At 43.0% G+C, this 521,084-nt stretch overlaps 5 protein-coding genes across 14 annotated transcripts; 3 read left to right on the top strand and 2 right to left on the bottom strand.

Annotated features, from left to right (window-relative positions):
- Positions 1–77,194: 77,194 nt before the first annotated feature.
- On the top strand, positions 77,195–85,895 carry snrpd3l (small nuclear ribonucleoprotein D3 polypeptide, like). The gene is made up of 4 exons (XM_060936000.1): positions 77,195–77,305; positions 78,094–78,225; positions 81,441–81,633; positions 85,491–85,895. The coding sequence occupies exons 2-4, from the start codon at positions 78,100–78,102 to the stop codon at positions 85,556–85,558; spliced, it is 387 nt and encodes a 128-aa protein (XP_060791983.1). The 5' UTR covers positions 77,195–77,305; positions 78,094–78,099; the 3' UTR covers positions 85,559–85,895.
- A 12,296-nt stretch (positions 85,896–98,191) lies between these two features.
- LOC132895413 (calcium/calmodulin-dependent protein kinase kinase 2) lies at positions 98,192–205,622 on the top strand. The gene is made up of 16 exons (XM_060935998.1): positions 98,192–98,317; positions 151,902–152,534; positions 157,011–157,058; positions 162,556–162,609; positions 165,676–165,727; positions 168,583–168,716; positions 168,805–168,841; positions 172,166–172,187; positions 175,775–175,863; positions 175,950–176,149; positions 176,286–176,339; positions 176,442–176,515; positions 185,560–185,647; positions 186,741–186,872; positions 190,812–190,912; positions 198,556–205,622. Exons 2-16 carry the CDS (start codon positions 151,959–151,961, stop codon positions 198,626–198,628), a joined length of 1,734 nt encoding a protein of 577 aa, XP_060791981.1. The 5' UTR covers positions 98,192–98,317; positions 151,902–151,958; the 3' UTR covers positions 198,629–205,622.
- An 11,814-nt stretch (positions 205,623–217,436) lies between these two features.
- On the top strand, positions 217,437–259,150 carry dync2i2 (dynein 2 intermediate chain 2). The gene is made up of 9 exons (XM_060935997.1): positions 217,437–217,821; positions 229,805–230,065; positions 230,156–230,265; positions 237,507–237,664; positions 245,173–245,282; positions 246,092–246,259; positions 253,128–253,360; positions 253,437–253,594; positions 256,949–259,150. The coding sequence occupies exons 1-9, from the start codon at positions 217,744–217,746 to the stop codon at positions 257,179–257,181; spliced, it is 1,509 nt and encodes a 502-aa protein (XP_060791980.1). The 5' UTR covers positions 217,437–217,743; the 3' UTR covers positions 257,182–259,150.
- A 1,374-nt stretch (positions 259,151–260,524) lies between these two features.
- sptan1 (spectrin alpha, non-erythrocytic 1) lies at positions 260,525–380,680 on the bottom strand. Of its 7 annotated transcripts, none has more exons than XM_060935989.1 (55): positions 380,572–380,680; positions 329,451–329,690; positions 325,359–325,484; positions 323,830–323,970; positions 321,662–321,942; positions 321,357–321,501; positions 321,098–321,252; positions 319,216–319,351; positions 318,948–319,049; positions 316,102–316,239; positions 315,849–315,959; positions 315,651–315,728; positions 315,399–315,554; positions 315,104–315,308; positions 314,829–315,010; positions 312,690–312,933; positions 312,485–312,607; positions 312,061–312,278; positions 310,094–310,186; positions 309,863–309,997; positions 309,604–309,752; positions 302,200–302,398; positions 302,003–302,107; positions 299,522–299,554; positions 299,383–299,418; positions 299,087–299,134; positions 294,500–294,591; positions 294,241–294,385; positions 292,077–292,258; positions 291,767–291,866; positions 291,492–291,689; positions 289,762–289,908; positions 289,563–289,666; positions 289,305–289,467; positions 287,338–287,352; positions 282,802–282,933; positions 282,377–282,514; positions 281,481–281,585; positions 279,988–280,196; positions 279,212–279,332; positions 278,997–279,118; positions 277,453–277,585; positions 277,111–277,209; positions 276,873–277,032; positions 276,699–276,775; positions 271,988–272,197; positions 271,053–271,349; positions 268,838–268,950; positions 268,450–268,467; positions 266,035–266,089; positions 264,160–264,356; positions 264,001–264,054; positions 261,852–261,998; positions 261,615–261,762; positions 260,525–260,961 (listed from the first exon to the last, which is right to left on the bottom strand). In XM_060935989.1, exons 2-55 carry the CDS (start codon positions 329,685–329,687, stop codon positions 260,836–260,838), a joined length of 7,383 nt encoding a protein of 2,460 aa, XP_060791972.1. In that variant the 5' UTR covers positions 329,688–329,690; positions 380,572–380,680; the 3' UTR covers positions 260,525–260,835. The 7 variants fall into 7 exon arrangements, with proteins under 7 accessions (XP_060791972.1, XP_060791975.1, XP_060791974.1 ...); XM_060935992.1 differs by having other exon boundaries at positions 299,522–299,551; XM_060935991.1 differs by lacking the exon at positions 380,572–380,680 and adding an exon at positions 336,433–336,538.
- A 15,664-nt stretch (positions 380,681–396,344) lies between these two features.
- smpd4 (sphingomyelin phosphodiesterase 4) lies at positions 396,345–495,982 on the bottom strand. 4 transcript variants are annotated; one of them, XM_060935986.1, is made up of 20 exons: positions 495,961–495,982; positions 495,526–495,642; positions 484,413–484,499; positions 474,651–474,787; positions 461,373–461,448; positions 461,186–461,282; positions 460,335–460,387; positions 441,541–441,692; positions 438,926–439,058; positions 435,142–435,213; positions 434,001–434,090; positions 431,389–431,537; positions 424,511–424,601; positions 414,181–414,281; positions 411,240–411,403; positions 407,392–407,597; positions 405,939–406,166; positions 402,754–402,885; positions 398,625–398,753; positions 396,345–396,872 (listed from the first exon to the last, which is right to left on the bottom strand). In XM_060935986.1, exons 2-20 carry the CDS (start codon positions 495,568–495,570, stop codon positions 396,552–396,554), a joined length of 2,463 nt encoding a protein of 820 aa, XP_060791969.1. In that variant the 5' UTR covers positions 495,571–495,642; positions 495,961–495,982; the 3' UTR covers positions 396,345–396,551. The 4 variants fall into 4 exon arrangements, with proteins under 4 accessions (XP_060791969.1, XP_060791968.1, XP_060791970.1 ...); XM_060935985.1 differs by lacking the exons at positions 495,526–495,642; positions 495,961–495,982 and adding an exon at positions 493,601–494,226; XM_060935987.1 differs by lacking the exons at positions 434,001–434,090; positions 495,526–495,642; positions 495,961–495,982 and adding an exon at positions 493,601–494,226.
- Positions 495,983–521,084: the final 25,102 nt, after the last annotated feature.

Genomic DNA, 521,084 nt, shown 5'->3' with positions numbered 1-521,084 from the left:
CACCAGGTCAAAAGTATACATACATGGTCAAAACTATACATACAGCACACCTAATATTTGGGTAAAATGTCTCTTTGCAAGATTCACCTTGACCAAACATTTTTGTTTACCATACCATGAAGAAGCTTCTGGTAGAATTCTGGTTGGATATTTCACGACTCTTCATGGTAGAATTGGTAGAGTTCAATAAATTTTTTTTTTCTTGGCATTGAATCGGCTTACAAGCACGGTCCATATATTTTCAATAGGGTTGAAGTCAGGGCTTGTTTTAAAGGTGGAGTACAAGATTTTGGAATAACGGTTCCGCAAGCCATATTTTGAAAAGAAACACGCCCGCCCTCGCCATGCTCCCACCCCCCGCGTCTCCACCCCTCCTCCCCCTTATAAAGCCTGAGAAAGTCAGGCTTTATAATGGGTGTCTATTGCGTTACACACCAGTGGAGCTCGTTAAGTTAGAGTGTAGAGAGCTTGGAAAAATAGCTCAAACTTTCTCATTTAAACTGTGTTTTCAGCCCCAATTTTCACTCCACACATAATTTTCTCAAAAGTAGTAGCCACACTTGTCCTGATTCACACAATGTGTCTACCTACACGATAGGACTTGCAGTTTTTGAATGAGAAGCCTGAAAGTGAGGAGAGGGCAGGCGCGCAGCCCCATAGACTGCCATTATAAACTTGGCAGAAAAGTCACTCGTTTTTAACTCGCTCTAGTGACCTTATTTTTTACACTACAGACAAAAAAATTACATCAGTGTGTTCAGGAGAGCCTTGTGGCGAATTTTGTGAATATCTCCTTCCATTTTCGTGTAAATCCCCGTTGTTTGGAGGGAGCGCACTGAGAAAATCCTGCGCTTTCTGTGTGACACTCTGCTCGCAGCGCGCGGGTTGGGGGAGGGGCTGCTCGCTCTTTCACACACACACAGAAGGGACGGGCTGCTCGCGGGCTTCAGTCTGATTGACGTGTCAGTATCCAATCATTTTGAGATGGTACCTCGATAGGATTTGATGGCGTTTTTCCTTTATTTTACACTGTAGATTGGATTAAAATATTTCGTTTTTGGGTCAAACCTTCTATTGTACTGCTTGCAGCATGGGTGTGAGGAGCTTTTCAAGCAATATGGTAAAAAATACTCCTGAAAAAAATCTCGTACTCCACCTTTAAGCTTAATGTTAGCCTGCTTTATCCTCCACAACCAGCTTTGATGCGTGTTTGGGTTCATTGCCCTGTTGTAACTCCCAAGTCGTGTACAAGTTTCTGATGGTTTATGCTGAAGAATTCTGAGGTAGTCCTCCTTCTTCATTATTCCATCCACTTTGTGCAATGAACCAGTTCCACTGGCAGCAAAACCGCCCCAGAGCATGATGATCCTACCACCACCGCCAGCTGGTGCAGTGTCCCTCTGTACATGGTGGTCATTGTGGCCAAACAACTCAATCTTTGTCTCATCTGACCTTACAGCTATCCTCCAGAAGGCTTTTTCTTTGTCTGTGTGGTCAGCTTCAAACTTTAGTTAAGCTTGAAGGTGTCGATTTTGGAGCAGGAGGTTATTTCTTGGATAGCAGCCTCTTAGTCCATGGTGATCTGAACTGTAGACAGTGATCCATCAGCTTCCAGTTCATGGCAGGGCTGTGCCATGGTGGTTCCCAGGTTGTTCCTGACCATCCTTAACCAATTTCCTTTCAGCTGAGGGTGACAGTTTGGGTTTTCTTGAAGCAAAGTGGCTTGGCAAAGTGACTACACCTCACAATAACTTGGATACAGTTGTTTGAACTGATCTTGGAATTTGCAGATGTTTAGAAATGGCTCCAAGAGACATTCCGGAGTTGTGTATATCTGCAATCCTCTTTCTCAGATCTGCACTGAGCTCCTTGGACTTTCCCATTTTACTGTGTTGGTCAATCCAATGAGTGCCGTAATCAAACCCTTTGTATGAAGGCACAAAGAAGCTACCAGCTGTAGTCAATCATGATCACTAACAGTAAGTTAAGAGACCTCAGCCTTGGCAAGATAAGAGATATTTTGGAAGTTTCAGTACCTCTGAATTAATAATCTAAGTGAGCGTATGTAAATTATTGACCCAGTATGTATAATTTTGACCCTGTGTTGATTTCAGAAAACCCAAAGAAAATTAAAACTTGTACACCAAATTGTAGTGCTTTGTGGGGTTTTTTTAAATTAAAGATGTATGCTGTACATTCTGCCACAGAAAAAGAACAGTTCAAAGAAATGACTGAAAGCCCAAATATTGCCATGACATTCATATCCAAGATGGCATTCCTGTCACCAGACATAAACTTCTGACCACAACTGTATGCTATGAACAGTGACTGTGGAACTTTAACGAGAGGGGAAGAACTGTAAGAGCTCGAAGGCCTGTTTAAAAAAATGGCTCATTGAGCGTGACAAAGGGGTGAAAAATAAAACTACTTTCAAATTACTATATTTTGTGTCTCCTGTGTACTTCAGAGTCCACGGTTTCCAAAACGAATGTCCATCTAATGTCCATGGAACGCTAGTAATGATGTGAGGCAGGCAAATGTCTTTTAAAAAGAGGATAGACCGCTGGTATTTCTGGCCACATAGCGGAAGAGAATAGGTAGTTAAAAGCACATCCAACAACATCCCCTGGTAGATACGCCATGTCCTCCAGGCAAACTACTTGCACATAGCCAAGTCATCCCCCGAATCCAAAGCACATGCACTGTAGAGCAATAAGTAATTTTACCGTAACACTCCAAACAGTTTTCAAGTGTTATGAAAAAGCTTTTGCCCCACCGCTACTGGGTTAGCGACATAAATGGTTAGCAGCAGAATAGAAGAAGAACAAATGTAGAATGGGAAAAAAAACAACAACAACCAAAAACGGTCATAGGTGTAGTATTTAAGGTCATTTTCAAACAACACTGATGCTGTATTTGGTAAAAAAGACAGCGTAATCACATTTGTTACAAGTCAACATGTTCAGTGCTAGCTGGTGTTACAACACAGTTATGAATAGCAACTGTGAAACAACTGTCACTCTAAGAATTGAACCACTGCTTGGATATCGAGTGCCAACAATCAGCCATCAGAGTACCTGTAAAATTAAGCAGATTACTGTTGAATTAAGAGCATTGCAAGTTTTGTCAAACCAAAAGCATAACAATCCTGACATTTTTGACACTTTCAGAAATCGCAACAGATTATCTTTGGCGTAAGGACTTTCTGGAGACCTGCTAACTTCATCTGCAACAGATAACGGTGCAAAGTTATTTGAGTGCAACGCTTTTTTTTAAACAAAAATGAGCCATTTTTTAAAACAAGCTCTAAGACCTTGAAGTGTCTCAATCTACAGTATGTTCACACTAGCAAGTGACAGAGACAAATGATCACTGATTGTCTGTGTACTTGTGCAACACAGAGCTGTGATTTCAGTGAGAAGAGACATTTAAATTGAGATTTTTATTTATTTTTTTATAATGCATATTAGGTATAATGCTGTAAAGCAACAAATTCAAACAATTGGTGTTAATGATTGCTCAGACCAATCCTGCAGTGCATGTGGTTCGATGTTTCTTCACTTCCCCACTCACACCTTTAGTTCCTTTCTGCAGTTAGTTCCCATTTACTGTTTGACTTGTCACTTGTCACAACAAAGAAAAGCTTTATTTTATCTTATCCTGTCATGTACAATTTTTCATTAAATGCGTATAGAGCCATTATGAAGAAATATAGGTAGGAAGGAAGTGGCATTGTTGGTATCTCTTGCAAGAGAAGCGTCCGCAAATGTAAAGCAAACAAACTGCCATAACGTACTTCAAACCTAAATATACCAACAAGCTACAAGCGACACGAGCAATTTGTCAACTGCTAGTGTGGTTAGATAAAACTTGAAAAATGTTACTGAGGAGATGTGCATGGTACAACATGTGGTGGTGCATGAACTTAGCCACAAGAAGCAAAAGAAAAAAAATGAATAGGAAGCTAACTATGTGGAAGGTGGAGCTTCAGGTGAGGTCTTTCTCTCAAACTTCATAACTCCATTTTGTACCAGGGTGCATGGGGTATCACCAGTTTGGGATGAGATATGAGGTTTATACAGTAAAGCTGCATTCATGAAGAAATCCAGGAAGTGTTGCCATTAATTTAGGTAACAATGAGGCCATTCTGGCATGTACAATTTTATTCTGTTTACCATCACAATAATGGCCAGTATAAACCTATATATACATAGGTAGATATACAGATAGATATTCACTGTTATAACAGTAATGTATGTAATAAAGCCAGGCATCTCCACAATCTTGTCAAGGACTCCATGAAATTCCTGAAGCTTTCCTGTAAAAGCCCATACTACTGACTGTGAAACATTCAGGGTTTTTTTGTTGTTGTTCTGAATTTTGCTAAATAAAAAACAAAGCTCATAACAATGCTGTGTGAATTTATTACAGAGATTCGACTGTGTGTAAAGAGCTCATATTTCGTTTCGCTTACAAAATACATTCTTAAAACTACTCATGCTGCATCAAGTGATCTTAGAACAACTAGAAAATTGTATATTCAGTAAACAAAATGTTCATTCGCTAACCATTTTACATTGTAGATCAGCATGATATTTACTGAAAATTAGGTTTTAGGAACACAAATAGTTCCTTAATGTCTAATTAGGGTTATTGTATGAATGATCTTTTTTTTTTGGTCAGTAATTTTATTATTGGGTGGCACAGTGGTGTAGTGGTTAGTACTGTCGCCTCACAGCTAGAAGGTTCTAGGTTCTGGGCCTTTCTGTGTGGAGTTCGCATGTTCTCCCTGTGTCTGCATGGGTTTCCTCCAGGTGCCCCGGTTTCCCCCACAGTCCAAAGACATGCAGGTTCGGTTAACTGGTGACTCTAAATTGACCGTAGGTGTGAATGGTTGTCTGTGTCTGTGTATCAGCCCTGTGATGATCTGGCGACTTGTACAGAGTGTACCCTGCCTCTCGCCTATAATCAGCTGGGATAGGCTCTAGCTTGCCCGCAACCCTGCACAGGATAAGTGGTTATAGATAATGGATGCTGATTGGTCAGAAGTTCAGTACAGTACAGTAGTGCAGCAGCAAATCACAGGTTTGTATTAATGTGTTCATTCTAGTATGTTATCTTTTCTTTGTAACAGCTCATTCAGAGACGTTATATTCATGAAAAAAATAATTATTTGCTATGCCATTGATGATGTTGATAACTCTGCTGCAGTGGAGCGCAGTGGAGCGTAGTGGGACTGTTGCAAGATTTCGAATTTTATGGAATGAACACAGCCAAATAGAGTGATACCAAAGATGACACGTCTCAGTGCAATTATACTAAATATCCGCACTCTTGGAACACTACTCGTCCAATCATATTAGTGGACCGGAACTAACTGTTGTATAATTAATGACATGCTAGTGCAGTGGGTAGCTGTATTATGGCCCTTTTCCACTACCCTTTTTCAGCTCACTTCAGCTCGCTTCAGCTCACTTCAGCCCGACACGGCTCGTGTTTCGACTATCTAAGAACAGCACGACTCAGCTCGCTTCAGCCCTGCTCAGCCCCCAAAACTCGCACGGTTTTGGAGTGGGGCTGAAGCGAGCCAAACCGAGCTGAGTGAGGCTAGGGGCGTGAGGAGACACTCCCCTGTGCACTGATTGGTGAGGAGGAGTGTCCTCACACGCCCACACACGCCCCGCGAGCACGCTGGGATCTGTAAACACCGTAAACCCGGAAGAAGGAGAATTACGAGAATTATGAAGCCTTATGCGCCTCGCCTCATCTATACGCTCTTGCCAGTATCTGTTGGCGTTGTCGGCGACAACAAGCCACAGCACCAAGACCAGCAACACTAACGACTCCATGTCCTCCATGTTTATTGTTTACTCTCCGGGTTGTGAGACTACCGCTTAAAAGCTCACTGATGTCACTGTTTGCGCCGCCTAACGACATCACCTGACGTCCACCCACTTTCGCTAACTCCACCCAATGTGTCCACCCACTTCCAGCCAGCACGGTTCAGCACGGTTGTAGTCGAAATGCAACTCCAACAGCCCCGCTCAGCTCGACTCAGCCCAACTCAGCACGGCACGGCTCAGCCGCGTTGGTAGTGGAAAAGTGGCATAAGTAGCTGTTCCACTAGCATTGCTGCCTCAGAGCAGCGGCGTGCCTAGGACCAGGCTAATGGGCCAAAGCCACGGACGTTTTTTCTGTAGCGCTGAACCTGTTCTGCTGGCCATATTCCCTTTTGGATGGTGGGGCCATGGCATTGGTTATCATTACTATCACATACTTTTTATGAGTTTGACCATTTGGGTATTCAAATCTGATCCTTGGCAAACCCCTGGCCCCTCCCCCCACCATTCCCCTTACTATCACATACTTTCAGTAGCAGGGCTACAGTTCAACTGTTTCATTTTGATTCTCACCAATTGCCCATACACACACACACACACACTAACCCTGACTATATTCCCTGATCTCTCCAGATTTTTCTTATTAGGACATGAGCGGTAGAAAGTTTGTTGGTTGTTTGTTAGTTACCCTGGTTAACCTAAGTACTGTGTTATTTAACTCTGTTGTAGTTAATCCACATCAAGTTTGAGATCACCATCATAATTTGCTGTTAGGTGGATTAGCGTATTAGCCTATCCATCCATCCATCCATCCATCCATCTATTATCTGTAGCTGCTTATCCTGTTCTACAGGGTCGCAGGCAAGTTGGAGCCTATCCCAGCTGACTATAGGCGAGAGGCGGGGTACACCCTGGACAAGTCGCCAGGTCATCACAGGGCTGACACATAGAGACAAACAAACATTCACACCTACGGTCAATTTGGAGCCACCAGTTAACCTAACCTGCATGCCTTTGGACTGTGGGGGAAACCGGAGCACCCGGAGGAAACCCACGTGGACACGGGGAGAGCATGCAAACTCCACACAGAAAGGCCCTCGTCGGCTGCTGGGCTCGAACCCAGGACCTTCTTGCTGTGAGGCGACAGTGCTAACCACTACACCACCGTGCCACCCGCCTATTAGCCTATAATAAGCTTATTAGCCGATAGCTAATAATGTTAGCTGGCTAATGAATGTTAGCGCTAACTTATCTACTTAGTAAAATCCAACAATTTGTATAATTAAAAAAGCATACTATATGTTTCCTGCTACATTTATTATTTTGTGTATGCACTTAAATTCTGGCTTTTTTAGGCTAGCTAGATGTCGATGGAGATCAGAAGGTTTTTCCTGCTCACTGGAGAGCAGGAGCTGAGGGTGCAGTTCAGCAGGAAAAACTAAAGAAGGGATGACACCGTTGATGGTCCAAAAGAGCCATAGGGAACTTTTATTCCATGCAGCTGATCATAATCTTATGGCTGGCCATTTAGGTGAGGACAAAACATGAATCATCTCATGGCCCACTTCTATTGGCCAGGGATTCACGCCGATGTCTGCAGGTGGTGTGTGGCTTGTCGTGAATGCCAGCTTGTAAATCCAGCAGCCATGCCAAGCGCGCCATTGTGCCCATTACCATTAATCAAGATCCCCTTTGAGAGAGTTGGGATGGATCTCGTTGGGCCATTAGATCAATCTGCACTAGAGTATCTCTTTGTATTGGTCATAGTGGATTATACAATTGGATACCCAGAAGCAGTGCCTCTTCACAATATCTCTGCTCATAGTGTTGTAGAGGCACTCTTCCACATTATCTCCCAAGTTGGGATTCCAAAAGAAATCCTGAATGATCAAAGCACTACTTTCATGTCATGTACGCTACACAAACTGTATGAATTATTGGGGATTAAATTGATCCATACCAGTGTTTACCATCTGCAAATGAATGGGTTGAATCAAATGATTAAAAACATGATTCTTCAGTTCATTCACAAGGATGCTAGAAACTGGGAGAAGTGGCTAGACCCTCTGTTTGCAGTGTGTGGGGTCCCACAAGCTTCCCCTGGGATTTCTCCATTTGAATTCTTATATGGGTGCAAGCCCCATGCTGTCTTAGATGCCATTAAGGAAAATTGGGAGGAGAGACCTTCTCAAAGCAAAAATGAAATTCCGTACGTTCTTGAGCCGAGAACAAAACTCCACACACTAAGTCACATAACACAGGAGAATTTGCTACAGGCGCAATAACATCAATCCTACCTGTACAACAGAGGGACACAGCTAAGAGAATTTGCACCGGGAGATAAATGTGCTCCTTTTGTTGCCCATGTCAAGCTTAAAATTACTCACTAAATGGCAAGGGCCCTTTGAGGTCACATGGAGAACTGGGGAAGTCAGCTAAACGGGTAATAGAAGCTTTAATTTTGTCAAATCTTGACTATTGCCCAGTGATCTGGTCAAACGCCACAGTAGACATGGTTAATAAACTTAAAAAAGTGCAAAACAGAGCAGCACGCATTGTCCTTGGTTGTGATTTCAGAACAAATGCATTTAAAATGCATAAAAATCTCAGCTGGTTAATGGTGAGAGACAGACTATTTTACTCGTTATTAATATTTGTAAGAAATGTATCCACATCCAAAATCCCGCAAGTTCTACACAGGAAACTATATTATAGTTCAGACAATCATAACTACACTACGAGACATGCGGCAAGTGGAAACTTTTCACTGCCAAAAATAAAAACAAACTACAGTAAAAGAACGGTGACGTACAGAGCCATGTATGCATGGAACTTACTCCCCAAACACTTTGAGCAAACTATTAAGAAAAAAGATTTCAAATTGTTAGTGAAGAAACATCGCTTAAATGGATACATATAAAACTTATTTGAATTATTAAATAAATATAGAACGCTAAAAATATAGAATAAAATCATACAGTAAGGAATAACAACTAGTAAGTAATAAATAGAGAATACTTTGATGCTAGTTGTAGAATGTCTGGATATGCATTGTATTGAATGTATTATCAGTAATCAAAAGTATATTTTGTGGTATAATTTTGTTAGTTTCATTTCTTTTTCTATTATGGTACCTTTATTGGTCTGTTTTTAATTTTCTGTTGTAATGTTTGTTGTAATGTACTGTATACTATGTGTCGGACCCCAGGAAGAATAGCTGCAGTTTTGCTGCAGCTAATGGGGATCCTAATAAAACAAACAAACAAACAAACTGTGGGTTCAGGTGAACAGATGGGGACAATGCATATAAAATTTACCACCTCAATTTCCTGAACCTGTGGAGAGAGGAGGTTCCTGTGGCTTTAGCGATGGTAGTTCCTGAGAGGGTGGAGCTGGGACCAGAGGTAAGTCCAAAAAGTGCCGCCCAATTAACCCCGGTCCCTTGTGGCGACCACCTCTCACCATCCCAGAGACCACGGGTTATCAGGTTGCAGGAGGAATTCCTGAATGTGTTTTCACCCCTTCCTGGTCGCACTAACCTCATAGAGCATCACACAAAGACTCCCCCAGAGGTGGTTGTGCGCAGCTGTCCATTTCGGCTCCCTGAACACAAGAAAAATGTGCTTTAGGGTGAACTCAAAGCAATGCTCATCATGGGGGTAATTAAGGTGTCGCACAGTGACTGGAGCAGCCTGGTGGTCTTAGTTCCCAAGACCGATGAGACAGTCTGGTTCTGTGTGGACTACAGAAAAGTCAACGCAGTGTCTGAGGTGGGGTTTACATTAGACCGTATCAGCGGATCATCAGATTAACGTTTTTAAAACGATTAGCGTGCACACAGCAACGCCAATACACGATTCGCGTGCACACAGCAACGCCAATACACGGATACGCTCGGCTCCGCAGGCATCCTGCGCTCCAAATCACTCCGCCCTGAACAGCAAGTGCCCTCTGGAGGGTGCGCACTCCGGCCCTGCGCAGCTCACAGAGCGTGCGAGTGAAGTGCACGAGCAGTGATTCAGGACTGAGCCGCTGTGTGTGTGATCCTAGTGCATATCGGGCATGCGCGTCACTTACCACTTGCAAGTGGAAGGATGGCAAGCCTAAAGACAATCATAACTACACAATGGGCAGTATTTGCATCAGTATTTGCAGTATTTTCATACTTTTATACTCTTTAATGAAAGGTGATACAAGGCGGAAGTCCGCGCCGTTTTTCAGCAGTCGCGTCACATGACCAACGCCAGTGAATCAGGAAGGTGGCTGTCACAGTGACGTTGTCCAATGACGACGCCAGCTAGAGCTCAGCACAGCGTATCCACGTATTCTCAATGTTTACACAGCACCGGACCAGACACGATCTGGATTGAATACGTGGACCCTGGCGGATTCCCGTTTCCCGGCGTTTTAATGTAAACGGACAGTGCATCCGCGAAGAAAACGAGACAGATACGGTCTAATGTAAACTTGGCCTAAGTGTCTAAATTTGATGCCTTTCCGATGCCTCGCATTGATGAACTGCTTAATTGGTTTGAACGGTGCCCTGCAATGGACTGGAGTCCCAGCCATGGTAAATTCAGTGTTGCCAGGATAGGCTCTGGATTTATCATAACCCTGACAAGACCAAATGAATGAGTTATAATTAGTTGAAAAATATTTGATTCTTCATGATCTTATCGGAATGCATAATTGAAAATAAGACATTTCACTTCTAAATATCATTCTGACATGAATAGACGTAGGTTTGTGATGTTTGACTGAGCAGTTCCTTAGTTGTCTCTGACCTTCATATGTGAATTCATGTGAATTTCACTAAATAACACTGACATTGGAACTTTAGTCAATGACTAAGTTCTTCAGTCAGCTGGGCATCGAATCTAACTGCATTAACAGACATGTAATAAACAGCAAATCATCAATAGTGTAGTAATGAATGATAGCTTGATGCTGTAAAAATAAGTATTAGTGCACTATTAGACACACACACACACACACACACACACACAGCAGTGATAATTTTATTTAGATAGACTGACGCCAGTGGCTCATTGTAATGTGATACAAATCAGATGCACAGACATGATGATGCCTTTTATTGTTCCATTAGCTTCCCTTTGGCCTCATTATGAGACTCTGTGATAGGAAAGAGATGTGCGTTAAAACCATCCCGCTTCATAAAATACATTGCTTTTGCTACAGGTGAAATTAAAACACATATTATGGAAGATGCAGTACATATCTGTTTGGAAAAGGTGCAGTGTTTATTACAAAAGGGAGCAAATAGCTGGAACAGGCAAGATGACTTTCCTGGAAAATGATTCACTGTTTTAAGTCCTTTTGCTTCCATGGATAAAAGCTTCACTGGGCCTCAACTGGAGTTAGTCTTTCTCATATAGTCAGAGATTGGCTTAAAAAAGACCTGTTTTCAATTGCCTTTTGAGTATTTGTGTGTGTGTGGGGGTCGGTCAGGCGTACCCAGATTTTGAGTGTCAATCAGGGTAAAGTGGGTCACGTTGACTGATTCATTTGCAGATTTGTTCACAAATTTGTTCACTGATTCATTCCCTAAATATTTTACAGATTCATTCACTGATTTGTTGACCAGTTCATTCACTGATTCATTTACAGCTTTGTTCACAGATCTATCAGTTCATTGACTGATTCATTTACCAAATCATTTACCGAATTGTCACCAATTCATTTATATGTTCACTAATTTATTTACTAATTTGTTCCCCGATTTGTTTTGCCAATACACTGATTCAGTTACCAGTTTATTCACTGATTTGTTCAATTACTTCTTTACTCACCAATTTGTTCACTGAGATTCTGATTCATTTATTGACTCCTTTATTGGTGATTCTTTCATCATTTTGTTTAGGAATACATTTACTGATCCACTGGTCACCCTGATCACAATCATTTACACTAACAACTATTGTTTAGTTATTACTCTATACTATGACCACATTTTGACTTCCACACTCAGACACATTTAAATCTTCTTACGTATCCAGCACCCTGCTGCTCTGTGAATCAGTGAATACTTTACCCTCTGAGAAGTCACACATTATATGATCAAAAACCAAATAATTTTGGCTTGTGCCATCAAAGAAATTTTCTGAAAGTGCATAATACAATGTAAAAAATGTCAAACTGGTTAAACTTAGAAACACACGTTCAACGGCTGCTTTTAAAACGTGAGTAAATTCAACTGGATGATAATCTTTGTTTCAACACTACTTTGTTTCAAAAGTAAAGTTATACAAGTTATTTAACTAAAGCTCATTTGTTGTTTCAAGTTCATAGTCTGAGTTAAAACAACTTACTATGTTACATTATCCATTCAAGAAAACTCACTTTATCTTGTCAAATAAACATAAACTTCCTCACTGTTTCCGCTCACACTTTCCTTAAACCTCACACTGAATCACTTTTGAATCATGGCGGCTTCAGCCATCCTCCTCCTCCCACTTTCCCTTTTTCACTGTATAACTTACAGATATGAGTTAAATGAACACTGACAACCCAGACAAAGCTCACAAGTCATCAAGACAATGGATTACTTTAAGTTTAATTTTTGGGTGGCACGGTGGTGTAGTGGTTAGCACTGTTGCCTCACAGCAAGAAGGTCCTGGGTTCGAGCCCAGCGGCTGGCGAGGGCATTTCTGTGTGGAGTTTGCATGTTGTCTGTGTGGGTTTGCTCCGATTTCCCCCAAAGACATGCAGGATAGGTTAATTGGTGGCTCTAAATTGACCGTAGGTGTGACGGGTTGTTTGTCTCTGTGTCAGCCCTGCGATAACCTGGTGACTTGTCCAGGGTGTACCCAGCCTCTTGCCCTGTGACCCTGTAGAACAGGATAAGCTGCTATGGATGGAAGTTTAATTTTCGAAAACGTATAAACTCAAGTTCAACATCCAAAATGTGTCTTGACAATTGGAGTTAAAGAGAAGAACTACGTTCATGGAAATAAAAATATTAAGAAATGACATAAACGTGAAAATTATAAATTGCGTGGGCGGCACGGTGGTGTAGTGGTTAGCGCTGTCGCCTCACAGCAAGAAGGTCCTGGGTTTGAGCCCCGGGGCTGGCGAGGGCCTTTCTGTGTGGAGTTTGCATGTTCTCCCCGTGTCCGCGTGGGTTTCCTCCGGGTGCTCCGGTTTCCCCCACAGTCCAAAGACATGCAGGTTAGGTTAACTGGTGACTCTAAATTGACCGTAGGTGTGAATGTGAGTGTGAATGGTTGTCTGTGTCTATGTGTCAGCCCTGTGATGACCTGGCGACTTGTCCAGGGTGTACCCCGCCTTTCGCCCGTAGTCAGCTGGGATAGGCTCCAGCTTGCCTGCGACCCTGTAGAAGGATAAAGCGGCTACAGATAATGAGATGAGATGAGAATGAATTATAAATTGCATTAGATTACAATCAAATAAAAGGAAAAGGTAAAAAACTAAAGATCTAAAGATACAAAAACTGTAAGAGGGTAAATAATGATAACTGTCAAGACATAAAAAAACAGTTAAGAACTAAGATCATCTACAAACGGTGAACAATAGTCATTTTCATCATGACATCATTTTTAATTTGAAAGTACTCAATGGACAATAATAAACATGAATTCTGGTATTTTTCCTTCACAGATAAAGTGTATCTTTTTTTTTTAAATCTTTCTTCAAGATGTGTCTGGTTTGCTGTTATGTAAGCACTCAGGAAGCACTCACTAGCATGAGTGTCTGTGTTAGTGTTGCAGATTGCAGGTGGTGAACTGGAAAACTCAATATTGCCATGACGGTGCTCTCATACCGTCTCACTTATTTTCAGACCTTGGAGCTACTTCTTGAAGCACAATTACTTTCCTATCCCAGGCATCTGGACCTTCAATCCTAACTACATCATTCCTTGCTAATGTTTGGAGAGAGTTGTTTGATCTGTCATAGAATGATATCTGCTTTCGTTTTTACTGTTTGAGACTCTTTTGTAGTTTAGTACATTGTACTTGCTGTGAGAAAAAGGAAAGCGATGTATGGATTTTGCAATTCATCAGCAGGGTAAAGACCACATTCCAGGGGTGAAGCTCTGTAGCAGTACAGCGTAAGACTCAAAGTTGCTGTTCGCAGCTTTCTGTAGCCGTTGTTTGGGAATGTGTACTCCATTGGACTGAGCATGTAATGTGTTCAGTGTTTTCAGATGTTGAAGTGTAGCAGACTTAAGAAGGACGCCGGTATACATGAAGACAGATACTCAGGCAGGAATCAGGATCAGCACTTTTAATAACGTGACCAGATGTCCCGGTTTGACCAGGACAGTCCCGATTTTGAGTTGCGTATCCCCAGTCCCGACAAAGGTCTGTCGAGACGCTGAAATGTCCCGGTTTACACCAAACACTAACAAACTGTCCCGGTTACAGCGAACATATATAGCCAACGAGATGTCAATAAAGCTTCTAGCAATTCAGCATCAATGTGCATGTGTGCTCAGTCAACCTTACAGTGTATCTATTTGTACAATTTTGCAATATAGAGGCCACGTTATACCGTTTTTTTCGCTAGCGGCTGTCAACTACTACGCGACAATGCCGAACGGATGAGCGCTGGGTGGAGATGTTCACGCACTTCAAGGGAGTAGGGAGATTCCTTACAGCAATCCCTGGTGAAAAATAAATGTGCTAAGTGTACTAAAATTTAGCATACTTTTGTGTACTTTAAGCCACACTAATCATCAATATACTTCAAGCGTGTTTATGATTAGTTAACTTGAGGCATGCTATTTTGGAACAACTAATTTTGTACTAAATATATTTTAATTGTAATTAAATTGTAGAAAAGTGCAACTTGAAGTGTATTTAGTGTACTTTTATGTGCTAAATTACACATAACTTTCACTTAAAGTATATTTTAGCATAATATATTTCTATAAAGTGTAATATAGTATAATTATTTTAAAGTGTGTTAAAAGTGTTAGCATGAAAGCATAATGTTAGTATACTTTTTATATATTTACAAAAAGTACAATTTGTGTAAGTACATTTTCAATATACTATTGAAAATATGAATATACTTTAAATACAATAAAGTACATTTATTTTTCACCAGGGATGTCAGCCAGCTTTGCCAGTTTGCCACGTGCCTACCTGGCACCAATGCTCCAGCTGAGCGAATATTTTCACTCATGAGCAACACCTGGACTGACGAGAGGAATCGCATGACCGTGTCTACTCTCAAAGCCTTGCTCATTACCCGGGCCAATTTCGACGATACTTATTATTCGCCGTTTCACAGCAGGCTCTCGGGCAATAAAGCGCAAATTCACTCATCATGTAAATATATGCAATAAAATGGCATCTTCTTTAGGGTGGGTGGGTGGGTTGGGTGGCTGTGTTTCTGAAACATTTTTTGTTGTCTTTCATCTGTTTCATCTGTCTTTAACCTGTACAGATTGTCTTGACTTGTTTGATGCTGTTGTCAACTCAGGGTTCACGTTTTCAAAATAGTTAATAGCCTACACTGGTTAAGATCAAACAGAGGGATTTTGGGTAAAGGTTCAGAGGTGACAACGATTATGCTCAAGTGCTCGTTCCTGTTACAATGCATAGCCTGTTGTTTTAAAAAAAAAAGTTAATCGCATAAAATGTTGATGTGAATATGCAAGCAATGCATTTTCTTGGCGTTTTCACAAAGGTGAAATAAATCAGTTGAAATTTAGGTGGGGTTTACGTTAGACCGTATCAGCGGATCATCAGATTAACGTTTTTAAAAACGATTAGCGTGCACACAGCAACGCCAATACACGATTCGCGTGCACACAGCAACGCCAATACACGGATACGCTAATCACAATTCGGCACGTAAGTTGAAATGTGTCAGTGCGGCTCATCGCTTCCTCCTCAGCGGCTGTGCTCCAAATCACTCCGCCCTGAACAGCGAGTGCCCTCTGGAGGGTGCGCACTCCGGCCCTGCGCAGCTCACAGAGCGCGCGAGTGAAGCGCACGAGCAGTGATTCGGGACTGAGCCGCTGTGCGCAAGTCACTCACCACTTGCAAGTGGAAGGATGGCAAGCCTAAAGACCATCATAACTACACAATGGGCAGTATTTGCATCAGTATTTGCAGTATTTTCATACTTTTATACTCTTTAATGAAAGGTGATACAAGGCGGAAGTCCGCGCCGTTTTTCAGCAGTCGCGTCACATGACCAACGCCAGCGAATCAGGAAGGTGGATGTCACAGTGACGTTGTCCAATGACGACGCCAGCTAGAGCTCAGCACAGCGTATCCGCGTATCCTCAATATTTACACAGCACCGGATCAGACACGATCTGGATTGAATACGTGGACCCTGGCGGATTCCCGTTTCCCGGCGTTTCCAGGCATTTTAATGTAAACGGACAGTGCATCCGCGAAGAAAACGAGACAGATACGGTCTAATGTAAACTTGGCCTTAGGCTATTGGCCTATTCCCTATCATCACATCTGTTGTCTGATTTTCTTACTTTAACTGAATTGTGATAGAAGTACATGTAGATAACAAGAAAATACTTGATTATTCTCTGAAATGTTGATAAAAGTGAGCTTCTACAAAATGATAAAAGCACCTTTCTGAGCCATGGTTTGAGCCGGCGCATGTTTACATCAAAACGCGTGTGAGTGCACGAGTATCACAGTCATGCGCAAAGTGTCCCGGTTTTAGACTTGGGAAATCTGGTCACCCTAACTTTTAATTTTCTGCAATGTAGCAAGAGAGGGCACATAAGTCACACACAGGCACTGGCGCGGTCTGTCCCCTGCAGCGAGTGAAACAATATGCAAATGAGCCGAAATCTCCGACGATTTTAACATAGTTTAGCGTCTCTTTTAACAACCAAGACCAACTTTAAAAAAGTCATATACATGCTCACAATAAATTCACACTAGGTGTTTTTTGCAGTTTAAACCAGGTTTAGCAACTTTTACTCTCGCTAGCTTAAAACAATGGGAGAGAGCATCACAACGTGTCTTACCAGCACAGAAGCTGTTCACGGTTTTTTTCCCGGGAATGTGCAGCTTCATCATACAGTGCCTTGCAAAAGTATTCATACCCCTTGAACTTTTTTACATTTTTCCACCTTACAACCACGAACTTAAGTTTTTTTATTGAGGTTTTATGTGATAGACCAACACAGAGTAGCACATAATTGTGAAGTGAAACAAAAATTATAAATGGTCTTCAAAATTTTAAACAAATAAAAATCTGAAAAATGTGGTGTGCATTAGTATTCAGCCCCCTGTACTCTGATACCTCTAAATACAATCCAGTGCAATCAATTGCCTTCAGAAGTCATCTAATTAGTTAATAGAGTCCTACTGTGTGTAATTTACTCTCAGCATAAATACACTTGTTCTGTGAAGGCCTCAATGGTTTGTTAGAGAACACTGAAGAACAAACAGCATCATGAAGACCAAAGAACTCACCAGACAGGTCAGGGATAAAGTTCTGGAAAAGTTTAAAGCAGGGTTTGGTTATAAAAAAATATCCCAAGCTCTGAACATCTCAAGAAGCACTGTTCAATCCATCATTCAAAAATGGAAAAAGTATGGCACAACTGCAAACCTACCAAGACATGACCGTCCACCTAAACTGACAGAGCGAGCAAGGAGAGCACTGGTCAGAGAAGCAGCCAAGAGGCCCATGATCACTCTGGAGGAGCTGCAGAAATCCACAGCTCAGGTGGGAGAATCTGTGCACAGGACAACTATAAGTCGTACACTCCACAAATCTGGCCTTTTTGGAAGAGTGGCAAGAAGAAAGCCATTGTTGAAAGACAGGCATAAGAAATGTAGGGGACACAGCAAACATGTGGAAGAAGGTGCTTTGGTCAGACGAGACCAAAGTTGAACTTTTTGGCCTAAATGCAAAGCGCTATGTGTGGCGGAAAACTAACACTGCTCATCACCCTGCACACATGTGAAACATTGTGGTGGCAGCATCATGCTATGGGGATGCTTTTCTTCAGCAGGGACAGGGAAGCTGGTCAGAGTCGATGGGAAGATGGATGGAGCTAAATATAGGGCAATCCTGGAAGAAAACCTGTTGGAGGCTGCAAAAGACTTGAGACTGGGAAGGAGATTCACCTTCCAGCAAGACAATGACCCTAAACATACAGCCAGAGCTACAATGGAATGGTTTAGATCAAAGAATATTCATGTGTTAGAATGGCCCAGTCAAAGTCCAGACCTAAATCCCATTGAGCATCTGTGGCAAGACTTGAAAATTGCTGTTCACAGACGCTCTCCATCCAATCTGGCTGAGCTTGAGCTATTTTGCAAAGAAGAATGGGCAAAAATTTCAGTGTCTAGATGTGCAAAGCTGGTAGAAACATACCACAAAAGACTTGCAGCTGTAATTGCAGCAAAAGGTGGCTCTACAAAGTATTGACCCAGGGGGGCTGAATACTAATGCACATCACATTTTTCAGATTTTTATTTGTTTAAAATTTTGAAGACCATTTATCATTTTCATTTCACTTCACAATTATGTGCTACTCTGTGTTGGTCTATCACATAAAATCTCAATTAAAATGTGAAAAAGTTCAAGGGGTATGAATACTTTTGCAAGGCACTGTACATGTGCCTCTGTGCATCTCATCAATTAAAGCCCCCCCCCGCTACAACAGGTAATGCAGAACTAAATAACTTATTTACAAAATGGCTCTCAATATAGATCAAAGATGCACAAAAACAGCCCCATGACTGTTTTAGACAGAGAATAGAAGTAGCAAGTTTTGAGAAATGTTCACCAAAATGAAATAGCAAAATATTTTTAAATAAAATATTTACTCAGCTACATACACCCCCCCTGAACTTCTCAAAACAGTACAATAGATCAATAGATGACCAACGGGTAACCTGAACCACTAATTTCACATACAGCACATCTCTACATGCGACACAAATGTCTCTCAACCAAAAGGGAAAGTGAAACAAAGAAGCTGGCCAGACTCCTAATCTCCACTTGCTAAAGAAAGTGCCTTATACATGATCTCACACTGATGACTGAATAACTGTTACCTTGTATGTATTTGGGCACACTGAAAACATCTTGAAAACACATTCTCTACACTGAAACCATTTCTGTGACCTAACAACCTACATGAATGAAATCTTGGCAACCTCACAGACTAAAGTGCCTGCTTGCTTGTTTTTCTGAGTCATGTTTTGAATTAACCTGTTAACTGGCTTCACTATCCTCCCTACTCTTGTCCTAATGAGGGCAACTGACTGACCTGGTGATACCCTGACATTGTCCGTGATAACACTGTTGGTTTCTTCTTTGTCTGCTACACTCCCTGAATGGCTGACACTTGGATTTGACCTGACTATAGTGTTCCCCAAATCTGCCACACTCCTCCTGTCTTCGTCCGGTCCAACTTCATCCATCTCAGCTCTAACATTCCCATCGGCAGAAGAGTTTGGCTCCACAACATCAAGGGGACCTGGTAAAGGTCCATTTGTCACATGTTCAGTCACATGAGAGCCTGCCATGGAAGTTGTCTCAGCTACCCAGCTGGCAGTGCATTCCAAACAGTCAAATTCCGACCCTTCAACCATGAGGCTCTCCTTCCCTTCACTGTTCTATTGATCTGGCTCAGATCCACCATCAAAAGAGGACGACTCCTCCACCTGGTCCACCTCAACTGGCAAGAAGCTGGCCTGCAAAAGCAGGTTTCTATGCACAACTCTCTCCTGGCCAGTGCCTGGGTGTCTGATGCGATAGGTGTGGCACCTTGGATCTCTGGAGACAACTGTATAGAGTGTAGACTCCCACCAGTCTGCTAGTTTCCTGTGGCCCCGTACACACCTGTTAGCCAAAAGGACCCGATCTCTCTCTTCGATGTCTACACCTTTGATCCCTCTGTTGTACAGATCTGCCTGGCGTTGCTGACTGAGATTTGCGTTGACTTGGGCTGCAGCTAGAGCTTCCCTGAGGTCATCTCTCATCCTCCTGACATAGCTATCATAGTCTGATGTCATTGTCTCTTTGGATGTTGTGAAACATATCATCCACTGGCAGTCATGGGACCCGACTATACATCAAATAAAAACGGTGCATAACCAGTTGACTCATGAACTGTACAGTTATAAGCAAAGGTCAATGTCTGCAGCATCTGCGGCCATCTCTGCTTGTCTCTGGGCAGTAATGATCTGATCATGTTGCCTAAAGTTCTGTTGAACCTCACAGTTCCCATTGCCCATTAGGTGATATGGAGTTGTTCTGGACTTTTCCACACCAGCTATCTGCAGCAGTTTCTGAATCGGCTGACTCTCAAAGTTCGCACCCTGGTCTGAATGGATCCTCTGAGGAAATCCATACACACAGAAGTAGCAATCCCATAACTGATGTGCAACCTGCTTCGCTGACTGATCAGGGCACTTAAAGGCATGGGCCATTTTGGTGAAATGGTCGGTCACCACCAACACATCCAAACTCTTCCCTTTGGAATCTTCTGCCGACCAGAAATCCAGACAAACCAACTCCAAGGGGCTTGTGGTCTTGATACTCTCAAGCTTGGCTCGCCCCTCAGGCTCCAGAGTCTTACTGACCACGCAGCACTTACAGCACTTGACATATTCTCTGATGTCATGCTCCATGTTTACCCAGAAGAATCTTTGTCTAGCCAGATGCAAGGTCTGGCTCTGACCTTGATGGCCTGCTTTGTCATGGACCCCCTGCAGAACATGACTGACCAAAGAGGTGGGAGAAATGTACTGGTGGCGCTTCTTTCCAGTTAGCGGGTCTTTAGAAACCCTGTACAAGATACCATCCAGCATTTTTAGTTTGCACCATTGTTTCAGGGTCTTTAGCACTCTTGACGACAGTCCCGTTCGCTCCCTTCTTGATGGCCATCTACCACGGTCAACAAATGTGATGACCTGTGACAGTGTAACATCTTTTCTTTGCTCGTCCTCGAGCTCTTTCAGTGAGAAGGCAGGTAGAGCATTCTGAACCGATGGGACTAGGTTTTTCAGGTCTTGAGCGAGCCAAGAGATCATCCTTTGCTTGGAACCATGATCCCACTCAACATGGCTATCCAAGACTGCAGACACCCCATGACAGGTGAAGGAGCTGTGCTCCAAGTTATTGAGCACAGGGTGCTGCTCAACAGCCTGATGGTTTGCACTGGCTCTGAACATCTCTTTTACAGCACCTTCCTGGACTCACTCTGACTCATCCAACAGCTCTACATATGGCTCCCTCATAAGCCTTTGGCAGACATGGCTTTAGATGAAGGGCCTCCTGCTCAAAGCATTGGCAGCAATGTTCTTACTGCCAGGTATGTACTTAATGCTGAAGTCATATGGTGACAAATTGGTTACCCACCTCTGCTCACATGCATCGAGTTTGGGCTTAGAGAGGATGCAAGTTAGGGGATTGTTGTCCGTCCAAACTGTGAAGGTGTGTCCTTTCAGCCAATGACTAAATTTGTCACAGATGGACCACTTCAGCGCCAAAAACTCTAGCTGGTGCACAGGGTAGTTCCTTTGAGCACGGGTCAGTGCCTTGCTGGCAAAAGCGATAGGGCATGCTTTGCTCTCACCCTCTTGAAGCTGAGATAACACTGCTCCCAAGCCATCTTGGGAGGCATCAGTTGACAGAATGAAAGGTCGGCTGAAATCAGGGTGTACCAGTACAACTGACTCCAGGAGTGCAGCTTTTAACTGCTCAAATGAGTCGCTGTGTTCCTCTCTCCAGTCACTTGAATGCAGCTTTTTGAATGCAGCAGCACCTTTTGCATTTCCTTTTTTTCCCTTTAGGTGCAGCAGTCAGTGCAAGCAGAGGCTTGGCCAGGTGGGAACAATCAGGTATGAACTGCTGATAGTACATAACCATGCCCAGAAATTACTGAATTTTCTTCTGAGAGGGTGTGACACCATCCTCCATCATGAGGTCATGCTCTGCCACAGAAGTGATAGACTTGACTTTGTCAGGATCGGTTGCAACACCGCTTTCATCTACTATGTGTCTGTGGCAGCGGGGGCGTGGTCAATCGCCGGTCTGTGACAGGAGGGCGGAGTCAGGGAAGGTAAGTGGCAGAATCACTACACCTGATGGCAATTAACCTGTGTTTGTGTGTGTCTTCCCAGCGACCGCGCCCTATTTAAGGAGGGAGAGCGAGAGCAGAAGGGCTCTCTCCCCAATCAAACGACTGGAGTGTGTGCATGTATGTGTTGCTGAGAGAGTGAAAGGTTACTGAAAAGTAAAAATAAAAGAGTTTGGGAAACCTGATCTCTGTCCTGCCGTCCTCTGTGCTCCACCCTTGCTTAGAACTGTTACAGTGGTGCCGAAACCCGGGATCTGGAGCACAGCAGCCTAACAGCCCCATGGAGTCCTCCCCGTTCGCTGAACTGGTCCACGCCCTCGCCACGGCCCAGCAAAGCCAGCGCCAGCTGCTACTCACCCTCCGAAAGGAGCAAGAAGAGCGGTTCGAGGCCCTGGTGTTGGCTCAACAAGAAGATTGAGAGGCGTTCCGGCACCTCCTCACATCGGCGGGGTCCACCAGCGCTCCTACCGCGGGCCCGTCTCCCCTCACCATCACCAAGATGGGCCCGCAGGACAACCCCGAGGCGTTCGTCACGCTCTTTGAGCAAGTCGCCGAAGCCTCGGGGTGGCCGATGGAGTAGCGCGCGGCGCGCCTCCTCCCCCTGCTAATAGGAGAGGCACAGCTGGCTGCGCTACAGCTCCCCGCCGACTGGCCTACGCGGACCTCCACCGGGCCGTCCTCCAGCGCGTGGGGCGCACCCCAGAACAGCAGCGCCAGCGCTTCCGCACGTTGCGCTTGGAGGAAGTCGGCCGGCCGTTCACATTTGGCCAGCAACTCCGGGACGCCTGCTGGTGGTGGCTGAGGGCCAACAACCGTGACGCCGAGGAGATCGAGCAGTTCATCTGCTGGAGCAGTTCATCGCGCGCTTGCCAGCAGGAACCGCGGAGTGGGTCCAGTGCCACCGCCCGGCGTCGCTGGATCAGGCAGTCGAGCTGGCGGAGGACCATTTGGCGGCTGTCCCGGCAGCAGGACAGCAGATGGCATCTTCTCTTCTCTCCTCTTCTCTCTCTCTCTCCCCTTCCTCCTGTGTCCCATCCTCGCCCCATTCCCCCACCGCGGAGGCGGGGGCCGGCACCACCCCAGCCGGCCCGCCGCACCCACGGTGCCCTCCCGTTTCTCCCTTCTGTGTCTGTCTCTCCCCCACCTCAGGTGAGTGAGCCCCAGATCACCGGTGCAGAGGGAAAGCCCGGGCCGGTTTGCTGGCGCTGCGGGGAGCCGGGCCACCTTCAACAGCAGTGCACGGTGATGGAAGTGGGCACGGTGGTTCGGATCCCCGACACGCCAGAGGCCGCCCTCGATCGGGCCGGAGCGTATCGCATACTGGTGAGTATCCAAGGGGATACATATCAGGCGTTGGTGGATTCTGGTTGTAACCAGACCTCAATTCACCAAAGCCTGGTGCAAAATGAGGCATTGGGGGGAGCACAGGGGGTGAAGGTGTTGTGTGTGCACGGGGATGTTCGCAGTTACCCTGTGGTGTCGGTCCACATTTTATTCAGAGGGGAAAAATTTATAGTGAAGGCGGCGGTTAATCCTTGCCTTACCCACTCTTTAATTTTGGGGACTGATTGGCCGGGATTCCGGGGTTTAATGTCACGCCTAGTAAAGAGTGAGTCCTGCCATTTGACAGGGGGAGGTCCCAGTGTCGCTTTAGTGGGAGCAGCTGTCACAGAGCCGTCTACGTCATCTCCGCGTCAGAGTGAGGAGCCGCCGGCTCCTCCTCTCTCTATTGGGGAATCCCTCGCAGATTTCCCATTAGAACAATCACGAGACGAGACTCTGCGACATGCGTTTGACCAAGTGAGAGTAATCGATGGTCAAACGCTCCAGCCGAACGCCACCCCGTCCTTCCCCTACTTTGCGATTATGAAGGATAGATTATACAGAGTGATGCAGGACACTCAAACTAAAGAGCGAGTCACGCAGCTTTTGATTCCAAAGAGCCGCCGGGAATTGGTATTCCAGGCGGCTCACTTTAATCCCATGGCTGGACACTTAGGGCAGGATAAGACACTAGCCCGAATAATGGCCCGATTCTATTGGCCGGGGATTCGCGGCGATGTTCGTAGGTGGTGTACGACATGCCGCGAATGCCAGTTAGTAAATCCAGCGGCCATTCCAAAAGCGCCTTTGCACCCTCTTCCTTTGATCGAGACCCCGTTTGAGAGAATTGGGATGGATCTCGTCGGGCCATTAGATCGGTCAGCACGAGGGTACCACTTTATATTAGTTCTGGTGGACTATGCAACGCGATACCTGGAAGCAGTGCCTCTGTGCAATATCTCAGCACGCAGTATTGCAAAGGTACTCTTCCGCGTCATCTCCCGAGTCGGAATCCCGAAAGAGATTCTGACTGATCAAGGCACTACATTTATGTCACGGACACTGCGCGAACTGTATGGGTTATTGGGGATTAAGCCGATCCACACCAGTGTGTATCACCCACAAACGGACGGTTTAGTAGAACGGTTCAACCGCACCCTCAAAAATATCTCTCATCTCATTATCTCTAGCCGCTTTATCCTTCTACAGGGTCGCAGGCAAGCTGGAGCCTATCCCAGCTGACTACGGGCGAAAGGCGGGGTACACCCTGGACAAGTCGCCAGGTCATCACAGGGCTGACACATAGACACAGACAACCATTCACACTCACATTCACACCTACGGTCAATTTAGAGTCACCAGTTAACCTAACCTGCATGTCTTTGGACTGTGGGGGAAACCGGAGCACCCGGAGGAAACCCACGCGGACACGGGGAGAACATGCAAACTCCACACAGAAAGGCCCTCGCCGGCCCCGGGGCTCAAACCCAGGACCTTCTTGCTGTGAGGCGACAGCGCTAACCACTACACCACCGTGCCGCCCACCCCTCAAAAATATCATTAAAAAATTTGTAAGTAAGAACGCACGTATTTGGGATAAGTGGCTCGAGCCCTTGTTGTTCTCAGTGCGAGAGGTTCCCCAAGCCTCCACGGGGTTCTCCACGTTCAAATTATTATATGGGCGTAAGCCACGCGGCATCCTAGACGTGCTGCGGGAAAATTGGGAGGAGGGACCTTCACAAAGCAAGAACGAAATTCAATACGTTATGGACCTGCGCGCAAAACTCCACACGCTCACCCACCTAACCCAGGAGAATTTGCGGCAGGCCCAGGAACGGCAAGCCCGCCTGTACAACAAGGGTACGCGCCTTAGGGAGTTCACCCAGGGAGATAAAGTACTCGTACTGTTGCCCACTTCGAGCTCCAAATTGATCACCAAGTGGCAAGGTCCCTTTGAGGTCACACGGCGAGTCGGGGATGTCAACTACGAGGTGAGGCGAACGGACAGGGGTGGGGCGCAACAAATTTACCACCTCAATCTCCTTAAACTCTGGAAGGAGGAGGTCCCCGTGGTGTTGGTGGTTCCGGAGAAGGTGGAGCTGGGGCCGGAGGTTCAAAAAGGGGCATTGACATCACGTACCCCTCCGGTCCCCTGTGGAGACCACCTCTCCCCGACCCAGCTCACGGAGGTCGCCCAGTTGCAGACCGAGTTTTCGGATGTGTTCTCGCCCCTGCCCGGTTGCACTAACCTCATAGAGCACCACATAGAGATGCCCCCGGGGGTAGTAGTGCGTAGCCGCCCTTACAGACTACCCGAACACAAAAAAAAGGTGGTTCGGGAAGAACTTGAGACCGTGCTTGAAATGGGCATCATCGAGGAGTCCCACAGTGACTGGAGCAGCCCGGTGGTCTTGGTCCCCAAGGCCGACGGGTCAGTCCAGTTCTGTGTGGACTACAGAAAAGTCAACACGGTGTCTAAATTCGACGCATACCCAATGCCTCGTATTGATGAGTTGCTCGATCGACTCGGCACTGCTTGCTTTTATTCGACACTGGATTTGACGAAGGGATATTGGCAGATCCCCTTGACTCCACTATCCCGAGAAAAATCGGCCTTTTCCACACCGTTTGGTTTACACCAATTCGTCACCCTTCCATTTGGGCTGTTTGGGGCGCCCGCTACATTTCAGCGGCTGATGGACAGAGTCCTCCGCCCTCATGCCACTTATGCGGCCGCTTATCTAGATGACATCATCATCTATAGTAATGACTGGCAGCAGCACCTCGAACATCTGAGGGCCGTCCTTAGGTCGCTGAGGTGAGCGGGGCTCACAGCCAACCCAAAGAAGTGTGCGATTGGGTGGGTGGATGTACGGTATCTGGGCTTCCACTTGGGCAACGGGCAGGTGCGTCCCCAAATTAATAAGACGGCAGCAATTGCGGCCTGCCTGAGGCCCAAGACCAAAAAGGGGGTGAGACAGTTCCTGGGGCTGGCTGGCTATTACCGTAGGTTTATACCTAATTATTCGGACATCACCAGCCCTCTGACTGATCTCACTAAAAAGGGGGCACCAGATCCGGTCCAGTGGACGGAGCAGTGCCAGCGGGCTTTTTCGGAGGTAAAGGCTGCACTGTGTGGGGGGCCACTTTTACACTCCCCTGACTTTTCTCTCCCCTTTGTGTTGCAGACCGATGCGTCGGACAGAGGGCTGGGGGCAGTTTTGTCCCAGGAGGTGGAGGGGGAGGACCGCCCCGTCCTGTACATCAGCAGGAAGCTGTCAGTGCGTGAGGGGCACTACAGCACGATAGAGAAGGAGTGTCTGGCGATCAAGTGGGCAGTCCTCGCCCTCCGTTACTACCTGCTGGGGCGCCCTTTCACCCTCTGTTCGGACCACGCGCCCCTCCAGTGGCTCCACCGCATGAAAGATGCCAATGCGCGGCTCACCCGTTGGTATCTGGCACTCCAACCCTTCAATTTTAAGGTGATCCACAGGCCGGGGGCACAGATGGTCATGGCGGACTTCCTCTCCCGTCAAGGGGGGGGGGGGGAGTCAGCTGCGGGCCGGACGGCCGCCCGGCCTGAGTCGGGTGGTGGGGGTATGTGGCAGCGGGGGCGTGGTCAATCGCCGGTCTGTGACAGGAGGGCGGAGTCAGGGAAGGTAAGTGGCAGAATCACTACACCTGATGGCAATTAACCTGTGTTTGTGTGTGTCTTCCCAGCGACCAAGCCCTATTTAAGGAGGAAGAGCGAGAGCAGAGGGGCTGTCTCCCCAATCAAACGACTGGAGTGTGTGCGTGCATGTGTGGCTGAGAGAGTGAAAGGTTACTGAAAAGTAAAAATAAAAGAGTTTGGGAAACCTGATCTCTGTCCTGCCGTCCTCTGTGCTCCACCCTTGCTTAGAATTGTTACAGTATCCAAGAAATCTTACACTTCTCCTGAGAAGCTGACACTTTTTTGGGGCCAGCTTTAACCCATGAGCATGCAGTCTGCTGAAGACAGTTTCGAGTCTCCTGAGTGCTTCTGCTTCGTTGGGAGCATACACCAGAACATCATCCAAATAGCAGAGCAGGGTCAAGACGTTCTGGTCACCAAATATACCCATCATGAGATGCATGAAACTGGCAGGGCTGTTACACAGATCCTGGGGAAGTCTGTTGAACTCAGAGAGCCCCATAGGCATGGTGAAGGCAGTCAGTCAGTTTCTTATCCTCTTCGGCCATGGCAATGTTGTAAAAGCCAGAGGTGAGATCCATAGAGCAGAAAATAGCACTACCTCCAAGGGCTGCCAGACAGTCTAATTGGTGGGGTTAAGGGTGGGCGTCCTTGACTGTGCGGGCATTCAACCAGCGATAGTCAACACACATCCTGAGATCCCCAGTTTTCTTCCATACGAGCACCAGAGGGGACGCCCACTCACTGTTGGACTTGCAAATGGATGTCGCACTCCTCCATCTCTGAAAGCACTTGTCTGAGCTTGTGATAGTCTCCAGGTGGAACACGTCAGTATGGAAGCCTAAATGGCCGCTCATTGGACAAATGGATGCGGTGGACAAAATCTTTTGCTAGCCCACAATCAAGCTTTGTCCTTGAGAAGACGTCCTCATATTTTTGGATCAGTTGCAGCAGCTGTGATTTCCAGTAGTCTGAAACCTCACACGAGTCAATGTCCAGGTCTCCCAACCCCATGTTGTGTAGACTCTCATGGAAACTGAAGTGATGAGGAGCGTTAAAATTGACAGACCTTTCATCACATGCAGTCTGAGTTTTCACTTTAACTTCAGTGGCTGGCTTCTGTTCTGCCGTTACATCTAAGTCCTCAATGGCAACACAGGTGGACACATCTGCCAGTTTGGTGTGATGCTTTAGCGTAACTGCCTTGTCGGAGGTGTTCAAAACCCGAACTGGAACCCATCTGTCTCCATTCATAGTGGCTACGGATCTGCAGACAATGATGTCTTTTTTGTGAATCTGAGCTTTTGATGGCTCAACAAGAATGGCACTGCCTTCTGAAAGAGGTGATGTTGCAGATAACTTAGCCCAAACCAGGTGCTCTTGCCTTGGGAGAAGAGTAACTGCTTGTGCAAGCTTGGGAGTCCCAATGAAATCTGGCAACATATCACTTTTCCACCTGTGGACACCAGCCAACATGTTAAGAAACTGCATTATCTCAGGTTCACCTGTGGACTCAGGTTTGGCAAGGACCTGCCAGAAGCTAGGCTGTTGTCTGAACTGCTTTAGAATGTGCTTAATAACATTTGTGCCAAGGATCACCTGATCTTTCTACCCAGGGACAACCAGAGCAAGCATGTTAAACACACATCCATACACTTCCATCTTCAGGTTGTAAATGCATTTGGGTTTGACTTGAACTCATCCACATCCAACCAACACAATGTCATTATTGACAGAGACAGACTCCGATGCTAATCCAGCACTCTTAAGCATCTGTTCCGCCTCTTCACTTATAGTACAGGACATGGAGCCAGTGTCTAATAGCGCTCATAGTAAAACTTTATCGTCAACTTGTGCATCGGTGTAAAACAGACTGTCTGCTTTTTCAAGGTGAGTTACATTTTGAAACAGTACAACAGCACCAGGTGGGGAAGTTCTTAGGCTTTCTGCATACACAGATTGTGCGTCTTCATCAGAGTTGAGGGTCACACTACTTTCATTCACACTGTCCCCTCCCGAGTGCGAGTGCATCAGTTTCCCTGCAAAGGTGAGTGGTCACAACGCTGCATAGCAGTGGCTTTTGGACAGTCTTTTCACTGATGTCCCTGCTCTAGGCATCCTAGACATCTCCTTTCCTTCATACAATGTGTGCGTGTAGAGTGAGAGTTGTCACCACATACCTTGCAGGGGGTGAAACGAGCTGTGGGGGAAAACTGAGGTTGAGTGGTGGAAAAGGGTTGACTTGTCCGCTCTAAGACTCTCTCCAACATACTAAGCACACGTTCTAGAGCACTTGGGTCTGAGGTAGGGGTGTCACCTGGCTTAACTGGGTGAGAGGGTGTGTATGTTGTTGTGTTCACCTGGACATGATCAGCTTCTGGTTCCGGTGGGTCAACAGCTGTAACAGCCGTGGCTACTTGGAGGACATGTTTTCTGGCCATGGTGGACTTTTTCCACTTGGTGCTCTCTTTGGTGTTCATCAATAGCTTCCTGCACCTCTGTGAGTGACCATTTACTGATGGGCTTACGTTTAAAAACACAGGCAAGACTGGGATCATGGCAGTTTCGGATGAACATCATTGCTATTTCAGCATCAATATTGTCCATTTTGCCTCCCTGGAGCTTAAGATGCCTGTCTGCTGTTTCTGCAGTTGTGTTTAACCTCACCCAGTAATCTACAGGAGTTTCATTTGCTGCTGGCTGAGTAGCATAAAAGTCTGCAACCGGTAAGCAGGACCCAGGAAACTTGCTGAAATAATGTCTCAGTATGCCATAGATTATTTCAGGAGTGCTGACAGTACCTGATGCTGAGCTGCTTTTCAATCCTACCTTGACGATACTCTTTGCTTTGCCCAGAAGATGGCTCAGGATCTCATCATTCTGCTCACTTGTTGAGAGGTTTCTCTTGTGCAGGTATGCCTCCATCATGTCGATCCACTCTTGGATGGAGAATTTGTCATCTCCATCACCACGATACATGGGAGGCTCTTTAACATCAGGCCTGACGATCAGGCTCACTTTGGACAGGTCGATGGTCGTCTCTGGTGCTTCAGCTTTTCACTGACTGGACAGGAGGAGACTGCACTGGGGTGAGTGGAAATTGGCTAGCTAGCAGACGGCTGGCTATTGACTCGCCTATTTGACTCCCTAACTCATCTATAAAGTCACGTAACTGTTGGGTGGTGCTATCATTTGCAACAGGTGTGGAAAACTGTGGCCCAGGAGGAAGGGTGTCATTAATATCACCTGACTCTGATGGCTCCTCAGTAGTCAATGATCTTGTCCCACTCCTGACTACTTGATCTGTGTTAAACACTCCTCTGCCCCTACCAATAACTGGTGTGAAAATATTAAAAGTACTCTGACCTCTGCCTGCCATATTTCACATTACACAGACTTACAATAGTGTAACAATGAAACAAACGTGAAAAAATGGTGTCTGTGTGTCACAAAACTCACATGAAAATATCACTTAAAACTGTGGTCTTTTTACAAAACTAAATGGTTACTTTAAAGCCCATTTTTCTTAGTACCAGCATTCACTTAAGCAACTGAGGATCCACAGGTCGACCAACTTGGCATCCCAGAAGTCATGTTGCACACAGTGGAACCTTGGCGATCGGCAGCGGCTGACCAATAGATCCGGGTCACGGCACCAGTTTTATGTAGCAGACTTAAGTAGGACGCTGGTATACATGAAGACAGACACTCAGGCAGGAATCAAGATCAGCACTTTTAATTTTCTGCAATGGAGCAAGAGAGGGCAAATAAGTCACACACACACACACACACACACACAGGCACGGTCTCTCCCCTGCAGCAAGTGAAACAATATGCAAATGAACCGAAATCTCAGACGATTTTAACATAGTTTAGCGTCTCTTTTAACAACCAAAACCAACTGTAAAAGTCATATACATGCTCACAATAAATTCACACTAGGTGTTTTTTGCAGTTTAAACCGGGTTTAGCAACTTTTACTCTCGCTAGCTTAAAACAATGGGAGAGAGCATCACAGAAGCCAGAAGTCTTACCAGCACAGAAGCTGTTCCCATTTTTTTTCCCGGGAATGCGCAGCTTCCTGATACATGTGCCTCTGTGCATCTCATCAATTAAAGCCCCTCCGCTACAACAGGTAATGTGGAACTAAATAACTTATTTACAAAATGGCTCTCAATATAGGTTAAAGATGCACAAAAACAGCCCCTATGACTGTTTTAGACAGAGAATAGAAGTAGCAAGTTTTGAGAATGTTCACCAAAATGAAATAGCAAAATATTTTTAAATAAAATATTTACTCAGCTACAGAAGCATGGACTATTATCACTCATAACAGTGTTTAGAATTTCATATCTTGCAAAAAAGAATTTCATGTGTGATGACACAACATACAACACAACACAATTTGTAATATTTGACATCAGTGCCATTTCTGAGAAGTTAGCATAGTAATCAATGCCTACTGAATAATCTTTACCTGTTAGATGAAAAAGGTCCATTCCTACCATTTGCCATGGTGCTTTTTGTATTTCAGCAGTCAGCACTGGCTCTTTAGTATGTTTCTGGCATGTCTCAGACCTGCTTATATCAGTGTCTATTGATTCCTGGCCAACAGACAGTGTATCCTGTCTGTTTCTATTCTGTTTCAAATTTAGCCCATTTACAACACTTCTCTCACCTCTCATATGATAATACAGTGGACCAGAAACAGTAGATCATCCATTGTGCATGTTCTCAATTCCATCCATTATCTGTACCCACTTATCCTGTGCAGGGTCACAGGCAAGCTGGAGCTGACTATGAGCGAGAGGCAGGGTACACCCTGGACAAGTCGCTAGGTCATCACAGGACTGACACATAGAGATACACAACCATTCACAGTCACATTCACACCTATGGTCAATTTAGAGCCACTAATTAACCTAACCTGCATGTCTTTGGACTGTGGGGAAAACCGGAACATCCAGAGGAAACCCATACAGACACGGGGAGAACATGCAAACTCCACACAGAAAGGCCCTTGCCGGCCACTGGGCTCAAATCCAGGACCTTCTTGCTGTGAGGTGACAGTGCTAACCACTACACCACCGTGCCACCCCATGTTCTCAATTATATTTTGTAATTGTGCATCCTTAGTAATGTGAGGATGCAGGCACTTATGGATGTAAGTACGGAGGAAGGCAGAATGCAGAAGGCCATCAAAGCCAAGTCGAAGAGCTAAAATCAGAAACAGTAAACTAGCGAGGGTCAGGTGATTGGCAAACAATGTTGAGTCGGCAAAAGCAAGAGCAAGAAACGAGCAGAAAGTAGCAAGGGTCAGAATCAGAGTAAGCAATCGAGAAATATAAGGCTTGGTATGTGCTGTGAACAGAACGATACTTCGCAAAGGTGTCTGTGAAGAGAGCTTTTATGGAGGGACAGATAAATGAGGAAATGACAGTCAGCTGTGATTCAGTAGGCAGGAGACAGAGGGCACTGTGTATTATGGGAGTTGTAGTTCAGGGAGTCCATGTTTGTAGTATGTTGGGTTTCAGTGGGTTTACTGACAGAGCCCCCCTGAGGAGCTTCCTCCGGGAGCTACAACCTTCCTGGGGCGGCCCCTCCCTCTGGGTGCTGGTTTGCTGGGAAACTGGGCATGGAATTCTTGCTTCAGAAGGGGTCAAGAATATCCTTAGCTTTGACCCAGCTTTGCTCTTCAGGTCCGTACCCCTCCCAGTCTACCAGGTACTCTACTTGGCCTCCTCTGTGTCTTGAATCTAGGATTTTGTGTACCTGGTAGATGGGGTCTTCTTCAAGGTTGAGGGAGGGATGTTCTTGAGTGGGTGTGTTGCTGGTGAGTGGACCTGGGATGGCAGGTTTAAGATGTGAGACGTGGAAAGTGGGTGACATACGGCTGTGGGTAGGGAGTTCGAGGCAGTAGGCTACTTCATTGATGCAGCGTAGGATTCTGAATGGGCCAATGTAATGGGGTTGGAGCTTCTTGCAGGTGTTGGTCTCCCTTAAGTTCTTTGTAGCCACCCACACTCTGTCACCTGGGTGGAAGTTGGGGGTCTCTCCTCGATGTTTGTCTGCATACGTCTTATACTTGGCGCAGGCTGACTCCAGACGTTGGTGAACCTCCTCCCAGATAGTCTGACTATGCTTGAACCATTCATTGACTGCTTGTACCTGGTTCAGTGTGTCGTCCCAGGGGAACAAGGTCGGCTGGTAGCTGAGTATGCACTGAAACGGGGTAAGTTGGGTGGCAGAGTGCTTCAGCGAGTTTTGTGCATACTCGGCCCAGGGCAGGAAGCATGCCCAGTCCTCCTGGTTATGGATGCAGTAGATTCTGGGAAAGCAGCCAATTTCTTGGTTTGCTCTCTCCACTTGACCATTGGATTGTGGATGATAGCTGGACGTGAGGCTCACGGACACCCCCAACCTCTCCATGAAGCTTGTCCAAAACTTGGAAATGAACTGAGGTCCCCAGTCGATAACTATGGCATCCCAGAAGACATAGTACTGGAAGACCTGCTGGAACAGGAGTTCTGCGGTTTGAGAGGCAGTAGGGATGCCAGGCAGTGGGATGAGTTTCAGGGCTTTCGAAAATCTGTCTATAGTTACCATTATCATGGTGTTTCCTTGAGAGGGAGGTAGGTCAGTGATGAAGTTGATTACCAGGTGCAGCCACGGTCTTTGGGAAACGGGTAGTGGGCATAGCTTGCCTGCGGAGGGGGCCTCTCGGGACCTTTGCTTGAGCACATTCAGAGCAGGATGCGATGAACTGGTTGAGCTCACCAGTAAAGATCTCTCTTTTCCCACCAGTAGGCCTACCTGTTTCTTAGCATCTGGTGGGTTCGTTGGCTGTTTGGATGTCCTGTGCCAGGAGATGCATGGGCCCAGGTGATAAGTTTGCTGCAAAGACATTTTGGCACATAGAGGAGACTTGGTGGGAGGTTGACCAGCAGTATTTGGGGTTGTGCCACATTGATTTCCTTGTCCAACTCCCAGGTAATGGACCGCACGAAACACTGTGGTGGTACTATGGGATCGGAGCCTGTTTCGTGGTGGGAAGGCCCAAATGCCCAGGATAAGGCATCTGCCTTGACATTCTTGGACCCTGGATGGAACGAGATGGTGAAGTTAAATCGCGTGAAGAACAGCACCCACCTGGCCTGACGAGGGTTCAGTCTCTTGACTTTTCTGAGGTATTCGAGATTCTTATGGTTGGTGAGGATGGTGAAGGGGTGTGTTGCTCCCTCTACCCAGTGTCACCATTCTTCCAGAGCCAATTTGATCACCAGTAGTTCTCTATTCCCAACATCGTAACTTCTCTCGGCTGAGGTTAGTTTCCTGGAAAAGAAGGCTACAGGATGTAGTTTCTGCTTCTCCCCAAAACATTGAGACAAGATGGCCCCAACTCTGGTGTTGGATGCATCTACCTCTACAATGAAGGGCTTTGCGGGGTCCGGATGCTGGAGTATAGGGGCTGTTGTGAAGGCTTGCTTAAGACTGTTGAAGGCTTCCTCAGCTGCTGGATTCCAATGTAAATTATTGGGACCTTTCTTGAGCAGCGAGGTTAGTGGGCCAGCCAGAGTGCTGAAATTGCGGATGAAACGACGGTAGAAGTTCGCAAAGCCTAGGAAGCGCTGGAGGTCCTTGATGAAACGAGGTGTAGACCAGGATGTTATGGCAGATACCTTGGCTGAGTCCATACTGAACCCACTGGTGCTGATGACGTAGCCCATGAAGGTGATCTTGCGCTGGTGAAACTAGCACTTCTCAGCTTTCACATAGAGGTTATTCTTCAAAAGTCGCCTGAGGACTGTTCTCACGTGCACCTGGTGAAGCAGGAAATCTGGTGAGTAGATGAGTATGTCATCAATATATGCAATGACATATCTACCCAGCATGTCCCAGAGCATGTCATTAATGAAGAACTGGAACACGCTGGATGCCGAAGAAAGGCCACAAGGCATGACCCGGAACTCGAAGTGCCCAGCAGTGGTGCTGAAGGCCAGTTTCCACTTGTCACCTTCCTTGATCTGGATCAAATTGTAGGCACTGCATAGATCAAGTTTCGTGAAGACTTTGGTGGTTCGTAGTTGTTCCAATGCAGCTGGAACCAAGGGAAGAGGATACGGATATTTGGATGGGTGAATATATTCCTGCTTGAGAGCCTCCTGTATGTAGTCTTCCATGGCAGCATGTTCCTTTTGTGATGGGGATAGATGCGACTGCGAGGGGGAGACGTACCTGGTAGTAAGTCTATGGCGCAGTCGTACGGTCTGTGCGGCGGTAGCCCACAGGCCTTACCCTTGCTGAAGACCTCAGAGAGGTCCCGATAGCAGTCAGGCACATTGTCAACGGAGTTGGGTAGAGGGATCTCTACAGAGGTTGAAGCTAACTGAACCAGAGGGCAAAAGAGACAGCTCTGGAAACAGGTAGGTGACCATTAGAGACTGTTTGTGTTGCCAGGAGATGAGAGGGTCATGGAGTTGCAGCCATGGGTACCCGAGGATAATGTCATGATCCATGGTTGATGTAACATAAAGGGAGATGAACTCCCTGTGTAGTGCACCCACCTGGATCTGTAACGGTTGGGTGCGTGAAGTGACCTGCCTGTCACCTATTGGCCCTCCATTGATGGCACGGACGCTAAGTGGACTGTGCAGCGGGGTGATGGGAAGGTCGAGCTCTTGTACGATGGCTTGATTGATGAAGTTCCCTTCTGCTCCTGAATCTATAACCACAGATAGGGTGTGAGTCAAGGATGTAATTTTCAGTATGACTGGCAACTGGAAAGACTTGGAGGAGAGCATTCTCACTGGACTAGTGGAGGATATGGGTTGTCTGGCGGGGCTCTCCCAGGCTGGTCAGACCAGGTAATTCCGGATGTTATGTTCTGAGCTCCCACAGTAGAAACACAATCCCTCCTTACGTCATCTAGCTCGCTCGGCTCGGGTCAGTTGAGTGCGGAATACTTCCATTGGTGCAGTGTCATCTGACGGCAGGGCAGTCCTGGCACTGTCCTGAATGGAGGAACGGTGTTTAAGCAGCTGGTCAAGGCGGATGGCTAGATTGATGAGAGAATCAAGACAGAGGTTCTCATCTCTGCAAGCCAGTTCACTAATGCTCTCCGGACAGAGCCCCTCACGAAAGTCTGCCTTCAGGGCGGGGTCGTTCCATCCACTGGCAGCAGCTAGTGTCCTGAAGTCCAGGGCGTATTCGGTCACACTGCGATTGCCCTGGGAACTGGCAAGCAGGCCTTCTCCCACCTCTATCCCTTCGGGTTCATGGTCAAAGACCCTCTTAAATAGCGAGAGGAAATGTTCATAATTCTTCGTTGGTTCACCACCTTTGTTCCAGATTGCAGTTGCCCAGCGGCGTGCTTTACCGGTGAGAAAAGACAAGAATTTAGCAATTTTGTGCTCGTCAGAAAGGCTGGACATAGAGGCGAAATATAAGGAACATTGTAACAGAAAACCTTTACAACTGCAGACATCTCCAGCAAACTTCTCTGGAGTGGGGAATTGGAGCACTGGATTGGGCGGAGACTCGACACGTGCTAGGAGGGCCTGTGACATCATCGTTGCAAGCTGAGCCATCCTGGTGTTGAGATCAGCAAGCATTTGCTGATGTTCCCCTAGCAAACATCCCTGCGCGTTTAAAGCAGTCTGCTTGGAATCCTCAGCTACATCCATAACGGCGAAGTATCCTGTGAGGATGCAGGCACTTACGGATGTAAGCGCGAAGGAAGAATGCAGAAGGTCGTCAAAGCCAAGTTGAAGAGCTAAAATCAGAAACAGTAAACTAGCGAGGGTCGGGCAATCGGCAAACAACGTAGAGTAGGCAAAAGCAAGAGCGAGAAACGAGAGGAAAGTAGCAAGGGTCAGAATCAGAGTAAGTAATCAGGGAAATACAAGGCTTGGTATGTGCTGTGAACAGAACGATACTTCACAAAGGTGTGTGTGAAGAGAGCTTTTATGGAGGGACAGGTAAATGAGGAAATGACAGTCAGCTGTGATTCAGTAGGCGGGAGACAGAGGGCGCTGTGTATTATGGGAGTTGTAGTTCAGGGAGTCCATGTTTGTAGTATGTTGGGTTTCAGCGGGTTTACTGACAAGCCGTTTCTTCTGCTATTTCTTTTGACTTAATGTCTGACATTGGAAATGGAGCAGAAACCATGGACACAAAAAAATTTCACTTCTTTTTCTACACAATTTGTCCATCTCTCTTCTAGTGCTTGTGAGCAAGCATCTGCCATCACTAAGGTTTTGCAAGGCATGTAAAGTAAATTAAAGGCATACCATGAACTTTTATAATTAGGTGCTGAATCATCAGTGACATCTCATACAGATTATTTTAGAAGACTAGAATTAGTCTTGACATTGACTAGTTTTCAATTAGTCAGTGACCCATTTGAGGAAGTCTACATTCTGTCTTGGTCATGATTCAAAATGCAGAAGCAACTGGTTTCTAATAATCTCCTTCAGCCTGGAGCAAAATTGCACTTAATCCATCTGTTGTTAATTTCATCTACTTGGTTGCATCAAAGAAGTAAACAAGGGTGTTGAAGTAAATGTTGTTTTAAGCCCTTTCCCCTCACACTGATGTTTGGCTGTCCAAGCAAACTCATTTGTCTTGAGCAGTAGCTCATTCATGTAGGATGTTTTAGCTGGATTGCAAATACTGTAAACATTCCAATGAAGTTGACCTTCTCCATGATGCTCAATATTCTTTTCATGTCTGTTCTTGATTGCTCATGTTCAGTATTGCCGCTTTTCCACTACCAACGCGGCTGAGTCGGGCTGAGCCGTGCCGTGCTGAGTCAAGCTGACTGGGGCTGTTGGAGTTGCATTTCGACTACAACCGCGCTGAACCGTGCTGGCTGGAAGTGGGTGGACACATTGGGTGGAGTTAGTGAAAGTGGGTGGACGTCAGGTGATGTCGTTATGCGGCGCAAACAGTGACATCAGTGACCTTTTAAGCGGTAGTCTCACAACCCGGATAGTAAACAATAAACATGGAGGACATGGTGTCGTTAGTGTTGCTGGTCTTGGTGCTGTGGCTTGTTGTCGCCAACAATGCCAACAGATACTGGCAAGAGCGTATAGATGAGGCGAGGCGCATAAGGCTTCATAATTCTCGTAATTCTCCTTCTTCCGGGTTTACGGTGTTTACAGATCCCAGCGTGCTCGCGGGGCGTGTGTGAGCATGTGAGGACACTCCTCCTCACCAATCAGTGCACAGGGGAGTGTCTGCTCACGCCCCTAGCCTCACTCAGCTCGGTTTGGCTCGCTTCAGCCCCACTCCAAAACCATGCGAGTTTTGGGGGCTAAGCAGGGCTGAAGCGAGCTGAGTCGTGCTGTTCTTAGATAGTCAAAACGCGAGCCATGTCGGGCTGAAGTGAGCTGAAGCGAGCTGAAGTGAGCTGAAGTGAGCTGAAAAAGGGTAGTGGAAAAGGGCCATATGACACTGATTTTCTCTTGGTCTGGTTGGATCCCTTATGCAGAGATTCTGTCTCCAAGGAATATGATCTCCTGAACACCCATCTGGCATTTTTTGTTGTTGCAATTCACTCTATTCTTTTTGATGCTTTAAAGAACATTTGTCAATTTGTTATTTTCTAAAAGTGTTGAGCCCTACACAATCATGCCATTGATATAAACTCTAGCTCTTTTCAATCTTTCAATCATACTGTATACTCCATGGAAAATTGCAGATGCTAACACAATTCCAAATGGCAGTCTAAGAAAACAATATCTGCCAAATGAAGTGTTGAAGGAACAGTATTTGGTATTGTCTTCATCCAGTATTCCTAAAAACTCTCTGAAGCATCCTGCTTTGTAAAATATTTGGCACCTGACATTTCATTGGTGAGCTCTTCACCCTTTGGGATCTGATATTGTTCACATTCTATATTTTCACTGAGATATTTTAGATCCATGCATATTCTCAAATCCCTCACAACACATACACTATACGGCCAAAGGTTTATGGACATCTGTCCATCACACCCACATGTGGTTCTTCCCCAAACTCTTGCCACAAAGTTGGAAGCACACAACTGTATAGGATATATTTGTATGCTGCAACATTACAATTTCCCTTCACTGGAACTAAGGGGTCCAAGCCTGTTCCAGCAGGACAATGTCCCTGTGCACAATACAAGGTCCAAGAAGCCATGTTTTGCCAAGGTTGTTGTGGAACAACTGGCCTTAACCTCACTGAACCCCTTTGGGATGAACTGAACTAAAGGTTTATTTAGGGCATAGCTCAGTAATTGTGGTAGAGATTTATAGACCCAGAACTGTTGAATTAGGTTCTATAGATGCTTTAGGAGCGCTACTTTCTCAATATTCTGATGCTGAGTTGATTGTTGTGGGTGACTTTAATCTGAATTGTCTGAATTATGCATCCAATTATCTCAAGTGGGGGTGGCACAGTGGTGTAGTGGTTAGCACTGTTGCCTCACAGCAAGAAGGTTCTGGGTTCAAGCCCAACGGCTGGTGAGGGCCTTTCTGTGTGGAGTTTGCATGTTCTCCCCCTGTCTGTGTGGGTTTCCTCCGGGTGCTCTGGTTTCCTCCATAGTCCAAAGACATGCAGGTTAGGTTAATTGGTGGCTCTAAATTGACCATAGGTGTAAATGGTTGTTTGTCTCTATGTCAGCCCTGTGATAACCTGGCGACTTGTTCAGGGTGTACCCTGCCTCTCACCCATAGTCAGCTGGGATAGGCTCCAGCTTGCCTGCGACCCTGTAGAACAGGATAAGTGGTTACAGATAATGAGATGAGATGAGATAATGGATGGATGGATGGGTTGGTGGTGGCCTCAATTTTTTTCCTGCTGATAACTGAACCCACTAGATCAAACATGAAAGATTGCTCTCTGTCTCTCTCATCTCATTATCTCTAGTCGCTTTATCCTGTTCTACAGGGTCGCAGGCAAGCTGGAGCCTATCCCAGCTGACTACGGGCGAAAGGCGGGGTACACCCTGGACAAGTCGCCAGGTCATCACAGGGCTGACACATAGACACAGACAACCATTCACACTCACACCTACGGTCAATTTAGAGTCACCAGTTAACCTAACCTGCATGTCTTTGGACTGTGGGGGAAACCGGAGCACCCGGAGGAAACCCACGTGGACACGGAGAGAACATGCAAACTCTGCACAGAAAGGCCGTCGCCGGCCCCGGGGCTCGAACCCGGACCTTCTTGCTGTGAGGCGACAGCGCTAACCACTACACCACCGTGCCGCCCCCTGCTCTCAGTCTATTTGATCTAATTTTTTCCCAATAGGGTTGACAAAATTATTGCCTGTGGAGTATTTTAGCTGGGAATTAGCTATCAGCCTGGGAAGGACTTTGACTTTTGACCCTACTGCATGTATAAGAAAGACAGATAATGAAGAAAAAATCTCACATTGTTACAAAGAGAAATCTTAGACATTTGAGAGATCAAGCCTTTTTAATTGACATTTTACCTAGCGACATACACTAGCTGAAATCCCAGATGATGAAATAGCACTAAACATTTTTACAAAAACCTTTCTTTTTGTCATTAGCAAACATTCTCTTTTCAAAAAAAGCTTAGAATAAGGGATAGAGTAACTGTCTGGTTTTCACCCAATTTACCTGCTTTACTCAAGGAAAGGAACAGAGCCTGGTCACAAGCCAAATGCTCTGGATATCTTTCATATTCATCAACATTTAGACAATTTAGAAATAAATGCACATCAGCTGTGAGAAAAGCCAAATCTAATTATTGCTTAGCTCTACAGTGGTGCTTGAAAGTTTGTGAACCCTTTAGAATTTTCTATATTTCTGCATAAATATGACCTAAAACATCATCAGATTTCCACACAAGTCCTAAAAGTAGATAAAAAGAACCCAGTTCAACAAATGAGACAAAAATATTATACTTGGTCATTTATTTACTGAGGAAAATGATCCAATATTACATGTCTGTGAGTGGCAAAAGTATGTGAACCTCTAGGATTAGCAGTTAATTTGAAGGTGAAATTAGAGTCAGCTGTTTTCAATCAATGGGATGACAATCAGGTGTGAGTGGGCACCCTGTTTTATTTAAAGAAAAGGGATCTATTAAAGTCTGATCTTTACAACACATGTTCATAGAAGTGCATCATGGCATGAACAAAGGAGATTTCTGAGGACCTCAGAAAAAGCGTTGTTGATGCTCATTAGGCTGGAAAAGATTACAAAACCATCTCTAAAGAGTTTGGACTCCACCAATCCACAGTCAGACAGATTGTGTACAAATGGAGGAAATTCAAGACCATTGTTACCCTCCCCAGGAGTGGTTGACCAACAAAGATCACTCCAAGAGCAAGGCATGTAATAGTCAGCGAGGTCACAAAGGACCCCAGGGTAACTTCTAATGCCGCTTTTCCACTACAAACGCGGCTGAGTCGGGCTGAGCCGTGCTGTGCTGAGTCGGGCTGAGCGGGGCTGTTGGAGTTGCATTTCGACTACAACCGCGCTGAACCGTGCTGGCTGGAAGTGGGTGGACACATTGGGTGGAGTTAGCGAAAGTGGGTGGACGTCACGTGATGTCGTTAAGCAGCGCAAACAGTGACATCAGTGAGCTTTTAAGCGGTAGTCTCACGACCCGAATAGTAAACAATAAACATGGAGGACATGGAGTCGTTAGTGTTGCTGGTCTTGGTTCTGTGGCTTGTTGTCACCGACAACGCCAACAGATACTGGCAAGAGCGTATAGATCAGGCGAGGCACATAAGGCTTCAGAAATTCTCGTAATTCGTAATTCTCCTTCTTCCGGGTTTGCGGTGTTTACAGATCCCAACGTGCTCGCGGGGTGTGTGTGGGCATGTGAGGACACTCTTCCTCACCAATCAGTGCACAGGGGAGTGTCTGCTCACGCCCCCAGCCTCACTTGGCACGGTTTGGCTCGCTTCAGCCCCACTCCAAAACGGTGCGAGTTTTAGGGGCTAAGCAGGGCTGAAACGAGCTGAGTCGTGCTGGTTTTTGGTAGTCGAAACGCGAGCCGTGTCGGGCTGAAGTGAGCTGAAGCGAGCTGAAAAAGGGTAGTGGAAAAGGGCCATAAGCAATTGAAGGCCTCTCTCACATTGGCTAATGTTAATGTTCATGAGTCCACCATCAGAAGAACACTGAACAACAATGGTGTGTATGGCAGGGTTGCAAGGAGAAAGCCACTTCTCCAAAAAGAACATTGCTGCTTGTCTGCAGTTTGCTAAAGATCACGTGGACAAGCCAGAAGGTTATTGGAAAGATGTTTTGTGGACGGATGAGACCAAAATGGAACTTTTTGGTTTAAATGAAAAGCGTTATGTTTGGAGAAAGGAAAACACTGCATTCCAGCATAAGAACCTTATCTCATCTGTGAAACATGGTGGTGGTAGTATCATGGTTTGGGCCTGTTTTGCTGCACCTGGGCCAGGACGGCTTGTCGTCACTGATGGAACAAAGAATTCTGAATTATACCAGCGAATTCTAAAGGAAAATGTCAGGACATCTGTCCATGAACTGTATTTCAAGAGAAGGTGGGTCATGCAGCAAGACAACGACCCTAAGCACACAAGTCATTCTAGCAAAGAATGGTTAAAGAAGAAGAAAGTTAATGTTTTGGAATGGCCAAGTCAAAGTCCTGACCTTAATCCAATCAAAATGTTGTGGAAGGACCTGAAGCGAGCAGTTCATGTGAGGAAACCCACCAACATCCCAGAGTTGAAGCTGTTCTGTACGGAGGAATGGGCTAAAATTCCTCCAAGCCGGTGTGCAGGACTGATCAACAGTTACCAGAAACATTTAGTTGCAGTTATTGCTGCACAAGGGGGTCACACCAGATACTGAAAGCAGAGGCTCACATACTTTTGCCACTCACAGATATGTAATATTGGATCATTTTCCTCAATAAATAAATGACCAAGTATAATATTTTTGTCTCATTTGTTTAACTGGGTTCTCTTTATCTACTTTTAGGACTTGTGTGAAAATCTGATGATGTTTTAGGTCATATTTATGCAGAAATATAGAAAATTCTAAACAGTTCACAAACTTTCAAACACCACTGTAATTACTAGCTCCTCTTCAAATCCTGTAAAATTTTAGAAAGCAGTAAACTAAAACAAAAATAAAACCAGTAATTCCCTACCTACAATAATTCCCTGCCTGTGCCCAAGCAAAAGTACCTTGAGCGCCACACACTATCAAGCTTTGTCCTCTACCCACACCTCAACAACTGTGGTCCCACCTAGCCATAGATTTTATCACAGACCTCCCCAAGTCACAGAACACCACCATGATCATGGTAACTATCAACCGATTTTCCTAAGCACTAAAACACATTCCCCTGCCCGGGCTACCCACAGCACTTGAAACTGCAGAACTCCTCTTCACCCATGTCTTCCGGTACTATGGCATCCCAGAAGATATAGTTAGTGATAGAGGTCCTCAGTTTATGTCTAGGGTATGGACCAGCTCCATGAATAAACTAGGGGTCTCTGTGAGTCTGACCTCGGGATACCACCCGCAATCCAATGGACAACTGGAACGTGTGAACCAGGAGATTGGGTGCTTTCTGAAGTTATTCTGTATGGGAAACCCAAAGGACTGGTCACAATTCCTCCTGTGGGTTGAGTATGCTCAAAATTCAATCAAGCACTCAACCACCCAGCTCACGCCGTTTCAGTGCATCCTTAGATACCAGCCTCCACTGTTCCTGTGGTATGACTCCCCTACTCAGATCCTGGCCATCGACTCCTGGTTCAGGAGGAGTGAACAGGTGTGAGAGGGAGTTCATCAACGCCTTGAAGAGGTAGCCAGCAGATACAAGTGCTATGCGGACAAACACAGAGGGGAAATGCTTGTATACTCACCTGGTGATCAAGTTTGGGTGTCCACCAAAGACCTGCCCAATCCCATTACATAAGCTCCAAGCCTGATACATAGGCCCCTTCAAGCTACTAAACAGAGCCAATAAAGTATCTTACAAATTAGAACTTCCACCAGGTTGCCGCATGGCCCCGACCTTTCACATATCATGCCTCAAGCCCACCATTTAAGGTCCATTAGCCACCAACTCACCCACCAGTGAACCTCCACTACCCCTAGATTTGGAAGGAGAACCTATCTACCAAGTTCACAAGATCCTCAACTCCCGTCGCAGACAAGTCTGTCTAGAGTACCTGGTGGACTGGGAGGGGTATGGCCCAGAGGAGCAAAGCTGGGTGCTAACCAAAGACATCCTAGATCCACTCCTAACTCAAGAATTTCACAGCCAATATCCCAATAAGTCAGCTCCCAGGAAAAGAGGTCGCCCTAAGAAAGAAATCACTCCCAGAGTGAGTGCCTTAGAGGGGTGTTCTGTCAGGAATAGCATCGAAAACCCAAGTTCAGAGCGGCCTCCAAACATGGCCGCAACAGACAACAACTCACAAGCGCCACAGCGCCCCTCCTCCCCTGAATATTAACCACACACCTATTTCCCGCTTCCCAATAATCAGCCTGCCTATTTAAACCACACTCAAACAAACAGACTGCGAAGTATCGCTCAATGTTGCGACCTGACTTTATCGAGCCTTTATTTCCTGTTCCAGTATTCCCGTGAATCTGACCTCATTTCTGTTTATTTCCGACCTCAACCTTAGTCTAGTCTCTGATATTCCGTTTGTATATTGACCAACCTTTTGCCTGACCCTGACTATGTTTCCTGGATTGCGATTTGTATTTGGCTACCAGTTTGTGATGCACCCGCTCTCCCCTTGCACCTGCATCTGTAAGTGCCTGCACCCTGACATAAACATGGTGACTGCTTGATTGCTGAACAGGAGGAGGTTAGCCTTGCCTTCAACAAACATTTTGCTGAAGCCAGCTAGTTATTTGAAAAGGAATACAAAGGGACCCTCTTTATTGATAATGATTGTATGTGTACACCAAACCATGTTGCTCACTTTTCCTTTCAACCCTTCTCTCCTCATGAAATATTTGAGGCATTGAAAGCCATTGATACCAGAAGTTCAACTGGAGAGGATAAATTTGATCTTTTTTTCTGAGACTGCCTGCTTCAGTTATCACAGAACAGTTGGTACATACTTTTAGTTTATTTAATTTGTCACATAGTTCTGTGATAGGGGAGGAATACAGGGCAAAACCCCAATTGATTTGGCATAGATTTTTTTTTTTTAAGACAGGATGCCCTTCCTGACATAACCCTCCCCAAACTTTCTGGGCTTGGGACCGGAACTAAGGATGCACTGGCTTGTGCAAAAGATCTGCATATTTTTACCTAATTTGCATGTCTTTGAATTTTGGGAGGAAAGCCATGCAGACATAGAGAAAACATGCAATCTCCACACAGAAAGGCCCCCACCAGCCATGTGGTTCGAACCCAAAACCTGCTTGCTGTGAGGTGACAGGGCTAACAACTGCACCACCATGCTCATCTCATCTCATCTCATCTCATTATCTCTAGCCGCTTTATCCTTCTACAGGGTCGCAGGCAAGCTGGAGCCTATCCCAGCTGACTACGGGCGAAAGGCGGGGTACACCCTGGACAAGTCGCCAGGTCATCACAGGGCTGACACATAGACACAGACAACCATTCACACTCACATCTATGGTCAATTTAGAGTCACCATCACTCTCAAAAGAGATGTGTTAAAAACAACACATATTTAACACATCAGCGCGTTTATATAAGGACAACACAGTTTGTGTTAATAAATGTGTTGAACTCTATAACACAGTAACTGTGTTGAACTATTTAACACACTAGTGTGTTAAAACAACACAGTTACTGTGTTACTCTATAACACAGTAACTGTGTTGTTTTAACACACTAGTGTGTTAAATAGTTCAACACAGTTACTGTGTTATAGAGTTCAACACATTTATTAACACAAACTGTGTTGTCCTTATATAAACGCGCTGATGTGTTAAATATGTGTTGTTTTTAACACATCTCTTTTGAGAGTGGCAGTTAACCTAACCTGCATGTCTTTGGACTGTGGGGGAAACCGGAGCACTCGGAGGAAACCCACGTGGACACCATGCAAACTCCGCACAGAAAGGCCCTCGCCGGCCACGGGGCTCGAACCCGGACCTTCTTGCTGTGAGGTGACAGCGCTAACCACTACACCACCATGCTGCCCCGCACCACCATGCTGCCACATTTAATCTTTCTGTCTCAGTGGGCATATTTCCTAGTATCTGGAAATTGTTCCATGTGGCTCCTTTACATAAAGGTGTTGATGGAGATGATTTAAATAATTGCAATTTTGCTTAGCAAAAATCTTGGAATCTTAGGTTAATAACCAACTCAAGTCATTTCTTTCAAGTCACTCAGTTTTAAGTCCACACCACTCTGGATTTAGAGTAAATCACAGCACTATCTTAACAACCACCTTAGTTACAAATCATATTGTATCTGCTTTAGACAATAAGAGACACTGTGCTACCCTTTCTGTCAAAAGCATTTGAGACAGTTGATCATTCGCTTTTATAAAAAATTTATATTATTGGTTTGGACAGAGGGTGGTGTAGTGGTTAGGACTGTCGCCTCACAGCAAGAAGGTTCTGGGTTCGAGCTCAGTGGCCAACGGGGGCCTTTCTGTGTGGAGTTTGCATGTTCGCTCCATGTCTGTGTGGGTTTACTCTGGTTTCCCCCAAAGACATGCAAGTTAGGCTAATTGTTTGCGCCAATGTGAATGGTTGTTTGTCTCTATGTGTCAGCCCTGCGATGATCTGATGACTTGTCCAGGGTGTACCTTGCCTCTTGCCCATAGTCAGCTGGAATAGGCTCCAGCTTGTCTGCGACCCTGTACAGGATAAGTGGTTATGGATAATGGATGAATGGGTTTGGATAGAAAAGGGCTGTGACTGGATTCAGGATGACCTGTTTGAGAGGTTTCAGCATGTTAACTCAGGAAATTTCCAGTTTGAGTTCCTCTCGGTAACAAAGGGTGTTCTGCAAGGATCAATTCTGGGCCTGGTCCTTTTCACCATTTATATTAATGTTATTGTCTCTTTATTGAATGGTGTCAAGCCCATCTTTATGCTGATGACACTGTTGTCTGTTGTATTTGTTCAACTAGTCATTGAGATCCTGCAACTTTCCTGAGAGCTCTCCAGGAAGCTCTCAGTAATCTTAAATCAGGGAAGCCATGGCCTAAAGGTTAGAGAAGCAGCTTTGGGATCAAGAGGTCACCAGTTTGATTCCCTGAAATGGCTGAAGTGAGCAAGGCACCTAACTCCCAACTGCTCCCTGGGCTGCTCTGGGTAGGTTATACGTTGCCCTGGATAAGAGTGTCTTCTAAATACCTGTCATGTAAATTGGTACGAATTGCAAATAAAACAAACTTCATGCTGTTTTCTAGAGCATAAAGACACACTTGGAAGATGGCTCTGGACACTTAAAGTTTTGCTATGATGGCTGAAGACTACAAGTGCCATGATAACTTTAGGATTGCAGTTGTCATGAACAGTCTTGCACTCAAGCCTCCATCAATGAACATTCGATAACTTCAACAAAACAGACTTCATATTAAAACTATAATGAACTTCCTGGTTGCCCAATTGTACTTTGTGACTATATAGGACACCGTTATAGAGGTAAGTTATAAATCACACTATCTGTGATCACCCAGATGAGGATGGGTTCCCTTTTGAGTCTGGTTCCTCTCAAAGTTTCTTCCTCATGTCGTCTGAGGGAGTTTTTCCTTGCCACCGTCACCATAGGCTTGCTCATCAGGGATAAATAAATTTATTAGGGATAAAATTTGCTCATATGTATAAAGTCTTTATTTTTTGTAAAGCAGCTTTGCAACAATGTCTGTTGTTAAAAGTGCTATCCAAATAAACTGACTTGATTTGACTAGAGCTAGAAATATTGATTATAACAACTTGTATCTATCCACTGCAAATGGGTCTAGCCTGAAGAGAGTCACTGAATATAAATATTTTGGCATCTGGTTTGATGAGAAATTTACATTTAATAACCACACAGACAATCTTGTCAGTAAACTGCAAAACAAATTGGTTTCTTTTATAGAAACAGAACCAGCTTCTCTATGTTTAGTAGGAAAATGATTGTTGAAGCAATTTTCATGTCAGTTTTGGATTATGTTGAAGTAATTAAACCCCTGAACATGGCCTATCACTCTGCCCTCAGACTTATTACTGGTGATAGCTATGATACTCACCATTGTATCGTTTATGAAAAAGTGGTCATCTCTGGCAGAGAGATGAAATAGGCATTGGTTTCTTTATATCTACAAAGCCATTGTTGGAACGCTTCCACCTCATATTGCAAGGATGCTGGAATGGAATTCTGGACCACATCAAACCCACTTGAACAACTGACTGGCTTGGAAAGTCAGCCGTTTTTTAATGACCCAACTTCCTGGAATAAACTAACACACTCTAAAAATAAATTCTCTTCTCACCTATGGACAATTCAAATCCATGATCACAAACCTCCCTGCCTCAATTTGTAACTGTTTTAACTGATTTTAGCTGGAAATTTGATGTCTTTTGGTATTATTTTATTATTTTAGTATGCTTTTTATGCCTAGTAGGTTTTATTGTCTTATTTATTATGTTTTATTTGTATTTGTAACAAAGTATTTGTAATCTCTGCATCAGTGAAAATGAGGGCTGTTCTCAATATATTTCCAGGAATGTAAAATAAAGGCTGAAAAACACAGCAACCCACTGTGTACGAGGCCTCATCACCAAACTTCAGTGCCTGACCTCACTAATGCTTTTGGGATTGATTCAACAAATCCCAACTACCATACTCTAAAATCTAGTGGAAAGTCTTCCCATAAGAGTGGACTGCGGCATTCAAAATGCACATATGGGTGCGTGTGTGTTTTTTTTCCCCCCATATGGTGTTCCATGGAGTCTATAGACTCTACAGATTAGTTTATCTGGGGCACTTTGTTCCAGACCAAATGTCTGATGATGATGACGATATGTATAGACAGTGTTGTACATTATATGCTCAAGCTAACATGCTGGCAAGAAAATTTTGTGTTCCAATCTTTTTAAATAGTACTGCACCTGTCTCTATACTGCCCCCTTGTGGTTCATGTTTAAAAAGAAGCGCTTCAGATTGCCCACAGTGACAATGGAGCACTTGCATGTGACGTCACAGCCGATCCAGATTGTGACAGACGCCATCTTGTCGGTCAAACGCCATATTCCGCCTTCTACTTCTGGGTCTACTTCTGCTTTTACTTCTACCTTTTCTTCTGGAAAACCCTACTATATACAATTCTACTACAACGGCTGCGGCTACAAGCTCTCCGTACCTGTGCATGTTTTTTATGTTTTTTGTGTGTATTTTTGCGTGTTGTTCGTCTGTACCTGACTTCAATATCCACTACAACCGTATGGACTTACTGGACATTGGTTTCCAGCAGAAAATGACGGTTTGTAGCGATTTCCATCGCATGCACAACATTCCGGACGAGATAGCGAGACCAGCGGGGTCTCCGTGGATTGTTATCGGAACCAAAGCGAAGGAGGCGGTGCCGGGAGCGGAAGCAAAAGCGAGGCTGCAGACAGAGCCGGCCTGTTGACTAAGCTCAGAAAACAGCCACTCAAATCTCCACTGCCAAGCCTCTACCTCTCCAACGCCAGATCCATGTAAACAAGACGGACGATTTGGAATTACCTTATTCTATTCTATAATCGGCTGGTCAGTGCTATACTCAATACTTAAGTGACTTACCCATCCAATGAGGATTCTTGTTTACAAGATGCCACATCTGAGTCGCTGACAAATCCTGAATTTCTGTAGAGATAACTGTCCAGAGATTTATAAGCATGCAGTGCTTCACCACTGAACAGCAAGGGAAAGTTAATGAGGTAATTATCCGGTCGTGAAAACTCCGTCCGGTAAGCCATAAGGGTCACAAATCTGTAGATCGTTTATTTTAGACATATATCTAGTTATCTGTTCATTAGAAAAATGAGCCGTGTAGTCCGTCGGTTGAAATTGATCCATTCTGTACACGAGTGCAGCAGTATTCAGCGGTGTTTTTGACCGACAAGATGGCGGTTGTGTACTTTCCGGTCACGTGACTGCAAGATCTCTATATGCAGATATGACTTAAAGGTAGGGCGGCACAGTGGTGTAGTGGTTCGCGCTGTCGCCTCACAGCAAGAAGGTCCGGGTTCGAGCCCCGTGGCCAATGAGGGCCTTTCTGTGTGGAGTTTGCATGTTCTCCCCATGTCCGCGTGGGTGTGCTCCGGTTTCCCCCACAGTCCAAAGACATGCAGGTTAGGTTAACTGGTGACTCTAAATTGACCGTAGGTGTGAATGTGAGTGTGAATGGTTGTCTGTGTCTGTGTGTCAGCCCTGTGATGACCTGGCGACTTGTCCAGGATGTACCCCGCATTTTGCCCGTAGTCAGCTGGGATAGGCTCCAGCTTGCCTGCGACCCTGTAGAACAGGATAAAGCGGCTAGAGATAATGAGATGAGATGAGACTTAAAGGTAGACTGCCTTTCAGATTTTTCAGGTGTAGGTCATAAAAAGAATTTTCCCTGACACCCAATTATTTTTGGTTAGTGGACCGAAAGCTACTGAATTCGAATCACAGACTTCCAATTTTATTTTATTTTTTTTAAATAGAACAATTAATGAATTTAGGGCCATGTAGCAATAATTCTCCATTATTTTTTCCTGCTTCACCATGACCCAATTCAAGATACTACGTCATGCATCACTTGGTGGGCTTTCTCCGTTTGCGCAAGGCATTGTGGGATACAAATTTGAAACAGGAGAGAAAAATGGAGGATGTGAGTGTGCTAATGAAACGTGAAAGACGGACTACAGTAACGGAAAGCGAGAAGAAAAGACTTTACAGTATGTTGTGAAGGAAAGGAAATGCAAGTCCAAACTAATAATATCAGCGGTCAGTGAACACCTCGGTGTGATCAGCTGTTCGTTTAGCAACAAAATTATGTAACTGTCAGTACACGGTCAAAGGTAAACCTGTAAATGACAGTAATATAACACTGTGGATGCCAGCTGCTGTAAAACCCAAAAGAAGAAGAAGCAGGTAAACCTGCGCATGCGCACACCAGACTTCCTCTGTCTGCTTGACTGCGCAACACAAGCGATTTGGATGCTAGGGAATCCCCTCAAATTAAATAACTTCCCAGCCACAATATACTCAGGCTCTATTGAGAAATCTGATGTATAAATTAATTGTCGATTGAATTTCTGTTTCTCAGAATGCCATTATCATGCTGCTGTTGAATCCTAGTTTTAGTGTTGCATGGTACCAGTCACCCTTCTGAAAATATTGGTATAACTGTCTTTTATAATGATGTATGATTAAGGTTTTATATTATTATGACTTTTTTTAACAGAGTGTGTATGCTTGTGTGTTTTTTGAATGGACTTTGAGTCTGTCAATAAAGTAATAATAAATAATAATCTAGACTCTTCCAATTTGTGGATAACTCTAAGTATTGTCATTCTGTCCTGTTCTATCTTCAAATGTGATCTGAGTGGTGCAGGCACTCTTCTTGCACTATACACTACTGGCTGTGCATTTTCTTTCAGCCGAATTTTATATGGGCAAGAAATGAACCCAGTGTCTGTCTGGTTATATCTACTATAAACACTCCGTATAATTTTGATCAACTGTGCAAACTCAGTCAAGATGGCTACTTTCAGTTTGACCAAAAAAAGGCTTCAAAACTACACAATGGGAGCAAATGGTGTCATGTTTTCCATGCATACATACAGTCATTGGCTTGAATACTAAATATCAATCACCTCAAACAACAAACCAGTGTGATCGGTGTGCGTCTGCGTTATGCTGTGACACCAGGACCTCTTTGGAGATGAACTCCATTTATTGTGAGCCTGACATAATAAACAAAAAGGACAAAGCATCTCCATGTAAATAGTGCTGCCCGCTCCAGCTCTTCTCCAACAGGAGAATTATACAAAGGATGGCGTACGTAATAACATATTTTACAATGATTAAACTATATATTCAACAAAACATACCTGACATAATGAACAAAAGGGACAAATCACCTCCATGTAAATAGTGCTGCCCGCTCCAGCTCCTATACAAATAATAAAATAAAAATGTTGGCAAACCGGAAGTTAATTTTAAGCTAGCAACGTTTAACACTTAAAAATCCATCCATTATCTGTAGCTGCTTATCCTGTTCTACAGGGTTGCAGGCAAGCTGAAGCCTATCCCAGCTGACTATGGGCGAGAGGCGGGGTACACCCTGGACAAGTCACCAGGTCATCGCAGGGCTGAGACATAGAGACGAACAACCATTCACACTCACATTCACACCTACGGTCAATTTAGAGCCACCAATTAGCCTAACCTGCATGTATTTGGACTGTGGGAGAAACCGGAGCACCCAGAGGAAACTCATGCAGATACGGGGAGAACATGCAAACTCCACACAGAAAGGCCCTCGCCAGCCACTGGGCTCGAACCCAGGACCCTCCTGCTGTGAGGCGACAGTACTAACCACTACACCACCATGCCAACTCCACACAGAAAGGCCCTCGCCAGCCACTGGGCTCGACCCAGGACCCTCCTGCTGTGAGGTGACAGTACTAACCACTACACCACCATGCCGCCCCAACACTTAAAAATAATAGTTTTAAATACAACTCTGCAGACATGTACATAACATTAGGTAGGGACAGGCATAATGATAATGTTGGGACTGAAATATATAAAATAAACAAAGAGAAACATTAAAGTACATATCACGGGTAAATTCAGGAGCAAGATCAATGTAATTCTCCTATTTTATAGTAAACTTTGGTCAAATATCTGTCACATTTTGCATTTTGTGCAATTTTTATGCCTCCGCCATCTTAAGGTGCAGAAGGCATTATGTTTTCGGGTTGTCCGTCCATGCGTCCGTCCGTCCCGAAACCTTGTGAACACGATATCTCAAAGGCTAATGAAAGGAATTTCACCAAGCTTTCACCATTTGTGCGCTTTGGGACAAACATGAACTGATTAGATTTTGAGGTTAAAAGGTCACAGGTCAAGATTGCTGTGAGGTCAAATGTCCATCCCCAAACTTTGTGAACGCCATATCTCAAAGACTAATGAAAGGCATTTCACCAAACTTTCACCATTTGTGCACTTTGGGACAAAGATGAAATGATTAGATTTTGAGATCAAAAGGTCTAAGGTCAAGGTCACTGTGAGGTCAAATGTCTGTCCGAAAACCTTGTGAACACAATATCTCCAAGGCAAATGAAAGGAATTTCACCAAACTTTCACCATTTGTGCATTTGGGGACAAGCATTAACTGAATAGATTTTGAGGTTAAAAGGTCACAGGTCAAGATTACTGTGAGATCAAATGTCCATCCCCAAATCACAACTTCATAAGGCGTGTAGTCTACCAGGCGGAGGCATCCCCATCGACGCCATTGGCGTTGAGTTCTATCTAGTTTTACCTTGCACAATACCAGAAAAATTCAGTAAGCCATTTGAGGCGAATTGGTCCATCTCTGAAAAAACTTGGCCTTTGGATTTCCCGGGAAACATTGATTTTCATGACGTCGCGTGCGGGACGCCTCCCTCTGAATCCTACGCTGGTTTGTTTATGAGAAAACGACCTGGTGGTTTTCTGCAAATTTTTTCATTATCGTGTAATTATTAAAATGGTTAACAGATGTATCGTAGGAGGGTGTAGCAACACCAATCTTGATGGGATTAGTACTCATTGTTTCCCAAAAGACCGAACAATGAGAGAGAAATGCGAGCGCTTGGTCTACACAGGCTGTGCACTGAAACCGTGCAAAACTCTCGCAGCCTGCTGGCGCTTCCGCAGGTGACGTCACGAATCTGGCTCCAGACTCCCTTGGGATTTTTCTAGACGCGTTTTGTTATTTTATTTTTTTCTGCTGTAGACAGATGGCCTTGTGCAAAATCACCCTTCTGGATGAGTGTGTAAAGGGACATACTTTCTTATAAAAAAAAAATGAAATTGGTCCAGAATATGCACTTTAAGATGGGTTATGATTGTTAACTGACTGAACAATAGCACCTCTCCAACAGGAGAATTATACAAAAGGCAGCGGTGAGGATACAGAGGGCATTTACACGAGAAAAAAACCCACACACACACACACAGAAGAAGAAATTAAAGAGGAAGGGCTTTGAACTACACACACACACACACACACACACACACAGTCTACACAAGAGATCTGGAGGCATTTCCTTGTCAGATAGAGACTGTAACTAATATTTTGTGTAATTATAAACACAGAGGTTGACCCGGTTACACTAGCGCAAACCAATGAGTCAATGCGGGTGCAATTCGGACATTAATAGGATTCTAAGTGATGCTACAGGTCATAAAATGTACAAATGCAACACAGATAAATAGATATACCTTCAATTATTTTTAATCAATGGGGAGTGACTTTGTGGATAATTTAATTTAAGAGCTTCAGAAAGTGAGCCGCAAGGATTCAGTACAGTCTTTTTGTTGTGTTTTTTAGGGTGGTGCTTGGAAATATGATATTGTGTCATGTCACAATGGCTTGTGGGAAATCAAATCTGTTTTTTATACAATTATGAGACATTAAAAAAGCCAGCTATTGAGTGAGATATTTGTTATTGATAATGTAGCTACAGATTCTTTTCAAATTCAAGGTCATCACAGTGATAGTGGTAATACAGTTATAAAGATTACCTTATTAGATAGCTGTAATGTAGGAACTGTTTTCTCTTATTTAAGGGTTCATAGAAAATATGAGGATTCTTTGCATTGTGGGTGGCTGCAGCTGAAGATTATGATGTCGTCTTTAAACAGGGATTTTATTTCTGCGGGACGATAAACAGGAGATACATTAGGTTATCCAGAATGGTCTTCATGGTGTGTTCTCATGGAAATGTAGAAGAGAGAAACTGCTACATTGAGGATTATCTATTATCTATAATTAGACTCCATACAGATATTTTTGGCATTGCTACTCACACATTCAAAGAGCTCCAGCTGTTTAGATCTTTTTTTTCCAAATGCCACTCGGCCTCGGAGCAGCCGTAGAGCATCACATACACTGGCTCCAGAATAACTTCCAGTTCAGTCAGAAGATTCTTTAAATCCTACCATCCATTATAAACCAATTGTATTTACAGTACAAGATCTTCAGAAGCCAAACTGAGGGTTTTATCAGGAGAAAGACAGTTTACAGCAGAAAGACTCTCACATGCATCCCAATAACAATCCGTGGCTAAAAATACACTTTAAAACATCAAACTCTTTCAGGATAATCCTCAGTCAGCTTTCCTGTATAAATCTGCTGTCAGTAGTGTTAGAATCTGGAGTCTGTGTGATATTAAGTCTTCACTTCTTCTTCTTCTTCAATAAAACATCTGCTCTGAGGAGAAACTGCTAATTCCAGAGTTAATTTTTAACTTGCGAGGAAATCGATGAATTGTTTTAATAAATTTGGGTACTTTTTGTTTGTGACTGTGTCTATATAATAATTAAAAAAAAAATAAAAAAATCACACGTTGGCTTGAAGACAGTATTGTAGTCGAGTCACTAAGCCTTGAGTCCAAGTCCAGTCTTGAGTCCAGAGTGTTCAAGTCCGAGTCAAGTCCAAGTCATAAAAGAAAATTTCGAGTTGAGTCCGAGAACAAGACTCCAACTGCACCATTTGACGGTGGCTGTTGTTGCCTTTATGTAAAAGCGTCTCTGCGACTGTGTTGGACTAACGTTACTGCTCGACTGCCCCATTTTAGTTAATAAGCTACAGATAAAAAGCTTGTTCATTGCTCAGCAAGCCTCGCCCACTATCAACAGGGCAAATAACATGAGAGAGTTAACACTAGCTAGTTCATCAGTCAGCAAGCCCCGCTATCAACAGAGCAATGAACAAACATGTCACATACTTCTCTGGGTGGAGTCTTGCCAATTGACGATTGAAGTTCGAGGTTGTCCCTGTCGTCTCCTCAATAGTTCTTCTACATATGGAACACATAGCAGTGCATTTTTTCCCACTGTACAAGAAGTCTGTATAAGCAAAGTGGACAATCCTAGGAGCTTCTCTCCAGACATTTTAGCGCCATTAATGTTAGTTTGTTCCTGAACATGACGTATGAACAGGTGAATGTGCATTCTCTTGCACAAAATTAGTATAAAAATTAATGTAGATATAAATATCTTATGCCGAATTATTATGGTATTTTACAAAAAATAAAGAAAAAAATCAGAGTCCTCGTCTCCAATTTACGAGTCCGAATGCAGTTAATGCATGAGTCTGAGTCCAAGACCGAGTCATCAGTGCTCAAATCCAAGTCAAGTCACGAGTCCTTAAAATTAGGGCATGAGTCGGACTCAAATCCAAGTCCTGGACTTGAGTACTACAAACCTGCTTGAAGATATGAAGTTTATCTTTGAATAACTGGTTTCGAACTGGTTCAAAATTAACTTGCATTTTTTTTTGTAGATGTGTTCATATAATATAAAGAACATTACATGGTGGCGTGAAGATATGAAGTTTATCTTCTCGTGTTGAAACGCATTTCATTTGTTTGCTCTGCTCACTCCTGAAATATATATTCACCCCTTGAAGATAAACTTCATATCTTCATATCTTCATGCAACCATGTAATATATACAGTGGTGTTTGAAAGCTTGTGAAGCCTTTAGAATTTTCCATATTTCTGCATAAATATGACCTAAAACATCAGATGCCCTGTGATGACCTGGCGACTTGTCCAGGGTGTACCCCGCCTTTCGCCCGTAGTCAGCTGGGATAGGCTCCAGCTTGCCTGTGACCCTGTAGAACAGGATAAAGCGGCTAGAGATAATGAGATGAGATGAGACATCATCAAATTTTCACACAAGTCCTAAAAGTAGATAAAGAGAACCCAGTTAAACAAATGAGACAAAAATATTATACTTGGTCATTTATTTATTGAGGAAAATGATCCAATATTACATATCTGTGAGTGGCAAAAGTATGTGAACCTTTGCTTTCAGTATCTGGTGTGACCCCCTTGTGCGGCAATAACTGCAACTAAACGTTTGCGGTAACTGTTGATCAGTCCTGCACACCGGCTGGGAGGAATTTTAGCCCATTCCTCCGTACAGAACAGCTTCAACGCTGGGATGTTGGTGGGTTTCCTCACATGAACTGCTCACTTCAGGTCCTTCCACAGCATTTTGATTAGATTAAGGTCAGGACTTTGACTTGGCCATTCCAAAACATTAACTTTATTCTTCTTTAACCATTCTTTGGTAGAATGACTTGTGTGCTTAGGGTTGTTGTCTTGCTGCATGATCCACCTTCTCTTGAGATTCAGTTCATGGACAGATGTCCTGCCATTTTCCTTTAGAATTCACTGGTATAATTCAGAATTCATTGTTCCATCAATGATGGCAAGCCGTCCTGGTCCAGATACAGCAAAACAGGCCCAAACCATCATACTACCACCACCATGTTTCACAGATGGGATAAGGTTCTTATGCTGGAATGCAGTGTTTTCCTTTCTCCAAACATAACACTTCTCATTTAAACCAAAAAGTTCTATTTTGGTCTCATCTGTCCACAAAACATCTTTCCAATAGATAGTTTTCACATGACGTCACAGAGTCGGGGATTCCCTGGTGGCGGCCATCTTGGAGGGCTAGCTTACCGTACGGGTCACTGAGCACACATTGTAGCGCGCGAGTTACATTCATTTATATATTATTTACATTTATAGTTACATTACTACTATTTAAAGCTAGCAATGGTGCACACCTGCTGTATTCACGGCTGTCGTAATAGGTCAGATGATGACGTCAAGCAGAGCTTTTATGGAATTCCCACTGTATGGAGCACGAAGGCAGCAAACAAACTCAGCATACAAAGGAGAAATCTATGGCTTGCGAGAATCAACCGCAAGGATTATCAGCCTTCCAAACACAGCAAAGTCTGCTCCGATCATTTTATAAGTGGTAAGTTGTTTAAATAAACAATCAATTGTGTTTAAGTTTGTTTTTGGAAACCAAAACATCATGTGAACAATCTCTGGAGAATGCCTAACTGGAACCGCTGAGTGTACGTTTACATTGTAATGTACACTTAATATCGCTCGTTTGTCACGTTTCTATTTGACACTTGTCGCTTCACTCACGCAAGGGTCATTTTTGAAAAACATTTTAGGTCTATTCTGTATGATTTCATTTGTGGTTGGGATGCAAACAGCGCGCCTTTTGGCGGATGCCGCCTGAATCGCGCAGATCCGGGTTTTTTTTTAGGGGGGGCGTTGGAGTGTCTGATTATAATTTCAAAGTAAATTCTGTATTAAAATTACTAAATAAGCAAATCCGTTACAGTCCATGAAACAGGAAGTATAAGGATGAGAAAAAAACAGTTTAAATCGGGAAGCTGCGCTCATTTGTGCAGCCTGAGCAGTGTGCAGGACTGCGCAAATGTGCGCAGCTTCCCGATTTAAACTGTTTTTTTTTCTCATTCTTATACTTCCTGTTTCATGGACTGTAACGGATTTGCTTATTTAGTAATTTTAATACAGAATTTACTTTGAAATTACAATCAGACACTCCAACGCCCCCCCTAAAAAAACAACCCGTATCTGCGCGATTCAGGCGGCATCCGCCAAAAGGCGCGCTGTGAATATATAAAGTTGTATATATCAGACAGCCTTTAAAGTTTGATGAAGTCAGTTTCAGGCTTTGGAGCAGGCTTTGGCAGTTTCAGGCTTTGGCAGCCCTGCATAGTCACTTGAAAATGCATCTTTGTCCACTTCGTAGGGGTCAATTCCCCCAATCAAGGCCAGTTTGGCTGCATACCGTTGTCGTGAGATGTCGTCTAATGTATCTATATACTTCTGTTTGCTTGATTTTGCCGACATTGATCTTTATTTTAGAAAACTGACTATATAACTTCATAAATTCATCCGAGATAACGTAGCCGGTAGTGGCGATGGTCCGTTTTGTTTGCCCTCCAAGATGGCAGCTGGGGGGCATTCCCCAGAATGCCGTGACATCAGTGAAAACTATCTATAGCCTTCTGGCTTGTCCACATGTACTTTCGCAAACTGCAGATGAGCAGCAATGTTCTTTTTGGAGAGCAATGGCTTTCTCCTTGCAACCCTGCCACGCACACCATTGTTGTTCAATGTTCTCCTGATGGTGGATTCATGAACATTAACATTAGCCAATGTGAGAGAGGCCTTCAGTTGCTTAGAAATTACCATGGGGTCCTTTGTGACCTCACTGACTATTACACACCTTGCTCTCAGAGTGATCTTTGTTGGTTGACCACTCCTGGGGAGGGTAACAATGGTCTTGAATTTCCACCATTTGTACACAATCTGTCTGACTGTGGATTGGTGGAGTCCAAACTCTTTAGGCCCTGTCCACACGGCAACGGATTCAGGTGAATCCGATACAATTGTTTATCGTTTCGGCCTGGAGTCCACACGGCACCGGCGTTTTGGGTGCCCCAAAACGCAATCTTTTGAGAACGGGTTCCAGAGTGGAAAGATCTGGCAACGTTGCCGTTGCGAAGTCGTCTGGATGAGTAGAACGGATTTGTTTATGATGACGTCACAACCACATGACTGTGAGTGCTTCACAGTGTAGAAGTGTAACGAACTCGAGGCGAGTTGTCAACAAATCCTATAACTTGGTTCATGAAACGCGCTTACAAAATATTTTCACTGTGAATATTTATTGTGTAATGGTGCAAAGTGAGAGAGAGAGAGAGAGAGAGAGAGAGACTCTGCCCTTAGGGCAGAGTCAATCCCGCCAGCAAAAATAGGGAAAAAAAGGAGCGATCTCACCTCTTCAGATGTTGGTTTAAGTCCTACAATACATTCCTCAAAAAGGGCGTAGAACAACAAATTAATCCATCAACGTGTAGCATTCAATTTATTCCTGTTGGTACAGTTAAATGCAGCACATGAATGAGGCATCTTTATTCTCCGCTTTGACCCATCCAATATGGCGGCGAGGATGACATATGATTCTACACCGCCTTTCGCGTAGAATCATACGTCATCCTCGCCGCCATATTGGATGGGTCAAAGCGGAGAATAAAGATGCCTCATTCATGTGCTGCGTTTAACTGTACCAACAGGTTTGCCGTCCAAACGAGATCACATGGGATTACCTTTCACAGGTGAGACTGGAAAAATACTTTTCATTGTATTTGGTCATTATAATGTAATTTTACGAACAGATTTTTCTGACTTTGTGGCTAATATGAAGTCTCGCGCATAATAGTTTATGCGCATGCGTCCTTACTTCTTCTATTGTTCTGGTGTCTCTGAAGGGACCGGCTTACAGCGCCCCTAGAGGTGTGGCATGTGTATTGCATCATTTTCAGCAAGCGTTGCGTTGCCATATGGACCTGATATTTTACTGATCGTTGCCCATTTGGACGCGATATTTTTTTAAATAACATCTCGTTGCCGTTGTCGTGTGGATGTAGCCTTAGAGATGGGTTTGTAACCTTTTCCAGCCTGATGAGCATCAACAACGCGTTTTCTGAGGTCCTCAGAAATCTCCTTTGTTCATGCCATGATACACTTCCACAAACATGTGTTGTGAAGATCAGACTTTGATAGATCCCTCTTCTTTAAATAAAACAGGGTGCCCACTCACACCTGATTGTCATCCCATTGATTGAAAACACCTGACTGCCCTCGGACCTGCTTGGTCCATCCTGGTGCCCTGTGTCTGGTCGGAGTTTTATCGCACCGCTCCTGTGGAGGACGGCCCCATGGGGACAGTTGAGGGTTATACCTGTTAAAACTGCTAATATTATAGTCAGGCTGTCTGTTGTTGCCCGAGGATGGGTTCCCTTTTGAGTCTGGTTCCTCTCGAGGTTTCTTCCTCATGTTGTCTGAGCGAGTTTTTCCTTGCCACCGTCGCCACAGGCTTGCTCATTGAGGATAGATTAGGGATAAAATTAGCTCATGTTTTAAGTCGTTCAAATTCTGTAAAGCTGCTTTGCGACAATGTTTATTGTTAAAAGCGCTATACAAATAAACTTGATTTGATTTGACTAATTTCACCTTCAAATTAACTGCTAATCCTAGAGGTTCACATACTTTTGCCACTCACAGATCTGCAATATTGGATTATTTTCCTCAATAAATAAATGACCAAAGTATAATATTTTTGTCTCACTTGTTTAACTGGGTTCTCTTTATCTACTTTTAGGACTTGTGTGAAAATCTGATGATGTTTTAGGTCATTGTTGTATCTGACCAGGTGGGTGGAGCACAGAAGCACGGCAGGCTAGAACTGAGTTCACAAAAACTCTTTATTCTTAGCTTTTCAGCTTTCCACACTCTCCCAGCCACACCACACACACAGAGGGCGCGGTCACTGGGAAAGACACACAAACACAAGTTAATTCCCATCAGGTGCAATGATTCCACGACTTACCTTCCCTGACTCCGCCCTCCATTCACAGACCAACGCTTGGCCACTCCCCCGCTGCCACAGTCATATTTATGCAGAAATACAGAAAATTCTAAAGGGTTCACAAACTTTCAAGCACCACTGTGTGTATATATATATATATATATATATATATATATATATATATATAATGTAAACATAAACCGGGAAAACATTGGCTCTTCCAGCAGAATAATGATCTGAAGCATATGTTCAAATCAACACAAAAATGGCCTGAAGTTTGTAAAAAACTGCTGCAACTTTGATTGGAACCGTGTTCTATGGTCTGACGTAACAGAAAATAGAGCCTTTTGGCAATAAACATTCAAGGTGGGTTCGGCGTAAAGCGAACGGTGGCTATAATAAAAAAGAACCCGATCCCAACTGTAAAATATGGTGGACATTCTGTGATGTTTTGGGGCTGTTTTTCCTCCAAAGACCCTGGAAACCTTGTTCGGGTACATGGCATCATGGACTCCATGAAATACCAGGACATTTTAAATCAAAACCTGGTTGCCTCTGCCAGGAAACTAAAACTGGCTCGTTGGTGGATCTTCCAACAGGACAAGAATCTGAAGCATACGTCCAAATCAACACAAAAATGGTTCACTGACCACAGAACCGAGCTTCTGCCCTGGCCATCTCAGTCCCCTGACCCCCATTGAAAACCTGTGGAGTGAGCTGAAGAGGGGTGCCGATAATAGTGGCACATGTGTTTTTGTTGCAAATAATTATTTGTTGAAGAGGGATTTGTTTTTCTCTGAATACATTTATTTCAATTAAAGGTTGGATTTTTCTCATTTTTTTCCAGTGTGAGATGAAGCTACTTTAACCAAAGGTGGATTTTTTTGTAACCCTTTTTACTAACCTTTATGAGGGGTGTGGAGAGAACTGTATTATTATCTCATCTCATCTCATTATCTCTAGCCACTTTATCCTTCTACAGGGTCGCAGGCAAGCTGGAGCCTATCCCAGCTGACTACGGGCGAAAGGCGGGGTACACCCTGGACAAGTCGCCAGGTCATCACAGGGCTGACACATAGACACAGACAACCATTCACACTCACATTCACACCTACGCTCAATTTAGAGTCACCAGTTAACCTAACCTGCATGTCTTTGGACTGTGGGGGAAACCGGAGCACCCGGAGGAAACCCACGCGGACACGGGGAGAACATGCAAACTCCGCACAGAAAGGCCCTCGCCGGCCCCGGGGCTCGAACCCAGGACCTTCTTGCTGTGAGGCGACAGCGCTAACCACTACACCACCGTGCCGCCCCTGTATTATTATTATTATCTCATCTCATTATCTCTAGCCGCTTTATCCTTCTACAGGGTCGCAGGCAAGCTGGAGCCTATCCCAGCTGACTACGGGCGAAAGGCGGGGTACACCCTGGACAAGTCGCCAGGTCATCACAGGGCTGACACATAGACACAGACAACCATTCACACTCACATTCACACCTACGGTCAATTTAGAGTCACCAGTTAACCTAACCTGCATGTCTTTGGACTGTGGGGGAAACCGGAGCACCCAGAGGAAACCCACGCGGACATGGGGAGAACATGCAAACTCCACACAGAAAGGCCCTCGCCGGCCACAGGGCTCGAACCCAGGACCTTCTTGCTGTGAGGCGACAGCGCTAACCACTACACCACCATGCCGCCCGTTGGGACAAAGTACAAATTGTAAATAAAAACGGAATGCAATAATTTACAAATCTCAAAAACTGATATTGTATTCACAATAGAACATAGACAACATATCAAATGTCGAAAGTAAGACATTTTGAAATTTCATGACAAATATTGGTTCATTTGAAATTTCATGACAGCAACACATCTCAGAAAAGTTGGGACAGGGGCAATAAGAGGCTGGAAAAGTTAAAGGTACAAAAAAGGAACAGCTGGAGGACCAAATTGCAACTCATTAGGTCAATTGGCAATAGGTCATTAACATGACTGGGTATAAAAAGAGCATCTTGGAGTGGCAGCGGCTCTCAGAAGTAAAGATGGGAAGAGGATCACCAATCCCCCTAATTCTGCGTCGACAAATAGTGGAGCAATATCAGAAAGGAGTTCGACAGTGTACAATTGCAAAGCGTTTGAACATATCATCACCTACAGTGCATAATATCATCAAAAGATTCAGAGAATCTGGAAGAATCTCTGTGCGTAAGGGTCAAGGCCGGAAAACCATACTGGGTGCCCGTGATCTTCGGGCCCTTAGACAGCACTGCATCACATACAGGCATGCTTCTGTATTGGAAATCACAAAATGGGCTCAGGAATATTTCCAGAGAACATTATCTGTGAACACAATTCACCGTGTCATCCGCCGTTGCCAGCTAAAACTCTATAGTTCAAAGAAGAAGCCATATCTAATCATGATCCAGAAGCGCAGACGTCTTCTCTGGGCCAAGGCTCATTTAAAATGGAAAACTGTTCTGTGGTCAGACGAATCAAAATTTGAAGTTCTTTATGGAAATCAGGGACGCCGTGTCATTCGGACTAAAGAGGAGAAGGACGACCCGAGTTGTTATCAGCGCTCAGTTCAGAAGCCTGCATCTCTGATGCTATGGGGTTGCATTAGTGCGTGTGGCATGAGCAGCTTACACATCTGGAAAGACACCATCAATGCTGAAAGGTATATCCAGGTTCTAGAGCAACATATGCTCCCATCTAGACGACGTCTCTTTCAGGGAAGACCTTGCATTTTCCAACATGACAATGCCAAACCATATACTGTATCAATTACAGCATCATGGCTGCGTAGAAGAAGGGTCCGGGTACTGAACTGGCCAGCCTGCAGTCCAGATCTTTCACCCATAGAAAACATTTGGTGCATCATAAAACGGAAGATACGACAAAAAAAGACCTAAGACAGTTGAGCAACTAGAATCCTACATTAGACAAGAATGGGTTAACATTCCTATTCCTAAACTTGAGCAACTTGTCTCCTCAGTCCCCAGACGTTTACAGACTGTTGTAAAGAGAAAAGGGGATGTCTCACAGTGGTAAACATGGCCCTGTCCCAACTTTTTTGAGATGTGTTGTTGTCATGAAATTTAAAATCACCTAATTTGTCTCTTTAAATGATACATTTTCTCAGTTTAAACATTTGATATGTCATCTATGTTCTATTCTGAATAAAATATGGAATTTTGAAACTTCCACATCATTGCATTCCGTTTTTATTTACAATTTGTACTTTGTCCCAACTTTTTTGGAATTGGGGTTGTATATCCCTTCTCCATGCTCTATACCAGTTGGTGCCCGTAATGCACCATAACGTTGTTTGCCAACTGCCATAAAACAGCAAGAAGAAGAAGTACATCACTTCCTGTTTTATGCTTAAACTTTGTGAAGTGAAGCTCGAGGGCAGATCCTAAGGGGCAGGTGGACTGATGGCAAACTACCCTTATCAAAAAGAAGTATATTTCAAGTTCATTTTATTAAGTATACCTAAGTAAAGTTAAAGTATATTTCCTTAAGTATACTTTTGTGTACCAAGTATACTGACATCAGTGTACTTACAGTATACTTGTTAGTAAACTAATCTAATACTTCTTGGGACTAAATTGGCCCACTTTAAGTTTATAAAAAGTATACTTTAAGTCTAAGAGAAGTAAACTTTGAGTATACAACTATTATTTTTTTATGTTGTACTGCAAGTATACCACAAGTAAACTTATATACTAATAGTTTACTAGTTCTATACTTGTAGTCCACTCTTTAGTTTACAAAAGCATACTTCATAGTATACTGGAAATATACTATGAGTTTACTTGTTTTATACTTCTAGTCCACTTTTTAGTTTACTAAAGTATACTTTAAATATACTTTTGGTTTATTCGTTACACACTTCTAGTCCACTTTTTAGTTTATGAAAGTATACTTTATAGCCAGAGGTGGACAAAGTACCCAACTTCATTACTTAAGTCAAAGTACAGATCCCACTGGTCAAATGTTACTCTGATACAAGTGGAAGTTGTCCAGTCAAATTTTTTACTTAAGTTAAAATACTTGCTTTTAAAAATACTTAAGTATTAAAAGTACATTTTCTGTCAATGAATCATTGTATTATTGCCACAACGCTTACAATATCTAATGCCATTACCAAATACAGAAATGTGAATTCACAAAATGAATGCATGCTGTGCCATCATGGTGGTTTAACGTTAAGCTAGCTAGTCAGTGAAACTCCACCTGACATGCTAGCAAACTCTTCAAACTCAAAATCATATTGGGTAGCTAACGTTACTAGAAAAGGAAGATTTCTACATTCTGTTTATTTGGCAAGATTATGCTAAAACATTTCTGAAGGGGCTTCAGATAAGTTAATGTTATTCATGTTAGCGTAACTCCGTTTTTACATGCTAACTAACAGTGTCCAAGTTAACTAGCTCTGTGTTAATGTTAGCTGTGGACAAGGTGATGGCAACTTGGCGGGCAAATCCATAGAAAGTCATTTGACTAACCAGACTGCATAGCTATTGCAACATTATCGCTAGCTCTAAAAGCACAGACAACTTCATTGCAAGCTTTCTCTTGGAATAAAATGTTTATATACCTCAATATGCTTCCGCAGGTTGGACGGTGAGTTTTTGTAGGCCATGATGTGGTTCATTCTCAGCAAACAAAGCAAATAATCAAAACAATATGAATCTTTAATACTTTCAGAAAACTGAAACATGGGTTCATGGGCCATGAGTGCGTGCATTCCCCAGAAGAACCGTCTCCTTCCATTCTGCCATCAACAGATTGTGTTAAATAACGCTGCTGAGAAATCATTGAATTTGATTTTATACAGTCTATGGACGTAACGTGACCCGAGTGATTACTGATAGTCTATCTCAGTGTCACCTGTGAAAAAAAAACAATCACATTTTAGAAAAGAAAAAAACATACACTTCCAAAGATGCTTCAAAGTAACGAGTAACGAGGACCTTGATAGAAATGTAGTGGAGGAAATAAGTACGATATTTGTCTTTCAAATATAGTGAAGTTAAAGTCATAAGTTTCCAAAAAAAAAAACCAATACTCAAGTAAAGTACAGATACTCAAAAAGTGTACTTAAGTACAGTACTCAAGTAAACGTACTTCGATACTGTCCACCTCTGTTTATAGCATATTGGAAATATACTATTAGTTACTGGTTATATACAGCTAGTCCACTTTTTAGTTTTGAAGTATACTGCAATTACCCTTCAAGTTATACTATTAGTTTTCTAGCCCTACCACTTAGGCCCCGGTCACACCACCCGAACTTTGCTGGAGCGTTCCTGGAGCGGTGAAAAAAATTCATCACCGCTCGTAACCGTTCACCACCGTTTAACAAAAGTTGGCCCCCGTTAAAGCAACGCCGTATACGCTCGGCCACCGCTGATGTTTCTCGAGGGGCTCTGCTACCGCTCCGAAAGTTTTGAGCTGCACAAAATATTGCGAGCGGTGAGGAGGGGGCAATTTTCCACCCCGGCAAAGTTCACCCCCGCTCCACCAACGCCCAGTCAAAGTTTGGCACCGCTAGACGCAAGTTCGTGGACTCTTGGGTCCGCTAGGCCAACGCAGAAATCTTAAACGCTGGACCACCGCTGCTTCGCCAGCGTTGCCCGGGCGGCGATTAAACGTTGCACAAACTTTGGTGGAGCGGTTGTAAGCGTTTTACGAGCGGACACGGGGTTGCTGGAACGGTGTCGGGCGTTGAAGCAGCTATCCATGGCGGCGATGAACTTTGGTTTGGCACTGGTATAGAGGTGTCGGAGCGGGACTAGAATTTGGCTATAAATACGGGGAGAAATGGACCAGGAGCTCATTTGGAATCGAGCTGCCGTTGAGTTCAGACCTCATCTATATCGAATTTGCTCAAAGTTACAGTAAAACTGTATCACCATGGATGCTGAGAGACTTGCTATGATTGGTGCTAAACCAACTTTATACCCCCGCCGAGCCAAAGCCCGCATGCGCAGAACGCCGCTATACCAACGCTCGCGTCACCGCTAAACCAACGCTCGCTACCGCTAAACCAACGCTAAAGCAACGCCGGCTTCAGCGGTGCACCGCTAAGCCAACGCCCGTGTTTTCGATTTTTTCCCATTTTGTGCGCGGTGACGAGCGTTGTCGAAATTCGGCCCCCCCTCCCTACCGTTCAAGGAACGCTCCAGCAAAGTTCGGGCGGTGTGACCGGGGCCTTACCTCATGCACATTACCAGTGGACAACTTCAGTGTTTTGTACGTTAAGTTACAATGAAGTTATAAAGGTAAGAATTCACAAAATAACAACAGATACTCAGGATTAAGAACATATTCATTTTCTTTAAAAATCAAAATTTAAAGCAATGTTGTATTAAATGCCAAAGTATAAAAACATTGCAATGACAACTGAAATTGACATCCAAGCTCCAAAGAAAAATAAAAAAATTAAAAAATGTAATTATCCCACTCAGGAGAGGAAAACAACAACAACAAAACCTTATATAGAACCACAGACATACCTAAGAGTCAACAATGCTGAAGCACAAGTACAGGGCAAGTACACTTAAACATAAGGCACAAATATTTTAATACTTTATTACACTTTTGTTGTTAAGTATATCTTGATCAGAAGTATAAGCTTAATATACTTAGACTTTTCAATATATTTTTGAGTATAAGCCAAGTATACTTATGTATAACTTTATTAAGTACTGTATATCTCTGATAAGTAAACTGAAAGCATACTCTCTTATTTTTAGTTTAAAAGAAGTATACTAGAAGCACACTTGAATAAACTTCTTTTTTGTAAGGGTACTGATGAAAAATATTATTCTGGTTGTCCAAGATGGCGGTGTCTATAAGTCAGGTTCCAGTGTTGAGCTACGCTGTGAAGTTTACAACATGTTTTTAGATGATGGGGATTCCCACTGGGCGGCACGGTGGTGTAGTGGTTAGCACTGTTGCCGGCGAGGGCCGTTCTATGTGGAGTTTGCATGTTCTCCCCGTGTCTGCGTGGGTTTCCTCCGAGTGCTCTGGTTTCCCCCACAGTCCAAAAACATGCAGGTTAGGCTAATTGGTGGCTCTAAATTGACCTTAGGTGTGAATGTGAGTGTGAATGATTGTTTGTCTCTGTGTCAGCCCTGCAATAACCTGGCGACTTGTCCAGGGTGTACCCTGCCTCTCACCCATAGTCAGCTGGGATAGGCTCCAGCTTGCCTGCGACCCTGTAGAACAGGATAAGCAGCTACAGATAATGGATGGATGGAGAGTCCCACTGAAGTGTGGCATCACTGTAGATCTGAGGCTTTTTTGGGTGACACAGGCTTTCATTATTTAATGGACAACTCAGGGCATACCTGTCAACTTTGAGGTTTGAAAAAAAGGGATATTTCCCAGATTTTTAACTCAAAATAAGGGAAAATTTCGGAAAGTCATACCCTTCACCAAAAGTGGGTGTGTAGTTGAATGGGGGGCAATTTTCTATCTAGTATTTGTGATTTCCTGCACTCTGGTGCATGTTGGTGATAGCCAAGACACAAACTCAATATGCTTATGGTTTATAGAGAGCATTTGTGAACAAACTATACATTTATTTTTATTTGCTTTCAGTGGTACCAGTTATTTCCCAAATTAAGGGCTAAAATACGTATCTTATGTTAAAATAAGAAAGGTCATTATATAACCAGTCAATAAATTCAATTCCATTGCAATTTATTATGGTTTTACCATAGTCATGGCCTCGGAACACTAGATAGATAGATAGATAGATAGATAGATAGATAGATAGATGTAATAAAGAGAAACTAGATGTAATAAAGAGAGAGTAATATAAGATATTAAACCAAGAGTGATTTAAAATGGGTAAGTTTCAGATAGAAAATAAAATAATGAGTGGATAAAACGGTTAATACACCAATTAGTTTACACTAGGCTATTTATGAGGTCTTAGCCAGGACATACTTAATGTAAACATGTGTAGCTTACTTTTGATTATTTGGGAGGCTTTCGTTTTCCCCATGGAAAATTTCTTTGCGATGGAAGAGTCTGGGAACATTCCAGCCACGCACTTGTTGAAATCATCAAAGAAAGAGAGGCTAATGTTTTTCTTAGCTATTAGTATCGCCATCTTCACCTCAGACCTAATCAGTGTTGCCAGATACTGCTGACGTTTTCCAGCCCAAAATATGTTCAAAACCCGCCAAAATGCACTTGAAACCGCCCAACTTGGGCGGGAAACCGCCCAATCTGGTAACACTGGACCTAATCACTTGCTCAGCCTCGCCTCCGGACGTAGTTCTGTAATTACTGATGCCTGAGAGGGCGGGGACGGGAATTCATGGCCCGACTTCCTGCTGTAAACTCCTGTCAGAGGCGCGTCATAAATTCTGGACCTACCGACTTTTTTATATTGTGAAAATACGGGACTTTTATATAATGTGAAAATACGGGATATTTTCGGGAAAATAAAAAAAAACGGGAAGACAGCGGGAAATAAGTCAAAATAAGGGATTTCCCGGGAAAAACGGGAGGGTTGACAGGTATGACTCAGAGACAGATTATAGTGATCTGTGTGCACAAAGTTTATTCAACAGAATATCAGGGTCAGAGCCAGCAGGGTTGATACTAGGAAATCCACAGTGAACAAACGTCTATCCAAAATACAATATCTGAAAATCAACAACAACCAAAAAGTCCAAGGTCAAAAACACCAAAAGGCAGATGGAATGTCAAAACAAAGAGGCAAGGCAAAGGCAAAAAGTACAAATCAGCTATCCAGAAAACAAGACTACGTGATGAGACTGACTACATGAACTGTAAGACTCAAGAACGTCTTAGTGTTCACGTGTTTTATGTAGTGGCAAAACAGGAAATTGAAATGACAAAGAAGAGGTTCAAAATTTTGGGTGAGGGCTCCCCCTGGCAGTCTCGTGGTGCAGAAGGTTAGGGTTAGTTATCTGCATTAGCCTCGTAGCTCTTGTGCAAAGAAAAGCACACTGAACACATCTCAACTTCTTCTTTAGTGTTCTGCCTGACGGCAGGTCCACTCTGACAGCTTCAGCCATCAAAGTTTCTAGGGAAGAATTACAGTAGTGGTTTCCCGTTGCTTTCTACTAGATTATTACAGAGGTTTTCTCCTCTCAACCATTCACACCTATGGACAATTTAGAGTAGCCAGTTAACCTAACTGCATGTCTTTGGACTGTGGGGAAAACCAGAGCAAACCCACGCAGACACGGGGAGAACATGCAAACTCCACACAGAAAGGCACCCATCAGCAGAGGTGGACAAAGTACCCAACTTCATTACTTAAGTCAAAGTACAGATCCCACTGGTCAAATGTTACTCCGATACAAGTGAAAGTTGTCCCGTCAAATTTTTACTAAAGTTAAAGTACTTGATTTTAAAAATACTTAAATATTAAAAGTACATTTTCTGTCAACGCATTGTTGTATTATTGCCACAACACTTATAATACCTCATGCCGCTGAAGCAACCTACTGGATTATTTTGTGAATTCACAAAATTAATGCATGCTGTGCATCATGGTGGTTTAACGTTAAGCTAGCTAGTCAGTGAAGCTCCACCTGACATGCTAGCAAACTCTTTTCAAACTCAAAATCATATCGGGCATCTAATGTTATTAGAAAAGAAAGATTTCTACATTGTTTATTTGGCAAGATTACACTAAAACATATTTCTGAAAGGGCTTCAGAGAAGTTAACATTATTCATGTTAGCATAACTCCGTTTTTACATGCTTAACTAACAGTGTCCAAGTTAACTAGCTATGTGTTAATGTTAGCCGCGGACAAGGCTATGGCAACTTGGCGGGCAAATCCATAGAAAGTCATTTGACTCACCAGACTGCATAGCTATTGCAATGTTATCACTAGCTCTAAAAGAACAGACAACTTCACTGCAAGCTTTCTCTAGGAATAAAATGTTTACATACCTCAATATGCTTCCACAGGTTGAATGGCGAGTTTTTGGAGGCTGTGATGTGGTTCATTTTAGGCAAACAAAGCAAACAATTAAAACTAAATGAATCTTTAATCCTTTCAGAAAACTGAAACATGGGTTCTAGGTATGGCCATGGGTGCGTGCATTCCCCAGAAGAACTGCCTCCTTCCATTCTGCCATCAACTGATCGAGTTCAAATAATGCTGCTGAGAAATCACTGAACTTGATTTTATCCGGTCTATGGATGTGAAATGACCCTAGTGATTACTGATAGTCTGTCTCAGTGTCTCATCTCATCTCATCTCATTATCTCTAGCCGCTTTATCCTTCTACAGGGTCGCAGGCAAGCTGGAGCCTATCCCAGCTGACTACGGGCGAAAGGCGGGGTACACCCTGGACAAGTCGCCAAGTCATCACAGGGCTGACACATAGACACAGACAACCATTCACACTCACATTCACACCTACGGTCAATTTAGAGTCACCAGTTAACCTAACCTGCATGTCTTTGGACTGTGGGGGAAACCGGAGCACCCGGAGGAAACCCACGCGGACACGGGGAGAACATGCAAACTCCGCACAGAAAGGCCCTCGCCGGCCCCGGGGCTCAAACCCAGGACCTTCTTGCTGTGAGGCGACAGCGCTAACCACTACACCACCGTGCCGCCCTGTCTCAGTGTCACCTGCGAAAAAAAATCAATCGTGTTTTAGAAAAGAAAAGAAAAAACATCCACTTTCGAAGCTGCTTCATAGTAACGAGTAACAAGGACCTTGACAGAAATGTAGTGGAGTGAAAAGTACGATATTTGTCTTTCAAATGTAGTGAAGTTAAAGTCATAAGTTTCAAAAAAAATAATACTTAAGTAAAGTACAGATACTCAAAAAGTGTACTTAAGTACAGTACTCAAGTAAATGTACTTCGTTACTGTCTACCTCTACCCATCAGCCACTGGTCTCAAACTCAGAACCTTCTTACTGTGAGGCAACAGTGCTAACCACGACACCACCGTGCCACCCACATCTCTACTGATTGACTGTAGTTGCTGTAAAGGGGACGTTGATGAAATTGAATTTTTCTCCTATATTTCAGCACACTTTCAGTTTAAGACATTTTTTGTTGAGGTTTTAATAACATTTATTATAAGATTACAAAGGACAAAGGATAAATAATCAACGCCAGGGTTGTGTGATGTGGCCCGATGTGAAGTGGAGATAGTGTTACTGCCCCGATGCTGATTGTTGTCTGAAATAACAGAATGTTCCTCTCATAGTCGACAGTAATTTGCCAATGATTACATTTTTATTAAAGAATTATGCATCATCACAGGGCTGACACATAGACAACCATTCACACTCACACCTACGGTCAATTTAGAGTCACCAGTTAACCTAACCTGCATGTCTTTGGGGGAAACCAGAGCACCCGGAGGAAACCCACACGGAGAACATGCAAACTCTACACAGAAAGGCCCTCGCCAGCCATGGGGCTCGAACCCGGACCTTCTTACTGTGAGGCGACAGCGCTAACCACTACACCACCGTGCCACCCTTTTACCCGTTTGTAGTTACATTTTGTTTTATGAAATGTCCACAAAACAAGTTATTTCCTGGTATCACTTACACTGTAGCAGCTATAAACAGTTGCTACCTCACCCATGTCTCTCTCTCTCTCTCTCTCTCTCTCTCTCTCTCTCTCAGTTAATAATACAAAAAAGGAGATTGTCATGTTACTGAGTAATTGAAAAATCCCCTGTCCTGAAGACTTTTCTATAAAAAAAAAACTCTTCAAATTATCAGCTTTACATCTGACTGTTACAAAGCACTGACACTGGAGACTCATAATTAAACAAATGTGCCCGTACAAATAAATATCAAAGATTATACAGTGGTGTTTGAAAGTTTGTGAACCCTTTAGAATTTTCTATATTTCTACATAAATATGACCTAAAACATCATCAGATTTCACACAAGTCCTAAAAGTTAATAAAGAGAACCCAGTTAAACAAATGAGACAAAAATATTATACTTGGTCATTTATTTATTGAGGAAAATGATCCAATATTACATATCTGTGAGTGGCAAAAGTATGTGAATCTCTAGGATTCTGTGGTTGGTTGAAGAGAGCAACTGGACTTGCTTGAAGAATCTTGAAAACGTTTCGCCTCTCATCCTAAAGGCATCCTCAGTTCTGTCTGACTAAAGGGAGTATCCAGTATTTATCCTCTCATGGATCATCATAGAATCCGAATCAGAATGCTGATGGCTGCATTGTAGGTGGCTGATAAAAGATGTCATAGACACCCACCTCTGTTCAATGATGGTCGTTCCAGGCTGACAAAAATGAACGATCCTCTCTGGCTAAGATGTCTGCCAGTTTTCTGGAAGTCCTCTCATACTCCCGTACCAGTCGAAGGGATCTCATCCCAAAGTGCGTAGAAACATATCTGTGACGAATCTCAATCAGTGTATGGGGAAGGAATAGTAGAAAGGAAAGTAATGGAGAGAGATGGATGTTATTCCAGGTGGATTGTGAAGGAAAGGGGGATAAAAGTTATGAAGTGGTAGAAATTGTGGTGGCACCAATATAAGAAGGAGTTATATCTATAAATCTATTTGTTATAGTAATCTGTAAATGTTACTGTAGTACCACCATTGCATGTAGGTTGACAAAACTGCACTTGTTCATTGTGTGAAGTTCTCTTTTATGTGTCATTGCTTGACCCAGTGTGATTTTGTGTTATGAAGACTGCATGATGCCATGCCATTTTTGTTATGAGTATCGCTAAATCGGAAAAAAGTAAAATGCACCCAGACTAAAGTCACTGTTGGTGGTTAACAAAATTGCACCTGTTCATTGTGTGAAGTTATTTTTTATGTGTCACCGTTGCTTGACACAGTGTGATTTTGTGTTATGAAGTTTGCATGATGCCTGGTCATTGTGTGAAATTATGAATATTCTTATTTTTAAACATACAGTTGAGTGTCACTATTGCTTGGCCCAGTGGCATGTTGTGTTACATCTAAAACTAAATAGAAAACACAAAATAAAAAGTAAAATGCACCCATAAAGTCATTGTTGGTGATAAATTGTGTCACATTCATCTCATTATCTTAGGCGTAGCGGTGGGTTTAAAAACAGGCTGATGAATATGTGGACTAGTTGAATGAGGACTTATTGTTGAGTCTCTAAAATAGTCATTGAATTAAGTGACTTTTGTAGGTAAAATTAGGTGTTTAACAACCTGTTAAAAATACACCAGAATGCAGGAAATGGCATCTAATTAATTAAAAATTTTCTGGGGGAGGACACCCCCCCCGCCAATGTGTCCCCCCCACATTAAAAATGCTTCTGACGCCCCTGCCGGTGAGTGTATTATTCCTTTAACTGCAAGCGAGAGAGACAGAAACATTGACTGGAGGGAAAATTATTGTCCAGACAGTCTGTATTTCTTTAACCTCAGATCAATACAAATAAATTTTATGTTGAACTGCTGCTTACACACAGCATGATAACACATTAACTAACCAGTTGTTTTTCTTTTGGAATTTTTGGTCTGTTTTTCCTTCACAAGTGAAATTGTAATATAATACTAGACCGGACAATTCCCTGGGGGAAATTGTGAGAGGATGCAGTGCGCGAAGCAATTCGGTCACGCATGTTCGCTGGCCGTGAATGTGTGACCTGCAATGATGTTTCAATGCAATGATTATGTGTGTGCTTGAGACAGCAGCCGTCATGAAGAAGAGCTATTCAAGAGTATAAACAAAGTGGCTACAGGCGGAAATTAGCATGTACTGCTATAACCTGGGACAGACATCTGTCCTTACCACAAGGATAATGTTTAATTTGTGCACTGTCCCTTTTAAAAATAAAATAAACTCTAAACTCTAAGAAGAGTGTTTGTAGTTTGTATGTACGAACAGAAGTGTTCCTAATAAAGTGGGCGGCTAAGGTGAAGTGTCATGCCGACTGAGGCTGTTTTTTTTTTTCACAAAAAAAAGAAATTCACAAAATTCTTTCACAGTGAGCGCTAGAAGGGTCTCCTGAATAGACTGATGTAATTTTTTGTCTGTAGTGTTAAAAATGAGAGACTTTTCTGTCACTTTTATAATGGGTGTCAATGAGCTAAGACACACAAGGTATGGAGTTTTGTGCTGTTTTATATGAATGACCAGGCCTCGAACAATGACAAATAACTCGACAACGGAAGCAGCTATTCACAAAATTCTTTCACAGTGAGCGCTAGAAGGGTCTCCTGAATAAAATTATGTATTTTTTGTCTGTCGTGTTAAAAATGACGACACTAGAACGATTTAAAAATGAGAGACTTTTCTGTCCCGTTTATAATGGGAGTCAGTGAGGCCGCTCACCTGTGCTCTCCTCACTTTGAGGCTTCTCATTCAAAAACTGTAAATCCTATCGTTTAGGTAGACACATTGTGTGAATCAGGACAAGTTTTCCTACTACTTTTGAGAAAATCATGTCTGTAGAGTGAAATTTGTGGCTGAAAACACAGTTTAAGCGAGAAAGTTTGAGCTTTTTTTTCAAGCTGTCCACACTCTAAGCTTAACGACCCTCACTGGTGTGTAACGCAATAGACACCCATTCAAAAGCCGGATTTTCTCCCGGAACCCACATGGCGTTTGAGCCGGGACTGATCCGAAAGTGTAGAACCTAGCAGAAAAGTTGAATGCCAGATCCACAGAGGAGAAGTTTTCCTACATTTTTGAGTTAGAATCACGTCTCTAGGTGAAAGCATGCCAGAGCAGTGGATGTTTGAAAAAGTGCTTTTTTTTTCAATTAATTCCATAGAAATGAATGGGGGTTTTTTTGGATGATTTTTTCGCGACTATGTCGCGAAAAAATCGTATTCTGTAGAGAAAAGTAATAGCATAGCGAGTCCGATCGAGCCGCACGTTTTGATGTATTGTTTGTCTGTGTACGACGTACGGTTATTGAGTTATTCGAAATCGAAATTTGCGTAGGAATAATAAGAAGAAGAAGCGGAAGAAGAAGAAATACGTAGAAGAACAATAGTTGCAGTGCTTTGCACTGCATCCTAATAATACAACAACAACAGGGCGGCACGGTGGTGTAGTGGTTAGCGCTGTCGCCTCACAGCAAGAAGGTCCGGGTTCGAGCCCCATGGCCGGCAAGGGCCTTTCTGTGCGGAGTTTGCATGTTCTCCCCGTGTCCGCGTGGGTTTCCTCCGGGTGCTCCGGTTTCCCCCACAGTCCAAAGACATGCAGGTTAGGTTAACTGGTGGCTCTAAATTGACCGTAGGTGTGAATGTGAGTGTGAATGGTTGTCTGTGTCTATGTGTCAGCCCTGTGATGACCTGGCGACTTGTCCAGGGTGTACCCCGCCTTTCGCCCGTAGTCAGCTGGGATAGGCTCCAGCTTGCCTGCGACCCTGTAGAACAGGATAAAGCGGCTAGAGATAATGAGATGAGACGACAACAACAACAATATACACTCTAGAAATATAGTTTGTATTTAATAAAAAAAAAAATAGAGCTCCAAACTCCAGCAGATTGTATTTGAAATAAAAAATAATGAATCAGCTTTAATTATTTTTTTTAATTACTATATCAAATGAAATATAAAATCATCACGTCTTTTAAACACATAATCTCTTGATGATGCTTAAATAAATAAATAATCCACCAATTAAGTGTTTTCTAAGGTTCTAAAAGAGAAAGGCGAAATTTTGACCAAAAATCTATAAATCCACATAAATTTATTATTAAATCTCTTTTTTTTTTTTGAAAGACTGGATTAGGATGAAAGTTTGGTCGTAAATCAGCACTGCGGATAAAACCCAAATGAAAACTCAGCTTCAGACGAAATCATGAACTTTTCACTTCAACTCCCATGATGCAACGAGCACATTTCCGGGTATGATGTCACTTCCGGCTCTCTGCTGCATTGTGGGAGCGGGAAAACGTTACAAATACTCACGTTGCTGGTTCCGTTTGAGTTGGAAAGTATAAAGGATTTTTATTTGTTGGTTAACGAGTAAAGGTAAATATGTAAATTGTTTATTATTTTTATATGTTTGTTTTTGTGTGAGTTTTAAACACCTGGTCTGAGTTTTAATTTTTCACTGAAGTCTGAATGAAACTAGCCATGTTGGCTAACTGTGCTAGCAAAAACCCTAGTGTGCTAATAAATGTTAGCTAATGCTAGTTTTAACATTTCTACTTGTTTAAAAGAACTAATTTTTTCCTGTAAGTGTGACTATTTGTCAGGCATTTAATTATTTACTATACCTTGTTAGATATCCCAGGCTGCAGTATAACTATAGGTAATTTGTGGCAAGTTAGCAAAACCTGAAAAATTAATGAAATAGGTTTGTTTGCTTGCTTATCTCTTTATCTCGATCTGTTTGTTTATTTACTTGACCTAGTTTAATTAACAGGTGCCTCTTTTTGTATTTTTACTTATTTATTTTTGATTGCGAACAAGTTTTTATTAACCAATAAAATAGTCATTTAAAGAATTACATTTTTAAAAAGTTTCATAAATCCATCTTTTAAATATCTGTTTTTAAATCCAGTCTTTTAACATTTTGCTCGGAGTTTGTAAAATTTTCAGGGCAAGCGTGAAGGTCTGAGATGTAGAGATAACAGGACAATATCTCCTTTATATCCAAGTATAATAAAAGCTTCATAAAGTTAGTGGTCATTTTTCATCTCCAAAAAAAATCTGAAATAGAAATGTACCTCTTAATCAGGCAGTGATATTTACTTCAGTCTGAGATGTAAATAGAAAAATGAATTCTGTTGTTTCTGTTACTTGTTGTGCTATAGATCATCATGTCTATCGGCGTCCCCATTAAAGTTCTGCATGAAGCTGAGGGTCACATCGTCACGTGCGAGACCAACACCGGCGAGGTTTACAGAGGCAAACTCATCGAAGCAGAGGACAACATGAACTGTCAGGTAACACAAGAATGTTCAACACCACTGATGTGTTCCAGCATGTAGTGTTGAGTGTATTGGAGCTGTATATACTGTCCTGATTTCTCCTCAGTGTTCTTAAAGTTTTATTTTTAGAATAAATGTTATGGCCCTTTTCCACTACCCTTTTTCAGCTCACTTCAGCTCACTTCAGCCCGACACGGCTCGCGTTTCGACTACCAAAAACCAGCACGACTCAGCTCGTTTCAGCCCTGCTTAGCCCCTAAAACTCGCACCGTTTTGGAGTGGGGCTGAAGCGAGCCAAACCGTGCCGAGTGAGGTTGGGGGCGTGAGCAGACACTCCCCTGTGCACTGATTGGTGAGGAGGAGTGTCCTCACATGCCCACACACGCCCCGCGAGCACGCTGGGATCTGTAAACACCGCAAACCCGGAAGAAGAATAATTACGAATTACGAGAATTTCTGAAGCCTTATGCGCCTCGCCTCATCTATACGCTCTTGCCAGTATCTGTTGGCCACAGCACCAAGACCAGCAACACTAACGACTCCATGTCCTCCATGTTTATTGTTTACTATCCGGGTCGTGAGACTACCGTTTAAAAGATCACTGAATCAGTGACATACAGAGCATCGTGGACGAGTTCGCGGAGCGCAAGGCTCGTCGTATGCCCTTCAAATAATGCGCGCAGTAGGCTATTGATGTTTTATTATGAGCCATGTACAGTATGTCGCCTAATGTTTTTTTGTTTCTGAGTTACATGTTTCTTTTGAAGGACTTAATGTACAAAATAACATAGTTGCACCCCGTAGTGTTGAAATTGGTAAACACAGTGCATTCAGTGAGGTTTGCACCGCCCTCCTTTTATTTCTGACTCTTCCTGTCACCGTTGCAACCTCTGAGTGCTCATTCGTATGCCCTTCAAATAATGTGCGCAGTATAGGCTATTGATGTTTTATTATGAGCCATGTACAGTATCCTAATGTTTTTTGTTTCTGAGTTACATGTTTGTTTGAAGGACTTGATGTACTAAATAACATAGTTGCACCCGGTAGTGTTGAAATTGGTAAACACCGCAGTTGCGGACATTTTGTAGCCTAAAATGATGTTATGATAAGCTTTAATAAAGGGCCCGGTCATTTGCCCCGCCCCCGGCCCGGCTCTGACTTGTTCCGCCACTGTCACTGATGTCACTGTTTGCGCTGCTTAACGACATCACGTGACGTCCACCCACTTTCGCTAACTCCACCCAATGTGTCCACCCACTTCCAGCCAGCACGGTTCAGCGCGGTTGTAGTCGAAATGCAACTCCAATAGCCCCGCTCAGCCCGACTCAGCTCGACTCGGCACGGCACGACTCAGCCGCGTTTGTAGTGGAAAAGCGGCATTAGTGTTATGCAGAATGGAACAGCTGATGTGAGAAATGCAAGCCAATGTGAGCTTTTAGGATGTACACAAGGGTCGAGACAGTTGCAATAGTAGTGGCGGTAGTGTTGTGGTGGCGGCTTTATATTCTTCAACTTAAAATCGTGGTGGAATGGTGAAGACTTGTTCTATTATCAGTTGCTGTAACCATTCTCATGGCTGCCTTGGAAAACGTATCACAGGTGGAGTGGGAGTATTCATTTTTCCAGCTTGGAAGCAAAAATATTGAACTAGATTTGAAAAATAACTTGAAATTGACGATGTTGAAATGAGACACTTTCATGCACATTTTTAGAGTTCAGAAAATAATTGCACTTCTGTATTGCACATACTAATTTACATAAATTTATTTATTTTTTTAAAAGAAGCTACTGCATTATCAAGTCAACTTTTTTCCAGTGTACTCGGTGCTTTTTTTTTTTTTTTTAAATGGTTTGTTTTAATTCTTTAGTTATTGACAGCTAAAGTATTTAGCTTGTTAAATATTATTTGGCTAACAGGCTAAAAATTTATTTAACTTCCTAGTTTTCTTCCATGAAAACAAGGAAGACCAAAGAGGCAATACATGGATGTGGTGAGAGGACATGAAAGTGGCAAGTAGAGAAGGATGTGGAAGACGGGAAGCAATGGAGACGAAAGATCTGCTGTAGCGACCCTTAATCGGGAGCAGCCAAAAGTAGTAGTAGTTATTGACAGCTGCTATGGACTTTCTTTTCGATCCATAGTTAGTTTGCCTGCGTCTGTATCCGAAAAGGGGAAATTCGCAGTTTCTACGGTTGGTTTGCAGATGTCAAGAATCCTGCCATAAATTATGAGCTGCCCTTGGAGTCCTTTATGATTTCTAGGCCAGCTAAAGTTAACATCTGATGGTCATCTCAGGAAGTGATTTCTCCTGGTCAGGGTCATGGTGATGTTTTGAGGGTTAAGTAAATCAAGATGTATAATTTTTTTTTTTTGGTCCAAAGGGTGCATGGATTTCCTCCGTTTTTAGTTAAAAAACAAACAAACTGTTCATTTCATTTTTGTCTATAGAACAAGTTTTCTGCCTCAGCCAAATGTTTCAACATGTGTATTTTCTGTATAACTTTATGAAGTCGGGGTTTTTTTTTGTTTATAATTAAACGTTGAGCCAAAGCACCTTCAAACTGTAGTGGAAAAAGCTTATGCACATATGATCAGCAGAAAGTGTGGCATCTTCAGTTTGAACATGATTATTCCTCGTTTTTATGAACTTTGAGAAACGATTATTGCTATGATGGAACAGGGTGTGGCTTTTAAAAAAAAAAAATTTAATTTTCATGACCAGATGTGCGATGCAGTTCTCTCTGCTAACTGTGTTGGAGGTTTTTGCCTCCGTTGGTTTGCCTGTTCCCAACGTAGCTCAAAGTAGCGAATGGATTTTGGACAAGTTTTGAGGAAAGGTGGGCCAAAGAACAATTGATTTGGTTTTAATGCAAATCTGGATACGTATGCAGATCTGGAATTTCTCTTCCCAGCATAACTTTAATCAACATAATTTGTACAGCTTTAGGATTATCCTAGATTCAGGTGACTTTTGATGATATGCACTCAGTGCCCTAGTTTAATGATGTTTACACTATAATAAAGCTCAATTCTGAACACAAGCGAAATCGGATTAAAAGGATGTTCTTTTTGTTCATGTGCTGATTCTGAGAGATGATCACTAGATCTAAAGCAATTTGGGTAAATAGTATGCATAAACATTGCTGTCGGTTCAGTGGAATCGGTTAGTTTCAGGACCGGATTGTCTGCGACACACTGCAGTAAAGGACACAAGTGTTTGCTTTTTCAGATGTCCAACATCACAGTGACGTATCGTGATGGCCGGGTGGTGCAGCTGGAGCAGGTCTACATCCGTGGCAGTAAGATCCGCTTCCTTATCCTGCCGGACATGCTGAAGAACGCTCCCATGCTGAAGAGCGTGAAGAACAAGAACCAGGGAGCAGGAGCTGGCCGGGGGAAAGCCGCCATTCTTAAAGCTCAAGGTAAAACACGACACCTGTATCATTGCACATTTTATGATGCGCTCATCTCGGAGAGTGTAGTTGCTCATTGGCTGATTACAGATGAGCACAAAGTGCTATTTCTTTGGAAAATTCCTTCTTAAAGCAAGTAAATAAAAAGTTGAACTTTAAAACGAAGGAGGAAATTTCCTCTAAACCTGTATTCTGTTTAATGATGCTAAGCATCTGTTTCGTTTGATTTGACTTTGCCTTTTTAATTAAAATTCTAGCCTGTACTTATGACCAAGATTGTGTATTTGTCAGGGTTTCTCAAGTGTTTAGTACTTTGTACATGCTTTATTTGTTCTTTGGATGTTCGCATTTCCAACTATTTTGCTCAGAAGCTTTGAATAAATGACCCTTGTGTTGCAAAAAAAAAATGTTGGCATGCAAATTTGAGCAACTTTGAAACAGACCTGTGTGATTTCATGAAACTGGCATACAAGTGAGTAGTGATTTGAGGGAAATTAATGAATTGGTGGCATTATTTAAATGTCCTGTGACTCCCTCGGTTTATCTAATTTCCTTAACTGTTGAGGTTCTGTGATGGTGAGCTAATAAGGGAAGATTTCAGCAGGCTGTCAAGAACCTGAAGCAATACATTCAGGGATGCAAACAGCGCGCCTTTTGGCGGATGCTGCCTTTTTCACGGCTGAATCACGCAGATCCGAATTTTTTTTTTGGGGGGGGGCGTTGGAGTGTCTGATTTATAATTTCAAAGTAAATTCTGTATTAAAATTACTAAATAAGCAAATCCGTTACAGTCCATGAAACAGGAAATATAAGGATGAGAAAAAACAGTTTAAATCGGGAAGCTGTGCACATTTGCGCAGTCCTGCCGCTCAGGCTGCACAAATGAGCGCAGCTTCCCGATTTAAACTCTTTTTTTTTCTCATCCTTATACTTCCTGTTTCATGGACTGTAACGGATTTGCTTATTTAGTAATTTTAATACAGAATTTACTTTGAAATTATAAATCAGACACTCCAACGCCCCCCCTAAAAAAAAAAATTCGGATCTGCGCGATTCAGCTGCGAAAAAGGTGGCATCCGCCAAAAGGCGCGCTGTTTGCATCTCTGACATTTCAGTAAAGCAGATTAGAACATGCTTTTATCTGAGGTTGCGGTAGTTTATTTTTATTTTTTTCTTTTCTTTCCCCAATCGAGTTGTTTAGACCAGGGGTTCTCAACCCTTTTCTGTTTTAAGGCCCATCTTTTCATACTTGTAACAAGTCGGGTCCATTTAAAAAAAAAAAAAAAATCCCCAATTATTTTGGCTCATCTAATCTATTGTAGTGTGTTAACGGAATGCAACATCACTCCCTGTTACAGATGGGAGCCCAGGAATTAAATACATACAGTAAAAACCAGCTGTTTGATTGTAGGTCTGTATTTAAAACTGTATGGATGTGCCAGAAGCCAAACCATGCATGCAGGGCATTCTCAATCAAAAGGGGTTAATGATCCAAAAGTGGAGTCTGGTCCATTAACACAAGAACTTATTGCCATGTTTGTGTTTGGCAAACAAGCAAGTTGTTAAAACCAAGAAGCGGATATAGAAACCACTCAATGGGATTAGATCCTTACATGCTAACAAAAGGGTTTTTCCCTACGGGTTGGAAAATTATCCATCCGTTGAGTTCCCAGACTTCTCAAACTACCTGGTGTTGCAGCCATCGTTCTACACAGGCATGCAGATGAAAATATGGAAGATTATGGAGGAGTACGACTTTTTATGTGTCTGGGTTAAAGATCTGGCGATCAGGACACTACAAGACAGACAGCAGTAGACGGATCCAAGTGCAGGAAGTGTGTTTATTGGCAGGCATATTTACAAAAGCAAAGCGGAATATTTAAATGGCGTTATAAACATGGTTAGAAACAAGTGGCAGTGATGCTTCGAAGCAGCTGTGAAAACAGCGTCCGTATCTGTATGTGCTGATTGCACTCAAATTGTCAGGTGTTTCCCATAATGACCGGGTCCCAAGTGCACCGCTCAAGCACACAAAGGCGTGACAGTTAAATGTTCACTTCATGTGTGACCACAACTTTTTAGCTCGTGTGTATATCGACATCAAAAATGCCTCATTTTCATTGATAAAGCAGTGTTTTCCCCAGAAAAAAATTAAAGCCCTAAATTCTGGCATGATGATGTACAGACAATTGAGCGCGAACAGCGCAAAGCAAAACTAGGGGGTCCGGGGGCATGCACCCCTGGGAAATTTTTTTTGAAAATGGATGCGCTCAGGTGCATTTTCAGGGTCTTAGAGGTTTTAGATACATGATTATAGGATAGATTTTACCAGTGTTTCAGTGATTTCTGACCTAAATAGTATTAATGTATACACGTTTGAAATTTCACCTTAAAGTTCAACATGCAAGTTAAACTGTTTTATCGATTGCTTAGGTGATGGATAATTAAGGGATCCCTGTAGATTTTCAATGATCAAGTAGTGTTGTAACAAAAATGTGCATGAAAATATGACCAGTGGTTTGCTCCGTCTTCTGCAATCCAATGAAGAGAATCAATCATCATGACCTCCTGTTGATCACACAGGGATCTGAACCTAAGAACTGCCACCTTAAAATAAGTTGCTGTATTACTATAACTGTAATGATTTAGAATGTTTCTGATGCAATTACCGTAATGTATGTATAACTAAGATACGCTGAAAAGTAAGGCAACTGCATATTTTTAAATTTTGGCACTAGATTAAGATTAAAACATATATTTAAAGGAAAAGAAAACTTAATTCATACATTTAAGTTTGCTGAAAGATTATGTACTTGAACACATTCATGAATGATAATAGACTAGGTCAAATTTTCGTGATTAAAATCAGTCGGCTTTGCCCGTCTGGTGGGGGACGACATCGGCAGCCAATGAGGTCGCTTATAATGAATCGGAAAATTCCGAGATGTCTGACGTTTGACAGCCAACAGATTAGTTTTTTTACATCATACCACGCAAACATGTATTACTTTGACAGATTCAACACAAACATTGGAAAAAAAGACTGCGTGTTTAACACATCAATCAATATGTGAATTGTTATTTGCTCTATGTATCTAGTTAGTTGTGGGTAGGAAATTTAACGCATCGGTATAAATCTAAGCGTATCGGATTGCGACTAAGTGTATCGGCAGGCAGAGCTAAAACGCTTTAGGGAAAACCATGATAAAGCATCACGAGCTGTAGTGTGACTGTAGCTTAACGAGGCGGATGTGATGTCGGATGCAACCCAGTGATTGTACCCGACTACAAGTATTTAAATAAAATAACTTGGAGAAAAATTCACAGCCCACTAGATGGCGCGGTTGAGAAACACTGGTTTAGATGACCAAGGTGATCTCAAATGTCACTTGAACATAGTGATGTTAACTCAGTTTTTCATTTTAGAACTCGAATAATCAGATTTATAATGTGATGTTTCATATCAAACACAAAGCACTGAAAAGCTGACAACCAAAACGAAGCTGATTTTTAGTGCGAGTTATTCTCATGTGAAGATGAATTGAAGGTGGTGGAACTCTGTGCTTCACTGTAAATATTACCATGATTTAGCATTATAAGCTAGGAGTTGCAATGATTGAAAATAGTCATGTCCAACTTTTTATTGCTTATTGTAACGTCATTTCAGTGTGTTTTTATAGCTGTGGAAGTCATTAGGGAATGATGGTTGCCATTTTCGATGCAGTAACCAACTTCCTTATGTTTTGTGTGTACTGTAATCGAGAGGGTGAAGCGCAGCTATGTCCTCATCCTGAGCTGGACTAGTGAGTGTACACAGCAGTGTTTTCTAAAAATGGGACAATGTCGCTTCTGTTCTTTTGTTTCAGTGGCTGCGAGAGGTCGAGGCCGGGGTGGGCCAGGAGGACGAGGAAACATCTTCCAGAAAAGGCGATAGTTTGATTTCCCGGAACTCTCTGTACAGGTTTCCCCCCCTTGTGATCTTTTTATGTTTGTGACACTTAAGGTGTGTATTCCCGGTTTTTTTTTTTTTTTTTTTGCGCCCTGTTAATTGCCCCCTCTGTATGTGGGTTTGTTTTTTTTGTTTTTTTTTTTGTAGTAATTGAACTGATTAATCTGGTTCTTACTGGTTTTGGAAAAATATAAACACATGGTGTAACTATACACTGTAATGGTGTTTCACATGGTGAGGAATTCTGAACTTGCATTAGTGAGATTTTTGTACGTGTTGAATTGGAATACAGCATCCTCTTAATAAAGGTTTTACACTTTAATCTGTAAGGTGTTTGTGTGTTTTTGCCTTCGCTCCCAAACACCCACGGCTGGCTGCTTGTACTGACAGGAAAGCTGCAGCATACCATCCTCTTCACCCACACAGTGGCGTAGTCAGGGATTGAAGAATGAATACCCTTGTGTTTTTGTGCCCCCGCCTTGACTTTATATCCAAAGAGACTGAATCCAGTGTGACAGAGCAAAACGCTACGTTCACACTGCAAGGCTTAATGCTCAATTCTGATTTTTTTGTGAAATCCGATTTTTTTGTGAGGTCGTTCACATTAACAAATATATGCGACTTGTATGTGATCCTCAGTATGAACGAAAAGCGACCTAAAAGTGTTCCACATGCGCATTGCAGGATACGACGACGTCACACGCAGTGAGCATGGCCAGTGTTTACGGAAGTAAAACCGCCCGGTTGCGGTATGACCCATCCAATCTAGCTTGAATAGCTGCATCCCCCCAAATGGAAATCAGCTCCCTAACCTCTGCGTCCTTCCATTGAGAAGATTCAGAACCTTCACAGCCCGAAGCGTCCCTCGCATTGATGTCATGCGCAGGGGCGCAGATACGTTTTTTGAACTGGGGGAGACAAAAAACTGGGGGGGACAAAGCTGCCAGCAAACCAACCCCGATATGCCTGTCAAACTTGTTGTGAGTTACCATAGCAACCAAGCTCGAGCTCGCACCCTGTGCAGTCTGTGCAGCTCAACCAACCGAATATCAGTCTTTGTTTTATGAGTTGTTGCAACTATGTATGTACTGCTGTGCACCTCAATAAACCGAATGGTAATTAGTCTTTTGATTTTTCTGTGAGGTTTGCCTTATGCAAAGAAAGACAGCATAGATGTTTTTTCCTCCCTATAAGGGGGGGGGGGCCGAACGAGGTGAATTTAAATCTGGGTGGGACGAGTCCCCCCCTCTATCTGCGCCCGTGATTATGCGCCATGTTGTTGTAACTTTTTTTGAGAGACCCGCCGCCTACTTCAGCGCAGAATAGTGACGTTTGTGGCTTGTTGATGACGTAAGTCGGATGAATGTGACCTGGCGGTTCAGACTGAAGTCGCATATGAAAAGATCGGATAGGAATCGGAATTAGGACCACATATCCAAACAGCCTGGGTCGGATTTGAAAAAATCGGATCTGTGTCGTTCATATTGTCAATAAAAGATCGGACACAGGTCACATATGGGCGAAAAGATCGGATTTGAGTCACTTCAGCCTGCAGTGTGAACGTAGCCAAAGTAATGTCGGCGGTTTGGTTTGAGGATCACCAGATACAAAACTAAACAGGATCAGTGGAGCAAGTGGCACACCTGAGTAAATGGTTAATACGTGTTTACGGGTCATCTGATACCAGTCTGGCCGGAGTTTCCCAAAAGCATTGTTGCAAATGGTAGAGCGAGCAGTGCAATGAATGCTTGTGCTCTTTCTCTCTCCTAGTTGGAGGCTTTTGGGAAACCCACCCCAGAAGACCCCTCCCCTGAAAGTATAAACAGCATTTTGTTTCTACTCCAAAATGAAAGCTAAAGAGGCTTTGACTCATTTTTATATAATTTCATTTTTAAGACCTTGCACCACTGTGCTGCTGGTTTTAGTGGTCATCACTGTCGACTCACAGCAAGAAGGTTCGAGCCCCGTGACTGGCGAGGGCCTTTCTGTGTGGAGTTTGCATATTCTCCCGGTGTCTGTGTGGGTTTCCTCCGGGTGCTCCGGTTTCCCTCGCAGTCCAAAGACATGCAGGTTAGGTTAACTGGTGGCTCTAAATTGACTGTAGGTGTGAATGTGAGTGTGAATGGTTGGTTGTCTCTGTCTCAGCCCTGGTGACTTGTCTAGGGTGTACCCCGCCTCTCGTGGATAGGCTCCAGCTTGCCTTCGACCCTGTAGAACAGGATAAGCGGCTACGGATGATGGATGGATGGAAGACGTTAAAACCACACATTTTGGGACGCACTGACCGTTTCAAGTGATCCAGTGATGATTTACTGGGGTTCCAGTCCCATTAGATAATTTTCTCATAGTAATATTTTGTCTTACAAGCCACATAGTATTTTATTGGTTTATTTGATGGGGACTTTACATCTCGATGAACTTTAGTATAAATACATGGTGTAAAGACGCCGGAGTTAGCATAACTGCTAATTTTCATCCGTTGTCCCGAGGCAGGTGACAAAAAATAGCCTATCGACAGACACACGTTACAGCTAAAACATTTTACTAAAAACAAGACCAAAAAAAAAAATACCACAATGCACAACATAAAACAAAATAGGACACAGACAACAATTAAAAAAGAAACTATCACATTAAAAATGAGTGCAATTCTGGTTTACTATCAGCCATAATTTGACATGGACTTTAAATTGGTGGTATCTAGGGCACTCCATTAATGTAAGTAGTAAGCTGTTCCAAAATCTGCAACCCTTTACAGATAGTACAGTTTGCCCAAAATTAGTATGTCTGAATGGTATTGTACAGTCACCTCTATATATAAAACGTATACTTAATTCTCAAAACTCAAGATTTTTTTTTAAATATCACAATAATGAAATGATAGTGCTTTATCAAATATTTTTTATAGATTAAAAAAAAAAAGCAATTCTATTGGTTTAAGTGTTGCTGTACTAGTTAATGACCAATTTATGAAGCAATACTCAATATGTGAAAAAATCATAGTAGGACATAATGGTTAGCACGGTCGCCTCACAGCAAGAAGGTTCTGGGTTCGAACCCAGCGGCCGGCGAGGGCCTTTCTGTGTGGAGTTCGCATGTTCTCCCCGTGTCTGCGTGGGTTTCCTCTGGGTGCTCCGGTTTCCCCCACAGTCCAAAGACATATGGTTAGGTTAATATGGGATGGCCTTGAGCGAGGCACCTAACTCCCAACTGCTCCCCGGGCGCTGTTAGCATGGCTGCCTACTGCTCTGGGTATGTGTGTACTCATTGCTCGCGTGTGTGTGTGCACTGCTTCAGATGGGTTAAATGCAGAAATTTCACAAGTGTGTGATGAATGGTTTGCTTGGTTCCAAAGTTATTTGTCAGGTAGGAGACAAGTACGCATAAATAGTTCCATTTCAAGTCCTTTGGATTTAAAGCATGGTGTTCCACAAGGGTCCATCCTTGGTCCCATGCTTTTCAATTTGTATCTCGATGATCTTCCATCAGTTTGTAAGACATGTAGTGTTGAGTCATATGTTGATTCCAAGCTTTGTCTCATTTTCCAACAAAGAGATCAATGGAGGGCTCAACGATCTTAAGGAAGATCTGTTGCGGGTGGCTGCTTGGTGCTGTGATAATAGTTTGCTGATAAATCCTGATAAGACCAAGTTCTGCGTGTTTGGATCAGACAAGCTGCTTAGTCAGACGCCTGTTCCACCTATCAAGTTCCTGGGAAAGGAGCTACCGGTCGTCCATTCAGTTAAAGACCTTGGTGTTATAGTAGATAGTAACTTGTCATTTGATGAACATATTAGAACTCTAACTGCAGACTTGATAAGCAAACTAGTAATGCTGAGTAGGATTTGTCACCTTTTTGATCGACACTTTTTATAATTATTGATTCCCTAATTTTTTCTAAGCTTTTTTTATTGCTCTACTGTCTGGTACTAGCAAATCAAATATTCACAACTTACAGCTAGTCCAGAATTTTGCTGCCCGAATTTTGTCTAGAAAGTGCAAATTTGATCATATAACGCCCACTCTTAAGGAACTTAAGCTTTTGCCTGTCAGATTTACTAGCCATAAGAGACGTGGTACTGATGTACAAGTGTATGAACAATCTCATGCCTGATTATCTTACTAGCCTGTTCAGGAAACGCTCCAACATGCATCAACATAACACTAGAAACAGCGACAATCTGAATATTCCTAAGTGTCGTACCGTTAAGGCACAGCACTCCTTTATAGAGGGGTTTCTGCCTGGAATTCACTTCCTAAGGTTATTTCTAATAATTCATCAGTGTCAGTATTTGTAAAGGTGATTGAGCACAAATTGAATTGATAACAAATATAGTATTTATTACAGGGCTCGAAATTCTTTTTTTTTTTTTTTTGCCAGCCGGACTAGTTACTTTTCCAAAGTAACTCGCCAAACAGAAAATCAACTCACCAAAATTTGTTCATGTATGAATTTTACTTGTCAAAAATAACGCAAAAGAGAGTAGTTACCATTGTTCATGACTAATGTGCATTTATTTCAAGACCTGAGTATTTTGATACTGTTGTTAAATACATAAATGAGAACAACACAGAGCACCATAATATAATACATCAACAAATAATAATATATTGGAAAACTTGGCAACTTGGTTTATGAGTATTGAAAGCAAATATACTTATTATCATGACTATAGCACCCAAAATATGTCCAACATGCTTTCTGTATTTAACCATTTATGAGAGAGAAAGCATTAGGAGCTTCATATTGACGAGGAATCAACTTGAAAAAAATTAATTATTCCATAAAAATCGTATCACAACCAAGGCCTACCCTGCTCCCATGTTTGCTTACAAGTCCTTTGTCGTTTCTCCTTCTCATACGCTTTATCGGCAGCCTTTTTCTCCTCTTCAGACCGAGGTCGCTTTGTCCCCATCTCTGGCGGTTTCTGTACACCTTTCAGAAAATTCCACATCGCAACGTGGCTTTGGCAGATGTAGATGTAAACAACAACAAAAACACGTGTTTAAATGGGCGATAATGCGGCCACATCTATTGAATTTGATAACGTGATGTGGCAGCGGGGGCGTGGCCAAGCGGCGGTCTGTGAATGGAGGGCGGAGTCAGGGAAGGTAAGTGGTGGAATCATTGCACCTGATGGGGATTAACCTGTGTTTGTATGTATTCCCCAGTGACCGCGCCCTTTAAAAGGAGAGGAGAGCAGAGAAAGGGAGCTCTCTCTCCCCAACCAGAACATTGTGTGCGCACGTGTGCGTGGCTGGGAAGTGATAAAAGGCTGAAAAGCTAGCAATAAATAGTTCATTGAGAACTCAGTTCTGGCCTGTTGTGCTTCTGTGCTCCACCCACCTGGTCCAATACTACACGTGATTACCGCGATATTCGAGATGCGTTATATGCATGCGCAGTAGTGAAAAAAACGACAGCCTGACTCGTACACGATATGATTCGGAATTCTTCGGTATTTTCCGTCCTGCCGATAAACACATCGATTAACACAGACACAGCACGTGCTTAATACGTGGTGGCTTTAGTTGACGGTGTGTCTGAATCTTCGCTTCATACACTACCGTTCAAAAGTTTGGGGTCACTTTGAAATGTCCTTATTTTTGAAAGAAAAGCACTGTTCTTTTCAATGAAGATCACTTTAAACTAATCAGAAATGCACTCTATACATTGCTAATGTGGTAAATGACTATTCTAGCTGCAAATGTCTGGTTTTTGGTGCAATATCTCCATAGGTGTATAGAGGCCCATTTCCAGCAACTCTCACTCCAGTGTTCTAATGGTACAATGTGTTTGCTCATTGCCTCAGAAGGCTAATGGATGATTAGAAAACCCTTGTACAATCATGTTAGCACAGCTGAAAACAGTTGAGCTCTTTAGAGAAGCTATAAAACTGACCTTCCTTTGAGCAGATTGAGTTTCTGGAGCATCACATTTGTGGGGTCGATTAAATGCTCAAAATGGCCAGAAAAAATGGCTTGACTATATTTTCTATTCATTTTACAACTTATGGTGGTAAATAAAAGTGTGACTTTTCATGGAAAACACAATTGTCTGGGTGACCCCAAACTTTTGAACGGTAGTGTATATATTTTTTATTTTCAACTAGCCAGCCGGGCTGGCTAGTGACAGGAGTTACTCGCCAGATGACAAATTAAGTCGCCTCGGGCTACCGGACCACCGCGAATTTCAAACCATGTATTATATCTTTTTTTTTTTTTTTGCTTTTTTAATATATTTTTTTCTAGATTAATATCTTTAATTTTTTGTTAGATTTTATCAGTTTACATTTAAAATTTGATTATTTGTAATTAGAAATATTTGAGATTAGGTTTTTTTTTTTGTAAATTAGGTATGAAGATCCCGTGTTTGGGAACCTACGGCAGAGCAATAGGGCCAGGGTTTTATATTTTATTTGGAAACTTCTGAGAAAGAGTCGAAATTTTCGAGAGTGTGTCAGAAATCTGTAGAAGGTGGACTTCCATATGGAAGTGACACTCACTCGCGGCCAGTAGACATGAATGGCTGAGACCAAAGCCATGGAATTCAGAGTTGTGACCATAGATTTACATAGAAGCCTAGATGCCTTGTCCCCGTTGCCCGTCAATGAAGTCGAACATCCGCACATGGCGGCCATCTTACCTCAGACAGCTGGCTTACCCATTACATTGTATTGGTAGCGATATGTACTTTTCAGATGACCGTAACTTCCTCAAATTTCAATCGATATTCAAACGGTTTGGTTTGTTATATAAAAAAAAGGATGTATTTATGATATTAATGATGAATAATCATTTTATGTTTTAAAAAAATACATGCTGAAATTCCTATGCTGTGAGAAGCCTAACACTGCATACTTATGGATAACTGCGGCCTTAGGACAAATAACCATACAATTTATTTCCAATTTTTAGTGAAAATATTTTTACATGTGATAGGGCCGTAGGGGAAGCTAAAGTTAAATAAACAGCTTACTCACTTCTGAAACTTCAGAAATACTTCATCCACCTCAAAAACCTAATGCACTCACATCATAGCATAATAACAAATGCACTGCCCGAGTAAGTAATAGTATAAAACAGTGACAGCGACTCACGGTAGTTTGTGACAAAAAAAAAAGCATTTAATTAATCACGTGGTTATACTTCCAAGGATAAAAATATATCTTTACATTTACAAAAAGAACATTCAAAGCTGATTATCATGTCAAAGTCAATAGATGTTAGCACAGAAGACTGAAATTTCATTTGACTAGGCTCCAATGTGCAGGTAAAATAAAATTAACATACTGATATAAACATCTACAATTAAAACACACAGACACACATCATCTTGTCATCAAAGTCAGTACTTTGATTTCCTGTAAATCATAATGTGAGTGCTGGGCTGGGCTGTGCTTGCATAAGTCTTCATACCCCTTGAAAATTTTTATACTGTATATTTGGCTAATGCCCTTTAAACAGCACTGCTTTGTTGTGCTTCTGTCTCATGCTGTTGTTCTGGAAGGAAAGGGTTGTCATCTTGGCAATGTGGTGGAGTCTAAAGGCCCGGTCCCACTGCACTTACGGATGCAAAGAGGATGTAAAACGTAAAAATATCTTTGCCATCCGTTGGAAAACGCTATGCATCCGTTGTGTACACATTGCATACGTGCTTCATACGCTCTATCCATCGAGCATCCGTCCACTGTGATTTCATCCGCGCAAAAAGTTTTGAGCTGCACAAAACTTTTAGAACGGATGAACTTTCCGCCGTGTACGATGTAAATCCGCGACATATACGAGCAGCAAACGTTCTATGTCCGTCATCATCCGTTAAACGTCTGCTGTATCCTCTCTGCATCCTCTGGGCATCCTCGCAACTCACATCCGCTGCAGCTGAAAACGGAAAGAGGGAGGAAAGATAAGGTACATGAAACGTCTATTCATCGTTAGTAGCACGGAAATAGAAAGGATGTAAGCGTATGCATCTCGTATATAAAGTATTCAAAACGGACAAAGCGTTTATATCTGGGATGTATCTCATATATTTAGGATGTCTGGAGTATGTCTAGAGTATGTAGAAGGACACCTAGCGGACAATCGATATTTTGTATAAAAAGGGGGAGAAAATCATCTGGATCTCAGTAGAGATGTATCGATGTAGCTGCCAGCACGTCTTTCCGCTTTATGCTGACGGCGTGCGTGCTGCATCCCTTTATATCCGCGGAGCAGACGCAATTCATACCCCCCGCATGCGCAGTGAACGGTCTGCATCCGATATACATCCGCGCAACATCCCCTTTGTTTCCGTTAGGCGTACGTGATGCATCCCCTTCATCCGCTATGCGTCCGCTTCTCAGTTATCACCGGTAACCCCTTCGGAGCTGTCATCCACTTCCATCCGCTTTCATCCGCTAGGCTTCCTATGAACATGCGTTTAACATCTTCGCTATATACTACCCACGTCCGTTCTTTTCCGTTCTGTTTTCGCAAATTTTCGCCAATTTTGTCCATTTCTGGAGCGGATGAAAACGGATAGCGCCACCCCCGAAATTTTGCTCGTCCGCTGTGTCCTTTTTGCATACGTTTTGTGTCCATCGGCCAGTGGGACCGGGCCTTAAGCTTAAAAAATAGGGACACAACCAGTGTTTTCAATTAACCAACCCGAAAATGAAAACCATGTGCAAGTGCAACTTCAGTTATTGAAAATATCTCATGGCCTTCCATGTAAAATTACTTGGTGCTACGAGCTAGCCTAGCATGAAACACAACTTTGACTAAAAGCTGCAGTAAGTCGTTTTTGAAGAGAAAAGGTACGATTTTAGCATGTTCAAGCACCCAGAATTACAACCACATTAATAATATTTTAAGAAATCAAACCATTTGTATATACGTCAAAATTTCAGCGAGATAAGAGTATAAACATTTAAGCACCTCAATGGTCTTACCTCAGTTTACCGCAAATTCTGTGGAAAAGCTTGTCTGCGGTGAGGCATCTAGTCTTCTATGTATATCTATGGTTGTGACAACCGGGGTACAGGAAGTCGGTTGATGTGATTCACGTAGATTCAAATACTTCTAGGCAGCAACTTTGTTTGCTCGAGACTAACACAGAACCACTACATAAGCAAAACCCAATCTCAAAATAACATTTGATTAAGTCGTCCATTTCAGCAGCACTAAACACAGTAGTAGCAGACTGTGGCAGCAGGGGCGTGGTCAAGCGCCGTTCTGTGACAGGAGGGCGGAGTCAGGGAAGGTAAGTGGCAGAATCACTACACCTGAGAGCAATTAACCTGTGTTTGTGTGTGTCTTCCCAGTGACCGCGCCCTACTTAAAGAGGGAGAGCAGAGGAGCTCATCCCCGAACCAGACGCTGGTTGTGTGTGTGTCTGTGTTAGGCCAAGTTTACATTAGACCGTATCTGTCTCGTTTTCTTCGCGGATGCACTGTCTGTTTACATTAAAACGCCGGGAAACGGGAATCCGCCAGGGTCCACGTATTCAATCTAGATCGTGTCTGGTCCGGTGCTGTGTAAACATTGAGAATACACGGATACGCTGTGCTGAGCTCTAGCTGGCGTCGTCATTGGAGAACGTCACTGTGACATCCACCTTCCTGATTCGCTGGCGTTGGTCATGTGACGCGACTGCTGAAAAACGGCGCGGACTTCCGCCTTGTATCACCTTTCATTAAAGAGTATAAAAGTATGAAAATACTGCAAATACTGATGCAAATACTGCCCATTGTGTAGTTATGATTGTCTTTAGGCTTGCCATCCTTCCACTTGCAAGTGGTAAGTGATATGCGCTGGGATCACACACACAGCGGCTCAGTCCTGAATCACTGCTTGTGCACTTCACTCGCGCGCTCTGTGAGCTGCGAAGGGCCGGAGTGCGCACCCTCCAGAGGGCACTCGCTGTTCAGGGCGGAGTGATTTGGAGCGCAGGATGCCTGCGGAGCCGAGCGTATCCGTGTATTGGTGTTGCTGTGTGCACGCGAATCGTGTATTGGTGTTGCTGTGTGCACACTAATCGTTTTAAAAACGTTAATCTGATGATCCGCTGATACGGTCTAATGTAAACCCCACCTCAGTCACTGGATGTTTCACTGAAAAGTGTGGTAATAAAAGCCGTGGAGCACAGAGGACGGCAGGACAGAGATCAGGTTCGCAAACACGGCTTTTATTACCACACTTTTCAGTGAAACATCCAGTGACTAACACAGACACACACAACCGGCGTCTGGTTCGGGGATGAGCTCCTCTGCTCTCCCTCTTTAAGTAGGGCGCGGTCACTGGGAAGACACACACACACACACACACACACACACAGAGGTTAATTGCTCTCCGGTGTAGTGATTCTGCCACTTACCTTCCCTGACTCTGCCCTCCTGTCACAGACCGGCGCTTGACCACGCCCCCGCTGCCACACAGACAGACACTACGTTCAGACTGCAACCTGAAACGACTCTCATCCGATTTGTTGTGAAATCCGATTTTTTTGTTAGGCCGTTCACATTACCAATTATATGAGACTTGTATGCGATCTCCAATATGAACGGAAAATGACCCAAAAGTGTCCCGCATGCGCAAATTGACACGTAATAAGCACATCTACGTAATACGTAAACAAAAAAAAGCGCACTCTTCATGTTTAATGATTTCTTTTTTTGTTTGTTTGTTTGTTTAATTATCTGGTTAGTGTTAAAGTGTGAGGTCTCGTGTGTGTTTTTGTTTCTGAACTGAAATGAAAACGTGTAGCCTGGTAACGAGGGTTGACTCCTACATGTCTCTCTAATTTCTATATAAGTGCACTACATGTTACTAGGAAGTAATGGATTTTTAAACTCTATATAGTGCACTCGAGCTTCAGTAGGCAGTCATTTGGGATACGGCCGCTGTATTACCAAACTCTTAATTCAGGCTTAATAATTTGCACATATTTATTTCGTCATATTAATAAACTTTTTCTACATTTTTATAAATATTTATTTAGATTGTTTATAGCCAGCTGAATTCTGCAACTTCTCTCAGCGCTGGCTCAAGGTGCAGAAACACCAGTGCAGTTTGCGATGGAGATGAGGCGAGACCTGGCGATGTGGTTTTTGTGGCGGCGGCGGAACTCACACAATAATCTGATTAATGTGGGCAGCAGACTAATGAGACCGAAGGTGTCAAATTACTGGAAATTTCCAGAACAATCTTATAATCTTGTAATACCGGATGATTTAAGTTATAAATCAGTTATAGAAACTGTTTTATTTAATCAGGCTAACAGATCAACATCCAGGTCCCTACCAAATCCACCATTAGCTTGATCAATTCTATAAAAGTCTATTTAAATTCTGAAAACTGTACAAATGTTGTTGTTTTCCACCAAAGAGGCGGGATTAGCCAACGCAGAATAGTGACGTTTGTCTCTTGTTGATGACGTGTAGGTCGCATGAATGCGACCTGTCCGGTCAGACTGCAGTCGCATGTGAAAATATCGGATATGCATCGGATTTAGGACCACATATCCAAGCGGCCTGGGTCCCATGTGAAAAAATCGGATCTGTGTCGTTCAGATTGTCACTAACAAATCGGATACAGGTCGCATATGGGCAAAAAAATTGGATATGGGTCGTTTCAGGGTGCAGTCTGAATGTAGAATAAGTCTCCGTCAGCTCTGAATGACCTGGTACTTCCTGGTAGCCTAAATTTGTGACTTTTTTTCTCTCGAAAATTTCAAGTTTATTTTCTCGAAATTTTTGACTTTTTTCTCGAAATTTTTGACTTTTTTCCTCAAGTTTTGAGATTGTTTCTCGAAATTTTTGACTTGAATCTCGAAAATTCTGAGTTTCTTTCTCAGAAATGTAAAAAAAATATGTATTTCTTAGTGGCACTATCGCTCTTCCGTAGGAACCTCATCTCATTCATCTCATTATCTCTAGCCGCTTTATCCTTCTACAGGGTCGCAGGCAAGCTGGAGCCTATCCCAGCTGACTACGGGCGAAAGGCGGGGTACACCCTGGACGAGTCGCCAGGTCATCACAGGGCTGACACACAGACACCCATTCACACTCACATTCACACCTACGGTCAATTTAGAGTCACCAGTTAACCTAACCTGCATGTCTTTGGACTGTGGGGGAAACCGGAGCACCCGGAGGAAACCCACACGGACACGGGGAGAACATGCAAACTCCGCACAGAAAGGCCCTCGCCGGCCCCGGGGCTCGAACCCGGACCTTCTTGCTGTGAGGTGACAGTGCTAACCACTACACCACCGTGCCGCCCCCGTAGGAACCTAATAAAGCTTATTGAATTGAATAAAGTTGTGCTTTCTTTTCTTTGATTTGGACCATTTTCTCAAAATTGTGACTTGATCTCATTACTGCAATGGAAGTCATAATTGAGCTTCTGAGTCATAAAGTCCTTATGAGAGCAGATTTCATGATGAGATGCTGGGTAATGGAGATCCATAAAACATTCTCGTTATTGTGATGGGTCATTATGATGAGAAACGGGTTCATAGGTTGGCATTTGGAACAACGCCGCCTCAAGGGGAAGTGAACGAGGGCGCATCAGATGACTATTAGGACGAGGCCGTGGTGCGTTCACTTTCCCTGGCGATTGGCTGAGGTTCAGTAGCAGCAGGGACTTTGTGGGCTGAAGTGAGCGGGGGATGCTGCTGCTGCTGTCTCAGCCTCTCTGCATGCCCGCAAGGACAGTTCCTTGCTTGCGAAGGCTGTAAGAGGACATTTTTGACCAAACAGGGTAAGAACAAACGTGTAAATATCCGATTTCTACCGAATTGTTTTGAGCTAAACGAGGCGGATTTTCCTCCACATCTGTTTTCATAAGACACCGATACATAGCTAGTCTCTTTAGCACAAACAACCCTGGCATGTATATAAAATAGATATATAGATATATCTTCGTAAATATTATCCGGATATGTAGTTAATAGTCTCTGTATTTTGTATTTTCTGAATGTCGGAGTAATTATTGCTATTGTTTTGTTAGTTTGACTCAGCTGTAGCTTTATTACACACTCTGTATCAGGATGTTAGCTAGCAGGCTAACGCTTCCGACTGCCTCAACTGTTTACAACATTCGGTCCTGACTTGTTCATTCTGTGTTTTCTGACCTAATAAATGTTTTTGTTTTTTTTTCTAAAAAAAAAAAATCCTTCTCTAATGTTAAACAAGTTTATCCAGATGTTTGGGCGTGCTTGTGTTCTCTAAACATCAGCACATGTCAGTGAACCAGCTGTTTAAACTAAATTGGATATTAATTAAGTGTCTGCTTTCAGGTTAATGTGTCTGACATCTTAATACCTGAAGGGAAGGCAGGTAATTAAATGTGGTCTAAATGGCATGATGGTGATATTTGTACACTTGTTGTTGGCTCCTTCGATCTTGAAAGATCATGGTGATCTGCAGCAGGGGTCATCCAACAGTTGTCGAGTTGCAGTGCCTAGTATCTCATCTCATCTCATCTCATGGGTCAATTTAGAGTCACCAGTTAACCTAACCTGCATGTCTTTGGACTGTGGGGGAAACCGGAGCACCCGGAGGAAACCCACGCGGACACGGGGAGAACATGCAAACTCCACACAGAAAGGCCCTCGCCGGCCACGGGGCTTGAACCCAGGAGCTTCTTGCTGTGAGGCGACAGCGCTAACCACTACACCACTGTGCCACCCTAGCACCTGGTAGAATAATAATAATAATTTCAATTTATATAGCGCCTTTCGGGCAGCACGGTGGCGTAGTGGTTAGCGCTGTCGCCTCACAGCAAGAAGGTCCGGGTTCGAGCCCCGTGGCCGGCGAGGGCCTTTCTGTGCGGAGTTTGCATGTTCTCCCCGTGTCCGCGTGGGTTTCCTCCGGGTGCTCCGGTTTCCCCCACAGTCCAAAGACATGCAGGTTAGGTTAACTGGTGACTCTAAATTGACCGTAGGTGTGAATGTGAGTGTGAATGGTTGTCTGTGTCTCTGTGTCAGCCCTGTGATGACCTGGCGACTTGTCCAGGGTGTACCCCGCCTTTCGCCCGTAGTCAGCTGGGATAGGCTCCAGCTTGCCTGCGACCCTGTAGAACAGGATGAAGCGGCTAGAGATAAGGAGATGAGATGAGAGAGCACCTTTCTCGAAACCCAAGGTTGCTTTACAATAATAGGCAGGAAAACCAAATAGAGGTCAGGATGTCATTCCTGTGGTGTAGCAGCCACAGTCCCACCAAAATGCGCACGAAAACAAGTCCCGCGTCTCCAGCACAGCCGCCGTGACGCCGCCAGCAACATCGCTCGAACACCATGCCATGGATCCAGAAAGCGAGCACAGAAGCACCGCCATGCAGAGCGCTGGTATGTCCCCAGCCACCGCCGCGACGCCACCAAGCAACATTGCTCGGAACATCACGCCAAGCATTAAAGCACAGAGCGCTGGATGTTAAAATGAGCAACGAGCTCACTGCAGTCCATAGCTGGGAGCACAGGCATCACCCACGGCGAACCAAGGCCTGGAGGGAATCGACGCCCAAAACTGGGTCCGGAGCTACACCGCAACTGGCAGACAAAAACACTCAAACATCAAACACAGAAAAAATTAAAAAAAAAAAAAAGGAGAGAAAATAAAATAAAAAATCTCTGGTGAGAAGCGGCAGCCAGAATGCGCACGACGTACTCTGAACCAGAAACTGTATAGGCTGATGCGTGAGTTTGCTACAGTTGCTGCTGGTGAAGTTGCTTGGTCGGGTGTCCGTTCGTGCCGACTGCAGTCTCCACTGTCGTCAGAGCCTCCTCTCTCCTTTCCTGGGCTTCCCCAAGGATGGCCTTGGTGGTGGACCACCAGCCGGTGCGGTCTGAGGCCACAGTCTCCAGGTCTGTGGTGTTGAAGCTGCCTGCCCTCAGGTTGTGCTTGCACACGTCCTTGTAGCGTAGTGCGGGTTGTCCTGTGGGTCTGGAGCCTGTGGCCAGCTCACCATACAGCACGTCCTTTGGGATGCGGCTGACATGGCCTAGCCAGTGCGGGCGTCTCTGGGTCAGCATGGCAAACATGCTAGGCATCCCTGCCTTGGCCAGGACATCGGTGTTGGTGACATGGTCCTGCCAGGTGATGCCCAGAAGTCTTCTGAGACAGCGCATGTGGAAGTCTGCGTTCTTGGTGGGAATAGAGGGTCCATGCTTCGCTTCCATAGAGGAGAGTGCTCAGCATGTAGGCCTGATGCACTCTCATTTTGGTGTTGGTCGTGAGCATGGTGTTGTCCCAGACTCTCTTCGCAAGACAGGCCATTGTTATTGCTTTACCAATCCGCACACTCAGCTTGGTGTTGAGAGAGAAGTTGTTGGAGATGGTGGAGCCCAGATAGGTGAACCTATCCACCACTTTGAGGGTGTGGTTGCCGATAGTGATGTGGGGAGCTCTGCTGATATCCTGGCCCATGATGTTGGTCTTCAGGCTTATAGTGAGCCCGAACTCATTGTAGGCATCTGCGAAGCGGGTGATGAGTCACTGTAGCGCTTCCTCGGTGAGGGCAGCATCTTCTGCGAAGAGCACCTCTCTGATGAGGACCTTCCACACCTAAGTCTTTGCTTGGAGGCGTGCCAGGTTGAAGAGGCCTCCTGGTGTGGAGGAAGATGCCGTCTTTGGATTGTCGGAAGGCGTGGCGCAACAGCAGGGAGAAGAACACGCTGAAGAGAGTCGGCACGAGGACACACCCCTTTGTACACTCGTGCAATAATAGCAGTGTGTCTTAAAACAACTGAGAAAAAGCTCAATCCTCATAATAGCATTTATTTCCATATACACAAAGGCACTGGGAGCACTGCACATTCAATTCCGAATGAAAACGTGAACAAAATCTCATCTCAGCCGCTTTATCCTGTTCTACAGGGTCGCAGGCAAGCTGGAGCCTATCCCAGCTGACTACGGGCGAAAGGCGGAGTACACCCTGGACAAGTCGCCAGGTCATCACAGGGCTGACACATAGACACAGACAACCATTCACACTCACATTCACACCTACGGTCAATTTAGAGCCACCAGTTAACCTAACCTGCATGTCTTTGGACTGTGGGGGAAACCGGAGCACCCGGAGGAAACCCACGCGGACACAGGGAGAACATGCAAACTCCACACAGAAAGGCCCTCGCCGGCCACGGGGCTCGAACCCGGACCTTTTTGCTGTGAGGCAACAGCGCTAACCACTACACCACCGTGCCACATGTGAACAAAATATCAATTTTAAACTGAAAATGAAGAAAAAAGAGCAGTGTCTGCATTTCCGTTTACAAACTCGAATACTTGCAGTATAAACTGAAGTTTGTTTACAGATTTAGCTTTTCTGTTAATCACTGAACTAATATTTAGTTGTATAACCTTTTATTTCTGATAACTGCTTTATGTCTGTGTGGCATGGAGTCAACTAACATCTGACACCTGTGAAGAGATATTCCAGCCCAAGCTGACTGGACTACATTCCACAGTTCTTCTGCATTCTTGGGTTTTGCATCAAAAACAGCATTTTTGATGTCACGCCACAAATTCTCAATCGGATTGAGGTCTGGAGATCCGGCTGGCCACTTCATAACATCAAGCTCGTTGGTCTGGAACCAGGATGTTGCCCGCTTGCTGGTGTGTGTTTGGGCTCGTTGTCCGGCTGAAACACCCATTTCACACCCATTTCAAGGGCATTTCTTCTTCAGCATAAGGCAACATGACCTCTTCCAGTATTTTGATATATTCAAACTGGTCCATGGTGCCTGGTATGCGATAAATGGGCCCGACTCCAAAGTATGAGAAACATCCCCAAACCATTATGCTTGCACTTCCATGTTTTACAGTCTTCAGTGTACTGCGGCTTGAATTCAGTGTTTATGGGGTCGTCTCAAACCGTCTGTGGCCTTTAGACCCAATAAGAACAATCTTGCTCTCATCTGTCTGTAGAATGTTGCGTCACTTCCCTTTAGGCCAGTCAATGTGTTCTTTGGCAAACTGTAACCTTTTCAACACTTTTTTCCAGCAACGGTACTTTACGAGGGTTCCTTGCAAATAGTTTGGCTTCGCATAGGCGTCTTCTGATTGTTGCAGTACTCCCAGGTAACTGAAGAGCTTCTTTGATTTCCCTGGAGCTGATCATTGGATGCTTCTTTGCCATTCTTGTTATTCTATGATCTACGCGGATGGTAGTATTTATTTTTTCCCTACCACGTGTTTCGGGTTTTGTTTTCCATTTTAAAGCATTTCAGATCATTTTAGCTGAGCAGCCAATTATTTTCTGCACTTTGTTTTCCCCTTTCCAGTCAACTTCTTGATCAGAGTTCTTTCTCCTTCGGTACAATGTCTAAAACGACCCATTTTACTCACTGAGCAAGGGCTAAAACCAGCAGGTACAACATTTACTGCCCTCCTTCTTTAAATAAGGGCCATAATTGACACCCGTTTCTTCACAGAATGAATGACCTCACTAATTGAACTCCACACTACTATTAATTTGAACACGCCCCTTTCTTTAAATGAGTCAATTACATCCAATTAGCAGAGTACATGTCATGACGGAATCAACAGTTGGTTGCCCGTTACTCAGCTACACCTATTTTTTTCCCATGTTGGATTATCTTTTCTGCCAAAATCAGTAATTAAACACCTTAGTGATGTTAGACTGCTATTATTTTGCACATAACTGTGTATATCAGAAGTGGAGTTTGTCCAGAGATGATTCAAGAGTCATGTCTCACTGCGCACTAGTCAGCGTGTAGATGTTCATAAGGCCATTATTAAAAAATGTTCTGTTTCTGGTCCACCGGCCGGGTGAGTGCCGTTTGTGCGGGTGAATTTTTTTTTTTTAATGCCGGTTTTTCGACATTTTTTTCGGGTTCGTAAATCTAAAATCGAACTTGACATTTCCGCATTCCCAGGGCTTTCCACTAAGGCTCATACTAGCCAGCCATGACAAATAAGTAGCCGGGGCGGAGTAAATACAAAATAAACTCCTGTGCACGCAGTTCCCAGGGTTAAATGTATTTTCCACAGGCCATTTATTTATTCACTTTACTCAAGTACAAAGTAAAATGGCAGTAAATCTTCTTTCTTTTCTTGCGTATTGCATCATGAGGCGTTCCTGGCTTGTAAATCTCTTATTTTCGGTGCATGATACATTCACGCAGCTGAGTGCGCGCGCACACCGCATGTCGGAGCGCGGATGAGTTACTCTCGCTTGATCAACGGTTCAGTTTGACATTATTGTCAGTCCGTTAGATAAACATTTAATTTTATTAAAATCAAAAATTTAATATTTAGAGCCTGTGGGCTACAAAAATAGTCATTAAAGTAGCCGGCTGGACTTAATTGTGTGGCTGCCGCCGGCGCTTGTGGAAAGCCCTGTCGAATCAGCTCTGCGCGCGCACCGTGCGGGACAAAAAAAAATGGCAGCCACCATGAAGGAAGGAGATCCGGAGTTTTCAAACATTTGCTGAAGTGTGAAATCGCAAAATGGTATTCTAGCGAACAACAAAATGGTAAAGATTCCGAAAAACAAATCATTCAGTGATCATTTTAATAGTGTAATTTCATCCGAACTCGGCCTAACGCTCGATTTAGAACTACAAAAAGTCCGTGTGTCGGACATTTTAAGTACCTTTGTAAAAGTTTTGCAAATGTTGCAGTCAGCATTTAAAATGCTAACTTAAAGTTTTTGCACAAGTTTCAGTTGATTTAACTGTCATTTTATTAAATGTCTGCTTTTGTAATAAAAAAAAGTACTGAAAGAAAAGGCAAACACAGCATTGCGATTTCTTATCCATCCATATATAATAAAAAAATAAATAAATAAAAATAAATCCCTCCCTCCCGACTGAAATTTGTTTTGCCCACCCGGTGGACAGGAAACAGATTTTTTTTTTTTAAGGATGGCCTAACCCTAGTTTGCTTGCTTACATTGAAGAACTGCTTTAGGAAAAGGTGTGTGTGTGTGTGTGTGTGTGTGTGTGTGTGTGTGTTCCACGAGTGTTTTACTGGGAAATTCACCACTTGTAATTTTCATATGGAGAACCAACACCATAACATGATTAAATAATAATGACTTTTTTTTTTTTTTTTTGATGGAAGAGTCAAAGTAAAAAAGTATGTGAACCCTTTGGAATTATCTGTTTTTATTGGTAATAAAAAGTGATCTGATCTTCATCCGAGTCACAGGTACTGATCTACACCATGACACAACACACACAAATTCTACTTTTTCATGACTTTATTATACAGTTATTCACAGTAAGAAAGCACAACTTTTATTCATCACACACTTGTGAAATTCCTCTCTGCATTTAACCCATCCGAAGCAGTGAACACACACACACATGTATACCCAGAGCAGCCATGGTAAGCGCCCAGGGAGCATTTGGGAGTTGGGTGCCTCGCTCAAGGCCGTCCCATATTAACCTAACTTCATGTCTTTGGACTCGGGGAAATCCACACAGACACGGAGAGAACATGCAAACTCCACACAGAAAACTTCGCTGGCCACTGGGCTGGAACCCAGAACCACCTTCCTGGGAGGCGACCATGCTAACCACTTGCACCACCGTGCTGCCCGTAGTGGTGGAAAAAGTAAGTGAACCTTTTGGATTTAATAGCTGGTTGACCCTCTTTTGGCAGCAGTGACCTCAACCAGGCGCTTCCTGTAACTGCCAATCAGACCTGCACATCGTGCAGGGGGAATTTTAGCCTGTTCTTCTTTGCAGAACTGCCTTAACTCTTCCATATTCTTGGGTTGTCTTCTGTGTATGGCTGTCTTCAAGTCATTCCACAGCATCTCAATAGGATTGAGATCTGGGCTCTGACTAGGCCACTCCAAAATGCGGATTTTGTTCTTCTGAAACCATTGTGCTGTGGATTTTCTGCGATGTTTGTTTGTTTGGGGTCATTATCGTGTTGCATCACCCAGCCTCTTCTGAGCTTCAGTTGACAGACAGACACCCTCTCGTTATCCTGGAGAATTTGATGAATTTAGGAATTCATTTTCCCCTCAATGATGGTAAGCTGTCCAGGCCCTGACGCAGCAAAGCAGGCCCAAATCATGATGTTCCCGCCACCATGCTTTACTGTAGGGATGATGTTTTGATGTTGATATACAGTGCCCTTTTTACGCCAAATGGAGTTCTGCTTGTTCCTTCCAAATAGTTCAATTTTGGTTTCGTCACTCCACAAAACATTTTCTTAGTACCGTTGTGGAGTGTCCAAGTGCTCTTTTGCAAAATTCAGGCGTGTAGCAATGTTCTTTTTTGACAGCAGTGGCTTCCTTCTTGGTGTCCTGCCATGGACTCCTTTCTTGTTTTGTGTATTGTTGAATCCTGAACAGAGATGTTAGCCAGTTCTAATGACATCTTCAAGTCCTTTGCTGTCACTCTCAGCTTCTTTACCTCATTAATGATTTTGCGTTGTGCTCTTGGGGTCATCTTAGCGGGGCACCCACTTCTAGGCAGAGTAGCCACAATACCTAATCATCTCCATTTATAGACAACTTGCCTGACGGTAGATTGATGAATACTTAATCTTTGAGATGACTTTGTAACCCTTTCCAGCCTTATGTAAGTTAACAATTCTTGATCTTGGGTCTTCAGATAGCTCTTTTATGTGAGGCATGATTCCCACCTGGATATGCTTCTTGTCAAAAGTTCAAACTTTAAACTTCTCAGGGTTTTTTATCAATCAAAGTAATTCTAGGCCACACCTCTGAACTCGTTTCATTAAATGGATGACCTTTTGTTTCTTCACGTGCAGCATTAAAAGACCTCGGGGTGATTATTGACCCCAGTCTTTCATTCGAAACTCACTTTAGGACTGCAGTTGTCATGAACAGTTTTGCACTCAAGTTTCCATCAGTGAAGTGTTATCCACGAAACCGACTTCATGTTAAAACTGTTAATGTACGAATTATGTCTGTCGTTGCCCAAATGAGGATGGGTTCCCTTTTGAGTCTGGTTCCTCTCGATTTCATGTCGTCTGAGGGAGTTTTTCCTTGCCACCGTCGCCACAGGCTTGCTCATTGGGGATAGATTAGGGATAAAATTATCTCATGTTTTAAGTCGTTCAAATTCTGTAAAGCTGCTTTGCGACAATGCTTATTGTTAAGCGCTGTACAAATAAACTTGACTTGACTATTGAACTTGAACTCGTAGACTCGTTCAATATCATACTAGCTGAATGGAATATATCTGATAGACTACGAAAAAAAAAGCCAGCAAATATTATTATACACATTTGATAGGTTTCAAAAAAGTTAAGAAAAGTGGGGTTACTTACCAATATCCAGTGCCGATTCTGATCCAATGTAATTCATCTATTACCTGTAACCGCTTATCCTGTGCAGGCAGATGGGACAGGCTCCAGCTTGACTATGGGCGAGACGCAGGGTACACCCTGGACAAGTCACCAGATCATTGCAGGGCTGACACACAGACAAACAACCATTCACACTCCTGCTCACACCTACGGTCAATTTAGAGCCACTAACTGCATATCTTTGGACTGTAGAGGAAACCCACGCAGACACGGGGAGAACATGCAAACTCCACACAGAAAGGCTGTCTCCCCCGTCGGCCACTGGGCTCAGATGCAGAACCTTCTTGATGCAAGGCAACAGTGCTAACCACTACACCACCACACTGCCTACAATGTGTAAAAAAAAAAAAAAGTCTCAAATTCTCAGTTGCTCGCTGGCGTGGGAGTTTTACGTGTAATATGTATCTTATGGGGCGGCACGGTGGTGTAGTGGTTAGCATTGTTGCCTCACAGCAAGAAGGTCCGGGTTCGAGCCCCGTGGCCGGCGAGGGCCTTTCTGTGCGGAGTTTGCATGTTCTCCCCGTGTCCGCGTGGGTTTCCTCCGGGTGCTCTGGTTTCCCCCACAGTCCAAAGACATGCAGGTTAGGTTAACTGGTGGCTCTAAATTGACCGTAGGTGTGAATGTGAGTGTGAATGGTTGTCTGTGTCTATGTGTCAGCCCTGTGATGACCTGGCGACTTGTCCAGGGTGTACCCCGCCTTTCGCCCGTAGTCAGCTGGGATAGGCTCCAGCTTGCCTGCGACCCTGTAGGACAGGATAAAGCGGCTAGAGATAATGAGAGGACATGTATCTTATGGGATTTTCAATTCACTGCGATTGGTTTATTGTGGGCGTCGCCAGCAAGCAAAGAACTCTCATTGAATATTCGCATCAGCTCCGAAGTCTTGACAACCATGCAATATTGCAAGCCATATTCGGTGCTCATTCTCTATTGGGTAGAGTGACGTAATACACGTAGGATAACTGATATAATGTTGCATGCTATCAAACCAAATGAATGAAACCCACTAGAAGGGAATAGAACACCATGTTTTTATTCCATCAAAAAAGTGTCCTGTATGTATAATAGTTAGAGATTTCACTCAGGTGATGTCACTATCAGCCCCCCCCCCCCCCCCCCACACACACACACACACACACACACTGACTAGACACGTATGTTGTCAAAATGGTGCACCGGATCTAAATTTACATTCTTTTGATTAACTACTTTTTTTTTTTGGATGTCCATATAATATAAAGAACATTTACATGGTGGTGCGAAGATTTATTATGATGGCCACGCTTCCCGGAGCAGTTGGGGGTTAGGTGCCTTGCTCATGGGCACTTGACCCAACCCTGCTGGTTCAGGGAATCAAACTAGTGACCTTTTGGTCCCAAAGCTGTTTCTCTAACCATTTGGCATAGTGGTGCGAAGATATGAAGTTTATTTTCTTGTGTTGAAAAATATTTTACTCGTTCGCTTCACTTACTTGTGATCTGTATATTCACCAATCGAAGATAAACATATATATATATATATATATGAGTGATTCCACGCTTATGGGTACTGAAATGGGGACATGAACTTATTCACCTAAAACCATTTCTTTTTTTAACCATCAGGTCACAAAACATGTAATCTTTAATGAATGATATGTTAAAAGATAACTTTAATTTTCTGAGATGTAATAAAAACATATTTATATGCCAAAGTCAAGCCTATGAGTTCCAAAATGATGTCTGTTACATTGCTTCTGTTACGATTGTCCATCTCGCGTCTGTTACAAATTAATTACAATCTAGCTATATACCATGTTAATCTTATTGAAAGAATGTGTATGTTTATTCTACTACACATGTTTATTAATTATATTTGCTAAAACATCACCTTCCTATGTTTCAAAAAGTAATTCTACATTGTTAAAATTGAGAATATATATGTCCACAACACTTCTGTTACGTTCTGACTTTGGCATATAAATATGTTTTTATTACATCTCAGAAAATTAAAGTTATCTTTTAACATATCATTCATTAAAGATTACATGTTTTGTGACCTGATGGTAAAAAAAAAGAAATGGTTTTAGGTGAATTTTTAAAAATAAGTTCATGTCCCCATTTCAGTACCCATAAGCGTGGAATCACTCATATATACTTTTTATTATTTACAGTATATACACTTTTTTTTTTAAATGATTCTATTCATATTCACTGGATATGAGCAATCTGATTGGCTACTGTACTACAAGGCTATCAGCTCATATACTGTGAATAGAGAAAAGCAAAATGGCAGACTGTGTTGCTGAACCAACCGAGGATGAAATAAAAACTCTACTCGAAAACAACCCTCCCCCCCAAAAAAAACAACAAAATATGGAATAAAAGCATTTGATGCTAAGAGCACATCTTTTTTTATAAATTGTTCAAGAATTATAGCAGTTTTCACAAATTGTTAGTCATTTCGCTAGTTTGTTTACATTCTAAGCAGAAATTTTGTTGGACGTTTTGTGTAAAGTTTATTTCTTGAATTTGCAAAAAATAAAAATGCTCTTTCTCAAAATCCAGTGAATGTGGATAGAATAAGTTATTCCACTCAATCTCGTCGTACATGGCATATAACCGACTCCGTGCTACGTGCCTCATCAGCTCATGTACGATTTTGATTTCATGGAATAACTGTTTTATAAAATGAACCATTCCCACCTGCTCTTTGGATTTTATTTATGTATTTATTTTGCACCATTCTGTATAAAGAGTCTGTTTTGTGTGTGAAAATCCCAGGAGCTCAACGGTTCCTGAAAGACTCAAAGGAGGAAGGAAGGAATGTGTTCTGGTGTTCCTTGTTCCTAATAAATTTATCAAGAAGAGTATATAAACGCTATATGTATGAGATATGGTGTATATGGTATGTATAGGATGTGCGTCGTGTTGTAATCTATCAGAGATGAAAGTAGGTCATGCAGCGAGGCGAAACTGCCTTTAGATTAAAATAACTCCGTAAACCAGAGCTCCTGCGGCTCTGCAACATCTCGGTCACATCTCTGCAGTGTTCTCATCATGACAGTTCTGGCTCTGTGCTTTGGGATTCGTTTGCATCAGAATCTCTCCTAAACACTGCAAAACAAAAAGTAACACGCTTTGAAAACCATGGTTGTGTTTAACTTGGAATCCGACTTGATGTATTGTGTGACTTATTCGCCGTGGGAAAAAAAAATGTTTCCGTGTGTCCCCAGCGTGCAGCAGGGCCGATGAAGCTGTGAGGGATGGAAATTGAAGCTTTGTTTTGGTTGAAACACACGGTGAGGAACGTTATAGGAACGTGACCGCACTTTCTCAGTACAGTGAGCGTTCTGAGGCCTGGTCTCTGGCTTTCTCACCTCACTGTGTTTCTCCGGAGGGAGTGGCAGGTTAATTCCCTTTTCTTATTTCACCTTTTCAACTCGTCTATGGTTTGAGAGACCATAACAGTTGCAATTTCACCACAGGAACTTTTTAAAGGAGCTTGGGGACTCTAAAGTCAGAGGTTCTGAAGTGCAAAAAAAAAAAATCCATTTAGTTTTGCAGGAAAAACGATAATTTTACATCCAAGACCCTTGAAAATGGAGTATTCCAGAAAATAAGCAGGAAGCATTTTAAAGTCTGTGTAATTCTGTATAATTGTGCATCAGTGTACAAGAGAAAGTCATTGTTTTTCAGGTTCCATAAAAGGAAAGGGAGGAAATTAGAGGACCTGAAACGGAGCCTTGTGGGACACCACATTGCATTTATTCGGCTCTGAAGAATGCGCATTAGTGTGAACAAACTGGTGACAAAACTTGGGATGTAATCTATAATGCACCAAAAAAGAGTTGTCGTCTTTCATTACAAAATGGAAAATGAATCTCTCGATACGTTTTTGCGCAGGTGTTTTGTATTTAAATAATATTGGCTGGCTTTTTTTCGTGGTCTGAGATGTATTCCATTTCGCTAGCATGATATTAAACTCGTCTTCGGTTCATTCAATATCATGCTAGCTGAATAGAGTGTATCTCATAGACCACGAAAAATAGCCAGCCAATATTACTACACGCTCTTCATATCAGCATTCTTGAAGGCCAACATAAGTTTACCTGCGACTTGGTGCTGTTAGCGCGGCAGTCCAGTTCCCTTCTAGTCGATGTAGTGCTAGCGCAGGCTAATGCTAGCGCAGTCAAGCCAAATATTATTTTCCCTGTGAAATTTACTGAGTTACTTTTAAAATCAACATCGACAACTAACACAGAATGGAGCGAACTGGCAGCCAAAATTCTCTCAAAATCTTCTGCTTTGAACAAAGCAAACCTCGCAGCAATGTTTGTTTACAAACAGTCACTCGCTAGCGCGGCAGTTTTACATCTCCGATGTGTCTCTTTTCCAGTTTTTCGATGTCCGTTGGTATGTTTTTCTCTTGTAAATAAGCATGAAGAATGTCTAATGAAGTTTTGGTAGTCTTTCGGATGTTCAGCACGTCTTTAGTTTCAGTTTTCAGTTTATTTATTTAGTGCTTAAGGGCCCGTTTACACGAGGACGCTGTCGGGTAAAAACGACTAAATATTTTATCAGAAGTGCCTTTCGTTTACACGGGGACGGCGTTTCCGAGGCTGAAAAACGGATAAAATTGAAAACGCCTTCCAGAGTGGATAAGTTAAAAACAGCCCCCGTTGCATATCCGTCTAAACTACCCAATACGCGAAACTCTGCTCGGATCTGCTCACGTCGGGTACGCGTTTACATCATACATATGTCATATACTGCACATGCCAGCCCGGGAAGTAAGAAAGTAAGTAAAAAAGTAAGAGCATGTCTGATTACATCGATCCAACGGACCTTCAAGCTGCTCTGTGTTTTAATGCAGTAGATGTGTTTTCCTGCTCACTCGCCCGGCTGGAGCTCCTCAGTTTGGTGTCGCCAAGTTACACACACACGCACGCGCGCGCCGCCTATTCAAGCCGCTCGTGAAACCATAAACCCGAGACTGAAAACAAAACTAGCAGCCGAACGGATTTATTTTGCTGAGATGGACACTGCCTTTTCTCTTCTTCACCGAAACAAGAGTGAGTGTTACTTAATAAAGGCAGATTAAAAGAGTTTCGGTTTGGTCCTGCTCCTCCCTCGAGCACTACAGTACCTCAGCCGGACCGGTGTTCTGTAAAGTTATCCTAGCAAGTTCTCATACAGACCGTTTTATTATTCAAAACAAGTCATTACAAATTATTTGACTCGGCCAAAGACTCGACCAATACGCACAAAACATAAAAATCGGCAAATGCGTGAAATTCTCACCGATTTTCTATCAGCCCAGCTGATCGGTGGGACAAAACTACTGTTAAATTTTCCTACCCTCCTGGATTTTGCGCATGTGTAGTAGGCTTGGTAGGATAACTTGACAGAACAGCGGCGCAGATGTGCAGATCAGACAAGATGGAAGATGTTGCGCATGCGTGCAGACATAGCGGAGACATTTATGTGTCACCGTATAGACGCAGATTTCCTCCTTGAAAACGGTCGTGTAGACGCGGAAAAAAGTGAGAACGAAAACGGACTTTTGCGTTTTTGTTTTATACCGTCCCCGTGTAAAGTGGGCCTAAACCTAGCACTGGATTAGCCTCGTCTTTTTCTCTCAGCCGACAAAGAAACAATTGTGCGCGTGCGCAGCAGAACTTGACATTGGATCTTCTGATGTGTGACATCATGTTGTCTTGACAACGTGCAGTATAATAATACTGCACACTCAGTCTCCATTGGGGAGAGTGACGTAATACACGGAGGATAAGCGATGTGATAATATTGCATGCCATCAATAAACCCACTAGACGGGAATAGAATACATGTTTTTAATTCCATTCGTATGTCTAATAATTGCCCATATTAACTGACGCTCTGTGGAAGCTCCGCCCACTTCCTTCCTCCATTTGACATTAGGCATTTTTGATTGGTGCACGATAGATGTACGTACGCAATGCAGTTACTTTGTCACAATAAAAGGAGAATGTTTTGAGTTCACTGAAAATGGCCAAAAATGAAAAAAGAAAATGAAATAGATGAAGCAGAATTACAATGAATTTTTACCAATGTCAATGGATGGTGATTTAAAATGGCATCAGTCAGCACTCGGATGTTTTTAAATCGTTTCAGCAGCAGTAATGCAGGACTCGGCACTATTCTCCTCTGGGATTGTCAGGTTTGCTGTATTATGAGCAAGAATATATTTTTCATGCTTTTATTTTATTAGCCTGGGACAAATGGCATGAATCTGACTTTTTTTTTTAAATATACAGATACACTGCAGTATTTGATTACTGACGGTTATTTTTAGTTTTGTTGAATAGCAGTGCAAAAAACACGTTCTCAAAAAGTGAAACGTGGGCCTCATGGGGAAAACGTCTGAATCCGTTTGCTCTAAAGCAAACCCTGTTTTCAAGCCACAGGATTATTAACAGCTGGGCTCCATCAAACACGCATCATTTGAGCTGTCAAGTTGTTCATCTTTACATTGCCATATGTTCTTTACATCTTTGCCTATTTTAAAGTGCATATCACGGGTAAATTCAGGAGCAAGATCAATGTAATTCTCCTATTTTATATTAAACTTTGGTCAAATATCTGTAACATTCTGCATTCTCTGCAATTTTTTTTACCTTGTGCAATACCAGAAAAATTCAGTTGAAATCAAGCCATTTGAGGCGAATTGGTCCGCCTCTGAAAAAACTTGGCATTTGGATTTCCCGGCAAACATCGATTTTCGTGACGTCACGTGCGGGATGCCTCCTTCGGAAACCTACGTCAGCGCTGGTTTGTTTATGAGAAAACGAACTAGTGTTTTTCTGCAACTTTCTTCAACGTTATCACTTAATTATTAAAATGGTTAACAGATGTATCGTAGGAGGGTGTAGCAACACCAATCATGATGGGATTAGTACTCCTCGTTTCCCAAAAGACCGGACAATGAGAGAGAAATGGGAGCGCTTGGTCTACACAGGCTGTGCACTGAAACCGTGCAAAGCTCACGCAGCCTGCTGGCGCTTCCGCAGGTAACGTCACGAATCTGGCTCCAGACTCCCTTGGGATTTTTCCAGACGCGTTTTATTGTATTTTTTTCTGCTGTAGACAGATAGCCTTGTGCAAAATTACCCTTCTGGATGAGTGTGTAAAGGGACATACTTTCATATAAAAAAAAAAAAGAAATTGGTCCAGGATATGTACTTTAACTGAAGATCATGTGATTTGGCCCAGTTTTTTAATTGGTCAATTAGTTTCGAACACACCTGACAAAAATGAAAGAATTAAACAAGGTTTGATTTCAAAAATAACACTCTTGGATAGTGATGTTTTAAAATTCACTATTCAGGTTGTCAAAGTCTGTGTCTATGTGTAAGCCCTGTGATGACCTGGTGACTTGTCCAGGGTGTACCCCGCCTTTCGCCCGTAATCAGCTGGGATAGGCTCCAGCTTGCCTGCGACCCTGTAGAACAGGATAAAGCGGCTAGAGATAATGAGATGAGATGAGGTTGTCATAAAGTGCTTAGAATTCTCCGTCTGTAAATCACAAACCCAACTAACAATTAAATCACGAGGTCATTGTATTTAAGAACATGATGGGTCGTACTGTAAAGATACTTCAGTAATCAACGGCAGGAAAGCGTAATGAATTTGGGTTCCTGTTACCACGTCTCCAAGTATTTTATTTTACTTATGCCACAGCAATTTAACAATTAGAATGCTTATTTAGTAAATAATCACAAATTATACTTTTTATTTGTATGTACAGTGCCTTGCAAAAGTATTCATCCCCCTTAGTGTTTGTCCTGTTTTGTCGCATTACAAGCTGGAATTAAAATGGATTTTTGGAGGGTTAGCACCATTTGATTTACACAACATGCCTACCATTTTAAAGGTGCTATTATTATTATTATTATTATTATTATTATTGTGACAAACAATAAGATGAAAAAACAGAAATCTGGAGTGTGCATAGGTATTCACCCCCCTCAGACTCAGTATTTTGTAGTGCCACCTTTTGCTACAATTACAGCTGCAAGTCTCTTGGGGTATGTCTCTATTAGCTTAGCACATCGAGCCACTGGGATTTTTGCCCATTCCTCAAGGCAAAACTGCTCCAATTCCTTCAAGTTAGATGGGTTGCGTTGGTGTACAGCAGTCTTCAAGTTATGCCACAGATTCTGCATTGGTTTGAGGTCTGGGCTTTGATTAGGCCATTCCAAGATATTTAAATGTTTCCCTTTAAACCACTCCAGTGTAGCTTTAGCAGTATGTTTAGGGTCATTGTCCTGCTGGAATGTGAACCTTCATTACAGTCTCAAACCTCTGGCTGACTCAAACAGGTTTTCCTCCAGAATCGCCCTGTATTTAGTGCCATCCATCTTTCCTTCAATCCTGACCAGCTTTCCTGTCCCTGCACATGAAAAACATCCCCACAGCATGATGCTGCCACCACTGTGTTTTCACTATAAGAATGGTGTTCTCAGGGTGTTGGGTTTGTGCCACACATGGCAGTTCCCATGATGGCCAAAAAGATCAATTTTTGTCTCATTTGACCAGAGAATCTTCTTCCATGTGTTTGGGGAGTCTGCCACATGCTATTGGGCAAACTCCAAACGTGATTGATTTTTTTTTTTTAATAAAGTAATGACTTTTTTTTTTTCTGGCCACTCTTCCATAAAGCCCCACTCTGCTGAGTGTATGGCTTAAAGTGGTCCTATGGACAGATACTCCCATCCCCGCTGTGGACCTTTGCAGCTCCTTCAGTGTTATCTTTGGTGTCTTTGTTGCATCTCTGATTAATGCCCTCCTTGCCCGGTCTGTGAGTTTTGGTGGGCGGCCTTCTCTTGCCAGGTTTGTAGTGGTGCCATATTCTTTCCATTTTGCTATAATTGATTTAATGATGCTCCCTGGGATATTCAAAGTTTGGGATATTTTTTATAACCCAACCCTGATCTATACTTCTCCACAACTTTGTCTTTGACCTGTTTGGAGGCTCCTTGGTTTTCATGTTGATTGCTTAGTAGTGTAGCAGAGTCAGGGTCCTTCCAGAACAGGTTGATTTATACAGACATCATTTGATGGGTCATGTGACACTTTGATTTCACACAGATGGATCTTAATCAACTAATTATGTGACTTATGAAGTGAATTGGTTGGACCAGCTCTTATTTAGGGGTTTCATACGAAAGGGGGTGAATACTTATGCACACTCCAGCTTTCTGTTTCTTTTCATCTTATTGTTTGTGTCACAATAAATAAAAAAACGTGCACCTTTAAAGCGGTAGGCATGTTGTGTAAATCAAATGGCACTAACCCTCCAAAAATCCATTTTAATTCCAGCTTGTAATGCGACAAAACAGGACAAACACCAAGGGGGATGAATACTTTTGCAACACACTAGTTACATTTAATGCCGTGAAACATCCACAAAACAAGGGTGGGTTTCCCAAAAGCATCGTTGCACAAAGTTCATCGTTAAATGGTAGCACGAGTATTACAATCAGGGATGAAAGTCTTCCGGATTTACCCGGAAATCCGGATATTTGACAAAATTTTTGAAAATCTCCCGTTTGCCGAATGGAGAAATTTATTTTTCGGATTTTTCGCGTTCCTAGACGCGGCGTAATACTTCACATCGTCCTTGCATAGGCGCGGTCCTTAAATAGCCCAAACATAGTTCATTGATTAAAGACAGGTTTTCTTTGTTAACGGCGTGCGTGCCGGAGCTCATAAGGTGTGTGTGCTACGGCGCGCAGGACTGGCACCGTTCTGCGCAAGCGCAACACAATCGCACTAGAAAGCATGTTCAAGCTGCCGGTGTAGCTGCAGTCTTTTTAGTTGCAAATTACAAGTATTTCCTCTTGCGTTAATAATTCGCCATGCCAAAACAAGCTAAACTTTCCTCCTTCTTTCGATGTGAAGAGAGGTAAGCAATTTATTTTATATATATATATATATATATATATATATATATATATATAATATATATATATATAAAAATTTTTTTTTCCATCAAAGTTGCATTTTGTGGCTTCGAAGCTAAGTTTTAGTGCCGTTTCTAGAACACATCATCAAGAAAATGTGGAAGAAACAGCAATAATGGAAGAGCCGGTTTCTAAGCTACCTAAAACTAGCAATAGTAATTTATTTTTTTGTTACATAATGCACTCAGGCTGCCAGTCAGTGTGTGACACACACACACACACACACACACACACACACCCCTGAAAAATCCTAGCTACGCCCCTGATTTACATGAGAAATTTAGTATTCATTGGTGTTTAAATTTACAGACAATATGAGCTAATGTAAACAGTTGGCTTCAACTCGCATACAGTAAATCCTCTAATACTGGCCTGTATTCCATTACTGGCCGGGACTCTAATATTGGCCGGTCTCGCTGTCGGAGGAGGTAAATAATGGCCGGACTCTAATACAGGCCGGGGCTATAACCAACGATGTTTCTGAGATCATAGTGGCCTTACACAATCGTTCCGATCTGAAAGACAATTGTGATCAGTGGCGCCGCCAGGCGTATGGCCGTACGCACTAGGCGTACCTTGGGGAGAGAGATATTTTTTTTAAATTATAATTGTTACCTGAATGCTTTGGCAATGCAACATAATTTGAGAAAGAGAGAGAGACGTGTGTGTGCCGGCGCATTTGTGTGCTTCAGGAGTGGGCGGGGTGTGCGTGACCAAGAAAGCTCATTGGTCAGTGCAGATATACTTTTCTTGCACCACTGAGATTCTCTCCAGTTTTGAGAAACGGAGACAGACAATCGTCAGTAGTCAGAGCTTGTGCAAGAATTTATTGAGAAGCGAGTCAAAAATGAGTAAACGAACCCTGAAACAAACGAGCTTGTTTCAGACTTTTACGAAAAAGTCCAAAAGCAGTGATCCAGGGGTGTCATCTGCTTGCCGGTCCTCTCCAGTATCAGCTAGTAACACGGCACCGGCAGCTTCCACTCCTCCGCAACCGAGCAGCAGTACGCTGCAGCTGGATGCTAGCTCAGTTCCTTTGAGGGAATTGCCTTCATCTACCTCTGAGTTTGAAACTAGCCATACATCCAGTGAATTTCATATAAGAACACCTACATCTCCCCATGTCCCTTACGATCAGAAGTAGATGGTTGCTCCACCTTGCTGACAAATGAGCCATCAGATAGCTTTACTAATGAGCCACGAGTCAGCCCGCTATCACTGACATCAGATTTATCAGACATAGGTAAACTTCAACCAGATGCCTTAAAATGTGCACCGGACTCTGTAAAGCTCAATGTCCTACAGAACCGCTTCAAACCAGACAGAGGGTGGGTGGCTCCTTCTACTCTGATTTTCGGTAAACTCAGAAAAATACCCGAGGAGTTTTTCAACGAGTCTATGTACCCCACGTTGCGCTACAGTGTGTGTCAGAGTCGTGCGTGCGGTAGTGCTGAGCAAGTTCACTAGATTCTAATCGAGGCTATAAAGAGTTTGTTTATTGTCGTGTGTCGTTCACATATGTTGTTCAAATATCAGCCTGTGTTCATGGAAGGCTATTGTTCAATTTCAAGTTAAAGTTCTATCGTTGTTTTGTGTATAAGCCTATAGATCGACTCTTCATAGAAACTGCAGCACGCAAGCGTTTTTTTTTTGGGGGGGGATTACACCGCTAGTGCGTACCTTACAGTTCAACCCTGCAGGCGCCCCTGATTGTGATTACCGGTAGGTCTGGTGGTAACCAGGCAACCAAGCATCAACCTATTTTATAGGTTCAAATAGACACAAAATCTCGTTTTTATTCATTCCACTGGTAGTCTGTTTTGCTCAAATAGAAATAGAGGCCTGCCTCTAATTCTGGCCTCCTTCCAATAATGGCCTGGACCAAGATGCGCTTGAGTGAAATAAAGGCCCCGGCCTATATTAGAGGATTTACGGTAAATCTGAATTGGAAATGTTTAGTTCACTTTAGCTTCTGCAAACGCACAACTCTACTAAAAGATTGATAAACGAGGCTCAATGTCCCCAACACTGAAACGTGAAAGCTTTAGAAACTCTAATGCCGCTTTTCCACTACAAACGCGGCTGAGCCGTGCCGTGCTGAGTTGGGCTGAGTCGAGCTGAGCGGGGCTATTGAAGTTGCATTTCGACTACAACCGCGCTGAACCGTGCTGGCTGGAAGTGGGTGGACACATTGGGTGGAGTTAGCGAAAGTGGGTGGACGTCACGTGATGTCGTTAAGCAGCGCAAACAGTGACATCAGTGACAGTGGCGGAACAAGTCAGAGCCGGGCCGGGGGCGGGGCAAATGACCGGGCATTTTATTAAAGCTTATCATAACATCATTTTAGGCTACAAAATGTCCGCAACTGCGGTGTTTACCAATTTCAACACTACCGGGTGCAACTATGTTATTTAGTACATCAAGTCCTTCAAACGAACATGTAACTCAGAAACAAAAAACATTAGGATACTGTACATGGCTCATAATAAAACATCAATAGCCTATACTGCGCACATTATTTGAAGGGCATACGATGAGCCTTGCGCTCCGCGAACTCGTGCACGATGCTCTGTATGTCACTGATTCAGTGAGCTTTTAAGCGGTAGTCTCACGACCCGAATAGTAAACAATAAACATGGAGGACATGGAGTCGTTAGTGTTGCTGGTCTTGGTGCTGTGGCTTGTTGTCACCGACAACGCCAACAGATACTGGCAAGAGCGTATAGATGAGGCGAGGCGCATAAGGCTTCAGAAATTCTCGTAATTCGTAATTATTCTTCTTCCGGGTTTGCGGTGTTTACAGATCCCAGCGCGCTCGCGGGGCGTGTGTGGGCATGTGAGGACACGCCTCCTCACCAATCAGTGCACAGGGGAGTGTCTGCTCACGCCTCCAGCCTCACTCGGCTCGCTTTGGCTCGCTTCAGCCCCACTCCAAAACGGTGCGAGTTTTAGGGGCTAAGCAGGGCTGAAACGAGCTGAGTCGTGCTGGTTTTTGGTAGTCGAAACGCGAGCCGTGTCGGGCTGAAGTGAGCTGAAGCGAGCTGAAGTGAGCTGAAAAAGGGTAGTGGAAAAGGGCCATAACAGACCTTTACTTTTTAAGAGCACTGTTTTGGGATTTTGCTGAGTTTACCTTCAACTGTCTGATTGAAGACTGGCAAAGTAATGAACTGTGTAGCAGGAAAATCACCGCGTTTTCTAAATGCACTCCCATGGGTGCAAGTTTTCCAGCATGTGCCGGAAGCTCCGTTTTTTTTTTTTTCAGTTCTGAAAAAGTTATTTTTCCAAATCGTGTAAATCCGTTGAGATTTTCGGGGGGGTGGCCCTCTCACTGTCTCACTCTCAGCGTTCTTTTCATCTCGTGTTCGCCACAAACCTCATTCAATTTATACACCGCTCACTGACGAGCGGTCCTGACTAGCCCGTTGTTTCACAGTGTTATACATGTGTGATATCATGTTTCACGCACGTAGCACGTTGTTCGACCAAATCAACACAGCTATTCCTATGAGTCGCCGTTTCTTTCGGTGCAAGTTAGAACGGTGCTTTTGATTGGCTCACTGTTAACTGCCGTCCAATTAAACTTCAGCTTTTATAATAAGCCTTATTTCGCTTCCCTCCGTTGCGACAGATCCACGTGCTTTGCCTCTGGTTGCTGATCAAAATATGTCAAAATGAAGTTTTTATCGGAAGGCTCCAATACAAAAGAATTAGAAAAGACGTCTAGAAATAAATGGAGATGGGAATGGTTAAGCGAGTGTGACAAAAACAGTGACAAATGGGGAATATGGCTGAGAAAACCGGACGTCCCGGGAGTTGCGTATTGTGACCGCTGTTCAAAGACTATCAAGTCCGGCTCCAGCGGGAAGAAGGGACTTAAAAGTCACGCTGATGAGACTAATCACTTTTCTGATTTTTGTGCTATGTAGTAATAAGTGAATTCAAAACATTTATTGGTGATTTAAATTGTCATCTGATATTGTGTGATGTGCAAATGCAATGTGCTTTCTTCTAGAATTGAAATTATTCATCACAAGTATCTGCTTTTATAAATGTTTTTTTTTTTTTTTTACATTTGATTACCTTTCAGTTATTAAGTAAAAGTAAGGTAGGTCTTGAAATAAGTTTGTTAGCTTTTTTATCATCTTTTCTAATGTGGTTGTTAGGTTGAAAACTCATTTGTAGTGAGTAATGGATTATAAAATATAGATATTTTTGTATATGGAAAAAGCTGAATCTTGTTATTTGCTAAAATCCAGGAGTTTCTGAGGACATCAAGACATGTGGCCCCTTATTTTAACTCAAGCTGTGTATATATTGTAAAAAAAGGTATCACAGCAAAAGCATATTAAAAATGGTTGTTTCAGCATTTAAATTAGTAGTTGCTAGATGTTTTGAAATATCAAGCTTTGTACTTGAAATATTATTTCAGATGAATTGATGAAATGTATTAAACATTTGATGTGAATATGCAAATCATATAACTATTAACAGGGTGCGATTTGTCAAAAAACCAGAAGGGGGATGTTTTTTTTTTTTTTTTTTTTTTTAAATCATGAAAGGTCACAAAATTAAGGTAAGAATAGGCTAACAGCTCAATAACATCCGATGATATCAAATGAATAACACTAAATGAAAACGAACACTAAACCAGAGATAGTAAATTCATCTTCCTATCTCTCTGACTAAATACACGAACACTAACACAACAAAGTTTGCATTGCTTGTTGCGTTGCTGTGATGTTTCTCTCCCTCCGGATTAAATGGACAGTGACTCGAAAATCACTAAAATACATGAATACTAAATGAACAGTTTGCTCTGATGGCGCAGTTCACATTGTGCGCAGCTTTCCGATTTAAACTGTTTTTTTCTCATCCTTATACTTCCTGTTTCATGGACTGTAACGGATTTGCTTATTTAGTAATTTTAATACAGAATTTACTTTGAAATTATAATCAGACACTCCAACGCCCCACCTAAAAAAAAAAAAAATCGCCCGTGAAAAAGGCGGCATCCGCCAAAAGGCGCGCTGTTTGCATCCTTGCAGATACATTGATACATTGTAGATAATAACAATATCTTTGCGTTCTATGAGAACGCAAAGATATTGTTATTATCTACAATGTATCTATTTGCTGGGGACGTTCGTGAACATCAAAGCTGCCACTTCGGGTCATTTTGAAAGTGAGTGCAATGTAGACCATAGAAAACTGTGTCACAACATGCCTGTCATGTCAACTTCTTTTTTTTTGGTTTGTTTGTTTTATTGACGGGGTTGTCCCCGAGGATTTTTTTTCAGTAGAGATAAAAACCAGAGGGGGGGATGATCCCCCATCCCCCCCAGCAAATCGCACCCATCTCATCTCATTATCTCTAGCCGCTTTATCCTTCTACAGGGTCGCAGGCAAGCTGGAGCCTATCCCAGCTGACTACGGGCGAAAGGCGGGGTACACCCTGGACAAGTCGCCAGGTCATCACAGGGCTGACACATAGACAACCATTCACACTCACATTCACACCTACGGTCAATTTAGAGTCACCAGTTAACCTAACCTGCATGTCTTTGGACTGTGGGGGAAACCGGAGCACCCGGAGGAAACCCACGCGGACACGGGGAGAACATGCAAACTCCACACAGAAAGGCCCTCGCCGGCCACGGGGCTCGAACCCGGACCTTCTTGCTGTGAGGCGACAGCGCTAACCACTACACCACCATGCCGCCCCCCAAATTGCACCCAGACTATTAATATTATAAATGTTTGCATGAGAGACGACCATTTTAACTTGTAATTAAACATTTTTTTCGAGCCCTAAGGGGGGCTCACCCCCCCTTGTAAAACCCCCCCCGCATGGCTGCGCCATGCACATCTGACTTTGTCAGACTTTTCAGGTTTTTGAAAATGTTATACTTGCACCCATGCACTTCTGAAAATTACTCATTAACTAGGGGATTTTAAATTTGATATTTTTGACATGTTAATCATTAATGTACATGAAAGAAAAAGGCTTAAAAGTTATAACTTGCTTTAGTGAAAATGAGTACTAAAATGCACTAGAATGCAGGGCTCTACATTTAACTTTTGAAACCACTTGTCCTGTCGGGCAAGTTGAAAGGAAATTTACTTGTCCGAATGTGAAGTTGACTTGTCCGAAGAAATATTTGAGAAAAAAACCCACAAACTATTTGTAACCCAACAATCTTTATTGCATTTGTTTCCGAATTCCCAACATATGCATAATATCTATGAATCAAAAGTAATCAATACTTGATGTACTGAGGCAAAAGTTCAAAAATATAGTAAAACAGACTGATTGATACCATAATTCACCAATTATTATGCTGAAGTTCAGAAGCAATATATTCCAATAGAGTAGAAATTATGAACATAAAATTTTAAGAACAAAATAACTACACTATGAGATCCAGAAACACTAACCATTATATATACACAGATCAGTACTCTGCAGTTCAGTAACAAATATCACAAAAAGTAACATGATCATAAAATTTATGACTTGATGAGATATCACTAGTTTGGACAAGAGGAACAAATAACAATGCTACAAATAAAAACAACTGACAACAAAATTGACTGATTAATACTGTAAATCACGGATTATTATACACTGAAATCTGGTTATCAAATGACAAGATAATATATCTTATGAAAACCTCCACACCTCTATTGACTCACAGATGAATGGATACAAATAAAGTTTCTATTCATCTTCATCTATGAACCCTTGAGTTCTGCGTGTTCTGACCCCACCCTGAAGCCAACTTCCGGAGGGACATTTTCTAGTATTTTCTCGTATTTCATAGATAACTTTCCCCACTCCTACCTCACTCCTTCAATTCACACGCATGCAGGTGCACATTCATTTTTAAATTATTAACTTTGAATATATATCCTACACTGATTAATAATTGTTGTCTAATTATTCAGTGTGGCTCCTGTATGGTATTTAATGGTCAAAAAAAGATAATTTCAAATAATCCATAATTATATCTAAATTATAGAGCCCTATGTTTCAAATTCCTAAACTCCCATTACTAATTAGTTAATTAATACAGCTGGTAACCTAATTAGCAGCCATTTGACAGCTTGGTATTTCATAGATAACTTTCCCCACTCCTACCTCACTCCCTGTCAATCCACACGCATGCAGGCGCACATTCCAAGCCCAGCACACCCCGCCACACACGCTCGGCTATATAATGAACACCATCAACAACAATTCAAAGATTTGGAAATGATCACGCACTCAACGTAAATATACAGTTGAATAATGATCCCGCCAACAGAAACGTCAACAAATCCACGTGTATGACACGATTAAAACCAATCATAAACGACCGTTTACTTTTCAGCTCAAATACACGAAGCGGTATTGGCTGGTTTCGCAAGTGGAATATTGCGCATGCGCACATCGCTCTTTCCGAATAGAAACATCCGGCGATTCATCAAAACAATATGTCAAGTGAGATGCTTCGGAAGTCATGTGCATAAACTGATAAATTTGATATGTAACCCGAATATCGGCGTATTTTGGCACTTGTCCGATCGGACAAGTAACTGAGACGATGAACTTGTCAGACATAAAGTATCACTTGTCGCAGACAAGCATTAATGTTGAGCCCTGGAATGCAGAGTTTTGCGTGTTGTTGTTAAAATATTTTCGGGGGACGTCCCCCCCCCCATCTTAGTTTGACTTTCAAAAGTTCAGGGTTTTTTTTCTTTGCTACACTTTCATCTCTATACAATGAACACGCTCTCTCTCCTAGTTAAGATGCTCTTAGCATTGAGTTAATTTTATTACGTATGATATAGCAGTTATAAACCTTTCCTTAGAGAACTTCATTATTCATTCATCCATCCATTCTCTATTTTTGGGTTTCACATGACGGCACATCCGCCTCATTAGTTATTCAAAACTTTAGCTGGTGCTCTACCAAAGCTCAGCTGACAAAGCGTTTGTATGGAGAAGGTGCATTGCTCACATGAAAAATGCCTTACGCTTGCGTTGTTTGTTTGACTCGATCAAACCGTGAAACTGATAAGTTTCTTCAGGGTTCCCCATGAACTAATAAAGAGTGAATGAACATAGAATTTCACAAAAAGACGTTGAGAAAGGTGGCTTTTGAACCTCTGAAATCGAAGGGAGCCGAGTCGAAGCATGCTCGAGTTTGCAGTGATCACTTGGTGAAAGGTTTCTATCTCCCTCTCAGCTGTCCTTAGTGTTTTCCAAGTACTTTTCTTGCTATGTCGTTATTTTACGGTACTTTTTTTAGTCACGAAGCGCTAAAAGTCCCCAACTGTTTCTTTGTTTACTCCTCACAAAGTCCATATGCGTGAAGGTCGCAACAAAATTCTTCCCCAGCCGTACAGTTACGGTACGCCGTGATCACTTCTCCGTCTTGTTTAACTAAGATCCAGGTCTTTAAAGGGGTTTCTGATGATCTTTGTGAATGATTTACCTGAGAGATAAGAGCCAACACAAGTCAGAATCAAGCCAACTGTTTGTTTACAGTTCAACTTGCAGCGCTTCGTTGTAAAGACGCGAATGAAAAGCTTAAAAAAATATATTCCATGGGCAAAAACAATACAGGGTTCATTCAGCAGCGACTTGATACCGAGGTCCTTTACCCAGCCACCATATAAAAAAAGTTGTAAGCCTCCATACTCTTCCACGTTTTCATCTGTTTTGCGGTGTAGAAGGACGTCTGCAACACCAGATAGTTCGAGATGTCGGGGAATTCGACTGAAGGGTAGTTTGAGATCATATGACAAATCCTTCTTTCCCAGACTGTAGGGGTCGATTCCATTGCACATAGCGATCTGCTGAATATATCTAAAGCGAGCAGTGGCTTCTAGATTATGAGCATACTAGGGTGCATCAGTTGCCCCCTAAAAATGAAAAGTTCCTCCGATAATGATGCATTTTTGTTTTTAATGTTCCTTTTGGTAAGAAAACACACTGGGTGAAATATTTTGACAAAATTCAAAAGTTTAATGGTGGCACCAGGAGCTCAAAGTTATGGAAAAAGCTGCTATTTTATGACTTTTATGACAATTTCGATCACTTTTCATGAAACATTATGGCACCTTATAGAGTATACCAAATATCTTAGATACACATTTTTAGTACATATTCTAAATATATTATCAAGCACAGTTTGAGTTTTAGCTGTTCATTGAATCATTGTTCAACTACTTTTAAACAATACAAATGTATTATGAATCACATTAATGCTTCTCAATCCCTTGCAAAGGTTCTTAACATGATCTCTGGCTCACAAGAAATCAATAAATGGAGTCCAACGTTGTGATTCAAACCTTACGCGAAAACATAAAATAAGCGTTTTTTGGCAAAAAATGAACCTCATGGTGCCACCATTAGACTTTTGAATATGGTCAAAAAATTTTACAGGATGTCTTTATTGGTGAAAAGGAACACCCAAACAAAAATGCATCAGATTTTATGAAAGTGAGGGCAACTGATGCACCCTAGAGCATACTCTGATAAGTTATCACTAGTTGTTTGCACTACGGCAGTCGTTTAGACCACCAGCTATTTCACTTCTGGTAAAACCACTCAGAAAAGTCACGTGACTGTAATCTAGCAATACTGCTTATCTGTCAGTTTCACAGGTGAATTGGAGCCAATCTTAGCTGACACTGGTTGAGAGGCGGGGCACACCCTGTACAGGTCACAGAGACAGACAGCCATTCACACCTATGGGCAATTTAGTCTACATCCACACCAAAAAATGTTTAGTTTTAAAATGAAAATGATCTCCGTCCAGGAAAATGTTTTAGCTCCCTATCAGAAATAATCTGTCCATACTAACACGCCTGAAAACAGATCACGTGACCATTCATGTACACTGGGCGTGAGTGTAGCTGATCTCATTTGTTTTCTTCTGGGAAAGGGTCATGCCACCTTTAGAGTAGCCAGCTGACCGAATCTGCATGTGTTTGGACTGTAGGAGGCCCTACGCAGGCATGAGGTGAGGAGGAGAACATGCAAACTCCATGCAGAAAGAAAGGCCCTAGTAAGCCACGAGGTTCAAATTCAGAACTTTTTTGCTGTGAGGCGACAGTGCTAACTACTGTGCCTCTCAAAAGAGCGTTAAACTCATCAAAATGCTTTTTTTTAACCCCCCCCCCCCCCCCCCCCCAAGTTCTTATTAGCCTTAGATCAAGTGAGCTTTCTCTATGAGTCCCTGTGAATGAGGTGTTAGTATAGAAATCATAAATTATTTGAACAATTGCATTAATATTAAACCTGTGATTTGCAGCTGCACTACTGTCAGAGCTGCTGTTACAGGAAATTACTCAATAACTTCCGACCAACAGAATCCAGACTTCAGCAGCACAATGGGATAAAGAAAAGTAATTAATAAATTAACGAACAACGAACACAGCCTGTGTGCAGCCTCTCCACAATTATTTCACGATTTTGATAATCCTAACTTCGCTTTATCTTGTCTTTAAAGGAGAACTGAAGGCAAATTTATCAAAACTCTCTCTCTCATTTTATTAAATATAGGAATGCATTTCTGACAGCTATTTTGTCACTGCTATAGCAAGTTGAGTGTTTAAAATATGCTATGTAGGGCTCGACATTAGCACTTTCCCGATGGCCCGGCGGTGTTTTTTATGTCTTTCGGGCCAGTTCTGGCCACTAAATTTGGCCAAACAGTGGCCCGGGCGGGCCAGTACGTTTTCGATACAAATTAACAAATTTTATTATTCATATTTTACCCAGAATTGTGAAGAAATTGTTCGTAAAATGCACCTTTTCGATACGAGGTCTGTCATCTTTGTTTTCGTCACACTCTGCGGCAGGAGTGTGTCATCTTCGTGCATCTTCGGAGATGTTCGGCACTGTTTGGAAGCGTCATTTTGGCGGGAAAATAGCATCTTGTAGACAAAGACGGTTGCGGCAAGGAGACCATCAGAATGGTGAAATTCAAATAGAAATATGTTCAAACTCCACGCTCCCCAACTTGGCCAAAGGCCAGGTAAACAGTTTAAATACGATCGTGCATAAATTAACTACCGGGTGTTAACGAACGGCTTCATTTTGAACTCGGCAGCCAATCAGAGCGCGCAACATCACACTCGGTTTACAACTTGCCAAATCATAAAACAGCATTTCAACACACGCGCTTTAGCTTCAGATGGTGTAAAATCGTTCAGACTTTGTATATTAATATCAAAATTTCAGGATACACTGTCAAGAAATATGGCTACATGTATATCAACTTTTAGTGATTAAAGAATGAAGTATAAATGTTGGTTGCTATGACTGAAATAGAAGAACAGATAAAATAATGTGGTAAATTAGATCTGATCCCATATCTAATAATCTATTCAAATATCTAAAGATGATGAAATCTATCAAAATAGCCAAACTAGGTCTACATTAGTTCATTACAACAAAAATAACTATTCTGACCTTCTCTGGTACAACCAGACCATGCTAAACCCAGTATACCCCCAGTTGCTAGGGTATCTGCTGTTGCCATGGCAACGGTTTATGCAAATGAGCTGAATTTGCAAAAATTTACTACTAGTTCCCCCAAGGGCATAGCCTGAAAATTTGGTGTTTATATCTTGTCTTATTAAAAAAATACAACATTTCACCCCTTTTTGGCTCACCTGAGCATACCTGTTAATTAGCTAATTAACAGGTAATTAGGGTTATAAATCACCCCCGAGCAGGTAAGACACTGCAAAAATCTCACTAGATTATTCCCCAAAGTCCACCATTTCAGGAAATGTATGGTTTGTCAATGATTCTCATGATATTTTATTAATTAAGAAATAAAACTTCATGAGCATTAAAAATGCCCATTTAAATCCAGCATGATAAGGGTTAGTATGCCTCCCTCACCTTTCATCCAGACTTGGGACTGGCCTGTGTGTGTCTTGTGGCTATTATATAAAGGTGTATTTAAAAAGTTCATTGTACTTCTATTTCTATTAGAATATCTACAGTGGTGAGAATTCAATATCTACAATGTTGAGAATATATGAGCCAAAGTTGAAACCATGACAAAAAAGGAAAATATGTCTGCATCACACAGGGTGGGTTACAGGCAAAGCTTATTCTATAAACATTAGTTGCATGGTGAGGCAAAACTTAGCTTATTCTAAAACTTATACAAACAATTCTTAATGTAAAACAGTAATCAACAGCATGTGTTAAACGAACAGAGAACAAAAACAAAGGAAATTTTTAAATGTAACTAAGAAATTGATAGAACAAGAAATGCAAACAATAAAATATCAATGTGAACAAACAATAAATATATAATGATGTTAACAAAATATGAATAATCTTATTTTCATTAATTTCACCTTAAAATGCACCAGAATGCACGAATATGTATTGAAAAATCAAAATTTTCCGGGGGAGGGCCCCAGGGCCTCCCTCTTTGTGCAAGCACCTGTGGTGCTTGCAGCGGCTGCCTATGGCAGCCGTGGTTCGGGTACCGCACGCATTCAGGCCACCACATTTTCCATTTGGGCCGGTAACTTTTCAATTCCACTGGCCCAATGGGCCACCAGTGGTAAATGCTTAATGTCTAGGCCTGCTGTGTAATATATCATATAATTATTATGCTAATTAGGTAAAATGTTAAATTGATAGACTCAATAAAAAAGTAATAAAAGATTTCTAATTCCCTCTTTGCGCTCTGTAGGACTTTGTATTTCTCAAAAGTAGGGCCTACAAGTGTTTACATGAAAGAAATATGTTATTTACCAGCTGGGAGGTCCATATCGTGTAATACCGTGACCGAAGGCCAAGGTCACGGTATTTCACCATACGGACCGACCTTAAGCTGGTAAATAACACATTTTATTTTTTCTTTACCAAATTCTAACAGAAAATGAGAGCGCCCGAAAGGGAAAACCGAGCCGCCATTTTGAATCCTCATTCACGGCTGTAATGCAAATTGCTTGCTCCTCGGTATACAAGTGCACTTCCATGGCAGGAAAAAAACTACATTTTGCCGCCTATGTAGTCCCCTATTTATACAAAATTGAGTCATTCAGGATTCTGCCATGTTTTTGCTCGGCGTTGGCAACAGTTACAGGTTTTTAGCTTTCTCCTGAAATGTTTTTTTTTTTTTTTAAAGTTTCTTCTTCCTCGGGGTAGTAAAACTCACTTTCGCTGTGAAGACTGTCATTATCACCATCCATGATGTAAAATTAATGCTATTATGCTGAGAAATGCTGGCAAAAATTTACAAGATTTTTGATAAAAATCTTATAAATGTTGACAAAAAAATGCTACTATATTTGTTGTTGTTGTGAATGAGCGAGTCGCCAGAGGTCTGTAACCGGGGTCCGTAACTGGGGCCCGATCGCCAGCCAATCAGAGCGCAGGATTTGATGAAAACCGGACCGCGAAAAAAATATATAAATTATTCTTATTTCGATTAATATTCACAGCTTTCAAGGCAAACCTCGAAAAAACTGTGTTCCACATCCAATAAACAATTCCAGTTAATTGAATTGAAATTGACTCGCATTTCTGACTTCTGGTTTTTTAAAATAATCATTCCAACCACTAAGCTCTCAATATTTTTCATCAGAACGACTACAGATACAGTGAGGAAAATAAGTATTTGATATACTGCTGATTTTGCAAGTTTTCCCACTTACAAAGAATGGAGAGGTCTGTAATTTTTATCGTAGGTACACTTCAACTGTGAGAGACAGAATCTTAAAAAAAAATCCAGAAAATCACATTGTATGATTTTTTTTTTAAATAATTAATTTGCATTTTGTTGCATGAAATAAGTATTTGATCACCTACCAACCAGCAAGAATTCTGGCTCTCACAGACCTGTTAGTTTTTCTTTAAGAAGCCCTCCTATTCTCCACTCATTACCTGGATTAATTGTACCTGTTTGAACTCGTTACCTGTATAAAAGACACCTTTCCACACAATCAGACTCCAACCTCTCCACCATGGGCAAGACCAAAGAGCTGTCTGAGGACACCAGGGACAAAATTGTAGACCTGCACAAGGCTGGGATGGGCTACAGGACACTAGGCAAGCAGCTTGGTGAGAAGGCAACAACTGTTGGTGCAATTATTAGAAAATGGAAGAAACTCAAGATGACTGTCAATCTCCCTTGGTCTGGGGCTCCATGCAAGATCTCGCCTGGTGGGGTATCAGTGATCATGAGAAAGGTGAGGGATCAGCCTAGAACTACACGGGAGGACCTGGTCAATGACCTGAAGAGAGCTGGAACCACAGTCTCAAAGATTACCATTAGTAACACACTACGCCGTCATGGATTAAAATCCTGCAGCACGCGCAAGGTCCCCCTGCTCAAGCCAACACATGTCCAGGGCCGTCTGAAGTTTGCCAATGACCATCTGGATGATCCAGAGGAGGCATGGGAGGAGGTCATGTGGTCAGATGAGACCAAAATAGAGCTGTTTGGTATAAACTCCACTCGCCCTGTTTGGAGGAAGAAGAAGGATGAGTACAACCCCAAGAACACCATCCCAACTGTGAAGCATGGGGATGGAAACATCATACTTTTGAGGGTGCTTTTCTGCAAAGGGGACAGGACGACTGCCCCGTATTGAGGGGAGGATGGATGGGGCCATGTAGATATTTATACAAATAGGAGTCATTCAGGATTCAGCCATGACACGGAGCAAAAACATGGCTGAATCCTGAATGACTCCTATTTGTATAAATAGGGCACTACATAGGCAGCAGTGGTAGTTTCTTTTTCCCTGCCATGGAAGCGCTGGAAGTATACTGGAAGTGGCCATGGAAGTATACTGAGGAGGAAAGCAATTTGCATTACAGCCGTGAGGCGGCTCGGTTTTCCCTTTCGGGCGCTCTCGTTTTCTGTTAGAATTTGGTAAAGAAAAAAAAAAAAATATTATTTACCAGCTTACCGGGTCCATGAACATAAATGTGACAGCTGACAAGGTCGGGATATAAACGAATCGAATACAAACCACCCGCCGGGACTCCTACTTATGCGGCTCCAGCTTATCCTTGAAGCTGGAGCCGCAGCTGGATGAAGCCGGCAGCGCGCAGTGATAAGAAGGGAGAGAAAATAGTGCCAAGCGATTTCGAGGTCTGACTTTTTATTTGGCAACGGTTTTGTGATGCAAATATATCACTCTTTTGAACACATACTGTTTTGAGAAGAAAAACGTTTTACTTTCGTGACCCCAACAAACTTGCCGGACTACTTTCGTCTGGACCAAAACTGGACAAGAACTGGACTCACAGGATGCTGTCAGGGGTAAGTCAGTGTGTTTGCACAACACTATTGATGGGGATGCCATACAGATTCATGTCAAAAATCCCGAACTATCCCTTTAAATGGTGTGCTAATGTTGGATGCATTGACCATGAGCTGAGAAGCCAGTTTGATAGTGAGTGTGCGTACTGGAGAGAGGTTTTGAGGAGAGTGGTTGTGGTGGTCAGACATCTAGCGGAGCGAGGGCTGCCTTTCAGGGGGAATAGTGAAATCTTTGGCAGATTGGATAATGGCAACTTTATGGGAACGCTGGAAGTAATTAGCGAATTCGACCCCTTTCTGAAAATACATATCGAGAAATATGGCAATGCTGGCAAGGGAGTGCCCTCTTACCTTTTGTCAACAACGTGTCTGGAGTTTATCGAACTGATGGGAGAGAGGGTTCTTACAGAAATTATCAGCCAGATAAAAGGGGCGAAGTATTTCTTGATTAGTGTTGATTCAACTCCGGACGTTGCGCGCACAGATCAGCTGACATTCATTATACGCCATGTGTCAACAGATGGGCGTGTTGCATAGCGTTTTGTGAAATTTCTGCCAATTCACTCTCACTCGGGAGAATCACTTTTTCCAGGCTGTTCTTGGCGTGTTGAATGACATGCAGCTTGACTAGCCTGGGCCCGCCCATCCTAAGTGTGACGCAACACGAGGGCCTGTTGCGAGCTTAGTCTGGCAAGGCAAGCTATCTCCAGCTCTTCCAAGCTCCCGAAAAATCAGGAGCCAATCAACTTTGAGCATCTCCAACGGCCCTGGGTAGAGGCGTGTTCAAGGCAGTGACGTAGTAGAACTGCGACCGGAAGCCATAGATTGTTTACAGAATCTATGCCGGAAGCGCTTCATTCACTAGAAACATTACGAACATGGAGCAGCGGCAAGCCTTTGACACAGCGGTAGATGCTGTATTGAAAGCATTCAACGGGAAGTTCTCATTGAAAACGGAGCAAAGAGCAGCCCTGGAGGTATTTATCTTCTTCCTGTTACTCAAGCAGTTTCCGTCGCGTCACATACGTCAGAGGAAAGAGTGATGTGATTGGTTTAAGCTTCGTCACAGCCTTTTCTGGCTTCGACCAGTAGCAAACTGAGGCATTTCAGGGAGGCGGGTCAACCACGCCTTTGGGAAACGGTTGGGCTTAATATCTTTGCCAGACCAAATGCTCGCAGAGCTTTGAAGTCGCGTTAGCCAGACTACAGCTTGACATCAATAACTAGAGGCCAGTGTTATGACAATGCTGCAAATATGTCTGTTACTTACAGTGGCCTACAAGCACGAATCAGACAGATAAACCCTCTGGCTGAATGGGTACCTTGTGCCGCACACACTTTGAGTTTAGTTGGGATCAACAGCTGCTTTGAGATGGATGCTTTTTTCACTTTAGTACAGGCACTTTTTAACTTTGAGTCCAAATCTACATCTCGTTGGCAGACAATAACAGCTGGTCTGACACCTAATGAAAACGCTAGGATCGAGACTCTTAAAAGTCTCTCCAATACCAGATGGTCAGCTCACGCATCAGCAACCAAAGCACTTCACCAGAACTATGGCAACATTCAGGAGTCGCTGTTGGAATTGAGTAAAGACCCCAGTTAAAATGTAACAACACAGCGCGAAGCCGCAACATGCAATTCGAAGATGGATGAATTAGAGAATGCGTTCCTGTGTAATCTATGGAACAACATACTGCAACGTTTCCACAAAACTAGTGTTGCTCTGCAAGCAGTGGAACTGGATTTATGCAATGCTGTTCAGTTGGTCAGCTCATTGAGGGGTTATGTGGCCAGCCCACGCGATGATTTTGAGCAATTTGAGAGTGATGCAAAAAACATGTCTCTAACTGTCGCTCAAAATTACAAAACAGACACACATAGAGAAAAAGACAACACGATGAATCGACTGAGCCAGAGCATGAGATATCGGGTCAAGACGCGTTTAGAACAAGGGTGTTTCTTGCGATAATTAACCGTCTCGTTGCAGAACTAGATCGGAGATATGATTCCTACAAAACAATTAACCAAGCATTCGGATTTTTGAATAACATCATGTCCATGCCCTTGCCAGATCTCTGCAGGGATGCCTGTGAGCTCCAGAAACTATATTCTGGTGATGTGGAAGCAGATTTTGTGGAAGAGCTTGTGCAGTTTAGACAGTTTGTTAGTGAAATGCAGAACCAGGGCACCTCTGCTAGATCTCTTCTGCAAGTTTTGAGAACGAGGAACTTGCTGCCGGTGTTCCCAAATGTTGACATTGCCCTACGACTCTTTCTGACTTTGCCTGTGACTAATGCCAGTGGAGAGCGGTCTTTTTCTAAACTCGGATTGGTTAAAAGTAGACTGAGATCCACCATGGGCCAATGCAGATTGAATCACCTGTCTCTAATGTCTCTTGAAAGTGACGTTCTGCGTTCATTGGATTTTTCAAGTGTAATTGATGACTTTTCTACAAGAAAAGCTAGGAGGACAAACTTTTAAGAATGATACTGGTTGTTGATCATTAGTTTGTTTACTTTGTCTTTATTGCCTTTCATTATAGCCTCTTCATCGTGTACTTGAGAGGTTCAGTTGCCTAAAAGGCCTACAGGCACATTCAATTGACAGTTGCATAAGTTGTGATAAGTTGTTGTCAATCTAAACCTTATAGTTTTTGGTGTTCTGTTTTTGCTGGCCCAGCTGTACAAAGTTTAATAATGGAACACCCCCCCCCCCCCCCCCCCCCCCCAAAAAAAAAAACTTTAAAATGTAGAAAATAGACAGTTCTTTACAGGTCGATGGGATAAGATGGTGGTGGCCGGGGGGCCTACAGCAACTTGTAGCCTAGGGGCCCCTGGTCATGTTAATCCGGCCCTGGTCACGATATAAGGTTACTAAAACTGAAAACGTAATTGAAGAACATGTTAATTAAGAAATAAAGCAAGTTTAAAAATGGCTTCAGTTCTCCTTTAACATCTTATGGTAGTGAATAGTAAATATAATGTTAATGTAATACAGTGCGTCTTTATTTGAAAATGGTGGTAAAAGAGATGATTAGGAGGAACAGAACGAGAGAGATGGAAGGCAGAAGGATGACCGTGTCTCTGGGGAAGAGAAATGAGGCTGCATGGAGGAGGAGGTAGTCCTGCCCACACGCGCTCTCCTTCCTGAACCCTCCAGAGTGATGAATGTCTCTTATTGTACCTGATTTTATTCCACACCACTCCCACACACACACACACACACACACACTGAAAAACCTCCATCTTTCACACTAACAGAGAACATGCCTGCCAAACGATACGGCAGAAAGCAGCTAAATCGAGCAGAACAAACAACAGGACATTACACATATTAATGCTGTTATTAACGCTAATGGATTTTAGGAACATAGTATTACTTAAAATAAAATTTCTTAGTTATCCTAAAATCAGGCTATTTAAATGGTCCTGAAACAGCCTTTTCTACCACAACATTGTCACTTGTGTCACATCTCCCCTTTTTTCTGTGTACCAACCTAAATCTTACCCTTCACTGCGATTGCGCTGAAATATACAGGGTCACAGTAATTCAGCCATTTTACCCAGACCTGCAGAACAGATTCATGGACTCAAACCTATTTCTAAAAGGAGTGAGTCTTTTGGAAATTCACACCTTCTGAGTCAATGTTTTTCTTTATTAATTAAAAGGCACGTAATGTCTTAAAGTAATGACGGACTGTCGTTTCTCTTTACTTAGTTGAGCGGTTCTTGACATAATATGGGTTACTGCAGTTGTTGAATAGGGCTATTTACAACCCCAATTCCAAAAAAGTTGGGACACTGTGTAAACCATAAATAATAACAAAGTGAAGATTTGCAAATTATTGAAACCCTATATTTCATTGAAAATAGTACAAAGACAACATATCAAATGTTGAAACTGAGAAATTTTATTTTTTTTTTTTTAATATATATTCATTCTAAGTTTGATGTCAGCAACATAGTTCGGAAAAATTAGGACAGGGCAACAAAAGACTGAAAAAGTTGTGTAGTGCAAAAAAAAAACAACTAATTTGATTAATTGGCAACAGGTCAGTAACATGATTGGGTCTAAAAAGAGTAACCCGGAGAGGTGGAGTCTCTCAGAAGTAAAGATGCGGAGGGGTTCACCGCTCTGTGAAAGACTACGTGGGCAAACAGTGCAGCAATTTAAGAATAACGTTCCTGAATATAAAACTGCAAAGAATTTGGGGATCACATCATCTATGGTACATAATATCGTTAAAAGATTCAGAGAATCTTGGAGAAATCTCTGTATGCAAGAGACAAGGCTGAAAACTGACATTGGATGCCTGTGATCTTCAGACCCTCAGGCGACACTGCATTAAAAGCAGACACGTGTATGTAGTGGAAATCACTGTATGGGCTCAGGAACACTTCAGAAAACCATCGTCTGTGGAAACAGTTCATTACTGCATCCACAAATGCAAGTTAAAACCAGATATAAACAATATCCAGAAACACCACCACCTTCTCTGGGCCCGAGCTCTTTTACGATGGACTGAGGCGAAGTGGAAAATTGTCCTGAGGTCTGACGAATCAAAAGTAGAAATTCTTTTTAGAAATCATGGACACCACGTCCTCTAGGCTAAAGAGGAGAGGGACCATCCGGCTTGTTATCAGTGCACAGTTCAAAAGCCGGCATCTGTGATGCTATGAGGGTCCATTAATGCACATGACATGGGTAGCTTGTACATCTGGGAAGGCATCATTAATGCTGAATGATTATATACACATTTCAGAGCAATATGCTGCCATCCAGACAAAGTCTTTTTCAGTGAAGGCCTTCCTTCTTTCAGTAAAACAATGCCAAACCGCTTTCTGCACATATTAAAACTGTATTGCTCTGTAGTAAAAGAGTCTGAGTGCTAAACTGGCCTGCCTGCAGTCCAGACCTGTCTCCCATTTAAAACATTTGGCGCATTATGCAGCACAAAATACAGTGGGGCAAAAAAGTATTTAGTCAGTCACCAATTGTGCAAGTTCTCCCACTTAAAAAGATGAGAGAGGCCTGTAATTTTCATCATAGGTATACCTCAACTATGAGAGACAAAATGAGAAAAAAAAATCCAGAAAATCACATTGTCTGATTTTTAAAGAATTTATTTGCAAATTATGGTGGAAAATAAGTATTTGGTCAATAACAAGTTCATCTCAATACTTTGTTATATACCCTTTGTTGGCAATGACACAGGTCAAACGTTTTCTGTAAGTCTTCACAAGGTTTTCAGACACTGTTGCTGGTATTTTGGCCCATTCCTCCATGCAGATCTCCTCTAGAGCAGTGATGTTTTGGAGCTGTTGCTGGGCAACACGGACTTTCAACTCCCTCCAAAGATTTTCTATGGGGTTGAGATCTGGAGACTGGCTAGGCCACTCCAGGACCTTGAAATGCTTCTTACGAAGCCACTCCTTCGTTGCCCGGGCGGTGTGTTTGGGATCATTATGCTGAAAGACCCAGCCACGTTTCATCTTCAATGCCCTTGCTGATGGAAGGAGGTTTTCACTCAAAATCTTACAATATATGGCCCCATTCATTCTTTCCTTTACATGGATTAGTCGTCCTGGTCCCTTTGCAGAAAAACAGCCCCAAAGCATGATGTTTCCACCCCCATGCTTCATAGTAGGTATGGTGTTCTTTGGATGCAACTCGGCATTCTTTCTCCTCCAAACACGACAAGTTGAGTTTTTACCAAAAAGTTCTATTTTGGTTTCATCTGACCATATGACATTCTCCCAATCCTCTTCTGGATCATCCAAATGCTCTCTAGCAAACTTCAGACGGGCCTGGACATGTACTGGCTTAAGCAGGGGGACACGTCTGGCACTGCAGGATTTGAGTCCCTGGTGGCGTAGTGTGTTACTGATGGTAGCCTTTGTTACTTTGGTCCCAGCTCTCTGCAGGTCATTCACTAGGTCCCCCCGTGTAGTTCTGGGATTTTTGCTCACCGTTCTTGTGATCATTTTGACCCCACGGGGTGAGATCTTGCGTGTAGCCCCAGATCGAGGGAGATTATCAGTGGGCTTGTATGTCTTCCATTTTCTAATAATTGCTCCCACAGTTGATTTCTTCACACCAAGCTGCTTACCTATTGCAGATTCAGTCTTCCCAGCCTGGTGCAGGTCTACAATTTTGTTTCTGGTGTCCTTTGACAGCTCTTTGGTCTTGGCCATAGTGGAGTTTGGAGTGTGACTGTTTGAGGTTGTGGACAGGTGTCTTTTATACTGATAAGTTCAAACAGCTGCCATTAATACAGGTAACGAGTGGAGGACAGAGGAGCCTCCTAAAGAAGTTGTTGCAGGTCTGTGAGAGCCAGAAATCTTGCTTGTTTGTAGGTGACAAAATACTTATTTTACCGAGGAATTTACCAATTAATTCATTAAAAATCCTACAATGTGATTTCCTGGATTCTTTCCCCCATTCTGTCTCTCTCATAGTTGAAGTGTACCTATGATGAAAATTACAGGCCTCTCTCATCTTTTTAAGTGGGAGAACTTGCACAATTGGTGGCTGACTAAATACTTTTTTGCCCCACTGTCTGACAAAGGAGACCCTGAAGTGTTGATCAAATTAAACTGTATATCAGGCAGGAATGGGACAACATTTCTCTTACAAAACTACAGCAGTTGGTCTCCTCAGTTCCCAAACGTTTACAGTGTTGTTAAAAGTAGAGGTGATGCAACATAGTGGTAAACATGCCCCTGTCCCAACTTTTATGAAATGTGTTTTTTTTTTTTTAAGTCCTTCCTGCGCCATGTGGCGCATCGGGTGGTGCTGATCTCCATTTCCGTAGCCCTTGGTCTCTCACCTATTACATAGCTAGGGTTACAGTGGGGGGCTAGTCCTCTGGTACTGTAACCACGAGAGTTTAACTCCCCACTTCCATCTGTATTGCAGTGTGCCTTGCCAGATGGTAGTAGGTACCATTTTTAGGGCCCGAGCATCGTTCGGTGCGAAGACCCTATTGTTTTTCGAAGGATTATTAGGGCCCGAGCCCTACTGGGCGAAGGCCCTATTGTTCTTGTAAGAGTTCACTATTATTTAGGGCCCGAGCCCTATGGGCGAAGGCCCTATTGTTCTTGTAAGAGTTCACTATTATTAGGGCCCGAGCCCTATGGGCGAAGGCCCTATTGTTCTTGTAAGAGTTCACTATTATTATTCTTCCGTCTTCTTTATTTTTCTCCGCTGTTGGGCCATTTTCGGGGCACTTGCCATGGGCGAAAACGCACGAAATTTGGCACCAGTTCCGAGAATTGCCACCGCTACTCAGACCCAAAAGCCCAAACTTGGCCGGGGCTCAGGGCCTCTATAGTGCCCCCTAAGTCGTTGTGATTTTGGTCTCCCGCATTAAGGTGCCTGGTTGCCATGTAGTTTGTAGTAGTGGCATGCCATTTGGTACGCATATGTATCTCTCTAAGCCGGACAAAAATGTAATGCCAATGCATTAGCCACGCCCAACAGGAAGTGAGGTAATTTCACTTTTGTGCGAAATGCATGGCCACGAAGACGGCGCAACTCCTCCTAGACCGTTCATAGGAATGTCACCAAAATTGATACACATCATCTACAGACATGGCTGACAAAAGTTACTAAATACGTTTCACGTAGCATAAACCGTTCAGAAGTTATACGTCAATCAATTTTCGATGCAAAATTTTACATGCTTAAAAATTCATAAGTCTTCTGATTGCTCAAAACTGCTCATACTTCACACGCAAATCACTTATTGGGCTTCTGACATGTTACCCAATTTCTGTGATATTTCGCCACTGGGGGCGCTATTTTTGGGCAAAAAATCCAATCTTTCCTCAAATTTGGTCAAACTTCACGGCCACCCTCTTACTACCTCCCATGTCATGTATACCACATTTTGGGAATTTTCGTCCATGGGGGGCGCTGTTTTTGACCGTCGCAATTGCTCCAAAACGTGTTTTTGGTAAATAATTCCATAATGCTTTTCCTTCACACCACTACCTTGTGATAGTGCGTTGCTGTTGTAGACACTTACTTTTCCAACTCATAATCGCTCATGTACAGCATAGCGCCACCTACTGACATGGGAAAAACCAAAAAATTTATTCTTCAAAAATCTATATCTCATCTTCTATTTACTCAATTGTCATCAAACTTCATACGCAAACTCTTCATAGCTCACCTGACATGTATGCCAAATTTTGTGCACTTTCGCCCCTGGGGGTGCTGGTTATGGCAGAAATGATATTGCAGCTTCTGATTTGTCAGACTTGGCAAGCAAACTCTTTACAAGACCCTTATTGGGGCGCTTGCCATGGTCGACAACGCACGAAATTTGGCTCCTTTTTCTTAGCCTGCCACCGCTACTGAGAACCAGAAGCCCAGATCCAGGCGGGCCTCAGGGCCTCTATAGCGCCCCCTAACTCGTTGTGATTTTGGCCTCCCGCATTAAGGTGCCTGCTTGCCATGTAGTTTGTAGTAGTGGCTTCCCATTTGGTACACCTATGTATCTCACTAAGCCGGACAAAAATGTAATGCCAATGCATTAGCCACGCCCAACAGGAAGTGAGGTAATTTCACTTTTGTGCGAAATGCATGGCCTCGAAGACGGCGCAACTCCTCCTAGACCGTTCATAGGAATGTCACCAAAATTGATACACGTCATCTACAGACATGGCTGACAAAAGTTACTAAATATGTTTCACGTAGCGTGAACCGTTCAGAAGTTATACGTCAATCAATTTTCAATGCAAAATTTTACATGCTTAAAAATTCATAACAAATCTTCTAATTGCTCAAAACTGCTCATCCTTCACAAGCAAATCACTCATTGGGCTTCTGACATGTTACCCAATTTCTGTGATATTTCGCCACTGGGGGCGCTATTTTTGGGCAAAAAATCCAATCTTTCCTCAAATTTGGTCAAACTTCACGGCCACCCTCTTCCTACCTCCCATGTCATGTATACCACATTTTGGGAATTTTCGTCCATGGGGGGGCGCTGTTTTTGGCCGATGCAATTGCTCCAAAACGGGTTTTTGGTAAATAATTCCATAATGCTTTTCCTTCACACCACTAGCTTGTGATAGTGCGTTGCTGTTGTAGACACTTATTTCTCCAACTCATAATCGCTCATGTACAGCATAGCGCCACCTACTGACATGGGAAAAACCTAAAAATTTATTCTTCAAAAATCTATATCTCATCTTCTATTTACTCAATTGTCATCAAACTTCATACGCAAACTCTTCATAGCTCACCTGACATGTACGCAAAATTTTCTGCACTTTCGCCCCTGGGGGTGCTGGTTATGGCAGAAATGATATTGCAGCTTCTGATTTGTCAAACTTGGCAAGCAAACTCTTTACAAGACCCTTATTGGGGCGCTTGCCATGGTCGACAACGCACGAAATTTGGCTCCTTTTTCTTAGCCTGCCACCGCTACTGAGAACCAGAAGCCCAGATCCAGGCGGGCCTCAGGGCCTCTATAGCGCCCCCCGAGCACCGTACAGTGCGAGACCCTATTGTTGCCATGTGTCCAATTCTGTGCTTTGTCGCCATTGTGGGAGTAATGTCTCTTGCCGAAGAAGCTGTGGAAGGTCTTTCGCGGGGACGCATGCCCCCGCCCCCCTTGGCCGCTGGCGCGAGGGCCCGTCGAGGCCGCTTGCGGCTTTAATTATTCTTCTTCCGTCTTCTTCTTCTTCTTCCGTCTTCTTCTTCTTCTTTATTTTTCTCCGCTGTTGGGCCATTTTCGGGGCGCTTGCCATGGGCGAAAACGCACGAAATTTGGCGCCAGTTCCGAGAATTGCCACCGCTACTCAGAACCAGAAGCCCAAACTTGGCCGGGGCTCCGGGCCTCTATAGCGCCCCCTAAGTCGTTGTGATTTTGGCCTCCCGCATTAAGGTGCCTGGGTGCCATGTAGTTTGTAGTAGTGGCATGCCATTTGGTACGCATATGTCTCTCACTAAGCCGGACAAAAATGTAATGCCAATGCATTAGCCCCGCCCAACAGGAAGTGAGGTAATTTCACTTTTGTGCGAAATGCATGGCCACGAAGACGGCGCAACTCCTCCTAGACCGTTCTTAGGAATGTCACCAAAATTGATACACATCATCTACAGACATGGCTGACAAAAGTTACTAAATACGTTTCACGTTGGATAAACCGTTCAGAAGTTATACGTCAATCAATTTTCGATGCAAAATTTTACATGCTTAAAAATTCATAACAAATCTTCTGATTGCTCAAACCTGCTCATACTTCACAGGCAAATCACTCATTGGGCTTCTGACATGTTACCCAATTTCTGTGATATTTCGCCACTGGGGGCGCTATTTTTGGGCAAAAATTCCAATCTTTCCTCAAATTTGGTCAAACTTCACGGCCACCCTCTTACTACCTCCCATGTCATGTGTACCACATTTTGGAAATTTTCGTCCATGGGGGGCGCTGTTTTTGGCCGACGCACTTGCTCCAAAACGGGTTTTTGGTACATTATTCCATAATGCTTTTCCTTCACACCACTACCTTATGATAGTACGTTGCTGTTGTAGACACTTATTTTTCCAACTCATAATCGCTCATGTTCAGCATAGCGCCACCTACTGACATGGGAAAAACCAAAAAATTTATTCTTCAAAAATCTATATCTCATCTTCTATTTACTCAATTGTCATCAAACTTCATACGCAAACTCTTCATAGCTCACCTGACATCTACACCAAATTTTGTGCACTTTCGCCCCTGGGGGTGCTGGTTATGGCACAAATGATATTGCCGCTTCTGATCTGTCAAACTTGCCAAGCAAACTCTTTACAAGACCCTTATTGGGGCGCTTGCCATGGTCGACTACGCACGAAATTTGGCTCCTTTTTCTTAGACTGCCACCGGTACTGAGAACCAGAAGCCCAGATCCAGGCGGGCCTCAGGGCCTCTATAGCGCCCCCTAACTCGTTGTGATTTTGGCCTCCCGCATTAAGGTGCCTGGTTGCCATGTAGTTTGTAGTAGTGGCATGCCATTTGGTACGCATATGTATCTCACTACGCCGGACAAAAATGTAATGCCAATGCATTAGCCACGCCCAACAGGAAGTGAGGTAATTTCACTTTTGTGCGAAATGCATGGCCACGAACACGGCGCAACTCCTCCTAGACCGTTCATAGGAATGTCACCAAAATTGATACACATGATCTACAGACATGGCTGACAAAAGTTACTAAATACGTTTCACGTAGCATAAACCGTTCAGAAGTTATACGTCAATCAATTTTCACTGCAAAATTTTACATGCTTAAAAATTCATAACAAATCTTCTAATTGCTCAAAACTGCTCATACTTCACATGCTAATCACTCATTGGGCTTCTGACATGTTACCCAATTTCTGTGATATTTCGCCACTGGGGGCGCTATTTTTGGGCAAAAAATCCAATCTTTCCTCAAATTTGGTCAAACTTCACGGCCACCCTCTTACTACCTCCCATGTCATGTATACCACATTTTGGGAATTTTCGTCCATGGGGGGCGCTGTTTTTGGCCGACGCAATTGCTCCAACACGGGTTTTTGGTAAATAATTCCATAATGCTTTTCCTTCACACCACTACCTTGTGGTAATGTCTCTTGCCGAAGAAGCTGTGGAAGGTATTTCGCGGGGACGCATGCCCCCGCCCCCCTTGGCCGCTGGCGCGAGGGCCCGTCGAGGCCGCTTGCGGCTTTAATCTTCTTCTTCTTTATTTTTCTCCGCTGTTGGGCCATTTTCGGGGAGCTTGCCATGGGCGAAAACGCGCGAAATTTGGCGCCAGTTCCGAGAATTGCCACCGCTACTCAGAAACACAAGCCCAAACTTGGCCGGGGCTCAGGGCCTCTATAGCGCCCCCTAAGTCGTTGTGATTTTGGCCTCCCGCATTACGGTGCCTGGTTGCCATATAGTTTGTGGTGGTGGCATGCCATTTGGAACGCATATGTATCTCACTAAGCCGGACAAAAATGTAATGCCAATGCATTAGCCACACCCAACAGGAAGTGAGGTAATTTCACTTTTGTGCGAAATGCATGGCCACGAAGACGGCGCAACTCCTAGACCGTTCATGGGAATGTCACCAAAATTGATACACATCATCTACAGACATGGCTGACAAAAGTTACTAAATACGTTTCACGTTGGATAAACCGTTCAGAAGTTATACGCCAATCAATTTTCACTTCAAAATTTTACATGCTTAAAAATTCATAACAAATCTTCTAATTGCTCAAAACTGCTCATACTTCACACGCAAATCACTCATTGGGCTTCTGACATGTTACCCAATTTCTGTGATATTTCGCCACTGGGGGCGCTATTTCTGGGCAAAATTTCCAGTCTTTCCTCAAATTTGATCAAACTTCACGGCCACCCTCTTACTTCCTCCCATGTCATGTATACCACATTTTGGGAATTTTCGTCCATGGGGGGCGCTGTTTTTGGCCGACGCAATTTCTCCAAAACGGGTTTTTGGTAAATAATTCCATAATGCTTTTCCTTCACACCACTACCTTCTGATAGTACGTTGCTGTTGTAGACACTTATTTTTCCATCTCATAATCGCTCATGTACAGCATAGCGCCACCTACTGACATGGGAAAAACCAAAAAATTTATTCTTCTAAAATCTATATCTCATCTTCTATTTACTCAATTGTCATCAAACTTCATACGCAAACTCTTCATAGCTCACCTGACATATACGCCAAATTTTGTGCACTTTCGCCCCTGGGGGTGCTGGTTATGGCAGAAATGATATTGCAGCTTCTGATTTGTCAAACTTGGCAAGCAAACTCTTTACAAGACCCTTATTGGGGCGCTTGCCATGGTCGTCTACACTCGAAATTTTGCCCCTTTTTCTTGGACTGCCACCGCTACTGAGAACCATTATTATTAGGCCCCCAGCACAGTACAGTGCGAGACCCTATTGTTGCCATGTGTCCAATTCTGTGCTTTGTCGCCATTGTGGGTGTAATGTCTCTTGCCGAAGAAGCTGTGGAAGGTTTTTCGCGGGGACGCATGCCCCCGCCCCCTTTGGCCGCTGGCGCGAGGGCCCGTCGAGGCCGCTTGCGGCTTTAATTATTCTTATTATTTTCTGTCGCGCGTGGCTTTTTTCTTTTTTTTTTTTGAGGCATTTCCCATGCACGAAAACTCATGAAATTTGATACACACATCAGTCATTGTAACCGCTTCTCAGCCACAGACGTTTGGCCCCGGGCATGGCCCAGGGACTTCATAGCGCCCCCTAATGTCATGGAGTCCTTGGATTGGCATATAGTTTCAGCTACGCATACCAAATTCGGTACGTATGTAGTTTGTCCCAAGACGAACAACTTTCATATATACATTGCATTAGCCACGCCCAACAGGAAGTGAGGTAATTGAGCTTGTATGCATTTGGACACATGGTCATTTTTAACGTACTCCTCCTAGACGGTTCATCAGATTCATGTCAAACTTGGCAAACATGATGCCAAGATATTGCTGATGTTGAATTGCGAAGGGATTTTTGATATGCTATAATATGTTGAAATGGCAATATTATGAATTTTAATACTCGCCACATAAACAGGAAATGTGTCATGAAGTCATAATACATTTAATGAGTTGGCTGAAACCTTTCAGGTTATTAGAGAATGTGATTATTATGACATCTAGACGCCCAATATGCCTGTCTGGTATAGCGGCACCAACTGGCCAAGGAAAGAATAGGGTTTTGAATGTGTGTTTTGACACATGATGAATTTTAACATGCTCCTCCTAGACGGTTCATGAGATTCATGTGAAATTTGTTATACGTGATGCCAAGATGTCGCTGATATTAAATTGCGAAGGGATTTTTGATATCTTGTAATATGTTGAAATGGCCTTATGATTTTAATATCTTGCCACATAAACAGGAAACGTGTTTGTGTCTATTGTGTATTATGATTGTGATATTCACATGTGTAATTCAGATGCCTAACACAGCGCCACCATCTGGCCAAGCAGGAAATGGGGAAAAATGTTCAATTCATTGATGGATTGATCCTAAACTTTACAAAATATTGGATATCGTGATTCTGATTATTTTGACACGTCTAAATCACATGCCTAGCACAGCATCACCATCTGGCCAAGCAGGAAATGTGCCAAAAATTTTCAATGCTTTGACGGATTGATTTATAACATGCCTGACATAGCGCCACCAACACACTCATATACATGTAGCGCACACACACACACACACACACACTTGTGTGTGTATATATATATATATATATATATATACACACACACAGTTGCCACAGTTGCAATCATATATATAAATATAAGGGGTGGGCAAAATTATTGATACGGCGATATATCGCGATACTTTGTCTTCCGATTCAATATCGATACTCAAAATTTGAATATCGATATTTTTTCAAATAATAAATCATGTTTCAGACGGGTTGTAAATCCAGTACGACTTCCGCACCTCCGCTCCGCAAGGTGTCGCTGTGCCGCTACCTCACTGCAAGGCACTCTTCGTCTTCTCTTTTTTTCCCGGTGGTTGCAGTGAGGAAAAAAAAACAAGCAAGCATGGCTGTTAATGTAAACACGCTGCCGAACTTTAAGGCAGATGTTTGGAGGCACTTTGGATTCCAAAGGAAAGGAGAAAAAAAACAGTGAGCTGGACAAAGAGTATGCACTCTGCAAAACCTGTTTCGCTCCAATTAGTTATTCAGGTAACACAACAAACTTGCGAACTTACTTAGCATGACACCACCCCGACATATTAGCTCAGCCGGAGCCACCGAAACCCAACCCGAAGCAAACTACACTGGACAGCGCCAAAGTCCTCCCGTCTACTTCAGTGATGTGTGACTTACTGTAACTGTGAACTTAATTTTGTCATTTAAGACCAAAGGCAAGAAATTGCACTTTATTTTGCATTTTCAATTTTAGTGTGTGTGAGACACTGCATTTTATTTTGAGTATTTACTCAAAGTTCAGAAGAAACGTGATTCACTGAGGTTTCAATTCAGTTTCAGTGTGTGGACACTGACCCACACTGCACTTTGTTTCATCATTGTGCTCAGGGAGACTAAGATGCACACTGCACTTTTCAATGTGTTCCAGACAGCGTGTTGTTCCTGCAAATATGTTGTAACTTGCGCTTGTATAGTTACAATAAAATGGCATGGATAATTAGAATTACATTGTTTTGACTCAGTTTGTCCCATGAATTATCACTATCATCTGATGTACATACAACTCGGATTTTAAGATACAGAATGCGTTTACATTTTTCAGTGAACTATGTAGAATATCGCAATATATCGCAGTATCGTGACTCAAGTATCGTGATGCGTATCGTATCGTGAGGTCCTTGGCAATACCCACCCCTAATATATATATATATATATATATATATATATATATATAAAATATACACACACACACACACACACACGAATACTCACGAGAATGGGTAACGTATACAATTCTGTGCACACTCATTACACACAGTCATATGCATTTGCAACATGCACATCACCTTTGAACATTTGATGAACATATGCCATGTGACTGTTTTGTTGGGTGGCGGAATGTCCTGGGTTGCAGAGCCACATGTGTGAGGGCCCGTCAAGGCCGCTAGCGGCTTTAATTTATGACTGTCTTTGGCATGACCCGACCGTGAATAGAACTCCCGATCTCGCGATCGAGAGGCAGACACACTAACCACTAGGCCACTAGCCGTGTGTTACTGACATCAAATTCAAAAAGAGCATATATTTTTTTTTTAAAAACAATAACATTTCTCAGTTTCAACATTTGATATTTTGTCTTTGTACTATTTTCAATGAAATACTGTGTTTCCATGATTTGCAAATGATCACATTCTGTTTTTATTTCCAGTTTACACAGCGTCCTAACTTTTTTGGAATTGGGGTTGTACTGTATTTTTATTATTTACTATTTGATCGCAAATGCATTAAGAAGGCAAGAAATTGCACTAATTAACTTTTTTGACGAGGCATCTCTTAATTGAAAAGCATTCCAGGTGACTACCTCATGAAGCTGGTTAAGATAATGCCAATAGTGTGCAGTGTGTCATCAAGGTAAACGCTGGATACTTTGAAGAATCAAAAATATGAACTATTTTTTGTTTACCACATAATTCTATATACAGTATGTTCCAGATGTTATTTCATAGTTTTGATGTCTTCAGTATTGCTCTACAATGTAGAAAATAGTTTAAATACAGAAAAAAACCTATGAACAAGTAGGAGTGTCCAAACTCGGAAATACGCCACTCATATTTTTCATACGCACTACATCCAGGAACATGGAGAACCAAAACCATGACACAAATCTCTGTGCCACTCGTGAGGAAATCAATGAATTGTTTTGATTCATTTGGGTACTTTTTGTTCATGAATGTGTCTATATATTAAAAAGAACATCACACATTGGCTTGAAGATACGAAGTTTATCTTCTCATGTTGAAAAACTCGCATTTTTCATACGAAATACATTGCGGATCTGAGTGACTTATTTTCCAAAATGTACTCCGATGACATCACTCCCAGTGTTTTTCCACTGACTTGAAGCCCGCTGTCAAAATGGAAAACCGGTTCAAAATTAAAATTCTTCTGATTAACTTGCATTTTTTTGTGTGTGTGTGGATGTGTCCATATAATATAAAAAACATTACACGGTGGCGCGAAGATATAAAGTTTATCTTCTCATGTTGAAAATATTTTCACTCATTCGCTTCACTCACTTGATGGTGCGAAGATAAACTTCATATCTTCGCACCACCGTGTAATGTTTTTTATTATGTACAGTGGATATAACAAGTGTACACACCCCGTTAAAATGAGAGGCTTTTCTGATGTGTAAAAAAAAAAAATGAGACCAGGATAAATAATTTCGAAACATTTCCCACCTTTAATGTGACCTATAATCTGTACAAAATTAATTGAAAAACAAACAAATCTGTTAGGGGTGAAAACATTATAAAAAATGTACAATAAGCTGGTTGCATAAGTGTGCACACCCTTAAACTAATACTTTGTTGACGCACCTTTTGATTTAATTACAGCATTCAGTCTTTTTGGGTTCACACCTGCCATCAGTTAAAATGACTCTGATTAACCCCAAATAAAGTTCAGACATTTACTCAGTTGCCTCCTCCAGCAAAAGCCAGGGTTCACAGAGAGCTTACAAAGCATCAAAAAGATCTCATTGTTGAAAGGTATCAGTCAGGAGAAGGGGACAAAAACATTTCCACAGCATTAGATATACCATGGAGCACAGTGAAGACAGTCATCAAGAAGTGGAGGAAATATGGGACAACAGTGACATTACCGAGAACTGGACGTCCCTCCAAAATTGATGAAAAGACAAGATGAAAACTGGTCAGGGAGGCTGCCAAGAGGCCTACAGCAACACTGAAGGAGCTGCAGGAATTTCTGGCAAGTACTGGTTGTGTACTACATGTGACGACAATCTCCTGCATTCTCCATATGTCTGGACTATGAGGTAGAGTCAAAGAAAAACATCCAGGCCCGGCTAAATTTTTCAAAAAAGTACATCAACTCTCCCAAACACGTGGGAAAATGTGTTATAGTCTGATGAAACCAAGGTTGAACTTTTTGGCCACAATTCCAAAAGGTATGTTTGGCGCAAAAACAACACTGCACATCACCAAAAGAACCCCATACCCACGGTGAAGCATGGTGGTGGCAGCATCATGTTTTGGGGTTGTTTTTCTTCAGCTGGAACAGAGGCTTTAGTCAAGGTGGAGGGAATTATGAACAGTTCTAAATACCAGTCAATTTTGGCCCAAAACCTTCAGATGTCTGCTAGAAAGCTAAAGATGAAGAGGAATTTCATCAGTGACCCCCAAAAAGTTTTGGAACGGCCCAGCCAGAGCCCAGACCTAAATCCAATTGAAAATCTGTGGGGTGACCTGAAGAGGGCTGTGCACAAGAGACGCCCTCACAGCAATCTGACAGATCTGGAGCGCTTTTGCAAGGAAGAGTGGACAAATATTGCCAAGTCTAGATGTGGCAGCCTGATAGACTCCGACCCCAAAAAGACTGAATGCTGTAATTAAATCAAAAGGTGCTTCAATAAAGTATTAGTTTAAGGGTGTGCACACTTATGCAACCAGCTTATTGTGTGTGTGTGTTTTGTTTTATTTTTATGTTTTCCCCCCCTAACAGATTTGTTTTCCAATTGAATTGTACAGGTTATGGGTCAGGGGTGGCACGGTGGTGTAGTGGTTAGCGCTGTCGCCTCACAGCAAGAAGGTCCGGGTTCGAGCCCCGTGGCCGGTGACGGCCTTTCTGTGCGGAGTTTGCATGTTCTCCCCGTGTCCACGTGGGTTTCCTCCGGGTGCTCCGGTTTCCCCCACAGTCCAAAGACATGCAGGTTAGGTTAACTGGTGACTCTAAATTGACCGTAGGTGTGAATGTGAGTGTGAATGGTTGTCTGTGTCTATGTGTCAGCCCTGTGATGACCTGGCGACTTGTCCAGGGTGTACCCCGCCTTTCGCCCGTAGTCAGCTGGGATAGGCTCCAGCTTGCCTGCGACCCTGTAGAACAGGATAAAGCGGCTAGAGATAATGAGATGTGAGGTTATGGGTCACATTAAAGGTGGGAAAAGTTTTGAAATTATTTATCCTGGTCTCAGTTTTTTCTGATGTAAAAAAAATATCATTTTAACGGAGTGTGTACACTTTTTATATCCACTGGACATATTGTGTGTGTGTGTGTGTGTGTGTGTGTACAGTAACCACAGTTACTGGTACCTATTGTAAAGATTAGTAAAAAGGGTTAGAAAAAAATCCACCTTTTGGTGAAGTAGCTTCGTCTCACACTGAAATACAAACAAATAAACCTAACTTTTAATTGAAATACATTTACTCAGAGAAAAACAAATCCCTCATCAAGAAATAATTATTTTCAACAAAAATGTGTTAAGATGGATAAATTGTAGTCAAGAAGGGATGCATGTGATCAGCACAACAATACTGAGAATAGGTTGTAACATTAAACAACGCTTGAGCTGGTATTAAGGAGCTCAGTGTGTGACAAGAAAACATTCCCCATATTATTACACTCCCACCACCAGCCTGAAATGTTGGCAGAAGGGAAGCTGGGCTCCTGGATTTCTGCTGTTGGTACTAAATTCTGACCTTATAATCATGTCGCAACAGAACTTGAAGTTCACTGGACCAGCCGAAGTGTTTTGTTTTTTCCCAGGTGCTATTATACTACGGAATAATATTGTTATTGCTATTTTATAGATGTGAGTCAAATTAACTTTCACGTCTGCCTCACACTTTCAGCTTTCCTTTTTATGGCAGTTTGTTAGCGTGACTAAATGCCAATGAGAGCTGGCATGCAGACACTTTACTCTTTACAGGTGATTGGCGTTTTATCAACGTTTGCTCGTGAGGTTTGAAGAAAATCAGCGTTACTGACACTTTTTTGTAAATCTGGTGGAAAGTTTAGTTTGGTTTCCCCTCCAAATGCATTTACATACAGCTTTAATGAAAAAGAAAATTGATAAATGAGGCCCAACGATTTATTTTAAATGAGCAGCCTGACATCAGGTCACTTCTGGAACAAGTTGTTTATCCTGTCCTATTTTTAAGATGTGGAACAGAGTCTGTCTTTCGTAGGCAGATGTTCTAGTTTATGAGGAACAGAGGCAGTATGTATCTCATAGCTCTTGCTCTTCACAGAAAGTTTTGCTGTGTTCCTGATGGAGGGGAGCTTGGGAGGCTTTCAGGAAGGACACCATGTTTCCCTGTGTCTCCTCATGGCCTTCTACTGAAGCGACTGCCCCTCTCGGCTATGCCCCATCCACTCCTGCAACCCAGACACCTGATCAAACGCTTCCAGACCTGCTGCGTGGGTGTGCCACGCTCTTAGCCCCTCCCCTGAGCCCCTGTGCCGTTGACATGGAGTCCCTCATTGTGGTGACGGAGTACGAACCGAGTGCAGGCAGAATGGGTGATGTTGAGGAGGAAGAGCCAGAGGAGATGGATAGCTCGGAGACACCTGAGCTGGCTTCAGCTCCACCCCCGCCCTTCCATTCTCCATCCTGTGACCTTTTATCCCATACAGCCAGCCGACCTGAGGCTCTCTTCCCAGACACTCAGGAACACCGTGGTAGGCTGAACCTCTCAGACAGGAAGCTGTCACTGCAGGAACGCTCACACACCCTCTCCTCACCCATCGGCTCACCTGGTCTCAACGGGCGCTACATATACCCCTCACTGCCCTACTCGCCCATCACCTCACCTCACTCGTCTCCTCGCTTGCCTCGTAGACCCACTGTCGAGTCACACCGAGTTTCCATCACTGATCTGCAGGTAGGTGCACGACCTGATACCTTCACTTTCCAGTTGAATTTTGAGACTTTTGGAGGCGGGAATAAGATGTTCCCACTGCTATGACTGGTCAATTTCAACCAATCCCCTTTTGGCCGGAAACACACCTTGATCTCATTCAAAGTAAAGTTCTCAAGCGAGCAGAGTGTAGCAGCCGTCAGCAAGGGAAAGCGAAGTGCACATCCCAGCGCTTTATTTATTTATTTATTTATTTATTTAATTTGAAACAAAACCTCAGCATTATTTTGCAAATCATAAGAAGCTTGTTAAGCTACGTGCCTACACTAGCGAGGCACAGTGCAACAGGTTGCACACCTTTAGAACAAAACTAAAGAATGCAAATGTAATTTATAGCAGTTTGTTTTTAGATATATTGTAAAATAGAGATAAAGTTCTCTTTTTTTCAACGAGAAAGCAGAAGGGACGCAAACTTTTGCTCCAGTGTAGCTTGCTAGTGAGAATGACTTGGCGAGTTGAGTGTATCTACTGATCTAGAGTTTATTCTTTCCCTTTACTACACAATAACGGAAACAAAGCATATCAGATTGTTGACGGCCCCAAAGTCATGTTTCGATTTTTAATTTAATTAAAATTTTTTTTACTTGATTCCCACCTACAACTACATGCACAGAAACGTCACTGTGGTCCAGTGGCGATCCTAGAGTGATTTACTCCCCGGGTGAAACCCGGCGGCCCGCCCCCCCCGTCTTGTTTTTTTTTGGGGGGGGGGGAATTTTTTTTTTTGACCGTTTTTTTTTTTTTCGCGCCCGTGCTCGCGCCCCCCCCCCACCCCCCACCCCCGCGATGCCGCCCCGGGTGGCTGCCCGGTCGGACCGCCCCCAGGACCGCCCCTGCTGTGGTGGTCAAACGAGCAACTTGTATAAAACTCAGTAGGACTTTATACGGATGCCTTAAAGGGATCCTCCAGCGGATTTATTCTCAAACTTAATTGAAGTAAAAGTAGTCACAGATTAAAAAAAAAAAATCAAACGTTCATATTCAGAGACCAAATAGTGTTGGAGAAAGATTTTCTTTAAAATGCCGGATGGGCTTGACATATGCGATGACGTCATGCAGTGGTCGCTTGGAGCAACTCAGCTGTTTATATTCTCTGTTTACATCGTAGTTTTGCTAGTTTTACAAGTATTTTACCGAATTTATCAGTTTTTAAATTCGTATGCCTCATTGTGTAGCAAATAAATGCCACAATGATGCTAAAAAGAAAGCACAAGTTGGAACTCAACTGCATTTCCACAGAGAAAATGCAAAGTGTGCTTGTTCAGCTGTAGCAGAAGGTCATGACACAAACTGGATCCGACACGAGACCTCGTGCTGTAAAATATCTGTTTTAAACCATGCCACACACTCTTTGTTAATCTACCCAGCACCAGCTGTGGATCATGTTAAAAAAAAAATTTAGAGCGTGAAGTGTCCTGTTGCGCTGCGAGTTGAGCCATTTTAAACTGAGATTTTAGAGTGCGCAGCCACATACTTTTCCACACGCTATCTGCAGATCATGTGAATAAAAGATTTTGCAGCGCGAGGTCTCATGTCTGATCCAGTTTGTGTCGGTGAACCTCTGCTACAGCTGAACAAGCACACTCTGTGGAAATGCAGTTGAGTTCCAGCTTGTACTTTCTTTTTAGGATCATTGTGGCATTTATGTACTACACAATGAGGCATACTTATTTAAAAACTGATAAATTCGGTAAAATACACTATATTGCCAAAAGTATTTGCTCACCCATCCAAATTATCGGAATCAGGTGTTCCAATCACTTCCATGGCCGCAGGTGTATAAAATCAAGCACCTAGGCATGCAGACTGTTTTTACAGTTTGGAGCTGGCCCCTTCCTCTTCCAACATGACTGTGCACCAGTGCACAAAGCAAGGTCCATAAAGACATGGATGACAGAGTCTGGTGTGGATGAACTTGACTGGCCTGCACAGAGTCCTGACCTCAACCCGATAGAACACCTTTGGGACACGGGCGATTGCTCTAAGACAACGAGGGAGGCTCAGCCTCCTCTAAAAATGACGAACATCATGTAGGATGAATTGCGCTAGGCTTATGTTATAGCCGACCTTATAACATTGCTATTTCAGATCCAGAATCATAGAAATGTATGTGCTCAACCCAACTACAGTGCGAAATCATTCCCTTATAACTTTAATGTGTGCGTGAGTTTTTCCCCCTTGTGACAGCGCGATGCAGCGCAGCCTCAGTGGACTTCAATGGCATTTGGGAGCTATGCGCTTTTCAATCTCAAAATGCAAGACGATTATTGGACAAATACTGCGAAAACGCCCGCCCACAGAGTCCCACGGACTCCCAGCCTCAGTGGACTTCAATGGCATTTGGGAACTATGCGCTTTTCAATCTCAAAATGCAAGACGATTATTGGACAAATACTGCATAAATGCTCGCCTATGGACTCCCAGCTTCACATGGGAGGGACATGGCAGTTTCCGCGAGGAGACTGGTGATTGGTGAAAGCGGCCGGATATTTTCTTTGATTGACAGCTCGTTTCAAATATAGACAGGCAGCGGTGAATCTCAGTTCAGTCCCATGCGGATTCGCAAGTGCTGTGGTGTATTGTAAGAGATCAGCTTACATTTCGATTTCATTCATTACATACGGTTTCTACCAGCTTTTTTAGTTTGTATATATTTTCATTGTAAATAAAGTGTAAATATAGTGCTGTCAAGTTTGCTATCTTAGTTCCAGAAATTTCGTTTATTTGAGTGACTGAACTTGAGGGGGCTAGTCAGCTAGCAAGAAAGCTGCGCACGGATGCCAAGCATTGCTGATTTAATTTTGGCGAAGCCATTTGCCAGTCTTCCTTTCGAGGAAAAAATTAAAATTAAAGAGCAGGGTAGACCAACGCCTCAAATTGACTTGGTGAAAAAGGTAGGGAATAATACTCGTTCCTTTCAGCTCTCCTGGTACGAGAAAGTGAATTGGCTAACAGCAAGTGACCCACATCAACAACAGTAAATAGGCTACTTTAGTAATATGTCATGGATGGACCAAAAATATAGAATCTATTTAAAATGTTTATGCTGAGTATATTATATTGGAATATATATTTTTCTGGATATGAATTAAACACAGCTACAATTTGGAAAACATTTTTAAACAAAAACACAGCCGAGAACATTTCACACTACAGACCTGGATTAAAAGTGAAGGGTTATCAACATTGTCAATAAAACATTTCTCAGTCAAAATAAGTAAAATATAGGGAAAGTGTCATTGAATGAAATGTGTGGCACCCAGCTCTATGTTTGGCTCCCCAAGGTCAGTGCTTGTGCCTATTCCAGAACACTCTGCTGTTACTGCTGAGGTTCCTGACAAAGAGCTGCTTTCAATAATGATCAATTTTTAAACAACATGCCACAATTTTAAAATATAAAATGTTAAAATATACCCCCCCCCCCCCCCCCCCCCAACACCACCATCATGTATATTGGACAGTAGGCTAATGGGCCAAAAGAACCTGTTATTTCACAGTTTGTGACGCTGCCAACAATCAGCCAGATCAGAGGCAAGAGTATGGGCAAAATTGATGTTTTTTCTTTTAAAATCTGGAAATATCGTAACCGACCAGCCCTCCCCTCTTTGAAAGACTACCAGCCGCCACTGCTTTGGGATGAATTAGAGCGGAGACTGAGAGCCAGGCCTTCTCGTCCAACATCAGTGTGTGACCTCACAAATGCGCTTCTGGAAGAATGGTCAAAAATTCCCATAAACACACTCCTAAACCTTGTGGACAGCCTTCCCAGAAGAGTTGAAGCTGTTCTAGCTGCAAAGGGTGGACCGACGTCATATTGAACCCTATGGATTAGGAATGGGATGTCACTAAGTTCATATGTGAGTCAAGGCAGGTGAGCAAATACTTTTGGCAATATAGTGTACTTGTAAAACTAGCAAAACTACGATGTAAACAGAGAATATAAACAACTGAGTCGCTCCAAGCGACTATTACACGTGACGTCATCACATACGTCAAGCCCATCCGGCATTTTAAAAAAAATTTCATTTTTCTCGAACACTATTTGGTCTCCGAAAATGTAAGTTTGATTTTTGAAATCTGCGACTACTTTTACTTCAAATAAGTTTGAGGATAAATCCGCTGGAGGATCCCTTTTAATCCTGCATTTTAACATCCGACAATACTCTCTAGAATAATGGAGAGTACACTGGAATACTCTATACTCCCTGTAGAAGGTGCAGAAATGAGCCAGGTACTTCTACACAAGTGTGTGTGTGGTTTATAGGCCTGTGCAAGTACCGTATTTTTTGTGACCTGAATAAAGGGAGACATGCGCACACACAAGCGAGCTAAAATCCCCATCCTTTCCCAAATACCATTTAAACCAGTGTGCAGTTTTGATGTGATTAAATTTCCATGACTTTTTTTATTTTCTTTAAATGTTCTCTTTTATTCCACAAGGACTGCGTGCAGCTGAACCAGTACAAGCTGAAAGATGAGATCGGAAAGGTAATTTCATTATTATTTAAATATTAATTTATAAACCGTTTCCTGCCTCTAATGTGATGGATTGTGATTCTTTTTTGTATTCTGTGAGACGTCATCTGTACATTTAGTACTACCGCTAACTCCTGACCAGTGTTGTAGTCGAGTCACTAGACTTCGAGTACGAGTCCGGTCTCGAGTCCCCAGTGTTCAAGTCCGAGTCATTAAAGAAAATTTCGAGTCGAGTCCACTATTGATCCAAGTCGAGTCCGACACAAGCCCTGCTATCAACAGGGCAAATAACATGAGAGAGTTAACACTAGCTAGTTCATCACTCAGCAAGCCCCGCTATCAACAGAGCGATGAACATAGCGTGTCACTTCCCTCTCTGGGTGCAGTCTTTCCAAATGACGATTGAAGTTCAAGGTTGTCCCCGTCGTCTCCTCAATAGTTCTTCTACATATGGAACACATAGCAGTGCATTTTTTCCCGCTGCACGAGAAGTCTGTATAAGCAAAGCAGACAATCCTCGGGGCTTCTCTCCACACATTTTAGCGCCATTAATGTTAGTTTGTTCCTGAACATGACATATGAACAGGTGAATGTGCATTCTCTTGCAGGAAATTAGTATAAAAATTAATGTAGGTATAAACATCTTATGCCGAATTATTATGGCATTTTACAAAAAATAAAAAAAAATCCAAGTCCTCGTCTCCAATTTACAAGTCCGAATGCAGTTAATGCACGAGTCCGAGTCATCAGTGCTCAAGTCAAGTCACAAGTCCTTAAAATTAGGGCACGAGTCGGACTCGAGTACTACAAGCCTGTTGAACACAAAGGATGGACTAATTTCACTGATGTATTACTTTTAAGCCTTCTAGGTGCATAATTGTGATATACAAGAAGAAGAAGAAGCCTTTATCTGTAATTCTTACCCTAATATTCAAAATTCTACATCTTTTTTTTTTTGGCTTTTTGGTCTATTCATTTCTGATTGAGGTTTTTTTTTTTTTCTCATGAATGGAAAATTAAACCAATGGAAAATGATTGCTGGTTTGTGACCAGGGCAACGGGCAGAAATGGAAATTTTATAAACACTGGATTTTCAGATGTTCGTAACTTTTTTGGGTTTTTTTAGACATATTTACAAAATTAAACAAATTTTCAATTCAGATCTTCATGCTCTTCAATTTGATACGTTACACAACACTATGACAACTACTTAAAAAAATGGCCTGTCATTGCTAATACAGGGTGTTTCATAAAATGTGATATTATTTGAGATGTAAATATCCCAGCAACTACATAGTCGAGGCAAATGAAACTGAACAGGCTTAACGTTGAGATATATATATATATATATATATATATATATATATATATATATATATATATATATATATATATGAGTGATTCCACGCTTATGGGTACTGAAATGGGGACATGAACTTATTTTTAAAAATTCACCTAAAGCCATTTCTTTTTTTACCATCAGGTCACAAAACATGTAATCTTTAATGAATGATATGTTAAAAGATAACTTTAATTTTCTGAGATGTAATAAAAACATATTTATATGCCAAAGTCAAGCCTATGAGTTCCAAAATGATGTCTGTTACATTACTTCTGTTACGATTGTCCATCTCGCGTCTATTACAAATTAATTACAATCTAGCTATATACCATGTTAATCTTATTGAAAGAATGTGTATGTTTATTCTACTACACATGTTTATTAATTATATTTGCTAAAACATCACCTTCCTATGTTTCAAAAAGTAATTCTACATTGTTAAAATTGAGAATATATATGTCCACAACACTTCTGTTACGTTCTGACTTTGGCATATAAATGTTTTTATTACATCTCAGAAAATTAAAGTTATCTTTTAACATATCATTCATTAAAGATTACATGTTTTGTGACCTGATGGTAAAAAAAAAGAAATGGTTTTAGGTGAATTTTTAAAAATAAGTTCATGTCCCCATTTCAGTACCCATAAGCGTGGAATCACTCATATATATACTTTTTATTATTTACAGTATATACACACTTTTTTTTAAATTATTCTATTCATATTCACTGGATATGAGCAATCTGATTGGCTACTCTACTACAAGGCTATCAGCTCATATACTGTGAATAGAGAAAAACAAAATGGCAGACTGTGTTGCTGAACCAACCGAGGATGAAATAAAAACTCTACTCGAAAACAACCCTCCCCCCAAAAAAAGCAACAAAATATGGAATAAAAGCATTTGATGCTAAGAGCACATCTTTTTTTTTATAACTTGTTCAAGAATTATAGCATTAAAGATTACATGTTTTGTGACCTGATGGTAAAAAAAAGAAATGGTTTTAGGTGAATTTTTAAAAATAAGTTCATGTCCCCATTTCAGTACTCATAAGCGTGGAATCACTCATATATATATATATATATATATATATATATATATATATATATATATATATATATATATATATATATGTGTGTGTGTATATGTTATTTACCAGCTGGGAGGACCGTATCGTGAAATACCATGACCGAGGTCTTGAAAGTACTGAGCGAGGCCCTCTGGGCCGAGGTCAGTATTCAAGGCCGAGGTCACGGTATTTCACCATACGGACCGACCTTAAGATGGTAAATAATATATTTATTTTTTTCTTTACCAAATTCTAATAGAAAACGAGAGCGCCCGAAAGGGAAAACCGAGCCGAGCCGCCATTTTGAATTCTCATTCACGGCTGTAATGCAAATTGCTTCCTCCTCGGTATACAAGTGCACTTCCATGGCAGGAAAAAAACCTACATTTTGCCACTTATGTAGTCCCCTATTTATACAAATAGGAGTCATTCAGGATTCAGCCATGTTTTTGCTTGGCGTTAGCAAGTTGGAGGTTTTTAGCTTTCTCCTGAAATGTTTTCTTTTATTTCTTCTTCCTCAGGGTAGTAAAACTCGCTTTCACTGTGAACACTGTCGTTATCGCTATCCATGATGTAAAATTAATGCTATTATGCTGAAAAATGCTGGCAAAAATTTATAAGATTTTTGATAATCTTATAAATAAATCTTATAAAATGATAAATGCTGACACAAATTGCTACTGTGTTCGTTGTTGTGAACAAGCGAGTTGCCAGAGGTCAGTAACTGGGGTCCGTACCATAGGATACGGACCCACTCGCCAGCCAATCAGAGCGCAGAATTTGATGAAAACCGCACCGCGAAAAAAATAAAATATTTTATTCCTCAAAATTTGAATGAGAAATTCAAAAGGTATGTGGATTCCATGAATGATTTCACAAATTTTCAATATTCGTGAACCCGCTCGACCGTCTCTTCTGATGCTGGTGGTCATCCAAATCCTTTTGCCCTGCACACACAGCCTTCCTCTTTGAACTTTTAGTGCCGTGTCCAAATCTGCATTGCAGTTGGTGCAGTTTTAGAGAATTCTCTCAAAAATGCACGCTGCACAGTCTTGTTCGACTGTATTCGAGCGTACTCTAACACACAAAACACCTTTTCTTTTCCAGCGAATGGCATTTCTAGACCTAAAAAGATAAAAACAAAAAGCATTAAAGATAAAATTTTGACCTGTTTTCACACATGCTTTTAAAATTTGAGGTCAGTTGAACGAGAATTGGCAAAGTTATTCGATTGTGAAGTGATATCAGATTTTTTGAAACACCCTGTGTTATGGTCTCAACGTGACTTCTCGGTCAATTTGTTTGCATTTGTCCACAAAAATTATAGCAATGCAGTATTAGGAAAGGAATCAAAATGAAGTAGTGGCTAGTTTATCGCCTGTTTATTTAAAAATGTATATTTATCTGCTAATCTTCCATCCGTTTGATGCGTGACATGGTATGCTGTCGTGCAGAATCCTACGTCACGCAGTGCTACCCGCGTTTTTGTCTCCTAATACATCCGCGTATCTGGCTAATCCAGCAGGCCACACCCGGGGAAATGGCCTAACGGACTAATGTTACAACTTGAACATATTTTTTAAGCTAAAGTCCACTTAATGTTTTTCATCTAGAACATCTTGTATTAATGTATAATGATGACATTTCATAACCCCGCAATTTCAAAATTTCCTGCTTAATCGCTTTAAGTCAGCATGGATTAAGTCAGAACGCACCAGTGGTTTAGAACGTGATTTAAATGGGGTGCAAGGAGTCAGTGATAGTTTTGCTGCAAACGCTATTTTGAATTCACAAAATAAATAAATGTATAAATCGCCAAGCAGGTTTTCATTTATTACACTTCTGTGATCCTGAGAGGAGCAGTGTGTGTGTGTGTGTGTGTGTGTGTGAGAGAGATTTCCTGCTGTCTCTTCATCTCTGTGTCTGAGCTCTAGAGCTCATGCTGGATCCCCAATCTGCTCCACCAACTGGACCTGCTGTGTGTGTGTGTGTGTGTGTGTGTGTGTGTGTGTGTGTGTGTGTGTGTGTGTGTGTGTGTGTGTGTGAGAGAGAGATATCATTCAGGTATGAGATGCTGGTCACCTTATTCACTTGTTTTTGGGTTTTTTTTTCCGATAACATACAGTACATATTAATTTTCCTTTTTCTATAATATTGTGCTCCAGTCATGTTTAATTCCTTAATTTTTCAGAGCTTTATGAGGCATTATTAGAGTTTATAAAATACTGTTAAGGATTCTGGCGCTGTCAGGGAAAGATCTTAAAGGAGAACTGAAGTCATTTTTAAACTTGCTTTATTTCTTAATTAACGTGTTATTCAATTACGTTTTTGGTTTTAGTAACCTTATATCGTGACTCGTATTGGCAACTAGTTGCAATTAAATATTATACTTATCGGCCTATTCGGTTTTTAGCCGTGTTGAATTTAGTTCGTTTGGTCCACGGCAGGCGTCGCTTATCCGTGCGAGACTTGTGCGAGACTTCGAAACGTCAAGTGTCGGCCAGGTGTCAGTGCCGCCATTTTGAAAACTGTTTTCCAAATGAAATATTGCACAAAAAGAAGTTTCAATGACGATTACTGCCTACTTTTTCAAACTTTCCTGATTGCTATCAAAACAAACAAAACTTCCGGCTTGATTACGTCAGCATTCGAAAGAGGGCGTGCGCGTCTTTTGACAACGTTGGCAGATGTTGGTCACTTAGATTTCCGCTGTACGTTTTACTTCCATCCTACGATGTCTCACACAGGTCTCAACGAATCTCGTTTACGGCCATTGCTTTGACATATGGACTGATGTATTACAGAGCATATTTCAAACACTCATACCTTGCTATAGCAGCGACAAAATAGCTGTCAGAAATGCGTTCCTACATTTAATAAAATGAGAGAAATAGAATATTGATGATAAATTTGCCTTCAGTTCTCCTTTAATAAAAAAAAAATGATTTGTTCTGAGTTGTATTGTAATTTGTTGAAGTATAGTGGTTCTGCTGTCAGAATATTAAAGAAAAATGTAGCAAATGTTCATATATTTCCTAACAATGTGTGATGTGTTTGCTGTTTCTCACACAAGTCTCCTCTTTCTTTTGAACCAAGGGGTCGTACGGAGTTGTCAAACTGGCCTACAATGAAGATGACAACACTTACTACGTGAGTCCTACCCACGTGTTCACGCACTTCTTTAATTTTATTCATGAAAAGACACCTCATGTCTTAAAGTAATGATGGATGTCGTTTCTCTTTACATAGTTGAGCGGTTCTTGACATAATATGGATTACTACAGTTGTGGAATAGCGCTATTTAATGTATTTTTATTTATTATTTACTGTTTGATTTCAAACACCTTAAGAAGGCAAGAAATTGCACTAATTAACTTTTGACAAGGCATCTGTTAATTGAAAAGCGTTCCAGGTGACTCCCTCATGAAGCTGGTTAAGATAATGCCAATAGTGTGCAAAGTGTCATCAAGATAAATGCTGGATACATTGAAGAATCTAAAATATCAAACATTTTGTTTTGTAACACTTAATTCCATATATGTTCCAGATGTTGTTCCATATCTTTTTTTTATATCTTCGGTATTGTTTACAGTGTAGAAAATAGTCATAATACAGAAAAGTCTATGAATGAGTCGGTGTGTCCAAAATTTTGACTGGCACTGTGTGTCTCCAGAAATAATTGCTGATTTATTTTTTTTGCGGTCCAAATCCTGGGCTCTGATTGGCTGGCGAGCAGGTCCGTATCCTACGGTACGGACCCCAGTTACAGACCTCTGGCGACTCACTCATTCACAACAACAACAAACATAGTAGCATTTTTTGTCAGCATTTATTTTCGCATTTCTCAGGAGAACAGCATTAATTCTACTGCATGGATAGCGATAACGACAGTGTTCACAGTGAAAGCGAGTGTTACTACCCTGAGGAAGAAGAAATAAAAGAAAACATTTCAGGAGAAAGCTAAAAACCTGTAGCTGTTGCTAACGCCAAGCAAAAACATGGCTGAATCCTGAATGACTCCTATTTGTATAAATAGGGGACTACATAGGTGGCAAAATGTAGGTTTTTTTCCTGCCATAGGAAGTGCACTTGTATACCGAGGAGGAAGCAATTTGCATTACAGCCGTGAATGAGGATTCAAAATGGCGGCTCGGCTCGGTTTTCCCTTTCGGGCGCTCTCGTTTTCTGTTAGAATTTGGTAAAGAAAAAAATAAATATATTATTTACCATCTTAAGGTCGGTCCGTATGGTGAAATACCGTGACCTCGGCCTTGAATACTGACCTCGGCCCAGAGGGCCTCGCTCAGTACTTTCAAGACCTCGGTCACGGTATTTCACGATACGTGTGTGTGTGTGTGTGTGTATGTGTATATATATATATATATATATATATATATACACACACACACAACCCCGATTCCAAAAAAGTTGGGACAAAGTACAAATTGTAAATAAAAATGGAATGCAATGATGTGGAAGTTTCAAAATTCCATATTTTATTCAGAATAGAACATAGATGACATATCAAATGTTTAAACTGAGAAAATGTATCATTTAAAGAGAAAAATTAGGTGATTTTTTTAAATTTCATGACAACAAAACATCTCAAAAAAGTTGGGACAAGGCCATGATTACCACTGTGAGACATCCCCTTTTCTCTTTACAACAGTCTGTAAACGTCTGGGGACTGAGGAGACAAGTTGCTCAAGTTTAGGGATAGGAATGTTAACCCATTCTTGTCTAATGTAGGATTCTAGTTGCTCAACTGCCTTCGGTCTTTTTTTGTCGTATCTTCCGTTTTATGATGCGCCAAATGTTTTCTATGGGTGAAAGATCTGGACTGCAGGCTGGCCAGTTCAGTACCCGGACCCTTCTTCTACGCAGCCATGATGCTGTAATTGATGCAGTATGTGGTTTGGCATTGTCATGTTGGAAAATGCAAGGTCTTCCCTGAAAGAGACGTCGTCTGGATGGGAGCATATGTTGCTCTAGAACCTGGATATACCCTTCAGCATTGATGGTGTCTTTCCAGATGTGTAAGCTGCCCATGCCACACGCACTAATGCAACCCCATACCATCAGAGATGCAGGCTTCTGAACTGAGCGCTGATAACAACTCGGGTCGTCCTTCTCCTCTTTAGTCCGAATGACACGGCGTCCCTGATTTCCATAAAGAACTTCAAATTTTGATTCGTCTGACCACAGAACAGTTTTCCACTTTGCCACAGTCCATTTTAAATGAGCCTTGGCCCAGAGAAGACGCCTGCACTTCTGGATCATGTTTAGATACGGCTTCTTCTTTGAACTATAGAGTTTTAGCTGGCAATGGCGGATGGCACGGTGAATTGTGTTCACAGATAATGTTCTCTGGAAATATTCCTGAGCCCATTTTGTGATTTCCAATACAGAAGCATGCCTGTATGTGATGCAGTGCCGTCTAAGGGCCCGAAGATCACGGGCACCCAGTATGGTTTTCCAGCCTTGACCCTTACGCACAGAGATTCTTCCAGATTCTCTGAATCTTTTGATGATATTATGCACTGTAGATGATGATATGTTCAAACTCTTTGCAATTTTACACTGTCGAACTCCTTTCTGATATTGCTCCACTATTTGTCGGCGCAGAATTAGGGGGATTGGTGATCCTCTTCCCATCTTTACTTCTGAGAGCCGCTGCCACTCCAAGATGCTCTTTTTATACCAGTCATGTTAATGACCTATTGCCAATTGACCTAGCGAGTTGCAGTTTGGTCCTCCAGCTGTTCCTTTTTTGTACCTTTAACTTTTCCAGCCTCTTATTGCCCCTGTCCCAACTTTTTTGAGATGTGTTGCTGTCATGAAATTTCAAATGAGCCAATATTTGGCATGAAATTTCAAAATGTCTCACTTTCGACATTTGATATGTTGTCTATGTTCTATTGTGAATACAATATCAGTTTTTGAGATTTGTAAATTATTGCATTCCGTTTTTATTTACAATTTGTACTTTGTCCCAACTTTTTTGGAATCGGGGTTGTATATATGAATATGCACTTCTTGTAATAATGAGAAAACGTTAACAGTTTTGTTGCTTTCACTGTTTTGAAATGGGGTGTGCAGACTTTTGCACTGAACTGTATATATCCTGAATGACTAGGGTGTTTGTGTGTATGTGTGTGTACTCTGAGTTCCTGCACTAATTGTCTTGTCTGTTTCCATGTGTCCGTGTCCCAACAGGCGATGAAGGTCCTGTCCAAGAAGCGTCTGATGCGGCAGGCTGGTTTCCCACGTAAGTGTGTGCCATATGGCAGATGGGCTGCCCTGCGGGGTGAATGTGTACATGACTCGCAACCACGTGATCAAAATGTGGTACGTCACGAGCGTCCGCCATGATGGTGGATATACAAAGCAACTAGGATGGCAGCCACTGAAACGTGTCTGTAAACAGTGCTGAATTTTCTCACTGTTACCAGGATTTGAACGCTCGAGCGAAGATTCGATACACAGAGAAGATAGATGTGTATGGTTTTGACCCATATTATTTAAAGTCTGATTTTTCTGATGATAAGACGCTTCTACCGACCATCGAGTACCCAGATATCACGTTCTATCTGGTTTGGCTGACTTCATGGGTTGACAAATCTCAAATGAAAGCCTGTAACTTATTTGTCTCTGGATGGGTAAATAAATACCTTATTAATTAAACCAGTCAACGATGACAAAGCAGTTGTACTTGCAAGGGTAAGTTAGGGCTTCTTTTGCATTTAGTTTACTTCTATGTGTAAACAGCAGACGAAGTGTGAAATTTTGACACGTCTCTTGCTTTATGGCTCCCAAATCACATTTCAATTTATTTCAGGTACAATTTTGCTGGCGCTCCTAGAAGTGAAATGGTAACGCACGTGTTAAAATTAGTGTCATGGCTTGGGCTTGTATAGACCCTTTTCACGTGACGTCACGACAAACGCGGCCGCCATTTTCGACATGAACTACCAGTAGTCTACCACAGCCAACAACGAGGAACGACGGCGAAGCATCGAAAGGAATATAGCCATCAAAGAAAGTTTTTACTTTCAGCAAGACTTCCATCATGCCATTATATTGTTGTGCACCTGGACGTAGTAACCATCAACACACAAGGCAAGATTTATCATTTTATCGGATCCCGACAGATGCTGACCGACGGAGAAGATGGATGGTCTCTAAAATATTGGCAAAATGATGTTTCTTGACATAGCAATCGTGTGTGACGGGAAGCATTTGCATATCCGAAGTGTTGTATTTACATCAAAGATAAAATAAACCGATATGACAACGACTGCTGCTGCCAGGTTGGGGACACAAACTAGTAGAAAGGAAGTGTGCCAACAGTGCCAACACACTTCCTTTGTAGTCGATTCTGCTTTAAGGTAAGATGCATTTAATTATTCGTCTGCTGTGGGTTTGGAATCGGTAGCCTGACCGATTCGTTCATGTTTGTGGTGCCATTTATTTGTTGACGCGTGTTGAAATGGAAGATTGGTTGTTGACATGATTTCCAGTGATACTTTGGTGCTGCTGTGGATCAGATGTGTTGAGTAGCCTGACTGTTTTTTTTTTTTTTTTCTTGCGTGTGGTATCATTGTTGACGCGAGGTTGTTTTTTGAACATGCCAATGCGGACACGATTTCCCCTGATGAGTTATGACTTCAGACGCGATGCGTGTGTGGAGGTGTGGAGTCCGCGTGATATGTGCGTAAGATAGGCTTCTCATATGTTTGGAGATCCGCGCTCTGAGACAAGCGCAAGCACACACACACACCCCCAAGGGAAAAAAAGGGACCCCCCGAAAATATCGGCATAGTTCGAACACTGGGTTGGAGAAAGTAATGGCAAATAGTGAGTGCACAAACCATAGAAGGTAAACTGTACACAGCGCCAGGGCAGTGTGATGGTATGTCTACTTTTAGATTGTGTTAGCTTATCAATGAACACACTCGTCACTCGACGAGTTTCACGTCTTTACGACGGATACTTAAATGTGTGTTAGGTATTATTGTTGCAGTCTAAGCAGTCAGTGTAGCAGCTAGATGAGCGAGAACCGAAAGGGTCTGTGCCATAAACCGTTATTTCTTCATGTCCAAAATGGCGGTCGCGTTTACGAAGGTCACGTGAGTGAAAAGGGTCTATAGCCGCTTCTGGAACAGACTCAGTACTCATTATAGATGACTTGCAACCACGTGATCAAAATGTGCTACGTCACGAGCATCCACCATGATGGTGGATATACAAAGCAACTAGGATGGCAGCCACTGAAGGCGTGTCTGTAAACAATGCTGAATTTTCTCAGTATTACAACGATTTGAACGCTCGAGCGAAGATTCGATACACAGAGAATATAGATATGTGTGGTTTTGACCCATATTATTTAAAAAAGTCAGACTTTTCTGATGATAAGACGCTTCTATCGACCATCGAGTACCCCGATATCGCGTTCTATCTGGTTTGGCTGCCGAAGAATGAAGTCCAACCTTGGATGAAACATAGCCCATTTTCTGAGTGGGCGCCCAGTCTGGATTGTTTCTACCGTATAATTTTGCTGGCACTCCTAGAAGTGAAATGGTAATACACGGGTTAAAATTATAACAACGACCGAGTGAAGGACGACAAGAGAACGCTCATTTTATAGCAAAATTCTAGCAACACGAAATAAAATTCTTCCATGATATTACTGAGAGTTTTTGAATCTCACCTGAGATAAAATGATTACTGCAAACACGAGCCATTTTGGTTTTAGCTTCTGTTAGATCAGCCCTGCCGATGTTCAGCCATGCTCGTCTCCTCTCCGGACTAAGTTTCCTCGCCCTCTTTCCGAATCACGGACGGAATTCTAAAAAATCGGAACGTGCCACGGTCACGAGTACTGTTGTGACCACAACCATATACAGCACAAAGGTCTGGTATAGCTGAAAGAACGCTTAAAGCAGTGGAAAAACAAAGAGTTGCACACGCATGATTATGCTTTGTACGGAATGTCGCTTGACCCCGCATTTGTATCTCCACCAACATGGCCGACATCAGGTTCTATTTTGCTCTGACGTCACTTGCAAGTCAAAGATAGGTGTGTACACTTTCAATCTGAGATACACATTTCTGTTTGTACAGGAAGACCTCCTCCTCGAGGAGCCCGCTCTGCTCCTGAAGGTCCACCTCAGCCCAAAGGCCCCCTGGAGCGGGTATACCAGGAGATCGCCATCCTCAAGAAGCTCGACCATCCTAATGTGGTCAAGCTGGTAGAGGTGTGTGAGTACGCAGGGGTGTGTTTTCTGTAGACAACCAGTAGAGGACACTGTTGCAGTGCTGACCAGGCCGTGTGTGTGTGTGTAGGTGCTGGACGACCCAAGTGAGGACCATCTGTACATGGGTAAGTAATGACATACAGTCTCAGGTTAGTCACTATAACTGTGATGTCATAGCGTGCAAAATGTTCAACCACCAGGTGTGAAAGGAGTCGTGTTGTGTAAACTCATCCCAGGCTGATTTACTGACAGGTGTTCTAGAGGATTTGCGGATTTGAAATGGGATAATGAGCGTCGTTTAGGGTGTTTTTGTTTCTAATTTCAGAATAGAGATCGCTTCATTAATACAGCTGAAGGGCAGGTAATAAAGCTGCAGAAGTTTACAGCAGTTAAAGCCTATTTTTAAATCATCTGAAAGTATGACACCATCTACTGGAGCGGCGGCTACAGTTATCAAACACCTTAACGATCTTTTGGCTGTTGCAAAAGTAGAAAAGAATTTCAATATGTAAATTGGGCATGAATAATTACTCAAACTTCCACTGGGGAAAAAAAAACAAAAACGAGTTGATTCCCGATTACTTGGCGTATCAGATCACGTGACACCGTTCCACAATCATCAACATCCAGATGATTATTTATAAATCAGTATGTGGTATTAAAACATTTATCTCATCTCATTATCTCTAGCCGCTTTATCCTGTTCTACAGGGTCGCAGGCAAGCTGGAGCCTATCCCAGCTGACTACGGGCGAAAGGCGGGGTACACCCTGGACAAGTCGCCAGGTCATCACAGGGCTGACACATAGACACAGACAACCAATCACACTCACATTCACACCTACGGTCAATTTAGAGTCACCAGTTAACCTAACCTGCATGTCTTTGGACTGTGGGGGAAACCGGAGCACCCGGAGGAAACCCACGCGGACACGGGGAGAACATGCAAACTCCGCACAGAAAGGCCGTCACCGGCCCCGGGGCTCGAACCCGGACCTTCTTGCCGTGAGGCGACAGCGCTAACCACTACACCACCGTGCCGCCCATTAAAACATTTATTTCAAATTTATTTTACATAGACTTGTATTTAGTACAAAATATCTTTTATATAAATATATGGATGTCGGTGCTTCCGTAAATGAGGAAGTAATTCTAATGTTTGTAAACTAATGAACTGATAATGTTTAACCTGCCAGAAAATCTTTTTGTTCCACTTTCTAAGTGCTTTCGTAGATCACATTTTGTTAATCATTCATTGTTGTTTGTATTAATTTCTAGTTTTGTAGTTTACCAATAAATGTCAACAGGCAATTGGTATTGTAACTACATGAAACTCCAGGTCAAAGGTCACATGCCATTCCTCGAACCAAAATATAAAATGTCTCCTGATATTGTAATATATGGTCGATATTTACAACAAACCTACAAAAAAAAAAATTCTGAATGGAATAAAAAAATCTGAATATTTCAAACATTTTTTTTAATATGCTAGGAATTTAATTCTGGTCTAATTCTGTTTGTTACAATAGGATTCCAAATACTCTATAAACATTCCATTCTGTTATGAATCAGAAAAAAACTGATTATAAATCATAGCCCTCTTTTTTTTTTAAAGTACTTCAACAATGTTACACAAAGATTGATCCATAACAGTTGTAAACGTCACTTAATTCGACAGGGTGTCGATAATGGTGGACACCGGTGAAAGTGATCACTGTTATCGACACCTCATGCACGTGACTTCTCAAACGCGTGTTTAGATACAAAATGGCGACTGTCAAATGAGAGAGTAAGAAACAAAGTAGGTTTCGACAGGAATGTCATGAAATATCAGTGAATTTGAGAAGTAAAAACATGTCCATGATCTTTCCACCATGCTTACCTGCGATGATAATGTCCGGGTTTTCCTCAAATTGTTGATCATGCTGAAAAAATTCCATTTCGGGTAACGGGCTGCGTCATTAGACGACAAGATCGAGGGGGGGGGTCTTTCGGTTGATTAATTAACCAGTAATAACTGTTGTAACTGAAACTCACCTTTATAAAATTGTTTTTTATTGGTAAATCTGAAAAGGTGTCGGTAATTATGGACTGTCGATAATTGTAGCCGCCGCTCTAGTAAGTGGCACAGGAAAGCCAATCATTTTCTCTATGTGCTTAATTTTAGTGATATTTTCTAAATATGCAAATTTGGGTATAACACTGAAAAGTTACAAATCCAAATAATTGGTTCACGTGGTCCAATCTTTCTTCAAATCCCTACTCACAGCTTGAGTTCTTACTTGCAAGTAGATCCTATTTACTGTCTGATGTGCAAAAATGGAAGTAAATAAGGTACAACCGTATATCATTACTAACTACTTATTAACTGAGCGCAAGGGAAAATATCCGACTGAGGTCTTGATAGTGCGGGCCGAACTGTAGGCGAGGTCTATACAAAAAGACCAAGATCTGATATTTTCCCGTAAAGACCGAGCAAGTGAGGTTAATAAGGAGTTTATTATATGGCTTTTTTTTTTATTTCTAAGATTAAAAAAGACGGGGGCGGCACGGTGGTGTAGTGGTTAGCGCTGTCGCCTCACAGCAAGAAGGTCCGGGTTCGAGCCCCAGGGCCGGCGAGGGCCTTTCTGTGCGGAGTTTGCATGTTGTCCGCGTGGGTTTCCTCCGGGTGCTCCGGTTTCCCCCACCAACATGCAGGTTAGGTTAACTGGTGACTCTAAATTGACCGTAGGTGTGAATGTGAGTGTGAATGGTTGTCTGTGTCTATGTGTCAGCCCTGTGATGACCTGGCGACTTGTCCAGGGTGTACCCCGCCTTTCACCCGTAGTCAGCTGGGATAGGCTCCAGCTTGCCTGCGACCCTGTAGAACAGGATAAAGCGGCTAGAGATGATATGAGATAATAATATTGGCTGGCTTTTTTTTCATAGTATATCAGATTAATTTTGGAAATTCTGAGGGGGTTTTTTTTCCCTCCGAATATTGCTCCCTCCTATAGCTTCATTTCTTTTTTCTTTTTTTTAACTTACAGTGGCCCTAATATGCCATTGTACTTTGTACATCATTCACATAATTATTCTTTGTACCTTATTGCAACACACACACACAACATTACTCTCTTTATTTAGGATCATAAATGAATCAGGGACATACCAAGAGCCATTTTTGTTATTTCATCAGTTGTCAAACATTAGGACCATACCAGGTTTGCCAAAATATTTGATGTCTAAAGTTTGCTTTTTTAGTTTTGTGAGATCAGTTCACTCAGTTCACTCTGTTGCTATCAACCCTGCTTTCAGCCACTGAGAACACATCATACTCGAGTGGGAATAGTTGTGAAATAAAATGTGTAGTTCTTGAAAGTGAAGATTGTTATTCTGTCTGCTTCGCACTGCTTTACACAGAGATAATAAACTCCAATATTAATCTGTTTTTATTTTTTATTTTTACAGTATTTGAGCTGGTCAAGCGAGGGTGAGTAGGATTTCAGTATGTTTCCAAGCAATTGTTCAGTGTACAGTGGTGTTTGAAAGTTTGTGAACCCTTTAGAGTTTTCTATATTTCTGCATAAATATGACCTAAAACATCGTCAGATTTTCACACAAGTCCTAAAAGTAGATAAAGAGAACCCAGTTAAACAAATGAGACAAAAATATTATTCTTGGTCATTTATTTATTGAGGAAAATGATTGAATATTACATATCTGTGAGTGGCAAAAGTATGTGAACCTTTGCTTTCAGTATCTGGTGTGACCCCCTTGTGCGGCAATAACTGCAACTAAACGTTTGCGGTAACTGTTGATCAGTCCTGCACACCGGCTTGGAGGAATTTTAGCCCATTCCTCCGTACAGAACAGCTTCAACTCTGGGATGTTGGTGGGTTTCCTCACATGAACTGCTCACTTCAGGTCCTTCCACAACATTTCCATTGGATTAAGGTCAGGACTTTGACTTGGCCATTCCAAAACATTAACTTTATTCTTCTTTAACCATTCTTTGGTAGAATGACTTGTGTGCTTAGGGTTGTTGTCTTGCTGCATGACCCACCTTCTCTTGAGATTCAGTTCATGGACAGATGTCCTGGCATTTTCCTTTAGAATTCGCTGGTATAATTCAGAATTCATTGTTCCGTCAATGGTGGCAAGCCGTCCTGGCCCAGATGCAGCAAAACAGGCCCAAACCGTGATTCTACCACCACCATGTTTCACAGATGGGATAAGGTTCTTATGCTGGAATGCAGTGTTTTCCTTTCTCCAAACATAACGCTTCTCATTTAAACCAAAAAGTTCTATTTTGGTCTCATCCATCCACAAAACATTTTTCCAATAGCCTTCTGGCTTGTCCACATGATCTTGAGCAAACTGCAGACAAGCAGCAATGTTCTTTTTGGAGAGCAGTGGCTTTCTCCTTGCAACCCTGCCATGCACACCATTGTTGTTCAGTGTTCTCCTGATTGTGGACTCATGAACATTAACATTAGCCAATGTGAGAGAGGCCTTCAGTTGCTTAGAAGTTACCCTCGGGTCCTTTGTGACCTTGCCGACTATTACACGCCTTGCTCTTGGAGTGATCTTTGTTGGTCGACCACTCCTGGGGAGGGTAACAATGGTCTTGAATTTCCTCCATTTGTACACAATCTGTCTGACTGTGGATTGGTGGAGTCCAAACTCTTTAGAGATGGTTTTTGTAACCTTTTCCAGCTTGATGAGCATCAACAACACTTTTTCTGAGGTCCTCAGAAATCTCCTTTGTTCGTGCCATGATGCACTTCCACAAACATGTGTTGTGAAGATCAGACATTGATAGATCCCTGTTCTTTAAATAAAACAGGGTGCCCACTCACACCTGATTGTCATCCCATTGATTGAAAACACCTGACTCTAATTTCACCTTCAAATTAACTGCTAATCCTAGAGGTTCACATACTTTTGCCACTCACAGATATGTAATATTGGATCATTTTCCTCAATAAATAAATGATCAAGTATAATATTTTTGTTTCATTTGTTTAACTGGGTTCTCGTTATCTACTTTTAGGACTTTGTGTGAAAATCTGATTGATGTTTTAGGTCATATTTATGCAGAAATATAGAAAATTCTAAAGGGTTCACAAACTTTCAAGCACCACTGTACCACCACTGTACTTATATTGTATATAAAATTGTATAATATGAGCTTCCTTTCCTCAACGGACTTTTTTGCAGCTGCTATATCGCTCATGATACAACTACAACTAAATTACAATTCAATTGGGAGTTTCATTCATTTTTGTGGCTACTGCCTCACAGAGGCGAAGCGAGGCAGTAGCCACTTTGTCATCGTGTTGTAAGAATGAGTGTAACAATAGCGCATTGCGCATAGCATAAGCATTACAAACACCAGAACGGCGAATTGTGATCTCGTGATACGAACAGTTGATCTTGTGTTATCAAAGGTACACAAGAATGAGTGGCGAAGCCACTGTCATCGTGTTGTAAGAATGAGTGTAACAATAGCGAAACTTCGTAACCAATCAGTACTCATCCTGATCAAGTTCAATTACCCGTTCTATTTCTTGATAAACTTCAGAACTAATCAGAACCAGAAACAAAATAAGAGAAACCTTGTTATAACTTCGTAGTATCGGAAGATAATCGGCAGATAAAAAGATAAATGAAATTCACCTCGTGGTTCGCCAAGGTTACTGATTCGATCTCAAGTGGTGTTTTTCTTCAGAAAATTTACCTTTTGATTATCACAGCTTTTGTTTCGTCCTTCTGAAAAGTCACATGGATGCAAACGGCTCGCCTTTTGGCGGATGCCGCCTTTTTCACGGCTGTCTGGGGGACTTGTGTGAATCGTGCAGATCCGATGAGGTTTTGTTTTGTTTTTTTTTTTTTGGGGGGGGGGGGGGGTGTTGGAGTGTCTGATTATAATTTTATCAAAGTAAATTCTGTATTAAAATTACTAAATAAGCAAATGCCGTTACAGTCCATGAAACATAGGAAGTACAAGTATGAGAAGAAAACAGTAAATCAGAAAGCTGCGCACATAAAGCCAATTGGCTGCGCGCCATTATCTGCTGCTGGCTGCACTTCACTGCACGCGCAAGGATTTCCATCAGTCCAACGTAAGTTACGTAATTGGCTTTACGTGCGCAGCTTTCTGATTTACTGTTTTCTTCTCATACTTATACTTCCTATGTTTCATGGACTGTAACGGCATTTGCTTATTTAGTCATTTGAATACAGAATTTACTTTGATGAAATTATAATCAGACACTCCAACACCCCCCCCCCCCCCCCCCCCAAAAAAAAAACCCTCATCGGATCTGCACGATTCACACAAGTCCCCCAGACAGCCGTGAAAAAGGCGGCATCCGCCAAAAGGCGCGCCGTTTGCATCCATGAAAGTCAAATAAAAGGTTTTGTAAGGTTTTTTTGAGCTTTCTGGCAGATATATTGAGAAGCCGATATCAAACTTCTGCTATTCGCTTAAATTTTTTTCATTTTATTTTTTATTTTAGTGTCTTTACGCTATACTTGTGAAACAAAATGTGCTCATTAGGACTAAATAATGCTTCTAAGACGATTCATGAACTAGTGCTTTCTTACTGTTTTGAAAATGGATATAGTTCACAGCACTGTATTTTGAACAAAACACAGTAAACAAAATTGGTAACCAAAACACGACAAGCCCTGATGCTGCTCACAGCTTGGTGATGCTTGCCAGAGATGAGATGAGTATAACTGATAACATGTACAGTATATATGCTGTATTTACTGTATGGACATGGGATCAGAAAACAATTTTATTTATAAGCAGTAACCATAGGGTACCTATTTTTTTAAAAAGATGATTAGGCTGCAAGTAAGTCCTCTGGAAGCACTAATTCAAGAATAGCAGGTGATCCTTCTCACTAAGTTGGATTGATGGATAACGTTACTGTGAAATTAAACTGGAGTCAAGTAAATAAAATGGTCATTAAATAAACGTGAAAATAAATGTTAATATCTTTTTGATTACTTTGGTTCTCCATAAATTGTGTCATGTTTGTGATGTTTGTTGGTGTTTGTGTACAGTGCGGTGATGGAGGTCCCCACTGATAAACCACTGAATGAGGAGCAGGCTCGCTTCTACTTCCAGGACCTGCTCAGAGGAATTGAGTACTGTGAGTTCAAGAACCACCTCGACATGCGTCTCAGGGTTTGTAAGTTTGCTGTTGATAGAAATGATGTTCTCTCTACTTCCCTGCAGTACACTATCAGAAGATCATTCACCGAGACATTAAGCCATCTAACCTGTTGGTTGGTGAGGACGGACACATTAAAATCGCCGACTTTGGAGTCAGTAACCAGTTTGAGGGAGCTGACGCCCTGCTGACCAGCACGGTGGGAACGCCGGCATTCCTCGCTCCAGAGACACTCTCCGAGACCCGCAAGAACTTCTCGGGCAAGGTCAGAGATGCGACAGTGCTGTATATCTAAATGTGTTCAGTGTCAAAACAGCCAGTGCATCTTTAGTGATCTCAAAACTCACAATCAGGGATGATGGGGATGACGGTGATGAACATTAACGCGTGTTTGTTTCCAGGCTCTGGATGTTTGGGCCATGGGGGTCACGTTGTACTGCTTCGTCTTTGGCGTGGTGAGACTGATATCACTGCTCACACTCACACAGTGACACCTAAAGCAGTGTGATGTTGTGAACGGTCTGTGTGTGAGGTCTGATCCGATGTGTCCCCTGCAGTGTCCCTTCATGGACGAGCGCATACTGAGTCTGCACCAGAAGATCAAAACTCAGCCCGTGGAGCTTCCTGAGCAGTAAGTGACCATCTTCTTTTATACTTTTATTTTCTGTAGCACTTTTTAAAAGTATCACAAGGCATTTGGACATAATAGAAATCATATATCTATCTACCTACCCACCCACCCACCCTGCCGTTCAAAAGTTTGGGGTCACCCAGACAATTTTGTGTTTTCCATGAAAAGTCACACTTTTATTTCCCACCATAAGTTGTAAAATGAATAGAAAATATAGTCGAGACATTTTTCTGGCCATTTTGAGCATTTAATCGACCCCACAAATGTGATGCTCCAGAAACTCAATCTGCTGAAAGGAAGGTCAGTTTTATAGCTTCTCTAAAGAGCTCAACTGTTTTCAGCTGTGCTAACATGATTGTACAAGGGTTTTCTAATCATCCATTAGCCTTCTGAGGCAATGAGCAAACACATTGTACCATTAGAACACTGGAGTGAGAGTTGCTGGAAATGGGCCTCTATACACACCTATGGAGATATTGCACCAAAAACCAGACATTTGCAGCTAGAATAGTCATTTACCACATTAGCAATGTATAGAGTGGATTTCTGATTAGTTTAAAGTGATCTTCATTGAAAAGAACAGTGCTTTTCTTTCAAAAATAAGGACATTTCAAAGTGACCCCAAACTTTTGAATGGTAGTGTGTGTGTACACAATATATATGAGTAATATATACCGGTACAATATACTGTAAGGACACGCCTGTTCAACAAATCCATGACACCAGACAGCGTTGTCTTGGTGATTGTTGCTATGGTATACTATTCATTAAAAATTTTAACATACCGTAGCCTATAAATCATTTCATTTTTCATATCAATAATAGGCATATCAGACACTCGCTGGCCGTACTGTGAAAATTGTGCATGCAGACGCTCATCTAAGTTTCCAAATCTGTCATTGCTTAACTCTTGAATATTTTCGATCATGAATCCTATCATTAAAAAGCTTATAACCTCTGCTTTCCAAATAAATTCATCTCGTTAAGATCTGTTCAGTACTTTGGGAATAACGGCAGGTTGAAGTTGGTACAACAGAGTCCACTCTGCTCGCGGGACGTCAGGAAACTGCCGGTGCTTTTTGAGTCACGGGAAAGTGGTTAAGCGCTCTCTCTCTTTCTTCTGATCAGTTTCCGACTGGGTTACTCGTGAATATCAGTCAGATAACTTTTATAGGGATGTTCTCTCGCTCTCACTGTTTCTGATGAAGTATTCAGCAAAAATTTCCGTCAGCTAGTTTTGATGTTGTGCTTCACGGGAGACTTTGAAGTGAGTTTTCACAGCTTTGCCTACTTATTTTTGCAAATCAAACTGATTCATGTAAATAACTATTTTAAAACATAAATTTAGTTGTTTTGATGAAAAATATTGAGACCTTAGCGGTCAGAATGATATTTTTAAAAACCGGAAGTCAGAAACGTGAGCGTCAGTTTCAATTCAGTTAAATGGAATTGTTTATTGGATGTGGCTCTCTGTTTTTTCGAGGTTCGCCTTGAAAGCTGTGAATATTATCATTTATGTTCTTTCATATAAACATTAGTAGGCCCTACTTTTGAGAAATACAAAGCCCTACCGAGCACAAAGAAGGTCTCGTCTCATCTCATCTCATTATCTCTAGCCGCTTTATCCTTCTACAGGGTCGCAGGCAAGCTGGAGCCTATCCCAGCTGACTATGGGCGAAAGGCGGGGTACACCCTGGACAAGTCGCCAGGTCATCACAGGGCTGACACACAGACAACCATTCACACCTACGGTCAATTTAGAGTCACCAGTTAACCTAACCTGCATGTCTTTGGACTGTGGGGGAAACCGGAGCACCCGGAGGAAACCCACGCGGACACGGGGAGAACATGCAAACTCCGCACAGAAAGGCCCTCGCCGGCCCCAGGGCTCGAACCCAGGACCTTCTTGCTGTGAGGCGACAGCGCTAACCACTACACCACCGTGCCGCCCCACAAAGAAGGTATTAGAAATAATCTTTTATTACTTTTTTATTGAGCATACCAGTTTAACATTTTTACCTAACTGGCACAATTAATATGAATTAAATACTAATTTGCTTTTAGAATAGAATGCCTTTATTGTCACTGCACAAATGTACAACAAAATTTAGTTTATCATAGGAGAGCAAAGCCGCTGCATACGTGCGCGCCGCCACTCTTGGGCACTGCAGCTCAAGGCCATCCCATCCATCCATCCATTTTCTGTGGCTGCTTATCCTGTTTTACAGGGTCGCAGGCAAGCTGGAGCCTATCCCAGCTGACTATGGGCGAGAGGCGGGGTACACCCTGGACAAGTCGCCAGGTCATCACAGGGCTGACACAGAGACAAACAACCATTCACACTCACATTCACACCTACGGTCAGTTTAGAGTCACCAGTTAACCTAACCTGCATGTCTTTGGACTGTGGGGGAAACCGGAGCTCCCGGAGGAACCCCACACCGACACGGGGAGAACATGCAAACTCCACACAGAAAGGCCCTCGCCGGCCACGGGGCTTGAACCTGGACCTTCTTGCTGTGAGGTGACGGTGCTAACCACTACACCACCGTGCCGCCAATTTTTACTAATCTTTCAAAGCTTCTATTCAGTATAAAACCATCTGTGTGCCTGCCAATTTCCATGTAAATATCTTGAAAAATAGAAACATTATTAAGAAAAAACATTTGATCTCATTTGTTAATGAGGCCCATTTTGGACCACGTTATCCCAATACACAATATTACAGCAGTTTTTAAAAAATTAAGCCGTTTCTTCAATCTTTGATTTGTAATATCTCAAGAACGGATAAACGTATTTTAATTGTGTAAAAAGTATATTGTTCAGTGTTCAATTCTGAATTCAGTGAGAGCTGTTTCAAGCAATTTGGACTGCATTTGAATTTTCACTTGATATACCCATCAATAGTGTAGTGATCAAGGGTAAATATTAATCCAGCTTGACCTGTTAATTGTTGTCATGGTTACAGTGTAAAACATCAATTTAGAACTGATTAAATTTAAATGAGGAGAAAATACCACATGTGACAGCCAATCAGAACGATGTATTTTCTCCAGCTATGGTATAAAAGACAGCAGAGTATAAAGAAATGTTAAAGTAGGGAAATTTGGAAACATTGTATGTATTGAATGAATGAATGAATGAACCCTTTATTATCACTGTTACCAGTGAAATTGACCATCAACCTGTCCTTACAGAGGGGGAACAGGACAGGAAGACAGGGATAAAAGAAAAAGAAGCACAGTAGTAACATGAGGAAAGATGAGGAAAAAAGAACACCCCCCCACTATGCTCCTATCAGGAGTACAGTGTGGGAGCATTTAAAAACCTCCGCACAAGCACACAGTAACACAAGTACACTTTAAAACATGGGACTTGAGGGCGGGGGAAGGGGGGAAAGGAGGGGGCAATCGGGGGAGGGGGTAGGAGGGGAGGGGAGGAGGTAGAGGTAACCCAGCGAAAGCAAGCAGCTGTCTGCTCCTGCAGCCATGAGGGCGCTGGTCACGTACCCACTTGTCACACTGGGGGTGAAAAACGGCGACCGCAGAAAATTGGGGAAGGAATGCGAAGAATGGGAGAGCGTCTCCCAGCAGTGACCTTCTGGGGGAAATGTTGCCCCAGCAACGGCCTTGATCGAGGCCGGTGCTGTTCAGGGAGCCGAATGTCGATAAGATAGAGATTGTTTGGTCTTTCGAACAGACGCAGTCTTTACACTTCCACACCACTCGTCCATATCTGTCCATTTCATCCATTTTGTTTAATTCAATTCAATTTGGTCTCCGAAATACTTATTCCTTGCAAAGCCGAAAGCGTCTCCAAGATGACAACCATGTTGTGGTTCAAGTTCTGCCACAAGTCTGAGTGCTGACAGCTTTGCCCACCGCTTCAATCATATCGGGCAGCTTTGTGGGGCTTTGAACAGCTGTCACCGTTGTCTGATTTCCTCGATATACCAGGACAATGCCTAATCCAATCAGCAAAAGTCCGGTGATCATGGTTCCGAATAGGTAGATATCTTCAATGTCCTCCACAGACGTTCCGGCAGGACAGGTGGGTTCCCCCGAACCCAGGCTTCTCGTCGAGAAAACTGTGTCAATTTCATGGATACAGATATTCTGTTGAGACTTTAAAGGTCCAAATACATTTTTATTTCCTTGATTACAGCATGTAAAAAGTAGCAAGAAAACCAAAGGAATCTGGATTTTTTTTGCATTACAAAATGATGCATTTAAATGCAGTGACTAGATGCAGGACACAAGTGTATAAACTCAGTAGAATACACTTTTTCATATCCAGAAATCAAGGCTTGGATTTAATGACACTGAATGCACAAAAAGAAAAGAATTCACAATGAACAATGGCATAACAGGGTATACAGATGTAGACAATTTTGTTGTTACCCTTCCACGAAAAAAAAAAGAACCCACAACTATCTCTGAAATAGCTTGAAACTGACAAAAGTTAATGGCATCCATCATTGTTTGTTCCATGTTTAAACACAAATCAGACTTAGCTTTTGATTTTTGATTCTACAGAATATACAGAACAAAACAAATGAAAATGGCATGGACAAAAATGATGGTACCCTTTAACTTAATATTTTGTTGTACAACCTTTGACACCAATCTCCGCTAACAAGCGATCTCTGTAGCTGTCAGTGAGACTAATGCATCTGCCAACAGGTATTCTGGTCCACTCTTCCTGAGCAAACTGCTCCAGGTGTCTCAGGTTTGAAGGGTGCCTTCTCCACACTGTACGTTTCAGCTCTTTCCAGAGATGCTCGATAGGATTCAGATCAGGGCTCATAGAAGGCCACTTCAGAAGAGTCCAGTGTTTTGTTCTTTGCCATTCTGGGGAGCTTTTAGCTGTGTGTTTTGGGTCTTTATCCTGTTGCAGGACCCATGACCTGCAACTGAGACAGAGCTTTCGGACACTGGGGAGTACATTTCGCTCCAGAATATCTTGATAGTCTTGAGATTTCATTGTGTCCTGCACAGATTCCAGGCACCCCGTGCCAGATGCAGCAAAGCAGCCGCAAATCATAACCAAGCCTCCTCCGTGTTTCCCAGTAGGTCTGGTGTTCTTTTCTTTGAAAGCTTGTTTTTTCTTCTGTGGACATAGAGCTGATGTGACTTGGCAGTAAACTTGAGTTTTGTCTCATCTGTCCAGAGGACATGCTCGCAGAAGCCTTGTGACTTGTCAATATGCATTTTAGTAAATTCCAGTCTGGCTTTTTAAAAGTTTTTCTTTCAACAACAGAGTCCTCCTGGGTTTTCTTCCATTGAGCCTGCTGTTGCTCAAAAAGTGATGGATGGTGCAATCGGCCACCGGTGTACCTTGACCTTGGAGTTCAACTTTTATCTCTTTTGGAAGTTGTCCTTGGCTCTTTTTCTACCATTGGCACTATCCTTCTGTTCAATCTGTGATGTGATGGATTTTTCCTCTTGCAGTCACGTCCAGGAAGGCTGATTATGGTCCCATGGAACTTAAAGTTCTTAATAATATTTGCAGCTGCATTCACAGGAACAGCAAGCTGCTTGGAGATGGTCTCACAGCCTTTACCTTTCACATGCTTGTCTAGAATTTTCTTTCTGAGCTCCTCAAACAACTCTCTCCTTTGCTTTCTCTGGCCCATGTTCATTGTGGTGCATACGACGATACTAAACAGCAGAGTGATGACTTTTCTCCATTTAAATAGACTGAATGACTGATTACAAGATTGAAGGACACCTCTGATACTAATTAAGGTTAAACAGTTAGTTTGAAATATCACTATAATCCAATTATTTATAATCTTTTCTCAGGGCACCAACAAATCTGTCCAGGCTGTTTTAGAATATCTTTGTAAAATAAACAAAACTTTTTTTTTTTTTTTTGGCTTTACTCTGACATACCAAATGCATGCAAGTACCCATGAGAAAAAGTGCTTTTAATTTCATTCCTTTTCAGGAGGAATAAAACATTGTTTCAGCGAGCTGTTAGGATCCGAACAAATTTGTCCGCATCTTTCCATAGACAATCAGTGACTAACATGGAACAGGGGAACACAATCAGATAACAAATCAATGAAATGACGGGTGGCGATAGGACTACAATGGAAACCAAAATATGAGTGCATGGTATTTCTCACCATGGAAAACGTGACTATTGACAATTACTGACTGATAATAGCTAATTATTTTTTTCGCGGTCCGGTTTCCATCAAATCCTGCGCTCTGATTGTCTGGCGAGCGGGTCTGTATCCTACAATATCCTACGATACGGACCCCGGTTATGGACCTCTGGTGACTCGCTCATTCACAACAACAAACATTTTTGTTATTATTTTTTATAAGATTTATTTATAAGATTATCAAAAATCTTGTAAATTTTTGCCAGCATTTCTCAGGAGAATAGCATTAATTTTACAGCATGAATAGCGATAACGACAGTGTTCACAGTGAAAGCGAGTTTTACTACCCTGAGGAAAAAGAAATAAAAGAAAACATTTCAGGCGAAAGCTGAAAACCTCTAACTGTTGCTAACGCTGAGCAAAAACATGGCTGAATCCTGAATGACTCAATTTTGTATAAATAGGGGACTACATAGGTGGCAAAATGTAGTTTTTTTCCTGCCATGGAATTGACTTGTATACCGAAGAGGAAGCCATTTGCATTACAGCCGTGAATGAGGATTCAAAATGGCGGCTCGGCTCGGTTTTCCCTTTCAGGCGCTCTTGTTTTCTGTTAGAATTTGGTAAAGAAAAAAATGAATATATTATTTACCAGCTTAAGGTCGATCCATATGGTGAAATACTGTGACCTCGGTCAGTACTTTCAAGACCTCAGTCACGGTATTTCACGATACGGACCTCCCAGCTGGTAAATAACATATATTTATGAAATCATAAAGTGAATAAAAGTCAATATCAATAAATATGTAAATAATTTTAATATAGAAATCCACTGTATCTTAAAAGCTCAAATAAATATACCATTGTGGTCAGAAGTTTACATACAGTGACATGAATGTCATCTTGGATATGAATGTCATGTCGATATTTGGGCTTTCAGTCATTTCTCTGAACTGTTCTTTTTCTGTGGCAGAATGATTGTACAGCATACATCTTTAATTGCATCTTTAAAAACTCCGGAATGTCTCTTGGAGCCATCTCTAAACAACTGCAAATTCCAAGATCGGTTCAAACAATTGTATGTAAGTTATTGTGAGGCGTAGTCACTTTGCCAAGCCACTTTGCTTCAGTAAAACCCAAACGGTCACTGTCAGCTGAAAGGAAATTGGTTTGGATGGTCAGGAACAACCTGGGAACCACCATGGCATAGCCCTGCCATGAACTGGAAGCTGATGGATCACTGTCTACAGTTCAGATCACCATGGACTAAAGAGGCTGCTATCCAAGAAATAACCTCCTGCTCCAAAATCGACACCTTCAAGCTTAACTAAAGTTTGAAGCTGACCACACGGACAAAGAAAAAGCCTTCTGGAGGATAGCTGTATGGTCAGATGAGACAAAGATTGAGTTGTTTGGCCACAATGACCACCATGTACAGAGGGACACTGTACCAGCTGCTGGTGGTGGTAGGATCATCATGCTCTGGGGCGGTTTTGCTGCCAGTGGAACTGGTTCATTGCACAAAGTGGATGGAATAATGAAGAAGGAGGACTACCTCAGAATTCTTCAGCATAAACCATCAGAAACTTGCACATGACTTGGGAGTTACAACAGAGCAATGAACCTAAACACGCATCAGAGCTGGTTGTGGAGGATAAAGCAGGCTAACGTTAAGCTTAAAACAAGTCCTGACTTCAAACCTATTGAAAATATATGGACCGTGCTTATAAGTTGAATCCATGCCAAGAAAAAAAGCAAATTTAATTGAACTCTACCAATTCTACCATGAAGAGTCATGAAATATTCAACCAGAATTCTGCCAGAAGCTTCTTCATGGTAAACAAAGATGTTTGGTCAAGATGAATCTTGTGAAGAGACATTTTACCCAAATATTAGGTGTGCTGTATGTATAACTTTGACCCTGTGTTGATTTCAGAAAACCCGAAGAAAATTAAAACTTGTGCACCAAATTCTAGTGTTTATTTTTTTAAATTAAAGATGGATGCGGTCGGCACGGTGGTGTAGTGGTTAGCACTGTCGCCTCACAGCAAGAAGGTCCGGGTTCGAGCCCCGTGGCCGGCGAGGGCCTTTCTGTGTAGAGTTTGCATGTTCTCCCCGTGTCCGCGTGGGTTTCCTCCGGGTGCTCCGGTTTCCCCCACAGTCCAAAGACATGCAGGTTAGGTTAACTGGTGACTCTAAATTGACCGTAGGTGTGAATGTGAGTGTGAATGGTTGTCTGTGTCTATGTGTCAGCCCTGTGATGACCTGGCGACTTGTCCAGGGTGTACCCCGCCTTTCGCCCGTAGTCAGCTGGGATAGGCTCCAGCTTGCCTGCGACCCTGTAGAACAGGATAAGCAGCTACAGATAATAAGATGAGATGGATGCTGTACATTCTGCCACAGAAAAAGAACAGTTCAAAGAAATGACTGAAAGCCCAAATATCGCCATGACATTCATATCCAAGATGGCGTTCATGTTGCTGTATGTAAGCTTCTGACCACAACTGTATAACTTTAGTACTTTTACTTTGAAAATTTAGTGTTATATAGTTTGTTGTATACAGTGTTTATATCCAGTGTTTATATTTTATTACAGCCTTAGATTGTTATTGTTTTACTGTTACGGTGTTGCTAGTTTGTTAGTGTTATACTGTTGCTGTTAAATTGCTAGTGTTTCATTGTTTTTGTTAAATTGTTAGATTGTATATTTAAGTTACACTTTTATATTGTTATTGTCTATATTCTGATAGTGTTTATGTTGTTAGTGTGTTTATATTTTGTTAGTGTTATATTGTTATTGAACCGTTAGTGTGTAAACTTTACCCAGTTGATTGTTCTATAATTTAAGGACTTTGCATGCAGATGCCTTTACTCTCCCTGCTGTATACGTTTTATCCTCTAACCATCCTGTGTTCTTGTATCTCCATCGCAGTGCTGACGTGTCTGATGATCTGAAGGACATCCTTTTTAAAATGCTGGATAAAAATCCTGAAAACAGAATAACCGTTCCACAGATCAAGGTCAGTCTTTGTGAACCTTTGTAATGTTTCGCAGCAATAATTCTTCTGGAATCTGCAGCACTGCAGTTAAAATATCGACTTATTTTATTCTCTCTGTGGTGCCTCCTTCATTATACCCCCGCTCCGAAGGAGGGAGGGGGGTACGCTGTTTTTTTTTTTTTACCTCTGTCTGTCCATATCTCCGTATTTCTGTCCATCCGAAACAACCTTTTTCTCAGCAACCACAAATTATAGCCACTTGGTACCAAACTTCAGCTTTACTGTGTATACTGTTTTCAGGTCTGTCACACATCGACTTCCTGTTTACCGACTGAATATATTTAGGAAACATATCGGGTGGATTTTGACGCTATTTCAAGAAGCAAAACGACAGTTTACCAGGATGCTATTTGAAATCCCTGGGGAGAACACTGTTCTTTACTTACTTGTTTCAGGGTTAATTATTTGTTGATGTGAACATTCATAATAAGTGTCCTATTCCTCTATTGCTTGCATACTGATATAAGCGAGCGCGGGGGGGATACGTAAGTGAGCAGTAGCTCACAGTTCTTGTTTTTCATAGGTTTCGTTTTTAGAAAACAGTGCCACATTGTAAAAAATGCTGACACAAATACACGCTTTGTCTCATGCTCATTATTTTTTCCAGCTGTTTAGCACTCGGTGTAGAGACAGAGTGGGGAGGGATATCTTAATGATGCAGTTAAGTGCAAAAGTTGAGGTCCCCCAGGCAAAGAGAGGGTATAATCCAAAGGTTGTAGGCAAAACAGTTCAAACTAGAAAAGCACTCGGAGAGCGCAGACCTCCTCGAAGAATCCTTTAAAAAATTCCGGGATCCAGACGGTGATCCGGATCACTGCCAAAATGTACTGGATTGTTACTTGTGCCCAGTCACACCTCTGGAAAAAATTTCAGAGCAATCCGTTCATAACTTTTTCCGTAATGTTGCTAACAGACAAACCAACAAACAAAAAACAAACCAACCAACGCTACCGAAAACATAACCTCCTTGGCGGAGGTAATGAAGGTTAGGTGGGAAAATCCTTCACACTGGGTTACTGTGTGTGTGTGTGTGTGTGTGTATAAATACATGCAGGTTCACCCTTGGGTGACACGGCATGGGGCAGAGCCTCTTCCTCCTGAGGATGACAACTGCTGCAGTCTGATTGAGGTGACAGAGGAGGAGGTGGAGAACTCGGTGAAACATATCCCCAGTCTGGCCACAGTGGTGAGAAACTCTGTCTCTCACACACACGTTATTAGGAATACCTGTACACCTACTACACATTCATGCAAATGTACTATCAGCCACTCATGTGACATCAGCACAATGCATAAAATGATGCAGGTGCATGTCAAGAGCTTCAGGTAATGTTCACATTGTACATCATGCACAGCAGTCTCTAGTGTTTATACAGAATGGGGCAAAAAATGACAAAACATCCAGTACTATGAGTGGAAATGCCTTGTTGATGCGAGAGTTCAGAGAATAATGTCCAGACTGGGGCAGGCTAGCAGTAACTAAAATAACCACTTTTTTTTTTTTTTTTTTTTTTTTTTTATAACCGTGTCGAGCAGAAAAGCATTACGCTTAGCACATCAAACTTTGAGGCAGATGGGCTCCAACAGCAGAAGACCACATTGAGTTTCCATCCATCCATTATCTGTAGCCGCTTTATCCTGTTCTACAGGGTCGCAGGCAAGCTGGAGCCTATCCCAGCTGACTACGGGCGAAAGGCGGGGTACACCCTGGACAAGTCGCCAGGTCATCACAGGGCTGACACATAGACACAGGCAACCATTCACACTCACGGTCACACCTACGATCAATTTAGAGTCACCAGTTAACCTAACCTGCATGTCTTTGGACTGTGGGGGAAACCGGAGCACCCGGAGGAAACCCACGCAGACACGGGGAGAACATGCAAACTCCGCACAGAAAGGCCCTCGCCGGCCACGGGGCTCGAACCCAGAACCTTCTTGCTGTGAAGCGACAGTGCTAACCACTACACCACTGTGCCGCCTCACATTGAGTTTGACTTCTGTCAACCAAGAACAGGAATATGAGGCTACAGTGGACACATACAGGTGGCATTTATCCAATCTTTAACTGTGCAGTTTTGCCAAACGTGCGTAAATAATAAAAAATTAGTAGTCCAATTCATGTTTATTTCTATTATATTTCTCTTACTATCATGCCCCTGTAATGCATTAATGTCCCCTTAAAGCTGTACTGCCTTTCAGATTTTTCAAGTGTAGGTCATAAAAATAATTTTCCCCGACTCCCAATTATTTTTGTTTAGTGGACCGAAAGCTACTGAATTCGAATCACAGACTTCCAATTTTATTAGCTTTTTTTTTAAATAGAACAATTAATGAATTTAGAGCCATGTGGCCCTAAATTCTCCACTATTTTTTTCCTTCTTCACCATGACGCAATCCAAGGTACTCCATCATGCATCACGTGGTGGGCTTTCCCTGTTTGCTTAAGGCGTTGTGGGATACAAATTTGAAACAGGAGAGAAAAATGGAGGATGCGAATGAAACATGAAAGACCAAGTACAGTAACGGAAAGCGAGAACAAAGACGTTATGTTGTGAAGGAAAGGAAACGCAGGACCAAACTAATAAATATCGGCGGTCAGCGAGCACCTCAGTGTGATTAGCTGTTCGTTTAGCGACAAGATGATGTAACTGTCAGTGCACGGTCAAAGGTAAACCTGCGCACACGGACTTCCTCTGTCTGCTTGACTGCATGAAGCGAGCAATTTCATGCACGTTATTTGCTAGGGAATCCCCTCAAATTAAATCACTTCCCAGCCACAGAATGGCCTGGTTTTTTTAGATATTGCAGAAATAAACATGTATCTCACTGACCAAATTTCAGAGGGAACTAAATTTCACCAATTTTATGAAATCGAAAGGCCGTCTACTTTTAAGGGATTAATAATAGTTTATCATAGCCTATTCAGGGTCCTGTTGGATCCGGAGCCTGTCCACAAAACAACAGGCGTTCAGTCTGGATGGGTCTTTGTGTGTCTCATATACACACAAAATCACACACTCCTTTCACACATAATGTGCACTGCTGGTCAGTTGAATGAACCCTTTATTATCACTGTTACCAGTGAAATTGACCATCAACCTGTCCTTACAGAGGGGGAACAGGACAGGAAGACAGGGATAAAAGAAAAGAAAAAGAAACAGTAGTAAGATGAGGAAAAAAAGAACCCCCCCCCCCCCCCCCCCCCCACTATGCTCCTATCAGGAGTACAGTGTGGGAGCATTTAAAAACCTCCGCACAAGCACACAATAACACAAGTACACTTTAAAACATGGGACATGAGGGGGGGGAAGGAGGGGGCAATCAGGGGTGGGGGGGTAGGAGGGGAGGAGGTAGAGGTAACCCATTGCAAGCAAGCAGCCGTCTGCTCCTGCAGCCATGCAAACGGCACTGGTCACCCACCCGCTTGTCACACTGGGGGTGAAAAACGGCGACCGCGGAAAATTGGGGAAGGAATGCGAGAGCGTCTCCCAGCAGTGACCTTCTGGGGGAAATGTTTTCCCAGCAACGGCCTTGATCGAGGCCGGTGCTGTTCAGGGAGCCGAATGTTGATAAGATAGAGATTGTTTGGTCTTTCGAACAGACGCAGTCTTTACACGTCCACACCACTCATCCATATCTGTCCATTTCGTCCATATCTGTCCATTTCTGTTCAATTCAATTCCATTTGGTCTCCGAAATACTTATTCCTTGCAAAGCCAAAAGCGTCTCCAAGATGACAACCATGTTGTGGTTCAAGTTCTGCCACAGTCTGAGTGCCGACAGCTTTGCCCACCGCTCCAATCATATCGGGCAGCTTTGTGGGGCTTTGAACAGCTGTCACCGTTGTCCGATTTCCTTGATATACCAGGACAATGCCTAATCCAGTCAGCAAAAGTCTGGTAATCATGGTTCCAAATAGGTAGATATCTTCAATGTCCTCCACAGACGTTCCGGCAGGACAGGTGGGTTCTCCTGAACCCAGAAACTGTGTCAATTTCGTTAGGAGACCAGTTTATCAAATCCATGCTTTTTTTAGTTTAGAAATTCAATGCGGAGAGAGTCTCTCAGAAAAAAAAAAAGTATAGGCAGACGAGACGAAACAAAGGGCACAAGCAGGAAAAAAGGAGAGGAGAGCAGAGAAATGCGACCGCCTTCCGTGAGAGCACGGAGAAGAAGGTAGAGTAGCTAATCCATCTACTGCTATTGTTGGGGTCTTGGGAGGTAGGAAGAAATCAGAGAACCCAAAGGAAACCCATACAGACACAGAACAGTACCCAAGTTCAGGATTGAACCAGGGATCATGGAGCGACGAGATGGTAACTCAACTTGCTGTTCCAACCATCACGCTGCACATTACTGCATGTGATTTACCGTGTGATGATGTGTGTCAATGTGTAATAATACAAGTATTCCAGGACACTAAAGTACTATTTGGCTAAACTGCTTCGTTAAAAATGTATTGTATGATGTCACCTTTAAATATTATTGTATTTCAGTATATTAATAATGAGTATGAAAAGAGTGTTGTTGAGATTTTAGTCTGGTTCTGTCACACAGACCTAGCAATCCTGCTTTGGCAGTTCCAGAAAGGTTATAAGCTAGTCTACTATTGATAGTTTAGCATTAACTTAAAATCTTAAACATCATACAGGTGTTGCCATAAATGATCATTATCACGTGGGTGATTTCATGTGGAGGGGCAGCACGGTGGTGTAGTGGTTAGCGTTGTCGCCTCGCAGCAAGAAGGTCCGGGTTCGAGCCCCGTGGCCGGCGAGGGCCTTTCTGTGTGGAGTTTGCATGTTCTCCCCGTGTCCGCGTGGGTTTCCTCCGGGTGCTCCGGTTTCCCTCACAGTCCAAAGACATGCAGGTTAGGTTAACTGGTGACTCTAAATTGACCGTAGGTGTGAATGTGAATGGTTGTCTGTGTCTATGTGTCAGCCCTGTGATGACCTGGCGACTTGTCCAGGGTGTACCCCGCCTTTCGCCCGTAGTCAGCTGGGATAGGCTCCAGCTTCCCTGCGACCCTGTTGAACAGGATAAAGCAGCTAGAGATAATAAGATGAGATGAGATGAGATTTCATGTGGTAAATCTGTGTTTTTGATCATGTGACCTTGTTTGCAGATCTTGGTGCGCACCATGCTGCGTAAGCGATCATTCGGGAATCCTTTTGACTGGAGTCGCAGGGAGGACCGCAGCCCCACTACACAGGGACACAGCCTAACGTAAGCCTTTCACAGATGGTAATCAGAAACCCTGGTTTCCTGAACATTTCTACTATGGGATTCTTTGGGGTTCTCACAGTATGCGTTTTGTGCTGCTTTGAACTGAGGTTAATTTTTCACCATATCGCCCACTCCTGCATATAGATTATGCTGTGTTTAAGTTCAGTGTGTAGATTGTGATTGTGGTGCTTCCCTCTGTCCTGCCCTCTAGAAAAGGGAGAGCAGGGAATTTACGATACTGCTACATTCACGGTAACCAAAGGTAAAGGACTGCTGGTTTGCTGGACACCTTCCCCCTCCCCCATGTCCTGATGTCGCTGAATGACAGGCTTCTGTTGTATGGAGTTTCGAAGCTGACAAAATTATCTGAATATGAATGCTGTATATTTTAATTATATTCAATTCAATTTTATTGTCATATGTACTCGAGACAGTGTCGCACAGTATGATGAAATTCTTATTCTGTGAGTCCTCCAGCAACATTACCTAAACATGAATAAAGACATTTAAAAAAAAACAATAACAAAAACAAAAGAAAGTAATTAAAGTTAAATAATAAAGTAATTGACCATGAGTTGGCCTAGTGGTTAGCGTGTCCGCCTCTCGACCGGGAGATCACGAGTTCTACTTTCGGTCAGGTCATACCAAAGACCATCATAAAAATGGTGCCTGCTACCATCTGGCAAGGCATGCTGCAATACAGATGTGAGTGGGGAAGTCAAACTGTTACAGTTACCAGAGGACTAGCCCCCCACTGGAACCCTAGCTGTATAGACGAGAGGCCGAGGGCTATCGAAACGGAGATCAGCGCTGCACCCATACGCTTTAAAAAGTTGGTTAGTACTGGGACAGGAGACTGCCTGGGAAGACCAGATCCTGGCATGAGAGGGACTTTGAATTGACATTTGAATAAGGAAATTAAAGAGATATCGAGTAATTAAAAACAAGGGCATAAATAGTAAAAAAGGTGCAGCAAAGTGTGTAAAGTGTCAGTGCAAATAAATAGCTAGTTCTGTGCAAATTCTACAGGACTGGAGGGAGAGGCAGTGGCTGGGTTTTATTCACGAGCTTGATGGCATGGGAGGGGGAAAAAACTGTCTTTCAGTCTAGTTGTTTTGGCTGCAATGCTCCTGTAGCGTCTCCCTGATGGCAGCAGCATGAACAGTTTATGTTGTGGATGGGTAGCGTTCTTGATAATGATAAGGGCCCTCCTGAGACCTCTGGTGTTGTAAATGTCCTCCAGTACAGGGAGTGCAGTTCCAGTGCTGATTTAACCACCCGCTGTAGAGCCTTGCGGTCCTGTGCTGTACTGCTCCCATACCAGACTGTGATGGAGTGGGTGAGGATGCTCTCAATTGTGCATCTGTAAAAGTTGCTGAGAATAATGCTTGGCATGCCAAACTTCCTCAGCCTTCTTAGGAAATACAGACGCTGTCGGGCTTTCCCCATCAGGCCTGTGATATTGTGGGTCCAAGTGAGCTCCTCAGTGACGTTGATGCCTAGGAATTTAAATGTGGCAACTTTCTCCACCTCAGTCTCTCCAGTATGCAGTGGTGGGTGCTGGACTCTCTTCCTCCGTGTGTCAATGATCATCTCCTTTGTTTTGCTGACACCACTTCACAAGGCTTGCCACCTCCCTCCTGTATGCCGTCTCGTCTTCCCCAGAAATCAGTCCAATGACTGTGGCGTCATCCGCAAATTTGATATTGCTGGTGTTAAGCCGGGCAGCGACACAGTCATAAGTGAAGAGTGTATACAGCATGGGACTCAGAACACAGCCTTGTGGGGTTCCTGTATTTATGGTATTTGTTTTGGAAATGTTGTTCCCCAGCCTGACTGACTGGGGTCTGACTGTTAAAAAGTCCAGGACCCAGTTGCAGAGAATTGGTGGCCCGCCTAGAGTGCAGAGCTTGTTGGTGAGCCTAGCTGGTATCATGGTGTTGAAAGCCAAACTGTAGTCAGTGAACAGTAGTGGGGCATAGCAGTCCTTGTTCTCTAGGTGTATGAGAACTGTATGCAGTGCTGTGCTGACTGTGTCCTCCGTCGACCTGTTTGGTCTGTATGCAAACTGTAGGGCATCTATTGTGTCAAGTATGAATGTCTGAAAGTGGCTCATGATGATTCTCTCGAAACATTTCATCACTATGGGAGTCATTGCAGTAATCATTCAGGCAGTTAGCTTTGCCCTTTTTTGGCAGTGGAATGATGATGGTTGTTTTGTAGCAGGTGGGGATTGTGGCTCGTGAAAGGGTTAAGTTAAATATCTCAGCCAGAACATCAGCAAGCTCTGGAGTACAGATTTTGAGTGCACGTCCCGTGATGTTCTGTGAGCCGGCTACCTTCCGGGGTTTATCCTCCTCAGAGACTTTTCCATATCAGCAGATGATTGTGATGGAGTGCCCTGGCTCTTTGGTGTTGTGGTCAGGGTGCAGGTTTGACATCCTGTAGACCTGGGTTCAAGGCAGGACAAGGTGACCCTTCTCTTACTTCACTACAGATGGTGTCAGAAGTGGGGTGGCTTGCTGGGAGGCCATCAGAGGTGTGCCCTGTGTGTGAGCTGTATGAGGGACCCCCAGGATAGGTGGCCCCTGTGAAAGGGACCCCAAAGATGGGTGAAGCACGAGTGTGTGGGGCACCCTGGTATGGGAGAAGTACGGCTGGGGAATGGGTGAGGGAAGCCTGTGTGTTTGAAGCGCATGGGTGCACCTCCTGAAGGGGAGGGCAGTGTGCCAGAGTGCCCGTCACTACAGTTGAGTATGTGCTCTGACTGCCATACCAATGAGCTTGGCTCTTTGGTGTTGTGGTCAGGTTGCAGGTTTGGCACCCTGTAGACCTGGGTTAAAGGCAGGACAAGGTGACTGTTGTCTTGCTTCACTACAATGATATTGTGATGAACACTCACTAGACCCCTCCCTGCCCGCTGGCTTGGTGTCATGGGCCTCAAAGCGGGCATAGAATTCATTGAACTCATCTGGTAGTAGTAGTTTCATATGGTGTCACACCTCCAGATAACTATCTCTAAGCGAGTTGTTAAGGGTGTTGCCTCCTTCATCTATAGTGGCATAGCCCCCTGGCAATGCAACACTAGGTGATCAGTGTCTTGTGGGGATTCCTGACGTTTAAGGCATATAGGGGACATAATGTAGCCCCAACGATGCAAACTGGTGGTTGTTCTGGTGTGTCTTGATCTAAGTCTGTTTGCTTAAGTCCACTGTCTTCTAGTTTGGTTGAGGAAGCCAGGTAGTGGATTGGTGGGGTCCTCTATTAGTTCCCCACTTCTGGGAACATTTTGGTTCCATTCCTCTCTCCAGGAAGTTTTGATGTTGAAGTTTTCCTTCTTGGTCTTATAGTTGATTTTAATCTTGAGGTGGTAGGTGCTACTTCTATTATTTGTTTGAGTGGTATGGCATTTTCTGTGTTTGAGATGCGCTGGTGTTGTTTTTGAGTGATCTCTTGTTGGTAGCCATTCTTCTGGTGTTGATTTGATGGCACCAGATATGATTTGCATGCTTTTGTTCAGTTTGGTGTCAGTCTTTTTTGCATGGGTGCTATGTGCCCATACTGGGGCACAATATTCAGCGACACTGTAGTATAATGCTAGTGCTCATCTGGTGAGACGTGGCCGTCAGTGGTCATCCCTCTACTTCTGTCTCTGTAGCCTGTGATGTTTTCTAGTCCTTGCCACATGCGTTGGGTATCAGCAGTAGCATCGTGACCCTCCAGTTTCAGTCTGTACCTGTTCTTGGCTTCCCTAATGGCTCTGCGTAGGTCGTATCTGGATTTTTTTTTTGTAATCATTGGCATCGCCTGAAGCATATGCCTTGGAGCGAGCGTGAAGCGTGGAGCGAACTTCTGAGTTAATCCAAGGTTTAGTGTTTGGATATGACCAGATGTGTTTGTGGAGCACAATGAAGTCCGTGCAGGTGCTTATGTAGCTGGAGACTACTGAACTGTATTCCTCCGAAGGGAGGATTTGCATATAAAAATATATAATCTGGAACAAAAACATACCTTTATTACATACACCAGAGAAAAAAATGAATGTTGTTTAATGTAATGTGTATGCAATTCAAATATATAAAATTTGTCGACAGATAACTTTGTCAGCTTCTAAGACCCATGCAAGTGTTGCTCCAGTTACACATGATCAGCCATTCACAAACATTATCATATGACATCACTGCTAGGCTTAACTTTCATACCTGTGCCTCAATGCACAGCGATACCATAGCTTAGCAACATTAGCTAAATGGATCTCTGAACACTTAGCTCATGTTAATATGAAGTTTCGTAGCCAGCTACATTCAGCAAACATCATATCAAAGAAAACCAGCATTTTATGATCAATATTACGTCAGGTTGAAAACGATAAGAAAGACGAGCAGTGATGTCATAATACCAAGTTTGCAAGTGGACGATCGACTAACTTAATCACCAATCCTTGCTGAGCCAGGTGGGCATGGGAATGAGCATGCACATGAAGTGTAACTCAGAATGGTCGTATATAACTCATGACTCATAAAGCATTTATAATGATGGATTCCTCTTTATTCCTGCCCACTGAGATCATGTGACCTGTAGTAAACATTGTAAACTCCATCTGACAAATGCTATAAGGAGTTAAGTGTATGTTTGCATTTTGCATGTTATACGGTACGTGTCGTGGCAGATCAAAGGCTTCAGCGTGACACTGGAATGTTCTGTCCCAGATGAAGTGAAGTTTCACTGGATTGTAGTCCAGTGTGAACAGGAATGGCTACGACATTGGTAGTAAACCACAATTTCAGTGTAGATTCAAGTTGTAAATTAAAACTAAAAGTCCATAGCACTTCGCGGTGACATTGGTGAATGTGCCAGGACAGGTGGCAACTTTTCTGAACCCAGTCATGACATTTGGTTTTAGTGCAGTGAAACTACAAATGCTTGTGATCCATGATCTCTGAGTTGAAATCATGGATGGAATGTTTTTTTGTTGTTTGTTTGTTTTGACGTCAGATTGTGATATTGCTCAGCAAAACCCAGTATCCTTCAATCCAAGGAACCAATGGCCTTATTAGAAAAGCAGGAAAAATTCAGGCCTATGAGTTAGTTATTGTTACACCGATGCATGTGTAGATTTAGTGTAACAACTATCAAACTTCCTGACTTCATGAACCCCTTGACTGGATACGGTGAACGAGATACATCAGTACATTTTACATTAGAGTGAGCCAAGGGAGTCGAATATGTGTTACAGTAGTGCTTGAAAGCTTGTGAACCCTTTTTAGAATTTTCTATATTTCTGCATAAATATGACTTAAAACATCATCAGATTTTCACACAAGTCCTTAAAGTAGATAAAGAGAGCCCAGTTAAACAAATGAGACAAAAATATTATACTTGGTCATTTATTTATCGAGGAAAATTATCCAATATTACATATCTGTGAGTGGCAGAAGTATGTGAACCTTTGCTTTCAGTATCTGGTGTGACCCCCTTGTGAAGTAATAAATGCAACTAAATGTTTCTGGTAACTGTTGATCAGTCCTGCACACTGTCCGTCCGTCCATTATCTGTAGCCGCTTATCCTGTCCTACAGGTTTGCAGGCAAGCTGGAGCCTATCCCAGCTGACTATGGGCGAGAGGCGGGGTACACCCTGGACAAATCCCCAAGTCATCGCAGGGCTAATACATAAGACACAGACAACCATTCATGCTCACATTCACACCTACGCTCAATTTAGAGCCACCAATTAGTCTAACCTGCATGTCTTTGGGAGAAACCAGAGCACCTGGAAGAAACCCATGCAAACTCCACACAGAAAGGCCTTCACCGGCCTCGAACCCAGGACCTTCTTGCTGTGAGGCGACAGTGCTAACCACTACACCACCGGTCATGCACACTGGCTTGGAGGAATTTTAGCCCATTCCTCCATACAGAACAGCTTCAACTCTGGGATGTTGGAGGGTTTCCTCACATGAACTGCTCACTTCAGGTCCTTCCACAACATTTCCATTGGATTAAGGTCAGGACTTTGACTTGGCCATTCCAAAACATTAACTTTGTTCTTCTTTAACCATTCTTTGGTAGAACGACTTGTGTGCTTAGGGTCGTTGTCTTGCTGCATGACCCACCTTCTCTTGAGATTTAGTTCATGGACAGATGTCTTGACGTTTTTCCTTTAGAATTCGCTAGTATAATTCAGAATTCATTGTTCCATCAATGATGGCAAGCCATCCTGGCCCAGATGCAGCAAAACAGGCCCAAACCATGATACTACCACCGCCATGTTTCACAGATAGGATAAGGTTCTTATGCTGGAATGCAGTGTTTTCCTTTCTCCAAACATAACGCTTCTCATTTAAACCAAAAAGTTCTGTTTTGGTCTCATCCATCCACAAAACATTTTTCCAATAGACTTCTGGCTTGTCCACGTGATCTTTAGCAAACTGCAGATGAGCAGCAATGTTCTTTTTGGAGAGCAGTGGCTTTCTCCTTGCAAACCTGCCATGCACACCATTGTTGTTCAGTGTTCTCCTGATGGTGGACTCATGAACATTAACATTAGCCAATGTGAGAGAGGCCTTCAGTTGCTTAGAAGTTACCCTGGGGTCCTTTGTGACCTCGCCGACTATTACACACCTTGCTCTTGGAGTGATCTTTGTTGGTCGACCACTCCTGGGGAGGGTAACAATGGTCTAGAATTTCCTCCAGTTGTACACAATCTGTCTGACTGTGGATTGGTGGAGTCCAAACTCTTTTAGAGATGGTTTTGTAACCTTTTCCAGCCTGATGAGCATCAACAACGCTTTTTCTGAGGTCCTCAGAAATCTCCTTTGTTCGTGCCATGATGCACTTCCACAAACATGTGTTGTGAAGATCAGACTTTGATAGAGCCCTGTTCTTTAAATAAAACAGGGTGCCCACTCACACCTGATTGTCATCCCATTGATTGAAAACACCTGACTCTAATTTCACCTTCAAATTAACTGCTAATCCTAGAGGTTCACATACTTTTGCCACTCACAGATATGTAATATTGGATCATTTTCCTCAATAAATAAATGACCAAGTATAATATTTTTGTCTCATTTGTTTAACTGGGTTCTCTTTATCTACTTTTAGGACTTGTGTGAAAATCTGATGATGTTTTAGGTCATATTTATGCAGAAATATAGAAAATTCTAAAGGGTTCACAAACTTTCAAGCACGACTGTGTCATGTAGAAAACTACAAAAAGCCAGTTTTGACCTAATGAGAGAGAACTCCCATAGCAAGTCAAAGTTACTCTAAAGAGTGAAAGCTAACCTTGTGAAAGAAAGTTAACCTCAAGAGTAGGGATGTGCATCTCCATCACTGAGGCCGATGCGATCTCGAGGCGTTACCAACGACCCGATACATTAATCATATATATGAAACAACTACTAATGTGAAATGATACGATATGATTCACCCCTATTGTGATACAGTGTGATCCGATGAATTGAATTTTGTATTGGGTGAATCGTTACATGCCTAATTGTGACCATTTGAACGTTATGTTGTGTTTGCTGGGATTTTGATCTCATCACACCTCTGATCTGATGGATGATGGCTTTTTTTTTTTTTTTTTTTAGGCTTCTGGTGTGCATTTATTTTAACACACACTGTGTCTGTTTCCTAGGAAACAAGAGAGTGGAGACGGCATACGCAGCGTGGACTTGCCCTTCGTAGGCGAGGATGAAGTGCTTTCCTGACGCCTCACGCCTGACTGAAAAGGGCTTAGTGTCTCATGTGGATGATGGGGGATTTTGGACCGGTTCCCGAGTGCCGCCATGCAGCTGGGACACGAGGACGGCGTGTGACGTGTTTCCCCTACAACATGCATGCATTTGTACAGTTTTACAGCAGCATGCGGTGTGTGTGTGTGTGATCTTAGGACACACTTCCTTACATGTGTGAGTGTGTTTATTTCCCCTCCTATCTAGTGCAGAGGCTGTGCTTGCACTTTTACTATATGGAGTGGGATCACAATATTTCTTGAAGCATGTAGTGGAGGCGGTTTGAATGTGATTGGCTGTTTCTCAACACAGGAAGTGCAAAAAAAAAAAAAAACCTCATAAATACTTTGCTAATAGGTTCCAGTTAACTTAAAGCTACCACAGGAGGTTATTGCTAGCGAGCTGATTTAGCTAGCCTGCGCCTCCTGACAGTGGAAATATAAAACAGACTTTAATATCAGGCATTGTTTTTACCAAATCAGCAAATATCCTTTTATTGTGTAACCCGTTTAATAAACTCAGCATGTAGACTGTGCTTACAGTAAACAATCTCGTTAGTGACAGAGGCTTCCTCCAAGTTTGTAGGAAAAGGAACACTTTCAGGTATTTAAACTGCTTTTCAGGGCGTCAAAAGAAAGACAAGGTCAAGCGAGAACGCAGATCGAGAAACAGCCCATGTCCAGATCACCACCAGAGTTTGATATTAAATATGTTTGGAGTTGATTTCTTTACTGATCCTTTATCAAAGAATTAGAATGTAAAAAAACAATAAGGTTCTCCTGCACCATTCTACAAAAAACAAAACCCTTTCCTCATTACCTGCATTTGAACTTTCAAGCAATAGGGGTCGCTATTGTATCAGATGAAGTTAAAGTAACTTAAATATTTTTTAATGGCACGTTTTATTTTATTTTATTTTAAAGCTGAAATCAGTCTATAGGAGAGTTCCACAGTTTGTCGACTGAACAAATCTAAATTGTCAGCTCCTCCCATCTTTCTCTGTCATTCTGCCAAACTGTGCTGGAATGCACAGTGCCAATAACATAATTATTGGCACCCTTTATGAAAATTATTTTACGTCTAGGACAGCTGATGTTTTAATCTTAAACATACAAGGACACATGTTTATTTCTCCTAAATAAATAGAGTTTAGTTCATTTTGATGCAAAATGCCGGTTTCAAAATTATTGGCACCCCCACAATTAAGGCGCGCTTAGCATTGAGTTTTGCAGTGTGTAACAAGGTTGTCGGCAGCATTCCAAGTCCTTTTACATTCTTAGGAGTTTATAATGTCATAAGTCTTAGTACACAGTACAGAGTTGTGTGATTTGAGACACAGCCCAGGTTAGTGCTGAACCCAACGCTCAACCGGGTAAAGAGCTTAAATTAAAAAGCCAATGTGCAATGTTAGTAATGTTACTAATCACATCAGCCTGGTCTTGTATTCTTAATTTAAATTTTTTAAATCTTGATATTTCTCTCTTGGGAATTATTAACGTATAAAGGTTAAACAGCCTGCCCTGACCAATAATCATATCCATTCAGAGTGGTGCGTGCATGCGTGTGTGTTGTAACATGAACACACTCACTAATGGATCAGGTCAAGTCAGGAAGTCAAGTTGGGTTTTTATAATGAGAAATGTGTTTGAGGGAATTTTAGCAAGTTTACAACATGTCCACCATGTTCCTTCACCCAAAATGTTGTCAATGCGACAAAACATGTTTTGTGTGTACAAGGCTAACGTAACTAAGAGTTGAGCGTCTTCCTGAAGTTTAGCGTCGTTCAGGAACTCTTAAGATTAAGATAATAGATATATTTCTGTACGATTTAATATGGAATGTATAAATGGTGTTTAGTGAGATGCCCTATGAGGCGACTTCGATATTCACCATGCCAAACTGGTGGCTATTACCTACTAGCTTCTTTTACTGAATAGCTACATTAGTCTTGTAACTGCAGTGGAAAGCTCAAATGTCCAACACCAAACATGCTGTTTACATTTTCAGTAACAGGGACATTGTGATTTTATTGTACATTTTGATTTAGTTCCTTTTTTTTTCAGATGACATTACAAACAAATTTCTTCAGTTTTTGCAAACAGTGCAAACCTTTTTATTATGAAATGATATTTTACCAAAATATTACAAACTGGTGCATCTTTGAAAAAAGACGTGGTCATGTTGAAAGTGTATTAGTTATTGACATTTCAATATTAGTATAGATGACGTATAGATTGCATCCTTTTTTTAGAGGAATACAATAACTTTTATAATCTATGCATGACTTGATTGAACTTTTTGGACATAAATGTATGCCTTACATTTCATCATTGTAACTTTTTGATACTGTATAGCTAAAGTAGGATCATTTATGCTTGAGCGATCGTAGTGTGGAATAGTAGTGTGTGGGTGTTTGTGTGCTTTTGCTCTTCATTAGCTGTATATCATTGTGCTTGTGACTGCTGCTTTTTTGCCACTGAACTTCCCTTTATGCCCCCTACACACACACACACACACACACACCTCGATGTTAAAGAGTTTTGTGCTTCCACATTGAGGAGGGTTTGTGTTTTGAGCACCAGTGTTTCAGCTGTCCTGCATTTCGCTTCTTGCATGTTGACTGAGTGCAGGATGTTGTGTTTTTTAACACTATTACTATGCACATGAAGCTGGATTTGTTGCACTGATGTTGGATATCAGGAGAAAAGAGCTGTTGGAGTGTATATTATTAACTGCTATTTACAAGGTCTCATAAAGAAGTACAATATTATATACTGTACTATTTTCCGGATTATAAGATGCAATTTTATATTTAGCTGCAGTGTTTTTCCACCAGGCAGTGCAAGCTCGTCTCAGTAAATGATTTCTTATTTTGTCGACTTATTTTGTGACCAAGTACATAATTTGGTTTTCCTTCTGGCAAGGGAGCAATAGAATTGAACAGGGATGTGCGGGCGGAGCCAACTGCGCTGATCACTGATTGGTCAAACACAACGGTGCCAGAATCGTCTCTGACTTGAGTGACTTTTCTACCAGACGTTATGAGACAGCGATATTCAGTAGTAGTGTCGTAACTGTCTGAACAACTTTAGATTTCTTTAGACCATATTCAAGCGTTGTTCTTCGAAATCATTATATGTGCTGCTTCACCCGAAAGTACTACATACAGCTGGGGTCAGAAGTTTACATACAGTGTGTCGTCTTGGATATGAATGTCATGACAGCATTGGGCTTTCGATGATTTCTCTGAACTGTTTGTTTTCTGTGGCAAAATCTCATCTCATTATCTCTAGCCGCTTTATCCTGTTCTACAGGGTCGCAGGCAAGCTGGAGCCTATCCCAGCTGACTACGGGCGAAAGGCGGGGTACACCCTGGACAAGTCGCCAGGTCATCGCAGGGCTGACACATAGACACAGACAACTATTCACACTCCCATTCACACCTACGGTCAATTTAGAGTCACCAGTTAACCTAACCTGCATGTCTTTGGACTGTGGGGGAAACCGGAGCACCCGGAGGAAACCCACGCGGACACAGGGAGAACATGCAAACTCCACACAGAAAGGCCCTCGCCGGCCACAGGGCTCAAACCCGGACCTTCTTGCTGTGAGGCGACAGCGCTGACCACTACACCACCGTGCCGCCCTGTGGCAAAATGATTGTACAATATATTTCTTTAATAGAAAAAAAAACATGAATTTGGTGCAGAAGTTTTAATTTATTTTGGGTTTTCTGAAATCAACATGGTCAAAATTATACATACAGGGTCAAAATTTTACATACACTCACTTAGATTATTAATTCAGAGATGCTGAAACTTCCAAAATGTCTCTTATCTTGCCAAGGCCAAGGTCTCTTAACTTCCTGTTAGTGATCATGATTGACTACAGCTGGTAGCTTCTATGTGCCTTCATAAAAAGGGTTCGTTTACAGCACTCATTGGACTGACCAACACACAGTAAAATGGGAAAGTCCAAGGAGCTCAGTGCAGATCTGAGAAAGAGGATCGCAGATATACACAACTCTGGAATGTCTCTTGGAGCCATTTCTAAACAACTGCAGATCCCAAGATCAGTTCAAACAATTGTATCCAAGTTATTGTGAGGCGTAGCCACTTTGCCAAGCCACTTTGCTTCAAGAAAACCCAAACTGTCACCCTCCGCTGAAAGGAAATTGATTCGGATGGTCAGGAACAACCTGGGAACCACCATGGCACAGCACTGCCATGAACTTGTAGCTGATGGATCACTGTCTACAGTTCAATGAGTTTTATATCACTATGGACGAAGAGGCTGCTATCCAAGAAGTAAGCCCCTTCTCCAAAATTGACACCTTCAAGCTTAACTAAAGTTTGCAAATGACCACACAGACAAAGAAAAAGCCTTCTGGAGGATAGCTGTATGGTCAGATGAGAAAAAGATTGAGTTGTTTGGCCACAATGACCACCATGTACAGAGGGACACTGTACCAGCTGCTGGTGGTGGTAGGATCATCATGCTCTGGGGCTGTTTTACTGCCAGTGGAACTGGTTCATTGCACAAAGTGGATGGAATAATGAAGAAGGAGAACTACCTCAGAATTCTTCAGCATAAACCATCAGAAACTTGAAGACGACTTGGGAGTTACAACAGGGCAATGAACCCAAACACACATCAGAGCTGGTTGTGGAGGATAAAGCAGGCTAATATTAAGCTTAAAACAAGTCCTGACTTCATCCCGATTGAAAATATATGGACCATGCTTATAAGTCAAGTCCATGCCAAAAAAAAAAATCTAATTGAACTCCTAATTGAATACCAATTCTACCATGAAGAGTCGTGAAATATCTAACCAGAATTCTGCCAGAAGCTTCTTCATGGTAAACAAAAATGTTTTTGGTCAAGGTGAATCTTGCAAAGAGACATTTTACCCAAATATTAGGTGTGCTGTATGTGTAGTTTTGACCTGGTGTTGATTGCAGAAACCCCAAAGAAAATTGTGCACTTAATTCTATTTTTTAAAAAAGATGTATGCTATACAATCATTCTGCCACAGAAAAAGAACAGTTCAGGCCAGGGAAATCATTGAAAGCCCAAATATTGCCATGACTAAACATGAATTCAGTAATGAAAAATATCATCAGGCAAAGTTTGCCCTCAACAGCCTCTGTATGTTTACTAAAATGAAAGTATTGGCACCTGTGCCTTTGTCTGGGTCACTTACTGCCAGTAAAACTCACTGTTTTCATGCAATCGCAAACCCACAATGACCTGTGATTTTTTTTTTTAATAACGTGTAAAAGAAAATCAATTTTTTAAAACTATAAGTAGTAATTTACTAATCATGCTCATCACATAACTAGTCCCCACCTATCTCAAACTCTCCAGAGAAACTCCGCGCACTTTCACAAGTACAGGAAGTCAATCAGGATGTGGATAGTTCTGGTTTTGTTTGTTTATTGTACAGTGCTGTCTGGTGGAAAAGCACTATTAGTGTACTTATGGGATCTTAATGCTGCCGTCTGTTGTTCTCAGAGGTCAGAGCCAAGTTGCTACTCCTGACTTTTTTTTTTTGCAGTTTTCTCTGGAAAACTGATATTTATCGAGCATTGTAGGAGGATATGACTTAATAACTACAGTACCATAACAATAGTTATCTACATTAGACAAAAATATACTGTATGTGATGATAGTGTGATTATTGTGTGATGCTTCAAGTACACTGCCAGCTACAAGTTGGACACGAAAGGTTTTTTTTGTTTGTTTTCTTATAGTTTACCCACTATTAACAATGAAACATGAACAAAATGTTCCATTAAACCCCCAAATTTTATCTTTGTATTTAAGGACATTTAACGTCATTGCCTGCTCTCGGATCGTACAAGGACTCGAAATGAGGATTTTCTTAAAGCAATTACTGTAAGACTGTAATATTTGTCTTACATTTAATATTAAACAGTGGTAGTATCCACTGTAAGACAAATACACTATATTGCCAAAAGTATTTGCTCACCCATCCAAATTATCGGAATCAGGTGTTCCAATCACTTCCATGGCCGCAGGTGTATAAAATCAAGCACCTCGGCATGCAGGCTGTTTTTACAGTTTGGAGCTGGCCCCTTCCTCTTCCAACATGACTGTGCACCAGTGCACAAAGCAAGGTCCATAAAGACATGGATGACGGAGTCTGGTGTGGATGAACTGGACTGGCCTGCACAGAGTCCTGACCTCAACCCGATAGAACATCTTTGGGATGAATTAGAGCGGAGACTGAGAGCCAGGCCTTCTCGTCCAACATCAGTGTGTGACCTCACAAATGCGCTTCTGGAAGAATGGTCAAAAATTCCCATAAACACACTCCTAAACCTTGTGGACAGCCTTCCCAGAAGAGTTGAAGCTGTTCTAGCTGCAAAGGGTGGACCGACATCATATTGAACCCTATGGATTAGGAATGGGATGTCACTTAAGCTCATATGTGAGTCAAGGCAGGTGAGCGAATACTTTTGGCAATATAGTGTATTTTTTAATGTGTCGGATTAGAGTGATCCAGATTGATGTCAGCTGTGTTTGTTAGTAACCTTGTGCAAAGTGGATTTCATCCGAGTTTCTGATTAGGAACCGATACACACTTTCCAAGTTGAAAGGTCATGATTTCTCTGAATACGACAGAACACAGCATAAGCTAGAACTACTACAGGGATTAGTTACCATATTGGCAATGCTATCTAAACAGAAAAAATAAAATTTAATTAAAATTGGTGCCCCTTCTGGTCTGGAAAGTACAAACCTGTTTCCAGAAAAGTTCGGATGCTGTGTTAACTGTAAATAAACAGTTGCGGATTGTTGTTAAAGGTAGCAGTGATGCAACACAGTGGTGAACATGCCCCTGTCCCAACTTTTTTTTTTTTGTCTTCAGTGTGTTGCTGGCATCAAATTTAAAATGATCATGTATTTTTCAAACAACAAAAACAAATTCTCAGATTCAACATTTGCTATGTTGTCTTTGTACTACTTTCAATTAAATGTTGGGTTTCCATGATTTGCAAATCATCACATTGTTTTTGTTATCCCCCACTGACTGAAAAGCCTGAAGGGGGATTATGTCATGGCAATGTCTGTCCATCCGTCCGTCCCTCCCAGGGTACTCACTTTCTGAAGTCAACTCCTCTCACAATTTTTGGAGGAATTTCACGAAACTTGGCAGGATTATTTGTTATATGCCGATAATACGTATATTGCAATTTCGCTCAATTCAGTCGCGTTTTACCAGTTATGGCATAGTTGCCAGCGAGGAATATTGTGCTCTCAGAGCACTCGTTTCCAGTTTACATGGCATCCCAATTTTTTTAGAAATGGGGTTGTATATCAGGTTAAGATTTTAAAGTTAATTTGACTGTAGTACAGTATGACAGATTGGGAAAATCTTTAAAAAAAAAACAAAAAACATGCACACACACTCCAGGATATTTACCCTGGGCCATATTCAGAGTTGGTGACTTGCGTCCAAAGGTTACGTCAATATTTACGTAGGGAGATTTCTTCATATTCAGAGTTCAGTTATGTAGGTACTTAAGTTGAGTTTCTGGGCTTCCCATTGAGATTATGAAAAACCACCTTTGTGTAATTCATGCATCCAGGGTTGGAAGATTTTTATCGAGTAGAAGTGTCTGAGACCAGGTTTCTCAATAGCATCTTGACAACTGCCTTTAAACACAAGCACTTGCCTTTAAACCAGAAAAAAAAATCAGGGATGGAAAATTTTCTCTGCTGTCAAATGTGATATGATATAACAAAGAAAAAAAATACATTTTAAAAATGAAAAATAAGACTAATATGGTCATACAGAATTAGAAGATGGCAAGGTTTGAGATAAACTTCTATTAGGAGTTTTAATTTGCTTTAATTCAACAATATGGCTTCCATCCTCATTATTCAAGAGCTTATAAAATAGATTCAGCACATTATTATTATTATTATTATTATTATTATTATTATTATTATGCTTTTTTAATATTGTGCATGGTTAGTGGTGCGCACAACTTAATGAAGACAGGGCAAGCCACAATTGAGGTTATGTAATGTGTTTGTGGGATATAATCTATTACACTTTTAATTCCAGTAATGCCAATCTTTTAATTATTTCAATTAATTCTTGTATAAAGAAAATATGCTGATGATTTGAATGATAATCTGACCTTGAGTACTTGAGAACACCAAGACTCGTCATGCCAAATTCATAACTTTATCCATTCATAACTTTGGTCAAAATCGGTCCTTGATATAATCAGTGTCTTAGATTGAGATGCACCTCTCTGTGGAAAAAAAAAAAACACCTTTTTTTTCCTGAACTCCAAAGGGACAATATTATTAATGACTTGCATTATATACATATTTACAGTTGTGGTCAGAAATTTTCATACAGTGATATGAATGTCATGGCGATATTGGGCTTTCAGTAATTTCTTTGAACTGTTCTTTTTCTGTGGTAGAATGATTGGACAGCATACGTCTTTAATTAAAAAAAACACTAGAATTTGGTGCACAAGTTTTAATTTTCTATGGGTTTTCTGAAATCAACACGTGGTCAAAATTATACATACTGGTCAAAAATGTACATACGCTCACTTGGATTATTAATTCAGAGGTGCTGAAACTTCCAAAATGTCTCTCATCTTGCCAAGGCCGAGGTCTCTTAACTTCCTGTTAGTGATCATGATTGACTACAGCTGGTAGCTTCTCTGTGCCTTCATAAAAAGGGTTTGATTACAGCACTCATTGGATTGACCAACACACAGTAAAATGGGAAAGTCCAAGGAGCTCAGTGCAGATCTGAGAAAGAGGATCGCAGATATACACATCTCCAGAATGTGTCTTGGAGCCATTTCTAAACAACTGCAAATTCCAAGCTCAGTACAAACAATTGTATCCAAGTTATTGTAAGGTGTAGTCACTTTGCCAAGCCACGTTGCTTCAATAAAACCCAAACTGTCACCCTCCGCTGAAAGGAAATTGATTCGGATGGTCAGGAACAACCTGGGAACCACCATGGCACAGCCCTGCCATGAACTGGAAGCTGATGGATCACTGTCTACAGTTCAGATCACCATGGACGAAGAGGCTGCTATCAAAGAAATAACCCCCTGCTCCAAAATTGACACCTTCAAACTTAACCAAAGTTTGAAGTTGACCACACGGACAAAGAAAAAGCCTTCTGGAGGAAAGCTGTAAGGTCAGATGAGAAAAAGATTGAGTTGTTTGGTCACAATGACCACCATGTACAGAGGGACACTGTACCAGCTGGTGGTGGTGGTGGTGGTAGGATCATCATGCTCTGGGGCGGTTTTGCTGCCAGTGGAACTGGTTCATTGCACAAAATGGATGGAATAATGAAGAAGGAGGACTACCTCAGAATTCTTCAGCATAAACCATCAGAAACTTGAACACGACTTGGGACTTGGGAGTTACAACAGGGCAATGAACCCAAACACGCATCAGAGCTGGTTGTGGAGGATAAAGCAGGCTAATACTAAGCTTAAAACAAGTCCTGACTTCAACCCTATTGAAAATATATGGACCGTGCTTATAAGTCAAGTCCATGCCAAGAAAAAAAAAAATTAATTGAACTCTACCAATTCTACCATGAAGGGTCGTGAAATATCCATATAATATTAAGTGTCTGTATGTCTATTTAATATCCATATAATATTAAGTGTCCTGTGTTGATTTCAGAAAACCCAAAGAAAATTAAAATTTGTGCACCAAATTCTAGTGTTTTTCTTTAATTAAAGATGTCTGCTGTACAATCATTCTGCCACAGAAAAGAACAGTTCAAAGAAATGACTGAAAGCCCAAATATCGCCATGACGACATTCATATCCAAGATGACATTCATGTTGCTGTATGTGAACTTCTGACCGCAACTGTATGTGTTTAAAATTGGCCTCAAATGACTTTGAGTGTATTTACAACCCAAATACAAGTTTGCTTATATATTGTGTTTCCATAATCGTAATCATAATACATAAATCAGCTTAAATATTGCGGTTATATCAAACTATCAGACAGTGGCACCAGACTTAATACTGCTTCTCATTAACCCTTAAAACAAGGGTCAGAATATCACATAACTGAGACACTTCTGTTTCCTTTCAACTTTGACCCTTGAGTGTAACTTCTGAATAGCTGTAGTTACATCTGAATGCCTATGTGTGCAATTTCAGGATTAAATACTCACTACATGAACTTAATTCTGAATACGACCCCCTGAGCTATTAAAAAACAACAACAACAACAATGCTAGATTAAACATGTTTGCAAATGTTTGTTGTACTGTTTGATATTGATATAATGCTATTTTTAGCTTGCCAAAAAATTATACTTATTTTCAGCATGTACCCTATTTTATGTATAAAAGCACGCTCTGAGGTGTGTTTGCTTAAGTTTTGGCCTGTACATCTTATCGATGGAGCTGGTACAGGTTGAATTGAAATCAGCGAGATTTGAGCTGCAGTTGAAAAGCGAGAATGCTGTAAGATGTATGTATGCACAGTGCTCAGCGTAAATGAGTCCACCCCCTTTGAAAAGTAACATTTTAAACAATATCTCAATGAACACAAACAATTTCCAAAATGTTGACAAGACAAAGTTTAATATAACATCTGTTTAACTTATAACGGGAAAGTAAGGTTAATAATATAACTTAGAGTACACATTTTTCAGTTTTACTCAAATTAGGATGGTGCAAAAATGAGTACACCCCACAACAAAAACTACTACATCTAGTACTTTGTATGGCCTCCATGATTTTTAATGACAGCACCAAGTCTTCTAGGCATGGAATGAACAAGTTGGCGACATTTTGCAACATCAATCTTTTTCCATTCTTCAACAATGACCTCTTTTAGTGACTGGATGCTGGATGGAGAGTGATGCTCAACTTGTCGCTTCAGAATTCCCCACAGGTGTTCGATTGGGTTCAGATCAGGAGACAGACTTGGCTACTGAATCACTTTCACCCTGTTCTTCTTCAGAAATCCAACAGTGGCCTTAGATGTGTGTTTAGTCATGTTGGAAAAGTGCACGACGACCAAGGGCACGGAGTGATGGTAGCATCTTCTCTTTCAGTATAGAGCAATACATCTGTGAATTCATGATGCCATCAATGAAATGCAGCTCCCCGACACCAGCAGCACTCATGCAGCCTCACATAAGGACACTGCCACCACCATGTTTCGCTGTAGGCACCATGCATTTTTCTTTGTATTCCTCACCTTTGTGATGCCATACAGTTTTGAAGCCATCAGTTCCAAAAACATTTATCTTGGTCTCATCACTCCAGAGTATAGAGTCCCAGTAGTCTTCATCTTTGTCAGCATGGGCCCTGGCAAACTCTAGGTGGGCTTTTTTGTGCCTGGGCTTTAGGAGAGGCTTCTTTCGTGGACGACATCCATGTATGCCATTCCTCTGCAGTGTACGCCGTATTGTGTCACGGGAAATAGTCACCCCAGTTTGGCTTTCTACTTCTTTAGATAACTGCAGTGAACTTGCATGCCGATTTTCTTCAACCCTTCTCATCAGAAGACGCTCCTGTCGAGGTGTTAACTTCCGTGGACGACCTGGATGTCTCTGTGAGATGGTTGCAGTTCCCATCTTTCTTAAATTTTTGTACCACTTTTGCTACAGTATTCTGACTGACAAGTAAAGCTTTGCTGATCATCATCTTGTAGCCTTCACCTTTGTGGTGTAAAGAAATTACTTTCTTTGGGGAATTCTGAAGTGACGAGTTGAGCATCACTCTCCATCCAGCATCCAGTCACTAAAAGAGGTCATTGTTGAAGAATGGAAAAAGATTGATGTTGCAAAATGTCGCCAACTTGTTCATTCCATCCCTAGAAGACTTGGTGCTGTCATTAAAAATCATGGAGGCCATACAAAGTACTAGATGTAGTAGTTTTTGTTGTGGGGTGTACTCATTTTTGCACCACCCTAATTTGAGTAAAACTGAAAAAAATGTGTAATCCAAGTTATATTATTAACCTTACTTTCCCGTTATAAGTTAAACAGATGTTATATTAAACTTTGTCTTGTCAACATTTTGGAAATTGTTTGTGTTCATTGAGATATTGTTTAAAATGTTACTTTTCAAAGGGGGTGGACTCATTTACGGTCAGCACTGTATATGTAGGCTTTTTATCTCAGTGGTGTGTGCCCAGGTTTGACTGAAGGGCTAGAGGACATATCACTTACACACGTAGGGTTGAGCACCTGTAGTGAAGTGTTTACATGGATTTAACTGCATGCCGCCATCATCATCTTCATCAGCACACACTATTTCTAAGCATGTTGGAATGTTTGACACGAGTCACAGTGATCTCATCACTCTATACATATTGTATCCTGTTCAATATTGGAATAAACTGAATAAATATTTGATTAAATTGCCATTACTCTGTTTTTGTTGATTTTATCTGTTTAAATGTGAATAAACGCAGCATCAATCACACTCCCTTTCTGCAGCCCCAAAAGAATGGTTTAAAGGTGCAGTTTGTAAGATTTAATCCTTCCTAGATCTATAATCATGTAGTCAATAATCTTAGAAAAACAATCTTGTCATGCAATCGATCATGCCTATGCAAGCTCTAAATATTACATACTGCCCTTTTAATATCCATCCATCCATTATCTGTAGCCGCTTATCCTGTGCAGGGTTGCAGGCAAGCTGGAGCCTATCCCAGCTGACTATAGGCAAGAGGCAGGGTACACCCTGGACAAGTCGCCAGATCATCACAGGGTTAAGATATAGAGACAAACAGCCATTCACACCTACGGTCAATTTAGAGCCAGCAATTAGCCTAACCTGCATATCTTTGGACTGTGGGACACGGGGAGAACATGCAAACTCCACACAGAAGAGCCCTTGTTGGCTGCTGGGCTCGAACCCAGGACCTTCTTGCTGTGAGGCGACAGTGCTGCCCCCCCGCCTTTAATATTAAGCTGTGAAACATTCCCATTGAAACACACTGACAGAATGTTGGAGAATTTAAATTCCAGCTGCCAGCTAATGATACCAGATTTACAGCGACCACACTTTAAAATATACACAGTGGAACTATACATTTACTCTCCTCAGCGCTGTGGCTAGTGCAGTATTTTCTCAATTAAATGCAGATTTATTTGCTGTTGAATCATTAAAATAGAAGTTGAGCAGGAGAGACATTGATATATATATATTTTTTTTAAAGATATTTTTTGGGGCTTTTTGCACCCCCACTGGACAGGACAGTGCAGAGACAGGAAACAAGCGGGAGAGAGAGACAGGGAGGGATCGGGAAACGACCCCAGGCCGGAATCGAACCCGGGTCCCCGGCACAGCGCCCCCGACATTGATATTATTTAAAAGTGACACAGTTCCCTGGGTTCTTAAAGTGCATATCAGGGGTAAATTCAGGAGCAAGATCAATGTAATTCTATTTTATATTAAACTTTGGTCAAACATCTGTCACATTTTGCATTTTGTACAATTTTGTACCTTGTGCAATACCAGAAAAATTCAGTTGAAATCAAGCCATTTGAGGCGAATTGGTCCGCCTCTGAAAAAACTTGGCATTCGGATTTCCTGGCAAACATTGATTTTCGTGACGTCACGTGCGGGACGCCTCCTTCTGAATCCTACGTCAGCGCTGGGTTGTTTATGAGAAAATGACCTGGTGGTTTTCTGCAAATTTCTTCAACGTTATTACGTAATTATTAAAATGGTTAACAGATGTATCGTAGGAGGCTGTAGCAACACCAATCTTGATGGGATTAGTACTCATCGTTTTCCAAAAGACCGGACAATGAGAGAGAAATGGGAGCGCTTGGTCTACACAGGCTGTGCACTGAAACCGTGCAAAGCTCTCGCAGCCTGCTGGTGCTTCCGCAGGCAACGTCACAAATCTGGCTCCAGACTCCCTTGGGATTTTTCCAGACACGTTTTGTTATTTTATTTTTTTCTGCTGTAGACAGATGGCCTTGTGCAAAATTACCCTTCTGGATGAGTGTGTAAAGGGACATATTTTCATATAAAAAAAACGAATTTGGTCCAGAATATGCACTTTAATGAAATGTCTGTAATATGCTTTGGTCAGGCGGCACGGTGGTGTAGTGGTTAGCGCTGTCGCCTCACAGCAAGAAGGTCCTGGGTTCGAGCCCCGGGGCCGGCGAGGGCCTTTCTGTGCGGAGTTTGCATGTTCTCCCCGTGTCTGCGTGGGTTTCCTCCGGGTGCTCCGGTTTCCCCCACAGTCCAAAGACATGCAGGTTAGGTTAACTGGTGACTCTAAATTGACCGTAGGTGTGAATGTGAGTGTGAATGGTTGTCTGTGTCTATGTGTCAGCCCTGTGATGACCTGGCGACTTGTCCAGGGTGTACCCCGCCTTTCGCCCGTAGTCAGCTGGGATAGGCTCCAGCTTGCCTGCGACCCTGTAGAAGGATAAAGCAGCTAGAGATAATGAGATGAGATGAGATGCTTTGGTCAAGGATAAAATCCCACAGCTCCCCTCTCACCCTGTCTAAACAGCCCTGTTCAAAACAGCCGGCTTGAGTGCTGGTTCCTTTAAATGATAATGAGCCACTGCTCACCCCACCCCGTCTTCTGCTGCCCAATCACAGACCACTTTCCTCATGAATATTCATTCACAAAGGCAGTTCTCAAGTCATGAGTGGAGATACTCAGAAGAGGGGGGTAGATTTCTAATAATCTATGGATAGAAAGTAGAGCCAAACCCTTACAGCTTGTTGAAGAGCATGTTTTTTGAAATAGGCAGAACAAAAGACACTGACTGAGTTGTCTTATTTCAGAGTTTGTGGGTTGGTAGGCTCCAGATACCGACATGTGCACCAGCAATAAAAAGTGAATTTTTCATAATGTCCTTTTTCGGTCAATTTAATTATGTTTGTATAAGCTCTGTTAACAACAGATATTGCTGGGTTTCAGTCACTTGACTTTTCTGAGCGGTTTTACCGGAAGTGAAATAGCTGGTGGTCTAAATGGCTGCCGTAGTGCAAACAACTAGCGATAACTTATCAGAGTATGCTCGTAATCTAGAAGCCACTGCTCGCTTTAGATATATTCAGAAGATTGCTATGTCTAATGGAATCGACCCCTACAGTCTGGGAAAGAAGGATTTGTCATACGATCCCAAAAACTACCCTTCAGTCGAGTTCCCCGACATCTCGAACTATCTGGTGTTGCAGACGTCCTTCTACACCGCAAAACAGATGAAAGCGTGGAAAAGTATGGAGGCTTACAACTTTTTTGTATGTGGCTGGGTAAAGGACCTTGGTATCAAGTCGCTGCCGAATGAATCCTGGATTGTTTTTGCCCGTGGAAGGATGTTTTTTTTTAAGCTTTTCATTCGCGTCTTTACAACGAAGCGCTGCAAGTTGAAGTGTCAACAAACAACAGTTGGCTTGATTCTGACTTGTGTTGGCTCTTATCTCTCAGGTAAATCATTCACAAAGATCATCAGAAACCCCTTTAAAGACCTGGATCTTAGTTAAACAAGACGGAGAAGTGATCACGGCGTACTGTAACTGTATGGCTGGGGAAGAATTTTGTCACAACCTTCATGCATATGGACTTTGTGAGGAGTAAACAAAGAAACAGTTGGGGACTTTAGCACTTCGTGACTAAAAAACAGGACCGTAAAATAACGACACATAGCAAGAAAAGTACTTGGAAAACACCTAAGGCCATAGCTGAGAGGGATACAAACCTTTCACCCAGTGATCACTGCAAACTCGAGCATGCTTCGACTCGGCTCCCTTCGATTTCAGTGAGAGGTTCAAAAGCCACCTTTCTCGATGTCTTTTTGTGAAATCCTGTGTTTGTTCACCCGTTTTTATTAGTTCACGGGGAACCCTGAAGAAACTTTTAGCAGTTTCACAGTTTGATCAATTTGAACAACCTAAAACAATGCAAGCATAAGGCATTTTTCATGCGAGCAATGCACCTTCTCCATACAAACGCTTTGTCAACTGAGCTTTGGTTGACCACCAGCTAAAGTTCTGAATAGCTAATGAGGCGGATGTGACATCACGTGAAACCCAGCAATTGTCACAAAGCAGCTTTGCAGAAGTTCCAATGTAGATTTCGATCCCCATTGAACAAGAAAGAGGCAAGAAACAACTCTCTGAGACGGCATGAAGAAGAAACCTGGTGAGGAACCAGACGCAAAAGAGAACCCATCCTCTTCTGGCTGACATAGATAGTGGGATTATAAATAATTACTCTCCCACAACTGTATACTATAAAGTCAACCAGTACTGAGTGTGTTGAAAGGATGTTATGTTTTTTTAGAGACTACAAAGCACATCTGTAAAGCACACTGGATAAGAGCATCTGTTAAATGTGGTAAATGTAGATCTTCATTATAAGCATCAAACACTTTGTGTTTAGAGTCTGTGCCAAGGTCAAATTCTGCAGCATCTAGGTTAGATTATCCACTCACACAAGTGTGAGATGTAACCTGTTTTTGATAAGTGCTGTCTTTCACGTGTGTTCATGTGATTTGAATAAAAAATGAACTCATGAGTATTTCTGAATGTGATCACTTGGGTTTGCATTTGCTTTGGAACAATAAAGTACATGTCTGTGATTTGAACTACTGCAGACACATCAGTTTACAGAGGTGGACAGTAACAAAATACATTTACTTGAGTACTGTACTTAAGTACACTTTTTGAGTATCTGTACTTTACTTGAGTATTATTTTTTTGGAAACTTATGACTTTAATTTCATTACATTTGAAAGACGAATATCGTACTTTTCACTCCACTACATTTCTATCAAGGTCTTCGTTACTATGAAGCAGCTTTGAAAGTGGATGTTTTTTCTTTTCTTTTCTAAAACGTGATTAGTTTTTTCGCAGATGACACTGAGACAGCCTATCAGTAATCACTAGGGTCACGTCACGTCCACAGACTGTATAAAATCAAGTTCAATGATTTCTCTGCAGCATTATTTAACACGATCAGTTGATGGCAGAATGGAAGGAGGCAGTTCTTCTGGGTAATGCACGCACCTATGGCTTTACCTAGAACCCATGTTTCAGTTTTCTGAAAGGATTAAAGATTCGTTTCATTTTAATTGTTTGCCTAAAACGGAGCACATCACGGCCTACAAAAACTCGCCGTCCGACCTGCGGAAGCATATTGAGGTATGTAAACATTTTATTCCAAGAGAAAGCTCGCAATGAAGTTGTCCGTGCTTTTAGAGCTAGCGATATCGTTGCATTAGCTATGCAGTCTGGTTAGTCAAATGACTTTCTATGGATTTGCCATCGCCTTGTCCACAGCTAACATTAACGCATAGCTAGTTAACTTGGACACTGTTAGTTAGCATGTAAAAACGGAGTTACGCTAACATGAATAACGTTAACTTATCTGAAGTCCTTTCAGACGTATGTTTTAGTATCATCTTGCCAAATAAACAATGTAGAAATCTTTCCTTTCTAGTCGCGTTAGCTACCCAATATGATTTTGAGTTTGAAAAGAGTTTACTAGCATGTCAGGTGGAGCTTCACTGACTAGCTACTGTAGCTTAACGTTAAACCACCATGATGGCACGGCATGTGTTCATTTTGTGAATTCATATTTCTGTCTTTTGGTAACGGCGTTTAGGTTTTGTAAGCATTGTGGCAATAATACAACAATGCGTTGACAGAAAATGTACTTTTAATACTTAAGTATTTTTAAAAGCAAGTACTTCAGTACTTTAACTTGAGTAAAAATTTGACTGGACAACTTTCACTTGTGGGTGGCATGGTGGTGTAGTATAGTGGTTAGTACTGTCGCCTCACAGCAAGAAGGTCCGGATTCGAGCCCCGTGGCCGGCGAGGGCCTTTCTGTGTGGAGTTTGCATGTTCTCCCCGTGTCCGCGTGGGTTTCCTCTGGGTGCTCCGGTTTCCCCCACAGTCCAAAGACATGCAGGTTAGGTTAACTGGTGACTCTAAATTGACCGTAGGTGTGAATGTGAGTGTGAATGGTTGTCTGTGTCTATGTGTCAGCCCTGTGATGACCTGGCGACTTGTCCAGGGTGTACCCCGCCTTTCACCCGTAGTCAGCTGGGATAGGCTCCAGCTTGCCTGCGACCCTGTAGAACAGGATAAAGCGGCTAGAGATAATGAGATGAGATGAACTTTCACTTGTGGGCGGCATGGTGGTGTAGTGTGGTGGTTAGCACTGTCGTCTCACAGCAAGAAGGTCCGGGTTCGAGCCCAGCGGCCGACAAGGGCCTTTCTGTGCGGGGTTTGTATGTTCTCCCCGTTTCCTCCGGGTGTTCCGGTTTCCCCCACAGTCCAAAGACATGCAGGTTAGGTTAACTGGTGGCTCTAAATTGACCGTAGGTGTGAATGTGAGTGTGAATGGTTGTCTGTGTCTATGTGTCAGCCCTGTGATGACCTGGCGACTTGTCCAGGGTGTACCCCGCCTTTCGCCCATAGTCAGCTGGGATAGGCTCCAGCTTGCCTGCGACCCTGTAGGACAGGATAGAGATAATGGATGGATGGAACTTTCACTTGTATCGGAGTAACATTTGAGCAGTGGGATCTGTACTTTGACTTAAGTAATGAAGTTGGGTACTTTTGTCCATCTCTGTTAGTTTAACGGAAAACTTAACATGAGCAGTTGCTCTGTTTTCAGTAGTAGGATGTGTAAAGGCTGTTTACGTCTGTGAGTCGGGATCCAAAGTTCACCCAAAAGAGTCGGTTCATAGAATCGACTCTCAAACGACGCATGATTCACTGGTTTCCAGGGTAACCAGTGAATCACTGAATAGCAGTGAAACGTCTTAGCATTTCTGCTAGCTGGTGTAGCGTAACACTGCATGCATTATATAACACAAAAAAAAAAAAAGAAAAAAAATCTTTCGGTGCTATGTAATGTTTAATATGGAAAGCCTAAAGCATTTATTTGCGAGTTAGCCAGCTAGCTTGTAGGACATTGGTAAATTTCCACCAGGTATGCTAGCATTAGTCAGTAAATTAGCTCGTAGCTAATTACTTGTAGTTAGTGTAAACGCTAATATCGAGTCGTGACAGTTTTGAGTTGTTGTTATTTATCTAATTTTGTAAAATGTTCACGGATGAATCTCTCGATATTGTCGGTTTTGAGTCATCGTGGAAAAAGTCGCACCGACAGACTCAGGACTCGGTATGTAGAGTTTACCACAGTTTACTCGCCTGTTTAGGTACATAGTGAAAAATTTAAAATAAACACAGCAGCACAATGTCTCACAAACGACATTTTGATTTTTTTTTTAAATAACACCGTCTGTTGCAAAAAGAACAGAAAAAAATTAGAGCGCCGTCTACAATTATCGACACCTTAACGAGCTTTTCGCCGTTGCAAAAGTAGAAAATTGTGTATGAATAATACGTAATGTGCATGAATAATTACTCAAACTTCCACTGGGAAACAAACAAACACCAAAAATGAGTTGATTTCCCGATTACTTAGTGTATCAGATCACGTGACACCGTTTCACAATTATCGACACCCAGATGATTATTTATTTATTTATTTAAAAAGATCTGTATGTGGGGTGGCACGGTGGTGTAGTGGTTAGCGCTGTCGCCTCACAGCAAGAAGGTCCTGGGTTCGAGCCCCGGGGCCGGCGAAGGCCCTTCTGTGCGGAGTTTGCATGTTCTCCCCGTGTCCGCGTGGGTTTCCTCCGGGTGCTCCGGTTTCCCCCACAGTCCAAAGACATGCAGGTTAGGTTAACTGGTGACTCTAAATTGACTGTAGGTGTGAATGGTTGTCTGTGTCTATGGCCCTGTCCGCACGGCAACGGATTCAGGTGAATCTGATAGAATTGTTTATCATTTCGGCCTGGCGTCCACACGGCACCGGCGTTTTGGGTGCCCCAAAACAAAATCTTTTGAGAACGGGTTCCAGAGTGGAAAAATCTGGCAACGGAGCCGTTGCGAAGTCATTTGGATGAGTAGAACGGATTTGTTTACGATGATGTCACAACCACATGTGCTTCACGCCGGGTAGAAGTGTAACGAACTCGATGCGAGTTGTCAACAAATCCTATAACTTGGTTCATGAAACGCGCTTACAAAATATTTTCACTGTGAATATTTATTGGGGCGGCACGGTGGTGTAGTGGTTAGCGCTGTCGCCTCACAGCAAGAAGGTCCTGGGTTCGAGCCCCGGGGCCGGCGAGGGCCTTTCTGTGTGGAGTTTGCATGTTCTCCCCGTGTCCGCGTGGGTTTCCTCCGGGTGCTCCGGTTTCCCCCACAGTCCAAAGACATGCAGGTTAGGTTAACTGGTGACTCTAAATTGACCGTAGGTGTGAATGTGAGTGTGAATGGTTGTCTGTGTCTATGTGCCCTGTGATGACCTGCCGACTTGTCCAGGGTGTACCCCGCCTTTTGCCCGTAGTCAGCTGGGATAGGCTCCAGCTTGCCTGCGACCCTGTAGAAGGATAAAGCGGCTAGAGATAATGAGATGAGATTAATATTTATTGTGTAATGGTGCAAAGTGAGAGAGAGAGTGAGAGAATAGCCCTTAGGGCAGAGTCAATCCCGCCAGCAAAAATAGGGGAAAAAAAGGAGCGATCTCACCTCTTCAGATTTTGGTTTAAGTCCGACAATACATTCCTCAAAAAGGGCGTAGAAGAATAAAGTAATCCATCAACGTGTAGCATTCAATTTATTCCGGACCATTAAAGAATTCTGGAGGATATCAGAATGTTGGCGTACCGGCTTCCATCTACCCCCATTCATTCCTCTTTCCGCGTCTCCATTCAAAAACCGAGCACGTGATTTAAAGGGACTATATCCATAGGATAGGGAGTGAGAAAGTGTATGCGTGTGACAGGGATAGTCACTGTGCGCATGCGCAGTTATGCGCACGCGTCTACTTCTATTGTTCTGGTGTCTCCGATGGGACCATCTTACAGCGCACCTAGAGGTGTGGCATGTGTATTGCATCGTTTTCAGCAAGCGTGACCTGGTGACTTGTCCAGGGTGTACCCTGCCTTTTGCCCGTAGTCAGCTGGGATAGGCTCCAGCTTGCCTGCGACCCTGTAGAACAGGATAAAGCGGCTAGAGATAATGAGATGAGACTTGTATTTAGTACAAAATATCTTTTATATAAATATATGGATGTCGGTGCTTCTGTAAATGAGGAAGTAATTCTAATGTTTGTAAACTAATGAATTGATAATGTTTAACCTGCCAGAAAATCTTTTTGTTCCACTTTCTAAGTGCTTTTGTAGATCACATTTTGTTAATCATTTGTTGTTTTGTATTTTTAATTTCTAGTTTTGTAGTTTACCAATAAATGTCAACAGGCAATTGACATTGTAACCGCATGAAAATCCAGGTCAAAGGTAGCATGTCATTCCTCGAACCCAAATATAAACTATCTTGTGATATTGTAATATCCATCCATCCATCCATCCATTATCTCTAGCCGCTTATCTTGTTCTACAGGGTCGCAGGCAAGCTGGAGCCTATCCCAGCTGACTACGGGTGAAAGGCGGTGTACACCCTGGACAAGTCGCCAGGTCATCACAGGGCTGACACATAGACACAGACAACCATTCACACTCACATTCACACCTACAGTCAATTTAGAGTCACCAGTTAACCTAACCTGCATGTCTTTGGACTGTGGGGGAAACCGGAGCACCCGGAGGAAACCCACGCGGACACGGGGAGAACATGCAAACTCCACACAGAAAGGCCCTCGCCGGCCACGGGGCTCAAACCTAGAACCTTCTTGCTGTGAGGCGACAGCGCTAACCACTACACCACCGTGCCACCCGATATTGTAATATGTGGTAGATATTTACAACAAACTGCAAAAAATATATATATTTTCTGAATGGAATAGGAAAATCTGAATATTTCAAACATGTAATTTTTTATATGCTAGGAATTTCATTCTGGTCTAATTCTATTCACTGCAGTAGGATTCCAAATACTCTATAAACATTCCATTCTGTTATGAATCAGACATTTTTTTTTTACAGCACTTTTACTTTTTTAAAGTACTTCATCTACTTCAACAATGTTATACAAAACTTGATCCATAACAGTTGTATATGTCACTTAATTCCACAGGGTGTCGATAATGGTGGACACCGGTGAAAGTGACCACTATTATCGATACCTCACGCACGTGACTTCTCAAGCATGCGTTTAGATACAAAATGGCGACTGTCAAATGAAAGAGTAAGAAACAAAGTAGGTTTCGACAGGAATATCATGAAATATCAGTGAATTTGAGAAGTAAAAACATGTCCATGATCTTTCCACCATGCTTACCTGCGATGATAATGTCCGGGTTTTCCTCAAATTGCTGATCATGCTGAAAAAATTCCATCTCAGGTAATGGGCTGTGTCATCAGACGACAAGATTAAAGGCGGGGGCTTCCGGTTGATTAATTAACCAATAATAACTGTTGTAACTGAAACTTACCTTTTATAAAATTGTTTTTTATTGGTAAATCTGGAAAGGTGTCTAATTATGGACTGTCGATAATTGTAGTCGGCGCTGTACTATAATTATTGAAACAGTTACCACAATAAAGCCATCATACAGCTTCATAAGATTTAATATACTAAAACACACAGAGAGAGAGAGAGAGAGAGTAAAATGTCTCCGCCGAAAGGAACAGCAAAGCCAATTCAAAGAATAAATATGAAGAAGATAGATCAGAATTTCAGCTTTCATTTCCTGATATTTACATCTAGATGTGTTAAACAGGTAATTAAAAAAAACCACTGGTGTACTAACAACCAGACCCTTAACAAATTGGCAAAGGAAAACAACAGCAGCTGATGACAGAAATATTGTGAGAGCTGTAAAGAAAAGCCCAGAAACACCAGTCAGTGACATCACTAACAGCCTCCACAGGGCAGAGGTGAAGGGATCACCATCCACTGTTTGAAGAAGACTTGGAGAGCAGAAATATAGATGCAAACCACTCATTAGCAGTATGAATCTGAAGGCCAGACTGGAATTCATGAAGAAATGCAGAGATGAGCCACAAAACCTCTGATACCAAGATCATGGATTAAAGTTTTCCGTCGTGTGACGGATTTCCGTCAACTGAACTCTCCCAAGGCCAAATGTGAGGTCGGTGCTGATCCGAGGAGAATTAAAATGACGGGTGGTTGGGTAGAGATTGGGTTATAACACTGTGTTGCAACACCATCAACTATCAGCAGGGTTTATTTACCTTTTTTGTTTTTGAGCCATGCTTTGTGTCGTTCATTTCCTATGTTTGATCATGTTTAAACGTTCGCTGTCTACGGTGCGGCATTAAAAAAACATGCGCTGTCAAAATTGGCAAAATACATTCCCATGTGCTTGGCGTGCTTGTGCCTGACCATTTCTCCATTGTATGTATTTTATAGAATGTGACTTCAATTGCTTTTTTTTTCGTTTCCGGTTGAGAGTACGTCGTGCGCATTCTGGCTGCCGCTTCTCACCAGAGCTTTTTTAATTTTATTTTATTTCTTTTTCAATTTTCATTTTTTTTTCTGTGTGTTTGTGTAGTTTGATGTTTGTTTGAGTGTTTTGTCCGCCGGTTGTGGTGTAGCTCCGGACCCAGTTTTGGGCGTTGGTTTCCCTCCAGGCCTTGGTTCGCTGTGGGTGATGCCTGCGCTCCCAGCTGTGGACCGCAGCGAGCTCGTTGCTCATTTAACATCGTGGTTGTCCAGCGCTCTGTGCTTTAATGCTTGGCGTGATGTTCCGAGCGATGTTGCTCGGTGGTGTCGCGGCGGCTGCGCAGGCGGTTTGGGACATACCAGCGCTCTGCGTGGCGGAGCTTCTCTGCTCGCTTTGTGGATCCACGGCATGGTGTTCAAGCGATGTTGCTGACGGCGTCACGGCGGCGGTGCTGGAGATGTGGGACTCGTTTTCATGCGCCTTTTGGTGGGACTGTGGCTGCTACACCACGGGAATTACATCCTGACCCCTACTTGGTGGACTTTTTACTTTTTATTATTTATTCATTTATTTATTATTTTTATTATTGTTTTTTCCTTTATTTATTTATTTTTTCTTTGTTTATAATTGTAAAGCGTCCTTGGGTTTCTTGAAAGGCGCTATATAAATTCAACTTATTATTATTATTATTATTATTATTATTTCTGTTTTGTATTAAATTAAATCTTGCCAAAATGACTTAGTTCAAACTTGGACATATAGAAATAGAGCATGTTAAAAAATAAACCCCGGAAAGCCCGCTCCTCTGCTTCAGCCAGACTTGAAGACCCGACGGTGCAATGCTTGCAGACTGTCAGAAGTAATTAGACCTAAATTTATAACTAACAAATCAGCAGACGCCCCAACAATTATTATTTTCGTTAGGCTAATGTGTAAGGTATGTTAGAACCGTGCCTTATAGCCTACGTTATATCACAATTTAAAGGACGTTTGAGGAGTTGGAGGCTGCGAGCGCAATGATGTTCCGACATGCGCTAAACTTTATTCCCTGAAAATCATACACCAGCATTCAATGCCCCAAACAGTCAAAATGTCTAGAGGACTACGGTTAAATAATAATCATAGCCTACTAAGTTAAATTACGTCAAAACATCTGTTTCTGGCCTATGAAATGATGGAGGAAAATGAGAATGAACGCAAAGTAGATAGCAGCCAACTTCACGCGATCTTTTAGGTAACTTAACACTCGTGTTGGCCACAATATTTCTCTTAATAAAATCTTGAATTGTTTTTGAAGTCGTATTCAACACAAAGTAAGGTCAAATTATAATTTTAATTTAAGCGAAGATCCAAACTTTTTTCTATATTGACGTCGAGCACAGAGGAGCATGTCATTCTGCTTTCGGTTTCGGCAGCATGGATGCGCTTTACATGAAAGAAGGCACTGATGTATCTGCCATTGATAAAGGTGTAAAAAACAAGTGGAGGTGGGCTTGGCTGTACGAAATAGGTGAAAACGGAAAGCCATTTAGTTCATGGTGCAAAAAACTAAACGTTCCAGGCGCTTGCATTTGTGTGGTTTGCCACAAAAAAAAAATATACGGAAGCAATGGAAAGAAAGTGCAATAAATTGAATATATTAATCCATTAATTAATTGATAATAAAGTTATCAGTTCTAAGTTAACCATTCTCAGAATTTCATCGAAATCCACCCATCCCCCCCCCCCCCCCCCCCCCCCCGTAAATTTTCAGTCAAATAATTTTTTTTTGCTTTAATCCATGCAAGATTAGCCTCTAACAAAGGGATGGAAAGGACAAAGTGTGGAGAAAGAAAGGATCTGCTCATAATCCAAACCATACAAGCTCCTCGGTCAAGCACGGTGAAAGTAGTGTCATGGCTTGGGCTTGTATAGCCACTTCTGGAACAGACTCACTACTCATTTGAGGCCAAGTTTACATTAGACCGTATCTGTCTCGTTTTCTTCGCGGATGCACTGTCCGTTTACATTAAAACGCCTGGAAACGCCGGGAAACGGGAATCCGCCAGGGTCCACGTATTCAATCCAGATCGTGTCTGGTCCGGTGCTGTGTAAACATTGAGAATACACGGATACGCTGTGCTGAGCTCTAGCTGGCGTCGTCATTGGACAACATCACTGTGACATCCACATTCCTGATTCGCTGGCGTTGGTCATGTGACGCGACTGCTGAAAAACGGCGCCTTCTTCCACCTTGTATCACCTTTCATTAAAGAGTATAAAAGTATGAAAATACTGCAAATACTGATGCAAATACTGCCCATTGTGTAGTTATGATTGTCTTTAGGCTTGCCATCCTTCCACTTGCAAGTGGTAAGTGATATGCGCTAGAATCACACACACAGCGGCTCAGTCCCGAATCACTGCTCGTGCACTATACTCGCGCGCTCTGTGAGCTGTGCAGGGCCGGAGTGCGCACCCTCCAGAGGGCACTTGCTGTTCAGGGCGGAGTGATTTGGAGCGCAGGATGCCTGCGGAGCCGAGCGTATCTGTGTATTGGCGTTGCTGTGTGCACGCGAATCGTGTATTGGTGTTGCTGTGTGCACGCTAATCGTTTTAAAAACGTTAATCTGATGATCTGCTGATACGGTCTAATGTAAACCCCACCATAGATGACTTGCAACTACGTGATCAAAATGTGCTACGTCACGAGCGTCCACCATGATGATGGATATACAAAGCAACTAGGATGGCAGCCACTGAAAGCGTGTCTGTAAACAATGCTGAATTTTCTCAGAATTATCAGGATTTGAACAGTTGAGTGATGATTCGATACAAAGAGAAGATAGCTATGTGTGGTTTTGACCCATATTATTTAAAAAAGTCAGACTTTTCTGAAGACGCTTCCACCGACCATCAAGTACCCCCGATATCGCGTTCTATCTGGTTCGGCTGCCGAAGAATGAAGTCCGTCCTTGGATGAAACATAGCCCATTTTCTGAGTGGGCGCCCAGTCTGGATTGTTTCTACCGTATAATTTTGCTGGTGCTCCTAGAAGTGAAATGGTAATACACGGGTTAAAATTACAACAATGACCGAGTGAACTACGACAAGCGAACACTCATTTTATAGCAAAATTCTAGCAACACGAAATAAAATTCTTCCATGATATTACTGAGAGTTTTTGAATCTCACCTGAGATAAAATGATTACTGCAAACACGAGCTGTTTCGGTTTTACCCTCTGTTAGATCAGCCCTGCCGATGTTGTTCAGCCGTGCTCATCTCCTCTCTGTACTAAGCCTCAGAGTTTCCTCGCCCTCTTTCCGAATCATGGATGGAATTCTAAAAAATCGGAATGTGCCACAGTCAAGAGTACCGTTGTGACCACAACCATATACAGCACAAAGATATGACATAGCTGAAAGAACGCTTAAAGCAGTGGAAAAACAAAGAGTTGCGCACGCGTGACTATGTTTTGTATGGAACGTCGCTTGACCCCGCATTTGTATCTCCACCAACATGGCCGACATCCAGGTTTCTATTCTGCTTTGACGTCACTTTCAAGTCAAGGATAGATGATGTAACTCATGATGGTAGCAGCAAAATGAATTCAAAAGTGTACAGAAACATTCTGTCTGGAAATTTACAGAGAAATGCATCCGATCTAATTAATCATGCAAAAAGATCACGACCCAAAACATACTGCCAACAGAACAAACCTTAATCCAACTGAGCTGCATTTCACCTCCTGAAGAGGACGCTGAAGGGGGGGAAAACCCCAAAGAAACAAAAACTGAAAAATCTGTGGTACAAACCTGGAAAAGCATCACAAAAGAAGAGTGGTATAGTTGGATGATGTCAGTGTTGCGTGTCATTACATGGGTTTGTTGAACATTCGATTCCGAATGCTCAGTTATGGCATTCTGCGTTCTGTTATTTCTGTATCCATTGCTATGTATAACAGACCATTGCTATGGACCACGTCATTAGCGGAAACAATAAAATCATTTTTAAATCAATATTTTGTGACATAAGTACAGTGGATATAAAGTGTACACTCCCCGTTAAAATTATAGGTTTTTTGATGTTAAAAAAAAGAAAAAATGAGACCACGATAAATAATTTCAAAACTTTTCCCACCTTTAATGTGACCTATAACCTGTATAATTCAATTGAGAGACAAACAAATCTGTTTGGGGGGAAAACATAAAAACATAAAAAAAACCCACCCCAAAAAACGTACAGTAAGCTGGTTGCGTAAGTGTGCACACCCTTCAACTAATACTTTGTTGAAGCACCTTTTGATTTAATTCCAGCCTTCAGTCTTTTTGGGGTCGGAGTCGATCAGCCTGCCACATCTAGACTTGGCAATATTTGCCCACTCTTCCTTGCAAAAGCGCTCCAAATCTGTCAGATTGCTGTGAGGGCGTCTCTTGTGCACAGCCCTCTTCAGGTCACCCCACAGATTTTCAATCGGATTTAGGTCTGGGCCATTCCAAAACTTTAATTTTCTTCTGGTGAAGCCATTCTTTTGTTGATTTCGATGTATGCTTGGGGTCATTGTCGTGCTGAAAGATGAAATTCATCTTCAGCTTTCTAGCAGACACCTGAAGGTTTTGGGCCAAAATTGACTGGTATTTAGAATTGTTCATAATTCCCTCCACCTTGACTAAAGCCTCTGTTCCAGCTGAAGAAAAACAACCCCAAAACATGATGCTGCCACCACCATGCTTCACCGTGGGTATGGTGTTCTTTTGGTGATGTGCAGTTTTGTTTTTGTGCCAAACATACCTTTTGGAATTGTGGCCAAAAAGTTCAACTTTGGTTTCATCAGACCATAACATATTTTCCCACATGCTTTTGGGAGAGTTGATGTATTTTTTTTTTTTGCAAAATTTAACCGGGCCTGGATATTTTTCTTTGTAAGAAAAGGCTTCCATCTTGCGACCCTACCAAATAGTCCAGACATATGGAGAATACAGGAGATTGTTGTCACGTGTAGTACACAACCAGTACTTGCCAGAAATTCCTGCAGCTCCTTCAGTGTTGCTGTAGGCCTCTTGGCAGCCTCCCTGAGCAGTTTTCATCTTGTCTTTTCATCAATTTTGGAGGGATGTCCAGTTCTCGGTAATGTCACTGTTGTCCCATATTTCCTCCACTTCTTGATGACTGTCTTCACTGTGCTCCATGGTATATCTAATGCTGTGGAAATGTTTTTGTCCCCTTCTCCTGACTGATACCTTTCAACAATGAGATCCCTTTGATGCTTTGTAAGCTCTCTGTGAACCCTGGCTTTTGCTGGAGGAGGCAACTGAGTAAATGTCTGAACTTTATTTGGAGTTAATCAGAGTCGTTTTAATTGATGGCAGGCGTGAACCCAAAAAGACTGAATGCTGTAATTAAATCAAAAGGTGTGTCAACAAAGTATTAGTTTAAGGGTGTGCACACTTATGCAACCAGCTTATTGTCTCATCTCATCTCATTATCTCTAGCCGCTTTATCCTTCTACAGGGTCGCAGGCAAGCTGGAGCCTATCCCAGCTGACTACGGGCGAAAGGCAGGGTACACCCTGGACAAGTCGCCAGGTCATCACAGGGCTGACACATAGACACAGACAACCATTCACACTCACACCTACGCTCAATTTAGAGTCACCAGTTAACCTAACCTGCATGTCTTTGGACTGTGAGGGAAACCGGAGCACCCGGAGGAAACCCACGCGGACACGGGGAGAACATGCAAACTCCGCACAGAAAAGCCCTCGCCGGCCCCGGGGCTCGAACCCAGGACCTTCTTGCTGTGAGGCTACAGCGCTAACCACTACACCACCGTGCCACCCCCAGCTTATTGTATGTTTAAAAAAAAATATATGTTTCCCCCCCAAACAGGTTTGTTTGTTTTCAATTGAATTGTACAGGTTATAGGTCACATTAAAGGTGGGAAAAGTTTTGAAATTATTTATCGTGGTTTAATTTTTTTTACATCAGAAAAACTTATCATTTTAACGGGGAGTGTACACTTTTTATGTCCACTGTAATTGGCTGTGTAATAAGTGAGCTGATGGTTATTGCTTCCTGCTGGGGTCCTGCATCACCTTGTCAGGGTTTATATCACAGTAATGGCCGACTTGCTGGATATTATCCCTTACTTACTTTAGGACTGTCTGTTCCAAAACGTTTGCTCATGTAACCCCTAGCCTTAACTGTTTAACACATCTAGATGTAAATATCAGGCAGTGAATTCTGAAATTCTGATCTGTCGTCTCGTTTTCATCTTTTGATCTCAAAACCAAACGTCTTCAGTTGAGCAAAAATGAAAGAATCGGCCTTACTGTTCCAGTACTCCAGTGGATTTTCATGCGTGTTGTGATAAAAGTGTCAAAATGTGGTATTATATCAATAGTTGTGCATTTATTTTTACATATTGTGAATGTATGAGTCATATAAAGTTAAAAAAAAAAGTGACAACTGAAAGCAAAAGTGCCATTTCACTGGTGATTTTTGTCATCCCAGAAAAGAAAGGAAAATAAGCAATTATTAGTAAACAGATTCAAACAGCGGATTTTGTTCTGAAAAATTCTGTAAACGTACTGATGATGTGACAATACTGATATATTTTTAACAGGCTCAGGCCCACTGTTTTTGTCTGTTTAGGTTTGTGAGAGATTTGCCATTCAATTGTAGCATTGTACATTATACATTATTAATGTAATTATTAGTGCTGTCAAGCGATTAAAATATTTAATCGCGATTAATGTCGCGACAGTTATAGTTAATTCGCGATTAATCGCAATTTAATCGCACATTTTTGTCACATAAAAAACCATTGTAATTCTCTTATCAGCATAAAAAAGTGAATGGGCTTGCTTTGTACCAATGTTTTTTTTTTTATTGCAAAGCATAACACGTCTTGACACAGCCACCGCAAAGTGAAACCTAAGCCGAGCACCGGCGCGGGGCTAGCAAGAGAACCATGAGTGAAATGATCTACTGTTTGAGTTAGTCTACAACTCAGAGAGACAGGTTACACAGTGACGGTAGGCTTGACATGCTTGATTATAATATAAAGTACACTATTATATTAACTTTAAGTCGTTCGTTGATAAATATTGCATTGAATCTGATCTTTACTGTTTCAGCTCACTTAACACATTTTGTACTTTTACACTTTCTGCCTGTTGATGCGTCGCGCTGTCCAATCAGAGGCGGCCAAATTTGCATATAACAGGAAGGATTTCTGGGATAGCATTGAGTTTACAGTTCAGAGGGATCTGGCTTCTTTAGACGCTGTCTTCTTAAAGCTGAATAAATATTTAAAATGAGCCAAATTAGCCAGTCTTTTGAACGTCTCTTTTCAAAGAACGGATCACAAAGATGCGGATCCCATCAAAGAGCCATAAATCCCATCTCTACTAGCGCGCCCTGCCCGCGCTGGTTCTTGGGGGGCAGAGGGCTCTGGCTGTGCGGGGCATTACAGTCTAGCTGCTATCGGTTTTCTAACCAAAGTCTCTGTTCCAAGTTCCTGGCAGTTTCAAAAGCTTATGAAAAACCTACATCATGCCACAGAGCGTTAATCTCGCGATAAAAAAATTATCGCCGTTAAAATTGAGTCAAGTTAACGCGTTAATAACGCGACATTTTTGACAGCACTAGTAATTATACATTACAGGATGTCCTGTCAGTTTTGTTAAAACTCAGTGTGAATGTGTTAGACATGACACTGTGAACTTTTGCTTCTGCTCTCAGAAAGCATGTCAGACCATCCCAGTTCACACAGCCGAGTCTGAGACACAGGTCAGAAGTGTTTTAAGCAACAGCACACAGACCGATCCTCCAGAAAGCCTCACTGATCAGCTCACACTCCACTCAGATCTCTCAGCAGAGCTGCCCGGGCTGAGGGATTTCCTGCACCGTGTGGAGGACCTGGTCATCCAGGAGCTGGTGAAGAACTCAAAGAGCCACGCTTTTGATGGCTATGAAGTGAACTGGACTGATCAGCACGAGACAGTGAGGATCAAACACGCAAAAGAATCTCAGTCACCCATGTGTGTGATGTCCGGTGTGCTGATGTAATGAAACTCTATGTTTCCTGTACAGGTGTCCTGTTTATTCAATCTTGGGTACTGTGAGGCTCAGGACAAGGGGCTGCAGGTGACCAGTGTGTCCTGGAACTGCACCGGTTCTGTTATAGCGTGTGCTTTTGGACGGTATGACACCTATTGCTATCATTATTATACAGTATATGAAAATAAACAGTGGTGCCCAGTGTTAAGTGATGCAGTCATTATTAGGTCTGTACTCCTGGACTTTATTTATAACACTTTCCTTGAATTTAATAGTGCACAAAAATAATCAGATTCCTCCCAACTTGTGTAAAATGATGTGTGCATACACAAACCTCGGGTTATATCTTTATCACCCTGAAATAATCAATCAGGAATTAAAAAAACAAACAAACCCTCACATCTTGATTAGAATGACAGTCCTACACAGTCTAAATCTCTTAAATAGTCTGACAATCTCTGTTACCCCTTTTCGACCAACAGAGAACGGGTTCTTGAACCGGTTACAATCAGGATTCTTTGAACCTTGGTGCTAGCTAGCGCACCGGCCCACATTTTCACCAGTTTTGAGCAGAACTGTTGTAATCAAGGATGCGTCACGAACGGAGGGCGTTGCACAATTCACAACGGGAGTAAACAGTAGCAGCAAGATGGTGGTGCACACTGATTACCTGTGAGCTTTTGTTCTGTTATGGCAGATATTTGTTTTTGGTCCGTTTTTATACCCCGCTGGCCAAAAGGCCCGAAGGGGGATTATGTTAGGTGTCCGCCCGTCCGTCCATCCCGGGAAGGGTACTCACCTTCTGAAATCAACTCCTCTCACAATTTTTGGAGGAATTTCACGAAACTTGGCAGGATTCTTTGTTATATGTCGGTAATACGCATATTATAATTTCGTTAAATTCAGTCACATTTTACCAGAGTTACATCCCTTGATTAACAAGATTATAATTTGACAATTTCATGAGAATGTGTTTTCCTTCTGAAATCAACTCCTCTCAAAATTTTTGGAGGAATTTCACCAAACTTGGCAAAAGGCTTTGCTACATGTGGGTAATACGCATATTATTTTGTTCAATTTGGTCTCATTTTACCAGAGTTGTGGCCCTTGATTAACAACCTTGTACTTTCGCAATTTAATGAAGGTGTGCTAGCTTTCTGACATCAACTCCTCTTACAAATTTTGGACAAATTTCTCAAAGCTTGGCAAAAGGCCTTGTTATATTATGGTAATACACATATTGTGATTTAATTTTGTTGATGAAAATTTTACCAGAGTTTTGACCCTTAATTAAATAACTTGTACTTTGACAATTTCATGAGGGTTTACATTCTACTGAAATCAGCTCCTCTCAATTTGTGGAGGAATTTCACCAAAGTTGGCAAAAGGCTTTGTTATATGACAGTTATATGCATATTGAAATTTCGTTTAATTTGGGCAAAGTTTACCAGAGTTTTGCCCTTGATTATTAACAAACTTGTACTTTGGCAATTTCATGAAGGTGTGCTTGCTTTCTGAAATCAACTTCCCTCACGATTTTTATCCCCCGCTAGCTAAGAGGCCCAAAGGGGGATTATGTCGTGGCGATGTCCGTCCGTCCATCCCGGGAAGGGTACTCACCTTCTGAAATCAACTCCTCTCTCAATTTTTGGAGGAATTTAACGAAACTTGGCAGGATTCTGTTATATGTTGGTAATGCACATATTGCAATTTCGTTCAATTCTGTCGCATTTTACCAGAGTGATGGTATACAACCCAGATTCCAAAAATGTTGGGACAAAGTACAAATTGTAAATAAAAACGGAATGCAATAATTTACAAGTCTCAAAAACTGATATTGTATTCACAATAGAACATAGACAACATATCAAATGTCGAAAGTGAGACATTTTGAAATTTCATGCCAAATATTGGCTCATTTGAAATTTCATGACAGCAACACATCTCAAAAAAGTTGGGACAGGGGCAATAAGAGGCTGGAAAAGTTAAAGGTACGAAAAAGGAACAGCTGGAGGACCAAATTGCAACTCATTAGGTCAATTGGCAATAGGTCATTAACATGACTGGGTATAAAAAGAGCATCTTGGAGTGGCAGCGGCTCTCAGAAGTAAAGATGGAAAGAGGATCACCAATCCCCCTAATTCTGCGCAGACAAATAGTGGAGCAATATCAGAAAGGAGTTCGACAGTGTAAAATTGCAAAGAGTTTGAACATATCATCATCTACAGTGCATAATATCATCAAAAGATTCAGAGACTCTGGAAGAATCTCTGTGCGTAAGGGTCAAGGCCAGAAAACCATACTGGGTGCCCGTGATCTTCGGGCCCTTAGACGGCACTGCATCACATACAGGCATGCTTCTGTATTGGAAATCACAAAATGGGCTCAGGAATATTTCCGGAGAACATTATCTGTGAACACAATTCACCGTGCCATCCGCCGTTGCCAGCTAAAACTCTATAGTTCAAAGAAGAAGCCGTATCTAAACATGATCCAGAAGCGCAGACGTCTTCTCTGGGCCAAGGCTCATTTAAAATGGACTGTGGCAAAGTGGAAAACTGTTCTGTGGTCAGACGAATCAAAATTTGAAGTTCTTTATGGAAATCAGGGACGCCGTGTCATTCAGACTAAAGAGGAGAAGGACGACCCAAGTTGTTATCAGCACTCAGTTCAGAAGCCTGCATCTCTGATGGTATGGGGTTGCATTAGTGTGTGTGGCATGGGCAGCTTACACATCTGGAAAGACACCATCAATGCTGAAAGGTATATCCAGGTTCTAGAGCAACATATGCTCCCATCCAGACGACGTCTCTTTCAGGGAAGACCTTGCATTTTCCAGCATGACAATGCCAAACCACATACTGCATCAATTACAGCATCATGGCTGCGTAGAAGAAGGGTCCGGGTACTGAACTGGCCAGCCTGCAGTCCAGATCTTTCACCCATAGAAAACATTTGGCGCATCATAAAACGGAAGATACGACAAAAAAGACCTAAGACAGTTGAGCAACTAGAATTCTACATTAGACAAGAATGGGTTAACATTCCTATTCCTAAACTTGAGCAACTTGTCTCCTCAGTCCCCAGACGTTTATAGACTGTTGTAAAGAGAAAAGGGGATGTCTCACAGTGGTAAACATGGCCTTGTCCCAACTTTTTTGAGATGTGTTGTTGTCATGAAATTTAAAATCACCTGATTTTTCTCTTTAAATGATAAATTTTCTCAGTTTAAACATTTGATATGTCATCTATGTTCTATTCTGAATAAAATATGGAATTTTGAAACTTCCACATCATTGCATTCCGTTTTTATTTACAATTTGTACTTTGTCCCAACTTTTTTGGAATCAGGGTTGTAGTTGCCAGCGGGCGATATTGTGCTCTCAGAGCACTCTTTTTTTTCTGAAGATGTATGCTTTTCCATTACGTTCTCCATTGCTGCGCTCTGCTTCCACTCCAAACTAATGACACATCCACTGATGTCATGATGGTTTGTGCTGGAAAAATGGCTATATTTCATTTCCAGCTGGGAACCAACTTTTCAGGTTCTGAACCAATTTATTTTTGGTCAAAATGCTCTGAAGAGTTCAAAATTTGGTCCACGAACAAGAACAGAACCTGTTCCCTGTTGGTCGAAAAAGGGTATATGTGAATGCTTAATTTCTTTTACAATTAGAAAATGTGTGTTTGTGACACAAGCAAGAACAATCAGTCCTCTGAGAAAACACACATTATGTCCAAAATGGTGCCCACTGACTTCAAAGTGCATTATGGGTATTTTGGAGTGTTTGGAGCTTTTACTCTTCATGCAGTAGGTACCAGGAGGGGTTTCAGAACTACAGCATGAAAAGAACACCCTAAATAGTGCACTACATAGTGAATATGCTGTGATTGCTAAATATAGGTACAGTTCATGTTACACCTTTTAGAAAATGCAATAATATCTGTGATCTTAGATAAAGTTTGAAGTAAATTGGATACAAATTCTCACTTTCTGTTCAACAAGGACATTTGGAGCCTGTTTTATACATGCAATACAGTTAACATTTTAAACTTGTTTCAACACTATTAAGGACACTGAACTCTCGGCTAGCACACATTACACAGATCTGACCCCATTATTCTTCCTATTATTCTAACTTAACACCACATAGTGAATAAACTGGCATTTTATACAACATGAATTCAGGTAGAATATACGAATAACACATATGGAATCTCTTTCGATTACGTTCATTATGTCTTATATTAAATATAGTTAGTTTTTTTTTTCTTTTTTATCAGACATCTAATTTATTGGGTTTGTTTACCTGACATGTTTCGACGTACAACTTCCGTCTTCCTCAGAGTGTCACCGGATGTTAATTGGTGACGCATCTTTTATCAGCTGCTGTTTCTGAAGGCGTGGCCTTCCTGTCTGGTTTGACAGGTCGGTCACGCCTTCTACTGTCTGTTTGTCCCCTGCAAGATGGCACTCCAGGTGTGGGAGAGCATGTATGCTCCCTCATCCCGGTTGATGGTCCTCGGGCTTCGCTTACGGATCTCCATGGCCTCCCTGATCCAGCGCTGATGTTTGTTATCTTCTGTGCGGATGACTCTGGCATTCCCCCAGTCCATAATGTGATTTTCCCTTTTACAGTGATCTGTTATAGCTGACTTATAATTTTCCTGTTGTGCCTTTTCTTTTATTGTTCGGGTTTGTCTTGTAGCTGTCTCCTTTTCGCACTCTTTCTTATGTTCATGTTTTCTTGTGCTGAAACTCCTTCCTGTCTCCCCAATATAAGTTTTATTGCATAATTTACATGGAATCTCATATATGGTGTTGTATCTGTTGTCCGGATGTATTCTGTCTTTGGGATGCACCAGGATCTGACGGAGTGTTGTGTGTGGTTTGACAGGTGTGTTAACATTGTGTTTCCTCATTACTCTTTGAATGCGTTCAGTTATTCCCCTGATGTATGGTAATGTAACTACTCCCCTGTGTTCTTGTTTGTTAGTTTGTTTTTTCTCTTTCTTTTGTGTTTTGTTGTTTTTAACCTGTTTCGCCCCTTTGGATATTGCCCATTGTGGATATTGACATGCTTTCAGTGCGTGTTGTATATGTTGTTCCTCCTGTTCTTTGTCCTGTGGATCTGTAATTATTGCTGTGCGTTCATGTAATGTTCTAACTACGGATATTTTGTGCATTATGGGGTGTTCGGAAGTCCAGTTTAAATATTGGTCGGTGTGTGTGGGTTTTCTGTGTACTTTTATTTTGATATCCCCATCTTCTGTGTGTTGTATTTTTAAATCCAAAAATGCTATTGACTGCTCCGTTTCTTCTTCATGTGTGAATTTTATATTGCCGGTTTTGTCTATGGTGTTAAGATGGTCGGTGAGTTGTTGAGTGTGTCCCCTCTTTACTTTTTCCAATATGTCGTCCACATACCGTTTCCAGAGTGTTGGTCTGTATTCCGCTGGTATTGTGGTGAGTGCTTTTTGCTCCAGATCCTCCATGAAAAAACCGCACATGATGGCTGATAGTGGGTCTCCCATGGCAAAACCTTCCTTCTGTCTGTAGATTGTATTCCTGAACTGAAAGTATGTGGATGTGGCGATGAATTGAAGAAGCTGAGTGATGTCTTGTACGGTGAGGTTTGTACGTTTCTTGAGCGTCCTGTCTGTTTTTAATTTGTCTTGTACTATCTGTATGGTGGCTTCCGTGGGTGTTCTGGTGAAAAGAGATATGACATCATGTGAAATGAAAACTTCATCTTGCTGCATTTTTATGTTTTTTAGTTCTTCTGCCAGATGTTTTGAGTTTTTGCAGTGTTGGTCTGTGAGTCCTAGTAATGGTTTAATTATTTCGGTGAGTGCTTTTGATAAGTTGTATGTGACCGAACCAATGCTATCTACTATGGGGCGTAATGGTGTTCCTGGTTTGTGTATTTTTGGTGTGCCGTAAATCCTGGGGATGACATTGGCTGTGGGTACTAAATGATTGTAATCCTGCTTATCTATTTTATTTTCATTGAGTAGTGGTTTTAGTAGTGCTTTAAGTTTCTTTTTCTTGTCTTCTGTTGGGTCTTTTTTTAATATTTCAAATGCGTTGTCGCTGAGTAATTCATTCATTTTTCGTTCATATTCATCAGTGTCCATAATAACTGTTGTTCTGCCTTTATCTGCTGGGAGGATTGTGATGTCTTTATTTTTTGCTAATGTTTTCATGGCTTTGGCTTCCTGTTTGGTGATGTTGCTGGGTGGTGGTTTGGCCGTTTTCAATATACCAGCTATTGCGTTTCTTAGTGCTGCTTTTTGTCCCTGATCCTGTATTTTCTCACATGCTAACTCAGTTGCCAGAATGAATTCGTCGTGTGGTATGTTGTTCGGTGTGACAGCGTAGTTGAGTCCTTTTGCTAGTATACTGCGTTCTGCTTGTGAGAGTTTGTACCTTGATATGTTGTAAATCCATTTGTCGTTGATGTGTGCGTGCTCCGGTTCTGCCTTCTTTTTCTGTGCGATGAGTTTGTCCAGTTTTCGTATTTGTCGGGTTTTTGTCTCTGTGAATTCCTGTTCGTGTATGTCTGCCAAGTGTCCGTGTATTGCTATTTCCATTTCCTTGTTTTGTGGAAACCGGCGTTTGAAAGTTTCCGTCTCTCTGTGTAGTTCGCTGTTGATATTATTTAGTTTATCCGTTGTGCACCGTATCCGTTCTTTTACCAGAGTCATCCGCACTTTCCTGATCATCTTTTCCGCGTTTCTGGTTGGAATCGGGTTCTTTATGTTCAGGCTGGCCGGTACGACTTCCTCATCCCGGCAGCGCAGATTGAATCTCAGGTGATTCCTGTAGCGTGCCCGTTTCCGTGTCAATCTCTCTAGGCGGCGAAACTCCTTGATGCTTTCGTCTCCGTAACTAATTCTTAATCTTTCGATTACGTTCATTATGTCTTATATTAAATATAGTTAGTTTTTTTTTTCTTTTTTATCAGACATCTAATTTATTGGGTTTGTTTACCTGACATGTTTCGACGTACAACTTCCGTCTTCCTCAGAGTGTCACCGGATGTTAATTGGTGACGCATCTTTTATCAGCTGCTGTTTCTGAAGGCGTGGCCTTCCTGTCTGGTTTGACAGGTCGGTCACGCCTGTCAAACCAGACAGGAAGGCCACGCCTTCAGAAACAGCAGCTGATAAAAGATGCGTCACCAATTAACATCCGGTGACACTCTGAGGAAGACGGAAGTTGTACGTCGAAACATGTCAGGTAAACAAACCCAATAAATTAGATGTCTGATAAAAAAGAAAAAAAAAAAACTAACTACATATGGAATCTGTCATTGCACTCATGTCATGTGGTTGAAAACTTCTGCTTGTAAACACAGCCATGGTCATTGCTGGGTTTTAGTGTCAGTGATGGTGACTGGAGCACTGAGAGGTCATACGTGTGCACGTGGAATCTGGACCGGAGAAGAGTGAACCCAAAACAGCCCGACATGGTCATCGAGACGGCAGCACCCATCATGTGTGTGTCCTTCCATCCACTGCGGCCATCTCTGATTGCAGGTAAAACCTCACTTCCTTCTTCGCAAGTCTTTATTATAGACTGACTAGCCATTCCATCACGAATGCCCTCTGATCGGCCAGAGATGATGCTAAGATTCTGATACAGTCTCTCTGCTGTCACACAAGCAAGTGAAGATTCATTCATGTACCTCCAGGTTGTGTCTTATAAGCATGGCCAGTACTAGAAAAAATTTACACTTTGTACATATTACTGTGATTATTTTCTTATAACAGCACGTCCCCACAGCAATTTGCCAGTGATTACAATTATTTATTATACCCCTGCTCCAAAGGAGGGGAGGTAAACTGGTTTACCTCTGTCAGTCCATCTGTATCTCGGTCTGTCCGAAACACCCTTTTTCTCAGCAACCACAAATCATAGCCATTTGGTACCAAACTTCCGCTTGGGGGTTCTATACCGTTGTAATATGTCCCTGATGTGGGTGGAGTACAGAAGCACGGTAGGCGGGAGCTGATGTTCATATACACACTTTTTTTATTTTCCTTATTTTTCTGCTTTTCAACTTTACTCACTCACTGCTCACACACGCAACACACACATATGTTCTGGTCGGGAGAGCTTCTCTCTCTCTGCTCTTTTCTACCTTTTCTATACTCTGTCACTGCAACAACACAGACACACAACATTAATTAACCACATGTGCACTGACTTTGCCACTCACCTTCCCTGGCCCCCCCCATTCACAAACTGCCGCTAGGCCACGACCCCGCTGCTACATACCCCCGCTGCTACATACCCCCACCGCCCGACTCAGTCCGGGGAGCTGTCCAGCCTGCAGCGGACTCCCTCCACCTCCCCCCTGCCCCGCCCAATGGGACAGGAAGTCCGCCACTATCATCTGTGCCCCCAGCTTGTGGACCACCTCGAATTTAAATGACTGGAGGGCTAGATACCAACGGGTGATCTGCGCATTGGTATCTTTCATGCAGTGGAGCCACTGTAGGGGCGCATGGTCCGAACAGAGGGTGAAATGGTGCCCCAGCAGGTAGTACCACCCACTTCATGGCCAAGCACTCTTTCCCGATGGTGTTGTACTTACTTTCACGCATCAAGAGCTTGCGGCTGAGAAACAGCACGGGGCATTCCTCGCTCTCCACCTTCTGGGATACAACGGCCCCCAGCCCTCTGTCTGATGCATCTGCCTTCAAAATAAAGGAGAGGGAGAAGTCAGGGGAGTGTAAGAGTGGCCCCTCTCACACAGTGCAGCTTTTACTAGGGGTGCAACGATTCACCGATGCATCGATGCATCGCGATACTTTCGCCACGATACGATATGTATCGCCGGCCAAAACGAATCGTGATACACGACGATACTAACTCATTTTCCGCATGTAGAGACTATACTATTTGCACAATAGCAGCTATTGTGCAAATGGTGCTTTAATCAACTAGTCTGTTTTAGTCCAACTAAGTCAGTTGGTCAGTCCAATCTCTGCATATGTACAGTGGATTATTCCACACACTGCATGTAATGTGCATGCATTGCTGATATATTGGTATTTAGTAAGAACTGTAAGCATGGTAAGAAGTCACCCTTTTATGTAAACAGATGAAGGATGTGTTGTTATCTGTTTATATCGGCTGGTCGCTCATCATTTCTCATACACTGTAATGTCTGCATAAATGTATGGTGTTATTGTTGATTCATATTAAAAATGTCATTTTTGACATTTTCACACCAGTTTGTCGTGTATCATTGTGTATCGCGATACGTATTGTATCGTGACCCTAATATCGTGATACGTATTGTATCGTGGCCTAATGTATCGTTGCAGCCTTAGCTTTTACCCTGGTGAAAGCCTGTTGGCACTGCTCCGTCCACTGTGGATCCAGTGCTCCCTTTTCAGTGAGATCAGTCAGCGGGCTGGTGACGTCCGAATAATTAGGTATGAACCTATGATAGTAGCCAGCCAGCCTCAGGAACTATCTCACCCCCTTTTTGGTCTTAGGCCTCAGGCAGGCCTCAATCAATGCTGTCTTGTCAATTTGGGGACGCACCTGCCCATGACCCAAGTGGAAGCCCAGATACCGTACTTCCACCCGCCCAATTGCACACTTTTTCCATTTAGCTGTGAGACCCGCCCACCTCAGTGACTCTAGGATGGCCCTAAGGTGTTCTATGTGCCGCAGCCAGTCACTGCTGTATATGATGATGCCTTCTAACTAGGCTGCTGCATAGGTGGTGTGGGGGCAGAGGATCTTGTCCATGCTGGAATGTAGCAGGAGCCCCAAACAACCCAAAAGGAAGTGTAATCCAAACGGTGTGGAAAAAGCCGTTTTCTCTCGGGATAGAGGAGTCAAGGAGATCTGCCAATATCCCTTCGTCGAATCCAGTGTTGCATAAAAGTGAGCTGCACCTAACCGATCAAGCAACTCATCAGTGCGAGGCATTGGGTACGCGTCGAATTTAGACAGCGCATTGACTTTTCTATAGTCCACACAGAACCGGACCGACCCGTCAGCCTTGGATACCAGGACCACCGGGCTGCTCCAGTCACTGTGTGACTCCTTGAGCCAAGCATGGCCTTGAGTTCGTCCCAAACCATTTTTTTTTGTGTGTTTGGGTAAGCGGTAAGGGCGGCTATGCACCACCACCCCCAGGGGTGTTTCAGTGTGGTGTTCCATGAGGTGGTTGCAACCAGGAAGGGGCGAGAACACATCAGAAAATTCCTCCTGCAACTTGGCCACCTTTGTGAGTTGGGCCAGTGGTAGGTGGTCTCCACAAGGGACAGGAGCAGTTCGGGTTGTGGTTTTGGTTGTTTTTACCTCCGGCCCCAGCTCCGCCTTCTCCGGAACTATCAATGCCACAGGGACCCCCTCATTCCAACGTTTTAATAGGTTGAGGTGGTACATTTGTAGAGCCCCGCCCCTATCCGTTCACCTCACCTCAGAGTCAACGTCCCCAACTCGCCGTGTGACCTCAAAGGGCCCTTGCCACTTGGTGACTAATTTGGAACTCGACGTGGGCAATAACGCAAGTACTTTGTCTCCCGGAGTGAAAAGGCGTGTGCCCCTGTCGTACAGCTGGGCTTGACATTCTTGTACCTGGCGCAAATTCTCCTGGGTTAAGTGCATGAGGGTGTGGAGCTTTGCGCGCAGTTCGAGAACGTATTGAATTTCGTTCTTATTAGGTGAAGGTCCCTCCTCCCAATTTTCCCACAGCACGTCCAAGATGCCGCGTGACTTTCGCCCATATAACAATTCAAACGGGGAAAATCTCATGGACGCTTGCGGGACCTCTCGTACTGCAAATAACAGGGGCTTGAGCCATCTGTCCCAATTATGTGTGTCTTCACTTACGAACTTTTGAATTAAATTTTTAAGTGTTTGATTAAACCTCCCTACCAAACCATCAGTTTGTGGGTGATAAACACTGGTGCGGATAGATTTAATTCCCAACAACTCGTACAGTTTGCGCAGTGTGTGTGACATAAACAAAGTGCCTTGGTCTGTCAGGATTCCTTTTGGAATCCCAACCCGGGACATAATACGGAAGAGTGCTTCTGCAATACTGCATGCTGAGATATTGCAGAGAGGCACTGCTTCCAGATATCGCATTGCATAATCCATCCACCAGAACTAAAATAAAGCGATATCCTCATGCTGACCAATCTAATGGCTTGACGAGATCCATACCAATTCTCTCAAAGGGGGTCTCGATTAAAGGGAGAGGGCGCAAAGGCGCTTTTGGAGTGGCCATGGTATTTACTAATTGGCATTCACGGCACACCGCACACCACCAACAAACATCCCTGTGAATCCCTGGTCAATATAACCAGGCCATTATTTGGACTAGTGTTTTATCCTGCCCTAAGTGTCCGGTCATGGGATTAAAGTGAGCCACATGGAATACGAGTTCCCTATGGCTCTTAGGGATTAACAACTGGTATTTGTTCACTGGTTTAAGTGTTCTGCGACACTTGATACAGTCTATCTTTAATAATCGCAAAGTATGGGAAGGCGGGTACCGCATTTGGCTGGAGAGTTTGACCATCGATTACTCTCACTTGGTCAAATGCATGCCACAGAGTCTTGTCTCATGACTGCTCTAAAGGGAAATCCTTGAGGGAATCCCCGAGAGTGGGAGGAGGGGTGAGCTGCTCCTCACTCCTTGTATTGCCCTGACGCGGTGATGTGGACGGCTCTGTGACAGCTTCTCCAGTCAATGCCACACGGGGATCCCCCCGTGACGTTTTACTGCAGGACCCACTCCCTACTACGTGTTCCATTAAGGTTTGAAACCTCAGCCAATCAGTTCCCAAAATCAGTGAGTGGGTGAGACGAGAATTAACCACCACCTTTATTCTATGCTTTTGGCCCCAGAATAGAATATGAACAGGCACTAGAGGATAATTGTGAACATCCCCGTGCGCACACAACACCTTCACCGCTTGTGCTCTCCCCAATGCCTCACCTTGCACCAGGCTTTGGTGAATTGAGGTCTGATTACAACCAGAATCCACCAACGCGTGATATGTATCCCCTTGAACACTTACTGGTATCCAATACATTCCGGTCCGATCCGGGGCGGTCTCTGGTGCGTTGGGGATCTGGATCACAGCTCCCATCTCCATCACGGAGCCCTGACCCTGGAGATGCTCTGGCTCCCGCCACACCAGCACACCAGCCCAGGCTTTCCCTCTGCACCGGCGTTATGGGCATCACTCACCTGAGGGGGAGAAGACACAGACATGGAAGAGGGAGATGGGAGGACACCATAGGTGCAATGGGCCGGCTGAGGAGGGGCCGGCCCCCGCCTCCGCGGTGGGGTAACGGGGCGGAGAAGGGAAAAGTGGGGGGGGGGGGGAGAGGGAAAAGAATCAAGGAGAGGCACCTTATCTCCCTGCTGTTGGAACCGCTGCCAGATGGTCCTCTGCCAACTCGATGGCTCGTTCTAGTGATGCCGGGCAATGATACTGGACCCATTCTGACATTCCTTCTGGAAGTCGAGAGATGAACTGTTCCAGTGCCACCAGATCAATGATCCTGTCGGCGTCATGGTCTTCTGCCCTCAGCCACCGCCAGCAGGCGTCCCGGAGTTGCTGACCGAATGTGAACAGCCAGCCAACTTCCTCCAACATCAGCATCCGGAAGTGCTGGTGATGTTGTTCCGGGCAGTGGCCGACACGCTGCAGGATGGCTTTCTTTAGGTCGGCGTACATGAGCTGGCTGTTGGCAGGGAGTTGCTGCACTGCGAGCTGCGCCTCGCCAGTCAGGAGTGGGAGGAGGCGTGCCACGCACTGCTTGAGCAGCCACTCCCATGTTTCGGCTGCTTGCTCAAAGAGAGCGAGGAAAGCTTCCGGATCGTCATGCAGGCTTATCTTCATGAGGGTGACGTGAGGAGGGTCCGCTGTGGTGGCGGTCAAAGCCCCTGCCGACGCGAGCAGATGCCCGAATGCCTGGTAGTCTTCCTGCTAGGCCAGCATCAAGGCGTCAAAGCGTTGCTCTTGCTCCTTCTGGAGGGCAGTCAGTGGTTGATGCTGGTTCTGCTAGGGAAGTAGCGAGAGTATGGATGAGCTCCTTGAATGGGGAGGACTCCATGTGGGTGTTCCCTTCTGTTCTCCCGGGTTTCAACACCACTGTAATATGTCCCTGATGTGGGTGGAGTACAGAAGCATGGCAGGCAGGAGCTGATGTTCTCTCACACACTTTATTTTCCTTATTTTTCTGCTTTTCAGCTTTACTCACTTGCTGCTCACAAACAGTCACACATGTAACACACACATGTTCTGGTCAGGAGAGCTTCTCTCTCTCTGATCCCTCATTTTCTATCCTCTGTCACTGCAACAACACAGACACACAACATTTAATTAACCACAGGTGCATTGACTTTGCCACTCACCTTCCCTGCCCCCCCATTCACAAACTGCCGCTAGGTCATGCCCCCACTGCCACAACCATGTATACCGTTTTCAGGTCTGTTGCACATTAACTTCCTGTTTACCGACTGAACGTATTTACAAAACATATAGCATGGATTTACAAAATTTTTGTAACACTTTTCTCAGTAACTACAAATCACAACTGCTTGATATTTAGTACCAAACTTCAGCTTGGGGTTCTATACCATGTACGTATACCCTTTTCAGGTCTGTCGTACATCGACTTCCTGTTTACCAACTGAATGTATTTACGAAACATATAGGGTGGATTTTGATGCTATTTCAAGAAACAAGATGCTATTTCAAAATGACAGTTTACCAGGATGCTATTTGAAATCCCTGGGGAGGACACTACTCTTTACTTACTTGTTTCAGGGTTAATTATTTGTTGAAGTCAACATTCATAATAAGTGTCCTATTCCTTCGAGTGCTTGCATTCTTATATAAGCGAGAGCAGGGGGGATACATAAGTGAGCAGTAGCTCACAGTTGATCTTGTTTGTTACAATAATATAGTGCTTTTTACCTATTTATAGTTAAATTTAATGTTACGGAACATTGGCAAGTTTCAGTGGATATAAAAAGTCTACACACCCATTTTAATATGGCAAGTATTTGTGATGAAAGAATAACACTAAGATAAATCATGTTTTACATATTTTTCAACCTTCAATGTGAAATTGCAGAGGATCCAAATAAAGTAAAAAACAATCAGAGAAATTTTAGGGGGGCAAAGAAAAATGTAAACACTTAGAATAACCTAGTTCCATAAGTGTGCACGCCACTAAAACTAATACTTTGGTGAAGCATGTTTTGATTTTATTACACCACTCAGACTTTTTGGATAAGAATCTATCAGCATGGCACATCTTGACTTAGCAATATTTTACCAGATTTTCTTGCAAAAACATTCTAAAATAATTCATCAATTTGTGAGGGCATCTCCTGTGAACAGCCCACTTCAGGTCACCCTACAGATTTTTACTTGGATTAATTTCTGGACTCTGACTAGGCTGATCAAAAACACTGATCTTTTGTTTGAGGCTTTTCTTTGTTGATTTGGATGTATGCTTTGGGTCATTGTTGTGCTGAAAGGTGAAATTCCTTTTCATCTTCAGTTTAGAAGTGGACATCTGAAAGTTTTGCTCTAAAATTGACCGATATTTGTAGCTGTTCATGATTCTGTCCTCCTTGATAAAAGGCCCAGTTCTGGTCGAAGAAAATCAGCCTTAAAACATGATGCTGCCACCACCATGCTTCTTGGTGTATATGGTATTTTTTTGGTGATGTGCTTTTTTTTTTTTTAAACACCAAATATACCTTTCACAGTTATGGAACTATTATAGACCATAAAACATTTTGCCACATGGTTTGGGATGATTTATTTGGGCTTGGATTTATTTTTATTTATTTATTTTTTTGTGAGAAAGGGCTTCTGTTTAGCTACCCTACCTCATAGCTCAGACATGTGAAGAATAAGAGAAATTGGCATCACATGCAGTGTAATCAGTACTTTAATAATGTTGTAGGTCTCTTGGCAGTCTTCTTGATAAGTTTTTTTCTATGGATAATAAATCCCGCCCAATTTGTGATCACTCTGCACAGGAGGGTTGTACAGTGGAGAAGTGATGGTGTGGGATACGAGTCGCACCCAGGATCCTGTTTTGGCCCAGACAGGGTTGTGTTCAGATACACACAAAGAGCCGGTATATGAGGTAACTGTCTCTTTACACTTTTAGTCTGTTTTACCATAGATCATGGACGATATATGAACAACACATTTAAAGCAGCTCAAAGTTCAACACAGCAGGAAGTCACTGTGTGTACTGAGTGTGTACTGAGAAAAGTACAGAAAACCGATTTACTCCACATTTCCTTAGATGATATGTTTGGGATAGCTGTAAACTCAATATATGTTTAAAATACTCCACTATGAAACACGACTTGGAACCTGAAGTCATTCCACAAGAACAGTAAAGATATGAGGATGAGACAGACATAAGAGAAAGTTTTAACTGTTTTCATCAGGGTTTATCTTTTATCCGACTTTCCAGCACTGGAGCAATGCAGAAAAAAAAAAGTAGCTCAGGTTGCTTTACACTTTTCTGAAGGTTTTGACTCATACACCATCAGAATCACACAACTTATTTTGTACAGAATAACAAAAAAATGTTTACCTCTGAAACAGTAGTTCCCATCCCTTACAAAAGTGTGTGCGTGCGTGTGTGTGTCCTTGTACTTGCTACCGTACATGTTGAAGACCGGAATACGTTTTTTACCAACAGAGTTAGAACATTTTTTGGAAATGAAGACATTTTGGCTGGTCCTCGCTTCTTCAAAGGGCTGTTTAAGGGTTAAGACTTAGTTTTATGGTTCAGATTAGAGTTGGGTTGGGGTTAGGGTTTGGGGAGGGGTTAGACATTTAGTTGTGATGGCTAAGGATAGGGTAAGGGGCTAGGGAATGCATTATGTCAATGAGTATCCCCACAAAGATAGAAGTACAAGTAAGTGTGTGTGTGTGTAGGTGAAGTGGGTCCCAGGGCCTCGTCGAGGAGAGATGGCGGTCATAAGTGCGTGTTCAGGAGGTCGAATCCTGCGCTGGAGTGTAGATGGAGCAGAAGGTAAACTGACCCTCACTGCTGGATTTGCTCTCGTCATGCAGCAGCTCCCTCTGAGCCAATCAGCTAGCAGGGTGAGTGTCCTAGAAAAACCATCACCAATTGATAATTATGGTACGAGATGTTTCTCTATCTAGCTGTATGGGGTCCAAGTGTTGTGTAGGTGGGGGTGGACAACGCAGATGCAGTCTTATATTTTTGAATAAAAAGAAATCACAGCAAGAGTGTAAATATAAAATGCCATGTTCACATTTATATGTAATCTCGATTGGATACCACCTAAATAAACTAAACGTGTTAATTGAGCAGTGTAGGTAACACAGTCCGTCTAAGAACTACAACTCCCATCAACTAACTTCCGTGTTGACCTATGTCATGCCTGGGCGGGATCACCTACGTCACTTCCTCCATGATTCCATAAGAAACTAAGGCACGCTACTCTCTTCCTCTTTGGTCCTAGGACTTGGATCCGTAGACATAAAGAGACACTATCTCCTCGGCTCTGTGAACCACGCGGTAACAGACAAAGGAGACATCTGCTCTCAGAGCACCCACAATTTAGCGCTTTTGTTTCATTTACCTTTGGCCATGGTAAACTCTAGAATTGCGCAATTTTGTACTCAGATTGAGTTACAACCGGTTTTTATTCGTATTATAGTAACGTTACAAACTGCCACCCAAAGCAGTTAATTTAAAGTTAGAAGCGACCGGATTCCTTCTAACTAAAGCGCTGTGCACATTGTTTGATCAGAGACTTCTCCATGAACTACGAAGCGTTCGGACCAAGAATTCTCTGCGTTTCCACAGAATCGACTCACGTGCTCCTGTGGACTCCAAAAGTCTCGGAACATCTCTTCATAATCTTGCGTAGAGGCAAGATACTAAGTAAGACTGGCAATTTTGGGCACAAACTAGTCTTAGGAATTAGCTTTATTAAGGAGTGTGAATTTAAACTTAGGAACAGTTTAATTGTTTACACTGTAGACACGCAGCGTGTTGAATTGATGATTGTTCTATTTTGTTTTGATCTCTCAGTTGTTTAATAGGTTTTGCATGCTCTCTTTTCCTTTCTAACACTTTAATTTCATCATTACACATATTTTGACCTCATCAAGGTTTCAGTGGATTTAGTAGTTATAAGCTAGTAGGATTCTTGGACCTTAGCTAGCAACACACGGCTAATTCTTTTGTCTTGTTAGCAAGCAAGGCTAACCCTCTGTTAGGCCACACACCCCTTTTGTTCTTAACCCCACGAGGTAGAATTCTTTGGCCTTAGCTAGCAACACAAGGCTAATCTTTGTCTCCACATGTGGCCACACACACACAAACACATCTTAGCTAGCAACCAAAGCTAACTCTTTTGTTCTACTTAGAAACACGTGGTCACCTCCCCCACACACAAACACACACGCTCATCAAGTATATGACCATATCATATTTGAATGTATTTCAATTGCTAATATTTAATTTTTTTTAATCACACACACGCGTGCACACACGCATGCACACACACACGCTCATCAAGTATATGACCATATCATATTTGAATGTATTCAACTGCTATTATTCATCTTTGTTATAATAAATTCAATTATTATTGAAACTGTGTTTATTTGTTGTACCGATATTTTTGAAGTACCCAATTTCAAAGAATTCCAAGGTGCGTATGAGTTGTGTAATACGGTAAGTGATCATAATAATTTGGAATATACCATAATTTAGCTGTTTGGTAATTTATTATTAAGCACCAAAATTAAAGGTATTATTTAATGAGACTCATTTAATGATTTAATGAGACTGATTTAATGAGATTGATCACTTAATTACAATTGCACCTACAGTAGTACTGATGGAAAAAACACTAATGTCACAGTTACCTTACTGTTGACAAAATGCATTTCTGCCGGTTAACGTCTGTGATTTACTTTTGTGGCTTTCGTGTTTAACTACGACACGAATTTCACACTCCCTCTGGACTATGGAATGCCGTTTAAGATGAATAAATAAGTATTCCTTCGAGATGAATAAATATGGCTATATAATAAATCCTGACGTAAATAAATGAAATAATACATATATATTTATATTTACATATTAATATAAATGAGTCAGTATTTAACAATTATTCGCCTCAGACTCACTGAATATCGATGAATAATAACTGCGATGAAGTCAAGGCTATTATTCACTAATATTCACTGAGCCCGAGGCGGATAATTGTTTTAGTGTAAATACGCAGGTGATTATTTTTTAAAAATTGTATTAAAAAAAATTTACTTCAAAAGCAGCATGCTAATGTAATGTAATGCGCGCAGGCTTGTGTCACTTATTTACGCCGAGTCACATTAAATACTTTGTTTTGAAATAGATAAAATAAATCACAATTCCACCTTACGTTTGAATAGTTTTAGACCAAACTTTGTCGCATCTTTAGTGTTTTTAGGAACAGCATTTTCTTTCATGGCGGCACGGTGGTGTAGTGGTTAGCGCTGTCGCCTCACAGCAAGAAGGTCCTGGGTTCGAGCCCCGGGGCCGGCGAGGGCCTTTCTGTGTGGAGTTTGCATGTTCTCCCCGTGTCCGTGTGGGTTTCCTCCGGGTGCTCCGGTTTCCCCCACAGTCCAAAGACATGCAGGTTAGGTTAACTGGTGACTCTAAATTGACCGTAGGTGTGAATGTGAATGGTTGTCTGTGTCTATGTGTCAGCCCTGTGATGACCTGGCGACTTGTCCAGGGTGTACCCCGCCTTTCGCCCGTAGTCAGCTGGGATAGGCTCCAGCTTGCCTGCGACCCTGTAGAAGGATAAAGCGGCTAGAGATAATGAGATGAGATTTTCTTTCATCATTTGACAAAGCGTTCAGCCACCATTTTGCCGAGTCGCTCGAGGTGATTATCGAGAAATAATCCGACTCTCTCGACCAATCAGCGTGCATAATTTTCTATAATCACCTCCGTATTTATACTAAAGTTCAATAAAGAAAGAAATAAACAGTTTTTTTATTTCAAATGATGTTTTTCAGAACACTACTTCAGAATGCCACGTTTACTTCCCACTCTTTTTATTTCCATCTGTTATGTTCAAATGACTGGGGTGTGGTTATCGCACAGATACAGACCAAAGCAATATACTTGGACTAATTTTGCCTACCAGACTTGTCATGTTAGCTTGATGGAGCAATAATTCATTTTACAGTGGTGCTTGAAAGTTTGTGAACCAGTTAGAATTTTCTATATTTCTGCATAAATATGACCTAAAACATCTACACATCTACACCATTATGTCTGAAGATAAGAAAATATTGAACACATCTAAACTTATCAATCCATCACTCACTTCAAAAATTGTAAAACTTATTAAACCTATATCCTCCCATAATTTTTGTTCAATTGACACCGAATGTGCAAGAGCATCTTCAGACTGTACTACTACGCCGATTTTTGATTAATCAAAATTGAGCCTGGAGTACATCAAAATGTTTGACTGTAAATGGAACATATACTAGCATGCAGGCTACTGATTAACCCATAAGAGCCCAGACTGATTTCTCAATCAAGGAAAATTATTGAGGAAATAAAATGAACAAAATAGACGACAAAGAAAACATTTCTGATCTTTTATTTTTTAAAATAGCACTTTCATGTCTCAAGATCTGAAATATTAAATTGCAAATTTGCAGAAAACTTGACAGCAAGCTAATTAGCTTTTGTTAGCGGCTACAGTCGGTACTCGGCACGTTAAAAGTGGGTCAACGTTGTAACGACATAACGTTACTGTACAAGCAATGCTTATTTAACGGTAACAAACTTAAGCCCTATATGTTGAAATTCCTATCTTATTCGTTCATTAATTTATCACACAGTCTTACCTCAGTCAACTTCTTCCCTCCCTCTGTGAAAATTCAACATCTCAGACGCGGACACAAGTGGGTGGGGGATGCGTTCGATTAAGTCTCCTGGTTGGCTGGTGATAGATTGGTGTCATTATAGCATGTCGGAGCGGTTCATGCCAGGCTCGAGTCTGATCCACCACTGATGAGTTGCCCAATAAGAATCCAGAATGTCATCAAAAGACGTATTTTTTTTCTCAATAGACGCAGGTGATGTTAAAGTCTATTGGCAGTCACGAGGCAGGCTACAAAACCGCAAAACCGCAGGGCATCAAGGCCACTATGGCCTTACGGCAGATATTTTTTTCCAATGGCGCAAGGTCAAATTGAGAGGGCACGAGGGCCGTGGCCCTCGTGAAATTCCTGCCCTGACTTGGTCATTTATTTATTGAGGAAAATGATCCAATATTACATATCTGTGAGCGGCAAAAGTATGTGAACCTCTAGGATTAGCAGTTAATTTGAAGGTGAAATTAGAGTCAGGTGTTTTCAATCAATGGGATGACAATCAGGTGTGAGTGGGCACCCTGTTTTATTTACAGAACAGGGATCTATCAAAGTTAACAACATGTTTGTGGAAGTGTATCATGGCACGAACAAAGGAGATTTCTGAGGACCTCAGAAAAAGCGTTGTTGATGCTCATCAGGCTGGAAAAGGTTACAAAACCATCTTTAAAGAGTTTGGATTCCACCAGTCCACAGTCAGACAGATTGTGTAGAAATGGAGGAAATTCAAGACCATTGTTACCCTCCCCAGGAGTGGTCGACCAACAAAGATCACTCCAAGACCAAGGCGTGTAATAGTCGGCGAGGTCACAAAGGACCCCAGGGTAACTTCTAAGCAACTGAATGTGAGCCTCGCTCACATTGGCTAATGTTAATGTTCATGAGTCCACCATCAGGAGAACACTGAACAACAATGGTGTGCATGGCAGGGTTGCAAGGAGAAAGCCACTGCTCTCCAAAAAGAACATTGCTGCTCATCTGCAGTTTGCTAAAGATCACTTGGACAAGCCAGAAGGCTATTGGAAAGATGTTTTGTGGATGGATGAGACCAAAATAGAACTTTTTGGTTTAAATGAGAAGCGTTATGTTTGGAGAAAGGAAAACACTGCATTCCAGCATAAGAACCTTATCCCATCTGTGAAACATGGTGATGGTAGTATCGTGGTTTGGGCCTGTTTTGCTGCATCTGGGCCAGGACGCCTTGCCATCATTGATGGAACAATGAACTCTGAATTATACCAGCGAATTCTAAAGGAAATTTTCAGGACATCTGTCCATGAATTGAATCTCAAGAGAAGGTGGGTCATGCAGCAAGACAATGACCCTAAGCACACAAGTCGTTCTACCAAAGAATGGTTAAAGAAGAATAAAGTTAATGTTTTGGAATGGCCAAGTCAAAGTCCTGACCTTAATCCAATCGAAATGTTGTGGAAGGACCTGAAGCGAGCAGTTCATGTGAGGAAACCCACCAACATCCCAGAGTTGAAGCTGTTCTGTACAGAGGAATGGGCTAAAATTCCTCCAAGCCGGTGTGCAGGACTGATCAACAGTTACCGGAAACATTTAGTTGCAGTTATTGCTGCACAAGGGGGTCACACCAGATACTGAAAGCAAAGGTTCACATACTTTTGCCACTCACAGATATGTAATATTGGATCATTTTCCTCAATAAATAAATGATCAAGTATAATATTTTTGTCTCATTTGTTTAACTGGGTTCTCTTTATCATATTTATGCAGAAATATAGAAAATTTTAAAGGGTTCACAAACTTTCAAGCACCACTGTATGTCTCCTTAGCTGATTTCCTCTGAATCGTGCTGGGTGACATGCCAAACAGATTGGCGATTTCTCAGGTTGATAGACCAGACAACATAAAGGTAGCGAGCATGTTTCCTGGAATGTCCAGGTGGGCATACTGCACCTGTGCTTGAAGTAACTTCTTGGACAACTTCCACACAAACACGGTGCTCAGTCTGTCTCAAACAACTTAAACCTTCGACATCCACGTCTATATCTTGAATCCTTATCTGCTCAAGTATTTCTAAAAAGTCTTCAATACAGGCCAAAATATTATCTGCTGATATTCCGTGTTGAACAATTTGATTTACTTCTGCTTGGTTTACACATTGGTGTTTCAGCCTTGCATATGTATGGCATATCAGGATACATGGCAGTAAGAAAAGAACTTCACAGCATTGCCAGCTTATGTAGCTAATACTCTAGGATGCGTAACACGATCTCCTTGTACACCAGGGTGCGACGTATTTTTAAGTCCGCACTTAAAAATCCGTAGCAGCTGAGATACGCTACGTGTACGCCATAAAAACAAAAGCTACGCAGCAGTGACGTTGCTCGAACACCTATTGCGCCGTGTGAACGTTTTAGTTGACGTGTCTGATGAAGGTGGCTCCGAGGCTGGCCGGGTGGATGCGGCTGATGTCTTCCCTTGCCCTTCTTGGGTCCTGACTTCTTCGCTGACATGATGCTTTCTTGACTGTGACGAATGACAGCGAACGCAGTGTGGGGCCCCTTTTTATACCCACCTGTGAATGCCGCAGGTACGCAGCAGTAGCATCACAAGTAAGAGCGAAACGCCACGCCAATGATACAGTTACGCCATGGCAATGCATCATGCGCCACAACTTTTGAACCCCATACAAACCCCAGATGCACCATAGTAACGCCACACATACACCGTGTACATCATAGGACTTTAATTTTCGACAAAATACACCTCATTTCTTGGCGTTTGACCGACATACGAGACAGTGTGACACAAGCATAAGGAAAGCATGGTACCTCGGAGCTCACCAATGTTTTCTGTTTTGTCCACACAACAGCTTGCATATATCGAATCAGAGCAGTGTTGCCAAAAAATTCTCACCAGAAGTAACTATTGATTCACAGAAATGTCACTAAAAGTTGTTAAATTGGCAGCACTGATTTTTGAGGAAGTAGCTGAGATAGGTACTAACCAATCATGTTCAACAAATTTGGGAACTGTGCCTTTTTGCAGTTATATAAACAATCTCCTGTTCTCCTGATGGCAGGTGAGAGGTGATACAGCTGTAGGTGTGACCTCTCTCGCGCTCTCGCCCTGGGACACGGATATGTTCCTGGTGGGCACTGAAGGGGGTTTGGTGCTCAAGTGTTCCTTCAGCAGTCAGACAGTGGCAGCAGTGCCCCCTGATGGTGAGAATGTGACACTACACGCTCCTGCACAGTTCTCCTTCTCGCCACGAGCCGGTCCTGTCCTGTCACTTCACTTCTCCCCCTTCCACAGGTGAATGGTCGGGATTAATGACATTAGAAATCATTGTTCGAAAAACACACCCATCACGTTCCTGTGTTCGCTTTAGGAACCTGTTCGTGAGTGTGGGGACAGACGGCTTGGCGCATGTCCACAGTGTCCTGCAGCCTGGTCCCCTGCTGTCCCTACGCGTTTCTGACTCGTATGTGTTTGGAGTACGGTGGTCACCCGTTCGGCCGCTAGTGTTCGTCGCAGTCACAGGGCAAGGTAGGTCAGATTGTGAAACAGAAGGACATACTGTCAAAGCATCACCTGCAGGATTACCATTTTTTTTTCACCCTACCCATCAGTAGCCATGATACATTAGCAGTTACAGGAGGGTAACACTTCTACCACAGCAATTTACCAACGCAAGCAATTTTTTTAATTTATTAAAGGTTTTCACAATTTTTATCCATGCATAGTTACATTTAGGGCGGCATGGTGGTGTAGTGGTTACGCTGTCGCCTCACAGCAAGAAGGTCCGGGTTCGAGTCCCGTGGCCGGCGAGGGCCTTTCGGTGTGGAGTTTGCATGTTCTTCCCGTGTCCGCGTGGGTTTCCTCCGGGTGCTCCGGTTTCCCCCACAGTCCAAAGACATGCAGGTTAGGTTAACTGGTGACTCTAAATTGACCGTAGGTGTGAGTGTGAATGGTTGTCTGTGTCTATGTGTCAGTCCTGCGATAACCTGGCGACTTGTCCAGGGTGTACCCCGCCTCTCGCCCATAGTCAGCTGGGATAGGCTCCTGCAACCCTGTAGAACAGGATAAGCGGCTACAAATAATGGATGGATGGATAGTTACATTTAATATTATGGAACGTTGGTAAAACAGTTGTTCCCTCACCAGCCTCTCCTTTTTTCTCTCCAAGTTATTAAGAAAAAGATAACAGTACATTACATGTTACCCGGAAACCACAAATTCCTCTGTCCTGAATCTCCTATAAGAAAACTATCCTATCAGTTACACTTGTTTAAAGGTAGACTGCCATTCAGATTTTAAGTGTAGGCCATAAAAAGAATTTTCCCTGACACCCAATTATTTATTTATGTTTAGGGGACTGAACGCTACTGAATTCGAAATCACAGACTTCCAATTTTATTCATGTTTTTTTTCCCTAATAGAACAATTGATGAATTTAAGGCCACATGCCCCTAAATTCTCCACTATTTTTGCCAATTCAAGATACTACATCTTGCATCACATGTGGTGGACTTTCCTCGTTCATGGGATACAAATTTGAAACAGGAGAGAAAAATGGAGAACGTGAGCTTGTGAATGAAACGTGAAAGACCTAGCAGAAAGCAAGAAGAAAAGACGTTATGTTGCGAAGGAAAGGAAACACAGGACCAAACAAATAAATAAATCTCGGCGGTCAGCGAGCACCTCGGTGTGATCAGCTGTTCATTTAGCAACAGAATGATGTAACCATCAGTGCACGGTCAAAGGTAAACCTGCACATGCGCATACGGACTTGCTTCACGCAGTCAAGTAGACAGAGGAAGTGATTTCATGCACATTATTTGCTCGGGAATCCCCTCAAATTAAATAACTTCCCAGCCACAAAATGGCCTGATATCTTGAGATATTACAGAAATAAACATATCACAATGACCAAATATCAGAAGGAACTAAATTTCACCGATTTTATGAAATCGAAAGGCCGTCTCGCTTTAATTTCACTAATTTTCCACTGTGCATTAGAGAACTCCTACACATGGTGCCCTAACGGGTTGCTCAAGAAGCGGACTTGCACATTGTCTCGAGATAAGGGATATGAAGGGCTGTCTTAGAAGCAGCAGAATTACACTTGTGTTCAAAATAATAGCAGTCCAACACGACTAACCAGATCAGTCACTGTTTTTGGTGGAAATTATATTACTACATGGCAAATAATTTACCAGTAGGTGTAGTAGAGTCATAGAAAACCAACAGACCCAACATTCATGATATGCATGCTCCTGAGTCTGTGTAATCGAATAATTAAGTGAAAGGGACGTGTTCAAAATAATAGCAGTGTGGAGTTTAATTAGTGAGATCATTCATTCTGTGAAAAAACAGATGTCAGTCAGGTGGCCCTAATTTAAGGATGAAGCCAGCACATGTTGTACATCCATTTCTCTCTGAAACCCTGAGAAACATGGGTCGTTCCAGACATTGTTCAGAAGAACAGCGTGCTTTGATTAAAACGTTGATTGGAGAGGTAAAACGTATACTGTAAAGAAGTGCAGAAAATGATGGGCTGCTCGGCTAAAATGATCTCCAGTGCTTTAAAATGGACAGCAAAACCAGAGAGACTTGGAAGAAAACAGAAGACTACCATTCGAATGGATCAAAGAATAGCCAGAATGGCAAAGACTCAGACAGTGATCAGCTCCAGGGTGATCAAAGACGGTCTGAAGTTACCTGTGAGTACTGTGACAATTAGAAGATGCCTGTGTGAAGCTAATCTATCAGCAAGAAGCCCCCGCAAAGTTCCACTGTTAAAAAAAAGACGTGCTGAAGAGGATACAATTTGCCAAAGAACACATCGACTGGCCTAAAGAGAAATGGAAAAACATTTTGTGGACTGATGAAAGTAAAATTGTTCTTTTTGGGTCCAAGAGCCGCAGACAGTTTTTCAGACGACCCCCAAACACTGAATTCAAGCCACAGTACACTCTGAAGACAGTGAAGCATGGTGGTGCAAGCATCATGATATGGGGATGTTTCTCTTACTATGATGTTGGGCCCATTTATCGCATACCAGGGATCATGGATCAGTTTGCATATATCAAAATACTTGAGGAGGTCATGTTGCCTTATGCTGAAGAGGAAATGCCCTTGAAATGGGTGTTTCAACAAGACAACGACCCCAAACACACCAGTAAGCGAGCAGCATCAGGGTTCCAGACCAACAAAATGAAAGTTATGGAGTGGCCAGCCCAATCCCCGGACCTTAATCCGATAGAAAACTTGTGGGGTGACATCAAAAATGCTGTTTCTGAGGCAAAACCAAGAAATGCAGAGGAATTGTGGAATGTTGTCAAATCATCCTGGGCTGGAATACCTGTTCACAGGTGCCAGAAGTTCTCAGAAACCGTGGTTATACAACTAAATATTAGTTTAGTGAGTCACAGGAATACTAAATCCTTAAGATTTTTTCAGTTTATACGGTAAATATTTGGAGTTTGTAATGAAAAATGCAGACACTGCTATTTTTTTGAACAGCCCAATGTTCATTTTTCTTCATTTTCTGTAAAGTAATTAAAATATTGATACATTTTTCTTCATGTTTTGATGTAGAATATAATGTGCATTGTTCCCAATGCATGGAAATAAAAACTATTATAAGGATTTTGAGCTTTACTCACATTTTTAAACACACTGCTATTATTTTGAACACAACTGTATTTTGAAGAATAAAATGCTGGTATTGTGACAGCTTATAAAACAGTATGACGTATGGCTATATAATCTAAATAGACAGAATTTCACTGACATTTTTTGGAGATGGTATACTTGCAGTACTGTGATGTGATTCATGATCTTGTTACGCTGCTTTATTGCACCGGTAATAGAGATGTTACTTGTTTATTCTTCCAGGTGTGTTGCAGGTGTTTGATTTGGGTCAAAAGTGTCTCAGACCAGTGGCCACCATTGAGCAGGACACTGGGGGTCAGTGTGCTCTGTGTGTGGAGTTTAACCAGCAGCAGCTCCTGGCGGTGGGGAATGCAGACGGTACGGTGAACATCTGGCAGCTGAGCGCCGAGTTCACAGAGCAGCGGCCCAGAGAGAGTGCCATCCTGCAACAGCTCGCAGATGATGTACCTGAGTGATGCATGAGGCTGCAAGGTGGAGTTCAGAACTCATCTCACTCAGTGACCGATGACTGATCACGTGGGAGAATTCAGAATGGGAAACCCTCCCATTATTCAGACATGAATGCATTTACGCATCATCACACTGTTTTCGAGATAAAAATGTAGTCTAACATTAGCACATTTACTGTTCTATCAGGTGGTGTGATTTTATTTATAAAGATGGCTACTAAGGTAGAATTGGGTAACTGAAAGTCAGAGTTATCTAGCAAGCATTGTGCCACACATTATACTGCATCATTAAAGCTTGTATTCTCTCAGGTCGCCGACCCCCCCACAGGGGACTTTTAGTAAACACGCATCTAAAGCTCCGCGAGTTTTTGTGCAAGAAACATTCAAGTAACACCACTAGAAACCTTGAATCTTCTAGTTTTCAAATATACACTATATTGCCAAAAGTATTCGCTCACCTGGCTTGACTCACATATGAGCTTAGTGACATCCCATTCCTAATCCATAGGGTTCAATATGACGTCGGTCCACCCTTTGCAGCTAGAACAGCTTCAACTCTTCTGGGAAGGCTGTCCACAAGGTTTAGGAGTGTGTTTATGGGAATTTTTGACCATTCTTCCAGAAGTGCATTTGTGGGGTCACACACTGATGTTGGACGAGAAGGCCTGGCTCTCAGTCTCCGCTCTAATTCATCCCAAAGATGTTCTATCGGGTTGAGGTCAGGACTCTGTGCAGGCCAGTCAAGTTCATCCACACCAGACTCTGTCATCCATGTCTTTATGGACCTTGTTTTGTGCACTGGTGCACAGTCATGTTGGAAGAGGAAGGGGCCAGCTCCAAACTGTAAAAACAGCCTGCATGCCTAGGTGCTCGATTGATTTTATACACCTGCGGCCATGGAAGTGATTGCAACACCTGATCCATGGAAGTGATTGGAACACCTGATTCCGATAATTTGGATGGGTGAGCAAATACTTTTGGCAATATAGTGTATATATATCTTTAAAACAAACTTTATCTTTAGCACTTTGTAAAGAGAATAAAAACAAATCTTATGAATTTCAGTACTTCAGCCAGCAGCAGCCTCTTAATGACACAGCCATCAGCTATTCACGTGTTAAGCGCATGGAGCATCAGTGTCATCATTCGCTCATTGTGTAGCAAGGGGAGGTGAGAACACGCCGCATTTCACCGGTATAAACAAGTGCACATGTTCACTTGTTTCTATACCAACTGAGAAACTTTGAATGCAAGGAAAATGTCACCTGCTGAAGCGTCACTGCTGATCCAGGATCAACTTGCTCTGGAGAGCGAGTCAGATGATGTGTCGTCAGATGTATCCAGCGATGATGAACGAATGCATTTTGAACTTAGTCTTGATCCCATCGAGGATATTTTTGATGAGCAAGTAGGCGAATATCTGTCTCACTAGCGGTTGTTGTCATGCTTTTTCGGTTAGCCTTCATCCTCCACAAAGAACTCAAGCAAAACATGCAGAAGAAACGCCTGAGCCACAGGGATTTCATGGAGGAGCTCACTGTACAGCTGTGTGGTGTGCCGCTGCGTTTTGAGGCCCCAAAGGCTCCTCTGAAGAAAGTTGGCAAGGCTCACAAGCCAGTTTGTGGGATTGAGCTGAACACAAATGGGAATAGGGCCGCTGATGGTCGCAGAGCCTGTGTGTACTGCAGGTTGCAGGGAAAGAAAACAAAAACCCTGTGGAAGTGCAAAACGTGTGAGGTTTTCCTTTGCCTTCAACCTGACAGGAACTGTTATGATGCTTGGCATCCAGATGAGGACTGACAGCAGAGAGCCACAATCCAGGGATGATCATTAGCTACTGAACATTTTATTGAGTATCTTACAGTTGAAGAGGGCATATTTATTATAAGACTTAGAAGAAGCCAGAATATTTAATCTGTGACAGCTTTGGCTTTTAGGGCTTCTTTTCTTTGCAGTAGCTTTCCAAGCAGAGGGGTGTGGGGGCAGGGAGGTACAGGGGCCGGGGGCTTTGACAAATGGACTATTGACAGTGACGGGGGGGGGATTACAGGTGAATTACACCTACCTCATCAATATTCATTTGAAAGTGCAACTGACTTTGGAGAAAACAAAGGTAGTCTGAAGTTTCTACCATTAGTATTCAAACTACAGAACATTTCGGAATGCTGTTCTTACTTTTATGTAGCTAACGCCTATGTTTACAAGGTTCAGACTTCAGAAATCTTGTGCAGATGGATTTATAGTGTATTTTTTTTTTTTACAAGGTTTGAAGTAGGGCTGTGTACCGGTACTGTACCGTGAAAATCGATTCGGTACAGGTCCAAAATACCGGATCATGAAGTACCGGTACTGTACCGATATAAATTTACACCAAGTATATGCTTATTTTGTGACTGAAGATGCATAAATCCTACCAAAAAGATGAAAATTTAGCACTGGAAAAGATGTAAAATGCCGCACTGAAACTTGAAATCAGCCATCTTTGATTTGAGATCCTCTCGCCACAGTCTCACGAGACATTGCGAGAGCTTGGCTGATCCAGCGTTCTGATTGGTCAAAAAGACTCAAAAGCAGGTCAGCCATTTTTCCTTTGCTGGCATTGGTGGCCTTTGTTGCTTTGTGTAATTTTGCCGCGCAAGTTAAACGCCGCGGACTGCGCGTAGTCTGTAATACTCTAGTGTAGTCACTTCTCGCTGTGAGACAACTTATGACTTTGTCCCAAGTTAACTACGGTAAGTGTGAGACTGAGAGGGTGACTGAGAAGTGAGGTAGGAAACCTAGTTATGTTCGGTTTTCTTTGAATAAAGATACTGACAAGTTGTCAACAGTTTATTAAATGTTTGTCATTATTGAAGAAGTTCAGAAGAACACATGTTAATTTGTCAAATTGTTCAGGTACAGGTCCGGACCTGTACCTAAACCTCTGTACCGGTACCTGTACCTGATGTTACGTTTAGGTATGCAGCCCTAGTTTGAAGATTATGAAAATAGTTTTTTGTAAGGTGTTTGCACTTAATTTAAATACATTCACTTTACTCTCATTGTTATTGCTGAGGGCGTCCAGAATGTAACCGTGTGTGTTACTTTTGCATGGATGTTTTTAGTTAGATGAAATACTTAAAAATGTCAAGGTTTATCAGACTGCCTCAGAGTGTCTAGCGGCCATGTTGAACCAAAGAACAGAAAAAAAGAGCAGCTGGTGTTGAGATCCTACACAATTTTGCGATTGGATGATCAGCTGCAATGTAAGCTCTGCGCTTGTTGAAATTAAAACCAGACGGTTAGTCTCCTGTGTGTAAATATGCTGTTTTTGCCCTGTCCAGCCCCCCCAGTACACACAACACCGTCACCAGTTCTAACCAGTAGCGTTTATTAATGCACACTGCAGAATTACGGGTGGTGTTACAGCTCATTTTCTGTATAGGTTTCTCTAAATCAACCCAAGCACTGAAACAGGAAACACAACCACAGAATAACACAGACTACACTAGAGTGAAGCACGGATGGCGTGAGAGATCAGCTCAAAGTGAATCGGGTTCCTACATAAAGATACAGAGTGCTAAAGACCAGGTTAACGTTAGATTCATGCAATTCGGCTCTGTGTTGGTGCTTGAAGGGAAACGCGTCCCGATTGATCATCGGCAGGCAGAGGAGCTGGGATCAGTTGACGAAAAGCGAGCGCGTGAACTCCACGAAGTCGAAGGCAGACGGGAGCTCACGACCTTTACTGTCTAAATATGGCTTCATGTGTGAGATGCAGTAATCCGCCTGCTCCTTGGTTAGGTTCTGCAGTGGAGAGAAGAAAAAAAAAAATAATCAGTCTGGTTATTTAATTACATCAAAGCTGACTCTGTACTGCAACTACATTAAACTAATTAGCCATGGGTTGATCTGTCCACAGTAGGTTTTACTCCAGTATTTACAGGAAGATACATAACTGGAAGACTAGCACTAGCATACACACAAACAGACACGATACTAATGGAACACCACCGCACGACAAAGGACACTTTGCTGTCCCGGTACATTAATGCAACAGCTCAGAAGAATACACGTTTCCGATTGGCTTTCTGTTTTCTTATATCAGAAATGGAGATCCAGCCAAACGGTTCTAAATTAATATCAGGTAGCCATGGCAACGAGTATAAAATAGCAGTTTTGGCTAGGACGATTTACTTTTCTTAATGTATAAGAAAAACAAACATGGTTTATGTGCTAAGAATGAGTTCTAGGCTCCAGTGCGTGAACAGATTTAATGAAAAGCAATGACCACCATATAAAAATGGGTGTATAGGTAAAGTAGACCTTTAGCTAAATAAAAATCGGCAATTTATTTTCCTATAATTCAGTCGTGAGGACACGAGACACGTAGAGCACCTCCATGTGGTTTTCTCTCTCACTTGCACACATGCAACAATGACAGCAGGTGTGTTGCGTACCTGGTAGAGCTCCTCCTTGGTGACATACGGTTTGTTCTCGGCGCTCAGAGCACGGAAAGCACTCTCGATCTCCTCGCTAGACTTGACGTTCTCTGTCTCGCGGCTTATCATGAAGGCCATGTACTCCTGCAAGGACACGTTGCCATCCCTGCAAACACGCAAACACAGCGATGAGCTCCTGAGCGAACAGGTGTACGGTGGTGGGAGGAGTCTGAATGCTGTGGCTTGGCTGCTCACCTGTTGGGGTCCACAGTGTCCAGAATGGATTCAAACTCCGGGTCTGGTTCTCCTTCCTCCACCATGGGCAGGTCGTAGCCCAGAGAACGCAGGCAGGATTTGAACTCCTGGTGATTCAGACGGCCGGATTTCTCTTTGTCGAAGTGTCTGGAGTGAGAAACAAGAACGGGAGGCAGAAAGTTAATTCAGTAAATTGGTCACAGACTCTAAATGAAAATGAAATTCTGGCTGACGCGTCATGTTGCCTGCAATTGTAAATGCAATAAACTTTGTTCGTTTGTTTGAACTGTGTGTTCTCATATCCGATTTGAGAAACGAGCAGGGATGTTTGCAACGCAAATCTGATCTGAATAATGCTTTAGATCAGGGCTTTTCAAAGTGTGGGGCGCGCCTCCCCTAGGGGGCGCCAGAGTTCTTCGGGGGGGGCGCAACGTGAGGAAAAATAAACCAGAATAAGTTACTATTGCGGACATTTAGCGAACTTCAGCTAGCCTTTGCCAGAGACAAAATGAATCGATTTTTAGTACCTAAAGCTACAGTGAGTGAGGAGACAGAGTCTGGGCCAAGCAAAAAAAGAAGGAAGTATGACCACCATTATTTAAAGTTTGGATTTTCATGGACTGGATCTGAAGATGCTCCACTGCCACAGTGTGTTGTCTGCCAAGAGGTGCTAGCTAACGATGCTATGGGATGTTTAAAATGTGTAAAACAAGACGTTTAAAAAAAAAAAAAAAGCGCACAGATGTTTAAAATGTGTAAAACAAGATGTTTTTTTTTAAAAAGCACGTTTTAAATGTGTAAAAAAGATGTTTTCAAAAAGCACAGATGTTTAAAATGTGTAAAAGAAAAAATGTGTACAACAACCATTTTTTTAAATACGAATGGAACATTAAAGGGATAGTTCGGGATTTTTGACATGAATCTATATGGTATCCCCGTCAGCAGTGTCGTGCATCCACACTGACTTACCCCCGACAGTGTTCTGTGAGCCTAGATATTGTACAGTGTTGGTCAGTGCACAAGTAGTTCCGGCAGGTTTCCTGGGGTCTGCAAAGTAACACGTTTTTCTTCTCAAAACAGCTCGTGTTCGAATGAGTGATTTATTAGCATAACAAAACCCTTGTAGTCCAAAAAGTCACACCTTGTAATTGCTTGGGGCTACTTTCTCTCAATAGCGATCAGTGCGCGCTGTCACTGCTAACAGTTGTGTGCGAGCTAGCCAACAACTTTCATTAGTTGTTCGACAGTGTTTAGCAGCAGCAAATTGCTTTCCTCCTCAGTATACAAGTGCGCTTCCATGGCAGGGAAAAAGAAACTACCACTGCTGCCTATGTAGTGCCCTATTTATACAAATAGGAGTCATTCAGGATTCAGCCATGTTTTTGCTCTGTGTCATGGCTGAATCCTGAATGACTCCTATTTGTATAAATAGGGCACTACATAGGCAGCAGTGGTAGTTTCTTTTTCCCTGCCATGGAAGCGCACTTGTATACTGAGGAGGAAAGCAATTTGCTGCTGCTAAACACTGTCGAACAACTAATGAAAGTTGTTGGCTAGCTCGCACACAACTGTTAGCAGTGACAGCGCGCACTGATCGCTATTGAGAGAAAGTAGCCCCAAGCAATTACAAGGTGTGACTTTTTGGACTACAAGGGTTTTGTTATGCTAATAAATCACTCATTCGAACACGAGCTGTTTTGAGAAGAAAAACGTGTTACTTTGCAGACCCCAGGAAACCTGCCGGAACTACTTGTGCACTGACCAACACTGTACAATATCTAGGCTCACAGAACACTGTCGGGGGTAAGTCAGTGTGGATGCACGACACTGCTGACGGGGATACCATATAGATTCATGTCAAAAATCCCGAACTATCCCTTTAAGTATAGCAACAACAAAAATTGTAAGGGGGCGCTGTTGTTTATTTGCTCTCTGAGGGGGGGCTGACTCTCCCACACTTTGAAACCCCTGCTTTAGATGACAAAGTGAAACATGGGACTGTAAACACTGGACTATGGATTTTCACCTACAAAAGTCGAAATATTACGCAGACTGAAACAGCAAAATTTGTTTCGACAGCCATAGACCTCACACGCCTGGTGTTGGAACAGCTGCCGTTTTTATTTATTGCTTTCAAATTTGTACTCACTTGAACATCATGCTGAACTCCTTGAGAGCCTCCTCTGTGACTCCTGTTGTGTTTCTGTGGAGGAATTAAGCACGTTTATCGATATTTGGACATCCACACTTTGTGACACGGCTCTCTATAATTGACTCTGAACAGTATGTGTGTGTGGGAGAGAGATACCTGGCTTGGATCTGCTGCTCGAGGTTGTGCTGCATCCTCATTCCCAGCTGGTCGAGCTGATCCCACTGCTGCGCAAGTCCCACTGTGCTGTGCTCCGTGTACTTGTTGTCTAGGATCAGGGCCTCCTCCATGGCCGCGCCCAGATCCTCAATCTTCTTCAGCTGGCTGCGCATAGCACGGATCTCCTGGTGCTTGCGCTGTTACAGACACAAACGCACGAGTAAATTCTCAGTTCACGAGAACATATTGATGCCAGTCACAGCAAGTCTTGTGTGTGCTGCTCTGTTCATCTTTCCGAGCTTATAATAAGGATTACTCGGCGCCAAAATATTTAGGTTACGGTGTCATTTATTTATACTATACCACAGTGTTTTTGAAGTCTGGGATCTACACTACATATTATTTACCAGCTGGGAGGTCTGTATCGTGAAATACCGTGACTGAGGTATTTTTAAGGCCGAGGTCACGATACTTAGGGCCTCTGCATGCTCTTACGACAAGGCTTTCGCAGATAGCTTTTCGCAGACAGTTGTAATTTATCGTTGAGCGGGGAGTAATAGGCGTGCGCGATGTTATTCACCGCCACAACGCAAGGGGGCGCGAAGTCGCGAAATCGCTAAGAGTAGTTGGTGGGTGTGGTTAGTGGCGTGTTTATCCTCCGGTTACTTATAATGACTAGAACTGGAGTCATATAGATGTACGTACTTCCTCACTTCCTCAATCAACCGCTCTTCGTGCTGCTCCATCTTCGCTCGTGTTTTTAAAAATGGCGGTCATGAAAACAAACCAAACCGGGAAAGTAGGGAAGTGGAAGTGCGTGTACAGCGGATGTAGAGTGGACCAATCAGAGCCCTCTTGTCTGCGACGCTGTCTGCGGTGGTCACAATTTTTGGGAGGTGCGCGCAGAGCGTCTGCGAAGGGGGGGGGGGCTACGCAGACGCCATCTGCAACGCCATCTGCGAGGACTGCGTTGTCAGCATAAATTGGCCTTTAAGCTGGTGAATAATATATTTATTTTTTCCTTTACCAAATTCTAACAGAAAATGAAAGCGTCCGAAAGGGAAACCATATTTAGAACAAACCTGCTACTACAAGCTCGTCAAAGACACGCCCTGGCTGCTTGTGGACGGTTTCCCTTCACGAAAACCTCGACCAACTGATGTTTACGGGCCACAAGGACTTCTCTTGACTTGTTGAACTCCGGGTCCGTGAAGATATTTAGTTTCGAGCAGGACTGACTCAGATAGCGCTGGATACTTCTCTGGAAAGACGTGAGCGAGGATGGCTCATACACGTCGCCATTTTTCTTTGTTGCGGACATGAAAAAGTTGCACAGCAACATGTTTAGTTCTTCACCAGGTGTGTCTTCCACCTTTTGACCTTCATTTAGGTTTCGAAAGAACTTCCCAAAGACATTGAGGTTGTAGGTCGTCTTTTTTGTTATTTTCTGCCCATTGCTCCTCAATAAACTGCTTGATTTGTTCGGTGTTAGCAACAGTTACAGGTTTTCAGCTTTCTCCTGAAATGTTTTCTTCTATTTCGTCGTCTTCAGGATAGTAAAACTTGCTTTCGCTGTGAACACTGTCGTTATCGCTATCCATTGTATAAAATTTATGCTAGTATACTGAGAAATGCGAAAATAAACGTTGACCAAAAATTGCTACTATGTTTGATGTTGTTAACGAGTGAGTCGCCAAAGGTCCGTAACCGGGGTCCGTATCGTAGGATTCCGGACCGCGCAAAAAAACAAGTTGGTTTATGACTTGCATAAATCACTATGGATAAAACTTTCTTCCTATTATCATGACGTTTCATTTTCCTACGTCGTCCGCTCACATTCTACTGTAAGCGAATCCTGTTCATGGTGACGCTCACCTTCGTGGCCTCCAGTTGAGACTCCAGAGTTCCAGACTCTTCCACCATACAGGATCTGCCCAAACACACACACACAGCAGTGAGATCAGGCCACAAGGCAGCTTCACAATACAACGTGACATCCATCACCACTGACTACTGCTAGAGAAGTCCTATAGTCTGTACATTTGTTCACACACCAACTCGTCTTCAGGGAGAAAGCTAATAATACAGTTTAGACGGATACCAAACAAAGCCTCTGGTGGTACAAAAGTCATTTTCCCTGTATTTGTAAAACTTATCCATGACCCATGATGAAACCCCACACGATAAGCCATTCCAGACTGCTGCACCCAGAACAGCCACTCGGTTCATGCTAATGGAGCCTCATGTGCGTGCTCGTTTTCATGCCAGATTAACACCACAGCCAGCAGGGCCAGAAACTGATTCTGATAAAATCTGTTTAAAACGATTTGTTGGTAATAGAAAAGTATTTTACAGATTTTAAGATGGGACACTTTGTTATAAAATATAAGTGTAGCGGGAGGTTTTATTTTCCACGTATCTCGTTCCCAAGTCCTGCATGGCCAAATGTGAAGTTCCTGTTCCCATGAGTTGGCGCCCCCTAGTGGTGTAGTACAGTTTACAGCACTTTTGCTGCAGTCCTCATCTTATTTCCTCTCTTAGTCCATATAACATCTCCGTCTTCTTCACTTTAACCATGTTCACTGGCGCCTATATTGGAGTTGTATCTTGGCAAATCATCATATACCATTTAATACCACAAACACTAACGATTAAAACACAACAGTTGGCCTCTTTAGGTGTCAGAATTTGCCAAAATGTGAGGCTTAGCGGTCTACGGTGAAGTGCAAATGTTCGACCATGATTGAAATATAGGCAAAGGTTTGTGGACACCTGAACACACCCATATATGCTTGTTGAACATCGCACTGACCTCCACTCTCCTGAAGTGGCTTTCCGCTAGATTTTGGAGCACGGCTGTGGGGATTTGCTCATTCAGATACAAAAACATTCGGCACCAGTTTTGGCCAAGATAGCCTTCCAGTTCATTCCAAAAGGTGTTCAGGTCAGATTTCAGCGCAGGCCACTCAAATTCTTCCACTCCAGCCTTGGCAACCAATTTCCTCATGGACCTCGCTTTGTGCACAAGAGCACGGTCATGCCGGAGCGGGTTTGGGCTCCTTCGTTCCAGAGAAGGGAAACTAGAATGTCTGTAATGCTACAGCATACAAAAACAGTTGTGGGCTTCCAACTTTGTAGCAACAGCTTAGGGAAAACCCACATATGGGTTGGTCGTCAGGGGTCTACGTTTGTTTCCATATGCTTGTACTCGCCCATTATTATTTACCATTTTTCTTCCAGTGTGTACTGCAGCAACTATGACCTGTGACCACTGACGTAACAAATAGCAAGACCAATGCTACACTAAACATCTGATTGGCCACCACTTCTTATTATACAGTTAAGGAAATATAGATTTTAAATTGCTTCGGATGGTTATATAATCCAAAAATTGGTAAATTAGATTTCTCATGAGTTGATGTATTTGCAGACAACTTGAAAGTGCGATGCTCCAAATACAGATGTCAACAGAATTGAATCCATATTTAGAAATCCTGTTTGCAGTTTCTAGCCCTGAATCTAGTGCATGAACTTGTCTCCCCCCAAAAAAAAGATGTAATAAATGCACTGTAAGACAGTGCTGGAGTGGAGCCAGGCTCTGTAGGATTAGGAAGCTGAACGGTCCGTCTGCCTGCCTGCCTGCCTCATGGCCATATCGCAGTGAGGGTTAGTAGAGAAGACTGAGCACACGCACAGCTCAAATGGTGGGTTTAGACTCAAGTGCATGAGCAGCAAACCCAAACGATGTGAGGGGTGAGGGGGGAGTAGGACTGATAAAGGGAATCAAAATGGAAAGGAAACCTTCCAGAAAGATCATCATCGACTTCGTACTGATAGACTCGGATAACCCGGCGATAGGCTATGCTATTCACAGACCAGGAGCAGGAAAAGAGGGAGGAATGAAAAATAAATAAATAAATAATAACAACAGCATGAACAAACAAAGCGAGACATTGAAAACTACAAAATATAGGAGCAGAAATCAAACATGAAATCGACACAGACACTATAGTTCAGCCAAAACGTAGATATGCATAATGTCACTTTACTCCAAATGTAGTCGGTCGTCCGGTGTAAATGAAGGAAACTTCAGGAACCAAACATGTCTGGGCTGACTGACTACATTTGTCATAAAAAGTCATTTAATTTGTGCTTTAGATCTAAATAATGAATGCCTTTATCTTGTACCTGCACCCTAGACATTTCACTATTATACACACACATTCCTTACAAACTCTTTCTAAAACACACACAATTACAGAAGATATGGAGAAAAAAAATGATATTAACCCATCCAGAAGGTATGTCCTGATTAGAAAAGTGATCCAAAGCATCAGGAGAGGCAGCGAGAGAGCAGGAAGGGGGAGGGGAAAAAAACAGAGACAAATAATTACATCATCAAGCAATGACATCATCAGCATTCAACACCCACATGTAAAACAGAGGTGCACACACACACACACACACACACACACACACAGTGCTAATATGACAGGTAAAGCTCAAGTGTTGTCCGACTTCCCAACACACACAGACACCACAGCAAAGCATGCACCGACAAAACTCTGTTCAAAACGATGAAACCTCCAAGCAGCAGAAACGTGATTACGTGTAGTCCATGCGTCATATCTGTGCGTGTTTGAATACGCGCTGACGAGGCCGAGTGCGCTTCCTTTACCTGGTCTCCTGGAGCCACTGGTGGAAGGCGTTAGCATGCTGAGCAAACTCCTGTCTTAGCTTGTCATTCTCCTCCTGCCTCCTCTGCTCCTTCTGCAGCTCCAGCTCGCGCTCCTAAAATAAAACCACAGCACGCGGTTCCAATTCCGGTCCAATTTCAAATTCACACATGCATCAAAAGGTAAGAAAAACTTTAAAATCAACAGCTTTGAGGATGCACTTTTCATGAATGATAAAACAGAGTGGTGATGAGAGCTGGTTAAAATGACAACGGTTTTAAAAGGAATATAAACTAGAGGTGGGCTAATCTTCACACCAGTCAGCTCAATCTTAAGCCTAGGTCACAACCGGACGTACGATTTTTTTAGCCGTGCGATTTTCGTCGTTTCCCAAATCGCTGCGTTTTTTTTGTTCGTGGAGAAAGACGCACGTTGGCCGCAAGTTTGTCTTGCAGCCTGAAAAAAACGTAAGCGCCCGTAGAGTTTGTTTGACATGACAAAGAACCTCTGCGGCCGGTCTACGGCTCGAAAATCAGCACGCCACACGCGCGCCCTCCGTGCGTTTCTTTGTACGTAGACCGGCTGTAGGAGCACGTACGGCCGGTTGTGACCGAGGCTTTATCAGTTTTATTTCTACATTCAGACTTTCATAGCCTCACATACGTCTTTTATAATGCTAGGGAATTTAAGGCAGGCTTAGATCAACCTTCATGAGGTGACTTTAGAGGTGATTTATGACCATTCTTACATGAATAGAGTGTAGAATGAAGAAGCTGTAATTATCATTATAGACACATTGATCAAAAGTAGAAAGTACTGCAAGTTTAGTATCCTTGCAAGGCAGAAGTTATTGTACTAACAACATATAATTTGGTTACCACTTTTTAAAAATAGCCTCAATTAGGCTGTAGCTCATATCGGCCACTGCTGCTGTGTGCGAGTTTGAAATCTGATCGATCCCATAGGAGGAGGAGATAGAGTGATTTTCATGAAATTGCACGTAACCCCTTTGTAGCCGCAGCCATGGCAGGTGGCGCCACCTGGTGAACAATTCTTGTCGGAATATATGTCTTTAGAGTCTTCTGGGTGAGTTTCAGTGAAAACGTCCCAGCAGTTTACAAAGAGAAACGTCACCCAAAAATTTCAAACACCCATAAAATCGTAAATATGTCAGGTGACGCCACCATCTTGACAGCTTTTATACACACCCACCGGGAGAACATTCCATACGAGTTTGATCAAAATCTGATCACTCCTGTAGGAGGAGTAGTGATTCTTGTGAAATTGCATGTGAGCCCTCTGTAGCCTCATCCATGGTAGGTGGCACCACCTGCTGAGCAATTCTTGTTGCTTTATGTCTTTAGAGTCTTCTGGGTGAGTTTCAGTGAAAACGCCCCAGCAGTTTACAAAGAGAAGTGTTTAACGTGACGAGTCACCTAAAAGTTTCAGATGCCCATAAAATCGTAAATATGACCGGTGACGTCAGTCCTGATAACTTTTATGCACAGCCACCTGGGGAACATTGTATGTGTGTTTGATCGAAATCCGATCAATTCTGTAAGAGGAGTAGCGATTTTTGTAAATTGTGGACGGACGTGTGTGTGTGTGTGTGTGTATATATATATATATATATATATATATATATATATATATATATATATATGTGTGTTTAGTCTAGTTCATATCTAGAGTGTTTTATAATGTTTATATTGTCTGAGTGTTTAGTCTGTCTTGTTCTTATCTAGTGTTTATATTGTTTATTTATTCTGTTTATATTGTTTGAGTGTTTAGTCTATGTCTAGTTCCTATCTAGTGTTTATATTGTTTGTTTTTTTCAATTATTCTATTTTTATTTATTGCATTGCCTGTTTGCACCGTGGGTCAGAGAGGACTGATATTTCATCTGTGCTGTATGTCGAGCATGTATAGCATATCTGACAATAAAGTTGACTTGACTTGACATAATTCGGCTGCAGGCCAGGCCAGATGAGCTTTTTTAAAAAAAAAAAAAAAAAACCTTGCCATTTCAAGGGTCTGATGTAAATCGCTTTATAAATTCATTACATTACTGCTGTACTTACGAATGTTTTATGAAGACTCAGTGCACAGGTGCTTTTATTATTTGTAGTTTTTTTATGTCGCTGAAAATGAGTTCCGTCACTGGTTGATTGAGGAACTCAGTGGAGCACCTGGTCAGGTGTGTTGGTAGCACGTTACCTTGATGATCTTCTGCAGGTTCCTCCAGGTCTCCTCCAGAGCCTCCATGGTGAACCAGGTGTAGGGGTTAGACACCACGTGGTAGCTCTTGATCTGACGGTCGAGCTCAGCCAGCTGGTTGAAGTCGGCCTCAGCGGAGCTCAGGGAAGAGCGGAACGCATCGTGGGCCTCACGTAGAGCCCTGATCTCCTCCAGAGAGTTACACCTCACTGGGTCGGTCAGATCCTCCTCGGCATTCTCAAACCAGCTGTTAAAGGCCGACGCTTTCTTAGCAAAGGTTAGGAACAGATCCTCCACCTGGAGAGACGGAACAGCGGACTTACTGACCCGTAAAAACGTTTCACTGTCTGATCGAGTTTAACATCCGTGACACGATATGTATATTCATCAGAATTTAAATGGTCATACTGCAGATGCACTGGAGGTCACGGATGTGACGTTTCCACAAATGCTATAAAATTTTAAAGAGCTTGAAGACAAAGTTCTGAAATTGAAGGGTTAGGATATTTAAAATTTATGTAAATATATAAATAATAAACCACACACACACACACACTGTCTATACACCACAGAAATAAGTTATATGGTTAATTGCTGTGACAGTAATGGAAAAAAAAAAAGAGCAGTCTAGAAGTTAAATCTAGACTCAAGTTGGAAATTAAAAGTGATTTTGTTCCTGTGATATTTCCCATTTATAGTTTAATGATAAGAGGAGGAATTACTTAATTACGGTAATTAAATTACCATTTTAGTGGATTTCTGTTTTAGCAGAGTATAATCACATTCTCATGGGGAAAAAAATTATTATTATTTTTTTTAAATATGTACATCTCTTCATGACCCATTTTGTGCTTTGGGTACTATAAGGGTGATATTTGTATGGGACGGCTGAAGACCAGGCTCAGGTGAAGTGTGTGGGTTTTTTTTTTTTTAACCTTTCTGAAGTGTTCCTGAGCCTCCAGCAGCTTCTTCTTGCGAGCTGCGGAGTTGGACAGCAGCTGGTTCCAGCGTTTCATTAGTGTAGCGTGACGAGCCTCGATGGCTTTAGACTGCACGTGTTTGGCTGCCAGGAGCTGATCCTTCAGCGCAGTGATGTTGGTGATGCCCTCCTGCTGGAAGGCCTGAAGTCCAGCATCAAATGTTTCCTACAGTGACGGAGAGAAGCAAAACATCATTCATTACTTTGCAAACTGATTTTTTGTAATTCACATTTTTTATTTTTTCAAACATATGCATAAGGACAATTACAACACCCAAACACAACATAGCCGCACAGCAGATCCCCCCTTCTTCCCCTCCCCCAGCACACATCACGATGCACAGTACCTTAGGTCAGTTAGTATTGTACCTCATTTCTCACTGATCCTCCCCTTTAATATATGGAAGGAAACTATCCCACATAGCAGAAAACTTTGACACAGAGTCTTTCACTTTGGCAAGCATTAGTTCGTAAGAGGCTGTACTTGTCATGAGCTCGATGCAGTCCTTATAGCAAGGTGCACTTGTACTTTTCCATTTCCTTAAAATAACTTTGGCTGTAGTAAGGAAGCCTGCAAGAATGAATCCAAACTGTGCCTTTGTAAGATCAGCCGTTAGCACTGTTCGATCGCAGAGCCGAGGCGAACCCGGCAAGGGCTGCTCCAACCACTCTTCCATAGTCCCAATCACTTGAGTCCATAAGGGAGAGACAAGTGGACAGTCCCACATGAGGTGTAGAAAAGTGCCCCTAGAATTCTTACATTTCAAACATTCATCGCTATTGATTAAACCAAGTCGCTTAAGCCTAACAGGCGTCCAGTAGTATTTATGAATTATTTTGTAATGTACAAATCTTGTCTTAACATCTCTCACTGACCAACCCATGTTATGCACAATATCATCCCAAACACCTTGTTCCAACTCAAGACCTAAATCTTTTTGCCATATTAACCTCAGATTTTCATTTTTACCATACAGAGCATTAGCAGCCATGTTATTAAAAACAGAAGACGACTGCCCAAACCTTGGAAACTTCAAGAAACTTTGCAGGACATTCTCAGCCTGTCCTGTATTATAACCCATAGACAATACAGAACTTCGTAACTGAAGATATTTCCAAAAATCCCCCTTGTCATTTACATTATATTTGTCTTTGAGCCCTTGAAATGAAACAAACACTCCCTCCTCAAAAAGATCAGCAATAGTGGTGATACCCTTATCGTGCCATGTCTTCCAGAACACTGATCTCTTCCCTATTTTAATTGCAGGATTGTCCCATCTAGATGAGTAAGCCTGTTTGTAAGGACTCACTCCAAGCAATTTATGGACTTTTGTCCAGACATACCTGGAATGTTGAAATATGGGATTGACTTTTTGGGCATCTAGTAGTTTTTGAGACAAAGCATCTATGTATCTAAATGGAAAGGTCAGAGACCTCTCAATTTCTAACCATCCCAATTTTAAGTCATTCTGTGTCCAGTGTAGGGCTGTGCCAATAGACGATGCCATCGTCCATCGACGATGGTGGTCATCCATCACGATGGAGAGCCACCATCGTGATACCACGCCCCCTCCTGTCATAATCATGCATATACGGTATCATCTGGGCCTATTTAACCTAAAAAGTTAGTTTTTTGTTAGTTAGTTTTGTTTAATATATAACTATATTATATAACATATAATTATAAATACATAATTATATAAATCATTATAAAGTAATATCCTATTACCGCTTGTTCACGTAGGCTATGGTGCAGGGACGTGCTAGTGAACATAACATGTGGTTACACAAATACAGTATGCTACTAATAATAAATTTCGACTTCATTTTTTAGCCTACACTATACTTTTAATGTAAAATTTGTCATGTTGTTCAAACAAATAGCCACTATTAACGACTTCAGTCGGGAAATATTGCACCCCAAACGGCAGTGAAGCGCAGACTTCGGCAGAAGTCAAATAACTTTAATCTGGTAAATAGGCCTACTTTCAGACTCAAAATGGTCCACTCGAAGCCATAATGTCAAACCAAAGGGAAGAATGAAGGAGATTCTGATAAATGTAAAGACAGTAAAAAAATAAATAAATAAATCATGATTTTAAAAGCTGGTGCAATAATTCAAACACTAATAAATTGGAAAAATTAGCGCGTTCAAGTGCGCACTAAAGGCCGAAACGCATCTTCAATTGATATGGTGTAAATAAACAATGAGTAATAGCTTAAGTGTAGTTTCTTCTCATAGTTTGAATACTAGTCTTTCATTGTTAGAGCAGATTAATATCTTGCCGTGATCAGTGAGTGCTCGGGGAGGTTCATTTCCACCTGCGCTTTGCGCAGCTCATTTCTCCGAAGCCAGCTGTGCGCAAACGCAGTGTTGACTGCTCGGCAAACTCCAAACGCTCGGTCTGTACTGGCCCTCTGTTGCGCAAGAGAGTTGGTTATGGCCAGGTTCAAATTGTGCCCAAAACAACTTAACCACGGCCATTTCAATTGCCTGATGGCTGTGACAATATTCGCCCCGTTGTTATGCAGGCGATCTTTTTCTCCTCTATTTTCCATTCGGCAAGTGTCTCGCGCAATGCGTCTTCTAAATTGTCCGCTGAATGTGTCTCTGGCATGAAACTCGTCTGCAGGCATTTGGACTGCATTGCCCACTCTCGGTCCACATAATGTACGGTAGCTGACATGTAGGGCATCATGTTGCAGCTGGACCACATATCCGTTATCAAGGCCAAATATTCCACATCACCTAGCGCTTTTTTTTCTTTACGTGCCAAAGCCTCGGATGAGTATCTAATACTTTTAATAATAATAATAATAATAATAATAATAATAATATATTTAATAATGTGGTATTAAAATCCCCCCCGCCCACGATATGATTGTCCATCACGATGTTTGCACTGTAAACATCGTCGATGCCAATTAAGGGGACATCGCACAGCCCTAGTCCAGTGCTCACACAGTCTGAACACTTCAAAGGAGATACTATACAGCTCCACATTTGGCAAAGCCTGCAAACTGATTTTTAATACTACTCCTGTTATACATCGAACAAAATATGATAAATGTCTCACATCTCGATGATGATGAATGAACAGACAAGGGAGTGGCCAACTTCTCCGATAAACATCACACACGATCACACTGTATTTCATAGTTTATTTCTTGCACCTTACTTTAAGACCTGTGCCTGATTTCATTCTGTATTTGTCTTAATTGTGCAAGTCCTACAGCTACAAGCTGCGTGATCCAGGGTCCAAAGAAAAAATAAGAGGGTTCCTTTCCTGTGCAGTATTATTAATATTACAGCTCTGTATTATGAAAACACTGGATGTGACACTTCAGTACAGAGAAGAAGAGAACATTTTAAAACAGATTTACGAATCTTACCGTCGTCAACTAGCCTGGCAAGCCAGACTAAATGTGAATATTTAGTCTGGCCTCGGTCGTAGACATTTCCGAAGGGTGGGGGTGGGAACAACCCGCTGTCTTTCAAACTGTCTCTGTGCGTATAGGCCAACACTCTGACCAATCAGCGCAACAGTGACTGTGACATAGTCAGAGCGACAGAAAGCAGTGGGGGAGACCTTGAAATCAATAATTTTTCAAAATGCGTATTAATTAATAAACAGGTTCTAGATATTAAGAAGTTTGGAGATAATGACCACAAGTTTGGAGTCTGTAGCACATACTTAACATACACTTTTTTTTTTTTCCAAGTGTTTTTCAAGGGTTTGCTTAAACTGTTTGAGTGTTTTTAGTTTTATTTAGTGGTGTTTGGTGAAATAATTTCCCTTAAATGTAAAATAACGGGAAAAAAGTAAATGTTTCAAAGCTGCTTATTAATTCTTCGTACTGCACAAACTAGCCCCATCCTTTTGGCTACGAGCGGAGCCAGCTGGTAGATCAGACTTTTGCCATAGCCGGTCGGCAAAACAGCGAAAACGTCCTTCTTGAAAAGGAATGAGCGGACAGCCTCTTCCTGCTCATGTTTCAACGAAAACTCCAAGTCTAATTCTTCTAAAACTGATTCCAAAGCGGAGTCAAACGCGCGCTGTTCTCTAGCCGTAGCCATCTTTCCTGTTGCGCTTTCTCCAGCGTCGCGCAGCTTTGTTGTCACTCCTGCAAAAGCCCGCCCAAAGAATCCAAACAAAAACCTTGCGCTGTGATTGGCGGGCACGATTTGATGCCCGGGGTGTTTTGTTGATATGGTGCGAGGCTAGACCCACTCGTAGGCAAAAATATTTTTGGCCGCTAGGCGGGTGGGTCTAGTTTACTAGGCTAGTCCTCAACCCCATTTTACATGTCTACATTTTCAGTTTTTATACAGAACCCTAAACTGCATGGCGTATAATACCGTGTCCTCAGAAGGGGATAATGTAGCGCAGGCCTGGGTGACGTGATGTAATATTGCTACCGTATATCATCCAGTTTTTTGAGTACTGTTTTGGTATTTCTGGTGCTTTTATAACGTCACTGTTATTTTTATAATTAGTCTATAACAGTGAGAGATTAAGAAATGTCAAGCTTATTTTTTCAAATCATGTAATGTTTTGTTAGAACTAAATTAAAAAAACAAAATATCGTGACGACATACTGTCTTATTCAGGCAGCACAATATGCCATTACATTTGTGGCAGAAACTTTAAGGTTCCCATTCCCACCTGCTTAGTGAGCAGTGTCTGGACCGATGACAGATCTCGTCCATAATCGTCCGTCTTCAGACTGTTCTCTTTCTCACCTAAACGATCATAAAACAGACACAGCTCATCATCTTGGTGTAAAAAGTGTATGTTTATTGTGATCGCGGACCACGTGTACAGGGTGTGCTAGCGTACCAATCCACGACTCCACCACATCAGCCTTCCAGTTAAACTGCAGGAAGGCCGAGTTCTCGTCCAACTTGGCCTTCCTCTGAGCGGCGGCTCTCTCCAGCTCAGCTACTTTGCCACGCAGGGATTTCATCTTAGCCGTGATGTTGTCCACATGGTGGTTCTCCTGCAGTGAGGGCTTGGTGTCAATGTGACTGCACAAATATTTACAGGAAACCACAGATTAAACGGCAGGCAATGCTACCTTCTTGATGAGTTCGTCTCCGTTAGCGCACACGTCGTTCACTCGGTCCCTGTGCACGGTGAAGTCTGTCTCGAACGCCTCATGCTTCTTCAGCAAGCCCTGAGACGGGAGACGTTTAAAACAAAAGAGGAAAAAGGGTCAGAAACGTGCATGCGGATGACTGAAGCCTCAGGAAAGCCAACGATGCGTTCAAAGGAGTCTGGCGATTAGTCGTGTCTACATGCTTATGTAACGTTACCAATCACAAGGCATCACTGATGCGTGTTGGTTTCTGAATATTTAATTGATTTACTCCAACACGAGCGTCCTGTTTACAGAGCGCAATAGTGAACGTGTTTGTACCTGCACAGCCGCCAGCGTGTCACCATAGTCCTCACTTCCAACCAGATTCAGCTTCTCATTAATCCAGGCTTCTTCTTCCTCTACATTCGCCACAAACTGCTGATACTCCAGCGATTCCTCCAGCCTCTGCCCCCTAAACATACACAATAACACACAGTGTTGGACCATACTGGCCTGAAACAGCGGCTTGTTAAAGGTCCCATGGCATGGTGGTTTGTTGATGCTTTAAACGGGCTCGTGGAGGTTTCCGGATGTTATATCCGCAGCCTTTCTCGAAATGAACCCTCGGCACGTAAATATAGCCTCCTGGGAGAAAGCCCCATTTCAGCGCTTTTCCCAGTGCGTCATTTTGCTAATGAGAAGCAGGAGGCGGGGAAGGGTAGAGGGTGGGGGCGGGCCATGGGGGAGGGGGAGGGGAGGGGCTTGACCAAGCTGCGCGCGCACATACTCGCTGCTATCAGCGCCTGTAGCCACGCTGTTAAGACAAAACCCCGTTCTCCCTCGGACTCCTTTCGTAAACTCAACGTGACACAGAGAACAGAGAGTGAGAGTGTTCGGAGTGGTAGTTTACGAACGTATAATACCCTAGGCTTGAACACGCACTCCATAACCAAAGAGGATAGAAGCAGCAACTACAACAACATATCGCTTATCCAACAGAAGACATGCATTGCGGAGCAATAGTCAAACATAAGCTCATAAGTTACAGTCAATTTCCAGACTAAACTCAGTTTAACAGAGCATGCTGCATGCTCTTTAGTTTTGTAGCGCAGAGTACCTGGCTAACTGCAGGAAGCGGTTAGCTGCACAGCTAATGTATCCATTGCTAGGCTAACGCACCGATTTTAAAACACGGCAAAACGACTTAACAGTTATACACTTACTTGTTCGGTGTTTGTTGCTGATGCGGCAGGGATGCTTGGTACGGACCCAGGCTTCAGTGACAGTTGATGTGCAAAACCTGCCCTGTACTGTCCCAAGTTGTGGAAACATTCCTCAGGAAAATGCTTCCGACAAACATACACCGTCTTAGGTAGACTCGACGGCGTATTATTGGAGTAAATAAAATTAAGCCACTGCGTCTTCAGGGGCTCTCCCGTCGGCAGTAAAAACAGACTCCTTTCTGTGTTGTCACATCCATGTACAGCGCAATTTCCATGTTTCGCTCGCTTAGGTGATGCCATGTTGTTGTGTCCTCTATGGTCTCCTCACTACAACTGGGCGGGGCAATCCATACAGTGGGTGGGAATCCAGAGGGGGGGCGTGGGGATCATCTCCCTTGCTGACGTAGTAAAGGGAAGAGCTTATCAACGCGCCGTCTTGACGCGCCATTCTCAAATGTTGGGCATAGTTTGGTTTACACATTATGAAATTTCTAGCCACTGGGGTGACTTAAGAAGGTCAGAGGAACTCATTTTAACATTAAAAAACCTCAGAAAGTGAAAATTTCATGCCATGGGACCTTTAACAGACTGGAACTTTGTAGTTGATTGGTTGAATGTCGAAGGCCCACATCACGCAACATTCCTGTTACCGGCTCTCACCTGGCAGCAGCCAAATCCTTCAGCTCCTTCCAGTGCTCGACAAACTGCGCCAGCCTCTGCTGGATCTCGTCCTGCCCAATGGTGTTGTCATCGGACAGCTTCTTCCCCGTGTCGAGCACAGACTGGAGAGGATAATTATCGAGTTAGTCAACACTACCGCAGATGAAGCGTCACGAAATGACCTCAAAAGAAGAGAACACTGCACAGCTTCTCACCTGAATGGCCGGCTCGTGAGCTCCCAGCTCAGCCTCCAGTCTCTTATGCTTCTTCCTCAGATTCTGTACTCCTGTCAAATCACGTCCATAATCCTCCGAACTCACCAACAACTTCTTCTCTCTACCAGTACAAATTAAGATAATGAGATGAGACAGAGTCATCTATATCCCCCCGCCACCCTATATACCAAGTTTCAAGTTATTATTGGTCACATTTTTCAAGTTCTGCTGCAGGAAACCAACCCTACCTCTTTACACTGACCTCAGCAGCCCATGGCAGAAGCCCACCGGACCTTTGGTCCATGTGAGCTAAAAATTACTTAATCAACACACAAGCCAACTTTCAAGACCATACCACTCATAGTTTTCAAGTTCTGCTCCGGAAACAAAGACTAACCTGAGAGACTAAGTCTGAAATTGTTTCCATGGAAACATGAACATTTTACATTTCTCAGTATGAAAAGGTACATCACCTTGTTAACATGTATACCAAGTTTCAAATCTGTATCATGAATAGTTTTGGATATATGCTCCAGAAACGAACATCGCTCTTAGAAACTAAGGCAAAATCTATTTTTTATGTAAAAATTTGAAAAATACTTTTTTTTTTTTTTTTCCCCAAAAATCCAAAATAGCAAAAGGCACCAGTTCACATGTTGTTTGATATGTTTGACCGGACGGACGGACCCCGTTTCTATATCCCCCACCCAAACTTCGTTTGGCTGGGGGATATAAATGGAGCAAACTGGCAATATTTGCTATAGTATAATACACACTTGATCCAAGATTCTTCATCGTCCAAGTCTCTGAAGAACTGGTGCAGGCGGTGTGACTCGTTCAGCTTGGCTCGGCGTCCAGCAGCCATGCTCTTGATTTTAGCAAAACGTCCGTTAACGGCATCACGCTTATCTTTCACTTGAGAGGTGTCAAAGGCGTTGCTGGCCATCAGGCTGTCAGCCTGGCCATTGAGGTCCTTCAGACGATCCTGGAACAGTGGAGTGAGAAGCGTTACACATTGTACTGTTGATCACCAATGCAATGTGTGCGTTTCTATGTCCCAAGCACCATCCCACATAGCTGCCATGTTTCTCTCATCCATAAATAATCACGGGGTCATCACTACGTGAAGGTGTACTGAACATGCGCAGCAGAAGGCGATAACAGTGTGTTTACATGGCTGCTAAATTCCTATACACCACTGCTTTCAACTAGATTTCAATTCCCAATCGGAATGGAGTGCTTCATTCCAATCGAGCTTGAACCTGATTGAGGTGGGGTTTACATTAGACCGTATCAGCGGATCATCAGATTAACGTTTTTAAAAACGATTCGCGTGCACACAGCAACGCCAATACACGGATACACTAATCACATGACTAATTCGGCACGTAAGTTGAAATGTGTCAGTGCGGCTCATCGCTTCCTCCTCAGCGGCTGCGCTCCAAATCACTCCGCCCTGAACAGCGAGTGCCCTCTGGAGGGTGCGCACTCCGGCCCTGCGCAGCTCACAGAGCGCGCGAGTGAAGTGCACGAGCAGTGATTCGGGACTGAGCCGCTGTGCGCAAGTCACTTACCACTTGCAAGTGGAAGGATGGCAAGCCTAAAGACAATCATAACTACACAATGGGCAGTATTTGCATCAGTATTTGCAGTATTTTCATACTTTTATACTCTTTAATGAAAGGTGATACAAGGCGGAAGTCCGCGCCGTTTTTCAGCAGTCGCGTCACATGACCAACGCCAGCAAATCAGGAAGGTGGATGTCACAGTGACGTTGTCCAATGACGACGCCAGCTAGAGCTCAGCACAGCGTATCCGCGTATCCTCAATGTTTACACAGCACCGGACCAGACACGATCTGGATTGAATACGTGGACGCTGGCGGATTCCCGTTTCCCGGCGTTTTAATGTAAACGGACAGTGCATCCGCGAAGAAAACGAGACAGATACGGTCTAATGTAAACTTGGCCTAAGGTTCATGTAAACATAGCGAACGTTATTAATCCTCAAAGTCACACATCCACATGCAGTGAAGTCATAAACTACAGGTCACTGTGTACTAAAGCACGGGAATACTGAGCGTCTTTGCTTATAATTTTTTAACCGTAAATCATTTCAAAAATATTACAATTATTTAAAAATTCCCTCATGACTAAGAAACTATTAAAACTCGGCGCGACTCTATGGGGGTGCTCTTACTTATAGGAACAGGGGTTCGGTAAAACACCGTCACCTGTTTAAGGTGTGCTGTGTAAAGTGAGTTACCTACCTCATGCGCAGAGATGTCAGCCTCCAGAAGCTGGTGCTTCTTCAGCAGGTTGTTGACGGAGGCTAGATCCTTCCCATAATCTTCAGAGGCGAGAAGAGCTTCAACCTGCAGATGTAACGAGCAGAAAACATGACCATGTGTGATAGAGGGTGTTTTCACACCTGGTCCCCTTTAAAGGAACCAGACTCAGTCCTCTTTAAGTGGACCAAAAAGTGGACCAACAGAAAAATAACTCAGTTCTTTTTGTGTTCACACTGTGAATTTATTACAAAGAGGACTGGGTTCTTTTTCTGGTCCAGTTAAGCTTTGATGGGGCCTCAGTCCTCTTTCTGTTCACACCAGGTCCTCTAGAGCCCTCAGACCCCCAGTGCACGGAATTCTGGGTAATTTTCTCTTGAATCAAAATGTCTGCTGCCATGCTTGCCCTGCTGTATTCTTTGATCAAAATAGTGCGGATTAAGGAAAATAAATTTATTATATATTTATATAATATAGTTATATTATTGTGGCCGACTCATCAGTCAGTAAGTTCAGAGAACTGTAAAGCGGCTGTGGTAAGTTCCAAAAGGAAGTTGAGTTTCCCTGCTACAGTCACGTGACCAACTACGGCAAACAAAGAAGGTTAAACTCCAGTGAAAAAGGCGAAGTGAACCCGGTGCGCTTTTTGTTCACAATGCGCAGATTAGGCGAACCGTACCGTTGATTTTTAGCGAACCGTACTGAGACAGTTCGGTTCGCTTTAAAGGGGTCTGGGTACGGTTGGAATGTTCACATATGCGCAAAAAATGCTGAGTCATCGATCTGAGTTCGGTTAGATGGCTGAAAGGGACCGAGTGTGAAAACACCCTTAGTGAGTAAATCGCTCTGCTATAAAGAGAAGTAGAAACAGTTCTGACCTCCGACAGCCAGAAGTCGAAGTCCTTTATGCCGGTGTTGAAGTTCTGCTGCTTGTTGGCTTCCTTCAGTTTCTGACTTTTCTCAGCTGATTTGTTCACCAGGAACTTCCACTGTTCATCTAGAGCCACCAGACGAGACTGAAGGCATAAAACACACACACACACAGCTCAGTTAATCATTCATACCACAGCACTGTTGGACTCTGGTTGGTCAGGAGGTGTCGAATGGCTTTCTGTAGAGCAGCTCTGAAAAGAGCGCAGTTGAAAAATCACATTAAATATTCATGCTTACGTAATCGTAAGTCACGGTAAGTTAGTGGCTAAATGTTAGATGTCACTTATGGTTTTTATTGGCTCTGGTGTGTGTGAGCAAAATGAAATTAAAATGCTTGTAACGTCACAGTGCAGAAATGGGACACGTTTACCTTGACGGCATCCTCACTTCCTGCACACGCGCCCCTCTGGATGAGTGCATTTCCTGTATCGATCACACCCCGGATACGGTCAGCGTTGGCGTGAAGCTCTGCCTCGAACGCCTGGTGTTTCTGGTGCTTGCTCTGAAAGCAGTGACCGTGAGAAAGAATGTCACGACTTTCATGCTCCGATTCAGATGATGTTAACAGACCACAGAGTAAAAATGGATGGAACGTGGCGAAGGTGAAATGAATACACCATCAGACCAGGACAGATGAATGAGCTACTACTTCTACTGCTACGCGTAGAAGAGCAGCACAGATGAAACAATTGAATTATTTAAAAACAAAACAAAGTCAATTGGACTGAACAGCACCTAAGACAAGATGCAGATCTGTGAAGAATCAGAGAAGTTGGGCTGTTTTGTGTCATGTGGCCTATTCACCTTACAGGACTAACAGCCAAGATGGAAAAAAAATGTTGAAAATGTCCATACATTTTTCTGTACATCTGGCACTGGGCCTCATTTATCAATTGCTCGTCAAGTTGTGTGTAAATGTTTTCATGGGCCACACCAAACGAAGAATTCCCATAAATTTTGTAACTCGAGTGGGAACACTGATTTTTGTACGCGCATGTTGATAAATGCCAATCAGCCAGAAATGGCCAAGTGATCTCACAAATGGTTAAAATTTAGCCACACCCAGAAAACGCCATAAAAGGCGATGCTCATGGAGAGCTGAAAATGACTAAAGGTCCCATGGCATGAAATTTTCACTTAAGTCACCTCAGTGGCTAGAAATTTCATAATGTGTAAACCAAACTATGCCCAACGTTTGAGAATGGCGCATCAAAACGGCGTGTTGATAAACTCTTCCCTTTACTACGTCAGCAAGGGAGATGATCCCCACGCCCCCCCCTCTGGATTCCCACCCACTGTATGGATTGCCCGCCCAGCTCAAAAGTTGCCACCAAACATGGAAGTTGCGCTGTACATGGATGTGACAACACAGAAAAGAGTGTTTTTACTGCCGACGGGAGAGCCCCTGAAGACGCAGTGGCTTAATTTTATTTACTCCAATAATACGCCGTCGAGTCTACCTAAGATGGTGTATGTTTGTCGGAAGCATTTTCCTGATGAATGTTTCCACAACTTGGGACAGTACAGGGCAGGTTTTGCACATCAACTGTCACTGAAGCCTGGGTCCGTACCAAGCATCCCTGCCGCATCAGCAACAAACACCAAACAAGTAAGTGTATAACTGTTAAGTCGTTTTGCCGTGTTTTAAAATCGGTGCCATGTTAGCCTTGCAATGGCTACATTAGCTGTGCAGCTAACCGCTTCCTGCAGTTAGCCAGGTACTCTGCGCTACAAAACCAAAAAGCATGCAGCATGCTCTGTTATAATAGCCAATCAAAACAGTTTTTACAAAGACACCCACATTCTTTTTTTTAAGTCACTCATTCATTTTATTTGTTTGTTTGTTCAGTGAAAACCCAAACATTTGTTGAATTTATTTCCTCGCGTCGCACCTTAATGGCGTCAGCGCGCGGTATTTTTCCCTTCGCGGTTTGTTCCTTCTCTCTCGCCATAGTAAGACACCCACATCCGCTTGTTCTGACCCACTGGAGGTAGCGTCACAGTGCTGTTAGCCAATCAGAGATAACACGTTTACGTGTCATGAATATTAATGATAAGACCCGCCCCCACCCTCTACCCTTCCCCGCCTCCTGCTTCTCATTAGCAAAACGACGCACTGGGAAAAGCGCTGAAATGGGGCTTTCTCCCAGGAGGCTATATCTACGTGCCGAGGGTTCATTTCGAGAAAGGCTGCGGATATAACATCCGGAAACCTCCACGAGCCCGTTTAAAGCATCAACAAACCACCATGCCATGGGACCTTTAAATGATGACTAAAACGATAAATGAGCAGTAAACTCATTGCCAGTGAAATTATTTGAAGTCAAAACACGACGTTTACAGTAATGATTTGCCTTACAGTGGTACACCAGATACTGAAAGCAAACTTTTGCCACTCACAGATATATAATATTGGATCATTTTCTCTCAATAAATAAATGACCAAGTATAATATTTTTGTCTCGTTTGTTTTCTCTTTATCTACTTTTAGGACTTGTGTGAAAATCTGACAGTGTTTTAGGCCATATTTAGGCAGAAATATAGAAAATTCTAAAGGGTTCACAAACTTCCAAGCACCACTGTATGTGTAAATTTACATCAACATTGTCCCAGATAACTGGCTTTTCAGTAAATTACAAATTTTGGTGTAAAATGTTCCTGTGAACAATTCACAGACTTTTTTTTGTATATCTTTTTGACTTCAGTCTACTGGATTCAAGTCTATTTATCGTTGCATTTTCTGGCCAAAACACATTCTGTTGTCCTCGAGATAACGGCCATGAAGAATTTTTTGCGTGTGTGTGACGCACGTGGCTCATGAATAGAACATTAGGGCACTAAATTACATGCTTCAAAAACATACACACACAAAACATGTACTTAATTTTTAATTATATATATTTCACATTAAAAAAAAAGAAGTAATTCTTTATTTCTGTTTTTTATTTCACACTGTACAGCACTTTGAGCTGCATTTAGGTGTATGAAAGGTACTACAGAAATAAAGCTCAATGCAGAAATGAGCTATGAGGCTTGCAAGGTGAACATAGCCATTGTTCCACACCATCGCATCACCTGGAGAGAGAGAGAGGGGGGGATGGAGACGTAAAAGAGCTGCTCACTAAGGTGGTGTTTACATTAGACCGTATCCGTCTCGTTTTCGTCGCGGATGCACTGTCCGTGCACATTAAAACGCCGGGAAACGACTCCACAGGCGGAACAACTTGAATCCGCCAGGGCCCACGTATTCAACCCAGTTCGTATCTGATCCGGTGCTGTGTAAACATTGAGATACGAGGAAACGCAGTGCTGAGCTCTAGCTGACATCGTCATTGGACAACGTCACTGTGACATCCGCCTTCCTGATTCGCTGGCGTTGGGATCACACACACAGCGGCTCAGTCCCGAATCACTGCTCGTGCGCTTCACTCGGTGAGCTGCGCAGGGCCGGAGTGCGCACCCTCCAGAGGGCACTCGCTGTTCAGGGCGGAGTGATTTGGAGCGCAGGAGGAAGCGCTGAGCCGCACTGAGGTTTATTTACACATTTCAACTTATTTATTTTTTTTATTGCTTTATTGGGCATGACTTCTCACATCAAATTACAAAAATCAATGAGCAAAAAAATAAATAAATAAATAAAATAAAAATAACTGACAAGAAAGCCACCCAAAGGGGTCGGCACGAACGGGACCCGAAAGTACCCATGCGAGGCACCGCCCAAATAATTAAAACTATGTATAAATGAATAAACACAATTAAAGTAAGCTAAAAAAGAGCAATTAACATGATACAGATATTAAACTCTAACGATGACAAGGGCACGATCTCACAAACGACCAAGTGCACGGCCGATCGACATCGAAAGTGTTTTCCAGAAGGTGGAACAAGGTTTGCCTGACGTAGGTTTGAAAAGAGGTCGGAGTAGAAAAACAGATTTTAGGGGCATAGTTACAAGTAGAGTTCCACAGTTTGACAATTCTATTAAAATAGGAAGCCTGAAAAGTAGACGTTTTGCAGGAAGGAGTCTTCAAATTTAGCGAGTTGCTCTGTCTTGTACGGCCGTGTGACACAAATGATACAAAGTTATGTACATTTAGATTGGTATGTCCGTACAAACATTTGTAAAAAAAATACAAGGTCTTTCAGTTCCCCATCATACGCTAATGGTAGAAGATCAAGCTTAAAAAGCCTGTCCTTGTAGGACATCCTTTATTTACCTCCTCGGATATTTACCTCCTTCAGGCGCTTAAACTCAGTGAGAACATGAACATCACAGCCAGGTGTGTTTATCTGCTGGAGAAGGTGTTCACTTGCCATCCTTCCACTTGCAAGTGGCGAGTGACTTGCGCACGCCCGATATGCACTGGGATCATGTGACGTGCCGTCTAATTAGTCATGTGATTAGCGTATCCGTGTATTGGCGTTGCTGTGTGCACGCGAATCGTTTTAAAAACGTTAATCTGATGATCCGCTGATACGGTCTAATGTAAACCCCACCTAATTCAGACACGCAGTATGAAGCAATTGCATGTCGCAAACCCATCAAGGACTACAGCAGAGCAGAACGCAGGTCTCCGTCACCTCTCACTCTCACCCAAAGTTTAACCCTGCATTTGTTATGAAGACCCTCAACGAATCAACAGTGTGGAACAAATTCTAAACAAAAATCAGCCCAAAACTGACACACAGACCAAAAAAAAAAAAAAAGCGACCAAAACACTGCTTTGGTAACGGAACAGACGCATTGCAGCGCAGAAGATGCTGAAATAAAATAAATCCATAAGAAGCAGACAGACAGCACATGGAGCGGGGACACTGTTGGAGCTCTACATGTTCACCACAAACACACACACACGCGCGATGAGACCCTACTGAGGTTAGTAAGTCATCACGCTACTCCACTTACCAGCAGCTTGGACAGCTAAAAACAAGACATGAGAACAGAGAGAGGTTCAGTTTGATTCAGTACACAGTCAGCGGGTTACAGGAGAGACAGGAAACATTACTGGGCTTATAAAGCACAACAACTCTATTAACCAGAAATTATTTACTCATTAGGATTAGAATGCACTTTAACCTGTAGAATGATATACAAAACCGCTGATACAACTAGAGCTGGACCAATTTGAAGGCCACTTCTTATATGAATAGAAAAGAAAAATGAACGGGTAATTAAATATTTTTTATTTTGCATGCATGAGCATCCTCTATGCCAATTATTTATTTATTTACTTCCCCTTTTAAAAATTTCAGTCTTGGTTTTATTTAAGCTACTTAAAGGTAGACCGCCTTTCAGATTTTTCAAGTCATAAAAAGAAGTTTCCCGACACCCAGTTATTTTTGTTTAGTGGACCGAAAGCTACTGAATTCGAATCACAGACTTCCAATTTTATTAGCTTTTTTTTTTAAATAAAGCCACGTGGCCCTAAATTCTCCGCTATTTTTTCCTGCTTCACCGTGACCCAATTCAAGATACTACATCATGCATCACGTGGTGGGCTTTCCCCGTTCGCGCAAGGCATTGTGGGATACAACCTTGAAACAGGAGAGAAAAATGGAGGACGCGAATAAAACGTGAAAGACCGACTACAGTAATGGAAAGTGAGAAGAACGACGTTATGTTGCAGAGGAATAAAGGAACCACAGGACCAAACTAATAAATATCAGCGGTCAGCGAGCGCCTCGGTGTGATCAGCTGGTCGTTTAGTGACAGAATGATGTAACTGTCAAAGGTAAACCTGTAGATGGCAGGTAATGCAACACTATGGATGCCAGCTGCCGTAAACGGTGGTGTAGTGGTTAGCACGGTCGCCTCACAGCAAGAAGGTTCCGGGTTCGAACCCAGCAGCCGGCGAGGACCTTTCTGTGTGGAGTTTGCATGTTCTCCCCGTGTTTCCTCCGGGTGCTCTGGTTTCCCCCACGGTCCAAAGACATGCAGTTAGGTTAACGTGGGGCGGCCTTGGGCTGAAGTGCCCTTGAGCAAGGTACCGAACCCCTGACTGCTCCCCGGGCGCTGTGTGTGGCTGCCCACTGCTTTGGATGTGCGCGCGTGTGTTCACTGCTTCAGATGGGTTAGATGCAGAGGATGAATTTCACTGTGCTTGAAGTGCGCATGTGACAAATAAAGGTTTCTTCTTAAAACCCAAAAGAAGGAGGAAACGGTGGTGGTAAACCTGCGCATGTGCACACGGACTTCCTCGGTCTGCTTGCGATTTCATACACTAATTTGGGGGGGGGATTCCCGAGCAAATAATAAGAACTTCCCAGCCACAGAATGGCCTGATTTTCTGAGATATTACAGAAATAAACCTGTAATCACAATGACCAAATTTCAGAGGGAACTAAATTTCACTGATTTTAGGAAATCGAAAGGCAGTCTCGCTTTAAGCAGCTGTGGAGTCTTTTTATGTTGCCGTCAGACATGAGGCTCAGGAAACAAAGAAAGGCATTTATGAAGAAAAAAAAGTGTACTTTTACTCATGCTGTGCGTCACATTTACGGTTTTTCTTTCGATTATTTTTGAAGTTATGACGGTAAAAATAACTAACCTGTTTGTATTTTGACAAGTCAATTATCAGAAAACATCACTCATGTACAAACAATAAGAACTGCTGAGTGGGTGCGAACGGGATTAAAAAAAAACAGCCCCAGTTGTCCTCGGCGTTAATCAAAATTCAAATTAATATTAAAAACGTGGAGCTCTTTACACAAAATAGGTGCTGCTTGTGGGGTCTGGGGGAAAGGGGGGGGGGGATGCACAGACTATCGTCCAGCTCTGGGTAAAGATGAAATGTGCAGACTTTGACGTTCAGATCATATTTAGAAAGGCTGAGGTCAGTGGGTCAGAGGTCACTGTAGAGAGTGACTGTGTACCTGGATGTTAGTTGGGTCTTTATAGGACTCGTCAGTGGCCGTCTGTAGCTTCTCACTGATCCAGGCTTCGATCTCATCCACGTCTCGGCTGAACTGTTGCAGAGTTTGAGACTCGCCCAGCTTGGAGCGTTTCTCGATCATCTGAGCCTTCAGACGGCGCCACCTGGGGGGCGGGGGGCAGGACACACAATTACACTGAATTTTCCTCCCAGCGACTCCACTAGATTCATGCTGATGGGGTAGGAGAAAAGCGCTGACCTGTCCAAGACTTCGTTGCGGCGGTTGAAGATCTCTGGTTTGGCGTAATGGTCAGCAGAAATGAGCTGGTCGGCAAAGGACTGCAGTGCAGCGATCTTCTCTTCCTGTGGAGGCAGTGTGGGATCAGCCTGACTGATTAGGAGAAAAAAAAAAAAAAAAGCATACGATCATAGAGATTTGTCCATGTTACACTGCTAACCTGCACATTGATGGCTTTGTCGAAGTCCTCGTGCTTCTTGATGAGAGCCTCCACGCTGTCGAGGGAGTCGCCCTTATCGTCAGTGGCCAGGAAAGCTTCTCTCGCTGCCATCCAGTTCTCAGCCTGCTCGCAGTCACGGTTAAACAGCTGCAGGGAACACAACAGGTGTTACTCATTCAGGAATATGGTTTAGCCCCGGAACACGTATAAAAACAAACTGGTCTATTTATTCACTATCTGCTGCTGGATGATGCATGAAGCCATAGTTCCTAAATTATATTAATTAAAATTGACTCTCAGTTAGCACATGGGGTTTTAGCGATTAGAACTCCACAACAATGTTGCACAGGAAGGAAAAAAAAGGAGGGGGGGGATTCTTGTTTTTAAATGTAACTGTGTCACCTTTACAAGCAGTAGGGTTTTACAAACGAAACATCTTTCAAAAGCTAATTACACATTTTTAGCATTAAATACTGTGACTTGTAGCCCAAACCATAAAATGATATTTTATGCATTTTGGTCAATAATAAACACTACTGCCTCCCTCTTTTCCAACAACAAACTGTTTACATGCTGCATCTCAAAAAGGTATTTAACAAAATCACTACACAATAGGGCTGTAACGATATGCGTATCGAAATCGCGATACGCAGAGCCACGATCCGTATCGCGATACAAGAAGGCAGAATCGCGGTACACCCTTTCAAACTTCTCCTCAGCCCAAAAACAGAGGCGCTTCCAAACTTCAATTTATGAATACTTTACTTTTTATTTAAATTACATTTTAAACTTACTTAAATTACTTTTTTTTTTAATATCTATTAGTAAGTCGTTTTTTCGCCGACCTGCAACAATCTTCTGCGAGTCACGCAACGTCCACACTCGCCACTGGCAGAGCATTCATTTCTTTTAAGCGGTCGCCATTCTGGTTGCGACGCGGGGAGCGAATCTGTAAACAAGCAGCTCATTGGCTGGTTAGGTGTGCCACAAGCCAATCACAATCACTTGACCGGAAAGGCATGCAGTGTTGCCAGATTGGGCGGGTTTAGGTGCTTTTTGGCTGGTTTTGAACATATTTTGGGGTGGAAAACGTTAGCAATATCTGGCAACACTGAAGGCATGTCTGCTTGGGCGGAAGCCTTCTGCGGCAGTTACATTTTGACACGCGAGCAATGTTTCACCATAAAAATTCCGTAATTTCCATCTGTTTTCCGCGATCACAGAAAGTCATTGGCCCTATGAGAGTGAGACAGTGAGAGAGCCACCCCCCCCCAAAAAAAAAAATCTTAACGGATTTACACGATTTGGAAAAATGACTTTTTCAGAACCGAAAAAAACAGAGCTTCCGGCTCAACAGTATTATTTTGAGAAATAAAACAATCTTTGGATATACATTTGTTCATTTTTGCATACATATTACTCATTCTCTGCAGTGGTCTGAATTATTTGTTATTAAATAGTTAATGTAAGTAAGTAAATGTTAATAAGTCAAATTTACTACTTTAAAAAAACATTTTTAAAAAAATCGTGGGCGTATCGAATCGTGGGTCAAAAATCGCGATACGAATCGAATCGTGAGTTGGGTGTATCGTTACAGCCCTACTACACAAGGTCACTTTGTACTGCTTTAAATATTGTTTCCACCGTGGCCAAGTAAAGCTACAAACATGAAGAAAAATAATGATGCTATCTTCATTAAGGTGATGGTTTTACTTGGGCTTTTTCCTCACCTGCAGCTCCAGACACTGATCCAGCATCATCCTGCGCTGCACCCAGGCCTTCTCCAGGTCCGCCCTCTCGCGGTCCAAAGCCTCCAGTTTCTGCTGGATCTCAGGACTGGCGTAGTGACCACGTGCCAGCAGCTGCTGCCCAAACTGCTCGAAGGCCTGGAAGGTTCCAGCACGGGCGTCGATCTCGGTCCTGTGCTCCTGCAGAGGAAAGAGAAACCGTTTACGTGACGTGACTGATGAGGCTCTGGTGAGACGACCAATACCGAGTTCAGTACCTGGTGTCGCTCCAGCAGTGCTTCAGCTCCGGTCACATCCTTGGCGAGCTCATCAGAAGACACCAGTCCACGGATACCATTGATCCAGGACATCAGATCCCTGCAGGAGTGACACACAGGGATAATTACTAGTGTCTGGCATCATAGTGCCTCAGGTTACAGCATCATGAGCAGGATTTTGTAGTCTTGTGGGACTTAATAAGCAGCCAGGTGTAGCCTGAATAAGCATGATGCAATGACACGCATGACAAGTTGCAATAACTAGTCCAGTCTCGAAGCAGTAAAAAAGTTAGCTGTTCTTTATCCTCACCTGAAGTCACTGAGGAAGCGCTGCAGGTCGTGCGAGTTGCCCAGTTTGTCCTTGCGCTGATCGGCGCGTCCCACCAGGCTGCTCCAGGCCGTGTTCAGCTCCGTACATTTCTCCTGAATATCGTCCACAGCCTCGGGATGGGACTGGATCAGACGCTCTGCTGTCTCGCCCAGAGAGTTCACCTGCCACAAGATACAGAGAGATTTATTTCATCATCACACAAGCAGAAAGCCAATACCAGTAAGCCAAAACACTCGGTCAGACAGTACTAAATATAATCTGTGGTTAAAATAAAAACTCACTCAACTACTCTTCATCTATCCTTATATGCACTGTTTATTATATATTTTTTTGTCCAATTTTTATTAAAAATCTTATGTAACACTTGAGTCAAAATGAAAATGGCTACATAAATAAAGATTACATTATTTAAAAAATATATATTCTATGACGTTTTGTGTCGATGTCAGGGGGTCCCAAAAATATTCTGAAGTCCAAAAGGGGGTCCCCAGCCAAAAAGTTTGGGAACCACTGACCTAAAACAACATCAGATTTTCACACAAGTCCTAAAAGTAGATAAAGAGAACCCAGTTAAACAAATGAGACAAAAATATTATACTTGATCATTTATTTATTAAGGAAAATGATCCAATATTACATATCTGAGAGTGGCAAAAGTATGTGAACCTCTAGGATTAGCAGTTAATTTGAAGGTGAAATTAGAGTCAGGTGTTTTCAATCAATGGGATGACGATCAGGTGTGAGTGGGCACCCTGTTTTATTTAAAGAACAGGGATCTATCAAAGTCTGATCTTCACAACACATGTTTGTGGAAGTGTATCATGGCACGAACAAAGGAGATTTCTGAGGACCTCAGAAAAAGCGTTGTTGATGCTCATCAGGCTGGAAAAGGTTACAAAACCATCTCTAAAGAGTTTGGATTCCACCAATCCACAGACAGATTGTGTACAAATGGAGGAAATTCAAGACCATTGTTACCCTCCCCAGGAGTGGTCGACCAACAAAGATCACTCCAAGAGCAAGGCATGTAATAGTCGTGAGCTCACAAAGGACCCCAGGGTAACTTCTAAGCAACTGAAGGCCCCTCTCACATTGGCTAATGTTAATGATCATGAGTCCACCATCAGGAGAACACTGAACAACAATGGTGTGTATAGAAGGGTTGCAAGGAGAAAGCCACTGCTCTCCAAAAAGAACATTGCTGCTCATCTGCAGTTTGCTGAAGATCACGTGGACAAGCCAGAAGGCTATTGGAAAAATGTTTTGTGGACGGATGAGACCAAAATAGAACTTTTTGGTTTAAAGGAGAAGCGTTATGTTTGGAGAAAGGAAAACACTGCATTCCAGCATAAGAACCTTATCCCATCTGTGAAACATGGTGGTGGTAGTATCATGGTTTGGGCCTGTTTTGCTGCATCTGGGCCAGGACGGCTTTTCATCATTGATGGAACAATGAATTCTGAATTATACCAGCGAATTCTAAAGGAAAATGTCAGGACATCTGTCCATGAACTGAATCTCAAGAGAAGGTGGGTCATGCAGCAAGACAACGACCCTAAGCACACAAGTCGTTCTACCAAAGAATGTTTAAAGAAGAATAAAGTTAATGTTTTGGAATGGCCAAGTCAAAGTCCTGACCTTAATCCAACTGAAATGTTGTGGAAGGACCTGAAGCGAGCAGTTCATGTGAGGAAACCCACCAACATCCCAGAGTTGAAGCTGTTCTGTACAGAGGAACGAGCTAAAATTCCTCCAAGCCGGTGTGCAGGACTGATCAACAGTTACCGCAAACATTTAGTTGCAGTTATTGCTGCACAAGGGGGTCACACCAGATACTGAAAGCAAAGGTTCACATACTTTTGCCACTCACAGATATGCAATATTGGATCATTTTCCTCAATAAATAAATGACTGAGTATAATATTTTTGTCTCATTTGTTTAACTGGGTTCTCTTTATCTACTTTTAGGACTTGTGTGAAAATCTGATGTTGTTTTTGGTCATATTTATGCAGAAATATAGAAAATTCTAAACGGTTCAACAAACTTTGAAGCACCACTGTAGGGAGTAGGGCGGTAAAGACTAAGCATACTAAATACAGAAACTAATACCAATGTGTAAAAAGAAAAGAATTACAATCTGACCTTGTCTCCCAGAGCAGCCAGGTCTCTCTCGAAGCCCTCATGTTTGCGCTGCAGAGCCTGAACGCTGGCTAGATCATGGCCATAGTTGTCAGTGTTTAGGGCCTGGTTCTTCTCCTCGATCCATTCTTTGGTCTCATCAGCATCCCTAAAAAAACGAATATATCTTTAGTCCATATTTCTTTTATTTCCTGCACTTTGGTGGAAGCTTCATGTCCGTCCACCACCTTCTGGAAATCCAAGTGAGCCGAATCATCCGTACCTATGGAACCTCTGCACCTCGTGGGCGCTTCCCAGCATGTTACTCCTGTCCTCTGCCAGCTGCTGCAGCGATCTCCAGCGGTTATTCAGCTCCTGTAAACACCCCGAATACAGCCATCAGCATCCTTTCAAACATTTATAGCATGCTGACTGCACGCAAGAGTTTACAGGGTGCTTTTATTTTCATCTCATTATTTCTAGCCGCTTTATCCTGTTCTACAGGGTCGCAGGCAAGCTGGAGCCTATCCCAGCTGACTACGGGCGAAAGGCGGGGTACACCCTGGACAAGTCGCCAGGTCATCACAGGGCTGACACATAGACACAGACAACCATTCACACTCACATTCACACCTACGCTCAATTTAGAGTCACCAGTTAACCTAACCTGCATGTCTTTGGACTGTGGGGGAAACCGGAGCACCCGGAGGAAACCCACGCGGACACGGGGAGAACATGCAAACTCCGCACAGAAAGGCCCTCGCCGGCCCCGGGGCTCGAACCCAGGACCTTCTTGCTGTGAGGCGACAGCACTAACCACTACACCACCGTGCCGCCCGTGCTTTTTTTTTTTTTTAAATATAAAAATACTTCCATGCTTTCCAGAGCCAAATGTCTAATCTTTCTTAGCTTTTCCTAGTGCATTTGAAAAACTCTGGATCATACCAGATATTTCCTTTTACTTAAAGGGTGTTGTTCTGAGACGAGCCTTTATTTAATAAAATAATTTGTTAGCATTTTATTTGTTCGTTAAATTGCAATTTCTCCCTTCCCCCCCACAGATTCTTTGCACTAGCCTTTAAACCCTTACAGCACGGCTGTCAGTTGTGTTACACAGACCGCGCCGTCACAAATGTAAAAACATATTGCTTCTAAATCTGTCTTTGCAAAGAACTTTAGATGTGGAGCTTGCTGTACTCTAAAAACAACAAAAAAAAGTGTCACTCTTTGGTCAAACCCAAGGTTTACATAATACCTAATGCTCTTACCTGCTGTTCAGGTGTTTAGCGACAAGTACAGTATGTTTACTAAAGTATGTCTGACGTCAAGAATGGCTCAGCAAGAACAGCAAACTTTTCAAAAACACAGATTTGACATTTCAGTAAAGTTTTGCTGTGCGATTATTTTTTAATTAACATTGAACACAATTCCAATCTGAAGGTGCTTCGTTGTCAGTGTTGCTGTATTTTTGGAGCACTGCAGCAATCTGCCACAGTTTATAGAACGCCTCTGAAAGGAGAACTGAAGGCAAATTTATCATCAAAATTCTATTGCTCTCATTTTATAAAATGCTGGAATGCATTTCTGATCGCCATTTTGTCACTGCTATGGACCCTTTTCACGTGACGTCACGACAAACGCGGCCGCCATTTTGGACATGTACTACCAGTAGTTTACCACAGCCAGCATTGAGGAACGGCAGCAAAGAAAGTGTTTATTTTCAGCAAGACTTCCATCATGCCACTATATTGTTGTGTACCTGGATGTAGTAACCATCAACAAACAAGGCAAGGGTTATCATTTTATCGGATCCCGGTAGATGCTGACCGACGGAGAAGATGGATAGCGGCATACCAACGCTTGTGTAGTGACCACTTTGTTGGAGGTAAGACGAATAAAATTAGCCAGAAAAGGCATTACATTGCTGTTAACATTCCATTCTAGTTTACTGTAATTATGATCTGGCAGCTATTTACACCGGATCCAGTGTAAATAGCTGCCGGAGCCAACGTCCGAGGTTCCGGAGTGCGCTAGCTCGCAAGCTCGGACGTTGGCTCCGGCAGCTATTTACACTGGATCCGGTGTAAATAGCTGCCAGATCATAATTACAGTAAACTAGTAAATACAGTTTTCTGCATCTCGCTCCTTTTTCTTTTATGTTTGTCGCCTTCCTCGCATTCAAACCGATTTGAGCCGAAGTCCACTACATGTCCAAAATGGCGGTCGTGTTTACGAAGGTCACGTGACTGAAAAGGGTCCATACTATAGCAAGTTATGAGTGTTTGAAATGTGCTCTGTAATATATCAGTCTGTGTGTCAAAGCAACGGCTGTAAACGAGATTCGCTGAGACCTGTGCGAGACTTCGTAGGACGGAAGTAAAATATCACAGCGGAAATCAAAGTGACCAACATCTGCCAACATCGTCAAAAGACTCGCGCGCCCTCTTTCGAATGCTGACGTAATCAAGCCAGAAGTTTTCCGTGTCCAAAATCGCTCCCTACTCACGCACTATATAGTGTGGACGCCATTTTGTAGTGCTGTCCGAAACCTTAGCGAGGATTATGTGGGAAATGCGCTCAGTATATGTATTTAATCACAAAAATACATACATGCATGTATTTATTATTTTGAAAACCCACCAGCCACCTGATCTGGCACGTTTTGATTGTGCGACAGTAAATGACGTAAATACCAGCGTGACGGACTCGTCCTTATCCTGTCGTCTTTCCAACTCTTCTCTACGCCACGTTGGTTCGAAGTCGTATGGAATAATCTCCATGTCACGTACGCGAGGGAGGCGGATGTATGTGCAGAAGTATACAGTTTAATAAAGTGCAGAATATACCGTATATACAGTGAGACAATATATACACAGGCAAACAATCCAAAACGGCAGGCTCGATCAAAAACGAGAGTACAGGCGCAAACAGTACATCAAAGGCTAAGCGAGGACAAGAACGAGAAGCAGGCACAAGGATCGTGAAACAGGAAATCAAGACAACTGATAGAAAGACTCGGTAACGTGTACATGCGTATCGTAATATTTTGCAATGCAAATGCATCAGCACAGTCTCTAAATAGGCAAACACACGGTTCCTTAATTGACGCCAGATGCGCCTTGCTCACGGCGCGCGTGCTGGAGTCCACTCGGCGCGCCTTCAGGTGGCAAATCCCGAAATGAATCTAAACTGGAATGATGTGGCGATCTGGCCGCTGTGTCAACAGTTTTCAAAATGATGGCGCCGACACTTCACAAGTCTCGTGAAGATCGCACGGATAAGCGACGCCTGCCGTGGACCAAACGAACTACATTCAATATGGCTAAAAAACGAAAAGGCCGATAAGCGTAATATAATATGTAGAGATGTCCGATATTATCGGCCGACAGATATTATTGGCCCGATATTAACATAAAAATGTAATATCTGTTAATATCGTTATCGGATTTTTTTTGCCTCAAAACCGATAAAATAATGCTTGCGTTACACCCAAATAGTGCCTATGCGCTCCTGAAGCGTTTACCGGCGCAAAGATGATGAGCTCATCAAGCTGCGTCTTGAAGCGTACAAACAAGCGTGGATGGCTGCAGTGACAACCTTGCTCGCTCTGTTTCAACATTATGTCTGTGGATGCTGCTATGTTGCACATAGTTGTTCAGGTACAATGTTTTATCATTTGTGAAGAAGTCAAATTTGCCCTATTTGCTGTGGGCATTGCCAAGATTTTCTCAGGGAGAGTGTAATCCAAACTGTTGTTTGAGACAATTTAAAAAAAAATAAACATGGCACTTTTTCCCTAAATTAAGTTGAAGTATTTTTCTTATTTTGCACAGACAATGTTAACATTTGGAAAGCCTTGTTGCATTCAAGAATGCATCCAGTGGGGCATCACAATAACATTAAGCATGTTGTGTTAATTCCACAACAGGAGATATGTGATGTTACCTAAATTAGTTCTGAGGAAAAATAACCCACATATCGACATCGGTATCGGCTGATATCGGAATCGAAAATTGAGAGTTGGACAATATCGGCATATCGGATATTGGCAAAAAAGCCAATATCGGACATCCCTAATAATATGCCAATACGAGTCACGATATAAAAGGTTAATAAACCCGAAAACGTAATTGAAGAACACGTTAAGAAATAAAGCAAGTTTAAAAATGACTTCAGTTCCCCTTTAATGGCTACAGCAGTGCAATGGGAACCTAGTATTAGTTACACAAACTCCCTAAAAGTTTTCGAAACGTCAGTGGTCTATGCTTTCAATATAAATCTGGACATTTATACGTAAATGTTATGGTCAAGTCAGATTACAGGCATGACGAATCAAACCACATTCTATTTTCGGCTGAATCCGAACCATAGGTGTACACGTAAACATAGAGAATGATTAGGACGTCGGGAAGGAGGTGACATTCAACAACATGGGTTCATGGGGACGTGAAGGATGCAGACAACAGATCGGATAAAAACAGGGAGTTACAGCCACAGATCTTCATATTAGGGCCCTGATGGCTGAGGTCATTTTGCCCACGGCTATCTAGGGCTCCAATATGTACGTTAATCACCTTTTACAGCCACAAGGACATTACAAGACAACAAATGACTTCTAAAATAATAATAAAAAAAAAGACAAAAATAAGCACAGTGGTCAGGGTTGTGAGCTGTACGCTGGACTGACGTTTTTAAAACACCGCTGCATGGACGTTTAGATAACGAACAAGAACAGAAATGGTCAGTGTAGCCAAGTGGGAGCAGAAGACGATGGTGAGGGGACAGGGTTAGTCCTTCAGGCGTGAGGACAGGATGACTTGGTGAGGGGATGAGATGATGCTCTACAGGGAGAACACGGCAGGTTTCTTACCTTAATAGTATTAAAGTTAGCCGTCGTTTGGATAACCATGCGAACAGACTACACCGAGTTGGGGGGAGGGGGAAATAAATAAATAAATAAGTCAGGGGAGAGGAAAAACAGGACGAGAGAAAAAAAAAAAAAATCACACCAATCAGGAGGGGGAGGGGGAAAAAAAGTCACAACGTTAGTGTACACAGTTCCACCCTACTCTGTAAATCTCAGCATGCGCACTCAACATCTTACTTATTGCTCTCCATACAAGAGATCACACTGGTGAAACAAACATTCAGTTTAAATCAGATTACCTTCCAAGGAGAGGCAGTTTTGGAATCAGTTTCGTCCTGCAAAACAGGAAGTGAATATTAGCAGCAGAAATTTGGAAGGGTTTGAAATGATTTTATACTCTCAGGTACATGGTGCATATAGTACTAAAATGACAAGGACCTTCCCAGGAGCCGAGCCCAACAGCTCTTGCTGCTGCAGCAGGAAAAGGAAGAAAAAGAGAAGATTTAATTTCAAACAGATTTTTGCATTAAAGCAACATCACAACATAATATGTGACGCCTCACCGAATCCAGGGACGCATGTCGGCCGAAACGAATCCGAGATAATTGCAAAAGAAGCATTTTTTTTTCGAAATTTGTGATTTTTGTTTTTTTCCATCATGTGCAAGTTGAGATCTTGAAGAATGCAATCAGTATTTCAGATAATAGATTGTTTTGTTGGAAAAGCATACATTTTTTGTTGCAAATTGTCTCGTTTTTGTCAGGACTGTAGCCTGCTGGGGGGTGTGGGTAAATTACCATATGGGCCATTCACATGATGATTTAAGTCTTTTGTTGTTGTTTTTTTTTCGCGAATCAGCTGTATGATACGAGCTGAGCTTGTGGCTACTTAAGCTGCATACAGGCATGTAATTTCACTATGGAATGAGCAAGCTAAACAGAGCGCAGAGGAGCTGAAACACCGCGAAGCAAACAGACACACGGTATTTACATCGGAGATAACCATTTCTAGCAAAAAAACCCAACCAAAAGGAAGCTAGGACTACATTCCATCGGAGGCATTGGTGTGTGCAGGGCGACGTTTCTCTTTCTGATGGGGTAAGTTTATTAATCTAAGGCTGTGTGGTTATTTTTGCATGTAACGGAGAGTGTTGTGGTTTGGTTAAGCCTAGGTCACAACCGGACATACGATTTTTTGGCCGTGTGATTTTTGGCGTTTCCCAAATCGCTGCGTTTTTTTTTTTTTTTGTTCATGGAGAAAGACGCACGTTGGCTGTAAGTTTGTCTTACAACCTGAAAAAAACGTAAGCGCCCGTAGAGTTTGTTTGACATGACAAAGAACCTCTGCGGCCGGTCTGCGGCTCGAAAATCAGCACATCACACGCGCGCTCTCGTGCGTTTCACACGTTTTTTGCGTGTAGACCGGCCGTAGGAGCACGGTACGGCCGGTTGTGACCGAGGCTTTACATGAAACTAGCGTTGTGTTAGTTGCGTCATCATCGTGCTATCTTTCTTTCTTACGGTGTGAGTAATTTTTCAACCACAAAACGTTAAAGTATACTTTAGGACTTATTTTTGTACTTCATAATTGTGTTGGGCATACTTTGCTTGGAAGGAAAATTGACGTGGTGATCTTTGTTTACATGAAAGTAGTATCGTGCTAGCTCGTAGGGGGTAGGGCTTTCCTTAATGTCATGCAAATGAGCACCATTATGTGCCCGCCCTGCACCCAGAGTAGCTGAGATGGAAAACTTTGAGGGCGATTTTCTCCCTTTTCTGTTTTAAGAAGTATACACTTTCAAAAGGCCACACATTCTTCAAATATTGTCAGATCTCCACATGGAAGGAACCATTGGAAAGCTTAGAAACTGTACTTTCTGAATCTGTCAATAACTCAAAATGCCCCCGGGCAGACATGTGTCCCTGGATTCGGGCACATATAGGAACATGTGAATTACCAATAAAAATCATTTTGGGGATGCCAGTGTAACAGCAGCACGTTATTTAAAGGAGAACTGAAGGCAAAGTTTTTATCATCAAAATTATATCTCTCATTTTAGTAAATATACGGATGCATTTCTGACAGCCATTTTGTTGTTGCTATAGCAAGTTATGAGTGTTTGAAATATGCTCTGTAATACATCAGTCCATATGTCAAAGCAATGGCCGTAAACGAGATTCGCTGAGACCTGTGTGAGACATCGTAGGACGGAAGTAAAACGTACAGCGGAAATCAAAGTGACCGACATCTGCCAACGCTGTCAAAAGACGCATGCGCCCTCCTTCGAATGCTGACGTAATCAAGCCGGGAGTTTTGTTTGTTTTGATAGCAATCGAGAAAGTTTGAAAAAAGTAGGCAGTAATCGTCATTTAAACTCGTTTTTGTGTTTGGAAAAGAGTTTTCAAGATGGCGGCGCTGACACTTGACGTTTCGAAGTCTCGCACAAGTCTCGCACGGATAAGCGACGCCTGCCGTGGACCAAACAAACTAAATTCAACACGGCTAAGCCGACAAGTATAATATTTAATTGCAATTAGTTGCCAATACAAGTCACGATATAAGGTTACTAAAACTGAAAACGCAATTGAAGAACGCATTAATTAAAAAATAAAGCAAGTTTAAAAATGACTTCAGTTCTCCTTTAATATTTCGCTGCCACTTCTCTCTCCTCCATTTTATAAAGCCACTAACTATTTAGGATCAGTGGAAAATTCTCTGCGTTACTGCACCAGCTAGTAATTTTATGCTACTTAACATGTTTTATACGAGCTCACAGTCTTGATAGCCTGTAAGTTGTGCTCACCAGGATAATATACAACTTGTGTGGTGAGTACAGGGTGTAATAAATCTTTAGCTGATGAATTTATGATTGCCCACGCCTGCAGCGATAGATACAAGCGATCCAAACTGGTGGCTCACCTGAGCCTGCACCATCGGAGCCTCCTCGGCCATCAGTCCCTCCGACTCCAGCTCTGATGCCACCTTGTTGATGTCCCTCAGACGAGACTCGTTTGCCTTCAGGTCCTGATTTAGGACAAAAACACAAATGCAGTTAAATGTAGAGGCGGATTTGATCTAACCGTTTGACAAGACAACTCAACTTGGAAGGAACGTACCTTCTGGAAATCATCAAACTTCTTCTGCAGCACTTCCACCTGTTCGAGGTCAGACCCCACCTCCTCGTTGGTCAGGGCTCCCTCCTTCTCGTTGATCCACTGCTGCAGCTCGTTGGCCTCGCGGAACAGCATAAACTTCTTACAGCTCTTCTCTAACATGTTCTTCCGCTTCTCGCCCAGTTCCAGCAGGGTGCCATACCTGCAGCACACGACAAGAGGTTCAGAGCTCAAACCACGGATTAAATAAATCTCTATTTAAAAAAAAAAAAGGCAGCTATGGCTCAAAGGTAATCCTGTGGGTTGGATTGACTGTGTTCTTCTCCAGCCTGGCTGGATGTTTTACTACTGCTTTAAGGTTTCTATTCAATCTCCTGATTCAGAACAACAAACACTGGAAACATTCTGAAGCAAAAAAAAGCGTGTTGCTGGTTGCTACCGTGAATTTGTTTGTCTGTTCTAGTGGCTTGTTAAATTAACAGTTCCTAGATACTGGTGCCCTGTGTGAGGAACAGAAATACATTGGTTTGCCTGCTGTTTAATTCTAGATTCTGATCATCAGAAGGTATTGATTAATTTCCTATAAGGCAGCTGGGCCATAGAAGGTTCACGCTGCACGCTGCACACTACACGCGTGTAAAGAAAAGTGGACAAACGTAGCATGACTTGCTCTGGGCCATAGAACGGCGTTCACGTTGCACGCTGCACGCTGCACACTTCACGCGTGAAGCGTGAAATGAACATGCACACTTTTTTCTAGGCGTGAAGATGGAAATTCCAGTCAATGCATGCGGTCACCGCCGCGCCAGCCAATCAGAACGGGTCTAGGGAGATAACGCTATGCTTTCAGGGGAAAACTTCAGAAAAAATATAATTGAATGGTATAATTGAAAAATAGTTCTTCATCGGGATTGTCAAGCAGATTATAGAATGTTCGGTGAAATTCGCCACGGGTTTCTCTCAGAAGGAAGTGTTCTCGGCTCCAAATTCTGTTCCTTTTTCTCTTCCTCTGTCTCAGTAAAAGCAGAATGAGGCAATCGTCGTCATCCGAAGAGTCCATATTGTTGGTTACTCGGTCAAAGTAGAACAGACGCAACACGTGAACATCCAAGCATGAAGTTTAATGGCCCAGGGTCCGGTTCTTCACGTGAACGTGTAGCGTGTAGCGTGCAGCATGCAGCGTGAACCTTCTATGGCCCAGCTGCCTAACAGCAGCTTTGACAACAGAGCAGCTGCAAATCACAGGTTTATACACTGACAGTCAATGAAAATGTCCAGGTGACATTTATGAAAATAATTTTATTCATAAGCTATGAAATCATGTACTAGAAGCTTACAGATCAATATACTGACATTTAACTCGAGATGAATAAACAAAAAAAAAAATCACAATTGCTGTGAGCTTTGATAATGTACAGTCCGAACAAAATGGATACCCTGTAATTGGAAAGTTGCAGCTTCAGTACCGAGTATTGTCCCCACCAACAGCAATACAAGCCGTCAGTCTGCGACGCATACTGCGTATCAAACGGCGAATCCTGTCTTGTGGAATGGCCTGCCACTCCTCTTGAAGAGCCTGGATCAGTTGACCTCTGTTCATGGGACGAGGAACACGGTTCTGGATCTGAACACCAAGGTGATCCCATAAATGCTCAATGGGATTGAGATCAGGTGAATACGCAGGCCATGGCAGGGTTTGGACATTCAATAGACGCCCAACTTCTGAAAAACAGGCCGGCTTGCACCATGCTGAGGGCCCGCCATCTGTCATCTGGATTTAACCGTGGCATCTTGGACATAAGGAATACAAAAGTTGGCTTTTTCATGGCCTTAATAAAGGCTATCCAACCCATCCTTTCAACCGTGTACAAATTTTTGTTTTTCTCCAAAACAGCACTTTGAGCTGATTCCTAAAGACCACTCCCTGAAGACTACTGAAAAATGTTTGGATTGAGGAGAACTCATTAATGACTTCTGTGCACGCTATTCAATAGAAACATCTCAAAACAAACATTTCCCCAACTCCGTATTGCATAATATGTTGAATTATTGACCTGGACTTTTTCATTGACTGCCAGTATATTAAAAGGTAGACTTCCTTTCAGATTTTTCAAGTGTAGGTCATAAAAAGAATTTTCCCTGACACCCAATTATTTTTGTTTAGTGGACCAACTGAATTCGAAATCACAGACTTCCAATTTTATTAGTTTTTTTTTTTTACATAGAACAATTAATGAATTTAAGGCCACGTGGCCCTAAATTCTCTGCTATTTTTTCCTGCTTCACCATGACCCAATTCAAGATACTACATCATGCATCACGTGGTGGGCTTTCCCTGTTCACGCAAGGCATTGTGGGATACAAATTTGAAACAGGAGAGAAAATTGGAGGATGTGAATAAAACGTGAAAGACCGACTACAGTAACGGAAAGCGAGAAGAAAAGACGTTATGTTGCGAAGGAAAGGAAACGCAGGACCAAACAAATAAATCTCGGCGGTCAGCGAGCACCTCGGTGTGATCAGCTGTTCGTTTAGCGACAGAATGATGGAACCGTCAGTGCACGGTCAAGGTAAACCTGTAGATGGCAGTAATGCAACACTGTGGATGCTGGCTGCCGTAAAACCCAAGGGAAGATGACGCCGATGACGCCAAAAGGTAAACCTGCGCATGCGCACACCGGACTTCCTCTGTCTGCTTGACTGTGCGAAGCGAGCGATTTCATGCGCATTATTTGCGCGGGAATCCCCTCAAATTAAATCACTTTGCAGCCACAGAGTGGCCTGTTTTTAAGATATTACATAAATAAACATGCATCACAATGACCAAATTTCAGAGGGAACTAACGCTACGTTCACACTGCAAGGCTTAATGCTCAATTCCGATTTTTTTGTGAAATCCGATTTTTTTGTGAGGTCGTTCACATTAACAAATATATGCGACTTGTATGTGATCCTCAGTATGAACGAAAAGCGACCTAAAAGTGTTCCGCATGCGCATTGCAGGATACGACGACGTCACACGCAGTGAGCATGGCCAGTGTTTACGAAAGTAAAACCGCCCGGTTGCGGTATGATCCATCCAATCTAGCTTGAATAGCTGCATCCCCCCAAATGGAAATCAGCTCCCTAACCTCTGCGTCCTTCCATTGAGAAGATTCAGAACCTTCACAGCCCGAAGCGTCCCTCGCATTGATGTCATGCGCAGGGGCGCAGATACGTTTTTTGAACTGGGGGGGACAAAAAACTGGGGGGAGACAAAGCTGCCAGCAAACCAACCCCGACCCCGATATGCCTGTCAAACTTGTTGTTAGTAACCATAGCAACCAAGCTCGAGCTCGCAACCTGCGCAGTCTGCGCAGCTCAACCAACCGAATATCAGTCTTTGTTTTGTTTTATGTGAGTTGTTGCAACTATGTATGTACTGCTGTGCACCTCAATAAACCGAATGGTAATTAGTCTTCTGATTTTTCCGTGAGGTTTGCCTTATACAAAGAAAGACAGCACAGACGTTTTTCCTCCCTATAAGTGGGGGGGACCGAGCGAGGTGAATTTAAATCTGGGTGGGACGAGTCCCCCCCTCTATCTGCGCCCGTGATTATGCGCCATGTTGTTGTAACTTTTTTTTGAGAGACCCGCCGCCTACTTCAGCGCAGAATAGTGACGTTTGTGGCTTGTTGATGACGTGTAAGTCGGATGAATGCGGCCTGGCGGTTCAGACTGAAGTCGCATATGAAAAGATCAGATAGGAATCGGAATTAGCACCACATATCCAAACGGCCTGGGTCGGATTTGAAAAAAATCGGATCTGTGTCATTCATATTGTCAATAAAAGATCGGATACAGGTCACATATGGGCGAAAAGATCGGATTTGAGTCACTTCAGCCTGCAGTGTGAACGTATCCTAAATTTCACTGGTTTTATGAAATTGAAAGGCCGTCTACTTTTAATGCGCTTGTTCTAAATCATCATCTCTCTATTAGTTACAGCTCATTCATATGGACTTGCAGGGTGTTTTTTTTTTTTGGGGGGGGGGGGGAGGGGGGGAGGGGTTAAATCTTTATATGGTGAGGTTTTCTGTTAAGAAGGCTTTATGAAGTCTCCAGTATCAGCACTTTAACAGTTGAAGGGAAAGCTGCAACCACGTTTTGCAACATGAGAATATTGCTATGGTATGGAAGAAATACAGCAATAATGTGTAACGGCAACTCCACTTCATCACCCTGCATGATGTTTTCTAGCAAAGAGAGCGCCAGTAAAAGTCTTTTAAAAAAAAAAAAAAAGCCATCATTCATTATCAAAAGAAATCTAGAGGAACCTACTTTTCCACCCCTAAAGTTTCAATATGTAAAATCAGCCAGATTAAAGCGTTAGTTTCCATGCTAACAGTCTCTCGACACCTCATGATTACCTTAGCCATAACCCATGCTACAATTAGCTTCAATCGAGACCTAAATGTACCACTGGCTAAAATACTCTTTGTGCAAAGCAGTAAAGGAGAAGAGTTTATGATGAAAAGCTGAGAACGACCACGTTGAAGCATCACCCCGCTCTTAGGCAAGCTTCAGGAGAAACAGTTACGACTTCTATTCCTTACTGAATAGAAGTTAAACAGAAGGATGGCCTTGCAGGAAAGAGAGAGATGGAATGGAAAAGTTAGGTAATAAAGGTAAGATTCATGACATGACCGCTATAGAAGCATCGGTGACTAACGGAAGAGGGTGAAGAGAGACGATGGATGAAGATGGTGGAGTGATGGGTGAGAAAGAGCACAAGCCTGGGTCCTACTCACAGTTCCTCCACCTGCTTCATGCGCACAGATACGCTGCACGCTTCCTTGGTGGCCACATTCCTGCCACAGGGCAGGGTGAGCACACGCATGCAGGCGTTAGAGAAGAGATTAGGAGAAGCAGAAGAGGAATAAAAAAAAAAAAAAAGAGGCAGAGACATTAGTAAGACTGAAAGAAGAGTCAGCGCTCTGACTGGAGTAGATTGTTACAGGAAGTAAAATGTTTTAGGATGCTTTCACACCTATTATCCATTTGCTGAGCCTGAATCAGAGTGAAAATGAAGTTTTGGTTTGGTTTCATATTGGGCACAAGTCATCAAGAGTGCTCGGAGAGCACAATATCCCCCGCTGGCAACTATGCCATAACTCTGGTAAAATGCCACTGAATTGAACGAAATTGCAATATGCGTATTACCGACATACAGCATAAAGAATCCTGCCAAGTTTCATGAAATTCCTCCAAAAATTGAGAGGGGAGTTGATTTCAGAAGCCGACTACCCTTCCCGGGACGGACGGACATCGCCACAACATAATCCCCCTTTGGGCCTCTCAGCTAGCGGGGGATAAAAATCATGAGGGGAGTTGATTTCAGAAAGCTAGCACACCTTCATGAAATTGCCAAAGTACAAGTTTGTTAATAATCAAGGGCATAAAACTGCTAAAATCTGCCCAAATTAAACGAAATTTCAATATGCGTACAACTGTCATATAACAAAGCTTTTTGCCAAGTTTGGTGAAATTCCTCCACAAATTGTGAGAGGAGTTGATTTCAGAAGAACGTACACCCTCATGAAATCGTCAAAGTACAAATTATTTAATCAAGGGTCAAAACTCTGGGAAAATTTGCACAAACGGAATTAAATCGCAATATGCGTATTACCGTCATATAACAAGGCCTTTTGCCAAGCTTCGAGAAATTCGTCCAAAGATGGTGAGAGGAGTTGAGGTCAGAAAGCGAGCACACCTTCATGAAATTGTGAAAGTAAAAGGTTGTTGATCAAGGGCCACAACTCTGGGAAAATGCGACTGAATTGAACAAAAATAACACTATGCGTATTACCGACATACAACAAAGAATCCTGCCAAGTTTCGTGAAATTCCTCCAAAAATTGTGAAAAGAGTTGATTTCAGAACGCGAGTACCCTTACTGGGACGGACAGCACCACGACATAATCCCCCTTCGGGCCAGCGAGGGATAAAAACCAAAACGTTGGCTGATGTAAAAAAAAAAAAAAAACACTTTCGTTCCCTGGTCAGAAATGGGTGGGGGTGGGGGGGTCCAACCCATGGCAAATACATCAAGAGGGGGAGCGGAGAGGGGAACCCACCCGAGCACAGAAAACTCAGAGGCAGCCCTAATTAGATGAGTAGAGAATTACATCAATCAAAGAATTATATACATAACGTGCATCACATCCAGCATTTATTTCCCCTTTTTGCTTGTTGGTCCAGATACCCAGAAAACACAGCAGTTCTACAGCTCTGTCCTTTGAGCCTCATTCAGCAGCTGCAATCCAAAAAACATACAGCATGTTTGTTTCATTTCTTGTAATCATGCAGGGCTTTCCACAAGCGCCAGCTGCCGGCCATACAGCCGACTACACAATTAAGTCCAGCCGGCTACTTTAATGACTATTTTTGTAGCCCACAGGCTCTAAATATTAATTTTCGATGTTAATAAAATTAAATGTTTATCTAACGGACTGACAATAATGTCAAACTGAACCGCACTCATTTAAGTTGTGATTCGCGCTGTTTGTACCGATAATAACTACAAATTCCCCGCAGACTTCGTTGATCAAGGGAGAGTAACTCATCCGCAGCCCCGACATGCGGTGTGTGCGCGCGCACTCAGCGGAGGCAGTAGTGTGTCGGGGCCGTCGGAGGCGACATCAGAGGGAACAGAAGCAGAGATAACGCTTATTTTGTCTCTGGTAAACCAGTCTTCTCTCGTTCAATTCCGTGCTGGCATCAAGACACCGTTGGTTGTAAATGAAACTAAACTGAGTGGTTGGAGTGTATTTTCATACACAAATGGAGAAATGTTCGCTGAGTGTTTAATTGTGTAGCCCCACTGCAGACCGTTGTCGTTGTTAATTCATAGCATGCTCAGCTGCGTGAATGTGTCATGCACCGAAAACGAGATTTACAAGCCAGGAACGCCTCATGATGCAATACGCAAGAAAAAAAAGAAGATTTACTGCCATTTTACTTTGTATTTGAGTAAAGTGAATAAATAAATGGTCTGTGGAAAATACAGTTAATCCTGGGAACTGCGTGCACAGGAGTTTATTTTGTGTTTACTCCCCCCGGCTGGCTACTTATTTGTCATGGCTGGCTAGTATGAGCCTTAGTGGAAAGCCCTGAAATCATGTCGAACTGCTTCCTCACTGTAATAGAACCGTTCTAGAGTTTGCATGGATGGATGTGATCTTGTTTGTTTTGGAGCATGACTGCAGTGCTGTCACCTGTCTAAAGAACCGCACCAAGCACGTTCCGTCCAAACAGACTAAAACACTGCATATGTGAAAGCACCCAGAAAGAAAGCAGTTTGTTAAGATGTTAGCTCAAATCTCAAGTGCTAAAATGTCAAAAGGACTAAAAAAAAAGATCACTCACTGGTTTTCAATCTGCTCCTGGCGCAGCGCGATGCTGCCCTGCTCATCCAGCAGGTTCTCGCGGGAGGACGACTGAGTCGGGTCCAGCTTTTTAACGTACGCTGCCGGCACAAAGCCCTGCCTGTCATTCACCTCCACTTTCCACCAATCCTGAGGAGCGGAGACGGCATACAGAACAGGCTCAGCTGGGTCACTGTACCTACCAAACAGCCCTTTCAAAACCACTTCAACTCAAAGTGGTCCTTCGAGTTGAGTTCTACCTTATTGGTGCTGTTAAGCAGGGTGAGGATGTCCCCTTTCTTCATGGTGACTTCGCGAGGACTTTTCTCCTGGTAGTCATAGAGAGCCAGCACCAACTCCTTACCGGTCTCATCATCAGTAGGGGCAACTTGTTGCTGCAGGACCGAGCAGGAAAAGATCAGCTTCTGATTCACTCTGTTGGGGAGGTGTGAGACTTTGTGGATTGTTTAACAAAAAGACGACACACTCACCCTGCAGGCCTGAGCCTGCTCCTTCAGGGACTGGATGCTGCTTCCATAAGCACTCAGGTCTGACGTCAGTGCCTCGTGTTTCTTCAGCAGGGCCTGAGGAGCAAGAAATCCAGGATCAGCTGGAGTAGATGCTACAAAATGGCTTTTTTTTTTTTTGTGCTACAGTTTCGACTGTGTTTCCACCATACAGCCTCAGTCACCAATGCCAAAGTCACAAACACGCAGTCAGTTTCCGGGGACGTTCAACAGAGTGGTTATTTTATTACTTTGGAAGACAAGAAACCACAACACTGCTTTCCAAAACAAGAGCACTCTGAGAGCACAATACCACCCCCCGCCGGCAGCTATGCCATAACTCTGGTAAAATGCCACTAAACTGAACGAAATCGCAATATGCGTATTACCGACATATAAATAATCCTGTCAAGTTTCGTGAAATTCCTCCAAAAATTGTGAGAGGAGTTGATTTCAGAAGGTGAGTACCCTTTCCGGGATGGACATCGCCACGACGTAATCCCCCCTTTGGGCCTTTCGGCCAGCGGGGGATAAAAACTGTGAGGGAAGTTGATTTCAGAAAGCAAGCACACCTTCATGAAATCGCCAAAGTACAAGTTTGTTAATAATCAAGGGCAGAACTCTGGTGAAATTTGCCCAAATTAAACAAAATTTCAATATGCGTACAACAGTCATATAACAAAGCGTTTTGCCAAGTTTGGTGAAATTCGTCCACAAATTGCGAGAGGAGTTGATGTCAGAAGGCAAGCACACCTTTACGAAATTGTGAAAGTACAAGGTTGTTAATCAAGGCCTGTAACTTTGGTAAAATGTGACCGAATTGAACAAAACAACACGCGTACTAATGACAAAGCCTTTTGCCAAGTTTTGTGAAATTCCTCCAAAAATTGTGAGAGGAGTTGATTTCAGAAGGAAAACACACTCTCGTGAAATCGCCAAAGTATAAATTTTGTTAATAAAGGGCCGTAACTAGTAAAACGTGACCGAATTTAATGAAATTACAATCTGCGTACGACCGACATATAACAAAGAATCCTGCCAAGTTTTGTGAAATTCCTCCAAAAATTGTGAGAGGAGCTGATTTCAGAAGCTGAGCACCCTTCCTGGGACGGACATCACCACGACATAATCCCCCTTCGGGCCTTTCGGCCAGTGGAGGATAAAAATGCGTACTTATCACGCGATTTCCCCAAATCCAAGATAGCAGAGTCCACTATATTTTCTGTATTAGGTATTTAAACTTAGCCTGGCTAACGCGACAAAGCTCTACGAGCTATTGGTCTGGCCAAGATATTAAGCCCAACCGTTTCCCAAAGTGCGTGCTTGACCCGCCTCCCTGAAATGCCTCAGTTTGCTACTGGTTGAAGCCAGAAAAGGCTGTGACGAAGCTTAAACCAATCACATCACTCTTTCCTCTGACGTATGCGACGCGACAGGGCTAACTGGTAGATTAAACTCTTACCGAAGCCGGTCGGGAGCAAGGCGAAAGCGTCCTTCCTTTCAATAAATACCTCCAGGGCTGCTCTTTGCTCCGTTTTCAATGAGAACTTCCCGTTGAATGCTTTCAATACAGCATCTACCGCTGTGTCAAAGGCTTGCCGCTGCTCCATGTTCGTAATGTTTCTAGTGAATGAAGCGCTTCCGGCATAGATTCTGTAAACAATCTATGGCTTCCGGTCGCAGTTCTACTACGTCAGTGCCTTGAACACGCCTCTACCCAGGGCCGTTGGAGATGCTCAAAGTTGATTGGTTCCCGATTTTTCGGGAGCTTGGAAGAGCTGGAGATAGCTTGCCTGGCAGACTAAGCTCGCAACAGGCCCTCGTGTTGCGTCACGCTTAGGATGGGCGGGCCCAGGCTAATTTAAACTAGCCTGTTTTCTTTTTTTGGGGAACAGACCGAAAACCTTAGCGTGGCTAAAACATTAAGAAAAACACCCCGACCCCACACTTACCTCAGCCGAGTCCTCGTCCTTGCCATAGTCAGTGCTGCCTACAATGGGCTCCTTCTCCCTCATCCAGGACTCGGCCTCGTTGGCATCAGCGAAGTACTGCTGGGCCTGCAAGGAGTCCTCCAGATCCTGCCTGCGCTGAGCTGCCTTCCCTTTCAGAGTCTCCCAGCGTCCATGCAGCTCTGCTAGCTTGGTCTTCACATCTTCACCAGCAAAGTGTCCTGGAAGACAGGAAAACCAAAACGGTACAACGTTTACCGCTCTCCCAACGTAAAAGCTGTCCTATTAGGAAGGCGGCTTCATATTTGGATTGCGTTGCTCGCTCTTGTTCACTGGACCAGAGTGAATACGAAACTTTAAAAGACTCACTGGTCACACTGACCAAGCACAGTTCGATTCTTGTATTAGAAGAAAGAGCAGCACATACCCTCATCCACCATGGCCTCGCCCTTTTGAGTAACAGCCTTGATGCGGGGCTCATGCCCGGTGATCTCTGCCTGCAGGGCCTGGTGCTTCTTCAGCAAGTTCTGCACACCAATCAGATCTTTACCTGAAGGAGAAACAGGACAGTTTTCACACTGTTCCAACATTCAGTCTGATCCAGATCCAGCTAATCTGATTCTCAGCCTCACCCCTGTTGGTAGAGGACGCGATGGGTTCCTTCTCTCTGATCCAAGTCTCCTCGTCCTCCACGTCACGGAACAGCTGCTGCAGTCGCAGAGAGTCCGACAGCTTCTGTTTTCTTGCAGCCATGGGCTCCTTCAGAGCCTCGTAGCGCGCTACCAGAGCCTCCTGCTTCTTCCGGATGTTATCGGCATCAAAGTGGCCGGCTTCCTGGAACTGTCGGGCCTGGATGGTGATGCCATCAATGCGGTCCTATGGACAAGAACGAGAGACACACCACTGATGTCACTCGTCCCACCCACACAGCTTTTAGGAACTGGTTTGAACAGTCTGAGCTACATAGCAAGCAAAAGCTAACCTTGTGATTGAAAGCTGACCAAGTGAGAGAAAAATTCTACACAACAATACTGTGCCAACATCGTCACAGACAGATGTCAATCAAGCACTCTCATGAAAACATTACACCAAATTTGACTCAAGTTTGTAATAACGTTTTAAAAATAAAAATTCTGCATGTTTCCTAGGATGTTTCTCTAAAGTGACTCATAATATCTGGGTCTGTCTCAGAAACTGGGTACTGTCGGGGTACCCCACTAAATATACTCACAGTCAATAAACTATATGGTTTTGAATGGTGATGTTGGTTTTAATTTGAAATAAAATGATGAAAGAAATAATACAGATAAAACTAAGTCTTTGATGTGAATATTCAGAATTTGGCAAAAATTCTGCAAATTTGTGGAAAAATGGCGGCTTGATCTGGGACATGATAAATGGTTTACTACATCGCATTCCCTTAAAAAGGTTGTAGTCCACTGAAGTGTCTACAGTTATCACTAATTGTATTTTGAGTTGTAACTTTATGCACCTAAGGATTGGTGCGCTCACAGAATAATCATAACCGTAATAAAACATCATGCAAAATATTTGATCACTGTTGTAACTCCATTTTCCGCATACCCAAAACCAATACGATCGTGTGTTTTGATCTAAATGGAAAGCCTCAGGGTCAAGGTCACTACCTCACCAAAAGTAGTAACTTAAAATCACTACGCCATATAAAAATTTAGTTATAAATCTGCGATTTTGTTTTTTAAAACGAAAGCTGAAAGTTAGGTATAGAATATGTTTCTTACAGAATATGTTACGATGGTAGCTGGTCTTGTATGAATTTCTGAGCTATAAAATGAGTTGTGGTCTATTTTTTACCGTAGCGTGTTATTTGTGTGCGGGGAAGGACACATTAACAATTTGCATGTGTAGAATGGAATTTTCCACTCCAACAGTTAGAAGTTGATCGTGCTTCCATTTGCGGTCTTTCTGTTACGCGGGTGATCTGTTCGGACGTTATCACTGAAAAGGTGAGTTTTGACAGTTTTATTGTGTTTTAGTCTTGCAGTATTAGGCAATAGAATGTTTCTTTTTCATCTTACTTTCATATTTCGTAGTGTTTGCGTATTTTTGGCCAATATTTTGCAACCATGGTCAATTTAGATCGAACTTTTGATAGAATCTACGGCCAGTCATTTTGCCCCGCCCCCGCCTCGCGCTCCGTCCGGTGCGGTAGTGATGTCCCGTTGCTCGCGCGCCGCAGCAGAGACCCGCGCGACCTTCAGCCGGTACAGTCGCTGTTCTTTTACCAGCGCCGTTATTCTCATCTTTCCGGTGTGTTCTTGATTTTTCCATTGTGTCCTATTTCGCTATATCAAATCCCCAAAATGCATCATATTATTCATATTTAAGTGAATAATCAATTCAGTCATCATAACTTGGCATTTTTAACCCAAGCAATCAAAAAGAGGAAATTTATTCAATATTTTCACTCATCTGTGAAGGAGGGGCTTTAATTCTTCATGATGATGTTATTTTATATGGAAATCAATTTTACAAAAGCATTTGAATTGTAATCAAAAAAACTTTCCACAGTGGAGGCCAGATAAAGCAAGATACTACCTTTATTCTTATTAAACATGACAAAAGGAACGCTGAGCGTTAGGTAAATGTAAAAAAAAAAATATATAGTAAAACTTATTTTTTGACCATAATGTCCCAAATGAGAGACCAGTTTCTGAGACGGACCCGTATCCGTGACATACTGCACAACCTGTCCAAACATTATAGAGCTGAACATTGGGAAGGCAACTCACCTGGTGTGCAGCCACGTCAGCTTCCAGTAAGGCATGCTTCTTCTGAAGGTTCTGAACACTGGTCAGGTCTTTGCCATAGTCATCGGAGGCCAGGTGACCCTCCATTTCATAGAGCCACAGCTCAATGTCCTCCACGTTACGGTTAAACTGCTGCTGCTGGTTGGCTTCACGCAGCTTAATTCCTGACAGCACAACACGCACAGAGCCATGAAGATGTCACTGCATGCAGTTTAACAATAATAAAATAACAATAGTTTAGTACATACTACTATTACCTTTGAGCTCAGTGGCTTCTAGAAGTTTCTTCCACTGGGAACTGACCTCATCCATGCGAGTGGCCACCTCAGCAGAGGCATAGTGTTTCCCATCGATCAGCTCCTGACCTGACTTTTGCAGAGCGTCGATACGGCTCTGATTGGCAGAAAGCTCTGCCTCGAAGGCCTGGTGCTTCTGCACTTTTCCCTGCAGGTTGGAGGGGTCCTGTGTGTGTTTGCATGAGAGAACCATTACAGAAAGAGCGCAAGATGGAAACACTGAAATTACATAATGGCACTTAAATCACGAACGCACCTTGTAGGCTTCATCTGTGGCGGTTTTCATCTTCTCATTGATCCAGCTCTTGAGTTCATCAGAGTCACGGAAAAACTGCTGCAGGTGGAAGGAGTCCTCCAGGGCGGCACGGCGGGACTGAGCACGATTGTGCAGAGCATTACGTCTGCTCAACAACTGAAACAATTTCACATGTAGTCATCAGCATGAATAAAGAGGGTCAATAAAAAGGGAAAAAAAAAAATCAGGAACGTGGTGCTGTGGTTTGCTTACTGCGTCTCTGCGGGTGGCCACGTCCTCCTTGGCATAATGGTTGTTCTGGATCAACTTGGTGGCAAATTCATCCAGGGCCTAAAGACACCGCCACAAAGAATGCTTTGTGAGTTAATTATTATTATTATTTTTTTAAAGTGAAGGATGTGGGTTCATAAATGGTTGCAGAGGTAAAAGCAGAATGGTGTGGTAGCTCACAGTGATCTTCTCCTCTTGGGCACTGAGCGATTTCTCAAAGTCTTCATGTTTCTTCAGCAGGGCCTCTACGCTGTCCAGAGAGTCACCCAGGTCCTCATTCAGGAGGAAAGCCTGACAGAAGGACAGAGTTCTATTCATGCCTCAATACGCAAAACATGGAGGAAAAGTTTGCGAGTTCGTTTACAGTCTATTGACGTAACGGAATGCAAACGTGGCAGCGTTTTGCTGCGCGAAGCAAGAAAAACGCACACACCTCCTGCTTGCTCATCCAGTTGTCGACCTGCTCAGTGTCCCTGTAGAAAAGCTGCAGGTCCATGCACTGTTCATACTGCTGTCTGCGCAGCTCCCACAGCTCCAGCAGAGACTCTTTCTCCTCTGCCAGAATGCCCAGCTACACACGCAAAGATTAAAGGTTACATACACACCAGTATTACAATCCTTACCTGATTTGTTCAAATTCGACAGCTTGAAGGACGACAGCATTGTGTGCGATTTGACATGGCCAAATAATTATGACTCAAATACCTTATTGTAGAAGTGGGATCTAATGTATACAATATTACATTTATATTAAAACTCAGATAGCGAAAACTTCCTTACGGGTTGTTTTACAATCAGGGTACAAAGTTTGTGTCACAGGGGTCCAAAATTCAAATTGATTCAAACTGGGTCTTGTAGCAGTTTTTAAGTGAAGGACAAGTTAAAGAACAGATTTCAGGTCATTTTTTGACATGTGTGTATGGTAGTTTTGTGTAATCTGCTATAAGATAAAGAAGATTAAGGGTGTATTCAGACCAGGATAGTTCGATAGTTCACTTGCTTTGGTCCGAACCAAATGTTTTTTTTATTTTTTCATTTTGGTGCGGTTCGCTTTCACACTGTACATTTTAGTAAGCGGACCAAAATCTGTCAACAAAGCCACGCGCCCTGAGGTCGTTCAGCTATTGGTCAGAGACAACACACGCGCAAAGCGTTAAGTTCAAAAGTAGTCACGGAGGATAGCGCTGATGAGCGCACATCATGTTGTGACAGTTCTGGCTCTTCACGCAAGTCGCTAGTACCGCCACTTTTTGAAAGAATGTCCCTGATTTTAATGTAGGTCTGACGGGGTTTCTTCACTTTTAGCCGACATTGTTCTGGGGAGCGCGTGAACCCCTTCTTCATTTTCTCACTGAATACAGCAAACACGTCGGCATTTTTGTGTGTTCTCTCCAAAAGCTCAGATATGTGGACATCTGCTCATACATCCACAAGGGTACGCGTTTCTTCCTCGGCCCACGTTTGCCCCCTACTCATTTTTTGTACTCTGTAGTCTAGCCTACTACTGGTCTGAATGACTGAACGAGTGTTGTAAGGTTTCCTTGACAACCGAAACAGTGTTTGCACTTTGCGGTGGAGTGTCAAGACTCTGTTTCCCATACCGCTCGACAAACGACGGAAGCTCCCGAGGTACAAAAAAGCAAAACTGTCGGATTAGGTCCGGTCTGCTTTCACACCTCCAAAAGGTCCGCACCAGGGTTCCTTTGGTCCGGACCGAATCCGACCTTGCAGCTCGGTCTCAGTCCGCTTGTTTGGTCCGGACCAGAGTTCGGTGGTTTGTATTCAGACCAACCCAAAAGGTCCGGACCAAGGGAAATTTGGGTCGTTTGGTCCGGACCAAACAACGTAGGTGTGAATACGCCCTAAGTGTAGCTTTAAGCAGGGCTGGGAGAAACAAATGAAGTGATTCTCGGAGAGGACTTTTTTTTTTTTTGACAATTCAGAATCCACTACTTCCATAGTGCTTTTAAATATAAGGCTGTAAGCTTTGTGTTAGTTGTCTCTAATATTTATGTCCCAATATCTTGACCACATTTTAGGATGAAAATAATCATTTTAGATATGTTATTTTATATTGAAAAATTAGCTGTCTCGGAGGGGACATTTTTTTTGACACAATTACATACTAATTTGATCAAAATAGTCTGAAAACTTACTGACATTCAACATTAAAACTTAACTATGTTTCCAATGATATGGAACCAAATATTTGTTTTATGGTATAAAGAATGATTTAAGTGCATCCCTTTTGGAGCTACCTGTGGTCAAAAAAGCACTTTTTCTAAATGACACGAGTAATTTTGCTAAATATGACATATTGCCATACATTCACCAAAAATAACGTTATCACCAATTTTTTTTTGCATGGTAAATAGAGCCATCACAGGGCTACAATAAACAACCAAGTTTATTTAGGCTACATCCACACGACAACAGCAACGAGATTTTATTTTAAAAAAATATATCGCGTCCACATGGGCAACGCAACGCTTGCTGAAAACGATGCAATACACATGCCACACCTCTACGTGCGCTGTAAGACGGTCCCATCGGAGACACCAGAACAATAGAAGTAGTAGGACACATGCGCATAAACCCCTTCTTCTACCCGGCGTGAAGCACTCACAGGAACAAACACACAACAACAAGAAGATGGCTGCGACTACGCAAGGAAATTGTGCCTTCGGTGTGTACAAATTAGTTTTATTAGTGTGCATAGTTTTATATAACTTAATTTTCTTATTGTGTGTGAACATTCTGAAAAGCATTTTTATATAATTTATATAACTTTTTATATTGTGTGTGAACATTTTGAAAAGCAGTCTTATCAATAAAAAAGAGATTCAAGAAATGGCTCAGTTACTTGTTTATTTAAAAGAAAAGCTGTATACAAAAGTGAATGCAACGCAGTGGTTCATACAAAACAGCGAGAGTGCTGCTTGTTCTAGTCATGTGGTTGTGACGTCATCGTAAACAAATCCGTTCTACTCATCCAGACGACTTCGCAACGGCGCCGTTGCCAGATTTTTCCACTCTGGAACCCGTTCTCGTTTTGGGGCACCCAAAACGCCGGTGCCGTGTGGACGCCAGGCCGAAACGATAAACAATTTTATCAGATTCACCTGAATCCGTTGCCGTGTGGACAGCCTCTTAGTCAAGCCTTTTGATATTGAAGATAATAAGCGTTAAATGTGATTTTTAGCTTGCGTACCCTGATTGTAAAACAACCCTTAAGTCTTTCTACAGGCAGGGGTAAGTGCAGTGTGATGCTGGTCTGACCTTCTCCTTGACCTCCTCTGATGCGTAGTGTCCAGTGTTCAGGAGAGCCTCCCCCGCCTCAGTCGTGGCCTTAAAGCTGTCCTCATGGGCATCGATCTCTCCCTATTTAAAAAATAAATAAATAAATAATATTCCACCCACACAGGTTGCTTTAACATCACCATTTTGACAGCTATTTGTAATAGAACAGACTTTCTGTGGGGGGGAAGAAAAAAAAAAAGACATTATGGTGGATATGAGCTGAAGCTGAAATGGATTGGAGGGGCACCTTGTGTTCCTGGTGTCGGTCGAGCAGAGCTTCAGCCCCGGCGACGTCGTTGGCCAGTTCATCAGCGTTGATCAGAGCCTTCATCTCCGTCACCCAGCTGGTGAGGTCACGGAAGTCCGCGGTGAAACGCTGAAGCCTGGAAGGAACAAGACATAACCACTGATCAGAGTGGGCCTTCAGTATTCTGCTTAAAAGTTCTGATCACCAGGAGATCAGGACTGCTGGAGTAGCACGGATCAAAGGAAGAACACTAACCAGTGTGTATTTATATTCATCCAAAAAAATTATAACAACGTTTACACAACTGTATAAGATGCAGCACCATCTAGAGGGCAAAAATATTTTTTAAAAATGCATTTTAGAGGAGATACGCAGAGCTTTTATTTTTAAATACATTTCTGAGTGGATAACATATCCATCCTTGACTCTTGTATGCTGCATAAATAGGAATAAAAATATATTGAGAGTTAAAATCGACTGCAAAGTTGGCATTCGAGCTGCCCTGCTGAGCCAGCCAGCCCTGAGCGTGTGACGTCACAGCGGGAACCGGTTTTAAGGCCGAGTGCTTTGACAGCTATAGACCAAAGTCATATAAATAAAAATTTATGGTGAAAGTAAGAAATAGCGTTACCGACTTGCTCAACTAAGACCGATTTGACTTTACTGACTGTGGGTTGACTCTCATTAAAACAGGACAGGCGTTCTAACTTATGCAGCATACATGTACATGCATACATTTTCACTGATAAAACGTAAAAGGCTAATTAAATAATCAGATGAACTGAGACAAACACATTCTGAAGCAAATTAAATAATCTTATACCGCTAACTTAAACACACAATATAAGTTACATGTATTAATCTAAATGCAGGTAAACAACGGGTTGTTTTGTATCCAAATGAGAGTCGGAGCTTACCCGTCTGTGTTCTCGCTTCTTGAAGGTTGATTTTTTTAAAACGATCTGACTTTCAGGTGTTCGTTCATTCGCTTCTTCCATGTAAGGGCGAAATATTGCTGCTAAGGCGAGCATATCCAGCGGAGACATCAGACGGCTGGTCAACTCATTCTCCATTTCCTCCATACTGAGTACTCCGCCATTACGGCTCGGCTCAGGCAATTACTAAAACCCGGGACAGGACGTCACCGATTTTAGCAACAACCACAGGAAAGTCACTGCCCGAGCGATAATGTGTCACATCCCGTTCTTTTCCATCCTGGGTTTTACCAACAACCCTCGGCTCACGCTCCGGGACAACTGGTGCAGCTGAACTTACTTTCCTTTTCTTATAGTTTTAGTTTTCTTTAATTGTTGGTACTGCACCCTCTTTCAATACGGGCTTATAGCCAACGCTCCTCAACAGATCAGAGGTCTCGTACGAGTCTTCAGTAAAACGTACAGGGCAGAGCAGAGACCACTTCGTCGGCGCCCAATGTGCCCGTGAACTTCTCGCAAAACGCGTCCAAATCTTTGCAGTTTGAACATTCTTGGGCCATGAATGCAACGCAAGTCCACCTTCTGTCGTGTTGCTGCACCAGCCAGCAACACATCTACGTGGCATGGCGATAAATTAGCTCAAAATGGAGGATCGGAGTTGCAGTCAGCTCTGTGTTTTAGTATAGCGGAAATGGCGATGAGACCGATAGCCTTCCTGCTGTGACGTTACGGACGTCAAGGTCATTCACTCAGACCTCTACCTACATGAATCACTTTAATCGTAAAAATTACTAATATTAGATTTATTGTTAACGCTTAAAACTATTCCTCTGCCATTCTTGAGGTCTCAAGGCATTTATAAACGAAAGTGAGGCCATGGCTCTGCGTATACGATTAAAAAATAATAATAATAAATAAATAAATTTACTAACTAGCAAAATGCACACCTGTAAGAGTCATTGAGGCGGGCGTGGCGCTCAGCAGCCAGAGTCCGGATCTGCTCCCAGTTGGTAATGAGCTCGTCTCGCTTGAGGTGGATCTGAGAGGCATTCTGGGGATGAGTTTGCTGCAGACGCTCCGCTTCGCCACCCAGAGTGTTCACCTGAACACACACACACACAGAGAGCGGTAAGACAGAGACGGCGACAGAAGTGCATGTGTAAAAAGCCACTTTTGTGATTGCTGCGAATGAACACAGAGCCTGACCTTATCCTCCAGAGCAGCCAGGTCTCTCTCAAGCCCCTCATGTTTGCGAAGCAGAGCCTGAACGCTGGCCAGGTCACGTCCGAAATCGTCAGAGGCCATGAGCTGCTCTTTCTCTTTGATCCAGCTGATGGTTTCGTCCACATCCCTGCAGAACAGAAGGAAAACTTTAGGCCACTGATTTCATTCCATACAATCCACACTCTTCTATCCAATCTGTGGTTACTGTAACAAAAATTAAAAAGAAAAAAAAAACAAAAAACATAAGAAGCCTTCAAATTAGCGCTGTTTTGATGTGTGAGACACACCGGTTGAAACGCTGCACTTCGGCGGCCCCAAACAGTTTGCCCTGTCTCTGCTGGGCCAGGCCCTTCAGCCTCTGCCATGCTGCGTTCACTTCCTCCTGCTTCTTCAGGATCAGCTCGGTCTCTGGGTGGTTCTCCTGAGTTAGCTTCGCTGCAGCCTGGTTCACCTCGTTCACTCGCTCCTCATGGGCTGCCATGTCTGTCTGGAACTCCTCAAATTTCTTCTGCAGGACCTCCACATGCTCCAGGTCCTGACCCAGCTCCTCAGAGGTGACAATGGCTTCCTGTAACAGTAATCATGCGTGTTTAGTTTACGAATTTTCTCCACATTTATATTATATTTATCCTATTCAGCTTGGGGGGAAGAGATGACACTTTAAAGGTCATAGGCAACGGTTTAAATTTTATTTGAAACTTTACACGTTTAAAAAAACCCTCTGTAATTTTCTTCTGGTCCCAAGAAGTATTGTTAATAAGTAATAATTAAAATAAGTTAGTGTAGATCGCGGCGAATCTCTGTTCGGCTATTTTCGTGACCACTCGGCGCGTGACGTCAGTTAAGACAAACAAACCGCTTGAGTTGAGTCCACTTCCGGGTATTTTCATTGCCGTTCGGCTTGATTGCAGACGAGCATTCAGGAATTTCCACAAAAAAAAAAAACCATGCATTATTGTTGTGCAGTGAACTGTAACAACAGGACCGGTTCAGGAAGAAATTTTTACCTTTTTCCGAGAGAGGAGAAGAGGCAGAGTGTGTGGATTGGCTTTTTCCAGAAGAGAAGAGGCGGAACGAGAGGACTGGCTTTTTCCGAAAGAGAAGATGAGGTGGAGATAGTGGATTGTGCGCATGAAGCCAGAGGGTTGTTTTTTTTCCGGAAGAGGAGACGAGGCGGAGAGAGTGGATTGTGCGCGTGAAACAAAATCAAGCAGTCAAAGAAGAAACGGAACGGCAACGCTCAAGCAAAAAGGAGAAGATTGGAGGTAGACATTTTTACTTTTGCTTGCAATTGACAAGTCAAGAATCCTGAGGGATCCTGTACATTGTGGAAATGAAACAAAGGGATATTTCCTCGCTTAGAGTCAGCTATAAACAGTATAATGCCGTGGATGGCAGGCTAATGTGGCCTACCAGCGCACTGTCAAGTAATCGTTACCTTTATCCACTAGGGAGGGCGGTTTAATTATTCTTTAAAAGGGCTCTTATTTAGTATTACGACGAAAGTAGGAATGCATCATAACTACTGTCCGATTCCGAGGCCGCACGGTCAAACCAGTGAGCCACATTCACCGATTGCTTTGCAACGGCTATAGGTTCATACATGTATGGTTTCACCTCTCGATATTTAATTTGGAGAGTTCCTACTTCAAAATCGCTTTTATGATGTTTTACACAACCTCTCACGACCAAAGTCCGTACACGTGTGCTCGGTTCGCAAGTAAAACACAGAGCTGCTCCCGGTCTGTTTGGCTTGAATGACGTCATGACGACGGTCCCCTGGCAGTGAAAGTGCGCATAAGTGAGATGTAAACAAACCTTCGGAAATTGGGCAAAACAGTATATTTGAACGGGCGGCACGGTGGTGTAGTGGTTAGCGCTGTCGCCTCACAGCAAGAGGGTCCGGGTTCGAGCCCCGTGGCCGGCAAGGGCCTTTCTGTGTGGAGTTTGCATGTTCTCCCCGTGTCCGCGTGGGTTTCCTCCGGGTGCTCCGGTTTCCCCCACAGCCCAAAGACATGCAGGTTAGGTTAACTGGTGACTCTAAATTGACCGTAGGTGTGAATGTGAGTGTGAATGGTTGTCTGTGTCTATGTGTCAGCCCTGTGATGACCTGGTGACTTGTCCAGGGTGTACCCCGCCTCTCACCCATAGTCAGCTGGGATAGGCTCCAGCTTGCCTGCGACCCTGTAGAACAGGATAAAGCGGCTAGAGATAATGAGATGAGATGAGTATATTTGAACCGTTTTATTCAATTTTAGGGTACAAATTAGACACTAGGAAAATTGAATTTGCTTTTTGGGTCGTTCTTCTCGACAATAAAGCTGATATTCTACGTTTCACCTCAGACCGTTGCCTATGACCTTTAAATATCTAGCTATTTATCCAACCGCCTGTTTATTTTCTATTCATTTACCATTAAATGGACTAAAACGTACCACTTCAGAGAGAGACTGACCTTGTCGGTGATCCAGTCCAGGGCATCCTCACACTCCCTCAGGTACTGCACCAGTTTCTGGGCCTGGAGCAGACGCACACCTTTCTCTTTAGTCTTCTGCAGCAGCAGGTCCCACAGCCGATGCAGCTCCTCTAAGCGACTCTGAGAGACAAACGACGGAACGGAACAGAGTTAGATTAATCCTGTCCTCATTACCAGCAAGGAGGAGGCGGCAGAGTTTAACCCTAGGTTTAGACCAACAGTGATGCAGTGCAACAAACCCAGAGGACCGCTGTCCATTTTTAATGATTGAGTGACAGGCGTTGAAGCAAAGTGGGTGGGTCCAGGTGATGTGACAAAGTCATGTTTAGCTTCATGCGAAAGAGAAGTGAACCTCTGGCATTAATGTCGGTTAAAACGTCACCCGTCACTCCAAACAAAACTCTTATTACAGTCTGGAGCAATGATAGTTAGGCATGTGTTACAGCTAAGCCGCATGTCGACATTCATCATGCGTGTGAAGACTGGATGAAACCATGGCAACCAGCAGTAGGAACATCAGTGTATAAATACACTGTGTGTGGGGGGGGGAAATCAATGCATGTACACATCATCGTTCCTTCACTAGATACAGATGAAAGAGTAGAGACCAAGACGAATCCGGATAAAACAAGCATGTGAGAGTTCACTACTAACATCTCAGAGAAGAAATGCTGAGTAAAGGCTGGTTTATCTTTCTGCGACCATGTACCCGAGAGCAAACGTGGACATGGATAGGGTTTACGGAAAAGGGAACGCCAGTTCACACCAAAATCATTTCGAAAAAGGTGTCGTTTTCACGCCTCTTTATTAAGTGGTTCTTGTACTGAACCACTTCAATTCAACTTGTGTTTAAATCCATAATTCTAGCAATCACGGAACAATGGATGCTTTCGATATATATATATTTTTTTGTACAAAACCTCCATTTTGTTTTCATTAGGAGTCTGTTAAAAAGTGCGCAATCCTGCACGATTAATCTAACCATTATAATTACAGCTACAGTCGTTATAGAGCATTGCAGTTTGTATTCACACACACACACACCGCAATATCATTATTGTAGTCAAAGCAGCTGTGTGTCACACTTACCCATGAAGCCACTCTATATATTGAGCTGCAAAAATACATGTCGATGCAAAAGTATAAACCAGCCAGAAATGCCACTGCACACATGCACACTTCCAGTGAGGAAAGGTGAGAGAATTTATTTCAACACAAGGTTCAGAAATTTCACAGCATCCAGACACCTACTTGGATATAAGTTCCATAATTGACACTTTTTACAATTGGCCTCTGGGCGGTCCGGTATGGCGTGAAGGACTGAGCCAAATCATTAGCATGATTAACATGCAGAGCTTCATAACATCAACACAGCACATATGGCAAAAATATAGCACATGGAACCGATCGCTATACATTTTTTGTTTGAGAGAGTTAGTGGGTGAATGAGTACGTGAAATGAATGAGTAAATGAAATTTAAGGGTGGGGGTGTTTGTTTTGGTCTTACCCGGATGGTCTCGGAGGCGAAGTGGCTCTCGGAGATCATGAGGTTGCCAGTTTCGTCCAGTTTGACGATGGCGCCAGAGTTGGCCTGCACCTCTGCTTCAAAGGCCTGGTGTTTCTGGAGCTTTCCCTGAGAGACATACAAACACATTGCATGACAATGAGGGTAGGCAGAGACCTAGGGGTACACAAGGGACGGGAGGGGGGGGGATGAAATTGGTGTTTCATGGAGGAAGAAATACATGAGGATCTATTTATATCCATGTGATATTTAAAAAAGTTATTCCACGAAGTCGAGTCGTATATGAGCTGATGAGGCGCTTAGCAAGGAGTTGGCTATAAGCCATGTACGACAAGATTGAATGGAATAATCGTTTTATTCTATCCACAGTTCACTGGATTTTGAGAAAGAAACGGAGCATTTTTATTTTTTGCAAACCCGATAAATTAAAAAAAAAAAAAAAAAAACCACACACCTTTATACAAAATGTCTTAGAATGGAAACAAACCGGCAAAAAGACGGTAGCAATCTGTTGAAAATGCTATAATACAACCCCAATTCCAAAAAAGTTGGGACAAAGTACAAATTGTAAATAAAAACAGAATGCAATGATGTGGAAGTTTCAAAATTCCACATTTTATTCAGAATAGAACATAGATGACATATCAAATGTTTAAACTGAGAAAATGTATCATTTAAAGAGAAAAATCAGGTGATTTTAAATTTCATGACAACAACACATCTCAAAAAAGTTGGGACAAGGCCATGTTTACCACTGTGAGACATCCCCTTTTCTCTTTACAACAGTCTGTAAACGTCTGGGGACTGAGGAGACAAGTTGCTCAAGTTTAGGGATAGGAATGTTAACCCATTCTTGTCTAATGTAGGATTCTAGTTGCTCAACTGTCTTAGGTCTTTTTTGTCGTATCTTCCGTTTTATGATGCGCCAAATGTTCTCTATGGGTGAAAGATCTGGACTGCAGGCTGGCCAGTTCAGTACCCGGACCCTTCTTCTACGCAGCCATGATGCTGTAATTGATGCAGTATGTGGTTTGGCATTGTCATGTTGGAAAATGCAAGGTCTTCCCTGAAAGAGACGTCGTCTGGATGGGAGCATATGTTGCTCTAGAACCTGGATATACCTTTCAGCATTGATGGTGTCTTTCCAGATGTGTAAGCTGCCCATGCCACATGCACTAATGCAACCCCATACCATCAGAGATGCAGGCTTCTGAACTGAGCGCTGATAACAACTTGGGTCGTCCTTCTCCTCTTTAGTCCGAATGACACGGCGTCCCTGATTTCCATAAAGAACTTCAAATTGTGATTCGTCTGACCACAGAACAGTTTTCCACTTTGCCACAGTCCATTTTAAATGAGCCTTGGCCCAGAGAAGACATCTGCGCTTCTGGATCATGTTTAGATACGGCTTCTTCTTTGAACTATAGAGTTTTTGGTGGCAACGGCGGATGGCACGGTGAATTGTGTTCACAGATAATGTTCTCTGGAAATATTCCTGAGCCCAGTTTGTGATTTCCAATACAGAAGCATGCCTGTATGTGATGCAGTGCCGTCTAAGGGCCCGAAGATCACGGGCACCCAGTATGGTTTTCTGGCCTTGACCCTTACGCACAGAGATTCTTCCAGATTCTCTGAATCTTTTGATGATATTATGCACTGTAGATGATGATATGTTCAAACTCTTTGCAATTTTACACTGTCGAACTCCTTTCTGATATTGCGCCACTATTTGTCGGCGCAGAATTAGGGGGATTGGTGATCCTCTTCCCATCTTTACTTCTGAGAGCCGCTGCCACTCCAAGATGCTCTTTTTATACCCAGTCATGTTAATGACCTATTGCCAGTTGACCTAATGAGTTGCAATTTGGTCCTCCAGCTGTTCCTTTTTTGTACCTTTAACTTTTCCAGCCTCTTATTGCCCCTGTCCCAACTTTGAGATGTGTTGCTGTCATGAAATTTCAAATGAGCCAATATTTGGCATGAAATTTCAAAATGTCTCACTTTCGACATTTGATATGTTGTCTATGTTCTATTGTGAATACAATATCAGTTTTTGAGATTTGTAAATTATTGGATTCCGTTTTTATTTACAATTTGTACTTTGTCCCAACTTTTTTGGAATCGGGGTTGTAGTATTACTTTTTTTTTTGGGGGGGGGGGGGGGGGGGGTGTTTACACGTTCTTACCATCAAATACTTTTTCCCATATTTTGTTTTTTTTCAGGTTTCGTTTTCAAATAGTTTTTATTTCGTCCTCGGTTGGTTCAGCAACACGCGCCGCCATTTTGTTTCTCTCTACTCACGGTATACGAGCTGATAGCCTAGTAGTAGAGTAGCTGATCAGAGCGTGCGGTTGCTCATATCCAGTGAATGTGGACAGAATAACCAGTTTTATTTCCACTACGGTCATGAAATTTGATTTGAATGGGCAAAGTCTTCATGTTATCACGCTTTACTGGCAAGACGTGGCCGGTCACACGTTTTATAACAAACCGATCCAGCAGCCGAAGTGTCTACAAGGCATTTCTTAAAACGGAAAGCAAGAGTGATTATAGGACAAAGGTCAATATGTGCTAAAGAGGACACCATCATATTTAACCAGACCTACATCCAGTTGAGAAGGTTGCATCATGAACTTTGAGATTTTGAAACAGGCAGTTAGAGTTGCAGCGAGTGAAGTGCTTAAGTGATTTACGCAACAGCCGACTGCATTTGAGAAAACGCCACAGCTACGCTGAATCTAAACAAACCTGACCGGAGCTTAGTGAAGTAGCTGAATTTGGAGAAAGGAGTTAAACGAGAGCCTCCGTTTTGAACGGTGAAGGATTTCTCAGCAGTGCAGATGCTGACGCACCCACAGGGTCACCACAGGGAGGCATTTAATGTGTCCGAGTGGGCAATAAAATGATGTTATTCCATCACGCTTTCTCTGCTAAGCGATGTTTGGAAAAGGGAAGAGCATGCAGGACGATGCGCAGCAAATAACACACCAGCGAACCATGTTTACTGTGAATGAGCTGGTACCATAGAGCGAAACACACACACACGGATAGGATATTTACATTCTAGAGAAAGTTTAAAGTGCATATCACGGGTAAATTCAGGAGCAAGATCAATGTAATTCTCCTATTTTATATTAAACTTTGGTCAAATATCTGTAACATTCTGCATTCTGTGCAATTTTTTTTTACCTTGCGCAATACCAGAAAAATTCAGTTGAAATCAAGCCATTTGAGGCGAATTGGTCCGCCTCTGAAAAAACTTGGCATTTGGATTTCCCGGCAAATGTTGATTTTCATGACATCGCGTGCGGGACGCCTCCATCTGAACCCTACATCAGCGCTGGTTTGTTTATGAGAAAACGACCTGGTGGTTTTCTGCAAATTTCTTCGTCATCACGTAATTATTAAAATGGTTAACAGATGTATCGTAGGAGGCTGTAGCAACACCAATCCTGATGGGATTAGTACTCATCGTTTTCCAAAAGACCGGACAATGAGAGAGAAATGGGAGCGCTTGGTCTACATGAAACCGTGCAAAGCTCACGCAGCCTGCTGGCGCTTCCGCAGGTGACGTCACGAATCTGGCTCCAGACTCCCTTGGGATTCTTCCAGACACGTTTTTTTATTTTATTTTTTTCTGCTGTAGACAGATGGCCTTGTGCAAAATTACCCTTCTGGATGGGTGTGTAAAGAGACATACTTTCATATAAAAAAAAAAGAAATTCGTCCAGAATATGCACTTTAAATCGACAAACAAGTCTAGTACGAAAGGAAAATTGTAATATTTACCCAGACGTGATGAACTGTAATATTAGAACGAGGATAACACCAATTTTTTTTCCCCCTTTAGATCTAGCCTACTGTCCTACTGGTGTCCATAACACTAAAGGTCAGGAACAAAATCCTGTGAAACGCTCATTTTGATTTCAGGAGCACTTTAAATATAAAAAGGTATGGAATACACTTGGCATGAGCCATTAGGCAAATGTTCTGCAAACCCATTACCATAACCTCGATTAAAGAACTAAACAATCCTCCATAAACCACTGGCTCTGTATCCTGTAACTACACACCTGAAGGTTGCTGGGGTCCTTGTAGTTCTCATCAGAAGCGATCTGCAGCTTCTCCTGGATCCATTTCTCCAGCTCGTCTGCATCGCGGCGAAAGAACTGGAAGCGGTACGAGTCCTCTAGTTTCTGCCTGCGCACCACTGACAGCTCCTTAAAGCGCCGGTAACGGTCCAGGACCTGCTGCCGACGCTCCTGGATGTCATCGGCTGTCTCGAGAACTTTCACGCCGCTGGTATCCATTCTCTAGGAAACACACGTGCGCGCACGCACAAATATTTGTGAATCTCAACAGGACATGTTTATATTTTCTTACAATTTAAAAGGTTGACTGGAGTTTCAAAAGTAATACAAGACAAAAATTAAAAAATGACAACTTTTTAAATTAAACACTTCCTCAATTTAAGTGCCTCGAGTAATCGCATTTTAGCAACCAGAATGGAGGGAGAAAAAAATATTTATACCCCACTGTGGTCAGTATAATTCTCCGTAATTTATTCCATCCACATTCTCTGGATATAAGCAATCGCGCGCTCTGATTGGCTACTCTACTACTAGGCTGAGGCCATTATTAAAAAATGTTCTGTTTCCGGTCCACCGGCCGGGTGAGTGCCGTTTGTGCAGGTGAAATTTTTTTTTTAATGCCGGTTTTTCGACATTTTTTTCAGGTTCGTAAATCTAAAATTGAACTTGACATTTCCGCATTCCCAGGGCTTTCCACTAAGGCTCATACTAGCCAGCCATGACAAATAAGTAGCCGGGGGGGAGTAAACACAAAATAAACTCCTGTGCACGCAGTTCCCAGGATTAAATGTATTTTCCACAGACCATTTATTTATTCACTTTACTCAAATACAAAGTAAAATGGCAGTAAATCTTCTTTCTTTTCTTGCGTATTGCATCATGAGGCGTTCCTGGCTTGTAAATCTCTTATTTTCGGTGCATGATACATTCATGCAGCTGAGTGCGCGCGCACACCGCATGTCGGAGTGCGGATGAGTTACTCTCCCTTGATCAACAGTTCAGTTTGACATTGTCAGTCCGTTAGATAAACATTTAATTTTATTAAAATCGAAAATTAATATTTAGAGCCTGTGGGCTACAAAAATAATAGTCATTAAAGTAGCCGGCTGGACTTAATTGCGTGGCCGCAGCCTGCGCTTGTGGAAAGCCCTGTCGAATCAGCTCTGCGCATGCGCCGTGCGGCACAAAAAAATGGCAGCCACCATGAAGGAAGGAGATCCAGAGTTTTCAAACATTTGCTTAAGTGTGAAATCGCAAAATGGTATTCTAGCGAACAACAAAATAGTAAAGATTCAGAAAAACAAATCATTCAGTGATCATTTTAATAGTGTAATTTCATCCGAACTCGGCCTAACGCTCGATTTAGAACTACAAAAAGTCCGTGTGTCGGACATTTTAAGTACCTTTGTAAAAGTTTTGCAAATGTTGCAGTCAGCATTTAAAATGCTAACTTAAAGTTTTTGTACAAGTTTCAGTTGATTTAACTGTCATATTTTATTAAATGTGTCTGCTTTTGTAATAAAGTACTGAAAGAAAAAGCAAACACAGCATTGCGATTTCTTATCCATCCATATATAATAAAAAAATAAAATAAAATAAATCCCTCCCTCCCGAAATTTTTTTTGCCCACCCAGTGGACAGGAAACGGATTTTTTTTAAGGATGGCCTAATCAGCTCATTTACCGTGAATAAAGAAAAAACAAAATATCAGAGCGTGTTGCTGAACCAACCGAGGATAAAATAAAAACTCCACTCGAAAACAAAATCCCCCCCCCAAAAAAAAGCAACAAAATATGGAATAATAAAAAATATAAATATATATATATATATATATATATATATATATATATATATATATATATATATATGATGGTAAGAACGTATCTTTTTATTTTTTAAGAATCATCATGAATCGCATTTTTCACAAATTGCTATGGTCATTTTCCCCACTTTGTTTATATTCGAAGCGGAAATGATGCTGTCGGACATTTTGTATGTAGTTTATATTTATCGAATTTGCAAAAAATAAAAATGCTCCGTTTCTCAAAATCCAGTGAATGCGGAGAGAATAAAACAGTTATTCCACTCGCTCATCGGACACGGATTATAGCCGACTCGGCGCTATTTCGCTTCGTCGGTTATCAGCTCATGTACGACTCGATTTTGTGGAATAACTTAAAAATACCTAATTCAATTTACCCAATAACTCGTTATTATTAATCTTAAGACTAGAAATGTTAAACAATATGCATCGTGACATACAGGTTTGCTTACAAAAGTGTCAGCAAAACTGTAATGCTGTGTTTTAAGGTGGATGATACTTTGATTTAATGTCGACAAGATGTAATGATTTAACACAAACATCAAGCAGAAGAAGAATCTGTACAAAAATCTTTCGACGTAAATCGACTTGTGATTTAAAAAAAAACAACAGATAAATCACTATCTCGCAGAAAATTGTATCATGACAATTTATCACGATATCGATTTATCACCACATTGCCCAGCCCTATTGTACTGTTCTACTGGTTTGTAATAATTAAGAAGTATTTTTTTTCTACAAGCGGCTAAATAAATCCGCTAATAGAACAAGAGAATCATTTTCTGTAGTGTTCTGTAATCAGACGTCTAAAATTGCGTTTAAGGCACACAGGTTTAAACCCGCATGGGCCAGTGAACAGCTGAGTATACGAGCAGCGTGAGCAGAAATTCCACACGCCTCTGAACAAACAGCACAAAAGATACTGCTGCGGTCAGCCCCCCTGGGAATAACCTTCCCCCCCTCTCATCACCGGCCCACCCACCCTCTCAAAACACCCCCTCAGCTGTGCCCCTTTCAGTTTGCAGAGATCTAGAAGTAACCGCTACATGTGGAGCAGGAAAAAGGGCCACGCCTGTATTAGGGAAATTATTCTCGGTATTCCGGAAATTCCGCTCCTCCCCAGCTTCAGACGGAGTGGATTTTCAGGGAACGTGGGGGCTCTGCAGTACCATTTACAGAGGAACGGCACAGATGTCACAGTGACAAATGGATCGAGAAAAATCCACTAGGCCACGTGTGACGCAAAGCCTTTCACATATTCTCATCACCGCCGATTTCGGATTCCTCATCGCGACAGCAACATTATCTTTAAATGCTTTAGATGCTTTCTGTTAAATAATTAATATTGTCTTCTTTTTTTATAATTTTTACTTTCTCTGCATGTTTTAAATTTACTTTAATTTTAACTTTATTCTATTTTATTCTTTATTCTATTCTGCTGGTTTCTTTTTTTTCTCCTATTTCTACTTCATTTTATTATTTTATTTCTACTATTGTTTAATTCTTATTATTTTCTTTTAATTCTTTTAATTAATTGTTTTAGAATAAAAATACAATTATTTTATGTAATTTTATTTCTCTATTGTTTACTGTTTTTGTTTTTACTTCTGTAAAGCACATTGAACTGCCATTGTGTATGAAATGTGCTATATAAATAAACTTGCCTTGCCTTTAAACGCTAAACAGAAATACAGACTTCCTGTACGTCACAAGGAATTCAAAAGGTCATTTAAGTCATTTTCGCACTTGTGAAAGCTGTTTAAGAGCCTGGGAGCGGTTGAGAGACCCGATCCCTGATCATCCTGAAAACAGTGATAAATCTACTCATTGATAAACACGCTCTTCACACAGCCAGGAAGTCATGTGACAGGAATAAGGCAAGAAAAGTCTGATGAAGTCAAGGTCAGTGGGCGTGAGGCGTCAAGCGGGGACACGTTTTTACCAAGGGGAATAAACCGCAGAGGCTGTGCCGTGACACTGCTGTGCTAAAATCAATACGCGGCTTTGTTACAGCAGCCAAAAAACCCAGAATACAGCCAAAACAGGGGGGTGATGGGAGTGAGACAGGAAATGAGGAGACTTGCAATGATGTACACGAAAAGAGACCGTTGTCGAGGCAACGAGAGTGAGACAGACCGTCAAGACAGACAGTAGGGAGAAACAGCAGAGCACATCACCAGCACATCGCAGCGACTAATGGGGGAAATGGATCAGTCGATTTACTGGAGCTGCAAAACAATACCACCAGACCACGCCCGCGATCAGCACAGCGTAAAACACACAAACAAGTAACGGAAGCAGACAGACCCCAGATTAGCCATCATGTCTAACCTCACCACACTCTCGATGGTTCAGGAAGTTCAACAGGTTTCGTAAAATAGCATTATGCAAATCACTTTACATACAGCTGTGCCTTCAAATTTCAGGCCACGCCCCCTACCTGAAACTGTTTTTTTCCAGTAAATCTCATTACAACCATAGTGTCTCTGGGAGTTTCATCCCGTCCCAGATTGTGTACGAACACGTGTGGAAAGGTTACGCTGCCTTTTACCAAGCACGCAAGTCTTATTGCGAAACATGCGTGCTAAAAACGTGTCCAAATCATCTCGTTTCCTCCTCAGGCGTTTTTCACCTGCCAGTTCTCGCCCACGGTCCATTACATGATCGCTACCAGCCAGCGAGGGTGAAGGCTAACACTGGGATCAGATTACACAAGACTCTCGTCCTTTACGGTAGTCACCATGACAGACTGGGCGATCATAGCGCCATAAATTTTCACCGCGTCTTGGTCAGACTCAAATAGTACAAGTTTGACCCCAACCAATTGCTGTTAAAGGAACAGTCCACCGTACTTCCATAATGAAATATGCTCTTATCTGAATTGAGACGAGCTGCTCCGTACCTCTCCGAGCTTTGCGCGACCTCCCAGTCAGTCAGACGCAGTCAGACGCGCTGTCACTCCTGTTAGCAATGTAGCTAGGCTCAGTATGGCCAATGGTATTTTTTGGGGCTGTAGTTAGATGCGACCAAACTCTTCCACGTTTTTCCTGTTTACATAGGTTTATATGACCAGTGATATGAAACAAGTTCAGTTACACAAATTGAAACGTAGCGATTTTCTATGCTATGGAAAGTCGGCACTATAATGACAGGCGTACTAACACCTTCTGCGCGCTTCGGCAGCGCATTGATATCTGAGCTCCGTATCAATGCGCTGCCGAAGCGCGCAGAAGGTGTTAGTACGCCTGTCATTATAGTGCCGACTTTCCATAGCATAGAAAATCGCTACGTTTCAATTTGTGTAACTGAACTTGTTTCATATCACTGGTCATATAAACCTATGTAAACAGGAAAAACGTGGAAGAGTTTGGTCGCATCTAACTACAGCCCCAAAAAATACCGTTGGACATACTGAGCCTAGCTACATTGCTAACAGGAGTGACAGCGCGTCTGACTGCGTCTGACTGACTGGGAGGTCGCGCAAAGCTCGGAGAGGTACGGAGCAGCTCGTCTCAATTCAGATAAGAGCATATTTCATTATGGAAGTACGGTGGACTGTTCCTTTAATGTCCTTGCCAGTTGTTGGGACGAGAGCAGAGTCAAGAAATTGTCAATCATGTCCACTGAAGGAACGTCAAGAAAGTCATGGGAGTTGCCAAACTAGGTGAGAAGATGCAAAAAAATCTCATCTCATCTCATTATCTCTAGCCGCTTTATCCTTCTACAGGGTCGCAGGCAAGCTGGAGCCTATCCCAGCTGACTATGGGTGAAAGGCGGGGTACACCCTGGACAAGTCGCCAGGTCATCACAGGGCTGACACATAGACACAGACAACCATTCACACTCACATTCACACCTACGGTCAATTTAGTGTCACCAGTTAACCTAACCTGCATGTCTTTGGACTGTGGGGGAAACCGGAGCACCCGGAGGAAACCCACGCGGACACGGGGAGAACATGCAAACTCCACACAGAAAGGCCCTCGCCGGCCACGGGGCTCGAACCCGGACCTTCTTGCTGTGAGGCGACAGCACTAACCACTACACCACCGTGCCGCCCATGCAAAAAAAAATAAATAAATAAAATAATAATAATAATAATTCTGATAGGCTAGACTTTTTGTCAAGGTGTAGTGGGGCTTCGATTAGGTCACCCGACAAGGCCAGTTTATTCCAGATACTCAGATTCAAGCCTGACGCTGGAAATTTGGCGACCATGACAAAAGCAGATTGAATGCATGGAGTCTGATCCTGGCATAAACACAGGCTTCCTCTGAGACATGTGTATCCAGCCAAACTCATCTTTTCAAACTGCGTCACAGGACAGTGCAACATGCTATCTACCCTCTTCTACATACACTGTGGATTGCCTAGTGTTACGGTGACTGATCGGAGAGAGAAAACACCACCCCTCTCCTACCCAGACAGCATGATCAGTTTCGTTCCCGTGATTCCCGGCCATCATCTGCCGTCACATGATCAGGATTCGTACTTGTGGACTTTTCTGTCGCACCACTTAGGAGCCCAACACATCCAGAACAGGGTCAGAAACCACATCACAAAGCTGGCTAAGGACACATCACTGTGGCACGCACACATATTTAGCCGCCATGCTAAACTGGAAAAGCTACGTGCTTCGATTACCTGTTCGTGACACTGACCTTATAGCTCCAGGACAAGACTACAAAAGCTAAATTCACACACCAAAGATGTTTCATCTACATTTATGATAAATGGGACATGTTTGGAGATTTCTTGATGGACTGAACTGTAGCTTTGAGTCGTGAGGAAGCTTCGGTGGTGGTTCTACTGCTTCCCTGAGTGAATTTAGTACATCTCTGCCTGGATTCAGCTCAGTTTGTGCTGAAGATCAGGGTCAGGAGCACTAAACTGTACACAGATAAAAACGGCACGGCACGCCACGCCCTAACAAGCACGAACTGAAATGATGTCATGGAGACCTGCATGATGACGAGACACATTTTAACGGCCGCTTGAGAAAAGCTTCGCGTCGGAGCGACTCAGCTGACCTCAGCCTGTTAAACATCATTATTTCACCTCTAATCATACAATTGATTCCGTTAAAAGCAAAGCTTACAAAAACATGCAAATGGTAAATGTGAAGAAAAAAACAAAACTCACCAACACACGCTGCTTAAACTAGTTGCGGAGCATGAAAAGAGGTGCAGCTAGAGACAGATAACGAGCCGTGTGCATGCTTGAGATAACACCGACTCACTCGCTCCTCCTACACACTCGCGCTGTTCCTCCTCCTCACTCGGCTCTCCCTCGTCCCCCCCGCTCCCATTAGAGTGCTTCACTGCAGCTCCAGAATATTCTCCTCCCCTCCTCTCTCTCTCTCTCTCTCTCTCGACTGCGCAGTCTGATAAAACGCTCACATTCCAGCTCCATGATGGCAGAGACAAAGTTCAACCCCACACCCCTCCATCCACTCACAATAACCGCTGTTTAAGCGTTCCAAAACAGAACAGTTTGGAAGCTGACAGTATGAATTTCATATATTGTAACTGAATATACACGTCACATTTAACCCAATTCTTTTTTTACTTTGCTGTATTCATTAATAAATGTAATTTCCCCCCCCCCAATGTTTCTGTTTTAAACTTTGCTTTTGAAATATCAAAATTAGGCGGCACAGTGGTGTAGTGGTTAGCGCTGTCGCCTCACAGCAAGAAGGTCCGGGTTCGAGCCCCGTGGCCGGCGAGGGCCTTTCTGTGTGGAGTTTGCATGTTCTCCCCGTGTCCGCGTGGGTTTCCTCCGGGTGCTCCGGTTTCCCCCACAGTCCAAAGACATGCAGGTTAGGTTAACTGGTGACTCTAAATTGACCGTAGGTGTGAATGTGAGTGTGAATGGTTGTCTGTGTCTATGTGTCAGCCCTGTGATGACCTGGCGACTTGTCCAGGGTGTACCCTGCCTTTCGCCCGTAGTCAGCTGGGATAGGCTCCAGCTTGCCTGCGACCCTGTAGAAGGATAAAGCGGCTAGAGATAATGAGATGAGATGAGAGATATCAAAATTACGGGTTATAATATTCTTCTTGGGGGCGGCACGGTGGTGTAGTGGTTAGCGCTGTCGCCTCACAGCAAGAAGGTCCGGGTTTGAGCCCCGGGGCCGGCGAGGGCCTTTCTGTGTGGAGTTTGCATGTTCTCCCCGTGTCAGCGTGGGTTTCCTCCGGGTGCTCCGGTTTCCCCCACAGTCCAAAGACATGCAGGTTAGGTTAACTGGTGACTCTAAATCAGGGGTCGGCAACCCTAGGCACGCGTGCCACAACTGGCACGCCGAGGAATTTCCGGTGGCACACTGACGATGATACGCAAACCTAATTATTCAACACATTAGAAATGTTCAAAATAGGGATGTTAACCGATGACCGTTTGACCGGTGGTTGACCGAATCAACGTCAACCGGTTAATTTTTTTTTGGTTGTCGGTTAAAAAAAAAAAAAAAAAAAACAGTTATATTGAGCGATATTGAGTTGGGGAAGCACATTGCCTCAGATCGCGCAAATTGGTGGCGTCTCCTAAAGTCCGCCAAATCTCATCTGAGTATTGCCGCTTTTCCACTACCAACGCGGCTGAGTCGGGCTGAGCCGTGCCGTGCTGAGTTGGGCTGAGTTGAGCTGAGTGGGGCTGTTGGAGTTGCATTTCGACTACAACCGCGCTGAACCGTGCTGGCTGGAAGTGGGTGGACACATTGGGTGGAGTTAGCGAAAGTGGGTGGACGTCAGGTGATGTCGTTAGGCGGCGCAAACAGTGACATCAGTGACCTTTTAAGTGGTAGTCTCACGACCCGTATAGTAAACAATAAACATGGAGGACATGGAGTCGTTAGTGTTGCTGGTCTTGGTGCTGTGGCTTGTTGTCACCGACAACGCCAACAGATACTGGCAAGAGCGTATAGATGAGGCGAGGCGCATAAGGCTTCATAATTCTCGTAATTCTCCTTCTTCCGGGTTTACGGTGTTTACAGATCCCAGCGTGCTCGCGGGGCGTGTGTGGGCGCGTGAGGACACTCCTCCTCACCAATCAGTGCACAGGGGAGTGTCTCCTCACGCCCCTAGCCTCACTCAGCTCGGTTTGGCTCGCTTCAGCCCCACTCCAAAACCGTGCGAGTTTTGGGGCCTGAGCAGGGCTGAAGCGAGCCGAGTCGTGCTGTTCTTAGATAGTCGAAACGTGAGCCGTGTCGGGCTGAAGTGAGCTGAAGCGAGCTGAAAAAGGGTAGTGGAAAAGGGCCATAATTGTGAGCAGGCAGACCCGTTGAAAGACGGATGAAGACCTGATCAAGGTACAAGGTAAGGTAAGGTTAAAAAAAAAAATCAATCGTTTTGAAGCTGCCGATTTTGGAGCGGAGGACTTGGAATTCTGTGTTGTAAATGCTTGGGGCGTGCCACGCGGTGTAAGGACAACAGCTGACGAATCAGAAACACCCATTCAGTCACATCCCGCCCTCCTGCCCCAGTTAAAGACAGCTGACAAATCAGAAAAACCCATTCAGTCATGTCCCGCCCCAGCTGAACACAGCTGCCACTCGGCGAAAGAAAAAAAAGTGTAGACACAGGCTTTTTAGCTTACAAATTACTTTTTTTTTTTATTATTATTATTAGAAGGCACATCGAGTTTAGTCCTGCCTTGGCCAGTGCATTCTGAAAGTATGTTTCGGTCTGTAGCCAACAATGCATGTTATTGCAGATCATATCTCTCCACACAAACTAAAGGCGCAGATGCCGACTTTTTCACGGCTGAATCGTGCAGATCCGATTGCTTTCCTTTGAGCATACAGAATTTACTCTGATGAAATTATTCAGACACTCCAACGCCCCCCCCCCCCCAAAAAAAAATCGGATCTGCACGATTCAGCCGTGAAAAAGGCGGCATCCGCTAAAAGGCGCGCCGTTTGCATCCCTGTTAAACTCATAGGTTAACCAACTTTAACCGGCTAAATGAGGCTCGGTGGTCGGTCAAGATTTTTTTTTATTTTCGCCATCCCTAGTTCAAACGTCATCTTGAACTGTCATTGGCTGTTGCATGGAGAGCCTGCTCTTTTAGCATAACTACACAACAATATAGCGCCCCCCTCCTAGTGTTGCCAGATACTGCTGACCTTTTCCAGCCCAAAATATGTTCAAAACCCGCCAAAATGCACTTAAAACCGCCCAATCTGGCAACACTTCCCCCTCCCCATATTTCTCACGAGACGGGCCCACTTGATGCAGCAGTTGCGCTAAGATGGCAAAGAAGCCGACAGTTCGGGCTTTCCTCTCCTCGTGGACCAAAGAATATGGGTCCGTTTCTCAGAGGGACCGTGCTGTGTGCACGTTGTGTTTTGAGTCGAACATCCAGTGTTAAACATCATTTCGAGGCAAAGCACGAAAAGACTTTCAAAGATCAGGCAGATGGGGACGAATCAATCTCACGCGCAGTGTGCGGATATGGGAAGCAAGCCCACACTTTAATAGTCTTTGCCTCAGCTAAAAACAATGCCACTGAAGCTAGCTATACAATTTCTCACTGCATAACTAAACATGGAAAGCCATTCACAGACGGTGAATACATTAAGGAGGCCTTTCTCTCCGGCTCGGATAGTCTTTTTGAGGGGCTGCCAAATAAAGAGACAATAAAATCAAGAGTAAAAGACATGCCCGTATCAGCCAGAACTGTTGAGCGACGAATTGGTGAAATGGCAGAAAACGTAAGGGTGCGGCAAACAACTGGCATAAAAGATGCAGCGGTGTTTAGCATTGCGCTTGACGAAAGCGTAGATGTGAATGATATGGCACGTTTGGCAGTGAGGGCAAGATATTGTGATGTGACTGTGAGAGAGGAGCTCTGCTGTTTAAAGCCAATGAATCCTGCTGGGCATCTTTACCCGAAAAGTTCAACTGTCTTCACAATTTCTTCAAAAACTGTCTTCAAATTTGCAGTTTATTGTTAAGCCACTTTATGTAGGCTACTTGTCAATGTTCTCTGACACTCATTATTTAATTTTTTTCTGTAGTTTTATTATTCAAAAATGGTGTTTTACATTTGCTCAATGCATTAAATATCCATATCCGTCTAAAATGTGTGGTGTCTAATTACACATAGTTAACAACACCTATTTGAATGGCACACTAACTAACAAGAAAATTTCTAATTGGCACTACATGGCAAAAAGGTTGCCGACCCCTGCTCTAAATTGACCGTAGGTGTGAATGTGAGTGTGAATGGTTGTCTGTGTCTATGTGTCAGCCCTGTGATGACCTGGCGACTTGTTCAGGGTGCAGCGGTCTCAAAAGTAGCCGGTCACCGGTGGCAAATCGCCGGCTATGGCTTGTTATGCCGCCGGCTATTGTCAGTCGAGTCACAAAATTCAATATTAAATATTTCTGACAACAAAAAAGTTGTGAACGTAAATTACATCCACTATGTCATGTATGTCCGTTGCCGCGTCAACTGTGTTTACATCCTCGACACGAGTGCAGCCATTACTGCCGCCTGTGTTGCCAGATTGCGCATTTTCCTGCCCAATTTGGGCGGTTTTAAGTGCATTTTGGCGGGTTTTGAACATATTTTGGGCTGTAAAACATCAGCAGTATCTGGCAACATATTTTTTTTACTTAATACAAGAAATTAATGGATGCCAACGTTTTTGCCAAAATGGTATTTTATTTTCCATTGTTTAGGCAGCTTCAGCATCATACTGTGAGATTCTGCTCAAATTGTTTTTCTCTTCTATGAAGCCTGAGCCATTTATTTTATTAGTGTATAATTGTTTAATTTAGTCTTCAGGAGAGACTGCCTGCACACAGTACTAGTATTAATAGTTTTTTTTCTTACATGAAAGCTGAGGCATTTATATTATATTTTAAGGTAACTTCATGTTGTGCTGTGAGGTTCTCTGCACTTTAACTTTTGAACCAACAGGTGCATTTGGATAAGTAAAGCCTATTTTTCTGCATTTTTGTAGTCCTGGTAATCTTTTATATTGGTAAAGTTGTTTATAGGACCATTTCTCAGTGTCTGTTTTTTTAATCAGTAGTTTTTCAGTAATAACTTAATATTTAACATAATCACTCAATTTTAAACAACCCCCACGCCTCCCGCATAGTCTCCAAAATTTCTGTGGGAAACACTGGCATGCGTAACAACGCTAATCAAGCTTAAGCTAGACGACCCGCCTCAAATACCCGTCCCAGGTAAATGTTATCCCAATTTTAGATGGCCTGTTCCAAACCATCCCGCCCCATGAAAAATTCGTACTTGCATATCTCTCTCTATATCTATCTATCTATCTATCTATCTATCTATCTATCTATCTATCCCTGCATGCTTTGCGTGCATTATGTCTGCCGCTGGCAGACATTTTACCATTTTGCACCCTGCTGTAAATTATTTGTACCCTGCTATTCTCCCAAACTTTGAAGCCCCTGAGGGTGTACCCCGCCTTTCGCCCGTAGTCAGCTGGGATAGGCTCCAACTTGCCTGCGACCCTGTAGAACAGGATAAAGCGGCTAGAGATGATGAGACGAGATGAATATTCTTCTTTAACCATTCTTTGGTAGAATGACTTGTGTGCTTAGGGTCGTTGTCTTGCTGCATGACCCACCTTCTCTTGAGATTCAGTTAATGGACAGATGTCCTGACATTTTCCTTTAGAATTCGCTGGTATAATTCAGAATTCATTGTTCCGTCAATGATGGCAAGCCATCCTGGCCCAGATGCAGCAAAACAGGCCCAAACCATGATACTACCACCACCATGTGTCACTGATGGGATAAGATTCTTATGCTGGAATGCAGCGTTTTCCTTTCTCCAAACATAACGCTTCTAATTTAAACCAAAAAGATCTATTTTGGTCTCATCTGTCCACAAAACATTTTTCCAATAGCCTTCTGGCTCGTCCACGTGATCTTTAGCAAACTGCAGATGAGCAGCAATGTTCTTTTTGGAGAGCAGTGGCTTCCTCCTTGCAACCCTGCCATGCACACCATTGTTGTTCAGTGTTCTCCTGATGGTGGACTCATGAACATTAGCCAATGTGAGAGAGGCCTTCAGTTGCTTAGAAGTTAGCCTGGGGTCTTTGTGACCTCACCGACTATTACACGCCTTGCTCTTGGAGTGATCTTTGTTGGTCGACCACTCCTGGGGAGGGTAACAATGGTCTTGAATTTCCTCCATTTGTACACAATCTGTCTGACTGTGGACTGCTGGAGTCCAAACTCTTTAGAGATGGTTTTGTAACCTTTTCCAGCCTGATGAGCATCAACAACGCTTTTTCTGAGGTCCTCAGAAATCTCCTCTGTTTGTACCATGATACACTTCCACAAACATGTGTTGTGAAGATCAGACTTTGATAGATCCCTGTTCTTTAAATAAAACAGGGTGCCCACTCACACCTGACTGTCATCCCATTGATTGAAAACACCTTGATTTTCACCTTCAAATGAACTGCTAATCCTAGAGGTTCACATACTTTTGCCACTCACATGTAAAATCGGATCATTTTCCTCAATAAATAAATGACCAAGTATAATATTTTTGTCTCATTTGTTTAACTGGGTTCTCTTTATCTACTTTTAGGACTTGTGTGAAAATCTGATGTTTTCGGTCATATTTATGCAGAAATATAGAAAATTCTAAAGGGTTCACAAACTTTCAAGCACCACTGTATGTTGACATTAAGTGGGTAACTTAGGCTAAAGATCTGGCTGATGATTGTCAGTAAAGTAAAATTAGCGTACACTCACTCGCTAAAACATTACCAACATAGTTCCGCATCAAGTGTTTAACCTCATTGTAGAAAACTAGCTATCTTATTTGACTTCTCAGAAAAAGCGTCTACTTTACCCAGGAAATCGCAGATACTTCACCTTTGGCCCAATTTATATCAAATCTGTATTTCAGGTTCAGATTTTTTTTTTAAATCTCAAAACTAGGCATATAATATATCGTGCAATAAGAAAATCGCAATACAAATATGACTACCGTATTTTCTGGACTATAGAGCGCACCTGTATATAAGCCGCATCCGCTCTATTTTTAAAAAAAATTTTTAAAAAAGATATACAAGCCGCACCGGGCTATAAGCCGCAGATATCTATGTTGAAAAATTAGATATTTACTGCATGTACAGAACGATTTTGTACTGTAAATGTACATGTATGTACCTGAACAGATTCTTTCCGAACAGTGCCTTTTAACACTAAATTAAATAAATTCGTGTATGTATTCATATGGCTTTTTAGAAAGGAGCTAAGACAAGAGACACTGGACACCATGTGACATGCTCCCCGTCTGTCAGATAATCAGGTCTGTATGAGAGAAGTCGTATTCCCACAGTGTCCTAATAATGAGCTCGTCCTCTTAAAGACGTCCTGCGTGACCTCGCTGAGAGAGGACGAGTTCAGATATTTATACACCCTGCTGTAGAAGTGTCACAGAATACGAACCGCACCAACACGACAGCATCACCAGTACACGACATAGCTGAGGGTTAGTGAGTAGGGCATACACTCGACTTGTGTCACTGTGCTTTCTATAGACTTTAAAAAAATACATGGAATGAAGTGGATGAGAGACCACCATGCTAACCCTGGACCTCATTATTCAAGCTGGATATTTAGCAGTTATTCCACTCAATCTCGGAGTGAGATTGAGTGGAATAACTGTTTTATTCTATCCATATTCACTGGGATTTTGAGAAACGGAGCATTTTTATTTTACAAAACGTCCGACAAAATCGTTTCCGCTTCGGCAGACTTCTTAAAAACCTACCGATGGCTGCACGAATTGACTTTAGGGTTGGGGGTTTTTTTGGAGAAAGTGCCGTCTTGTCGTCATGCCAAGGTACAGAATAGCTTTAGACATTTATTTAATTCTTCCTTGGACATTTCAGTTATGTAATTTTCAAGCTTTTAAACCAGTCAACAAATTTTAATGCTTAAAGATGAAGAATGTAAACAAACCGGCAAAATGACGGTAGCAATTTGTGAAAAATCTGATTATACAACCCCGATTCCAAAAAAGTTGGGACAAAGTACAAATTGTAAATAAAAATGGAATGCAATGATGTGGAAGTTTCAAAATTCCATATTTTATTCAGAATAGAACATAGATGACATATTAAATGTTTAATCTGAGAAAATGTATCATTTAAAGAGAAAAATTAGGCGATTTTAAATTTCATGACAACACATCTCAAAAAAGTTGGGACAAGGCCATGTTTCCCACTGTGAGACATCCCCTTTTCTCTTTACAACAGTCTGTAAACGTCTGGGGACTGAGGAGACAAGTTGCTCAAGTTTAGGGATAGGAATGTTAACCCATTCTTGTCTAATGTAGGATTCTAGTTGCTCAACTGTCTTAGGTCTTTTTTGTCGTATCTTCCGTTTTATGATGCGCCAAATGTTTTCTATGGGTGAAAGATCTGGACTGCAGGCTGGCCAGTTCAGTACCCGGACCCTTCTTCTATGCAGCCATGATGCTGTAATTGATGCAGTATGTGGTTTGGCATTGTCATGTTGGAAAATGCAAGGTCTTCCCTGAAAGAGACGTCGTCTGGATGGGAGGATATGTTGCTCTAGAACCTGGATATACCTTTCAGCATTGATGGTGTCTTTCCAGATGTGTAAGCTGCCCATGCCACACGCACTAATGCAACCCCATACCATCAGAGATGCAGGCTTCTGAACTGAGCGCCGATAACAACTTGGGTCGTCCTTCTCCTCTTTAGTCCGAATGACACAGCGTCCCTGATTTCCATAAAGAACTTCAAATTTTGATTCGTCTGACCACAGAACAGTTTTCCACTTTGCCACAGTCCATTTTAAATGAGCCTTGGCCCAGAGAAGACGTCTGCGCTCCTGGATCATGTTTAGATATGGCTACTTCTTTGAACTGTAGAGTTTTAGCTGGCAACGGCGGATGGCACGGTGAATTGTGTTCACAGATAATGTTCTCTGGAAATATTCCTGAGCCCATTTTGTGATTTCCAATACAGAAGCATGCCTGTATGTGATGCAGTGCCGTCTAAGGGCCCGAAGATCACAGGCACCCAGTATGGTTTTCTGGCCTTGACCCTTACGCACAGAGATTCTTCCAGATTCTCTGCATCTTTTGATGATATTATGCACTGTAGATGATGATATGTTCAAACTCTTTGCAATTTTACACTGTCGAACTCCTTTCTGATATTGCTCCACTATTTGTCGGCGCAGAATTAGGGGGATTGGTGATCATCTTCCCATCTTTACTTCTGAGAGCCGCTGCCACTCCAAGATGCTCTTTTTATACCCAGTCATGTTAATGACCTATTGCCAATTGACCTAATGAGTTGCAGTTTGGTCCTCCAGCTGTTCCTTTTTTGTACCTTTAACTTTTCCAGCCTCTTATTGCCCCTGTTCCAACTTTTTTGAGACGTGTTGCTGTCATGAAATTCCAAATGAGCCAATATTTGGCATGAAATTTCAAAATGTCTCACTTTCGACATTTGATATGTTGTCTATGTTCTATTGTGAATACAATATCAGTTTTTGAGATTTGTAAATTATTGCATTCCATTTTTATTTACAATTTGTACTTTGTCCCAACTTTTTTGGAATTGGGGTTGTAAAACACTTTAAAATATATATATCAGGCATGAAAACGGGTCAGGGGTGAAAAAGGTGAGAAGGGTGCGCAAGTAGTGACGTGGCCTCTGGTGGTGTTTTATTTTGTTTGGGGGGTCCTGCTCCAGAATAAATATTATAGCCTCCTTACTAAGTATACTGTATTGACATTTGCACAAGGACATACAGTACAAATACAAATTCAAATACATGCAGTTATAGTGAAATTATGCCCTGGAAAAAAATGCGAATACTTTCATTCCAAATTTTGTTGCCTTTTTTTTTAAAATACATTTTTGGGAGGTTTATTTTTGAATTTATATTTTGCTCTCGGTTGTTTCAGCAACACACTCCGACATTGTTTTTCTCTACTCACAGTATATGAGCTGATATCCTAATAGGAGAGTAGCCAATCAGAGCGCATGATTGCTCATATCCAGGGAATGTGGATAGAGCAAGATTATTTACTCGTAACTCTATGGATGAAAACAGAGTTGAGGAAGAGGTTTGTATCCAGCTTGTGTAAATTAATTTACGTATAAAGAGACTCACTAACATGAACCTTGACTGATCTGAACACGGCAGATGCTTTAAGGTGGACTGGCATTTTTCGACATGCACATACGAGTACATAAAGCAGAAATAAAGCTCATCGTCACTAAATTACTAAAATGCCAACGGCCTTCGTTTTCCAACAGGAAGGAAAAGCACTATCTACCTTCTTCCACATACACGAGCTCACAGACACCCATGACTGGCTCGTGTCACTGTGATTGACGGGGGGGGGGGGGGGGGGGGGGGGAATAAAATAAAAATACGCCACCCTTCCCAGAGCGTGCAGCAAATTTTGCTCACTCTACTCCCAACCACAGATTTCTATAGCCTCGAACGATCTCCTGACAATCGGGCAAATGCTTTTTTGTTGTAGATATTTCGTCTTGTCTCGTCTTCTTCCGCTTTATCCGGGACTGGGTCGCGGAGGCAGCAGTCTAAGCATGGAAGCCCAAACTTCCCTTTCCCCAGACACCTCGGCCAGCTCCTCGGGAAGAACACTGAGGCGTTCCCAGGCCAGCCGAGAGACATAGTCCCTCCAGCGTGTCTTGGGTCTTCCCTGGGGCCTCCTCCCGGGGGGACATCCCTGGAACACTTCCCCAGGGAGGCGTCCAGGAGGCATCCGAAAAAGATGCCCGAGCCACCTCAGCTGATTCCTCTCGATGTGGAGGAGCAGCGGCTCTACTCCGAGCTCCTCCCGAGTGACTGTGCTTCTCACCCTAAGGGAGCGCCCAGCCACCCTGCGAAGGAAACTCATTTCGGCCGCTTGTATCCGCGATCTCATTCTTTCGGTCATTACCCAAAGCTCATGACCATAGCTTTTTTGCTGTAGATATTTCAAGATTATTAAAATAACAATTCTACAAATAGCTTGCAACACAAACATGTTTACAGCTCAAATAAGCCTATTTAGTTTTAATTTGGCTCACTCAAGAGGAAATGTCTCTAATTTACAGGGGAACTGAAGTCATTTTTAAACTTGCTTCATTTCCTAATTAACCTGTTATTCAATTACGTTTTCGGGTTTATTAACCTTATATCGTGACTCGTATTGGCATATATTATGCTTATCGGCCTTTTCGGTTTTTAGCCATGTTGAATGTAGTTCGTTTGGTCCACGGCAGGCGTCGCTTATCCGCATGATCTTCACAAGACTTGTGCGAGACTTCAAACGTGAAGTGTCAGCGACGCCATTTTGAAAACTGTTTACACAGCGGCCAGATCGCCATATCATTCCAGTTTAGATTCATTTCGAGATTTGCCAGCTTCATCAGTGATTGAGATTATTCCATACGACTTCGAACCAACGTGGCGTAGAGAGGAGTTGCAAAGACGACAGGATAAGGATTAGTCCGTCGTGCTGGTATTTACGTCATTACCGTCACACAATCAAAACCTGCCAGATCAGGCGGCTGGTGGGTTTTCAAAATAAATACATATTATACTCCGGGCTTGAAATTCGCGGTGGTCCGGTCGCCCAAGGAGACTTAATTTGTCATTTGGCGAGTAATTCCTGTCACTAGCCAGCCCGGCTGGCTAGTTGAAAATAAAAAATTATATATGAAGCGAAGATTCAGACACACCGTCAACTAAAGCCGCCACATATTAAGCACGTGCCGTGTCCGTGTCAATCGATGTGTTTATCGGCAGGATGGAAAATACCGAAGAATTCCCAATCATATCGTGTACGAGTCAGGCTGTCGGTTTTTTCACTACTGCGCATGCATATAACCATGGGCATGCACTTCCCGTATTTGTGCCCTCTGTCCCCCGCACTTTTTACAGCCATTACAGCCACTCAATTCATTTTTAACATGTGGAAACGCGTTTTTCCGAGCCACCTCTAAACGGATCATGAGCAGCCGGAGCTCAGGCTGCAAACAAACCCCGCTGTCGTGTGATCAGAGACGCTTTAGAAAATATTGTATGAGTATCTTTGGTGTGATTCAGATCTGGGCAGCGCTTCTGTATGTTCAGCAAACCAGCCAAGAGCCTAAAGACTTTAGACAGTTTTCTCCAAACAAACTGTGCAAGTTGAGTAATGCTGTTGAATGTAGATAATGTTTAGCTAAAAGATGACAAATAAATGTCAATTTATTCACAGGTGAGAAGAGAATATAACTAGCTACGTCACTACTACTATTCTTAATTCTATTTATAAATTTTACTTTATAGATTTTGACTTTGGACGGCACGGTGGTGTAGTGGTTAGCGCTGTCGCCTCACAGCAAGAAGGTCCTGGGTTCGAGCCCCGTGGCCGGCGAGGGCCTTTCTGTGCGGAGTTTGCATGTTCTCCCCGTGTCTGCGTGGGTTTCCTCCGGGTGCTCCGGTTTCCCCCACAGTCCAAAGACATGCAGGTTAGGTTAACTGGTGACTCTAAATTGACCGTAGGTGTGAATGTGAGTGTGAATGGTTGTCTGTGTCTGTCAGCCCTGTGATAACCTGGCGACTTGTCCAGGGTGTACCCCGCCTTTCGCCCGTAGTCAACTGGGATAGGCTCCAGCTTGCCTGCGACCCTGTAGAACAGGATAAAGCGGCTACAGATAATGAGATGAGATGAGATGAGATTTTGACTTTAGATTTTGATATTATATCATTTTAAAGAACTAAAGTCGGTTCCCTGGTGCTGTGCTGTTTGTGGTTCTTTAGTTGCTAAGGAGAGGTGCAATTGAATGCGAGAGGATGATAAATCACTCAATAGACCTCTGAACAATTTGTCCCCCTCACTTCTAAAATGATGGCTACGCCCCTGCATAGAACACATCTTGTTGAATATCGCGGTAATCACATTATCAAATTCAATAGATGTGGCCACATTATCGCCCATTTAAACACGTGTTTTTGTTGTTGTTTACATCTACATCTGCCAAAGCTACGCTGCGATGTGGAATTTTCTGAAAGGTGTACAGAAACCGCCAGAGACGGGGACAAAGCGACCTCGGTCTGAAGAGGAGAAAAAGGCTGCCGATAAAGCGTACGAGAAGGAGAAACGACAAAGGACTTATAAGCAAACGTGGGAGCAGGGTAGGCCTTGGCTGCGATACGATTTTTATGGAATAATTACTTTTTTTCAAGTTGATTCCTCGTCAATATGAAGCTCCTAATGCTTTCTCTCTCATAAATGGTTAAATACAGAAAGCATGTTGGACATATTTTGGGTGCTATAGTCATGATAGTAAGTATATTTGCTTTCAATCCTCGTACACCAAGTTGCCAAGTTTTCCAATATATTATTATTTGTTGATATTATATTATGGTGCTCTGTGTTGTTCTCATTTACAACCCCGAGTCCAAAAAAGTTGGGACAAAGTATAAATTGTAAATAAAAACGGAATGCAATGATGTGGAAGTTTCAAAATTCCATATTTTATTCAGAATAGAACATAGATGACATATCAAATGTTTAAACTGAGAAAATGTATCATTTAAAGAGAAAAATTAGGTGATTTTAAATTTCATGACAACAACACATCTCAAAAAAGTTGGGACAAGGCCATGTTTCCCACTGTGAGACATCCCCTTTTCTCTTTACAACAGTCTGTAAACGTCTGGGGACTGAGGAGACAAGTTGCTCAAGTTTAGGGATAGGAATGTTAACCCATTCTTGTCTAATGTAGGATTCTAGTTGCTCAACTGTCTTAGGTCTTTTTTGTCGTATCTTCCGTTTTATGATGCACCAAATGTTTTCTATGGGTGAAAGATCTGGACTGCAGGTTGGCCAGTTCAGTACCCGGACCCTTCTTCTACGCAGCCATGATGCTGTAATTGATGCAGTATGTGGTTTGGCATTGTCATGTTGGAAAATGCAAGGTCTTCCCTGAAAGAGACGTCGTCTGGATGGGAGCATATTGGCCCTTTTCCACTACCCTTTTTCAGCTCGCTTCAGCTCACTTCAGCCCGACACGGCTCTCGTTTCAACTACCTTAGAGCAGCACGACTCGGCTCGCTTCAGCCCTGCTTAGCACCCAAAACTCGCACGGTTTTGGAGTGGGGCTGAAGCGAGCCAAACCGAGCTGAGTGGGGCTAGGGGCGTGAGCAGACACTCCCCTGTGCACTGATTGGTGAGGAGGAGTGTCCTCACATGCCCACACATGCCCCCGAGCACGCTGGGATCTGTAAACACCGTAAACCCGGAAGAAGAAGAATTACGAATTACGAGAATTTCTGAAGCCTTATGAGCCTCGCCTCATCTATACGCTCTTGCCAGTATCTGTTGGCGTTGTCGGTGACAACAAGCCACAGCACCAAGACCAGCAACACTAACGACTCCATGTCCTCCATGTTTATTGTTTACTATCCGGGTCGTGAGACTACCGCTTCAAAGATCACTGATGTCACTGTTTGCGCCGCCTAACGACCATCACGTGACGTCCACCCACTTTCACTAACTCCACCCAATGTGTCCACCCACTTCCAGCCAGCACGGTTCAGCACGGTTGTAGTCGAAATGCAACTCCAACAGCCCCGCTCAGCCCGACTCAGCACGGCACGGCTCAGCCCGACTCAGCCGCGTTGGTAGTGGAAAAGCGGCATATGTTGCTCTAGAACCTGGATGTACCTTTCAGTATTGATGGTGTCTTTCCAGATGTGTAAGCTGCCCATGCCACACGCACTAATGCAACCCCATACCATCAGAGATACAGGCTTCTGAACTGAGCGCTGATAACAACTTGGGTCGTCCTTCTCCTCTTTAGTCCGAATGACACGGCGTCCCTGATTTCCATAAAGAACTTCAAATTTTGATTCGTCTGACCACAGAACAGTTTTCCACTTTGCCACAGTCCATTTTAAATGAGCCTTGGCCCAGAGAAGACGTCTGCGCTTCTGGATCATGTTTAGATACGGCTTCTTCTTTGTTCTATAGAGTTTTTGGTGGCAACGGCGGCTGGCACGGTGAATTGTGTTCACAGATAATGTTCTCTGGAAATATTCCTGAGCCCATTTTGTGATTTCCAATACAGAAGCATGCCTGTATGTGATGCAGTGCCGTCTAAGGGCCCGAAGATCACGGGCACCCAGTATGGTTTTCCGGCCTTGACCCTTACGCACAGAGATTCTTCCAGATTCTCTGAATCTTTTGATGATATTATGCACTGTAGATGATGATATGTTCAAACTCTTTGCAATTTTACATTGTTGAACTCCTTTCTGATATTGCTCCACTATTTGTCGGCGCAGAATTAGGGGGATTGGTGATCCTCTTCCCATCTTTACTTCTGAGAGCCGCTGCCACTCCAAGATGCTCTTTTTATACCCAGTCATGTTAATGACCTATTGCCAGTTGACCTAATGAGTTGCAATTTGGTCCTCCAGCTGTTCCTTTTTTATACCTTTAACTTTTCCAGCCTCTTATTGCCCCTGTCCCAACTTTGAGATGTGTTGCTGTCATGAAATTTCAAATGAGCCAATATTTGGCATGAAATTTCAAAATGTCTCACTTTCGACATTTGATATGTTGTCTATGTTCTATTGTGAATACAATATCAGTTTTTGAGATTTGTAAATTATTGCATTCCGTATTTATTTACATTTTGTACTTTGTCCCAACTTTTTTGGAATCGGGGTTGTATGTATTTAACAACAGTATCAAAATGCTTGGCTCTTGAAATAAATGCACCTTAGTCATGAACAATGGTAACTACTCACTTTTGCGTTATTTTTGACAAGTAAAATTCATACATGAACAAATTTTGGCTAGTTGATTTTCTGTTTGGCGAGTTACTTTGGAAGGTAACTAGTCTGGCTGGCTGGTGAAAAAATATATATGAATTTCTAGGCCTGATACTGAGCGCATTTCCCACATAATCCTCACTAAGGTTTTGGACAGCACTACAAAATGGCGTCCCCACTATATAGTGAATAGGGAGCGATTTCGGACACGGGGAAAACTTCCGGCTTGATTACGTCAGCATTCGAAAGAGGGCGCGCGAGTCTTTTGACAACGTTAGCAGATGTTGGTCACTTTGATTTCCGCTGTACATTTTACTTCCGTCCTACGAAGTCTCGCACAGGTCTCAGCGAATCTCGTTTACAGCCGTTGCTTTGACATATGGACTGATATTACAGAGCACATTTCAAAACACTCATACCTTGCTATAGCAGCAACAAAATAGCTGTCAGAAATGCGTTCCTACATTTTATAAAATGAGAGAAATCGAATTTTGATAATTTAAAAAAAATGTTTTAAAATTGCCTTTAGTTCCCCTTTAAGCATATCTTACTTGGCCAAGCTCCAGCTCATTCCAAAACCACTTGTAGAAATATTTAGATTGTCCTTCAGGCATCTTGTTAACGTCATAACATCCTATGAAATCACATCTCGCCAAGGTGGAGAGCAGCACTCCTACTGGGAAATCAGCATCACCGGAAAATAAGCAAGTTTCTATGGAAACACAGCTGTTACCCGTGCAGGAGGAAGAATAGGGAGGATACAGGCCAGATACACATGGAGGAAATGAGCGCACCGCACCGCTTGATGGAGCTTGTATTGTTGGTCAGGACACCCTAACACCATACTAACGTTGAGATAGAAAGTGATAAGCGGCCCGAGACGTTTTATTGGATGCATTTTGAGATCTGAATAAGTTCTGATGTTTTTACGCACACTGTGGTGTTAATATTCATCCTCATCTTGTCAAAAAGATGATTTCCTTTTAACACACAAAACTGGGGGGCTTGATTTATTTCGACATCAGGTCAATAACATTCAACAGGATAGTTACACCATACGCAGAAGCAAAGCACACGCCTCTGGGTACAAGATGAATTAGCACAATTTTTTTTACTCTTTTCCAGGAACTGTAAAATTAAAGTGCAATCTACAGTGCTAGTCAGCAGTTTGGACACACCTAGTCGTTCTTAGGTTTCTCTGTATTTTGACTATTTTCTACATTGTAGAACAATACCGAAGACACTGCCTTCTTAATGCATGAGATCAAACAGTAAATAATAAAAACCGCCTCAATGAGGCTGTAGCTCGTACCGGCCACTCCTGTTGTGTGCGAGTTTGAAATCTGATCGATCCTGTGGCAGGAGCAGCGATTTTTGTGAAATTGCATATGACCCCTGTGTAGCCGCATCCACGGCAGGTGAACAATTCTTGTCGGAATATATAGCTATGTCTTTAGAGTCTTCTGGGTGAGTTTCAGTGAAAACGTCCTAGCAGTTTATGAACAGTAGTGTTTGGTGTGACGAGGTCACCCAAAATTTTCAAAAACGCCCATAAAATCGTAAATATGACCGGTGGCGCCACAACTTTTATACACACCCACCTGGGGAACATTGTATGCGAGTTTGATCAAAATCTGATCACTCCTGTTGTAGGAGTAGGGATTTATGTGAAATTGCACATGACTCCACTGTAGCCTCATCCACTCTTACTGGTATGTGTCTTTAGAGTCTTCTGGGTGAGTTTCAGTGAAAACATCCTCGCGGTTTACAAAAAGGAGTAGCGTTTAATGTGACAAGTCACCCCCCCCAAAAAAAAAAAAAAATCATAAATATGACCGGTGGCGCCACCGTCTTGACAACTTTTATGCACAGCCACCTGGGGAACATTGTATGTGCGTTTGATCGAAATCCGATCAGTCCTGTAGGAGTAGCAGTGATTTCTGTAAATTGTGGACAGACGACACACGATCGCATAAGCTCATCTGGCCTGGCCTATGGCCGGATGAGCTAAAAATACAGTAAATAGCCCTATTCCACAACTGTAGTAATCCATATTATGTCAAGAACCGCTCAACTAAGTAAAGAGAATAAGTGACAGCCATCATTACTTTAAAACACGAAGTGTTTAATAAAAATAAGAAAAACAACCAAATTAAAAAGATGTGTCCAAACTTTTGCCTGGTACTGTATATCTAAATTAATCTAATATAACACACAGGCATCAACGCAAGTGTCGGAAATATTCTGAGGAGATGGTGATAATGCAAAGAAAAATGATAACGCTTCAACAAAATACACCTAAAGCCTGAATTATTCTCATCATGATGCTTGCCTCCCTCGATTAATTACAGATTATTAGTTGGCAGATTCTACCATAACAGAGGCCAGTTAAGTCCCATCTCCTTAAATTGCTGAACTGATTATTTTGATCATTCTATTAAGTTTTTCTAGTAGCATTTGGGGTCTTGGACATTCACAGTAAATTTTAGGACAGCAGTCCTGGTAACTAATTAATAAAAGCCTGACATGACAGACATGCTAAATGACAATAGAAACACATTGGTTTCTATCATCAAAACCTGACCGACAAACTAACGTCTACCATCATATTCTGACAGACACTCTAGAGGACAATAGCAACAAAACTGTTTCTTACATTATTAATCTGACAAATTTAGTAATAATAAATACCTCATCACTAGAACCAAATAAAATATTGAAATAAAAAAAGAAAATTTATTTTCAAAATTGAAATCAACAATAATTGTCAGAACAGTGACGATAGACACGACTGTCACTTTCGCAGGGAAATAACACATTGAAATGGCCTGTCGGCTGAAAGGGTCGCAAGTGGCTCTGATTTATCTCAACTTACGATAGTTTTCCTCCAGAAAATTTTAAATATGAATGCACAAATATATTCTCAATGTTTCTATCGTCAAAAATTTCTATCATCAGGATAGCTGACAGAAAATCTTACCTTGATTTATTTGATGAAATCTAGGTGTCAGAACTCCAAGTCTTGCCCGGAAGTAAATGTCTGCTGTCACAAAAATCATGCGCAGTAGAATTTCCTCTTTGCGTCAGTCAACATGTGCGTGGTGAGGGCTTGAATTTTGCTATCGTCAGGTGCATTTGACTGACAGACTGACGATAGCATTTTTTAAAATAACTGTGGGCTTCTCTCGTGAACGAAATAGTTTTTTCGCTGTTAATCTATTTCAAGTCTATCTGTTGACACTCAAAAATGATAAAGCCTGCTTCCACACGATGACTACCAAAGATCCACAATGGCTGAGTCTATCGTCAGGTCATCTGACAGAAATTCACTGACAATAGCAACAGGGATAATGAAAGGGATTTTTAAAATGGGAGTTATGTCTGTCAGATACGTCAAAGAAATAGAACTTTATTCTTGAAAAATCTTTTATTGATATACTCAGTGTATTTTTAAATGACGTGCTGTTTTAGGCCAAGTTTACATTAGACCGTATCTGTCTCGTTTTCTTCGCGGATGCACTGTCCATTTACATTAAACCGCCTGGAAACGCCGGGAAATGGGAATCCGCCAGGGTCCACGTATTCAATCTAGATCGTGTCTGATCCGGTGCTGTGTAAACATTGAGAATACGCGGATACGCTGTGCTGAGCTCTAGCTGGCGTCGTCATTGGACAACGTCACTGTGACATCCACCTTCCTGATTCGCTGGCGTTGGTCATGTGACGCGACTGCTGAAAAACGGCGCGGACTTCTGCCTTGTATCGCCTTTCATTAAAGAGTATAAAAGTATGAAAATACTGCAAATACTGATGCAAATACTGCCCATTGTGTAGTTATGATTGTCTTTAGGCTTGCCATCCTTCCACTTGCAAGTGGTAAGTGATATGCGCTAGGATCACACACACAGCGGCTCAGTCCCGAATCACTGCTCGTGCGCTTCACTCGCGCGCTCTGTGAGCTGCGCAGGGCCGGAGTGCGCACCCTCCAGAGGGCACTCGCTGTTCAGGGCGGAGTGATTTGGAGCGCAGGATGCCTGCGGAGCAGAGCGTATCCGTGTATTGGCGTTGCTGTGTGCACGCGAATCGTGTATTAGCGTTGCTGTGTGCATGTTAATCGTTTTAAAAACGTTAATCTGATGATCCGCTGATACGGTCTAATGTAAACCCCACCTCAGAAGACCAAATACCATATTTTCAATCTTGAAAATATTACCTCACTGAAAAAAGGACAAGAAAAATTGCTTATTTTGTGGGCAAGTGGTTAATGGATCCAGTTACGGTAGAATCTGCCAGTTGTGACATTTATAAATCTCAGCTATGACAGCTAATCTGCTCAGGTTACGCATTAGCGTTTCTTGACCTTGAGACGTTAAAATGTCAAACTCGGCATTATTTCAGTCTAATTTTACGTCTAAGAACTCCTCTGTATTTGCGTGACCGTTAAATGAGCACTTATTTCGATGGAAAATCTTTACCCAGGAGAAGGAAAACACACACACGTACTGTAAGATGTTAAAAATGGTTTCTAAAATGCCTGAATAACAATTGCAAAATAATATCTCGGATTATAGTTTAACCTTTAATCGAGGCTAAAAACAAGTGATGCAGATCAACACGACTGATTAAACTAGAACACCGCAAAGTCATGCAGAGACAAAAAACACACATGACATGCAGCACTCTACCTTTCACACACATGCACGACATCTCAAATATACAGACCTACCTCAGAAGAAAAAAATATATATATACATATTTTGAAATATAATTTTTTTTTTTAAAGTGCAGCTCCTGTGCAGTCTGGCTGCCTAGTGCGCTCCACCCGAGCGATTTCAGAGCTACATATGCCTCTCGAGAGGTATGACTCAGCAAAGCACGAGTGTGCGTCTCTCTCCATCTCTGCGGTGTAGACAGACGCAGGAATGCTGCAGTGATAAACGCATGCGGGGATGCAGCCAAGTCCCGGCCCTGCCTGCCCAGCCGACTGAGTGCGCCGTGTTCCACACCCATCACACATTTCCTAAATCATCACTTTATACTCCATCAGCGTGGACTAATAGTGTGAGCTGGTTTGTTCATGATGAGTAAATTATTATTTTGTCCTGATGTCAAAGCATTGTGTTCATGTCCCTCAATGTACATACAGTGCTCAGCGTAAATAAGTCCACCCCCTTTGAAAAGTAACATTTTAAAACAATCTCTCAATGAACACAAACAATTTCCAAAATGTTGACAAGTTTAATACAACCCCGATTCCAAAAAAGTTGGGACAAAGTACAAATTGTAAATAAAAACGGAATGCAATGATGTGGAAGTTTCAAAATTCCATATTTTATTCAGAATAGAACATAGATGACATATCAAATGTTTAAACTGAGAAAATGTATCATTTAAAGAGAAAAATTTCATGACAACAACACATCTCAGGGCGGCACGGTGGTGTAGTGGTTAGCGCTGTCGCCTCACAGCAAGAAGGTCCGGGTTCGAGCCCCGTGGCCGGCGAGGGCCTTTCTGTGCGGAGTTTGCATGTTCTCCCCGTGTCCGCGTGGGTTTCCTCCGGGTGCTCCGGTTTCCCCCACAGTCCAAAGACATGCAGGTTAGGTTAACTGGTGACTCTAAATTGACCGTAGGTGTGAATGTGAGTGTGAATGGTTGTCTGTGTCTATGTGTCGGCCCTGTGATGACCTGGCGACTTGTCCAGGGTGTACCCCGCCTTTCGCCCGTAGTCAGCTGGGATAGGCTCCAGCTTGCCTGCGACCCTGTAGAACAGGATAAAGCGGCTAGAGATAATGAGATGAGATGAGACCACATCTCAAAAAAGTTGGGACAAGGCCATGTTTACCACTGTCAGACATCCCCTTTTCTCTTTACAACAGGGCCGTCCTTAAAAAAAATAAATAAATAAATAAATAATCCGTTTCCTGTCCACCGGGTGAGCAAAAAAATTCAGTCGAGAGGGAGGGAATTTTTTTAATATATGGATGAATAAGAAATCGCAATGCTGTGTTTGCTTTTTCTTTCAGTACTTTATTACAAAAGCAGACACATTTAATAAAATGACAGTTTAATCAACTGAAACTTGTACAAAAACTTTAAGTTAGCATTTTAAATGCTGACTGCAACGTTTGCAAAACTTTTACAAAAGGTACTTAAAATGTCCGACACACGGACTTTTTGTAGCTCTAAATCGAGCGTTAGGCCGAGTTCGGATGAAATTACACTATTAAAATGATCACTGAATGATTTGTTTTTCTGAATCTTTACTATTTTGTTGTTCGCTAGAATACCATTTTGCGATTTCACACTTAAATGTTTGAAAACTCCGGATCTCCTTCCTTCATGGTGGCTGCCATTTTTTTGTGCCGCACGGCGCATGCGCAGAGCTGATTCAGTTCTATATCCTGCGCAGAATGCAGGGCTTTCCACAAGCGCCGGCTGCCAGCCATACAGCCGACTACACAATTAAGTCCAGCCGGCTACTTTAATGACTATTATTTTTGTAGCCCACAGGCTCTAAATATTAATTTTCAATTTTAATAAAATTAAATGTTTATCTAACGGACTGACAATGTCAAACTGAACCGCACTCATTTAAGTTGTGATTCGCGCTGTTTGTACCGATAATAACCACAAATTCACCGCCGACTTCGTTGATCAAGGGAGAGTAACTCATCCACAGCCCCGACATGCGGTGTGTGTGCACGCGCGCACTCGGCGGAGGCAGTAGTGTGTCGGGGCCGTCGGAGGGAACAGAAGCAGAGATAACGCTTATTTTGTCTCCGGTAAACCAATCTTCTCTCGTTCAATTACGTGCTGGCATCAAAAGACACCGTTGGTTGTAAATGAAACCAAACTGAGTGGTTGGAGTGTATTTTCATACACAAATGGAGAAATGTTTGCTGAGTGTGTAATTGTGCAGCCCCACTGCAGACCGTTGTCGTTGTTAATTCATAGCATGCTCAGCTGCGTGAATGTGTCATGCACCGAAAATAAGAGATTTACAAGCCAGGAACGCCTCATGATGCAATACGCAAGAAAAAAAAAAAGAAGATTTACTGCCATTTTACTTTGTATTTGAGTAAAGTGAATAAATAAATGGTCTGTGGAAAATACATTTAATCCTGGGAACTGCGTGCACAGGAGTTTATTTTGTGTTTACTCCCCCCCGGCTACTTATTTGTCATGGCTGGCTAGTACGAGCCTTAGTGAAGCCCTGGGAATGCGGAAATGTCAAGTTCGAGTTTAGATTTACGAACCCGAAAAAAATGTCGAAAAACCGGCGTTAAAAAAAAAAAATTCAACCGCACAAACGGCACTCACCCGGCCAGTGGACCGGAAACAGAACATTTTTTTAATAATGGCCCAGTCTGTAAACGTCTGGGGACTGAGGAGACAAGTTGCTCAAGTTTAGGGATAGGAATGTTAACCCATTCTTGTCTAATGTAGGATTCTAGTTGCTCAACTGTCTTAGGTCTTTTTTGTCGTATCTTCCGTTTTATGATGCGCCAAATGTTTTCTATGGGTGAAAGATCTGGACTGCAGGCTGGCCAGTTCAGTACCCGGACCCTTCTTCTACACAGCCATGATGCTGTAATTGATGCAGTATGTGGTTTGGAAAATGCAAGGTCTTCCCTGAAAGAGACGTCGTCTGGATGGGAGCATATGTTGCTCTAGAACCTGGATATACCTTTCAGCATTGATGGTGTCTTTCCAGATGTGTAAGCTGCCCATGCCACACGCACTACTGCAACCCCATACCATCAGAGATGCAGGCTTCTGAACTGAGCGCTGATAACAACTCGGGTCGTCCTTCTCCTCTTTAGTCCGAATGACACGGCGTCCCTGATTTCCATAAAGAACTTCAAATTTTGATTTGTCTGACCACAGAACAGTTTTCCACTTTGCCACAGTCCATTTTAAATGAGCCTTGGCCCAGAGAAGACGTCTGCGCTTCTGGATCATGTTTAGATACGGCTTCTTCTTTGAACTATAGAGTTTTAGCTGGCAACGGCGGATGGCACGGTGAATTGTGTTCACAGATAATGTTCTCTGGAAATATTCCTGAGCCCATTTTGTGATTTCCAATACAGAAGCATGCCTGTATGTGATGCAGTGCCGTCTAAGGGCCCGAAGATCACGGGCACCCAGTATGGTTTTCCGGCCTTGACCCTTACGCACAGAGATTCTTCCAGATTCTCTGAATCTTTTGATGATATTATGCACTGTAGATGATGACATGTTCAAACTCTTTGCAATTTTACACTGTCGAACTCCTTTCTGATATTGCTCCACTATTTGTCGGCGCAGAATTAGGGGGATTGGTGATCCTCTTCCCATCTTTACTTCTGAGAGCCGCTGCCACTCCAAGATGTTCTTTTTATACCCAGTCATGTTAATGACCTATTGCCAATTGACCTAATGAGTTGCAATTTGGTCCTCCAGCTGTTCCTTTTTTGTACCTTTAACTTTTCCAGCCTCTTATTGCCCCTGTCCCAACTTTGAGATATGTTGCTGTCATGAAATTTCAAATGAGCCAATATCTGGCATGAAATTTCAAAATGTCTCACTTTCGACATTTGATATGTTGTCTATGTTCTATTGTGAATACAATATTAGTTTTTGAGATTTGTAAATTATTGCATTCCGTTTTTATTTACAATTTGTACTTTGTCCTAACTTTTTTGGAATCAGGGTTGTAGAACATCTGTTTAACTTATAATGTGAAAGTAAGGTTAATAATAACTAAGATTACACTTTTTTTTTTTTCCAGTTTTACTCAAATTAGGGTGGTGCAAAAAATGAGTACACCCCACAACAAAAACTACTACATCTAGTACTTTGTATGGCCTCCATGATTTTTAATGACAGCACCAAGTCTTCTAGGCATGGAATGAACAAGTTGGCGACATTTTGCAACATCAATCTTTTTCCGTTCTTCAACAACGACCTCTTTTAGTGACTGGATGCTGGATGGAGAGTGATGCTCAACTTGTCTCTTCAGAATTCCCCATAGGTGTTCGATTGGGTTCAGATCAGGAGACATACTTGGCCACTGAATCACTTTCACCCTGTTCTTCTTCAGAAATCCAACAGTGGCCTTAGATGCGTGTTTAGTCATGTTGGAAAAGTGCACGACGACCAAGGGCACGGAGTGATGGTAGCATCTTCTCTTTCAGTATAGAGCAATACATCTGTGAATTCATGATGCCATCAATGAAATGCAGCTCCCCGACACCAGCAGCACTCATGCAGCCCCACATAAGGACACTGCCACCACCATGTTTCGCTGTAGGCACCATGCATTTTTCTTTGTGTTCCTCACCTTTGCGACGCCATACAGTTTTGAAGCCATCAGTTCCAAAAACATTTATCTTGGTCTCATCACTCCAGAGTATAGAGTCCCAGTAGTCTTCATCTTTGTCAGCATGGGCCCTGGCAAACTCTAGGTGGGCTTTTTTGTGCCTGGGCTTTAGGAGAGGCTTCTTTCGTGGACGGCATCCATGCATGCCAGTCCTCTGCAGTGTACGCCGTATTGTGTCACGGGAAATAGTCACCCCAGTTTGGCTTTCTACTTCTTTAGATAACTGCAGTGAACTTGCATGCCGATTTTCTTCAACCCTTCTCATCAGAAGACGCTCCTGTCGAGGTGTTAACTTCCGTGGATGACCTGGACATCTCTGTGAGATGGCTGCAGGTCCATCTTTCTTAAATTTTTGTACCACTTTTGCTACAGTATTCTGACTGATAAGTAAAGCTTTGCTGATGATCTTGTAGCCTTCACCTTTGTGGTGGAAAGAAATTATTTTCTTTGGAATTCTGAAGAGACAACTTGAGCATCACTCTCCATCCAGCATCCAGTCACTAAAAGAGGTCATTGTTGAAGAATGGGAAAAGATTGATGTTGCAAAATGTCGCCAACTTGTTCATTCCATCCCTAGAAGACTTGGTGCTGTCATTAAAAATCATGGAGGCCATACAAAGTACTAGATGAAGTAGTTTTTGTTGTGGCGTGTACTCATTTTTGCACCACCCTAATTTGAATAAAACTGAAAAAAAACCAAGTGTGTAATCTAAGTTTATATTATTAACCTTACTTTCACGTTATAAGTTAAACAGATGTTATATTAAACTTTGTCTTGTCAACATTTTGGAAATTGTTTGTGTTCATTGAGATATTGTTTAAAATGTTACTTTTCAAAAGGGGTGAACTCATTTCCGCTAAGCACTGTATCAAGTTTACAAATCGCTTTGGACGAGTCAATATGGCATTATTATTTCTCTGATTGATGAATAGGAGGAAAAAGAAAAAAAAAATGTTGGTAAGCACTTAGAGCATTTCAACTGAACTTCTCTGTCTGCCACGAAGCTACAAAAAACACCCTAATACCACGGACATGTGCTCTGCTTATCCCAGGCACCACCCATGTGTAGACTTGCCCTCGCTTCCAAATATGATGAAAAACCAAGCTGATGGTTGGGATTTTGCTTTTTGAGCGCCAAATTTATCAATTGTCCATGATAAAGGCTCAGATAAAACGACCCAGAAACCAGGTAAGAAAACATAAGTACACCTATAATTCCATAATATGTAGAATGACCTAGAGCGACGACAACCTGAAGTAAATATCTTCTGTAGGAGCTGAAACAGGTCTTATTGTATGGGTCCAACTCATGAACGTTCACTAGTGCACTTACTAGAAAACTCGATGGAGCATACACCGAGATGCTTAGAGCAGTACAAAATGTGAATTGGCAACATCGAATTACAAAACAAACAAAGCTCTATGGAGACCTTCCAAAACGTTCAACAACAAAAGCAGAATGGAGACTACGTTTTTCTGGCCATTGTTGGAGAAGTAAGGAGATAATCCACAAGGTGATTCTTTGGGAGACGATCCATGGAAAACACAGTAGAGGACGACCGACCTGAACCTTTAATTGAGCAACTGGTAGAAGACACCAATTTTGAGAAGTATCAGGTGGTGTTTACATTAGACCGTATCCGTCTCGTTTTCATCGCGGATGCACTGTCCGTTCACATTAAAACGCCGGGAAACGACTCCACAGGCGGAACAACTTGAATCCACCAGGGCCCACGTATTCAATCCATTACGTATCTGATCCGGTGCTGTGTAAACACTGAGAAACGAGGATACGCTGTGCTGAGCTCTAGCTGACGTCGTCATTGGACAACGTCACTGTGACATCCACCTTCCTGATTCGCTGGCGTTGGTCATGCCACGTTGGTCATGTGACGCGACTGCTGAAAAACGGCGCGGACTTTCACTTCCTGCTATTTGTCCCGAATCACTGCTCGTGTGCTTCACTCGCGCGCTCTGTGAGCTGCGCAGGGCCGGAGTGCGCACCCTCCAGAGGGCACTCGCTGTTCAGGGCGGAGTGATTTGGAGGGCAGGATGCCTGCGGAGCCGAGCGTATGCGTGTATTGGCGTTGCTGTGTGCACGCAAATTGTGTATTGGCGTTGCTGTGTGCACGCAAATCGTTTTAAAAACGTTAATCTGATGATCCACTGATACGGTCTAATGTAAACACCACCTCAGTTGCCAATAGCAACGGAAGACCGTGAATTATGGAGAAGTAGTATGGTCAATGATATCCGACTGAGGTCGCTCTGAGAAACAGAGTAGGAGTTTCAGTCCCTCACTTCGTTTTTGGAGAAATTTTGGCCCACTCTTCTTTACAACATGGCTTCAGTTCATTGATGTTTGAGCGCACTTACAGTTGTGATCAGAAGTTTACATACAGTGACATAAAGGTCATCTTGGATATGAATGTCATGGCAATATTTGGGCTTTCAGTAATTTCTTTGAACTGTGCTTTTTCTGTGCCAGAACGTACAGCATCCATCTTTAATTTAAATAAATAAATAAATTAATTAATTAATTAATTAATTAAAAAGACTAGAATTTGGTGCACAAGTTTTAATTTTCTTTGGGTTTTCTGAAATCAACACTGGGTCAAAAACTATACATACAGCACACCTAATATTTGGGTAAAATGTCTCTTTGTAAGATTCACCTTGACCAAACATTTTTGTTTACCATGAACAAGCTTCTGGCAGAATATTTCACGACTCTTCATGGTAGAATTGGTATTCAATTAGGAGTTCAGTTAGGGTTTTTTTTTTTCTTGGCATGGACTTGACTTATAAGCACGGTCCATATATTTTCAAATCGGGTTGAAGTCAGGACTTGTTTTAAGCTTAATGTCAGCCTGCTTTATCCTCCACAACCAGCTCTGATGCGTGTTTGGGTTCATTGTCCTGTTGTAACTCCCAAGTCGTGTGCAAGTTTCTGATGGTTTATGCTGAAGAATGCTGAGGTAGTCCTCCTTCTTCATTATTCCATCCACTTTGTGCAATGAACCAGTTCCACTGGCAGCAAAACCGCCCCAGAGCATGATGATCCTACCACCACCAGCAGCTGGTACAGTGTCCCTCTGTACATGGTGGTCATCGTGGCCAAATAACTCAATCATTGTCTCATCTGACCATACAGCTTTCCTCCAGAAGGCTTTTTCTTTGCCCATGTTGTCAGCTTCAAACTTTAGTTAAGCTTGAAGGTGTCGATTTTGGAGCAGAGGGTTATTTCTTGGATAGCAGCCTCTTAGTCCATGGTGATCTGAACTGTAGACAGTGATCCGTCAGCTTCCAGTTTATGGCAGGGCTATGCCATGGTGGTTCCCAGGTTGCTCCTGACCATCCAAACCAATTTCCTTTCAGCTGAGGGTGACTGTTCGGGTTTTCTTGAAGCAAAGTGGCTTGGCAAAGTGACTACACCTCACAATAACTTGGATACAATTGTTTGAACTGATCTTGGAATTTGCAGTTGTTTAGAAATGGCTCCAAGAGACATTCCGGAGTTGTGTACATCTGCGATCCTCTTTCTCAGATCTGCACTGAGCTCCTTGGACTTTCCCATTTTACTGTGTGTTGGTCAATCCAATGAGTGCTGTAATCAAACCCTTTGTATAAAGGCACAGAGAAGCTACCAGCTGTAGTCAATCATGATCACGAACAGGAAGTTAAGAGACCTCGGCCTTGGCAAGATAAGAGACATTTTAGAAGTTTCAGCGCCTCTGAATTAATAATCTAAGTGAGTGTATGTAAAATTTTTGACTCTGCACATATAATTTTGACCGTGTTGATTTCAGAAAACCCAAAGAAAAACTTGTGCACCAAATTCTAGTGGGGTTTTTTAATTAAAGATGGGTGCTGTACATTCTGCCGCAGAAAAAGAACAGTTCAAAGAAATGACTGAAAGCCCAAATATTCCTGACATTCATATCCAAGATGACATTCATGTTGCTGTATGTAAACTTCTGACCACAGCTGTATTTATGCACAGCTCTCTTAAGATCCCACCACAGCATCTCAATGGGGTTGAGGTCTGGACTTTGACATTCCAACGCCTTGAATTTTTTCTTCTTGAGCCATTCAAATATTAATTTGCGAGTGTGTGGGGGATCATTGTCCTGTCACATGATCCAGTTCTGGCCCAGTTTAAGCTGCTGGACAAATAACCTCACATTTGACTCAAGAATATTCTGGTATAAAGTGGAGTTCATCAGTGACTACGTTTACATGCACATCCAAATCGAGCTGCTGTCGGTAATCGAGCTGAAGGTCCCAGCAGGGTGCCAGAGAAATCCAATCCTACATGCACACAATGAAATTGGGTTATTGTGTGAGGTGCATTGTGCACCCGAGCCACAGGTGGCGCTACACGCCCCATCGTGTTGGTACACTTCCGGTTGTCGTCATGAAGAAGAGCTATTCAAGAGTGTAAACAAAGTTATCAGTTCCGTGTTCTCCATTGCGCGTTTTTCTCCCGTCCATGAATTTTAATATATTCAACTCCTTAAGCTGAATGAGCATGAACTCTGTCTCCTCATTGCTCCAGAAGTGCACGTTTCTGCTTGCCTGTGGCAGTGGGGGCGTGGTCAAGCGCCGGTCTGTGACAGGAGGGCGGAGCCAGGGAAGGTGAGTGGCAGAATCACTTCACCTGACGGTAATTAACCTGTGTTTGTGTGTCTTCCCAGTAACCGCGCCCTATTTAAGGAGGCAGAGGGAGAGCAGAGGGGAGAGCTCATCCCGGGACTAGAACACAGCGCGCGCGCGTTTTTCTCTCAAGAATAAAAGTAGGCTGTTAAACTGAAAAGTCTGACAATAAAAAGCCTATTAGTACCAGAAGCTTTGTCCTGCCGTCTTCTGTGCTCCACCCACACTTCAGAGAGCTCTACATCGCCATTTTCTCTTCTTCGTTTGTTCCTCCTGACCTCTTCTGCTGCTCGCTACTACTGTTGTCATGCCGACCGAGGTTGTTGTGTTTCCCGCTTGTGGTCTCATCACTCGCCACTTCCAGAAGTAGCTCGACAACTAGCTCGATAGGGTTTACATGCACAAAGTAGCTCGGCAGAAATCGCATAAACTAGGTCGTGTAGCTCGATTCCGAGAAATCAAGTTCGGTTCAGTTTCAGCCGAATTAAGGTGTATACATGGCATTTTGAACTTCGATTTCAGTCGAGCAACGGCAGAAATTCAATTCTCTCTATGTGCATGTAAACGTAGTGATTGTCTCAGGGTTTCCAATTTCCTGTGGCTTCAAAAAAAAAAAAAAAGCCCAAATCACCCCCTCCCCCCTTCCAGCACCATGCTTGACAGATGGAATGAGGTGTTTGTAGTGATACACTGCGTTTGGTTTTCAGCAAACACGATGCTGTGCGTGAAGACCAAACATCTCCACTTTGGTCTCATCAGTCCATAGGATATTGTTCCAGAATGTTTGTGGTTTGTTCAGATGCAAATTTTGCAAACCTCAGTCATGCTTCCATATTCTTTTTGGAGAGAAGGCTTTTCCCCCCCAGCCCCCCCTCCATAAAAGCCATACTTGTTCAGTCTTTTCCTGATTGTGCTCTAATGAACATAAATGTTTTAATATGCTTCGGGAAGACTGTAGGTCACATGATGTAGTGCTGCTTTTATACATCTCTGACCATTCAACAGTCTGATCTTGGACTGAATTTGCTGGGACACCCACTCCTCGGAAGATTGGCAACCGTCTTGAAGGCTTTCCATTTGTAAACAGTCCTTTCCACTGTAGAATGATGAATTTCAAAATATTTGGCGATGGCCTTATAACCCTTCAGAGATTGAGCAGTAGCAACTATTGCTTTCCTGGGGTCATGGCTGATGTCCTCTCTTCTTAGCATGTCGTCGTCACACACCTGGGTGCTCCAAAATACCAAAAGTCGGTCTTTTATAGCGGTAGTTACCGTTCTTGAGGATTAAACAATCTTGTAAACTTCATGAGTAAAACCTGGCTTCTAATGACACTCAATGATTGTGGAAGGTGTACTTTATTTTCTCATCTTGTTTCTGAATCTTGGTTTACTTTTTGGAAGAAAAAAAAGACAAAAGAATTGAAATCTGTTTTTTTTTGTTGTTGTTGTTGCCACCTGAGGTTACTTGTTGGTTTACAGAAGTTGGTGAGAACCACGGTAGGTTCATTGCCTGACCCTCTGCCTGTTCTTGACCCTAATTTTGTCCCACATTTTTAGATTCTCTGGTATTTTTTTTTAATAGAATAAAAGCATTTAACCTGTAATTGTCGCCATCTCTGCTGCCTCACACCAACACTTGACCAGTAGCACAAAAGCTTTAGCCGCGTTGACCGCTCTAGAAAGCTGAAACGATGATCTGCGCTGACACCACATCAGTTCGTGTATCTGGACTGTATCCTCTGAAGATTTTAACCTCATACTTTCACAATTGTAGCTAAATGGTGTCTCCAGTCAGACAAACTGAAATACTGCTGTATTACACATTAATATGCAATTCAGCTCATTATTATTATTATTATTATTCCAACACTAACTTCCATTAGACATGTAGTGATTCACCCAATTCACAAACTGATCCACGATATTGGGTTCACGATTTGGGGGGAAAAAAGTTACCAAAAACAAAAATGCAACATTTATTTTCCTATTCTTGATCAACTTAAATATTTATTTTGCTAAAGTTAAAAATAAATTTAAAAAAAAAAATTTCATTTTCTTAACCAACAATATCTACCAATAATTATATTTGCAAAATATAAAAATCGCCTATTAAGTCAAGTCAAGTTTATTTGTATAGCGCTTTTAACAATAAACATTGTCGCAAAGCAGCTTTACAGAATTTGAACGACTTAAAACATGAGCCTACCACACAGATTTAATACTTGTCATTTTTAGGGCATACCTAACATGTGTTTTCTTTCTCTCTCTCTCTTCCCCCCCCAATCTGTCCCTCTGAGTTACATGTTGATCCTGGGATTGAGACGCTGGCCTCTTCTGCCCCTCGGACCTGCTTGATCCATCCTGGTGCCGTGTCTGGTCGGAGTTTTATCGCATCGCTCCTGTGGAGGACGGCCCCATGAGGACAGTTGAGGGTTATACCTGGAGGACGCTCTGGACTCTTACAGTAATGCTTTTATGGCTGAGGACTACAGTTGTCTTGCTAACTTTAGGACTGCAGTTATCATGAACAGTTTTGCACTCAAGTTTCCATCAATGAAGAGTTTATAACATCAACGAAACTGTCCTCATGTTAAAACTGTTAATGTTATAGTCAGGCTGTCTGTTGTTGTCCAAATGAGGATGGGTTCCCTTTTGAGTGGTTCCTCTCGAGGTTTCTTCCTCATGTCGTCTGAGGGAGTTTTTCCTTGCCACCGTCGCCACAGGCTTGCTCATTGGGGATAGATTAGGAATTATCCTATTAACTAAAATATTCCTTTTATTAAAAAAATTAATAACAAATATGCCTTTTCTTAATAAATTATGAAATTTTTTTTCTACCTCCAGCTGCTTCTCTTTCGGAGCGCAGGTGGCCAAGTGGTTAGAGCGCTTGACCGCTAAGCGAACGGTCCCTGGTTCGAGCCTCGGCTCGACGGGGATCTGGGGCTCGCTCCCTGTCCACCCAGCAGTGAATGGGGACCTGGTGGAAACACTGGGGAAGTTAAAAGCGGCGAGGAAAGGAACTGGCCACCCTACCTCACTATGCCGATGGCCCAGGACAAGTGCGCTCTCTAACAGGCACTCCCCCAATGTACGAATCGTATATGGGACTCCCCTTTGCTTTTGCTTCTCTTTCATTTACATTACAGGCGTTTAGCAGATGCTCTTATCCAGAGCGACGTATAACACACCCAGAGCAGCCTGGGGAGCAGTTGGAGGTTAGGCGCCTCCTCCAGGGCACTTCAGCCGTTACTGTTGGTCCAGGGAATCAAACCGGTGACCTTTTGGTCCCAAGGCTGCTTCTCTAACCATTAGGCTATGGCTTTAGCTTTTGGCAGTCCTTAAAAAGAATCACTCCAATTTCTTGTTAAATCTATTTGTACAGTCAATCGCAAAATAGCTCTTTCCTATTTTAGAGCTGGCCTTTTTGTGTGTTTTCACAACATTAGAGCTGTGTTACTTCTGCCTAGGTTGAAGTCACATACATTCCTGCTATTGTACATCACTGCGCTCTCGACTGTCTAAACAAAATAATTACAGCCAGGAAAAACTAAGGATTACGCAACCTGATGATCGCCACAATACATTTATTATTTCAGTGATTTGAACAGTCATATTTGTATCGTTACATGCCTAACTTCCAGCGATGCGCCTTGTTTTTGGATGTTTTATAAAGCAGCTCAATAAACTGTGACTGTTGCTAACATTTTGAAGGCTACCTTCAGCACTCGCAGACCATGAGGGAGGGTGCTGGAGAGATGGATTCATTTACACTTGGGTAAGATGTGGTTAAAATGCATCTTAAATCTGTTTCAAATGGGTCATGGGTGCATTTACACTGTCACGTTTATGTGGACAATCTCTATTCGGATATAGTCCTGATACTCAAGATGCAAGAGGATAGAAAGATGATATTCACAACATTCGTTTAGCCAGGAAATAATGTCCACAGAGTGAAGCCACTGCACACCATAAGAAACACACAAACACACACACACACTTACTTTACCTTCAGTTTGGGTTTAATAAACTTGGACATGGTAGCGTTGTGCCTGTGTCCGTTACAGAGCATAAGAGTAAACAAGGTCAGTGAGACAGCAAAGTGTTTAAATATCAACTGATACACTATAGACACATTATTATACATACAGGACACTTTTTCGATGGAATAAAAACACGTGTTCTATTCCCTTCTAGCGGGTTTCATTCATTTGGTTTGACAGCATGCAATATTGCTTGCGTATTGCTTATTCTACATGTATTACGTCACTCTACCCAATGGAGAATGACCATTAACAAGATCAACTGTGAGCTACTGCTCACTTGCGTATCCCCCCCCACTCTCGCTTATATCAGAATGCAAGCAATCGAAGGAATAGGACACTTATTATGAATGTTGACTTTAACAATTAATTAACCCTGAAACAAGCAAGTAAAGAGCCGTGTCCTCCCCAGGGATTTCAAATAGCATCCTGGTAAACGGTCATTCTGAAATAGCATCAAAATCCACCCTCTATGTTTCGCAAATACATTCGGTCGGTAAACAGGAAGTCGATGTGTGACAGACCTGAAAACGGTACACACGGTATAGAACCCCAAGCTGAAGCTCGGTACCAAATATCAAGCAGTTGCGATTTGTAGTTGCTGAGAAAAATATTATGGAAATTTTGTAAGTCCACACTGTGCGTTTCGTAAATACATTCAGTCGGTAAACAGGAAGTCGATGTGTGACAGACCTGAAAACGGTACACACGGTATAGAACCCCAAGCTGAAGCTCGGTACCAAATATCAAGCAGTTGCGATTTGTAGTTGCTGAGAAAAATATTATGGAAATTTTGTAAGTCCACACTGTGCGTTTCGTAAATACATTCAGTCGGTAAACAGGAAGTCGATGTGCGACAGACCTGAAAACGGTATAGAACCCCAAGCTGAAGTTTGGTACCAAGTGGCTATGATGTGTGGTTGCTGAGAGAGAAGAAAAAAAAAAAAGCGTGTTTCGAACAGACAGCGATACGGACGGACAGAGGTAAACCAGTATCTCTTCTCCCCTCCAGTATAACAAATATGGTTTACGATATTGCATGGTTGTCAAGACAACATGACGTCACACGTCGGAGCTGATGCGAAAGTTTTCGGCTACGCAGGCGCAGAACCACTTCTTTGTTCGCAGGGAAAGAGAAAGGCACGCTGAACACCCGAAAGGCTACCAAAACGTCACTGGATATCCTTCGTGCATATTTACAAGAGAAAAACATACCAACGGACATTGAAAAACTGGAAAAGAGTGTGTATGTATAATAATAAAAATAATCATGGCTTTTTTGTGGTATATCATATATTCTATTCAGCTAGCATTCATGGAATATATCTGATATACCACTCAACGCTAGCCATGATTATTTAACTATACCATGCTACAACCATTGTGTACTGCAGCCATAGCTGAATTAGACAAGTTCCAGCATGGAAGTGCTCATACAGATGCAAGACAGATGTGAGAGGTCAGGGAGTCTCCTCGCTCCAAAATGAGGCCGTCACTGTTGCAGGATTGTGTTCCAGCACGATGTCACATGACACCGTTATCCTTTACTCCTGCATTCCACTGCACGACTAACAGTCTCAAAATAAAACAATATTGAAAGCCCGAGTGTCACCTGATGCCGATTATAAAGTGACACAGATGTGCATCACCTGATGTTCACGATGCTCGGAGTCTTTTAAAGGCTGTGCACTAAAACCAGCTATTAGACTTGACACAGCTGTACATAAAGAGGAAGCAGCGTTTCCCCACAGGACCTCTGCTGAGGACCCTGTGTTCTAGAGCTATGACTTTACACACCACACCCTATCCTCACAACTCGGAGAGCATTACATAAGCCTCGAGGAGGGGGAAAGCAAAGGGGGAAAAGAAAAAGTGAAGGGAGGATTGTGCATCATGGTTTTTTTTATGATTATTATCCAGCAGCAGGGAGCATGATGGCTGCATCGGAGTGCAAATGTGAGATCTGTGGAGATAAATGGTGGTCGCTGAAGGAGAAGTAAACAGCTTTGTGAGCTTTAAGCGCACACGCAACGCGATCTGCATGCTAATGGTGGAGCACAAAAAAAAAACCATTTCCGCTCTTCATTATCGTAAAGCGGAGATGAAGCCATACGTGCAGAGTATGCAAAAAGCAACCCTCCGCGAGGATCAGTGAAAGCTTGGATCAAATTTCACCAAGAAGAAGTTGCTCACTTAATGGGCTGGACACAAAAGTGTACAGTCATCAGCCACTTTAACAGGAACAAGCACATCTCTGCCGTGATAGCGGCACAATTAACAAAATCATTCGGATACAGCTCAAGAGCGTCAGTTAACGTCCACATCAAACATCAGAGCGGGAAAAAATGTGATCTCGCTTCCTTTAACCATGACATGGTTGATGGTGCCAGAAGGGCTGGTTTGAGTATTTCATTGCCTGCTGATCACCCGGGATCTTAACACACAACAGTCGCTAGAGTTTACGCAGAATGGCGCAACACACAAAACCAATCTGCTGGAAACGCCTTGTTCTTGAAAGATGTCGGAGGGGAACGTCCAGACTGGTTTGAGCTGACAGGAAGCTTACATTAACTCAACCACTTTTTACAACCGTGGTGAGCAGAAAAGCATCTCAGGCTACGTTTACATTAGACCGTATCTGTCTCGTTTTCTTCGCGGATGCACTGTCCGTTTACATTAAACCACCTGGAAACGCCGGGAAACGGGAATCCGCCAGCGTCCACGTATTCAATCCAGATCGTGTCTGGTCCGGTGCTGTGTAAACATTCAGAATACACGGATACGCTGTGCTGAGCTCTAGCTGGCGTCTCATTGGACAACGTCACTGTGACATCCACCTTCCTGATTCGCTGGCGTTGGTCATGTGACGCGACTGCTGAAAAACGGCGCGGACTTCCGCCTTGTATCACCTTTCATTAAAGAGTATAAAAGTATGAAAATACTGCAAATACTGATGCAAATACTGCCCATTGTGTAGTTATGATTGTCTTTAGGCTTGCCATCCTTCCACTTGCAAGTGGTAAGTGATATGCGCTGGGATCACAAACACAGCGGCTCAGTCCCGAATCACAGCTTGTGCACTTCACTCGCGCGCTGTGTGAGCTGCGCAGGGCCGGAGTGCGCACCCTCCAGAGGGCACTCGCTGTTCAGGGCGGTGTGATTTGGAGCGCAGGATGCCTGCGGAGCCAAACGTATCCGTGTATTGCTATTGCTGTGTGCACGCGAATCGTGTATTGGTGTTGCTGTGTGCACACTAATCGTTTTAAAAACGTTAATCTGATGATCCGCTGATACGGTCTAATGTAAACATGGGCTCAGAACGCACCACACACTGAACCTTGAGGTGGATGGGCTACAGCAGCCCAAGACCGCATCAGGTTTCAATCCTGGCACAGGCTCACTGAAACCGGACAATTAAAGATTGGAAAAAAATGGCACCTGGTCTTTTCCAAAACTTTCCTGTTTCAGACACCGATCACATTTTTCTCCATTCTTATGTTTGGTGTGATTATTACCCAGGGCTTTCCCTAAAGTGCGGATATGAGGCGCTCCGCCGCGCTGTGCGACTTCATAGCTGCACTGTCACTTTCACACTTAAAAAAAATAAATAAAACAATACAGAGTACTTTCCGCACCTAAGTATCTCCTATTCCCCTCTGAAAATGATTAATAACTATAGAAATAGGAAGATATTGTAACATACAGGTCTAGACTATCCTGGTACTCAACCCAGAAGTGAAAATGAAGGGCTTTACTGTGTGCACTGACTGCCATTTGCAACCATACATAAACCATGTTCTAGACGCTGGTCACTAGATGGCGCTGTTGTGAGATATGACCTCGATTCTCTATATTGTTCAATATTATGCATTTTTTGTTGTGAAATAAAATTATTATACATATGGGCCACTTTTTCCATGGAATAAAAATATGCATTCTATTCCCTTCTATTGGGGCCATCCTTAAAAAAAAAATCTGTTTCCTGTCCACCGGGTGAGCAAAAAAATTTTCAGTCGGGAGGGAGGGATTTTTTTTATTTTATTATTATTATATATGGATGGATAAGAAATTGCAATGCTGTGTTTGCTTTTTCTTTCAGTACTTTTTTTTTATTACAAAAGCAGACACATTTAATAAAATGACAGTTTAATCAACTGAAACTTGTACAAAAACTTTAAGTTAGCATTTTAAATGCTGACTGCAACGTTTGCAAAACTTTTACAAAGGTACTTAAAATGTCCGACACACGGACTTTTTGTAGCTCTAAATCGAGCGTTAGGCCGAGTTCGGATGAAATTACACTATTAAAATGATCACTGAATGATTTGTTTTTCTGAATCTTTACTATTTTGTTGTTCGCTAGAATACCATTTTGCGATTTCACACTTAAGCAAATGTTTGAAAACTCCGGATCTCCTTCCTTCATGGTGGCTGCCATTTTTTTTGCGCCGCACGGCGCATGTGCAGAGCTGATTCGACAGGGCTTTCCACCAGGGGTGATTCTAGCATCTGATCTTTGGGGGTGCTTAGCCCCCAGAGCTGACAGAGGCACCTGGCTTGAACGACAGTGTTTCCGTGTTTATTCCGCATTTAGACTAGACTTATTGTAACTAGACAAGAAGACTAGACTAGACAAGACTAGACGTATGCAATGTTTTAACAGAAGCTGACCCAATAAACTATGATATCTACACATAACCACTGACACAAATATTTACGTTATATTTTTAACTAAACAAGACCTACTACTGCATTTGTAATGTTGGAGCTATTCATTTTGAACAGTGGTAATTGTTAATTAATGTGTTATTGTGTATTGTGTAATAATAGTATGTATTATTATGATTTTACATTAGTTTACATTAGTAAACGCTATGTTACATTAAATAAAATTGACTAACACACGGTGGTCGAGCACCGTAGCACTTGTACAGCTCTGCACAAAAGTATCTCGATATGGATGATAAATGTCGTTTTTATCATTCTGTTCATAGACCAGGGAACATCAATATTGCATTATGCATATTATTGTGTTGTGTTTAACAATTGTAATTCCAGTCCGTACCTTCACATCTCGCTATGCCAGTAATACTCAGGTGCTACTTCGAGTTCCTCATCGGCGTGGAATCCAGTTAAAAAAAAAACACCATGTCGTAGCAAGCACTCGCGCGGACAGGCAACCCAATCAGAGGGGACGCAAGGAGGAGAGGGATTTTACTGCTCATAGAACTATCACGTAACAGGTGAATTCAAGAACACACACGCCCGCGCACACATTCATTGCGCAGTGTGCAAGGGCACTTATTTCTGAAAATTACGTCCAAAAGCAGTGTTTTTGAGGGTGCTGAGCTAGGGGGTGCTGAGCTCGTTTTTGGGGGTGCTTGAGCACCCCCAAAAATAGGCTAAACACGCCCCTGCTTTCCACAAGCGCCGGCTGCGGCCATGCAATTAAGTCCAGCCGGCTACTTTAATGACTATTTTTGTAGCCCACAGGCTCTAAATATTAATTTTCGATTTTAATAAAATTAAATGTTTATCCAACGGACTGACAATAATGTCAAACTGAACCGCACTCATTTAAGTTGTGATTCGCGCCGTTTGTACCAATAATAACCACAAATTCCCCGCAGACTTCGTTGATCAGGGGAGAGTATGATCATCCGCGGCCCCGACATGCGGTGTGCACACGCGCACTTGGCGGAGGCAGTATGAGCCTGTGGAAAAGGCAGTGGAAAGCCCTGGGAATGCGTAAATGTCAAGTTCGAGTTTAGATTTACGAGCCCGAAAAAAAATGTCGAAAAACCGGCGTTAAAAAAAAAAAATTTCACCCGCACAAACGGCACTCACCCGGCTGGTGGACTGGAAACAGAACATTTTTTAATAATGGCCTGGGTTTATTGATGGCATATAATATTGTTATCATATCGCTTATCCTCCATGTACTACGCCACTCTCCCCAATGGAGAATGAGCGTGCAATATTGTTACAATATTGCACATTGTCAAGACAACACGACATCGCACTTCGGAGCTCATGAGAAGATCCAGTGACAAAACTTTCCTGCTGCGCATACACAATCATTTCTTTGTTGACCGCGCTGGTTTATGAGAAAACGGCCTGGTGGTTTTCTGCAAACTTCTTCAACGTTATCGCGTAATTATTAAAATGGTTAACAGATGTATCGTAGGAGGGTGTAGCAACGCCAATCATGATGGGATTAGTACTCATCATTTTCCAAAAGACCGGACAATGAGAGAGAAATGGGAGCGCTTGGTCTACACAGGCTGTGCACTGAAACCGTGCAAAGCTCTCGCAGCCTGCTGGCGCTTCCGCAGGTAACATCACGAATCTGGCTCCAGACTCCCTTGGGATTTTTCCAGACGAGTTTTGTTATTTTATTTTTTTCTGTTGGAGACAGATGGCCTTGTGCAAAATTACCCTTCTGGATGATTGTGTAAAGGGACATACTTTCATATAAATAAATAAATAAATAAATAAATAAATAGTCCAGAATATGCACTTTAACACAGGACGGCCTTGAGCTGAAGTGCCCAAGAGAGGCGGCGTGTACGTACACAGCGGCTTTGCTCTCCTATGATGAACTAAATTTCATTGTACAGTTGTGCAGTCACAATAAAGCCATTCTTCTTCTTCATCCAGGCTCGGTCATGCTTATAATAGTATTTTGTTTTATTATACTGGACACATTCCTTTATTTCTCCTCCCCCCCCAAAAAAAAAAATTTAAATTATGTAACAGGAAGAGAACAAGAATGCTTCACAGCTCTTCTTGAATATTTAAGTTTTATTATGATCACTACTACCACCACCGTTATTTTATTGAGGGACTTTGCTGTGTGGTGCAGCAGGAACCATCTGCAGCTCAACACCTCAAAGACCAAGGAGCTGGTCATTGACTTTGGGAGGTCACGACCAGTTCTGGTCGAGGGAGTCGAGGTGGAGGCTGTGGATTCCTACAAGTACCTCAGGCTGTGGCTGGACAGCAAGCTGGACTGGACTTGCAACACCAAACACTTACACAGGAAGGGACAAAGCAGGCTATACTTCCTTAGGAGGCTGCGGTCCTTTAACATCTGCAGGAAACTCCTGTGGATGTTCTATCAGTCTGTGGTCGCCAGTGTCCTGTTTTACACCGTGGTGTGCTTGGAGGGGGGGCAGCGCACCCAAGAAGGACACATCCAGGCTGGACAAACTGATCAGGCGGGCCGGCTCTGTGGTCGGCATGAAGCTGGACTCTATGGTGACAGTGGCAGAGAAGAGGACTATGGACAAACTATTGAACTTCATGGATGATGCCAGTCACCCTCTGCACACTGTCAGCAACCAGAGGAGCCTGTTCAGTGACAGAATGCTCCTACCCAAGTGCAGGACGAACAGACTTAAAAGTTGTTCAAAACACTTTACACAGGGGTGATAGCGTTCCGGCGCTGCGCCGGATGAGGGTCTAATTCGTGCCGTGACGGCACTTTTTTCCCACTAGTTCCATATCATGCGAATTCCCTTTACTGTCCATCTGCGCATCTCAGAATGACACAGGACAATGGGCGAACTAGATTTTTTTTTTCCCCCAGCCACGGTACGCCGGAAATCCGGCGCGGCGCCGGAACGCTATCACCCCTGCTTTACATTCTGCTTTACATTGTTCTTTCATATATACTTAAATCAATATTCATGAAGATAAAGTTCATCATTCCTGGCTGCTGGCTGGTCCTGATCAGCCTACTTAGTGCATAAACTGGAACTAAAACACAGGTCATTCATTCATCAAGATAAAGTGAAAATTTATTTGTGGATCAAGTATGAACGTAAATCCCATATCATATTGGGCTGGTAAATTCTGACTAGGCCCAATGACAGCAGTCTAATTGCGGGTTGTTTTACAATCAGGGTACAAAGTTTGTCACAGGGGTCCAAAATTCAAATTGATTCAAACTGGTTCTTGTACCAGTTTTTAAGTGAAGGACAAGTTAAAGAACAGATTTCAGGTAATTTTTTGACATGTGTATGGTAGTTTTGTGTAATCTGCTATAAGATAAAGAAGATTAAGTGTAGCTTTAAGCAGGGCTGGGAGAAACAAATGAAGTGATTCTCGGAGAGGACTTTTTTTTTTTTGACAATTCAGAATCCACTACTTCCATAGTGCTTTTAAATATAAGGCTGTAAGCTTTGTGTTAGTTGTCTCTAATATTTATGTCCCAATATCTTGACCACATTTTAGGATGAAAATAATCATTTTAGATATGTTATTTTATATTGAAAAATTAGCTGTCTCGGAGAGGACATTTTTTGACACAATTCCATACTAATTTGATCAAAATAGTCTGAAAACTTACTGGCATTCAACATTAAAACTTAACTATGTTTCCAATGATATGGAACCAAATATTTGTTTTATGGTATAAAGAATGATTTAAGTCATACCGGTCAACCCTCCCGTTTTTCCCGGGAAATCCCTTATTTTGACTTATTTCCCGCTGTCTTCCCGTTTTTTTTATTTTCCCGAAAATATCCCGTATTTTCACATTATATAAAAAAGTCGGTAGGTCCAGAATTCATGACGCGCCTCTGACAGGAGTTTACAGCAGGAAGTCGGGCCATGAATTCACGTCCCCGCCCTCTCAGGCATCAGTAATTACAGAACTCCTTCCGGAGGCGAGGCTGAGCAAGTGATTAGGTCCAGTGTTGCCAGATTGGGAGGTTTCCCGCCCAAGTTGGGCGGTTTCAAGTGCATTTTGGCGGGTTTTGAACATATTTTGGGCTGGAAAACGTCAGCAGTATCTGGCAACACTGATTAGGTCTGAGGTGAAGATGGCGATACTAATAGCTAAGAAAAACATTAGCCTCTCTTTCTTTGATGATTTCAACAAGTGCGTGGCTGGAATGTTCCCAGACTCTTCCATCGCAAAGAAATTTTCCATGGGGAAAACGAAAGCCTCCCAAATAATCAAAGGTAAGCTACACATGTTTACATTAAGTATGTCTTGGCTAAGACCTCATAAATAGCCTAGTGTAAACTAATTGGTGTATTAACCGTTTTATCCACTCATTGTCTATTTTATTTTCTATCTGAAACTTACCCATTTTAAATCACTCTTGGTTTAATATCTTATATTACTCTATCTATCTATCTATCTATCTATCTATCTATCTATCTATCTAGTGTTCCGAGGCCATGACTATGGTAAAACCATAATAAATTGCAATGGAATTGAATTTATTGACTGGTTATATAATGACCTTTCTTATTTTAACATAAGATACGTATTTTAGCCCTTAATTTGGGAAATAACTGGTACCACTGAAAGCAAATAAAAATAAATGTATAGTTTGTTCACAAATGCACTCTATAAACCATAAGCATATTGAGTTTGTGTCTTGGCTATCACCAACATGCACCAGAGTGCAGGAAATCACAAATACTAGATAGAAAATTGCCCCCCATTCAACTACACACCCACTTTTGGTGAAGGGTATGACTTTCCGAAATTTTCCCTTATTTTGAGTTAAAAATCTGGGAAATATCCCTTTTTTTCAAACCTCAAAGTTGACAGGTATGATGTAAGTGCATCCCTTTTGGAGCTACCTGTGGTCAAAAAAAAGCACTTTTTCTAAATGACACGAGTAATTTTGCTAAATATGACATATATTGCCATACATTCACCAAAAATAACGTTATCACCACATTTTTTTACATGGTAAATAGAGCTATCACAGGGCTACAATAAACACCTCAAGTTTATTTAGTCAAGCCTTTTGATATTGAAGATAATAAGTGTTAAATGTGATTTTTAGCTTGCCGTACCCTGATTGTAAAACAACCCTTATTGCTATGCGCCATCATGGCTCCATAGTTTATCCAGCTAGTACGGCAGCTAGCTTTCCTGTCAACATAAAGAACGATTAAAATGATAAAGAAGAGCCATTTTAGATTATCCTGTTGACGCATTTAAATAAAGTATACGTTTATTAATATGTCAAGGTTTACTAATGTAAAAAAAAATACTGTTTTAATAGATACAAGAATTGCAAATATGTCGTTTAGTAACCGCCCCGCCAGACAGAAATGAAATAGGATTAGCCCGCTAGCTAGCTGGCTGTAGCAAATCTGTTTGGATGTTTATTCGTTAAATGGTGTAATAATTTATACCGTGACAGAAAACACGCAAATCTAAATGTTTACAAATACAGACTGTTAGAAACAGGCGGTTAACGTGGTTAATTGTGTGTTTTTGTGGTGTAGCTGTGCTATGCAGAAGGCAGGGCAGCAATATCACTCCATTCAAATTAACCAAATAACGAAGCAACACAAATCCACGATAAAATACAGCTTTCTGTCGTCTAAATCGCACAACCATGCAAATAATAACGCCTCCTACCTCGTTAGAAGTCGAATTTTCCACTGGATCGATGCAGGCTGGAAATAGCTCTTTTAATGCAATAACGCTGCTGCTATCTGTCTGCCTGAGGAACCTGGGGGAGGGGTGACGTCACTGCCGCAGCGATAAACCGAACGGTACCGAAGATCGCCGATACAGATCATCAACGATTAGCGTCAAGTGTTGCATTTTGACCTTGCTGAAATAGCCATTCTGCAAATGTCCTGCTGAATGAGGAACGCTTTTCTATGCTGGGTATCTCATCTCATCTCATCATCTCTAGCCGCTTTATCCTGTTCTACAGGGTTGCAGGCAAGCTGGAGCCTATCCCAGCTGACTACGGGCGAAAGGCGGGGTACACCCTGGACAAGTCGCCAGGTCATCACAGGGCTGACACATAGACACAGACAACCATTCACACTCACATTCACACCTACGGTCAATTTAGAGTCACCAGTTAACCTAACCTGCATGTCTTTGGACTGTAGGGGAAACCGGAGCACCCGGAGGAAACCCACACAGACACGGGGAGAACATGCAAACTCCACACAGAAAGGCCCTCGCCAGCCACAGGGCTCGAACCCGGACCTTCTTGCAGTGAGGCGACAGCGCTAACCACTACACCACCGTGCCACCCTATGGTGGGTATTTTATTGTAAAATACATTTCTTTCTTCTTCTTCTTTTGGCTGCTCCCGATTAGGGGTCGCCACAGCGGATCTTTCATCTTCATTGCTCCCTGCCTTCTGCATCCTTCTCTACCACACCTGCCACTTTCATGTCCTCTCTCACCACATCCATGTATCTCCTCTTTGGCCTTCCTCGTTTTCGTTTGCCCGGCAGCTCCATCCTCAACATTCTCCTTCCCACATGCTCTGCATCTCTTCTCAGGATGTGCCCATACCATCTCAGCCTCATCTCTCTTAGCTTAATGCCCAAGCTCTCCACATGTGCTGTCCCTCTGATGTGCTCGTTCCTTATCCTGTCCAACCTCCCATCGCAAACCTTAACATCCTCAACACCACCACCTCCAACTTTGCCTCCTGTCTCTTCGTTAAGGGTACGGTCTCCAATCCATACATCACAGCTGGTCTCACTACTGTCTTATACATCTTACCTTTCACTTTTGCTGGGAATTTCCTATCACAAACGACTCCTGAAATCCTTCTCCAACTGCTCCACCCTGCCTGCACTCTCTTTCTCACCTCACTATTGCAGCTCCCATTTTCCTGCACAGTTGACCCCAGGTACTTGAATTCACCAACTTTCTTTACGTCTACTCCTTGCATCTTCACTACACTCTCATCCCCATTCTCATTGACGCACATTTATTCTGTTTTGCTACTGCTCACCTTCATTCCTCTTCATTCCAATGCATACTGTACCTCCATCTCTCCAAACCCAACTCAACCTCCTTTCTACTTTCACCACATATCACAATATCATCCGCAAACATCATGTTCCATGGTGACTCTTGCCTCACTTTGTCCATCAAGCTATCCATCACTATGGCAAACAAAAAAGGACTCAAAGCAGATCCTTGATGGAGTCCCACCTTCACCTTGAACCATTCAGTTGTTCCAACTGCACACCTCACTGCTGTTTCACTGTTCTCATACATGTCTTGCACCACTCTAATATACTTCTCATTCACGCCGCACTTTCTCTTATTTTTATGAAATACAATTAGTCTAAATCTTACATTTAAAACATTTACAAATACCACCTCATATGTTGGGAGTTGAACTGGGGCAGCATGGTGTTGCAGTGGTTAACTCTGTCGCCTCACAACAAGAAGGCTCTAGGTTCAAACCCCATGGCCGACAAGGGCCTGTCTGTGTGGAGTTTGCATGTTCGCCCCGTATCCGTGTGGGTTTCCTTCCACAGTCCAAAGACATGCAGGTTAGGTCAAAATTGACCGTGAGTGTGAATGGTTGTTTGTGTTTCTATGTGTGTGTCAGCCCTGCGATGAGCTGGCGACTTGTCCAGGGTGTACCCTGCCTCTCGCCCAAGGTCAGCTGGGCTAGGCTCCAGCTCGACCCCCCCACGACCCCCCACAGGATAAGCAGTTACAGATAAAACAAACAAATACCACCTCATATGTTGGGAGTTGAACTGGGGCAGCATAGTGTTGCAGTGGTTAGCCCTGTCGCCTCACAACAATAAGGCTCTAGGTTCAAATCCGATGGCCGATGAGGGCCTTTCTGTGTGGAGTTTGCATGTTCGCCCCGTGTCTGCGTGGGTTTCCTCCCCCAGTCCAAAGACATGCAGGTTAGGTTAATTACTGGCTCTAAATTGACTGTGAGTGTGAATGGTTGTTTGTGTCTATGTGTGTGTCAGCCCTGCGATGAGCTGGCAACTTGTCCAGGGTGTACCCTGCCTCTTGCCCAAGGTCAGCTGGGATAGGCTCCAGCTTGACCCCCCACAGGATAAGCAGTTACAGATAAAACAAATAAATACCACCTCATATGTTGGGAGTTGAACTGGGGCGGCATGGTGTTGCAGTGGTTAGCACTGTCGCCTCACAACAAGAAGGCTCTTGGTTCAAACCCCATAGCTGACGGGGGCCTTTCTGTGTGGAGTTTGCATGTTCTTTTCGTGTCTGCGTGGGTTTCATCCAAGTGCTCCGGTTTCCCTTACAGTTCAAAGATAAGGTAAAATACCCAGCCCCTGGGGTTGTACAAGTCAGTGCATACTTATTGCTAGTCCCAAGCCTGGATAGACTGAGGAAGGTTGTGTCAGGAAGGGCATCTGGTGTAAAACCTATGCCAAATCAAATATGTAGAACAAATGTGTGGTGACCCCTAACGGGAGCAGCCAAAAGAAGGAGGTGTTGGAAGTTGAACTGGATGAAAATATTTCTATAGGACATCTGTTGTACGGATACAAAGTCTTGGTTGGACAGCGCAGAACATGGATAAATTAATATGAAGAAAGATATACAAAACACTGGAAAAATCCTGATTAAGTACGTTCTCATGGTGAATCAGTAAAATGTGGGAATTGTGTGAAATACGGGGTCACATTCTTTGTAGTTGTCTGTGGAGAAACATGATTTGCCCACACCATTTCCCAGAGAAACAAAGGGAGACCATATCTGACATGACCGTTTTACATGGTTACTGTAAGCATCTATGGGGAAATCCTGTCTGTGTACAGTGCCTTGCAAAAGTATTCATCCCCCTTGGTGTTTGTCCTGTTTTGTCACATTACAAGCTGGAATTAAAATGGATTTTTGGAGGGTTAGCACCATTTGATTTACACAACATGCCTACCATTTTAAAGGCGCACATTATTGTTTTATTGTGACACAAACAATAATTAAGATGAAAAAACAGAAATCTGGAGTGTGCATAAGTATTCACCCCCTTTCGTATGAAACCCCTAAATGAGAGCTGGTCCAACCAATTCACTTCATAAGTCACATAATTAGTTGATTAAGATCCATCTGTGTGCAATCAAAGTGTCATATGATCTGTCACACGATGTCTGTATAAATCAACCTGTTCTGGAAGGACCCTGACTCTGCTACACTACTAAACAAGCAACATGAAAACCAAGGAGCCTCCAAACAGGTCAGAGACAAAGTTGTGGAGAAGTATAGATCAGGGTTGGGTTATAAAAAATATCCCAAACTTTTAATATTCTACGGAGCACCATTAAATCCATTATAGCAAAATGGAAAGAATATGGCACCACTACAAACCTGACAAGAGAAGGCTGCCCACCGAAACTCCCAGACCAGGCAAGGAGGAAATTAATCAGAGATGCAACAAAGACACCAAAGATAACACTGAAGGAACTGCAAAGGTCCACAGCAGAGATGGGAGTATCTATCCATAGGACCACTTTAAGCCGTACACTTTACAGAGTGGGGCTTTATGGAAGAGTGGCCAGAAAAAAGTAATTGCTTAAAAAAAAAAAATCACATTTGGATGTTTGGATCAGCAGCATGTGGCAGACTCCCCAAACACATGGAAGAAGATTCTCTGGTCAAATGAGACAAAATTTGAACTTTTTGGCCATCATGGGAAATGCCATGTGTGCTGTAAACCCATCACCCTGAGAACACCATTCCTACAGTGAAACATGGTGGTGGCTGCGTCATGCTGTGGGGATGTTTTTCGTCTGCAGGGACAGGAAAACTGGTCAGGACTGAAGGAAAGATGGATGGCACTAAATACAGGGCAATTCCGGTGGAAAACCTGTTTGAGTTGGCCAGAGGTTTGAGATTGGGACGAAGGGTCATGGTCCAGCAGGAAAATGACCCTAAACATACTGCTAAAGCTACACTGGAGTGGTTTAAAGGGAAGCATTTAAATGTCTTGGAATGGCCTAATCAAAGCCCAGACCTCAATCCAATTGAGAATCTGTGGCATAACTTGAAGATTGCTGTACACCAACACAACCCATCAAACTTGAAGGAATTGGAGCAGTTTTGCCTTTAGGAAGGGGCAAAAATCCCAGTGGCTAGATATGCTAAGCTAATAGAGACATACCCCAAGAGACTTGCAGCTGTAATTGTAGCAAAAGGTGGGTCTATAAAGTATTGACTTTGGGGGTGAATACCTATGCACACTCCAGATTTCTGTTTTTTCATCTCAATTATTGTTTGTGTCACGATAAAAAAAAAATGTGCACCTTTAAAGTTGTAGGCATGTTGTGTAAATCAAATGGTGCTAACCCCTGAAAAATCAATTTTAATTCCATCCTGTAATGCAACAAAACAGGACAAACACCAAAGGGGGTTGAATACTTTTGCAAGGCACTGTATGGAGCTGTTCAACAATTGTGAATCTTCATGAAGTCCTCATTATTCAACACATTTTAAATGTTGTTGAAATGCTAATGAGCTCTATTTTAATGACCGACACTTTTTAAAAAAAGTCACTATGACAGGTGTAAGCTGATGTTCCATTTATTTTGCTTGCTTTTCTAAATGTTGTGCAAATTGAGTTGTATAGTTGTTATTACGCCTAGTGGTGACAAATGGGAACTGCAACAAGTGGTAATGGAAATTCTTTGGGGCACAGATCTCGCTGCCCCTGCTCATTCCGTAAACATTTTCAGTAGAGGAGGAGCAGCAGATACGGCAGTTAATGACAAGGTGACTCTTTTTTTAAATGCCAAACTGGTCTAGTTTAAAAACACTCCAGGTCAATGAAGATCTTGTTTTATAACACAACATGAGAATGAAATCTAATTTCTCTCATCTCATCATCTCTAGCCGCTTTATCCTGTTCTACAGGGTCGCAGGCAAGCTGGAGCCTATCCCAGCTGACTACGGGCGAAAGGCGGGGTACACCCTGGACAAGTCGCCAGGTCATCACAGGACTGACACATAGACACAGACAACCATTCACACTCACATTCACACCTACGGTCAATTTAGAGTCACCAGTTAACCTAACCTGCATGTCTTTGGACTGTGGGGGAAACCGGAGCACCCGGAGGAAACCCACGCGGACACGGGGAGAACATGCAAACTCCACACAGAAAGGCCCTCGCCGGCCACGGGGCTCGAACCCAGACCTTCTTGCTGTGAGGCGACAGCGCTAACCACTACACCACCGTGCCGCCAAATCTAATTTATATATATATATTTTTTTTCTCTTTATTTATTGAGGGTAACACTTAATATCTAAAGATAATCTACACACGGCCCTCATCAAAATCTAAATAAACCAAACAAACTAAAAGAAAGTACAAAAAACCTAACTAGAGTACAGGTAGTCGTCGACTTACGACCTATGCGACTTACGACCGATCGACTTTATGACCGTCTGGTTATGACTGGCAAGTGTTTCCCAGCTGAGCTCGCTGAGCGTACGACAGTTTCCGCCCCAGCTCCCAGTAGCGCCTCTTGCCGCGTACAACAGTTTCTGCCCCAGCTCCAGGGACATGCGCAGTCTCTCTCGCGCACTCCGTCATACAGTTTCTGCCCCAGCTCCTGGTTTATGAAACGAGCAAATCCTCCCGCCAGCCCGAGCGCTGCAACAGCTGATGATGACATAGACGACCCACAGCCAAGCACCAGTGATGCCAGCGGTCACTAAGTTTTGTATTTTGCCATGTTTTACATTTGTGTTTTGGTATGTTTCAAACTAAAATGTTTTCTATTTTTCACACCTGTATTTCGTATTTTTTGTTTTGCACATATTAAACGAATTGTACTGTACGCAGTGTAGTATGCAGTGTTTGACTTAAACCAAATAATGAGCCACGGTAATGAAATAAGAAAATGTTGATAAAATAAGACTTTAAGATGATTACAATATCATTACACATCACAATATACTTACATTCATTTAACATAGGCCGACTTACAACCAGATCGGTTTACGACCGGTCAGTCGTAACCAAACGCAGTCGTAAGTCGACGACTACCTGTATAAATATAAGTAGAGTTATAAAATACTAATTTTCTGAAATACTAAAACTAGTTAATCTTCTGCAAAATGCATCGAGCGATTTGCATAATTTAAGATCATGGGGAAGACTGTTCCAGGTTTTAGCAGAGCTAAATGCAAAAGTTCGCTGACCAAATCCTTTGGAAGAATCAAATTGAGTGCCGAATTTCGGGTTTCCTTTGTATGAATTTGGTAAAAGAGCTTAAATTTATCTCTCATGTAAGAGGGACACTGCCCATTTAAAGCTTTAAACACCAGCTTTGCTTTCACTCGTTTTACTCTCTCCTGAAAAGGAATAATGTTCAGTTTCTTAAATAGCTCTTTCAAGTGCACATCCCAATTGGCATCCATTATAACACGTTTCTGCAAGAGTAACATGATGTTTCCATTTGCTGCTGATGAATCTCCCCAAACGGTTGCCCCATAGTCCATTACCGGTTGTATAACTGCATTGAAGTATGCTAGTTGCGCTTGCCTTGTCAAAAACTTTCTAGTCCTCATCAGCAAGCCCAGTCGCTTTGAAACTTTAGCGCTTGTCTTTTTGACATGTATGGACCATGATAATGCATCGTCGAGGTAAAGGCCAAGTAGCTTAGTGCTTTTGACAGTTTCAATTGGACTACCTCCAATTGAAACTTGTAGGGAAATATTGTTACTATCCAGTTTTCGGTGTTTTGGCCTGCTGCAAACTAGCATACTCTTGGTCTTATCCGCGTTTAGCGCCATTTTGTTGTTATCTGCCCACTTCTTGACAAGAGCAAGATCTCCTTCCAGGGATGATTTGATTTCATCGACACTGTGACCTGCTGCGAATTGTGTGGCATCATCAGCATATATGTACATACTGGTCGTCATCGCATGTAGTGGAAGATCGTTGATGAAAACTATGAACAGAAGTGGTCCTAGTATCGACCCCTGGGGTATGCCCAATGTTACTGGCAAAGAACTTGATAGCTTGCCTTGGACACAGACTTTCTGTCGTCACCCCTCTAAGTACGACTTAAACCAATGCACTGATGCAGCCGAGAATCCGTACACCTCCAGCTTTTTTAGTAGGACATCATGGTCAACCAGATCAAACGCTTTCCTATAATCAATTAGCGTCAGTCCAGTCATAATACCGTTGTCCATGTTCATCAGCAAGTGATTAACAAGATCAATCAAAGTTGTTTCACAAGAATGGAGGCCTGAACCCAGATTGATATTTGAATAACAGCCCATGCCGGTTGAAATACTCGTACATCGCAAGGTGCACATGACGCTCCATTACCTTGGATATCACCGGTAAGATGCTGATAGGTCTGTAGTTACCAACACTGAGGTGGTCTCCAGCTTTGAATACAGAAATTCAAAGCTGAAATATCTGCAACAAGGGCAAAGTGTGTCCTGTAACGTTCAAAATAATTTCTAAGATATATTAAAGATGGGGGAAAGTATTCACTACATAATCCCAGTCTGTACATCAGAAATGCATGCGTACCTTATTTCCCCACACAAAGGCTGAGAAAAAGAAGAAAAACAAGTCTCCTTTTTCCAGTAGCTGAATTTCGTCAGCTACTTTTACGTCTTTTGTCTTCAGCTTTTCATTTGACTCGCCTTCATAACTGAAACGCTGTTGAAAAAAATTGCTTTTACATTTATAACATTTAGCATACACCTTTATCCAAAGGGAATTAAAGAAGTGCTTTGTTTGTCTCTATCAAAAACACACCCTCATCCGAGTGCAAATAGGCCAGGGTCTAAAAATACTATCACAGTAAAACCCTGTCAGAGAGGAATTAGTACAGTTAATACAGCGGGAAAAACAGTATACGTTGGGGTTTTTAATTTAAATGCTTAGCAAAAATGTAGTTCTTTAGTCTTCACTTGAAGACGGCTAGTGACTCAGCAGTTCAGACAGCTACAGAATGTTCGTTCCACCATCTAGCTGCCAAGAATCTTGATGCATGACTTCCTTCTACCTTGAAGCATGGTGGGTCCAGTCTCGCTGTGCTATCAGCTTAAAGCGTATACGCAGAGCCATGGCTTTACTTTCGTTTATAAATGCCTTGAGACCTCAAGAATGGCACAGGAATAGTTTTAAACATTAACAATAAATCTAATATAGTAATTTTTACGATTAAAGTAATTTATATCAGTAGCGGTCTGAGTGAATGACCTTGACGTCCGTAACGTCACAGCAGGAAGTCTATCGGTCTCATCGCCATTTCCACTATACTAAAGCACAGAGCTGACTGCAACTCCGATCCTCCATTTTGAGCTAATTTATCGCCATGCCACGTAGATGTGTTGCTGGCGGGTGCAGCAACATGACACAAGGTGGATTTACGTTGTATTCATGGCCCAAGAATGTTCAAACTCCAAAGATTTGGACGCGTTTTGCGAGAAGTTCACGGGCACACTGGGCACCGATGAAGTGGTCTCTCCTCTGCTCTGCACATTTTACTGAAGACTCCTACGAAACCTCTGATCTGTTGAAGAGCGTTGGCTATAAGCCCGTATTGAAAGAGGGTGCAGTACCGACAATTAAAGGAAAAGAAAACAAGAAAAGGAAAGTATTTATTTTATTTTTTAAAGTGAGTTCAGTTGCGGGGCGGCACGGTGGTGTAGTGGTTAGCGCTGTCGCCTCACAGCAAGAAGGTCCTGGGTTCGAGCCCCGGGGCTGGCGAGGGCCTTTCTGTGTGGAGCTTGCATGTTCTCCCCGTGTCCGCCTGGGTTTCCTCCGGGTGCTCCGGTTTCCCCCACAGTCCAAAGACATGCAGGTTAGGTTAACTGGTGACTCTAAATTGACCGTAGGTGTGAATGTGAGTGTGTATGGTTGTCTGTGTCTATGTGTCAGCCCTGTGATGACCTGGCGACTTGTCCAGGGTGTACCTCGCCTTTCGCCCGTAGTCAGCTGGGATAGGCTCCAGCTTGCCTGCGACCCTGTAGAAGGATAAAGCGGCTAGAGATAATGAGATGAGATGAGTTCAGTTGCACCAGTTCTCCTGGAGTGTGAGCTGAGGGTTGTTGGTAAAGAACGGGATGGGACATATCGCTCAGGCAGTGACCGCCCCGCGGTTGTTGCCAAAACCGGTGAGTGACGTCCGGTTCCGTCCCGGGTTTTAGTAATTGCCTGATCCGAGCAGTAATGGCAGAGTAGTCAGTATGGAGAAAATTAGTGGATCAGCCGTCTGATTTCTCCACTGGATATCGCTGCCATCTTGCCCTTACATGGAAGAAGCGAATGAACGGAGAACTGAACGAACAACTGAAAGTCAGATTGTTTCAAAACAATTGGTCACAAGATCGGCCTTCAAGACGTGAGAACACAGGCGGGTAAGCTCCGACTCTCATTTGGATAAAAAAACAACAAAAACAACCTGTTGTTTACCTGCATTTAGATTAATACATGTAACTTGTATTGTGTGTTTAAGTTAGCGGTATAAGATTATTTAATTTGCTTCAGAATGTGATTGTCTCAGTTCATCTGATTATTTAATTAGCCTTTTACGTTTTATCAGTGAAAATGTATGCATGTACATGTATGCTGCATAAGTTAGAACGCCTATCCTGTTTTAATGAGAGTCAACCCACAGTCAGTAAAGTCAAATCAGTCTTGCACTACGTTCAGACTGCAACATAAAACGACTCTCATCCGATTTGTTGTGAAATCCGATTTTTTTGTTAGGCCGTTCACATTACCAATTATATGAGACTTGTATGCGATCTCCAATATGAACGGAAAACGACCCAAAAGTGTCCCGCATGCGCAAATTGACACGTAATAAGCACATCTACGTAATACGTAAACAAAAAAAAAGCGCACTCTTCATGTTTAATGATTTCTTTTTTGTTTGTTTGTTTAATTATCTGGTTAGTGTTAAAGTGTGAGGTCTCGTGTGTGTTTTTGTTTCTGAACTGAAATGAAAACGTGTAGCCTGGTAACGAGGGTTGACTCCTAAATGTCTCTCTAATTTCTATATAAGTGCACTACATGTTACTAGGAAGTAATGGATTTTTAAACTCTATATAGTGCACTCGAGCTTCAGTAGGCAGTCATTTGGGATACGGCCGCTGTATTACCAAACTCTTAATTCAGGCTTAATCATTTGCACATATTTATTTCGTCATATTAATAAACTTTTTCTACATTTTTATAAATATTTATTTAGATTGTTTATAGCCAGCTGAATTCTGCAACTTCTCTCAGCGCTGGCTCAAGGTGCAGAAACACCAGTGCAGTTTGCGATGGAGATGAGGCGAGACCTGGCGATGTGGTTTTTGTGGCGGCGGCGGAACTCGCACAATAATCTGATTAACAGCAGACTAATGAGACCGAAGGTGTCAAATTACTGGAAATTTCCAGAACAATCTTATAATCTTGTAATACAGGATGGTTTAAGTTATAAATCAGTTATAGAAACTGTTTTATTTAATCAGGCTAACAGATCAACATCCAGGTCCCTACCAAATCCACCATTAGCTTGATCAATTCTATAAAAGTCTATTTAAATTCTGAAAACTGTATAAATGTTGTTTTCCACCAAAGAGGCGGGATTAGCCAACGCAGAATAGTGACGTTTGTCTCTTGTTGATGACGTGTAGGTCACATGAATGCGACCTGTCTGGTCAGACTGCAGTCGCATGTGAAAATATCGGATATGCATCGGATTTAGGACCACATATCCAAGCGGCCTGGGTCGCATGTGAAAAAATCAGATCTGTGTCGTTCAGATTGTCACTAACAAATCGGATACAGGTCGCATATGGGCAAAAAAATCGGATATGGGTCGTTTCAGGGTGCAGTCTGAACGTAGTCTTAGTTGAGCGAGTCGGTAACGGTATTTCTTACTTTCACCATAAATTTTTATTTATATGACTTTGGTCTATAGCTGTAAAAGGCCTCGGCCTTAAAACCGGTTACCGCTGTGATGTCACACACTCGGGGCTGGCTGGCTCAGCGGGGCAGCTTGAATACCAACTTTGCGGTTGATTTTAATTCTCAAAAATATATATTTTAATTCCCATTTATGCAGCATACAAGAGTCAAGGATGGAGATACTATCTGCTCAGAAATGTATTTAAAAATAAAGGTTCTGCGTATCTCCTTTAAAGGAAGTGTGGTGCAGAGTGTAGTGTGAGAACCGCCTCAGGCGTGTGGGGGCTGGTCTGATTTTAGCTCTGCAGTTTTAAATCTGATGCAGCAGCTATTGAAAGCCAGTGGAAGGAATGCAGCAATGGTGTGGCATGAAATAACTTGAGGAGAAAACAAGTCTTACAGGTGCATTGTGGATCAGCAGAATAAAAAAAAATCCAGAAGGGAGGAGATGGACATGATTCAGTTCCTCCTCACTGGACAGAGTTGAGTGAAAAGGCCAAGGGATGTAGTGTGTTTCCTGCAATCTCCCAGACCACATGAGACGACGCACAACTGAACAAGAACCCAAGTGGCCCCTGTGGAGACAAATGTGTGCGTTGTCTTGATGTTAGCAATACGGACCAACAAGGGGAACTTTCTTTCCAGAACTACACCAAGGTTATAGTAGTTTTCCAAGGCAAGGCAAGTTTATTTATATAGCACATTTCATACACAGTGGCAGTTCAATGTGCTTTAAAGCAAAACAGTAAACAATAGAAAATAAAATGACAAAATAAATGGGGAAGAAAAATAAGAATTAAACAATAGTAGAAATAAAATGAGAAGTTCAATTAAAAAAAACAGCAGAATAAAATAGAATAAAAGTTAAGTAAAATTTAAAACATGGAGAGACTGTAAAAATAGAGTTTAAAACATGTAGAGATGGCAATATTAATAATTTAGCAGAAAGCATCTGAAAACAGCTTGGTCTTTAGTCTAGATTTGAAGCTGCCAACAGCAGGAGCATTTTTGATGTCCTCTGGCAGTTGGTTCCATAGCTGGACTGCATAGTAGCTAAAAGCTGCTTCACCACACTTTGTTTTAACAACAGGTTTTAACAGTAAATTTTGTTGCCGCAATCTGGTAGATCTGATTGGGTTCGGCCGCTGCAACATATCAGAGAGGTAATTGGGCCCTGTACCATTTAGAGATTTGTACACCAGCAGCAATGCTTTAAAGTCAATTCTGTAGCTTACTGGAAGCCAGTGAAGGGACCTTAGAATTGGAGTAATGTGCTCTGTTCTTTTTGTTCGTGTGAGAACCCTCGCCGCTGCATTTGAACCAGCTGAAGTCGTTTGATGGTTTTTGGCAGGCCTGTGAAAAGGCCATTGCAGTAATCAACCCTACTAGAGATGAAGGCATGTATTAGTTTTTCCAGATCATTTTTTGACAAGTCCTCTTAGTTTGGAAATGTTTTTAGGTGATAAAATGCTGTTTTAGTGATTGCTTTCATGTGACTGTCAAAGTTTAGCTCACTGTCAATGAAAACACCAAGATTTTTAACCATTTCTTTTGTTTTAATCCCCTTTGCGTCAAGAATAGTGGTAATCCTGAGTCTTTCATCTTTTTCCCAAATAGAATTACTTCTGTTTTATCTGTGTTCAGCTGAAGAAAATTTTGTGACATCCAGTTGTTGATTTGATCGATACACTGGTAGAGACATTCAAGGGGGGCATAATCATTAGGTGATAGAGCAAGATAAATTTGGGTGTCATCTGCATAGCAGTGATACAAAATTGAATTGTTCTTGATAATTTGCCCAAGTGGGAGCATATAAAGGTTGAATAGTAATAAAGGTTGAATAGGCTGAAATATAAATTCAGCAGGGTGTTTAAATGCCCAACAATAATTCCTGTAGACCTGCAGAATGTGCTGATCCCATGAAGCAGACAGCGAGACACAGTTCTGCTAAATTCTGCTGTATAATCAGTACAGAGGCTAAACAGCGCACAACGATTAAATAAAAGCAAATTACATCCAATATGCAGAGTCACTATGCAACTGAATGAATTTAAAAAAAGACCCAACAGGCATTAACCAAAAGATAAAGATTTTTATTAAAATCACTTTCATTTCGACTCTAAATGTGTGTGTTTGTGCATTATTACACAAAAAGGCTGATTGTTTATGATATTACTCTTTTCAAGCGGTCATTATGTAAATGTAGTAAAGGTGGCTGGCATACTTTATGTCCACACTGACAGATGCTTATCCATATAAATGTCCCTTCACACAAAATGTCATCAGGCTAATGTAGCGAACAAGTAAAAGACTCTTTCTTTATCATCATGGCACATTAAATCCATCACACTCATTACTTGTTAGCTACATTAGCATCATAGTCCCAAAGTAGTAAACCTCAGACACCACAAACATGGTCCTTGCTGACTGGAGTGTGACGACTTTGAGCGCTCCCAGAAGCCGCGCTTAGAGGCGTGGTTTCACCTAATTAAGGTCGCACCTGATTGGTTCCTGTTTAAAAAGGAACAGGTTGAGAGATCCTGGCGCGCGTCTTCCGTTTTCTTTCTTTTATTATGGCTTTGTTTGGTATCTTTTTGATTTTTGTATATATTTTCAGTACACTATTATTGCATGCCTGCACTGTTTGACACTACTGATTACTGACGAACCTGTTATGTATATATGTTGTATATAGTTTTTTTTTTTTTTTTAAGTAAATTCTTTAATTATTTTGGCAATTTTGTGTCCCGTGTCTTGTTACGATCTGGAGCCAAATCGTAACAAAATGGGGGCTCGTCCATTTGCGATTGGTAATTTATAAGATTGCTTTTGAATGATCTTTTGTGGGAGGATGTCGGTTTCTCTGCAGCATTTTGTGGTTTATCATTGGAGCCTGGATAAGTAAGTTGTGCACAAATTTAACCTCCTAGGGCTTAGCGGTCACATGCGTGGACAGCACTTTATGGAAATTCGGAACAAGAATCCACATATGTGGACAATACTTTTTCTCTAAAAGTACATCTTATCAAAAGATGATGCTTAGTTTTTATTCTAATCAGGTTCTAATAAGCCCAAATAGCAAAGAGAAATAAAAAAAAAATGCATGTAAAAAAACAGCTTGGGCCTTAGGAGGTTAAAGGAACAGTCCACCGTACTTCCATAATGAAATATGCTCTTATCTGAATTGAGACGAGCTGCTCCGTACCTCTCCGAGCTTTGCGCGACCTCCCAGTCAGTCAGACGCAGTCAGACGCGCTGTCACTCCTGTTAGCAATGTAGCTAGGCTCAGTATGGCCAACGGTATTTTTTGGGGCTGTAGTTAGATGCGACCAAACTCTTCCGCGTTTTTCCTGTTTACATAGGTTTATATGACCAGTGATATGAAACAAGTTCAGTTACACAAATTGAAGCGTAGCGATTTTCTATGCTATGGAAAGTCTGCACTATAATGACAGGCGTACTAACACCTTCTGCGCGCTTCGGCAGCGCATTGATACGGAGCTCAGATAGCAATGCGCTGCTGAAGCACGCAGAAGGTGTTAGTACGCCTGTCATTATAGTGCGGACTTTCCATAGCATAGAAAATCGCTACGTTTCAATTTGTGTAACTGAACTTGTTTCATATCACTGGTCATATAAACCTATGTAAACAGGAAAAACGCGGAAGAGTTTGGTCGCATCTAACTACAGCTCCAAAAAATACCATTGGCCATGCTGAGCCTAGCTACATTGCTAACAGGAGTGACAGCGCGTCTGACTGACTGGGAGGTCGCGCAAAGCTCGGAGAGGTACGGAGCAGCTCGTCTCAATTCAGATAAGAGCATATTTCATTATGGAAGTACGGTGGACTGTTCCTTTAAGGTGGTTTTCCTGAGTAGGTATAGCGTCGTGTTTCCTTTGAGACACGATGGGGTTATTATTATTATTTTTTGTAGTGTTGTGGTGAACGCGAGTAGTAGTTCTGCTCGGGAGCACTTCCGCTGAGCTGCAGGTCGTTGCTGATTATCAGTCGCGGCCTACGCTCCGCTGGAATTAGTGCATAAATACCCCTCGCTGGTAACTGCATGAAGATTAGGGTTGAGTGTAATTAGGGCCTTTGTTGTTTAGTTAGCTGGGGAAATCATTTTTGTTTGTGCACACTTTTTTGTTTGTTGCTGTGAATATGGATGTTGGAAAATTTTGTGAGTCCCCTAGTCGGGAAAATTTGGAAAGCTGCAAAAAAAGAAAACTATATATATATATATATATATATATATATATATATATATATATATATATATATATATATACACACACACACACATAACAGGTTCGTCAGTAATCAGCAGTGTCAAACAGTGCAGGCATGCAATAATAGTGTACTGAAAATATATACAAAAATCAAAAAGATACCAAATAAAGCCATAATAAAAGGGAAAAAAAAAACGGAAGACACGCGCCAGGATCTCTCAACCTGTTCCTTTTTAAACAGGAACCAATCAGGTGCGACCTTAATTAGGTGAAACCACGCCTCTAAGCGTGGCTTCTGGGAGCGCTCAAAGTAGTCACAGGAGACATTTGGGATAAAGGGGAAAATGTGGACGTTGCAGGCGGAACTGCTGTAAAAGCTTGTGCAAAGCATAGCACGGTCAGTGTTCAATCGCTCACTGTTTAAATCAGCATAGTATCAGAGGGAGTTTTTTTCATAAATACAAAGCCTCCATTGATGAGTCAGTGAGTTTTGAGTTTATCAGCGAGGAGGAGCAGGAGCAGTTCATACACGAGGCTGATGATGAGAATGAGCGCGGTGCTGGACAGCAGGCCAAATGAGAACAGAGCGAACACCAGGTAGAGCAGCAGCAATGTGAACAGCGTACGGTAGCTGGCTAGAGCTCGCAGGCTGAGCCGTGGCCGCTGCACTCGCCCTCTCGTTTGACGCAGAGCCGGACTCCTCCATTGCTGCCCAGACGCTGGTGACACGCTCAGGTAGTGTCGACTCACGTAGCCCAGGAAGTCCTGCCGTGAGCACAGCGCCTCCATGTGGCCTCCAAACTACGGATCAAATGACATAAGTCAAGTCAAGCTTTGTTGCTATAAACACCATTTAAGACAGACAGCAAGTGTCAACCAAAGTACTGCACAGTAAAACATCAGTATAAGATTATACACAAATTAAGGAATTAGATAGATTAAAGTAAAACAATAGACAAAGCAAAAAAAAAGACAAAAAAATATCTGGATGATTGGGAACTTACAAGGACAAATATGTTTTCAAATTGAATTTAAAAATGTCTGGTGTCAGGGATGACTTTATAAACAATGCGAAACTATTCCACAATCTTGGAGCAGGAACAGGAAAGTCCCGGCCACCTTTGAATCCTGATAATGTGGATTGGTTAAAAGCTGCTGATCAGAAGATCTTAAAGCATATACGCAGAACCATGGCTTTACTTTCGTTTATAAATGCCTTGAGACCTCAAGAATGGCACAGGAATAGTTTTAAACATTAACAATAAATCTAATATAGTAATTTTTACGATTAAAGTAATTTATATAAGTAGCGGTCTGAGGGAATGACCTTGACGTCCGTAACGTCACAGCAGGAAGTCTATCGGTCTCATCACCATTTCCGCTATACTAAAGCACAGAGCTGACTGCAACTCCGATCCTCCATTTTGAGCTAATTTATCGCCATGCCACGTAGATGTGTTGCTGACGGGGGCAGCAACACGACAGAAGGTGGATTTACGTTGCATTCATGGCCCAAGAATGTTCAAACTGCAAAGATTTGGATGCGTTTTGCGAGAAGTTCACGGGCACATCGGGCGCCGACGAAGTGGTCTCTGCTCTGCACATTTTACTGAAGACTCGTACGAAACCTCTGATCTGTTGAAGAGCGTTGGCTATAAGCCCGTGTTGAAAGAGGGTGCAGTACCAACAATTAAAGGAAAAGAAAGTTTTTTTTTTTTTTTTAAAGGAAAGCGAGTTCAGTTGCACCAGTCCTCCCGGAGTGAGCCGAGGGTTGTTGCTAAAACCCGGACGTGACATGACGGAACATATCGCTCGGGTAGTGACCTCCCTGCAGTCGTCGCTAAAACTGGTGATATCCTGTTCCGTCCCAGGTTTTAGTAATTGCCTGAGCCGAGCAGTAATGGCGGAGTACTCAGTATGAAGAAAAGTGAATGAGTGGACCAGCAGCCTGATTTCTAAACTGGATATCGCTGCCATCTCGCCCTTGCATTGCATCCTTGACTCTTGTATGCTGCATAAATGGGAATTTTATATATATATATATATATATATATATATATATATATATATATATATATAATTCCCATTTATGCAGCATACAAGAGTCAAGGATGGAGATACTATCTGCTCAGAAATTGATTTTAAAATAAAGGTTCTACGTATCTGCTTTAAGGTACTGGCGGTGGAAAGGGGGCAAAGAAAATCAGAGATGTAGCTAGGTGCAGTATCATGTAGAGCTTTAAACCCCCCCCCAAAAAAAACCCCCTTTGAATTCAATTCTGAATTGGGAGCCAATGGAGGGAGGCCAGGTCAGGAAAGATGTAGGGTCTACACTGTAACCTCATGAGCCTATATTCGTAAACAGAAACAGTGTATTGAAAATGATGGATATTTATGGATAACTGGTCACATTAGCATTATACACTCAGTTCACATGCAGCGGTTACTTTTTGATTGTGAATTTTAATTATGATCGCCGTAAGCTGTGCGGCGGGCTGACCGGGTACTGCACACACTACAGACACGCACCAGCTCAGTTATTGCATTGCGTACCCGCTCATTGATGATGGAGGAGAGCTGGAAGAGCAGCCGCACCAGAAAAGCATTTTCGTAGCTCCTTATCGGCTGAAGTTCTGGATCCCCCTGATATTCAATCTCAAATCGGCGAAGGCCGTTAATGATCTGAGACAAAAGTAAACAAAATGTAGCAGTTTTATAACATACCAAACACAATACCAACATGAACATGTAAAAGGTACAACTTTTAAAAGGTTAGAGCTGTTAAATGTACCGGTAATAAAATAAGAGGCATCTCTGATTCAGAGATTATAGGATCCAGAGTCCAGTTTATGTATACGCTCCATACAAAGTGACACACAGTGAGCTTAATTTTTATACAATTACACATGATCTTTGCTTTCTGCATTTGCAAATAAGCTAATTTATAGAATCACACTTTTGCTAGCCTAGTAAACTAGACCCACCCGCCGAGTGGCCAAAAATATTTTTTGCCTAGCGAGTGGGTCTAGCCTCGCACCATATAAACAAAAACACCCCGGGCATCAAATCGTGCCCGCCAATCACAACGCAAGGTTTTTGTTTGGATTCTTTGGGCGGGCTTTTGCAGGAGTGACGACAAAGCTGCGCGACGCTGGAGAAAGCGCAACAGGAAAGATGGCTACGGCTAGAGAACAGCGCGCGTTTGACTCCGCTTTGGAATCAGTTTTAGAAGAATTAGACTTGGAGTTTTCGTTGAAACATGAGCAGGAAGAGGCTCTCCGCTCATTCCTTTTCAAGAAGGACGTTTTCGCTGTTTTGCCGACCGGCTATGGCAAAAGTCTGATCTACCAGCTGGCTCCGCTCGTAGCCAAAAGGATGGGGCTAGTTTGTGCAGTACGAAGAATTAATAAACAGCTTTGAAGCATTACTTTTTGATTGTTTCTTATTTTCCCGTTATTTTAAATTTAAGGGAAATTATTTCACCAAACACCACTAAATAAAAACTCTCAAAAACAGTTTAAGCAAACCCTTGAAAAACACTTAGGAAAAAAAAATGAGTGTATGTGGTACAGACTCCAAACTTGTGGTCATTATCTCCAAACTTCTTAATATCTAGAATCTGTTTATTAATTAATACGCATTTTGAAAAATTATTTATTTCAAGGCCTCCCCCACTGCTTTCTGTCGCTCTGACTACGTCACAGTCACTGTTGCGCTGATTGGTCAGAGCGTTGGCCTATACGCACAGAGACCGTTTGAAAGACAGCGGGTTGTTCCCACCCCCACCCTTCGGAAATGTCTACGGATCGAGGCCAGACTAAATATTCACATTTAGTCTGGCTTGCCAGGCTACACTTTTGCAGTTGTCCTAAAGAAACGGCTTTCACTCTAATAGACGCGGAATTCTTGGGTTTCAGTCACGTGACTTTTCTTAGCGATTTCACTTCCGGTAAAACAGCTGGTGGTTTAGCAAACCAAAATGGCTGCCGTAGTGCAAACAACTAGTGATAACTTATCAGAGTATGTTCGTAATCTAGAAGCCACTGCTCGCTTTAGATATATTCAGAAGATTGCTATGTGCAATGGAATCGACCCCTACAGTCTGGGAAAGAAGGATTTGTCATACGATCTTGAAAACTACCCTTCAGTCGAGTTCCCCGACATCTCGAACTGTCTGGTGTTGCAGACGTCCTTCTACACCGCAAAACAGATGAAAGCGTGGAAGAGTATGGAGGCTTACAACTGTTTTGTATGTGGCTGGGTAAAAGACCTCGGTATCAAGTCGCTGCCGAATGAATCCTGGATTGTCTGTCAGTATAAGTTTTTTTTTTTTTAAAAAGTTTTTCGTTCGCGTCTTTACAACGAAGCGCTGCAAGTTGAAGTGTAAACAAACAGTTGGCTTGATTCTGACTTGTGTTGGCTCTTATCTCTCAGGTAAATCATTCACAAAGATTATCAGAAACCCCTTTAAAGACCTGGATCTTAGTTAAACAAGACGGAGAAGTGATCACGGCATACTGTAACTGTATGGCTGGGGAAGAATCTTGTCACGACCTTCATGCATATGGACTTTATTATTCGTGGTTGTTTTGATCGTGTCCACTTGCTGAAAGACTCGTTGAAAAGACCACTAGGACACGCTGTTAAAGAAAGCGAGACATGCGTTGTTTTCTTTTTTTTTTTTAAAGATATTTTTTGGGCTTTTTTCACCTTTATTGGATAGGACAGTGTAGAGACAGGAAATGAGTGGGAGAGAGAGATGGGAAGGGATCGGGAAATGACCTCGGGTCGGAATCGAACCTGGGTCCCCGGATCTATGGTATGGCGCCTTATCCACCTGAGCCACGACGCCCCCAACATGCGTTGTTTTCAATATGGCGGCCATTGAGTGAGGAGCAAACAAAGAAACAGCTGGGGACTTTAGCGTTTCGTGACCCCCCCCCAAAAAAAGGACTATAAAATTACGACAAATAGCAAGAAAACACTAAGGACAGCTGAGAGGGATACAAACCTTTCACCAAGTGATCACTCTAAACTCGAGCATGCTTCAACTTGGCTCCCTTCGATTTCAGTGAGAGCTTCAAAAGCCACCTTTCTCAACGCCTTTTTGTAAAATCCTGTGTTCGTTCACCCGTTTTTATTAGTTCACGTGGAACCCTGAAGAAACTTTTACCAGTTTCATGGTTTGATCAATTCGAACAACCTAAACCAACGGAAGCGTAAGGCATTTTTCATGCGAGCAATGCACCTTCTCCGTATAAACTCTTTGTCAACTGAGCTTTGGTACAGCACCAGCTAAAGTTTTGAATAACTAATGAAGCGGATGTGACGTCACGTGAAACCCAAGAATTGTGCGACAATAAAATATTCGCTGTGGCTTAAAAACAAGGCCACTTCTCATGGCTGTTCACTTCCTTCATCTACATATCAACTAGCTTAGCACACAGGAACTGTAATTAGACCATTAAATCATCCTATGGTAAAAGTTTATCGTCCAATGGTAGAGCCAAATAAAGTGATAAACCTTACACATATGCAAGCCCAACCCCTAACTTTTTGTCCAAAATTTTAAACCAAACCTAGAGTATATAAACAGAATCAGATGAGAATCTTTTAAAACACTACATTTTGAGTATAGGGTGACTAATCTGAAGAAGTTTACATTTAATTTTAACATTAAGGTTCAAAAACCAATATTAAAGGGCATATTCTGGACGAATTTCTTTTTTTTTTTTTTATATGAAAGTATGTCCCTTTACACACTCATCCAGAAGGGTAATTTTGCACAAGGCCATCTGTCTACAGAAGAAAAAAATAAAATAAAACGCGTCTGGAAAAATCCCAAGGGAGTCTGGAGCCAGATTCGTGACGTCACCTGCGGAAGCGCCAGCAGGCTGCGTGAGCTTTGCTCGGTTTCAGTGCACAGCCTGTGTAGACCAAGCGCTCCCATTTCTCTCTCATTGTCCGGTCTTTTGGGAAACGAGGAGTACTAATCCCATCATGATTGGTGTTGCTACACCCTCCTACGATACATCTGTTAACCATTTTAATAATTACGTGATAACGTTGAAGAAATTTGCAGAAAACCACCAGGTCGTTTTCTCATAAACAAACCAGCGCTGACGTAGGATTCAGAGGGAGGCGTCCCGCAGATGACGTCACGAAAATCAATGTTTCCTGGGAAATCCAAATGCCAAGTTTTTTCAGAGGCGGACCAATTCGCCTCAGATGGCTTGATTTTAACTGAATTTTTCTGGTATTGCGCAAGGTAAAAAAATTGCAGGGAATGCAGAATGTTACAGATATTTGACCGAAGTTTAATATAAAATAGGAGAATTACATTGATCTTGCTCCTGAATTTACCCGTGATATGCACTTTAACCTAGTTAAGGAGACAAAAGTATATATAATCTTGTGGGTGGTAAAAGAGAGCAACTGGACTCTAAACTTGAGCATGCTTCGACTCGGCTCCCTTCAATTTCAGTGAGAGGTTCAAAAGCCACCTTTCTCGACGCCTTTTTGTGAAATCTTGTGTTCGTTCACCCTTTTTTATTCACGGGGAACCCTGACTCTTACCACCCACAGTTACTATGACCTGGATGACTAATGAATCTTCACAGACATATATTATATATAATCTTATACTTTCCAATACATATGTAGAAACTTTATAAATCCTTACCTGCATCCTACCCAGATCTGTGAGCACAGGACCATTTTCACTCTGGATGCAATCAGGCAGCTGTTTTGACTCACCATCATCATCTGTCAAGGTCACATTCGCCATCAGTTGAGTCAGCTGTCCTGAACTCAGCTACAGTGCAGATTTATAAAAAATAAATAAATAAATAAATAAATAGCCCTTTTACAAAATCACTTGTATAAGCTGGAAATTGGAGTGCAAGCACGTAATTAAAATTCATATATATATGGTTTTAGTGCAAGCTATTTGTTACTTATGCTCTTTGGAAGCGTGTATGTAAACTTTTAAAACAGACAACTGTCAATAATCTCTGATTGTTGAATAGCTCATCTGCCGTTTGTTTGTTTAAGCAGGGGAAAAAAAAAAGTCTGGTCCTTTTGCTTACGGATGAATGATAACTCATAACGCTGTAATAGGATGCTAAGATGTTGCGAAATACATTAAGGTTGGCAGGTCTGGGTAAAGAAACTTGCATAAAGAGAGCAGATTTCACATGCAAGCAGCTGCCTGTTACTATCTCAGGCCAAGTTTACATTAGACCGTATCTGTCTCGTTTTCTTCGCGGATGCACTGTCCGTTCACATTAAAACGCCGGGAAACAGGAATCCGCCAGGGTCCACGTATTCAACCCAGTTCGTATCTGATCCGGTGCTGTGTAAACATTGGGATACGAGGAAATGCTGTGCTGAGCTCTAGCTGGCGTCGTCATTGGACAACGTCACTGTGACATCCACCTTCCTGATTCGCTGGCGTTGGTCATGTGACGCGACTGCTGAAAAACGGCGCGGACTTCCGCCTTGTATCACCTTTCATTAAAGAGTATAAAAGTATGCAAATACTGATGCAAATACTGATGCAAATACTGCCCATTGTGTAGTTATGATTGTCTTTAGGCTTGCCATCCTTCTACTTGCAAGTGGTGAGTGACTTGCGCACAGCGGCTCAGTCCCGAATCACAGCTTGTGCACTTCACTCGCGCGCTCTGTAAGCTGCACAGGGCCGGAGTGCGCACCCTCCAGAGGGCACTCGCTGTTCAGGGCGGAGTGATTTGGAGTGCAGGATGCCTGCGGAGCCGAGCCGCTGAGGAGAAATTTACACATTACATTTCAACTTACGTGCCGTCTAATTAGTCATGTGATTAGCGTATCCGTGTATTGGCATTGCTGTGTGCACGCTAATCGTTTTAAAAACGTTAATCTGATGATCCGCTGATACGGTCTAATGTAAACCCCACCTCAGTTTGGTAAATGGACAGAATGTCATCAGTGACTGCTGTTTTACTTTTGGTGAAAGCATATACGCAGAGCCATGGCCTCACTTTTGTTTATAAATGCCTTGAGACCTCAAGAATGGCACAAGAATAGTTTTAAGCATTAACAATAAATCTAATATTGTAATTTTTACGATTAAAGTGATTCATACAGGTAGCGGTCCGAGTGAATGACCTTGACGTCCGTAACGTCACAGCAGGAAGTCTATTGGTCTCATCGCCATTTCCGCTATACTAAAGCACAGAGCTGACTGCAACTCCGATCCTCCATTTTGAGCTAATTTATCGCCATGCCACGTAGATGTGTTGCTGGCGGGTGCAGTGACACGACAGAAGGTGGATTTACGTTGCATTCATGGCCCAAGAATGTTCAAACTGCAAAGATTTGGATGCGTTTTGCAAGAAGTTCACGGGCACATTGGGCACCGACGAAGTGGTCTCTGCTCTGCACATTTTACTAAAGACTCGTACGAAACCTCTGATCTGTTGAAGAGCGTTGGCTATAAGCCCGTACTGAAAGAGGGTGCAGTACCAACAATTAAAGGAAAAGAAAACAAGTATTTATTTATTTTTAAAGCGAGTTCAGTTGCACCAGTTCTCCCGGAGAGTGAGCCGAGGATTGTTAGTAAAACCCGGGACGGAATGGGACATATCGCTCGGGCAGTGACCTCCCCGAGGTTGTTGCCAAAACCGGTGACATCCCGTTCTGTCCTGGGTTTTAGTAATTGCCTGAGCCGAGCAGTAATGGCGGAGTACTCCGTATGGAGAGAATGAGTGGAGCAGCCGTGTGATTTTCTTCACTGGATATCGCTGCCATCTTGCCCTTACGTGGAAGAAGCGAATGAACAGAGAACTGAATGAACAACTGAAAGTCAGATTGTTTCAAAACAATGACTTTGGTCTATAGCTGTAAAAGGCCTCGGCCTTAAAACCCATTACCATGGATGCAAACGGCGCGCCATTTGGCGGATGCCGCCTTTTTCACGGCTGTCTGGGGGACTTGTGTGAATCGCGCAGATCCGATTAGGTTTTTTTTTGGGGGGGGGGGGGGGGGGGGGGGCGCGTTGGAGTGTCTGATTATAATTTCATCAAAGTAAATTGTGTATTAAAATTACTACATAAGCAAATGCCGTTACAGTCCATGAAACATAGGAAGTATGAGAAGAAAACAGTAAATCAGAAAGCTGCGCATGTAAAGCCAATTACGTAACTTGCGTAACTTACGTTGGACTGATGGAAATCCTTGCGCGTGCAGTGAAGTGCAGCCAGCAGCAGATAATGGCGCGCAGCCAATTGGCTTTACATGCGCAGCTTTCTGATTTACTGTTTTCTTCTCATACTTGTACTTCCTATGTTTCATGGACTGTAACGGCATTTGCTTATTTAGTAATTTTAATACAGAATTTACTTTGATGAAATTATAAATCAGACACTCCAACGCCCCCCCCCCCCAAAAAAAACAACTCATCGGATCTGCGCGATTCACACAAGTCCCAGAGACAGCCGTGAAAAAGGCGGCATCCGCCAAAAGGCGCGCCGTTTGCATCCATGCATTACTGCTGTGACGTCACGCACTCAGGGCTCGCTGGCAGCTCGAATGCCAACTTTGGGGTCGATTTTAACTCTCAAAAATAAATATTTTTTAATTCCCATTTATGCAACGTACAAGAGTCAAGGATGGAGATACGATCCACTCAGAAATTTATTGAAAAATAAAGGTTCTGCGTATCTCCTTTAAACAACATGGGTAGTGTTAAAGAAGCACCAATGATGCCTGGAAATTTTTCAGAACAAATTATGGTGAGAATTTAAAACAATAATGAGACTGTTTGACCACATCACCCATCCCAAACAGAACAGAACATACAGGAATGTTTTCTAACTGCACACTGACCCGAAATATCAGACACAGGTAATCCAGGGCCTTGTCCAGAAATTCATGCGTCTTAATGCACCCTCCCATTTCATCAGCCTCTGCTCCATTAAAGGTGGAGTTAGGATCGGAGAAGCCCATGTTGAACCACGACAGGAACGAGCTGCTCGCTGCCACTTCAGCAGACTGATCCGAGATCCGCTTCGCCGTCTGTCGGGCCTGAGCGATGAGTTGTACCAACTTCAACACCTGCAAGTCGTCCAGACACCGAAGATTATATTGGGATCATGTTTGCACAATAATTCATAAGCTATACTTTATGCACAGTTACACCAGAGCACTGTTCAGTTCCTGAATCTAACTGGTTAGAAAAAGTGTTGATTACACTCTAGAACAGAAAGCGGTGACATTGTGACGTTTCCTGTGAAGACGCATTTATTTATTTCGTAATTTTCTGGAAGGAGTCTCCAGTATCAATACAAGTTTCTCAGTGCAGGGAAATGTGTCGTAATTCTTGTCTGTTCTAAATCACACATGCATTAAAGAAACAACAGATAAAAGGTTGACTTATTCCTTTAAAGGAACAGTCCACCGTACTTCCATAATGAAATATGCTCTTATCTGAATTGAGACGAGCTGCTCCGTACCTCTCCGAGCTTTGCGCGACCTCCCAGTCAGTCAGACGCAGTCAGACGCGCTGTCACTCCTGTTAGCAATGTAGCTAGGCTCAGCATGGCCAACGGTATTTTTTGGGGCTGTAGTTAGATACGACCAAACTCTTCCGCGTTTTTCCTGTTTACATAGGTTTATATGACCAGTGACATGAAACAAGTTCAGCTACACAAATTGAAACGTAGCGATTTTCTATGCTATGGAAAGTCCGCACTATAATGACAGGCGTATTAACACCTTCTGCGCGCTTCGGCAGCGCATTGATATCTGAGCTCCGTATCAATGCGCTGCCGAAGCGCGCAGAAGGTGTTAGTACGCCTGTCATTATAGTGCGGACTTTCCATAGCATAGAAAATCGCTACGTTTCAATTTGTGTAACTGAACTTGTTTCATATCACTGGTCATATAAACCTATGTAAACAGGAAAAACGCGGAAGAGTTTGGTCGCATCTAACTACAGCCCCAAAAAATACCGTTGGCCATGCTGAGCCTAGCTACATTGCTAACAGGAGTGACAGCGCGTCTGACTGACTGGGAGGTCGCGCAAAGCTCGGAGAGGTACGGAGCAGCTCGTCTCAATTCAGATAAGAGCATATTTCATTATGGAAGTACGGTGGACTGTTCCTTTAAATGTTTCTATTAAATGTTAGAAATAATAAGCAGATGACAGCATTAGGCTGAAAGAAAATAATGATGACGTACATCGTAACACCTGTTTGTTCCATTGTCAGTGTTTCTGTATATTACTGATGCAAGGAACATAAATTTGCAGTGTAATTATTAACAGTGTCGTTGCACTCACCACTGCACGCAGCTCACTACCAAACATCTGCTTGTACTGGCAGTCTTGTCCTTCCAGACTGTACACGTGACTCTTGACTTTAAAGACAGCATCTGTCCCTGCAGGCTGTCGGGAGGACAGGAAGCTGCCACCGTGTGCAGGAGAGAGGAACACGCGGGTCTGCCGGTGGTGGAGGACGTGCTCGGGTTCGAGGAACAGCTGTTCTCCTAAACGTACAACAGGCAGTATGGCTAACTTGTATTAAATAAGAGCAATTCTAAGGTCTACTAGTAACAAACAAACAATCAGAACATCGTGAAAGTTCTTTTTTTTGGAATTTAATTCAAAAACGTTCATATATCCATCGAGTCAGAGTCCTCGAGCGTCCTCTCCAGTTAGCACACCAACTCGTGGTGTTTGCTTTTCTTCAGACTGTTCAGAAAGGTTTTAAAGCGTCCTCGAACGTTGACACTCCCATTCAAAACCAAAGACATTAAAATTTTGATAACTACACACATTTGCTGGCCCCAAAATGTACACAATGTAAACTTTTTTAATGTATTCATTAAATATTTCACGGCCTTCTTTGTTTTAATTTTGATGATCATGGCTTATAGCGGATGAAAATCAGAAATCCAGTATCTCAAATGATTAGAATATTTCCTAAGATCAACCAAAAGAGGATTTACAATACAGAAATGTCCAACTTCTGAAAAGTATGTTAATTTATGCACCAATATTTGGTTGGGGCTCCTTTACCATGAATTACTGCGTCAATGTGGCGTGGCGGGAAGGCGATCAGCCTGTGGCACTGCTGAAGCCCAGGTTACTTTGATAGCAGCCTTCAGCTCGTCTGTATTCTTGGGTCGGGTGTTTATCATCATCTTCTTGGCAATACCCCATGGATTCTCCATCAGGTTCAGGTCGGGTAAGTTAGCTGGCCAATCAAGCACAGTAATATCATGGTCAGCAAACCATTTGGTAGTAGTTTTGGCACTGTGGGCAGGTGCTAAGTCCTGCTGGAAAAGAAAATCAGCATCTCCATAAAGTTTGTCAGTAGATGGAAATATGAAGTGCTCTAAAATCTCCTGGTAGACGGCTGCGTTGACTTTGGACTTTATAAAACACAGTGGACCAACACCAGCAGACGACATGGAATCCCAAATAATCAGAGACTGCGGAAACTTCACACTGGACTTCAAATACCTTGGATTCTATGTCTCCCCACTCTTCCTCCAGACTCTAGGACCTTGATTTCCAAATGAAATGCAAAATTTACTTTCATCTGAAAAGAGGACTTTGGACCACTGAGCAACAGTCCAGTTCTTTCTCTCCCTAGTCCAGGTAAGATGCTTCCAACACTGTGTCTGGTTCAGGAGTGGCTTGATATTAGGAGTGCAACAGTTTCCTGAAGACATCTGGGTGTGGTGGCTCTTGATGCACTGACACCAGCCTCAGTCCACTCCTTGTGAAGCTCTTCCAAATTCTTGAATCGACTTTTCTTGACAATCCTCTCAAGACTGCGGTCATCCCTGTTGCTTGTGCACCTTTTCCAGCCAACCTTTTCAGCAACAGCCTTCTGTGGCTCACCCTCCTTGGGGAGGGTGTCGATGATCGTCTTTTGGACAACTGTCAAGTCAGCAGTCTTCCCCATGATTGCGACTGTGTGTACTGAACTAGACCGAGAGATACACTGCATTTATACTGTTTTACTCAACCTTGAAATTAAAAGACTAATATTTTGAGATCCGTAGTTTTTTTTGTGCTGTAGGCCATAATTATCAAAATTAAAATAGAACAATCCTTGAAACATTTTTGCTTGCGTGTAATGACTAGAATATATAAAATTGTCACCTTTTTAAATAACTGACAAAATATTCTAATTTTTGGAAATACACTAGTAAAAGAGAACCTTAAAGAAAGAATCCAAAAGGTTCAGTAATTAAAGGAACGGTTCAGCTATAAATGATAAGGTAGCTATATTTATAGGTAGTCGAATGATCTGTTAATAACCTTGACCGAGCTCAATCGGAACAGAGTAAACCAAGAGAGTCATGATGAGTAATAAAACAGTTGTTTAAGAAAACTGTTCATGTTGCAGTTTTGCATTTAGTATTCACCTAATATGTACACTATTTAAAAATAATTTAACCTCCTAAGACCCAAGCTGTTTTTTTTACATGCATTTTTTATTTCTTTTTGCCATTTGGGCTTATTAGAACCTGATTAGAATAAAAACTAAGCATCATCTTTGATAAGATGTACTTTTTGAGAAAAAGTATGTCCACATATGTGGATTCTTGTTCTGAATTTCTAAAAAGTGCTGTCCACGTATGTGACAACTAGGCCCTAGGAGGTTAAAAAAGGTGGGGTGTTCTTTGGGGCACTTCAATTACTTCTTGTGAAATTATTCCTAGACACTGGTGTTTAAAGTGCATATCCTGGACCAAATTCGTTTTTTTTTTTTTATATGAAAGTATGTCCCTTTCACACTCATCCAGAAGGGTAATTTTGCGCAAGGTCATCTGTCTACAGCAGAAAAAAATAAAATAACAAAACGCGTCTGGAAAAATCCCAAGGGAGTCTGGAGCCAGATTCGTGACGTCACCTGCGGAAGCGCCAGCATAGCATCTTGCCAGCATAGCATCTTGCTGCTGAGTTTTGAATGTACTGCAGGCGATTGAGCAATGTGGCAGGGAGACCATAAAAGAGAGAATTGCAAAAGTCAAGACGAGAAAAAATAAATGCATTGACCAACATATAGGCATCAGTTTCCAAAAGAAAAGGGCGGAGACGTGCAATATTGCGGAGGTGAAAGAAAGCATTCTTAGTAATTAGTTTAAGATGGGGTTCAAACGTAAGGCTGGAGTCAAAGAGAACTCCAAGGTTTTTTATAACTTGGGAAGGATGAATAGACACACCATCTACATCAATAGTAAAACTGGAGAAATTCTGAACCTGTCTTTTGATAACGAAGAAATTTGCAGAAAACCACCAGGTCGTTTTCTCATAAACAAACCAGCGCTGACGTAGGATTCAGAAGGAGGCGTCCCGCACGCGACGTCACGAAAATCAATGTTTGCCAGGAAATCCAAATGCCAAGTTTTTTCAGAGGCGGACCAATTCACCTCAAATGGCTTGATTTCAACTGAATTTTTCTGGTATTGCGCAAGGTAAAAAAAAAAAAAAAATTAGAGAATGCAGAATGTTATAGATATTTGACCAAAGTTTAATATAAGATAGGAGAATTACATTGATCTTGCTCCTGAATTTATCCGTGATAGGCACTTTAATGCTAGTACTTTTAGAAGTAAAAGCATTATCCTGATGGATAACACGCACTTCTTCCTGAATCTTGGGCAAGTATATGAAATGCTGGGAATGTGTGTTACTTCGCCACAAACCTTTCTTCAGTGTTAAAAAAAAAAAAAAAAAAAATCAAATTTGGATGAGGTTTGGCAGAGATGAAAATAATTTGAAATTCTTTAAAAATACAAGCAGTGTGATTAAAAAGCATGGCGCACACACATTTTCATAAAATAAACAGAACAAGCCAATATTAAAAAATAAAATAAGGTAAATATAGAAAATCAACATCATCAAATTACTTCTAATCTCAACCTTTAAACTTCAGACCACACCCCCTACCGGAATCTCATGCTAGAGTGCAGAAACACCCAACTATGTGCTGAGAAAGAAATATAGAGCTAGTACATCTGTTTTTACCTCTGATGTCATTTTGCCATGTTTATACACATATTTACATACAGTATATTCAATTACATGTTTGACATAATGGATATTTCCTTTTTTCCCCCCCTTTCCAAAGAGCTCCTATAATGTGCTGTAATTTAAATCCTGATGCTTACCTTTCTGAATCATCTCCGCAAGGTTTGGTTGTGCAAAGACTTTGGCAACCCTAAATACCATCAGTGCATTTTTGGCATTAATGAGGTCTGTGCGTAAAGCCCGATTAAGGAAACCCTGGAACAGCTTTGTGTACATCAGAAGATTTTCCTGTACAAAGGAAGCCCTGTGAAAGTAAAAGCTGGTTAGGCCAAAGATGTGATATACTGTACATCAGATAAATCTGCATTCCCCATAATGTCTTTGCTGTCCCTAAAACAGCACTTCAGTGCCCCCTACTGCTGTATAACTCGGACCATGCAGGCCTGATACCAAGCCTCAACGCCGGGCATTGCCCAAATCCCTGATTTACCAGACCAAGATGCTCGGGCAGAAATGTTTTAGCGAGTTAGGACCGTTCGGGCACACCTACGGTCAGCTTCTTTAACCTCCTAAGGCCCAAGCTGTTTTTTTACATGCATTTTTTTTTATTTCTCTTTGCTATTTGGGCTTATTAGAACCTGATTAGAATAAAAACTAAGCATCATCTTTTGATAAGATGTACTTTTAGAGAAAAAGTATTGTCCACATATGTGGATTCTTGTTCCGAATTTCTAAAAAGTGCTGTCCACGCATGTGACCGCTAAGCCCTAGGAGGTTAAGCACAAAAATGATTTGAGCGAGTACATTACAAAAAACAAGACGTATTAACCAGCATCCTCGCCTCCCCATGACTGCCATTTTGGGTTTTTCTTCCCGATTTGTAACAGCGATATTGATTGGCTCGCTTCAGGCGTGCGTGCGCATTTGCGCTTTTCATCACTACAAGTGGTTGCTGGTGCCCTCTACGCTTTCCCAGGTTGACTTCAGGACGTCCACATACATATGAGTGATTCCACGCTTATGGGTACTGAAATGGGGACATGAACTTATTTTTAAAAATTCACCTAAAACCATTTCTTTTTTTTACCATCAGGTCACAAAACATGTAATCTTTAATGAATGATATGTTAAAAGATAACTTTAATTTTCTGAGATGTAATAAAAACATTTATATGCCAAAGTCAGAACGTAACAGAAGTGTTGTGGACATATATATTCTCAATTTTAACAATGTAGAATTACTTTTTGAAACATAGGAAGGTGATGTTTTAGCAAATATAATTAATAAACATGTGTAGTAGAATAAACATACACATTCTTTCAATAAGATTAACATGGTATATAGCTAGATCGTAATTAATTTGTAACAGACGCGAGATGGACAATCGTAACAGAAGTAATGTAACAGACATCATTTTGGAACTCATAGGCTTGACTTTGGCATATAAATATGTTTTTATTACATCTCAGAAAATTAAAGTTATCTTTTAAAATGGGCGGCACGGTGGCGTAGTGGTTAGCGCTGTCGCCTCACAGCAAGAAGGTCCGGGTTCGAGCCCCGGGGCCGGCGAGGGCCTTTCTGTGTGGAGTTTGCATGTTCTCCCCGTGTCCGCGTGGGTTTCCTCCGGGTGCTCCGGTTTCCCCCACAGTCCAAAGACATGCAGGTTAGGTTAACTGGTGACTCTAAATTGACCGTAGGTGTGAATGTGAGTGTGAATGGTTGTCTGTGTCTATGTGTCAGCCCTGTGATGACCTGGCGACTTGTCCAGGGTGTACCCCGCCTTTCGCCCGTAGTCAGCTGGGATAGGCTCCAGCTTGCCTGCGACCCTGTAGAAGGATAAAGCGGCTAGAGATAATGAGATGAGATCTTTTAACATATCATTCATTAAAGATTACATGTTTTGTGACCTGATGGTAAAAAAAGAAATGGTTTTAGGTGAATAAGTTCATGTCCCCATTTCAGTACCCATAAGCGTGGAATCACTCATATGTAAAAAAGCTAGTGGCAAGTACATTCAGTGAATGGAAAGACATGCTTTTGTGTCTCAAATAGTAAACTACACCCTCTACAGTACTGTAAATATATATATCATTTACATAGTGAATTATCCCATAAATAAATACATCTTACTCCATTTATCATTTGACATTGGCCCATCAGGCATGTGAAGATGATTGGGGGGTTGGAATGATGGATGGAAATTATTATTTATCATCATTTTTTTGGCAAACTGAATAAGACAAGACAGTACTGCAGTACAGACTCCTGTTTGATAATGTTTTTAGTTTTATAATTCATCTTTGCAATATTGCTAGTCATTGTTACAGGCAAAAAGTGTGTTTTGCGTCCTAAACTCTACATAAAAAGATGTATTATGTACCATGTATGTAAATCTTAAATACATGATATTGATTTATGTTTCATGTTTTCAGGGCTTGTCTTGTTCTTCTGTTGCAGAAATAAATGTTTTTTTAAAAAACACGTACTTTTGTCTAAAGAACTCAATGATACCCCTAGAAAACACATCAGTATTGCCTTGAAGTATTACTTGAAAACTTGCCGAAATACCGCAAAATTTTAGGGCAAAAGGAGATTCAAGTGGGGGGGCAAATTTTTTTTGAGGCCATTTAAAGCCTAGGTCACAACCGGACGTACGATTTTCTGGCCGTGCGATTTTTGGCGTTTCCCAAATCGCTGTGTTTTTTTGTTCGTGGAGAAAGACGCACGTTGGCTGTAAGTTTGTCTTGCAACCTGAAAAAAACGTAAGCGCCCGTAGAGTTTGTTTGACATGACAAAGAACCTCTGCGGCCGGTCTGCGGCTCGAAAATCAGCACATCACACACGCGCCCTCCGTGCGTTTCTTGCGTTTTTTTGCACGTAGACTGGCCGTAGGAGCACGTACGGCCGGTTGCGACCGAGGCATAAGGTGTCAAAAGTTAACATTGAGGCCTGGATACTGAGGAAAGAAAGAAAAGGAGGAAAAAAAAAAAAAAGAAAAAAAAAAACCAAAAATGTATCTACATCCTTGTAAAGTAACAATTACATATGGACGTTATTTTCAGTGCGTGTCCAGAAATTACCACTTATCAGGTACTGATCTGCTCGGAGTCTCTGCCTTTGGATTGTTTTTCTCTCCTGTGTACCTCCAGGGCTGGATATAACTCAACCACGTTTCTAAAACCTGAAAAAACACAGCAAAATGATTATAGCATAAACTTAGAAATTGTAATCAAAATCATATATGAGTAGTGTAAATTATATGATGAATTTTCCATGCTTTAAAATGGTGCCATGTGTAAGAATTTAAGTTTAAAACGTTAAAAAAAAAAAGTAACCAAAATCAATAGAATGTGAAGAAACAACAGTTTTGATGCATCAAAAAAAAAAAGTGGGGTCGGGTGTCCTTTGGGGCACTTCAACTGCTTCTTGTGAAATTATTCCCAGACACTGGTGTTTAATGCTAACACTTTTAGAAGATTAGTAAAAGCATTATAAATGATGGATATGCGCACATATCCAATGTGTACTTCTTCCTGAATCTTGGGCAAGTATGAAATGCTCAGTAAAAACCAATTATGCAAAGTAGTATTTAATGAGCATGAATTATGCTAATTAGGTAAAAACCAGGACACTCAAAAAAAAAAGTAACAAAGGCCCACTTTACACGGGGACGGTATAAAACAAAAACGCAAAAGTCCGTTTTTGTTCTCACTTTTTTCCGCGTCTACACGACCGTTTTCAAGGAGGAAATCTGCGTCTATACGGTGACACATAAATGTCTCCGCTATGTCTGCACGCATGCGCAACGTCTTCTGTCTTGTCTGATCTGCACATCTGCGCTGCTGTTCTGTCAAGTTATCCTACCAAGCCTACTACACATGCGCGAAATCCAGGAGGGTAGGAAAATTTAACAGTAGTTTTGTCCCACCGATCAGCTGGGCTGATAGAAAATCGGTGAGAATTTCACGCATTTGCCGATTTTTATGTTTTGTGCGTATTGGTCGAGTCTTTGGCCGAGTCAAATAATTTGTAATGACTTATTTTGAATAATAAAACGGTCTGTATGAGAACTTGCTAGGATAACTTTACAGAACACCGGTCCGGCTGAGGTACTGTAGTGCTCGAGGGAGGAGCAGGAGCAAACCGAAACTCTTTTAATCTGCCTTTATTAAGTAACACTCACTCTTGTTTCGGTGAAGAAGAGAAAAGGCAGTGTCCATCTCAGCAAAATAAACCCGTTCGGCTGCTAGTTTTGTTTTCAGTCTCGGGTTTATGGTTTCACGAGCGGCTTGAATAGGCGGCGCGCGCGTGCGTGCGTGTAACTTGGCGACACCAAACTGAGGAGCTCCAGCTGGGCGGGTGAGCAGGAAAACACATCTACTGCATTAAAACACAGAGCAGCTTGAAGGTCTGTTGGATCGATGTAATCAGACATGCACTTACTTTTTTTTTTGGATAGGACAGTGTAGAGAGACAGGAAATGAGTGGGAGAAAGAGACAGGGAGGGATCGGGAAATGACCTCGGGTCGGAACCGAACCTGGGTCCCCGGATTTTATGGTATGATGCCTTAGCCATCTGAGCCACGACACCCCCACTTACTTTCTTACTTCCCGGGCTGGCATGTACAGTATATGACACATGTATGACGTAAACGCGTACCCGACGTGAGCAGATCCGAGCAGAGTTTCGCGTATTGGGTAGTTTAGACGGATACGCAATGGGGGGCGTTTTTAAACTTATCCACTTTGGAAGGCGTTTTCAATTTTATCCGTTTTTCAGCCTCGGAAACGCCGTCCTCGTGTAAACGAAAGGCACTTCTGATAAAATATTTAGTCGTTTTTACCCGACAGCGTCCTCGTGTAAACGGGCCCAAAAGCTTATTTCTAAGTCCCTCTTTGTGCTCAGTATGACTTTGTATTTCTCAAAAGTAGGCCCTACTAGTGTTATGAAAGAATATAAATGATTATTTCAATTAATATTCACAGCTTTCAAGGCGAACCTCGAAAAAACTGTGTGAGCCACATCCAATAAACATTTCCAATTAACTGAACTGAAATTGACACTCGCATTTCTGACTTCTGGTTTTTTAAAATATCATTCCGACCACTAAGATCTCAATATTTTTCATCAAAACAATGACCGTTATATTCTAAAATAGTTATTTATTTACATGAATCGGTTTGATTTGAAAAAATAATGTAGGTAAAGCTATGAAAGCTCAACCTAAAGTCTCCCGTGAATCATAACATCAAAACTAGCTGATGGAAATTTTTGCTGAATACTTCATCAGAAACAGTGCAAGAGAGAGAGTGCCTGACCGCTTTCCCGTGACTCAAAAAGCACCGGCAGTTTCCTGACGTCCCGCGAGCAGAGAGTGGACTCTGTTGTACCAACGTCAACCTGCCGTTATTCCCAAAGTACTGAACAGATCTTAATGAGAAATTTCTTTGGAAAGCAGAGATGAGCTTTTTAATGATAGGATTCATGTTAGAAAATATTCAAGAGATAAGCAATGACAGATTTGAAAACTTAGATCAGCGTCTGCATGCACAATTTCACAGTACGTGCATATTAATATATTTATACATACAGTGGGGAAACAAGTATTTGATCCCTTGCTGATTTTGTTGGTTTGGCCACTAATAAAGACTCGATCAGTCTGTAATATTAATGGTAGGTGTAGTCTAACATGCTGAGACAGAATATCACAAAGAAAATCAAGAAATCGACTTTAAAGAATTTGTATTAATTTATTTGCATTTTATTGAGGAAAATAAGTATTTGAACCCTCTTGCCAAAAGGACTTAGTACTTTGTGGCAAACCCCTTATTAGCAAGCACAGAGGTCAGACGTTTTTTTTGTAGTTGATGACCAGGTTTCTGCACATATTAGGAGGAATTTTGGTCCACGCTTCTTTGCAAATGACCTCTAAATCATCAAGATTCCATGGCTGTCGCTTGGCAACTCTGAGCTTCAGCTCTCTCCATAGATTTTCGATAGGATTCAGGTCCGGAGACTGGCTGGGCCACTCCATGACCTTGATATGTTTCTTCTTCAGCCATTCCTTGGTTGCCTTGGCTGTATGCTTTGGGTCATTATCCTGCTGGAAGACCCATCCACGACCCAGTTTAAGCTTCCTGGCAGAGGGAAGGAGGTTTTCACTTAGGATTTTACGGTACATGGCTCCATCCATCCTACCATTGATATGGTGAAGTAGCCCTGTGCAGAAAAACACCCCCAAAGCATAATGTTACCACCTCCATGCTTGACAGTGGGGATGGTGTTCTTGGGGTCATAAGCAGCATGTCTCTCCCTCCAGACACGATGGGTTGAATTGATGCCAAAGAACTCAATTTTGGTCTCATCTGACCATAACACCTTCTCCCAGTCACTCTCCAAGTCATTCAGATGTTCATTGGCAAAGTTCAGGCGGGCCTGCACATGTGCTTTCTTAAGCAGGGGTACTTTGCGAGCACTGCAAGATGTTAGACCATTGCGGTGTAAAGTGTTACCAACTGTTTGCTTGGTGACTGTGATCCCAGCTGCTTTAAGATCATCCACTAACTCTGCCCGTGTTGTATTAGGTCTATTTCTCACCGTTCTCATGATCCTGGAAACCCCACGAGGTGAGATCTTGTTTGGAGCCCCAGACCTAGGTCGATTGATGATCATGTTGTGAGTCTTGTACTTGCGCACAATTGCACCAACAGTTGTCACCTTAACGCCCAGCTTCTTGCTAATGGTTTTGTAGCCCATACCGGTCTTGTGCAGGTCTACAATCTTCTCCCTTAAATCCACAGAAAGCTCTTTAGTCTTTCCCATGTTGGAGAGTTTGGAGTCTGACAAACTGATTGATTCTGTGGCCAGGTGGCTTTTATACAAGTCATTAGTGATATCAGGTGTCTTCAGTTTAGGTGACAAGGTAATTTGGAGAGTCTAACTTGTCTGTATTAACAAGAACTCTTGATGGTTACTAGGGGATCAAATACTTCTTTTTCTCAATAAAATACAAATAAATTAATATAGATATTTAAAAGTTATTTTCTGGATTTTCTTTTTGATATTCTGTCTCCACGTTAGAATACACCTACCATGGGGGCATCGTGGCTCAGGTGGATAAGGCGCCATACCATAAATCCGGGGACCCGGGTTCGATTCCGGCCCGAGGTCATTTCCCGATCCCTCCCCGCCTCTCCCTCCCGCTTGTTTCCTGTCTCTGCGCTGTCCTATCCAATAAAGGTGCAAAAAGCCCAAAAAAATATCGTTTAAAAAAAAAAAAATAATAATAATACACCTACCATTAAAATTACAGACTGATCAAGTCTCTCTTAGTGGGTAAACCAACAAAATCAGCAAGGGATCAAATACTTGTTTTCCCCACCGTATATAAAAAAATGTATTTATTTTTCTCAGCGATTTCAGCGTATCAGGGAATTCAGCGCAATGTTTCCTTACCTTAGCATGCATGCATACATACGTACAGCCTAAACATGGAGTTCCTGATAAGTGTAAAATGTATTAAAGAATCCCACTTTTTTTTTTTTAAAGCAAATTAAAAAAAAAAAAAAAGTGCTGGATAAAAACTCCTCTCTCTTACGTAAGTAAAGACAAATTTAGTTGTCTGGTGGTCAAGTGTTTATGAGATACATTGCTGTGGACTTACGATCGGGTTCCCTATGGTTGTAAAAGCCATCAAAAATCAGGTCGATGCTTTACCATATTCTCATAAATATGGAACTGCACACTGCTATAAATTCACACTCGGCTTTAAGCGGTCACTAGTCTACATATAGACCATATAAACTATTATGCCACATTGCAGGTCTATACCTATATTCACACACACAAACAGGCTTTATAGCTAACGTGGACACAGAGTTTCTACATATAATGGGTTGTTTACCAATTTGTGAGTTCTCCATCTGGTGGTGGTCCTCTCACATGCCTGGCTATCATAACCTGTATATAGCCCATTTCCAGTGCAGTCTTGTGTGCAACATACATTTCCAAACTGGGTTTATCCGTGAAACAATTCAATGACTGTAGTATATCACATAAAAGTTTGTGCTCTTTTCAAACACATTCAGTGTCAGTTTTCTGCTTGGCACACTTTCCACATCAGCACCAGATAGCTGCCAAACCCTCTGACCTGCCTTCCTGACTTTGCACTTACAAAGCACTACCGATTTCATCTGATGAGGTGCTGCTGAAATCATTTCCCAGGTGCAGATAGTCCTTTTTCCAAGGTTCATACAGATATCCCGTTTCTCTGCTGTTCATACGGACTTGAAGATAACTTTCATCTGACTAAATCCAGGCTAACAAGCATGTTTACATCGGCTACACTTCACTTCCAGTACCTGGCTATCAACTACTTGACGTCACATCCTCGGCAACATATTGGTTGCCCATGTGCAAAAAACGTGAGATGGTTTTGGACTTTTAAGCACTCAAAACGACTTATGATAGCTAATCAGGTGGCTCCACTTGTATGCGTTATTATAATTCAGGCTTGTACTGTCAATGTTTAAATGCTGGCCCGATACCCTTTAAACCCCCACACACACACACCCACCCCTGCTTTTACTTTGGACACTTATTACTTGCTGCCTGATATAAACCCTGTCTTCTATTAATTTGTTTGGCAATTCTATTGCGCAAAAAAAAGGGCTATTTTGAGTTGAGAGAGTAAAATTTGGATTTGGAGTGGGAGTAAAATTACAGAATAATTATGTAACACAGTAAGAGAGTTTGTTGTGGCTCTGAATAAAATAGTACAAGAGTTAATTTCAAGACACACTGAATAGTCAAATACCACCGCACAAAGTAAAATAATTACACTGAATTGACTCTTTGGATAGAGCTGTTTTTCCAAGGTAACTTTTACTCTTTTCAGAGGGGGACAAAATGTTATCTGGCATAGAGTAAAATTTTCTTCAATTTGAGTAAATTTTACTCAGGCAAATTTCCTGTGTAATCTTTGCGTGCTTCTTGAGCGAACAAAATGCGCACCGGCGCTTGTTTGCTCTCTCTTCTTCTTCTGGCACTAATGATTTTGACATACTCTGATGTCAATTTCAACAAATCTAAGCAGTATTTTCAAAGTCAGATGACTTTTTTTTTTGTATTCAGTGACAATAACATCCATGTAGTATGTATGTCACGATTTACAGATGAAAGTGGAGCAAAGAAAAAAAATCCTGAACTTTTGAAAGTCAAACTAAGATTGGGGGGGGGCAACGTCCCCCGAAAAATTTTTAATAACACGCAAAACCCTGCATTCTAGTACTTATTTTCACTAAAACAAGTTATAACTTTTAAGCCTTTTTCTTTCATGTACATTAATGATTAACATGTCAAAAATATCAAATTTAATTCCCCTAGTTAATGAGTAATTTTCAGGAGTGCATTTAGAAAACGCGGTGATTTTCCTGCGACACAGTTCATTACTTTGAAAAAATCAGACAGTTGAAGGTAAACTCAGCAAAATCCCAAAACAGTGCTGTTAAAAAGTAAAGGTCTGTTAGAGTTTCTAAGGCTTTCAGGTTTCAGTGTTGGGGACACTGAGCCTCGTTTATCAATCTTTTAGTAGAGTTGTGCGTTTGCAGAAGCTAAAGTGAACTAAACATTTCCAATTCAGATTTATGCGAGTTGAAGCCAATTGTTCACATTAGTTCATATTGTCTGTAAATTTAAACACCAATGAATACCACATTTCTCATATAAATCAGGGGTGTAGCTAGGATTTTTCAGGGTGTGTGTGTATGTATCTCTGTCACACACTGACTGGCAGCCTGAGTACATTATGTAACAAAAAATAATTACCATTGCTAGTTTTAGGCAGCTTAGAAACGGGCTCTTCCATTATTGCTGTTTCTTCCATGTTTTCTTGATACGGCACTAAAACTTAGCTTCGAAGCCACAAAATGCAACTTTGATGGGAAAAAATGTATAATAAATTGCTTACCTCTCTTCACGTCGAAAGAAGGAGGAAAGTTTTGCTTGTTTTGACATAGCGAATTATTAACACAAGGAAATACTCATAATTCACAACTAAAAAGACTGCAGCTACACTGGCAGCTTGAACATGCTTTCTAGTGCGATTGTGTTGCACTTGCGCAGAACGGTGTCAGTCCTGCGCACCTTAAGCTGGGCATACACTGTGCGATTTTTGGCCCGATTTTGACACGATTTTCACTCGTGTGACTATTTTGGAGATCGGGCCGAGTTTTGGCTCAATCGTGCGTCTCGGATCGTGTAGTATACTGTACATGGGGTAACGACAAGCGATTAACACCTCACGACCTCCTCCCGATCGATCGGATGAAAATCAAACCTGTTTGAAATCCTGAGCATCGCATCCAAGCATCGCATCGTATAGTGTGAGAACAGGAATCGTAAGCTGCGTGCTGTTTACCCCTGTGATTCACTCGTACAGTGTGAGCAGCAGCTGAATACTGCGATTGAAGAAGAAAGAAAAGAAAAAAAAAAAAATCGCACAGTGTATGCCCAGCTTTAGCTCATGCACCTGAAGGTGCACCTGAATGCGCGCCTTGGGCACGCACACCTAACGAACTCCGGCACGCACGCCGTTAACAAAGAACACCTGTCTTTAATCAATGAACTATGTTTGGGCTATTTAAGGACTGCGCCCATGCAAGGACGATGAGAAGTATTACACCACATCTAGGAACGCAAAAAATCCAAAAAATAAATTTCTCCATTCAGGAAACTGGAGATTTTCAAGAGTTTTGTCAAATATCCGGATTTCCAGGTAAATCCGGAAGACTTTCATCTATAACGATTGTACTTTAAAAAAACAAAACAAAAAACAGATAAACAAAGATGTTGTAAAAAGCATTTTTAGAACATGTTGGTACCTTACTCATTGTGACGAACCATTTTGGTCACTTGACCTGATGGGATTAAGAGCTGGCAGTGGGAGGGGTTTTCACTCTTCTCATTGAATGGAATTTTTTTTTTTTACCCCTCCCACTGCCAACCCTTTATCCTAAAACAATAGGACATATATTTTTTGATGGCCAGGTAACTGTCCAAATCAATGGAGCAGATTTAAGTTTTTGTGCTTGATACATTCCTAAGACTGAACAGAATCACCTTAAGTGATCAAAACGGTTTGTCACAATGGGTAAGGTCATGCTTTTTCACAGATTCCAACACCGGTCTAAAACTGCTTTTTACATCATCTTCCTTTATCTGTTTTTTTTTTTTTTTTAAAGTACAATCATGACATACATACTACATAGATATTATTGTAGCTGAACTTGTGCTGAATGGGGGGGGGGGGGGGGGAGAGAAACACCTCAAACATATGACTTTGAAAATACTGCTTAAATATGTTAGCCTAGTAAACTAGACCCAACCGCCTAGCGGCCAAAAATATTTTTGCCTACGAGTGGGTCTAGCCTTGCACCATATAAACAAAAACACCCTGGGCATCAAATCGTGCCCGCCAATCACAACGCAAGGTTTTTATTTGGATTCTTTGGGCGGGCTTTTGCAGGAGTGACGACAAGGCTGCGCAACGCTGGAGAAAGCGCAACAGGAAAAATGGCTTCGGGCTATTGAACAGCGCGCGTTTGACTCCGCTTTGGAATCAGTTTTAGAAGAATTATGGTGATGATACACGGGGCAACTTTTTGGGCAATGTTGCCGAGCAATGTTGCCGAGCAATTGCGTTTTGACTCTTTTCTATTGAGATTGGGCAACATTGTTTCTTTCTGAATGGTTTTGATAATCTCTGGCAACTTTTTGAGATAAGCCAATCAGAACACGAGTATCGAGTCATGTGACCTCCGGTGAGGTTCGGATCATAAATTTCAAACAAATATGGCGGCCGCTCAGTGTCAGTGGAGTGAAGGGATGGAGAGACTCCTCATCTGTTTTTACGCCGGTAAGTTATTTTAATATTCTATATGGAGGAATTTACCTCACCAAAGCTCTAAAAAACAACAGACAGCTTGATTAAATGGTCACAGCAAAAATTAAGACATCGATTTTTTTTTAGCTAACTGTAAACTGCCATTGCTAACTGTTGTTGCCCATTGTTAGTTGCCCTGAAAAGTTGCCCTGTGTCTCACCTAGTTGCCCGCTGCCAGCAACATTGCTCGGCAACATTGCCCAAAAAGTTGCCCCGTGTATCATCACCATTAGACTTGGAGTTTTCGTTGAAACATGAGCAGGAAGAGGCTCTCCGCTCATTCCTTTTCAAGAAGGACATTTTCGCTGTTTTGCCGACCGGCTATGGCAAAAGTCTGATCTACCAGCTGGCTCCGCTCATAGCCAAAAGGATGGGCTAGTTTGTGCAGTACGAAGAATTAATAAACAGCTTTGAAACATTACTTTTTGATTGTTTCTTATTTTCCCGTTATTTTAAATTTAAGGGAAATTATTTCACCAAACACCACTAAATAAAAACTCTCAAAAACAGTTTAAGCAAACCCTTGAAAAACACTTGGAAAAAAATGTGTATGTGGTACAGACTCCAAACTTGTGGTCATTATCTCCAAACTTCTTAATATCTAGAACCTGTTTATTAATTAATACGCATTTTGAAAAATTATTTAATTTCAAGGCCTCCCCCACTGCTTTCTGTCGCTCTGGCTATGTCACAGTCACTGTTGCGCTGATTGGTCAGAGCGTTGGCCTATACGCACAGAGACAGTTTGAAAGACAGCGGTTTGTTCCTCCTACCCGCTTCGGAAATGTCTACGGATCGAGGCCAGACTAAATATTCACATTTAGTCTGGCTTGCCAGGCTATAAATTTGTTGAAATTGACAAAATAAGAGCATACCAAAATCATTAGTGCGTCAGAAAATACCCTCAGACCCCAGAGGGTTAAATACATGGTTTTCACTGTGAGTGGGAATGGGGTACATGAAGGGGTGGTGGTGTGTTCAGTGGGAAGAGGAAGGGGGACTGTACATTTCTTTGTGTTTTTTTATAGCTGTTGACACTCCAAATAGCTTGTGACATACTGCCCCCTATTTGTTTGAAGCGTGCAGTATGAATTCTTCAGGTGACCACTTCTTACTCGCATCACCTTTAGGGGTAATCATAACCCAAAATGTACAAATCTTTAGTTTAGCAGTGCAATCAATGAAGCAGTACAAGATTCTCTCAGCTACTGCAAAAAGAAAAAAAAAAAAAGTGTTCAACTAATGAAGCTAACGTAGCCAACAAGTGACCAAGGCTTTGTCCCAGTAGCACCACTGTCATATAAAGTGGAGGAAAATTATTTAATAATATGAACAGAACATTCTAGATTTTAGCCTGTTCCCCCTGTAACTATTACTTTATCTTCATAGATCTAATGGATTGTAAAACATTAAAATTTAAGGGAAAACCCCCAAAATTCCTACTGTATCACATGTTGGAAATGCCTACCGCTCTGAATGAAGCATCAAGAGGCCAGTGACCAAAACAGTGCTGCAGGAAGACATACAGCTTCTGCTGGACAAACCTCTGTACCACCACCCTGTGGGAAGGAGGAAAGATAAAGAAGCAATACAAGATTATCTCAGCTACTTCAAAAAGAGAAAAATGTGTTCAATTAAAGCTCGTAACTAAGAATTTCCAGCCTTTGCTTAAAGCGAGACGGCCTTTCGATTTCTTAAAATCGGTAAAATTTAGCTCCCTCTAAAATTTGGTCAGTGTGATACATGTTTTTTTCTGTAATACCTCACAAAATAATCAGGCCATTCAGTGGCTGGGAAGTTATTTCATTTGCGGGCATTCCCGAGCAAATAATATGCATGAAATCGCTCGCTTCGTGCAGTCAAGCAGACAGAGGAAGTCCGTGTGCGCAGGTTTACCTTTGACCGTGCACTGACACAGTTACATCATTATCACTAAACAAACAGCTGATCGCACCGAGGTGCTTGCCAACCGCCAGTATTTATTAGTTTGGTCCTGTGTTTCCTTTCCTTTGCAACATAATGCCTTTTCTTCTTGCTTTGCTACTGTAGTCGGTCTTTCACGTTTCATTCGCACACTTGCGTCCTCCACTTTTCTCTCCCATTCCAAATTTGTATCCCATAATGCCTTGCGCGAACAGGGAAAGTTCACCACGTGATGCATGACATAGTATCTTGAATTGGGTCATGGTGAAGAAGGAAAAAAAAAAAAAAGAATTTGGGGCCATGTGGGCCTAAATTCATTAATTGTTCTATTAAAAAAAAACAACCCTGAAGTCTGTGATTTGAATTCAGTTGCTTTCAGTCCATTAACAAAAATACCTGGATGTCAGGGATTTTTTTTTACGACCTACACTTAAAATCTGAAAGGCAGTCTACCTTTAAGAAAAATAAAAGAAATTGTGCCTTCAAATTAGAATTCCTACTCGGAATGTCAGAAAGGTGTCCCAAACCCTGAGTTCAGCACATGATGTCATATAAAAATAATGGTGTGAGCAGCCATAACAGTAAATAACAGTTCCACTTCTCTTCGTTTAAATGAACTTATAGTTGTATTTGCTTTAGATTAATTAACATCCAGACACAGTGGGTTAAAGTTATAACACTGACCACACACTTTACTGTGGTGAGAACTTGGATACATCGTGAATGTTCTCACTGGTCAAATCAAGTTAGCTGGCTGACTTGTTGCTAGTTCATGAGCTTTTGGTGCTAAGCCAGAGCAAACAAAAGACAAGCTTTCAAGGAAGTCCAAGCTCCGACTTTCCACTTCACAGTTAAGGCAAACACAAAAAAGCCTTCCTTTCATATTTCAGCTGATGACACGTTTTGACATCTTTGGCGATGTTTTATAACATATAAAGTAATTCCCGATGATCCATATATTAATTCACGAAGGTGCCTATTTTACAAGTTATGATAAAAAACGCGGCTATTTGGGCAAATTTGGCGGGGCTGCAGCACCCAGGAGACGAAGGAGGAGCTATATGACGTCAGCGAAAGAACCTTCCTCCTAACTTACCAGTTTGTTGTTGATGCGACAGGTGTTCAGTTTATCATTATTAGTATTTTTATTAGACATTACATATATATATATATATATATATATATATATATATATATATATATATATATATATATATATATATATATATTTATTATGCCTTCGCGTTGTGTTGCCGGCTTTTGCTCCAAAACCCACAAGGATGGGGTAAAGTTTATTCAAGTTTCCCAGAGATCCCGAGCTGCATGCAAAGTGGGTGAAGCAAGTCAGGCGCACTCGTGACAAGTGGGAGCCCTCACCAACATCCGTCCTGTGCTCTGAACACTTCGATTTGGATTGTTTTGACACCCTTCCCAGCTTAAAAGAATCTCTTGGGTGTTCAGTTCAGCACAAACGTGTGTTACTACCATCAGCAGTGCCTACACAGTGTTGCCAGATTGGGAGGTTTCCCGCCCAGTTGGGCGGTTTCAAGTGCATTTTGGTGGGTTTTGAACATATTTTGGGCTGGAAAACATCAGCAGTATCTGTTGCCAGATCTGTTACCAGATACTGCTGAAGTTTTCCAGCCCAAAATATGTTCAAAACCCACCAAAATGCACTTGAAACCGCCCAACTGGGCGGGAAACCTCCCAATCTGGCAACACTGCCAGTATTCCGGAGGGGTCTACTAGTAGCTATGCCAGATCCAAAGACAGTCCTCCTGTCAGAACGTGTTGTGAAACGACATAAGATAAAAGGTACGTAGAGCTATAGATTCTACATGATAATCATAAATGTAATCATAAAGTCGGCGTGATATCAGTCATGTATTTGCTTGTGAAAGCTTGCGGCTTTCATGTAACTGCCGCCTAGCAACGAGAGGCAAAGGGTAAAGAGGGTAGGCTATCATAGATTCTATTTGGAAGAGATCAACACAATTCTAGACTCCCAGAAGAGGAAGAGCTAGCACTAGAGAGTTCACCGGCGTTTTCATGCGCCGTTTCCATTGAGTAGAACCAGAGTAGAACAGCCAGTGAACCGCAGCGTGTTCTCCCGCTGACGTCACAACATGGCCGCGAGCCACGGACCCAGTTTTCTTGCGCTGTGCAATTAAAAGTTGGATATTCGCGTAACAACAGCTTCTTTTCACGTAATTATAACAAAAATCTAACGTTTGCCATGTTGTATAGTTTAAGAAATTGCATAGTCATGTTCGTGTCATCAGCCCTTTAATAGGCAATTCTTTGCTTGCAATCATGTGACTTTTTGCCTCTTGGTTCAATTCCAGTTTCCAAGTGATGGGTAACAATCAAAAGATGGCGTCCAAGCAAAGTACGCGTCCATAGTCATGTTGTGGAAAACATTCTACATCTGACCATGTTAACTGACTAGAACCAAAAGCAAAATCAAGATTTTTTTTTGGGGGGGGAGGGGGGATTTATATGCACGCGATGGATTGGACCCCTACGGTTTAAAAAAATAATAAAAAAGACTTTTCAGGCAATTTCAATAACTTTCCAAACAGAGTTTCCGGACATTCTCAACTATCTAGTAGTCCAAACATTTACACAAAGAATCAAATGAAAGCTTTCAAAAAGTCTTGAAGCCTATAACTTTTATTTGTGGCTGGGTTCATGCCATTGGAATAAGACTTCTAAAGGACAATAATCTTCTTATTTTTTGCGAGGGTAAGTAATGTAAGCTGTAGTATGCGATTCGTTTCATCAATGGTTTGTTTTAAGACATCCAAAACGTAAGAAAACTCATTTAACATTATGTATCCAAGATCAAAAATTCTAAAAGTTGATGTACATACCTTTAACAAAATGCTGCAAACACAAGCATGTGGACTCCTGATTCCTTTCAAACACACAGTGAAAGGTTTGCGAGCCATTTTTCACGGCGTCTTTGAGATTTTTTGTTCTTTCACCTTTGTGCGTGACATCTTTTGGTATCCCGTTATACCTTTCGTCTTTTTCTCGGTTTGAACATCCAAATACAGAGCAACAATCTGGCATATTTGGAGGTGAAACACAAGAAACTACTGCAAACAAATACGCTGCCTGCCCATCAGCTGGCAATCTGAACATGTAACGAGGCGGATCACTACTGGAAGTGATGTCTATTGCAAACAAAGAATGCTGGGACAGGCTACTTACTAGTTAAGTCTACTAAAAAGACGAGCTAGTTTACATGCCGAGCCATCTGGCTAGTTAAGTTAGCAATATTAAGCCATTAGCGATGGTCAGACAAGGGCCTTTCTGTGTGGAGTTTGCATGTTCTCCCCGTGTCTGCGTGGGTTTCCTCCGGGTGCTCCGGTTTCCCCCACAGTCCAGAGACATGCAGGTTAGGTTAAAGTGCATATCACGGGTAAATTCAGGAGCAAGATCAATGTAATTCTCCTATTTTATATTAAACTTCAGTCAAATATCTGTAACATTTTGCATTCTCTGCAATTTTTTTACCTTGCGCAATACCAGAAAAATTCAGTTGAAATCAAGCCATTTAAGGCGAATTGGTCCGCCTCTGAAAAAACTTGGCATTTGGATTTCCCGGCAAACACTGATTTTCATGACGTCACGTGCGGGACGCCTCCCTCTGAATCCTACGCCAGCGCTGGTTTGTTTATGAGAAAACGACCTGGTGGTTTTCTGCAAATTTCTTCAACGTTATCGCGTAATTATTAAAATGGTTAACAGATGTATCGTAGGAGGGTGTAGCAACACCAATCTTGATGGGATTAGTACTCATCGTTTCCCAAAAGACCGGACAATGAGAGAGAAATGGGAGCGCTTGGTCTACACAGGCTGTGCACTGAGATTGCGCAAAGCTTGTGCAGCCTGCTGGCGCTTCCGCAGGTGACGTCACGAATCTGGCTCCAGACTCCCTTGGGATTTTTCCAGACACGTTTTATTTTATTTTTTTCTGCTGTAGACAGATGGCCTTGTGCAAAATTACCCTTCTGGATGAGTGTGTAAAGGGACATATTTTCATATTTAAAAAAAAAAAAAACGAAATTGGTCCAGAATATGCACTTTAACAGGCTACTCCAAATTGCCCATAGGTGTGAATGTGTGTGAGAGTGCACAGAAAGGAACTGGCTACCCTACTGCTGCAATCCTGGCCAAGTCAACCAAACATGGTTCGCCTCAAGCCCAGTTCAGGTTTGGCAGTAACGACGATGACGATGAGTGATGGCCAATATGAATTTAACATCAAGATGCTTCACTATATGGCCAAAAGTTTGTGGATACCTGACCATTACACTCGTATGTGCTTTCTGAACAGCCCATTCGCGGTCATGTTTTCTCACTCTTCTGGGAAAGCTTTACACTAGATTTTGGAGCATGGCTATGGGGATTTGCTCATTCAGACACACAAGCATTAGTAAGGTCAGGGCTCTGTGCAGCTATTCAATTTCCTCTGCTCCAACCGTGGCAAACCACGTCTTTATGGAGTTTGATTTGCGCACGAGGCATTGTCATGCTTGAACAGGTTTGGGCCTCTTGGTTCCAGTGAAGGGAAATTGTAATACTGCAGCATTCAAAGACATTCTACACAATTGTGGACTTGATTCTAGACTTCCTGACAGAGACTGCAGTCAGTGCACATTGGCAGCAGAACATCAGGCACCATCACTCTGAGCACAGGTGCCCCCCAAAGAATGCGTGCTCCGCCCACTGCTGCATGGCCAAGTCAGAATCCAACTTCATTGTCAAGTTCGCTGATGACACGACAGTAGTGGGCCTCATTAGCAACGACAATCAAACGCCATACAGACAGAAGGTAGAAGAATTGGTGAGCTGGTATGACAATCTGTCTCTCAATGTAGACAAAACAAGAGACTGTAGTTGATTTCCGAAGAGGGTCAGAAGCACCAAGCATCTTGGCATGCACATTTCTGACGACCTCATCTGGTCAATCAACACCAACTCTGCTGTGAAGGCAGCACGACAATGTCCTCACTTCCTGCAGAGGCTGAAGAGAGCCAGCATTCCGCCATCCATCCTCACAACCTTCTACGGAGGAACTGTGCAGAGTATCTTAGCCAGCTGCATCACTGTGTGGTTCGGGAACTCGAAAACACTGGAACATAAAGACCCTACACAGTGCATAGCGAGGAGAGCTGAGAGGATTATAGGGGTCTCCCTCCCCTCCATCCAGGACATCATCTAGGCACGCTGTGTAGGCAGAGCCTCTGGCATTGTGAAGGGTCCCTGTCACCCCTCCCACAGTCTGTCTGTTCCTCTGCCATCAGGCAGGAGGTTCCGCAGCATCAGGATCTGCACTGCAAGGTTCTGCAACAACTTCTTCCCCCAGAACGCCTTGGTGCCACCTGACACCTCACTCCCATAACAACCCATCTCCCCATCCCACACCGTACACAAAATAGACATTCCAAGTGTCTGTGCTCTGTCACTTAACAGAAGGACAATGTACATTCTATACACAGACTGCACGATGGACATTTAACACACAACTGCACAGTCACTAAGGTGGTGTTTACATTAGACCGTATCCGTCTCGTTGTCGTCGCGGATGCACTGTCCGTTCACATTAAAACGCCGGGAAACGACTCCACATTCGGAACAACTTGAATCCGCCAGGGCCCACGTATTCAATCCATTACGTATCTGATCCGGTGCTGTGTAAACATTGAGGAACGCGGATACGCTGTGCTGAGCTCTAGCTGACGTCGTCATTGGACAACGTCACTGTGATATCCACCTTCCTGATTCGCTGGCGTTGGTCATGCCACGTTGGTCATGTGACGCGACTGCTGAAAAACGGCGCAGACTTTCACTTCCTGCTATTTGTCCCGAATCACTGCTCGTGCGCTTCACTCGCGCGCTCTGTGAGCTGCGCAGGGCCGGAGTGCGCACCCTCCAGAGGGCACTCGCTGTTCAGGGCGGAGTGATTTGGAGCGCAGGATGCCTGTGCGGAGCCGAGCGTATCCGTGTATTGGCGTTGCTGTGTGCACGCGAATCGTTTTAAAAACGTTAATCTGATGATCCGCTGATACGGTCTAATGTAAACACCACCGAAACTGTGCATTAACACTATTTTTACATCTCTACGTCACACCTGCCTTAGCTCGTGTTATTTAATGTTCACTGTTTTGTCCCGATACTTGTTTGCACTGTCTAAGCACCTCAGTCCATTGAGAATGACAGTTCTTCTGTATACTGCGCATGTAGAAGAACGACAAAGTTGAGTTCCAACTTTGTTGCAACAGTTTGGGGAAGAACCATGTGTGTGTGTCGGGCGTTCACATACTTTTGGCCACATAGTGTATGTTATTAACTAATATTTGCTGCATGCGTCAGAGTCGCGTTGAGTCGGTGGAAGCTGGCTGATAAGTTCACCTCTTGAACTCCTCGAGAGGGCTGGCATGCGAGTGGGTGGAGGGAGAGGGGGAGGCCTGCTCCTGCTTCAGACTGTTGGAGAAAGCATGCAGGTGTTTGATGAGCAGACGCACCACCAGAACGTGTTCCTCCGTGGGGCTGAAGGGTTCCTAAGGTGGTACCACCACCAGCACAAACAAATCAATCATCAGCTCACTATACTGCATCATCAAAACACTCATTTGCACTAGAACACAGTAAAACAGTGAAAAGAAATTACCATGTTAACATGAATTTGTTTAATCGGAGACAAAATACCTTTTTAGGCAGTATAAATGCATAAAGTGTAGTTTTGTTTGTGCATATAGTCAGAAGAAACATTGAGCACAAATGACAAACACATAAGACGTGTTAAAACCAACACACTGCAAATAAAATGAGCATGCTCTTTAAAGAGAGAAATGAGCTACAAGAAAAGTTTTGTACTTTTCTTTGATGTGACACCTTGGTTATGATTTCCCACTGCACATGCCTACACAGCAACCATATACACACCAATAAATCTGAACTATTCCTCATGAACTAATAGAACACTACCCCACACTCTTCTGCCAGGACCCCTGAGCTATCTGCTCACTTAAGAGGTTTTTCCACTGCACATCCCAAAACAAGCACCGACCCAAAACATGAGCAAACACCACTGTTTCTAGGTTCAATCTCCTCACACTGACTGCACTAGAATTACTGATTTTGATATTTTTTCCCGATAATAAAATAATCAATTATTTTAATTTCAGTTGATTGCTGATGAATTAAAAAAAAAAAAAAAGTACATGGACACTTGCTATCGATAATGTATTTGCACTCCATATAATCCAAAAAAACAAGTGTGTGTGCCTTAAAATTATATATATGAGAGTGATTCCATGCTTATGGGTACTGAACTTATTCACCTAAAACCATTTCTTTTTTTACCATCAGGTCACAAAACATGTAATCTTTAATGAATGATATGTTAAAAGATAACTTTAATTTTCTGAGATGTAATAAAAACATATTTATATGCCAAAGTCAAGCCTATGAGTTCCAAAATGATGTCTGTTACATTACTTCTGTTACGATTGTCCATCTCGCGTCTGTTACAAATTAATTACAATCTAGCTATATACCATGTTAATCTTATTGAAAGAATGTGTATGTTTATTCTACTACACATGTTTATTAATTATATTTGCTAAAACATCACCTTCCTATGTTTCAAAAAGTAATTCTACATTGTTAAAATTGAGAATATATATGTCCACAACACTTCTGTTACCTTCTGACTTTGGCATATAAATATGTTTTTATTACATCTCAGAAAATTAAAGTTATCTTTTAACATATCATTCATTAAAGATTACATGTTTTGTGACCTGATGGTAAAAAAAAGAAATGGTTTTAGGTGCATTTTTAAAAATAAGTTCATGTCCCCATTTCAGTACCCATAAGCGTGGAATCACTCATATATATATATATATATATATATATATATATATATATATATAATTTTTTTTTTTTTTTACTAATGAAACATTTGATTCTTAATCAATAAGTTCAAATGAGAACCAGAAGATCAAAACGAACAAGTTATTTTTGCTGAGAGAGGTAAATATGGAATCAGAAAGGTTTATAGACATGTTTTCTCCAAATTCTCAGATTTACAGTTCCCATCATTTCTGAGAACACCAGTACTCTGACCTCCATTTTTGGTTTTCCTCAAATTGACCTCCACCTTGTGACCGGATTAGTCTAGAATATCTAATATTATTCTATCCACATTCACTGGATATGATCAATTGCGCACTCTGATTGGCTACTCTATTACTAGGCTATCAGCTCATACTTGTATACTGGGAGGAGAGAAAAACAAAAATGGCCGAGTGTTACTGAACCAACAGAGGACGAAATAAAAATTCTACTCGAAAACAACCCCCCACAAATTAATGTATTAGATGGTAAGAACATATCCTTTTTTTTTTATTTTTTTCAAGAATTATTACTATAGCATTTTTCACAAATTGCTACTGTCGTTTCACTGGTTTGTTAAGCAGAAATTGTCCTAAGTTTTTATTTATCGAATTTGTGCAAAAAAACAACAACAAAAAACCTCTGTTTCTCAAAATCCAGTGAATGAGTGGAATAATTTTTATCCACAATCTCGTCGTACATGGCTGATAGCCAACTCGGTGCCATGTGCCTCATCGGCTACTAGCTCATGTATGATTCGATTTTGTGAAATAATTGTTAATTAGCTAATAACATAAAAGATGCTTGGTGTTATGGCGCCTTACCGAAAAGTTTAGACACCTAGTGAGGAAAGCAGCCATATGATGCCTTTAATAATAAGCATCATCATCACCATCATTATTACTACTAATCTAGAACTTGATTTTGCTGTATCTACATGTGTAGAGCATCACAGTATGTATAATGTTCTCACTGAGCTTCCAGAACCTTTTAATTTTTCAGAACGATTCCAGAACAATACTTGGGGAAAAAAAAAAAAAGTTTCAGTGGTACAAGTGGTTAGTGCAGTGGAAAAAATCCCTTAGGTTTACCTCCAGGAAGCCCGAACGAAAAGGTAAAAGTACTTGGTATGTGTGGAGGGTCTCAGAGCCTGGTGGGGCCGGGGGCTGGCACAGCATGCTGGACATATTGAGGCGGTACTGCAGCAACGCCAGCTGAAGGACCCATCACAAAGTGGGGAGGAGGAACACACAACGGAGGAGAGGAGAAAGGAAACGAGGAGGAAGGTGAAAATGACAATAGAAAGAAAAAAGGGAAAGAGTGCAATCCAAGAAAAGAAATGAAAAAAGTGTTGGACAAAGTAAGAACCAAAATGGAAAAGAAAGAACAAAACAAAACAATATTGACCACAATGCTATGAAAATTAGTAAGATGCAAATTTCCTTTTCACACAACAAGCTTAATCAAATTTATACAAAAAAAAAAATCCTGATAATTAAGGGCTGCTTCTTGTGTCCCCTATGAGAACAAATTCAAATCTAATGTGTGTTCAATATTAAAATGGCCTATAATTACAGAAAAAAGGAAACGCTGCATCTTGATTTTTTTTTTAAACAGATGATAATGAAGGCAGTTGCCAACTTACATTTCCTACATTAAAAAAAAGCATTCAACCAACGCACTTTCTAGTAAACTGCTGATTACCTATACATCTGTGGTATTTAGTAAAATGCATATGAAGGTGTAGCATGTTTTGGGCTGACTGGAGGCATGCTAATTTTGGTAAACTCTGACCTTAACAGCGGACTTACACCATGCTATAAGAGCCACCATAGCAGCTCTGAATCCAGGGAGGCGAAAAAGCTTACAGCCAAAAGACAAAGCAGAGACTAAGGACATCATGCAAAAAAAAAAAAAAAAAAGATTCCATATTCCCAGGACCACATGCCACACAACTCGAAGCCAATTACACAACAGGTAGCTTCATCCTGCCCATTTTAAAGGAATCTGACTACTCTACAAGCAAAGCAAAGACAAAAACACGAGTCTAAAGCGCTAAACATAACCACAGTCACCAAGTGATTGGCAAAAACAAGCTGACAGCAGTGGAGTAAACAGTACAGTGTATGTGGGTGTGTGAGAAGGACTCGTGCAGCGACCCCGCCGCCCTCATATAAAGCGCAGGTGCAGGGTGGAGGTGCTCAGTTGGCCAGTCATGCGGTGGAGAAAAAGAGTGTGAAGACGAAACCCATGCTACGCTCTTACCTTCACCTGAGGAGACTGCAGCTTTTGGTACACCTCCAGAGAGTAGTGATGGAGCCACATCTCCACAAACACCTACGGAACCAAAAGAGTAACAAAGCCAATAACACGATTTCCACCGACGGATCAACAAAAACTGAACCATCATCAGTTTCAACAGCAGCTAATACTGCACACACAACACTTTAGCTTTGGCTTCACTAGTTAATTCAATGCAACAGCAGTATAGTGATGTACCGGGCAACCGCTCTGCCTCACGCATTCAGGATATATGGACTAATCCTGTGAATGTTTTTTGTGTCCATGTGGGTTTCTTCCAAATTCTCTGATTTCCTTCTACCTCCCAAAATAATCTGTGGGTAAACAGGCTAAAATCGAATGGCATCCCATTTAGGGTGTAAATGTGCCACATGCCCAGTGTTCCCAGTATAGGCTCCGGACACAAAGGAACCCACACCACCTCTGGTACTGTAAATAATAGGGCTGTAACGATACACCCAACTCACGATTCGATTCATATCACGATTTTTGACCCACGATTTTTTTAAAAATGTTTTTTTAAAAGTAGTAAATTTGACTTATTAAAATTTACTTACTTACATTAACTATTTAATAACAAATAATTCAGACCACTGCAGAGAATGAGTAATATGTATGCAAAAATGAACAAATGTATATCCAAAGACTGTTTTATTTCTCAAAATAATACTGTTGAGCCGGAAGCTCTGTTTTTTTCGGTTCTGAAAAAGTCATTTTTCCAAATCGTGTAAATCCGTTAAGATTTTTTTTTGGGGGGTGGGGGTGGGGGGTGGGGGGGGTGGCTCTCTCACTGTCTCACTCTCATAGGGCCAATGATTTTCTGTGATCGCGGAAAACAGATGGAAATTACGGAATTTTTATGGTGAAACATTGCTCGCGTGTCAAAATGTAACTGCCGCAGAAGGCTTCCGCCCAAGCAGACATGCCTTCAGTGTTGCCAGATATTGCTAACGTTTTCCACCCCAAAATATGTTCAAAACCAGCCAAAAAGCACCTAAACCCGCCCAATCTGGCAACACTGCATGCCTTTCCGGTCAAGTGATTGTGATTGGCTTGTGGCACACCTAACCAGCCAATGAGCTGCTTGTTTACAGATTCGCTCCCCGCGTCGCAACCAGAATGGCGACCGCTTAAAAGAAATGAATGCTCTGCCAGTGGCGAGTGTGGACGTTGCGTGACTCGCCGAAGATTGTCGCAGGTCGGCGAAAAAACGACTTACTAATAGATATATAAAAAAAATAAAAGTAATTTAAGCAAGTTTAAAATGTAATTTAAATAAAAAGTAAAGTATTCATAAATTGAAGTTTGGAAGCGCCTCTGTTTTTGGGCTGAGGAGAAGTTTGAAAGGGTGTACCGCGATTCTGCCTTCTTGTATCGTGATACGGATCGTGGCTCTGCGTATCGCGATTTCGATTTGCATATTGTTACAGCCCTAGTAAATAAGCATGCACTGGGCACTCTAATTCATCCCAGAGGTGTTCGGTGGGGTTCAGGTCAGGGCACTGTACAGGCCAATCATGTTCTTCTACTCCACCCTTGGCAAACCATGTCTTCATGGACCTTGCTTTGTGCAAAGGGGCACCATTTGGGCCTCTTGGTTCCAGTAAAAGGAAATTTTAATTCCACAGTAGTCACAGACATTTCTGACAAATGTGTCCTTCCAACAGTTTGGGGAACAACCACATATTGGTGTAATGAGCAAGTGCCCATGTACTTTTAGCCATATAGTGTATATTGCTGTTTGCATCTGTACAACACTCAACTTACTGGTGCTTGACTTTTGACCATATAAAATTATAATGCCCGATAATTTCAAATATTATCTGGACACGAGTGTTTTACTGGGAAATATGCCACTCGTATTTTTTCATACGAACTACATCCAGACGGCAACCGCGACACGTTTCTCTATATGTCACTCATGAGGAAATTGATGAATTGTTTAGATAAATTTGGGTACATTGTTTGTGAATATGTCTATATAATAAAAGAAAAATCACACGCTGGCTTGAAAATATGAAGTTTACCTTCTTGTGTTGAAAAACTCACATTTTTCAAACAAAATACATACATATTATTTACCAGCTGGGAGGTCCGTGACCTTGAAAATACTGACCTCGGCCCAGAGGCCTCGGTCAGTATTTTCAAGAACTCGGTCATGGTATTTCACGATACGGACTGACCTTAAGCTGGTAAGTAATATATTTATTTTTTTCTTTACCAAATTCTAACAGAAAACGAGAGCGCCCGAAAGGGAAACCATATTTAGAACAAACCTGCTACAAGCTCGTCAAAAACCTGTTTGACAAGCTACATCAGCTCGGAATTTTCCGAAAAGAAAACTTGATCTAGATTACTTCCCTGATCTAGGTGACAAAAATGTTGACAAAAAATTGCTACTATATTTGTTGTTGTTGTGAACGAGCGAGTCACCAAAGGTCCGTAACCAGGGTCCGGATCGTAGGATTCTGGACTGCTCATGAGCCAATCAGAGCGCACAATTTGATGGAAACTGGACCACGAAAAAAATAAACTGCAGTTCTTAGTGACATATTTAAATAATATTGGCTGGCGCTGAGTGGTATATCAGATATATTGCATTCAGCTAGCATGATACTGAACAAGTTGAAGAGGAGTTCCATATCATGCTAGCTGAATGGAATATATCTGATATCATGAAAAAAGCCAGCCAATAATAATAATAATATACATGCACACTTTCTTTTCCAGTTTTTCAATGTCCATTGGTATGTTTTTCTCTTGTAAACAGAGGGGAACTATCAGGGCCTTCAGAAAAGGCCCAAACATATCAGCATTTCAAATGTTATTTTTAATTTTTTTCATTCTTTAATTGCTTTCATTCTTTCATAATTATTCTCCTCTAACTTGGCCTCATTTTCTATCAAATTTGCTTCAGGAATGAAAGGGTTACTGTCCTAAAAACATTAAAATAGAGTTATCCAATGAGATTTTTTTGTTTGTTGTCTCTAGTCCGAAAAGAGTTGAGCTGGTTCACTCATTGGTTGGGACTTCACTGCCAGGACAGAAGGCCACGGCAGTGCATGTTTATGTAGGAAGTGACAGATGAATTAACCAATCAGATTTTGATTTATAGTGGGAGAGGCCAAAAAATTATCACTCTCGACCTTCTTGAAGGCCAACGAGAGTTTAACTGCGAATCGACACCATCAGCAGGGCAGTGAAGTCACCTTCCAGCCGTGTAGCGTTCATCAGTAGTGTTAGCGAATGCTAATAAAGCAGTTGAGCCAGTGCTATCGAGAGCAAGTAACACAGGCTAACGACCGAAAAACTAAGATTTCTGTCTCCAGACTCTATATGTCCATATAATATAAGGAACATCACACGGTGGTGCGAAGATACGAAGTTATATTTTTCCAACATGAGAAGACACACTTCATACCTTTGTGACACCATATAATATCCTCTATTTATTGTAATTTCAATGACTATTTCTCACTAATAGGAAAATATTTTTTTTTGATGCAACTGTGTAATTTAGACTTCTGTTAATTCTTCGTTACATTAGCTTTGTTCAAAACTTTGGAAGGAATGGAGAAAATAAACTTTAGAATCTAAACATGTCTCAGCTGATCAATTACACTGCGTATTTGAATTAAAAGTGACGCTGAATGGATTTCACGCTTACCAGATAACTGAGCACATCTCACCAAAACGAGATTAAATCATTGAGTATTAGAGTTTTGACTGATGCATGTGAGATTTTCACCTGTAGTAGGGTTTCAGATCTCCAGATTTCCTGAGCAGCAGGGTCAGCATTGACCGAGGGCTGATGGGATATGTGTCGCTTTAGCAGGCTGCTGCTGTGGACGCCATAACCAATGTAAGGCACGCTGGAAGACCTGGGGCAGAGGAACTCAAATGTTTGGCAATATGTTTATGTCTATTTTTAAATAGACAGGAGCATTCGGTTAATATTTCAAAGATGACAACTTCTTGCTGTCTGATATTTTGTTAAAATAGATACCCAAGCCTCAACCTATAAACACAAGAGATCCAATAGCCACAAGCTCGTTTTAAGCTCACAAAGAACAAGTGGTTTTTTTTTTTTTAAGACTATAGACCCTTCCCACTGACATCACCGGAAACCGGAAGTAAACAAACCCTGCGCCATATTGGAAGACCAACAAACTCGTGATTAGGGGGAAATAACGGCAGCGCGCGGAATTTAAACCCACGACGCACTTGATTCATCATAAACCTACAATGGTAAACTTTTGTGCTGTGTTAGGGTGTTCTAACAAAGCTGATGGGAAAGGTGAAAAGAAGTCGTTCTTCAGAATACCAGCTGTGATTGAGACACAAGGGGAGCAAACTAAGGAGCTTTCTGCCAGGAGACAGAGAGTAAGTGCATTACTGAGTGTCTGTGAGCAAAGGAGAGCCTGAACGTTGCAACCTCCCTATTGGCTGTTTGTAAAAATGTATCAATTGTTGCCCTTCATCGCGGACTCGAGAGACGAGACCTGACGAGTTAGTTCGTTGGTAGCAGAACAAAATGTCTGGACACAAATCGGGTTTTCAGAAAAGGAAAGAAAATAAACGCAGGGTCGAAAATACAAAAAAAAAAAGAGGCAGAAAATGCAAAACGAGTTCTAAGGTAGGACAAATGGTTACTTTTCTGAGGCAGCCCGCCGTGGCTGCAGGCTTTCAGTTGTGTCATTGAATGGTTACTTTTCTGAGGCAGCCCGCTGTGGCTGCCTGCAGGCTTATTTATTATAGCCCATTTAGTTAAAATAGTTGATCTAAAATGTTTATAGTTATAGTTATGTGATGGTTGTCCTCAGTGTTCAAACTATGCCGATATTTTCGGGGGGTCCCTTTTTTTTCCCTGGGGGGTGCTTGCGCTTGTCTCAGAGCGCGGATCTCCAAACACATGAGAAGCCTATCTTACGCACATATCACGCGGACTCCACACACGCATCGCGTCTGAAGTCATAACTCATCAGGGGAAATCGTGTCCGCATTGGCATGTTCAAAAAAAACAACCTCGCGTCAACAATGATACCACACGCAAGAAAAAAAAAAAAAAACAGTCAAGCTACTCAACAACCAACCTGGCAGCAGCAGTCGTTGTCATATCGGTTTATTTTATCTTTGATGTAAACACAACACTTCGGATATGCAAATGCTTCCCGTTACACACGATTGCTATGTCAATAAACATCATTTTGCCAATATTTTAGAGACCCCCCAACATTTCCCAAATCATGTTTTCAAGGGATCTCATGTCTGTTTCAGGGGATCTCGGATCCCCCGAGTACCCCCGTAGTTCGAACACTGGTTGTCCTGATTTAGACTGGTGTGGGCTTTTTTTTTGGGGGGGGGGGGGGGGGGGGGGGGTTTGCGCGATGTTGCACCCGGGTCCAGATTAGGGCAGAACCGGCCCTGGCTACATTTCAGGTGTAGTTTGTTTTATGTATGTATGTACTTGCATAGATGTGTACTTGGTCTTCCAATATGGCAACTACTGAAATCTCGCGGCACAGTGACGTCATGCGGGATCCCTCTATATACAGGTGTTTTGAAATCTCCAGGAAATATTGGACTATAGATATAATCTTGGCCTCTTTCAAGCATAATGCTTTGCATGTTATCCATCTGTTAGAATTGAACCATGGCCAAATGGTTAGAGAAGCAGCTTTGGCGCCAAAAGGTTATTGGCTTGATTCCCTTGACCAGCAGGAATGGCTGTAGTGACCTTGAGCAACGCACCTAACCCCAAACTGCTCCGGTATGTTGTATGAGGGCAGGTCAAAAAGTTCTAAGGCAAGTGAAAAAAAAAAAATCTTTATTTATGAAAATAACAAACCTATGTCTCTACGTATCCTCCATTTAAGTCTAAACACTTCTGCAAGCGATGTTTCCATCGGAGAATTCCTTCTTTGTATTCCTTTTGAAATTATAACGTCGGTCTTAGAACTTTTTTGACTTACCCTCATATGTCGCTCTGGATAAGAGTAACTACTAAATGCCTGTAATGTAATTACATACTATTGCAGCTTAAACACAGTAAAAGCATCATGAAAATAAATGTCTACACATGCTAATCCTAATATGAAGACAGTTTGGATTATTGATTTTTTTTTGAGAATTTAACTTTTTTTTTTTTTTAATTTACACATTTATAACACAAGATTGAATTGTACAAGGCATCATCATCCCCCAGTTTAATGTTCTGCTCCATATTAGTTTTACTTACTTGTCACTAGTTCCAGTATGGCTTCTATGATTCGTTACAAATATGTATACATTTAAATATGAACAAAGAAAATCTACTATATATTTTATGAAACAGCAAAAGCTGGAAAAAAAAAAGAAAAATACCGTGGAGCTGGAGAGGCCACAGAGCCCCTGGGATCAGAGAAAGGAGATGGGGGCACGTTTCCCTCTGTGGGCAGGAAGTGCTTGAGGTAGGCATCAACAAGCACAAAGTAGGCACTGTCTGAACAGCTGCCAAGTTGTCCAGGAGGATAGTTCTGTAAATGTTTTTTGCAGATTTTTAAAAAGGAAAACAAGATGCATACTCTGGGTTTAAATTAGCAAGCAACAAAAAGGTGTTTGTTTACCCTTGTAAAAGGCATGCCATGCGGTTGCGACTCAAGTAACAATTCAGTTTAGGTTGTGAATGTACTACATAAACCCCACAAACATTCCTTGGCTCCAAGGGAAGAGTAGCTAACTCCAAATACCAATACATTTGGCACAAAACCTGCAGGCCTCTGTTAGACAGCTAAAGATGAAGAAAATTCCCAATGTTTTGGAATGGCCCAATCAGAGCTCAGATCTAAATCCTACTGAAAAACTGAAGAATGACTTTCAGAGGGCTGTGCACAAAAGACCCCCTTGCAATTTGATAGATCCGGTGCATTTTTGCAAGGAAGAATGGAATAACACTGCCAAATCAAGATGTGTCATGTGGATAGGCTCTTATATTCAAAGGCAGAGTACAGGTAGTCGTCGACTTACGACTGCGTTTGGTTACGACTGACCGGTCGTAAACCGATCTGGTCGTAAGTCGGCCTATGTTAAATGAACGTACGGTAAGTATATTGTGATGTGTAATGATATTGTAATCATCAAAGTCTTATTTTATCAACATTTTCTTATTTCATTACCTTGGCTCATTATTTGGTTTAAGTCAAACACTGCATACTACACTGTGCACAGTACAATTCATTTAATATGTGCAAAACAAAAAATACAAAATACAGGTGTGAAAAATAGAAAACATTTTAGTTTGAAACATACCAAAACACAAATGTAAAACATAGCAAAATACAAAACTTAGTGACCGCTGGCATCACTGGTGCTTGGCTGTGGGTCGTCTACGTCATCATCAGCTGTTGCAGCGCTTGGGCTGGCGGGAGGATTTGCTCATTTCATAAACCTGGAGCTGGGGTGGAAACTGTATGACGGAGTGCGCGAGAGAGACTGCGCATGTGCCTGGAGCTGGGGTGGAAACTGTATGACGGAGTGCGCGAGAGAGACTGCGCATGTGCCTGGAGCTGGGGTGGAAACTGTATGACTGAGTGCGCGAGAGAGACTGCGCATGTGCCTGGAGCTGGGGTGGAAACTGTATGATGGAGTGCGCGAGAGAGACTGCGCATGTGCCTGGAGCTGGGGCGGAAACTGTATGACGGAGTGCGCGAGAGAGACTGCGCATGTGCCTGGAGCTGGGGTGGAAACTGTATGACTGAGTGCGCGAGAGAGACTGCGCATGTGCCTGGAGCTGGGGTGGAAACTGTATGATTGAGTGCGCGAGAGAGACTGCGCATGTGCCCGGAGCTGGGGTGGAAACTGTATGATGGGAGTGCGCGAGAGAGACTGCGCATGTGCCCGGAGCTGGGGTGGAAACTGTATGACGGAGTGCGCGAGAGAGACTGCGCATGTGCCCGGAGCTGGGGTGGAAACTGTATGACGGAGTGCGCGAGAGAGACTGCGCATGTGCCTGGAGCTGGGGTGGAAACTGTATGACGGAGTGCGCGAGAGAGACTGCGCATGTGCCTGGAGCTGGGGTGGAAACTGTATGATGGGAGTGCGCGAGAGAGACTGCGCATGTGCCTGGAGCTGGGGTGGAAACTGTATGATGGAGTGCGCGAGAGAGACTGCGCATGTGCCTGGAGCTGGGGTGGAAACTGTATGACGGAGTGCGCGAGAGAGACTGCGCATGTGCCTGGAGCTGGGGTGGAAACTGTATGATGGAGTGCGCGAGAGAGACTGCGCATGTGCCTGGAGCTGGGGTGGAAACTGTATGACGGAGTGCGCGAGAGAGACTGCGCATGTGCCAGGAGCTGGGGTGGAAACTGTATGACGGAGTGCGCGAGAGAGACTGCGCATGTGCCCGGAGCTGGGGTGGAAACTGTATGACGGAGTGCGCGAGAGAGACTGCGCATGTGCCTGGAGCTGGGGTGGAAACTGTATGATGGGAGTGCGCGAGAGAGACTGCGCATGTGCCTGGAGCTGGGGTGGAAACTGTATGATGGGAGTGCGCGAGAGAGACTGCGCATGTGCCTGGAGCTGGGGTGGAAACTGTATGATGGGAGTGCGCGAGAGAGACTGCGCATGTGCCTGGAGCTGGGGTGGAAACTGTATGATGGGAGTGCGCGAGAGAGACTGCGCATGTGCCTGGAGCTGGGGTGGAAACTGTATGATGGGAGTGCGCGAGAGAGACTGCGCATGTGCCTGGAGCTGGGGTGGAAACTGTATGATGGGAGTGCGCGAGAGAGACTGCGCATGTGCCTGGAGCTGGGGCGGAAACTGTATGACGGAGTGCGCGAGAGAGACTGCGCATGTGCCTGGAGCTGGGGTGGAAACTGTATGACGGAGTGCGCGAGAGAGACTGCGCATGTGCCCGGAGCTGGGGTGGAAACTGTATGACGGAGTGCGCGAGAGAGACTGCGCATGTGCCTGGAGCTGGGGTGGAAACTGTATGACGGAGTGCGCGAGAGAGACTGCGCATGTGCCTGGAGCTGGGGTGGAAACTGTATGATGGGAGTGCGCGAGAGAGACTGCGCATGTGCCTGGAGCTGGGGTGGAAACTGTATGATGGGAGTGCGCGAGAGAGACTGCGCATGTGCCTGGAGCTGGGGTGGAAACTGTATGATGGGAGTGCGCGAGAGAGACTGCGCATGTGCCTGGAGCTGGGGTGGAAACTGTATGATGGGAGTGCGCGAGAGAGACTGCGCATGTGCCTGGAGCTGGGGTGGAAACTGTATGATGGGAGTGCGCGAGAGAGACTGCGCATGTGCCTGGAGCTGGGGCGGAAACTGTATGATGGGAGTGCGCGAGAGAGACTGCGCATGTGCCTGGAGCTGGGGTGGAAACTGTATGACGGAGTGCGCGAGAGAGACTGCGCATGTGCCTGGAGCTGGGGCGGAAACTGTATGATGGGAGTGCGCGAGAGAGACTGCGCATGTGCCTGGAGCTGGGGTGGAAACTGTATGATGGGAGTGCACGAGAGAGACTGCGCATGTGCCTGGAGCTGGGGCGGAAACTGTATGATGGGAGTGCGCGAGAGAGACTGCGCATGTGCCTGGAGCTGGGGCGGAAACTGTATGACGGAGTGCGCGAGAGAGACTGCGCATGTGCCTGGAGCTGGGGCGGAAACTGTATGATGGGAGTGCACGAGAGAGACTGCGCATGTGCCTGGAGCTGGGGCGGAAACTGTATGATGGAGTGCGCGAGAGAGACTGCGCATGTGCCTGGAGCTGGGGCGGAAACTGTATGACGGAGTGCGTGAGAGAGACTGCGCATGTGCCTGGAGCTGGGGTGGAAACTGTATGATTGAGTGCGCGAGAGAGACTGCGCATGTGCCTGGAGCTGGGGTGGAAACTGTATGATGGAGTGCGCGAGAGAGACTGCGCATGTGCCTGGAGCTGGGGTGGAAACTGTATGATGGGAGTGCGCGAGAGAGACTGCGCATGTGCCCGGAGCTGGGGTGGAAACTGTATGACGGAGTGCGCGAGAGAGACTGCGCATGTGCCCGGAGCTGGGGTGGAAACTGTATGACGGAGTGCGCGAGAGAGACTGCGCATGTGCCTGGAGCTGGGGTGGAAACTGTATGACGGAGTGCGCGAGAGAGACTGCGCATGTGCCTGGAGCTGGGGTGGAAACTGTATGATGGGAGTGCGCGAGAGAGACTGCGCATGTGCCTGGAGCTGGGGTGGAAACTGTATGATGGAGTGCGCGAGAGAGACTGCGCATGTGCCTGGAGCTGGGGTGGAAACTGTATGATGGAGTGCGCGAGAGAGACTGCGCATGTGCCTGGAGCTGGGGTGGAAACTGTATGACGGAGTGCGCGAGAGAGACTGCGCATGTGCCCGGAGCTGGGGTGGAAACTGTATGACGGAGTGCGCGAGAGAGACTGCGCATGTGCCCGGAGCTGGGGTGGAAACTGTATGACGGAGTGCGCGAGAGAGACTGCGCATGTGCCTGGAGCTGGGGTGGAAACTGTATGATGGGAGTGCGCGAGAGAGACTGCGCATGTGCCTGGAGCTGGGGTGGAAACTGTATGATGGGAGTGCGCGAGAGAGACTGCGCATGTGCCTGGAGCTGGGGTGGAAACTGTATGATGGGAGTGCGCGAGAGAGACTGCGCATGTGCCTGGAGCTGGGGAGGAAACTGTATGACGGAGTGCGCGAGAGAGACTGCGCATGTGCCTGGAGCTGGGGCAGAAACTGTATGATGGGAGTGCGCGAGAGAGACTGCGCATGTGCCTGGAGCTGGGGTGGAAACTGTATGATGGGAGTGCACGAGAGAGACTGCGCATGTGCCTGGAGCTGGGGTGGAAACTGTATGACGGAGTGCGCGAGAGAGACTGCGCATGTGCCTGGAGCTGGGGCAGAAACTGTATGATGGGAGTGCGCGAGAGAGACTGCGCATGTGCCTGGAGCTGGGGTGGAAACTGTATGACGGAGTGCGCGAGAGAGACTGCGCATGTGCCTGGAGCTGGGGTGGAAACTGTATGACGGAGTGCGCGAGAGAGACTGCGCATGTGCCTGGAGCTGGGGTGGAAACTGTATGACTGAGTGCGCGAGAGAGACTGCGCATGTGCGTGGAGCTGGGGTGGAAACTGTATGATGGAGTGCGCGAGAGAGACTGCGCATGTGCCTGGAGCTGGGGCGGAAACTGTATGACGGAGTGCGCGAGAGAGACTGCGCATGTGCCTGGAGCTGGGGTGGAAACTGTATGATTGAGTGCGCGAGAGAGACTGCGCATGTGCCTGGAGCTGGGGTGGAAACTGTATGATGGAGTGCGCGAGAGAGACTGCGCATGTGCCCGGAGCTGGGGTGGAAACTGTATGATTGAGTGCGCGAGAGAGACTGCGCATGTGCCCGGAGCTGGGGTGGAAACTGTATGATGGGAGTGCGCGAGAGAGACTGCGCATGTGCCCGGAGCTGGGGTGGAAACTGTATGATGGGAGTGCGCGAGAGAGACTGCGCATGTGCCCGGAGCTGGGGTGGAAACTGTATGATGGGAGTGCGCGAGAGAGACTGCGCATGTGCCTGGAGCTGGGGTGGAAACTGTATGATGGGAGTGCACGAGAGAGACTGCGCATGTGCCTGGAGCTGGGGTGGAAACTGTATGACGGAGTGCGCGAGAGAGACTGCGCATGTGCCTGGAGCTGGGGCAGAAACTGTATGATGGGAGTGCGCGAGAGAGACTGCGCATGTGCCTGGAGCTGGGGTGGAAACTGTATGATGGAGTGCGCGAGAGAGACTGCGCATGTGCCTGGAGCTGGGGTGGAAACTGTATGATTGAGTGCGCGAGAGAGACTGCGCATGTGCCCGGAGCTGGGGTGGAAACTGTATGATGGGAGTGCGCGAGAGAGACTGCGCATGTGCCCGGAGCTGGGGTGGAAACTGTATGATGGGAGTGCGCGAGAGAGACTGCGCATGTGCCTGGAGCTGGGGCGGAAACTGTATGATGGGAGTGCGCGAGAGAGACTGCGCATGTGCCTGGAGCTGGGGCGGAAACTGTATGATGGGAGTGCGCGAGAGAGACTGCGCATGTGCCTGGAGCTGGGGTGGAAACTGTATGATGGGAGTGCACGAGAGAGACTGCGCATGTGCCTGGAGCTGGGGCGGAAACTGTATGATGGGAGTGCGCGAGAGAGACTGCGCATGTGCCTGGAGCTGGGGCGGAAACTGTATGACGGAGTGCGCGAGAGAGACTGCGCATGTGCCTGGAGCTGGGGCGGAAACTGTATGATGGGAGTGCACGAGAGAGACTGCGCATGTGCCTGGAGCTGGGGTGGAAACTGTATGAAGGAGTGCGCGAGAGAGACTGCGCATGTGCCTGGAGCTGGGGCGGAAACTGTATGACGGAGTGCGCGAGAGAGACTGCGCATGTGCCTGGAGCTGGGGTGGAAACTGTATGATTGAGTGCGCGAGAGAGACTGCGCATGTGCCTGGAGCTGGGGTGGAAACTGTATGATGGAGTGCGCGAGAGAGACTGCGCATGTGCCTGGAGCTGGGGTGGAAACTGTATGATGGGAGTGCGCGAGAGAGACTGCGCATGTGCCCGGAGCTGGGGTGGAAACTGTATGACGGAGTGCGCGAGAGAGACTGCGCATGTGCCCGGAGCTGGGGTGGAAACTGTATGACGGAGTGCGCGAGAGAGACTGCGCATGTGCCCGGAGCTGGGGTGGAAACTGTATGACAGAGTGCGCGAGAGAGACTGCGCATGTGCCTGGAGCTGGGGTGGAAACTGTATGACGGAGTGCGCGAGAGAGACTGCGCATGTGCCTGGAGCTGGGGTGGAAACTGTATGATGGGAGTGCGCGAGAGAGACTGCGCATGTGCCTGGAGCTGGGGTGGAAACTGTATGATGGGAGTGCGCGAGAGAGACTGCGCATGTGCCTGGAGCTGGGGTGGAAACTGTATGATGGGAGTGCGCGAGAGAGACTGCGCATGTGCCTGGAGCTGGGGTGGAAACTGTATGACGGAGTGCGCGAGAGAGACTGCGCATGTGCCTGGAGCTGGGGCAGAAACTGTATGATGGGAGTGCGCGAGAGAGACTGCGCATGTGCCTGGAGCTGGGGTGGAAACTGTATGATGGGAGTGCACGAGAGAGACTGCGCATGTGCCTGGAGCTGGGGTGGAAACTGTATGACGGAGTGCGCGAGAGAGACTGCGCATGTGCCTGGAGCTGGGGCAGAAACTGTATGATGGGAGTGCGCGAGAGAGACTGCGCATGTGCCTGGAGCTGGGGTGGAAACTGTATGACGGAGTGCGCGAGAGAGACTGCGCATGTGCCTGGAGCTGGGGTGGAAACTGTATGACGGAGTGCGCGAGAGAGACTGCGCATGTGCCTGGAGCTGGGGTGGAAACTGTATGACTGAGTGCGCGAGAGAGACTGCGCATGTGCCTGGAGCTGGGGTGGAAACTGTATGATGGAGTGCGCGAGAGAGACTGCGCATGTGCCTGGAGCTGGGGCGGAAACTGTATGACGGAGTGCGCGAGAGAGACTGCGCATGTGCCTGGAGCTGGGGTGGAAACTGTATGATTGAGTGCGCGAGAGAGACTGCGCATGTGCCTGGAGCTGGGGTGGAAACTGTATGATGGAGTGCGCGAGAGAGACTGCGCATGTGCCTGGAGCTGGGGTGGAAACTGTATGACTGAGTGCGCGAGAGAGACTGCGCATGTGCCTGGAGCTGGGGTGGAAACTGTATGATGGAGTGCGCGAGAGAGACTGCGCATGTGCCTGGAGCTGGGGCGGAAACTGTATGACGGAGTGCGCGAGAGAGACTGCGCATGTGCCTGGAGCTGGGGTGGAAACTGTATGATTGAGTGCGCGAGAGAGACTGCGCATGTGCCTGGAGCTGGGGTGGAAACTGTATGATGGAGTGCGCGAGAGAGACTGCGCATGTGCCTGGAGCTGGGGTGGAAACTGTATGATTGAGTGCGCGAGAGAGACTGCGCATGTGCCCGGAGCTGGGGTGGAAACTGTATGATGGGAGTGCGCGAGAGAGACTGCGCATGTGCCCGGAGCTGGGGTGGAAACTGTATGATGGGAGTGCGCGAGAGAGACTGCGCATGTGCCTGGAGCTGGGGCGGAAACTGTATGATGGGAGTGCGCGAGAGAGACTGCGCATGTGCCTGGAGCTGGGGCGGAAACTGTATGATGGGAGTGCGCGAGAGAGACTGCGCATGTGCCTGGAGCTGGGGTGGAAACTGTATGATGGGAGTGCACGAGAGAGACTGCGCATGTGCCTGGAGCTGGGGCGGAAACTGTATGATGGGAGTGCGCGAGAGAGACTGCGCATGTGCCTGGAGCTGGGGCGGAAACTGTATGACGGAGTGCGCGAGAGAGACTGCGCATGTGCCTGGAGCTGGGGCGGAAACTGTATGATGGGAGTGCACGAGAGAGACTGCGCATGTGCCTGGAGCTGGGGTGGAAACTGTATGAAGGAGTGCGCGAGAGAGACTGCGCATGTGCCTGGAGCTGGGGCGGAAACTGTATGACGGAGTGCGCGAGAGAGACTGCGCATGTGCCTGGAGCTGGGGTGGAAACTGTATGATTGAGTGCGCGAGAGAGACTGCGCATGTGCCTGGAGCTGGGGTGGAAACTGTATGATGGAGTGCGCGAGAGAGACTGCGCATGTGCCTGGAGCTGGGGTGGAAACTGTATGATGGGAGTGCGCGAGAGAGACTGCGCATGTGCCCGGAGCTGGGGTGGAAACTGTATGACGGAGTGCGCGAGAGAGACTGCGCATGTGCCCGGAGCTGGGGTGGAAACTGTATGACGGAGTGCGCGAGAGAGACTGCGCATGTGCCCGGAGCTGGGGTGGAAACTGTATGACAGAGTGCGCGAGAGAGACTGCGCATGTGCCTGGAGCTGGGGTGGAAACTGTATGACGGAGTGCGCGAGAGAGACTGCGCATGTGCCTGGAGCTGGGGTGGAAACTGTATGATGGGAGTGCGCGAGAGAGACTGCGCATGTGCCTGGAGCTGGGGTGGAAACTGTATGATGGGAGTGCGCGAGAGAGACTGCGCATGTGCCTGGAGCTGGGGTGGAAACTGTATGATGGGAGTGCGCGAGAGAGACTGCGCATGTGCCTGGAGCTGGGGTGGAAACTGTATGACGGAGTGCGCGAGAGAGACTGCGCATGTGCCTGGAGCTGGGGCAGAAACTGTATGATGGGAGTGCGCGAGAGAGACTGCGCATGTGCCTGGAGCTGGGGTGGAAACTGTATGATGGGAGTGCACGAGAGAGACTGCGCATGTGCCTGGAGCTGGGGTGGAAACTGTATGACGGAGTGCGCGAGAGAGACTGCGCATGTGCCTGGAGCTGGGGCAGAAACTGTATGATGGGAGTGCGCGAGAGAGACTGCGCATGTGCCTGGAGCTGGGGTGGAAACTGTATGACGGAGTGCGCGAGAGAGACTGCGCATGTGCCTGGAGCTGGGGTGGAAACTGTATGACGGAGTGCGCGAGAGAGACTGCGCATGTGCCTGGAGCTGGGGTGGAAACTGTATGACTGAGTGCGCGAGAGAGACTGCGCATGTGCCTGGAGCTGGGGTGGAAACTGTATGATGGAGTGCGCGAGAGAGACTGCGCATGTGCCTGGAGCTGGGGCGGAAACTGTATGACGGAGTGCGCGAGAGAGACTGCGCATGTGCCTGGAGCTGGGGTGGAAACTGTATGATTGAGTGCGCGAGAGAGACTGCGCATGTGCCTGGAGCTGGGGTGGAAACTGTATGATGGAGTGCGCGAGAGAGACTGCGCATGTGCCTGGAGCTGGGGTGGAAACTGTATGATTGAGTGCGCGAGAGAGACTGCGCATGTGCCCGGAGCTGGGGTGGAAACTGTATGATGGGAGTGCGCGAGAGAGACTGCGCATGTGCCCGGAGCTGGGGTGGAAACTGTATGATGGGAGTGCGCGAGAGAGACTGCGCATGTGCCCGGAGCTGGGGTGGAAACTGTATGACGGAGTGCGCGAGAGAGACTGCGCATGTGCCCGGAGCTGGGGTGGAAACTGTATGACGGAGTGCGCGAGAGAGACTGCGCATGTGCCTGGAGCTGGGGTGGAAACTGTATGACGGAGTGCGCGAGAGAGACTGCGCATGTGCCTGGAGCTGGGGTGGAAACTGTATGATGGGAGTGCGCGAGAGAGACTGCGCATGTGCCTGGAGCTGGGGTGGAAACTGTATGATGGAGTGCGCGAGAGAGACTGCGCATGTGCCTGGAGCTGGGGTGGAAACTGTATGACGGAGTGCGCGAGAGAGACTGCGCATGTGCCTGGAGCTGGGGTGGAAACTGTATGATGGGAGTGCGCGAGAGAGACTGCGCATGTGCCTGGAGCTGGGGTGGAAACTGTATGACGGAGTGCGCGAGAGAGACTGCGCATGTGCCTGGAGCTGGGGTGGAAACTGTATGACGGAGTGCGCGAGAGAGACTGCGCATGTGCCAGGAGCTGGGGTGGAAACTGTATGACGGAGTGCGCGAGAGAGACTGCGCATGTGCCCGGAGCTGGGGTGGAAACTGTATGACGGAGTGCGCGAGAGAGACTGCGCATGTGCCTGGAGCTGGGGTGGAAACTGTATGACGGAGTGCGCGAGAGAGACTGCGCATGTGCCTGGAGCTGGGGTGGAAACTGTATGATGGGAGTGCGCGAGAGAGACTGCGCATGTGCCTGGAGCTGGGGTGGAAACTGTATGATGGGAGTGCGCGAGAGAGACTGCGCATGTGCCTGGAGCTGGGGTGGAAACTGTATGATGGGAGTGCGCGAGAGAGACTGCGCATGTGCCTGGAGCTGGGGTGGAAACTGTATGATGGGAGTGCGCGAGAGAGACTGCGCATGTGCCTGGAGCTGGGGTGGAAACTGTATGATGGGAGTGCGCGAGAGAGACTGCGCATGTGCCTGGAGCTGGGGTGGAAACTGTATGATGGGAGTGCGCGAGAGAGACTGCGCATGTGCCTGGAGCTGGGGTGGAAACTGTATGATGGGAGTGCGCGAGAGAGACTGCGCATGTGCCTGGAGCTGGGGCGGAAACTGTATGACGGAGTGCGCGAGAGAGACTGCGCATGTGCCTGGAGCTGGGGTGGAAACTGTATGACGGAGTGCGCGAGAGAGACTGCGCATGTGCCCGGAGCTGGGGTGGAAACTGTATGACGGAGTGCGCGAGAGAGACTGCGCATGTGCCTGGAGCTGGGGTGGAAACTGTATGACGGAGTGCGCGAGAGAGACTGCGCATGTGCCTGGAGCTGGGGTGGAAACTGTATGATGGGAGTGCGCGAGAGAGACTGCGCATGTGCCTGGAGCTGGGGTGGAAACTGTATGATGGGAGTGCGCGAGAGAGACTGCGCATGTGCCTGGAGCTGGGGTGGAAACTGTATGATGGGAGTGCGCGAGAGAGACTGCGCATGTGCCTGGAGCTGGGGTGGAAACTGTATGATGGGAGTGCGCGAGAGAGACTGCGCATGTGCCTGGAGCTGGGGTGGAAACTGTATGATGGGAGTGCGCGAGAGAGACTGCGCATGTGCCTGGAGCTGGGGTGGAAACTGTATGACGGAGTGCGCGAGAGAGACTGCGCATGTGCCTGGAGCTGGGGCGGAAACTGTATGATGGGAGTGCACGAGAGAGACTGCGCATGTGCCTGGAGCTGGGGCGGAAACTGTATGATGGGAGTGCGCGAGAGAGACTGCGCATGTGCCTGGAGCTGGGGCGGAAACTGTATGACGGAGTGCGCGAGAGAGACTGCGCATGTGCCTGGAGCTGGGGCGGAAACTGTATGATGGGAGTGCACGAGAGAGACTGCGCATGTGCCCGGAGCTGGGGTGGAAACTGTATGATGGGAGTGCACGAGAGAGACTGCGCATGTGCCTGGAGCTGGGGTGGAAACTGTATGACGGAGTGCGCGAGAGAGACTGCGCATGTGCCTGGAGCTGGGGCAGAAACTGTATGATGGGAGTGCGCGAGAGAGACTGCGCATGTGCCTGGAGCTGGGGTGGAAACTGTATGATGGGAGTGCACGAGAGAGACTGCGCATGTGCCTGGAGCTGGGGTGGAAACTGTATGACGGAGTGCGCGAGAGAGACTGCGCATGTGCCTGGAGCTGGGGCAGAAACTGTATGATGGGAGTGCGCGAGAGAGACTGCGCATGTGCCTGGAGCTGGGGTGGAAACTGTATGACGGAGTGCGCGAGAGAGACTGCGCATGTGCCTGGAGCTGGGGTGGAAACTGTATGACGGAGTGCGCGAGAGAGACTGCGCATGTGCCTGGAGCTGGGGTGGAAACTGTATGACTGAGTGCGCGAGAGAGACTGCGCATGTGCCTGGAGCTGGGGTGGAAACTGTATGATGGAGTGCGCGAGAGAGACTGCGCATGTGCCTGGAGCTGGGGCGGAAACTGTATGACGGAGTGCGCGAGAGAGACTGCGCATGTGCCTGGAGCTGGGGTGGAAACTGTATGATTGAGTGCGCGAGAGAGACTGCGCATGTGCCTGGAGCTGGGGTGGAAACTGTATGATGGAGTGCGCGAGAGAGACTGCGCATGTGCCTGGAGCTGGGGTGGAAACTGTATGATTGAGTGCGCGAGAGAGACTGCGCATGTGCCCGGAGCTGGGGTGGAAACTGTATGATGGGAGTGCGCGAGAGAGACTGCGCATGTGCCCGGAGCTGGGGTGGAAACTGTATGATGGGAGTGCGCGAGAGAGACTGCGCATGTGCCTGGAGCTGGGGTGGAAACTGTATGACGGAGTGCGCGAGAGAGACTGCGCATGTGCCCGGAGCTGGGGTGGAAACTGTATGACGGAGTGCGCGAGAGAGACTGCGCATGTGCCTGGAGCTGGGGTGGAAACTGTATGACGGAGTGCGCGAGAGAGACTGCGCATGTGCCTGGAGCTGGGGTGGAAACTGTATGATGGGAGTGCGCGAGAGAGACTGCGCATGTGCCTGGAGCTGGGGTGGAAACTGTATGATGGAGTGCGCGAGAGAGACTGCGCATGTGCCTGGAGCTGGGGTGGAAACTGTATGACGGAGTGCGCGAGAGAGACTGCGCATGTGCCTGGAGCTGGGGTGGAAACTGTATGATGGGAGTGCGCGAGAGAGACTGCGCATGTGCCTGGAGCTGGGGTGGAAACTGTATGATGGAGTGCGCGAGAGAGACTGCGCATGTGCCTGGAGCTGGGGTGGAAACTGTATGACGGAGTGCGCGAGAGAGACTGCGCATGTGCCAGGAGCTGGGGTGGAAACTGTATGACGGAGTGCGCGAGAGAGACTGCGCATGTGCCCGGAGCTGGGGTGGAAACTGTATGACGGAGTGCGCGAGAGAGACTGCGCATGTGCCTGGAGCTGGGGTGGAAACTGTATGACGGAGTGCGCGAGAGAGACTGCGCATGTGCCTGGAGCTGGGGTGGAAACTGTATGATGGGAGTGCGCGAGAGAGACTGCGCATGTGCCTGGAGCTGGGGTGGAAACTGTATGACGGAGTGCGCGAGAGAGACTGCGCATGTGCCAGGAGCTGGGGTGGAAACTGTATGACGGAGTGCGCGAGAGAGACTGCGCATGTGCCTGGAGCTGGGGTGGAAACTGTATGATGGGAGTGCGCGAGAGAGACTGCGCATGTGCCTGGAGCTGGGGTGGAAACTGTATGACGGAGTGCGCGAGAGAGACTGCGCATGTGCCAGGAGCTGGGGTGGAAACTGTATGACGGAGTGCGCGAGAGAGACTGCGCATGTGCCCGGAGCTGGGGTGGAAACTGTATGACGGAGTGCGCGAGAGAGACTGCGCATGTGCCTGGAGCTGGGGTGGAAACTGTATGACGGAGTGCGCGAGAGAGACTGCGCATGTGCCTGGAGCTGGGGTGGAAACTGTATGATGGGAGTGCGCGAGAGAGACTGCGCATGTGCCTGGAGCTGGGGTGGAAACTGTATGATGGGAGTGCGCGAGAGAGACTGCGCATGTGCCTGGAGCTGGGGTGGAAACTGTATGATGGGAGTGCGCGAGAGAGACTGCGCATGTGCCTGGAGCTGGGGTGGAAACTGTATGATGGGAGTGCGCGAGAGAGACTGCGCATGTGCCTGGAGCTGGGGTGGAAACTGTATGATGGGAGTGCGCGAGAGAGACTGCGCATGTGCCTGGAGCTGGGGTGGAAACTGTATGATGGGAGTGCGCGAGAGAGACTGCGCATGTGCCTGGAGCTGGGGTGGAAACTGTATGATGGGAGTGCGCGAGAGAGACTGCGCATGTGCCTGGAGCTGGGGCGGAAACTGTATGACGGAGTGCGCGAGAGAGACTGCGCATGTGCCTGGAGCTGGGGTGGAAACTGTATGACGGAGTGCGCGAGAGAGACTGCGCATGTGCCCGGAGCTGGGGTGGAAACTGTATGACGGAGTGCGCGAGAGAGACTGCGCATGTGCCTGGAGCTGGGGTGGAAACTGTATGACGGAGTGCGCGAGAGAGACTGCGCATGTGCCTGGAGCTGGGGTGGAAACTGTATGATGGGAGTGCGCGAGAGAGACTGCGCATGTGCCTGGAGCTGGGGTGGAAACTGTATGATGGGAGTGCGCGAGAGAGACTGCGCATGTGCCTGGAGCTGGGGTGGAAACTGTATGATGGGAGTGCGCGAGAGAGACTGCGCATGTGCCTGGAGCTGGGGTGGAAACTGTATGATGGGAGTGCGCGAGAGAGACTGCGCATGTGCCTGGAGCTGGGGCGGAAACTGTATGATGGGAGTGCGCGAGAGAGACTGCGCATGTGCCTGGAGCTGGGGTGGAAACTGTATGACGGAGTGCGCGAGAGAGACTGCGCATGTGCCTGGAGCTGGGGCGGAAACTGTATGATGGGAGTGCGCGAGAGAGACTGCGCATGTGCCTGGAGCTGGGGTGGAAACTGTATGATGGGAGTGCACGAGAGAGACTGCGCATGTGCCTGGAGCTGGGGCGGAAACTGTATGATGGGAGTGCGCGAGAGAGACTGCGCATGTGCCTGGAGCTGGGGCGGAAACTGTATGACGGAGTGCGCGAGAGAGACTGCGCATGTGCCTGGAGCTGGGGCGGAAACTGTATGATGGGAGTGCACGAGAGAGACTGCGCATGTGCCCGGAGCTGGGGTGGAAACTGTATGATGGAGTGCGCGAGAGAGACTGCGCATGTGCCCGGAGCTGGGGTGGAAACTGTATGACGGAGTGCGCGAGAGAGACTGCGCATGTGCCTGGAGCTGGGGTGGAAACTGTATGACGGAGTGCGCGAGAGAGACTGCGCATGTGCCTGGAGCTGGGGCGGAAACTGTATGATGGGAGTGCGCGAGAGAGACTGCGCATGTGCCTGGAGCTGGGGCGGAAACTGTATGATGGGAGTGCGCGAGAGAGACTGCGCATGTGCCTGGAGCTGGGGTGGAAACTGTATGACGGAGTGCGCGAGAGAGACTGCGCATGTGCCTGGAGCTGGGGCGGAAACTGTATGATGGGAGTGCGCGAGAGAGACTGCGCATGTGCCTGGAGCTGGGGTGGAAACTGTATGATGGGAGTGCACGAGAGAGACTGCGCATGTGCCTGGAGCTGGGGCGGAAACTGTATGATGGGAGTGCGCGAGAGAGACTGCGCATGTGCCTGGAGCTGGGGCGGAAACTGTATGACGGAGTGCGCGAGAGAGACTGCGCATGTGCCTGGAGCTGGGGCGGAAACTGTATGATGGGAGTGCACGAGAGAGACTGCGCATGTGCCTGGAGCTGGGGTGGAAACTGTATGATGGAGTGCGCGAGAGAGACTGCGCATGTGCCTGGAGCTGGGGCGGAAACTGTATGACGGAGTGCGCGAGAGAGACTGCGCATGTGCCTGGAGCTGGGGTGGAAACTGTATGATTGAGTGCGCGAGAGAGACTGCGCATGTGCCTGGAGCTGGGGTGGAAACTGTATGATGGAGTGCGCGAGAGAGACTGCGCATGTGCCTGGAGCTGGGGTGGAAACTGTATGATTGAGTGCGCGAGAGAGACTGCGCATGTGCCCGGAGCTGGGGTGGAAACTGTATGATGGGAGTGCGCGAGAGAGACTGCGCATGTGCCCGGAGCTGGGGTGGAAACTGTATGACGGAGTGCGCGAGAGAGACTGCGCATGTGCCCGGAGCTGGGGTGGAAACTGTATGACGGAGTGCGCGAGAGAGACTGCGCATGTGCCCGGAGCTGGGGTGGAAACTGTATGACGGAGTGCGCGAGAGAGACTGCGCATGTGCCTGGAGCTGGGGTGGAAACTGTATGATGGGAGTGCGCGAGAGAGACTGCGCATGTGCCTGGAGCTGGGGTGGAAACTGTATGAGGGAGTGCGCGAGAGAGACTGCGCATGTGCCTGGAGCTGGGGTGGAAACTGTATGACGGAGTGCGCGAGAGAGACTGCGCATGTGCCTGGAGCTGGGGTGGAAACTGTATGACGGAGTGCGCGAGAGAGACTGCGCATGTGCCCGGAGCTGGGGTGGAAACTGTATGACGGAGTGCGCGAGAGAGACTGCGCATGTGCCCGGAGCTGGGGTGGAAACTGTATGACGGAGTGCGCGAGAGAGACTGCGCATGTGCCCGGAGCTGGGGTGGAAACTGTATGATGGGAGTGCGCGAGAGAGACTGCGCATGTGCCTGGAGCTGGGGTGGAAACTGTATGATGGGAGTGCGCGAGAGAGACTGCGCATGTGCCTGGAGCTGGGGTGGAAACTGTATGATGGGAGTGCGCGAGAGAGACTGCGCATGTGCCTGGAGCTGGGGTGGAAACTGTATGATGGGAGTGCGCGAGAGAGACTGCGCATGTGCCTGGAGCTGGGGTGGAAACTGTATGATGGGAGTGCGCGAGAGAGACTGCGCATGTGCCTGGAGCTGGGGTGGAAACTGTATGATGGGAGTGCGCGAGAGAGACTGCGCATGTGCCTGGAGCTGGGGTGGAAACTGTATGACGGAGTGCGCGAGAGAGACTGCGCATGTGCCTGGAGCTGGGGCAGAAACTGTATGATGGGAGTGCGCGAGAGAGACTGCGCATGTGCCTGGAGCTGGGGTGGAAACTGTATGATGGGAGTGCACGAGAGAGACTGCGCATGTGCCTGGAGCTGGGGTGGAAACTGTATGATGGGAGTGCACGAGAGAGACTGCGCATGTGCCTGGAGCTGGGGCGGAAACTGTATGACGGAGTGCGCGAGAGAGACTGCGCATGTGCCTGGAGCTGGGGCGGAAACTGTATGATGGGAGTGCGCGAGAGAGACTGCGCATGTGCCTGGAGCTGGGGTGGAAACTGTATGAGGGAGTGCGCGAGAGAGACTGCGCATGTGCCTGGAGCTGGGGTGGAAACTGTATGACGGAGTGCGCGAGAGAGACTGCGCATGTGCCTGGAGCTGGGGTGGAAACTGTATGACGGAGTGCGCGAGAGAGACTGCGCATGTGCCCGGAGCTGGGGTGGAAACTGTATGACGGAGTGCGCGAGAGAGACTGCGCATGTGCCCGGAGCTGGGGTGGAAACTGTATGACGGAGTGCGCGAGAGAGACTGCGCATGTGCCCGGAGCTGGGGTGGAAACTGTATGATGGGAGTGCGCGAGAGAGACTGCGCATGTGCCTGGAGCTGGGGTGGAAACTGTATGATGGGAGTGCGCGAGAGAGACTGCGCATGTGCCTGGAGCTGGGGTGGAAACTGTATGATGGGAGTGCGCGAGAGAGACTGCGCATGTGCCTGGAGCTGGGGTGGAAACTGTATGATGGGAGTGCGCGAGAGAGACTGCGCATGTGCCTGGAGCTGGGGTGGAAACTGTATGATGGGAGTGCGCGAGAGAGACTGCGCATGTGCCTGGAGCTGGGGTGGAAACTGTATGATGGGAGTGCGCGAGAGAGACTGCGCATGTGCCTGGAGCTGGGGTGGAAACTGTATGACGGAGTGCGCGAGAGAGACTGCGCATGTGCCTGGAGCTGGGGCAGAAACTGTATGATGGGAGTGCGCGAGAGAGACTGCGCATGTGCCTGGAGCTGGGGTGGAAACTGTATGATGGGAGTGCACGAGAGAGACTGCGCATGTGCCTGGAGCTGGGGTGGAAACTGTATGATGGGAGTGCACGAGAGAGACTGCGCATGTGCCTGGAGCTGGGGCGGAAACTGTATGACGGAGTGCGCGAGAGAGACTGCGCATGTGCCTGGAGCTGGGGCGGAAACTGTATGATGGGAGTGCGCGAGAGAGACTGCGCATGTGCCTGGAGCTGGGGCGGAAACTGTATGACGGAGTGCGCGAGAGAGACTGCGCATGTGCCTGGAGCTGGGGTGGAAACTGTATGACGGAGTGCGCGAGAGAGACTGCGCATGTGCCTGGAGCTGGGGTGGAAACTGTATGACGGAGTGCGCGAGAGACACTGCGCATGTGCCTGGAGCTGGGGTGGAAACTGTATGATGGAGTGCGCGAGAGAGACTGCGCATGTGCCTGGAGCTGGGGTGGAAACTGTATGACGGAGTGCGCGAGAGACACTGCGCATGTGCCTGGAGCTGGGGTGGAAACTGTATGATGGGAGTGCGCGAGAGAGACTGCGCATGTGCCTGGAGCTGGGGTGGAAACTGTATGACGGAGTGCGCGAGAGAGACTGCGCATGTGCCTGGAGCTGGGGTGGAAACTGTATGACGGAGTGCGTGAGAGAGACTGCGCATGTGCCTGGAGCTGGGGTGGAAACTGTATGACGGAGTGCGCGAGAGACACTGCGCATGTGCCTGGAGCTGGGACGGAAACTGTATGACTGAGTGCGCGAGGGAGCGCCAGAGAGACTGCGTATGTGCCTGGAGCTGGGCCGGAAACTGTTGTATGCGGTGAGAGGCGCTGCCGGGAGCTGGGGCGGAAACTGTCGTACGGGAGCTGGGAAACATTTGCCAGTCATAACCAGACGGTCGTAAAGTTGCTTGGTCGTAAGTCGCAAGTAGACAACTACCTGTACTGTTAAAGCTCCTTTTGCTTCTAATACAATGTATAAATTAAGGGGTGTGCGCACGCACGCACACACATGCAGCCAGATGATATGGGGTTATTCCCCCCCCGAAACATTTCCATTTTTCACTTTGTGTTTCCATATTGCCCATAGAGTGAACTGCACCCATTTTGGCCCCAGACATTTCTGGGTAAACAGCTTGACTAACCTTGTCCACATTTGATAACAGCAGCAAGCTAGATAAACGTACCTTTGGTGCAATGAGACTGGAAGCAAAATTGAAGATGTAGTATTCAAAAGGATCTAGGAAAGATTAAGAAAAAAAAAAAAGTAGCAGGTGTGAATAAGACAGAATGACGCAGCAGACTAAAAAAAACAAGCGTGCTCCGAGAGCACAATGTCCCTCGCTGGCAACTATGCCAGAACTCTGGTAAAATGCGACCAAATTGAACGAAATTGCAATACGAGTATTACGGACATATAACAAAGAATCCTGTCAAGTTCCGTGAAATTCCTCCAAAAATTGTGAGAGCAGTTGACTTCAGAATGCGAGTACCCTTCCTGGGATGGACAGACAGACACCGCCATGACATAATCCCCCTTCGGGCCTTTCGGCCAGCGGGGGATAAAAATTGTGAGGGAAGTTGATTTCAGAAAGCAAGCACACCTTCATGAAAGTGCCAAAGTACAAGTTTGTTAATAATCAAGGGCAGAACTCTGGTGAAATCTGGCCAAATTAAACAAAATTTCAAAATGCGTATAACTGTCATATAACAATGCCTTCTGCCAAGTTTGGGGAAATTCCTCCATAAATTGTGAGAGGAGTTGATTTCAGAAGGAAAACACACTCTCGTGAAATTGTCAAACTATAATTTTGTTAATCAAGGGCTGTAACTCTGGTAAAACGTGACCCAATTTAACGAAATTACAACGTGTGTATTACACACATACAACAAAGAATCCTGCCAAGTTTTATGAAATCCCTCCAAAAATTGTGACAGGAGTTGATTTCAGAAGGCGAGTATCCTTCCCGGGACAGACGGACATCGCCGCCGCCGCCACCCCCACAACCCCCCCAATATTTCACTTTTAAATACGTACTGAGCATGAGGAGGCCTGACATGGGGAACTGGAGCTTATTGTGAAACAGGGGACAGTCTGGCAGAACTCCCTCATGAATGGCTGCCTTCACGGGACCCTGTAGAGAACACGGCGTCACCAAAACAACTACTGCACAACTGGTCTCATACAGAGCCATTGGAAATGTGTACCGAAATGTGAGACTTACTGGTAAATAACTGATGGGGATCTCATATTTGTAGTCCTCTGCTTGCAGCTTGTACACAAGCTTCATCATAGGGCCGCTATAAAACACGCATTATAACAAAGTAACGAAAGACACGTACACAGCAGCCCAAGTGAAATAATTCCGTGAAAGTTCACATGCAAATGCTTCTAAGGAAGGAAAAACTGCCAAATTTTAAAGTTGACTTATAAATACAGGTCAAGCTGAAGTACAAATCATTTAGTCTTTACATTTAGAACTGTATACTGAAGAAGAAAAAAAAAGAGAGACTGAAACTGGCTACTTTTATAAGCTGTATGCCTCACAGAAAGTTACATGATTACAATAATGATCAGCTCAGGATAATTTAATTTATTCTTATTTATTTATTTAGGAGGGGTTTTATGCATTATATATGGAAAACTTTGTAGACACCTGACCATCACACCTATACAGTGTCTTGCAAAAGTATTCATCCCCCTTGGTGTTTGTCCTGTTTTGTCGCATTACAAGCTGGAATTAAAATGGATTTTTGGAGGGTTAGCGCCATTTGATTTACACAACATGCCTACCACTTTAAAGGCGCACATTGTTGTTTTATTGTGACAATTAAGATGAAAAAACAGAAATCTGGAGTGTGCATAAGTATTCACCCCCTTTCATATGAAACCCCTAAATAAGAGCTGGTCCGACCAATTCACTTCATAAGGCACAGAATTTAGTTAAGATCCACCTGTGTGCAATCAAAGTGTCGCATGACCCATCACATGATATCTGTATAAATCACCCTGTTCTGGAAGGACCCTGACTCTGCAACACTACTAAACAAGCAACATGAAAACCAAGGAGCCTCCAAACAGGTCCGAGACAAAGTTGTGGAGAAGTACAGATCAGGGTTGGGTTATAAATGGGTCATTCCATGTCAATTCACACAAATGCCCAAAACCTCCCCAGTGACACCTCTTCAATTTACCTTATTTTTATTTTCTTAGTGCCTTATGATGTCAAATGAAAGAATCCAAAATTTTAGCTTCCTAGCTCGAACGTTTTTTGAGTTATGGCCCTTCAAAGTTTGGGTGCCACGCCCATTTTTGGGGTCCGGGAATTGCGCACTTAATTTGCAAGCATTTTTGGAGGCCCATATCTTTTGTTCTAAGGGGAATATAGACCTGTAAATTGCTATATCTATGTATTCTGGCCCTGTCTATCAGATTCTGCACCTAAAAATAGCACAGGTTTACTAACTTTAGAGATATTAACCCCTTAAAAGTGGATTTTTTAATGACAATTTTTTTTGACATTTTGGGGGTCCGTATCTTGGAAAGTTTTTATGTTGATGGGGTTTCAACTGATTTATCATATTTGGGAACTCTACTGTGTACTTAGAGAGTTTCAAGGCACTCAGAGCTTTGGTGGGGGTACAGGAGGGCCCCAAATATGGCTTCGGGACAAAATTACCATTTGGTACGCCCTGCTTCAGGCCATTAGTTGGCCATGTGGGCACATGATGACCGGAATGAACCTTTAACCCTATCAGACACCTTTTATCAAACTTTTAAGCCAATAAAAACTTTGATTATCCAACTCCTTCAATATCAACTAAGCATTTGTATATGGTACTATTTTTGCATATTTTCTGAAAAATCTTAAGTCCGGAAAGTAGGTCTTGAAAAAAACCCTGATGAGTCTAGGTTTAACTTCCAGATCGGATGTCAGAACAAATGTAGTAAAGAAACCAGGATGTTTTTCTTGGGATCATCCCCTTGTTTGCATCTTTCCCTTTCCTGTTTGAAAAAAAAAATGCATTTAACTATTAAGTGTATAGTGGTCAGAGTTTGGTTGGATACAGGGAAAGGTGTCAAATGTTTAAAAAAAAAAAGGCATCGTGAAACAGCCGGGAAAGGGTTTATCCCTTGTAATTGTCAATATAACTAATGGGGTATTGGGTATAAATAATCTTCCCATAGATTAAAGTCACTATATGGGTGTGCTTTTACTACCTTAAACATGAATAGGCAGTCAAAACAACGGTTGACCTACTTTCCAGACTTAGGATTTTTCAGAAAATATGCAAAAATAGTACCAAATGCTTAGTTTATATTGAAGGAGTTGGATAATCAAAGCTTTTACTGGCTTAAAAGTTTGATAAAAGGTGTCTGTTGATAGGGTTAAAGGCTCATTCCCGTCATCATGTGCCCACATGGCCAACTAATGGCCTGAAGCAGGGCGTACCAAACGGTAATTTTGTCCCGAAGCCATATTTGGGTCCCTCCTGTACCCCCACCAAAGCTCCGAGTGCCCTGAAACTCTAAGTACACAGTAGAGTTCCCAAATATGATAAATCAGTTTAAACCCTATCAACACAAAAACTTTCCAAGATATGGACCCCTGAAATGTCAAAAAAAAAAAAAAAAAGTCATTAAAAAAATCCACTTTTAAGGGGATAATATCTCTAAAGTTAGTAAACTTGTGCTATTTTTAGATGCAGAATCTGATAGACAGGGCCAGAATACATAGATATAGCAATTTACAGGTCTATATTCCCCTTAGAACAAAAGATATGGGCCTCCAAAAATGCTTGCAAATTAAGTGTACAATTCCCGGACCCCAAAAGTGGGCGTGGCACCCAAACTTTGAAGGGCCAAAATTCAAAAACCGTTCCAGCTAGGAAGCTAAAATTTTGGATTCTTTCTTTTGACATCATAAGGCACTAATGAAATAAATATCAGGCAAATTGAAGAGGTGTCACTGGGGAGGGTGTGTGAATTGACATGGAATGACCCAAGTATAGAAATGAAAGTGGAGCAAAGAAAAAAATCCTGAACTTTTGAAAGTCAAACTAAGATAAAACATGCAAAACCCTGCATTCTAGTACTTATTTTCACTAAAACAAGTTATAATTTTTAAGCCTTTTTCTTTCATGTACATTAATGATTAACATGTCAAAAATATCAAATTTAATTCCCCGAGTTAATGAGTAATTTTCAGGAGTGCATTTAGAAAACGCGGTGATTTTCCTGCGACACAGTTCATTACTTTGAAAAAAATCAGACAGTTGAAGGTAAACTCAGCAAAATCCCAAAACAGTGCTCTTAAAAAGTAAAGGTCTGTTAGAGTTTCTAAAGCTTTCAGGTTTCAATGTTGGGGACACTGAGCCTTGTTTATCAATCTTTTAGTAGAGTTGTGCGTTTGCATAAGCTAAAGTGAACTAAACATTTCCAATTCATACAGTTAGGCCCAGAAATATTTGGACAGTGACACAATCTTCATGATTTGGGCTCTGCATGCCACCACATTGGATTTGAAATGAAACAACTACAATAGAATTGAAGGGCAGACTTTAAGGTTTAATTCAGGGGGTTGAACAAAAATATATGATTAAACATGTAGGAACTGTAGCTATTTTATACAAACGCTCCTCATTTCAGGGGCTCAAAAGTAATTGGACAAATAAACATAACCCTAAGTAAAATGTTACTCTTCAATATTTTGTTGAGAATCCTTTGCAGGCAATGACTCCCTGAAGTCTGGAACCCATGGACATCACCAAACGCTGGGTTTCCTCCTTTGTGATGCTTTGCCAGGCCTTTACTGCAGCTGTCTCCAGTTGTTGCTTGTTTGTGGGTCTTTCTGCCTTAAGTTTTGTCTTGAGCAAGTGAAATGCATGCTCGATTGGGTTGAGATCTGGTGATTTGACTCGGCCATTGCAGAATATTCCACTTCATTGCTTTAAAAAACTCCTGGGTTGCTTTTGCAGTAGGTTTTGGATCACTGTCCATCTGTACTGTGAAGCGCCGTCCAATCAACTTAGCTGCATTTGGCTGAATCTGAGCAGAAAGCATATCCCTATAGAGATCTTGCAGTCACGTGACCGGAAAGTACACAACCGCCATCTTGTCGGTCAAAAACACCGCTGAATACTGCTGCACTCGTGTACAGAATGGATCAATTTCAACCGACGGACTACACGGCTCATTTTTCTAATGAACAGATAACTAGATATGTCTAAAATAAATGATTTACAGATTAGTGACCCTTATGGCTTACCGGACGGAGTTTTCACGACCGGATTTTGAACTGCCAGCGGAATACCCGGACGTGTATAATTACCTCATTAACTTTCCCTCACTGTTCAGTGGTGAAGCACTGCATGCTTATAAATCTCTGGACAGTTATCTTTACAGAAATGCAGGATTTGTCAGCGACTCAGATGTGGCATCTTGTAAACAAGAATCCTCACTGGATGGGTAAGTCACTTAAGTATTGAGTATAGCACTGACCAGCCGATTATAGAATAGAATAAGGTAATTCCAGCTGTAATTCCAAATCGTCCGTCTTGTTTACATGGATCTGGCGTTGGAGAGGTAGAGACTTAGCAGTGGAGGTTTGAGTGGCTGTTTTCTGAGCTTAGTCAACAGGCCGGCTCTGCCTGCAGCCTCGCTTTTGTTTCCGCTCCCGACGCCGCCCCCTTCGCTTTGCTTCCGATAACAATCCACGGAGACCCCGCTGGTCTCGCTATCTCGTCCGGAATGTTGTGCATGCGATGGAAATCGCTACAAACCGTCATTTTCTGATGGAAACCAATGTCCAGTAAGTCCATACGGTTGTAGTGGATATTGAAGTCCGGTACAGACGAACAACATGCAAAAATACACACAAAAAACGTACACAGGTAGGGAGAGCTTGTAGCCGCAGCCATTGTAGTAGAATTGTATATAGTAGGGTTTTCCAGAAGAAAAGGCAGAAGTAGAACCAGAAGTAGAAGTAGAAGGCGGAATATGGCATTTGACCTACAAGATGGCGTCTGTCACAATCTGGATCGGCTGTGACGTCACATGCAAGTGCTCCATACACTTCAGAATTCATCCGGCTGCTTCTGTCTTTTGTCACATCATCAATAAACACAAGTGACCCAGTGCCATTGGAAGCCATGCATGCCCATACCATCACACTGCCTCCACCATGTTTACAGAAGATGTGGTGTGCTTTGGATCATGAGCTGTTCCAATTCTTCTCCAAACTTTCTTCTTCCCATCATTCTGGTACAGGTTGATCTTAGTCTCATATGTCCAAAGAATGCTGTTCCAGAACTGGGCTGGCTTCTTCAGGTGTTTTTTGGCAAAGTCAATTCTGGCCTTTCTATTTTTGAGGCTGATTAATGGTTTGCACCTTGTGGTGAATCCTTTGTATTTCTCATGAAGTCTTCTCTTTATGGTAGACTTGGATACTGATACACCTACTTCCTGGAGAGTGTTCTTCACTTGAGTGGATGTTGTGAAGGGGTTTTTCTTCACCATGGAAAGGATTCTGCGATCATCCACCACTGTTGTCTTCCATGGACGTCCACTGTTGTCTTCCATGGACGTCCAGGCCTTTGAGTTCCCAAGGTCACGAGTGCACTTTTTTTTTTTTCCTCAGAATGTACCAAACTGTTGATTTGGCCACTCCTAACATTTCTGCTATCTCTCTGATGGATTTCTTCTTTTTTTCAGCCTCAGGATGGTCTGTTTTCACCTCCAGTGAGAGCTCCTTTGACCGCATGTTGTGTTCACAGCAACAGCTTCCAAATGCAAACGCCACACCTGGAATGAACTCCAGACCTTTTAACTGCTTAACTGACGACAGGTTAACGAGGGAAGAGCCCATGCAGCCTTTTTTTTTTTTTTTTGCAGCCTTCTGAGTCAATTGTCCAATTACTTTTGGTCCCTTGAAAACGAGGTGGCTACGTATTAAAGAGCTGTAATTCCTAAACCCTTGCTCCAAATTGGATGTGAATACTCTCAAATTACAGCTGAGAGTCTGCACTTTAAGCCCATACTGATTATATAAGTGTATCCTAAATATGTTTTCGTAAACAGCTAAAATAACAAAACTTGTCACTGTCCAAATATTTTTGGGCCTAACTGTATTTATGCGAGTTGAAGCCAATTGTTTACATTAGTTCGTATTGTCTAAATTTAAACACACCAATGAATACCAAATTTCTCATGTAAATCAGGGGCGTAGCTAGGATTTTTCAGGGATGTGTGTGTGTCACACACTGACTGGCAGCTTGAGTACATTATGTAACAAAAAACAATTACCATTGCTAGTTTTAGGTCGCTTAGAAACCGGCTCTTCCATTATTGCTGTTTCTTCCACATTTTCTTGATGTTGTGTTCTAGAAATGGCACTAAAACTTAGCTTCGAAACCACAAAATGCAACTTTGATGGAAAAAAAAAAAAGTATAATAAATTGCTTACCTCTCTTCACGTCGAAAGGAGGAGGAAAGTTTAGCTTGTTTTGACATGGCGAATTATTAACGCAAGGAAATACTTGTAATTTGCAACTAAAAAGACTGCAGCTACACCGGCAGCTTGAACATGCTTTCTAGTGCGATTGTGTTGCGCTTGCGCAGAACAGTGCCAGTCCTGTGTGCCTTAGCTCGTGCACTTGAAGGCGCGCCTTGGGCGCGCGCACCTAACGAGCTCTTGCACGCGCGCTGTTAACAAATAACACCTGTCTTTAATCAATGACCTATGTTTGGGCTATTTAAGGACTGCGCCCATGCAAGGACGATGCGAAGTATTACACCGCGTCTAGGAATGCGAGAAATCCAAAAAATAAACTTCTCCGTTCTGAAAACTGGGGATTTTCGTCAAATATCCAGATTTCCGGGTAAACCCGGAAGACTTTCATCTATATAAATAATATCCCAAACTTTGAATATCCCAGGGAGCACCATTAAATCCATTATAGCAAAATGGAAAGAATATGGCACCACTACAAACCTGACAAGAGAAGGCCGCCCACCAAAACTCACAGACCGGGCAAGGAGGGCATTAATCAGAGATGCAACAAAGACACCAAAGATAACACTGAGGGAGCTGCAAAGGTCCACAGCAGAGATGGGAGTATCTGTCCATAGGACCACTTTCAGCCGTACACTAACGTACATGTACGAGTGGGGCTTTATGGAAGAGTGGCCAGAAAAAAACCCCCATTGCTTAAATAAATAAATAAAACAAAACAAAACCACTTTGGAGTTTGCCCAACAGCATGTGGCAGACTCCCCAAACACATGGAAGAAGATTCTCTGGTCAAATGAGACTAAAATTGAACTTTTTGACCATCATGGGAAAGGGTATGCGCGGTGCAAGCAAAACGCTTCCCATCACCCTGAGAACACCATTCCTACAATGAAGCATGGTGGTGGCAGCATCATGCTGTGGGGATGTTTTTCATCTGCAGGGACAAGAAAGCTGGTCAGGACTGAAGGAAAGATGGATGGCACTAAATACAAGGCAATTCTGGAGGAAAACCTGTTTGAATCGACCAGTGGTTTGAGACTGGGACGAAGATTCAGCAGGACAATGACCCTGAACATACTGCTAAAGCTACACTGGAATGGTTTAAAGGGAAACATTTAAATGTCTTGGAATGGCCTAATCAAAGCCCAGACCTCAATCCAATTGAAAATCTGTGGCAGAACTTGAAGACTGCTGTACACCAACACAACCCATCTAACTTGAAGGAGTTGGAGCAGTTTTGCCTTGAAGAATGGGCAAAAATCCCAGTGACTAGATGTGCTAAGCTAACAGAGACATACCCCAAGAGACTTGCAGCTGTAATTGCAGCGAAAGGTGACTACAAAAGTATTGCCTTTTTTTTTGGGGGGGGGGGGGGGGGGGGGTGTTTGAATACCTCTGCACACTCCAGATTTCTATTTTTTCACATTAATTATTGTTTGTGTTAGAATAAAAACAATTTTCACCTTTAGAGTGGTAGGTAATGTTGTGTAAATCAAATGGTGCTAACCCCCCAAAAATCCATTTTAATTCCAGCTTGTAATGCAACAAAACCGGACGAATACTTTTGCAAGACACTGTATATGGTTCTTCCCCAAACTTGGAAGAATCTGCCATGGAGTTGGAAGAACATAGTTGTATAGAATGTCTTTGTATGCTATAACATTACAAAACACAAACATGTAGACATAAAAACATCAGAGATGCCTACTAGTACGGATTGGCCGTATTTTGTACGGAAAAGTTACGTAAATACGATGTTACGGCAAACAGTGTTATTCCGTACGGAATTATTATAAAGTCTTAAATTCCAGTGAGTTGTTTTTAAATGTCCAAGTGACTTTTTCAATCATGCGCGATTCACGGCTATTTATTTTTACGACAACCACACATGCTGTGTGTGACATGCGCAGATACCACACATTTGTCCGCGCTATTTTCGCTCGACATCACACACACGCATGGTGCTGCTTCTCAATAGTGGAAATGAAACACTCAGTATTGGGACAAGTGAAACAGGTCTCAGGTGTTCATCCCACGATATACGGTAGAATGGCCGTGCATTACACCCAGTCAAAAGGGCAATGGATACGCGCACTGCAAACTGTGTAGAACTGACATTAACATCACTCATGGTGGTCGCGATGACTGCAGGCGGCATGTCAACTTCAAAAAACATATGGAGTATGCTGAAATGGTGAGTCAGGCGGAAAGTAAATCTGGGGGTATCCAGCAGTTTTTTACGAAGCCTGTGGATGAAAAGACACGGAACTTGACACGTGCTGAAGCGGTGATGGTTGACCTGTGCTTGGAGTTGAACTTGCCGATTAGTGCCATGGACAGGATAACGTCTGCGGTGAAAACCGCTTTCAAGGACTCTGATACAGCAAAAGCATTTCGGTGCTCGCGTTCAAAGGCGACAGCCATGATTGTGGAGATGGCGGCAGACACGAGAGGTGGATTGATCAAATTAATGAGAAGTTCACCATTTACTATATCCACTGATGGCAGCAATGATACAGAAAAGCTGTTTCCCCTCGTTGTGTGGACTGTGGATCCTGTAACACATACTGTTCGATCAGATCCAGTAGCGGTGCCCATATGTGAAGGTTCAGCAACAGGTATTTTAAATTGGTACTTTAGATCTATTAATGGTTTTTGTTACGACTTCTGTGTTAACTTTTACGTTATTAACAACTGATAAAGTTGTGTTTTGATTTTCTTTATAAAGTTAATTTTGCATGATTTGTTTCTTTTCTAGCTATTATTTAACTTCAAAGACCGATAGAAGCTGATTTCAAATGGCTCTATGTTTCTGCATGGATATATATTGGGACATTAAGATAATGTCGGACTCTCTTTGGTATGAAATAAGAATTTTTTTTTTTTTTATTAGAATTCGTTAACAGGTAGAACATTTTGCTAGGCAATATAATAATACTTTTGAGGAGTTACATTCAATACCAATGATTGGTAGTCAACCGTAATGTCTGCAAACAGGGAACACTATTGTATTTAGCAGGCATGAAAACGGGTCAGGGGTGAAAAAGGTGAGAAGGGTGCGCGAGTGGTGACGTGGCCTCTGGTGTCGTTTTATTTTGTTTGGGGGGTCCTGCTCCAGAATAAATATTATAGCCTCCTTACTAAGGAGCAATTCCAGCGTTATGGACGTGACACTTGAACTCAAAATGGCAACAAATGACCCAGTGCATGTTTTATTGTCTCCCAGTATTTAAAGAGGTGTTGCATATTTTAAGGCTGTACCATACTGGAGAAGTGATAGAACAAGAACAATTCCCATAGTACATCTAGGGCATGCCAGGAAATGCCAATAAAAGATGCGTTATGGATGTGACAGAAAAAGTATCACTTTTCTTGGGTGACTGTACATTTTTATCAAACTCTGTGAAATCGTAAACCTAATGTCGAAATGGAGAGATCCATTTGATAGAGGGGTCCAAGGTGAATATTAAAAAATCTCTGTTTAAAATATTTTGTATTTCATGCAGAGTTTCGGAAGGAAAAGTCAGCGTTATGGATGTGACGAAATTCCGTTATGGATGTGACGCGTCTGAAATAGACATGGCATATGTTTAGAAAATCAGCAATTTAACCACCATAACCCTTTGAAAAACTCTAAATATCAGCTAAAACTATCAAAGTTCTTAAATAATATTTAGGATGGCTATTGTTTTGCTGTTTTGTGGATTTTAGCATACATTTCTGTGGCTTGTGGCAATAATACAGAATTGTACATGATCAAAGTTGATTTTAGCTTGGGTTTTACATTATAAGAAAGAAAGACTGACAGTGACATATTAGGTTGGTTACAAATTGGTTCAACTTATTCACATCTGTAAAATACAGGCCTAGGTGAGATCTCTGGGAGTGGCTTTGATGTATTACATGTTGCTTTATTTTTGCATGGTGAGGTTGACATTTACATGGAATTGCCCACAGTATACTGTATTGACATTTGCACAAGGACATACAGTACAAATTCAAATACATGCAGTTATAGTGAAATTATGGCCTGGAAAAAAAATGCGAATAATAGAACGAAGAAAGTGGAGAACACACAAGGAAGAGTGATCATTTTTTCCTTTTATTTGCCTGGACCACCAGTGTCTCCATGGCCCGCTTTCGCCGAGTTGTCACATGTTTCAGCCTTGCCCGCTTCTCTCCTTCAGCAGTCGGTTTCTTGGCCTGCTGAGCACTGCAAGTTGCTTGAGAGCCATACAGTACTTGCTCTGCTGCTTTTCCTCCTTGTTCACCCTCTGCTGGTGTTTGTATGTGGCTGCTGCAGAGTTAATGTTCTTGCACAATGTTCTGTCCGCTTCCCCAAACTTCACGTCCTCCCTTCTAAACAGCTGCATAGCTGTCTTCCCCCTGGACATCAGCGTGTACTTGACCGTCTGTATTGCATTAAATGTTTCCACGTTCATGTTGCCACTCCTTTGATCAATTACATCATTCATCAGACTAAATGAGGACTCGACTCTAGGTCCATGAAAGATGGAGAGGCAACACTTAACCAGTGCACCCAGGGAGGGGCACTTGTCTGGTTTGTCGAAGACATGACCCCACCACTCCACGATGCTCTCTCCCTCCTTGAAGCTGGGGATGGTCAGGTCAACACTGAACCGCACAAGTTCCCTCTGGATATCCTGGTCTGCTGGCAAGAGGTGCCCCAGCATACCACTCAGCCTGCCAAGATATGGAAGTACCTGCAGCTTTCAGTTCTTTTTAAATCAAGGCTGAATACTTTCTTCTTTGCTGCTGTCTTTTTATTAAATCAAATTTGAGACTTTTAATTTGATTTCTTTCAGCACGGACAGCACAACAAAATGGCGTCTCCACTATACAGTGCCCTATATAGTGAGTAACGAGCAATTTCGGACACAGGGATTGTCAAAAGACGCGCGTGCCCTCTTTCGAATGCTGACGTAATCAAGCCGGAAGTTTTGTTTGTTTTGATGGCAAATCAGGAAAGTTTGAAAAATGTAGGAAATTCAGTCCGATGACTCAATCCAGCTTCCAGCGGTCTGGTCTGCACTCTGACGGATGTGTGCACGCTCTGGCCAGCAGGAGAAGAGGCGCGAAATGATGTTGCTTGCCCTTCGCAGCGAGATGTACTCGTCGCTATGGCGTCAATATCAAAGCAGGAGGAGGAGGCGCAAACCGGCACGAACTGTCTATGGGCGCGAAGCAACCTCCTTGCCCTTTGGGTCAATATCAAACCCCCCCCCCCGCCCCTTTTTTTCCTCATCGGATCTACACGATTCACGTAGGTCACCCATTTCGGTTTCAAAACGGCGAATTTCGCCGAAAGGTGAGGGATTTTCATGTATGATTTAGAAAAATGTGATATATTGTATGCTCTAGAAATTTGTTGAGTGGAAATTCAATTGAGATGGCTGCTAGTGTTTATTCAATTCAAACAAAACAGTACTTTTTAATAATTTAAATGTTAAACATATTGGTATACACCTTTATAATGGAAATGCGCATAAATTGTTACTGAAAGTCATTCCAAAATACTGAAAAATGTTTTCAAGAATACTTCATTTACTTCACAAATTCAAAATTTGGGGTAGGCATCTCTGAAACATGGTTTGACGAGGTTGGTGTAGAAGAACTTGAGTGGCTGCACAGAGCCCTGATCTCAACCTCACCAAACACCTTTGGGATGAACTGGAATGCTGACTGCGCCCCAGGGGCCGCATTACAGAAAGTTCCTAACTTGAGAATCTCATCTTATCTGTCTAGTTCCCGTGGCAACGGCACTTTAGGATCATATTTAGGAAAAGGCTATTACAGAACAGCCGTTCCTAACTCTGTTGTCCTATCCTATCTCAAGTTAAGAAAAGTGTATTACAGAAGCATCCTAACTTCTAAAAAAACTAAAAAATTCTTAAATACCCGTCCTAACTTTAGGATATCCCCACCGCTGTCCTAACTGTCATTTTGACTGTATAAATCAGCTAATAGTCTACTTTTAGACAGAATGGCAGGTATTTTGCTTTTGAGGCGACAACAACAACGTAACCGGAATTTGTTTATTGAAAGGCAGTTGGTAGACCAAAACGACGTTTTAAGGTTTGATGACAAAACTTTGATAAATCGCTACCGGTTACCCCGGGCCATGATCATACAGTTAGCTGATAAACTGCGGCCAGATTTAGAGAGGCCGACTCGTCGACATGGGGCTCTCCCGGTTATACTGCAGCTAACAAATGCGCTTCGTTTTTTCGCCAAAGGTGACTTCCAAACAGAAATCGCCGATTTGTCAAAAATTTCTCAGCCTTCCATGTCCAAAAATCTGACCGAAGTGGCAATGGCGAGATCACTGGACGTTACTTCACGAGATACAGTGTAGCTTTCGTTGCTAGGTAACAGACATTAAAGGCGATCATAGATGTTTCGATCGGTTATTTAGGAATCCTAACTCGAGATAAGATAAGAATCCTAAATGAAGTTAGGATTTGCTTCTGTAATACCAAATTGAAAAGAATCCTATCTCACAGCTGTCCCATCTTAACTTTTGACTTACGATAGGAACTTTCTGTAATGCCGTCCCAGGCCTCCTCACTACACATCAGTGCCTGACCTCACTAATGCACATGACTGAATGAGCACAAATCCCCACAGCCACACTCCAAGATCTGAGAGGAAGCCTTCCCAGAAGAGTGGAGATTATTATAAATGCAAAAAGGAACTAAATTCAGAATGAGATGTTCAACAAGCACATATGGATGTGATGGTCAGGCGTCCACAAACTTTTGCCTATCTAGTGTATGACACGATGGTATATTGAATTGAAGATATGCATCATATTATGCCACACTGCCAAGGCTTTACTAACGGCAAAACAGTGGTGGTACATTCCAAGTGATGTAGTGGCCTCATTTCATCAGCTCTCACAGCTGAATATCCCACAGTCACTTGCTGCATTCAAACAAGAAACAAAAACCACAAGCATTCAAAACTAACCTTGGATCAAGAAAGTCCAGGACGATGTTATACTCATTCATACGAGCATGCAGAAATCGCAAATTCCAGCCCACAATGACCCCATCCAGGCTGCCGAAGATTCCCTCAACCAGCCATGGGAAGACCAGGTGAAGCTCCTGATGGAATGAGTGTTTATTATTATTATTATTATTATTATAATAATGAGTTCAATTTATTAGTGTCTTTCACAAACCCAAGGACACTTTACACAAGAGTTACAAAACAAAAATAAAAGAGGCCACACTAGGAAGAGTAGTGTAAGGTGAAGAGGAAAGTTTTCAAGTTAGCTTTGAAGGAAGAGAGAGTGGAACAGTCACGAAGTGATTGCGGTAATGAGTTCCAAAGTTTAGGAGCAGCAACGCTGAATGATCCGCCACCCATAGATGCCAGTTTAAAACGTGGGACAGTCAAAAGTCCACAGACAGAAGATCTGAGGGAGCGGGAGGGACAGTACAAATGAATTAGCTCACAGAGATAGGAAGGGGCGAAACCATGAAGAGCTTTATAGGTTAAAAACAAGATTTTGTATTTAATCCGAGAGATAACTGGCAACCAATGCAGTTGCTGTAAAACAGGAGTGATGTGAACAGTGCACTCATTAATTAGAAACACATTGATTTTTATATTGCTTATCAATTTTTAACCATAACCTCATTTTAAAGGGTGAAAATTAAAAATTAAAACAACCCACCTCAACCCAGAGTTTTTTTTTTTAAACCCCAGCATCTGAGCTCACATGACCGAATGTCAGGTCACACCTCCACAGTTGAGAACCTTTGGCTTATAGACCCCTTTCACTGAGGTCACCCGAAACTGGAAGTAAACAGACCCTGCGCCATTTTGGAAGACCAACAAACTCGTGATTAGGGGGGGAAATAACCGCAGAGGTATGTGAACCCACGAGAATAAAATGGAGTGGCAAACGACTTAAACAAATCTGGGCTGTTTTATTTATGATTTATTGGCCCAACAGTAGACTTGAAAGAAACCTGTGTGAGACTTGGCAAAAAACTGTGGATATAATGGATAAGTCTGTGCATGATCTGTGGACACTTTGAGGTAAGCAAACGCAAGTATCACTTACTATACTCATCAGTCATAGATTAGTCCAGTACAACATGACCAGCTTGCTTTTTTTCCATTTGACTGTCGCAAGTTTTTTCAGGCTGGTACAGTCAAAAATTGAAAAAAAGTTTTGGCCTACTAAACTAGTCATCGATTCTACTAGTGTACTGATTGGAGTCGACATGAAAACGTTAGGTAAAAACTTTAAACCAGTACAATCTCTTCTTCAAAGTTTCACCAAATGGTTTTATTTATGCAATTTAAAGCTCATAATACTGTATAACTTTGGTCGAGTAAAAACAGGAGGTAAAAACATGGCTGAATCCTGAATGACTCCTATTTGTTTAAATAGGGGACTACATAGGCGGTAAAATGTAGTTTCTTTTTCCCTGCCATGGAAGCGCACTTGTATACCGAGGAGGAAAGCAATTTGCATTACAGCCGTGAGGCGGCTCGGCTCGGTTTTCCCTTTTGGGCGCTCTCGTTTTCTGTTAGAATTTGGTAAAGAAAAAAATAAATATTATTTACCAGCTTACCGGGTCCATTAACATAAATCTGACAGCTGACAAGGTCGGGATATAAACGAACTTTTGCGTTAAACTGTGTGCTTGGATTCACATAATTTTTTCTGAGTCTTATCATATGGGTCAAACCCATCAATCACAGCCAGTTTCTCCACATACTGTGCCCTTTCTGCAGCTGGTAATGTACTCACATAACCAGAATTATCAGCCATCGTGTCACTTTACTCTCGCTCGTACTTTGTTTTATATTGTGAGTGCATGTACTTGGTCTTCCAATATGGCGCCTAACAAAATGTCGCGGCGCGGTGACGTCATGTGAAAGGGGTCTATATACAGTATTTGCTGCTTAGACCACAACACTGTTGAATCCCTTTTCTCGATTCTGATTGATCAGCATGTGCTGATTCATTTTCTCGAATGACAGCTCTGACTGTTGTGCAGCTACAAATCACAGGTTTATATTGATGTGTTCATTCTAACTCTCATTGTTATAGCTACATTCACTGGATATGAGCAATCGTGCACTCTGATAGCCTAGTAGTAGAGTAGTCAATCAGCTCATATACCATGAGTAGAGAAAAACAAGATGGTGGAGTGTTCTGCTGACCCAACTGAGGGCAAAAATAATAACTCCACTCAAAAACAATACCCCAAAAATACAAACAAAAAAAAGCAACAAAATATGGAATAAAAGTATTAGATGTTAAGAACATCTTTATTTTTCAAGAAATTATTATTATAGGATTTTTCAGAAATCGCTACTGTCATTTCTCCAGTTTGTTAAGCGGAAATGATTCTGTCTGACAAGTTTTTATTTATCAACTGCAAAAAATAAAAAAGCTGTTTCTCAAAATCCAGTGAATGTGGATAGAATAAAAGTTATTCCACTCAATATCGTCGCACGTGGCTTATAGCCAACTCGATGCTATGTGCCTCGTCGGCTCATGTATGACTCGATTTCGTGGAATAACTTTCTTTATTCACAACGTATACAGGGACTTGCATGGCAGATGCTCCATCTAAACGGATTTAAAAACATTTAATTGCACAGATGAAAGTGGAGCAAAGAAAAAAATCCTGAACTTTTGAAAGTCAAACTAAGATTGGGGGCAATGTCCCCCGAAAAAATTTTAATAAACATAACATGCAAAACCCTGCATTCTAGTACTTATTTTCACTAAAACAAGTTATAAAAGTTTTAAGCATTTTTCTTTCATGTACATTAATGATTAACGTCAAAAATATCAAATTTAATTCCCCTAGTTAATGGAGTAATTTTCAGGAGTGCATTTAGAAAACGCGGTGATTTTCCTGCTACACAGTTCATTACTTTGAAAAAGCAGACAGTTGAAGGTAAACTCAGCAAAATCCCAAAACAGTGCTGTTAAAAAGTAAAGGTCTGGTAGAGTTTCTAAGGCTACATCCACACGACAACGGCAACAAGATTTTTTTTTTTAAATATCGCGTCCACATGGGCAACGGATCAGTAAAATTTCAGGTACATATGGCAACGCAACGCTTGCTGAAAATGATGCAATACACATGCCACACCTCTACGTGCACTGTAAGACGGTCCCATCGGAGACACCAGAACAATAGAAGTAGACACATGCGCATAAACCCCTTCTTCTGTAGCATTAGCCAAAAAGTTTTGATTATTAATCAGTAGCGTAAAACTAAAGACGTGGAAAGAGGAATGAATGGGGGTAGATGGAAGCCGGTACGCCAACATTCTGATATCCTCCAGAATTCTTTAATGGTCCGGAATAAATTGAATGCTACACGTTGATGGATTACTTTGTTCTTCTACGCCCTTTTTGAGGAATGTATTGTCAGACTTAAACCAACATCTGAAGAGGCAAGATCGCTCCTTTTTTTCCTATTTTTGCTGGCTGGATTGTTTTTGGAAAGCGCATGGGCGGTGCGCGGTTTGGTACTGCTTCCGCAGTGTTTGTACTAAAGACTCTGCCCTAAGGGCTATTCTCTCTCTCTCTCTCTCTCTCTCTCTCTGCACCATTACACAAATATTCACAGTGAAAATATTTTGTAAGCGCATTTCATGAACCAAGTTATAGGATTTGTTGACGACTCGCATCGAGTTCGTTACACCCAGCATGAAGCACTGACAGTCATGTGGTTGTGACATCATCGTAAACAAATCCGTTCTACTCATCCAGACGACTTTGCAACAGCGCCGTTGCCAGATTTTTCCACTCTGGAACCCGTTCTCAAAAGATTTAGTTTTGGGGCACCCAAAACGCCGGTGCCGTGTGGACGCCAGGCCGAAATGATAAACAATTTTATCAGATTCACCTGAATCCGTTGCCGTGTGGACAGGGCCTAAAGCTTTCAGGTTTCAATGTTGGGGACATTGAGCCTCGTTTATCAGTCTTTTAGTAGAGTTGTGCGTTTGCAGAAGCTAAAGTGAACTAAACATTTCCAATTCAGATTTATGTGAGTTGAAGCCAATTGTTTACATTAGTTCGTATTGTCTAAATTTAAACACCAATGAATACCAAATTTCTCATGTAAATCAGGGGCGTAGCTAGGATTTTTCAGGGATGTGTGTGTGTCACACAATGACTGGCAGTCTGAGTACATTATGTAACAAAAAATAATTACCATTGCTAGTTTTAGGTAGCTTAGAAACCGGCTCTTCCATTATTGCTGTTTCTTCCATGTTTTCTTGATGTTGTGTTCTAGAAACGGCACTAAAACTTAGCTTCGAAGCCACAAAATGCAACTTTGATGGAAAAAAAAATATAATAAATTGCTTACCTCTCTTCACGTCGAAAGAAGGAGGAAAGTTTAGCTTGTTTTGAGATGACGAATTAACAACACGAGGAAATGCTTGTAATTCGCAACTAAAAAGACTGCAGCTACACTGGCAGCTTGAACATGCTTTCTAATGCGATTGTGTTGCGCTTGCGCAGAACGGTGCCAGTCCGGCGCACCTTAGCTCATGCACCTGAAGGCGCGCCTAACGAGTTCCTGCACGTGCGCCGTTAACAAAGAACACCCGTCTTTAATCAATGAACTATGCTTGGGCTATTTAAGGACTGCGCCCATGCAAGGACGATGCGAAGTATTATGCCACATCTAGGAACGCGAAAAATCCCAAAAATAAATTTCTCCATTCGGGAAACCAGAAATTTTCAAGAGTTTTGTCAAATATCCGGATTTCCGGGTAAATCTGGAAGACTTTCATCTATATAACAGATATGATAAAGTGTCCTGAAAGGAAACATTTATTTACCGTTTATGGAAGGAGTCTCCAGTGTCAGTCTTTGTAACAGTTTGAGGTAAAGCTGTAACTACCTCACTAACTGTTTGCTGACATAGGAAAGTCTTCAAGACAGAGGAATTTACGCATTCTGGTTTGTTGGTAACACAAGAAACTGTGTTTTTTTGTCTCATTAACATTAAATGCAACTATAAAAGAATAAACATGCATATTCTATGCACAAATAAAAATTGTATGATAAAATCATTGGCTAATTGCTGTGGTATAAAAGGAATAAAACACTCAGGGATGTGCTGTTAGGAAAATAATCTTCAGGGTGGTAACAGTAACAGTGCCGCTTCATCACAGCACCCAGTCAATCAGCAGTTTACCATCACAGCACCGCACTGAGGGTTTTAGCCCTTATTGTTATAAAACATACAGTGGTGCTTGAAAGTTTGTGAACGCTTTAGAATTTTCCATATTTCTGCATGAATATGACCCAAAACATCATCAGATTTTCACACAAGTCCTAAAAGTAGATAAAGAGAACCCAGTTAAACAAATGAGACAAAAATATTATACTTGGTCATTTATTTATTGAGGAAAATGATACAATATTACAGATCTGTGAGTGGCAAAAGTATGTGAACCTTTGCTTTCAGTATCTGGTGTGACCCCCTTGTGCAGCAATAACTGCAACTAAACGTTTCCGGTAACTGTTGATCAGTCCTGCACACCGGCTTGGAGGAATTTTAGCCCGTTCCTCCGTACAGAACAGCTTCAACTCTGGGATGTTGGTGGGTTTCCTCACATGAACTGCTCGCTTCAGGTCCTTCCACAACATTTCCATTGGATTAAGGTCAGGACTTTGGCTACGTTTACATTAGACCGTATCTGTCTCGTTTTCTTCGCGGATGCACTGTCCGTTTACATTAAACCACCTGGAAAAGCAGGGAAACGGGAATCCGCCAGCGTCCACGTATTCAATCTAGATCGTATCTGGTCCGGTGCTGTGTAAACATTGAGATACGCGAATACGCTGTGCTGAGCTCTAGCTGGCGTCCTCATTGGACAACGTCACTGTGACATCCACCTTCCTGATTCGCTGGCGTTGGTCATGTGACGCGACTGCTGAAAAACGGCGCGGACTTCCGCCTTGTATCACCTTTCATTAAAGAGTATAAAAGTATGAAAATACTGCAAATACTGATGCAAATACTGCCCATTGTGTAGTTATGATTGTCTTTAGGCTTGCCATCCTTCCACTTGCAAGTAGTAAGTGATATGCGCTGGGATCACACACACAGCGGCTCAGTCCCGAATCGTGGCTTGTGCACTTCACTCGCGCGCTGTGTGAGCTGCGCAGGGCCGGAGTGCGCACCCTCCAGAGGGCACTCGCTGTTCAGGGCGGAGTGATTTGGAGCGCAGGATGCCTGCGGAGCCGAGCGTATCCGTGTATTGGTGTTGCTGTGTGCACGGCTAACGGTTTTAGTGTAAACGCGAATCGTTTTAAGAACGTTAATCTGATGATCCGCTGATTCGACGTAATGTAAACGTAGCCTTTGACTTGGCCATTCAAAAACATTAACTTTATTCTTCTTTAACCATTCTTTGGTAGAACGACTTGTGTGCTTAGGGTCGTTGTCTTGCTGCATGACCCACCTTCTCTTGAGATTCAGTTCATGGACAGATGTCCTGACATTTTCCTTTAGAACTCACTGGTATACAGTGGAGGAAATAATTATTTGATCCCTTGCTGATTTTGTAAGTTTGTCCACTGACAAAGAAATTAACATTCTATAATTTTAATGGTAGGTTTAACTGTGAGAGACAAAATATCAAAGAAAATCCAGAAAATAACTTCATATAAAAGATATAAACTGATTTGCATTTCTTTGAGTGAAATAAGTATTTGAACCCTTAAAAACAAGACAGTATTTGGTGGCAAAACCCTTGTTGGCAAGCACAGCGGTCAGACGTTTCTTGTAGTTGACCAGGTTTGTGCACATGTCAGGAGGAATTTTGGTCCACTCCTCTTTGCAGATCATCTCTAGATCATTAAGGTTTTGAGGCTGTCGCTTCGCAACTCGGAGCTTCAGCTTCCTCCATAGGTTTTCTATGGGATTAAGGTCCGGAGACTGGGTAGGCCCCTCCATGACCTTAATGTGCTGCTTCTAGAGCCACTCCTTTGTTGCCTTGGCTGTATGTTTTAGGTCATTGTCGTGCTGGAAGACCCATCCATGACCCATTTTCAGTGTCCTGGCAGAGGGAAGGAGGTTGTCACTCAGGATTTTACGGTACATGGTCGCGTCCATTCTTCCATTGATGTGGTGAAATAGTCCTGTGCCCTTAGCAGAGAAACACCCCCAAAGCATAATGTTTCCACCTCCATGCTTGACAGTGGGGATGGTGTTCTTCGGGTCATTGTCAGCATTTTTCTTCCTCCAAACACGGTGAGTTGAGTTAATGCCAAAGAGCTCGATTTTGGTCTCATCTGACCACAGCACCTTCTCCCAATCACTCTCAATCATTCAGGTGTTCATTGGCAAACTTCAGACGGGCCTGCACATGTGCCTTCTTGAGCAGGGGGACCTTGTGGACACTGCAGGATTTTAATCCATTATGGCGTAATGCGTTACCAATGGTTTTCTTGGTGACTGTGGTCCCAGCTGCCTTAAGATCATTAACAAGCTCCTCCTGTGTAGTTCTAGGCTGATCTCTCACCTTTCTCATGACCATTGATACCCCACGAGATGAGATCTTGCGTGAGGCCCCAGACCGAGGTCGACTGATGGTCATTCTGTATTTCTTCCATTTTCGAACTATTGCAACAACAGTTGTCTCCTTCTCACCCAGCTTCTTGCTTATGGTTTTGTAGCCCAGTCCAGCCTTGTGCAGCTCTACAATCTTGTCCCTGACATCCTTAGACAGTTCTTTGGTCTTGCCCATGTTGGAGAGGTTGGAGTCTGATTGATTCTGTGGGCAGGTGTCTTTTATACAGGTGTCAATTTAAGACAGCTGTCTTTAATGCAGGTAACAAGTTGATTAGGAGTGTCTAACTGGTCTGTGGGAGCCAGAACTCTTAATGGTTGGTAGGGGATCAAATACTTACTTCACTCAACGAAATGCAAATCAATTTATATATTTTATAAAATGTGATTTTCTTTTTGATATTCTCTCACTGGTAAAATAAACCTACCCTTAAAATTATAGACTGTTCATATCTTTGCCAGTGGGCAAACTTACAAAATCAGCAAGGGATCAAATAATTATTTCCTCCACTGTAATTCAGAATTCATTGTTCCACTGCTAATCCTAGAGGTTCACATACTTTTGCCACTCACAGATATGTAATACTGCAGGGGCTTCAAAGTTTGGGAGAATAGCAGGGTACAAATAATTTACAGCAGGGTGCAAAATGGTAAAATGTCTGCCAGCGGCAGACATAATGCACGCAAAGCGTGCAGGGATGGATGGATGGATGGATGGATATATGCAAGTACGAATTTTTCATGGGGCGGGATGGTTTGGAACAGGCCATCTAAAATTGGGATAACATTTACCCGGGACGGGTATTTGAGGCGGGTCGTCTAGCTTAAGCTTGATTAGTGTTGTTACGCACGCCAGTGTTTCCCACAGAAATTTTGGAGACTATGCGGGAGGCGTGGGGGTTGTTTAAAATTGAGTGATATGTTAAATATTAAGTTATTACTGAAAAACTACTGATTAAAAAAACAGACACTGAGAAATGGTCCTATAAACAACTTTACCAATATAAAAGATTACCAGGACTACAAAAATGCAGAAAAATAGGCTTTACTTATCCAAATGCTCCTGTTGGTTCAAAAGTTAAAGTGCAGAGAACCTCACAGCACAACATGAAGTTACCTTAAAATATAAATGCCTCAGCTTTCATGTAAGAAAAAAAAAAACTATTAATACTAGTACCGTGTGCAGGCAGTCTCTCCTGAAGACTAAATTAAACAATAATTATAAACTAATAAAATAAATGGCTCAGGCTTCATAGAAGAAAAAAAACAATTTGAACAGAATCTCACAGTATGATGCTGAAGCTGCCTAAACAATGGAAAATAAAATACCATTTTGGCAAAAACGTTGGCATCCATTAATTTCTTGTATTAAGTAAAAAAATATGTTGCCAGATACTGCTGACGTTTTACAGCCCAAAATATGTTCAAAACCCGCCAAAATGCACTTAAAACCGCCCAAATCGGGCAGGAAAATGCGCAATCTGGCAACACAGGCGGCAGTAATGGCTGCACTCGTGTCGAGGATGTAAACACAGTTGACGCGGCAACGGACATGCATGACATAGTGGATGTAATTTACGTTCACAACTTTTTTTGCTGTCAGAAATATTTAATATTAAATTTTGTGACTCGACTGACAATAGCCGGCGGCATAACAAGCCATAGCCGGCGATTTGCCGCCGGTGACCGGCTACTTTTGAGACCGCTTATACTGGATCATTTTTCTCAATAAATAAATGACCAAGTATAATATTTTTGTCTCATTTGTTTAACTGGGTTCTCTTTATCCACTTTTAGGACTTGCGTGAAAATCTGATGTTGTTTTAGGTCATATTTATGCAGAAATATAGGCATTTCTAAAGGGTTCACAAACTTTCAAGCACCACTGTACCTTTATCAGTCATTAAAAAAAAATAGTAGAAATGTTCAGTGCCCACATTTTTCATCAGTTCAATCTTTCAAGAGAATTTTCAAAAGCTTCTAAAAGAATTTATTTTTTCCAAAACCTAGTATTCAGGAACATACAGGATTAAGCAGGATTGAATTTCCATGCCAGACTGAATATATCATGTGATTTGAATATTGACAACTCGGATTAAAATTTTAAAGGCAACAAATTCAACACTTCCACTGCAATGACAGCAGCATGCTGTACCTTAGCAGGATAGTCATCGATCACCTTCACCAGCTCCTGACATCGCTGAAGTAGTGGCTTCGTGCTCCAGTCTGCTTTAAGATTTGCCTGTTCCAAATAGAGCAGAATCAGATTTTGTGAGCGCTAAAATCGAATATCCATCAACAGCTCAGCAATAAAACTGTGCTGAACAATGCAGATCATCAATGTCTTACTGATTGCCTAATAACAACAATAGTAACAACAAGTGTTGCCAGGCAAAACAAACCTCGCCTAGTGGCACTTATGATGAATATGAAAGAAGAGATTGCAAAAAAAAAAAAGATTTTGACCTTTTTGGCGACCTTGATTTTGACCTTGCGTGTGAACATACTTGGCCAATAAACATGGTTCTGATTCCAATTCTTTGCTGCTCTCAGCCAGTCAGAACACACCGTACTGCATGATTGTTACACTCTTAAAGCCTCTGCATGCTCTTGCGACAAGGCTTTCGCAGATAGCTTTTCGCAGACAGTTGTAATTTATTGTTGAGCGGGGAGTATATGCGTGCGCGATGTTATTCACCGGCACAACGCAAGAGGGCGCGAAGTCGCTAGGAGTAGTTGGTGGGTGTGGTTAGTGGAGTGTTTATCCTCCGGTTACTTATAATGACTAGAACTTTTTTTTTTATATAATGACTAGAACTGGAGTCGTATAGATGTCCGTACTTCCTCAATCAACCGCTCTTCATGCTGCTCCATCTTCACTCGTGTTTTTAAAAATGGCGGTCGTGAAAACAAAAACCGGGAAAGTAGGGAAGCGGAAGTGCGTGTACAGCGGATGTAGAGTGGACCAATCAGAGCCCTCTTGTCTGCGGCGCTGTCTGCAAGGCTTCTGTGGTGGTCACAATTTTTGGGAGGTGCGCACAGAGCGTCTGCGAAGGTGGGGGGGGGGCTACGCAGACACTGTCTGCGACGCTATCTGCGAGGACTGGGTTGTCAGCATAAATTGGCCTTTACAGCACAATGACGTAGTGGTTACTGCCTCTATCTGAGGCAGTAGCCACAAAAATGCTCTGGAACTTCATGCTATACCGGTAGAACTTCATGCGTACAATTGTGCACATGTCCAAAGGGGTTAAGCACCGACATTGATATATTTATATAAAAGATATTTTGTACTAAATATAAGTCTATGTAAAACAAATTTTAAATAAAAACTGCTTTTTTTCTCTCATCTCATTATCTCTAGCCACTTTATCCTATGTCGCAGGCAAGCTGGAGCCTATCCCAGCTGACTACGGGCGAAAGGCGGGGTACACCCTGGACAAGTCGCCAGGTCATCACAGGGCTGACACATAGACACAGACAACCATTCACACTCACATTCACACCTACGCTCAATTTAGAGTCACCAGTTAACCTAATGCCTCGGTCACAACCGGCCGTACGTGCTCCTACGGCTGGTCTACGTGCAAAAAAACGCAAGAAACACACGGACGGCGCGCGTGTGATGTGCTGATTTTCAAACCGTAGACCGGCCGCAGAGGTTCTTTGTCATGTCAAACAAACTCTACGGGCGCTTACGTTTTTTCCAGGTTGCAAGACAAACTTGCGGCCAATGCGCATCTTTCTGCATGAACAACAACAAAAAAAAGCGCAGTGATTTGGGAAACGCCAAAAATCACACGGCAAAAAATCGTACGTCCGGTTGTGACCTAGGCTTAACCTGCATGTCTTTGGACTGTAGGAGAAACCGGAGCAAACCCACGCGGACACGGGGAGAACATGCAAACTCTGCACAGAAAGGCCCTCGCCGACCACGGGGCTCAAACCCGGACCTTCTTGCTGTGAGGCGACAGCGCTAACCACTACACCACCATGCCGCCTATGCTTTTTTTTTTTTTAACTCAATACCACATACCGATTTAAAAAAAAAATAATAATAATAATCTGGGTATTGATAATTGTGGAACGGTGTCACGTGATCTGATATGCTAAGTAATTGGGAATCAACTCGTTTTTTTTCCCCAGTGGAAGTTTGAGTAATTATTCATGCACAATTTACGTATTTAAAAGTTTTCTTTACTTTTGCAATGGCCAAAAGATCGTTAAAGGAAATACACAGAGCCATGGCCTCACTTTTCGTTTATAAATGCCTTGAGACCTCAAGAATGGCACAGGAATAGTTTTAAACGTTAACAGTAAATCTAATATAGTAATTTTTACGATTAAAGTGATTCATATAGGTAGCGGTCTGAGTGAATGACCTTGGCGTCTGTAACTTCACAGCAGGAAGTCTATCGGTCTCATCGCCATTTCCACTATACTAAAGCACAGAGCTGACTGCAACTCCGATCCTCCATTTTGAGCTAATTTATCGCCGTGCCACGTAGATGTGTTGCTGGCAGGTGCAGCAACACGACAGAAGGTGGATTTACGTTGCATTCATGACCCAAGAACGTTCAAACTGCAAAGATTTGGACGCGTTTTGCGAGAAGTTCACGGGCACATTGGGCGCCGACGAAGTGGTCTCTCCTCTGCACATTTTACTGAAGACTCGTACGAGACCTCTGATCTGTTGAGGAGCGTTGGCTATAAGCCCGTATTGAAAGAGGGTGCAGTACCAACAATTAAAGGAAAAGAAAACTATAAGTAAAGGAAAACAAGTTCAGCTGCACCAGTTCTCCTGGAGTGTGAGCCAAGGGTTGTTTGGTAAAACCCAGGATGGAAAAGAACGGGATGTGACACATTATCACTCGGACAGTGACCTCCCCAAGGTTGTTGCTAAAACCGGTGACATCCTGTCCTGGGTTTTAGTAATTGCCTGAGCCGAGAAGTAATGGCGGAATACTCAGTATGGAGAAAATGGAGAATGAGTTGACCAGCCGTCTGATTTCTCCGCTGGATATGCTCGCCTCAGCAGCAATATCTCGCCCTTATGTATAAGCCCGTATTGAAAGAGGGTGCAGTACCAACAATTAAAGGAAAAGAAAACTATAAGTAAAGGAAAACAAGTTCAGCTGCACCAGTTCTCCTGGAGTGTGAGCCAAGGGTTGTTTGGTAAAACCCAGGATGGAAAAGAACGGGATGTGACACATTATCACTCGGACAGTGACCTCCCCAAGGTTGTTGCTAAAACCGGTGACATCCTGTCCTGGGTTTTAGTAATTGCCTGAGCCGAGAAGTAATGGCGGAATACTCAGTATGGAGAAAATGGAGAATGAGTTGACCAGCCGTCTGATTTCTCCGCTGGATATGCTCGCCTCAGCAGCAATATCTCGCCCTTATGTGGAAGAAGCGAATGAACAGAGAACGGAACGAACAACTGAAAGTCAGACTGTTTCAAAACCAAAAGCCACAAGATCAGCCTTCAAGAAGCGAGAACACAGACGGGTAAGCTCCGACTCTCATTTGGATACAAAACACTTCTTGTTTACCTGCATTTAGATTAATACATGTAACTTATATTGTGTGTTTAAGTTAGCAGTATAAGATTATTTAATTTGCTTCAGAATGTGATTGTCTCAGTTCATCTGATTATTTAATTAGCCTTTTATGGTTTATCAGTGTTATAATACATGGGGCCAAATTACTCAGTTCTGATTGGTCAATCAAGAAGGGTTTTTTTTTCCCTTAACACAGGGCCGTATTTCTGAAATGCTATTGGCTAGTTCATTGCTTGGTTACGGTTACAAAAATTAGCAAATTTTGTCAACAAAATGGCTTTTGTAAAAAAGTTCTGATAAAATTTTGTAAACCACTTTCAAATCCTCATGTCGTGTCGCCGTGTCATGATGAAAGACGCTTTAGAAACTGATTCAAACGTGCAAGATAGTCTTGCGCCCTGATTGGTTCAGAAAACGTGAATGACAAATGTTGTGAACTTGAATGGCTTCCGAAGTATGAATTTGGCCCGATATATTATAAACAAGTAATCGTATGGTTCCTCATAAAATTTAAGGATCAATTTCACTCGTGATTTTGAAGTTTTGAAAACTTCGAAATCACTCGTGAAATTAATCCTTAATTTTACTCGGCCCCATACGATTACCTATACAAAATGCATGCATGTTGCACAAGTTATAACACCTAGGCTATCTTGTTTTAACAAGAGTCAACCCACAATCAAAGTTAGTCTTAGTTGAGCAAGTCGGTAACGGTATTTCTTACTTTCACCATAAATTTTTATTGATATGACTTTAGTCTATAGCTGTCAAAGGCCTCGGCCTTAAAGGGCACATCTTGGGTAAATTCAGGAGCAAGATCAATGTAATTCTCCTATTTTATATTAAACTTTGGTCAAATATCTGTCACATTTTGCATTTTGTGCAATTTTTTTACCTTGCGCAATACCAGAAAAATTCAGTTGAAATCAAGCCATTTGAGGTGAATTGGTCCGCCTCTGAAAAAACTTGGCATTTGGATTTCCCGGCAAACATTGATTTTCATGACGTCACGTGCGGGATGCCTCCTTCTGAATCCTACGTCAGCGCTGGTTTGTTTATGAGAAAACGACCTGGTGGCTTTCTGCAAATTTCTTCAACGTTATCGCGTAATTATTAAAATGGTTAACAGATGTATCGTAGGAGGCTGTAGCAACACCAATCTTGATGGGATTAGTACTCATCGTTTCCCAAAAGACCGGACAATGAGAGAGAAATGGGAGCGCTTGGTCTACACAGGCTGTGCACTGAAACTGTGCAAAGCTCACGCAGCCTGCTGGCGCTTCCGCAGGTAACGTCACGAATCTGGCTCCAGACTCCCTTGGGATTTTTCCAGACGCGTTTTGTTATTTTATTTTTTTCTGCCGTAGACAGATGGCCTTGTGCAAAATTACCCTTCTGGATGGGTGTGTAAAGAGACATACTTTCATATACAGATAGTAGTCGACTTACGACCGATCGACTTTACGACCGTCTGGTTATGACTGGCAAATGTTTCCCAGCTGAGCTAGCTGAGCGTATGACAGTTTCCGCCCCAGCTCCCGGCAGCGCCCAGCATCCAGCCAGTGCTGCCAGATACTGCTGACGGTTTCCAGCCCAAAATGTGTTTAAAACCAGCCAAAATGCACTTAAAAACACCCAATCTGGCAACACTGCATCCAGCCTCTTCTCTTGTGTGTGCAGTGTTTCACTGGACAAACAACGAGTGAGCTACAGCGCATGTACGGCTTAACCAGATCTTGTGCTATAACACGCGCAGCTGGTAATCAAAGTAACTTTCACTTTTCTGTTCTGTGTCCAGTGTCCAAAATGAAAAGTTAGTTTTCAAATGTTCAGCTAAAAAAAAGTAATTAAAACGTGTTGAAATTATGTGTTTGCAATTTATTTATAATCAAAAACTGATACAGGTGGATGAAAGAGTGATGGTGTGATAAAGTACTATACTAGTACTACTGAGTGATAAGTAGTCCTAGTGAATGCTTGATAAGTAGACAATAATAAATAATTGGGTGTATTTTTTGGCGCGCGCTGTGTGCGCGCACTATGACTCAAAATAATATACCAGCAAGAAATAAAAGTTACTTTCACCCCTGAGTATGCAGTGTTTGACTTAAACCAAATAATGAGCCAAGGTAATGAAATAAGAAAATGTTGATAAAATAAGACTTTAAAATGATTACACTATCATTACACATCACAATATACTACTGTTCAAAAGTTTGGGGTCACCCAGACAATTTTGTGTTTTACATGAAAAGTCACACTTATTTCCCACCATAAGTTGTAAAATGAATAGAAAATATAGTCGAGACATTTTTCTGGCCATTTTGAGCATTTAATCGACCCCACAAATGTGATGCTCCAGAAACTCAATCTGCTCAAAGGAAGGTCAGTTTTATGGCTTCTCTAAAGAGCTCAACTGTTTTCAGCTGTGCTAACATGATTGTACAAGGGTTTTCTAATCATCCATTAGCCTTCTAGGCCGTAAGGTGAACCCCGAAAAGTCTTTCAGAAACAAGATTCCGCTCCGACGTCTCCGAACTACATAATATCCAATTCTTAAAAATGGACGTATTATGAAATGATGTCATCAAAAAGTTCTCACCTTGTAATGCTGTCAATTTTTCGCACGAAGGCTTGAAAAAGCAAACTAATGTCATCGGCGCGGAATTATATTTTGGCACCGCGGAATAAGATTTCGTTACAGAACAGGTTCCACGGTTGCTGACGTAGCCCCATTTCATAAACAAGAGACCAACATGGTAGCCGCCACAGCCTCGTCTAGCAGCAGTGGAGGAGAGGAAAGTTTGGAAATAACGGCAAAAAGGAGAAAACTTCTTGCACGTAAGCAGTGCTATATGCATATAGCTTCTGTGAAGCACAGAGTGACCCAGGAATTTACCTTCAAACGGTGGAATACATACCAGGACAGTATCCGACAGTGGCTGCAGTTGAGCGGTGAGAACAGGAGACTAGCCGAAAACTACAAACACTGTTTAGATTTAGAGTTTGACAAGATACCCAAGGATGCTGCCTTCCACCCTGCATGTTACCGCAGGTTTACGGACAAACTTGCTATTGAACGAGCGGGAAAGCGTATGGTGCGCGAGAAAGAAGGGGGAGATGAAACTCAAGACGCCGCAAGACCCCCCAAAGCTGCCCCCTCAACATCGGGCAGCACTAAGAGTCTTAGATCCAGGTCAGCACTGCCTATGTCCAGCTCAGGTCCCGTCCTTCCTGCCCTGTGCATTATATGTAAAAAAAAAACCCCTCAAATTCGTCTTAAAGGGAGGCAAACGACAAAGGGAAGCTCTTTCAAAAGCTGAGACCTTAACAGCAGGTAAGCAACCCCCCCCACACACACACACAAAGGGTCACAATCACTGATCAACCCCCCTGCCCCCACACACACAAAGGGTCACTATCACTGATGACTATCTACAGTGCTATCTCCCTCTGCAAATGTGTTTGCATGCATGGATGTTATGTTTCTATGTTTGTATGCATGTAACATATGTGTGCCTTTATGTGAATATGCTACTGGCAAACTTAAATTCCTACGTGGTAATAAGCATGTCTTTCTGTCTGGCAAGGCAAGTTGCAGACTGCTGCTGAGACTAAAGATGACCACAGTATTCTGGTACACATTAGGGACAAAGACTGTGTGGCTCTGGAGGTGCAGTACCACAAGAGCTGCTACCAGCAGTACACCAGATTTCTGAATGAGCCTGCTAGACAAGAGAAGGACAAGTAAGCCATGTACTAACTTCTCATACATGACCACAGAATGCTACTTGCTACTGTTCAATGTGAAGACAATTAGTCACAGCACTGTGTGTGTGTGTGTCTCTTCCACCCCTCTCTCTTTCTCTGTCACTGACACCTAGGTCATTGCCTGGATGCTGACCCCTGCCTTTTTGCACCGTGCCACAGGACTTTTATTTATTTATATATATATATATATATATAATTTTTTTTTTGTGTATATATAAATTTGCATTTGTAATGTGTATATATCACTGTTTTGTTGTTTACATTTTCTATTAAAGTTTGCAATTTGCCACATGGTTCTGTTGTATGATGACTCAGTCTTGCATCTTCCTTGTTGCCGCTGCTGCAGGTGCATAGTGCTGCCTAGTGCATTTACCTACCTCTACTGTGCCGCTGCATAGGTAGTGAATACTTGAATCCCTGCCATTGTGCCTCTGAACTGAGCAATAGAACTGCAATATTATATATAGGTTGTATTATTATTATTATTATTGTGTATTATTATTCCTATGGACTCTTCTCCTTCCTGCACAATTTCTTAAATCTTGATCTGAAATCACACGCATTGCCTATATATTATATATGCCATTTTATGGCTAATCCATGGTGTGTATAGCCCACAATGACGAGTCAATACTCTATTCCATTACTGCCTGTGTAACATTGTAGGTCTGTTTTTCAAGCAAATTGTTTTATGGTTGATCAGTACTTTATAGTTAATAACCTAAGAGAATGAATACATGAATGGTCCTAGTCATAGACCATTACACCATATTTTGTACTATAATAATGGTGATAATAAAAATTTATTTTTATTCTAATAATATAAACACTTCAATATACCACATATATGCAATATTGTCTTAGTGATGTATTTAAAGCACTATTTAGGACTTAGAAGACATTTCACCCACTTTGGAGGGTGTTTGAGACTTTTTCTACTAATGTGACTAATTACGCAAGCTGTCAGCTGATCTGTGGTCAAAAATCGGCAACGCGATTGGTCCAGACCGGTCACGTGATGTCCCGACACGTCATTTTTAGAGGAAAATAGTTCGCCACGCGATCGCTCGGTGCGAGGAATTGACAGGATTATAAGGTGAGAACTTTTTTCGCCACACTTTCTAGTACTCATTCTTAATTTTAAAATAAATATTTCGTAGTTCGGAGACGTCGGAGCGAGATGAAACGAAAACGGGGTTCACCTTACGGCCTATTCTGAGGCAATGAGCAAACACATTGTACCATTAGAATACTGGAGTGAGAGTTGCTGGAAATGGGCCTCTATACACCTATGGAGATATTGCACCAAAAACCAGACATTTGCAGCTAGAATAGTCATTTACCACATTAGGAATGTATAGAGTGCATTTCTGATTAGTTTAAAGTGATCTTCATTGAAAAGAACAGTGCTTTTCTTTCAAAAATAAGGACATTTCAAAGTGACCCCAAACTTTTGAACGGTAGTGTATACTTACGTTCATTTAACATAGGCCGACTTACGACCAGATCGGTTTACGACCGGTCAGTCGTAACCAAACACAGTCGTAAGTCGACGACTACCTGTGTATATATATATATATATATATATATATATATATATATATATATATATATATATATATAAAAAAAACGAAATTGGTCCAGGATATGCACTTTAAAACCGGTTACCGCTGTGACATCACGTGCTCAGGACTGGCTGGCTCAGCTCGAATGCCAACTTGCGGTCGATTTTAACTCTCAGAAATATTTGTTTTATTCCAATTTATGCAGCATACAAGAGTCAAGGACAGAGATACCATCCACTCAAATTTATTTAAAAATAAAGGTTCTGCATATCTCCTTTAAAGTGCCATTCCACCATTGGATGTATTCTTTGGCATAAAATACAATATATTCTGACAACATATATAAATGGTATCACTAGATAGAGAAATCTTTTAGCTTCAAAATGACATATCAAACATAATTTGACAACGACAAGTATATTAATTTTGCGACCAAAGTCACCTACCCTTTTAATTTCCGCGCGTGATGTCATCGGCAGGTTCCCCTTCTTGTGTACCACATGATGTGTGACGTGGCACATATCAGCAATGGCGGATAGAACGCGATAAAAATAATACCAATAAATCTAGCTAACTGAAAGATTAACTCAATTTTTCGCAATTTTTTGGCCCCCATATAGCGGTTTTCGACCCACGTGACCGTTGCCATGTCAACAAGTAGATGGCGCCATTTTGACGGTCACAAATATGGCGACTACCGGTAGCGATACACTGTTGATCATGACGAAGTCTCATTGTCGAGTATTTTATCCGGCCTAGATGACGCGAGTAAGAAGCGATATCACCAGAAAATCAATGATGCTGGTGTACGTGATCTGTACACGTTACCAGGCTGGCTTTGCAGCGCGGGTGATCTTCCTGACCTGCAGTCAGGCGTGTGGGAAATACCAGGGAAAAAACATAAAAGAAAAAGGAGCGAGATGCAGAAAACACCTTCACTATCCAGCGACATAGGGCATTTACAGGGCGAGCAGAGGGAGAGGTATTTGCAAAAATTGAGGTTAGCAGGCTTAGAGAACGACGTTTACCTGCTTCCACCAGGATTGTTCACTGACGTACGGAAGTACACGAAGCCCTCGTCTTTACCTGACTTCGGCCCACATGATCTGTATACCTATGTCGTTAAAAACCAGGCTGGGTAACATGCCTACATCAGCGGGTCGTCCCTGGAGCCGGTGGTCGCCATCTTATTACAGCTAAAGTTTGTTCACATTTTCATTTACTTTCGGTCCTCAGGATAAACAAAATGTTATTAAATGTCATTGAAATAACTTCTTAGTCTGTTGAGACACGGCCCGTTATAAATTTGCTGTTAACAGGCAATGACCAAGAACTGTATTATTAGGGTCGGTGTAGTTGTAGCAGTGCACTAGCAGCTAGCTGTTACCACTAGCTAATGTCAACAACAGTAGCTGGTATGTTACCGTAGCAACGTTTACGTTCAGTCATTTGGATGACTGTTAAAACCTTTCAGTCTCAAGTTTTTCCTTTACTGTATTTACTAGTTTACTGAGCTAGCACGCTCGCTCCCTCCCAGCCTGCCCGAGCACGCTAGCTCAGTAAACTAGTAAATACAGTAAAGGAAAAACTTGAGACTGAAAGGTTTTAACAGTCATCCAAATGACTGAACGTAAACGTTGCTACAGTAACATACCAGCCACTGTTGTTGACATTAGCTAGCTTGACCTTCAAAATGGCGGACACCGGGGTGTCACGTGACCTGTGACGTCACGTCGAAATCCTCTATACGAGGAGAAATGACTCTCTCACTTTGGGGGTTTCCTGGTCTAAAAAATAGACTGACACGTGGTACACAAGAAGGGGAACCTGCCGATGACATCACGTTTCACTACCGCGCGGAAATTAAAAGGGTAGGTGACTTTGGTCGCAAAATTAATATACTTGTCGTTGTCAAAAAATTATGTTTGATATATCATTTTGAAGCTAAAATATTTCTCTGTCTAGTCATGTTGTCATAAAATATATTGTATTTTATGCCAAAGAATACATCCAATGGTGGAATGGCACTTTAAGGTGTCAATAATTGTAGCCGTCGCTCTGGTGTCTTTATCTTTGAAACAGGGGACACAAGCTGCCTCTGGGCCTGCATCATATACACACACACACACACACACACACACACACACACACACAGAGACTAAAAAAAAAATAAAGTCTGGGTTTAGCATGTAAACACAAGTGTAATGTGCAAAAGCTCAGGGTTCATAATAATATTGCAGGACAAATCTGCTTGTGAAGAATGCAAACCTGCACAAGTGTGTACAGCTTAAATTCCAATAAGTGTCTGTATTCAGGGGGGAAACCAAACTCAAGCGTGTTTCTGATCTGCTGTACTCTGAGCTCTTCTTACCAGCAGATAACTGGACTGCTGCATGACAGCAGGAGCAGCAGCCATGGCTCTTCACTCTGGAGATGACCGCGCTGCCACAATTAAACCGGAGCGAAACCGAGTGTCACTCACTGTTTACTGTAGAAACAGAACAGGGTGCGGATTAACACTCACTCCGCCTTTCTTCCCCCGTTAAACCCGGCTTTACTGAAGCACTTTAAGTAGCTGAAACTCTCCTCAGCATGCTAGCCTTGCTAACTCTATCAGCTAATAAACACACGGGGACAAACCGCTACAGTGAGCTAACTTAGCTAACCCGCAGTACCGCAGTCTGTCCCTGACTCCACGTTAAAATGAACTCGTACTCGTTTTTACATAAATGTTGACGGAGAAAAACTTTAAACCTAACAAGAAAATAATTTAACACTCTACGGAATTCCAAAAAACCGCGTTCACCTCCACTGCGTTTTGAAGACGGGTTGGTTTATGACATCACTTCCGCTACAGACAAGCAAACTTCCGTTCAACAAACTAACCATTATTATATTATTTTGTTCTATTATAAAATTTATATTTAACACGAAGATTTGTGTTGCTTTGTCTTTATAAATACTGTACTTATTTACAATTTAAAAATGAAAAAAAAAATACAATTCACAATTAAATGCTTGAACTTAAATATCATTTTAAAATATTCATAACTATTTTTCCTCCTTTCTTTATTTGCCATGTCTTAGATGTTGATTTCTCTTTGTATTGCTTGCTTAATAATATAATAATATATTTGTTCTATTATAATATTTGTATTTAACACAAAGATTTGTGTTGCTTTGTCTTTATAAATACGTACTGTTTTTTCTGTACTTATTTACAATTTTAAAATGGAAAAAAATACAAGTCACAATTAAATGCTTGAATTTAAATATCATTTTAAAACATTTATGACTATTTTTCCTCCTTTCTTTATTTGCGATGTCTTCGATGTTGATTTCTCTTTGTATTGCTTGCTTTATAATATTTGTTCTATTATAATATTTGTATTTAACCCAAAGATTTGTGTTGCTTTGTCTTTATAAATACGTACTGTTTTTTTCTGTACTTATTTACAATTTAAAAATGAAAAAAAAAATACAATTCACAATTAAATGCTTGAACTTAAATATCACTTTAAAACATTCATAGCTAGTTTTCCTCCTTTCTTTATTTGTCATGTCTTAGATGTTGATTTCTCTTTGTATTGCTTGCTTAAGATTATATTATATTATTTGTTCTATTATAATACTTGTATTTAACACAAAGATTTGTGTTGCTTTGTCTTTATAAATACATACTGTTTTCTGTACTTATTTACAATTTAAAAATGGAGGGAAAAATACAATTCACAATTAAATGCTTGAATTTAAATATCATTTTAAAAAATTTATGACTATTTTTTCCTCCTTTCTTTATTTGCCATGTCTTAGATGTTGATTTCTCTTTGTATTGCTTGCTTTATAATATTTGTTCTATTATAATTTGTATTTAACCCAAAGATTTGTGTTGCTTTGTCTTTATAAATACATACTGTTTTTTCTGTACTTATTTACAATTTAAAAATGAAAAAAAAAAAATTCACAATTAAATGCTTGAACTTAAATATCACTGTAAAACATTCATAACTAGTTTTCCTCCTTTCTTTATTTGTCATGTCTTAGATGTTGATTTCTCTTTGTATTGCTTGCTTAAGATTATATTATATTATATTATTTGTTCTATTATAATACTTGTATTTAACACAAAGATTTGTGTTGCTTTGTCTTTATAAATACATACTGTTTTCTGTACTTATTTACAATTTAAAAATGGAGGGAAAAATACAATTCACAATTAAATGCTTGAACTTAAATATCATTTTAAAATATTCATAACTATTTTTCCTCCTTTCTTTATTTGCCATGTCTTAGATGTTGATTTCTCTTTGTATTGCTTGCTTAATAATATAATAATATATTTGTTCTATTATAATATTTGTATTTAACACAAATATTTGTGTTGCTTTGTCTTTATAAATACGTACTGTTTTTTCTGTACTTATTTACAATTTTAAAATGGAAAAAAATACAAGTCACAATTAAATGCTTGAATTTAAATATCATTTTAAAACATTTATGACTATTTTTCCTCCTTTCTTTATTTGCGATGTCTTCGATGTTGATTTCTCTTTGTATTGCTTGCTTTATAATATTTGTTCTATTATAATATTTGTATTTAACCCAAAGATTTGTGTTGCTTTGTCTTTATAAATACGTACTGTTTTTTTCTGTACTTATTTACAATTTAAAAATGAAAAAAAAAATACAATTCACAATTAAATGCTTGAACTTAAATATCACTTTAAAACATTCATAGCTAGTTTTCCTCCTTTCTTTATTTGTCATGTCTTAGATGTTGATTTCTCTTTGTATTGCTTGCTTAAGATTATATTATATTATTTGTTCTATTATAATACTTGTATTTAACACAAAGATTTGTGTTGCTTTGTCTTTATAAATACATACTGTTTTCTGTACTTATTTACAATTTAAAAATGGAGGGAAAAATACAATTCACAATTAAATGCTTGAATTTAAATATCATTTTAAAAAATTTATGACTATTTTTTCCTCCTTTCTTTATTTGCCATGTCTTAGATGTTGATTTCTCTTTGTATTGCTTGCTTTATAATATTTGTTCTATTATAATTTGTATTTAACCCAAAGATTTGTGTTGCTTTGTCTTTATAAATACATACTGTTTTTTCTGTACTTATTTACAATTTAAAAATGAAAAAAAAAAAAATTCACAATTAAATGCTTGAACTTAAATATCACTGTAAAACATTCATAACTAGTTTTCCTCCTTTCTTTATTTGTCATGTCTTAGATGTTGATTTCTCTTTGTATTGCTTGCTTAAGATTATATTATATTATATTATTTGTTCTATTATAATACTTGTATTTAACACAAAGATTTGTGTTGCTTTGTCTTTATAAATACATACTGTTTTCTGTACTTATTTACAATTTAAAAATGGAGGAAAAAAATACAAGTCACAATTAAATGCTTGAATTTAAATATCATTTTAAAACATTTATGACTATTTTTCCTCCTTTCTTTATTTGCCATGTCTTAGATGTTGATTTCTCTTTGTATTGCTTGCTTAATAACATCTCATCTCATCATCTCTAGCCGCTTTATCCTGTTCTACAGGGTCGCAGGCAAGCTGGAGCCTATCCCAGCTGACTACGGGCGAAAGGCGGGGTACACCCTGGACAAGTCGCCAGGTCATCACAGGGCTGACACATAGACACAGACAACCATTCACACTCACATTCACACCTACGGTCAATTTAGAGTCACCAGTTAACCTAACCTGCATGTCTTTGGACTGTGGGGGAAACCGGAGCACCCGGAGGAAACCCACGCGGACACGGGGAGAACATGCAAACTCCACACGGAAAGGCCCTCGCCGGCCACGGGGCTCGAACCCGGACCTTCTTGCTGTGAGGCGACAGCGCTACCCACTACACCACCATGCCGCCCTATGGTGGGTATTTTATTGTAAAATACACTTCAGTGAGTTGCTTATGATCACAGCACAGGTTTATTTTTACAAAATAATTCTTCTTTTGGCTGCTCCTGATTAGGGGTCGCCACAGCGGATCTTTCGTCTCCATTGCTCCCTGTCTTCCCCATCCTTCTCTACCACACCTGCCCCTTTCATGTCCTCTCTCACCACATCCATGTATCTCCTCTTTGGCCTTCCTCATTTTTGTTTGCCTGGCAGCTCCATCCTCAACATTCTCCTTCCCACATGCTCTGCATCTCTTCTCAGGATGTGCCCATACCATCTCAGTCTCATCTCTCTTAGCTTAATTCCCAAGCTCTCCACATGTGCTGTCCTTCTGATGTGCTCGTTCCTTATCCTGTCCATTTAACCTAACCTGCATGTCTTTGGGGGAAACCGGAGCACCCACGGGGAGAACATGCAAACTCCTCACAGAAAGGCCCTCGCCGGCCATGGGGCTCGAACCTGGACCTTCTTGCTGTGAGGCGACAGCGCTAACCACTACACCACCGTGCCGCCCACTGTGTTTTCTAAGTGAAAAAATATATATATTAAAAAATATGAGAAAATACATGTTTTTACCTGTATGCATTTTTGTTAGCAATTTTTTGTAAATAACTATACTATTATAATACTTTTATTATATAACAAAACGTGTTGCTTTGTCTCTATTTTAGAAATACATACTGTTTTTAGTGTTTTTTGTTTTTAGTCCGGGAGCCAAAGGCCCAAATTTGGCTGAACCTGGCTTCGTCGGTTAAAGGTTTTTTTTTTGCTGTTTGTTGTTGTCCAAGGTCTACTCATTAAGATAAGAGAGGGTGCCCGGTGATATCCCTTGGGCAATTCCGGATATTGGCCCTTTATTGTTGGATGTGCTGCAGTCATAGCCTAAATTCTGACATTTTGACATTCTTCACTTTATGTTCACCAAAGTCTATATATCATACTTATTTTTGTGTTTGTTAACATAATAGGATGAGTTTAAGGCCTGGGGGTGGGGTTCCAGCCATGGTTGGGGTGTGGCCATGCAATTGGGGGCGGGGCTTATACCAAAAAGCCCTTTATTACTCTATTACTTTGGTTGTTAATGCGAGCCTTAAATTATTAGGCATACACTCCATTGTCATCCTTGTGTTTACTTCTGCAGGGGCATATGAGGGACACAATTAGCTAATTCAAGCCAACTTGTGTAGCTATCTTGCTAACTCTGTCAATCACACTGCCCCCAAAAGATCACAGCATGCATAAGCTAAGCAGAGAAACTATTTGACTGTAATCATGAAAGAGCAGGGGCGGCACGGTGGTGTAGTGGTTAGCGCTGTCGCCTCACAGCAAGAAGGTCCGGGTTCGAGCCCCGTGGCTGGCGAGGGCCTTTCTGTGCGGAGTTTGCATGTTCTCCCCGTGTCCGCGTGGGTTTCCTCCGGGTGCTCCGGTTTCCCCCACAGTCCAAAGACATGCAGGTTAGGTTAACTGGTGACTCTAAATTGACCGTAGGTGTGAATGTGAATGGTTGTCTGTGTCTCTATGTTAGCCCTGTGATGACCTGGCGACTTGTCCAGGGTGTACCCCGCCTTTCGCCCGTAGTCAGCTGGGATAGGCTCCAGCTTGCCTGCGACCCTGTAGAAGGATAAAGCGGCTACAGATAATGAGATGAGATGAGATGAAAGAGCAGTGACATGTACTCACTGTTCACCAGTGAACTAGACCCATAGTTTCACAACACTGGCTAGCACACCCAACTCTCACCTAGTAAATGCTAGTCACTGATTTTTTTAAGCTAATGCATTAAGCTAATAGATTGCTTATTTTTACGATATTGACTGTTGAAATAGTAATGTTCCTGGTTCCCTAGTAAAATTCAGGGCATTGTCCCCGATTCACCCCCACTCCAAACCACACTGCTCTTCCACTGACTAGCATGACTTTTAAAACGTTGGGGAGTAAGGTTTACTTAACATTCTCCTCTGTACTAGCTGGCATCCAGTACAAAGCATATTTTTACAGACACTAAGCAATGGCAAAGGGTTTAGAGGGGTTTTTTTTTCATCTGAACTCTTAGTTCTTTCCTTAAATAGTTTTTGTGTTTTGTGTGTGTTTGCATACTGTATGTAATTATTTTACATAATTATTGCTCATTAGTGTGTGTGCGTGTGCATGTGTGTGCATGCATGCACGTACATGCTTTATGTACTGTTAGTCCGGGAGCCATGGGGTCGGAATTTTTGGTTAAAGTTTTTTTTTTTTTGCTTTATCTTATAGATTTGAGGTAGCTCTTCAAGATTTAAGAGGGTGCCCGGTGATATCCCTTGGGCAATTTAATATATTAACCCTTTAATGCCCTATATGCCCAAATAATGGAAGAAAATACAAAAAAAATAATAGTGTAAATACTGATATTAAATGCACCAAGTTGGCTGTATCTGATAGGTATTCACATTTTTCTCTATATTTGTCATTCAAATACATCAAATGTGGATTAATTAACCCTTTCATAACTTTTCCAAATTAGCGATTTTTATACAAGTATTACATAAACTCTACAGTTAATACAAAATAATGATCAATATCTATGTAAGAACTATACAGCATGCAAAAGAACTATATACAGCCTGCACACACACACACACACTAATGACCAATAACTATGTAAAAGAACTATATGCATACACTCACACCAATGATCCACTATGTAAACGAACTATATACAGCATGTATACACTCACACCAGTGATCCACTATGTAAAAGAACTACAGCATGCAATAGAACTATATACAGCATGCATACACTCACACCAGTGATCCACTATGTAAAAGAACTACTGTATATACAGCATGAAATAGAAATATATACAGCATGCATATACATTCACACCAGTGATCCACTATGTAAAAGAACTATATACAGCATGCAATATAACTATATACAGCATGCATATACACTCACACCAGTGATCCACTATGTAAAACTACAGTATGCAATATATCAAGCATGCAAAATGGCATATACAGCATGCGCGCACACACACAAGAATAGCAAAAGATACTGATTTTCAATTAACCAAATTGGCTGTACAGTATTCACGCTTTACTGTCATTCAAATTAGTCAAACGTGTAATTGACCCTTTCATAAATTTGCAAAATTAACAATTTTGATACAAGAACTACAGTACATAAAGCATGTACGTACATGCATGCATGCATGCACACACACACATACACACGCACACACACTAATGAGCAATAATTATGTAAAATAATTACATACAGTATGCAAACACACACACAAAACACAAAAACTATTTAAGGAAAGAACTAAGAGTTCAGATGAAAAAAAACCCCTCTAAACCCTTTGCCATTGCTTAGTGTCTGTAAAAATATGCTTTGTACTGGATGCCAGCTAGTACAGAGGAGAATGTTAAGTAAACCTTACTCCCCAACGTTTTAAAAGTCGTGCTAGTCAGTGGAAGAGCAGTGTGGTTTGGAGTGGGGGTGAATCGGGGACAATGCCCTGAATTTTACTAGGGAACCAGGAACGTTACTATTTCAACAGTCAATATCGTAAAAATAAGCAATCTATTAGCTTAATGCATTAGCTTAAGGAAACCTTACTGCCCAACGTTTTAAAAGTCGTGCTAGTCAGTGGACTGGCTAGTGCACATGACTCTCAGTCCACAAGCAGTGTGGTTTGGAGTGGGGGTGAGGGTAAGGTTAACAGACTTTTGAGATGATAATCGGGGACAATGCCCTGAATTTTACTAGGGAACCAGGGACATTACTATTTCAACAGTCAATATCGTTAAAATAAGCAATCTATTAGCTTAATGTATTAGCTTAAAAAAATCAGTGACTAGCATTTACTAGGTGAGAGTTGGGTGTGCTAGCCAGTGTTGTGAAACTATGGGTGTAGTTCACTGGTGAGCAGTGAGTACATGTCACTGCTCTTTCATGATTACAGTCAAATAGTTTCTCTGCTTAGCTTATGCGTGCTGTGATCTTTTGGGGGCAGTGTGATTGACAGAGTTAGCAAGATAGCTACACAAGTTGGCTTGAATTAGCTAATTGTGTCCCTCATATGCCCCTGCAGAAGTAAACACAAGGATGACAATGGAGTGTATGCCTAATAATTTAAGGCTCGCATTAACAACCAAAGTAATAGAGTAATAAAGGGCTTTTTGGTATAAGCCCTGCCCCCAGTTGCATGGCCACACCCCCAACCATGGCTGGAACCCCACCCCCAGGCCTTAAACTCATCCTATTATGTTAAACACAAAAATAAGTATGATATATAGACTTTGGTGAACATAAAGTGAAGAATGTCAAAATGTCAGAATTTAGGCTATGACTGCAGCACATCCAACAATAAAAGGCCAATATCCGGAATTGCCCAAGGGATATCACCGGGCACCCTCTCTTATCTTAATGAGTAGACCTTGGACAACAACAAACAGCAAAAAAAAAAAACTTTAACCGACGAAGCCAGGTTCAGCCAAATTTGGGCCTTTGGCTCCCGGACTATACTGTGTGCACTGACTATCAGTATCAGTACTTTACAGCAAACTGCTAGCTACACATGGTTAAAATGGCTCTTGTGCAATATACCGACTTGTGTAATACTATCTGGGTAATACTGGTAATAATACCTGTGCAATACTTATACATGCAATACCACCTTTGTAATACACTTATGTTAACTATATATTTGCGAAGGGCAGCACGGTGGTGTAGTGGTTAGCGCTGTCACCTCACAGCAAGAAGGTCCGGGTTCGAGCCCCGTGGCCGGCGAGGGCCTTTCTGTGCGGAGTTTGCATGTTCTCCCCGTGGGTGTCCGCGTGGGTTTCCTCCGGGTGCTCCGGTTTCCCCCACAGTCCAAAGACATGCAGGTTAGGCTAACTGGTGACTCTAAATTGACCGTAGGTGTGAATGTGAGTGTGAATGGTTGTGTGTGTTTATGTGTCAGCCCTGTGATGACCTGGCGACTTGTCCAGGGTGTACCCCGCCTTTCACCCGTAGTCAGCTGGGATAGGCTCCAGCTTGCCTGCGACCCTGTAGACCAGGATAAAGTGGCTAGAGATAATGAGATGAGATATATTTGCGAACCTGTTAACTTCTGCAAATTAATTTTTTTATCTCTAAACTTGTAGTTTATTTCTTTTATATACATCCTTTTTTGTGTACTTAGTACTTTTGCACTACTCCTTCACTGCCTTATCTTTTTCTCTTTATATATTTTGCTTCTGTAACAATGTAAATTTCCCCTTCTGGGATAATAAAAAGCTATCTTATCTTAACCAAATATAACAACACATACCACATATTCTGACAAAAAAAGAAACAAAGAAAGGATAATTACAAGACTCAGATTTGGAAAATGTCTACTTGATATACAATTTCTTTTTAAAAAAACAAAAAAAAAACAACCTCTAATCAATCAATGTACAACTTGTGGTGTAAAAGAAAATGTAAAACACCTGCTTCTAGACTGTATCAAATATCCAAATTTTCATGATAAAATTATTTAAAAAATGAAAAATAAACAATTAGAAATTAATATTAAAAATTTACTTTTACATAAATAATTTTATAATGAGGCGGCACGGTGGTGTAGTGGTTAGCGCTGTCGCCTCACAGCAAGAAGGTCCTGGGTTCGAGCCCCGGGGCCGGCGAGGGCCTTTCTGTGCGGAGTTTGCATGTTCTCCCCGTGTCCGTGTGGGTTTCCTCCGGGTGCTCCGGTTTCCCCCACAGTCCAAAGACATGCAGGTTAGGTTAACTGGTGACTCTAAATTGACTGTAGGTGTGAATGTGAGTGTGAATGGTTGTCTGTGTCTATGTGTCAGCCCTGTGATGACCTGGCGACTTGTCCAGGGTGTACCCCACCTTTCGCCCGTAGTCAGTTGGGATAGGCTCCAGCTTGCCTGCGACCCTGTAGAAGGATAAAGCGGCTAGAGATAATGAGATGAGAAGTTTATAATGACATTTATTATTGAAAATAATTTAATTTAAAAAAGAAAAAAGAAACTTGTATTCAATGTGTGTGTGCTTGGTCACAATATGTGAACTAGTAGTTCCAATCCTTATAGGACACCAAATCACTTCGAGTGGGAGCGTCCCTAAAAGAAGCTTAAGTGGTATAACAACAGCAATCTTTGCCTCAACATCAGCAAAACTAAGGAGACAACCCTGGATTACAGGAGGTTGCAGGGGAATGGCCGTACCCCCTTATACGGTATATCACTGGGGTTGCTGTGGAAAGAGACAGAAGTATCAAGTTCTTGGTGTGCACCTCACTGATGATAGGGTTACTCGTACATTAGCACAGAAAACACTTAAAATTGCATTCACCAAGATTAGCCTACATAGCTTGCATCATCATATAGGCTTAACAGCCAGGAACTATATTTTCTTTCACAGTATTTGAGCACTACAATTACAATCCCCCATTACTAATACATCTTATAGTATAGTATGTCCATCCATCCATTATTTCTACAGGGTCGCAGGCAAGCTGGAGCCTATCCCAGCTGACTATGGGCGAAAGGCAGGGTACACCCTGGACAAGGCGCCAGGCCAGGTCATCACAGGGCTGACACACAGACAACCATCCACACTCACATTCACACCTACGGTCAATTTAGAGCCACCAGTTAACCTAAACTGCATGTCTTTGGACTGTGGGGGAAACCGGAGCACCCGGAGGAAACCCACACGGACACGGGGAGAACATGCAAACTCCGCACAGAAAGGCCCTCGCCGGCCCCGTGGCTCGAACCCAGGACCTTATGTTTCTATATTTCTGTTCAGTGCATAACTCAGTTAGTGAAGTAATAAGAAATTTATGGTACATTTATTAAATTAATTCACATGATTAGTGAACAGGGGCAGCACTACAGTTGTATGAGCCACTATCCAAGGTGTGCTCTCTTTATGCCCTGGCAGATTGAGAGATTCACACTCACAGGAGTCAGTATGCACAAATTTCACCTGTATGCAAGTTGTTCACGTTTTTCTGCGAGTTAAATATAAATCAGTGCTCTGTCTACTCGAAACTATCTTTTGGCTCAGAACCGACTCTTTCGGCAAAATGATTCACATGTCAATGTAATTATATATATTTAAAAAAAAGCTTTACATTACTTCATGTGTTTCATTGATTCGCGCTGTAACAAAGGTGTGCATTACTGGCCATGTAAATGTGGTGCTTTTTAAGGAAAACGATCACTTCGACAAGAGTCGACTCACTTGTGAACGACACACCGCTAAAATTCAAAAACATCTTCGGGGTTGCCAGGTAACCACACCACGGAATATCGAACACAACACCGAAGCTGTATTTATTAATGTGACCTTCCACAGAGTTCAGGTCAGATATCGAAAGAACAAATGACGACGACAAAAATGGGTTCTTGTAGTAAACAGGTAAGTTTTCAAATTCAAACCACTTTAAGGTTTTCTTTATGTTCAAAAAAAAAAACAAAAAAAAATAAAAAATCGACGCTAATGATCTTTATTATTATTTCGGATTGTCTTAACGGTCTGATGGTCTGCCATCTTATGGGCACATGAACGCTTGCTAAGACCACACAGCTAAGTCAGAGTGTGATGTTATGCAGTGAGAGAGTTAGTAAATAAGTGAGTCAGTCATTAAGTAAGCGAGTCAGTAAGTCATTAAGTGAGTGAGTGAATGAGTCATTAAATGAGTGTCATTAAGTAAGTGAGTCAGTGACTAAGTCATTGAGTGAGCGAGTAAGTCAAGTAAGTGAGTAAGGTCATTAAGGGTGTTTTCACACCTGGTCCCCTTTAAAGGAACCAGACTCAGTCCTCTTTAAGTGGACCAAAAAGTGGACCAACAGAAAAAGAACTCAGTTCTTTTTGTGTTCACACTGTGAATTTATTACAAAGAGGACTGGGTTCTCTTTCTGGTCCAGTTAAGCTTTGATGGGGCCTCAGTCCTCTTTCTGTTCAAACCAGGTCCTCTAGAGCCCTCAGACCCCCAGTGCACGGAATTCTGGGTAATTTTCTCTTGAATCAAAATGTCTGCTGCCATGCTTGCCCTGCTGTATTCTTTGATCAAAATAGTGTGGATTAAGGAAAATAAATTTATTATATTATATATATTTTTATATATATATATATATATATATATATATATATACACAAATATAAACACACACACACATTATATATATATATATATATATATATATATATATATATATATATATATATATGTTTATATATCTCATCTCATCATCTCTAGCCGCTTTATCCTTCTACAGGGTCGCAGGCGAGCTGGAGCCTATCCCAGCTGACTACGGGTGAAAGGCGGGGTACACCCTGGACAAGTCGCCAGGTCATCACAGGGCTGACACATAGACACAGACAACCATTCACACTCACGTTCACACCTACGGTCAATTTAGAGTCACCAGTTAACCTAACCTGCATGTCTTTGGACTGTGGGGGAAACCGGAGCACCCGGAGGAAACCCACGCGGACACGGGGAGAACATGCAAACTCCACACAGAAGGGCCCTCGCCGGCCCCGGGGCTCGAATGCGCAGATTAGGCGAACCGTACTGTTGATTTTTAGCGAACCGTACTGAGACCACCTCCTGAGGTGGTCTCAGTTTGGTTCGCTTTAAAGGGGTCTGGGTACGGTTGGAGTGTTCACATATGCGCAAAAAATGCTGAGTCATCGATCTGAGTTCGGTTAGATGGCTGAAAGGGACCAAGTGTGAAAACACCCTAAGTGAGTCAGTGAGTAAGTCATTGAGTGAGCGAGTCAGTTAGTCATTGAGTGAGCGAGTGAGTCATTAAGTGAGTCAGTGAGTAAGTCATTAAGTAAGTGAGTAAGTTAAGTGAGTAAGTCATTAAGTGAGCGAGTGAGTCATTAAGTGAGCAAATCAGTGACAGTCATTGAGTAAGCGAGTAAGTCATCAAGTAAGTGAGTCAGTGAGTAAGTCATTAAGTGAGCGAGTAAGTCATTAAGTGAGCGAGTCAGTGACAGTCATTGAGTAAGCGAGTAAGTCATCAAGTAAGCGAGTAAGTGAGTAAGTCACTGAGTGAGCGAGTAAGTCATTAATTGAGTGAGTCAGTGACAGTCGTTGAGTGAGTAAGTCATCAAGTAAGCAAGTTAGTGAGTAAGTCATTAAGTAAGCGAATCGGTGAGTAAGTCATTGAGTGAGCGAGTGAGTCATTAAGTGAGCAAATCAGTGACAGTCATTGAGTAAGCGAGTAAGTCATCAAGTAAGTGAGTCAGTGAGTAAGTCATTAAGTGAGCGAGTAAGTCATTAAGTGAGCGAGTCAGTGACAGTCATTGAGTAAGCGAGTAAGTCATCAAGTAAGCGAGTCAGTGAGTAAGTCACTGAGTGAGCGAGTAAGTCATTAATTGAGTGAGTCAGTGACAGTCGTTGAGTGAGTAAGTCATCAAGTAAGCAAGTTAGTGAGTAAGTCATTAAGTAAGCGAATCGGTGAGTAAGTCATTGAGTGAGCGAGTAAGTCATTAAGTGAGTGAGTCAGTGACAGTCATTGAGTGAGCGAGTAAGTCAAGTAAGTGAGCGAGTAAGTCATTAAGTAAGTCATTGAGTGAGCGAGTAAGTCATTAAGTAAGCGAGTCAGTAAGTCATTGAGTAAGTCATTAGTGAGTCAGTGAGCAAGTCATTAAGTGAGTGAGCGAGTAAGTCATTAAGTAAGCGAGTCAGTAAGTCATTAAGTGAGTGAGTGAGTGAGTGAGTAAGTCATTAAAGTGTACCAGTACTGGTCATGCTTACAACATTAATCATGCTTTATGTATTACTTATAGACAAAAGTTAAAAAATAAAAATAAAAAATACCGTAAAAGCACTTTTGTGGACAATTTTATTCCGTGAATTACCCGCAGAGGCAGAACCACAGGGAGCAGACATTGCCAGCTGGAAGTGGCATACAGTCGTTGATTCTGGGTTATCAGGTGTGAGTAAACAAGCAGTGTTCTGTGGGTCTAGACTACCAGTTCCCAGTCAAGTAACTTCAGAACATGTTGAATAAATATAGATCTAATACTTGTAATAGATCCTTATGGCACATATCTATTATTTCATGGCATTATGTGCAAGTAGATTTGGTTGTACTTTGGGGTCGAGAGCTGGCGAAACTCGACAGGTTTAGAATGAGCAGGTCATATATTGAGATAAACATCTTCACAAGTTTTTTTTTTTAATCATACAAGCATGATCAACATACTGACAGAAACTTCACACTTTCCTATGTGCCCACTGCCAAATAATATTATAGTTTTTAAATTACCTAAATTAGATGAAACATAAAACTTGTCACCTTACTCGGTCACACCGGAGTGCGTACTTCTGCATTCATAAAAGACTATTCACATGCCCTGTGTCCGAAATCGCTCCCTACTCACTATATACTCACTGACTTCTCGAGTGCTTCCAACACCATCCAGCCCCTATTGCTTCAGGACAAACTGAACAGGATGCGAGTGGACCCCTGCCTGGTCACCTGGATCTCCAGCTACCTCACTGACAGGCCGCAGTACGTGAGGCTGAAGGACATCACGTCTGACACTGTGATTAACAGCACCGGAGCACCCCAGGGCATGGTGCTGGCCCCTCTTCTCTTCACCCTGTACACCGCGGACTTCTGCTACAACTCGGAGCTGTGTCACATTCAGAAGTTTGCAGATGACACAGCCATCGTTGGGTGTATCAGTGACGACAGAGAGGAGGAGTATAGGAGTCTGGTGAGGGACTTTGCTGTGTGGTGCAACAGGAACCATCTGCAGCTCAACACCTCAAAGACCAAGGGGCTGGTCAATGACTTTGGGAGGTCCAGACCAATGTCACGACCAGTTCTGATTGAGGGAGTCGAGGTGGAGGCTGTGGATTCCTACAAGTACCTCGGGCTGTGGCTGGACAGCAAGCTGGACTGGACTTGCAACACCAAACACTTATACAGGAAGGGACAAAGCAGGCTATACTTCCTTCGGAGGCTGCGGTCCTTTAACATCTGCAGGAAACTCCTGTGGATGTTCTATCAGTCTGTGGTCGCCAGTGTCCTGTTTTACACCGTGGTGTGCTGGGGGGGGGCAGCACATCCAAGAAGGACACATCCAGGCTGGACAAACTGATCAGGCGGGCCGGCTCTGTGGTCGGCATGAAGCTGGACTCTCTGGTGACGGTGGCAGAGAAGAGGACTATGGACAAACTATTGAACATCATGGATGATGCCAGTCACCCTCTGCACACTGTCATCAGCAACCAGAGGAGCCTGTTCAGTGACAGAATGCTCCTTCCTAAGTGCAGGACAAACAGACTTAAAAACTCCTTTGTCCCTCATGCCATCAGACTGTACAACTCCTCTCTGGGGGGGAGGAGGGGTAACAGGAGGACAGAGGATGGGAAGGAGCAGTAGCCTAGCCTAACAATAAGCAATACCGGACAATGTGCAATATAATGTGCAATATCTCTCCTGCCGCCGCCCTCCCCTTCTCCCCACCTTTTTTTCTCTCCCCTCCTTCCCCCCTCCCCCTTCCTCTCTTCCCCATATCTTATTCTTTTTACATTTGTATATGTAAATAATTTATTTTAATTTATCTAGAAGTTTTCTCTATTTCTTTTCTCTGTTTATCTGTAATGATGCTGCTGGAATCTTAATTTCACTGAGGGAACCCGCCCAAAGGGATCAATAAAGTTTTTATGCCTCCGCCACCGTAAGGTGCCCCGAAACCTTGTGAACGCGATATCTCAAAGGCTAATGAAAGGAATTTCACCAAACTTTCACCATTTGTGTGCTTTGGGACAAACATGAACTGATTAGATTTTGAGATCAAAAGGTCTAAGGGCAAGGTCACTGTGAGGTCAAATGTCTGTCCAAAAACCTTGTGAACACAATGTCTCCAAGGCTGATAATTTCATCAGTTCACGATTACTGTGAGGTCAAATGTCCATCCCCAAATCACAACTTAATAAGGTGTGTAGTCTACCGGGCGGAGGCATCCCCATCGACTCCGCTGGTGTCAAGTTCTATCTATCTATCTATCTATCTATCTATCTATCTATCTATCTATCTATCTATCTATCTATCTATCTATCTATAGGGCACTATATAGTGAGGACACCATTTTGTAGTGCTGTCCAAAATCATAGTGTTTACATCCTATATAGTGCACTCAAAGTATCCCACAAATGCATCACAAAAAGTAGTGTACAACCGATGATCACTCACCAAGCAATATATCCCATTATGCATTGTGGCTGGAAGTCGCGTACAGTCGCTGATTCCGGGTTATCGGGTACGAGTAAACAAGCAGTGTTCTGTGGGTCGAGGTTCCCAGTTCCCAGTCAAGTAACTTCAGAACACGTTGAATAAATATTAATCTAATACTTGTAATACGTCTTTATGGCACATATCTATTATTTCATGCCATTATGTGCAAGTAGATTTGGTTATGGGGGGATGGGGGCTCTGGGTAGAGGTAGCACCTTTGTGGCTTAGCAGCTGTGAATGGCTGGGTGCACTGGTCCTCACCCATCTCCTAAATCTCTCACGTCTGGCTCCAAGTGCCACCCCCTGGGCAACGGCTTCAGCTGGCCGGCTAAACGACATGAGGGGGCGGTGTTGACACGGCACCACTGGGTGGAAGGCTTCCATGGATGAAGTCAATGGCCAGGGCGGATGATTCCTGTAAGAAGGGACAACGGCCTCGTGTCCGCGATCAAGGCGAGCCACCTAATTGGAGGACCTCAGTTGTGGTCAGGCCTGGAGAGGGTTGGGCTCCGCTAGGCCATACTTGCCCAAGACACGCTGAACATGATGAACAACAACAACAAACTTCATACTGGATCAGTCATGACCCGGGATAACAAGGACCATGCCCACCGCTACTCATCAGGGTGGAGGCGTAAAGTGTGCTACTGATGGATCACTGACCAACAAGATACGTGGAAGAGACAACATCGCCATCGCCACATGGGATGTTAGAACGCTGGTCCAAGTAGGGAAACTTCAGGAACTGACACTGGAACTCAGCCACTACAGGTGGCATGTAGTTGGCCTCTGTGAGGTCAGTTGGAAAAACCTCGGAGAACACCAAACTGAGGAAGGTCATCTGCTCTACTATAGTGGAGAAAAAGACAAACACACAAACGGAGTTGGTTTTCTAATCAACAAATCTATCAAAGCAGCAGTCCTTGGATGCTGCCCTGTTTTCAGCAGAATCATCACTATCCATCTGAAAGCCGTGATACAGATCTACGTACCAACCACCGAGTATGATGATGACCAGATAGAGGAATTCTACTCCCAGCTTCAAAAAGTTGTAGGCAAAGTAAACAAGAAAAAGAGATCCTAATCATACAAGGAGACTGGAGTGCCAAGGTTGGTGTAGATGCACAGCGAGACTGGAAAGATCACTTAGGATCATCCTGCAATGAAAGCACAAATGAAAGGGGAAGAAGGCTGCTGGAGTTTACTAGTTACAACAACATGGTCCTAGCAAACACTCTGGTTGAACACAAGGCCTCGCAGCATGCACCAGACGGAGCCCATCACAGTCAGATCGACTACATTCTGGTGCAAAACCGTTTCCGATCTGGTATAAACAGCGCTAAAACAAGGACATTCCCAGGTGCTGACGTGGGAAGTGACCATGACCTTGTCATGATGAACTTCCGAGTGAAGCTGAAGATGAGCACCAAGCCAAAGTACACAAGGCTAAGTTCGACCTTGAGAGACTGAAGGACCCGGACATCTGCGAGTCTTTTCAAGCAACCATAGGCGGTAAATTCACCCCACTACTAACACTCGAAGAGGACACTGAAGTCCTGACCAACTCCTTCAACACCATAATGACAGAAACAGCAAAGAAAGTCCTGGGGAATTACCGCCACAAGAACAAACCATGGATGACAAATGAAATCCTTGAGATGCACGACACTAGAAGAAAACACTAAGATAGGAAAAAGCATGAAAGAAGCAAAAGAACAGTGAACTGAAGAACAATGCATTGAAAGGCAACCTACAGAAGAACAATACCAGAAAGGCGTTCTACATTGTGAAAAAACTCACTAAACAGAAAAACAGTCAAAAGTCAGTACAATTCAGAGTAAGGACGGAACATGCCTGACTGAGACAGGGCTCTACATTAACTTTTGAAACCACTTGTCCTGTCAGGCAAGTTGAAAGGAAATTTACTTGTCTGATTGTGAAGTTGACTTGTCCGAAGAAATAGAGAAACCCCCCCCCCCCCACACACACAAATAAACTATTTGTAACCCAACAATCTTTATTGCATTTGTTTCCGAATTCCCAACATATGCATAATATCTATGAATCAAAAGTAATCAATACTTGATATACTGAGGCAAAAGTTCAAAAATATAGTAAAACAGACTGATTGATACCATAATTCACCAATTATTATGCTGAAGTTCAGAAGCAATATATTCCAATAGAGTAGAAATTATGAACATAAAATTTTAAGAACAAAATAACTATACTATGAGATCCAGAAACACTAACCATTATATATACACAGATCAGTACTCTGCAGTTCAGTAACAAATATCACAAAAAGTAGCATTATCATAAAATTTATGAATTGACGAGATATCACTAGTTTGGACAAGAGAAACAAATAACAACAATGCTACAAATAAAAACAAGTGATAAAAATCTATTCACTGCAGAAAAAAATTGGACTCCAATCAATCATTAATTTATTTATGAGAAATTGAAAACCAGAAAATTAAAATTATATATGTTTTCATTTTTAAATTATTAACTTTGAATATATATCCTCCACTGATTAATTGTTGTCTAATTATTCAGTGTGGCTCCTGTATGGTATTTAATGGTCAAAAAAAGATAATTAATAATTTCAAATAATCCATAATTATATCTAAATTATAGAGCCCTATGTTTCAAATTCCTAAACTCCCATTACTAATTAGTTAATTAATACAGCTGGTAACCTAATTAGCAGCCATTTGACAGCTTGGTATTTCATAGATAACTTTCCCCACTCCTACCTCACTCCCTGTCAATCCACACGCATGCAGGCGCACATTCCAAGCCCAGCACACCCCGCCACACACGCTCGGCTATATAATGAACACCATCAACAACAATTCAAAGATTTGGAAATTACCACATACTCAACGTAAATATACAGTTGAATAATGATCCCGCCAACAGAAATGTCAACAAATTCACGTGTATGACACGATTAAAACCAATCATAAATGACCATTTACTTTTCAGCTCAAATACACGAAGTGGTATTGGCCGGTTTCACAAGTGGAATATTGTGCATGCGCACATCGCTTTTTCCGAATAGAAACATCCGGCGATTCATCAAAACAATATGTCGAGTGAGATGCTTCGGAAATCATGTGAATAAACTGATAAATTTGATATGTAACCCAAATATCGGCGTATTTTGGCACTTGTTTGATCGGACAAGTAACTGAGACGATGAACTTGTCCGACATAAAGTATCACTTGTCCCGGACAAGCGTTAATGTCGAGCCCTTTGAGAGCAGTGACATCGCAGCCTGTTGGACAGAATACTGCCAAGAGCTGTATAACCACCAATCAAATGGAGACCCCAATGTAGTAACAATTCCAGAATCTACAAATGAAGATGACTTCCCAATCATGAAAGAAGAAGTAGAAGCAGCAGTAAAGTCACTCAAGAATGGTAAAGCTGCTGGATCTGACAACATCCCAGCAGAACTCATCAAAAACAGAGAAGAAACAACAACAACTGCTGAGAAAAATTTGCAACAAGATCTGGCAGACAGGCGAATGGTCAACAACATGGACCCAGTCACTTGTCACTCTCCCAAAGAAAGGCAACCTCCAACTATGCCAGAATTATAGAAGGATCAGTCTCAGTCATGCCAGCAAAGTGATGCTAAAAGTCCTACTGAACAGGCTGAAACCACAGGCAGAGGAAGTCCTCGCAGAAGAACAGGCTGGGTTTCGCAGTGGAAGAAGCACCACAGAACAGATCTTCAATCTACGAGTTCTGCGCGAGAAATACTCACAGCACCAACAAACCATCTACCATGTCTTCATTGACTTTAAAAAAGCATTTGATAGAGTGTGGCATGACGCGCTGTGGGCAACAATGAAGAAATATAACCTGGGCCAAAAACTAATTAGCACCATTCAACATCTGTACAACAAGGCCAGTAACGCAGTATTTGTGCAAGGTTCTTTGGGAGAATGGTTCCACACCACGGTTGGGGTGCATCAAGGCTGCTTCCTGTCGCCTATGCTTTTTAACATCTTTCTTGAGCGTATAATGACAGAAGCTCTCGAAGATCATCAGGGCACAATCAGTATGGGTGTCAGAATCATCACAAACCTTCGGTTTGCTGATGACGTTGATGGACTTGCAGGAGAGGAGGAAGAACTTGCCAGCTTGGTAGAGAGCATCAAACAAAACATCCACAAGATTTGGAATGGAGATCAGCACAGAGAAAAAACATGGCTGATGAAGAACAGCCAGATCCTGATTGCAACAAAGATTTCAGTGAATGGACAGGAACTTGACAGTGAGCCAGTTCGAATACCTAGGCTCTATAATCAGTGAGGAGGGTTCCAGAACTGAAGTACTGTCCAGAGCTGCCCAGACATCAGCAGCCATGGCGAAGCTCAAACCAATCTGGAGAGACAAGAACATCAGTCTCAGGACCAAGCTGAAGCTCCTGCGCACATTGGTCATCTCCATCTTTTTGTACGCCTCGGAATCTTGGACACTGACAGCAGAGCTCCAAAGAAGAATCCAGTCAGTTGAGATGCTACAGAACTATCCTTGGCATTCCTACCTGGACCATGTCCCCAACGAAGAAGTCTACAACACCATCTCACAGAACATCGGCAGACATGAAGACCTTTTCACCACAGTTAAAAAGAGAAAACTCAGACCCCGACATGTAACCAGATCCAACAACAGCCTGTCCAAAGTCATCCTACAAGGCACGGTCCAGGGCCACAGAAGAAGAGGCAGGCAGAGGAAGAAATGGGCCGACAACGTCACAGAGTGGACCTAAAGAAGCTTTGCGGAGATCCAGAGAATGGCACATAATCGTGAGAGATGGAGAGAACTGGTGTGTTCATCAGTACAGTGCCCCCACTACCACACCTGGTCACGGGACCGGTAACGGTAGATTTGGTTGTATTTTGGGGTTGAGAGCCAGCAAAGCTCGACAGGTTTAGAATGAGTAGGTCATGTATTGAAATAAATATCTTCGCAAGTTTTTTTTTTTAATCATACAGGCATAATCAACATATTGACAGAAACTTTATACTTTCCTAAGTGCCCACTGCCAAATAATATTATAGTTTTTAAATTGCCTAAATTAGATGAAACATAAAACTTGTCACCTTACTTGGTCACACCGGAGTGCGCACTTCCACATTCATAAAAGACTATTCACATGCCCTGTGTCCAAAATCGCTCCCTACTCACTGTATAGGGCACTATATAGTGAGTATGCCATTTCATAGTACTGTCCGAAATGATAGTGAGGATTATTACACTCTATATAGTGCACTCAAAGTATCCCACAATGCATCACTGTAGCAATCCCTGATGTTGGTGGAGAACAGAAGCACGGCAGGTGAGAGTTGATATTACCCAAATGACTTTATTTAGCTTTTCAGCTTTCTTTCTTTCTCACTCACTCATTCACTCACTCACACATTGTGGTCTGGGAGAGAGCTCCCTTTCTCTGCTCTCTCTCTCCTTTTATGCTCCATCCCTGCAACAAACAAAAAAACACACACACACACACACAATTGGGAGCAGGTGGAATGACTTAGCCACTTACCTTCCCCGACCCCGCCCTCCAGTCACAGACTGCTGCTTGGCCACGCCTCTGCTGCCACATACCCCCACCACCCGACTCAGGCTGGGGAGCCATCCGGCCTGAAGCTGACTCCCCCCCCCCGATGGGACAGGAAGTCCACCACCACCATCTGTGCCCCCAGCCTCAAATACCAATGGGTGATCCGCGCATTGGCATCCTTCATGCAGTGGAGCCACTGGAGGGGCACGTGGTCTGAACAGAGAGTGAAAGGATGCCCTAGCAGGTAGTATCGGAGGGCGAGGACCACCCACTTGATGGCAAGACACTCCTTTTCAATTGTGCTGTACTTGCTTTCACGCATCAACAGCTTTCGGCTGATGTACAATACGGGGCGCTCCTCACCGTACACCTCCTGGGACAAAACGGCCCCCAGCCCTCTGTCCGATGCATCAGTCTACAAAATAAAGGGGAAAGAGAAGTCAGGGGAGTGTAAAAGTGGCCTCCTACACAGTGCAGCTTTTACCTCAGAGAAGGCCTGTTGGCACTGCTCTGTCCACTGGACCGGATCTGGAGCCCCCTTTTTAGTGAGGTCGGTTAGCGGGCTGGTGACGTCCGAATAATTAGGTAGAAACCTACGATAATAGCCAGCCCCAAGAACTGCCTCACCTCCTTTTTGGTCTTGGGCCTCGGGCAGGCCACAATCGCTGCGGTCTTGTTAATTTGGGGATGCACCTGCCCATGACCCAAGTGGAACCCCAGATACCGTACTTCCACCCGCCCAATCGCACACTTTTTCGGGTTAGCTGTGAGGCCTGCCTGCCTCAGCGACTTTAGAGCAGCCCTCAGGTGTTCCAAGTGCCGTGGCCAATCATGACTGTAGGTTATTATATCATCTAGACAGGTGGCCGCGTAGGCAGCGTGAGGGCAGAGGACCCTGTCCATAAGCCGTTGGAACGTAGCGGGCACCCCAAACAACCCAAAAGGGAGCGTGACAAATTGGTGTAAACCAAACGGTGTGGAAAAGGCCATTTTCTCTCAGGATAGAGGAGTCAAGGGGATATGCCAATATCCCTTTGTTAGATCCAGTGTCGAATAAAAGCGAGCAGCACCTAACCGATCAAGCAACTCATCAATGCGAGGCATTGGGTATGTGCCAAATTTAGACACCACGTTGACCTTTCTATAGTCCACACAGAACCAGACCGACCCATCGGTCTTGGGAACCAGGACCACTGGGCTGCTCCAGTCACTGTGGGACTCCTCGATTATGCCCATTTCAAGCATAGCCTTGAGTTCATCCCAAACCATGTTTTTCTTGTGTTCGGGCAAGCGGTAAGGGCGGCTACGCGCTACTACCCCCGGGGGTGTTTCGATGTGGTGTTCTGTGAGGTGGGTACGACCAGGAAGGGGCAAGAACACATCGGAAAATTCCTTCTGCAACTTGGCTACCTCCGTGAGTTGGGCCGGCGAGAGATGGTCTCCACAAGGGACCGGAGTGGTCCGAGATGTTCTCTTTTTTACCTCTGGCTCTAGCTCTGCCTTTTCTGGGACTACCGACGCCCATGCCATGGGGACCCCCTCATTGCAGCGTTTTAAAAGGTTGAGGTGGTAGACTTGCAGTGCCCCGCCCCTATCCATTCGCTTCACCTCATAGTCGACGTCCCCGACTCGCCGTGTGACCTCGAAGGGCCCTTGCCACTTGGCGACTAATTTAGAACTCGTCGTGGGCAATAATACGAGCACTTTGTCTCCCGGCGTGAACTTTCTAAGGCACATGCCCCTGTCATACAGCCGGCTTTGACGTTCTTGTGCCTGGCACAAATTCTCCTGGGTTAGGTGCATGAGGGTGTGGAGTTTTGCGTGCAGGTCAAGAACATACTGGATTTCATTTTTACTAGGTGAAGGTCCCTCCTCCCAGTTTTCCCGCAGCACATCCAGAATGCCACGCGGCTTATGCCCATATAATAATTCAAAGGGGAGAAAACCCCGTGGAGGCTTGCGGGACCTCTCGTACTGCGAATAACAGGGGCTCGAGCCACTTATCCCAATTATGCGCATCTTCACTTACGAATTTCCGGATTATGTTTTTGAGTGTTTGGTTAAATTGCTTTACTAAGCTATCCGTTTGTGGGTGAGAGACACTGGTGCGGATAGACTTAATCCCCAGTAACCCATACAGCTCTTGCAGTGTGCGTGACATAAATGAAGTGCCTTGGTCTGTCAGGATTTCTTTCAGAATCCCGACCCGGGAGATAAAGCGGAAGAACGCTTCTGCAATACTGCGTGCTGAGATATTGCGGAGAGGCACTGCTTCTGGGCATCGTGTTGCATAGTCCACTAGAACTAAAATAAAGCGATATCCCCGTGCTGACTGATCTAATGGCCTGATGAGATCCATCCCAATTCGCTCAAACGGGGTCTCGATTAGAGGAAGAGGGCGCAATGGCACTTTTGGAGAGGCCGAGGGATTTACTAATTGGCATTCACGGCATGCCACACACCACTGATGGACATCCCTGCGAATCCCTGGCCAATAGAACCGGGCCATTATTCGGGCTAGTGTGTTGTCTTGCCCCAATTGTCCAGCCATGGGATTAAAGTGAGCCGCATGGAATACGAGTTCCCTACGGCTCTTTGGGATTAACAACTGGGTTACTCGTTCCTTAGTTTGAGTGTCCTGCATCACTCGGTACAATCTATCTTTAATAATGGCAAAATACGGGAAGGTTGGTGCCATGCTTGGCTGAAGAGTTTGACCATCAATTACTCTCACTTGGTCAAACGCATGCCGCAGAGTCTCGTCTCGCGACTGCTCTAACGGGAAATCCCCAAGGGAATCCCCGAGAGGGGGAAGAGGAGCAGGCTGCTTCTCACTCTGACGCGGTGTTGACGTAGACGGCTCTGTGACAGCTTCAACCGCCAATGCCACACTGGGATCTTCCCGTGACCTACCAGTGCAGGACCCACTACGTGTTAAATATTCCATTAGTTTTTTAAATCCCGGCCAATCAGTACCCAAAATCAACGAGTGGGTAAGACGGGGACTAACCGCCGCCTTTATTCTATGCATTTGGCCCCGGAATAGAATGCGTACAGATACTATAGGGTAATGGTAAACATCCCCATGCGCACACAACACTTTCACTGCTTGTGGTCCCCCCCAATGCCTCACCTTGCACCAGGTGTTGGTGAATTGAGGTCTGATTAGAACCGGAATCCACCAAAGCGTGATATGTATCCCCTTGAATACTCACCGGTATGTGATACATTCTGGCCCGATGGAGGGCAGTTTCTGGGGCATTGGGGATCCGGATTACAGCACCCACTTCCCTTGCGGAGCTCTGACTCTGGCGATGCTCCAATTCCCCGCTGCGCCAGCACACCGGCCCAGGCTTTCCCTCTGCCCTGGTGTTATGGGTGTCACTCACCTGAGGGGGAGACAGACACAGAAGAGGGAGATGGGAGGACACCACGGGTGCAACGGGCCAGCTGGGGAGGAGCCAGCCTCCGCCTCCGTGGCAGGGGAATGGGGTGGAGAGGGGGACAAGAGACAGAGAGCGGAGAAGCGAGGGGAGACGCCTCATCTGCCTGCCGTTGGAGCCGCCTCCAGATGGTCCTCCGCCAGCTCGATGGCTCGTTCCAGCGACGCCGGGCGGTGACACTGGGCCCATTCCGCTGTTCCTTCCAGAAGTTGAGAGATAAACTGCTCCAGTGCCACCAGATCGATGATCTCGTCAGTGTTGCGGTCTTCTGTCCCCAGCCACCGCCGGCAGGCGTCCCAGAGTTGCTGGCTGAATGCAAACAGCCGGCCAACTTCCTCCAGTGCCAGCGTCCGGAAGCGCTGGCGATATTGCTCCGGGGAGCAGCCGAGCCGCTGCAGGATGGCTTTCCTTAGGTCAGCATAGATCATTCGGCTGTCAGCAGGGAGCTGCTGCACTGCGAGCTGCACCTCGCCAGTCAGGAGCGGGAGGAGGCGCGCCACGTGCTGCTCCTGTGGCCACCCCCACGCCTCGGCTGCTTGCTCGAAGAGAGCGAGGAACGCTTCCGGATCATCCTGCGGTCCCATCTTCGTGAGGGTGGTGGCAGTGGTGGCCGACGGCCCTGCTGATGCGAGCAGGTGCCGGAACACCTGGTGATCTACCTGCTGGGCCAGCATCAGGGCTTTGAAGCATTGCTGCTGC

The sequence above is a fragment of the Neoarius graeffei genome, chromosome 12 (genome assembly GCF_027579695.1).
Source record: "Neoarius graeffei isolate fNeoGra1 chromosome 12, fNeoGra1.pri, whole genome shotgun sequence".
Taxonomy (NCBI): domain Eukaryota; kingdom Metazoa; phylum Chordata; class Actinopteri; order Siluriformes; family Ariidae; genus Neoarius; species Neoarius graeffei.
This window is presented reverse-complemented; position numbering and strand designations above follow the sequence as displayed.

Coding starts and splice junctions, on each gene's coding strand:
- snrpd3l (XM_060936000.1), top strand. CDS start 78,100: ATGTCTATCGGCGTCCCCATTAAAGTTCTGCATGAAGCTGAGGGTCAC. Junction 78,226..81,440: donor AGGACAACATGAACTGTCAG/GTAACACAAGAA, acceptor TTGCTTTTTCAG/ATGTCCAACATCACAGTGAC. Junction 81,634..85,490: donor CGCCATTCTTAAAGCTCAAG/GTAAAACACGAC, acceptor CTTTTGTTTCAG/TGGCTGCGAGAGGTCGAGGC.
- LOC132895413 (XM_060935998.1), top strand. CDS start 151,959: ATGTTTCCCTGTGTCTCCTCATGGCCTTCTACTGAAGCGACTGCCCCT. Junction 176,150..176,285: donor GCAAGAACTTCTCGGGCAAG/GTCAGAGATGCG, acceptor GTTTGTTTCCAG/GCTCTGGATGTTTGGGCCAT. Junction 185,648..186,740: donor TAACCGTTCCACAGATCAAG/GTCAGTCTTTGT, acceptor AAATACATGCAG/GTTCACCCTTGGGTGACACG.
- dync2i2 (XM_060935997.1), top strand. CDS start 217,744: ATGTTCACGGATGAATCTCTCGATATTGTCGGTTTTGAGTCATCGTGG. Junction 237,665..245,172: donor GCGGCCATCTCTGATTGCAG/GTAAAACCTCAC, acceptor CACTCTGCACAG/GAGGGTTGTACAGTGGAGAA. Junction 253,595..256,948: donor CGTCGCAGTCACAGGGCAAG/GTAGGTCAGATT, acceptor TTATTCTTCCAG/GTGTGTTGCAGGTGTTTGAT.
- sptan1 (XM_060935989.1), bottom strand. CDS start 329,687: ATGGATACCAGCGGCGTGAAAGTTCTCGAGACAGCCGATGACATCCAG. Junction 302,399..309,603: donor CAGGAGCAGATTGAAAACCA/GTGAGTGATCTT, acceptor CGTGTGCTGCAG/GTATGGCACCCTGCTGGAAC. Junction 289,667..289,761: donor ACAAAGCCATCAATGTGCAG/GTTAGCAGTGTA, acceptor CTGCCTCCACAG/GAAGAGAAGATCGCTGCACT.
- smpd4 (XM_060935985.1), bottom strand. CDS start 493,675: ATGTGCCACGTCACACATCATGTGGTACACAAGAAGGGGAACCTGCCG. Junction 460,388..461,185: donor GTCAGGCCTCCTCATGCTCA/GTACGTATTTAA, acceptor AATCTTTCCTAG/ATCCTTTTGAATACTACATC. Junction 406,167..407,391: donor GTAGTGAGCTGCGTGCAGTG/GTGAGTGCAACG, acceptor GACGACTTGCAG/GTGTTGAAGTTGGTACAACT.